The 519833-nt window shown below is 42.6% G+C and overlaps 3 protein-coding genes and 1 long non-coding RNA gene across 19 annotated transcripts; 2 read left to right on the top strand and 2 right to left on the bottom strand.

The window, feature by feature from the left end:
- The first annotated feature begins 15606 nt into the window (after positions 1-15606).
- LOC106979745 (Golgi phosphoprotein 3-like) lies at positions 15607-24611 on the top strand. Its single transcript, XM_015077679.3, has 2 exons — positions 15607-15690; positions 24215-24611. The coding sequence occupies exons 1-2, from the start codon at positions 15607-15609 to the stop codon at positions 24530-24532; spliced, it is 402 nt and encodes a 133-aa protein (XP_014933165.1). The 3' UTR covers positions 24533-24611.
- Positions 24612-61054: 36443 nt separating this feature from the next.
- Positions 61055-425904, top strand: PDZD2 (PDZ domain containing 2). Of its 12 annotated transcripts, none has more exons than XM_027074927.2 (26): positions 61055-61402; positions 148405-148545; positions 194002-194838; positions 325635-326136; positions 335714-335856; positions 338738-338870; positions 344138-344293; positions 375515-375626; positions 381825-381970; positions 385012-385131; positions 386170-386284; positions 388794-388867; positions 389039-389264; positions 390172-390289; positions 391913-392045; positions 396572-396653; positions 398191-398225; positions 399179-399335; positions 401055-401851; positions 405442-405577; positions 408232-412288; positions 413512-413629; positions 417925-418026; positions 418837-419098; positions 421592-421726; positions 422954-425904. In XM_027074927.2, the coding sequence occupies exons 3-26, from the start codon at positions 194363-194365 to the stop codon at positions 423118-423120; spliced, it is 8502 nt and encodes a 2833-aa protein (XP_026930728.1). In that variant the 5' UTR covers positions 61055-61402; positions 148405-148545; positions 194002-194362; the 3' UTR covers positions 423121-425904. The 12 variants fall into 12 exon arrangements, with proteins under 12 accessions (XP_026930728.1, XP_026930733.1, XP_053057729.1 ...); XM_053201742.1 differs by lacking the exon at positions 61055-61402 and adding an exon at positions 116215-118569; XM_053201746.1 differs by lacking the exon at positions 61055-61402 and adding an exon at positions 135152-135640.
- On the bottom strand, positions 120309-135369 carry LOC113603927 (uncharacterized). 4 transcript variants are annotated; one of them, XR_008289885.1, is made up of 4 exons: positions 135047-135367; positions 127599-127690; positions 125233-125322; positions 120309-124806 (listed from the first exon to the last, which is right to left on the bottom strand). It is a non-coding gene; the product is annotated as an uncharacterized LOC113603927 (long non-coding RNA). The 4 variants fall into 4 exon arrangements; XR_008289886.1 differs by having other exon boundaries at positions 132466-135119; XR_008289895.1 differs by lacking the exon at positions 125233-125322 and having other exon boundaries at positions 127474-127690; positions 135047-135363.
- Positions 425905-435760: 9856 nt separating the features above from the next.
- LOC106979746 (Golgi phosphoprotein 3) lies at positions 435761-484262 on the bottom strand. Of its 2 annotated transcripts, XM_027074986.2 has the most exons (4): positions 483761-484259; positions 451976-452107; positions 445926-446040; positions 435761-437674 (listed from the first exon to the last, which is right to left on the bottom strand). In XM_027074986.2, exons 1-4 carry the CDS (start codon positions 483983-483985, stop codon positions 437250-437252), a joined length of 897 nt encoding a protein of 298 aa, XP_026930787.1. In that variant the 5' UTR covers positions 483986-484259; the 3' UTR covers positions 435761-437249. The 2 variants fall into 2 exon arrangements, with proteins under 2 accessions (XP_026930787.1, XP_026930788.1); XM_027074987.2 differs by lacking the exon at positions 451976-452107 and having other exon boundaries at positions 483761-484262.
- Positions 484263-519833: the final 35571 nt, after the last annotated feature.

Here is a 519833-nt window from a genome sequence, read left to right as displayed (position 1 = left end):
CAGCTGCTCTGGAAAACAGTGTGGAGGTTCCTTAAAAAATTAAAAACAGATCTACCCTATGACCCAGAAATAGCACTACTAGGAATTTACCCAAGGGATACAGGAGTGCTGATACATAGGGGCAGTTGTACCCCAATGTTTATAGCAACACTTTCAACAACAGCCAAACTATGGAAAGAGCCTAAATGTCCATCAACTGATGATAAAGAAATTGTGGTTTATATACACAATGGAATACTATTTGGTAATGAGAAAGAATGAAATATGGCCTTCTGTAACAACGTGGATGGAACTAGAGCGTGTTCTGCTAAGTGAAATAAGTCATAGAAAGACAGATACCATATGTTTTCACTCATGTGGATCCTGAGAAACTTAACAGAAGACCATGGGGGAGGGGAAGGAGAAAAAAAAAATTTAGGGAGAGAGCCAAACCATAAGAGACTCTTAAAAACTGAGAACAAACTGAAGGCTAATGGGGGGTGGGAGGGAGGGGAGGATGGGTGATGGGTATTGAGGAGGGCACCTTTTGGGATGAGCACTGGGTGTTGGATGGAAACCAATTTGACAATAAATTTCATAAATATATATATATATATATTTTTTTTTTTTTTCCTGTAGGCCTCTCTTTGTTCTATGTCCTCAAGGAGCTCTTAGTCAAAGTTCTTCACCTTTATATGATACTCTATCCAAATCTTTATTTTGTTTCAGCAGTAGTGGCCCTGGATTGCTGGCAATGTGTGCATCATACTGCTAATGGTTTACAGTCAGTGGTGTGTTTCTTACTACAAGATTATCTCATTCACCAGACAGCTTAGGAGAAAGTACTTGCATGAAACTAAAGGAGTTTTTGTTGGACATCTTTTAGAAATGCCCGAGATACATGAGGATCAGCTGTGTAAATACTCATTATTAGGCTGTACTTGGTTATTCTGAGTCACAGCGCTCTCTTGTGCTTGTTTCTAAACTAACTGGTCCTGCACTGCCTCTGTGGTTTTGTAGTTCTAGCTGCACTTCTGGGATCCCAAACATCAGTGCCATCCTGTCCCTTTATTCTCATTTGAGTTCAACAAATGAAGTTATGGCGACAAGGTTTCTGTGAACCTGGATTCTTAGGAGGGAGTTCTCTGCACAGTAAATATTCGTCACTGGAAGGGTATGTCTCACCACTGCAAATTAGTAAGTTGACATTCTATACATTAGTATCTTGTGAGTTTGGTTCCTGTGATTCAGAAGCAGGGGCTCATTGCAGAGGCTGAAGCAAGGCTGAGGCTGCACAATTTCACGTTCTCTGAAGACCTTGTTGAATAGCCATCCTCCAGCTACAGCATCCCTAGCACGTCTGTAACGTCAAAATGTTCATCAACAGCAGACAGATCACTGAAGCCCGTCCGTGGGCCACCAGCACTGTTTAGGAGCCTTCGCACCCTAGTTGATGTGAATCATGCCAAGACTGAGACAAGAAAGAAGTGTTATGACTGAAATATAGTAGAGCATAGTGGTAAAACTGTGAGCTTCAAAGAGCTACTGCCTGGCTCCAGTGTCCCCTTCTCCATGTTCCTGCTGCGTGACCTAAGTCTCAGCTTCCCTTTTACAGTAAGAGAACTTAACTCATTGGGATATTGTGAGGAATAACACACACAAAAACCCTTAACACAAGAACCATTCAGTAAACATTGTTATTTCCAAACTCAGCCCTACTTAGTGTCACCTGTGATGGCTATTCCACGTCTCAACTGATCTTCTTATGCCTTTCCTAAACACTGATTTTTTAAAACCCTACATTAGCTTCCACTGTATTTCTGTGAATAATGGATTTTCAAATTTTTTTAGTCAAAGAAAGCTGGTCCTTGCCCATAAGAAAAGAAGTAATAGCTTTTTATTTATTTATTTATTTTGAATGAGAGAGAATGCAAGAGAGGGAGAGGGAGACAGAGAATCCCAAGCAGTCTCCATTCTCACATTCTCAGCACAGAGCCTGACCCAGGGCTTGATCTCACAACCCTGGGATCACAACCTGAGCTGAAACTGAGTCAGACACTCAACCAGCTGAGCCACCCAGGTACCCCAAGAAGTAACAGCTTTAAGCAGAGTTACTCATAGTGTAAAAGTGTTGTCTTGAAATTGGTGCAAGCATCTATTTATTCGTAATTGTAAAACGTGTATTCATGCAATTGGGGGCAGGGGTAGGGGCGATGCATGTCAGAGAAGTCAAAGCCTGCCCCAGCTTTTGTTCCTCTTCACACTTTCCCTCCTGCCTGCTTGTAGATAAAGCTAGAATTTGTGATGCTAAACCCCTGATGTAGACATTGTTTGGAAGTTGCTACCTGCCCCTAATTTAAAATTACCTTCATAGAATCTAAAATTACCTTCATAGAATCTAGAATTTTCATCATTTTTTTTAATCTTTATTTTTGAGAGAGAGAGAGAGAGACAGAGTGAGAGCAGGGGAGGGGCAGGGAGAGAGGGAGACGCAGAATCCGAAGCAGGCTCCAGGCTCCAAGCTGTCAGCACAGAGCCTGATGCAGAGCTCGAACTCATGAACCGTGAGATCATGACCTGAGCCAAAGTCGGACGCTTAACCCACTGAGCCACCCAGCTGCCCCAAGAATTGTCATCATTTTTGATGTTGCTGATGTGTAGGTGACCTGGTACCAAAAAAAGTCCCTCATGTATCCGCTGGAGCATGACAGGGAGGTGGGGGTGGAGTGAGTACCTCCAACTAATTCACTATTATTTCTAGACCCCTCACACGCGTCCCTCCTCTGGGTCTCAGCCTTACCACAGAGCTGCCTCTGCCTGGCGAGTGTTAAGGAAAGTGGGCTCCTCAGAGGAAGAGGGAATGCCTCTGTCTGCTTGGCCTCATAAGGTTATGTAGCAGCCCATCAGACGTGACCCTGACGGCTCAAGGAGTGACATACCTCATTGCCTCCCTTGAGGCAGAGTTGGAGCTAGACTGGAAAGTCAGCTGTTTCAACAGAAATTGCCCTGAGAATGGCGTGGCAGCACCATCCACCTTCTGCAGCATTGCCACATCTGGAGCAGCACAGGCACTGAATGGCACCATCATCACAAAGTGACCCTGAGGTATTGGTGGCTTTAAAATCAGTCCAAGTTCAAATACTACCTCTGCCTGCTACTAGTTATATGAGCTTGGCAATCTAATCTTGTGTTAGTCATGAATCCCTGTGTTCCTAAGGGACTCTGTACTGGGCTCCAGGATTGCACATTAGTTAGCTGTTTACATCTGCCCTCCCCAGTGTACTGTGAGCTCCTTGAGGTCATATCATACATCTTTGTAGTCCCAGGCCTTGCCATAGTCTCGGTCATCATAAGGCCTCAAAAATGTTTAATGAGGGGCAGCTGGGTGGCTTAGTTGGTTAAGTCTTGATTTTGGCTCATGATCTCGAGGTTCATGAGATCAAGCCCCACGATGGGCTCTGTGCTGTGCAGAGCCTACTTGGGATTCTCTCCCTCTCTCTGCCCCTCCTCCCCTGCTCATTCTCTTGCTCTCTCAAAATAAATAAACTTTAGGGGTGCCTGAATGGCTCAGTCAGTTAAATGTCCCACTTCGGCTCAGGTCATGATCTAGGGGCTCATAGGTTTGAGTCTGCCCCCCTTCCATCAGGCTCTGTGCTGCCAGCTCAGAGCTTGGAGCCTGCTTCGGATTCTGTGTCTCCTCTCTGTCTCTCCCCCACTTGCGCTCAGTCTCTCTCAAAATAATAAATAGACATTAAAAGAAATTTTTTTAATGTCTAATGAATTAATGAGTACAGAAAATATCAGTGGTCATTGGAAGGTTGGCAGTGATAAACATTGTGTGCCCTATGTTGTACATCCTCTTCTGAGCATGCTATTTTTGACAGCAAATTGGACAAATGCAGGCATTACTAATACAAGAACATTTACCAAGGATTAGGTATGTCAAAAACATGAGTCCAAAAGAACTAAAAGATAATACCTGTAATCTAGTGATCATATCCATAGAATAACTGTGTTATAAATGAGAGAAAGGCAATCGTGTCAGTTTTCCAGCTCTTCTGCACTCTGTTCTCTTAGAGATAAAACCTGATTAGAAGTAGGGGCGCCAGGTTGGCTCAGTCGGTTAAGCGACTGACTTTGGCTCAGGTCATCATCTCACAATTTGTGAGTTCAAGCCCCGTGTCTGGCTCTGTGCTGACAGCTTGGAGCCTGGAGCCTGCTTCGGCTTCTGTGTCTCCCTCTCCTCCTCATGCTCTGTCTCTCAAAAATAAGTAAACGTTAAAAAAAATTTTAAAAACAAAACAAAACACCTGATTAGAAGCATGTTCCACAGTGCTCATGTTAATGTAATGTGAAAATACATGTAGTTTGGGGCTCCTGGGTGGCTCGGTCTGTTAAGCATCCAACTCTTTATTTTTTTTCTAAAGCAACAATTTATTTTAAATTTATAGGTTCTTTGGTTTTCATAGAAAAATGAACACATCACTCAGAGTGTAAGATGCCAATAAACAAATCTCAAAACATGATTAAGAACTAGAATGATCCGTTTTCTATACAAAATTTTGGCATGCTTGGAAACTTGTTTCATTCCCTAGCAACTAACTATCCTAGTGGAGTCCAAGGTTGTCTGAGATTAGATCAGCAGCTCGCCAAGAGAATGTGGGCCACAATCTTGCAGTTCTGCTGACTCTCAACTAAATAGTTTTTAAATTAGCACAATATTTCATGGGTTCATTATATTCCTTAAATTAGAAGTATGGCAGCCTTGGGGCACCTGGGTGACTCAGTTGGTTAAGTGACTGACTCCTGATTTCAGCTCAGGCCATGATCTTGTGGTTCACGGGATCGAGCCCCACATGGGACTCTGTTGACAGCCCAGAGCCTGCTTGGGATTCTTTCCTTTTCTCTCTGCCCCTCTCCCTGCACACACTCTCTCTTTCTCACAAAATAAATAAATAAACATTTAAAAAAAGAAGAAGTATGGCAGGCTCTTTTGTTATGGGTCTTAAAAGTTCTTCTTTCTTTTTTTTTTTTTTTTCCGGTTTAAATCACCGTAACTATTTGCTACCTATCATGTTCTCCACCTTCTCTATGCCTCTATGTTGATTCACTTTTTCCACTGACTATTGCACATCCTTGAGTATTTTTCTGACAGTCTATGAGTTTATAGTATACCTTGAGTTAAGCGTCCAACTCTTGATTTTGGCTCAGGTCATGATCTCACGGTTCATGGGTTTGAGCCCCACATCAGGCTCCCTGCTGTCAGCGTAGAGCCTGCTTCAGATCCTCTTTGCCATTCTCTCCCTGCCCCTCCCTGCTCACGTGCAAGAGCACGCGTGCATGCTCTCTCTCTCTCTCTTTCTCAAAAATAAATTAAAACAAAATTTTTTAATACATATAGTTTGAATTTGGCCTAAAATTAAAATCCTATATTGGACAGTACCATCAAAAACTGTGGATATGAACTTTGGGTCCCTAAAAAGATTATAGCTTTGCTGAGTGTTGGTGGAGAAACACTTTTCCTCACTTCTGATTTTCCTTCTATAGGAGGCACCTTCCATTAGAGTCCTGACCTTGCTGTGCCCTTTTACTCATTCCTCCCCAGGGAAGGAAGAGTGAAAGAAGGGAATTCTCGAATGCCTTCTATTGGAAGTCTGTATATGTTCTGCTTTGTCCTTCATTCCATAGTTTGTAAGAACAGGCCCTGGGAGAGAGCTTACATTGTGCAGTCGTGCCCGTGGGCGGCAAAATTCGTCTGGGGTGCTATCCAGTTGTTGCCCCAGACTTAAGCCATGTTCTCTAATATCAGTTTTACTAGTAATGATGACATTTTGTCTCCATCTGCCTGAATGCCTATGCATATTTCTAAGTTGTTTAGAAACTTATTGGAGAACAGTTATGTCTAGTGGGCCTCCTCAAACTGCAACATGACAATGCGTGTCTGTTGAAGAGTATGGAAAGTTTATAAATGCAGTAGCTCTTTGGAACTTCAGTCAAAAAGGAGGACATTCTATGACCATTCTGAATCAACCCACGACCACATACCTTCTGTTTATACAGTCTGTTTTTCTGCTGTGCAGTAGAGACATCTACAAAAAATTTTTAAGATTTATTTTGCTTTTAAGTGCTTTTCTTGGCTGTCAGGCTGGTGTTTGATTTTTATTTGACATCACGCTAAGATGGGCAACACAGCCTCCAGTAGGCTTCCTATATAAGCAACAACAATTATAAAATATAATAGAAGAAAAGATCTTACTTATAATAGCATCACTTCACTCAAAAAAAAAAAAAACCCTATGAATAAACTAAATGAAAAATCACCACCTATACAAAAAAAAGCTTTATGAAGTTATGGAAGAATATAAATGAAGGTGTAAATATCTATGGAAAGATATGTGTTTGTAGAGGAATATTCAATGTTATAAAGATGTCAATGTTTTATCAATGTATATATCAAGCTACATATAATGCAGTTTCAATAAGCATATGAAGGAGATCTTGTTTTAAGTAGTGAGGCTAATTCTTTTTTAAAATTTTTTTTTTAACGTTTATTTATTTTTTGAGACAGAGAGAGACAGAGCATGAACGGGGGAGGGTCAGAGAGAGAGAGAGGGAGACACAGAATCTGAAACGGGCTCCAGGCTCTGAGCTGTCAGCACAGGGCCCGACGCGGGGCTCGAACTCATGGACCGTGAGATCATGACCTGAGCCGAAGTCGGAGGCTTAACCGACTGAGCCACCCAGGCGCCCCAGTAGTGAGGCTAATTCTAAAGTTCATACGGAAAAACGATCATGCAGGGGAAACCAAAACTGTAAAATAAAAGTTAATGAAGGGATTAGCCCTATTATGTACCAAAATACATTATAAAATTATATTAATTAAAACTGTAATACCAGCATATGGGTAGTCAGACAATGGAACGGAACAGAATAGATCTATGTTAGTTAAAGAAAGGATCTAACAGAAATAGATCTATGTTAGTTAAAGTAAGGATATCTAGTTTAAGGGAAAAAGAAAAAGCAAATGGCTCATAAAAAATGAAAGTTATTCCTCATTTTCATAAAGTCCAAAACCAGTGTTTCTGCTTTGCAGGCTCTCATGCAAACGAGGCGTCTGGGACTCCTGCCCCTTGTATCTGTAACTCTGCCATTGTGAACACGTGGCTTCCTGAGTTTTCCTGGAGGATAGCTCCATTCCACCTACCAGAAGGCAAGGAGGTTAGAAGGTCACATGCTGAAGGCTTTTAGGTATCAGGCCCATCATTTCCTAACTGCACTGGAAGCTGAGAGACCACCCTGTTGTGTCCCCAGAAAGAGGAGGGAAAAGGTTTGGTGAATACTTAGCATTCTCTCCCACAAGACCCAAGTACATACTGGAATGTAATATACAGTCAGGGTGCATTTTATATCAGTGGGGATAGATGAAATATTCAATAAATGGTGCTGAAAAACTGGATAGCTAGTTCAAAAAGAAAAGGTAGGATTCCCAATTCACTCCTTACAACAAAATAGATTACAATTGGATCAAGTTTGAGAAGAAGGAAGGGAGCAAGGGAAGGAAAGTATTAGACAACACAGGAGAGAAAGGCGGCCTCTTTACCAAGAAGCATGCCTGTCTGGAAGATTCAGAGAAATATTGGGTTTGGACTGTGTAGTGCATTCACCTAAATAAAACCATCCAGATTTCACAATCCTATTTCTTCCCTTCCAGGGCTCTGAATTTAAGATGGGACACCTGCTCGGGCTGTGCATTAGATATCCATTAGAGCTCTGACATTTTTATGATTGTATTCTGAGGCTAATATTCAGCATAATCTGCCCTCCTGCTGCAAGAGATGAGGGTCGGATTAATTAAAGTTGGCCATGAGAGCCTTCTAGCATGCCCTGAGTTGACAGCTGGCCAACCTAGTGTGCCATTCTCCGAGGCTTCTAGGAAAGTTAACGAAAAGTCAGCCTCCTCCACAGTCCTTAATAATTACCATTGCCCCATGTCTTTCAAGAGCAGTTAACTATTCCCTAGCCCAGACCCTCTACCTGTACCTCATCCTAAACAATCAGACATGAGAGTCTTAGTAAACCCAGCATGCCATGGATTACCACAACCCCCACTTAAACCAGCAATGAGATTCTCGATGCTCCTTGACCAGGGAGTGAACAAATTCTGTAGTCCGATTCTTGAGGGTCAACTTTCTAGGACCAAACCTGGTCATCTATTTTAGTTTAAGTCCTCCTCAAAGCAGGTATTGAAGGGATTTGAGTGCATGTGGTTTATCTTGGAGGTGAAATCAGGATGTGAAGAAGTAGTGAAAGTAAGGTAGGAAGGTGGAAAAGTTAACAACAGATCAATGAGATTACTGCTATAGTCAACAGGCGCTCAGTTCCCCTCAGGAATCAGTAAGAACATGGCTTAGAATTGCCTGCTGAGGGAAGAGGAAGCTTGCACATTTATCCACTGGTTCCCATTCCTCATATGTTGAAGGTTGCCTCTGAGAGCCTGATATGCTATTACTTACCAGCCACCCTGGAAAGCCTACCCTTGCTTGAACTAAGCAAATTCCTATGGCACCTAAAAGCGATTCAGGAAGAGAAGCAGAGAGATCCAGACACAAGTTGGGTGCTGTCGGAATGTTTAGGAACTATCCTCTACAGCTGCAGGTAAAGTTGGTGGGACGTCAGCAGCATCTTCTACAAAAAGAATAAAGATACTAATTCTCTATATTTCTTTCAGACTATTGTAAACAGCGTATGTTGTGTTGCTAAAGGTGTGAGAAAACAGCATGCTGATATGCTGTTGTTGAGAATGTGTATTGGTACAGCTTTCATGAAGGCAGTTTGATAGTAGTTATCAGTATTGAAGATGAATATACTCTTTGATCCAGGTTTTAGGATTTTCACTTCTAGGAATTTTTGATCCTGCAGATATTTGTGCAAAGACTTTCATACAAGGATTTTCACTGTAAAAGTAAAAGATGGGGGAAAGTTTTCCTCAGCACGACATAGTAAGTTATTGTACACCCTTACACCATCACCCTTAAATAGGAAGAGGTCCTCTCTGTGTACTGATATTGAACACTAGTAGGAGGGAGCAGAAAATATAAAATGACTAACAGTGCATATAGTATACTCTTATATTGTGCACATGAAAAAAGAGAAAGTGTGGGTATTTCTTCATGCTATGGATTTTATTCTTTATATGACTTTTCTGTCATTCCTAGGGATTTGAGGCTCCGGGGTAGTATTAGTCTACCAAATGATAGACTGTGAAAACGAATATGATGAAAACTGGCAAATAATAACAGAGTTCAACAAAGGGACTGGATAGCAACTAGACATTCACAAATTGGTAGTTTTCCAGTTCACCAGCAGCAGACAGAAAATGCAACAGAAAGAAATTCACAACAGAAATCTAAGTATAAAATACCTGAGAATAAACATTCAAACATACATTCAACATTGTATAGTAAATATAAAAGATCTTTACAAGATAAAAGGTAAACATTATAGGCCATAGAAGAAAACCTCAGTAAATGGAGAATATTATTATTCATAGGTAGGAGGTCTCAATATGATGCCAAATCTCTTCAAATTTATCCCTAAAGACTTTGTATTGTACTTTATCAAAATTAAAAACTCTACTGCATCAAAGAACATTATCAAGGGAGTGAAAAAGACCTCCCAATGAATACAAGAAAATATTTGTGAATCATATATCTGATAAAGGATTAATATCTAGAATATATAAAGAATTCTTTAAAGAAGATATACAACTAGTCAATAAAAGAAGCCAACACATGAAAAGATGCTCAACATCATGAGTCATTAGGGAAATGCCAATCAAAACCACAAGGAGAGAGCACTTCATACCCCTTTGGATGGCTACTTTTTTTTTTTTTTTTTTTAAGGAAAATAAGTGTTGGCAAGGCTTTGGAGAAATTGGAACCTTCATATACTGTTGGTGGGGATGTAAAACTGGTGCAACCACCATGGAAAAGAGTTTGACAGTTCCTCAAAAAGTTAAACATGGAATTATATAGTCCAGCAATTCCATTCCTATATATATACCCAAAAGAACTGAAAGCAGTGATTCAGATACTTGTACACCAATATTCATTGGAGCATATTCATAGCAGCCAAAAGATGGAAACAACCCAAATGTCCATCAACAGATGAATGGATAAACAGAATGTAGTATATACATATAATAGAATATTATTTGATCATGAAAGAGAATGAGACCTTGATACATACTACAACATGGATGAACCTTGAAAATATTATGCTAAGTAAAATAATCCAGGGGCACCTGGGTGGCTCAGTAGGTTAAGCATCTGACTTCAGCTCAGGTCATGATCTCACGGTTCATGAGTTCAAACTCCGCATCGGGCTCCACGCTGACAGTGTGAAGCTGCTTGGGATTCTCTTTCCCACTTTCTCTGCCCCTCCCCCACTTGCATTTTCTTGCTCTCTCAAAATAAATAAACTTAAAAAAAACACAACTTACAAAATGATACAAAAAGAAATCGAAATCTGAATAACTCTATTTTTAAAGTTGAAATGCTAATCAAAAGCCTTCCTACAAAGAAAACTGCAAGTCCAGATGGTTTCTCTTGGGAATTCTATCAAACATTTAAGAAAGAAATAATACTAATCTTACACATTTTTAGAAAACGGAAACTATTTCCAACTCACGTTATGAAGCCAGTATAACCCTGTCAAAACCTTGACAAAGACTACATGAAAATTTGTGACCAACATCTCTCACGATACAACAATCTTTCACAAAATATTAGCTACTTGAAAGCAGCAACACTAACTACATCATGGTTAAGTGGGTTTATTCCAGGAGTACAAGGTCACCTTAATCTTTGAAAATTGAGGTTATTTGTCACATTAACAGAACAAAGGAGAAAAACTATATGATCATACCAATAAATGTGAAAAAAGTGCCTCTGATAAAATCCAATAGCCATCATAATTTTAAAACTAAAGGCTCTGGGGGCACCTGGGTGGCTCAGTGGTTGAGCATCTGACTTCGGCTCAGGTCACGATCTCTGGTTTGTGAGTTTGAGCCCCGCATTGGGCTCTGTGCTGACAGCTCAGAGCCTGGAGCCTATTTCAGATTCTGTGTCTCCCTCTCTCTCTGCCCCTCCCCTACTTGCACTCTGTCTGTCTCTCTCTCAAAACTAAGTAAACATTAAAAAAATTTTTTTTTTAATAAAATGAAAATAAAAATGATTAAAAAAAAAAAAAGCTCTGGGGAGCCTGGGTGGCTCAGTTAAGTGTCTGACTTCAGGTCATGATCTCACAGTTTGTGGGTTTGAGCCCTACATTGGGCTCTCTGCTGTCAGCACAGAGTCTGCTTCAGATCCTTGGTCTTCCTCTCTGTCTGCCTCTCTCCCTCCCCACCCCCCCAAAATAAATAAACATTAATAACAACCTAATAAATAAATAAAATAAAATAAACATTAAAAAAAAAAAGCATCTAGAAAGGACCTGATGCTAATACCATACTGCCCGTGAGATATTAAATACTTTCCCCTCAAGACAGTGAACAAGGACAAGATGTTCACTTGGACCACTTCCATTCAACACTATCCTGGAAGTCCCACCTATGGTGAAAAGGTAAGGAAAAGATACAAAAGTCATATATATCACAAACGAAGAAATAAAACCATTATTATGTTTTTTAAATCATTACTATTTTTAAAGAAGCATTTTACTTCACAAAATACTTAAGAGGAAATTTAACAAAAGATACATAAAACCTCTACAATGGAAACTATAACAGGTTATCGCCGAGACTTACACAGCAGTTTAATGACTGCTAATTTACTGAAATGCTTTGTAAGGAAATTCTGTTGGAGATGCTTTAATGTTTTCATGAAGCTTTCCTCAAGCTGGGCAGAAGCCTTACATGGGCCCTGGAGAGATGTGCAGGTCAGTCCTGCTAATAGCTGGTAACAATTTTACAACAGAAAAAGAAGTCTGCAATTATTATATTCTTCCTCATCCTACCTGCATAATATTGATGTACCCTTCCCATAGTACACTATATGTGACATTCCAGAAAAGGCTGGGGAAGCACTATTGAAAACCCATGCATTTAAAAATCAGCAACAGGGGCGCCTGGGTGGCTCAGTTGGTTAAGTGTCCGACTTCGGCTCAGGTCATGATCTCATGGTTCATGAGTTCGAGCCCCGTGTCGGGCTCTGTGCTGACAGCTCAGAGCCTGGAGCCTGCTTCAGATCTGTGTCTCCCTCTCTCTCTGCCCCTCCCCTACTCACACTCTGTCTCTCAAAAATGAATAAATGTTAAAAAAAATTAAAAAATAAATTAAAAATAAATAAATAAAAATCAGCAACACAAGCAACAACACGGATTGGCGAGGATGTGGAGAAAGGACAACCCTCCTGCACTGTTGGTGGGAATGAAAACTGGTGCAGCCACTCTGGAAAACAGTATAGAGATTCCTCAAAAAGTTGAAAATAGAATCACCCTAGGATCCAGCAATTGCACTGTGAGAAATAAGCCCACTGCCCCAATCAAAGGAAGGACGTGGGGACTCCAAGCACAGTAGAGCAAGGCTTTAACCAACAGTGTTGCAAAAGCAGGTGTCTGGTGGACAGGCACACTTGGGGCAGTTACAGCAGGCAATTTATCTCCTAGCATGCAAGTCCCTCCCCTGGTTCCTCATTGGCTGAGCACTACAGAGGTTACAGCCTTACCCCATGTTGCCTATGCCCATGCAAGGCAAGGAGTAGTCTGATTGGAACAAATGTACATTCCTTGAGGTGATACAGAGACTTCAGTTCTTTGGCACATGCTCACTGCAAAGCCTGTGAAAATAAGCCCAAAAACGGAGAGGGGAAGAACCAGGAAGTGAAGTGTCTAAGGGTTTGAGACTCCATTGTGGTGGGGGGGGGGGGGGGGATCATACATATTCCCATAGGTTGTAAACCTATTGTTAACTAGACAGCACAGCTTTGATTTGGTATTTCTGAAAATGAATCATCTTCCTTACATCTCACAGCACTACTATGTATTTACCCAAAGAATACAAAACACTAATTCAAAGCACCCTGATGCTTATAGCACCACTATCTACAATAGACAAATTATGGAAACAGCCCAAGTGTCCATCAACTGATGAATGGACAAAGGTGTGGCCATAAAAAAGAATGAAATCTTGCCATCTGCAATGGCATGAATGGAGATAGAGAGTATTATGCTAAGTGAAATAAATCAGTCAGAGAAAGACAAATACCATGATTTCACTCACAAGTGGAATTTAAGAAACAATAAATGAGGAAAGGGACAGAAAAAGAGAGGTAAACCAAGAAACAGACTCTTAACTATAGAGAACGAACTGATGGTTCGAACGAACCAGTTCGAACGAACTGAGGTGGGGGTGGGAGGGGAGGGGATGGGTTAAAAAGGTGATGAGGATTAAGGAATGCATTTGTGATGAGCACCGTGTGATGTATGGAAGTGTTGAATCAGTATTTTGTATACCCAAAACGAATATTACACTGTTAAATAACTGTAATTTAAATAAAAACTAAGAATAATAATAATGAAAAGAAAACTTAAGTGATGTGGGAAACAAAGGCAGAAAGAAGTGTAGATAAAATTAAATTTCCTTATAACCCGCAGCCCATTGACAAACACTTAAGATAGGCAGAGTATGGCATTCTTCCAGGAACTCCTGACAATCTTAAAAGTTAATGCTTTGCTAGAGGGAAAAACAACTTTAGCTTGACAATAGCTACGCCTTCAGGATTCTGCGTCTTCTTTAGCATATGAAAGTCCTTTTGGAAACTTGCCCTTATCTCTACTTCCCCCAGCTCCTGGATAATCAGTCACTCATAATCCTAGTGCCGCTCTTTCTGCCCACCTGCCCTGTCCCTGTGCTTTAATAAAACCACGTTGTTTGCACCAAAGACATCTCAAGAGTTCTTTCTTACCTGTCAGCTCCAAACCCCAACACTTCAAACCACATCACAAGTATTTTATCTTGTTGATTTTCCTGTGAGGCTTGATTAGCATACCCTGCCTTACCTCATCTCTACTCAGAAAGCAGCCCATTAAATCCTGGTGGGTGCAGAATAGTCTCTCTTCCCCTGGCTGGAAAATGACCAGTACAAAAGTGGGGTGCTCATCTGCTACAGTAACGGAGGTAGATACATGTAAAGAAACAAAATCCACCGGTTCCCTTCTTCTCCTCTTTTAATCCCTTCAAAACTTTCCAATTATGAGTTTTTGTGAACTTAATTCTGACTGGTTTGTGAACAAAGCCATTTGCCCTGTAAACAAACAAAAAAGACCCTCTACTTGTATATTTTGTATATGACCAAGCAGTATTTGGGCTTACACCTGCCTTTGCCAAGTCAAAATAATTTTATTATTTTTTTAAGTTTATTTATTTATTTTGAGAGAGAGAGAAAGAGAACAGGGGAGGGAGGGGCAGAGAGAGAGGGAGACAGTGGATCCCAAGCAGGCTCCATGCACTGTCAGCACAGAGCCTGACGCAGGGCATGAACCCACAAACCCTGAGATCAAGACCTCAGCTGAAATCAAGAGTCAGACACTCAACCAACTGAGCCACCCAGGCTCCCCAAGTCAAAATAATTTTAAGATGAATTTAACAATATTTTAATGTTTAGTTTGGGTTTTTCTAGCTAAGATTAGTAAAGCATAAGTAAAAATTCACTGGAAGGATTTCTAAGTGCATGGCTGTGAGAAGTAAGCCCACTGCCCCAATCAAAGGAGGCACGTGGGGACTCCGAGCACAGTAGAGCAAGGCTTTAATCAACAGTGTTGCAAAAGCAGGTGTCTGGTGGACAGGCACACTTGGGGCAGTTACAGCAGACAATTTATCTCCTAGCAGGCAAGTCTCTCCCCTGGTTCCTCATTGGCTGAGCACTACAGAGGTTACAGCCTTACCCGACGTTGCCTATGCCCATGCAAGGCAAGGAGTAGTCTGATTGGAACAAATGTACATTCCTTGAGGTGATACAGAGACTTCAGTTCTTTGGCACATGCTCACTGCAAAGCCTGTGAAAATAAGCCCAAAAACGGAGAGGGGAAGAACCAGGAAGTGAAGTGTCTAAGGGTTTGGGAATCCATTTGGGGGGTGGGTGTGGGGGGAGAGGGGCTCATACAAATTCCCAATAGGTTGTAAACCTATTGTTAACTAGACAGCACAGCTTTGATTTGGTATTTCTGAAAATGAATCATTTCACTTCTCACAGTGGCTAATTTTACAGACATTGGCAAAAGATATGTTTTTCCTGTTTATCAATTCCAAGTTTCAAATAAGGACAGAGAAACAGTTTAATGTCTTTATCATTTGAAACATAAAAAGTAGCATATCCCCCCCAAATAAAACCTAATCGATTCTGTGGTATACAGAACAATGCCCCCCTCCCAAAGATATTTTCATCCTAATCCCCAAAACCTGTGAATATGTTATGTTCCATGGGGGGGAGAAGTAAAATTGCAGATAGAAGTTTCCTAATCAACTGATTTTGAGATGGTGAGATTATCCTGGATTATCCAGGTGGGCCCTATGTAATTACAAGGGTCCTTAAAAGTGAAAGAGGAGAGGCAGTGTCAGAGAGATTTACCATGAGAAGACTCAACTGGCCATTGTTGGTTCTGGAATGGAGCCACCAGCGAGGGAATCCAGGCAGCCTCCAGAATGTGGAAAAGGTAAAACAGAGACTTCTGTAGGGCTTTGAAGGCACACAGCCCGGCTGACACCTTGGTTTTAGCCCACTGAGATACATTACAAATTTATGACAAATTTGTGGTAATTTGTTGTTTTTCACAAATGTGTGGTGATTTGTTACAGCTGCAATAGGAAAAGAATACAGAATCTTGACTGTTAAATCATGTAATTGAGTAATTGGGACACACGGTGGCACTAGATCACCACATAAGTGCTTTCAGTTTCATAATTCTGTATTACTAGGGGCAATGCTAAATTTTCTTGTAATAAATTTAAACATTTTTTTAAGTTTATTTATTTATTTTGACAGAGAGAGGAGGCAGGCAGAGAGAGAATCCCAAGCAGGGTTTGCACTGTCAGCACAGAGCCTGACTCGGGGCTCAAACTCACAAACTGTGAGATCATGACCTGCTCTGAAACCAAGAGTTGGGCACTTAACCAACTGAGCCACCCAGGCACCCCTCTTGTAATAATTTTTTAAAAATCTTGTAAAAATTTTTAAAAATTTTTAAAAAAAATAATAATAATTTTTTGAAAAAACTCACATTTGCATCTAAGTATCTGCAATATTCTTGGTAAATCCCTTAAATTGGCCTTGATGAATTTTTTTTTAAAGTTTACTTATTTATTTTGAGAGAGAGAGCATGCACATGAGCCGGAGAAGGGCAAAAGGAGGGAGAGAGAGAATCCCAAGCTGGCCATGCACTGTCAATGCAGAGCCCCATGCAGGGTTTGATCTCACAAACCATTAGATCATGACCTTAGATGAAATCGAGAGCTGGATGCTTAACCAACTGAGCCACCCAGATGCCCCGATCTTGATGAATTTTTAAGTTGATTTCTGGCAATTATTATTTTTTTTTAATCTAGAAAGATGAACTATAAATATAAAGAAGCCCCTGAATATGTGTCACAAATGTTAAGACCTTTTTTTCCCCAGTGTCTTGAACACTGACAGCAGCCACAGCAGGCACCCAGTAAATAATTGTTAAATGAAAGAACATCTCATGTCCAATTTCCAAATATAAATTGTCAAGTCATTTCTCACCTGAACCTGAATAACCTGGAACTTGAAGAAAATCCTTTTGTTCAAGAATTTCAAATTTAGTACTATTCATAGAGCACTCCTTTATTCAAATGTGCTTACAATGCATTCTCCTTCGTGCCAGGAATGAAACAGCCATTCCCAGTTCTATAGAGCCCTCCCTGCCCTCCACCCTGGCGTGTCCAGTTCTAACTCAACAGCCTCGGGCTTCTTATTCTCTTCCCAGTGTGTGCAGGTGACTTTGAGGGAATGAGTGTTCAGGGCAAAAATGGACCAGAAGTTAATCACCTTGGGAGGCAGAGATACTGGGTACTCTGTACCTTTCACTGTTTCCTTCTGTGCCCTTGGATGCTTTATGCCTGCTGCGCCCTCTGCAGAGGGCATCACCTCTCTCCCTTAGCTTGTCTGACTCTCCAAGTCAAAGCAAGAAAGTATCCTCTTTGGAGAGTTTTTCCCTTTACATTCTGTCCCCAGACACCCTGCAAATTCTGATTCCTCTCTGTTCTCATAATACTTTGTTCTTTCCCTTACACCTTGCTTTATGGCTAGTTGTGGAAAGTGGCACCAGATTGTAATTTCCCTGTAGAAAAGAGTTTATTTTACTATTTTTTTGTGTTCTCAACATTCAGCTAGTACTGGGAACAAAGTAAATGCTTCTAGAAAGAGGAAAGAAGGAAAAGAGGGAAATAGGGAGGGAGGGTAGAAGGGAGAAAGGCTGTTCCATCATTGGGCTCAGACTACAGATGGGTAAAATAACTGTTGTCAATTTCTTAATGTTTAAATATGGGTGTGTACACATATGTTTAACCCAGAAGAAAAAGTAATCAGGATTACATTCATGATTTGGGTATAATTCCCATTTGCAAACTCTTCCTGGGGTAGTAAATATCATGAGGCCTAAAAATCAGTGCTGTCTTTACTCTTTTTAAAAGATAAGGAAGGAATTTGAATGCAAATTATGATGTTTTTCTTCAAAGGGGAATGATTTACTACTCTTTAATTTGACAAAGTTCTTTATGCTTAAGATACAGACTTTTAAATATTAATAAACCTCAGAAAGTAGGAATCAAATCCTCAACCCTTCATGAATTAATTATCACAATTTTAAAACTCCAATTCTACAAAGCAAATCATAAAGTGCAAAATGGCTTTTCCAAATCAAATCTTCTTTTTGGTATTAATTCATATGATTAAATACAATTTTATGCATATTAAATTGAGTATTGATACTACAATTTGAAGTTTTCTATTTTTGATATTGATTAATTTCAAATATACATTTTTTGCTTTTTTTTAATGTTTATTTATTTTTGAGAGACAGAGGAGAGAGAGACAGAGCACAAGTGGGGGAGGGGCAGAGAGAGGGAGACACAGAATCCAAAGCAGGCTCCAGGCTCTGAGCTGTCAGCACAGAGCCCGATGCGGGGCTCGAACTCACGGACCGCGAGATCATGACCTGAGCCGAAGTCGGACGCTTAACCGACTGAGCCACCCAGGTGCCCCTACATTTTTTGCATTTAATAAAATGACTATAATTATAATTAAATCCACTTATTTTTATCAGCATGCTACATTTGAATAGTATAAAACATCAATTATTACTAAAAGTGATTTTTATAAAAGAGCAGTCCCTTCTCTTCAACCCTCCTACCCCATCATCCACCAAGCTAACAGTTCCAATTTTTTAGCTATTTTCTCTGATTTTGCTTCTTTATTTTTTTTAATTTTTTAAAAATTTATTTATTTTGAGAGAGAGAGCATGAGCACGGGAGGGGCAGAGAGAAGGAGAGAGAGAGAATCCTAAGCAGGCCCTGAACTATTGGCATAGAGCCAAATGTGCAGCTCGAGCTCAGTGACTGTGAGATCATGACCTGAACCAAAACCAAGAGTCAGATGCTTAACTGAGTTACCCAGGCTCCCCAATAACTGCCTCATTTTAAAATATTTTGTGGGTCACCTGGTGGCTCAGTCGGTTGGGCGTCCGACTTTAGCTCAGGTCATGATCTCATGGTCTGTGAGTTCAAGCCCTACGTCAGGCTCTGTGCTGACAGCTTGGAGCCTGGAGCCTGCTTCAGATTCTGTGTCTCTCTCTCTCTGCCCCTCCCCTGCTCATGCTCTGCCTCTCTCAATCTCAAAAATGAATAAATGTTAAAAAAATTTTTTTTTAATATTTTCTTCATTTTCTTTGAACAACTGACTAAATATTCCCACATCCTCAACAGCTCTATAAAATAGCTGTAAATTGCACTTTATACAAATCATGTTCAGTGATTGAAGAATTATATCCTGGCCCTCATGCCTCCCGCATCCCCTGGCTCCTGTCCCAGAGAATCCTCCCAGTGCCTCCCTCCCCCTGCTTTCCAGTCTGCAAGGTTTCACTGCGGGTGCTTCACTCCTGTTTTGTTGGGACTCCATTTGCTGTCACTCTGGGAATTCTCTTTGTCTCCGTTGGATCTTCTGTCTCCTCAATCCCATGTATCTCAATATCCCAATATCTTTTTTCTAAATTGAGCCCTTTTTGGGCTCAATTTAGTGTGTGCGTGTGTGTGTGTGTGTGTGTGTGTGTGTACGTGCAAGCATTCATCCACACTCAAGCACATCCTCAAATAGCTTCCTAGGAAAGATGTCTGGAAAGTACATTTTTTTGAGCCTCTCCATGTCTAAATTGTCTCTTTTTGGAGCACCTGGGTGGCTCAGTCAGGTAAGTGGCCAACTTTGGCTCAGGTCATGATCTCAGTGCCTGAATTCGAGCCCCGCATCAGGCTCTGTGCTGACAGCTCAGAGCCTGGAGCCTGCTTCGGATTCTGTGTCTCCCTCTCTCTGCACCTCCCCTGCTCACACTGTCCCCTTCTCTCTTTCTTTCAAAAAATAAATAAATATTTTAAAAATTTTTTTGAAGGTTGTCTCTTTTCTACTCTTTCACTTGATGGAGAGTTTGACTAAATATGGAACACTTGGCTAAAAAATAACTTAAAAATAAATTTGAAGGTCTAGCTCCATTATTTTCCACCTCCCGTTTCAGATGTTTGATGCCGTTCTGATTCATAATCTTCTATTCATTATCTGTCTCACCATTATCTGCACCCCCCCATGTCCTCCTCCCCTTCCGGAAGCTTTTACTATCCTCTGTTTATCTCCAGTGTTTGAAACTTCACAATAATGAGTCTTTTGTTGTTTTTTAAAATTGTTTGTTGAGGTTTTTGTTTGCTTTTGTTTTTTGTCTTTTATTCATTGGGCTGGATACCCAAAGGGCCTTTCTGAGAAGAAGCTCATGTTCTTGAGCTCTGGAAAATTTGTTTATGTTATTTTACCAATACTTTCCCCCACCATTCTTGTTAGCCCTCTCTTTCTGGAGCTCCTATCATTCAGCTGTTAGTCCTCCTGAATCAACCATCTAATTTCTTATGTTTTCTTTCTTATTGTCCAGTTATTCACCATTTTGCTCTACACTTTGGATTCCTTATATCCTCCACTTTTCTCAGTTTTTCATTTCTGCCATCCAATTTTTTATTTTTCTAGTTTTTTTTTGTTGTTGTTGTTATCCTCTGAATGTCCTTTTTAAAACTATCATCTTGTATATGGATACATATCATCTCTTATTTCTCTGGGGATAGCCATGACATTTTTCATTTTTCTTCTCCCTCCATAGTTTGTTTCTCTGAGTTTCTTTTTTTAAACAAGTTTATTCAGGTATAATTCTTTTTTTTTTTTAAGTTTATTTATTTTTGAGAGAAAGAGCTGGAGAGGAGCAGAGAGAGAGAGGGAGAGAGAATCCTAAGCAGACTCCACACTGTCAACACAGAGCCTGACATGGGACTTGAACTCATGAACTGTGAGATCATGACCTGAACCAAAATCAAGAGTCTGATGCTTAACCAACTGTGCCACCCAGGATATAATTCCTATGTCATTAAATTCACTCATTTTTAGTGTCTAATTCACTGATGTTTGGAGTATTCGTTGAATCATTCAACCATCACTAAATCCAGTTTTATTATTTTTTCTTTTTTTTAATGCTTATTTATTTTTGACAGAGAGAGAGAGAGAGAGACAGAGCATGAATGGGGGAGGGGCAGAGAGAGGGAGACACAGAATCTGAAGCAGGCTCCAGTCTCTGAGCTGTTAGCACAGAGCCCGATGTGGGGCTCGAACTCACGGACGACGAGATCACTACCTGAGCCGAAGTCGGAGGCTTAACTGACTGAGCCACCCAGGCGCCCCATACAATCCAGTTGTAGAACATTTCTACACCCCAAAAAAATCTCATGCTCCCATTTGCAATTCATCTCCATTCCCATCTCGTCCCAATCAGCCAATAATCTGCTGTCTCTACACATTTACTTTTTCTAGATGCTTCATACAAATAGAATAGTACAATAAATGTTCTTCTGTGTCTGCTTTCTTTCACCTCACATGCTGTGTGTGAACACCGTTCTCACTGCAGCAGGCATCAGCAGGTCGTTCCTTTTTCTGTCACTGAAGAGTATTCCATTTTAGGGCAATTATAAACATCTTTTTGTTATTTTCATATTTTATGTTGAGCTCTGTGTTTCACATTAGAGGGGTTTTACCAAATGAATGCACTCCCTGGCAGTCTGTTCATATTTAGAAAGAGAGGCCCAGAAAGTTATTTGGAAACTATGTGTGTTCATGATGGGAGGTGGTGCAGTGGGGGCTTCATTATACTTCTTTGAGGAAATTCTCTTGTCAGTGTTTTTCATTCTTTTCTGTTGGGCTGGTAGAATTTTCCAGAGAAGACTCTCCTAATGTCTTGGCTGGAAGGTATAATCCTAGCTTCCAGAGTTCCAGGAATTGAGAGGAAGGAGAAGGCTAAGATGTCACAAATTTTAGGACATAAACTTCTCTTTGATCCCCCTGTTTTCAGTAAGAGATCCCTGCCTCCTTCGACTGTGTCTGTGTGCCTGAGTCCAGAGACCCTGTGTTTTGTTCTCTTCTACTAGGCTGGCTGCACAGAATAGATGAGAGGATCTGGAGGTACTTTCTAAAAAGACTTTCAAACAATCTCTCTATTTTTAGCCCTACCATTATCTGCTCCTCCACCCATGTTTCCACAGCTGTCTGGTGCCAGTTTCTGAGCCTTGGGGATCTGCAGTGTAATGTGGGTTACCTCTCTGCTTTACCCACTGCCAGTTTAGGATTCGTTTTCTTGGATCGCTAATCCATCTACCACTTTTCCACTTACTTTGCAGTGTCTAAAATTTTACTGCTATTGTTTTCTTTACTAGTCTCATAGGTTTGTGCCTCCATAAAATTCCCTCTGCTCTCATTTTCATGGCATTTTTGTCAGGAATAGGGTACTTATTCAACCAGCCATCTTTAATGTGAATCTCAATTAATTCTTTTTTTAATGCGTATTTATTTATTGTGAGAGAAAGAGAGAGCTTGTAAGAGGGGAGAGGCAGAGAGAGGGAGAGAGAGAATCCCAAGCAGGCTCTGCACTGTTAGCACAGAGCCAGACGCGGGACCTGAACCCACAAACCACGAGACCATGACCTGAGCCAAAGTCAGATGCTTAACCACCCAACTGACTGAGCTACCAAGGCACCCCTAAATTCAATTCTTTAATGAAAAGTAAAACTTTCAATTTCAAATAATTTATGTAAAAACCTTATCCTCAAAGAAGTGCAGCATAGCTCACCACTCCTTTTATTTTTTTTTAATGTTTATTTATTTTTGAGAGAGAAGGAGACAGAGCACAAGCAGGAGAGGGGCAGAGAGTAAGGGAGACCCAGAATCTGAAGCAGGCTCCAGGCTCTGAGCTGTCAGCACAGAGACTGACATGGGGCTCGAACTCACGCACTGAGATCATGACCAGAGCTGAAGTCGGACACTTAACCAACTGAGCCAGCCAGGCACCTCTAGATCACTACTCCTTAAATGTGTGCTGCACAGAGTGTCTTCCTTTCAAGAGTCCAGAATGAAAAGGGGCAGGGGCTTTGGCTTTATGATGGAGAAAACTGACAGATATCTCAGCCAAGGGACCAAAGTCAACACTAACAGTGTTAAGTCATGTTCATAGTGTCCATCCTTGATATTATAAGAAGAGGATGGTACTTAACTTTTGTGGTACCCCTTCCAAAAACCTTTAATTGCAGTCTAATCAAGGGGAAAACATCAGACAAATCCCAATTGAGGAACAATCTACAAAGTACCTAAGTAGTACTTCCCAAAACTGTCCAAGTCCTCAAAACAAGGAGGAACTGTCAAAGCCAGGAGGAGCCTAAGCAAACATAATAAATAAATGGAATGTGGTAACTTGGACAGGATCCAGAAACAGAAAAAGAGTATTAGGCAAAAACTTAAGGAAATCTGAATACTGTATGAACTTTAGTTAAGAGGAATGTACCAATACTAGGTCGTTAATTATGATAAATGTACCACACTAATGGGAAAACCAGTGAGGTGTGGGACAAACTGGGTGTGCAGCATATGGCAATGCTCTACTATCTTCATAACTTCTCTGTAAATCAAAAATTATTCTTTTAAAAAGTTTATTTAAAAAATTAAACCTCTCTCATTTATCCTTTGGCTATTTAATTGATACCTTCATGCCAACTGAAATGTGCCAGAATTTGGCTCATTTCTACCTCATACTAAAACTATTAGGCATCTATTCTGTGTGTTGGAATAGTTTATTCGTTCTCTTTTACAGATACTTACTGAGCAAGTACTAAGTTTCAGGAAATATACCTGGTGCTTGGGGCTACAGAGATCAATAAAATATGATTCCTGTCCCATAAGAAGTTCAGATTCGAGGAAAACAGACTAACATAAAATACTTTCTGTATTCTACTTCTCTAGAAACACACCAGCTACCATGAACACATTTTGCTATTCATATTAAGAGTGGGAAAAAATAAGGCTGAAATTCTCTAATTTTCAAAAACTTTTGTTTAGGTGAGATGTGGATCTCTTAGAATTGTATCACCAGTTAAGCAATATGCAAGAATGATTAAATACCTGGTGTAAAAGGGCATATTGAAAACAGAGAAACAGAGAAACAAGTAGAAACTTTCTGCCTTTTTTTTTTTTGAGAGAGAGAGATACTGAGTGAGTCGGGGAGGGGTAGAGAAAGAGGATCCCAAACAGGCTCCACACTGTCAGCACAGAGCCTGTTGCGGGGCTTGAACTCACAAACCAGAGATCATGACCTGAGCCGAATTCAAGAGTTGGACACTTAACTAACTGGGCCACCCAGATGCCCCCAAAACTTCCTACATTTTTTAAACTTTATTTATTTTGAGAGAGACAAAGAGAGCGTGTGCAGGGGGAAAGAGGGGTGCAGAGAGAGAGAGAGAGAGAGAGAGAGAGAGAGGATCTCAAGCAGATTCCAGAGCAGTCAGCTCAGAGCCCATCGTGGGGCTTGTACCCACGAAACCATGAGATCATGACCTGAGTCAAAATTAAGTGTTAGACACTCAACCAACTGAGCCACCCAGGAGCCCCAGAACTTTCTACTTTTTGACGTGATGACCAACCACAATATCAAGCAGTGCCTCATCAAGAAGGTACAGGAAGCTGTTCTTGACAAATGGGTGAATTACCCTCACTGCATGGACAAACGCTTGCTGGCCCTTATTTACCTAGCCCAAGCCTCCAACGTCCTGGAGAATGCTTTCGCCCCCCTTCTGGACGAGCAGTATGATTTAGCCACCAAGAGAGTACGGCAGCTCCTCGACTTAGATCTGAAAGTGGAGTGTCTGAAGGCCAACACCAACGAGGTCCTGTGGGCGGTGGTGGCAGTGTTCACCAAGTAACTGCTCAGAATGAGGTGTTCTTCTTTCAGGTAAGCCAGTTGCTTCAATTCTATTGACTTCTGATTTTTTATAGTTTGTACTTTCCTACACTATAATTGGCTTTTGTTTTATATAATAGGTAGCTTTTCTGTGTGTGGGGGGGGGGTGGTGAATGCAAGAAACTGCTGGTATGAGGGACCTTTCTGTTTAAGTTTAGAGAAAAGTCTTACTGTCATTGGCATTTTGTTCTTTCTTGAGTTTCAGAGAGTTGCCCTTCTCAACAGTCACAGGTTTGGGTTTCTGTTATGTTTATTTCAAACTACCTCCAGGTCCACATGCACTTCATTAGCATCTCGTCAGTTGCAAACTCTCCACAAGTACAAATTCTTCTGTACTTCTCGAACCCTGAGGGAGAAACCACACACACACAAAGTCAGACGCTTAACCGACTGAGCCACCCACATGCCCCATGGGAAGAGGGGGTTTTTATGCCAAGTCTCAAAAATGATGTTACCAGACTCCGGTATGTGGGGGAAATAGATGTTGGTCAAAAAGTACAAACTTACAGTCATAAGATGAATGAGTTCTGGTGATCTAATGTACAGCATGGTGTTGCAAAATGACCAGCACACTAAGTCTAGTTAACATCAACCTCATCTATTTTCACTATTAAATCATAAAGGTGAATTGCTCCATTAAGCCATTTGGGATGTGATACATCCCACGTATGCTGCATGTAGTGTGGGCTTCACATGAATTGCTCTTTGCTCTGCACACCATTTAGGAGGTAGGGAAGTGCTGGGGGGGTTAAATGAATAGCTCAAAGACATCCAGAGTCCTATGTCTTTTTTCCTCATTTTCTCTCTGTAATTCTCAGGATATTGCCCTTTGATTCAGATACTCTCTCATGTTGCAAAAAGGACAGTAGCTCCAAGGATCCAACTCTTGCACAACAATTTCCAAAGATGGGAAGAAGTGAAGAGGCTCATGTCTTTTCCTCATGTGCCTTTTAAAGAGTTATAAAACCTTATTCAGAACCCCCAGCAGGTGCACTCTCATGTCTCATTGGCTGGATTTATATCACATGCTCACTTCTAAACCAATCATGTATTAATCAAGATTCACACCTTGTGGCTCTTCAGAAGGACTCTGTCTCTTCTGGAGTACATGGTTATTGGATGTGGGAGAGGAGGGACAGGATAGTCTGTGAGCAAGAAAGAAGGAAAATTTGTGAGCAATCAGTATCTGTCTTCCATAGTCGCTGACAATGAACATCTTTTCACGTAGTTATTAGCTATTTCCACTGGTCAATTTTTGTATTGCTATACCAATACCCTGCTGTTCAAATAGCTTTATAATAAGTCTTGATATCTGTGAAGACCAGTCCTTCCTCAAAATTGTGTTGGTGATGCTGAGCCCTTTGCTCTTCTATATGATTTATTTTTATTTTTATTTAATTTATTTTTTAAATTTACATGCAAGTTAGTTAGGATATAGTGCAACAATGATTTCAGGAGTAGATTCCTTAGTACCCCTTACCCATTTAGCCCATCCCCCCTCCCACAACCCCTCCAGTAACCTTCCATTTGTTCTCCATATTTAAGAGTCTCTTACATTTTGTCCCCCTCCCTGTTTTTATATTATTTTTCCTTCCCTTCCGTTATGTTCATCTGTTTTGTATCTTAAAGTCCTCATATGAGGGAAGTCATATGATATTTGTCTTTCTCTGACTAATTTTACTTAGCATAATACCCTCCAGTTCCAACCATGTAGCTGCAAATGGCAAGATTTCATTCTTTTTGATTGCTGAGTAATACTCCATTGTGTGTGTGTGTGTGTGTGTATATATATATATATATATATATATATATATATATATATATCACATCTTCTTTATCCATTCATCCATTGATGGACATTTGGGCTCTTTCCATACTTTGGATCTTGTTGATAGTGCTGCTATAAACATGGGGGTGCCTGTGCCCCTTCAAAACAACATTACCTGTATCCCTTGGAGAAATACCTAGTGGTGCAATTGCTGGGTCGTAGGGTAGTTCTATTTTTAATTTTTCGAGGAAACTCCAGACTTTTTTCCAGAGTGGCTGAACCAGTTTCCATTCCCACTAGTAGTGCAAAAGAGATCCTCTTTCTCCACATCCTCTCCAATATGTGTTGTTGCCTGAGTTGTTAATGCTAGGCATTCTGACAGATGTGAGGTGGTATCTCATTGTGGTTTTGATTTGTATTTCTCTGATGCTGAGTGATGTGGAGCATTTTCTCATGTGTCTGTTGGCCATCTGGATGTCTTCTTTGGAGACGTGTCTATTCATGTCTTTTGCCCATTTCTTTGCTGGATTATTTGTTTTTTAGGTGTTCAGTTTGATAAGTGCTTTATAGATTTTGGATACTAACCCTTTATCTGATACGTTGTTTGCAAATATCTTCTCCCATTCTATCAGTTGCCTTTTAGTTTTGCTGATTGTTTCCTTTGCTGTGCAGAAGCTTTTTATTTTGATGAGGTCCCAATAATTCATTTTTGCTTTTGTTTCCCTTGTCTCTGGAGATGTGTTGAGTAAGAAGTTGCTGTGGCCACGGTCAGAGAGGTTTTTGCCTGCTTTCTCCTGGAGGACTTTGATGGCTTCCTGTCTTACACTGAGGTATTTCATCCATTTTGAGTTTATTTTTGTGTATGGTGTAAGAAAGTGGTTCAGGTTCATTGTTCTGCATATCGCTGTCCAGTTTTCCTAGCACCACTTGCTGAAGAGACTGTCTTTGTTCCGTTGGATGTTCTTTCCTGCTTTGTCAAAGATTAATTGGCCATACAGTTGTGGGTCCATTTCTGTGTTCTCTATTCTGTTCCATTGATCTGAGTGTCTGTTCTTGTGCCAGTACCATACTGTCTTGATGATGACAGCTTTGTAATACAGCTCAAAGTCCATCTTCCATATGAATCTTAGGAACAACTTCCCAAGTTTCCTGAAATACTCTTTTGGGATTTCGGTTGGTATGACATCATGCAGATTTATTTGAAGGAACTGACATCGTTAGGACACTGAGTCTTTCCATCTAGGAACATGGCATAACTTTCCGTGGTAAATATGGCTACAGATTCTTTGCACCTCCTATTAAATGGTGGAGCCTATTTCCCCACCTCTTATATCTGGGCTGGCTTTGCTCTTTGCTTTATCCGCTAGAATGTGGCGGAAGTGGCATTTTGCAAGCTCCAGAGCTGGGGGTACATGAAGTGATATGGTTTCTGCGTTCACTCTCTTGGAATGCTGCCTTGAGACCACCATACCATAATGAAGCCCAGGATAAAAGAGCATATGGAAAGAGAAAGCTGAGCAGCTGTCTCAGCTAAGTTCAGTACCCAGCCAGCTGACCTGCCAGTTGACTGCAGCTGTGTGAATGAGCCTGCGTGAAAGCAGTGGAGAACTGCTTAGCCAACCCATAGAATTACAAGAAATGATGAATTGTTATTGATTTAAGCCATTGAGTTTTGGGGTATTTTACTCCACAACAAAGACTAGCTGAAAGAGAAATTGGTACCCAAAAGTGGGGTACAGCTATAATAACGACTTAACATATGTGGCATGGCCTTGGGACTGGGCAGTGGATAGAGACTGCTGGGGGAGCAAGGAGACTATTAGTGGAAGCTTGAAAAAACAGTGGGGAAACTACTATTAAAGTCCAGAAGGATAGTAAGCGATGTTTTGTGCTAGTGAAAAAATTGGCAAAACTGTTATCAACACCACATGAAGCAAAGGAACTACCTGGTTAACCCATAGAATCTTGAGAAATACTGAATTATTTTTATTATTATTGCATTGAGACAATAAAACAGTAAGTTTTGGGATGGTTTTATATAATATATAATTGAAATACTAATGAACTGGTGAGTCTGATTGTTATGGGCTGAATTTTCCTCAAAAAATGCATATGTTGAGGGGCGCCAGGGTGGCTCAGTAGGTTAAGCATCCAACTTCAGGTCAGGTCATGATCTCGTGGTCCATGAGTTTGAGCCCCACGTCAGGCTCTGTGCTGACAGCCCAGAGCCTGGAGCCTACTTCAGATTCTGTGTCTCCCTCTCTCTCTGCCCCTCTTCCACTTGCTCTCTCTCTCTCTCTCTCAAAAATAAATAAACATTAAAAAAAAATTAATGCATATGTTGAAGCCCTAACCCCCAATATAACTGTTTTTGGAGACAAGGCCTTTAGGAAGGTAATTAAGGTTAAATGAAGTCATAGGAATGAGGCCCTAATCCAATGAAACTGGTTTCCTTATAAGGGGAAGAGACACCAGAAATCTAGTAACCCGTCTATAGATGTTCTTGGATTTTTTTAAAAAAAATTAAGTTTGTTTATTTTGAGAGAGAGAGAGAGAGTGCACACGCGTGCATGATTTGGGGCAGGGCGGAGAGAAGGAGAGACAGAATCCCAAGCAGGCTTCACACCATCAGCACAGAGCCCGGTGCAATGCAGAGATCGAACCCACACAGTGAGATGGTGTCCTGCACCAAGATCAAGAGTCGGATGCTTAACCGACTACGCCACCCAGATGCCCCTTCTTGGATTTTTTTATACAGATAATAATATTATCAGGAAATGATGGTATTCATTTCAAATTATTATAGTTCGTTTATTTTTTTCTAATCTAAGTCAGCAACACTTATTTTTGATATTGTTTTCATTTAATTTTGTAATACGTATTATATTCACATGCTTTAAGAAACATGAAAAGGTGGGGTGCCTGGGTGGCTCAGTCAGTTGAGCATCCAACTCTTGATATCAGCTCAGGTCATGATCTCCAGGGACATGGGATTCTCTCTCTCTCTTTCTCTGCCCCTTGCCTGCTCGACCTTTCCCTCTCTCTCTCTCAAATTAAAAAAAAAAAAGAAAAGAAATGTTAAAAGGTGTGTAGTAAAAAGTTGTGCTATATTTGTCATTCTTTTGTCTTATTACAATGGCAAGTACAGTATTGACCAATTTGGCTATCAGCAGATGTCTCTGCCTTTGATAAAAATGTTTCTAAATTTCACTGTATTTTGATGTTTTCAAGAAGCCTTTTTTCAATAGGTTTTTGAAAGAAATAATTCATAATGCTAAAGAAGTTATTTTCCATCTTTATAGCTTTATACGCTTATATATCATGATTAAGAATTGAATTTTATATAATTTTTTGCCTTTTAATTTTGAGGTATAACTTATATACAGTGAAATTCACAGATCATAAATGTATATTTTAATGAGTTTTGATACACATGTGTCCATGTAACCCACACCCCTCTCAAGACAGAACATTTTCATCACCCTAGAAAATTCCCTTGTGCCCTTTCTTGGTCAATCCCACCACTCCACTCTCCTGGGACAACCAAATTTCTGATTTTTCACATTATATTAACTATGTCAGTTCTAGAACATGATATAAATTGAATCATTCAGTACGTACTCTTTTGTTTTATCAGTAGTTTGTTTCTTTTCTCCTCCATTTTTATTCTTTTTTTAAAATATTTATTTTGAGAGAGAGAGAGTGCGAGCATGAGTGGGAAAGGGGCAAAGAGAGAGGGAGACACAGAATCCAAAGCAGGCTCCAGGCCCTGAGCTGTCAGCACAGAGCCCAATGTAGGGCTTGAACTTATGAACCATGAGATCCTGATCTGACCCGAAGTCAGGTGCTTAACTGACTGAGCCACCCAGGCACTCCTCTCCTTTTTTATTCTGAGTAGTATTCAATTATATGAACATACTGCAATTTACCCATTTTCTTGTTTTAAATGGTTATGTATGTATGTATGTATTTTAATTTTTTAATGTTTATTTATTTTTGAGAGAGAGACAAAGCATGAACAGGGGAGGGGCAGAGAGAGAGGGAGACACAGAGTCTGAAGTAGGCTCCAGGCTCTGAGCTGTCAGCACAGATCCCAACACGGGGCTTGAACCCATGAGCCATGAGATCATGACCTGAGCTGAAGTCGGATGCTCAACTGACTGAGCCACCCAGGCACCCTGTCTATTTATTTATTTTAAGAGAGAAAGAGAGGGCATGGGGGAGGGGCAGAGTGAGAGGGAGAGAGAGAATCCCTAGCAGGCTCCATGCTGCCAGCCCAGAGCCCAATACAGGGCTTGATCCCACTAACTATGAGAACTTGACCTGAGATGAAGTCAAGAGTTGGATACTTACCACTTGAGCCACCCAGGTACTCCTACCCATTTTCTCTTTGTGGGAGTCTTTGGGTTGTTTCCAGTTTTGAGTTACACGAATCAAGTTGCTATGAACATATTAGAAGTCTCGTAGAGGACTTAGGTTAAAAATATAAAGATTGGGGAAAAAAACATATCTGCACTTTTATTGTTTTTTTTAAAATTTTTTAATGTTTATTTATTTTTGAAAGAGAGAGAGAGTGCACGAGTTGGGTAGCGAGAGAGAGAGAGGGAGACACAGAATCCATAGCAGGCTCTAGGCTCTGAGCTGTCAGCACAGAGCCCAGTGCAGGACTCAAACTCATGAGCTGTGAGATCATGACCACAGCTGACATTGGACCCTTAACCAACTGAACCACCTGGGTGCTCCAGCACTTTTATTGTTAAAGTATATTCTCTGTAGACAGAATATATCAGGTCTTGTTTTTTAATCCATTTTAGCAATCTCTCTTTTCTTTAATGTTTATTTATTTATTTTGAGAGAGAGAGAGAGAGAGAGAGAGAGAGAGAGAGAGAGAGAATTCCAAGCAGGCTCCATGCCCAGCATGGAGCCCCATGCAGGGCTTGATCTCATGACTATGAGATGGTGACCTGAGCTGAAATCAAGAGTCTGACACTTAACTGACTGAGCCACCCAGGCACCCCAGCAATCTCTCTTAATTGATCTATATAGTACATTTATATTTAATTTAATTATTAATATGTTTGGCTTTAAGAAAATATTTCTTGTATTTATTTCCCTTTTTCCCCTATGTCTTTGTATCTTTTGTCCTTTTTCTCGCCTCCTTTAGGATTCACTGAATACTTTTTAGTAATCCATTTCATTTTCTATCGCTAATTAGCTAGACCTTTTTGTTTTCTTGCTTTCAGTCGTTGCTCTAGGGTTTACAACATATATCTCTAACTTACCACATTCTATCCTCAAATAGTATTGTATTACTCCACATAAAATAAGTGCAAATACACTTTAATTTCCTCTCATTTGTTCTTCATACTATTGTTGTCATATTTTTACTCCTACATGCATTATAAACCCCACAAAGTATTATTATTTTTGCTTTCAACAGTCAAAAATCCCTGAAGGAAATTTAAAAAACACACACAAGAGAAAAATTCATTTCTATTTGCCCACAATTTTTTTTTTACCATTACTGCCACTCTTTGTTCCTTTGTGTAGATCTGAGTTTCTACATAATATTGTTTTCTTTCAGCCTAAGAACACTTTTCTTTAACCTTTCTTGTCATTTGGAAATGCTGATAATGAATTTGCTCAACTTTCATTTAACAAAAAGATGTCTTTAGTTTGCATTCGTTTTTGAAGAATTGTTTTCTGAATATAGAATTTCAAGATTACAGGCATTTGTGTGTGTGTGTGTGTGTGTCTGTGTGTGTTTTAGCACTTAACAGATGTTGATCCTCTCTATTACAGCTTTCAGCATTTCTTTTTTTTTTTTAATTTTTTTTCTTAATGTTTTTTTTTATTTATTTTTGAGACAGAGAGAGACAGAGCATGAGCAGGGAAGGGGCAGAGAGAGAGGGAGACACAGAATCGGAAGCAGGCTCCAGGCTCTGAGCCATCAGCACAGAGCTCGATATGGGGCTCGAACTCACAGACTGTGAGATCATGACCTGAGCCGAAGTCGGACGCTCAACTGACTGAGCCACCCAGGCGCCCCAGCATTTCTTTTTTTTTAATTTTTAATGTTTATTTATTTGTGTGTGAGAGAGAGAGACAGACAGACAGAGTGTGAGTGGGGGAGGGGCAGAGACAGAGGGAGACACAGAATCTGAAGCAGGCTCCAGGCTCTGAGCTGTCAGGACAGAGCCCAACACGGAGCTTGAACTCACGAACCGTGAGATCATGACCTGAGCCAAAGTCAGACGCTTAACTGACTGTGCCACCCAGGCGCCCCACAGCTTTCATCATTTCTGACTGAGAATTCAAGGCCAACTCATCACTGTGCCCCTCTGTGTAATGTATCTTTTTTCTCTGGCTGCTTTTAAAATGTTCTTTTTATCTGTAATTTTTTAGTCATTTGACTAATTTGACAATAATATGCCTAGTATGGGTTTCTTTGTGCTTATTCTGCTCAAAATTCTTGGATTTTTAAGCTGATATATTTCATCAAATTTTATCTTCAAATATTTCTTTCTGTACCATTTTCTTTCTTCCCCTTCTAGGTTTCCAGTTGTTACACAAGACTCTGAGACTACTCATTTTTTACATACTACTGGTTTTCTCTGTTTTTCTAGTATGGATAGTTCCTGTTTTCTTCTCTTTTAATTTACTGTTCTTCTCTTTTATAGTATCCAACTGATTGCAATCTCATCCAGTGAATTTTTTATCTCAGAAATTTTCTTGCATGTTTAAGGAGCTCAAATGCCTGGTGATCCCTATCTATTCATTTAGATTTAAGAATGGGACACAGAAAAGCTGGACTGGGAATTCTGTGTTTATAAGCAAGTTTTTCAGTTTTGCTGAAGAGTGATCATGTGGAAGCAATAGGCTTATCTCAGAGAACCCAGAGAGTCAAAAAAAAAAAAAAAAAATGCAGGTCTTTTCTTTAGGACCATTCAATTTCTCCAGGGAGAAACTTCTAATTGTTTGCCTACATGGTACATCCTCTGCTGTGGGCATTCTCCAGGAGAGACAGTGACAGAGACAGAGACTTAGGCTAGGGTAGAAAGAATAATAGTCATCTTCTATTTTTTTTTTCACCAGCTGAGGGCTATTCTATCTTTTATTTCACCAGTTGGTCTTACATTTTTCATTTGTTAACTATAATTAAAGAAGAATCTCAAGAAAGACAAAAAATAGCAAGTGTGATCAACTGTTTTAATAAAAAAATTAAGCAAAATAAGATTGTTTTGCAGAGCATCAAAAGCATCTGAAGATTGTGGCCAAAACAAATAAAAATACTTCGCAATAATACAAAAAAGCAATATTCTATATGAAATCATACTTGCTAAGTTATTAATTCTGGCTTTAACCCCTGCTTGCTATCTGATTCTGGGAAAATTATTTGCTACCTCAGAGCCTCAGTTCCCTCTTCTCTAAAATGAGATTAATAATGCCTTAAGTAGGGGTTCCTGGGTGACTCAGTCAGTTAAGAGTCTGACTCTTGATCTGCTTAGGTCATGATTTCACGCTTCATGGGTTAGAGCCCTGCGTTGGGCTCCGCATTGATAACGTGGAGCCTGCTTTAAATTCTCTCTCTCTCTCCCTCTCTCCCTGACCCACCTCTGCTCATTCTCTCTCTGCCTCAAAATAAATAAATAAATTTTAAAAAATAAGAAGAATGATATCTTAAAGTATTATCAAGAGTTATAAGCACACTGTATGTACTCAATAAATAGACGTTTCATTTTCGCTTTGAGATGAATAAACAAAAGATGGAAATTAGTGAAATGTTTATCAAGACTGGCTTTTGTTAAAGGCAAAGTTGAAGAGTAGGTTGGTGACCATTTTACTGAGTGACCTCTTACTAGGGCATCCATTGCAAAGAAAAGAGCATTTTCTTTTTGATGAGTTTCAGTTTTGCTGTTACCTGGTTAACTCTTATCTTTAAAACCATATTGTTTCTTTCTCTTCCTCAAGCATTTTTCTTCTCTTCTTTCTGATTCACCTCTTTGAAAAGAAGATGGACTGGGTGCCTAGGTGCCTCAGGTGGTTAATCATCTGACTTTGGCTCAGGTCATGATCTCATGGTTGGTGGGTTGGAGCCCTCCTTGGAGCCCTCTGCTGTCAGTGCATAGCCCATTTTGGATTCTCACACTCTTTCTCAAATATAAATAAGCATTTAAAAAAAGAAAAAATAGAAGATGATGAAGTGGGTCCACGATGGTCCTAGCAGAAAGAGGATTTTATCTTGACCTTACCTCAACTAGTTCCAAAGAAGGGACTTCAATAAGGAAACTCCTTCAGAGATATAGATAAGGGAACAAACAAGGGATATTGAGGCACCCAGAGGCTAGCAATGGCCACCAGCCATTACCACAAGGGCAAGAGGGACATGGAGGAGGAATAGAAGGGAGAGCAGTGAGAACTAAGATATGGAGGAGGGGCCACCCAGCAGAATCTCTAGCTTTGGAGGGATGCAGCCTATGGGGGGAAATCAAGATGTGTGAACGGTGTAAACATTCTCAAGTGGCTGAAACAAAACTACAGGCCATCCTGCAGGAAAAAAAAAGAAAAACTTCTTTACTATACTTCTGGTGCCTGTCAGACGTGGAATTCAAATTAGTAAATAAGATTGTTTCATGTTGCATGTTTATGCCTTAAGGTGACTCCTAGTTTATCACTTCAGTGGTGGAACCAACTGCTACCCAGGGGGAAAGAAAAGGAGCAAAATAGTCCACTTTGAGTTAGTGGAACTGACCAGGCTAAGGCATCAAGCGACTCTCTCCAATGTGTGCAATTTTAGGAAATGTCTCCATTCTTGTCATGGATGTCTCTAAGGATTTGTTTAAAAATTCAAATGTCACATATTTATTGTATACCGAGAAAGCCACTGTGCATTTAGCTATACGTTCTAGATGATGGTTTTACATGATCCTGGGATGGAGACTATTTATTCCTTGCATTTTACTTAAAGCCTAATGGTATTCCTTTTTGTTAATAATAAAGCCTAATCATAGTATTTGATTCAAAATGATGGCAGAGCTATGGCTGACATTTTGGTGCTTTGTATCCAGTATAAGTATTTATCAAGTAGTGTGTCTTATTTCAGGTGGATAGCTTTTTCTACTAGGAATCAGTGGATGGGATTCAGGGACCTGTGAAACCCCCAAAATTGATTGCAAAATGTTTGACATGCATGTAGTTTTTGCAGAAAAGATCTACTGTTTCCACAAATACTCCAAAGCTAAGCCTCCTCTGCTCTTCTAAATTAATTAACACTCCTCTATCTAGTTTTCCTCAACTAATGGCCCTTTTACCTTGTATCTCATTGTTTGGGCTTATGTATTTTCATTTATTAGCTATTATTATAGGGGATTCTTAAGAAAGAGAAAGACAAACAAGTGTGATTGGCTGTTTTTTTAATGCTGAGAAACCATGGCTGAACACAAACATATTGAAAAGGAAACTGGATGAAGGATGGGAGAGCCATAAAAAAATTTTTTTTTATATATAGAGATAGGAATTTATAACAAAGATGTCTTGGCTCACCTTAGGGAGCTCTAGGTGAGAGTATTCAGGGTATAAAAAATAAAAAGTAAGACCATTTTTTCCTTCAATTTAATGATTTGTCTCTGAACAGTATTACTCTCATGGTCCTGGGTTGGGGGGGGGCATTCTCTTTTGAGAATTCTATCATACTTACTTGGGGTTTTACAAGATGGTGGGATAATATTCTTGAGCCTGCCAGGATGATTATAGGCAGCCCCATGGATAAAATAGTTGGTACTTCCTCCTAGGAATGGTGCATTGATATAAAGGAATTTCTGCCTGTTTTGGCAAGTATTACTTAGATTATGGAATGAGAAAGGGGTCTCAAACCAAATGTCTGCTGGGAGCTGGGCCAGTACAAGATGGAAGTAGTATTGAACCAAAGTTATGCTCTATATCCAAAGGGGGCAGCCTTTACTCAACTCCACTTTTTTTTTTTTTGATAAAAAAATACAATTTGTAGAAGTTGGCAACTAATTCAAAACATTTTAAAACACTGTGTGGGATGAACATATGTTTTGAGGGTGTATTTGGCCCCAGGGCTGCTGGTTTGGGATCTCTGGTGTAAAGGAGTCGTTCCCAAGCCTGGCTGCAGATCAGAATCATCTGTGGAGCTTAAAAAACACAGATGCCCAGTCCCCTTCCCAGACTTGCTGAATCGCATCTCTGGGGGTGATGCTGATGCACAGCCAAGTTTAAGAACCACAGAGCAAAGAATTGGTTGATGGAACAGCATTAACCATCCTTAAAACTACAAAATTAAAAAATGATCACAGTAATGGAAGTTCAGATAAATGAATAAACCGTCCCCCCAGTGGGAGAGTAAAAATGGTGAAGACTTATAGGAATGCCTTTAAATGTGTTCTCCTATGTTTCAAATTTTGTTTTTCTGATCTTTTTACAGGGTCGTGGCCACGTGGCTACTTACATTCTAATTACAATTAGATAAAATTTAAAATTCAATTTTTTAGTTGCACTGGCCACATTTCTTTTCTTTTTTAAGTTTATTTATTTTGAGAGAGAGAGAGAGAGCAAGTGGGAGAGGGGCAGAGAAAGAGCGAGAGAGAGAATCCCAAGCAGGCTCAGCTCATGTGGGGCTCAGGACCTCACAGGGGCTTGGTTTCATGACTGCAAGATCATGACCTGAGCCAAAGTCAGAAGTTGGATGCTTAACTGACTGAGCCACCTAGGCATTCCAACCAGCCACATTTCAAGTGCTAAGGAGCCACATGTGGCTTGTGGCTTCTGTAGTGGACAATGCAGATATATTCCATTTCATTGCAGAAACTTTTATTGATCAGCCTAGGTATGGAGATTACACAAGGAAATTAAGAGAACTTTGTAGGCCTTTTAAGCCATTCATGTGGGATTCTGCTTTTTCAAGGAAGTGGTAGTTATTAGTACTGAAGAAAACATTTCTGAACTGGCCACATGGGTCTATGCCCTTAAAATGTGTGATACTTACCCTAATCCAAATTAATTGGTAAATATGGAGATTTTTTTTTAATGCAGAAGTATTCATGCAATCATTGGATAAATATTTATCCAGTGCCTTTTATGTGTCAAGCACTCTGCTCTTTGTGTTTTTAAATTATTCATGGAATTGAGTAAGGTTAAAAATTGTTTCAGGCAGCTTCCGAGAGTTATACTCCCAGGTATACATATTACCCTTAGTTTTAAATCTACTTTTCCCCTTTTAATTCTATGGAATTCCCTTTAATGCAACAGCTATCATTAGGTTGAAACATGTTACTTGGAATATGCAATGGAATTTTATGGTTAAAAGGAAGAACAGAAAGGCAGCAATAGCTAATAGCAGAGAAGTATTCTCTTTGCCGAAAAGTATAGCTGCCTGGTGATGGGTTTTGATCTGACCATGACTAGGTGAAGATGTGACACTCTACCCAACAGTGTGACACATCTAACCAGAGAAGCATTCTACACAGCCATTCAACCCCAGTCAAGGCATGCTTCTTACTTCTACTCAGATGACATTCAGTGGGGTAAAAATCCAGAGAGACAGAGAAGACAGAAAGAATCTTAAAGTTAAAGGCTTTAGGCCTTGGGGTTAAGTGCAAACTTTTAACTTTTTACAAAAATCTGAACTCTCAGGAATCATCATAAATAAAAAAGCAGACGTTGGGTACAAAAGTCATAAAATAATTTAGGAGAAAGCATTGTTGGATAATGTCAAGAATTGTTTAATCCAGCTTTATGGAGATGCTGATTAAGATAAGACTAAGCTGAGTGACTAATTGTCATCGGACACAAGATGGGAGTAAAGGTGACCCCATAGAAGATGGAATGGCTTGGTGCCTAGAAGCTTCTTCTTTAATCATGAACAGTTAGTGAATTCGTCAGGGACATGTGGATTGGATTTTAAAATGGTCCAACAAGTTAACTTATATTTTGTCTGTAGTATAAATCTGGGTATTTTATAGTCTCCATGTGGCTCTTAGAATAATAAAGGCTGGGGCTTCTTCTGGAATGCAGTAAATACTTGAGTCCTTATCTTTATAGTGGTTACATGCCCCTGATAGTGTTAAGGAGTCATTACTGAGGGACTTGATTCTGGGAGTTTTGCTGTTAGTCTCCTTGTAGGATTAGAAACTCTGGGTACCTAATCTTATCTCATAGCATGAACTACCTCCTTTATGAAAATATCAGCCAGGCCACTTGGTTCACCATCAATGAATGACTTGGTACAAGTCAAAGTACTTACAAAATAAGTACCAAAGTGACCTGAGTTTCTCTCTTCCATACACATACATATACACCCCATGTTTATAATTCATATGACATGCCAGGCCCTGTGTTAGGTGGTAGGGGGCAAAAGATCAATAAGGCACATTCCCTACCCTTGAGGAACCCGTATTCTGGAAGATGAACAAATAACTACAATCTGATGTAATAAATGCTGTTAAATAACAGAGATACAAAATTAAGAGTGACATGAGTACATACAAAAGAGATTGTCTAAGGATTGTGGATAAAACTTCTTTTATTTAATGTTGACATTACAACAAAGAAAGAGCAATAAGGGTAAAGAGCATTTTGATATGTTGTTAGATCCAAGGCTATAATATTATTGTTTTAATTTTGGTCATCATCCTGTGTTGAAATAGTCCCTAAACTTCTTACTTCCAATAAACCAGCTGAAGGATGAACTTGAAATGAGGTCAAGTACTAGATGGGAAATAGATTCCTAAAACCTAGAAATGTCTGAGATATGAAACACCAGCAGGTGAGTCTATTATTTGGGCCGAGCAAAAGAGGGTGAAAGATATGGCAAAGGAGAGCCTTGGCTCAATGTCAGGAATAGTTTGATAGACTTGTCTTTCAAAATAGCATGTGTGGAGCTGACTGGTTAATTGTGAGGAATGGTGATTCAGAACAGCACAAAATGCAGCTAGATTGACTAAATGAAGCTTATACCAGTGTAATTACCTAGAGAAATAGAAGAGAACTCCTGGGTTTGGGGTAAATTGCTTAGTGACTACATATGTTAGGTTGACCTAGCCATGAGAGAGCAGTCATCTTTGCATCAACGTTATGAAAAGCAGAGCCATCAGCTATAATAGCAAAATATCATTATGAGTGGGGTAATAAGCTTAAATAAATCTTTAATATCTGAAAAGATCCTAAGCCCTTGGACTGCTTTTTCACTAGATAGAAAGCAAGAACTCTCACTGGGAACAATTTGTTCCTTGAGTGGTCTTGTTCCTGCCCCAGTTCATCTGAGTTTACCATATATTCTAAGATCAAGAGCTCTCGAAGATAGAATCTGTCCTCCATCCGTAGTACTGGGGTTTAAATATCCCAGACTACTCAAGGCATGTGAATCATTCTATCTATTTTACTGCCCGATAGTCAGCTGGCATGTCCTGGCACTGCATTCAGGCTGGGTCTGTTCCAATTGGTGGGTGCACTAACTGTACCAGTTGTTAAATATTTTGAATATTAACAAAAGATACAGATGTACATAATGTTGACAAATAAAATAAGGTGACTGATTTTAGTAGACACTCTCAAATTAGTACTTTCAAACTGACAAACTTAAAAATAGTCTTCTTGGATAAGTCCTCTTCAGAACATTTTTAAAACAACACTAAACTTTTTCCCTTCAGATATTTCTGGAAGGAAAACATTCATTTGGATGTGTAAAATAACTCATTTATGGTATCTAAAGTTATACATGTGTGTGAGACCGCATATTAGACCACCATTGTCAGATCGGGTTATTCAACAATGCAAATACTTTTCTTTTGAGCTGTGCTCACCACCACCAGCCCCCACTAAAGGTGGGAAACAGATCACACAATGTGACAGTCTTAAGTTGTACCTAAATACAAGCAGCAAAACAGAACAAAACACCAGAAGATCTGAAAGCATGTAATTTTATGTCTTTGTGCCGCCTGGGCAGGGGGTAATGGTGATATTTGTAACTGATGAAAAAAAAATCTAAGAAGCTGCACTAACTCACTCTGTAAGGTCAAATCTCTGCTATGTCAGGCGAAAATGTACTGTGAGTATCTGTACTCACATTGCTATCTGAGGAAGCAAACATGGGCCCCATTTAGATTAAGAGAGGGGCAAGAAGGATATTCAAAACCCTTGTAATGGGGCTCCCTAACCTGTCTGCCCTTGGTATTTATCTGTGTGGAAAATGTTATGAAAAGTGCTTGTCCAGGGACCAGACATGTATTAAATGACAGGATCTATTCAAGTGATGAATCTATATCTGTGTAAAACTATAGCTATACAGTGCTTTACAGTTGTAAATACTGTTTCCCATACTCTTTCCTAGTATGGGGCCCAAGATATTTTTCACCCTCTGTTTATAGATGAAGAACCTCTGACTGAGGGAGTGTAAGGGGTTTTGCTCATGACCACACATTCAGTGAGGAGTTGAGGACACACCCAGGTTCCTCATCTCTCAGTCGTTCTACAGTGTCCTCCAGCAGTTAGCAAAGACTCTGTGGATGGAGAAGTCACCCTCAGGGCCCATCAGGTAGCATGGCCACTTCTATACTTGGTCTGTGGCTACCCTGGCAACCAACTGGGCCACCCTTTGGCATGAAGAGTCCCATTTGTCCAGATTGAGCTACTACCTACCTTGTTGCATAATCAGGACTTAGGGCCTTCCTGTTTATGCACCCTCATTCCTAGTTCAGTGCCTGGCATATACAAAGCACCTTGCAGATGAGCAAGGTTATGCTGATGTGCAGATTGAAGACCCTGAAATGTTGCCAGGGCATAGAAGAGCTGACCTAGCTACTTGGCTCACCCACTGGTATGGACAAAAATCACGATCTTTGGCTGTTAACACTCTATTGGGAGACCTACTTTTTGCCAACCCAAGAGGTCTCATTCCTGGCACACAGGGGCAGGAAAGAGAACTGTCCTATTTAACTGAATGAGAGTGTTTATGACTTGTCTAATCACTGCCCAAGTACTGCCAGTCACGTGGAAAATGAAGGACATTCATTAAGATTTCACTCATTCAGAAATCTGGCTTTGTTTAGGAAGTCCCAAGGGTCCTATTGCAAATATGAGATGAGAAAGCGAGGCCTCTCCAGGAAGTCACTTGACCTACAGTTGGCTGGCTGTGTGTGTTTGTGACAGAGCCTGTGACTTAGACCCTACCCTCTGTCTTATGGGACAACCTGTCCTGGGTGCCCACATGCGTCTACTTCTGCTCACCTAGCTCAGCGAAGAATGTCAAATTCAGGAAAGGAGCTCCAAACAATGGGGAGAATTAATTCCTTTCCTCACATAAGACTTCTCTCTCTTTTTAAAGTTTATTTATTTATTTTGAGAGTGTGTGTGTGTGTGTGTGTGTGTGTGAGGTTGGGGAGGAGTGGGGAAGGGCAGAGAAAGAGGGAGAGAGAATCCCAAGCAGGCTCCGCTTGTCAGCACAGAGCCAGATATGGAGCTTGATCTCACAAATTGTGAGATCATGACCTGAGCCAAAATCAAGGGTTGATACTTAACCGATGAGCCACCCAAGCACCCCAAGGCTTCTCCGCATGGCTACCCAGTCCTAGACCACTAACTGCCAAGCCAACCTGATAGAATATGCCTGTGTCATCAAGCCGGCCTCGCTCTGTGTAAGTAGGAAATTAGCTGGATGAGAAGCTGAAACACAGGCCACGTTCCAAGTTACAGAGTGCTTTGACAACATTTCTCCTGCTTCAAGAGGGTTCTCCCTCCACACCCTCATAGAGCATGGAAAACTCCTTTAAGACATCATTCTAGTTATTGAGGCATTACCACTTGTATCTTCAGACTGCAACAATTCTTAGCAATTACTACCGGGATACAATTATTGATTTGAGCATTTCCACATAGATTACTCATTTCCTCCTTTTTTGTGTGTGTTTTTAATCCCCAACAGGGCTCTCATGTGGAAACAATGGGCACAGAAAGCACTTTGAAGGACAGTTACAGGAAATGGACAGGCGGAGGAAGAAATTGTGCATTTTTTTTTTAATTTCCCACTGTGCTTGTCTTAATTTCTGGGTCAGCAGTTTTCCTTTAGGGAGCCTTAATTTTTAATTAGTAGAAAAGCGTAAGCCTCAGCCAAGGCCTTTAGTGCATACATGATCCACTGTGGGAATATCTCATGAAAATCAGTGTCAGTGAATGTTGTAAAGCACGTAGCCACACAAACAAACCACACACTGAGGGCTTCATGAAAGCCTTCTGGCGTGGGCAGAGCGAGACGTGGCCTCAGCGCAGGCCTGGGTCACTGGCCCTCCCCTCCGCGACTCCCGCTCCAGCTGGAGTTCTTTGCACATCTATAATTGCACTGGGGGCTGTTAGCCCTGGCGACCTCCAACATTTCTCTTTCTCTAGACGCTCTTTCAAAGCTCAGGAGCAAGGAAATCCCAAGGTTATTTTTTGAGAGAACCAAGAGCAAATTGCGACTGAGTGGTGCTATACACCCTGGTCTTGGTGGGAGTCGTTGTGGGCAAGATTCCTGTGGCATGGTCTTCTGTGCTCTTTGTGGACATGGCACGGCCAGAGCTGCTGGGCTTAGCTTTGTGCATCTCCCAGGAAAAATACACAGGGCCTTCCAATCCCCATGAGGAGTGTAAGATGTCTCTTCATTTCCAGCAGTGAGAACTTGTGTCAGGGCTCAGCACTTTGTGATCGAGACTACTGATACCCTGACAACTGGGTGCCATGAGAAGGTGGCATCTTGGCTGAGGCTGTCAATAATGAGCACCTTGTTTTGGGTTTGGAAGATCTGTGGAGTTCTTTGTATTTAGAGTACCTCAGAGGAGTTGCCCACACCTAGCAGAATTCATCAGAGGATCTGGAAGAAAGAAAGAAAGAAAGAAGAAAGAAAGAAAGAAAGAAAGAAAGAAAGAAAGAAAGAAAGAAAGAAAGAAAGAAAGAAAGAAAGAAAGAAACTCTGTTTTGTGGCTTTGGTTACCAAACCACCTGACCTAGCCCCTGTCTTGTCTTACTCTGACCTTCTAGCCCCTGACCTACAGTGCTCTCTTCCCTACCTCCCCCACCTCGCTGCTCAGAGCCTGTCCTCACCTCCCCTCTCTCTCAGAGGCTGCCCTCACCTCCTCTCTGCTCAGTGGCAATCTAGACTCTCTTGCCTTTGAGCTCTGTTCTCCTCCTGTCCATACTGTCATTCTGACTCCCAGAGTTTACACACCCTAAGAAGACTCTAAATGCATAACTTTCTCTGGGCCTGTTTGCTCTCTTCTCTTCGCATTAGAACTGATCCTCACAGGGACACCTGGGTGGTTCAGTTGGTTAAGCATCCGACTTCAGCTCAGGTCATGGTCTCGTGGTTCATGAGTTGGAGCCCTGCATCGGGTTCTGCACTGACAGCTTGGAGCCTGGAACCTGCTTCAGATTCTGTGTCTTCCTTTCTCTCTGCCCCTTCCCCTGCTTGTGCTCTCTCTCTTTTTCTCTCAAAAATAAACATTAAAAAAAATTCTTGAAAAAAAAACTGATCCTCATGAATGCAATGCAGCTGCCCCTCAATTCTATTCTGGTGCATCTCCAGGTACTAGCAACTGCTACATTCAGGCAAGAACAGAGGACCCACGGCTCTGGCTTGCTGTGCTCACCTGACACTGTTGCCCAGTTGGGTAGTAAAGCATCTTGGCCATATATATACAATAGAAGATGCCTAAGAACTTGTGAACCTTTGGCCCAGGGATGACTAAAGTCAGGATATCCCACCTTCCAGTAAGTTGAGAGCTCTGGGATGGGTTGAGCCACTAGAAAAACGAAGCTTGCATTGGCATTAACCTCCCCAGCCTCCACCCAATTCTGACTGATCCCTGGGAAGCTGTAGGTGAAGGGGGATGGATATGCATGGTGACAACAGGCCAGGTCTTTCTTCCTTTTGGCAGAATGAAGTGGCTAATCATGCACAGAGGGATGGGGGACTTTTCTCTGGTAACTAGAGACCACAGTGACCAAGTCCCCAGAATCAGTGAGACTGGGAAGTCAATGTAGAGAAGAAATGTCAAGAGAGCCATTGATAAGGGGATTGTAGCAAGCAGTGCGTGGAGGTATCCACACTGTGCAGTTCAAGGGATCACAGGCAGGATGCCCAGAAAAAGGGAATCTCCAGAAGGTCTGTGAAGAATTAACAAAACTACAAGTATCATGTGACCGAGACCAAGAAGGGGTTTGTCATCACCCTTACCGCCACTCCCTCTCCACCCATCCCTTTTCTACCTTGGTAATTGGGCAGGAGCACTGTGGTTGGGATGAGAGAGGCCCTACAGGGATCTTAGTCCACCTAGCACCAACAGGAAGTAACCAGCTCTTTTTGCAACTTTCAGGAAAAAGAAGATCGGTCCACAAAGCTTTTGCCTTTGCAATATCCTGATCAGGAAGTTGCTCCCTACTGCCCAGGTTTCTGACGTTGGCTTGGCCCCAGTATGAAATCTCTTCAACTGTTAGCACAATAGGTTACTAAAAGACTAGCCAATTTTCAATTGTTTTGAGGATCATTTCGAGATAAAGATGAATCTGAATGAACCCATGTGGCAGCTTGTATGCCTAGAGAAAACAGTCATTCCCAAAGACTGAGAGCTTTTCTCTAAAACAACCTTCTCTCCCAACCTCAGGTGTGATCAGGGCCAGAGACAAACTGATAACTTACAATATTGTATTTTAATGATGACCTCACTGTTATCATCTAAGTTTCAGTCATGTGGGAGTGTTTGTGTGAGTGTGAATGTGTGTACGTGTGCACTTCCCTCTAAAGCAATGCTTGCTCCAGATATTTGGGACCCATTGGAGAATGTTTTCTCACCTGGCTTCTCCAAGTTTCTTCCACCTATTCTGTACTTGCATCCTCTTACCCTTCACTGTAATTTATTAGTCTTCTGTCCAAATCATTTGCTACTGGTAGTTTCAAATTAAGGAAGCTCCTTTCTGATGATGTATATCTCCTTTCTTCAATCTTTCAAACCTTTTCCAATCTCACTTAAAAATATCATGGCTCATCATTTTGAACACTGCAGGCACTGTGAACGATTTCACTGGCTAAAGATTTAGTTTCTGCGCTAAGATTCAGTGGTTTTATTTAAAAATAGATGTCATCTTCAACAGGTTTGATGGGTGTTGGAGATAAAATGTGGATATTTCATAGATGCCACACAGACATAGCTGATGAAGTTCATGAGATCGTTCATATCCACTCTCTTCTTTGTCTTCCATTGATGTATGGAAGTTGCCCATTCTCAGTAAGTTCCTAAAGTGATAGAGAAGAAAACGTTCCAGGGTGCCTTGCACTCACAAAGGGCATGAAACTGTTGGATGACTCAGAGGAAGTTTTATCAAGTAATGGAAACAAAGAGAGTGTGTATGCTCACTGCATGAGACTCCAGCATGGACTGGAGGGGCAGATTACTTGGGTTTGAGTCCTGGATCTCATATTAAATGATAAGAAGTGAACATAATCCAAGAATAACTGAAGCTGGAATAGATCAAAGTCAAGACATTTAAGATGAATTAAAAATTTTAAGTGAGGCTTTTTAAATATAAAAAAATGGAACTACAAATTATGAAAATAAAATTTTATATTATTCAACAGAACATAGATTGTAATTGCAATTGTAATTTACATTTTCATTTCATTCTAAGCATGAACACAGATACATTTCTTATAGCTAACTTGGCATAATTTTTAAACTAAAATGATATATGGCATGATACAACAGCATTTATTTATTTATTTATTTATTTATTTATGAGAGAGAGGGAGAGAATGAGCAGGGGAGGGGCAGAGAGGGGAAGAAAGAGAATCTGAAGCAGGCACCACACTGTCAGCACAGAACCCAATGCAGGGCTTGAACTCATGAACTGTAAGATCATGACTTGAGCCAGTCAGACCCTTAACCAACTGAACTACCCAGGTGCCCTGAATGGCTTTCATTTAGTGTATAATTTTACAGCAGGTAGTTTTTGGCAAACATATTAGAAAGCTCCATTCACTTTTCCAAGGATCTTTCATAATTCCTTGACATTTAAGTCATTGTTTTTTGAAACCCACATCCTGTGACCATCCTTGTTGATTTTTCTTCTACAAATGTTAACTGCTTTACCTTGTTTGTCAATGTTTTTTCATGCATTTTTAAGCATTATTTCAACACATATCAGCTTCACAGACTCTTGAATCTTTTTATTTTTTTAATTTTTTAATTTAAATTTTAGTTAACCGAATCTTGAATCTTTTGAAATAATTGCAAAGGTATTTGTAATCAATTTGCATTTTCATTTGCAATGCACTGTGTTCTCTTATTTTTTATTTTGAAATAGTTTCAGACTTACAGAAAAATTACAGAAAGAGTAGAGTTACTCTATATTCTTTACCCAGATTCCCCCAAAAGTTAACAACTTACATAACTAGGGTAAATCATCAAAACCAGGGCATGAACATTGGCATATGATTTTTAACTAACGTATAGACCTTAATTCAATTCAAACTGCAACAGTTTTTCCATTGATGCACCAGTTTTTCTATTTCAGGATCCTGTCCAGGACCCCCCATTGCATTTAGTTATTTTATCTCCCTAGTGCCCCTAATCAAGTCCCCCTAACCAAGGATTCCTTGGTCTTTCCTTATCTTTTATTCCCTTGACATTTTGGAAAAGTACTGACCGGTTAGTTTATATACTGTTTTTCAATTCGGGATGCTTCTGATGCTTTCTCACAATTAGGTTGAGGTTATAGATTTTTGGTGAAATCTCAGAAGTGTGTATCCTCTGTGCATCCTATCTGGGGGTACATAATGCTAATATGTCCTATTAGTGATGATGTTAATTCTGCTCACTTTGTTGAGATGATGCTTGCAGGGTTTCTCCACTATAAAGTTACTGTTTCTCTCTTTGAAAGTAATAAATCTTGAGGGATATGAGTGTACAAATATCCTATTTTTCCTCAAATTGTCATTCTTTAATTACAGCATTCATAGATCTTGCATACAACAATTATTACTGGGGAGTTTGACACATGATGAGTTTTTATTCCCCTAATTCCTTCTACATTTATTAACTGGAATTTGGATTTTGAAGACTGAATACAAAAAAAAATGTCAAATATTTCCTTAATAACTTTTATATGGATTACATGTTGAAATTCCAATTTTAAAATACATTGGGTTATATATGGATTACATGTTGAAAAGCTGATTAAAAAATACATTGGGTTGAACAAAACATATTTTTAAAATTAGCTTCCTTTGGGGCATCTGGGTGGCTCAGTTGGTTAAGCGTCTGCCTCTTGATTTTGGCTCAGATCATGATCCTCATGGTCATGGATCTGCGATGGGTTTGGAGGCTGCTTGAGATTCTCTCTCTCTCTTCTCCCTCTTCCCCTCTCCCCTGCTCGCACTCTCTCTGTTTTTCTCTCTCTCAAAAAAAACTAGCTTCCCTTGTTTCTTTTTTACTTTTTATAACGTGTCTATTAGAAAACTCAAAATGACATATGTGGCCACATTCATGGCTCAGATTACATTTCTTTTTTTTTTAATGTTTATTTATTGTTGAGAGACAGAGAGAGGCAGAGTATGAACGTGGGAGGGGAAGGGAGAGGGGGAGACACAGAATCCAAAGCAGGCTCCAGGCTCTGAGCTGTCAGCACAGAACCCGACATGGGGCTCAAACTCACGAACCAAGCCGAAGTCGGATGCTCAACGGACTGAGCCACCCAGGCGCCCCTCAGATTACATTTCTATAGGCCATTGCTGCTCTAGGGACTCAGATAACAAACTTTTGTGCTATCTTATAGGATGATTGTGAGAATAAATGAGAATGTTATATAAAGTGTTTGGCATAGTGCCCAGCATACAGTAAGTACTTAATAAAAATTGTCCACTATTAGTGAGTTATGAAAGGACAGTCACTTTTATGAACTCTTGACTTCTCAGGGGAACTGAAATGTTTTCATTAAACACATCAGTCAATAAGGACTTCCGTAAGAGGAGGAGATCCTGCTGTAGAGAGCCTCTGCTGAGCTCCTCCTCAGACCTGGAGGACTTGTGCTTTAATCGAGAGCCAGTAGAGAAAACCAGAGCTTACTTATGGAAAACTGGCTTGGTCACTGATTTCCAATAGGAACTCTATGAAGACAGGAGAGGGAAGAGCACACACTAATTCAGCCACTAAGAAGCACAAAAATGTGTTGCCTTGTGAGACAGAGGCCCAAATGAAAAGACTTTTGTGAATGATGGATAGAGACTCATACCAGCTCTTCAGTTATCAGTGATGGATGGCCTGCTTAAAAGGCATTTCATCACTCTGGCTCAGTCCTGCAGGTAAGGCCACCTGGTGCTCCCCTTTATTCTTGGGGCATAACTGATGAGCTTGCCAGGCTGAGTCACATAGCAGAACGTGCTTTTCCAATTATTAGCATCCCGGGTATATTCTCTTCCTGATGACAGTTAAGACACAAGCCAAATTCCTTTGATCTAATGATTGGCAGTGCTTAACAAAGCTTCTTTAGAATTTGTTATTTCATCCTAGAAGTTATTTGGGCCACAAGCAAAAAAAAAAAAAAAGATAAAAAATCATGGACTGGTCAGTACTCCAGATGTGTCTATCTAGAGATGTATGGATAATTACTGAAACAACTTTATTCAACTACCTTGTATAGATAGTCTTACCAGGCTATGTTCAAAGTGCTTTCCTTATAATCACTCATTTAATCTTCATGTCAACACTATGAAGTAGATACTGTCATTATTCCTACTTCACAGGTAAAGAAACAGAAGCACAGAGAGGTTAGGTTAAATTACTTTCCCAAGATCACATCACTAGTTAGTGGCAGAATTGAGATTCAAACCCAGGTAGTCTGGCTCCAGAGTATATACTTTTAACTATGACTCATACTGTCTCTCTATGGGACCTGCCTCTTCTCCCCCAAAAGAGAAAAATCAGTAATAGTTTTGTATTTGAGGTTTTAAAATGAAAGCCCATGGAGATTTTTGCTCACCTTAATGGGTAATTGCTCCCCTTTTAAACAATTTTCCAGAGAAGGAACATCCATATTCCAGAGGAGGAAATTGAGAGGATGGAATGAAGGGTTATCTGTGATGTGCTCAAAGACTTGGGCACTGGCTTTCATGAAGAAGATAGAGAATCTTCTAAACTGGCTGTCCCTTAGCTCTAAAGAGCAAATTAGTTTAGCCTGGTAGATATGTCTCTCTTTAGTCCTTTGGCTTTCTGTGTTTGTGTGCTATCATTTGCTAAAGATATGACAGTGTGCTCTTTGCTTGGGTTTGCAGCTAGGAGACCTATGTGTGTTTCCCCACCTCCCCCAGGAATGCAGCCAGAAAAAGTAATGGCATCCAAGAGCCATCTGGGAATGCTTCCCAGACCTGCTCCAAATTGGGGCACAGAGCCAACTGCACACCCACCAGCTTCAGAGTTCACCTGGATTAGACTCACTGCAGAGAGGTTTGTCACTAAGAGTGATTTATCTGGGATCCTAGCTGTACAGATCCTGGCAGGTGGTCCTCTGGGAGGGAAGTAGCCAAGATACAGCTCTGAATTTGATGTGTAAGGTTCAGAGTTGATGTGTAGCTTTGACTCTGCCACCACCAAGCTCTGGAATTGTAGATCTATCTCTTACTTTGATTGCTTCCAGACTCCTGTTATCTACCTGAGAAATGAGGATAATGGCACCTAAGCTCATATCAGCCAAGTGTGCAGACTGTCTGAGAGGTAGCTGAGAGATCCAGAAAAGCACATGAAAATGTCTTGATGTGATTTCATTATATTTATTTAGGCAATGGAGTTGTGTGAGTCAGGGTCCTATCAGAAAACAGACAGCGCACTCACACAGGAATAATTGGGGAGATTTTAATTGACAAAGGTGTGGACAAGTTACGGAAAACAAAAAAAGGATAATGAAGCATGCCAAGGCTAGCAACTGCAGTGAGCTGTAATTACTGTAGGCCAGAATAAGCGAGAGGAAGGAGTTCCTATAGAGAGAGGGCCTGGTAAGAGTGATGGATTAGAGCAGTCCCCTGATAGGAGCTAGGAAGTTAGGTAGAGAAGCAGAGTGACTGTCACCCACAGCCCAAATGAGGAGCCAGAGAAATCAATGCCTTCTTGCTATCCTGCCTCCAATGTCCTATTGGTGGTGCCCTAACCAGGAGGCAAGAAACTGGGAGGAGCACAACAAGAGGTCAGGTTCCAAGGCACAGAGCAGAATGAATGGTGGAAAGTGGATCTGGAGGGCAAGCAGGGGCTATCTAGCCTAGGAAACACAAGTTAGTGTGACTTTTGGCTTCCAGGATTGGATACATTGGTGTTTTGTTTTGTTTTGTTTTGTTTGTTTTGGTTTTAGAGTTTATTTATTTAATTTGAGAGAAGAGAGTATGCGAGCAGGGGAGGAGCACAGAGAAAAGGAGAGAGAATCCCAAGCAGACTCTGCACTGTCAGCTCAGAGCCTGACATGGGGCTCAATCTCACAACTGTGCTGGATTATGACTTGAGTCAGATGCTTAACTGACTGAGCCTCCCAGGCACCCCAGATACATTGGTTTTTAGAAGTCTCACACTTATGAAAAATCAAATATGCTTGTGATAGCCAGCCAGATAGAAGAAATCAATTGAAAAACAATTCATGCTGCATGTTACAAGAATAAAATGCTTTTTAGGTACTTCTTTTTGTTAAATAAAGAAGTCCAGAAGCAATTCAAAGTGAGAGCATAATAATACAATTTTGCCAGTATGAGGCAATTAACTACATGGTATGTGTATATTACTTCTCAGTATCATGAGCACTGTATTATGTGTTTGCTATTCATCCATTTATTCAACAAATATTTTCTGAGTACTTATCTTGTGCCAGGCACTATGTCAAGAACTAAATATTACATTTCTGAACCAGACATACAAAGATTTTCTATCATAATACCTGCAGTCTGTATAAAAAAGCAAACATTAAAAAAATAATCTCACAAAGAATGAAGAGCAATTGAGACAAATGTTTTAAAAGAAAAGTACATAGTGCCATGAAACAGGGCACCTGACCTGGGAGAAAGAGAAGACTTCCTAGAGGAAGTGAGGTCTAAGCAGAGTCCTGAAGAATAAATAAGAATGGGATGAGGGGCAAATTGAGGAAGGAAAAGAGCCTCTAAGGCAGAGGAGACAAAATTTTCCAGGTTCTGTGGAATGAAAGAGCTTGATACATGGATCTGAAAGGCAGATAGCACTGCTGGGTTTGGCAAGCAAGAGGCAGAGTAGTACAAGGTGCAAATGACAGGTAGAGAGGGGTCAATCACATGGGGCCAAGCAAGCTAGGCTAGGGACACTGCATTTCATCCCAAGCATGATGCTCATGCAGTGAAGAATTCCAAGCATGGTGATATGAGGTTTTTAAAAGATGACCAACTGTAGTATGGGTCATGAGCCTGAAAACAGAATACGAGGCCTGATGCAAAGTGCATTTTTAGGAAGTTCCTGCAATAGTGTAGATCAAGGGTTGGATTGGCAAACTTTCTCTATAAAGGACAAGAAAGTAAATATTTTCTGCTTTGTGGGCCATATGGTTTCTGTGGCAACGACTCAGCTCACCCTTGTAGTGCAAGCAGCCATAGACAATCCATAAATGAATGATCACGGCTGTGTCCCAATAAAACTCCATTGCCAGCCCCTGGTGTAGACAAAAGATAAAGGTAGCTTGGGTCAGAGTGATAGAGCCTACAGATACTTGAGAAAGAATTGATAGGATGTACCTTTTGGAGGTGAAGAGTGAGGGACACTGAGCCTTTTGATTTGGACAGTAGGAGTATTAGAGCTCTGTTTACTGGGGTGGTCAACAATAGAATAGAATTTTGGGGGGAAAGAACATTAAGTTCAGTTCATACTTACAATAGTTTGAGGCATCTACAGGATATCCAAGTGGAGAGATGCTCCTTGAAAGAAGGAAGAGGAAGGTGGGTGTTGATTTGAGAAAGATCTATCAATCATGAGGTAGAGTGTTAAAGGAGTCCTTATGTCATAACTTTTACTTTATCTGAGAATTAGAAAGCAAGGCCATCTTCAGTTAAAAAGAGGGTAAGACAAGGATAAGACAGGAGGAGTCAGGAATTTGAACATGGTGAGGAAGGTTTGAAATACTTACTGTATCAATGGGAGAGTGGGTTGACTAGAGAAACAGTAGCTGGACACTGTGTAGAGCCAGTTGTGATAGGCATCCAGAAGTTCACCATCTACCCAGGTCTGGTTTTTTTCTCCATCAGTTCTTCAACTGCCAGGTATTGGTGCAGGGAAGGGCCAGTTTCATCCTGGATTGGACTTTTCCAGGTAGGTGCAACCAAGGCACAAGACACTTTAGATAAGAGAGTGATGGAAATGATAGACCATAGACCAAAGGCACGGGGGTCCTTGCACCGTCCCTGGCCTTGGGTCACGAGGTAATGTTTGTGGTACCCAAACAAACAGACTCCACTGGAAAGAGCTGCAGGGGAAGCTGTGTCTTCCTTGGAGGGTGAGAGTCTGGAGGAAAGAGTGTTTAGAGAAGAGGGTGAGGAAATGGAGAGATTTGATGGTGGAGTTCCAGTTGGCGGTATAGGGGAGGAAATTGTGTTGGAGCGGAAACAGAATATCGTGGATCTGAGAGCGTGGCGAGTGGCAGATCACCAAAAAAGCCTCATGGTAGGGATGGACTAATGCAAAAGTGAAGAAGGCACACTTACATCTCCAATGTGTCTTGGAAGCTTCTGAGCATTCAAGCTTACCATAATTCAGTTGAGATGTAGAAAATAGAAAGTGGATGTGGTAGTGCCAGGCCTGCCTCTGCGGATGGTCTGTGAAGTGTTGGCGGTCGTGCTTGGCATCAGGTGTGCGGTCGGTCACCTACGAGGCGGGAGGCAGGGCGGCGAGTGTAGCATTGCATCATGGGGCTGCTATCTGGCCCCAGCTGGCCCCAGGTCACCCCTGCGGGATGTTGGCAAAACCGAAACCGCTCCTCAACGGTTGTTCTATTAATCACCATTGCTGCACTTCTCCCTGCCGAGTCAGCATCCAAACCTCTCAGGAGTCCTCTGCATTCTGTGCGTCCTGTCAGAGAACCAGGGCCAGGGCTGCAGCGAGGCAAGAGATGTGCCGAGGGCACTGTCAGGATTAGGCACGCCCCAGAGAGTGAGAGCCCAACCCTAAGAGCGAGTGCTTCTCTATATTTTGTATCCTAGGCTCCTCTCGTACCTCACCCTGGTGCTGGCCCAGCAGAAGACTCTAATGTGAAATGGTATCATCTATGGGACCATTCACTTTAATTTTATTTAAAAAATTTTTTTCAATGTTTATTTTTGACAGAGAGAGAGACAGAGCAGGGGAAAGGCAGAGAGAAGGAGGGAGACACAGAATCTGAAGCAGGCTCCAGGCTCCGAGCTGTCAGCACAGAGCCCGACACGGGGCTCAAACTGACAAACTGTGACATCATGACCTGAGCCAAAGTTGGACACCTAACCAACTGAGCCACCCAGGTGCCCCCACTTTAATTTTATTTTTTATTAAAAAAATTTTTTTTAATGTTATTTATTTGTGTGAGAGACACAGAGTGTGAGTGAGGCAGGGGCAGAGAGAGAGGGAGACACAGAATCCGAAGCAGGCTCCAGGCTCCGAGCTGTCAGCACAGAGCCCGACGCGGGGCTCGAATTCACAGACCGCAAAATCATGACCTGAGCCGAAGTTGGACGCTTACCGACTGAGCCACCCAGGCGCCCCAAATTTTAGAAAAAAAGATTTGCAATTAATTCCAGAAAAAAAAGTTCAGTTTTGTAGTAGATCGTGAGGCCTGATTAGAAAAATATATGCATGCAAAGAAGCAAACTTGGGGGAAATTCAGCTACATAGATGCTCTCTATTACTATATTTTCTGTGAACTTTTTTGATCTCTAAAAGCACTTTCTTGCAAATTCATGCTGGAGATACAATATTGATAAGCCCTATGACATTCTGACTGATGGTACATGTCTCAAAAGACTTTAATAAGAAAAACATCATTCTTTAAGGAGCATTTCGAATTTATCATAAGGAATTAATTTATAGGTCTGCTGCCTTCTTTGGAGAATATTTCCTCTACTCTGGCACGACACAGAGATATGTGTGCACCCTTCGATGACCAGGGACTATGGCTGTCCCCAGTCTTTGAAGTCAGTCTCTCTATCCTCAGAGCCCATAGTCCTGAGATACATCCTCTTGATTGTGAAAAACAGGCATTAAATAGGCAGAATTAGCATTTGCAAAATGATGGGCAGATTTCCAAAGCAGGGCAAGTTGATTCCTAAGGAGTCTCCTTTGGGCTCTCAAATTCTGAGATCTTGTCGTCTTGTGTTGGCTTTCATTCTCTTGTTTCTATTTCTAGGTGGTCTGATTGTCTAAGTTACAAAAACAAATTATTTAAAAGCAATTTAGGTTATTTTCTTTGTTGTAAGTACATAGTAAAGCAGAAAAGATGATTCATTGCTCCCTGGATTCATGGGAAAACTTCACAAATAGAGAAAATGAGCATTTAAATATTTTTTTAATGGTGTCCTATTAAACAGAAATGAGAAGGACCCCGTGACGTAAATAAAGGCCAACCAAGAGCATGATCCCCGGGGCTCTTTTAAGGAGCAGACTTAGACGAACCCACTCAGATGGGCAATTAGAAAGAAGGAGGTCACTGGGTGGCTCAGTCAGTAAAGTGCCTGACTTTGGCTCAGGTCATGATCTCAAGGCTTGTGAAGTGGAGTCACAGGCTCTCTACTGTCAGCACAGAGTCTGCTTTGTGGATCCTCTGTCCCCGTCTCTCTCAGCCTCTTTCTCTCTCTCTCTCTCTCCCTCTCTGCCCCTCATGGGATTCTCTCTTTCCCTCTCTCTCTGCCCCTCCCCGCCAAATAAATAAACATTAAAACAAAGAAAGAAGGAGGTCACTATTAGCATTTGCTAAAACAAACAAAAATGAACTGTTCTTATATATTTTCCAACAGACAATGACTGGTTTTTGAAGTCCATTGTATCATTTCTTCAAGGTTCTACTTTCTGTGGGCTTCATTGACCAGTGCATCTTGAACACAGCAGAGATACAAAATTCATTTCTTATGTCTGGCCCACTAGTTCATATATCATGCAAATAAGCCGTTAATGATGATTTATCGACTGCCTTATCTACTGCCCTTCGTGATTCTTGCTGGACACTGAGATGAAATGTAAATCATCTTAGTCATGTATTTTCTGTGACAAACTGAAATTGTCATTCAAAGAGCTATTGCTCTCACCTTCTCTCACATGAAGAGACCTTTAAATTTTTTCAAAGTAGTTTTGCATCTATGATTTCACTGGGGACTCAAGACCCGAATGAGATCTTTTTTTTTTTTAATTTTTTTTTTAACATTTATTTTTGAGACAGAGAGAGACAGAGCATGAATGGGGGAGGGTCAGAGAGAGGGAGACACAGAATCTGAAACAGGCTCCAAGCTCTGAGCTGTCAGCACACAGCCCGACGCGGGGCTTGAACTCACAAACCACGAGATCATGACCTGAGCTGAAGTTGGCCGCTTAACCGACTGAGCCACCCAAGCGTCCCCCCCCCCCGCCCCCCGAATGACATCTTTAAAGGCAGGTCTTATTGTCCCCATCTGAAAGAAGCTTGCCTGAGGTAACCCCGCACTGGGCTGTGTTACTGTGATTGGCCACAGAACACAGCACTGGTCTGTTGCTTTTGTAGGCTGGGTATCATTACGGGACTTTTATTTCCGTGTCCATTTTAGCTGTTCCAGTAAAGACAGGTGCTGAGATTGGCAAAAGAGACAATAAGGAGTGAACATAAAATTAGAAAAAAGAAAACAACAACTACATAACAGAAGAGAGACTAGTAATATGTTTATTTTTATAATTGCTCTTTTTTGGAGATTATTAAATGAAGATATCTGGAAGTCAAAGTATCTGATGAAGGAGCAAAAATAGCATATGATTGACTTAGAATGATGCCTTTTCATAAGTAAGTAGAGCAGAACAGAACAAGGAGAATAATCAGCAGGGGAGATAGGAGTTAGGAATGAGAATGTGTTGTGCACAAAAGGAGGAGTTAGGAAATACCTTACGTAAATAGTCTACCAATTTAGAAGCCGGGTGATCTGATTGAATTGGAACAGCCAATGGGGAGGACACAAGCTTCCCAACTTCTGGAAGGAAAATATCTTTTACAACTATACCAGTATGATAGACCCAAGAAAAGCCCCATGTCTTAGCTCTTGTGCAAATTCAAAATAAAGACACCGGCCAACTAGAAAACAAAACCGATGTGTATGTGGAACTAAAATAGCTTCTCTTTAGATATGCTGATTGCACAGTACTGGTTATGTTAATTAAAGCTGAACCCCTCTCTCTCTCTCTCTCTCTCTCTCTGTTTCTTTAGTAGCCTGGTTTTACAGGTGCCCTGAGCATATAGGGTAATTCACCACTGGACAGAATTATTGAATCATCTATATAAATTGTGAAAATAATAAGCAATATCTGGTCTGTACTTGCTAGTGTATAATTCATTTTTTCCTGCCAAAAATTTTATTAAAAAAAAATTACCCTGGCAACCATGCTTACATAGTATAAATGGAAGGCTGAGTCAAAGATAAAATAATGGATGATTTAGCTGCCTAAATAAATAGAAGGAGAGATAGTATATTCTGCATGGGGGAGCCCCCTAGGAGAAAAATCATAAATTCTGCATTTGCCATAATATTGTACAAAACTGAAAATAACAAAACACATTTGCATAAGTTCCAATGTCATGCTTGTGGACACAGTGAAACTCATCGCTTTCAATATACACAGGATGAAAATTACTTAAACCTTTCCCCTAAACAAGTATTTTAAAACAGGATGCATCAAATGGAGGACCATTTTGTGTACTAGCTAATAAAAGATGTGGTCTGAGACAGAATAAATACAAAATTTTCATCAAGGTTTAAAATAAAATCTATCAACACTATACCAAATACTAGAGTGTGATCTAACTCAGCCTCCCTCCCATTTTTTTTAAAGTTTATTTATATTTATTTTGAGGAGGGGAGTGTCAGGGAGAGAGAGGGAAAGAGAGAGAAGAGCAAGCAGCCTCCATGCTGTCAGTGCAGAGTCTGATGTAGGGCTTGATCTTACCAACTGAACCGTGACATCGTGACCTGAGCCATAGTCAGACACTTTAACCCACTGAGACACCCAGGTGCCGCCGGCTGCCTCCCATTTTTCGAGTCACTCTATCTCAGTATTTTTACAAATATGTTCTGTGGGCCACCCACATCACAACCACAGGGTGCTGGTTAAAAATACAATATCCAAAGCTGCCCTAGGACTCAGCATACGATGATCTCAGGGGCTGAGGCCAGGGTATCTGAATTTTCAAATCTCCTGGTAATCTTTAAACACATTCTGAATTAGAAGCCAATGAATTGAAGTTTTAGTGTCATTGTTCCTTATTTGTTCTTCTTAAACCCTGCCTTGGCCAGGGGATGGCTCATTCCAATGAGAGTTCCTGAATGGAAGAAGTAGTGGCCAGGAATTTCCAGGGGAAGAAAAGGAGGGTAATTAGGTGGGTAAACCGGAAGCTGGAATCTGTTTTGGAGATAAAATGAACCCACAGCGGCTGGGAGGAGAAAGGGAACTGATCCAGTTGTTGACTAAGGCTCCTTCTCCTCCCAACACACTTGGACAAGCAGCTGAAAAGAAAAGATGGAAGCAGTCTTCAAGATTTCATTTGACTTGATGATGAAAAGTTCCAATTCAGTTACAGCTGCCTGGTGGGGTAGATTCTTCTTCACAGAGGGGGAAAGCTCAGAGGTAAACCAAATGCCTCTGCAGCCCATGTGAATCTCCTTGGACTCACCTAAAGTACGCTGTATTCTTTTACCTCTCATTGACAGATAATGTCCCATTGTTTTCTTGGTTCATTATTTTAATCTTCTCTTGCCCTTAACTAAGCCTTAGATTTTCTAAGTCCAACCACCTCCTCCAAATCATGTACATTCTGACAATAAATTAAAATGGCAACTTGGACAGAAGTACTAATCTGTGACTAAATATTTAACAAGGGGGCAGGAAAAATTTACATTTTGATCTTCAAACACTGGAAAATAAATGCCCTCAGTTGTGAGCTTTCCAAATTGGCAAGACTGCAAGGGCAAAAGAAAATTTCCATGCATTTGATTGACCCCTTGAGAGGTGAGCTATTATTAGCAGCAGGAACTTGCCCAAAACTCTCTGGAAAATATTGGATGAAAAGTGATTGAAACTAGAAGTATTTTAAGCTGGTCAGCAGAGCCATGTCTGAAGGAGACAGATGATAAAATATTACACATGCATAAATAATATTTATATGTATAATATTTACGCCTGCATATAACACGTATAACATGTCATATATATCTATATATTTAATAATTTATTTCAATCTAGCAAATATTTATTGAGCGGCTATTGGGGGTTGCACACTATCCCACGCTGGATTGGAAGCACACAAATAACAAGATCTAGGTTCTCCTTCCTCCAGGAACTCACAAACTGGAAATGTGTGAGGGAACACTACAATTCCTCCCACTTAATACAACCTGACAAGGGTTATACTAGCAACTTGAAGGAAGTGCTACTGTTGCAATAATTAATAGAGGAGTAGTAGAAAACTGATGGTGGTGCCAGCGATCAGAGAAGCCTTCCCAGAAGAGGTGACACAACTCTTTGGGATTTCAGCAGACACAGGAATGTGAGAACCTCCTGCCGGCAGAGGAAACCACGTGCAGGTTAGGAGTACATGGCCAGGGGGACGCCTGGGTGGCTCAGTCGGCTTAGCGTCTTCATCTCTGCTCAGGTCACAAGGTCATGGTTCCTGAGTTCAAGCTCTGCGTGAGGCTCTGCGCTGACATTGCGGAGGCTGCTTTGAATTCTCTCTCCCTCTTTCTCTGCCCCAACCCCACTCCTGCGTGCACGCTCTCTCTCTCTCTCTCAAAATAAATAAACTTAAAAAAAAAAAAGCATTTTAAGAAAGGAGTACATGGCTGGAATGAAGGAGTTGGGGATGGGTTGGGTAAGGAATAGCAGTGCTTATGGTTTGAGTGATAAATTCATTTACATATTCATTTATTCAGCAAACTTTCAATGGGTGTCGAAGGAGGTAGGTGCTGGGTACAGATGCTGAGGAGACAGGCTTTGTCTTTTCATGGCTCATGTGATTGGAAGACAGTGGTAGAATATGGCACTGGGACTGTGAAACAAACAGAAACCACCAGTCCTCTTTGATTCTAGAAGGACTTGCTGTGGTGTCCCAATGATACCTTTCTGGGTAATAGTTGCCACTTCCTTGAGCACCTCCTAAGAGCTATGCTGAGTAGTTGTGTTACTGCCAATGTTTATGATCCCGAGTGGTAGGTATTTTCTCTACTTACAGACAGGAAGAGAGGACCTCTGGGTACTTCAGATTGCACAGCTTATATTATAGGAAGCTTGGATTTATGCAGACTTTCATCTCAGTGGCCTAGTAATGATAAAAGCTGACAAACAGCTGAATTCAAGTTCTTCCCCACCCAACCCCTGCCGAAAATCCCATCTCAAGATGCCTTGGGACTACCCTGGCCTCTGAGGCACAGTCAGTCTGTGCAGGTGCTTTATGTCTGTCTGCTTTTCCAAAAGACCACTGCTTGTTGCCTTGCTGGGCAAAGCTGCCGAAGATCGCTGCCCCACCCCATCCCCATCCCCCCAAAGCAAAGATTTCCAATTACTGCTCTGCAGAAAATGTCAAAAGCATTATTCAACTATTCATTATCCCAGGTTTTGTAATTTTTCATATGTTTTTAACTCTTATCTGCTAGCACTTGAAAAAGACCAGCTTTTTCCTCTTAAGAGAGCTTAATTTGCAGAGCTGTGCAGTCTCCCTATTATGTTCTTATCATCCTCTCCCTGTGGTAGGCAGAATGACAAGGATGACAAAAAAAGAACCAAAAATATTTGAAGGCCTTCCTGAAAATCCACGGGAATGAAGGATCCAAACAGCCGGAGGCTTCTGTCCCTTGACTGACCTGGAATAAGGCCAAGGGCGATTGGCATTGGCTCTCACCGTCCCCTCAAACAGGGGCTCTTGGCTAGTTCTCCCAGGGACCAAACCCTCCACTCCAGGGCCATAGGACTTTGTCTCTGAGGATTTCTCTCAGGAGCTTAACTAGGGGATTTAGCAGCTCTGAGGTGCCAAAAGTTCCCCCCGAAATTCTCGAAATTCCCATACGGGTGTTAAATCAACTTTGCTATCAGAAGAGCCAGAGGCCAAAGGTTTCTTGGTGCGGGTGGTTAGTCCTTTCCCCATCTCCTTTGGCCTCCCCACCCCATTCTTGTATAAGGCAATTGACATTTTTCTTGATGCTATGCAAAGGCGACTTCAAGTCCCCGAGCTCTTTTTCCACCTAGATGGCGCCCCAAGCCCCGCCATCTGGAGATTCTGAGCTGCCATCTCCCCGGATCCTCTCCTTCCAGGAACCCCGGGTTTCTGAAGGCAGCGCACCCGGACTCGGGTTCACCGGGAGAGACACGGCACGCGGTGTGCCTGGCTCTGGGGGGGAAATCCCCGCCCACCCTGTCATTCCTGCAGGGGAATCCCCGCCCCCCGTCCCTGTCACTCCAGGAAGGGAGTTCCCGCCCCTCGAATCTACCAGAGGGAGGGAATCCCCGCCCATCCTGGAGGCTCCGTGAATCCCCAGCGCCGCGCAGCTGGGAGAGCTGGGCGAGGAGCGGGTTCCCAGCGCCGGTGCCTGCCGGCCCCGGGCAGAGGGACGCGGTGGGGCGGCGGCTGCGGGGACCCGGCGAGCCGCGGGCTCCCGGGGTTGAGCCTCCCGCGGCTGAGGGCGGACCGCGGCGCTGCGGCTCCGGGCAGGCGCGGCGGCGACGGCACCGGCAGCGGCGGCGGCGGCGGCGGCGGCGGCGGCGGCAGCAGCAGCGCGGGGACCCGCCGGGCGGCGCCCGGGTCCGGACGCGGGAGCAGCGGGAGGCTCGGCGGAGCCGCGCGCAGGTGAAGCGATGTTCCGGCTGCGGCCGGGACGCGGGGCTTCGGACGCGCGGGGGAGGGGCGGTTCGGCACCCCGGAGACCCAGCGAGCCCGGGAAAGTTTAGTGACAAATCCCGGTGCGGGGACCCCAAGCCGGGCGAGGCGGTGAGGAGGGCTCCGAAGCCGGGTCGGGCGGCTCAAACTCCCCTCGTATCCGGCCGGGGGCGGGGAGGACGCGGCCGCGGCGGGAAGAGGGCCCGCGACCGCGGGACAACCCGAGCCGCGCCGCTGGGCACACTCAGGACGGGGCCAGGAGCCCCCGCGGGAGCCCGCTCCCGGGGTCTCCGTACCTGGGCCGTCGCCTGGTCCTCTCCTCCAGGGGCGGAGAGGACTCAGGCGCTCCGGCCTCAGGTGCTGCCTTGGGGTCGGTGCTCCCGCGCTCCCTCATCTCTTGCGTGGTCCCTGCCCGGGGAAGAGACGCGCGGGTGGAGGGAATGGAGGGGGCGCGCAAAAAGCAAGGACATCTTTGGGGCAGTATTGGCATCTCCCAGGGAGATGGGGAACGTACACATGGGGAAATCCTGCTTTCCCTGTGAAGTCGAGTTCCTCCTGAAATCTGGCCTTGTTCCTTTCCCTCCATCTCTCTCTCTCTCTCTTTACCCGTCTCTCCCTCTCAGGTTTGCGTTGACGTTTTAGGTCTTTGGGTTGCTTGTCTTCCTGCAACGCTAAATTGAGTAGGGGGAGGGTCCAGGGTCCCCGGCTGGAGTTTGCCAGAAGCCGGTCCTCAGAGGCCTGATCAATGCAGAGACCTTGATAAGAGACACTGGAGTGTGAAGAGCACACGGTCTGGCACGGGCTGGTCTCAGAGACTGGAATGGCAGGCACGAGGGCATTCCATAGCCGAGGCCCTGCCGCCCTGCAGGAGGACTGGAGGTGCAGGACTGTTGGGGGAAGGGGCTGCACCCTGTCTCCTGCAGCCGGCCTGGCGTCCGCCTCCCACAGAGGTAGGGTGCTTTGGGTGCATGTGTTTCCCTTGACAAAGCATGATGCAGCTGCTGGAGGTGGTCCCCGAGTAGCTACAGAAAGTGATACTGTGGACCTGCTTTTACAGACCCCCAACACCCACCTTCAGTGCTGCTAGTCCTTCCTCAGTGGGGTCTTTCACATTCAGCCTGCTCTGGACTTGGGCTCCAGGGGTCTGCTGTTTCTACAGGGCCAGCTTTTCTGGTCTGTGGTGTGTGGGTGGGGGTCAAATAGGTACAGGTTGGCAGGTGTGGTGTGGGAGGGTTGCTTGCTGGGACAGAATAGAATGTCTCAGAACACACCCCTTCATGTAGGTGGTTGCTCTAGCTTCATCAATTCCTTCTTGCATTAGAATGGGCTTAGAACTGCTGCTTCACTAATAACCACATAGTGGTGTGAGTGTGTATGGGGGCGGGGGTAGACAGGGAAATGTGGGGGGGGGGGGTGCTGGCAGAGGAAGAATCCAAACCATGTAAAGTCTATAAATGTACCTCCCTTGACATAGTTAATATGGTCTTGGAAAAATATTGAATTATACTGTAAATCTCTGTCATTAAAATTGATTTTGCATGCACTTAAGGCAGTTTACTATTTAAGGAAACTTATGATAATTTCTCTATTCATTTCAACCATTTTATTTTTGGAGTACCTGTGGTTTGCTGTGCATAGGCCCTCAGACGTTCCTGGGGATGCGCGGAGGCTCCCTCCTTGCTGTCAGAGTTTCAGTCTGTCGGGAGAAGTGACAGGAAGTATACTGACAGCTTGGATCCAAATCAGTGCGCTGTGTGGTATGTGACAGGCTCCCTGTATTTACTGCATGAAGAGATGATCTGATGAATAAAGTACCTGAAGAGTGGTCCAAAGAAAACAGTTCAGGAGTCCAGAGGAGAAAGGAGTCACTTTAGACCCAAGATACCCGAAAGGCTCTGTGGAGAACAGGAGAACAGAGGTAGAGAAGTGGTGGGCTGAGAAGTTGATCCTGAGGGCAGATGTGGCCCGAGGGGGATGGTGGAAGAAGAGGCTGGGCTGAGGTTTGGAGGAGCTTTGTTCTGCTGCTGATAGGGAAATATTTGGGATTTTTGAGTAAGGGATTGTCACTCTGTGCAGTAGGGAGATTGATCTCTGGCAGAAAGAAGACTGAGAGCTGGGGGGGTGAATTGCCCAGTGAGAAGGTTATTGTAATGAGATGGGCGCAGGGGGTAATGGGGGTCTGGCAGCAGCTTGTGGGAAGAAAGGAAACGTTAGTCAGATGTGGCCTTGAAGTATGGGCTTGCTTGCATTTAGAGTGAAGAAGAAGCAAAGATCACCTGCAGGTTCAGAGTGTGAATACACAGGTGACTGAAATGGGGAGCTTAGAGTTTTAACATTCAGCTAACTGGAAATCTGGAGAAATCCTTCCAGAATTCACCTGTCCTCTTCCCACTTCTAATCAGTCTCCGAGGTCTATTGATCACCTCTTCTTGTAAAACCTATCAGTGGCTCCCAGGACCATGGAATAAATTCCAAATTCTATGTGCCTCCTTAGACTTCTTTCCTGCTATGTCTCCCCCCCACCAAACACGAGCTATAGACCCTCCTGACCTGTCTTACTCTCTGCCTCTACAATGCTGATTTTCTGGGGGTGGCAGTGGAAGGAATGGGGTCCTGGAATATCCTTTCTTCCCTGGTCTTCCTGATGAACCACTTCTTGCTCGTCAAGATACAGCTCAGGGGCCTCCTCCTCTGTGATTCTCTGTTTCTCCCTCCCAAGTTGAGCAGTCCTACCTTTGTACCTCACCCTACAGAGCCTGTTGGCACACTGCCCTGGGCCTGTTCCTGTAGGACCTTATCTTATCCATGTCCCGATAAGACCTCCACCAGCCACCCACCAGCTTCCTCCGGGAGAGAGACAGAGGCAACACCCATGACCTTCCCTGCCACCCCTCCCCACCACCAGCTGTATTCGGTGTTGTCCCAATCCTGACTTGGAATCTCCAGGCCTGGTAGGCTGGACAAGACAATATACAGAGCTGCAGATCCTCCCTTGGCCTAGATCATGTGGGCCTCAGTAACTTAGACTATGGTGTGTATGTGTGTGTGGTGGGGTGGGGGTGGGGGTGTCCCTGTTGGAACATGGCCTCGGGTCCCTCTTCCTGCACCAACCACAAGGGGAGGCATTTCAGGGAAGACGAACCCACAAAAGGTCAGGCAGGACCAAATTCAAAGACAGGCTGAATCTCTGAACAGGACAGACAGACTTGTTGACTGGACAGTTTTTAACCTCTTTCTTCTGCCCTCAAGAGTATCTCCATAGTGTCATGTAGGATGTGACAGGCAAGCCCCTGAGGGAGGTGGGGAGACAGGTAGAGGCAGGAATGTCTGAGAAGGGCCAGCATCCCAGGGGATGGTAAGAAAAGGCCATTGACAAAGACTGAGAACAGTGTCTGTAAAGGATGGTCATGGGAGCCAGGTTCAAGGGACGAAGCAGAGAGGGATTGCCAAGATGTTTGAAGTTGGGGGTATGGACACTGGATCCAGAAGTGTGCCAGGTAAAAATAATCTGGAGAGTATTTTGAGGAGGTGGTAGTGTTGTGGGAAGGTTTATTCAGGAGTGTCCCCCAAATCCCCCTCCCAGTCGTGTTTAACAAAGCAGTAGGAGACAAGGAAGACAAGAGAAGAGATGTTGGGGAGGGAAGAAGCCAGAGATGAACAGGAGCAGGTGCAGGGGAAGGAGAAAGCTGGCCTCTGTCTTCCTGGGAAGGTAGGAGGGAAGCAGAGGTTGGGTGATGGACGCACTGGAGAGGGAGCCTGCAGTGCACCCAGGGAAGTGTGGTCTTGGTAAAACAGGAGAGGTGCCAGCTGCTGGGGCTCGGGCAAGCGGAAGTGCTGCGGATGGCCGGCAGGTGAACCTGGTGCTCAGGCACCAGCCGAGGCAGCCAAGAGGGAAAGGAGGATTTCTGGAATTGGAGTCAGAGACTGTGGCTGGAATCCTAACAGTGCAGAAAGCTTCTCACTGACCAGGTCTTTCGAAACACTGGAGCCCCCATCTCCTCATGTGCAACACTGGTGCAATAGCTACTTCGCAGGGTTGTTCTCAGGAAGAATTAGATGCTGAGGTATGTATGCACACCCCTCAGTGACAGTGTCTGCTACCAAGTAGGTCCTTCTGATAGTGTGCTGAGAAATCAATAAGCCTCTTGTCAAAGTCAGTGACAGCGCAGTGAGTGTACAAGGTGGGACTCTTTAGTGGACCCCGCCGAAGCTTGCTTTCAGCTTTGGATGAAAAGCTCTGGACTGCTGGGAGCAACCTCACCTCCCTGTCTCCTCTTTAAGGAATCTTTCAGGGTGTCTGCCTTTTTATCTGTTGACTTGTTCAGTGGATAGATCTGTTATTTCCCAACCCTCTCCTTTGCAAAGGTCAGGTTGCCAGGGCTCAAAGCAGAGAGATCCTACGGAGTTTCCTGTCCTCTGTGCTTTGGAAGGGGGATGCATTCAGACTTGCTAATTTCTGCATTGGAGGGAGGGACTTGAGGCCCTGAATGAGCACTTGCCTCATTCGAGTACAACTGGAGCTAGAATCACATCTCTGGTTGCTAGATCTGCGAAACTGTTATCTTCCGTGGCAATAGTGCAAGATGCAGAGTAAAGAGGAATTGAAAGTCTGTGTACCCCCTTGGTTTTATTAATGAATCCGTGATTATGCTTAGATTCAATAAATATTCTCCTCTATTAGTGAAAAGCAGAGGAAAAGGAGCATTTAATTTGATTTACTAAACCCTCAGTAGGTGTGTGAAAAATTAAATGATATTGGGGGAAATGTGTACAATGTTTTTTAAAGGAGATCAAAGCATAAGAATATTTTCTCAAATTATTCTTGGTTGATTTTTGTTGTTTGTTTTTTTTAATGTCGATGGTCCATATATAGATTGTGGTGTTCTTGGGACCTAAGCATAGGTTGCATATACAATAACAGATCCTTTAGAGCACGTGGGTGGCTCAGTTGGTTAAGCTTCTGACTTAGTCTCAGGTCATAATCTCATGGTTCGTGAGTTCGAGCCCCACATCGGGCTCTGTGCTGACAGCTCAGACCCTGGAGCCTGCTTCAGATTCTGTGTCTCCCCTTCTCTCTGCCATCCCACCCCTGCTTGTGCTTTCTCTATCTCTTTCTCAAAAATAAACATTAAAAAATTAAAAAAACAACAACAGATCCTTTTATAATATCCATATGCTAAAAATGGAAAAAAGATGGAATTGGGAAAGAATTAATTTCCCGTGGGTTCTGCAGTTCTGGGCAGAGGCAGGAATGGAAGCCAGGTAGGTCATCGGACTCAGGCTTGAATTGCCTGTGACCTAAAGAGCTCTGCATTCAGTTTATAAATGTGTTCAAGAAAACACTGGGAGCATTTACGGTTTGAAAACTCAATCGTTGAAGAGGCCCTTTGTGGTCTGATAAGGAGGCTGAGCCTGGAGATGGCTTGTTAAGGCACTAAGTGTGCGGAGAAGACACATTTGTCTTTCAAGTCCCTCCAGCTCCGGGAAGAGGCCTGCCCCGGCTTTGGCCTCTCTCTGATGCCAATAGAGCGTCCTTGCCACCCCATATTCTCAATGGGGCCAGGAAACAACCCCTGTTCTCAGAGCGCCTGGCTCTTTCATGCATGCATTACCTGTGTGAATACATTGAATGAAGGGTGACTAGGCTATTTAACTTGCAGAAATCAGAAACTTAAGAATTAACTCTTTATGAAGTAATCCAGTGAAAGCAGATAGCATTGAATATCTGGCCAATTAAGTTATGCTTGGATTATTTGTTTTAAGGTTTTAAAGTGTTTCTGTGGCTTGTAAAAACACTCTAGGATATATGAAAAGGTTTTGGAGAAGCAGGGTTTGGGGAACTGATTTTACAGCAAAGAGGACTAGTTTTGCACATACTTGTCACAAGCTTCTGATGAAGTGATAGCAAGGAAATAGGGGAAGCAGCCTGAAATGCCTCGCTGTCCACATATTAGGATCAAAAATCACAAGCTCCTATGGATTTGGAACTTCTTGAAAGACCGCGATCCAATCCTTTGCTTTCAGGTTGAAGTAAATTTAACTCATTTCAGGTAAGATCTGTGGGGTTTTAACAGCCTCCTGAGAAGGGGCTTCCACAGTGTATGTGGCCCTTAATAGAATGATTCCCAGACTGTGTCTTTTGAAGTTTTTAGCAAGAGTGGAATTGGGTTTCAGCTGAGCCACTCATGGTGTCCTTTGTATCAACATCTGAACAGTTCTAGTACTTGGCTTTGCATGCGCTAGACTTTAATTCTGGTATTGCCACCAAATCGTCCATACACACTCTGTTGTTCTGGCCTCTGAAGAGTGATCATCTGCTTTGCTAAAAATAAAGACATACTGATACAATCCAGAATAGGACTCCTACCATGGACAGGGGTCCTATGTAGTGCTGTGAAAATCCATAGTCAACCCCCTGACTGAAACCTGCTTGCTGAGGAAGTAGAGGTTGTGCTGGGCAGAGTGGGAGAGGGGGTAAGTTCGGATCATGGTGTAGTCAGTAGAGGGTGGAGGGACTGGGCTGCCTCATGGAGAGTCCCCTGGGCATCCAGCAGAAGCAGGTGGGAAGGGAGCAGGTGGCTGGGAGCTTTGCTTTCTGGGGCCCTGTCTGACTACAGTCCTCCTAACAAGATCTTGAGATACCTAAGGGGAAGACAGAATAAACACTGGCTTTTTTGTCCCTTTCACCAAAAGCCAGCACTTTGCAGATGCCTATCTAACATGAACCTGCTTGTCCTGTGTACGTGTCCTGGGATGGTACTATAATTCCGATATTCCCCAAGACTGTTTCTGGAGCAGAGAGAGGCCAGTGTGTTTCAGGTTAGTCATAGTATCTTGGGTTGCTGCCTACAAGTTTGAATACCCAGTAATGCTCCTCACTCCTGATGCTTATATTTGTGTGCAGGTGATCAAATATAATCACTAACTCTTTTCAAGGGTTTGAATGTGTTTTTCTCCACCCATGAGGATGAGAATAGAGCAAAATTTAATAAAGCAAGATGTCAATAAACTCTTTACATTTCTGTGTGTTGGCCAGTGGACACTTATAAAATGTCTGATTTCAGCTGTGTTTCGGTTGAATTCTCCATCACCCGCCTTTTGGCACAGTGTATTTTATAGAGATTTGGGTAAAACTAGATTGTGCTATATGGGTCTCTTGGTGAAGAAAATTAACTTCCCAAGCTAAAGCAGCCATGCAAATATTATTACAGAATCACTCAGCATACAAAATCAGCATCGTTTTCCTCCACGGTTTTCCAACTGCCCACTCTCTGCCCTGGTCACCCTTATTCCCAATATCATTAGGCTAAAGGAAGAGACAGCTGTCCCCAGAAAATGTGCTCCAAGTGTCCTCATCAGCATGGATTCTCATGAGAGAGCAGGCAATGAGATGCTGTGAGCAGAGAAAGATACGGTAAAAGATTGCATTAACCCCTCTCTGAACCTACTACTCATCTTCAAAAACCTGAGCAGATGTAAGACTTATTTATTTCTTAATTGGGGAATTCTGGGAGGCAGTGTTCAACAATTTATGGCATCCGACTACCCTTACCCCTTCTGGTCCCTCACCTGCTCAGCTTCTGGGTATCATCTTTATTTTCAGGGTTTCTCAACATGATCTGTCTTTTCTTCCCATACTCTTCAGGATCCTGCACAATGTCCAGTACATGGATAAAAATTAAAATTGTTTGGCTGTTCCCTATTTGGCAGGTACTGTTCTAGATGCTTTACACATGTTAACTCACTTAATTCTCCTCATGAGTCCGTGAGGCACACACTATTATTACTCCCCTATTCATTTCCTAGGGCTACTATAACAAATTATCACAAGCTCAGTGGCTCAAAACAATAGAAATATATTCTCTCATAGTTCTGGAGGCCAGAAGTCTGAAATTAAAGCATTGTCAGGGCCATGCTCCCTCTGGATGCCCTGAGGGAGAATCCTTCCTTGTCTCTTCCGGCTTTGGGTAGCTGTTGACATTCCTCCTAGCTGTATCATTCCGATCTGTGTCTCCATCTTCACATTGTCTTCTCTGTGTGTCCATGTCTTCTCTTACGTCTGCATGTCTCTATTTTGTGTGTCTCTAATAAGGACACTTGCCACTTTGGGCCACCCAGATAATCTAGGATGATCTCATCTTGAGATCCTCAGTTTAATTACATCTGCAGAAGACTCTTTTGCCAAAGAAGGTCACATTCACAACTTCTAGGACATGGACATATCTTTTTAGGGGACATGATTCAACACACTACATTCCCTTTTGCAGATGGAGAAATGGCGTTGCATGTGGTTAAGCAAATTCTCCAAGGTTACAGGTAGAGCTGGGATTTAAATACAGCAATCTGGCTCCAGAGCTTACATTCTTGACCTACCATTACATTCTTTTCTCTACTTCCTCTCATTAATGTGCTCAGTGATTGTTTATGGTATGAATGAATGGTGCGATACATGAGTAGATGGATGGAGAAAATGGTATATATAACAATAATTGGCCAACATTCTCCTTCCTAGTGTACTGAAAATAATAACAACTATATTCATTGTTTTATGATGTTGCCCGAGGACTTGACTTTGGGTCTTCTTCTCTAGCTATTCTCCCTCCTAGGGAGATCTTATCTATCTCAAGGCTTTACCTACCACCTATGTGCTGTTGCCTTCCAAATTTATGTCTCTAGCCTTGACCTCTTCACCGAGTTCCAGACTCATGCACCCCACTGCCAGCTTGACATCTCCACATCTGTGTGTAACAGGCATCTCAGACCTAGCTTGATCAAAATAGGATCCTTGATATTTTTTTCAGCTAGTTCTCTCCTCCTCCTCCTATCTCAGTAAATAGCACCACCATCCACCTAAGGACTCATTCCAGAAACCTCAAGACCTTCATTCTTCTTTCCTCACACCAGCAACTAAACCTGTAAGTCCTGTTGGCCCTCCCTCCACCTGCACCGCAGCTGTCCTGGTTGAAGCTGCTGCCACAGTAGTCTTCCACTGGGCCTCCTGAGAGTACTCTCGACTCCTAGTCCTCCTCAGACAAGCTAGAGGGGTCTTTTATTCATTCATTCATTTATATTAAATTTTTTTTTAACATTTATGTATTTCTGGGGGCGGGGGGCAGAAAGAGAGAGAGAGAGAGAGAGAGAGAGAGAGAGAGAGAGAGAGAGGATCCGAAGCATGCTCTGCACTGTGAGCATAGAGCCCTATGTGGGGCTCGAACCCACCAACCCTGAGATCATGACCTAAGCCAAAATCATGAGTTAGTCGCTTATAACTGACTGAGCCACCCACGTGCCCCCAGATTTTAAAAACACAAACCAAGTCCTGTCACTTCACAGCTTACAGCAGGGGATTTCTCATCGCCATTTTATACAACCAAGCCCATTGCCCCAACCTGCCTCTTAGATGACCATCTCTGCTACAATTCATTACCCTTTTTCTCTGTGTACAGACATGCCATCCTTTCCATTCTGGAACATGCAAAGCCATATCCCTACTCTGGTAAGACCCCAGAGAAGGGTCTTACTTCTACCTGGAAGCTGCTGACCCCAGACCTTCATAGGCTTTCTCCTCCCTAACCATATAATCTAAAATGCACACCCCACCCCCACAGGCACTCTATCACATTACTCCTATTCTGTTTGAAATAGAGTTTTGATTTGTCTTTTTATTGGTTGTCTCACGTGTTAGAATGCAAGCGCCATCAAAGCAGGGACCTTGTCTCATTTACTGTATCTTTAGTGCCAACAACAGTGCCTAGTATACAGTAGGTGCTCAATAAACAGCTGTTGAACAGATTTAGCACTGTTCCCAGTTATCCTTATTTTACAGATGATGAAAAGTAGGCTCAAAAAGTTTAAATTATTTGCCCGAGGTAGCACATGTATTAAAAGACTTCGAGCAAGAATTTGAATCCAGATCTCTCTGCCCATGCTCTTAACCATTACTCTATGTAGAACCTTGGAGAAACAAGAACTTCCCAGGATCCCTAAAGTCCCTACAGAGCTCTGAGTTTTCTGATTCATTTTTCTGCTCATAAACTCGGGACACAGATTGGTAAAGCACAGGGAAGAAATATTACTTACTTAGATTCCAAATGTGCTATATCTCTGAAAAGTTAGCCCTGGAGCTTAAACTTGAGAAGCTAAGAAGTTATTTATTTTTTCTCCATTTGGGCATTTAGGCTCAGACTTTTTCTGATCTATCTGGAGACTTAATGGTTTAAACCCTCTTCCTTGAACCCTTACACGAAGGGCAGAGATGACCATGTCCTTTATGCGTCCTTTATGCAAGGGTGGAATTTGCATTCATAAGAAGCCCTGCGATATTTGTCCTCCTGGTTTTCCTTACACACCAACATTCCCCTAGTTTGGTATTTTCTGCCTCCACATCTCTTCCTAGTTGATAGAACGCTAGGGTGAGAACATAGGTTCCATATTTAGATTGGCTGGAAGCAAGACCCTCTCTATTGGGTCTCGCCAAGAGACTGATTCATTTCTCTGGGCCAGCCATGGCAGAGGCCAAAGGACAGGGTCTTGCCGGATATGGGGCTCAAAGGAACTTCTTCCAATGTTGCAGAGTGGGGAGAGTGAGAAGGTGGCTATTTGTTTCCCTCCCTGGAGTTTGACCTCCTTTTAAAAATAAGTTCCATCTTGAGAATTACATCAGCATCCCAATAAGTAAACATCAGACAGAAGCTACTATTTCAGGCAAATAGTAATTGTGAGAATAGCCAAGACCCACAAATGTAGGTTGGGCTTTTATTTGTAGAAAGGGCTATGGTGGCTGATTAGTGTATCTGGCAAATATAACTGCTGTCCTGCAGGAAGGCAGAACTCTGGCTATTTGATATGTCATGAACTTTGTCTCTGCTGTCTGTCATGAGTGGAGTTTGCTGTGGTAACCAGAGCTTTGCCTGGAGGGTTGTGTGTGTAAAATGTCACTCATTGGCAGTCTCCTTTATTTTTATCATAAACCAAAGAGAGACTGCTCACAGTGCTTGCTAATAGGTAGGTGGGTAGTCATTGTGAAGTCCAGGTTGAATGCTGTGTGCTATTCTGATGTGGGATATCACCACCTACCACTGTTCTCATTTGCTGGATCAAGAAGCACTTCTGTATTTCCTTTGGTAAAATCCATGCTAGAACCTGCATGCTAGGAGAGTTGGATTTAGTTACTTTTTTTTGTTTGTTTATTTGAAAACCTTTTTAAAGTTCATTTATTTGTTTATTCTTAAGTAATTCCTACTGTGGGGCTCAGACTCAGGACCCCAAGATCAAGAGTTGTAGGCTCTTCCAACTGAACCAGCCAGGTGCCCCACACTTACTTATTTTTTGTAAATCTCTTTCAACTACTGTTCCCCATCTGCATCTTGACATAGCATATAAACTTTGCTAACGATGGTGGTCCTGCAGATAGGAGGTAGGTAGTTGCCCATAAAATCACTGACAAACATGAGTGCTCAAACATTTGTAGGAGGTCATATTACTGGTTATGCTCAGTTCTCTCCTAGAGCTTAACTTTGTCCTCACTGCTGCAAACTTTTTTTTTCCTTTTTCCATTCAACTAATATTTACTTATCATGTGCCACATAGAAAAGATATATACATTTCATATTCAATGCGTGGGGAATAAAAGTAAATAAAATTCAGATTGCCTTGCATTACCAATCCTGTCAAATTATTTAACTGTCTTTTGGGACAAGGGGGAAACTATGGAGAAAGCATTGCTTTAAGAACATGGTGAGATTCATTAACCCCACTTCTGTTGGAGACTTGGAACTGGCTTGCAAGGCTATCAGGGTCGCTAATGAGGTCCACATTGCTAACTCCAAAGACCAATGCCCAACCTTTTCCTTGCTCCTTCAAAACATTTGATGCACACAGTTAATCCCTTCTTGAAATGCCTACTTGCCTTGACTCTCTGGACGCCATAGTCTATAGGCATTCCTCCTTGCTCACCAGTTTGCATTCCTTCCCAGTTTTCTTGGCTGCCTGTCTTCTCCTTCTTCTTTTAATGCGGGAGGTTCCCAGGACTCATTACTTGCACATCTTATCTTTTCTTTCTGTGATTGTTATCTGATGTCAGTCATTCTCCTGGCTTTAAATGCCATCTATAAGCCAAGAATTTGCACCAATATATCTTCATCTTGTACTGCTTGCGTATATAATTATCTACCTGAATCTCCATTGTCTAATGGTCATCTCGAACATTAACATCTTTTTTTTTTTTTTTGAGCAGCAGGCAAAAGTTTATTAGAGTATAAGATCAGAAAGTAAGAATAGTAGGAAAGCTCTCTTTACAGAGAGGGGGCATTTGAAAGTGAATGCCTGCGACTCCAGGCAAGGGTCCTTGTTTTATAAGGTTCTGGTCACCTCCCCCGGTGGTCTATGGCCTCGAATATTATCATCTTTTTACATTTACTTGTTTTTGAGAGAGAGAGAGAGCAGGGGAGGGGCAGAGAGAAGGGGGAATAGAAGATCCGAAGCAGGCACCATGTTGACTGCAGAGAGCCCGATGTGGGGCTCAAACCTAGGAAATGTGAGATCATGACCTGAGCTGAAGTCAGCTGTTTAACCAACTGAGCCACCCAGGCACCCCTCAAACATTAACATCTAAAATCAAATTCCAGATTCCCACCCCTGCCCCTTCCAGATACTTTGTTTCTGGCTGGTTTTGCAAAATAAGCCCAGAATCTGACCATCGCACACTGCCTCTCCCCTCATCCAAATTGTCCTCATATCTCTGTTGGACTATTTTGAGAATTGGTCAATTGCTATCTCTCCCCTTTTCCCCATAGTCAGTTCTCAACAGAGCAGTCGGAATGAGTATTGTAAACCTAAATCAGATCATGTCACTTCTCTGTTCAGACCTTCCCACTAGCTTCTCGTCACACTCAGTGTAAAAGCTAAACTCATTATATACCCTTCCCTTTTTGACTTAATCTCTATTACTTTCCCTCTCAGCTCCAGCCACACAGGCATGCTTCCGCCTCAGGGCCGTTGCACCCGCTGTTTCCTCTGCCTAGTGTGTTCCTCTTTCTTGTAGCCCACTGACTTGCTCCCTCACTTCTGTCAAGTCTTGATTTAAATGTCACCTTCCGTGGTGCCACCCTACTCCAGCCTGAGACTTCATATTCCCCTTCTCAGCTTTATTTTCTCTTTAGCACGTTGTCAGTTTTTTAACATATCATATATTTTACTGACTTAATTTGCTTTTCTGCCTGCTCTACTTCATTATAATGTAAAATCTATGAGGGTAGTTTTTTGGAAGGGGGGGTCTATTTGATTCATGCTTGCATCCTTAACACTTAGAGCAATGCTGGCATACGGTAGGCACTCAGAGAATAATTTGTTGAGAGAATGAAGTAGAATCACTGGTATTTTTAATTTAAAGGCTGATACCCCAGGGATTGTGATGTAATGGGTAGTAGGTACAGCATAAACATTGGTGTTTTCTGACCCGCACCTCCACCGCCCCCCCCCCCCCCCACCAGGTGGTTCTCATGTGGAGCCAGGTTGCAAACCACTCCTTGTTTTTCTCCTTCTTGGGATTTTACCTCTGTGGTGTATGTTTTGTGTTCTTAGAAAATCCATTAGCCTCAAAACTGAAATTGCAGTGGGTGATTTTAGTGAAATTTGTGCTGTGTATAATAGTTTATTAAGTTTTCATAGGAGCATCTTATTAGAGTTAATGTAGTGGACATTGATCCCTGCATGACCTGAGCTGAGCTCTGATGGAAGGCACAGACCCCATATGCAGAGTCAAGTGTTTGTTAATTTCCCAGCTGAGCATCAGGCTTTTCTCTTTATATTTGAGAAGTGAGAGGGATTTGGATCCGACTTAACTTCTTTCGTCTGCGTTAACTATACACGTTTATTCCACACCTCCTACCCAGAAGCCCACCTACCCATTGCTTAAATTCTGCTCACTCCCTAAGACCCAAGTGAAGTCTCATTCCCTTTAAAAAGTGTCTCCCCCGCCCCCTGGCTGGCAGCCTCTTCCAGAAGGTCTGGCACACCTATTGCCTGGCACTTCATTTGGCATCCATTACATGCTGTTTTGATTGGTGAACCTTTTGGTGAAAGTGTTTTTTTTGTTTTTGTTTTTGTTTTTCTTACTCCCTTAGAAACTAGACTGCAAATTCTGTGAGGTCATTTGGCCATACGTTTCACCTCTTTTTGTCCCCAGCAGCAGGCGGTAAACAGATGTTGACGGATTTGCTAAACTATTCCTGTTTAATGTATTGGCAGCTTCTAAGAAGTGTTGCCTAGGGAAAGAGGTGTCACTCTTGGTGTAATTAGGGATTATACCCTTTATAAACACCATGGCATTTTCCACTCTGAGTTATTGTTCATCTCTGAGCTCAGTGTTTCTCATCATATGGTTTTCTCTTAAGTGACTAAATACTTAGTTTGTGAGATTTAAAATCCCAAGATTTCAGTACCCTCTTTGAAAATGATGTATTCAAGAAAGCTCAGAAACAACCATATTTGGCTTTATTTTCAAAATGAGATTCAAGGAAATAAATTTAGACTGCCTTGTAAGGTTGCTGGGAGGAAGCTCCAAGATAGAGCAAAGGGGGGCCCCATATAGGGCCCCCTCTCTCATTTGGAGTAGTTACTTTTCTATTATAGTCTCATTATTAAGCTAACATTCTTCATTTCAACCGCCTGGGAGATCAGGTAACCTGATATACTGGAGTAGGAGGAAGGTTTAGAAACTGAGTTCTTAACACCTTTGTGGCCTTTTGAAGCTCTAGGCTTGGGGAAAAGTGATGTCATGGTGAGACAGGAAATGTTATAAAGTCGTAAAATGTCATAAACCAATTTCCATCTGGTCGTAGGTGTATAAGACATGGTAAAGAAAAGCACATTGTGTTTTTATCCAGTGGGGGTAAGGTTACTACACCAGTACATCATGGGAAAGCTGTTGACATAGCGTATCTGGACTTTTCAGCAAGGTGTTTGGGTGATCCCTTGTGAGATCTTTGTAGGCAAGATGGAGAAATGTGGACTGCACAGTAGCAGATTTGGTGATGTGTAGCTGACTGGCTAAATGCTGTGCAAAGGGGTTGAAGGATTGGTGTCCATTTAGAGACAGAATTCTAGTAATGAGAGTCAGACACAGTTCTGCCATTGGATTTATCCTTCTCCTGTTCAACATTTTTCTTGCCAACTTGAATAAAGATATGGATGACATGTTTATCCCATTTGCTTATGACCCAGATCTGGAAAGCACTGTGACCTCATTTCACACCAGTATCAGAATCTAGACTTATAGGATAGGCCAAGTCTTGCAAGAGTCAGCCAAGGGGCTCAAGTGAAGGTCCTGTACTTATGCCTGAAAAAACCAACTGCATTTATTATAGGATGGACCTGCTTTAACAGAGCTCTCTGTGTAAATGATTTAGGCAGTTCATTTGACTCTACCATCAGTTTGCATCAGCACTGGGGTGCGACTGTTAAATAGACCCAGAAACAGAGTGTTGACCCTCTCTACTAGGCCCACACATCCGGATTATTGTGTGCTGTTCCGGGCAACACATGGTACCAAGCAACATATCCCAAAGCAAGGGCCCAAAATGGGGGAGTTAGTAGGAGAAATTTGCAGGAAAGGCAAATTTCCTTCTTCCCCTGTGGACCACAGCTTTATCCACTCCTTTGCCAATACCCTAAACTTCCTTATCTCCTTTCCTTTTGCTCTCCCCACCCTTCAAAATACCTACTCCAAGTAAGTTCAGCCACCTCCATTTTCTGCCCTGTCTCCAGGCTGCCAAGCATTTATATGAATGAAAAAACCTACCCATCTATTGAGTTGGGGCACCTGCAGAATAATGGTCTCTAAAAAGTCATCAGCCTGTCTGCCTGGTAGTCTCTTTAGAGGATCCCACTCACCTTCCCCATCATTCCCTCACCAATGTCTAACTCCTCCCTGCTCCCTCCAACTCCTACCTCGGGATTTGCTCCCTCCAAGCTAAGGAGCTTAATGTTTTCTTCACAGAGCCAATCACTAGCAGCTCCCTCAGTTCTGCTCCCTCACAAACCACCTACTTCCACATCTAGTCTGTGTTGTTTCTTCACTTCCTGCCTCTGAGAGAACTCCCCCCACCTCCCCCATCCCCAGGGCTCAGGAGACTGTTTATTCTTGTGTCCTTAATGATCAGTTTATTCTTCTGTCCTCAATGATTCTTGATCAGTATCCCCATTCCCCTCTGTTTTAAACCTCTCCTGTCCGTAAGTGTTTTCCCTCCACCATGTGCATACCTCACCCCTTTTTAATTAAGACCCCTGCACCCTCATGTCCTTAAAAACCAAATTACCTGAAAACTTGGTCTGTATCGGCTATTTTCACTTCTTTAATCTCTCATTAATTCCTCAATGGACTGTGCAGTCTGATTTCCATTCCCAGCGCTCCACTGAAATTCCCTTGCCATGATCACCAATGGGCCTCTGCATCTGTATCCAATGGAAACTCTTCAGTACTTAATTCAGCTGACACTCTGACCAGTTCCTCCTTTATGATACACTGTCTCCAGCTCCTCTGACACTACTTGTCTCCTGGTTTTCTTCCTGCTTCTTTAACAAACACTTAGTTTTAATCTCTCTGAGCTTCCTCTCTATAGAGCCCTTTAATATACATTTGCTACCACTTTTATCCCCCTTTACTTTTTTCATTAGATTTTATACTTTGCCTCTTAAACCTTGATGTTCTCATTCGCCGCCACCCTTCCCCCCCCCCCCCCACTGGACAGTGTCAGCCACATTTTCAACTTCGACCACCACCTATGTTCTGATCACTCCAAAATCTGTACCTTTAGCCTCAATGCCCCTCCTGAGCTTTGGACTCACACGTCCACTGTCAACCTACCATCTCCATCTGGGCGACCCATAGCCACTCCAAAGCAATACATTCCAAACTGAACTCGTCACCTTCCTTCCCCATACAGACCTGCTCTTCCTCTTCTGTTCCCTATCTTGGCCAATGGCACCCCCCTCAGCCAGCCTCCCAAACAAGAAGTCTGGACCCATGCCTCATTTCTCTGTGCTTCTGTTACTTGTACACAGGAGGTTTGCGACTACAATCCATTGGATGGCCAAATAAAGTATTTCGATGGCTTTCTTATGCAGGACTGCTAAGACTTATCATCATTTTTGGTGCAGAAGCCAAAACAAGGACCAAAGCACTGAAATTAAGGGAAAGATATTCAGCTTCATGCTAGGAATGTTTTTGTAACCATTGTAGTCTCAGCGTGGCAAGGACTGCCTTGAGAGGTAGTAAGTTTCCCTTCACTGTGAACATCAAGCACAGGCTGGAGAGCTGATGTTGCAAAATTTGGCTGGGTGAATTCTAATGCCTTTACCAACTAATAAGCCCCTCCTATATATTTTGTCCACATCATCTCATTTATGCTTCCTAATAGATTATTAGCCCCATGTTATGGATGAGAAGCCAGGAGATTGGAGGGTCAAGTAATTTTCCTGAAGTAAAACAATCAGTATTAGGGCCAGGCCTCCAAAGCAGACCTGGTGTCCCTAAGTCTCGCTGTTTTTGTTAAACCACTGCCTTCTATTCAGCATTGGAAACAGACTTCAATTCGATAGAGAATAGTATAGTCAGCTGTATACCTTCACTGGTATAGGTAGACCTTTGAGGATAAGAGAAAGGAGCAATTCTTGGAATCAGACTTTAAATAAATACATTTGGAGCTTAAGTTCTTCTTAAACATGTCCCCATATTTGCTGGTATATTACCCTTCCTCTCCATTTCTATGGATAGTTTATTATTATTATAATAAGCAATTCTAATAAAATGTAATTTTTTTCATGGGGCACTACTTCCATTTGCCACAGGCTTGGAAGGGAACAAGAAAGGGTTAAGTCTCCCATTTACTTAAAATAGCCATTCTAAGTAATTAATGAAATGCAGGTCCCAGCATCAAAGGTGATGGATGCTAATGGGTGAAATCTTGGGTTTTCTTTTACAAACTTGAAGGAAAAGGAGATACCCTCTGTTGCAGAGATGGGGTGGGGCAGGGTAGGATTGGCTTCAAGTATAGAGAGAATATATAAGCCAATTACCTACCTCATTTTCATTGTTGCCTCTAATACATGGTGCTGGAAGGAACCAGAGGTCTGATTAAAATAGCAGATAAACATCAAAATGGGAGGCAGTCAGTCTAAGGTAGCACTTGGGTGGGAGGAAGGAGTTTGAGGGGGTAACTGAGTCAAGGATCTGAAGTCCAAGCTGTAGAGACTGTACTTGCAGATAAACTGTGATGGTTATTTATCGTCCTGGATAGTGGCCATTCCCAGAACCCTGAGTTATCCTCTTACATGCTTGAAGGTATGTGATTACTTCTCCATCTTTCACCTGATCCATCTTTTCACCGTATTCAAACAATGAGTATTCATTGTTTGAATACTCAGACGGCATTCTTAGTCTGCGGGCTTGAGGGTTAGGTAAGTCTCAAGGAGTTAAAAGCCAACAATAATTCCCCATCCTTAGGACAGATAGAATACCCTTTTTTCCAAGAGGCAAAAATGTAAACGCTGTCAGTACGGCAGGTGCAGAGCAGGATTGGGAAGGAGTGTGGCAGCAGCGAAGAGTGACAGGTCAGCAGCCGACACTCGGTTCTGGTCTAGATACTGCCACCATCTAGCCGTGGTAGCTAGCATCTTTAGGTCCCGCTTTCTCCACACGTAGAGCGAAGCAATTGTGTTTAATGATTCTTAAAGTCTCTTTTATCTCTAAGAGGAAAATGTCCTGATACACAGTCATAGCTCAGTAATGCACACATTGCTGATTACTTGAGAACGGATCATACCGTTCCTGCCTCTCACTACCGGAGACCAACTCACGTCTGCTGTGCCTTGGACCTCACGTTCTGTCCTAAGCGAATAAATTCCTCTAAATTAAGCTACCCATAAAAAAATACCCTGTTTCTGTTAGGAGTAAGTTCCATGAATATGAAAAAGACTTGCAAGACATGAAAAATTCAGTTTTACTTCCACTGACAGTTACTTCTTCTGTGGACTGTTAGAGATCATCTATTTTAATCTCATGTTTTATAAATGAACAAATCTAGGCCCAGAGAGGTGGGGCAGCTTTCTTTCTTCTTTCTTCTTTTTTTTTGTAATGGTGTATTTTTAAAAATAGTGTTTATGTATTTATTTTGAGAGGGAGAGAGGGAGAGAGAGTAAGCAGGGGAGGGGGAGAGAGAGGGAGACAGAGGATCCCAAGCAGACTCCACACTGTCAGCACAGAACCCGATGTGGGGCTTGAACTCACAAACCATGATATCATGACCTGAACTGAAATCAAGATTCAGATGCTTAACCTACTGAGCCACCCAGGTGCCCTGAGGTGGGGCAGCTTTCTAAGTCCACATAGCAAAGACTCTTCTGTAGGACTTTTCCCCCACTGCCCAAAATGTCAAGATGCAGGTACTTGGCAATCAGTGTTTAAAAGCAAACTATAGTTTCATGTCCAAGAGAGTTATTTTTAAACAGGAGGCTATTTCACCTAGAAAATTTTTTAAGGGAAAAAAATAATAAACAAGTGCACTAGATTTGTCCTTTTAAGCCAATTTAAGAAGTGTGCCTTCTCTGTGCTGTTGAAATTGGCAATCCGACATCTTGCAGACAGACTGTTCTGGTCTACTTGGTTCGTTGTTATCCCAAATGCAAATCTGACTCACGGGTGAGATCATGAGAAATCTGGACTATTTTTCTTGATGACTTTTTCTTTCCTAGTCCAATTTTCTTTTGCGGTATTTGGCCCTGTATGTTACCCATGCTGGGGAACAGAATCTTGAAAGGGTTGTTCCTAGGATAGTCTCTGCTGTCATATGAATCTCCAAACAGCCAGGCAGGTTTTGGCCATGAACTGTATGTGGCTTTGGTGTGGAAACTCGGGTTGCGTGTGTGCAGGTGTGTGTGTGTGTGTGTGTGTGCGTGTGCTGGCTTTATGGCAAAACAGGAAGATTTTTGTTTACTGGGATTTGAGGGATTCTGGGAAGGCCCTCCTTCTAATCAAATGGATTATTTTCATTCAACAGTTGTCTATTTAATATCCACCTTTTGCTATGTGCTGGCGATATTATGGGAACTCCTACCATCTAGAGAAGGTAACCTATAATTAAATAAGTAAACATTACCTAGTCTGTGTATTAGGGTAATGTTAGCTGCTGTGACAATTAAGCCCCCGAGTTGTAGTGGCTTCACATAACACAAAATTATTTCTCCCTCACATAACAGCCAAGTGCAATAATAGTTCATGGTCAGCAGGTAGTTCTCCATGGGGTGACTTAGGGCTGCATTCTCTTTCCATGTTGTGTCCCCACAGTTTTCTAGGGCTGCAGTGTATTCTGCCTCCAAGGGGTAGAAGGGAGAAGGCATGTTTAGTTCTGAAATGCCTTGGTTTGAAAGTGGCATGTATCTCTTAGCACATTTCTTTGGTGAGCACTAACCACGGAGCCAGGCAGAAGGGACTGGGAGTGTAGTCCATGGTGAGCGTACACTTTGGAAGGGAGCATATGGGATTCTGGTGTTTGGCTGGCTGTCCCTGCTACTGTCTGGTAAGCAGTTTACGGGGGCAGGGCACTGAGGAGGCACAGAGGGAGGCACCTGACCAGATGGGGTGCGGGAGTCATCACTGGGCTGGCTTCCTTTCCCTCCCAAGCTTGATTTCAGGTCTCCATTGTTTCATTCTGTGTCTCTCACAAAAGCTCTTTCCTCTCTCTAGAACTTTCCTCTCCCCTCACCTTGCCCTTGCCCTGGCTAACTCACTATTCCATCAGGTACAGACTTGCAGTGCCTTTCTCCAGGAAGCCTTTCCTGGACCCACAGGCCGTGTGGCTGTGTGTGTTCTGGCCTTATATGAAGACAGAGCAAGAAGATTATTATTTATTGGAATTTGATTGCCCACAGGAATGCACTCCTGCTAATCAAATGGGAGTTTTACAGGGTATAAATTTCAGGGGGTCAAGGAGCATTTAGGGAAAAACAGGGAGGGGTAAGAAAGGCATAAGATGATGAGGGAGTGAGGAAGGGACCTTTACAACCTCCCAAGAGCTTGGAGATGAGAGCAGGAACCCTTTGGAGGTGGAGAGAGCACCGGGCACCCAGGCCACTTTAGCTTTAGAACCTACACTTCTAATAATAGTGATTTTCAGGAGTTCTCAAGAGTACTTTTCTAGAGAATACATGAGAAAATTTTGCAAATGCTTGTGGATAAGGAGTGGGACACCCAGCCTGGGCAGAGGCTCTCCCTGGGGAAGCATCCCCTGTGACCAGGAGGAAGAGATGGTTATCCAACCGGCCTCAGTCTCCAGGTGGAAGCCAGAGGGTGTGCTGAACCTCCCAGGGTTGGAGCCATCGTGGAACGTATCTTCCTGTTCCAACAGGCCCAGGACCTTCTAAAGGAACATAGGGTTTTAATTTTTTGGATATAAGAAATGAGCATGTTTCTCCTGCAGCTGAACTTATCTCCTTATTCAAAAAAATATTTTCTTACTAATTGTTTTTAATGATCTCAAGGAAAAGTGCCTTTTGTGATTATCTTGACAAGTTCATACATGCAAGAGGCCTGCTGATCCTGCATTTATGAGGTGATGGCTGCTTTTACTGTTTAGGTTACCATTAGACTGACCTAAAAATAGACCGGTGAGCTGGGTGCTCAGAAAAAAAGTTGGCAGGATGGTTTAGGAGGGATTAACCCCACTGGCTCTCCACAGAGTGTTCTCCATTTGTCTCTTCTTCCCCACTGTAGCTCAAAGTCTTGGTTTTGGGAAGCCTGGGAGACTATACTATGGGAGAATAGTCATAGATGCAGAAACTGAAGGCAAAGAATGCAAGGGATGGGGCAGAAGTTTAAGGTGGAGCAGTACTGGAAGAGCAGCCTTTCAGGAGCCTGCAGACTCAGCCTCCCAGGCGGGGCACTGTGTTTCGTGTGACCTCTCAGCCCGAGAGCAGACGATCAGCCGATCAGCCAGCCGATCAGCCAGCCGATCAGCCGATCAGCACAAATTCAGGGAGCGGCCGTATGCACTCTTCTGGCAGTAGAGAGGTAGCAGTGAGCAAGGCCTTTGAAACCTCAGACCCACGTAGCGCTTACATTTTAGGAGAGGCAAGGACAGACAGGAAACAAGGGAACTAACGAGGATGCAGTATAACTTCAGGAACCTAATGCTTCTCGTAGAAAAACAGCGCAGGTACAGGGGCTGCAGAGTCATGGAGGGGCCTGGTTAGAGAGTATGGCCAGGGAAGGCTGCTCTGGGAGAGTGACCGTTGAGCAGAGGCCTGGAACACGAGCCAGCCAGGCGCCGATGTGAGGGAGGAAGGAGGAAGTATAAGGCCCTCAGGGAGGAAGAGGGGCAGGGGCAGGGGGGCCCAGAGTGTGGCATGTGCGCAGCAGGCCTGCCGCGGTCCCGCCTGTCGGTTTGCCAGTCGCTGCCGGCTCGCCGGGAAGGGTCGTCTGGACCACCAGACGGCAGGAGGCAGTGCGGGTGATGATACTTGAGAAAAGTTGGACCACTGCTCGAGGAAGGTGAGGGAGGTGTGCAGAGAGGAAGTTCTCTAACCAACTGACTTCATCGTCACCGCACTCTAGTCTCTAGTACATGCAGACATGTAGGTCTGGTTTCCAATCTGTACAGGAGTTTGCTTTTTGGTAAAAAGGAAGGAGTTCATGAATAAATACAAACCACCTTGTTGTGCCCCCTTTGGAGAAAGCCATCCTTGTCCCTCAAAACCCTGGTGCGTTCCCGCCTGCCCTGTGAGAAGGTTCTGACGTGGAGCAGAGAACTTTGGGTCTAATTGTCCATTGTAAAGCAACTTTGACCATTGCCTGGAAAACTCCTCAGATACAACCAGCGAACAGCAGCTCTGTTGCCACTAAATTCTTTGAAATCTTCTGCTGTTGTTGGGTTTTTATGACACATTTGCATGTCAAGATCATTTGGGTTTTGGAGTTTAGGTCTCCTGCTGTTCCTGATGTCATAAACGGATGGTAATAACCGGGAGGGGATTACATTCTGGGGCTGCAAGTAGATGAGCTTTAAAAAACATCAATCTTATTTGCAGGCAAATATAGCTAATGATAGGCTGGAGAAAAAATATTTCAAAATCTGCAATGAATGCTTGGTGATCTTCAGAGGGCCTGCTTTTTAATGAAGTGTAGTAGAGAATGAAGGATAAGGGGAAAAAGGTAGAAATAGCATCTCAGGGGTTTCTTGGGAATTTGTGTGGGGGGGTTGTTTTTTATTTTTTTAAATGTTCACTTATTTTGAGACGGGGGAGGAAGGAAGAGGGGGGAGAGAGAGAGAGAGACTGAGAGACTGAGACCCAAGCAGGCTCCAACTATCAGCCCTGACACGGGGCTGGGTATCATAAACCATGAGATCATGACCTGAGCTGAAGTCGAGTCGGATGCTTAACCAACTGAGCCACCCAAGGGCCCCTTGTTTTGTTTTTTAAATAAAAATAAAACCAGCCTAACCAAGACAAGGGAGCAGTGTTGGAACCCCCCGGCCTTGGGAGCCTGGGGCTGAGCAGCACTCTGCCCACCTCGTGCTCCCTGTTCTGTTCTGACCTCCAGGTGTGGAGTGGCTCCTGCCACCCTTTCCTGGAGTCATTTCATCTTCAGGTGAAGGCCTGGAAGAGGCCTTAAAAATAATCTGTTACTAATCGAGGGGTGCCTGGCTGGCCCCATTGGGGGAAGATGTGATTCTTGACCTCAGGGTTGTGAGTTCAAGTCCCACATTGGGTGTAGAGGTTACATACATACATACATCATACATAAATCTTAGAAAGGAAGGAAGGAAGGAAGGAAGGAAGGAAGGAAGGAAGGAAGGAAGAAAGAAAGAAGAAAGAAGGGAGAGAGAGGGAGAGAGAGGGAGAGAAGGAAGGAAGGAAGGAAGGAAGGAAGGAAGGAAGGAAGGAAGGAAGGAAGGAAGAATGAATAATACTAATCCAAGTTTTACAAGTAGGGCCCACAAAACATCAGACAGGTTGACTTTCCCGAGTTCACACAGCTTCTGAGTAACAGAGGTAGGATTAAAGAACAGTAAAAATTATTAGGAGTTTTTTTATTTTTTATTTTTTATTATTTAAGCAGGCTCCATGCCCCGCATAGAGCCCAATGCAAAACCTAATGTGGCCTTAAACTCATGACCCTGAGGTGACTTGAAGACTTGAACTGAGATCAAGAGTTGGACCCCTAATGGACAGACCTACCCAGGAGCCCCAGGAGTTTTTGCAGGCTTTTTACATGTTCCTTTTGGATAATCATTTCATTCATTCATGGAGTAACTGATTGTTGAGTGTCTATTATGTACTAGTCACTCGTCATCTGAACAAACATAAGCACAGCCTTAAACAGGCAATACAATAGTAATGGTAACGATAATGATGTTGAGGCTGTTTATTGAGGGTTTATGCTTGGCCAGGACTATACTAAATCCTTTAATAAATCCTTTATCTTATTAAATCCTCCCCACAACCCGGCAAACAGGTACTATTATTATTCCCCTTTGACAGGTGACCAAACTGAGGCTCAGGACACTTAGCAGCTATCCAGGCTAGGAATTTAGGCCTCATTCTACCGGACCTTAGAGCTGGAACACCTACCCACTGAGCTCTCCTCTTTTTCTACATGAGGATGAGATTCTATTGTGTTGTTGTTGTTGAACTTATTTTGAGAGAGAGAACACGCATGCACACATGCATGAGTGGAGGAGGGGCAGAGCGCAAGGGATAGAGAGAATCCCAAGCAGGCTCCATGCTGTCAGTACAGAGCCTGACACTGGATTCGATCCCACAAACCGTGAGATTGGGACCTGAGCCAAGATCAAGAGTTGGACATTTAACCAACTGAGCCACCCAGGTGCCCTGAGATTTGATTGTTACTGTAGTTAGGTGACTGTTGCTTTAGAGTTGTGATCAAAACTCGAGGAGAGGAAATGTAGATACATTCTTCTGGATTATGTATTACCCAGGCCATCAAGTAGGTTTTTTGGTAATTTTTATTTGCTGTTGTTTTTCAATTTTCAAGCATGAAAAGACTTTTATTTAATTTCCGTAAATATTTATATTTGTAAGCATTTACTGTGCTAGGGAGGTGACTAAATACTGGGGATTCAGCAGTGAGCAAGATGTTTGTCTTATTTGGGATTCCCTAACAGCAGACTCTGAGGCAAGGATTTGGGTGCAGAAATGGTGGTGAGGAATGGGGAGGTGAGAGAGGAAGGGAGAAAAGTTGATCAAGAGTGTGCCAGTGAGGCTACTGGAATGACAACGGCAATGACAGCTCAGGTCCTCTGTGGATCTCTACGAGACTGTACAGATCACACCTCAGAATTGTCCCACAAGGCAATAAATAACGAGGGTTATTTATCCATCAACTCCCACTCTTATTCCTTCACTGGACATGGGTTGCTTCTGGGGGAGTAAACTCCTTGGCACTTCCCTCAGGCAGAGAGTCAGAACACTAGAGCAGGTTTGAGAACTACGTAGGTGATCTCCAGAAGGGTGGGCCAGCGTCTGTGTCCCCAACCTTTGCTACAATACAATTCCTGTCCTCAAGGAACTCACCCTGCTATAGGCAGGAGAATTAGCAGAATTCTCAGTGTAGGAAGACAATGAAAGGATGAGGACAATGAATGGAGAATAGCAAAAAAGAGGTGATGACTCCATCAGAGGAGATCAGGGAAGGCTTTCCAGAGGAAGTGCATTGAAGGTCTGAAAACATACTAAATATAATTCCCTATCACTAACAACCTCCTTGCTTTCATCGCTAGGATGTCACATGGTGCAGTAACACCATTTTGAATGTTGTCTGGCCTTTGTTGTCTGATAGCTCTGAATTCTCCTTTTCCTGTACGCCCGTCATGCCAGGATACTCTTGAGGTCAGCGTTAGGACCATGAGCCTGGCACACTGCTCATAGCAATGACCAAAACCTCTAAGCCATTGTCTCTCAGTCGTGTAGCAAAGAGACTGGTGCCAGCCCCATCACCTCCACAGCCACCAGAGCTGGCCCTTCCTCAAATCCTGGCTGCAGTTGTTACTGGTGGGAATCCTGGACAAGTGGAGAACCTGGCTGAGCCCACCGTTTCTGACTGTTGTCCTGAGGGTAGGGACCCATGGCCCATGCTAATATTTCTCAGTGCAAAATTTGAGAAGCAAAAAGCATGCATGCAGTTTCAGGAAGAGCTTGTTAAAATACAGATTCCTGGGCTCCACCTGGAATGTCATAGGTTCTGATGCCATAGGTGGGGATCAGGTCAGAGATTTTGCACTTAGTGGTCTCCTCCTCTGCTGCTGCCACTGGTCTGCGGTCCACACTTGGAGTAGCAGGGATCTAGGTCCTCTCGTCCAACTCTCTCCTGATTTTCATCCCGATCAGGGTTTCTCAGTGTCAAAACTGTTGACATTTAGAGCCAGGTAATTCTTTAAGTGGGAGGTGCCTTGTGACTTATAAAATGTCTAGCAGCATCCCTGGCCTCTACCCACTAGATGCCAGTAGTGCCTCCCAGTAGTGACAACCAAAAATGTCTTCGAACATTGCCAGATGACCTGGTGGGAGGCAAAAATACCCTAGTTTGAGAACCACTGACCTAGATATTCTAGAACACTGCTTCTCAGACTTTAATGTACAAACGATTTTGCTAAAATGCAGATTCTAATTCAGTAGGTCTGGGGAGGAGCCCGAGAGTCTGTTTCTGTTGGGCTCCAGGGTAATGCTGCTACTGTGGGCTGGGGTACCACCTGTGGAGCAGCAGCGGTCCACAGCAGCAGTTGGGACCCAGAGACTCAAAGGTGTCCCTGCAGTTGCTGGGTTATGTCCCAGCAAGTTTGGTCTGCCCCTCTTATTATTCCCTCTGGTTCCATCTTATTCCCTCAGGTTGATTAAAGGGGTGGCTGTTGCGTCCCCTCCCTCCTCAATCCTTCCTCTGGCCCAGGGGCCTCCTGTCCTGCTTGTCCAGGAAGAGTTAGCCTTCCTCTGTCAGTGACAGCGGATCTGAGTTTGCTTTTGATATGTACTAGGATCTCACTAGGGCCCTCTCAGTACCCAGAGAGCCCACTTTGCACTTTAGAGTCTTTGTTTTTTTAAATAGGAGTTTAAAAGGGGTGGGAGCGTGTAGAAGGAATGAAGCCCAGGTGTGCCAACCTGAAATTCTAGGAGGTTCAAAGAAGATAGTCTCTGGGGTTAAGGTTTAGGGGATGGTTCTTTTTTTTTTTTTTAATGTTTATTTATTTCTGAGACAGAGAGAGACAGAGCATGAATGAGGGAGGGGCAGAGAGAGAGGGAGACACAGAATCAGAAGCAGGCTTCAGGCTCTGAGCTGTCAGCACAGAGCCCGACGTGGGGCTCGAACTCACAAACCATGAGATCATGACCTGAGCTGAAGTCAGTCTCTCAACCAACTGAGCCACCCAGGCGCCCCTAGGGGATGGTTCTTGGAGCCAAAGAAGCTTCTGCAGTTATGGAGTAGAGAAGGGCTAAGGTGGATGGGGTTGGGCAGTGGGAGGATTCGTTTCCTTTATGTACCACTGAACTTAGTTATTATTCTGCTGATGAACTCTTTGTAGACTTCTAGAAGGGCTATCACCTTGCCTATTGTGATTTTTAGCCATTGTCTGTTTCCTATTGCTGGTAACAGTAAACAATCTTAGGAGTCCTTTTCTGTGTGTTTTAGTAAGAAGGGTTGAGATGGTGTGGGGGGCGGGAGGGGAAAATGGCTGCTGCACCAGGAAAGTCACCCAAAGCAGGTGTCCCCATGTGGGGAAAGGAGAAGAGTGGCAGGAAACTGCCAACCTGGTCTTTCAATTGGTGTCACAGGGTTCCCCACTGGAGCATCTCAGGTGGGAAATCTGGCTCTCTCCCCAGAGTAGCTCTCTTACCTGTGGCTGCTGGTTCTGTAGAGCTGTGAGGACAGGGCTGTGCTCCCTTTAGTACAGACTGTTGGGGCACAGGGGTCTCCCCACTGCACATTTCCATGTTTCTATAGGACAGTCCCTTCCGGGTCTAAAATGCAAACTGTTGCACTGGGGACATGCCCTGGGATGTTATGTTAGATGAGCCCTACCCAGAAAGACAGGGTATGACCCTTGGATTTCCAGCAAGAAGGTCATGTGTATAGGGTGTGTTGTAGGAGGATTCGTGTGGGATAGAGAGGAGAGAGATCAGTCAGAGCCCTGGACTGAATGTGTGTCATCCCTACCACAAAGTCATCCCTGTTGTGATGGTATCTGAGATGAGGGTTTGGTGCAGTAATTAGGTCATGAAGGTGGAGCCCTCAGGATGGGATTAGTGCCCTTAAAAGAAGAACGCTTGCTAACTCTCTCTGTCTGCCATGTGAGGACAGAACAAGGAAGAGAACCGAATCAGCAGGCACCTTGATCTTGGAGTCCCCAGCCTCCAGAACTGTGAAAAATAACTGCTGTATAAGCCACCCAGTCTATGGCAGTTTGTTACAGCAGCCTGAGCTAAGACAGTCAAGAAGATGACTTAGACCAACAAGCTTCCAAACTCTGTCTGAAACGGCAGCTGCTGGTTGGTGCCGTCTCTATCGGTCTGGGGTAGCTGAGGAGAATGAGGTCCGTGCAGTGAGTTTTTCTTAAAGCTAAACATATTCATTTTAAAAATAGCTTGATGCTGCACTTGTGGACTTCCTACTTTGGAAGAGGTTAACCTGTCTTGTCATTAATTCAATTATGGTGTTTCTCAATGATATTTATTTAGCCTCTTTATCGGCAAAAGGAAAGTAAGAAATGCTGTAGTTCCAAAAATAATTTGTAAACTTTTTATTGGCCTGTGAAATCCAGATGTCTAGAAAGCACTGAACTGGGCAATTATAAAAGGGAAGGTAAGAGATGATAGCAGTCTGGACGAGGGTGGTGGTCAGAGGACGGGGGGGGAGGGAAGAAGGAGGACAAGACAGAACTTTGTGGCCGACTGAAATGCCTCCAGACTGGGAGAGTCAGTGATAATGGGAGCCTGTAGAGGAATGTGGGAGTTGGAGAGGGAAGGAGTCTGAGCCAGATGAAACATTTGGGATTCATAATCATAAAACATTAATGGCTGCAGTTTGTTGAGAGCACAGCACTGTGAGCTTGATTTCCATTATTTCATTTAATCAATGCAACAGCCCTTTGAGGTTGGTGCTATTGTTGCCTCAACGTGACAAATGAAGGCAGAGAGAGGTCAAGTAATGTGTTTTCTGCTAGAAGCTGAAAGGTGTGGAGAATGCAAATGTGGGACTTGGGGAGGCTAAGCCCAAGAGAGCACCAGATTACGGTCTGTGTTGCACCAGCATCTATGTGAGACCCACCATCTAGGTGAGAATCCTTTTAATTGCGATGTGGTTTCATGGGTATATACATATGTTAAACATAATCAACTTGTATGCGTTAAATATGTACAGTTTATTGTATGTCAGTTATACCTCAGTAAAGCTCCTTATACAAACCCAAGCAGATAGGAAAGGTGGTCAACAGGCATTCCCCTAGGGCCCGTGTGTGTTGCAGGTTGGGTTTCCTTGGAAGCCGACTCTGAGTGGTAATACCACCGGGAAGCTTCTGGGGCATGTCTTGTGATCAGATGCAGTGGGGGAAGGGTGGGACATGGAACTGGGCCAGGGGAGAAGCTGGGATGCAGTGTGGTCTCAGCCAAGGACTCAGGCACCCCCCAGGAGCTCTAGACTAATACCAATAGGGGAGCCAAGCCTTTGTGCCTCACATTGGAAGCAGCTGCTGAGGGCAATTCATCTAGAGAGTGGGCAGCTAAGAGCTGTGTGCTGGGGGCACTTCTGCAACTGGGGCCTTTAGTCCTGCATCACAGTGCCCCCCCCCCCCCCCCCATAGTCTGGGCATTTTAAACCATGTTCCTTATTTTTGCTTTCAAGCTATGTCATAGGGAGAATTAGTTAGGGTCCTTCGTCATTAAGGAACTCCTTCTCCTCCTTCCCCTCCTCCTCCCCTTCCTCCTCTTCCTCCAGCTCCTCCTTCTTTCTAGATTCATGGTGATGTCCTATACCCTGTTTGAGGGGAAGAGAGGTGGGCAAGATGGTGGTCTCTGGTTATAAGCCATCCTCCATTGAACAAACCAAGAAGAAGGGCCATCTTGTCTGGTGTGGGAGACATGCTTATCAGAGCATTATCTGCCTATTAAAACGACTTTACAGGTGCTTCTTCTTTTCTTTGCACTTGACTGAAAGATCCATGCTGGATTGGCACAGATTCCAAGTTTTTGTGTGGAAATCAAAATATTTTTTCACTTTCACAAAGCAGCTTATGCTTAAAGACATTTCCAGGAGCTTATGCTTTCAAAAGTTTTCCTCTTAAAAACTGAGGATTTTAAAGAGTGGGTTAAAGCAGCTGCTTGCCTTTCATCTTGAGAAATGTTGTCTCTGAGAAGGACACTGAAATTCATCATAGCTCTTTTGTGGAGTGTTTGTGACCTGATAAGATACTTGTCATTGTATTGTGTTGTACTAAATTGTGTTTTTTGTAACAGACTCTTAAGCAATGCTTACGCTGTGCCAGGCATTGTTTCCATGCTTTATAAATACTAGCTCATTTAATTTACTCTGTAGCATCCCAAGGAAATAATACTTTTTTACAGATGAGGAAACAGAGGTATTTCTGACCTCTCACCAATGGGCTGAAAATTTGGAAAGTTGTGTACTTGTGTCTACTTATCCATTTTTAATTTACTTCCTTTCAGGAATGAATTTTAGATTTTTGAAGGTTCCTTTTTTTATTAAGTTGCTTAGATTCTGTAGTACTGAGACTGTACCAGCCAAGGACTATTAAACTCACCTGTCAGGGCTCTGTGGAATGCCTAAACTTATATAAAAATACAGAGTCTGTATGTAGAATTTTATCAAATCCTCAAATACCATTAACCCCCAAATATTCAGCTCCAAAGATTTTAAATGCATCTAACACAGTATCTTGGTAAGATATCAAATACGGAATTATTATATGTTTATGTTATATTTTGTACTCAGGAAATGATTCACAAGGCTTGCCAAGTCTCCATTCATTCATTTATTCCTTCCTTCATTCTTTCATTCATTCACAATTAGGGTATGTGTCATGGAAAAGCTGAATGGAGAGTGAGCTTGGAGAGGAAAAGTCCCTGCACTGGCCGCCTGTCACCAGAGTTTACCCAGATCCTAGGAGACAAGTATGATAGTGACTCCAGCTTCTCTTCACAGCAAGGGCTCTTGTCGGAGGGAACTAGTAGTGCAAATATTAGGAATCTCCAAAACTTTGCTTGCAGACCGTGCAACAGAAAGCCTTTCACCCACCCATCTAATCAGAGAGGAAATCAGAATAGTGCTGGGTACAAATAAAATCTCTGAGGCAACTGCTAATGGGAGGTACAGTAGGCTGGCTATGGATTCAGCCTCCTGAGGATTGGGAGGAACTTTGCCCTTTGAAAACCTATTTTAAAAAATATTCCTCATTTCATGACAGCCTTAGGAAGATAAGTCTTCCTGTGCTGCCTGGAATCGACCTGCGTGTTGCTCCCATTTCTGGGGCCAGACTCTTGGTGGTGAACACACACAGGCGGCCAAGAGCAAGCCTGTTTGGCTCTGCAGCCCGGGCCTGCCAGGCTTCTCGTCTGGACATGTGAGCTTAATTACTCTGCTGCTCTCTGGAAATGCTGCTGGCTTGTCCTTGAAATCCCTGACCAGGCGCCAGGTCCTGCTGGGTTTGTAAATACCTCCTGTCGTGGGTGCAGGGAGCCTGTGCCCAGTCTGGCAACTTGTCTCCTAACTGTAGAGACTGGTCTAGCTTGTGCTTCTATAGCTGGTCTTGGCTTCTCAGACAGTAGTCGATGTCCATTTGGGAGATTGGCCAACTCTGAACTTCTTCCCGGGATTGCCCCAGCCTTCTTGCCCTCAAGGTCAACACCTGCAAAATAATTACCACCATATATGTGAATGTTTTTGCTTTTTCCATGAATGGAGACCTTTGCCAGATTATCACTAAATGGTTCTGAACATGGAGTCACAACTTGGGTGGAAAATTACTTGTTTCCTTCCTTTAATATGTGATAAACATTAAAGGTTTAAGACTGTTGGCTTATTGGTACTTATAATGTGTTTATTTTTAATGAACTTTCTATTCTGTAGTAATTTTAGACAAATAGAAAAATTGCCAAGATAGTAAGAATTCCTGCTTACCCTTCACTCCTGTTCCCCCTTTTGTTAACATTTTACATAACCACGGTACATTTGCCGGAACTGAGAAACCAACATGGCACATTTCTATTAACTAAACTCCACACTTTATTCAAATTCAGTAATGTCCTTTATCTGTTCCAGGATCTGATCCAGGATTCCACAGTGCATTTAGTAGCATCTCTGTTTAATGTCAGAGTATCTTAACTCAAGGCATTAAAAAAGCAAGACAGTGAATTGCACTGACTGGGTTCTCTTATAGGAGTGCATTTTCCTCTCTAATGACAACTAAAACTTGACTGTCGTCTGTCCTCTTGGGTTAGGAACAGCAGATGGTGTCGACTTATTTGATATCACAGATCACATAGATTTTCTGCAGGATTTCTTGTCCAGTTTGGGTTTGAATCCAGGGACTTCTATTTATTGGTTTTATGGCCTCAAGAAACTAAAATGCCCTGAGGTTCGTGTTCCTCATATAATATATATGCAAAATGTATGTATAACCTATAATGTATATATAATAATATATGTGTAAAATACATGTGTGTATGTATCTATCTGCCTATCAACACTTGCCTCTCCTACCATATTGGATCATAAAATGCTATGTGGAAACTATAAAACCTTTTCAAGAGTTAATCCTTACAATAAAAAGTTTACCTTAAAAGTGTTTGATTAGGGGTATCTTGGCTGGTTCAGGCGGTAGAGCATGTGACTCTTGATCGCAGGGTCATGAGTTCAAGTCTCACATTGGGCATAGAACTTACTTAAAAAAATTGCTTGCGGGTGCCTGGATGGCTCCGTTGGTTAAGCATCCAACTCCTGATTTTGGCTCAGGTCATGATGTCACGGTTTGTGGGGTTGAGCTCTGCATCAGACTCCAAGTGACAGTGCAGAGCCTGCCTCAGATTCTGTCTCCCTCTCTCTTGGCCCCTGCCCCGTTCTCTCAATAAACTTAAAAAAAAAGTGTTTGATTAGACATTGTTTTAAGATATTTACAAGCTGATTTTAGCAACTATTTGAATCAAAGGGTATATATTTTCTTCGGTTCTCCTTTCCTAATGATTTTGACTTCATTAAATCTTGAATTCTTGTTTTCCTGTCATGGGACTGTGTGGATAAGCTTAAGTTAATCAGTGTTTGGCCAGCCCTCTCTTCCTAGAAGCCTGGCCTAAGGCTCTGTTGTTCTCAGGGCGTGTCATGCTTTTGGTGAATATGGAAACTCCACTTAAAAATCCCCACTCCCCTGAGCCACAGTTTCTCCCAAGAAGGAAGTAGTAACTTGAAAGAAACAGTGCTGGAGAGGTGCTTACTCCTACTAAATATATTGTAGTGGCATAGTTTAGATTCCTTTCCCAGGGGCAGAAAATACAGAGTATAGGACCAAAAGAGGGGTATAATTTTTTTTGGAACACCATATTCTTTCTTCTCCCTGAGACCCATGGAGATAATTATACGATTGGAAAATTAGACCCAAGAGGGGAGTTTAAAGGAGCTGGGACTGGCTAAACCAGAGGAGGTGAGGGTGAGGGTAGATTTGTGGGCCTGAAGCAGCTGTTCTGCATTTCCGGTAGGAGGGGAGTGTAGGGAAGGAGCTGCTGTCTTTGCCAGAGAGGTGTAGGTTAGACTCGGCCATGAAGGGGTCAGCATTCGAGTGGGATGCTCTGATGTCTGTGGTCACTTTTGAGTATCCAAGGCCAATGCTATGAAGTTTATTTCTGCCAAGGCACTATGTCCACAGTCAGGGCGGACTGCCCCCTGAGCGGTCTTGGTGCCTTAGTGATAGCTTTGGGTTTCCTGCAGCCCGGATTGCCATAAAAGTGCTTAATTGGAAGAGGTGGAATTGTACACTTTTGCTTCCTGTTAAAAACAAGGCTTTATTACAACAAATAAGCCTAGCACTAACTGATTCTATTAACTTTGCATTTAAATAAGGTATATAATTTTAAAGGTTAAAGCAATGTAAAATTTAGGGCTAATTGGGTACCTTCCTTCCTCATTTAAAATTCTTAATAACCATTTAATTAAATTCTGGGTTTTTTTTCTTCTCCAGGGTTAAATACAACTAGTGCATTCTCAGTGTTTAGGCTGTGTGTGTGTGTGTGTGTGTGTGTGTGTGTGTGTGTGTGTGTGACATACGCGCATGCGTGCACATGTACATGGTTCAGACATTTTGGGATTTCAGCTAAGACACAAAGGTCCTGCAGGTGAATTTCACACAGGCCAAGACACTCCATTTCTACCACAAGCTGCCTTATTCCTTTGCATCATCAGCTCCTGCCTTTCCCCAGCTTCCCATACACAAGTTGCTGTAGAAAAACCCCTCCTGCTCTTCTGCAAGCTGCAAGAATCCTGTGCTACTCTCCTGCTCTCCCAGTCAGATGGGAATTGTTCATCTTTCTCCAGACCTGACCAGTGCTCTGACTTTATCTCTTTGAGGTGATCTCCTGCATGACCCCTGCCATCTGGTGTTTGTGAGCAATTTGCATCGACCCTTAAGTTTTGCTCATTAAACACCCTGTTTGGCAGCTTTGTAGGCCCCCTGCAACTTTTACAGCTTGGCTTTGGGGACAGGCTGCTTCCAGCAGAGCCTGGAGGTACAAAATCTCAGATCAGAACGCTAAAAAAAATAATAACAATAAAACAAAAAAAGAATTGGAAAAGAAGGTCGTAAGTTTTTAATGGAGATTTAAAGTGATTTGTCTACAATCTTAGAAAGTGGGATGGTCCCATATCCCACTCTTCGACTTCTTTTTTCTAATAACATTGCTAGGTTGTTTTTAAAAAATACACCCAGAAGTATAAAGAAAAATAAAAAGTGACTGATAATTTTACTGTTTGGATAATCCTTTTTGGTGTTTTTTTTTTTTTTGATAGAAAATACATGCTCACAAAATTCAAACAGTGCAGGATGATAAAAAATGAAACTGAAGGCCTTTGTACGTAAACATACATGTATTTTACACAGAAGGATGATGAAACACAAGAGGTTCTGTACTTTGCTGTTGTTCATTGAATGTGTCTTAGAGATAGTTCGACATCAGCACATAATGTCTCCCTTCCCCTTTTGTCTCATCTACAAAGCAGTCCATTGTGTGGGCATATGATCATTTATTTAGCTTGTCCTCTGCTGAGACACATGGCTTGTTCCTAATTTTTATACTATAGTGGGTCTGCAATGGCCATTTTTGTACATACAATTTCTTCCATGTATATCTGTGAGATAAATTAATACAGATAGTAAGGTTACTGGAACAAAGTAAACCTGCATTTTAAATTTGATAAACAATGCCGTATTATTCCTAAGAAAGATTGCACACATTTACACTCCCAGCAGGAGTGTAGGAGGGCCATTTTTTATGTACACTCACCAATTTTAAACAAATTTTTGACCAATTTGGAAATTATTTTGCTCTGAGCCTGAATTTGGAATTCAGTTGAGCTTTTTTTTAATCCCCAAATGCAAAAAATTGGTTGTCCCAGCACCGGTTACCAAACACTACACTATTTTCCCCCTAGATCTGAAATGCTACCCTTATGGCATCTTTCTGCTGGTGACACTCAAATATACATTTCCAAGATTGAGCTCTATCGTCCTGTAGCAGCCGCCTGCCTACTGCCAACTCTCCTTGGATGTCTGATAGGCATCGCAAATGATAGATACGATAACAGGAATAGAGTCCTTGATTTGCTCCTGCTCAGTCTCTTTTTCTCAGTTAATGGCACCATCATCTACCCAGTGACTCAGATCAAGACACCAGGCATAATCCTTAACTCGTTTCTTTTTCTCCTCCTTCACTTCTAACCCCTCAGCAAATTGGCACTAGGTCAAAATTGTATCCCAAGTCAGACCACTTGTTACTATTTCCACCACTTCTAGCTAGTTTACGCCAACATGACTTCTTGGGTAGACCATTGCTAGGAGAATCTGAAAATTGCATCTCCTTTCTTGTCTTTATGGAGTCCTCTCTCGACATAGTAGCCAGAGTGATTTTTAAAAAAATGCTCATCAGATCATATTTGCAGACTAAAACCCTCTACTGGCTTTCTATCTCAATTAGACTAAAATCCAGATTCCTCACCAGCCCCTGCAAGGTTTATATACTCTGGCCCCTGCTTATCTTCCTGGCCTCCTATCATCCACAGTCTTTTTTCTCTTGAAGGCATGAACTTAATTTCAACAAAGAGTTCAGAGTTTTTGCTTTTGCTTTCCTTTTTGCCTGAAATGGGCTTCTCTTAGACCATCTTTGTCCTGACTAATTTCTTAGGTCTCAACTCAGATGTCACCCTCCTCACTCTTTTTATCTCACTGTCTTGATTTCTTTGCAGCATTTATCACCATGTGAATTCTCTTGTTTGCTTACTTAAAGTTTAGAATTTTTGTCTGTTCTTTTGGGTGCCAATTACTCAAGCATCTCGAGTAGTGCTTGGCACATAGTAGGCACCTGTGCCTGTTTCTGGAATTTTATTTTGCACCATTTCCCCATTTGTTCTCTATCACTTAATTAATTAATTGCTTTAATTAAGTTTTAGTGCTTATTAGACCAGGCTTTCTCTGCCCTAAACCTCACTCCCTACTCTTGTAATTTTCCTTGCTATTATATGTTCATTTTTCCAGAGGAACTTTCTAAAATACTCCTTGTTGGTATTTTAATTAAGCTCACATTGAATTTACAGTAAGTTTGGAGGGAAAAATTTTGAGCCTTTTTATTTAAAAGCACACTAGGTTTTTCTCTTAACTTAGAAATTTCTTGGGGCACCTGGGTGGCTCAGTTGGTTAAGTGTCTGACTCTTGATTTTGGCTCAGGTCATGATCTCATGGTTTGTGAGTTTGAGCCCCACGTCCCAGCTGTCAGCACAGAGCCTGCTTGGGATTTTCTCTCTCCCTCTCTCTCTCTCTCTCTCTGCTGTTCCCTGTGTGCGTTCTCTCTCTGTCTCTCTCTCAAAATATATAAATAAACATTAAAAAAAAAGAACTAAAAATTTCTTCCAGTCCCTCAATAGATTTTTAAAAAACTTCTTAGTATGCAGAATTTAGAGTATACACAAAAGTAGTAAGAACAGTAAAATGAGCCTTCCTGTACCCATTAAACAGCCTCTACTACTCTCAACCCATGACCACAGTTGCCTATCCACAACCAGCCCCCTCCCCATGTTATTTTCAAACAAATCCCTGACATCATTATTCCATCTGTAAGTGTTTCAATATGTACTTCTAAAAGATGAAGACTATTTATTTATTTTATAACTCCTATATATTTTTTTAATGTTATTTTTGAGAGAGAGACAGAGCACAAGTGGGGGAGGGGCAGAGAGAGAGGGAGACATAAAATCCGAAGCAGGCTCCAGGCTCTGAGCTGTCAGCACAGAGCCTGATGCGGAGTTCGAATTCACGAGCTGTGAGATCATGACCTGAGCCAAAGCTGAACGCTTAACTGGCTGAGCCACCAGGTGCCCCAAGACTCTTTTTTTGTTTAAAAAGCTATAATGCCACCATTATGCAAAAAAAAACTCATAATGTTTCTTTATTATTAGTTTTCTTTTTTTTTTCAACGTTTATTTATTTTTGGGACAGAGAGAGACAGAGCATGAACGGGGAAGGGGCAGAGAGAGAGGGAGACACAGAATCGGAAACAGGCTCCAGGCTCCGAGCCATCAGCCCAGAGCCCGACGCGGGGCTCGAACTCACGGACCGCGAGATCGTGACCTGGCTGAAGTCGGACGCTTAACCGACTGCGCCACCCAGGCACCCCATCTTTATTATTAGTTTTAAAGTTACTTTCTAATAGGTTAGGCATATTTCCTATAGTGATACATATTTCTTATTGAATATCAATGTATCAAAGTTTTAAAAATATTTTTTAGTTTCTATTGAAAGTAGATACAGACAGTCCCCAAATTGTGATGGTTGGATTTATGATTTTTCAACTTCATGATGGTGCGAAAGCAACACATATTCAGTAGGAACTGTACTTCAAATTTTGGATTTTGCTCTTTTCCCAGGCTAGCAATACCCGGTATGATCCTCTCTCGTGATGCTGGGCAGTGTGGCGGCCACAGCACCCAGCCAGCCACGCCGTCACAAGGGTAAAAAACCCATGCACTTATACCACCGGTCTGTCCCCATATATCCCTACTATTTTTCCCTCTCAGTACAGCATTCAATAAATCACATGAGATAGTCAACACTATTAGAAAGTAGGCTTTGTGTTAGATGATTTGGCCCAAGTGGAGGCTAATGGAAATGTTCTGAGCTCATCTTGGGTAGGCTAAGCTAAACTATGGGTTATGTAGGTTAGGTGTATTAAATGCATTTTTGACTTAACGATATTTTCAACTTACAATGGGTTTATTGGGATGTAACTCCATTGCAAGTTGGGGAAGATTTGTGTTGGTTTCTGTTGTATTTTTCAAACTTACTTTTACATGTATTAAAACTAATAATTTTCCTACATTAATTTTGTGATCTGCCACCTTATTGAATTATCTTATTTCTAGACTCTCCTTGTCTTCTCATGCCTGCCATTGTAGGGTTCTGGAATCAGTGATCTTTGTACACTCAGGATCTTCGTACACCTGACATACGCAGGGTTGTGGAGTTGGTACAGTGAGGCTGACCCCAAATGGGTGATTAGCTCCCAGAGGGAATTTAATTCATTTGGGGATTCATTTGAGACATAAAAATTGACAAAACTGTAAACTCACAAATGCACAAGAAGTTCATCAGCAGGTCCAAACTAAGTCACCGAGCTTCAAGAAAGGTGTCTGAGGACAGGAGAGCTCACAGCAAGATCAGGTTCATCAGTAGAGGCTTCCAGTAGGCGTGGATCAAGTCTGGCAGAGAAACACAGGAGCACGTTAAATCTCAGAACTGCGTGTTCTCAATTCCTTATTGGAATCCTCAGGGCCAGATGTGTTTCAGAACTCAGCTCTTTTTTTGGATCTTTAGAAAGGTCACTCCATGCATAGGATGTGTTATATGCCACTTCCAGTGGGCTCATAATCAGATGAACTGATATTTAGGCAGCAAAATATAGGCATGTTACCAAAGTAAGGTGAAGAAAGACTCTAAATGGCCCCAAGACAGTGCAGATCAGGCAGTTTTGCTGCCAAATGCCTTACAAAGCAAACTCAGTTGTCAAAGCTCTTTGGATTTAGGAGTTGCACATAGGAACTGTGGACCCTTGTAAGCAAAGACCCTGGTGAGACTAAACAAGTCCCCTGGGGAGGCAATAAAGAGATGAGCAAGGCTGGCCCCTTTCTCATTGGGTTGGCTGCCATTGACCACTAGTTGACCTCCTAGGTCCCATGCTCTGAGAGTCTCCAGTTACACACAGAACATGCCAAAACCTTGGGTTTGCTAACAATCCATGCTTCTCATTGCCTCTTACTCTCTATACTCCCCCTCCAACCACCACTTTGTGGTAAAACCCAAGGGGTTGGATGCTGAGCCTCTGGCCCACTTTTCCCTACCAGGTGCCCAGGGTGGGTGCCGGATGGACAAAGCAAGCAGCACGCACTGAGTGCTGGGACGTGGGGGGATGGACTAGCAGGCTGTCTTCTCACTCCTGGAAGCTGAAGAGAACCACTCTGTGGTGGCGATTACCTCCCAGGGTCCCCTCCCTTTCTATTCTCCTCAATGAAGACTGAATGAATATACTGCTGCAAAGCTGACTTAATACCTGCTCTACTTGAGGGAATGAGGTTTCCTCTGTGCAGAGCAGGGGTAGTTAGGTCACAGCAAGGCACTCTACTCTTTCAGCAGTTTCTGTCGGGTTTATGGGCCTCCCTGGGGTAATTACCATTTCTGGTTACCCTGGTAGCAGTGCTGAAAGCATCAGGGCACTGCTCTATATCTGGGGACTGGGATGGGGATGGCCGGGGCCTGGGCTGAATGGCACAGCGTCTGTGAGATTCAGGGTGGTCTTATCCAGACCCATTTCCGCACAGAACCACATCAAGCCATAGGGTATGTTGCATACAAGGGAAACCGTGGGTCAGGCCATCCACCTCTCCCCGTATATATGGTGTGTCTAATAAAACAAGTTAAAGATATTGTGAGATTTAGTCCTTGCGCCCCCACCCCTTCTGACTGGATTCTGCTGAGCCCTGTCAACGTTGGTTGTATCCTTAAATTCCTGAGTGGAGCTAACTGTGACCTCTGAGATTCTCCTCTCTGTTCCTAGAGAAGGTTCAGGAATCTTTTCTGGTGCTCAGTAGTCTGGGCCAGAGAGACTTCTAGAAGGTTATGATGTACTTCTTGTGTGTTCAGTTTCCCTTAATCTCTGTCCCAAAAGAGGGCAAAAGTACTGTGCTGTTTTTCTGCTCCAGTAGTCAGTGCTGAGGTGTCTATTGGTGGGATCTTGGCTTCAAAGTGCTTCCTTAGGAAGGGGAACAAGAAATTCCCACGGGCCCATCTGAACTATTTAGATGCTGGCAAACTCATCAGAATGCCACTCGGGTCATTTGGAACGTTGTCTCCTGGACCCACAGTTAGTCATCCCCTGACTTTTGGGAAGAGCCAAGCCTCAGTGATAACTCTGGTAAAAATATCATTTGGGATAAAAATGAGTTCATCTCCTATGTGTAAATTCCTGCGGTGGTTGCAAGGAGGACACTGTCAAAGCACTTAACGGTCTTCGGGCTGGGAAGAGCAGCTGGACGGGGCTGGGTTTCAGCTGGTCCCAAACAACGCTGGCAAGTTCCTTAATATCATGAGGCTTCCGTTTGCTCATCTGTTAACTGGAAGTAACAGAGTTGTTGGCAACCTCGCAAAGCGCCTAACACTGCCTGGGGCCTGGAATGTGCCAGTGGACGCTCAGGATGTGCTTGGTAAAGGCTGCCTGTGGTGATGGTGGTGTGGAGCCCAGTGTCCTCGGTTCCTGGGGCTGCCCGAACAAATGACCATAAACTGAGTGACTTAAAACAACAGACCTTTATTTTTCTCCCCGTTCTGGGTGTCAGATGTCCAAAGGCAACGTGTTGGTGGGGCTGTGCGGCCTCAGAAGGCCCAGGGGGAGAATTTTCCTTTGCTTCTTGCAGCTCTTCTTATGCGTGTTCCCAGGCTGTGGCCACATCCCTTGAGCCCCTGCCTGCACAGTCACATTGCCTCCTCCTGCTCTCTGTGTCTTCTCTTCTGTGTGTCTCTGACTTTCCTCTTTTGTAGGGGTGTGTGTGGTTGCATTTTAGAGCCTACTGGATAATCCAGACTAAGCGCCTTCTCTCAAGATCCTTAATCACATCTGCAAAAACCCTGGTTTTTTTCCAAATAAGGTAATGTTCCCAGGTTTCCGAGACTACGTTGTGAACATATTTTCTTGGGGGGGGGGGGGCCTGTGCAGCCTGCTATGCTTAGTAAATGCTTCCTATGGTGGTGGTGACGCCAGTGACAATGTCAGTGATGATACAAAGCACTAAAGAAGTACAGGCAAGTATAGGGGCTTTTGGGGGCAGGCATGGGTGGCACAAAAGAGGGGACGTGGCTCTGGCCTGACTCGGTTTCCTACCTTTTACTGCATTCCGGGCAGTCCTCTGTGTCCCCCTCATGGCCTTCTACCCCAGGTGTGTTAGGCTCCTGGGCCAGCTCAGGTCAGCCAGGATGGGCTGCTCTTCTGGCTGGTTGCCGGCCTCCCTCGTGAGGGATGCAGAGTGAGGGATGTGGACTTCTGTGAGGGCTCAGTGTGGCGATGTGCCCTCAGGCCTGGTCTGCCCCGTTGTCTGCTGCAGAGAGGAGCCACAGTCCTGTGTGAGATCTGATGACAGGGTCCAAGCGGCCACTGGCCACTGCCTGGGCCCAGAGAAGGATGAGCCGCCAAGTGGGACGGCCCTCCTTCCAGCTAGGCATGCTGCTGTCCTCAGGGCCCTACTTGGCTTGGGTTTGGCGGCTTGTTTGTTTTAAATTTCGGGATGGGAAGAGGCAGCTTTGGATCTGGCAGGGACCTTGGCGTGAAGTGAAATCCTAGGTTGAGGGGATGCGCTTGACAGGGCCCGCGGTGCGGTTAATGGTTGGACCGGAGGTTTCCTCCAGGCCCTCTGGCTGCCCCGCTGGGGGACAGAATCTGTAGGTCAGGCGGCAGGAGGGGGCAAAGTGTTTTGTCTTGTTCTGTCTTACCCGGATGAAGCTCTGGGGCTGCTCATTCTCTTGCCACCCATGGCAAGGACCGAAGTGGCCTGTGAGCATTCAGGTTTGCCTCGATTCGCTTGAAGCCTGGAGCTGCCTTCTCAGCGAAATTTATATGGAACTGGAGAGAAACTGCTCTCCGCTCTGCTGGCATGTCCCCCTGTGCAACTCAGTGAAGGGACAGGAGTTAGGAGACCTGGATTCTAGTCCCACTTCTGCCCTTATGGTCACACGGCTGAGGAAGTCACTTAAATGCTACAAGATTCAGGCCCCTCGTGGGAGGCGAGGGAGCTAACTCCAGCCTGATGCAAGGGTAGCGAGAGGAGCAGACAGCATGTCACCTGTGAAAGCCCGTTTCAAAATGTGTCATCCCTGCACGACTGCATCGGATTGAATATTGTTTTTAAAGAAAATGATATCATGTGGGCAACTCCTAAATAATGCTTTTGTAATGATGGTAGCATCAAAAATGTCAAAGACAAAAACAATGCTTCTAGAATGTGAAGGGCCAGAAATGACATGGGGCGTCTTGGCTTGACATGAGCTCTTAGAGGGCAGAGGCAGTCTCTGCTGTCTTTTCTGGTAGTTTTGAATCTGCACTACCCAGCATGAAGGAGTTGCTCCCTAAATGCTGAATGACTCAGTGGTACCCAGTTCAACCTGCTCTTTTGTTTTACCTGAGAGGAAGGAGACCACGGAGGTGAAATGAGGCTGGGCACTTCATTTAAATGCTGCTAGTGTTCCATCCCACAGACACACTGGGTCCTTGCCCCCTGCTGCCAAGCTGTGCCCTGGGGCTAGATTGCCTTTATTTTACTATTTCATTTCATTTCATTTCATTTCATTTCATTTCATTTCATTTCATTTCATTTCATTTCATTTCATTTCATTTTTTGCGTACGTTAGATTCCATTTATTCTTCAGAGTCCACCTTGAGTGCTGAATCCTCAGGGAAGAATTTCCTGGGCTGTCAGGCTGAGCTGGTCCCTCCTTGGGGACCTGGTGCTCCCTCAGCCCTCTGGCTAGGGCAAGGGGAGTGAGGCCCTTATCTTGGGCATAAAATGTAAAAGCACCAAAAATGCAGTAATCAAGATCAATGAGATTTTAGTGCACTATTTAAAAAAATTAAACTTAATGCAAAAATATGTATGTCTACCTTGAATGAAATACCAATATTGGGAAATAAAGACAGAATCTGACCCTGTCTTACAGGATCCCAGCCTTGTCTGTGGATCTTGTCTTTATTCATAATTTTGACATTTTGTTCTTCATGCATTTTTGCATTCATTTTTAAAAAACATTTAAGTGTTTTTATTTATTTTTGACAGAGAGAGAGAGAGAGAGAGCACGAGTGGGGAGGGGTAGAGAGAGAGGGAGACACAGAATCTGAAGCAGGCTCCAGGCTCTGAGCTGTCAGCACAGAGCCCGACGTGGGGTTTGAACTCACAAACCACGAGATCCTGACCTGAGCCGAAGTCTGACGCTTTACCAGCTGAGCCACCCAGGTGCCCCTGCATTCATTTTGATTCTGTGAAATACTACATCAGTTTTATTATTCTTGATTGCTGAGTTTTTTTTGAAGTCCCCTAAATGTTGTGCTTGAGGCCCTGGCAACAGCCTTCTTAGCATATGTCACCTGGGGTGCTCTTGTCTTTGTAGTGTCTGTCCCATAGGACCATGAGCTCTTTGAGGGCAGGGACAGCATCTCTTTATTTGGGCCCATCTGAGTCTCCTCAATCAGCCTTGGCTTTCACCTGACATCCTTGCCCAGTCCAACTTCAAAAGCATTTGGTGAAGGGTACAAATTTTACTGAAGATTTCATGGGGAAGAGAGAGGGGCCTGATGTCTCCAAAGTCCTTCAAAAGACATCTTTTGATTCTCTTCTCCAGAATTCTTCTCTTCCATCACCTGTCTTAACTCTACGCTTCTTTTCATTTCCATGTTCCTGTGTCCCCCTCCGTTTGTACACTCACTGAACAAAACAAACACCCAACCACTGTTATTCTTTAAGATTCCCTCTTGAGTGTTGGTGGTAATGGGAATAATAGGCAGATGGGCTTAGTTAATCATACTGCCCCACAGACAGGATGCCTGGTACCCACAGGGGCTCAGTGAGTGACAGATGAATGAGTCAATGAACAAACAAATGGATGAACAAAGCCTGGACTAACAGGAATTCTTCCATACTACTACTACTTCCTCTCCTTCTTCTCCTCCTCCTCCTCCTCCTCCTCTTCTTCCTCCTCCTCCGTCGTCGTCATCGTCGTCGTCGTCGTTGTCTTCTTCTTCTTCTTCTTCTTCTTCTTCTTCTTTCTTCTCTCTTCTCCTTCTTCTCCTTCTCCTCCTCCTCCTCCTTCTTCTTTTTAATTGAAGTCTAGTTGACACACAATGTTATATTAATTTCAGATGTACAACGTAGTGAATGCACAATTCTATACATTATGCAATGCTCACCACAAGTGTGGTCACCATCTATCACTATACAACCTTAGTACAATTGTATTGACTATATTTCCTATGGTGTACTTTTCATCTCCGTGACTTGCTTATTTTATAACTGGAAATTTGTATCTCTTAGTCCCTTTCACCTATTTTGCCCACCTCCCCACCCCCTTACTCTCTGGCTATCACCAGTTTATTCTCTATATTGAAGAGTCTGCTTATTTGTTGTTTGTTTGCCCATATCTTTTCCTAACTAAGCCAGAAAGACCCTTTACAAGGAACTTGAGCAGCTTTGGCAAGTTCCAATGGTTCTCTCATTTTTTTCTTTCAAAAAGGGGTAAATTTCCCCAGAAACCTATCCTATGAAGTGTCTTAGCCTCCACCACTCTTTCCCCCAGCTCTGGGTTTCTCTTACCCATGAGCACTGACCATAGAGACAACTGTGGGCATCCTGAATAAGCCTGCATCTTATGTTGGGGGAGGTCATCAGCTCACCTCTTAAAGGCCGTAGTGATTCTGCTTGATAGTCAGAAGGTTCCAGGATCATCAAGGCATCCTTGGACCCCAGGCCACAGAGTTCTGAACCTCCTCTGTCAGAGATTCCAGAACAAAACTGAATGTTACTTGATTGTGCTTATAGGGGCACAACCAGCCTGGTGAGCGCAGGAACACTGGTCCTTTACTAAGGATAACACCGTCATTGTAAATATTTTCAGACAATAGAAGCAATTTACTATAGAGTGTATAGAGAATAAAAAGAAGATTAAGAATACTGAAAAAAAAAAAAAAAAACAACACACCTAGAATCTTGTCCCAGAGATGACCACTGTTAACATTTCCTCGTGTTCTCTTTCAGACTTGTTTCTCTTTGTAGAAAATGATTTTGGAAGTAGAGAAGATGGGGAACAGCCCACTGTCTGTTCCATTTCCTGATCTAGTCCTCTAGCACTGAACGTGTGTGGCAGGAGGAGGGAGACGTTGGCATGAAGCCCCTGCAAGCTGCCTCTCGGGTGTGGGGAGTCCTGAGATTTCTGTTGTTATGAGTTAAGGAGTTCAAAGACCTTTGAACCCAGCTGCGGTGCTTGGGTCATAGCTAATTCCTCCAGGTTTATAGTCTAGGAAGCAAATCTTTGCCTCCCTGCCTATTTCTTTAGATCGAGTCTCACCAGCAGGAGCTGCCTGTGTGTGTTGGGAAGACAGATTTTATTAGGCTCTGACTCTGCTTTGGTGACATTGATAGGAAGGAGGCTGGGTAGGACCAACTCTAAATGCCTGCCAAGTACTAACAGTTTTACATGCATAATTTCATTTACTCCTCATAATAACGCGGTGATGTGGGTTATTACGATCCCTGTATGATGAAGTAGGAACGCAACACTCAGGAGGTTAAGCAGGTGGCCCAAGGCCACACTGTGACCACGTGCAGAGACAGATGGCAGTCCTGGGTCATCTCCTCCAAAGCTCAAGCTGCTTGCTTTCCCATTCTTCCTTCTCACTGTGGTTTGTGCCAGGGCTGGGATGGTAAGAGGGGGATTTATCTTTTCTTGGAGTATTTTCTGTTTTCTCAGTGGAGAAGATCTGACTCCTGAATGTCAACCCACTTTGGGCATTGGTTATTGTGTTATATGGATGAGGCTGTTGGTTTTCATTTATTCATTCAATGGCTATTGTAAATGCCTAGTGTGCTCCAAGCGCCGCGCTGCCATTAGATACGGGAAGTAAACTAATATGAAGTCCCTGCTTTCAGTGGGTTTAAATTCTGGTAGGGAAGAAAGACAAGGGAATATCCTGTACCTTTCAAGGTGGTAGGAGCAATGGTAGAGAGGGCTGGGGTAGGACAGAGAAGCATCTAAATCCATAGTCATCTTAAGAAGGTGGGAGTGGTGGCTAGGGATGCCTTTCCAGAGGAAGCTATTTTTGAGCTGAATTTTAAAGGCATTGAGGTGTGAAAGAGCATGAAGTGTCCAGGAAGCTACACGTGGTTCATGAGGGTGCAGAGCGAGGGGTGAAGGATATCATCTGGAGGGCTCAGAAATTCCAGATTAGAAAGCAGGGCGGATGATGCACTAACTATTCTGAGTGTAATCTCCCCATATTGGGCATTTATGGAAAGGTTTCGAGGATCAGCTCCATGCTTTAGAAAGACCACACTCTGGCTTCTGAGTGGAGTCTGGTTGGAGGGGTACAAACTGGAGACAAGGGTCTGTTGCAGCAGGAAGTTATTTGGCCCAGATGACAGCAGGCAGGGGTAGTGGATTGGGTTGGGGAGGACAAGGTGTGAAAAAGACTGGGAGAAAGACTCCCCACAGGGAGGTGATAAGTGAGGTCCAGGGCAAGAAGGAGAGGGGAAAACAAAGATAAGGCCTAATTTCAGACTTGGGCCAGTGTGGATGGTGAGGCTTTCAGGAGACAGGAGGGAACAGCAATAGATCGGGGGCCAACTTTGGAAAAGAAAGGGCTGGTAGACACTCAGAGGAGATTGAGCTTGAGATGCCCATGAGTTAAACAGATGGTTTCCAGTGGTCGGAAATGAAGGATTTGAGGACCATACTTTGATTCCCCCTCTTCTGTTCCTTTCCTACATTCCTGCTCTTTTTTACCCCCACCCCAAGCCCCAACCCCTGCTGTCAGTCTTTTTATTTAGGTTGTGCCTACCTCACCCCTCCATGCACTTTATCTAAGCCAGGGTGCTGCATTCCGTGTAAGGCCCTGATAATATCCCCAACATCCCTGAGAAAGGGAGTTTTATATTCTTCCCACTTTATAGAGAGGAAACTGAGACCCCCCCCCCCCCAATTTTCAAGCTGTGATATATTAGTCTCCCAGAGAGGGAAGGGTGAAGCCATTTGTCTTGCCAAGGGGGGAGAAGGGAAAGAAGAGGGCACATGAGCAAGGTGACCAACTCATCCTATTTTGCTGGGACTGTCCTACATCCCAACACTGAAGGTCCCAGGAAACCTTTTAGAGCTGGATAGGCCAAGAGGGTTGGTCACCTTCAGTTCGATGGGGAAGAGGACAGGAATCTTCCTGCAGTGTTAGGAGCTAGGCATGCTCCCATCTCCCGGGGTGGGGGGGGGTTGCGGGGGTGGGGGGGCCACAAGGCTGCAGTTGTACAGAACCAGTAACTAGTGCACAGTAGATCCCCTGTAAATATTTGTCCAGCGACCAAAGCCTGAGTTATATATAGAAAAGGGGTAGAGTGAGGATAAATGTTTTTTCTTGACCAATTAAACAGCAGACCCCTAGTATATACACAGGTGTCTTTCCGCTCACAATCCCTTCTGAAGCATCCAAGATGAAAGCTTCCTTCCTATTTTATTTAGAAAAACCAATACCTGTTCTAATCTCCCTGAAGCCCTAACTCTGTGAGGACCACCAGTGCCTGAGGCAGCTTTGATGTCATACATTTGCATCTGGGAACATAACTCTGGTCCTCTCTCACATTTGGAAACCATGGGGATAATGAGCAGATGTTTTTCTAATAATGAGAAGATGTGCAGGCGCTGACACACGAGAATAGTTTCCAGTCCGTAAGTTAATTAGCAAGCTGGGGAGCCCAGATAAATAAAGCTTTCTGTTGCCTTTCCTGGAGTCTAAAATATCTGATCTGGAGGTTCCCTCCCATCTATCCCCTCTGCCCCAAGCATCAGGATTTGAGGGGAAGCATTTAAATGCTTGGTAATTTGTGTATATGGAACTGGCTTCGAAGCAGCCATATGGCTAGTGTTCTACAGAAACTCCAGCTCACAGACATACAGTCAATTCTCAATTATTTGCTGGCTGAGTATCTGTCTCTCCTCACCCAACTTTGGCTTACCTGTTCTTCACATTGACTTTCTCATGAGCATTATTGAAGCATTACCGTGGGTAGAGGGGGAGAGGAATTACAGAGTAGGGCATGCCATGCCCTCTGTTAGTGACCTTTTTTGTCTCGTATTAATCATCAAGCAATCCCATGAAGGAGGCATCCTGTTACCCCTGTTGTACCAAAGTCTTAGCCAGGTTAAGCTACCATAGCTGTTGAGTGGGGAAGTGGATTTAAAGCCTTTTGTCTAATGGCAGAGCCCAAATTCTTTAGCAGTGAATGTCCCCTTAGAGTTTAGCAAATGCAAATCTTCCCTATTTGAATGATGTCTTAGTCGGCTCAGGCTGCCATAGCAAAATACCAGAGACTGGGAGGCTTACACAACATTTTTCTCTTACAGTTCTGGATGCTGGAAAGTCTAAGATCAGATACCGGCAGATTCAGTGTCTGGAAAGGGGTCTCTTCCTAGTTTGCAGATGGCTGGCTTCTCCTTATGTCCTCACGTGTTGCATGAGGGGAAGAAGAGAGAGACCCGAGTCTCTTCCTCTTTTTATAAGGGCGTTAATTACATCATGAGGCCTTACCTCTGGTGACTTCATCTAACCATAATTACCTCTCAAAGGCCCTGCCTGCAAATGCCATCACACTGGGGGTTAGGGCTTCAACATATGAATTTTGAGGGGACACAAACTTCTAGTCCATGCAGCGTCTAAGCAAAACCCTTACTTGAATAGGGACTTCTCATTGGCACGTGTTGGCTGATGATAGAGACATAAGGACTGACAACCTCCCAACTCTCGGATTCCACATTGCCCACTCTGTAGTTCATTAATTAGTCTTCTCTTTTCTCCCCATTGCCCATTTTTTAAAATTCTGCCCCACTGATCTTCTGTCTTTGAGAAGTGGTAAAAATGGGACAGTTATTGTTTTCAGGCTTTTCAAAAGTCAGAGAGAAGGCCCAAGAGATTATCTCAAAATTTATTCCAGCCAGAAGATCCTATGTTTCTTTGTAAAAATATAATACTCAGAATTTGAGACTTGGAGTTCAATGAGTGTATTCTGCGGGTTGATGGCATGTTTACTGAATATCAGTGGCTGTTGCTAACCATGCTTTGAAACAAGAGACATGTGTTTTTAATAGAATTGCAAGTTTTATGCCTTGTTAAAAATACCAGCAGAGATATTGGCTGGAGGAATGAGCACTAGCTATGAATTCTCTTCTCCGTCTGCTAGGGCAGGGGGGAGGGACTGAGGGAGAATGGCCTATGCCCTCACATTGGATTTATTTCAGATGAGTGGCCCTCCCTGTTCTCTTTTGGAAATGACCATTGGCCACCAGCTGGTCTTCTCAGCTCCACTCTCCCCACCAACCCAATACATGGGATAGCAAAGGGCTTCATTCTTTCTGAATGAAGGGCAAAGTACTCATGTTTATTTCTAGAGAAGCTTTTGTCTTATTTGTGAAAAGCATCCATTGGATTTCATGGAAAGCCTTAATGACATGGTATTTTAAAAGAAATGCAACCTTATTACTTAAAGCTATACTTTCTGAATGCTAGGACCAGGGGCTAAGTCCTGACCCCATGCACAGGACAACTGGCAATCCTCACATTCCCCAATGCAACACCCGCCCCTGAAGGGATGCCTTGAAATCCTTCTTTAACTTTAGATTTCAATACCATGTGTGTTCTTTTTAACAATTGTAAAAGTAATAGCTGTATGGAAATGAAGTAAATTTTCATTAATAATTTCGCCACCCACACATACCTTTCATTTCTTTCTATTTTTTTTTTTTTTCTGAGGGAGAGAGAGAAGGAGCAAGTGAACTAGAACAGTGAGAGAGAGAGAGAGAAGTGCGGCTCACAGGGGGCTCGTGTTTTCCCTGAATCGGGGCTCGTGCTTACCCGGAGTGGGGCTTGAGCTCACCTGATGTGGGGCTCGAACTCACGAATTGTGAGATCATGACCTGAGCTGAAGTTGGATACTTAACAACTGAGCCACCCAGGCACCCGATACTTTCCATTTCTAAGATATCGCTGGTCCATCCTTTTTTCTGTGTTTGTGGATATTGTAAATGAAGTACTTACAAAATTGAGCTCATATTCTGCAGTTTTGAATGCTATTCCACCTCACTTAATAGCACATTGTATACTTCTTCCCATTTCATTAAAGCGCCTTCAAATGTTTTTTAATGAATGCATAATACTCCATCCAATGGATGCACCACAATTGATTTAACCAGTGCTCTTTTTCTCAATATTTTGACTGCAGATTTTTCCTATTATAGAAAACACTGTAATATTCTTGGTCTTTACTCTTAATTATATGAAACGTTTCTTTTGTTTGAGGTGTCTTTGTTTTTCCCCCATGTTAAAGATGGATGTGTTCTAGCTACACAAATCAAATTATCTTTTAAATGCAGACGAAGGGCCTTCACCCTAATTAAGTAGCCATGTATTGTTTTGTAAAGAAGGCCAGATTTAAAAAATAAAATAAAGAGTGAGGATGGGAATGAGAATGTTCACACACTACTTCATCTTTCTCTCTTTCTTCTAAGTTTATTTATTTTGAGAGAGAGAGAGTGCACACACATGCACGCTCACACACACACACACACACACACACACACACACAAGTGGCGGGGGGTGGGGGGTGGGGCGGGAGGGTTAGAGAAGGGAGAGAGAGAGAACCCCAAGCAAGCTCTGTGCCAACTCGGGACTAAAACCCACAAACCGTGAGATCATGACCTGAGCAGAAATCAAGAATTGGACGCTTAACTGACTGAGCCAACCAGGCATCTCACTACTTCACCTCTTATGTAAACTTAGATTGTGTTGTGTGGGTTGAGAATATACATTAAAGAATATACAATCTATTCCAAGGGAAGCCTGGTTTATACACATGAAAGAATTAGGGACTATAACAATGGGTCAAACTACACAATGGGTGACTATGTACTAAAGAAAGACAGTAAAAGAGGAGAAAATCCTTGCATTTTCTGGAGAGAGGGGATTTTAAGAGAATATCTGGGATTTTAAAAGATAGAAAGGTGCCTTGAATTGAACCTCACAATTGTGCTTACAATGTGCTTGGGATGTTGTATATATCATCTAATTTATTCCTTACAATGGCCCTACTTATTTATTGTTAAAAGCCATTGGACCCTTGGGAAAAAATGCTACCATATAATAAGGTTATAGATTTATACAATATAATAAGATCGGAGATATTGGCAGATACAATATGATTGAAATAGACAGGATAATAAATATTTCAAAAACAAATGAAATCAGGGTAAAAGGAAAATATGGACAGGAAGAATGTAAGCTCTATGAAGGAAGGATTCTTTGCCTGTTTTGTTCACACCTGGATTAGTGACTGCATGTAGTAGTGTTCAATAAATATTTGTTGAATGAATGAATGAATGAAAGCGTTGACCAAGATGTTTGCTCTATGGTCCTGTATGTATTACTCACTTGTCAGATGCAGTTTGACTCTGAGGTTTTTGTAGACGAAGCACATAGGGTAACATCTTCAGAAATAACCTCAATTTATAAATAAGTAACAGGTTTTGGAGGCAGTGGGGACAGGATTTGACAAGATTATGTCTGAGAAAAGTGGGGGATCTATTTCAAGGAGGAGGACTGCCATGGGCGGCAGTTCGAAGGACTGGCGAGTGAGAGCAGCAGAGAAGCATGTTGTCAGGGAGACATGGGGTGCGTGAAGAGGAGCCTCCTAACTCGGGCAAAGGGCATAGTAGGAAGCTGTAAGAGAGAACCTGGGCAGAAGGCAGATTTATTTAAGAGCAAAATAATCTCGGGGTGCGTGGCTGGCTCAGTCAGTGGAGCATGTAGCTCTGGGTCTCAGGGTTGTGACTTCAAGCCCGATGTTGGGTGTAGAGATTACTTAAAAATATTATAAATAAATAAATAAATAAATAAATAAATAAATGCAAAATAATCCCATCATTTCCTTCTAGTCAGAAACCCTCTGTTATGAACTGAATTGTGTACCCCCACACCCCAAATTCATATGTTGAAGCCCTCATCCCCTAGTGTGACTGCATTTGGAAATAGGGTCTTTGAGGAGGTAATCAAGATTAAATGAGGTAATATGGGTTGAACCTTAATCTGATAAGGACTAGTGTCCTTAAAAAAGAGAAGAGACACCAGGGAGCTCTCTCTTCCCCCTGATAGTACACAGAGGAAGAGCCATGTGAGCTTATGGTTGAGAAGGCAGGTGTATACAAGCCAGGTGTCTTCTTTGATCGTGGACTTCCATCTTCCAGAACTGTAAGAAAACAAATTTCTGTTGTTCAAGCCACCCAGTCTGATATTCTGTTATGGCAGCCCCAGCAGACTGACATACCCTCTGTAGAAAGATAGAGTCCCACCAATCTGGAAAAGGTGAACACTGCGAAAGTTCACGTTAGGTCCCAGAAGCCTACAACATCACCAAGTTTTTCATTTTTAGAAGAGAACTGAAGCATCATCAATCTGTTCCCAAATATCTGAGAGCTGTCTCACCCCCATCATGGTGGTAACAGTAGCTCTCAGCAGCCCTCATTCTCAGAAGGATGAAATGATACCGGGCTGCGGGTGGCGGGAAGGGCATGTTCAGTTTGAACTGGCCGAATTCAGTCTCTTCAATTTTGGTCTGGCGTTTTTCACTACATCTTTTGCAACCTATTTATCTAAGTCCCTTGGCCCCCATAGCCCCTCCCTGCCCCTCTCCGAGCACAGATATAACTCATCCACAATTATAAATGAAAATTGCACATCATGGGTAGCCGGTAGGGGGACAACACCAGTCACTGCATACCCCTTACTTACAGCATTTGGTCCCGACCATAAATGACCCATGGGAAACTGGGAAGGGGCCACGTGGCAGGAGCCTGGACAAGTGTTTTTCTTTGGCTGTTCTGGGCTTGGATTGTGTTTATTCTTTCTCAACTAACTTCTGTAGCCCCTAAATCTATTTTTAAGGCAAAAGTGGTGCTTCTGTTTTGTCACAGGAGGAAATGCTGTCTCTGAAAACCATTATCTGTAAAGTAGGGCTGCCATGGACAGGGTGTGCACTGGTCAACTCAGAGAAGCAAAAATCAAACCTCTAGAATGGTGCAACATGGTGGGCCTGAGTCTGGGCTTTCACCCTGGCATCAGATCAAGGTCATTTGGGGTTACCTACAGCTCAGGCCTAACCTCATGCTTTGATAAGATATTACAAGAAGCACTCAGCTTGAATCTTCTCCTTCCAACCTTCATTTTTTAAATGTGGGCCTGATGGCCTTGTTAATTTTCACCAATTATTTTTATATATGACTATGATAATAAAATAATAGGGATTTCATGATGTTTTCCAAGAAGCCATAGGAATAACTGTACTCATTCAATTCTGTCTTCTAAAATCCTGGGCTTTCAGGCAGTCATAGGACTTAGAGAAAATTTTCATTAACTCTTTTGCTTTTTTCTCCCTTTTTTTCTTTTTGTAATTTAAGGTATGATTGATGTACAGCCCTGTGTAAGTTTAAGATGTGTGGCATAATGATTTGATTTACATATATTGTGAAATGATTACTCCAGTAAAGTTTAGTTTACATCCCTCATTTCATGTAGATTAAAAAAAAAAGAAACAAATTTTTTTCTCATAATGAAAACTCTTAGGATTTACTCTCTTCACAACTTTCACGTACTGTACCAACTCTTTTGCTTCTAAAGAAAGCATTCAATGATTTTAAAGAAAGTATTTAGCTAGTAGAGAGGTGTCTTTCAATGGAAAACCACTTCTTAGCTTGTGCTGCTATTAAATGTATGGCCGTTCTCCCCCCACCCCCACCCCCACCCCCACCCCAAGATGTTTTTGTTGTTCCTCTTGAGGAAGCCAGTGTACAAATATACTCCAGAGCTTTTTCCAGGATTCTTACTATAGAGTCTGTATTTGGAAAATCTATCACTCAATCAATAAAATACACAAGCCCGGGGCACCTGGGTGGCTCAGTCGGTTAAGCGTCTGACTTCAACTCAGGTCACCTTCTCACGGTCCATGGGTTCGAGCCCCACATCGGGCTCTGGGCTGATGGCTCAGAGCCTGGAGCCTGCTTCCGATTCTGTGTCTCCCTCTCTCTCTGCCCCTCCCCCATTTATGCTCTGTCTCTCTCTGTCTCAAAGATAAATAAACGTTAATAAAATAAAATAAAATAAAATAAAATAAAATAAAATAAAATAAAATAAAATAAAATAAACTACACAAGCCCAGAATGTAAGTATGACAGAACAGAAATTATTAGTGGAGTATGTCCCCAACCTTTCTCCCATTTGTCCTCTCTGCCCAGGAGAGTTTCAGCCCAGGGGATTACTACCCCCGGCCCACCCTCAGAGGAGGGCCCTACTTTAACTAAATAGTTCTTTTAGGTCATTGTAAGAGTTAAGGCCAGACTAGTTAGTCATCAACAGGTTTTTCCTTTCAGGTGATGCAAGCCTGGGTCAGGGAAGCATACCTTGCATGAGTGGGAAACATGTTTAGAAAAAGCACCCCCCTTCATGCCTCTGTGACCTCGCTTTCCACCCAGCTGCTCCTATATCTTTTCCAAAGCCATAAAGTCACATCAAAACATTTTCTTAAAAACTGGCTGAAAATGAATCGCTTTGGGAGAGGGTAGTGTACACAAGGAAATAGCTGTCCTTGAGTTTGGTTTCTATCTGGGGAAGGAGACTTGAGGCAGATCTTAAAGAGAGAAGTGCAGTAGGTTTGGTTTGTGAAAGAAATGGTTTAAAGATAAGAGGAAGATTTGGGGAAACATATGTATGATCTACGAAATTCCTCCATGATGTTTAAAAAATGCATGTAAAGAGCATGAACAATATTTCTATATATATACACAAATATAAGTCATTATGTTAAAATTAATATAATGTTATGTATCAATGAAATCTCAATTTAAAAAAAGAACATAAACCATTTGAACTTCCCTTTGTTTGCTGGACTGTATTTCTATGATCTCTGTATCATTCTGATTGTTATATAGGTTATGGTTTTATGTGTTTGACATGAATTACACTAATGAACTATGTGGAGGTAATTTTCTAGAAAGCAATGCAGTATGGTGGCTCAGGACATGGATTTGGATTTGGCTGGACTTCTGTCCAAATTACAGTCCTGCTTACTTTCTGGTCACCTTGAGCTTGTTTCTAAACTTCTTTGAGCCCCAGCCTCCTCATCTATAAAGAATAGAGATAGTAGAGCCTACCTCTATCCTACCTCATCAGATGTGGGGATTAAGAGAGATGTTGTGGGGATTAAGAGAGATAACCCATTTGCAAACCACCTAGAAGAGTGGCACATAGGGCATTATTGTTGGTAATCGAAAGTGCATGTTGCAACAATTTCCAACAATGCCTTGTGAAAATAAGTATCGTTAGAGGAGCTCTTCTGCCTTACTGAATCGCTGTGGGATGCCACCAAGCCTGAGTATTCAAGCTAGGGTTAGAGCAGCAAAGGGCATCTGCAGGCACCAGGGTCCATGCAGAATGTTCATTGGTAGATGGATATGGGTACATGGATATCAACAGAGGGATCTGGATTTGCCTTTTTTGTTCAGACAGGAATCATCTAAAAACAAACAAACAAAACAAAACAAAACGAAAAAACAGGAACCATCCAGGTTTAACCCTCGTGGCTTTGCACCAAAATATATAATCCAACGTAAAGGGCTGAGGATGCACATGCACAATATTAAACCAGAAAATGCCCTATAGCCAGAGGTACTATATACGTGTGTTAGGGGACGGGAAGAGAGTTAAAAATAGAGGGTCTTTTTGCTCTTGCCTATGGTGCAGTTTTCCTTGGGTTTTTGGAGAGAGACCCAAAGTGGGAGCAAGCCTGTACTTGGCTTGTATGTGTGCCTTAAGCCAAGAATGGTTCAAAGAATGGTGCAGAGGCCACACACAAACCAGAGGGTGTGCAGGGGAAGTGTTTCCCTGGGGGTTTTGGCCTCTTCCCCAGTGCCATCAGTACAGGGAGACAGTCAGTACTGGACTCCTAGACTGTGACTCAGGGGACTGGTGTCTGGCTGCTGGCTGTGCTAACTTCATCTATGACCCTGAACACACCATACCTCATCTACAAGTCTCCGTGTTCTTATCTGTCAAATGGGCTGGCCAGACCCTGTGAGCTTTTGGGCTACATTGAGCTTCAGGAGTCCTGGATCTGTTCAGTAAACTGATTCGTGATTACCCTGTGACTGGAGCAGGTGAGGATTATCAACACGCCAACTCTCAGACTTTCTTTGGAGTTTCTGAACCAACATGCTGTCCAGTCCTAAGCCAAGCACTGGCTGCAACTCTCAAAGGCACTAGCCTCAGAAGGAAGAGAAGTTTGCCCTTTGTATCCTTTAAAAACAGAATAATGATTAGACAACACTTTGGACCTTTGAGTCTTGAAGTCAGTGATTAACTTGGGTTCTCCAGAAATTATATATAGTAACTTAAAGGAGAAAAGTGAGCTGAGGCCAAGGCTGTGGGTGATCAGAAATGTGGCATCTTGATCCAGAATGCAAGTCCCTGACTCTGCCTTGGACACGGTAAGACCCAGGGGACTTGCAGGGATTAGTTCAGAACCCAGAGCCCTGAGAAGTACTTACAGTTGCCTGTGGAGTGGGGCTCATGCACAGATAATCCTGGATATCTATTGATGCAGTACAATCCACTCCTCATTTAGCTGCTTAAGAGAATAATCACTTTATTGTTTATGATTCTTGGGCCAGGAATGTGGGCAGAATTTGGGCAATTTTCTGCTCCATGTGGCATTGACATGGATCTCTCAGTGGGATTCAGTTCATGGCTGGGCTGGTCAAGAGAGTCCAGGAAATCTTTATCCTCTTGTCAGAGACCTTGGCAGTGAAGAGCTGCATGGCTGGGTTCAGTTGGGGGACTGGGATGGCTGGACCTCTCTCTCTCTCTCTCTCTCTCCCTCTCTCTCTCTCTGTCTTATAGTCCCAGAGCTGCTCCCTCTCTGTCTGTTCTCTATGTGGTCTCTTTAGCAGGGTCACCAGATTTCCTACATGATGGCTAGAGGCTCCCAAGAGAGAGGAAGTAGAAACTGCTAATCTTCTTAAAGTCTGGGATCCGAACTGGCACTGTGTCATTTCTGCCATATTCCATCGACTGAGCAGTCACGAAGCAAGTTAGGTTCAAAGGGATTGGGGATTAAACTTTACTTCTCAATGGGGAAGTGGAATGTGTGCACAGGAAAAGAAGGAATTAAAGGTGGCCATCTTTAGGGATAAGCTACTATAAGGCCCCTTTGTAAGAATTTGGAAGGATTTGGAGCCTGGGGTCACATCAGAGTTGATGATGCCCAGATGGTTCCAAGAGTGTCAGCCTAACTGGCCATCAAGACCAAAACTCCTTCTGGCTCTGGGAGTGAGATGTAACCAACATAAACCCTCTTTGCTTCTAATATCCAGGAAACCATCTTGACTCAGTGATCTGGACATGTCCAACCCCAGAATTCCTTGCTTGGACCAAGTTTACCCCATTCTGTCTCAGGGAGAACAAAATGATTTTTTATCATGAGTGCTAACTCTGTCAGTTGGTGGCTAACTGGAGCATGGTGTTGAGAAGGATTCTGAGACCACAGCAAGGCTGTAATACTGGGATGTATTGGTCATGTCTGTTTTGGGTACAGAATGGAGTGACATCACTTGTGCTCTTTAGATTTATTATTCTCTACCTGGGTCTGACCGTGTCATGCTTTTACCAGAGGTATATTGATTAGTCTCTAAACTTGCCATGTGCTTTCCCACTTGCCCCTGTTTGTTGAGCACTTTTCCTTCTCAGTGGTTGTCTGCAACTCTCCTGGCCTTCAAGGTCTGCCTCCTCTTCCAGCCTTTGCTAGACCACCCTAGTTTCTGGAGTTCTATAAAATCAGGCTCAGTGAATTTCTACCATTAGATACTGCTGTGCATTGTCAATTATATTTTCTTTTTTTTTTTAATGTTCATTTATTTATTTGAAGGTGGGGGAGGGGCTTAACTGACTGAGCCACCCAGGCGCCTCAAGGGGAGGGACAAAGAGAGAGGGAGAGAGAGAATCCCAAGCAGGCTCCGTGCTGCCAGTGCAGAGCCTGACGTGGGGCTTGAACTCACAAACCATGAGATCGTGACCTGAGCTGAAATCAAGAGTCGGACACTTAACTGACTGAGCCACCCAGGTACCCCTGTCCATTATCTTTTCATCTGCATATTAATTATTCCTAATTAGGCTATTAGATAATTAGGTTCTTATATGCCTTGGTATCCTTTCTTCCATTTTCTAAGTTGATGTTTCTCCTGAAGGTAGTGACTTAAAGGTGAGCATCAGAAGAGGATTTGAAGATATTGACTCTATATTTCCCTGCAAATAGGCATTGAAGGTAGAAATGGGTTAATACCCATAGGCTCAGCTTAGTGGGTTTTGCCAAGAGAGTTTGCCTGGATTGGAAACGAGGATGGGCAGGCAGGGCAGAAGCACAGCTGTTGGTCAGGTAGCCCCGGTGCTCACTCTGGCTAAGATTGCTGGGTGCCTATGCTGCTGCACGAGTCGTGATGACAGTCCTGGGTTCCATGTGTGTCTAGGCTCTTGTGATCCTTGTTGTTGCCTGCTGTTTGAATTATCAGTCTGAAAATGTTTAACTCAATATTCTGGAAGGTGAATTGGGGATGTTTAAAGACTCCAGAGAGGGAAACAGTGGGAAGAAGGAGGCAAAAGAAGCTTCTGGAGGTCTTGTGGGGATGGGGACAGTGATTAAGCATCCCTGATTTTCACAAGCCAAGAAGGGCTTGTCCGTTTTTGCCTCTACAGGGTTAGTGTTTATTTGGTGTTTATGCTATCTGGAGCTGAAAGCAGAGAAAGTGGAATCAGCAGAATTCCTTTGTGTATTGCTGTGTCTGTTTGGGCATATAAAACTTATAGAGGAAAAGGTAAAGAAACAGAGATCATAATTTATGTTACTTTATATGTACCAAATAAAATAGCTATGTCTATAGTTCCTGGGTTGATCCAGGGTGAGTGGGATAAAGGTAAAGATGTGTAATTTGGAGCTAAGCTCTTAGATGCTTGTTTCTTGTCTGTTCCTTTTAGGTTTCTAGTAGAGAGAACTTTAGAGCATTTTTTCAAGATTAGATTGGTTCCTCCTAGAGATAAACACACACACACACACACACACACACGTGCGCACACACACACAGCTCCCTACCTGGGAAGGGTCATAGCTCTGCAGATACCTACAGTTAAGTCATGCTTCTTTCTAGTCCAGTGATGTGGTTTCCCAGCATCCCTACTGAGTCACTTTGTGTGTATCCAGGAACCAAATATAATCAGGATATTTTTTATGATCATTAAAATACAGAGGCAATTAATGTTATTCATAATATATCAGAAACAGGGTGAGATCTTAAAGTGTATTCAGAATCATGACATCAAAGACATCAATCAAAGACATCAAAGGAAGATGAAATTATGTGCAGCCCAGCCATATGGTTGAATGAACTTTATTTTATTGTCTTTTTGATAATTGGTCATCTAAATGTCATTTACTAGGAAAGTCATGTAAAGAATCCATTTTGCCCATCTCTAAGAACAACAGCAATAACAACTATAATTTTGAGTGCTCGCTTGATACCAGATGTTGTGCTAAATGCTTTACCTACCCATGATCTCATGTCATCTTTCATGATTAATGGGAGCTTCTGATGCCACCATTAAGAAATAAACCTCCTGGGGCTCCTGGGTGGCTCAGTCAGTTAAGTGTCCAACTTCGGCTCAGGTCATGATCTCATGGCTTGTGAGTTTGAGCCCCACGTCAAGTTCTGTGCTGACAGCTCAGAGCCTGGAGCCTGCTTTGGATTCTGTGTCTCCATCTCTCTCTCTGCCTCTCCCCTGATCTCTCTCTCAAAAATAATTGCTTCCTTCATCTCCTTGTGTTGTTGGTTTCCGTGACTTTAATAAAATCATTCCTGGGGTGCCTGGGTGACTCACTCCGTTAAGCGTCCAACTCTTGATTTCGGCTCAGGTCATGATCTTACGGTTCGTGAGTTCAAGCCCCACATCAGGCTCTGTGCTGGCAGCGTAGAGCCTGCTTGGATTGCCTCTCTTTCTCCCTTTCTTGGCCTCCCCCCCCCCCCATTCATACTGTCTCTCTGAAAATAAATAAATAAACTTAAAAAAATTAAAATAATTTCTGAAAAGAAGATTCTTTGCTTCGATGCAGCAGGTGTTAACTGGATCATTCTGTGTTTTTCCAGCCTGTGCAAGGCTCTGCAGGGTGTATGGTGAGGGCCATTCTTCTGCTTTTTCCTTGCTCTTTATTTTACCCCAAACCCATGAAGTCACATTAGGGGCAACAGGGGACTGCCTGTTGATGGATGTGTCCCATGTTCTCCCCAAACTAGTTTCTTCCGTCACTTCCATTCCATTTCAACGTAATGATAGAACTGACACCTCTTTTCTCCCCTTTGAAGAGGATGTACTTTCCACTGCTTGGAAGAAACCAGTTGTTAACTTACAGTCACTGGAAGAAACCAGTTGTTAACTTACAGTTAAACTTTTAACCATCTGTTTTAAAACATACCCAGGATTTGTTTTAATCACATGTGGTTAGACACACAGACACAGAATGACTGTCATGATGGAAGTGTATATGCACAGATCCCTAGAAACAGAAGGCATGCCATGCCATGCCCCATGGGGCTACATGGGGAAGCACCAGGGTCGGTCAGGAGGCAGAAGGAGAGTGAAGGGGAAGTGCAGGTAAAAGTCTTTATTGTGGTTTCACCAGGAAGGAGTGGATGAGGTGGGGTGAGTAGGCTTAGGATTGACTACTTTGAATCATTTCAGTGGGCTCCAAGGTGTGGGGACTGCACAACTGGAATGATTAGGCTCTGGGTTGATTTAGGGCAGCAGTCAACATGTGAGAGCTTGATAAAGGAGGTAGTCGGGAGTATGGGTTCTGGACTGGTTGGTTTGCATAGGAAGGGTGTATTCTCAGGCAAGTAGTTTGCTGTGTCTAAGAATTCACTAGCCCTGAGAGTCATCAAGGACCCAGATGTCAGAAAATCAAGAATATAGAAAAAAAGAAAATATAATCACCATTCTTTAAAATATTTACCCAAGAGGGGCGCCCGGGTGACTCGGTTGGTTGGGCATCAGACTTCGGCTCAGGTCATGATCTCGAGGTTCATGAGTTCTGTGCTGATAGCTCAGAGCCTGGAGCCTGCTTCGGATTCTGTGTCTCCCTTTCTCTCTGCCCCTCCCCTGCTCGCGTTCTAGCTCTTAAAAATAAATAAACATTAAAAAAATTATTTTCAATAAAAAATCAAGTAAAATATTTATCCAAGAGATAATAAACTTGTGTGTCTGGCCCCCGCACTTCTAGAGCTGGTGCAGTACTTGAGCCACTGCTGTGCACACAGTGGGCCCTCAATTAGTGTTTGTTCGGTAAGTGCTGAATGAATGCTCCAACCTGGTGCCTGCAATATACAGAAGTGCCTACAGAGTTTCTCTGCCCTCAAGGAGTATACAGTCTAGTTGGAGGAAGAAACACATAAATGCATATATTATAACATAATTGCCATAAGGAAATCTGTAATTATCTTCAAAACTACTCCTCCTAGAGTCGCTGTGGCTAGAGAATGACCTCTTGGTCTATCCAGCCATTTAAGCCAGAACATGAATGATCCTAGCTCCTCTCACGTCTCCACCCCACTCCCAACAGTGCCCCCAGCCATCAAGTTTTGCTCATTCTCCCTTCTAAATCTACCACCAGGTTTGTCCCTGCTTCTCCATCTTACTGACTGTGAGAGAGACGCCACGTGGCCGCGCTGAGGGAAAACCACTGCCGTCCAGCTTTCTTACACACCCTCCTAGAGCCTCCCAGAGTCAGAGTGGGTGGGACGCCCCCATCCCGGCTGTGCTCTGTTCCGCAGCAGGGCCCCAGCACTAATTCGGAGCAGCTGCGCCCCCGTGGCTGCTGGGCATCTGGGAGGGGAACAGCATGGGAGGGGCGCCTGGTGGGGGTGAGGCGGGAGCCCTCCACCCACGGGGGCTTAACCACCACCCAGAGAGTCTCTTTCAAAATGTTCTCATCCCTAGAAACCGCTGTCTCTGGCAGGGGCCCAGAGCCAGCACAAGGCCAGAGACAATTTTGAGGTCCCCCAGTCCTCCCACCTCCTCTTGGTGTGTCCCCTTCCAGAGGGGCCTGGTGCCCGCTGACTGTGCTCGCAGCCCCTCTGTGTCACTCGGTCACGTGGGTGGAAGGTAAAGGTGGCTCCCCCTGTTGGTATTTGTGCCGGAAAAGAGCATGGGGAGGAGCACAAGGCGTAGCATAAAGTGATGACTTTCTACAAGAGTCGGGAACCTGTTGGTTCATGGAGGACATCCGTGTGTGCCCCAGAGCACAGTTACAATTTGTTCCTCCACTTTTCCAGCCGGGGCTAGGAGAACATGCCCGGGGGAAGAAGGTTGGTGGCCAGAGGCTGCAGTCCAGCTTCCACTGTCTGGGTGTGCAAACTCTGACTGAGGTTCAGAGGCCTAAAAGGAAGGTGTATGTGTTTTGGGGGGCTGTTACAACAAGACATCAGACTGAGAGGCCTAAACAACACATATTTATTCTCTCACGGTTCTGGAGGCTCGTAGTTCAAGATCAGGATGTCAGCAGGTTCGGTTTCTCCTGAGGCCTCTCTCCTTGGTTTGCAGATGGCTGCCTCCTTATGTGTCCTCTCATTGCCTTTTCCCTGTGCGTGCATGTCCCAGTGTCTCTCTGTGTGTCTAAATTGCCTCTTCTGAGGATGACAGGCATATTGTAATCCATTAGGGCTCACCCTAACGACCTCATTTTAGCTAAATCATCTCATTAAAGGCCCTACTTCCACATACACTCACGTTCTGAGTTATTAGAAGTTAGGGCTTCCACATGTGAATTTGGGGAGGACACAATTCAGCCCGTAGCAGAAGGCTAGCACGGTGGCAGAAGCTTAGAACTGCAGTTCTCAAAAACGTTCAGGTAGCCAAGAATGGCGTTCGTTCCGAACAATGTTGAACCAGTGGATTCCATTATATGAACTAAGAACAACTTCACTGACAGAAAATAGCATGTTGTGTTAAGAGTGCAATCTAAACTCCCAGTGAACAAAATGAGCGTGGGGAAGGGACAAATTGTTAACTAAGCAGACTAGCAGTTTTGAGTTTTTGCTGCAATAGTTGCTTACTTGCTCAATTACTGTTTCATCCACTGTACTTGCTGACAAAACAGGAGTAGGTGCCAGAGTTTTGTGAACTTTCTGAGTGAAAACCTGAAACTGACAAAATTCCATGTACTGAATACATTTTCTGTATGTTTTTGGAAAAACGCTCTGTTGTTCAGTTTTAGCAATGGAAACATCATCAATATTCCAGAGGCACATATTTTGGGAAGCCCCATTCTTATGTGTCTTCTGTAGTTAGTCAGAAGACTTATGGGACAAATAACACTTTTTAGTGATCACTGAAAGGGGATTTAAGAGGCTAATTATTTGCAGTCTGGCTTCTCCATCGATCTTTTCATTTATTCAACATAATTGATTAAGCACCTTCAGTAACGTTTAAATCAGGGGCACCTGGGTGGCTCAGTCGGTTAAGTGTCCGACTTCAGCTCAGGTCACCATCTCATTGTTCATGAGTTTGAGCCCCACATCTGGCTGTCTGCTGTCAGTACAGAGCCCACTTCAGATCCTCTGTCCCTCTCTCTCTCTGCCCCTTCCCTGCTGGTTCTTTCTCTCTCTCTCAAAATAAATAAACTTAAAAAAATAATGTTTAAGTTAATATTCTGATAGGTGAAAAGGGATGTGCATAACACTGTGTAGACAATAGTGATAGGGAAGTGATGAGAAGCCACCCTTGCCTTGAGGACCTCATGCTATCCCTTAAGAATTTTGGCTGTAAACACCACAATGCATTCTGGCTGGTTTAAAGCAGGGAAGCAATTTGTTAAAGAAGTTATAGCAGAGAAAGAACCAGCTTGGAAGCAAAGTAGCCAGTCTGGGCAATGCACTGCTCCAGTGGCAACCCTTTTGCCCCTATTGGTGCCTGGGCACCAATGCTTGACATTGAGCACAAGACACTCCTGGAAGATTCCCTGCTGCTGCTGTCTCTGAGAATTGGATGTCTGCAGCTGCCTGTGCCCGAATGACTTCCATGAGGCAACCACTGCTTCATGCTTCTTACATCTGATTGGCAAGAGAAGCTTAGAAAGCAGGTTTCTGCCTTCCACCCTAAAGATGTGTGGAATCAAGAGATGGGAAATTCTGCAAACACAGGAAAGGTGTCAAAAAGCATTGGGAAGACAAAAAAGCGTGGCAGATGTCTACTCTAAGCTTCTAGTCTAATGGAGGAAACAGATGTATATTCAAAAATTAGTGGGAATAGTGTTACAATTAAGATGGCAATGATGGAGATGGCAATGATGGAGACCAGAAAAGGAGTTGTTAACAGCCTGGAATGGTCAGGGAAGGCTTCCTGGAGGAGGTGAACTCATCTTGATGGATGAAGCAAAAGGGGGGCAAGCTTGGGGCTAAATTAAAAACAAGGACCCTTGCTGTCTTACTTTAAACGTGCCTCCACAGTAAGTGTGCCAGACTTAATAAATGGAAACTGATGAAACAAAAAGAAAAGGCAGATTGGAATCAGAATGCATTAGTGGAGGACTCATGTGAGAGCTGGCTGGGAAATGCTCAGGGCATCCCGTGTGGGGCTGCCTGCATAATCGACTTGGCTCGTGTCCTTTTCCCTCCCAGCTCCACTCCCTTCAGACGTCCTAATAGGTTATGGCTTCCAGGAGGAAACATGCTGTGCATTTTCAGAAGGGTTTTGGAAATACAAAGCCTGACTCTTTTTTCTTTCTTAAAAAATAATGTTATTGTAAAAGTAATAAGAAAAGTGTAGAGTGGAAAGTGCAAGTTCTTTCAATAACTACCATTTATGTATTTATATAGTATCTTTTTTAAAATCTCAAATGCGGGGCGCCTGGGTGGCTCAGTCGGTTAAGCGTCCGACTTCAGCTCAGGTCATGATCTTGCGGTCCATGAGTTCGAGCCCCACGTCGTGCTCTGTGCTGACAGCTCAGAGCCTGGAGCCTGTTTCAGATTCTGTGTCTCCCTCTCTCTCTGACCCTCCCCCGTTCATGCTCTGTCTCTCCCTGTCTCAAAAATAAATAAACATTAAAAAAAAATAAAAAATAAAATAAAATCTCAAATGCAATCAACTTACATTACACCTGCTTTACAATACTTCCCTCCCCATTTTCCGTATCTTAGATTTCTTAAAAAGTGAGTCTTACATGTATTTGGTTGATAAATATTTCTTAATCACGAGGAGGTGAAGAGTAAGTCTGTTTTTAAGGCTGACGTTAGTTTTGAGAGTTGAAATACGGGGCCCTGCTCCTCCCCAAATCTGTTTCTCCTGCATTTTCCCACCTGGGTAAATGGTATCACGCAGTGATTGCCGCTGTGCAGGAACTTTGCCACCAGCCTTCATTCCTCCCTCTACCACCCCACAACTTTCCATCAGCAAGTACTGCTGTCTCTTCCTCCACATTCACCTTCGCCCTGCCGCCGTCCCCACACAAGGCATCTTCGTCTCCTGCCTGGACTAAGGTTTCCTGAGCAGGTTTTCTCCAGTCCATTCTTCTCACTGTAGCCAAATGATATTTCAGAACAGAAGTGTCTGTTATATAAAACTTTCCAGAGCTGGCTCCCTGTTGCTCTCGGATAAAATTCAATGTCTTACAAGTTATGGCTACTGACCACGCTGCACCCCATTCTCCTCCCTCCCGCCATCAGCCAGAACCGTGGTCATTACGCCAGCATGCCCTTAGGTTGGGTTTCCAACACAGGACCCATACCCCCAACCGCGCCCCCCCCCCCCCCCCCAATCCTCTCCACTCTAGGGAGCTGGTTTCTTATCTTTTAGGTCTCGGCTTACATGGCACTTCCTCCAAGTGCATTCCCCTGATTTTTTGTCTAAATAATGCTCCTTCCAACCTGGTATTTTCTTATTGCGGTTTCCTGTTTATTTCTCTTCTGGCACTTAACACAGTCATCTATATTTTTCTGGTTTACTTATCATCTATCACTCCCCCTAAAATCTGAGTTCTGAGGAGGTGGGATCTTATCTGCCTTGTTGGCACTGTATCCACAGCCTCTGGCCCAGAGTGTTCAATACATGTTTCATGAGGGAATGAAGCAGTCTAGGACCTTCCAGCCCTCTGCCAGACCTCTTCCAACTCTGCCTTTGAGGCACGCTCTCTCCATTCCTGGGAGGTTACCATCAGCCTCAAATTTATACCAGGCTGCCCCCAACACACACACACCTGCCGCAGACACTGGGGAATTCTCAGGCTTTGTGCTTCTCTTATCCCGTGCTTGGTGATGGCGGCCAAACACGGATGACCCACATTTCATCCTCCCACGTCTTAGTGAGGCTAGCCCATCCCCCAGGTCTTTGCTGCCTGCTGTGTGAGTAGTAGATGATAAAACAGGCTCCCGTGGGCCTCCCCTGCAGGTGTGTGAGAGACTGGAAAGCACTCTGAATTTGGAGGCAGCTCAGCTTTGGAGACCTACCCCTCCCCTCTCTATGTAACTGGGAAACTCACTGTATCCTGAGCTTCCCTTTCCTCATGTATAGAATATGAGCAGAGGTCCTTGTTCTAGGCTTCTTACAGGGCCAATTTGTGCATGTCTGTTGCCAGTTGTAAGTGTGTTATAGTAGGACTTTGTCCAGCACGAGTAGGCTGTCATTGAGAATGAGGAGCGTAGACTTGGAGAAGAGAAAGCCAGATCAAACCAGTTGACTGGACAAAGTTCCCGTCCCCTTCAGTGGATTGAGAGTACCTCTTAAAATCACGTTGTGCAGGCAAAGCAGGGACCTGGTCCTGTACACTCACCTATGGTCCAAAGCACTGGTTCGGCCAACAAAAATATTCACCATTCTAATAGTAAAGAACCAAATGAGAGCTTCCTAGCAAACAATAGACAATGAGTCAAGAGTCAATAAACTTGGGCTGTATTTCTTCACTTTGGTGAGATGTCATTTGGGCCTTTCTGAGAGGAAGGTTAGTTGAAATTCTTCCTTCCAATACTGTCTCTCACAGTGAATACGCAAGCCTGCACTCAATGAAGCCAGGCTCTTGCTATAAGATCAACCAAGAAATGGTCTCTGACCACCTATGGGCATCTGCTACAGTCACAAGGAAATCTGGGATTCTCTCTCTGCCCCTTTAAGGCAAAGTTTCTCAACCACAGCACTACTGACATTTTGGGTGGGATAATTCTTTGTGTTTCTAGAAGGGGTCTGTCCTGGTGTTGAAGGATGCTTAGCAGCCTCCTCTGGCCTCCATCTACTAGATGCCAGGAGCACGACAACACTCTGTGCCACACGTACTTATGACAGCCAAATATGTCTCCAGACATTGCCAAATGTCCCTTGGGGGCAACATCCCTCTTCAGAACCACTACCATAAGGGAAAGAATTGTCCAGTAAATGGGATGGACATAAAGAATTCTAAAGGTGAGTATACTTTAAGCTAAATATGAAACATGAATGTATTTATGCAAGTTACCTGACTGTCTGGGTGTTGAAGGGCACTTGATTTTCAACATGGTAAGTCTTAATAGTGGTGGGACAAAGAAGGTACTTGGCCCCACCTGATATGATGCTTCTTTATAGCTCTTATCTAGCCTAGGAATATTCAGGGATTTACATGCTGCTTGATTGCAGAGATTAGTTTGTCTTAATAAAGTCAATGTCTGTGACATCGAACTTCATTTATAAAATGACTAATAACCAGTTTGTTGGGAGGATTGAGCTAGTTCATGTGGCATACTCAGTCTCCAATTTATAGGTATCTTTTTGAATTATTATTCAGTAATTTCTCTGTCCTATGGTATTTATATTATAGCTGTTTTGCAATGCACATCTTCCATGCTCTGTTAATTCAATCTGCATCCCATTTGATGCTCACAGTGCACCATCGGTGACATGATGCATGATGCCCATTTTACAGATGGAAGAAGTGAGGCTTGGAAAGGTTTAGCATCTTGTCAGGGTCCCACAGCCTGTAGAGGGTGGGGAAAGTATTTGGGCTCTCATTGCTCCACTTTCAAGGACTGCATGTCTACTACACTGGAAGGAATGAGAGCTTGGGAGTTCAAGGTCTATCCCCAACCTTTTTCTTCCATCTGTCAACTTAAGAGCAACCTTAAGGTTGTTTTCAATATACTTGGCTTCTCCACCCAAAGGGATTACACCTTCCAAGATGACAAAGAGTGTATCTTGTAACTCTTTGTATCTTAAGGGTCATACACAGAGTGGATGCTTAATATATATTTGCTGTTTTATTTTTCTTAACTCCTGTGTACTTTTAGCAAGACTTAATTGAGGAGGAGTAAAAATTCTTCATGTCTCCTAAGGAATGGAAATTTGTCTTACAAGTTAGCTCCAGGGATAAATTATTTCTTCTTTACCCTCTAATTTTGGATACCACGAGGAGTAGCTGTTTTGACAAGAGGAATTGAATAGCGTTGCTACATTTCACCTACATCAGTTGCTCTTTCTGCAGAACCTGATGGTATTACCTGTGAGGGATGGATGCATGTGATTCTGACTTCAAGTTCATCTCTGGTTAGCTGGGGCACAGGAGAGGGTCAGCCCTCTTTTCTGTTGTAAGGAGGACAATTCAGCCAAGGAAGAGAGAACTACTCCAGAGAGCCAAGCCACCAATAGGGGTGTGTGTTTCTCTGTCACTGTGTGCCTGTGCACGTGTGTGTGTGTGTGTGTGTGTGTGTGTGTGTCTGTGTGTCTGTGTGTCTGTGTGTCTGTGTCTATGTCTGTGTGTTTGTGTGAGAAAGGAAGTTTGGGTTGGAGTGGGGGAGAAATCTCTACCTGGTGAATGGCTGAGGGGTCCTCCCACTCAACAGACCTCAGGGATTAGTGATAGTGGTGTTGACATGTTATAATATTTTAAAACCCAAGAATGTCTTGGTTATCTGGGTTACATTGTTTTTGCTCTCAAATGAAAAAGGAGCTTTTGGGGGTGGATATTTGTTGATGAGTCTCATGGCCAAGCTAACTGCTGGATCTGTCTAAATGAAATCAGTGATTTCAAGGCGTTCAAACACTGTTGTGTCTTCTGGAGGTTGTGTATATCCTAATAAATTTAGAGTGAGTTCCTTGCTTTATTTCCAGGTTAGGGGAAAACACTACTCCAGCCTTGGTTTGGCCTCTCAGAGTGTTTTCAAGCTTAAAATTCTTGGCCTTTTGACTTGCAAGTGGTTGATTTACATCCTAAGAGCCTTTTCAGTGTGGCTAGTCTTTTTGTTGATTTTGTTCTGGTTGTTTTATTTTAAATTTCCAAATCCAGGAAATTACTATGGGTTGGGCATGCCTAGTTAAGAGGCCCGGAGCGAAGGGGCCCCCATATTTACCTGGCAAGTTTTCCATTCATCTGTTGATGGATACTTGGGTTGTTTCTACCTTTTGGCTCTTGTGAATAGTGCTGTGAACACTCATGTGTAAGTATTTGTTTGAATTCCTGTTTTCAGTCCTTTGGAGTATACACTTATGAGTCAAATTACTCAATCATATGATAATTCTGCATTTAACATTGTGAGGGCTCAGCATTGGTTTTGATGATTTAGCTCCTGATTTACTGTTGGGACCATTAGAGGGGCTTTGCTAGATTCGTGGAATCTGATTGTTCAAAAGAGCCTTAAAGATCATTTAATATAGCTTCTCACCCATCTCAAGAAGTCTGACTACAGGGAATATCATTGAAGCCCCTCTGCCCCCTCCATGCATAATTCTAGAGCAGAGTGGTACCTACCTCCCAAGAATGGCCAGTTTTGGCCAGTGTCATCTATTGGCTTGCCCTAGTTCTACACTATAAAGAAGTTTTGTTTGTTTGCTGGTTTTTTAACCTGCAATCCATGTACTCCTGGGATTTATCCACAGATGAACTTTGGTGTGGAGAAATGGGAGAAAAGTTTATAACTACCATTGCTCTTTAAAGGATTCCTGGGGGCACCTGGGTGGCTCAGTCAATTAAGCATCTGACTTTGGCTCAGGTCAAGACTCTCCATTCCCAAGATCAAGCCCCCCATCAGGCTCTGTGCTGACAGCTCAGAGCCTGGAGCCTGCTTCTGATTCTGTGTCTCCTTCTCCCTTTCTCTTCCCCTCCTCCATTCGTGCTTCTCTTTCTCTCAAAAATAAATAAACATTAAAAAAAAGAAAAAAAGGAGGATTCCTGAACCACTGTTCTGGAGTGACCCAATAATGCCATCTCTTTCTTCTACCCACGATCCTTCAAAAGTTTGCTGGCTGACCGTTGCTTGATTGACAGCTGCCCTCTACTCACCTCTGCTCTCTAGATGCAAAGATCAGCAAAGGATGATGTTTTCCCAAACACCCACCTATAAGAGGACAGAGCCCAGGGTGGAAGGCTGTGCAGAAGGAGCTGAGAGGCTGAAGAGCATGCCAGGTCCCTGGTGTGGGCCCCACTGCCTGTGACCTTGGTCACCTGTGGTTTACTGCAGATGCATAAAGAATTTGCTTTCTAAGAGATTGTTTTGCTTGGAGAGAAAGCCATTTCTGAAAAGGCTGTGAAAGTCCTTGAAAGTTACACAGTTTATAATGTTGGTAGGGTGCAGAAAATATCATGATTAGCTCTTTTTAAAAATAAACTTGTTATTGAAATATAATGTACATAAAGAATGTGTACAATTGTAAGAGTACATTCTATGTGATGCCGTTCATATAAGGTATAAAAACAGAATTTATCTATGGTATTAAAAGTCAGGGTATTGGTTACCTTCTGGTGAGTTGTACCTAGAAAAGAACACAAGGGGTGCCCCTGAGGCTGATTATGTCCCAATTTTTGATGGGAACAACTCCTTGTGATTTAACAGAATCCTAAATAGTGTTTAGTATGCACCAAACTGAGAATAGAAAAATCCTGGGGTTAATGTGGTTCAGACAGCTAAGCCTGCCATTTGGGGATACCCATACTCTTGGTTTCTGTCTTCCTGGCATCCTTTCCCCTCTCTTGCTTTGGAGCATGCCCTTTCTCATTCTCAATCCACATGTCTCATGTGGTCTGTTACCCGATGGCTCTAGGAGCTGGGACATAACTCAGAGGCTGGTAAATGGTAATAGGTGCATGATCCAAGTCAGACCATGAGACTCCATCCTGGGACTTCTGCTAGAGCCACTGGAAAGAGACACATGCCCTCAGCTGAGGTTTCTAAGCCTGTAGAACATAAACTTGGACTGCTGGTGTCCATCTTTGCTACCATGCACAGAATGCCAACTGGAAATGATGCCAGCATGGAAGACAGAGAAATCAAGATTCCTGGTGACAGGCATTTATGGATCCAGCCATATTGACAGCTATCTCCATTCCCCATGGACTTTTCATTTATATGAGTCAATAAATTCCCCTTGCTGCTTCTGTTCTTCAGATTCAATTTCTATCCTTTGCCTCCATTGGTTCTACTGTTGAAACAGATTTGCGTCTCCAGTGATCAAAACCATTAGATCTATCTGTCCAAATTTGACTTCTGCCACTGTGGCACACAGTCTCTCTGTGAGCCCCTGTGAGTGCAGTGACAGCTCCAGATTGTGAGGGTTGGGGGTGGAGAGATTGGGGGAACTTTAGGAATAGTTGTTGGAGTGGAGGGATGGGCTGAAGGGGACTTGTTCTGAAGTTGTTTGCTCACGCAGCATTTTTGTCTAGTGTGCTTATTTGGGATGGCTAGGGGGGTGCTTATTGCTGTTACTGGGTGCCTGCTTCTTTCCATCCTCCTGGTACTTGGCTAATGATGCCCTTTTCTGTCTATAAGACAGAAGTACAAGAGATGAAATCACATAGCTTGGTGGAGTTTATCAACCTGCTGGAGATAAACAAGAATGGCCCAACAATGACCTTCTATTACCCATTTTATACAAACTCTGTATTTTAAAATATTCCAACCTATAAAGTGCAGAAGGGAATGCTAAGATGGCAGTTTTTGGAATAAAGTTGTTAAGGTGGTCCTATCTGGGGGGTCAGAGAAAGGCACTAAATTAGAACCATCTAAATCAGAGGCATACCTAATCGTACTTTGTGTTTTGCCACATAGATTTTCATCTATTTGCTGGTTGGAAAGTATTCTTCAATAAAACATTTAATGATTAATGATAACTTTATAAGTAAACGAAAGAATATCATAAAATAATAAGTTTATTTGTTTTTGGCTTATTTTCCTATCACTGCTTATGTTCTTTTTTAAAAAAATTTTTTTAATGTTCATTTTTGAGAGAGACAGAATGCAAGTGGGGGAGGGGCAGAGAGAGAGGGAGACCCACAATCTGAAGCAGGCTCCAGGCTCTGTGCTGACAGCTCGATATGGGGCTCGAACTCATGAACCATGAGACCATGACGTGAGCCGAAGTCGGACGCTTCACTGACTGAGCCAACCAGGCGCCCCTCACTGCTTATGTTCTGTCTGAAAGTCCATGCAGGGCTAGTGGGCAACCTCAGTGTGTCAGGGAGTCTGTTTCAGTTCATGGCTGTGAGTAGCCCTTTGGTAAATATATTGATTTGACCTAATTTGATGCTAGTTCTTTGCACTGAATCCTACATGTCTAACAGTAGCCATATAGCCTTGTCTCAACTTGACATTCAACCCTTTGACTCCTTTTCTCACCCGGAGGCAAACAACTACAATATAAGGGACTTTTACAAGGTCCGTAGGAAAAAATATTTTAGAACTCAAAATTACGTACGAAGATAGAACCATATACTCTCTTATCACTGAGAAGACGTTTATAGAGATGACCCCTGGTTCAGTCACCACATTTTTATCAGAGAGCAAAAATGTCTTGCTTAGTCAGTGGCAGCATAAGGCTAGACTCCAGGTCTCTGGTGCTGCCTAACCCACAGGTGTGCCCACTTACACCTTGGGACTGAGAGAGACTTGGCCACGTCCTAGAACTTCGAGACAACCTACTTACTGTTAGAAGAGGGGAGACGGAGTCAGAAGAAGGTCCTGGTGTTGTGCAGAGTTCACGCAAATGTACGTCCTTTGTATGTCTCTTCAGTTTCTAATAGATGCATAATGGAGACAGGAATAGCCACTGGTCACTTGACAGTTTCATTTTTAGAAGTTGTTACAAATTCCTCTTCCCATTATGTGGCTTACAGGGGTGGCTGAGATAATGCAAATGTGACTTTTAGGTTTCATTTCTTTTCTCTCCCTTCCTCTGGTGGAAAGGCTAGAGCGCAGTGGTTTCCAGAAGTAAAATGTGCCAGGAATTTATAGCTGGATAAATCTGCTTTTGAACCGTACCATGACCACCGGCATTAAAATTAGCACTTCCTGAGGGCCTTTTACAGGCCAAGGGTTCTGAATTTTCACAAGACCCTTATGAGGCAGACATTACTATTTGGCCCTACTTTTCTGATGAGGAAACTGAGGTTCAGAGAGGTTAATTGATCAGCCCTGTTCTGCCTGACTGTACGCACAAGCCTCGTTCACTGTGGAAGACCATAGGCCTAGAGAACAGCAATGAAAATGGACATTTTTGGAACGTTAGACAGATTGCAAGGTATGACATCTATGATTTAGATCATGGGATTTTCCCCCAGATCATTGCGTTTCAGAGATCTGATGCTAATTTCCACATGTCTGCGCATTCTGATAACAGAAGCTCCCTGCAGTAAGTGAATATTGTGAGGCTCCTCAGACAGATTTTGGGGGCAGACGTGTGTCCTTGCTCAGGGGCACCTTTAATGCTGTCTGGGGTGTGTTGTGTGTGCTGGGCTTGTCAGCGTGGGGAGTGCAGCTGATAGCGGGCAGCTTCTGGAGGCTTCGGCGATGGATCCCGGGGAGAGGGCACAGGGCAGCACAGTTCTCCTCCCAGTCTTGTTCTGCGCTTTCTAAAAATACTCCTGACAAACAGCTAATGGGCATTTTGGCCACACGGCTCTGAGCTGCCGCTGCCATTTGGAATGGGGCGTTTCTCTTTCAGACCTGCTCATCCTGATGTGTATATGATTGGGATAGACCCAGCTGTGTCGTGTCCTGGAATTTCACCATGGCCAGCTCACAGGGGCCTTTAAAAAACAATAAAGACCCTTCTTCCCTCTTTTAGCAAGTGTTGTGTGTTCGTTTAACGAAGTGAAATGAGATGAAAGCTTCTTTGGGAAAAACCCAGCTGTAGCCATTGACCAAGTATTGTTTAGTTATACACAAGGCCAGGGGGCCCCATCTCTCTAGAAGAGACCTGGTTTCTGAAATTGAGGAAGACTAAGGGGGCAGAGGTTTTTCAAACTTATATAATTGCGACGTAAATTGCCACAACCTTTTTGGAAAGCATGTTGACAATATGTAGATAGAGCCTCAAAGTGGGCCCCTGTCACCCTGTAATTTCTATAGATACCTTTTGAAGAACTAAATGGAAATAGGGTCAATTTTGTATTCATCAGAGCATCATTTAGGGTAGTAAAAAAAAAAAAAAAAAAAAAAAAAAAGGCCATAGCCTAAATTCCCGACAATAGAATTAGTAAAATAAATTATGGTGATCCATTTTCACAGGATTGCACAGTTATTTAAATGTCAGTCTTTGAAGGATTGTAATGATATGGTAAAATGTTTAAGATAAAGCAAGTGAAAATCCAAGCTTAAAAACTGCATATGGAGTGTGACCTCAATCAAGTACAAAATACTACAGGTATATGTGTGTGTGCACACACACACTTTGGGAAAGACTGAAGAAAGTGTCCAAAATTGTGGCTGTCTCTGATTGGTGAGATTGTGGGTGACTTTATTCTCTTTGTGTATTTCTCTATTTTGTCCATTTTTGGACAATGAAATGGATTTGGTTAAGAGTCATGATTTTTTTTTTTTTTTTTTTTTTTTTTTTTAAAGAAAGTTTCTTCCTGAAGGTTTTCTTACAGGTCTTGTACATAGGCGTCCATTGCTTCATAGTGAATTGGAACTGGGGCCTGCCTGTCAGGACAGTGCTGAGTTTTAGTCTGTGGAGGTAAACAAGAGGCTGGACGTAAGTGAAATCAAAGAGAAAACTGAACTTGCAATCAGAATAGTCAAGTTCTCACCCTGACTTTTTTCTCTTATGAGCTGAGAGCCCTGGGGGAACCATTAAGGATTCCCAAGTCCTCTCCTCATCAGGGTCTCTTCAGAAGGGGTGGATCTGCCCGTGCCAGTTCTAGGCAAGGCTTTGAACCACTCCCATGCTTGTGTGGATGTTTCCATGGTGTTTGTTCTTCTTTGCAGTGTTTCGTTCTCATTCTTGTGCTGTCTCCAATGCTCCCCCCAAGGATAACTGCTCTGTGGAAAGGATCTAGTTCATTCTTTCAAACCTGTATTTATTAAATGCAAGGAGCATTGACTGGTAAATACTTAACCCATGGCCCTGCCTATGGATGGTTACATTTTCATGAGGAAGGGGAACACCTGTAAATCAAAGGATGGCTGTCTCTCCAGCAAACTGTGGAGTGGGGCTCTCTGACCCGTGTGGTAGAGCTCAAGGGAGGTCGGCTTTGTTCCATGTTGAGTCTTGGCCCTCTGCCTGTGAACAGGTATGTTTGTGGGGAGGACATGCATCCTCTCTAGGCCTTCATGGATTCTTCATGCATGCATCAGAAATAATAATACTTCCTTTAAGGAATATTGTGAAAAGTAAAACCACACAAGTGAAATGGGCAAAGTGCAAGGCAGAAGTTGCCCACTAGAAGGGCATGGGCTAAAACTCATTGCAGATGGTTTTGTTGGGTTTGCTGAGTGGTTAGTTTTTATTTTTTAAAGATTGAACTTATCTGTACTTAAAGAGATTTTATGGGACTCCTGGGTGGCTCAGTTGGTTAAGCATCAGACTCTTGATCTTGGCTCAGGTCATGGTCTCACAGTTCATGAGTTTGAGTCCCATGTTGGGACAGTGTGGAGCCTGCTTGGTATTCTCTCTCCCCCTCTCTATATGCCCCTCCCCCACTCATGCTCGCTCACTCTCTCTCTCTTATTCAATAAATAAACTTTACCAAAAAAAATCAAGAGATTTCACATTTTGGAGTGTGGATTTTTTTTTTTTTTTTTTTTTTTTGGCTGTACCCTGGAAGTCTGGCACCAGTCTGCTGGAGCTCAGTGGTAGCTGTTCACTGTCACAGGAGCCCATGCCTCAGCAGCCACCATATCCCAGCCATACTTCCATCCCTCCATAGCAGGAGGGGGAGCAATGTTGCAGGACTGGGGGCTTTGAAGGCAGAATGTCCTACCCTGAGTCTCTGCTCTACCATTTGCTGGTTATGTGTCTTTGGCCAACCTGGTAAACTTGCACAGCCTCAACTTTCTGGGGCCTCTCTTTCTTCATCTAAGTGGGATAATATTTGTATCTTCTTAGAGGATTGTGGCAAGGACTAAGTGAAAAAATGCATGTGAAACACTTAGAACAATGCATGGTGCACAGAGATGCTTGATGAGGTTTACCTGCTTGGTCTCTGAAGGCATTTGACTTACCAACTTCTGCTGGAAGATGTGAATCAAATAATATTGTGTCTATTACTTATCTACCTATCTATCCATCCTGTAATTTCTGTGCTATATTTTATTTTGTAGTTCTGCATGAAAAAGTAGGATTCTAAATAAATTTAAAACCTCTTCTAAATATTCTTTTAGGTTACCTAGTCTATCCTTCCTTTTGGAGGATGTTATCTGCTCTCTTTTCATGTTGGTGAGTTTTGCCATGCTATCCATTGATCTTGACCTCCTGTGAGTCTACATAACATGCTTTCATGCTTGATTTTATTCTATTGCTAGTTGTTGCCTGTCTTTTATCTTTAACCAGAGTATGAATTCTGTCATATTTTTCTGTTCCTGTATCCTGCATAATACCTAGCATAATAAATTGCTCAAGGAATGCATGGCTGAAGTTATTGCTAGGAAAAGGTGAATAGCTCTTCTGAAGGCAGGCCTGGTGGCATCCAGGTTCTTACAGGACAAATTTTTCATTGTAACAACATTACCTGTCCCTTCATTCTTCTGTCTGTCTATCCTCAGCAAGCACTTATAGAGTGCCCACTCTGTCAGATTCTCAGCTGGGAGATTGATGCCTCAGATACTGAGGAAATGAAGGAAACATGCCTCATGGAAGAACATAAAAGACCAGGCATCCATGATGTGAAGTTTGCTAACCCAGACAATGACTTCTCATTCTGAGACTCTAGTGGGTAAGAGAATATCATCAATATTTCCAGGCTCAAGTGACATCAAATGTGTAGTTTTTCTGTCCTAGTCTTTTTTTCCCCTTGATTGTGCCTATTTTGTAACCACAGGCGCAAGCAACTTCTTACGTCTGTTGTAACAGCATTCATTATACACAGCTGACCTCCAAAGTCCATGAAACTGGGTTTGTCTGGAACTTTCTAAGGTAGTTACTTTCTTTTCTTTTTTTCCTTTCCTTTTTTCTTTCTTTCTTTCTTTCTTTCTTTCTTTCTTTCTTTCTTTCTTTCTTTCTTTCTCCTGTCTTTATTAATTTCTTCTTTTCTTTCTTTCTTTCTTGGTAGTTACTTTCTAAAGAATTTATAGGTGGAATTTTTTTTTCTTCCCACAATTGAACCACAAAGCATGGACCTTTTGAGGGCTATGACTTGGTTGTTGGCTTCACCTTGCTCTAAAGTGGTTTCCATTTCTAAGTCACACTCATGTACTGAAAATTATATCAGTTCCTTGAGATTTGGACAGAATTGTTAGTTTGGGTCTTTTAAAATCAGGGTGGGACATGCCTCACCCATGTTTACTGGCCATTAACAGGAGGGTCAAGAGTGGGTCTGCCACATCCTCATTAGCCAAAAAGTCCTTTCTGTCACAGTTGGTGTCCAAGAGAGGGTCTTAATTCACTTTAAAAATAAGAAGGAAAGAAAATTACTTGCTTAAAGAGCACCTTTTGATATTCTTATCATTTGAATGAGTCATATCTTTTTTCTTTTGACATTTATTCTCTTTGGTATTATCATGATGCTAATTCTAAAAAAGGAGAGAGATATTTTCCCTTTATAGTTTGAACAGGAAAGAATCATATTGTAAAAAATACTGTATTCTCTTTTTCCTTTCTTTGTGTGTATAATTATTGAGGCTAAGGATATATTCAAATTATTTCAGAGGGTTTTAGTGAACTTACTAAAAGTTTAATGTGCTAAAAAATTCTATTCTTGGTAGGCTAAGAAGCTCTGTGTTAGTGTGGGTCACTTCTTTCTTTCTTTTTTTTTTTTAAAGTTTATTTACTTTTGAGAGAGAGAGAGAGAGGGAGAGAATCTGAAGCAGAGAATCTGAAGCAGGCTCCAGACTCTGAGTTGTCAGCTCAGAGCCTGACATGGGGCTCAAAACCACTAACTATGAGATCACGACCTGAGCCCAAGTAGGATGCTTAACCGACTGAGCCACCCAGGCACCCCTCCTGTGGGTCACTTCTGTCCTTCGCCCCCTCTGTGCCTGGGGTACTCCCAGGTCTGCCTGTCAGGCTTTACAAGGTCACTGGAGAGAGGGGAAGGAGCACTCTGGGTAAGTTCATTGATTTCCCTTGTCCCCACCTTCATAATTCAAATGAACAAACAGATATTAGTGTCCCATGGATGCCCATTGCCTTTCGTCTCTCTAGTACTTGTGCTCAGTATCATTTTTAATGTTTTGTTTTAAAGTAAAATTTTCATATTAACAAAGCAATTTGTGTTATTTTAGAAAAATCAGAACATATGAATAGACCAAAAGGGGAATAAAGGACAGTAATCTCACTTGCAAATAAAATCTGTGTGTGTATGCATGCATGCATGCATGTGTGTGTGGCAAGAGAGAGATAAAGATGGAGATAGAGATAGAAACAGAGAGAACAAGACTTTAATCTCTGCCTGTTCGGTTCACTGTTATCCTTCCAGCATCTAGAATAATGCTTGATACACAGTAGGTGCTCAATAAATATTTGCAGAAGGAAAATAAATGGATTCAGTGGACCTTCAAAGTCTCCCTCCTCTAGGAAGTTCTCACACACCACCTGGAGAGACCTCCTTTTTCAGGTCTCACTAAACATACAGTCAAAACCACTTTCAATCACTTTTTCACTGTGCTTACCTATCTCTTACCTCTACACACTGCCACGCTCATTGGAGTCTTGTCCATTCCTGGAGAAGTGTGCCATTAGCCTTTTAGTGTTTGTGTTTTAGTACCTTTACTCTCTTTGGAGAAAATGAGTTCTTTGTAATGTCAATTTTTTTTCTGTTTCAAGTTAGACTTTTGTTCCCATGTCCTACCTTAGTGAAAATTTTCATTTTTTGGTGTAATGTTCATTGTGTACTTTTGTAGGAAGGTGTTCCCTAACCCATGTAAATGATTTTTTTTTTTTTTTTTTTTTTACTATCAAGAACTAGACAGTCTGTTCTAGGAAACTGCATGTTAAATTTCAGCAGAATTTGTCTGAATTGTGCCTTTTACCATTGCCAAAATCTGGGAGGGAAAAAAAAATAAAACAAAAACTAGTGAAATTTGATCCATAAAGCCAAGTAGAGGGCCTAGCATTATAGCAAGCCACTGCATAGATTGTCCCTTAGAGCAACATAAAGTGACCAAATATGGGCTCAAAATAGAACTATGGGGCTCTAGCTGGTTTGGACTGCTTGGAAGTCAGGGACCTTTGGTTACATTCTGGGCATCCTGGGTAGGAGTCATTGCCAATCCTCAAAGAAATAAGAGAGTAGTATTGGCTTTGGCTAAGACAAATGCCTAGGTGCAGCTGGGACAAGGCCCTATGGCTTTGTATTCATGGCCTCAGGAAGCTGAAGCTCTTATATGAGTGGCTTCCTAAACAGATGAGATATTGACCAACAAAGACAAGTCAGCATCAACTTATCAGTCAACTCATTTTCTTGGCTGTCTAGAAGGTTGTCTTAAGAAGATTTTATGGCTTTCTCTCGGATCAGTGGGAAAGAGAGCTCTTTGTGGTCCATTAACAATGTCTGTCAAGGGGATGGTAATAGGAATGGGACAGGTGGGCTGGCTGTTTGCCATCCTTGGCAGAGAAAGTAATTGTGCTCAAAAATGGTATTTTAAATTATCACCCTTGGAGAAATAAGTTATAAAGGGCCCTGTGACAGGATGACCATATGTTTGTTTGGTTTTGTTTTGTTTATCAAATTAGGATACTTTTGAGAGCGAAAGGGAGTGCTATTACCCTAGGAGTAAACTAGGACCTATGACACTTTGTTCATTGCAGATAACCCTCAAATGGAAAGATATTCCCTCCTGTATGTACTCACCCTGAATTTCAGGGGCTACTTGAGCAAGATCTCCCTTTCTACTGTGCTCTGTGCTATTTCCAGGGAGCCCTTAGATTAGGGTGTGTTTGTCTGAACTCTCCAACCTGACAAAGAGTCCTACCTCAACACACTTGGTGTGCAGAGGGGCTCACAGTGAGAGCTCCACAGCTTGGTGACTTTTCTGGTGATGCTGGCAGACTTCTAGGGCATGTTCAATGCTGGCTTCTGCTCCCCCTGATGGCAGAACCACCAAATCCATCTCCCAGGGTTGCCTTCCCACTCCCTGTGGTGTGAATAGCAATGCAGCCCCAGAAGCCTGCGCCAAAGACATGCTGGCCGTCATTCTGTACCCCAGAGCTGAGTGTTCACACCACAGCCTGCATGCCATGAATGAATGATGGTAGAAGTCTGTTTACTGAGCATGAGAGAGTTGGGATTCCTTAGGTATGTTACTTTTTTTCTTTATCAACAGTCTAGATCTTTTATTCCCAAGAAGCCCTCCCCTTCCTTAAGATTCCCATGAATAAATTTAGGTGGTGGGGGTCTGAATTTCAAATGATGCAGTGGGTGGCTGATTCTTGACTGCAGAGATTCCTTCTGGAAATGGCTGGTCAGCTCTATTCGTGGTAAGCTGGTTGACTTTGCTCAGACAAGCCACCTGGGAGAGCTAGCCCCATTTCCCAGAGTGAGAATCAAGCTTTTGATCAGACAAGTAAGGTCCTTGTCCTGCCACAACATCTTCATTTTTTTGCTTTGTTGCTGTTGTTTAGTTGCCAATATGACCTGAGTCAGAAGACTGGGATTTTAAACCTGACTTTGTCACAAATGATCTGTGTGACTGTGGACACATCACTTCCCCTCCCCCACCCCTTTCTTCCTCTGTGAAATGGACGGTGGACCAGATCAATGGCCATCAAACTGTTGTAGACATGGTTCCCTGTTTTCAAAACATAACATATATTCCTAACATACAGAACCAAAACTGCTCTGCTTGAAGCCAAAATAAGGCCCAGAGTGCACAGGGCTTATGGCTCTTCTCCTTACTCCTGGCCTTGACCCTGGGGATGCTCTTCACAGGGGGCTGTGGGTCTTTCTGACTCCTCCTGGCAGGAGAATCTGTGATGTTTCTCTCCTGTTGCCCGCCTTCTGGCCATCTTTCTGGGTATGCTGTTCCCTGCTTGTAGGCATCCCTGGCAGGGGGTGGGTGGGGAAATTAAAAGGAGATGAAATTTAAATCTCTCCACTTTGCTGCTCGTCAGCAGTTCTGATGACACGCTTGGTTAGGGTGGAGGTTGAAACCATAGACTTAAAGGTTTTAGGTTATCTGTGCATTGCAATTCTAGGTTTTACGTTATCTGTGCATGTAATTCCAGCGCCGCTGGGCTCTCTGTTCCAGGAATGTCTGCTGTGGGTTGCCTGTCCTATTCTGTGTCTCTCTCCAGCACTGCCTCTAAGACAGTGGTGCTCAGGCCTGGAATAGCATTTAGAATAACCCTGATCTTGGGAGGCACCAGCCCCTCAGCACTTAATGCAGTCCTAAGCAAGCAAGGTAGAAGTGACTTTGTTGACTCTGTTGTATACAGGGCCCTTCATTTATATTCTCTCTCTCTTTTTTAAGTTTGTTTATTTATTTTGAGAGGGACAGAGAGAAAGGGTGAGAGAGAATCACACACAGACTCTGTGCTGCCAGCATAGAGCCTGACGCAGGGCTCAAACCCATGAACTGTGAGATCGTGACCTGAACCTAAACCAAGAGTCGGATGCTTAACTGACCGAGCTACCCAGGCACCTCAGTTTATTTTCTCTTTTTAACTCCTCCCACAACTCTGTGAGGTGAGGTTTACTGTTTTTAGCTGTTCAGCTTTTCAGCTTTTCTGGCTCCTGGTGGAAATGAATACACCTTGAGTAGCAGGAGTGATGTTTTCTCCCTTGGCTTAGATCAGTGACACCTAGTAGGTCCACTTATGTTTGTTTCTTTTCCATGAGTAGAATAGGTGAGTGGATGAGAAAACGAAGCTCAGAGGGGTTTATCTCTGAGCTCTATCTCAATCACATCTGGCTGATTCAAGAATGAAGAAGGCGACAGTGTGATTCCAACGTCATCATCTTGCTGCTCCCTGCATTCCCTTGAGTGTCCCTGGATTGCCCCGCGGGCTTTCTCCACCCTCAGGATTCCCCAGACTTAGCTCCCGGGTTCCCCTTCTGGCAGAGGTTCTCAGCTGCATAAGAGTATAAGACTTACTTAGAAAATTGGCATCCTGCTCTGATGTCGTTTATCTTTAGGATTACAGGATTCTCAGCAGAGTGGTTCCCAAACCTGTTAGAGATACAGGACCTGGATCAGGATTTCTGGAGATGGAGTGCTGTCCAGCAGGTGATTTTTAAAGCGACCGGCTCTTGGAAACCATGGCAGCTCTTCCTGCTCTTCCTTTGCAGCTTCATCTTCGGCTGAAAGCTGCCTCCCTCCCCCACCCTACCCTGGAACTGACCATTAGGCTCACCTGGGCCAGTTTGCCCTCTCCAGCCCCTGTTACCCCAGATCCCACTTCTATACTCCAGCCCCTGCTACCCTAGATCCCACCTCTATACTTTGGGTCATGGCTTTTCTCCCACCTGAAAAAGCCTTTGCTCCTGTCTGCCTTTATCTCTATTGCAGGTGGGCAGGTGGCTCTTGGAGCCCAGCTCAAACTCGCTTTGCCTCCCTCGGTTCAACCATTTCCTCCTTTTCTGAACTCTGCTGGCTCATGTGGGCAGGGCCCAACAGATTCGCCCCTAATTCTGTCATTCAGCAAATAGTGAGCAGTTGTGATGTGCCAAACACTTGTCCAGATGCAGGGGACACTACAGTGGACAAAGTAGACAAAGACCCTATCCCCATGGTCACTGGTCCTGGTGTGTTGCTAGCCCTAGTGGTTGCTGGGCACTTGGGAGGCACTTGATAAATATCTGAATGACCATGGCTGGAGTGAAGAGAGAGAGTAGGGTGGCAGATGAGGGGAAGAGGTGGTCAGGGGTAAGGTTATGCAGCCCTTGGAAAGCTCTGTGATGACTTCAGATTCTATTCCAAGTATAATGGGATGCTATTTGGTGCTCTGAGTAGAAGAGTGGAATGATAAACCTGACCTTCCCTCCCGTGTGGGGAATCAACTCTAGGGGATTAGGGCAGAAGCAAGGAGACCAGTGGGGAGGCTCTCACAGCAGTCCAGACCTCGGGTACTTGGGCTGAGATGATGACATTGGTGCTGAGAATGAGAAGAGTTTAGACTCAGGATGCATTCTGAGGGCAGAGACTGTGGGTTTTGAGGATGGATGCGATGGGAAATCAAATCTGAATTCCAAGGCTTTTTACTTAAGCAACTGGCTAGACAGATGATGCTAAACCCACATGGCTACTAATTTTCTGCTTGTCAGTTTCCTTTTGATGAAGGCAGGGACCCTGCCACATACAGGGGCATCCCCGAGCAGGGGCCTGGGTCCCAGTTGGTGCTGTGCTAAATAACAGCCTCCACCAGCAGCTAGGACTGCCAATTGGTAATATAGAGCCTGAACCCCATTCTGTGGCATCAGCATCTGTGGGGGTGGTTTGGGTGTTCCTGTTGCAAAAGACTGTGAGGGTGGCCCCTCTGCATCATTCATTTGTCATCGGGGAGTTAAGATCCCACCTCTGTCTCTGCAGAAGTTGGGCTAAGGGAGGAGGTGGGAACAGAACCCAGAAGTTGAACAACCCAACTCCTCTCTTTCCAAGTTTATACACATTTGGGGGAGGGTTACTCCTTGTTCCCTACACACTCCTGGTGCCTGGAGCCTTTGCAAATGCTCACCTTGTGCTTGCTGATCTCTCTTGCTTTCCTTCTTCACTTTTCAAAATACCACCCTTCCTGGAAGCCCATTCCAAATGCTGTTTCTTCCATGTAGCTCTTCCTGAAGTCCCAGCCAAATGTGGTTTCTGCCTCTTCTGAACCCCATAGTGGTTTATGCCTTTCTCATGACATCATATTCTCCAGGGTTTTGCCCAGTCTTTTGAGCTGGAATGCCCACAGTGAAGTGATGGGCCTTAATTATCTTTGAGTCCCTCCCCCAAGGCCCAGTGCGGTCTCTTGAACCCAGTAGACACTTGATAAATATCATTCAAATTGAAACTGACTTTCTTTATGACCGATAGTTTCAGCAGCTGCAGAATACTTGTCTCCTGAAGGAGATTTGGGATAGGAATCAATCAAATATCTAAGATATGTCAGATGGAGAACACAAATAAATGAAGTGGGACAAGTGGAAGAAAATTTTTGATAGAGATGCCATTGTGAGGATGATTCCACTCTTTTGTAACCCTTTATGAGATGATAGGATGCACAGGTTCTGTGTCAGAAGGCAGTGGATGGTTCTAGATAGTCATTGCCACAGCGTTCCTGGATAGTCTGATTTGTCAAGAGAAGCTGCAAGTCCAGGCTTTTTACATGGAGAATCCTAATTTCTAGATGTTAGCCAGTGATTCCTGCCACCACCACCCGCCCCCCCCTCCAGCCAGCACTGTAGGGAGAGCCTGGCTGCTAGCTCAGGACCTCTGATTTACATGTCAGGCTTTCCCCCTCTGAGTGAAGTAAGTAAATTTATTTTGAAATCTCCAGGAAATCTAGCTGCTGTTTGGTAAAAGGAGGATGTTTGCATTTTGTTTTTATTCTCTAGCATTTGCTTTCCATTGTTCTGCTTCTCTCTGAGTGGGAACCCCAGGGTTATGATTATTAATTTGTGCTTGAATCCCAGCTTCATGTGGCATAAGCGCTTCTGTAGCTTGCCTTGAACTCTGTGTAACGGGCTTTTTATTTTCCTCCAGGAGTGGTTTAAATGGAGGCTGCAGTCTTCTGCAAAGCATAATTGGTTTTAAATTGTAGGTTTAATAATAATGATGCTGGGCTTAATGCAGTACCTTTCAGCCTGTGCTGGCTGCCCTTGGCAACCAGTCACTCATCGACCTGCATGCTGTCCTCAGGAGGGGACAGCTGTTAGGGACTTGAGCCCCCCACCCCCACCCCGCTCTGCCCCATCCTGATATGGACCACAGGGATGAGGTGCTCCAATGTCCCCTGAAGCCATGGGCCACTGGAGGAAAAGGGGGCCTAGGGACATCCCTTTGTGCCAAGCCTGGGGGCTCCGAGGCTGGACTTTCAAGGCTCCAGGATGTCTTTTTTTTTTTTTTTTTTTGCTTTTTCTTCACCTTTGGGTTGCCCAGAAGGTTATTAGTAATTCTATTGGAAGAAGAGCAGAGGAACTCAAATTCCACAATTCGGCTTCTGTATGGATGGTTTAATTGGGAGGCTGTGTTAACTTAATTGGTTATCATCAGGCTTCTGCCTTCTTTCTGTATTTTAAGTAACTCATTCTCATTTTCTCTTACCATGGCCAATAGCGCGTGCCTTTAAAAAATTAAATCTTGTACTTTGGTCTCTCCAAGTGAAAAGAGCTCTGGTTCAGCAGTCAGAGAGCCTGGATTCTGATTATGACTCTTTCTGGAATGATCTGAAGAGACTTAAACGGGATACTTACCTCTCCTGGCCTCATTTCCTCATTGGATAGATGAGTAGGTTAAATTACAAAATCGCTAGTCCCTTCCAGTGTTTGCAGTGGATGACTTAAGTGTTTCTGTGAAATGACACCAAACTCCTCCTTGAACAACATTTGGAGTGTTTCAAAAGTCAATAAAAATACCAATCTACATATGTTATACAACAGACTAACTGAGGCTTGGACAAGTGAGGGCTTGTTCAGCAAAAACTCAGCATTATGTTATAAAAAGCTCAGAGAAGGATGTTGGTGTTGTGTGATGTGGGGCATCCTGCTTGAAAATTACAGGCAGTGCAGTCAATGACAGGGTAGTGGCATCCACAGCCGCCCTTTGGAGGTTTCCCAGGCTCCACCCTCTGGACAAACCACAGACGTTCAGAACCTGTGGTCTAGTTCATCATCCATGACAAGCAACAACTCCTTATTTGTGTTGGGTTATGAACTGCCTCGTTTCGACTACCGTTTCTGGATGTTTTTGTTTTTGTTTTCATTGTAGATGGGAGCAAATTATGACATGAGAAGAATGAGTTGGGGTAGAAACAGAAATATTAAGCCTGAAGAAGTTTCTTTGGACTGGAAGTCTACAATGGCCATTTGACCAGCATTTTGGAGGAAGTGGTGCTCGCAGAGTTTGAAGGTAGCAAACATAGGATACCCTGTTTTGTGCAAATGCCGCCTACAATGAAGCTGATCAGACAGCTGCATTCTGTTTCCCTCTTTCCTCTTATGAGCACTCTTGGCTCCCGAAGGCGCCAAGTGCATGCATCACTAGACTTTAGATGTTTATCTCTCTCTCTCTCTCTCTCTCTTGTTAACCTCTAGGCGATGTGTATTTTGCAGGGGAAAATGGACAACGGAAGTTAACAGATTTTATTCCTTCAGTGTAAACCTTCTTAAAAAGGACTGAACCTAATGTGAATGATAGCTTCTTTGGGGAAGGGAAGCTGTGCCCCTCCCCCCCCTTTTCAGAAACAATTTGCCAATCTCTCTGTGAAATGAAGTAGCAGCTTGTGAGTGGCAGATATTAGCAGTGGATAAGATAGCCTGAGCGGTCTGTGCAGTGAGGGAGAAGAGGGGGAAGACGGGCAGAACAGGCGGGAATACCCACTGCTCTTAAGAATTCAAAGTGGCAGGGCACTTGGGAGGCTCAGTCACTTCAGTGTCTGACTCTTGGTTTTGGCTCTGGTCATGATTTCATGGTTTGTGGGTTCAAGCCCTGCATAGGCCTCGACACTGACACCCTGGAGCCTGCTTGGGATTCTCTCTGCCTCTCTCTCACTGACCCTCCTCAGCTCTCTCTCTCTCTTTCTCACTCAAAATAAATAATAAGTAAACTTAAAAAAAAATAATTTGAAGTGGCCATATACAACTGCCCATTTGGACTCCTTTTCTGAAAATTAGAGCCAAAATCTGGGGGCCTATGTATTAGCTATAGAAGACTGTTGTCTCCATGCTTCTTAAAAAGATTACTTAAAAAGGCTTTAGGGGTGCCTGGGTGGCTCAGTTGGTTAAGCATCCAACTTGGCTCAGGTCATGATCTCATGGTTGGTGGATTCGAGCCCCACGTCAGGCTCTGGCTGACAACTCAGAACCTGGAACCTGCTTTCGATTCTGTGTCTCCCTCTCTCTTTGCCCCTCCCCCACTTGCACACCCGCACGCACTGTCTCTCAAAAATAAACAAACATTAAAAATAAATAAATAAAGCCTTGAGTATCAAAATTCTGGCCTCTCATGTGTTAATGACTATAATTTAGACCTCATAGGAATGGGACAGAGAAGAGTTCTGATGGGGAAAGACAAGGCCAGCAATAAAAGGAGATACGTGCAGGTCAAGCACTCTGGGGATAGGCGGCCGGGTGTTTTCGGGACCTGGTGTGCATCTGCATGTGTCTGTGCAGAGCTCGAGGTCACGTGCTTTCTACCATTGACATAAGACATCTTTGAGAATGAGAACATTTCAGAATTTTTCTAAAGACCGGTTGTGCACACTGAGAAAGGCTGTCAGCTCTCTGAGAGTAAGGACTGTTCCAGCTCGTTCATCACCACATCCCCAGCAACTACCCACCAATTTTATTATTTGTTACTATTTGGTGGATAATTAAGTAAAATGAAGAGAGAGAGGGGAGCCTGGGAAGACCTCACACTGGTGCTGACCAGCCATTCCCTCAGGGCCCACACGGGGTCCTGTGGCTGCTGCATGGCTTGTGGGGACACCTAGTGCTTGGTGGAGTAACATCTTTGGATGCTTAAAGCCTAAAAATAGTGAAGCATAAAAATAGTTTATTGGATAGGGGCACCTGCGTGACTCAGTCGGTTGAGCATTTGACTCTTGATTTCAGCTCAGGTCATGATCCCAGGGTTATGGAACTGAGCCCCACGTTGGGCTCTGCACTGAGTGTGGAGCCTAATTGGGATTCTCTCTTGCACTCTCTTTCTCTCTCTGCCCCTCTTTCTCGCTCATGCTCACTCGCTCTCTCTCAAAAATAATAAAATAAGGGTGCCTGGGTGGCTCAATCAGTTGAAGATTTGACTCTTGATTTTGGCTCAGGTCATGATCTCAAGCCCTGTTGCGGGATTCATCCTGCTTGGGATTTTCTCTCTGCCCCTCCCCTGCTTGTGTGTGCCCTCTCTCTTGCTCTCAAATAAAGTTTACACTAAAAAAATAATAAAATAAAAAAATTTAAAAGCAATAATAATAATTTATTGGATAAAAGAATTTAAGTATATCAGGCACCCCAAGGAGTCAATGGGAGATCAAGACAAGAGAAGAGGAGTCTGGGTGGACTGTGGGATGACAGCCAGGGTCTTTCACAGGGATGATCTAGGGGACACCAGTCTGGCCTAGCACCCATGGCCCTGCCACACACCCCTGGATGTCCTCTTGCTGCTTCTGGCCTCTCAGTGCTGCCCACCTGCTGAGAGCTAGCTAAACTACTCATCTGTGCATCCTTCCTGAAGATCCACAGCCCAAGGTGAGAACACCCATGCCTCTGCTGGCTTGTGACCTTGGTCCTGGCTGTCCTCACTATAGGCTGGTGGGAGGTGGGGCACTGCTTTCCACGTGGGGGGAGTCACTCCTTCCGAGTCAGTGGAGCACGGCCGCCAGGCTGGGTGCGGAGGAAAAGACACAGCGTCCCCCGGGAGCAAGAGTTAGAAGGACCCTCAATTCAATGAGTAATCCAGTTAGTTAAGCAAATATAAAGAAAGGGGGGAAAAGCACCACCGAGTATGTACATCTTAGAATTTTATTTCATATCAAGTCAGCGTCATCAAGAGCCAACACGTTGCAATGTATTAAGAATATGTTAATGGTGGTTCCCAGAGGCTAACAGCTTATTGGCTGATGGGACACTCAGCACACACTTGAGGACAAGTCTCAAAGGGGAAGAGAATGGTCAAGGTGGTTTTGCTATCAGTTGAATCCAACTGGAACATCAGAGCCAGTGTGTGTAGGCTGTGATTCACCGCCTAGGAGGTCAGCTCTGACTCGGCTCCTCCCCTTCCCATGCAGCTACCAGCTGCACTGGGCTGTTGTCCTGTGGGCCCCACATCAGAAGGAGTCAGCTGGGCCCTGTCAGCCCAACCTCATGCCTATAAAGTGCTCCAGCTCCTGAGGTGAATTCACTCTTGTTTTTATTACTCTGTTAATTCCAGCTCCTGTCTGTCCGTCTAACTCATTCCACGTGTCTGGTCCCTTCTGCCCACAGCAGTTACTGTGCAGACCAGGGGCTCGTCAGTTTTGTGAGTCTTTTTTCTTTCTTCATTTTTTCTTTTTAACATTTATTTATTTTTGAGAGACAGAGAGAGACAGAGCATAAGCAGGGGAGGGGCAGAGAGAGGGGGAGACACAGAATCCGAAGCAGGCTCCAGGCTCTGAGCTGTCAGCACAGAGCCCAACGCAGGGCTTGCACTTGGGAACCACGAGATCATGACCTCATGACCTGAGCCGGAGTCGGTGGCTTAACAGACTGAGCCATCCAGGCATCCCAGTTTTGTGAGTCTTGTCCGTCATTCTGCTGTTAGCTCTGTCCAGGAGCCCTTTGAGTTCTCAGGTGCCTTTCAAGAGGTGCCTCTTCCTGCTCCTGACCACACTGGATTCTAAACTTTTTGAGGACCTAGACCTTGACCCGTTTGTATTTTTTTTAAATTTTTTTCTTTAACATTTATTTATTATTGAGAGACAGAGAGACACAGAGCATGAGCAGGGGAGGGACAGAAAGAGAGGGAGACACAGAATCTGAAGTAGACTCCAGGCTCTGAGCTGTCAGCACAGAGCCCGACGTGGGGCTTGAACTCACAAACTGTGAGATCACGACCTGAGCTGAAGTCGGTTGCTTAACCAGCTGAGCCACCCAGGTGTTCCCACCTGTTTGTATTTTTTAAAATTTATTTTTATTGAAGTATAAGTGACATACAATATATATATTAATTTCAGGTGTACAGCATAGTGATTTAGTATTTGAACATATTGTGAAAGGGTCACCACAATGAGACTAGTTAGCATCCCTCACCAGATACAGTTACAAATTTTTTTCTTGTGATTTTTTGTTGTTGTTCAAAAAGGTGATTTTATTAAAGCGTGGAAACAGGACCCATGGGCAGGAAGATCTGCCCCAGGACCTTGAGGAGAGACTGATTATATCCTCAGGAGTTGGAGAACTTTTTAAGATTTACTCTTAGCTTTCAAATATGCAATAGAGTGTTATTAACTAGAGTCACTGTGCTGTACATTATGTCCCCATGACTTACTTATTTAATAACTGGAAGTTTGTACCTTTTGACTCCTTTCACCTACCCCCAAATCCCCTACTTCTGGCAACCACCAGTCTGTTCTATGTATGTATGCATTTTTTTTTCATTTGTTTGTTCTTAGATTCCACATATAAGAGTGATCATATGGAATTTCTCTTTCTCTGTCTGACTTATTTCATTTCATTTAGCATAATGCCCTCAGGGTCCATCTGTGTTCTTGCAAATGGCAGAATTTCGTTCCTTTTTTTTTTTTTCACGTTTATTTATTTTGAGAAAGAGTGTGTGCACGTGAGCAGGGAAGGGGCAGAGAGAAGGAGAGAAAGAATCCTAAGCAGGCTCTGCTCTGTCAGTGCAGGACCCAATGCAGGGCTCAGGTTCTGAAAGGGCTGAGTACTATTTCGTTGTATATACACACCACATTTACTTTACCCATTCATCCACTGATGGACATTTAGATTGTTTCCATATCATGGCTATTGTAAATAATGCTGCAGTGAAGATGCAGGTGTTATGTATCTTTTCAGTTACTGTTTTTATTTTCTTTGGATGAATATCCAGAATTGGAATTGTTGGATCTTATGATATTTCTATTTTAAATTTTTTGAGAAACTTTTATACTGTTTTTTAGAGTGGGTGCACCGACTTACATTTCTACCGACAGTGCACAAGGATTCTCTTTTCTTCACACCCTCTCTAATACTTGTTATTTCTTGTCTTTTTGGAAAAAGCCATTCTGACAGGTGTGAGATGTTATCTCATTGTGGCTTTGCATTGTATGTCTCTGAGGGGGGTGCCTGGCTGGCTCACTCAGTAGAGCATGCTACTTTAATCTCAGGGTCATGAGTTCAAGTGCCACGTTGGGTATGGAGCCTACCTTAAAAAATATATATATATCTTAGATATAGATATAGATATAGATCTATATATATATATATCTGGTGACTAGTGATGTTGAGCATCTTTTAATGTATCTGTGTCTTCTTTGGAAAAATGTCTTTTTAGATTTGCCCATTTCTTAATTGGATTTTTAAAAATAGCTTTAAAAATTTTTATTTTTTTAGTATTAAGTTCTATGAGTTCTTTATATATTTTTGATATTAACTCCTTATCAGATGTATGATTTGCAGATATTTTCTCTCATCCAATAAGTTGTCTTTTCATTTTGTTGCTGGTTTCCTTCGATGTGCAGAATCTTTTTAGCTTGATGTAGTCCTACTTGTTTGTCTTTGCTTTTGGTGTCAAATCCAAAAAATCATTACTAATACCAAGGTCAAGTTGCTTACTGCTTATATTTCCTTCTTGGATGGTTTCAGGTCTTATATTCAGGTCTTTAATCTATTTTGAATTAATTTTTGTGTGTGGTATGAGATAGTAGCCCAGTTTCAATCTTTTCAGTGTTGCTGTCCATTTTCTCAACAGCATTCATTGAAGAGACTGTCTTTTCCCCGTTGTATATTCTTGGCTCCTTTGTCCTGAATTAATTGACCATATATGTGTGGGTTTATTTCTGGGTTCTCTGTTCTGTTCCACTGATCTATTTGTCTGTTCTTATGCCAGTACCACACTGTTTTGATTGTTATACGTTTGTAATATAGTTTGAAATCAGGGAGTGTGATTCCTCCAGCTTTGTTCTCCTTTCTCAAGATTGCTTTGGCTACTCAGACTAGCCAAAGTACTTAGAGTACTTAGTACTTAGAGTTGTTTGTTCTGTGTCTGTGAAAAATACCATTGGAATTTTTTTAAGTTTATTTATTTATTTTGAGAGAAAGCATGAATGGGGAGGAGCAGAGAGAGAGGGAGAGAGAGAGATTCCCAACCATGCTCCATGCTCATTGTGGATACTGATGCAGGGCTCTGTCTCACTACCAAGAGATCATGACCTGAGCCAAAATCAAGAGTCAGATGCTTAATCACCTGAGCCACTTAGGTGCCCTGCCATTGGAATTTTGATAGAGATTTATTGAATTTGTAGATTGCTTGGGTAGTATGGACATCTTATCAATATTGATTCTTCCAATCCATGAGCACAGAACATCTTTTCTTTTTTTTTATGTATTTTATTTTTCTTATTTTAGAGAGAGCACACAAGTCAGAAAGAGGGGCAGAGGGAGGGAGGGAGGGAAGGAGAGAGAGAGAGAGAGAGAGAGAGAGAGAGAGAGAGAGAGAGAGAATCCCAAGCAGACTCTACACTCAGTGCAGAGCCCAACGTGGGGCTTGATCCCATGACCCTGGGAACATGACCTGAGCCAAAATCAAGAGTCGGATGCTCAACCGACTGAGCCACCCAGGCACCCACAGCTTTTCCTTTATTTGTGTTTTCTTCAGTTTATTTCATCAATGTCAAATACTTTTCAGTGTGCAAGTCTTTCACCTCCTTGATTAAATATATTCCTTGATATTTTATTCTTTTGATGCAATTATAAATGGGATTATTTTTCAAATTTCTTTTTCTGATAGTTTGTTACTAGTAGATAGAAATACAACAGATTTCTGCATATTGATTTTGTATCCTGCAGCTTTACTCAATTCATTTACTAATTCTGACAGTCTTTATTTAGGGCTTTCTATGTATAGTATCTTGTCATCTGCAAATAGTTGACAGTTTTACTTTTTTTTTTTTTTTATTTAGCCAATTTGGATACCTTTTATTTCTTTTTCTTGCCTGATTGCTATGGCTAGGGACTCTAATACTGTGTTTAATAAAAGTGGTATCAGAGAGCATCCTTGTCTTGTTTCTGATCTAAGAGGAAACACTTATAGATTTCACCATTAAAACACTGATGTTAGCTGCAGGCTTGCTATTTATGGCTTTTATTATGTTGAGGCACATTCCCTCTATATACACTTTGTTGAGAGTTTTTATCATAAATGGTTGTTAAATTCTGTCAAATGTTTTTTTCTGCATCTATTGAGATGATCATATGTGATTTTTACCCTTTATTTTGTTAATGTAGTGTATCACCTTGATTGATTTGTGGATGTAGAATCACCCTTGCATTCCTGGAATAAATCCCACTTAATCCCACTTGATGATTCTTTTAATGTATTGTTGAATTTGGTCTGCTAATATTTTGGTGAGGATTTTTGCATCTATGTTCACCAAGGATTGGCCTATAATTTTCTTCTCTTGTAGTGTCTGTCTGGTTTTAGTATTAGGATAATGCTTGCCTGGTAAAATAAGTTTGGAAGTGTTCCCTCCTCTTCTGTTTTTTAGAAGAATTCAAGAAGGATTGGTATTAATTCTTCTTTGAATGTTTGATAGAATTCACCAGTGAAGCTATTTCGTCATGGACTTACGTCTATGGGGAGTTTTAAAATTAGTGATTCAATCACCTTACTAATAATTGGTCTGTTTAGATTTTCTATTTCATCATGATTCAGTCTCAAAAGATTGCATGTTTCTAGGAATTTATGTTTCTTCTAGGTTGTCCAATTTGTTGCATATCATTTTTCCTAGTGATCTCTTATCTATTTCTCTGGTATCAGTGGTAATGCCTCCTTTCTGTTTTGCTTATCCTTTCAAAGAACCAGCTGTTGATTTCCTTAATCCTTTGTATTGTTTGTTTAGTCTCTATTTCATTAATTTCTGCTCATTATCTGTTTTATTTTCTTCCCTCTACTACTTTGGGCTTCATTTGTTCTTCTATTTCTAGTTCCTTGAGGTGAAAAGTTAGGTTATTTGAGATTTTTCTTGTTTTTTGAGGTAGGCATTTATTGCTATGAACTTCCCTCTTAAAAGTCCTTTACCTGCATCCCATAAGTTTTGGTATGTTGCATTTCCATTTCCATTAGTCTTGAGGGTTTTTTTCTTTTTTTAAATTTTGCTTTTGATTTCTTATTGACCCATTGGTTGTTTAGTGACATTGGTTGTTTAGTGACCCATTGGTTGTTTAGTCTCCCCTTATTTTCCAGTGAATTTTCAATTTTATTTTTGTAATTGATTTCTAGTTTCATACCATTTGGTCAGAAAAGATGCTTGCTATGATTTCAGTCTTAAAATTTTTTAAGGCTGTTTTCTGGCCTATGTGTTATCTCTACTGGAGAATGTTCCACTTGCACTTGAGAAGAATGTGTTTGTGTTATTTTTGGTGGAATGTTATGTGTATATCTGTTAAGTCATCTGATATAATGTGTTATTTAAAACTGATGTTTTCTTACTGATTTTCTATCTGGATAATTTATCCATTGATGTAAATGAGGTGTTAAAGTCCCCTACTATTATTGTATTATTGTCTATTTCTCCCATTAGGTCTATTAATATTTGCTTTATATAGTTAGGTGCCTCTATGTTGTGTGCATAAATATTACTAATGTTGTATCTCTTGTTTGACCTCTGTATCAATATATAATTCCCTTGTTTGTCTCTTATTTCAGTTGTTTTAAAGTCTATTTTGTCTGATATGAATATAGTTACCCCAGCTTTCTTTTGGTTTCCATTTGCATGGAATATCTTTTTCCATCCTTTGCTATTAGACTGTATATATCCTTATATCTGAAGTAAATTTCCTATAGGCAACATATCATGGGTCTTATTTTTTTATTCACTCAGACAGTCTGTATCTTTTGGAGAATTTAGTACATTTAAATTTAAGGCAGTTATTGATAGGTATGTACTAATTACCATTTTGTTCATTGTTTTTGGCCATTTTGTAGCTGCTGTGTTTCTTCTTTTCTTACTCTCTTCCTTTGAGGTTTGATGACTTTTCTTAGTGATATGTTTAGATTCTTTTCTCATTATTTTTTGTTTATCTACTATAGGGTTTTGCTTGTTGGTTACCATAAAGCTTACATATAGTCTATTTTAAGTTGGTAGCAACTTAAGTTTGAATACATTCTTTTTTTTTTTTTAATGTTTATTTATTTTGAGAGAGAGAGGCAGAGAGGGAGGGAGGGAGGGAAGGAGAGAGAGAGAGAGAGAGAGAGAGAGAGAGAATCCCAAGCAGGCTTCATGCTGTCAGCACAGAGTCTGATGTGGATCTTAATCTCATGAACCATGAGATCATGACCTTAGCCAAAATCAAGAGTCAGATGCTTAACCAGCTGAGCCACCCAGGCACCCCTTAAGTTTGAATACATTCTAAAGCTCTGTGTCTTTACTCTCCCCCTCACATGTTTTATGTTTTTGATATTACATTTTTCATATTTTTATAATCATTGTAGTTACAGCTATTTTTACTACTTTTGTCTTTTAACCTTCATACCAGCTTTATGAGTGATTAACCCACTACCTTTATTATATATTTACCTTTATCAGTGAGATTTACACTTTCATATGTGTTTTTGTTACTAATTGGCACCTTTTCTTTTCAGCTTAAAGAAATCCCTTTAGGGGCACATGGGTGGCTCAGTTGGTTAAGGGTCCGACTTTAGCTCAGGTCATGATCTCGTGATTCATGGGTCTGAATCCTGCGTCAGGCTCTGTGCTGACAGCTCAGAGCCTGGAGCCTGCTTCAGATTCTGTGTCTCCCTCTCTCTCTGCCCCTCCCCTGCTCACACTCTGTCTCTTTCTCTCAGTAAGTGAATAAACATTAAAAAATAAATCAGGAAAAAAAAATCCCTTTAGCATTTCTTATAAGGCTGGTTTAGTGACGATGAACTCCTGTAGCTTTTGTTTGTCTGGAAGACTATCTCTTTGTCAGATAGAGTATTATTGGTTGGATTTTTTTTTTTTTTTATTCCAGCACTTTGAATATATCATGCCCCTCCCTTCTGGCCTGCAGAGTTTCTGCTGAAAACCCTGTTGTCTTATCTGGTTCGCATATATGTAACAAATTGTTTTTCTCTTGCTGCTTTTAAGAATCTCTCCTTGTCTTGGGATGCCTGGTGGCTCAGTCAGTTAAGCATCTGACTTCAGCTCAGGTCATGATATCATGGTCTGTGGATTTGAGCCCTGCATTAGGCTCTGTGCTGACAGCGTAGAGCCTGTTTGGGATTCTCTCACTCTCCCCCTCTCTCTGTCCCTCCCTGACTCATGCTTTCTCTCTCTCAAAAATAAATAACAAACCTAAAAAAAAAAGAATCTCTCCTTGTCTTTAACTTTTGACATTTTAACTATAATGTGTATTGAGTCTCTTTGGGTTCATCTTATTTGAAACTCTCTGGATCTGTTTATCTGTTTTTTTCCAAGGTTAGGGAAGTTTTCAGCCATTATTTCTTCAAATAAGTTTTCTGCCCCTTTCTCTGTCTTTTCATTTTCTGGGACTTCTATAATGTGAATGTCAGTTCACTTGATATTGTCCAATAAGTCCCTTAAGGTATCTTCATGTTTCATTACCTTTTTTTTTTTTCTGCTCTGATCGTGTGAGTTCTTCTGCCCTGTCTTCAAGTTTACTGATATTTTCCTCTGCTTCATCTAGTCTATCAAACCCCTGTAGTGTATTTTTTAGTTTAGTTGTTGTATCCTTCAGTTCTATGACTTCTTTTTCAAATTTTTAAATATTTTCTTTGTTGAAGTTCTCACTGTATTCATTCATTCTTCTGAGTTTGTGAACACCTTTGTGACCATTATTTTGAACTCTTTATCAGGTAAGTTATTTATCTCTGTTTCATTAAGGGTTTTTGTTTTGTTTTGTTTTAGCAGCAGGCAAAAGTTTATTAGAATATAAGATTAGAAAAGAAGAATAGTAGGAAAGCTCTCTTTACAGAGAGGGTATATTAAAAAATGAATGCCCCCCATTAAGGTTTTTTCTCTGAGGTTTTATCTTGTTCTTTCATTTGTAACATATTCCTCTTCTTCATTTTGCTTGACTCTTTGTGTTGGTTTCCATGCATGAGATGAAACAACTACTTCTCTGAGTCTTAAAAGGTTGGCTTTGTGTAAGAAATGAACCTTATTATTCAACCCTGCCCTAACTCTTGGTTGTCTATCAAACCTTTGTGAGCATCCAGGTAGCCTATTTTGATTTTCATACTTCCCAATATTTGAGATTGTGCCAAGACCAGTCAGTGTCCCAAAGTGGATTTCAGTCAGCACCTAAATTCAGGCTGATTAGAAGCCAGACCATCAGACAATAACTTTTAAAAAATGCAAATATATATGGTCCCATAAGACTGCAAGTGTAAGTCCCAGAGCAGGTGACCTGAAGGTACCTCTGTGCAGCAGTCACAAAACTGTGGCTCTAGGTGAGTGTACAGGTGTTTTGTTTTGTTTTTTGTGAAATGCTGGGGAGCTACAGCGATTCAGAGGGAGAGCACATAGATGGTGGACAGTCCCTGAGAATACCTCTGTCATCTCTAATGTGTGTGAAACCTGAAGCCTGTCCTTAAGACCAAAACTCCAGGACTAGCAAGTAGACCTCTTTCACAGAAAGGCTGGGAGTGTATTTCAGTCTGCTGTCTGTGCAGTGCTCTGGAGTGGTTGGCCGCCCAGAGTGGTCTCACCAATTGTCAGTTCCCTGGGTCCCAGGAACACAAGCCCCTCTGGCTGCAAAAGTCAGGCAATCAGGGAGCCCCTGGGTGGCAGCCACAAAAACTGGACCCCCAGATGTAAAACTTGGGTCATCAGACATAGGTAGAACCTCCTCTCTGGGAGATACTGGTGCTCTGAAGTACAGCAGAAGACCAGTGCATAGATAGCACTTGCCAAAAAAAGGGAAAAGAAGAAAAGGAGAAAAAGAGAAGAAAAAGGAAAAAGGGTGGGGAAGAGGTGTGTGTGGACAAGATGGCACCTGCTGGCTTTGGCAAGACAGGGAGAGTGTGGAGGATGGTGTCCACCAGCCTCTGTTCCTAGAGAGGATCCCAGCAAGCTCCCTGCCCCTCAGACCAACACTTTACAATTATGAAATGAGTTCTTTCACACAAAGTCCAGGAGCTTTTCAAAGGGCTTCTTTTACACAGAACCCTGGGATGGGTGAGTCTGTGCACTAGCTTGTACGGAGCCATGCCTCAGATCACCACAGCCCTATGGGTCTTGTAAACATGAGCCCCATTGGACTTAAAAGCTAGATGTTTGGTGGGCTTCTCTCTCAGGTGCTGGTCTTAAAAGTTTGGGTGACTAATGTGGGTCACAAACCCTTTCCTCCCCAGCTCTTTTGAGTTCACTCCCACTGGGGGTGGGGTTTACGGCAAGATCATGTTTCATCCTTTCCTACCTGTTTTTTTGTGACTTGCCTGATGTGAAGGAGTTGTCACTCTGCTAGCTTTTAGGGTCCCCCTCCCCCCCCGCCAGGAAATTGTTCCATATATAGCCATAGATTTGGTGCGTCCATGGGAAGAGATGAGTTCAGGATCTTCTGTCACTATCTCAAACCAGAACCTGCAACTTGTTCATATTTTATACCTTCTCTGAGCCTGACACTTAGCAAGAGCTCAACAAATTTTGTTCAATGAACAGTTCAAAGCACTTGGAAGACTACCTGCCTTAAGCCATGCTCAGCCACCCCAGGAAGAGCAGCACCTGAAAGTCTTCCCAGGAGAGATGGAGTTGGAGTCAGACAACCCTTTCAGCCCAGGGAGGTGCTACGTGAAGGGAAGCCCCAGAGCTTAGCAGATGTGTGGAGCCAGGAAACTGACTGTGGAGGAGAGGGCCCGGGCTCTGGCCTGGGAGTGCCGCTTCAGGGGGGCCATTGGGGTTAGCTTCAGTGTGCTTGCATAGCTCCTGGGCTGGAGAAGTCTAAAAGGGGAGGAGGAACATGATGGCAGGGTGATGGGCAGTGGAGGATTTACTTTTCTCACACGTGGACCCTGGAATGGTCTCCTGATACAATCCCGTGATCAATTGTCATCTTGAAGTAGGAGGGGACCTTAGGGACCTTAAATCCTCTAATTATGAGTTTTCCAAAATGTGTGACTTGGATAAATCGTCCTCTCTCCCTCCTTCCCTCTTTTCCCTTCTTTCTTCCACCTACTTTCCTTTCTTCCTCCCTCCCTCTTTCCATTCCCCCACTCCCTTCCTCTCTTCTCTTAACATACCCCCCATCTTCTTACCCCAGGTGGGTAAAGGTGTCCATTTTAGAATCTACCCATCTCCTCCTGAAGTATGGAAAGCATATGGCATCTGCCTTAAAAGAAAAATGGTAGAGTAATAAAATGTCAGAGAAAGAATTCTGCTCTTCCCAATAGCCTCCCACCTCTCCCGCCCTGTGTGTTCCCTTGTTACAGTATGTTCCTGGTCTTGCTTGACTGTGTTCCCCATTCCTTCCTCCTCCTCCTCCTCCTCCTCCTCCTTCACAAGCTCTCTCCCTCTCTGAGCCATTAGCTTTGCTCCAACTCTAATTCTAAACGTATTAGCAAGACTCTTTCAACCCACGAGCACTGAGCCCCCATACCAGCACTTCTAATCATCAGCCCCCACCTCTCTTTGTCTGTGCCCACCCACTCCCCTACCTTCCTACTCTATCATTTCCATCATTATTCTGTTGTTATTTCTAGGTGCCTGGGAGGGAACAGTGTAAGCTAACTGCTTTAAAATCAGTGTGTATTGAGACCACCCTACTCATAACCACAGTGTTTTTTAAAAGGATGCATTTGAACAGCTGTTACTGCATGCACATCAGGCTCTTTCAGGAGGCTTCAGGGTGAACCAAGCTTCCTACTATGAAATAAAAAGATCAGTTCTTTATCCTTCACCCAAAACTTTTAGTTTAGCCTGATTGGCTGGCCTTCTTGTCGAAGTCAAACATGTGGTCCATGGAATGTTGTTGAGAACATCTTTAAAAAGTTGGGGGGTGGGGTTGGTGGGGAATGAGTATGGTTTTGGGAAAACATAGTTAAACAAACCTAAAGTCTCTGTACTAGGGACTTCTCAGAAGTATTAATGGGTTAAGTTTGATGAAGACAGGGACTGTGTCTTTATTGTTCATTCCAATACCTAAAAATAAAAGATGATTAACAAAAGAATAAATGCATTATAAATTTCCAAGAAAGGATATGGTTTATGGTGTTTTTTAATCTTGGGATTCTACATTTGCAGAACTCCCAGAAGAGGCTTGAGGGCATCCTGCTTTAGGGGAGGCAGGCAAGAGGAATGGGGGGAGAGTGGGTTTTGGCATCTCCTTTAAGAAGCCAACCAAGAGTGGAGGAGGATTGCCCTTAATGGATAAGGTAGCCATTGGGTTGGTGGCCTTTGTGTTGAACTCAGGTACAAATGCATTAAAACATACTTACTGAGGGGCGCCTGGGTGGCTCAGTTGGTTAAGTGTCGAACTTTGGCCTGGTCATGATCTAGCTGTTCCCAGGTTCTAGAACCGTGTCGCACTCTGTGCTGACAGCTCAGAGCCTGGAGCCTGTTTCAGTATCTGTATCTCCTTCTCTTTCTCTGCCCCTCCCCCACTCATGCTCTGTCTGTCTCTCTCTCAAAAATAAATACACATTAAAAAAATGTTTTGAAAATTAAAAAAAAAAACTTATTTACTGAGCATTTGGAATGTACTCAGCATGATTCTTAGGAAGTGTGCGGGCAACATGCTAGGTGCTTGAACAGTAAACCAAACTCGGTTCCTGGCGTGAAGCAACTTCAGGAGCTTCCTTGAAACAAGCCTAGAGGAATAATCAAAGAATAGTACAAGACAGTATATAATTGTGAGGTCAGAAGTACAATGCCAATAGTAAATGCTATGAACAGTTTAAAAAGTGGGAAAATGGACATACCTGGGGTTATCATGAAGACATTTGGGAGAAAGTGGGAGTAGAGATGGATGTCAAGGAATGGGATGGGTATGGATTATAGAAAAAAAAGAATAGAAACATCCCAAGGGATCCCATGGGATCTTTGTTTTGTACACTCATGTATCTACTCCACTGGTAGGGCAAGCAATAGTGGAGAGGGGGGATATGGTAGGGTGCTGCTGTTTAGGAGCCATAGGGTGGTAAGGTGGGACCAACTTAAAGAGAGTCCTGAATACCAGGATGGAAAATTGAAATGTGATATAGGTTCTTAATTTAGGGAGATAAGATGGGGTAGCAACCACAAGGAAAGGCAATCAAAATGGAAAAATGACAGTAGCAGCAGTGTTTTAGTCTAGGATATGAGCTTGGCAACTACCTACCAGATTAGGGAAGAGAAAGAAAAAAAAAATATCTAAGAGATGATCCAAAGCAAAGAATAAAGTTTGGGAGATAAAGTAGAAGAAAGTAAAGACATCACCAAGAATTTGAATAATTAGGAAAATGTTGGTATCCTTGGAGAAAAGGAGGAGGCGTTTCTAAAATTTCAGATTTTGGTATAGTCTTAGACATGTTAGGTTGGAAGATATGGCAGAGCACCCCACTAGAGATGTCATAAAAATAGTTGGAAATATTATTTTGAAATTTGCATTAGAAGTCGCAGTGAGGAAAACAAGAGAGCTAAGGGCTCAAGACTGCTCCTCCTGCATTTCCTCACCTGATCACCACGTAGGGACAGTTTGTTGCACGGGAGGGATGCTGGAGTCCACAGCTCTGAGAAGGCTAGAGGGCTAAGTTTGTGGACAAGTTGGAATTTATAATGGATAGTTGATGCAGACATTAAAGAATCAGGGGTAAAAGCCAAAGAGACCTTATAGCAACTTTCTGAATCAGAGTCTCTGGGAGTTTGGATATCTAGATTAAAAACAGGCATCTGATGGGATTCTATGTACACAATGCCTTGAAGACCTTTCTTTTTGCTGACCAAATCTCATGCCAGTTAAATATTATAAGAAAAAATTCTACTTAAATATTAACAGTCCACTAGTTTATGCATACTGGCTTAATATGCAGTTTCTTACTTTCCAGAGGTGGTTGAAATTAGTTAACTCATTCAAAATTTTTAATGGCACCAACAGATAACTGAGAAGTTCTGAGCAGTTATGTTGAGACATCGTGGCTAATTAATATTCAGACAGAGCTTCCAGAAAGCTGTCGTGCAATTTGATTGTTTTTAACTTTCAAAGTCATGAGCAGAATTATAAAATAGACTGTATATATATTTTAAAGACCAGATTGCTTCAGCAGCAGTAATGTTAGGCTGAAGTGATGACCGATGACCACATTCTCTGGTTGTACATTGGGATGAGACATGGGTGGAAAACCCTAATGGGAGTGTACTGAGGCCAGGGCCAGACTGGGAACCTAACATTTGGAAATCACTGGCACCACATCCAGACTAGATCGAGCACAGGCCACACGCAAAAGTCACAAGTGAACAGCAGCAGACACAAAGACAAAGGCAGGGTGCAGGCGGTAGGGCAGGCATATAACTGACCAAGACTAATTCTTTGGTGTGTGCATGTGGTAAAATACATGAAGCATAAAATTACCATTTGAATCATTGTAAAGTGTACAATTCGGCAGCATTAAGTACACTCACAATGTTGTGCAACTGTTACCACGATCTAATTCCAGGGTTTTTTCATCATCCCCAAAAGAAACTCCATACCCATTGAGCAGTCCTTCCCTGTTTTCCCTCCTTCTAACTCTTGGCAACCACTAATTTCCTCTCTGTCTCTATGGATTTGCCTGTTCTGGATATTTCATATCAGTGGAATCACAATATACGTGTGGCTTTTTGTAACTGACTTCTTTTCACTTTGCATTATGGTTTTGGAATTCATACGCGTTGTAGTAGGTATCGGTAGTACGTCATTCCTTTTTATGGTTGGGTAATATTCCACTGTATGGATATACTGATTTTGTTTATTCATTCATTAGTTGGTAGACATTCAGATTGTTTCCACCTGTTGGGTATTGTGAACAGTGCTGCTGTGAACGTTTGTGTGCAAGTTCTGTTTACACACGTTTTCATTTCTTTGGAGTTATATACCTAGGATGGGAATTACTGAATCATATGTTAATTCTGTGTATAACTTCTTGAGGAATTGCCAAACTTTTCCACAGCAGCTGTACCATTTTACATACCCCGCCCCCCCCCCCACCAGCAAAGTGCACATGAGTCTGTGTCTCTACATCCTCACCAACATTTGTTTGACCATGACTCTTTCTTGTTGTAAGAGTTTCACAGCCACGTGCTTCTTCGAGGGCCAGGGGCTGACCCCGGTGCGCCGACCTCCAGTCGTTTTCAAGACCCAGCTCTCTGTGGTGGCAGTCTGAAACAACCACCATGGTGATGGATGGAGAGAATGTGCCTCAGCCAGACGCTTCCTGTTCGGTGTCCCCAGCTCAGCTCACTACCTCAGCACTTACACAGTATCTGCCTTCCTGCTCAGTCATCCCGCCTGATGCCAGAATAGGCCTTTCCCTCCCTTTAGTGGGACTATTCAACACTTGAACCAGTTCACAGTTGTGCTTCAACTTCGATGGAAGCCATGTGTCCTGGTGATTGTTGAGTACAGCTGCCTGAGTGCAATCACTGGCCACAAATCAAAGCTCGTTAGATGGATGCAGTAAATCATATAAGGACTAGGGATGGAGGAGATTTTAAATGGAGTGCTGAAGTCAAGAGATAATCCAGCCTTCTATCTCTAGTGTCTTTCCCACTTGGAGTGTTCCTTTCAGCTGTTTAAACTTGACCTGACATTTATAGGCATTTTCCAGCCACCTCTCCTGCCCCCTCCTCCCCCCACCCCCACACTTCCCCTCAGCAATGAGCAAACTTGGAATAATTTTACTTGAAATCAAGGTGGACCTCAGTAAAGCGGGTAATTATGAATGTGATTTTATAGGGAGTTATGAGAAATCAGAAATGTCTCTTTCGTTTGAATAAGAGTTATTGGTTTGGGAGGGCAGTGACTGAGACATCATCATCTGTGTTCTTGGAAGCTGAGGGGCTCTGAGAATAGCCCTCAGTCACTCTTAGTCTGAGGGTGAAACTTGCCAGTGTCAGCATGACCCCGACTCTTGCCGGCAGGGCACCTCCGTGCCAGGGGCTGCAGCCCCAGGCGGCCCACTGCCATCGGGCTGTCAGGCTCTTCCTAAGGAAAGCTTTCCCCAGTCTTTCTGGCTAGTCCCCGGTGTGCCACATGCTGTCTGCTTCAGCCACAGAGCTCTTCCCTGACCAGCTGTGCAGTTTCTTTTTATTTTTTAAAGGTTATTTGTTTTGAGGGGCACCTGGGTGGCTCAGTTGGTTAAGCTTCTGACTCTTGGTTTCAGCTCAGGTCACGATCTCAGAGTTTTGTGAGTTCCAGCCCCGTGTTAGGCTCTGCACTGGCAGCGAGGAGCCTACTTGGGATCCTCTCTCTCCCTCTCTCTCTGCACCTCCCCCACTCACACTGTCTCTCTCAAAATAAATAAACTTAAAAAAAAAAGAGAGATTGTTTTGAGAGGGAAAGAGAGTGCTAGTTTGCACGAGGGGGTGGGGGTAGGGAGGGGCAGAGAGAGGGGGGGAGGGAGAATCCCAAGCGGGCTCCATGCTGTTAGCACAGGGCCTGATGTGGGGCTCTATCTCACAAACTGTGCGATCGTGACCTCAGCTGAAATCAAGACGCTCAACTGACTGAACCGCCCAGGTGCCCCCAGCTGTGCAGTTTCTCACATGGAGCAGACCGAAAAGAAAGAAATTCAACAACCTGAACAACAACCGCCACCTACGACAAAGAATGAGTGATGTTCACAGGCCCGAGAGAAGGAACCACTTTGGCAGGTTTTCATTTGCCGGTTGATGACATGTATTCCTAAATGTAATTTGACAGGAGGAACGTGGAAACTTTGAGGAGACTGGGTGGGAGTGACAGCAACAAGATAGAGGAACAGGACGTCCTAGACCCTCCTGTCCCCCACAGAGGCATCAACTCGACAAGTGTGTGTGGACCAAGTCCCTTTGTGAGAAGTCCAGAAACCAGTTACCCAGGCGAGCGTGAAACCAGCCACATTGAAGCCAGCCGTCTAAGTCACAAGTGGGTAACTGCATGCAGTCAGTCTTCAAGGACTTTGAAAATAAACGAGTCAGCCCTCTGATGATAAAATAAAAGATCAGTGAGTGGTGGGCTCCAGCAGAGACCTCACGTGGAAGAAGGGGTACGAAAGAGAGAAGTGTTAGGGAGGGAGCTACAGGATTCCAGGGCAAGGCACCTCACCTGTCCGTCCGTGGCCTCAACACTCCTGCTCATGGTGGCCGGAGCAGCGGCGTCCTTGGAGGGAAGAACCCCCCGCCCTGCTCCTCGACAGAAGATATTCTTCCCTCTCCCGAAACAGCAGCAGCTGCACTTTCCTCTGGTTTGGAGCTTCAACCTTCAACCTTACTTATGCCTAAGAGCTAAAATTGGGAAGGACTATTTATTGCTTTAAGTGAAAGATTTCGAAGGCGGTAATTTAAGTTAATAATAAAGATAAAAAACAGTTTCCTGCCCACCACTGCTCTCTCTTTGTCCTCTTCCTCCTTGCCCTATTCTCTGAAAAATGCAGTTGGAGAAAATATGACCCTGGGGAACAGTGGATGTGAGAAGGCTGTGTAGCCGGGCTGAAAAGCAATTAGCTGTCCCTGAGCAGTCTTCGAGCAAGCAGAGGCGTGTCCCTGAGGCAGGAAGACATCATCATGATTTAGTTCTGTGTTGCTTGGTTTGCTGATAGTGTGCTGTGTGTACTGAGGCCCCATAAGAAATGGCTGGCAGAAACTGAGGCCACCACTTTACCCAGCTGGACTGTATCTTTGTAGTGACCCAAGGGTCAGTGAGTACTAAAGAGAAGGCCCGGGCAAGCTGTAGCTCTGAATACATATTCAGCCATGAGCTGTTGCTCAGGTTTCAAAACGGCAAATTAAGATTGGGCATTCCTTGGGGCACCTGGGTGACTCAGTCGGTTAAGCACCTGGCTTTGGCTGAGGTCATGATCTTGCAGTTCTTGAGTTCGAGCCCCGCATCGGGTTCTGTGCTGACAGCCTACTTAGGATTCTATGTCTCCTTCTCTCTGTGTCCCTCCCCTGCTTGTTCTCTCTCTCTCTCTCTCTCTCTCTCAAACATAAATAAACATTAAAAAAATTTTTTTTAAAGATTGGGCACTTCTTTATGTTAAAAAAAACAAAACAAAACCAAAGTTCCTTTCTAGTACTGTCACCCATGATACGGAACTCAGATGTCCACATCGGAAAAGTGCTAATAAGTAAATATAAAAATGAGTTTGATGGTCAAATAAGTTTTAAAAGTGCCTGGGTGGCTCAGTTGGTTAAGAATCCAACTTTGGCTCAGGTCATGATGTCACAGTTTGTGGGTTTGAGCCCCGTGTGGGGCTCTGTGCTGACAGCTCAGAGTTAATTTATTTACTTAATTTAACTTAAATTACCGCCTTTGAAATCTTTCACTTAAAGCGATAAATAGTCCTTCCCAATTTTAGCTCTTAGGCATAAGTAAGGTTGAAGGTAGAAGTTCCAAACCAGAGGAAAGTGCGGCTGCTGCTGTTTCGGGAGAGGGAAGAATATCTTCTGTCGAGGAGCAGTGCTGACAGCTGCTTTGGATTCTGTGTCTCCCTCTCTCTGCCCCTCCCCTGCTCATGCTCTCTCTCTCTCTCTCTGTCTCTCTCACTCTCTCTCTGTCTCAAAAATAAATAAACATTAAAAAAAAGAAATTTATTTTAAAAAGTGCTGTTTTAAGCCTTAAACAGGTTTTGACAGAACAGGGCTTCTCAGAGACTTCAATAAGAATGATGAGTTTGAGAGGAGTTTGTAATAGACAGCCATTCTCACATGTGTCTGATAATGGAAACTCTTTCCAAGGGTGGCTCTTGGCCATGTTATTTGGTGGAACGCCAGCTGCTCCTATACCTGTCCCTTAGTTCAAAGGTGTCCACTGTCTCTGGCGGTCTTCCATGCTAGATGATTCAATACCCTGCATTCATTCCTCTTTCACTTGATGGTGTTTCTAAGAAACTGACCCATTTTGACCATGTTTCATGTAAGACCTATCTGTCAACTTGAAGTAAGAGGACTATTTAAAGGTCTCAGACCTCACTGCAATTTTGATGATGGGGAAAGGGAGGCCCACGGATGGCGAAGCTGTGAATGGCAGCACCACCGGCCAGTCGGTGTAGCCATGCAGTGAGGCAGTGTCTGATGGCCAGCTCAGTGTCCCCAGCCCTTTACTTTTCTATACACAACCTCATTTGAGCCCAAGGACGTGGTTCCTGGCTTGTTCTCTGGCTTGTTCTTTTTTAATGTTTATTTATTTTTGAGAGAGAGACAGAGCGTGAACAGGGGAGGGGCAGAGAGAGAGGGAGACACAGAATCCAAAGCAGTCTCCAGACTCCGAGCTGTCAACACAGAGCCTGACACGGGGCTTGAACTCATGAACTGAGAGATCATGACCTGAGCCTAAGTCAGACGTTTAACCGACCGAGCCTCCCAGCCTCCCTCCTGCTTCTGGCTTATTCTTAATCCGTACTTCTTGGGAGCATTTATCCAGATCCTTTATGCCAACTATTGTTTAGCCATTTCCACTTTATCCAATTTTGAATAGAGAGATTCCTTGCCAAATATTTTTGATAACATATTTGAAGACAAAATAATAAATTGGAACAGCTTCATTCCTACAAGCCTACCTTTCCACCTGTGGGATCAGTGCTTCCTTCCAGAGTTGTCACCACATCTAGAGGCTTGGCCCAGCCAATGGCAAGAGGGTAGGTAGAACCAACTGCATGAACCCAGGACCTGAAGTTTGGTGTTGGTCCACCGGGTGAGGTGGGCAGGGTTTCATATCAAAGGCGTTCGGCAACAGCCTGCCTTGGTTCAGGCAAACAGTTGGCACCAGAGTCCCCAAAGCTGGTAGAACTCAACCAAGGGTAGGCTGGTGGGCCGCTTGCAATGTGCAGCCACCAATGTGAGAGACGAGGTGGTACTCCAGATTCTAAGGTGGGAACTAACGAGAGAGGTGAGGCTTTGGTGGTTAGAGCTGAGGGCACGATCGGGACTGAAGCAGGGATGAGGACTGACGCTGGGTCTAAGGGTATGCTGTTGGGGTGCCTGGGTGGCTCAGTCGGTTAAGCGTCCGACTTCGGCTCAGGTCATGATCTCATGGCTCGTGAGTTAGAGCCCTGCGTCGGGCTCTGTGCTGACAGCTCAGAGCCTGGAGCCTATTTCAGATTCTGTGTCTCCCTCTCTCTCTCTGACCCTCCCCTGTTCATGCTCTGTCTCTCTCTGTCTCAAAAGTAAATAAACGTTAAAAAAAAAATTAAGGATATGCTGCTGAGCAGCCCTCCAGGTGGCTCCTGCTGAAGGGAACAACCGCACTGAAGGTTGTTGGTGGCGCTGAATGGAGACAAGGTGTGGGGGGAGGGGGGTGCTGCTGCAGGGAATCACGTGAGCTGGCATGGAGAGAGAGAGGAGAAGCAGAGGCTGCGAACCAGTAGCGTTCTCTGCTTTCCGTGTCCTAACACCTGTAATCCTGAGCCTGGTCTTCAGTCTCAGGAAATCTCTAAAGGTGGGGACAGTGCCTGTTTTGTCTGCCTTTGTATTTCCTGGACACAGTGCTACCCCAGAGGTGCACAGTAGCTACTTTGAATGAATGAATGAATGAATGAATGAATTGGAACTCTTGAACAGTAGTGGGGATGGAATGAAGTCTGCACCGGAGCTGATTGATGCTCAGGATGCTGAGGGCTTATGCAGCTGGTGGGGGCCCCTCTCACACAATGATTTTCTAGACTCCTCTGGCTGCTGCAGCTGGTGTTTGAGTCAGTGCTGACCACACAGCTTGGATGTGGCATGAAGCTGAACTAACCTGGATAGAAGCAAACACAGTTGGACCCTAGGGCTGCAGGTCTGTTTCTATTTTGAACAATTTATTCAGTAAACGTTTAGCGGGCTCTGTTTCACAGAGGATAAAAGAGAAGCTTTGGATCAGAATCCCAGGGCTAGAGTTTGGGCCAGCAATGATATTTCTAAAGTCACCAAGCAAATGTCTCCAACTACCAATTGTAATTTGGAGTTTCGATGTCAAAAAAAGACAGTGGGTCAAACATCAAAAAGTGCACGGCCTCCAAGGTAATAATAGCAGGGGAAAATCAATATCAACTTAATTTTGAGTAATAGACCTAAGTTTTGACCCAAGCTGGGTGCTTGGGTTTTATTTTTATATTTTATTTATTTATTTTTTTTAATTTTTTTTTAACATTTATTTATTTTTGAGACAGAGAGAGAGAGAGAGAGAGAGAGCATGAAGAGCCCGACGCGGGGCTCAAACCCACGGACCGTGAGATCATGACCTGAGCGAAGTAGGACGCTTAACCGACTGAGCCACCCAGGCGCCCCTATTTTTATATTTTAAAACCCTGTTGGATTCCAATTCACAGAAGTCAGTTAATTTTTATTTTATTTATTTATTTTTTTAATGTTTACGTATTTATTTTCAGAGAGACAAAGAGAGTGCAAGCAGGGGGAGGGGCAGAGAGAGAGGGAGAGACGGAGAATCCCAAGCAGGCTCATGTGAGGTCAGTGTGCAGAGCCTGACACAGGGCTGGAACCCACAGAACCATGAGATCATGACTTGAGCTGAAATCAAGAATCAGGTGCCCCAAAGTCAATTAATTTTTAATGCAAAATGCAGAGTTCGAATGTGCCCGAGTGGGTTTTGGAGTGTGGCAGTGTTCCAGGCCACAGCCAGAGTCCACGGTCTCAGGACAAGGGTGATGAGGAACTTTGTAATCACTTAGCTCATCAATAACATCTTGATTTTTGTTGATGAAAAATTTCAGACTAAGTGCTAATGACTTTCAAGGGGCCAGATCTGGATTTTGTTGTGTGGTTTTGTGTGTGTGTGTGTGTGTGTGTGTGTGTGTGTGTGTGTGTGCTCAGTGAGTCTCTTATGAGCCCCCACGCCCCCATGAAATCTTTGTAATTCATCCGTCTTCGTTGGCCATTTCACCAAGACTTATGTGTTCTGGCAGGCTGATGTGGACTCTTCTTTTCCAAAAGATGAAAAGCATGTCACTGAAAATATTAGTCAGGCTCAAGGAAAAGCTTTGTGAGTTCTGCATAATCACAAAGAGAAAGTAGGTCACATTTGGAGCCTGTTGTGTTTGTGGAAGAAAAAGAAAAGAGATTGAAGAAGAAAGTGTCAGATAATTTAATTTTATCACAGCTTCTTAAGCTGAACTGACTGTGTCAGAGGCTCCGGGTCGGACACTGTCCCTGCACGCTTGGGTCTCCCACAGGTTTGCAGAACCCCCCCACCCCGGCTCAGTGAGCCACGGGGCCAGCGGGGAGCCGATGCGGCCAATGGCTGGAGGAATCCCTTGTGTGTGCCTCAGAGGGTTTCATCTGCAACTGCACCGCGGGCATTTGGATTGGAAGAGAGTATTTTGGGGGGTTCTCTGGGGTGGGGGAATTCACCCTGAGTGGCTGCAGTCTCCAGTGACCCTAGGGCATTCCCACTTCCCAGTTCACTGGCTGCTGTTGGCTGTCAGGGGGGCTTAGGAATTGTAAACAGGACTAGAACAGTGCACAGGCCCAGAGGGGACACCAGCTTCTTTGGTCTTTAGGCCTGTGGGATTTTTTTGGACCAGGTCAGATTCCTTGAAAGAGGTGCTAATAGCGGTGGTCACCCCAGAACAGCCCAATATAAACTGAGCCCAGTGGCTTGGAGAGCTCTACACACTTGCAATCAGAGGGATGCTCTATGTGCTAAGTACTCAAACAGGGTGGTTTCTGTGCTGCAGCTCCAGTGTCCATAGATTCTCAATGTTAGAAAAAGAAGTCAGGTATGCTGTGGATGGTCTCAGCATCCGTTGTCTTTGTCTTCTGTTTTTTCAGTTGTTTTAAAATTTTTTTTAAGTTTATTTATTTATTTTGAGAGAGGGAGAGGGAGGGGCAGACACATACACACACACACACACAGAGAGAGAGAGAGAGAGAGAGAGAGGAAGAATGAATCCCAAGCAGGATCCACACTGACAGTGCAGAGCCTGATGCGGGGCTCGAACCCAGAAACAGCAAGATCATGACCTGAGCCGAAATCAAGAGTCGGACGCTTAACCGATTGAGCCACCCAGGTGCTCCTATGGTTTCCATTTTTTAAGTGCACTTCATATTTTGCAGGAGTTGCAGTCTTGAAAATTTGCATGGGTTTTGTTTTTTGTTCAGTAAAGAAGAGTGTAGGGTCGAATCATTAGAAAAACTTGCTGTTAAAGGAAGCACCACAGTGATGCAGTTTGTAAAGGGAAGGATTCTTTAGCTGTGCAAATAATGGAACTGCTTGGGGGTAAGCTTTGAAGCTAATATGTTTGCTGTTCATAAATTGGGAAAGTCTGGGACAATAGATGGAGCTCTGCCACCCCGTGTTTGACAAAAGAGGAAATAGAGAGTGATAGAGAGATGTCTGTGACTAGTTTGATATTCATGTGACTATCTGGAACTCTTGGGGGGATCTCAGTCTATGTGTGGATGCCACAATGCATTTCGGTGTTTATCTTGTGTGTTAGCTGTCTTGTCATCGGCATCTTTAGTAACATTGAGTCAGAGAAGACTTTACGTGGGGCACTGAGTTCATTATAGTCCGTTACATCCCAGGTTGACGGGGATGTTCTGGCAGTTCCTAGGACCACCAAAGTTGATGTAGATTTGTGTCGTATGGAGAGGCAGAGGATACAGAGGTAAGACAGGGTCTGGCAGGTCTGCTGTTGGATTGGCCAGTGTCCATGGACAGGAAATCCAAGTCAACAAGAAGGCAAGGGCAGGCAGGGAATCCAGGTTCAAAATTGAAAACTATTAGATCATTTCCTCACTGGCAAGAGTAGGGCTATGGTAGACCATAAAGACAGGAGTGTGTCCTGAGGCCAAGGTCAACTGTCTGCCAAGTCAAAGGACAGTTGAAGCAAGAGCAGATGAGTAGAATAGAAAGTCCTGGCTCCTCTGGTCACTTCTGCCTCCCTGAGCCTCAGTTTCAACCTCTTAACATGGTTCAGTTAGGTGAGTAATTTTCCAAACTTACTTTTTAAGCACTGGAACCCTTTCTTGAAACAAGATTTTGGTAAGAAAGCCCAATGTGTAAATCAAATAAAGGTGGGTCTGCTCCAGGTGCCACTGAGGGAATGAGCAGGATTGGGCACCAGAGCCCGATCTACTCAGCTCCTGTCTTGTGTATCAAGGTGGTTCCTGGACCTGCCTGAAATAGCATTAAAAGATACTGGATTGGATAAGATTTTAAAATCCCTTGTGGCTCAGAAAGTTGGTCAACAGAACTTTGGAATCAGTGCTGCCTTTTTGCTAAAGCTGCTCATGGTTTTCTGGGCACTATTGCCTGGAGGGCCGTCCCTCCTGTTTTCAGAAGGGTCCCATCTGCACAGGGTCAGGCCTCTGTGTCACTGGCCAACCAGAAGTTTCTGCAGGCCAGCTGAGTAACCAGAGCCAAGAGGCTCTGTGTAGACCAGAGCCAGACTGTGGTATGGACATACTTTGTCCACTGCCTGCTTGAGGAGATCCCATGGAGTGTGACACAACCCTTCCTATCCCAGCCGTTTTCTTCCTGTGAGGCAGAGGAATTTGGAGGCAATAGGTGGGTCCCACAGTCTGTGGGATTAGGAGGTGAAACAGGTCAAAAAGTGATACCAGCAATAAAGCCATCATTCAGCTCACACTCAACATCTCTCGTACAGGGAGTGTATGGGAAGTAGGAAAGAACACGGTGGAATCTTACCTTCCTGCAGAGACCATAAACTGGTTTTGAAAACAAGTCCAACTGGGGTTAGTATCCCCTTTTCCATTGACAAGGTTGTCTTGGACTTCTTTAATTGTGAGAAAGTGAGAGCTCATTTCATTCAAACTATATGGTCCAAAACTTAGGGTCTTGTGAAGTATTCAGTACAGTTGAGAGATAAAACCTTAGGTCAATATCAATACCTGCATTGTTGTCCCAGCTCTGCCCTTGGCTCTGTGACTTTGGGTAAATGACATGGGCTTTCTGTGCCTGCGTTTATATGTGCTAAATTGGGAAAACACCCGACTATGACAAGGATACAATGAGGTACTAGATGTGAAAGTGTTGAATAGTCACCCTGCTCTACAAATAATAGGAGTGGTCAGTATGTAGGTGGGGAAAGCCGACATGAATACCTGAAGAAATGGTGTTGTCCTATCCACAGAGCCTGGGGTCACCTGGGCTGAGATTCCTGCTATCCCCATCTGGCCATTGCTCCTTTGTTAACTTACCAACAACAGCTTTGTGCCCAGGGCAAGGGTCCAGAGACCAGTTCACCCCTGCAGGTGAGCCTGGTGTAGGCTGAGTTTGGGTTTTGTCCACCTGGAGCCTGGAGTGAGCTCACCTGTTCTCATTACCTAGCGCTCTGCCTGCCTCGGGTGGGTGAATAGTTTGGGATTTCAGCAGCACCCTAGGAAGAGAATAAAAACCTGGGAGGCCAGGACAGGAGGAGATCAAAGAAGAGGACAGAGAGGAGAAGGATGAGTCAGAGGGTTCAGAAGGAAAAGGAATTGCTCTCTTTTCCAGAATGTTGGTTACTGTACAAAGAATACGTGTTCTCTGTAGAAAAAATATATAAAGTAAAAGAAGATATAAAAAGCTATTCGTTTCACTGGCTAGAATTAAAGCAGTTAATGTTTTAGCTACTTTATGTCTTGATTTACACACACACACACACACACACACACACCAATGTGTATATAAGTAGGCCTTTAAATGAAAAAAAAATCACACTCAGTGGTGTGCTGGTAAATGTTTAACAAATGGCTAGGGAAGAGGCTGACCTGATTTGTAACATTTGCCAATTTCCATGGTATAAATGATCCCACCATGGCTGATTTCAAATTACCAACCTGTCAGCCAGCTTGTGAGATTCCAGAAAACCTCAGTCATTTTTTGGGAACCAGCAAGAGCCAACTCCGCACATCACTGACCAAGTTTTGTTTTCTAATGAGCCTTTCTTCATCACAATATAGTGCAAAAGTCTTTATGCCTAAGCTCTGGAAAGTTGTCTTTATCAAATTACTTTTTGAATCAAAATTGTTTTCCTTTTGAAATGTGGAGCTGGATCATGGCCTAATCTGCTGATTTTAAGTGTTGCCTTCTCCTTGGATTTTGCCTGTTCCTCGTGTTCCATGGATCCTTATGTAGTGGCGAGTAGACCCACACTCTGTTAGGTGGCAGGAATAGAAGTGTAGTTGGGAAAAAGTGACAGATTAATGGGATCAAGCAGAAGAGTGTGGCGGCCTGGAATGGATTCCACAGTCCATTATCCGCAGACAGGTTTGACTTCATAGAGGCAATTTTCTCCTTTGCAGCTCCTAGTCCTTGGTCCAGCTCTGTAGTTGTCACTCATTTCCCCCGGCTTTTCTGATGGCAATTGCCCTCCCCCCCTCCGGTCTGTCAAAGGAGAATAAGGCTGCAACTGTTTGGCTCCTAATCGGATCCATATTTTCCCGGTTGAATGGGAGCTTTGGGGAATTACAAGGGGAAGAGGGAGCAGAGGGCGGCACTCACAAAACAGTAGTGTGTGTGTGTGTGTGTGTGTGTGTGTGTGTGTGTGTGTGTGTGGCTCCTGTGTAACACTTTGGCTTTCCTAAGCTGGTGGACTATCACATCTGTGGCGAGAGTCGCTAGGTGGAAAAAGTAGTTGTTGCCAAAGATCTCCCACACTGGAGTTTTAATTACCTTAAAAGAAGGCTGGCCTTTGTGAACTTCTGATAACAAACCTGGTTCTCTCTGGCCCAGGAAGTTTAGACAGGGAGTTTCTGAGTAAGACTTCACAGGTGTGGAAAGCAGGGTGTTGGAGGTGGATGCGGGGGAAGGGCAATCCATTGTCACAGTAAGAAGGAAGGACTTGGCCTTCCCTCTGCTCCTGTAGCCAGTGTGACCAGAGGAAGGCAAGAAGTCTCGTTTGGGTCTCTGACAAGAAGGCCAAATTCAGATGCCTGGAGTATGAGGCAAAGGACAGGGCCAACATGAATGAGGGGCCTCTCTGTTGGGTAAGCTGCCCGCTCTCGCCAATCCCCTGGGTCACCTTTGACTTTTCCTCCTCTCCATCCCCTTCCCTACCAATCTACTTGCTCGAGGTCTGGACTAGTCAACTCAGCCTCTGAAATAGCTTAAGAAGCTTCCCTGTTCCCACTGCTCTGGTCCAGGCAGTCAGGAGATCACACCTGAGCTATGAGGACAGTCTCCCAATGGGTATCCTTGCTGCCCAGACTCACTCAATCTGTAGAAATCCCATCTGTATCCTTACACACACACACACACACACACACACACACGCACACACACACACACTTGTGTTTTTAGTTTATTTTGAGAGAGAGAGAGAGGGAGGGAGGGGCAAAGAGAAAGGGAGACAGAGAATCCCAAGCAGGCTCTGTACCATCAGCACAGAGCCTGATGCAGGTCTTGACCCACAAACTGTGAGATCATGACCTGAGTGGAAACCAAGAGTCAGACACTTAACCTACTGAGCCACCCGGGTGCCCCCGACACACAGAATTTTTTCAGTCAGCAAAAGTACGTTCATAAGGATTTAGAAGTCCAGAAATTTCAAGATGAAAGACCACTCATAGATTTGATTCCCTGAGATGAAAACAATCATTTTAATGAAAATCTTTCAAAGATATTGTTTTCAATCTTAAACACAATTGACATGCAATCAAAACTACTTTGTAGGGGTGCCTGGGTGACTCAGTTCATTGAGTGTCTGACTTAATGGTTTAAGTCATGATCTCACGGGTTCGTGAGTTGGAGCCCACATCCAACTCGCTGCTGTTGGCACAGAGCCCACTTCGGATCCTCTGTCCTCCTCTCTCTCTGCCCCTTCCCTGCTTTCACTCTTTCACTCAAAAATAAATACAACATTAAAAAACAAACTCCCGGGGTGCCTGGGTGGCTCAGTCGGTTAAGCGCCCGACTTCAGCTCAGGTCATGATCTCGCGGTCCGTGAGTTCGAGCCCCGCGTCAGGCTCTGGGCTGATGGCTCAGAGCCTGGAGCCTGCTTCCCATTCTGTGTCTCCCTCTCTCTCTCTGCCCCTCCCCCGTTCATGCTCTGTCTCTCTCTGTCTCAAAAATAAATAAACGTTAAAAAAAATTAAAAAAAAATTAAAAAAATAAATAAATAAAAATAAAAAACAAACTGCCTTGTAACCTACTTCCTCACCTGTGATGGTAAACATTTTCCCATATTGATATTTTTCTAAAATGAAATCACATATCTGGTTATAATATTCCCTTGCTTAAATGATTAAATAAATAAAACCACCACCAGCCAAAACCCATTGCTGACATGAGGAAAGTCCCTGGATTGGGAAGCATGGGATCAGGAGGGAAGGCCAAACATAATCTGCCCCAACCTTCATGTTAATCTCCCACCCCCATTCACCACCCAGTACATGGGCACAGCCTGTACATCACCCCTTTTGCCTGTTGCATGAGTACACTACCTACATGTTTGCTCTGAGAATTTCGTATGAATCGGCTTGTATGAATGACTCCCACTTTATGCAAGTCCCACTTTGTGCATTCTTTCATTCCTTAAGATTTATCTTATTTAAACATCTGGCCCTAGGAAAGTTGAGACTCTCTTGAGGGCAAAAACAGAACTTACTCAATTTGTATTTTCAGCAGCTTTTGGTAATGCCTGGCACAGGGTGGTAGACACTCAGTAAATATTTATGGAGTGGACTGGCCTTGATTCGGGATGTCTGTTTTCATCCTCTTGCCAGTTTTGTATGTTTGTTTTTATTAGTGTCCATGATTAATCCAGATTACATTTTCTTTTCATCCTTCACTATGTTTCAGTCTTGCTGTACTGAAATAAGAGCCCCTGGCTTAGAGCCATCCACTACTTTACTTATGTCTTTGTAGGTAGATTAAAGATGTTGTTCGTTTCTAGTGGCTCTACTGTACCATTGAGAATCCCTAAGAAGCAAGCTCACTTTTTTAGTCAACAGCCCAGAGTCAAGCCTCCAACCCTCTTCTGAAAAGTTGATTTATAGGTTTATGGAAATGTTTGAAACAGGAGAAGTCACCATGGGTAGAAAGTTTCCAGAGTGGGAGCTCCACCCTCAAAGCCAGGGGGTTAGCTCAACACTCACTGGAGGGGAAGGTAGCAATCGCATGAAGGTAGGGAGTGGTATAGTTGATCCAGACTCTTCCCATGGGCTGTGGGATTCTGTACCTTAAAGGTGCTGGAGGGACCCTCACTTCTGCCTCTGCCTGTGCTCCGAAGAAAAATGCATAATGCCGTTCAAACACCATGTGCTGCCTCTTGGGGTTCTGAGGATGCTTAAATATGGAGGTTTTGTCAGAGGGAGGAATAAACTTATTTTCAACACTTCATCAACAAACATTATACTAGACTATTTGTATTCAAATTATAGAAAAGGGAAAGCTAGTTCAATTCTTCTCCTACTATGAGAAAGAAGAATGACCAAATTTCTGCCCTCTGGGATAGAAACAGAGGCAGGTAGATCCACATTTCCTGCTGCGAATCTCAGAAGTTCAAATTTGCATGTCTGTCTTTGACTTTCCCTTTAAAAGGAAGCCCCAAGCATAGAACCATATCTATAGCAGGTTGTTTTCTGGATGCAGGAAATAGAAATCCAACCCCAACAGTCATCCACAGAAAGGATATTTGGTGGTTCTACAAGGTTCACAATGTCATCATGGTCTCAACTTCATTTTCCTTCTCAATGTACCATCCTCAACATTAAGCTTCATCTTAGGCTGGTATCAAGATGGCAGCAGAAATTGTGGACATTCGACTGAGCCCTGATGACATCTAGAGGAAGAAGAAGGACTATTGCTTCTTGGCACTTACTCTTAAGGTTTTCCAGAAGGCCCCTTTCAAGGCTTTACCTCCTCACTCATTGACCAATGTTGGGTCACCTCTCCATTCTTTTTTTTTTTTAGATTTTTTTTTAATGTTTATTTATTTCTGAGACAGAGAGAGACAGAGCATGAGTGGGGGAGGGGCAGAGAGAGAGGGAGACACAGAATCAGAAGCAGGCTCCATGCTCTGAGCTGTCAGCACAGAGCCTGATGCAGGGCTCAAACTCACAGATCACGAGATCATGACCTGAGCCAAAGTCGGACACTCAACCGACTGAGTCACCCAGGCGCCCCATCACCTGTCCATTCTTCAAACTGCTGCTGGCAAGAGGAAGGATGTTACCATCGATCAGCCCATTTTTAGAGCTGAGATACCTACTGCTCAGAAAAGGATGGATGAATCTCTGAACAGAAGTCAGAATTCTGTTAGGGGGTAAAAAAGAGGGAACAGGTGTTGTGTAGACAGTCAGCTGTCTCCTCTACAACTCAAAATAAGTCATAGAGTTCGTTGTATATTCTAGTGATTTTCAAACAGTTTTTAGCTACTTTGTTCAAATAAAGTTTTACCCAGGAAAATAAATACAACTGATAAAACCAGAGCAGCTGTGACTGTAAACCCCAGGAGGTTATGGTTCCTGGATGATACTTTGACAATCGCCGGGAGGGTACTTCTAGTGTTCACATCAAACAGTTTTTTATTCCTTGTCTCCTTTCATCCTTGTGACATAGTTGTACTGTGTGGAACTAGAGGTCAGCTGGCAAGAGAGGACCAGCAAGCAGGGGCATTCAAGAAAAGGAACTGGGCTGGGTGTAGCAGATTTGGGCACATGAGACCCAAGGCTGAGATATGATCCCAGGGCTAACTCGTTCACTCTCTGCCTGCATGGTGTGAGGGTCCCTGGCCCACGGGTGATATTTGCATCCAGGGGGAAGTGAAAGGCTTATTGACACAAGGACACAGGTGCCAGGTAGGATTACTTCACAAAGGGCAGACAAGACATGCAGGTCAAAGGCTCTAAGAGCTTCATTTTGAGATGGGGTCAATGTAGGGCTGCCACCTAAAATATATGACACTTAGTTAAATTTGAATATCAGGTAAACAATAAAATTTCAGAATAATATGTCCCAAATATTGCATGGCACATATACTAAAACATTCTACAATATTTGAGATATACTAAAACATTACTCGTTGTTTATCTGTAACTCATATTTAACTGGACACTATATATTCTTATTTGCTAAATCGAATACCCCTACATGGGTAGGAAATGAGGTGTCTCCTGAAACATTAGGATGTTAGAGCTGACTTTGTTCCCATGGTCTCCATTCTGAGTCATGGAGTAGCCAACACCTCTCATTCAACCCAACCAACAGTTTCATCAGAAAAGCTCTGTTAGGTCAGAGTTACTTGAAACACTTGTTATAAATGTAGATATCTGAATGCCACAATGGCTTCCAGGGATTCTGAGGCTCATCCCAGCTTGGGAAGACTGCTTCAGCTTTTCAGTTCTTGAGGGTGAGGATGTCACTTTATTTATTGCATTCAATAAATATTTGTTGAATGAAGGAGGGAGTGAATGAATGATTCCTGCCCGAGGAATCCAGTGTCTATCTTGTAGAACCCAGGAACCCCAGAAGCACAGGCATCTTCCTTTCCATTTCTTTTCTGGTCATGAGACTCGTGGGAAAGGCTTGGGTGGAAGGTGGAATGGAGAGTCTTGGAGCACAGTGGGAAAAGAAGGTAATGACAAGACAAGGCAGGAGAGAGCAGAGCTACAACGGGGCCCCACCAGGCAGGGGGCAAGAGTACCTCCTGGAGAGGTAGGCCAAGTTTATAATCACTTCCTCAGGCAAAGGGACTTGCGATTTCATGTTGAGAACAGGTCTTCAGTTATTTTTACAGAATTCCTTTAGAGTTGGCCTGGCACATGCTCAGCTTCACAGGGAGAATGATCCTGAACCTGGAGTCATCTGACCAGGGTGCTTAAAGCCTGTTGGAAATGCTTCAGCAGAACTTGGTGGGTGGCAGGTAATGGCCATTTTGCTAATCTTGGTAATTTCCCAGGTCAACAGGGTGCCTGGGAGCATCTATTGTCCACCGTGCCTACTCTGGAGGCCTAGCTGTGTAAAGACTAGATTCTTGTCCTAAAACTTTAAATCCATAATGGACCCAACTATCTACTTTCCCCCCCATTTAGACACACCCTGGTGCCTCCATTTTCTCTAATACAGAGAATTATAAAAGTGTTTTTTAAAAAATTCCAATTTCCTATTTTCCTGGCAAGCAGCTTTGCCTTAATGGACGAGAACCTGCTTCCAAGCTGAAATGAGTGTTTGCCGAGCGACGTCATGGATGCCTAGTGCTCTGCCTCTCAACTGAATCGCAGGTCCCCTCTCAATCTGTTCCCCCATCTGTGTAGCCAGGATGCTGCCACAGGGCCATGGGGCTCTGGGAAATGGTAGAGCTCTCTGGAATTTCAGCAGCATAAGGCTACTCAGCAAGGCTCCAGGTCAAGAGTGGTAAGGAGAACATCGACTCCCCTGGCTTTTCCTTTGTGACTTTAGTCCTGGCCCTCCTGTCCTCACTTCCTGTCCTCACCTCTTGTCCTCACCTCCTGCAAGCTCACACACACCATTCCGAGCAGATCAGAGCCATGCTGCAGGGTGGCCGCTTCGTGACCACTCTTTGGTCTCCTATAGTTTTGTTAAATGTCAGGTGTCATAGGTACTCGGGGGGCAGTAGCGAGACCCCTTCCCCACAACTCTGAACTTAGAAACCAGACAGATTTCTATGTGGAGCACGAAACCAGTACATAGATCATACACAGTTGAATAGCCAGCCTCCGGAACACCCAAGTGAAGAAATTTTCTGTAAAAACATAGAATTCAAACCTTGAATCATAGTGATCTTGGAGAAGATGGGCCCAAATGTGATTATGACCATAATTCAGAGAACAGAAATCAACACTACTGATGTTATGGTATGCAGTTTGAAGAAAGGGGTGTGAATAGAGGGGGTAGTGAATGTAGAGAACAGAAAAGAAAGCCTCCAGGAGCTAGATGTTAGGAATACCTTTTCAAATGTTGTCTAGTGTTAGGGAGTCTTAGCTAAGTGAACAGTTCCTTTGCAGAGCCCAGGTTAGAGTGGGAGGGTGAGTGGAGAGGGCTTCAGCTAGGGGAGCCTCCTGTGTTCACCTGGTTCTCCTTGTTCTGAAGCTTGGATTCCTCTGCATCCTGTCTGTAGGGAAAGCCGGCAGTGAGCGGGTCGATGCCAACATCCTGCTCACTTAATAATTGTATTTCCAATTGAAAATTAATGAATGAGCTTTCTTGCTGGTAACTGTATATTTACACTTGACAGGCAGATACTCTGTCAATGTGCAGACGGAAGTCAGGTTTCTGAGCCTGGGAGCCTGAAGACATGAGTGAGGGAATTTGACCAAGATCGGGGTCACCTTGTCGCATCTCCCTGGCCTACGAGTGGCCTTCCCCAGCCACATCTTTTGCCTGTGTGCATGTTCCTGCACATTAACACAGACACAGCGACAGCAGGATCTTAAGAGACAACGCGTCCAACCTCCTCATTTCTCCTGATCTCTCCATTGGAATGAAACCTCTACTGGATGATTTTCAAGCTAGTTCCTCTAAGTTTCTGCCATCTCTTCTCTTCTTCTCACTCTACTTCGTTTCTCTCTCACCCCTTTTAACAGCCAAGATGGCACATGGGGTCCATAGAGAATATTGGGCACTGGTATGTCACAGGGCTTCAGTCTTTCCTTCTTAATTCTGATCTCCTGCCTGGAAGAGGGCAAATGAGGATTCTTCTTTCTCTCACTCCCATGACTTTGACTTGCTTCTCATCACCATTGTCCTGAGTTTTTTCCCTCAGCGAAGCCTGGGAAAAGGGGATGCTCAGAGATGCAAACGGCTGAACCTCTGTGCTCCATGATCTTTGGGCTTCCTCTGAGGATACTCTCTCTGCACCAGGCACTCCAGCCCTGATTCCAGCATGCAGTCTGGGAGGGAGGGAGCAGAGGCTGGTCTCTACACAGTTAAGGCCCTTGCCAAATTGGATAGTCTGTGGTGCCTCACTGGAAACACCGGATTTCCTATTGTACCCCACCCCTGAGGCAAGTTGCTTCCCCCTTTTTGAAACCTTGTTTTTTTTCCTGCTGTTCCAAAGAGCTTTTATTCAGTAGGATATATTTCTTCTTGTCTTCTGGAAGAGCTGAACTGTGGTTATAAGCCACGAATGTAAAACCACCCAAGGGCCCCCCTTCCTCCCTTTGTCTTGGCAGATATTCAAAATCTGATAAAGCAATTTGGCCCATCTCTTGTGCAGTTTAAAACTTCCATGTGTTGTGTATATGCTTCTAAATGAAGCTAGTGACTCCCTCTTTGGCTTGCTAACTCAGCTCCAAAGTCTAGGAAAATGCTAGAACCAGAAAGAAACTTAGTAGAACCATCTCATTTGGCAAATAAGGAAACTGAGGCTCAAAGATGCTAAATGACTTGCCTGGGGACCTAGAGCTATACCTATGGCAGAGTATATTATTGGCTATTAAAAATATTCAATGATGAAGTCAGATCCTGTACAGTTACATGCTAAGAATTTAAATATATATAGTAAGTAGATTATTTACCCAAAAGTCTAAACACTAGATGCAGCTAAACAGTGCAATTGTTCTGAAAGAAACAACTATAAAGTCTCCACTAAAAAAATAATAACTCAAGTGGGGCAAAATGGGAGTGAGAGATACAGGCTTCCAGTTATGGGATGAATAAGTGACAGGAGTACATACATAGGGAAAATACAGCATAGGGAAAATAGTAATATTGTAATGGGGTTGGGTGACAGATGGTGTCACATTTGCAGTGAGCACAGCGTAATGTATAGAGATGCTGAATCACTGTGTTGTACACCTGAAATGAATGTAACATCATGTGTCAACTATACTAAAAAAATTTTTTTGGATCTTCAGTAAAATTGAAGAAGAACTTATAATGCATGCTCTATGTTGATGGCGTGGTCTGTAGGATTATGGAGGACAGATTGGTGGCATCATGGGTACCCGGTCCATACAAAGTGGACACAATGATCACATTAAAATGGACAACCACAGTGACTCATGATTATCTTGCTGCTAATATAAAAGTTGTTTCTGTCTCAGTCTATTATCCACTTGTTAGATAGCATCTATTTCAAAACATTGAATTGCCATTTCACAGATACGTATGTAACCTCAGAAATAGCCTCTTTTCCCAACCATCATGGTCTTTTAGAATCGAGATACCTAAACTCAGGAAATATTAATCCAGAACTGGCCAAATTTTGACGTTCTGAGTAAACAGTCATAAACTTCAGATGTACAAACTTGTTTCAGTCTTTGAAGCCACAGCAAATATATTTTAGAAATAACAGAAATAATTTATAGTATTCATTTTGTTTTTCTAGTCCCCAAATGTTTTCTTGCACTTATCATGATGGAAAACATGCATGATATTTTGTGAATTTCTTCAATTTCTAATCATTCCTGTCTTTTGTTATTTGGGCAAATAGTCCATGTTTCAGGACATGCAATATCTTTAAGTATTAGCTTCTCAGAATAGCTGTCGGGTCATTCTTTTTCCTTTCATTTATTTTTCCTTTTTTTCCTACTCTTCAAGAGTTAAGAGACCCAGAAGCCAAAGGATCTTCATCTTGTCTTTATGTCTGTTTCTGTCATCTTTCAAACTGAAGATTGGATGTGGAAATCCCTGAGGTCCCCTCTAAGTCCTCATCTTCTATAATTTATATGGGAACACCTCTCTCATCCCCTAAGGCCCCAGCATAGACCTTTAAAGCCTCACTTTCCAGAATCCATCATGTGCCCACAAATGTACCACTTCATGGCCCTTCACATACTTTATTCAGTGATCTCTTTGTCCAGTGGACCACAGCCTCCACAGGGCTGTTCATCATTTCTTCCCTAGGCTAGCTTAGTGCCTGGCACAATTAATTCTTATTGCATGAAATAAACGCTGGACCAAATTCTTCTGTCTCATATGCACAGCCACTCAGCTCGTCTAGAGGTGGCCATGTAGTTAAAAATTAGCCAGTACCTTGTTCTTACAAAATATAAGCCATCCTAAAGGAATAACAAGGATTTGTATTTGCAATGTTTCTCAATCAGTTGTGGGTTTGTCTGCAACACCTGGGGCTGCACAATGGTACTAGTAAATGATGGGATGAATTCATGTATGCTTTTAGCTCTTTAAGGGCAAAATATGCCCTGTTGCTGCTGCTGCTGTTGCTGCTGCTGCTGCTGCTGCTGCTGCTGCTGCTGCTGCTGTTCTTGTTGTTGTTGTTTTGGTGACCCAAATAAAGGTGGAAACTTAATAATAGCTGCTAATTGACAAAATAGCAGGGCTAAAGTTGAAACACTAAGGGTTATATTCTCAATCTTGAATCTGAGGGTAAAGAGTGAATTAAAGCAATATATTCATTAGGGGATTTTGTTCACCTATAACAGATTTTCTAATTAACGAGGCTTAAACAAGGTAGGGGCCTGTTTTTCTCTCATGTAATAAGAAGTCTGGAGGTAGAATGTCTACGGTTGGTACAGATGCTCATAGATGTCAGGCCTTTGCCTTATGGTTGGTCACAAGATGGCTGCTAAAGCTCCAGCCATCACATATGCATTTTCAGCAAGAAAAAAGACAAAAAGTGCCCATGGGGGGGGGGGGGAAACCCTTTCTGGGGGTGCCTGGCTGATTTAGTCAGAAGAGGATGCAACTCTGGATCTTGGGGTAATAGTTTGAGCCCTACATTGGGTATAGAGATTACATAAATGAACAAACAAACAAACTTAAAAAAAAAAAAAAAACCTTTCTGGTAACCCCACCAAACTATTTCATAGGCCAGGACTGTATGTTATGGCCACCTCTCTCTGAAGGGGCACTAAGAAACAGGTTTTTTGATTGGGTACTTGCCCCCCCAAACACAGATGGATTTTTGTAAGAAAGAGGAGAGAATGAATATTATGTAAGCAACAAGCCAGTTTCTTTTGGTTACTCAGACATAATCTTCTTTCCATGCATGGTTTCCCCATTCCCAGTGGAGGTGTCACCTAAGCCTGATCCAGTTAGTCTATCAAGATTAGAGCCCTGGGGGCGCCTGGGTGGCTTGGTTGGTTAAGCGTCCGACTTCGGCTCAGGTCATGATCTCACGGTCCGTGAGTTCGAGCCCCGCGTCAGGCTCTGTGCTGACAGCTCAGAGCCTGGAGCCTGTTTCAGATTCTGTGTCTCCTTCTCTCTCTGCCCCTCCCCTGTTCATGCTCTGTCTCTCTCTGTCTCAAAAATAAATAAACGTTAAAAAAAAAAATTAAAAAAAAAAAGATTAGAGCCCTGGATCTCTGGGTGATGTGTGGTCCCTCCCATCACTTCTGGATATAATTCCTTGTGACCAAGCCCTGATACAACTCACATGCAATGCTGGAAAAGGTATAGAATAACTACAATAAAAATTTCCATTTATGAGAGGAGACATGGAAAACACAGCAGTCACTGTCCATATGACCTAATCCTCATGAGCAAAACTAGCAAGGGTATAAACCCTCCCTCTTGTGACAGGAACTCCTGTTCATTGCCTCCATGGCCCTGGCCTCTCTTTGGAAGGTTATTCCTCATTCGTTGTCTTCCGTGGCCACTTCTGTGGTGGGTTTGGAAGGACACCCTTTCTGGGGGCTGTACACATCGCCTACTTCTTGTAGATGTGAGTTGCCCAGGGAAGGGAGAGCAAGAGTTATGAGATTGCTGTGGGGATTGAGCCATCCCAGGCTGTTACAAACCAGGGTTGGGGTTTTGGAGTTATGAAATTGCTGTGGGGATTGAGCCATCCCAGCCAAACCAGGGCTGGGGTTTTGGCAGTATGATTCCCCCACAACTTAGTAGGCTCTTGGTCAATTCCTGATGATTTGTTTTCTTTCATTTCTAGCATATGAGTTCTGTCCATCGCCCTAAATTTTAACTTAACATATACTACTTAATGTGTACTGCTGGAACAGTTGAAACAGTGGCTTCCAGTGAGTAATCACACCTTTCTCAAGACTTACAACCTCTGTCTGGTAGGGTACCACCCACCCCCTTCTGATCAAGCAGGTTTTCTCAGCACTACAAGGGTCCAGCATCTGAGCCTCTCTGGCAATGTAGAGTACGGGCTCAATGTCAAGAGTATGTTCCTTGACAAGGTGACATTTCCTCCCATCTCACTTGCTGGCTGAGTTGAGGAGCTCTAGACTTTGCTGAGAGTGTCAAATCATCTACCCATATTCTAAAAGTTTCCTACCATATTTAACACCATAACCTCAGTGAACACATCAGTGACTTTCCAAGGTACAGCAGGTGGCACTTTAACCAAATGTTTTACATTAAATGGCTAGGGTCACTTTTCCAGTCTGTAAATATCTGGGTCCTTGGCATCTGCCCCCCTCCCTCCCTTTGTCATCCAATTCTATGTTTTAGATTCTATTACTTCTGGTTCCTACACTTCTGGGTATCACAGTGTGTTATTTTGGGGGTGAGTTAATTCAGCTCATTAGTTGGATTTTGAAAAATCCAAATAACGATGATTAAATAACATGGGGATTTATTTTTTTCATTTCTGTTCTTCTCTTAAAGAATACTTAAAGAATCTCTTAAAGAAACACCATGTAACAATTTCTCCATACCTCCAAGAGAAGCTGGGATTTAGTTGAATATATCAGGCCCACAAAGAAAAGGGCGAGAGAATGGATATTAGGTAGAAAGTCACCCGCTTCTGACACAAGGTACCTATTTATGTGTTATATGAGGCCCATTGGCGGCAGGGATTACAGGGCAGAGTGCTAGCCTACATGACAAAATCCAGTGTATCTGGTTTCTAGTCCTGATTAGCCTCTCTGGTCCTTAATTAGCCTCTCTGATTTTGCCATGTATCTGAGTCTCTAAAAAGGAGATACTAACAATATATCCCTACAGTATTGTTTTCCAAATAAGTAAGGTAATCCATGGAAAGTGCTCATTTAGAAGAATGTCTGAGTGTGGTTATGCTCAGAAAACATTAGCCATTAGCCAGTGTGGGTAAAATGGTGTCACCACCCTTGTTTTACAGAGAATGAGACAATGGGGAAGCCTCCAGCCCACTGGGGCCAATTCCCCCTCACTCCCTCTTTTGGAGCCACATCTACCCCCACGCCTATCCCCAGGGAGCCCAGCAGGCTCTCACATTAGGGTCTTTGCACTTGCTGTCTCCTTAGCAGAGAACAGCCCTTGGCGGGTGATATTCTCCCACTCAATCCCTCACTTTATTTGGGTCTCTTCTCAGAGGGCCTTTCTTAATCTGCTCATACGTCCATCACTCAGTAAGCTCTGATTCTCTTCATAATGTCAATCCCCATCTGACATTATAGTATTTTATGTTTACTAATGTGCCACCATCACAATACAGGCTTCATGAGTCTTTGTAGGAATGTTGTCTGTTTTGTTTAGGGCCCTGCATGGCATAGGCACTCAATGAACATCTGTTGAATGAACAGTAAATATTTAATCAACATTGGTTCACTTTTAAAATGTGAGCTTTTCCCAAAAGTAAAAAGAGGAATCCAGTCCAGAAGAAAAGAAGACTAAGGAACTTGGAACTTAGCAGATTCCAGAATAGGAAGACATCAAGAATTCAGGACAATTGCAAGAGGGAGTGAGTAAAGACAGCCCAGTATGAATCTTTGAAGCAAGGTCTAGATAAAACTGAGGACCCTTTTCTGCATCCTGCCAGTTTCAGGATTTAGCTTATGGATTTCAGGTGACTCTGGGCTGAGACTTTAGGCGGATGATTGGTTTATATAGTTTGGTGTTGACCCATCTTTTTCATTATCGTCTCCCTCTCCCCATCCTAGAGAAAAAAAATTATAACTCAAAATATTAAACACTAAGGAGTAAATTCTGCCAGATAGCTTTGAGCTTTGCAGGCAGGTACTAACCATTATAATATCTAAGATTTGTTGGCCCCCTCAACCCGACACTACTTTTCACCCCCTTGTGGGGGCAGTTATTGCCCTGCTGTGCATGCATGATGTCGCTGAAAGAGGATCTTAGAAAGTTGGTAGATTCTAGAATTTTTTTAAAGCGTTTGTTTATTTTTGAGAGAGACAGAGACAGAGTGTGGGGGTGGGGAGGGCAGAGAGAAAGGGAGACAGAATCTAAAGCAGGTTCCAGCTGTCAGCACAGAGCCTGATGCGAGGCTTGAACTCACAAACTGTGAGATCATGACCTGAGCCAAAGTTGGACGCTTAACCAACTGAGCCACCCAGGCGCCCCAAAGTTGGTAGATTCTAAACACAGTATCAAAATCTGTTAAGAAGCATTCATTTTGAATTTTGAATGCTAAGGCTGTCAGCTTCAGGCTAGTCAAAATTAATTTAAATTATCATGGCTGTTTACTTTGAGATGGACTCTAATTAGAGAATTATATATGATAGAAAAAAAGTGAACTGGAACATGCAGTGGGCCTTCATGTCCACAGATTCTGCTCGCTGCTGAAATTGATCTTCGAGATGAGAAGCATTAAGACCTCTAGACAGATCCACCTCTGAGGGAGGTTGGTATTTGTAACTATTTGCAGGTTTCTGTTGTTCTGTATCTTCTCTGGGTCAATGTTTTGTTCCCCGGAATGTTTCATTGGATGTTGTGAAAGAACTACTCATTTCATGTATTGCAAATTTGTGTATCTTTCCTTATGCCCTGAGTCAATCTCAAATCATTGTAGTAGATTGGAATGCTCCTATTCCCCTTATTTATAGAAGATCCCATGAAAAGGAATTGATAGAATAGGGGGCTAGAAGGATTACTGGGAAATTCCCAATTATAGGTATGGAGTCAAAAACTTGTTCATATCCCATGAACACCAAAATAAGACTAAATATCCCCAAATAATTTTTCCTTTTATGAAAGCTCCTTCCCTGCCCCCACAACATTGACAGTCAGAGGGTGGGCTCCCAGCAGCCAGGATGATATCTCTTGACCCTAACCCCTTGCCCTTCACTGATAGACTACAGAGGGACACCTGCTCCATGTTGAACCAATCAGCTTTGCTCACCTCCAATATATCAACAACTTTTGAGTTGCCAAGTGCAGGAAACAACTCAAGGTAAAGTTTATTTTCATTTAAAGGGGTTTGTTTAGTTTAGTTTTGCCTGACCTTTTTTTTTTTTTAAGTAGTTAAATTGTAAAATGTAATTTATTGTAAGGATTGATATAGTCATTTGGATTGAAGAGGAAGGTAGCAGTGCAGCTGTGTCCAGTGTGTCTGAAACTAAGACCAGGAGTGCTGTGGGGAAACCAGAGTATTCTCTCGCTGGTCTTACACCTCTGCCTTCTCCTGATCCATTTTATTTTATTTCTTGGTAGGATGGCTTTCTTTGCTCCTTTGCTACTTTGTTCACAGCAGGTAGAACATTGTCATCCAGGGCCCCTAGTTCAAAAGTTACAGTTACCTTCACATACTTAAGACTGGACTTTCTCTCTCTCTCTCTCTCTCTCTCTCTCTCTGTCTCTCTATCTCTATCTCTATCTCTACCTCTATCTCTCTCTCTATCTCTCTCAGTCCCAGTGCTCAGTTCTCAGGGGAAAACACTGGTCCAGCTTGCATGAGATCCCCAGCTCTGGACCCATCACCAGGGGCTGGGAGCTCATATTACATGAACATGGCTACCAGGATTGTACCTTTGCCATTCTGTTACGAGGCTTGTCCTAGACTTATTACACGCTGATCTCCACGTATTTAGGCATCTCTCCTCTGGACTATGAATTCCTTCATGGCAAAGAATTTGCCTTATTGATGGTATATATTCCTGGTGCCAAGTTCAAGGCCTGATTCTTACTGAATGAATACAAGTTGACAGCAGGAAAAAAAAAGGTCCTCTAGGCTTTTCTTCAATCAGACTTATTTAAAGAGCATCTTGCCCAAGATATTTACTCTGTTTTCATATGTATGGGACCACTTGAACTGTGACTGAGTCCCTGAATCATTGACCATTAAAACTGTAATTTAAAAGATATTTTTAAAATTGTTCTAAATGATTGAGAGTCTACACGGTAACAGGCACTGTGCTGGGGGCGGGAGGACACTGATGAATGAGACACTGTCACTGTGTTTAAGGACCTCTCTGTTGAGTTTGACAGACCTTGGAGATCACTTAGCTTAACTTTCTCATTTTACAGATGAGGAAATGGAGACTCATAACGATTGCTAGGCCTGATGGAAAATGTTTTGATTTATTCATAAGATTTTAATATGTGTGGAGTCACTTTGCAGTGAGAGGTGTTACTTATTTTGGCCAAAGGGAACATTCCATTTTTGTACATTTATGGATTATCTTTTCTTTGATCTTGTGTTTCTTTTTTAATAGGCATGTGATTATGTAGATGATATTTGCTAAGCTTTTGATTTATTTGGAACCAATTAATAGCTGGCACTCAAGTTCTTTGGAAGCTCAAACCTTGCTATATTGGAAATTTCTTTATGGTTACTGAGTAATAAGGTCATGTATTATTGACATGGCTTCTGACACGTCTCCCATTTATTATTATTCCTTGTTAAATCACTTCCTGAGAAGGCTAGAAAATGTTTTCCATCTTAGATGGCATAGTTTATATTGACTTTCTCTGGATGAAAGTGAAATTCAGAGAAGAGAGTGAAAAGGATCATTTTTCTGCATTTACAAAGGATGGAGGTGAAAGTTTTCTTTGGGGGAGAAGGAGAATTGGCAGTGGACTTCAATTAGCTTTTCGTTGTGGGAACATATCGTGTGCCAGGCCCTGTGCAGAATTTGGTGGGGGCAGGATAGCTGCCAGCTCTCGCAGGGGAGACGTGCCTACTGCCGCTGGCCATGCGGGCGTTGGGGGAAGATGCATCATTGCTCTAAGCTGTGTGTTCAAGGGCAAGCCGAGGAGAGGCCAAGTGTCCTCACTCAGAAGCATGGAGAAATATTTCTCTGTAGGAGATAGCTTTGGGTTTGGCTTAAGAGTAGGTCAGTTCCAACAGTTTACCAAAGGAAGGGGAGCAGCTAAGAGCTGTAGGATGATTAGGGACATGGATCCCTGTGAGGCTACATGAGGAAGATGGAATGAGGCCCAGGCTTAGGAAGGGCATTGTCCTAAGACCAAGCCTGAATCTCTCTGTGCTGTTGATTGGCCCTTTCTCTTCTTGGCATCATTGTTAGTCCTGGAATGGAGAGCCTTCCTGGATATGCAGCTGGGCTGATCAAGGCAAATGGACATAGACTTTAACGTCCTAAGAATGTAAGCTTTTAAATATGTCCAGAACCCCTCCAACAGCCTTCCAGAGAATCTTGTCACATAGCCTCCTTGTTGGATATGAGTTTGATGGGGGCTATACTGGAAAAAGTAATCTTATTTCCCTGATGATCAGGAAAACTTCCTGGAGAAGGTCAGTGTTCCAGAGGTTTCTGTCTGGGGGAAGGGTGTGTGAGTGTGTGTGTGTGTGTGTGTGTGTGTGTGTGTGTGTGTGTGTATCTGTGTGTCTGTCTCTCTGTCAGTCTGTCTGTATATATATACATGGTGGAAGGATCTTAGCTGGGGAATGAGGAGAGGATTAGGTTCCTGCCTGAAAAAGCAAACATGGTTCTTTCGTAATACAGGAGGCCATGTGTTCTGTCTCAGAGGGCTCATTGTTGTGACTGAAATTTTTTGTTTTTTCCTCTTCCAGGCATAAATGAGTCCAGGTGAGGTCATGCTGTGTCTGCTGGAAGAATACCCCATTTCCACGTTATCTGCATGGGCTCTGCTGTGAAAGGAACCAAACAAGAACTTGTTAGACGCTTCCTTCTCTCGGTGAGCACTCCAGGCACAGCAATTGTTCCACTGTTATTCTAATTGTGTCCTGTCCTCCTCTTGCCAAAGCCAACAGCCCAGTCTCAAGTAAGCATCCTTTAGGCTCATCTGCCACCTTGAACATGAACACAGGGCAAGCTGATGACAGCCAGGGTTCCCAAGGGACATGGGGCCCTGCCCGGTCCAGCCCCCAGAAGCAGGTCTTCTCATGATGTTGGTGTCTGGGAGTGAGCACCATGCCCATCACCCAGGACAATGCCATGCTGCACCTGCCCCTCCTCTACCAGTGGCTGCAGAACAGCGTGAGGGAGGGCGGGGATGGCCCAGAGCAGCGGCTCTGCCAGGCAGCCATCCAGAAGCTGCAGGAGTACATCCAGCTGAACTTTACTGTGGATGAGAGTGTGGTCCCACCTGACCACAGCCCCCCAGGGATGGAGATCTGTACTGTGTACCTCACCAAGGAGCTGGGGGACACAGAGACTGTGGGCCTCAGTTTTGGGAACATCCCTGTTTTCGGGGACTATGGAGAAAAGCGCAGAGGGGGCAAGAAGAGGAAAACCCACCAGGGCCCTGTACTGGACGTTGGCTGCATCTGGGTGACAGAGCTGAGGAAGAACAGCCCGGCAGGGAAGAGTGGGAAGGTCCGACTGCGGGATGAGATCCTCTCCCTGAATGGGCAGCTGATGGTCGGAGTTGATGTCAGTGGGGCCAGGTGAGTGGGGGAGTGCTGGTTGGCACCGGGGCTGGACGGGGGACCACTGTGGCTCATGTATGTCTGCTGCTCCAACCTGCACTGCAACGGGTTGAGTCCTACTCTGGTAAGCCAATGGCATTTATCTTATAGAGGGAAAATACTAAATTGAAGTACTGTGGTATTTGTATGTTTCTTTTATGCTTCATTCTCTCTTAGAGGACTTCGACTCAGAGTATTTCCTTTTTTCCTGAAACCTAGGAATACTACATGACACAAGAGTATAAGAAATGTCACATTGAGTTAGATCTTCTCCTCCACTCAACCAACATCTCCCCTCCAGTTGGAGCATTAAAGGTTGGGTCCTGGATGTATTTCCATCTGCCTGTCTCATATCACCTTAGTCACAGACAAACAGTCCAGAATCCCCTTGAGATGCTTAGAAGTATCTTTGGACAACCAGCCACCCCTGCCCTCAGTCCCAGTTTCCCCATCCTGAAAGATCCATTTGGATCTCATCTGAATGAGCATATTTCCATTTTTCACCTGTGTGGCCACCCATCATCTCAGTAAGTTATGACCGGACTGTTGTTTCCCAGATGAATCAGAGTCCAAGACCACCCTCAACCTCAGTGATTTACTAGAAGGACTCAAAGGACTCATAAAAACTCAGGGTTACAGTTTATTATAGTGAAAGGATACAGATTAAAACCAGTAACCGTAAAAGGTACACAGCGTGGGATCCAGGAGAGGGAACAGGTGCAAACTCTGTTGTTACTCCCAGTAGAGTTGTACAGGTGGGCTCAGTTCTTCAGGCAATGGTGTGTGACAACATCTATGGAGTATTGTCAACCAGGGCAGCTCATGGGAGCCTTGGTATCAGGGTTTTTTGGGGGGTCAGCTGGCATGAAGTGCCTGTGTAGCTGACCTTAGTTACTCAGTGTCCAGTCCTTCCAGAGTTCAAACTAATGCCACATGGCCCAATGCCCGTGCCATAGATTACATTATTAGTATGGCCCAAGACCCAAGGTATACAAAGACACTCTCATCAAGCAGAATATTCCAAGGTCTTAGAAATTACCTCCCAGGGGTTAGTCAAGAACCAATCTTTTCCTTGGAATATACAGAGGTTGAATACACCAAACTTGCTGTGTTAACCCTTTACTGCACACCAAGGTTTTAGTAATGACTAAATATGGAAGAGAAAAGAAGAGAAGTTTGAAGATATTCTGAGATGCATAACTTTTGTGGAGCCTTCAGAGGCTCCTGTGAGGAAAGCTCCTATGTCCCAAGAGAAGAGAATCATGGAGAGAGGGTCACTTTGAGAATCATGGTGACCTTTCACTGAGGGAGATCTGTAACCAAAGGAGACCCTGAAGGGAAGAAGCCAGAGCAGAAGTACCTTAAGTTTAATTTTCTCCTTCCTTTCAGTCTCCTACCAGAGCTTTCCATTGGCAGAAACCAGGCAGAAGCCAGTGGCAAGGGACCCATTGAGAGGGTCCATATGTGTCAACCTGAGGCAGAAGCCAGGGTAGAGAATGGTGGAGAGTGGACATGGAGGGGCAACGAGAAGTCATTGGTCACATATATATAGTGTGGCCCAAGTTTAAAATGATCCAGTGCATGGAAAGAACATAGCACAGGCCTGGCTGGCATGTATGAGTACTTACTCAGTAGACTCTCACCAGTATTTTCTTTGGGTTGCCTATCTGACTGAAGAGATGTTCTTGGCTAATGGCTGGGTCCTCAACTAGCAATTACTTTCACTTTCAAGGAGGAATGTTGAAGAGAAATGATTCTATTTAAAGTTCGAAATTGTTCTTAGAAAAGAAAAAGGACTGACCACCATGGTATTCTTTGGTGTTGAGAATATGACTCCAGTCCCTGGTGGCTGGGTCCTTGAGGTTAGAAGTAGGGATCAGTGGAGCTTGATGGCAGCCCTCCCAGAGCTGTCCCTGAGAGCCCCCACCATTTACAACTATCTTCTGTGAGGGGAGCTGATTTGGATGCAGAGGCAGAAGGAAGAGCAGGAAGGGGACATCCAGTGGGAGAGCATAATGGTCAACAGCTCCAGCTCCCAACTAGTGCTGCCTCCTCAGGCTCCCACACTTAACAAACTGATTGACCTTGAAAAATCATCCCTCTTAGTCTTGGATTCCCAGTGACATGGAAATGATAACACTATTGATCGTTGATCCAATGACTAAATGATGCAATAATGCATATAGAGGGCTTAGTACTATGTCTAATCCATAGTGCTCAGTAAAATATTAACATCATAATGACTGTTCTACATGGAGCATGTTTAGAAAGACTGGGAATTTATTATCTAAGAGGTTGCTGGAGTCTTTAGGATTTGGAGAAGTTTATTCCATATGGGATAAATTTTCTCATGTATGTTCAGGAAGCTCTTCCCATTGCCTGCTTAAGGTTGTAGACTTTTTAAGAGGCCAGGTTTACTGTCCCAGGCTCTGAAAGTATATCTAACCCTGAAATGAAAATGCTTTCCAGCTACCAAAGGAGGATTCTTTGGTGATTTTAATTTATTCCTTGAGTCATAGGATGATGCCCATTTTTTTTTTCAAAGAAAGAAGATACAGAAGAATAGAAAGGTGATGGGACCAGGGTCATGACAGAAAGTGGGACACGAAACTAGACTCCTTAATGGAGGTTTCAAGGAGGGGCAAGTATGGTATGATGGAGGAGGCAGTGAACTGAGTCTGGGATTCTGGATTTTCTCCATAGGTCTTCTAGCAACTAGCTTTGAGACCTTGGGTAAGTGTGTAGGGATGGTGGGGGTGGTGGTGGTGGGGAGGTTAGCCAAAGCGGCCTATGCTAACATATTAGGAGTGAATCTCTGAAACATTTCATTTGATCCACCTGAGCTAGTTTTATCATTTTAGAAGCTTACAGAGGTGAAGCAGTGTTCCCATGATGTCATGGTGATAATTGGCACAGCTGAGACTCAGTCTCTCCCTTCTGACTCCCGTTTGGGAGTGGTACCTGTTCCAGGGCACCATTCCACTTCTGTGTGCTCAGGAAGAGATTATTTGGATGGATGTGGTCGCTTGGCATCTGGACTGAAATAGCTAAGGCTGAGGAGCTTGGAGGATGGAAAAAGGAGAACATGTTGAGGAACAGGTCTCTGGGATTGCTAATTGTTATGTTTGGGTGTTCTCAAATGTACCTGGGATTTGTTCTAATCAAGTATGATAAGACATGCAGACAGGGAAATTACTGTCATAAAGGAAGACGTTGGCACTCCCAGATCTCTAGAAACGGGGGATCAACACACCATGCAGGGCTACATAGAGAAACACCAGTGTTATTCAGGAGGCAGAGGGAGAAGAGGGAAGAATATGGCCTGAAACTTTATTGGGATTTTCAAGGGAGGTTTGGGTGAGGCATGGCAGCTACTCTGAGCAATCTTAGGATTTGGTAGCTTGAATAACTGCAGCAGGCTCTGAGATATAGGATGGTCTCTAGTTGTCCAGTACGTGGCTTGGGGTGACTTATGGGCAATACTGTCTTGATGTATGAAAGTTTAACAAAGGAGATTGTTGGGGTGTGAACTCTGGATTGGTTGATTTGTATATCAAAGGCACACTCTCAGGGGAGTTTGCTATTTCTAGGAATTGGCTAACCTTGGAAGGGTCAGTCTCTCTGGGATCAAGGCCCGAAATGCCAGAGCATCAAGAATACAGAAAATAAGGAAACAATAGTCAACGCACTGGGCTTCTGGAAATTTTCCACAGCTGAGGAAGTAAATCTCCCAAACATAACTTTTTCAATAGTGCACAGTCATGACCCTGAAATTCCTTTCTCTGATGACACAGTCATGTGTATATGCTGGACAATGAAGGGCCAGGAGAGGGAAGACCTACCCAGAGGCCACTGAGATGTAGAGGTGATAGAAGGAAAAGGCCAGGATCCACTGATGGGTCTTCAAGAGAAGTGTGAAAGTGAATCAAGTAATGAAGGAGGACTCCTAGAGTCCTGGGCTCCCAGTGCTCATAACAACCAAGAAGTTAACAAGACAAGAGGAGACTAGCTTGATTTTCTAAGGCTCACTCCCTAGTTCTCTGGCGTAATTATCAGAAGTGTTGTTGAGTGAGCAGTTGCTACCATAGTGGACATTCTCCCATCTTATTTAATCTAAAGCTGTGATGAGAAACCTTGATGGCAGAGGCCACGTAACTTGCCCAAGGTCACCTAAATAAGAGGCAGAACGAGATTTGGACTTGGGTCTATCTTCCACCACAGTCTGTGCTCCTAAGTCCTGTGCTATACTACTTCACATCTGCCCCAGAGTTATATGTTGGTTTTTGCCATGTGGTCTGGTAATTTCATGGATGGTTTTCAGCTTCACAGAATACCTCCTCAGTGTAATGGTAGACACCAGGGAAGAAAATGACTAGAACACCATAAGGCTTCCACTTACCCAAACTGATAAGGAAAACAGAAGCCCCCCCCCCCCACTCCATCTTAAAAAAGGAAACCCAATTTTAATGTAGAATCCTTTTGCCACACTTATATCTAGCTAGAACTTCAGGACTAGAAGCACTTTGAGATTAAGTATCAAGGAACTTAAAGTGTTTTGAATGTTCTTGAGATGCTCCTTCACTCTGTAACTGGCTAACAGCTTCCTTCAACACTAAATTTTTCCACATACCTATATAGGTTTTGTCCTAAAAAGTGGTGAATACAAATTAGGGTTTTGTTGAGACCCCAGTGTAACTCTGCAAACAGCTCCCTCAACTGTATACCCCTCTTATTCATAAGCATAAGATTTCAGGTGTCCCCATATGAACATCACACTCACCCCGCCAAGATGATACATTGGTTGTCCATACTCTTGCTTGGAATTTTCGTATGAGGCACTCTTTTGGGCAATCCATTCTTCTTCTCTTGAGTTTGGTTTCGAATTCAACACTACCTTAGATGATGTTATGGTTTGAACTGTGTCTTCTAGCCACCGCCTCCTTCTACCACCTGCCACTACCAAATTCATATTTTGAAGCCTTAAACCCCCAATACCTCAGAATGTGGCCTAATTTGGAAATAGTACCATTGCAGATGTAACTAGTTAAGATGAAGTCATGCTGCAGTAGAGTGGGCCCCTAATCCAAAAGGACCAGTGTCCTACAGCAAATTTGGACACAGACATGCACACAGAGAGAACACTAAGTAAAGATTGTAGTTATGCTGCCACAAACCAAGGAACTATCAGAAGCCAGGAGAGAAAGGTCTGGAACAGATCCTGCCTTAGTACCTCAGAGGGAGCCCGGCTCTGCCAGCACTTGATCTCAAACTTTTAGACTTCAGAACTATAAGACTGTTGCTTAAACCATTTGGGTTGTGGTTCTTTATTATGGCAACCCTAGCAAATGAATACGTTTGCTATTTTGACCCTGTCACACCTCTGGCTAGGCAATTATTCAAGTGATTTCCTCCCTGACAAGACTTACTGGGGAAACTACAGAGCATGGTGGATGTGTTTGGAAGAAGACACTCTGAAAATTGTGGGTGTGTTAAGTGTGGGAGGAGCAGGTGCAAAATGTGGAAGATGAGGTCATGGTTTACTTATTTAAAAAATTAGCTTAGGGTCAGTCTGTAAACCTCATCCCTAAGGAAAGAGCAAAGAATTCATAGCTGTGGGTTTGATACCCTTCTGCACCCCAGAACTAGTTCCAAAGGTAAACCTGTGACTGGCCCAAAATTACAGAACCAATTCTACTTTCTCACTGGATGATATTCCTCAGGTCTGCACTTTGCTTCTAGCACCCCCACCCCCACCCCTAAGTCCCCTTTCCCATAGCTCTGGGAGCCCCTTACTCTTTTGTGTGGTAACAGCCCCCTCTTGCAGGCATAATTGGTAACACACAAAGGAAAGTTTTTGTAAGCTCTATCATACCTACTCTAGGGAAGATGGGATTTTCTGGAATGTTCTATTTACTTTTGTTTTGTGGAGGGAGAAATGAGAAGGTTTTTTAAATTATTTCCTACAAGGAGTACTTTGTAACCCCAGTCCCTCCCTCCCTCAGCTAGCTTTCTATAAGTAAACCAGATCTGTTCCCTGGGGACAGATTGTTCCAAATTGGTAACAAAATATGGAACTAATTAAAACATAACCCACACAACAAAACAAGTAGCCTTTTCTGAAAAGTAAAAGGGCCCATTTTTCACTTAAAATGTATTTTTCAGGATGTGAACCATGACTGGACTCTTTTGTACGTTGAGAAACACGAGAGGAGCATAGTGTAAGGAACATGGGCCTCAGAGAGATGAGTCTAGCTTCCAGGCCTACTTATTGGCTATGTGACTTTGGGCGAGTTACCTCAGCCACAGGAGGTTGATGCTATTTCCCCAGTAGGGTCATTTAGTGGATTAGATAAAATGATTTAGTTAATATACTAAATAGGCATTTGACACATGGCAGGTGTTCAATCAAAGCTGACTTTTAACACCTGTTCTGGTCATCCTCAGGTGATCTGAACGCAGAGCACAGCACACAACCAAGAAAAAGCCTTTGAGTTGGAGGTACAGAGGAGAGCCTCAAACTGTGGCAGTGCACTTAGCAAGATACAGAATAATCTTCAGCCCAGAAACCAGGGTGATATCAAATACTGAGCACCCAGTATGGCCTGGGTACCAGCCCATTGGAAAGGATGCTGGTGCATTCAAGAACAGGGTCCTGGAGCCTATACAAGCAGACTGCACCTTGGAGTCTGCACCTTCTCACGCTGGCATGTGAGAAGCCTGTGTGATCCGAGGAGACAGGCCAGGGTACTGAGCTGGCAGGAGGGCCCAAGGGGCTCAGGGCAGTTGGCCAACTAGTATATAGGAACATTACCTTACATACTGGGTGGACTAGCTGAATATCAGCCCTGACCATAAGTAACCTTCAGTACAGTACCCATTGCCTTTAAATTGTGTGTAAAATTAAATTTAGGGTTGTTACAAGCTCAGACTCTGGTTACCCATAGCAACCTTGAGTTCTCTCTAGGTTATAGCAGATTTTAAACAGAGTGTCAAATGCTGCTAGAAGGTGTAACTTGGAGAAATGACTGTAGGTAGTGGTGTAGGAGATACAGGAAGGAAGAATTGCCAATTATACCTTTATAATATAGTCTCTGGGGCCATTTAGCATGAGCGTCCTGCCTACCTGAATATGCCCAAAGGCATCGGTGCTCTATTCAGGACTGTATATATAGTAAGAGGTGGCATCATGATAACCTAGAGACATTCAGGCAAGGTTAAATTGTATTCAGCTTGCTGTTTAAGAAGGCTGAGAAGCGTGTAATACACTTTAGAGAGATTTCCATTACAGAAGGTTAAAAGGAAAACAAGTTTCAGCATTTAGAATTCAATTATCTAGAAAACTTGTCATGTAGAACAGCCCATTCCCCAAGGATGCCATGGAAATGAAGCATTGCAGAACCTCAGGTTTGTGCCCACTTCATTCTCAGCCTACTATCCCCACATGCTATTTCATTCCATGACTAGTTTCTGGAAGGAATCCCAGAGTTCATCCATGCCCAACCAAGGAGGAAACTGAGGCTGTGGCTCATGGTTTCCTGGAGTCAAGGACCTTCTTAAGAGCAAGGACTAGAATTCAGCACCTGTGACTCAATTCTAGAACTTTTCTTCAAGACCACAAACAGTAACTAATGAAACTAGATTTTTTTTTTATAGTTTACTGTTGACAGTAAAAACAAATTGAAAATTCTATATATTTCCATACCCATTCTTTAAATGGATGGTAATTACATCTAGAACCTTCCTTCTCAACAAGAGTTTAATTCATAGCAGCTTCACAAATGTGTTGATGGCCAGCCATTGGACTGGACAATGGGACCTTGGTTTCCCTCAGGTCTTCAGAGTGCTTTCTGGGCAAGGCTGTGGAGAATGTCCGCTGTTGCCTGCCATCTTGTGGCTAAAGTTGAGCACGATGCTGGGAGTTTTAGTCAAATTCATTCATCTATGTTGTCAGGATGGTGTTTTCAGCCTCCAGAGCTCTTTCTAGCATGGCAGCATCTAAGCCATCGCTGAGCAGCGAGTGACACAGGTACCATCTCCCTCCACTCGGTGCCTGGTGTCCTCATGCTGTCCCCAGAAGGTGCCCATCTCGGTTCCCCCCATGGCGTCCCCTCCTAACACTCCCAGCCCTAGTCCTCAGGTCACCACCCACAGGCAGGTGAGTCATGATCTGACTAGTAACCCACTGTGCTAGGCTCTTCCTGATGGATGGCAGAGGAAGTTGGCCTTCCCCAGTCTAACTCAATGTCCTGAAATCAGAAAACCTCGAGGAAAGTGATTAGCAGGGCCATGTCAAACACTACACTGGCCAATGGGGTGGCTTTTTTTTTTTTTTTTTAAGAAAACTGGCAACTTTGACACATCTCAATCACCGCTCACAGGTAATGTCCAGAGCCACCTAAAGAACAGCTTTTCAGAGTCTACTTGTCCTTATGACAGAAGAGATTACACAAAAGGAGGCATTTACCATGATTTAAAGGGGTTCAGATTGCAGAGAACCATCCAGAGATGCTCTTTCATTTCATCCCAGGGCCCTGTTTCTCCTCTGGTACCCCCATCAGAGGCACCACTGGGTGACTGACTTCAGCCATGGGAGATGGAAAACCCAAATCTCCCACTTAAGACACTGGCTTTGAAACTTCTAGCAACACTTTTGGGAATTGTTGTAATTGTAAACCATAAAGAAAAAAAAGACAAAAGCATCTTAGTGTGATTATAGTGTTACTGGCCTGACTTCATGCCCTTCTCCTCTCCATGGGCACTCCCCAGCCATTTTCAGCCATTTCTTGACTTCTACTCATTTTTTATGTCCAGGTATTAAATAGGTAATAAACATTTTTATTCTCTCATTCTGAGCACTAGATGCCCTTAAATGACTGTTGAGTCTTTCTTTCCCAAAAGGTCGTTGAATTCCAAGCTTTGGCACCTGTTTTGGCCCTGGTCCCTCTCAGTCTTGTGACACAGATGCAGGTAACCTCATGTCCTGGCTCAGCTGTTCATAATCAACCTGTTGGCCAAGCACAGAGGTTAAAAGGCTTGAATTCCTGTCTTTTGGTGTTCACCTATGCATTGCTGCCTCCTCCTGGAAGGGAATCAAATCTGATATTTTCAGGACCCAAGTATATATATCTATATATGTATCTCTCTGGTACAATTTATAATAGACATGGGTTTTAACAGTTATATAGATTTCTTCATGGGATTCTTCTTTGAAATCTGACCTTCTTCCAAAGATTCTGAGGGGTGAGTTTGTTATACTGTATTTAAAATGGTTGTGGAGATGTGACTACTAGTGGCTTTTGGGACGACTAGGCTTATCTGTTGAAATTTTACAAAGCAACATGTAAAGATGTGAGTATCCCAAGTTCTTTGCATCGTGGAGCCACGGAAACCTGTATGCAGGGACATCAGCAATGATCTAATAGCTGACTCACCCCACATTTACCTCGTTCAGAACTCGTTCTTCACCAGAGAAAGAATGATTCTATCATTTATAATGTATCCCTGACTTAAATTTAGCCCATTTCCTTTTGGGGAGGGGAAGGGAGACAGAGGGCCCGGCTGTTTCCATAGCTGAAGTGCGTGAGTGTTTGTTCAGCCTTAGGCTGGACTTGAAGGTTAGTCTGTTTACACTGGGCTGGGATTTACTAAGAAACTTTTGATTTTTGTGATCACAGATATATTTTCACAAATGTCCCTGAGGGAGACCGATCTGTTATGGGGAGAAGAAGGAGTGGGCGTCCTTCTTAAAAATTCAGCCTCTGTTAAGTACAGGTCTCTGTCAAATTGCATGGCAAGTCTTGAGGTTTTTTTCTGACTCAAGGGCTTTATTGAGTCCAGATGTCCATTCCTCTGAAGTCCTTGTCTGACCCAGCAGAATAAGCAGAGGACTTAAATGGCAGTCTCTAGAAATGGTTCATGCTTTAGATATCCATTGTCCAGTGGGATGCCCAGGAAGATCCATGAAATAAGTGAAAAAATTATTAGCATCCTAAGATATACTTTTTAACTTAAAAAAATAAGAAACTGAGCTTAACTAATATTTTAGTATGGTTGACACTGGCATCCTCACTCAATTTGTATATCAGAAGGTCCTGTGTCCTGTGTGGTAGGTATGTGATTTGTCCTGAGGGAAGAAAGGATGATTCACAAAGACAGCCCCCCCACCTCACTGATTAATTCACTTTTGACTTATTTCAAGGAACTGAAGTTTATGTAAGCTCACTCAGTGAAATAGGTTTATGGATTAAATTATTTCATTTTAATTAAATTAAACTTTACCAAATGGCAGATAAACTAAAATCCTCCAGGGGGAAAAAAAGAGTATTAAAAATAATATAATTAATGTAAGTATAAGCCAACCAGAAGAAAATGGCTGGGTTGGCCCTTCTCTTACTACTGGTGTATGCTCAGGTATATTTTCAGGACCCAAGTATATATATGTATCTCTCTGGTACAATTTATAATAAGACCACCATTTGTGGTCAAACCATGACAATCTATTCAGATTGACAAAAGGTCAGACAAAAAAATAATATTTGAAGCTACAAGAGACTACATGAACTACAAATTTCTAGTCCCTATCATTAAAGAGAATCCTCACCGTAAGCATAGATTGTGCCTTCAGATAATACTTAATGATGGTATGCAGCCATCACAATTAGGAAGATATTTAAAAACTAAAGATCCCCAGCATGAATAAAAATAGTTTTAAATGTTTTAACAATATTTAAAATGATGCAATACTAAATCTTATCCGGAATTTTACTAAACTGAATATTTAAAAACCTATTTGGAATTTTTTCTTAACTTAATTGCTTAAGGCAAAAAGTCATAACATTAGGAAAACGCTCATTCTTCCTCATTTGGTAACAATAGCTAAAATAACCCATGGAAAACAATATAGCTACAATGCAAAATGCCTGGTTTTGTCAGCAAATTCTGTTGGAAGATGCACAGAAACATTGCTAAAATTTTAAAGAAACGGTGTGCAGCGTGGGGGATTTGCTCAGTTGGAGGAAAGTACTGCTGTTTCTCACATGTTCCAAATAAGGGTATTTGCTCGATTCTGTTTCAGTAATGAAATGGAACACCTACTTATTTGTGAGTCACTCAAGGAAAGAGGTACCAAAAAAGATATATTTTCAAAAGTCAATGACTTTGTTAGTTAAAATAATGCTTTATGGGAAAATTATGTAAGGTAACAGCTGCTTTGACTAGAATAAAAAAGAATTCAGAGTAAGGTTACAAAACAGGCCAGAACATGAAACTGATTCAGTTATTGGTCCTGAGAGAGTTAATGCAGCAAAGAAGTTAGGAGGGAAGACCAAAGACAGATGTGCCAGAAATGCCAGGGAATAGCATCAGTATGATTAATTTTATAAAAATAAGACCTTTCAAATCAGTTGAATTTGTACTCTTCTCTGTAATAAGATGGGGAATAATCATGAAAACGTTTGCAAAGAGAGGTCTGAATGTTTATCTTGAGGCACAGCATTTGGAGTAATCGCACTTAAAGATGACTGTGTGTTTTCTACAAAAAAGACAAGTGTTTGAAATTGGTCCACCTTATCTATGAAAACAAGTGGTTTTCAGTGACCTGCTTTCTGGAGGCTATTTTTGCAAACCAAACACTCATAACCCGTTTCTCCAATGTAAAGATGATATTGCAACAGTAAGAGAGTAACTGCTATTTGAAAGAAACTCATGTTTCGGAAAGAGCATTTTCAAAATGGACTTTCAGAAATATTTCCATATGTATAAGACTTTTTTTTTTTACAAAAAATTCTGTTTGTCAACAAAATATTTCATATGCATCTTTGAACTCTTGAGCAAATTTTCTATTTTTTAAATCTATCTAGTTTTAGAGAACTTAGGTGTTTAAAACTATTTTAAAATGACTTTGCAAGAAAGTTCAACCAAGTTGAAAATTAACACAAAGTTTCTACCAAAACTGAATACAAGTGGTGGATGAGGTTGGAAAATGGATGTTATAATTGATTAGATGCTGTGCACTTCACCATTGGGATCTCCCCATCCTTGTGCGATATCTCCAGCTATGGCATCCCTTAAAACCAACATCCATTCATTCTGAACTTCAACGACCACATCCCAGAGCGTCAAGTCAAGTGTTCAAAAACCTTGAAGTATATTTAACTATATGGCTTTTCCTAAAAATAATATTCACATTTCTTTTACTAAAGGTGAAAAAAAAATTTAGTACTTCACATTAAATGTAGCTCTTAAAATACTTTTTAATATATGTCTTTACAATGGATATAATGTACTGGTACAATAGTACATGTGTGCATTAAATAAATAAACACATCTCTTGGGGGTGCATGCTCATTTTTTTTTTTTTTTTTTTTTTTTTTACTGAAAGGTGTGAGAGGTCAACATTTCTAGAGCAGTCATCTTACAGATAGAGAATTTATCCCTGTCCTGCTAAGGAAATGTCTCCCTGGAGATTTGTCGGCTCTGGATGTTTTTCATCAGCCCCATGTCCACTGTTCCCCCTCACTTGGCTCTCCAGACTGCTGGTATCCCCAGGCTCTGTAGGCTGGATCCCTTTCCTAAGCTCTCCTAGTTCCTCTTCACTGGCTTCCCAGGTCTGAACCCGGAGTCATGCCAGGGTGTGTCCTGACCAGCCACCTCACTGAGCACAGACACCCTAGCTCCTCTCCCCTGGTTCCTTCTGCTCTCACTGCCTGCACCTCCCTGGACCATTTGGTGAGCTCTCTTCGGCCCATTCCTCCTCTGTTTATTCATTTCAGAGCAACATATTTATAAGGCTATTACTTAATTCCTCAGGCGCCCAGTCCCTCTCCCATACTAATCTTTATGTATTTCGGTGGCAACATTAAAACATTGAAATAGCATTTTGAAAGAATGACTTGCAATCCTACCACGTTAATTCTCAGTTAATTTGATTTTTCTGTTAACATCTAATCTGTGACCATGCAGATATAGTGCCACCAGACTAACTCAACAGATTTGTCTGTTTGCATCTCACCCGTGTTTGTCTGCAGTATACTTTTTTAGACCACCTTTCTTAACAATTATTTCCATTTTAGAGGAATGTGTGCACATGGGGAGGCATCCAAATAGAACATAAAGATAGTGGGTGATAAGGGTTCCCAGTTCAGACCCCATTCTCCAGTTAATACCACCAGTTAGTTGCACCCCAGGGCCTCAGTCTGTTATCAGCTTGGGGGTATCTTTCTAAGAATTCTGTAAGCACATGTAAGTTATCCATTTCACTTTTTTTTTGAAGTTTATTTATTTATTTTGAGAGAGAGAGAGAGTGAGAGAGAATCCCAGGCAGGCTCCACACTGTCTGCGCAGAGCTCGACATGGGGCTCGAACTCACAAACTGCAAGATCATGATCTAAGCAAAATCAAGAGTCAGACACTCAACCAACTGACCACTCAGGAGCCCCTGGGTGCCTTAATTAAGGCACTTAATTATGTTTAATTAATAGAAATATGTCTCACTTTTATGGTGTTAATTTCCATTTATTTGATCAGGAAGTTTAACCATTTTCCCCTAGTTTTGTTTGTTTGTTTCTATTTTATTTTTACCTGCTGGCTAAATCCTCTATTCATGTCTTTGGTCCACTACCTGTTGGGTCCTAATCCTCAGCACTGGAGTAAGTATTTAGATATTATACATCTTAATCCTTTCCCCTATATGGTTAAAATTTCTCTGAGTCTTTGGGTGCCTGAGTGGCTCAGTCAGTTAAGCATCCAACTGTTGGTTTCTGTTCGGGTCACGATCTCACGGTTCTTCACGAATACGAGCCCCACGTCGGGCTTTGTACTGATGGTGTGGAGCTTGCTTGGGATTCTCTCTCTTTCTGTGTCTCTTCCCCTTTTCCCCTCGCTTCCACCCCCACTCATGCTTTCTCTCTCTCAAAAATAAAATTTTTTTTTAAATTCCCCTGAGTCTTGTAGTAGATTATTTGTGACTATGTAGAAGTTCAGCTGTTTCTGTGGATGAGTCTCAGTTTTTCTCTTTTCACATCTTTTCACATCTTGGGCCATTGCTGTTTTCCCAAAGGCCAGAAGCTTTCTTTTACAAAGCTTCATGATCATATTCCAAATTTATCTTTATGATTTAAATTTTAATTTAGGTGGCATTTATTTTGCTGGATAGTAAAACTTTTAATCTAATCTTTTCTAAATTGTGTAATGATCCAAACATTTGGTTTTTTTTAAGTTTGTTTATTTTTGAGAGAAAGGGAGGGGCAAAGAGAGAGGGAGAGAGAGAGAATCCAAAGCAACTGCACCACAGCACAGAGCCTGACACGGGCCTCAAACTCACAAACTGTAAGGTCATGACCTGAGCCAAAACCAAGAGTCAGTTGCTCAACCAACTGAGCCACCCAAGTGCCCCCAAGCACCATTTATTAATAATTTTGCTCAGTTAATTTGTGAAGCTTGATTTATTGGGATATACACATACACATACCCACATACACACATATGTATACACACATCTCTATTTCAGGGTGTTCTGTTTTTGGCTCTGATCTACATGTCTATTTTTATGCTAATGACACAGTATTTTGATCATGTTATAACATCTAATAGTGCTAGCCACCTCCTCCATCTCGGTGCTAAAATTTCTTCTGATGTTTGAAATTCTTACCCATTAATTTTCCCAAATTATCTTGAGTCATGGTGCTGAGTTTCTAAGGGGAAACGCTATCTTTTCCAGTGTGGTCCATCTGTCCTTCAGTGCTCACTGCACATTCCCCTCCATGAAATCTTTCCCTCTCCACGCTTCTGGGAATAGCTCTGACCTACACACACACACACACACACACACACACACACACACAATCCACTTTTTTGTTGTTGTTGTTAAAGAGACAGAGACAGCATGAGCAGGGGAGGGGCAGAGAAAGAGGGAGACGCAGAATCCAAAGCAAGTTCCAGGCTCTGAGCTGTCAGCACAGAGCCTGACGTGGGGCTCGAACTCGTGAACCGCGAGATCATGACCTGAGCCGAAGTTGGACACTCAACCGACTAAGCCACCTAGGCGCCCCTCACGGAATCCACTCGCATGGGTGCAGTAGGCAGGATTCTAAGATGGCGCTCAGGGTTCCACACACTCCTACCTTGTACACAACCTCATAACCCCCAGGACTGTGAGTTTGATGACTTTTACTTTCCATGATCATGTTATGTCATAAGACACAATTGACTTTAAGAAAGGGAGATTATCCAGGTAAACCTGACCTAATCACACGAGCCCTTTAAAAAGTAGAAAGTTTTCTCTGGATGATGGCAGAAAGGACAGTCAGGGAGACATGTTCCAGCTGACCTGGAGAAAAGCAAATACCCATGTTGTGAACAGACAGCAGAAAGGTGCAACTTCTACAGACCTGAAACCAGTCTCTGGTGGACATTAGCAGGACAGTAGACCTCAGTCCTGCAACTGCAACAAACTGAACTCTGGCAACAGCCAGTGAGCTTGCCTGGAAGAGGTCCCCGAGCCTCGGATGAGCTTGTTGTCAGCCCAGCCAATGCTTGATGTCAGTCTCGTGAAACACTGAGCAGAGAGCCCCTCCGCGCTCTGCTGTCCATCTGCACTGCAGAACTGGAAACCAACAAATGGGTGTTGCTCCAAGGCCTCTACATTTGTGGTAATTTGTTACACAGCAAGAGAAAACTAATACAGTGGCAACACACATTTAGTACTTAATCACTTTCCTGTCATTTACTAATCACATGTAAATCTCATCTACCCCGGTCAGATTATAAACTCCCTAAGACTGAGACCAACTCTGGTGCTTCTTCTGCATCAGCTGTGTTACCTACCTTGCCTCCCCCATTCCCCCAACCCCACCCCCGGGCTGCCCTGGGAGGCGGGGTGTGGTTGGTTCATGCCCGGCTTTAGGATCACATTGCCTTGGCTTCCATTTTGGTGCAACTTCTCCAAGCCTCAGTTCCCTCATCTTTCAAATAGGAATAAAATGCCTGGGACAAATTACTGGGCAACACACAACCACTGTAATCAGCAGCTACTTTTGAAGGTGGGGGATGAGAACGGGACCAAATTGTATAGGAAGGTTGTGAGGATTAAATGAGATGGTGCTTATAAAGTTCTTAGTGGCGGCTGCGGTGCATGGCAAACTCTATAAAAAAGTTCACTGCTATTAGAAAAACCGACTCTTTGAAGTGTTTTCCACAGTTCCGTATGTTCTGGATGTGCTAGATTTGTTTGGATATGTTCTGGATGTGCTAGACCATGTTACTCTAGCCCTACTTCCCTCCCCCTACATACACACACACACACACAGCCCTACCTCCACCCACTGGCTATCCAGCAGGGATGGACAAACTGAGTCCAGCCACTAAACTTGACTGGGAATCAGTTTTGTCTCCTGGGAATTTGGAATCAAGCCAGTGAGAGACCAAGCTGCTCAGCTGTTTGAGATGAGCTGAAAGGCCAAGCAGAGTCAGGTCAGGAATCATGTCCTGAGAGAGCCCAAGCCACATGCCTGAAGGAAGGAGGAAGCTGTCCCTTTAGAGGAACACAGAGTGGACATACATAAAGGGACAGGGCTGAGAGATAATGTCCCCAGAGAGAGAGGAATGGACAGGAGTTTCCAGGAGCTTGGGGGCTCGCAGTTCCCAGCACCCGTTCCCACGGTGCCTCACTGGACTTGTTTCCAGATTTCTGTGTCCTTGTTTGTATCCCTTGCAAGCAAATATTCCCTGGCCAAAAGGCTGAGGTGGGCGACAGATCAGTCAGGTTCTAATAAGTCTTAAGAAACCATGCTTGAGTGCTGACTCTGTAAATTAAAAGAAAATTAAATTGTGTTTCTCTTTGGTCTTTTTCCAGACTTTCAATCGTCTGTGCAGTTGAATTCCCAGTGGCCTCTGGAGGGCACTATTCAATTAAGTTTATTCCATTGTAGTGCATCCTGTGCAGAGCCAGCAGTTAAGAAAATGGTGTTTCAAATAATAGTTGCCATTTACCTAGTACCTACAACTTGCTAGCCACTGTGCTGGTTGCTTTATATATATTGTATCTTAAACAGTCACAATTCTTTCTTGCAATTGTAGATTATCCTCTAGCATTGTAACTTGTTTCTGCAGGTATGTTATTAACAGGTGTCAAGCACAATGAAAGCACCTCTTTCTTTTAATGAAGTTCCAGCTTCTGATGGGAACCAGTTCAGGTTCAGTCAGCCCTTCTCTATGTACTTGGACGTAGTTTGCATTTTTATGGGCAGGTACTCCTTTTTAATTAGAAAAAGGAAGAATTAACCATGGCAGCATTATAAAACAGGGGGGAAATATTTGGTTGACATGGGTATAAATTACCTGTGCCCGGGGATAGATATGTCTTGTCTCTTACCTTTTAACACCATACCCCCAAGATAATTATGTTGGTTTTCAGCCAAGCTGATGGCTGGTAGCAAGTGGGAGCTGTGGAAGGGGAAGGGCTATTGCATTGTTCTACCTTGCTCAACGCTGCCATGTTGGGAAGGTAGGAGTGAGGTTCCAGACCTTTCCAGAGCCTCCTGAGAGGTGTGAAAACAGCTATTGGCCCATCTCCATTTCTTTTCTTTCTCTCTTGCCTTTTTTTTTTTACAACATACTTGAAAAACATATTTGTTCATTAGATGTTATCAATGTCAATAAAAATATTTATCAAATATTATCCATATGAGCCATATGCATACACTCCTCTCATTTAATTCTTACAACTCTGTGAGGCAAGAGGTAAGTATTATTATCTCATTTATAGATGAGGAAATTTAGGCTGAGAAAGATTGGGTAAACACACCTGCTAAGGAACAGAGCCTGGAATCGAGCCAGGGTTTCCCTGCCTGAGTTCTTTCTGCTACGGTGCTCCTTCAGTTACTACTCATCCCCCAAATAGCTGTCTCTTCCAAGAGAGAGGAGCTCCATCCCCAACAGACCACATATCCACTCCCCCATGAAGAGTATATAGTAACAATTATATAAGCAGCATTCTGACCAGGACACCTCAAGATCCTTGTTCATCACTACATCCCACCTCTCTCTACTGTAGATGAAAAGAATCAGAAATCAGGAAATCTGGTACTTTAAAAATTTTTTTAAATGTTTGTTTGTTTTTGAGGGAGAAAAACAGAGAGTGAATGGGGGGAGGGTAGAGAGAGAGAATCCAAAGCAGGCTCCAGGCTCCAAGCTGTCAGTACAAAGCCCGACGCAGGGCTCGAACTCACAAACCACGAGATCATAATCTGAGCTGAAGTTGGACGCTTAACTGACTAAGCCACCCAGATGCCCCAGGAAATCTGGTTCTACACAGTTTCTTAATCTCTCTACTTTTTTATTCATATAAAGCTATCTGTCGGCCATATACTATGTATTAGCCCTGGTTCTACCTACTAGGGAAATACTGATGTACAAGACCTACAGTGTCCCTGATTATATGGGGCGTGCATCCATGCTTTGAAAAACTGCCTTACCCTTTGGGTAGGGTAATATGATTAATAATAATATGAAGGAATTTTTAAAGTAAACCTTATTGTTTTTGAACAGCTTTATTGAGATATAATTCATATACTATAAAATTCACCCTTTTGAAGTGTACAAGTAAGTGGTTTTATATATTCACAGGGTATCATCAATATCTACTTTTAGAACATTTCATTTCAAAAGAGTCCCATTTCCATTATCAGTCAGTCACTCTCTATTTCCCCCCATCTCCTAGCATCTGGCCATCACTAATCTACTCTCTAACTCTGTAGATTTGCCCATGCTGGGTGTTTTGGTATGTGGTCTTTTGTGACTGGCTTCTTTCACTTAACATAATGCTTTCAGTGTTCTTCTATGTTGTAGCATGTTTTAGAACTTCACTCCTTTATATTGCCAGATAGTATTCCATAGTATGGCTGCGGCACGTTTGTTTATGCAGAAGTTGATGGGCATTTGGATCACTTCCACTTTTTCACTGTTGCAAATAATGCTGCTGCAAACATTGGTGTAAAAGTTTTGTGTGGACATATATTTTCAGTTCTCTTGGATGTATGCTTAAGAATAGAATTGATGGTCACATGGAAACTCTATGTGTAACTTTTTCAGGAACTGCCAAATTTTCCAAAAGGACCGTATCGTTTTACTTTCCCACCGGTGGTCAGTGAAGGTTCTCATTTCTCTACATTCTCACCAACACTTGTTATTATCTGTCTATTACAGCCATCCTAGTGGGTGTCAAGTGGCCTTTCATTGTGGTTTCGATTTGCATTTCCTGGTGACCAATGATGTTGAGCACCTTTCTGTGTGCTTTTGGCCACTGTATTTTTGGGAAAATGTCTCTTTAAATCCTTTGTCCATTTAAAAATTGTTGTCCATTTAAAAATCAGTTGGCTTTAGGGGCGCCTGGGTGGCTCAGTTGGTTGAGCGTCTGACTTCAGCTCAGGTCACGGTCTCACGATTCGTGAGTTCGAATCTGTGCTGACAGATTCACATCGGGCTCTGTGCTGACAGCTCAGGGGCTGGAACCTGCTTCAGATTCTGTGTCTTGCTCTCTCTCTGCCCCTCCCCCCTTCGTGCTCTGCCTCTCTCTGTCTCAAAAATAAATAACACATTAAAAGAAAATTAAAAAAATCAGTTGGCTTTATTTGTTGTTATTGAGTGGTTAGAAGTGTTCTTTATATATTCTCAACACAAGCATATGACTTGCAAATATTTTCTCAGGCAGCTACAGATGTTAGACAATTGCCACTGATTTTCAACAAATGACCTAGGAATAAGGCTGTTCTGAAAAATGGTGATTTTCATAGAGTCATCAGATCAAATACTGACAGTCCTCTGGGGATAGGGCTTTTACAGGCCTTGAAACTTTTCCTAACCCTGTTCAGCTAAACTGCTTGTTTCCACAGCTACCGCAGTTGGGGTAAGCTCTTGATTGTCAAGGCTGTGTGGAGCTGGGAAGAAAGGGATGGTGATAGTGTTAAGTTAAAATAGACAAAGCTCACTGTGCTTACTGAGATTCACTCACTTTTCTTGAGTAAGTGCTTCTTAGGCTCCTTCAGGTTAATATCCAGAGTTCTGAAAAAGTTGCTTTTGATCATTTTTTTCCCAGTGTTCTTGTTGCTTTTATGGAGTACATTTTTGGATGTTTTGTTCTATCATTCCAGAAGTATTTCCTCCAATAAACTTTTTTTTCCCAAGTATAACATACATAAAGAAAAAGGCACAAGTCGTTCAGCTAGTGAGGTTTTATATTAACCATCACCTAAATGAAGCAAAAGCACTTTACTAGCACCTCAGAGCCCTCCCTCATACCCCTTGCCAGTTATTAACCACCTCCTGCTTAACCAAAGTAAAATGGTATTAATCATCACAAGATAACTTACCTGTCTGATACCATCATGGTTTTTTCCCACAATCTGATTTACTCTACTTGTTCAAATTTCTCCCCAAACCACCTCCTTAATACATTTAACCTAGTGGCATCTTTCTTTATTTTACTTGTTAAATTTACCTTCTAAATTTTTCAACTTTTTATTTTTTGTAATCGTTAGCCTACTTGGGGCACCTGCTTATCTGTCAAATCCCTCCTGCCTTCCAAAATTCTTCGGTCATGACACCAATTCTCCCATCACCAAACAGGTCCTGGAGTGCTGGCTGTAATTCTTCTCTATCCTTTTTTCCAAGACTCGCAGATGCACTTAATCACCCACATAAACGAAGAAGCTAGAATCTCTTTAGGGTAAAGCTAGGTGGGTTTACAGGGGACATTTGCACAGTGTCCAAATGTTCTGATTTGTACAGATAGAGGGGCAGTTTCTCAGAGGCTTTTGGGAGAAGTTTTATCCTTCCATACAGATTTCTTTGCTTTTTCTGACCAAGGCTTCTCCAGCTGTTGTGGCACAGTGCAGACTCAGTGTTTGTAGTCTGAAGTTACTCCTCTTGAGAAATTCCCTTAGTGGGAAAGCAAGGGGGATGAAGGCCTTCTTGGGGCAATTTCTGGGGTGTCGGTACCCAGTCCATTTCATTGGTTTTCATTATCATGGATCATTACCCAGTAGAAAAGGAGATGTACTGATGGAGACTGAAACAAGATGTTGTCTGTCACAGTGATATGGACACTTAAGAGTAATTGCTTGGGATGTGAAAAGGGGTCAAAGTAGTTGAACTTAATGGTATAAGGAGTAACCAAAGTTGGGAAAACCTGTAAATTAAATGAAAATGTTGGGCAAAAATAAAGGACTTGAAATAACTAGTAAAAATTATTAAAAACCAAATTTTCATCTTAGTAAAAGACAAGAGTGCTTTGAAAGAGAATGGAGGTCAAGGTTTATAGAATCCAAACTAATATATATATACATATTTTATATATACTATATATATCTATATATATCTACCTATATATAGATAAAATTTTATATTTCTTGTTTTTTATTTCCTCTACAACCTTTCACCATGAGCAATGAGTAAAATATAAAAAAAAAAAAAACTACAGTGCTTCCTCAAAAAAGTTAAACTAAATAAATTTAATTTTAAAATTAGAATTACCATATGACCCAGAAATTTTACTTTTAAGATACCTACCCAAAAGAATTGAAAGCAAGGATTTGTACACCAATGTTTATAGCAGCATTATTTACAATAGCCAGAAAGTAGAAACAACCCAGATGTCCACTGATGAATGAATGGATAAATATATGGTATACACATGCGATAGAATATTCTTTGGCTTTAAAAAGTGTATTTATTTGCTAGGACTTCCAAGTACCACAGACTGGATGGCTTAAAAAAGGGAAATTAATTTTCTCATAATTCTGGAGGCAGGAAGCCCCAGAAATTAAGCCTTTTTTTTTTTTTTTTTTTTTTTTTTGCCAAGAGGAGAAGACACGTAGAAAAGTCTCCCTCTACCCATTTTCTCTTTCTCTAAGGGTCCTGAGGTCTGGAGAGGAATGTGCCCAGTTAGAGCAGCTGCCCCCCACCCCCAATTGCTAGCTAACCACTTATTGCCAGGTTTGAAGATATAGAATAGGATATACTTATTTGTAACTAATATACCTTTTTAGTCAAGACAATAATGAAGAGCTTCTGCTTAAAAAGTGTTCCTGGAATTTAACAGAGTTGCTTTCATGACAAGACCTCAGCTTCAAGACAAAGTGGCAAAGTTTCTTGAATGTGTAGACGCCCTCCAAAAATGTTTTTGGACTACACAACAGGAATAGAAGGTAGAGAAATGATTCTGATCTGTGACTTAATAGTGACATCTTCATGTACATCTTTCTGCTCCCCAGAATATTTTGTAGTACTCATGCCTAGTGATTTTTTTCATTTTGGTATTTCAAACCTAAAAGGTAGTGGGTGACCTCAGATTCTAGGGAAAAAAAAAGGTCTGTGACTGGGAAGTATATCTTTCAGAGGTTTCATTTCATTTCATTTCATTTCATTTCATTTCACTTCATTTCATTTCATTTCATTTCACTTCATTTCATTTCATTTCATTCTGTTATTAGTTGTCCTAAGTAAGGAGTCATCAAAAAGGAAAAAAAAAGGAAAACAAACAAACAAACCTGAAGTCTTCAGGAATATTTGCTTTTCAGAAATGTCTGATGGTATTTCATATATTTTATAGCCCAGTCAGGCAGACTCAATGCTCAGTTGCTTTTGAGACAAAGAATTAGAATACTCGGTGTGATGATTTATGGCAAGCCAATTCATGTCATTTTTATGCTTGCCTTCTTCCAGTGTACACGATCCTGAGATAATACAGCAGAACGGTGGTCATTGATGTGTGTCATTGATCCAATTGTTACAAGAAGAGACCACTGCAAGTTATTATCCTTCAAATATCTTCTATCCCTTTCTTCTCTGTGCTGCTCTATTTAATCTTTAAAAAAATTATTATTTTTCTAATGTTTATTTATTAGAGAGAGAGAGACAGAGTGAGAGTGGGGGAGGACACAGAGAGGGAGACACAGACTCTGAAACAGGCTCTAGGCTCTGAGCTGTCAGCAAAGAGCCTGATGCAGGGCTCAAACTCCTGAACCAGGAGATCATGACCTGAGTCAAAGTCAGATGCTTAACCGACTGAGCCACCCAGGCGCCCCCATGCTCTATTTAATCTTGTTTAAAGTTTATCTTTTAGCCCCAGGACCCTGCCTCACTGACCAAGTGGTAAAAGTTCATCTGGGGACAGTTACAGAAACTAGCTCATCTCCTTCACTGATTTTTAAAGCTGATGTTCAACGCTTCACCAATTGCATTGCAAAAACCAGAGCTTTGAGGTCTTGGGTTGAGTGGGCATCTCCAACAGCATAGCATCTAACACGTCATGAAAACTCAGTAAATGGGGGCTCCTGGGTGGCTCAGTCAGTTAAGTGTCTGACTTCGGCTCAGGTCATGATTTCTCAGTCTGTGAGTTCAAGCCCCGCATCGGGCTCTGTGCTGACAGCTCAGAGCCTGGAGCCTGTTTCGAATTCTGTGTCTCCCTCTCTCTCTGTCCCTCCCCAGCTTGTGCTCTCTCTCTCTCTGTTTCTCAAAAATAAATAAATGTTAAAAAAAATTTTTTTTAAAGAAGAAAGCTCAGTAAATGTTGGTTGAATAAAATAAATATTCCTTCTTAAAATGGAAGTCTTGGGTTTGTGCATCTTCTGTCGCTAGTCCTGAGTCAGTCCCATTATTTATGGCAGAAGTATCAGTCATTGAGAATGTAGTCTTAAACCCCGGTGGATCCAGATTTGCAATTTCCGTAATTGTCCACCTAAAAATAAATGGAAGCATTATATGTTGTGCGCTTTTTAATTTGCTGTGTTTGCAAAAGGCGTTCTCTATCAGTGTTCCCAATTTACCAGTCTGACTTCTATGTTTTGAAATAGATTGAAATGTATCCTCACAAAAAATAGTGTGCTGATGGCATTCGTGTAAGCCTATTTCAGTCTTTTCTCCATAAACAAGTGGTAATTTTATTATTTTTGCAAAAACAAATAAACATGATTTTTGCACATTTCCACAATTCAATCTAAATCTCCTTTCTCATAAAACATCTCCTACCAAGATGATGCTCTAATGACAAAAGTGGAAGAGTAGGCCAAGGCCTTTATGATCACCTCTCAAAATTCCATTAAGAAAAAGGTACCTAGTCTACCCAGGATTATTAAAATCATATATATTAATTCAGATTTGAAAGAAGAAATGCATACTTGAGTTAATTCCCAATAAGAACTATATTTAATAATAATAATAATCTATGTTACAATACTAATCTACATTGAACTTTTAAACAATTCACTCCCCTCAAAATTCGGACTCATGACGTCTTTAGTGTGCATTCCTAATGCCCATCTAGCCCACAACACTCATTTTGCAAATGAGCGTCCAAGCCCCTCAGGTGAAATGACTCGCTCTAGGTTCCAGGGGATTCATGGTGGAGCCAAGAGAAGCAGCCTGGCCTCCAGACTCTCAGGCTGTGTGGCCCTCTTCCCAGGGAATAGCAAACTCGCGCCTGCCAGCTACGGATGGATTTTACATTTTTAAAAGATCATAAAGAGAATGAGACAGAGACCATATGTGCCCACAAAGCCTAAAATACTTACTCTCTGGCCCTTTCCACAAAAGGTTTGCCAATCCCTACTCTATACCATTTTGGAGATGAAATGTTCACAGCCTCACTCTGGGGCTGATGCCCAGAGAGCCTGAGTTTGAAGTGGAGGCTGTGGGGGATTTGTTTTGTGTTGACTTAGCTAAGCTAGTGCAGTGTTTCCCAGAAGTCTTCCTTGCACTGTTCAGGGTTAGTGTGGGCCATGGGAGGCCCTGGGCATGAGATGTGGAATGTGTGTGTGTGTGTGCGTGTGTGTGTGCGTGTGTGTGTGTGTGCGTGTGTGTGCGCTCAGAAGGTTGGTATGAGGCACTGGGCACCATCGTCTGATAGTTCACCTTTTTGGAGTGGTGCAGCAGCCGAACTCCTGCACCCCCGCTCCTCTGGGTTCCTCCCTCAGTTCCCTGACCCCCAGGCCAGGGCAGGTCATGTGGCTCCTCCAGCCCCTGGTTTCCTCCTCCAGCTCCCCTGATGCCTGGTCTGGAAGCATGTTCAGCTTTAATGTAGATCATGGAGGGTGAGCTGGGGAGATGGGTCTCTCTCCCTTTTCTTGGGTTCCAGCTCTTCCTTACACATTTCTGGGGGCCCTCGCTCTTCCCCACTTTACTTGAGTATTTTCTTCTGGGTCACTTGCCCTGCTGACTTTCAGGCCCCGCCCCAGACAGAGAGGCAACAGCCTTGTATACATGTATGTAGACTGTTGAACTGGTCCCTATCACAATTGTATGAGGTCAAATTCCCTATCACAAATCCGCTGTTACATGTTGGTCCTGGTGGTTCTGCTTCTCTGATCAAACCCTGACTGATACAGTAGCTCAAAATAAAATGAGTCATGAGTCAAGACTAAAGAAGATGGAAAGAAAAGCTTAAAAAAAAAAAAAAACAGAGGGTGAGGGAGAATATATATGCATATGGTGTCTGTTAATTCTGGAACCATAGATAAAATATACAAAATTCTGTCAAGGACATCTTCAATTGGTAAAAAATAAAATACTAAAAATAATATTTTGTATTTCCAGACTTTATGGACTGTGGGTATATTTTAGACTCTGGAAACCTGTGGAGCAGGAAATGCTATCCAAAAAGATTTGCATAATAAGCATGTGACCCCAACAGCACAGTCTCAGGTGTCTGAAATCTGAGTCTAGAAGACTTTGATCATTAATCCCACTTTTCTACTTTGAAAGTCACCATAATTTGAACGGTTAAACAAAACAGTCATGCAAATGTACAGGTGAGTTTTCTAAAGCTTACGTGGAGACGTTGCTCTGTGAAATTAAACAGAAGAAAGGCTAGGCAGACAAATTGTCTCCATTTTCTTCATAGGTCCATGGTTTTTAGTGGTGGTTTTTCAATGATTTAATAATCTGGTGTCAGTGTAAATTTGGCTATACTGCCTCCCTGCCACCTTCATACATTGAGCCCAACCACTGTAATTCCAGATAATTCCAAGTCTGGACATTACCAGGAAGTCAGGTCTGTGACTGTTTGGACACCTTGCTTAGTTGAACTCCAAACCATTTGCTCCCATGAGAGCCTTTTAGCCTTGTCCTATAAGCAAGCTCTAATGGGATGGAGGGGAGGGCAAAGCTTCTGCCCCCCTCAGCCTTCCTCTTGGCTTCTCAGCACACCTCCCTTTCATCCTTCCAGATCATATGGTGTGAGGGACCCCAGCAGCTCTCACCAGGAAGAAACTGGGGCCCTGGCTCTAGAGGACAGGTGGCTCTCTCATGCCCATCACACACTATTGTTAACAGCAGAAAAACAGGAGAAAGTCATCCTTTTCGAGCTCCTTCGATTTACTTTGAATTCCTTACTCTCCCACTGAGGCCATCTTTGAAGACTAGCTGTGTTTACAGAGGGTAATAAATCTTAATTTATCATCACAGTTCTCCTTAAGGAAGACTTCAGAGTTCAGCGCAAATAGTAAGATGAATGTTAGCTTTGGTGATCTGTCATCTTTGTATCCCTTAGTAATAAGCAGAGAAGAAAAAGGGCTTTGCTCATAAGTTATAAGTTGCGGTGCAAACGGAAAATGTAGTGAAACAAGAGATTTTAAGAACTCATTGGTAAAAAAAAGAAAAAAAGAAAAAAAAAGAACTCATTGGTGGTGTTACGAGTAATTGGAAAATCTTTGATTTAATGTTGATGCTCAAACCATGAGCAGATTTAAGATTTAGAACTCAGATGTTCTTGAAAGATAGGGCCAATGGAACCTGAGCTTTCAGGTGTCAGGGAGGAATATAATTTTTATTTTTAAGAAGTTCATTTTATTCTGTAAAGGTTTCTTTGGTTGAAAGAAAAAACTGAAAGTTAAATTATAATGGTCCTTGAAAATGTCATGCCTTTTTATATCATTCCTTCCCCCACGTGTCCTCATTTTGTTTTACTTTTTAAAATTTTGTTTGTTATCAAAATGAAAAACATTTCATATCAAAATGCAAAGCAGCACATAGTCAATTTAATAAGGCAGAAAGAAGAAAGTGAACGTTACCTTTAATTCGACCACCCAGAGGTAACCACTGCGAATACTTGGTATATTTCCTTATGAACTTGCATGCAAGCGTGTGCACGCGCGCACACACACACACACACAAGAATGGTTTGGTTGGACTACACATGTCTGCATAAGAGCATTAATTTAATGAGTCATGATCCTATCACTTATAAAACATATAACATCAGGCAGTTTCTTAACCCCACTAGGTAGGGGTTTCCCTAACTGTAAATTGGAGTCCAGAAGAACAATACCTAACCCATAAGGTGATGGGAGATAAAATGAGGATATACATGTAAAGGTTTATCACGGTATCTGACACACAGCCAGCGCTCAACAAATGTGAGCCATTATTAATTTTCATCTTTCTCTTGTCACTTCAAAAAAAAAACATATAACTCGACAAGTCTTTTGGTAGCTTTGAGAAACTACCAATTTCCATCCATTCCTTCCCTATCTTGGTGGGGATTGACATATATTTGAATTCCTCCATGCAAGTTAGAATCCTGAACCTACAATTAGAGTCACTGTTAATAATGATGTTTATGCATATTGCAGTTATATGCCGGGACTCTACACCTGTCAGCTCATTTTATAGCTCACTGCACCTCTGAGAGGCAAACGCCATTATCCCCAGCTATAGATGAGAGAATCCATGCTGGCAAAAAAGAGCCAAGATCCAAACCCAGGCCTTCCTCTTCCCACTGGGTTGCTCACCCTGACACAGCCCAGTCTCAAATGCTAGCACATTCTGGAAGTGCTGAGGTACTGGGATGAGTCTGAAAGTGGCTTTCTGACCAATGTCCAGCTGGTACCTAATAGAGCAAAAACTATCTGTTAGGCAAGGAAGGCATCCTGGACTGGAAGTCAGGAGACCTGGGTCACTAGAAGTTCCATTTTTCTCAAGGAATTTTGTTTTTGTGTAGAGTATGTGTGTTAATTATCGGTCTTATCTTACTCTTGGGGAATGAAGTATAGATGAAAGTGATGATAATACTAATAATATAATGGAAGTTTTAAAAAGCAATGACTTGCTTCTCAACTACCATGGCTATTTTTAATTTGTGACCATGGTCATTCAGAGTAGGTTTTCCCCCCTTGATACACTAGCAACTCCTTCTGGATCTCAATAATATCTTTCCTTCCTTCCTAACCAGCCCACCCAGAGAGCATCCAAATTTACAAGATCTTGCCAGCTACCTGGTTCTCTCTCTGAGTCTTACTTATAATCTCTTACTTGCAATCTCAGTTACTCTCTGAAAACTGGAAAGTAATAGCAGGGTTAGTTCCCCTTCATAACCTTTTCCTCCACACATGCATTTATAAACTCTCCTCTCCTGGGGGTTATGTTAGACCCTTTATATGGCACTATTTGTAAATAGTGTGGCTTTTGTAAACAACATGGTTAAGGTGGACCTGGGACCTGGAGAGGAATCCAGTCTTTCCTTTGTGAGAAAATTGTTCAGAGCTTTATCTGGTCCTTTGCTTTTCCCAACTATGACTTTCTCCAGCTGATGGGAAGCAATGATAGACCAGAACAGAATCAGACCAGGATTGGGGTTCTGTAGTTGCTTTTCTGGAAGGATTTCTCAGAGCTGGAGAACATAGGGCAATCAGGAAGAGGAATCTGATCCTTGAAGTCAATTTGGAAGAATTGATTGGGGAACTACTTACTGGCTATTCAGTGTTTCCTTAATGTGGTTCACTGACTTGTAAAGAGGAGATGTTTTAATATATCATCATAAGACCAAGCAAGTCAAGGTGAAGTACTCAATTGAATGGTAATTGCTTGGGAAGGAAAGAAGGGTCAAAGTGGTTGAACTTAATGATGCAAAGAGTAATCATGGGAAGAGAATTATAAACCAAGTGAGAAAGGTAGGGCAGAGAGGTGAGGGACTCCAAGTGAGCCATAAAGATGATTAAAAACCTACCCTTGTAAGAAGACATCCATCAGAGTGAGAAACAGCACAAAGAATATTTTCAAGGCCCCCAAATTTTAAAAATGTGTATATGTTTTGCTTTCTGGATTTTTACCTATTAATGAGTATAGATGTGATTTTTTAAAAACTGAGTAACAAGTACAAAATAGGACAGTCAGATTTAGCAAATAAAAAATCCCATGCAATATTTGAGACATAAAAAGTATTCACATTTCACCTAAAATTCTAATTTAACTGGGTCTCTTATATTTTATTTGATAACATTGGTGCAAACCTGTTTGAAGGGAAGGGCACCAGCCCCTGGTAGGTGACGCCCTCTGGAGAAAAGAAGAGTCCCTGGGATGCTATGCAATTTTAATTCTCTTTAAAAGTCTATGAAGGCCCTTCTGGGTGACTTAGTGCTCACTATTTTAAAGCCAGCTGATAGGTCTGAGGTGTGGACCAGGCCTAGAGGTTGATTGGATTAAGTGCTTCTAAATCCATCCTTGCCAAGTCCCCATTCTCAGGGGTAGGTCAAAGTGAAGACCTCTGTGAGCTGGAAGAAGTTTCTTTCTTTCATCCAGGGACCAGGGCAAGGGGAGGATGGAGAAGGAGTTTGAATACATTGTATAAGCAAGGGAGTAGGGACAAGGAGGTGAATGTGCAATACTCTGGTATTATGTCCTTGAAGAGAAAACATGGAAACCATCAAATCATATGCAGTTGACAGGAACATATATGAATGGGATTACATTTAGTTAGGATTCTGTGCCAGGTTAACTGGAGTTCATGGATGCTTCTTGCAGATGGTAAGACTTTTATATCTTCACCTAAATAGTGAGATGGATTTAGGATATCAGATGAGAGTAGCTGCTCCACATAGGTGAGGTCACCCCTGGGAAACTTTCAAGATGGTGGGGGAGGGACCTGTGTAAAGTCTTGCCTACATGGAGGGGTGGGATGAGCTGGGCCACAGTGAGAGAAAAGAGCAGCGCAAAATGTTCAGTGGGCTTATGAAGACTAGAATCAAAATCGGTGCTTGATGAAGGGAAGCTGAGTCTGCTTATCCCTTAGGGCAACCAAATGTGAAAGGGAAGAGTAGTTGCTAAAGAGGCTTTTTGCAGGCAGCAATGGCAGAGAAGACGTGGAAGGGATGTAGGGGTGGGGTGGGGTTCTGGTGATGAGAAATTCAGCAAAAGGAAATCATTTTTGTACATGACGACCAACCAACATGTACCAACTAATCCTTTACTGAGGGCTTTATCACCCTTCTCTCTGAATAAGGGTGAAGGTGCTGAATAAGGTATTGAAGCTCCAGAGGTAAGTAAATTTTGATTTCTACCCTCAAGGGTTTCATAGTCTGGCAGAAGGAGCGAGCCTGCAAACTGAGCATTGCCTAAGTTTTATCCCAGATACAGGGGAAGTATAGGTCCACAGAGACTCCCCCAGGATAGGCGCCATCTTGTCTTTGCTAGACTCGCGTGACAGCTTCCTCACCCCTCTCTCTGCCTCTACTCTCCTAATCTTCTTAGATATTCTCTTCCCTGGAACCAGCACGATCATTCAAACATGGAAATCTGTTCAGAGCACTTCTGCTAAAACCCTATCATGAATGAAGCCCAAACTTCTCACAAAGCCATACTTCTAGCCATTGTCCAGTTTGCTGTTCTCCTCACACTGGCTCCAAGCTGACCAAACTTGCCGCCAGGCTGAACCTTTGTAGACCTCAGAACATGGCATCTCTGTTTCATCTCTGGACCTTTGCACTTGGCATTTTCACTTCCTGGAATCTTTCCTTCACCTTGCTAATACCTACTTATCCTCAGGGCTCAGCTTATAGTCACTTCTGGAAGCTTTCCCTGGTCTCTGGTGGGTTTCTGACAACTGCCTGGACTTAGCAGTTATCCCACACTGCACTGTAACTGCCTGATGCCTTCCTTGTCTCCCTGTGGTCTCCAATCTCATTGGGCCCATCGTCAGTGCTGCTTATCAGTGTTTCCTCAGTACCTAATATGACTCCTGACTCAATAAATCATATTCTAAAATAAACCCATTTGCTAAATTGGGCTTTTTCAGGATGTAGAAAGAGACCTGCCCAGGTTATCTTAAGCAACTGGGGTTTATCAGAAGGATCTCAGCCACATGCTGGCGGCCATTTCAACAACTAGATGATTCCTCGGAGCTCCTGAGGGGAGATGACTCATCAAGTAAGCCTTCTTCGCAGCAGGGAGGATTTTTGAGCTTGTACTGAAAGACAAACAGTGTTTGCCTAGAGACCAAGGTAGGGAAGAGGGTGTTGTAGCCTCACCTGAGCTGACTGGCTGCCCACAACTGTCAGGCTCTTTTGTTAAATATCAGTAGCAATCAGGAAAGGTTGAGAACCGTATACCTCCTGTCTGACAACTTCACTGCCAGGTAGTAGGTTACTGTGAAAACAAGTCTTTGACCCCTGCCATACTTAGAGCAGGCATCAGCAAGCACACACAGAAGTAGTCCCACAACCTGCCTTTATATTTGGTTACATCTCCATCGTTTGTTCTGGTGGGTGCTCCAATGAGCCCTTTCCCAGCAGATTCTCTCTGAAGTCCATGCGACCACTCCGTGGGAAGAATCATCTGACTTTATTGTCAGATGACAAAATCCTCCATTAACTGGGGGTCCCCTGACTGATGGAGTTGCACAGCTGACGCACCGCTCAGAGGCGTCCGGGAGCTGGCTCCCCCAGATCCTTACAGCTCAGCAGGGAAAGACAGAAGTGGCTACACAACCCTTTCTAGCCAATTTATCTTAAAAATCCCTCATTCCACAGATAAAAAAAATATCTTTAACCTCCATTTTGATAACTACAAAACTTTCTGCTGCAGATTTGGATAGTGATATTTCAAGCGTGGACTCTGAGACGTGTCCTTCAAACATTAGCTCATGGTGTCTAAAATGTAGATTATGGGGGTCATCACACGATAGTCTATATCAAAATAATATAAATTTCAGACAGTATGAAGAGTGGATGGGCAAGGGGACAGACATCAGCAAAGGGCATGGGTGAATTCACAGATAACCCTCTCTTAGTTGATGTGAGTTAAGCCCATGTAAATATAGCTTGAGGAACTTAAATGTCAGAAATTCTTTCACATGGAGTCTGTGTGGTTAAGATCCATGGGAGTGACTTGGCACCTTTCTTCATCTGTTCAATGAGAATGATAATGTGTCTGTCACATGGGTTTTGGATGGGATGATTTATTTTATTTTATTTTTTTCAACGTTTATTTATTTTTGGGACAGAGAGAGACAGAGCATGAATGGGGGAGGGGCAGAGAGAGAGGGAGACACAGAATCAGAAACAGGCTCCAGGCTCCGAGCCATCAGCCCAGAGCCCGATGCGGGGCTCGAACTCACGGACCTCGAGATCGTGACCTGGCTGAAGTCGGACGTTTAACCGACTGCGCCACCCAGGCGCCCCTTGGATGGGATGATTTAAAGAGAATACATGGAAGAGCTTGGCGTGATGCCTTGTACGTAGTAAGTGTCCAGTAAACATTAGCTGTAATTGCTTTTACTGTTATTGTTATTAATATTAAGGTAATAATTGTTGTTTGCCCATTGTCTAGCCCTATACGTGGTTCATAGTAGGCACTCAATAAGTAATTGCAGGGATGAATGCATTTGGAAGTCTCCTGATTCATATTGACTCATTTAACAAATATTCGTATGTGCCAGGCTCAGTGCTAGGCCCTGGAAATAAAATAGTAAACACGTCCACACAACCTTACCTTAGAAGATTTTATAGTCTAGAAGGGTAAGTAGGCAAGTGAATGGGCAGTAGGGATGCTTCTACCTAAGCTTCGAAGGGCCCATATATATTCTAGGGGAGGGTCAGGAGGGAATCCCTGGGGAAGGTTATGTCTAAACTGAATCCAGAAAGGTGAGTAGGGATTAGCCAGGTGAAGGTGATTAGAGCAGGAAGACAATCCCAGTTTAAATGTGTTCAGGAGCCTGAGGCAAGAAAACACCTATCTTTTTCTCACAGTTCTAGGCAGGTAATTTATTTCAGCATCCCAGAGATGCTTAGACTAACGTTATAACTTTTCTCATATACAACTACACGAAAATCATTTATATGTTCTGACTGCAAAAGATGGAATACAAGCAAATGTTGCCACCAAGTCTGGAGAATGGAACACGGAAGGAATTATTTCCTCTCTCTTCCATTCCTTTCCTTTCCCTTCCCTTCATTCCTCTTCTACTCCCTCTCCCTCTGTCTCATTTCTGGTTTTTGTTAATATGATTTATGCTCTATCCAGGAATAAAGGCTTTTATTCTTGGATTTCTACTTCTTGGAACTGATCTTACTGAGCCTGTTTATTGAAGGCTTCATGACTTAAAATAATGACTTCAAGTAAAGCATGTTCTTTTTGCTTCCACCATGTTTTTCAATCCACAGTCTTTTTTTTTTTTTAATGTTTATTAATTTTTGAGAGAAAGACAAACAGAGTGTGAGCGGGAGAAGGGCAGAGAGACAGGGAGACACAGAATCTGAAATAAGCTCCAGGCCCCAAACTGTCAGCACAGAGCCCCAAGTGGGGCTCAAACACACCAACCAGGACATCATGACTTGAGCTGAAGTGGAGGCTTAACCGACTGAGCCACCCAGGTGCCCTTCAATCCACGGTCTGGATGAGAGTTCATTTGATCGGGCTCCAGGTTGTGTGTGGTTGTTGCAGAGGAGGGTGGTGGACGAGGGACGAGAGATTGAACAAATATTCCCATAGTCTTCTGGCTCTTTTGCTATATTATCCTTTGGAGTAGGGATTAGAAAAGATGAAGGGGCATTTGCAGGGTGATAGCAAGTCACTTGGGAAGCACCAATAACGGGGAGCTAGCCTTGGGGCGTTTGGGTGGCTCCGTTGGTTAAGCGTCCAACTTCGGCTCAGGTCACGATCTCACAGTTTGTGGGTTCAAGCCCCGCATTGGGCTCCATGCTGACAGCTCAGAGCCTGGAGCCTGCTTCAGATTCTGTGGCTCCCTCTCCCTCGGTCCCTCCCCCACTCATACTCTGTCTCTCTCTCTCTCTCTCTCAAACATAAATAAACATTTAAAAACATTAGAAAACAAAAGCGGGGGGGGGGGGGGCTGGCCTTTGTCTAAGTTCTTCAGCTCTCCTGGGACCAACTTTGACACCACTTTCATTGGGCACAGTGCCCTGGTATTAAATTGGATTTACTTCAGAATTCCTTTCATTGTGCTTGGATATTGGAAAGTTCTGTTCTAGGTTAATTAACTCCCACCCAACCCCTGCCATGGCTAGATCACACCCTCAGGTCAAGTGTTTACTAGTAAAATATCTTAGGATTCATACATTCACTTACCCGTTTATAAATAGGTTTACTCAACAAAGATTTACTGAATACCTACCATAAGCAGAGTACTATAAAAAATAAGGAAAGGGAGGAAAATGGAAACTTATATTTTTAATAAAAATCTAAATTTATTAATAGCAGGTTTCTCAACCTCAGCACTACTACTACTGACGTTTTTGACTGGATAGTCCTTTGTTGTAGGGGCCTGTCCTATACTTTGTAGAATGTTTAGCAGCATCAGTGGCCTCTACCCATTAGATGCCAGTAGCACCCCTCCCCAGTTATGACTATCAAAAATATTCTCAGACATTGCCCTTGGGGGGCAAAGTAGCCAGTGGTTGAGAATCATCCTAGACACTTCACATACATTTTTTCATTTAATCTTTCCTCCCCAATAAGCCCTTGAGGAATATGGTTTGAATATGAGAGTAAGAAAAGCTAAATGATTTACTCAGGGTCCCATGGGTAATAATTATGGGATTTGGGCTTTAAATCTAGACCTTTCTACAGACTATCTCCAGACTTCCATACAACACACTGTCCTACCCCAAAAGGAACTTAAGATCTAGTTGGAGAGATGTGATACGAACCAGATAAGTTATATGTTTGCAGTTATTGGAGAATAAGTGATGTGAACACTCAGAAGAGAGAGGTAACAGTAGGCTAGGGAGGTCAGGGAACACATCCTGCAGAGATTAGAATGTTCTTTGAATATCTGTGGATCAACACTTTGACTGATAGTGATTTTGTGTGGAGGAGTGGCAGGAGGTAGGACTTGACAGGTATCGTTGGGGAGCAGTTAAGAACATAGCAGTGGGTCCAGATGGAATTGGTTTGAGTCCGGGCTCCTCTGCATATTAGTTGTGTGACCATGAGATAATGAGGTAATCTTTTAGCCCAGTTTCACTGCCTATAGGATGAGTTGATAATGATAGTACATATTCTTAAGTTGTAAGAAGGATTTAATGAGTCGATATGTAAGGGGCTTAGAACAAAACCCAGCCTCCAGTAAGTGCTCAGTAGGTGCTGGCCACCTAGTGCTTGATTCTGTTGGACTTCAAATAGTTCAGAATCCACATCGTAAATAACAGGAGTTTTTGAATCAGGATCCACAGGTATTGCCATTCCCCTTCCTGTGTTTATGGCAAAATCACAAATTGGTATCTTTGAGTTAGAAACCATCTCTGGTTCCATCAACTGTTCCCAGAGTACCAGTGTCAAATGGTTCTACACCTCTGTAGGGACTTTGGGCTTGAAGCTTCAGAGACATCTTCCCAACAGAGATTTAAAGGGGGAAAGAGTTAGGGGTGCCTGGGTGGCTCGGTAGGTTAAGTGTCCGACTGTTTAGGCTTGGGTCGTGATCTCACAGTTTGTGAGATCGAGCCCTGTGTCAGGTCAGGGCTGACATTGCAGAGCCTTCTTGGGATTCTCTCTCTCCCTCTCTCTCTCTGCCCCTGCTCTGTTCGCGTGCTCTTTCTCTCTCAAAATAAATAAATAAGCTTAAAAAAATAATAAAAAATAAAGGGGGAAAGAGGAAGCCTGGGCATCTGTTCAGACAGTCATTCACTCTTTACATTCAGTCAACATTTACTGAACCTGGGCATTATGTTTCCATTAACTACATCTGGAACACCAGGAAGTCACCACTCTGCCCATGTGTCAGCTGTAAGTTTATTGGATAGAATTGTCATTGTTTAGTTTTAAGACAATTCAAAGTTATTTCTGTGGTTTGTGCTAAAATCTTGAGGTTTCTTCTCATGCTTCAGTTGGTGCCACTGCTGGGCCTTGTATTTATGGAGATCTGACGGCCCTGGATGTGGTTGGGGATCTTCTCCTGGGAATTTCCTCTCTCTTCCTCTCTCCAGCTTTTTATAGCTACATAAGGTTTAGATCTCTTAGCAAACACATGGATAATTATGCCCCTCTCTGTTTATAGACTCAGGATAAATTGTCCTAATGGGAAAATATCTGTCTTTTGTAGTAATTTGGATCAAGGCTATTAATATTTTATATGTGTGTGGTTCGTTTTGCCTTTCTGAAAATCATTTTGATGTTTGTTTCACTCACAAATCATCTATTGTTGATATACAACAGCACTCAATAAACCCCATTAAAAATCTTTTCTCAATCTAAAAGTAGTTTACATTGGAAAAGTACGTGACCCATCCATATGCTTTCTCACAGATGTTGAATTAAAGGAAACAGTTGTAATTTTTTTAAGTTTATTTATTTTGAGACAGAGCAAGCTGGGGAGGGGCAGAGAGAGAGAATCCCAAGCATGCCCGGCATTGTCAGCATGGAGCCTGATGTGGGGCTCAAACCCACAAACCATGAGATCATGACCTGAGCTGAAACCAAGAGTCTGATGCTTAACTGACTGAGCCAGTGAGTTGCATTTTAAGACTCTTAGGGGGCCTCTGATAAGAAGCTCATACAAATGACCCACCAGAGTCTGATCACCAGCGTGTTGGAAAAACTCAATTCAGCTCAGCACCCTGTCATAATGCATTTATATTCATTCATTCAACAGTCACAGAAGACTTACTATATGGAAGGTTAGGTTATAGATGAATAGCTTATAGTTTCTAAATAATAAAACAGAGGTAAACCTTGATTGGATTCTTCAGCTTGTGACAGACAGAAAGATATGCTTCTGATCAGAAGGCAAAACCAGTTCTTTCCTCTGCTAACCTGGGAAAAAATTGCATTCCTTAGGTGTTATAAACCTATAGAAGTCTTGTTTTTTCATCAGTTTGGGCCAACAAGCATAAATGCTCCTCTTTGCAATGTTTCCTCCCTCCCAAGAGCTAAAAATACTTAATGATCGAAAGCAGTGGTTAATGGGTAAGCACACCCTTTTGAGTCAAACTAAATGAGTTTGAATTGGGAACTCCAACATTTACTAGCTTTGCTACTTAACCCCATTGTCACTCAGTTTCCTTGTGTTAGAATAAGCCTAATAATTATTCCCACTTCACAGGGCTCCTGCAAACAAAAAAAAAAAGAGAGAGAGAGAAAAGAGAGATAATCTACATAAAGTTGCTAGCACGGTGCCAACATAATTATAGTAAGAGCTTAATAATGCATAGCTATTATTATCTTTAACATCACCATCAACTAATATTTGTGTGCCCACTAACCAAAAAGCAATGTTGCCTATACAGAGAAACACTATAGGGTAGCAAGTCTATAAAATATACTTATCATCTATTCAGTGTTTGGAGTTGGACATATTCTTTTTTTCTTAAGTTTATTTATTTTGAGAGGGAGAGAGAGAGCGTACAAGCAGGGGAGAGGCAGGGAGAGAGGGAGAGAGGGAGAATCCCAAGCAAGCTTTGCACTGTCAGCGAGAAGCCTGATGTGGGGCTCGGACTCATGAACTGCGAGATCATGACTTAAGCTGAAACCAAGAGTTGGATGCTTAATCCACCGAGTCACCCAGGTGCCCCTGGAGTTGGACAGATTCTTAGACATACCCATTCCAATAAACAAGGATCCAATGAGATGTGAGCATATGTTTGCAGGGAGCCTTATATTTTTGTGGGCCTTGTAGAGCATGGACACTCAGGACCTTTGCTCCCACATTCCATGAGTCAAGAGGACCACTTTAGCCCTAGAAGGGAATGAAAGGAGTTCTCTAGACTGGCTCCTGCCTAAACAGACTAAGACTATCACTTAAGATGGAGTTTGATAGGTAAAGACTGCACAGTGATGTCAGTGTCATGTCAGTTACCATTAGCGTCAAGCAAGCCTCCTTCATGTCTGACCCAAATTTTAATGTTGAATTTGTGCCTCTTACCTCTTCTGTCTCCTGTGGAGATGAAGAACAGCTGGTCGGTATCCTCTTTATAATAACCCTTCAAATGGGTGATGACTGTTAAGTTTGCCTTTAGGCACTTTTTTACTCTAGACTAAACAATTGCAAATCCTTTAACCTTCCCTCAAAGGTTCTATTTTCTGTCTCTTTAATCATTTTGGTTCTCCTTTGGAACCTTTCCAGTGTCTCCCCATCTCCCTTAAAATGAGGGGCCTCACACTGGACATATCACCCTAATAAGAGTCTATCAGCTGCCAAATTCTTCATTATGGGGGAGGAAGGAATGAGGAGAGGCATTTCTCTTTCACGTCAACCTCCCGCCAGTGTGAACTTGCCCCAGTACTGTGTTGCCTATTTCTTATCAGTACAATACGCAGAATTCATATTAAATGCATGGTCTGCTGTGATCCTCGCGTCTTTGTTTTTCTCAAATCTAGATATTAACTCCCATTTGTGCCTGTCATTTTGATCATCACCCCTCAGGACACTACTTTGTAATCAGCCATCCTGCTGAACTCTAAACTCTTTTTAATGAACCATTAGCTTTATGTGCTGAAGACGCTTTGGATTCTCTTAACATATCAGCAGTTTCTGCTCAAATTAATATTACTTGTAGACTCTGGTGTACACATAGCAATCGTAAGTATTATTTAAACCAGACCCAGGGTAAAATTGGAGGCCACTTTTAAAGCACCCCTTTGTTTACTGAACCATTGATCTCTTTTCCAGTCTGCAGTGAAACCGGTGAGGGAAAAGACTGAGCACATCATATCTTTCTGGCATGCTGATGAGAATGTCATATGCATTCCAAAGCTTTCCTGAAATTAAGTTATTAAACAGATGTCAAATTTTAATTCCTGGCATATACACACCCTAAACTGAGTTTAGACAACAAAGTTTGTGGGGGAAGGGAGAATATTTATTTGTACTAAACTTAAAATCCTGGATTTAGTTTAAACAGCATTGATTTGCACATCATAAATTATATACCAGATTGAATGAAGGAGCAGAGAAAGTTAGAAGTAAAGCACTAAGAAACTGTCAGTGGAGGGGCCCCTGGGTGGCTCAGTGGGTTCCAATTTCAATTCAGGTCACGATCTCATGGTTCATGGGTTCGAGCCCTGCACCAGGCTGTGTGCTGACAGCTCAGACCCTGGAGCCTGCTTCAGATTCTGTGTCTCTCTCGCTGTCTGCCCCCGCCCTGCTCACACTTTGTCTCTTTCTCTCTCTCTCTCTCTCTAAAAAATGAATAAACATTAAAATTTTTGTTAATTTAATAAAAAAATTAAAAAAAAGAAACTGTCAGTGGAGAAAGCAATCTGAAAGGAAGAAAGGATCACTTCTGAAATTGTTAGAAAATCATGCAATTTGAACCTAATTCCCATAAAACTTACCAGATACTGACTGAGATGTATGCTAATGAATCTACTAAGACTACCACCGCTAAGCAGAAGAGAGGGAAATGGGAGGGGGGTGAGGAGCCAACATTCACCGAGACCTTATAATATTTGTAAGCCAGACACTGGAAGAGTTCTTAGCTTTTCCTAAAATCACAAGCCTCATTTGCTTTGACCCAGGAACTGTGGGATCTTGAGGCATGCAAAGCTTGTTCTCACTGGACACCTATAGTGTTCTCCTAAACTCCACACATGGTTGTCAGTTGCGATACCCACACCTCCTGGAGACGCACTTTATCCTGGGATTCTGTTTCCTTGTAGTACTTTCACAGGAACGCCAGCTGCTGGCAGTCCTGCCTTCTCGAGGTTTGCTGTTGTGCCAACCTGAATGAAGCAACTGGGGGTAATTCCAGGACTAGTGATTACGGTGATTAGTTACCAGTGTTCTCTGTGGGCTGCTTCAGAGAGAAGGCAGATTACCAGCCTGGCCTTGACATGGCTTGGCCCCTCTAGGGCTCTAATTACCCATTCCAGTAACAGTAATAGTATTGGGAACAGGACCCTTCTTTTGCCTCTTCCTTTACAATTAATTGCTTCGAATTCCACCAGATCTATACCTCACAAAGCTAATTTATTTTAAGGGGCTGCTGGATACCCAGGAAGAGAACCATAGCTGAGAGACCTAAGTTTGGGGCAAGATTCTGGTATGAACCCCAGGGAGGGGATGGGCGTTCTCAAGTCCCAGGGGGCGCAGGTCTTCCGTTTGTGCCTAGATGGGTGCCATTCAACCACAGGTGGTCGCCATACCTCTCGCCCCCTCTGGGAGCTTCAATCGGATCCCTTTCTGAAGCCAGGTGAAAATGTGCTGTGAGCAGAAGTTCCTTCATGGTTTGAGGTTTGGCACAGCGATGCTTTTACTTTTCAACAAGTGTTAAAGGTGGGAAAATGGAATAAAATACAATTGAAGTCTTTTAAGACTCTTTATGCAATGAAATGTGGGGTGACTCCCCCTCTCTCAGAGACACCCCCACCCCACCCCCCACCCCCGCTTTAAGAAAAGCAAACAGTCTTTTCCTGTCTTATTTGTATTCCCATTAATTAGAGACAGGAAGCCCTCGGTGGGTGTGATGTAAACAATTCAGCCTCGTGGGTCGGGCTTCCTCATCAGTTTGCAGCTGGAGATGGCTGAGCCGCCCAAGCCCATCCTTGCCTCTCCGGGGAATGACTTGTTGACTGAACCCCGCAGACGACGGGAGGGGCGCGGGAGCGGGAGAAGGTATAAAGGAAATGCTTAAGTTGTGCAGTCACCGGTGATTGTAATTCAGCGGTGGTAAATTGGGTTCCTGCGGCAGCAAGGCTCTGACTGGAGGTTTCTGAAAAGTTTCTTGACACGCTGCCCGGTGCGATGGTTGCGATTCTGGTTTGGGGCTCCCCCACCCACCCCCTGTAAGAACCCACGCTGCTGCTGGTTATGAAACGGAGCGGTTATGAAATGAACTGGTGTCGGGGAGGTGGAGCTTCTCGGAGAGAGGGAGAACTTTTGACCGGGCGAGGGTGTCTGAGAAGGGCGTTTGCTGCTCCGAACCTGCTCCCGGGGACGGCGGGAAGCCCCCCTCCCCCACCCGGCACTTGATGTAAACAAAGGTGTCTGCGCGAGCAACCGCAAAGTCCGGGAAACCCTCCCGCGGGCGGCTTCCTCTTCCCCGCGAGGGAGTGAGCGGGGAAGGGGTTCTGGAATGCTGTGGAGTTTTGACAAGTGAGCAGGGGAGTGACGGGCCGAGCCGGGATCCCATTACAGTCTTTTCATAACCTCCCAGCCGGGGCTGCGGGCGGGAGGAGGGGTCCCCCCACGGACATGGAGCGGACCGAGAGGCACCAGCTCCAGAAGGAAGGCGCGGAGGCGCGCAGGGGGGCGGCGTCCCGGGCGGGGAGCCCGCGCTGAGCGCCCCCCTCCGGCGCGCAGCGGGCGGCGGCAGGTGATTAAGCTGCGGCTCGCGGGCGGGCGAGCGGGGCCCCGGCGCGCGGGATTAGCGCGGCCAGCTGCTCGCGACGCGCACGCCGGCGGCGGGAGACGAGACCCCCGAGGTGACTGCGGAACTGGAGGTAGGAATATGCTTAGCAAACAGAAAGCTCGGGCTCCCCCTCCCCATCGGGTTGGGGGTGCGGATCCAGGCTGAATCCACAAATGTAGAAATTTAGCTCCAGCCTCGGAGAAACGCCGCAGCCAACTAACTCATCTCGCAGATCACTTGGGCGTCTTGTTTTTGACCTGGGGGATTGGCGTGTTTAGAGATGGTTTGTGTTCCTTGGGAGGAGAAACCGACTTGGAGCTGGTTTGTCAATTACTCGACGGAAGGAGGCGCCCGGAGTGTGTGTGTGATAGGCGGAGGGGAGGGGGCCGGGAAGGCACCAGGGACAAGGCTGGAGGGGCTCCAGAGCCACGGTTCTGTCAGACACCTCGGATAAGAGGTGCTGTTGAAGCCCATGAAGCGTGTTTGTGTGTTTGCGGCGTGTTCCAGCAACCTGGGCATCTGTGACATTGCCCTTATCCCAAGCTCCTCGCTTTGGCCAGTCCGGGAGGGAATCGGAGGCAGAGAAAAGATGCGTCTTGTCTTCCACCAGTGGGAACTTTTTTTTTTTTTTTTTTTGAGCCTTCAGGGAGCCATGACATCCTTTGGGGACAGATCTTTGCCCCAAACTGCTAAACAGCCTGCTTGGACAACTCCCCCACCATTGATTCACAGAATATTTTGATTTAGTGTCCACAAACACTTTAAGATTTTAAAGATGAAAGATGTTTGGAAAGAGAATGACCTTTTCTATCATGTTGTTATTCCCTAATAGATAGTTTATAAATACTAGGGGTGAAATTAAGTCAGTCTTGTCTGTGAAAGGGGGGTAAGAAGGAGATAACTACAGCTGTCATCCTGGGAACCATTTCTGGGAGAAAAGCTTCTGTGAAGGTAAACAATAAACACTTTTCATATAAATAGGTCAGGCTGAGTTTGATATCATAAGAGGCATGACATAAACTCTGTAAATACTATCATAAAAGGCATGACCTAAACATCTTCAAATACACATGAAATAAATAGTATTTTCAAACTTTACATGCCTAGACTGTTTTGCCCTTGCAGATGAAGTGAAAAATGAGGTACAAGGGGGATCTTTCTACCTCCAATGTTAATCTGGCCATGTAACACTCACTAACCTATACCTTTTCTTTAGCTGAAATATTAACAAAGTTAACAGGACTTACCCCAATTGTTTTCAGGATCTCTAGTCAAATGCTTTGTCTTTAGGGTGCAGCCACAGGACCCACTGGTGTAGGGCGGACCTTGGGAAAGGACAGCTTTGTCCGGTTCTACAAGAAAAGGGTTCTCAGAGTGGGCTACACACAAAACTGGAAATCAGATGTACCAGGCAAAGTGGGGAAACCCATGTGGACTCGGGATTTCATGCTTGCTCATGCTCTTTCACCCTTAGGGTCTGTGAGCCTGCATGACTGGGTAGAATTGTCTGAGGACATACCCTAATCCAGTGGGAAAGGAAGACTTCATAAAGAGCTGCAGAGCTTCCAGAAACCCTCTTTCTGCTTGCCTTCTTGCTGCCACAAATTGCCTGACACTGTGCTTAGCATGTACAGTCCCCTTTAATCCTCCGTTCCTGCTAATCTCCTCTGTAGATCCAGGCAGGTCACACTTAGGGATTGTTTCCTTGAAGGGAAATAGTGACCCCATTCTGGCCTCTTTCCTGGGACATTAAGTTCTCTTCTCATCTGCTCTGCCAAGAGCTCAGCCCTGCCTCCTTCGTCATCTCTTCTGTTTCCCAAAGGTTTCACCAAGTACCTTTGCTGCCTTCTGGAAGTGGGTTCTCCTGGGTGGGGAACCTTTCCTGATCTGTGTTTGGGTTCTCATTCTGGAATCTGATTCCAAGTTTCCCTTTTTTCCTGAATCAAAACTATACATACATATAATTTTCTAAGTCCGATATTTCTAGAAGCAGCAGTCACTTGCCCCACCCTTCACCAATCTCAACTCATGTGCCCCCCAAACAACCACTTTCGACTCTTTGTATGTATTTTCAAACACTGCAGGTACCCACGGCTCAACCTGGTACTCTCCCTCACCGGCCCTCGGGCCTCCTTCCCCACTGTGGATTTGCTGCTCTTGAGGCCTGCTCTACACCCATCATCCTGGAAATCTTTCTTCATTCTACCGGGGACTCATACTGCCTCTTTCCCATGTGGCATCCCCTGGGTTCTAGATCCACATCTTCCTCTTTCTTTGTTTCTGTTCTCTTTCTGGTAAGACACATCTTCCAGAAGTTCCTAAAAAAGAGTACATGGGAAATCAGTTTTTTAAGATCTTCCAAGTTTGACTGCATGTGTGATGAGGTATGAACTCTCTAGGTTGGAAATCCTTTTCCCTCAGAATTCAGAAAACATTGCTTTTCCAGGTTCAGGATTGGCATTGAGATGTCTGTCATCCTAATTCCTGATGCTTTGAATGTAATTATTTCCCTCTCAAAGTTTTTAGGGTTTTCTCCTTGTTCTTTATAATGTCCTCTGTCTGTAATGAAATTTCTTTATAACATATCTTGCTGTGAGTTTTTTTTTTTTTCCCATCCATTTTACTTGGCTTTCAAGACACCTCAGTCTGGAAACTCATGTCCCTCGGTTCTGAACAGTTTTCTGGAATTAAAAAAAAAAAAATCATTTCTCTCCTCTTGGAACATCTATTAAGTTGGAAGGGGATCCTCATGGATTGAATTTCTAATTATCTTACTTTTTCCTCTTATATTGTCTCTCTCTTAAAAAAAATTCTACTTCCTGGGAAATTTCCTCCTTTTATCTTCCAACCCGTATACTGAATTTTTATGTATGCCATCAAATTTCTAATTTCCAAGAGCTCTTTAAAAAATCTCTGAAATATTCTTTTTATAACCTCCTGTTCTCATTTCACAGATGAAAAGCTTTCCAACTCTCTGCAGATCTCAATGACAGCTTCTTTGAAGCGTTCCTCTATTCCCTGCACATTTTCCCCCCTCAGATTTCCTCCTAGTTTTTGTTTTGTTTTTGTTTTTAAATTTCATGCATGTTAAAAACTTTCCTCTAATGTCTGGTCCTGAACTGATCACTTAAAAGCTAACTGGAAAGTCTGCATGTGTGGATGGGGCTTACACCCAGGAATGAATAGTTCCTTCTTACAAAGAAAGACACCTAGAACAGTGTTCTGGAATCTGTAACAAAGCCTGGCACATGGTAAACTTTCCATTCCTATTTGCCAAATGACTGAATGACATAGGATCTTGCCTGGGGCCCAGATAGTAGTGATTATTAGAAGCTCCCCAGGTGATCCGAATGTGCATCTGGCCCTGAGCACCTCTGCTGGAGGATTATCTTGCTAAACAGTTTCATTGGAGGACTCCCTCCGGTGGAAGGTCTGGAAGGTCGTTCCTCTCAGAGGAAACTAATCAGGTGAAAAGAAATTAGGTGGAAGGAATCAGGTGAGGGGAATAGGTTGGTGACGGCATTCAGTGAGCCAGATTTGGGAGGGAGACCAGGAGTCCAATATTTGGTACGGAGACTTTGTCTTGTTCCCCGGTTTTTAAAGCGGCACCCCTTCCATTAGCTACCTGTTGTGTCTCTGAGTCCAGAGTTGCTCGGATTTAGCAGAGCAAACATGACACAGAATGTAGGCAGTCACAAGGGAGCTAGGGCTAAGGAGATTACAGGGGTCTGACCGCTTCAGGCACAGACTCTTAGCAAGCTTTCCTACCTTTGGGACCCTTGTCTGGTGACCCCAATTCCAGAGACTCTCTGCAGCTCTGTAGCATGAATCCCTGCCTGCTTCTGTGCTTCCTGCCCTGCTCTGCTGGGTTTCAGCTTTCTTTCATCTGTGAAGTCAGTTACCACTGGATGGGCCACTTCCCAGCTTCCAAAATTTGTTGCAACCATTGCTGCTTCAGTTCTCTTGAAGAGTTTAGCGAATCCCTCCCCCCATGCTTAAAAAAAGTCACTTTACTCTCATTTCAATCCATCATGTTTACTGGGGAGTGCGTCTCTTTGCCTCATGCCCCAACTTTGTCTTGGAAACCTCCCTGCAGTTCTTTCTGTATTTATCCCCCTCTACTGAAGGTGATACATTATACTAGATACATTAGCATCTTCTCCCTCGTGCTATTAACCATGCTTCTTTGTATGTGTGGAGTATCCAACAGAAGGCATTTTTGAACATGTTTGATGTGATGGCTTACCACAGTTCTATCTGTGGGAATAACTGTACAGCATGTTAACTTTTTTTGAAGTATATTCATGTTCCTTTCCTTCTTTGGTCCTCACCAGAAGCCCACTGAGTGGCTTAGTGGTCATGTGGATTTGGAAGCATCCATTTTCTGAGATGATTAGCACATTCTGGTTGTGGTACCTCCATTCCACATTCAGAGACAAGTGGAGGAAAGAGTCTGTGATTCAAATCTGGGTGATGGGGTGTGAGGGAATGTCCCTTGTGGTGCTTCTAGGGAAGGTTTGCTCATTACTGAGAAAAGGCCACAAACAAATGACCCCTTTGCTTCCTGGGTACGTTGCTCTATTCTTAGGCATCTTGTCTCCATTCTTAGGAGGAAGCCAACACACAGGAGACAGCAGATCCCAGAGTGTCCTCAAGAAGCACGAGGCTCTCTCTTGCAGGTCCCATCCTGTGAGAATGATTAATTTCCTCTTTCTTCAAGCCACTTTGAATCAGGGTTTGGTATCGTTTGCTGCCAGACTTTGATACAGGCAGACATTTTTTTATGTGTGGTCTCATTCCTAAGAGTGTTAAGGCAGACGGTGGGCTTACCTTACTGAAGTTCTAAGCTGATTCCTCATTCTGGCTCCAAATAGGATTCCTCTCTATTCTATTTTCTGGGCAGATGAAATTAATTTTATTCTCTCTTCAAGCTTCAAAAGAAGAAATAACTGGGGAGACATTTGGTGGGGAAAAGAGGATTCCTTGCTTTGGAGATTGTTAGCTGATCCCAGCGAGAGAACATTCTGGGGCTGTCACAGAAGGGCAGACTGTTCTTAAAATGACAAAGCAATGAGGAGACCTCATACACTGCAGCCCATGAGAAGCCAAACACTAGTTTTCATTCACTGTTGTGGTTGTGGAGGCTGGCCAAGTCTTGCCTGCACACTTGGTGTTGTTTCCTCTGTCTTCCATCCTTTGTCTTTTGGGGAATCCCAGACTTTGGGAAGCTTTGGAGAAGAAATAAATTCTGAAAGTGCTCAGTGTTGTCAGGAAGACTGAATGCAAGAGAAGGTAGACAGTACTTGTTTTCCCCAATCTGACTCAAGTGGCAATGGCACACTGTCTCTATTTTAAGAGTAGGAAGCCCTCCTAATGTCTTCCATTCCCAGTGTGATGTTAGCCTAAAGAGAAGCCCCTGATTGGACTTAGCATTATACCGTCATTGTCCTGTTTGTATCTTTTACTAAACGAAGACTGTAAGGATGAACTTCATATTGTAATACAGATAAGATTCATTGAACACTTACTACTTGCCTGGCACTATAATAAACTTTATATGTATGCGGTAACCTAATCCTCAAAAATGATCTTATGAAGAAGATGCCATTATTATCTTGTTTACAACAGAGATCACTTGAGGCACCCCTTAGTTAGGGAGATTGTTCAAGGTTGTCCAGCTTTTCGGTGCTGAAGCAGAGAGATTCAAATGTTGGCAGTCTGGTACTGGAGTCCATTCTGTGCTATATAACGTGTATGCTTTGTGCAATGTATAATTCATCATTATAGCCTGAACACCCTTTCACCATCTGTAGTGTGCAGTAGGGATTCAGACATTACCATGAATGAATAAACACCAGGATTTTTCGTGTCATTACAGACTCATTAATTTTAATGGCAATGTATTTGCCCATCGAGTCAAAGGACCATACTTTGTATAACTATTTCCCCAGGGTTAGACATAGTAGTAACGTGGGCTAGAATATCTGAGACTGGGACTGTCCTGAGAAATCCCAGGTATGTGGTCACTATTTGGGAGATGACCAGGAGACATTTTTTTTTTTAACTCTCCTCCCTCTCTCACACATTACTTTTCCCATCTTCTGCCACCCTTAGGAACGATCCTAATCCTCATCTTGTTCCAGATTCCCATTGCCATCAATAGAACTGCGCATAATAGTAAATGGTGTTATAGAGGCTTTCATACTTCTGGAACCTTTTCTGAAGGTCCCTGTTAGAAGTTAAACGTTAGTTGGCAGGGAATTGCTGTAAGAAATGCGGATCCCTGAAATGTCGCCTGCCAAGTGCTGTTTTCCGGGTGGTTTCTCATAACATGTCATTTTGCACTTTTGAGTCCTGAGATAGTATATCTGACTCCTTCATTTGTTATTTAAGACTTTTGGCTGACCTCTGGGATTCTTGTTTTAATTGCCAACTGATAGAAAACATAAATGGAAAAATGTGTGTGCAAACTTTGGAGTTTGTTTTTTTATCTTTGAAAATTGGGCTGGTAGGGATAGAAAATTAAGGAAAACTTATGAGACAGTTTTGTCTGGTTAATGGGCTATCTTCTTAACAGTTTCACTTGTTAGGCCCTATGTAAGCAAATACACCGTGTGTCAAACAATATGAGCATTATGTACAAGCTATTTGCAGTTGAAGAAGTTTGTTTATATAAATTATATCTGAGGTACACCTCAGATGACCTTGATGTTTAAATTTAGATTAATCTTATGGTGAAACCTTTTTGTACAAGTCATTTTTTTGAAACGTCAAAGATACACTTGTTCCAAATATATTTCAAATGTATATACATGTGTGTGTAATTTAGAAGTGTGTGCACACACATGTTGTGCACCCCTTACCTCCAATTCGTCATCTGCCTTCCTGTGCACCAAGAGGTTTAGTGCTATAAACGACAACATCTGGACTCCCTTGTCTTGTGTCTGGTTGGCTTCAGCCAATGGGAGGCACGGGCAGGGGATCAGAAGGCCGGAGGAGACAGTGTTGGGGTATTTATCCCCCTTGTCACAGAGCCCTCAGCCTTGCAAAGGTTCTGATGATGGCTAATTTGTTCCAGCTCTTGATGGGCAGCTCACTTTCAAGGCTCCAGTTTGCACTGCTTCCTCCCATTTGCCCTTCAGACCTAAAGGTGATAACGGTTTTCCAGCTTGTTCATTGCTGGCCCCCGGGTGCTTCATCCTGCCCACATCTCTCTAAATAGTCCCTACATAAAATCCTCTCTTGTTCAACCCTTTTGAGTGTGCTTTCTCATTCCTGCTGGGTGACCTCATGATATGTATGGTCCTCTGTTTCCCCTACACAATCTTGTCCTCTCAGGCTCTAAAATGCCAGTTACATTTACATGAGTGTGTCTGAATTTGAATTGTCCTGTCCGAGAGTTGCCCTTTCACCCTTGTGTCTGTTTTGTCTTTTCTGTTTGATTACTAGTCCTGGGGAGTGAGGCAGGGGCGTGAATCATTCCTCTTTCTTCCTGCAACGCCTAGTACGCTTTTTACATACAGAGGTCACAAACAATTGGCAACTCGAAATAGTAGGTACACATAGGAGTACGTGTACATATGTGGTATGTATGTGAGTGTATCTGTGGCCATTGATTGTTTTAACCTTTGTTTGTATCCTTACCAGCTTTGGTTCATTCGTTTTATGCAGTAAACAAAAATGCCACGTGCCGGTTTATAGGCAACACATTATACTAGGCATGCCTTCTTATGGTCTCCTCAGAGTTCATGAAGAGTCATAAAGGGGTTTCATTAGGAACTGAAATAGGATTTCCAAGCTAGAAGGAATCAGAGCTTTCCTAACCTGGATTTATCATTCTAAGGTGCAGCTCAGGCTGAGTGGGTCTGTGCCTTGTTCCGGAGCACAGATAGTAAGTCGTATGGATGACTGGAACTTGGTGCCCCACCTCCCAGCGTCCGCTCCCTTCCCCACCTCCCTCCTGTCACACTGCCTGCTCATCTCCTGGGTGCTTTCTGGTGAAACAAACCTCTACAAGGTGTCCTTTAGAAGGCCTCTCTGCTGCCCCTTATTGCTTCCCTCTGTATGAAAAATGCAAACCAGATAGTCGTGCTCTGGGCTTCATAAAAAGGCCCTAATAGGATGCAGACAGAGGATTCTAACCCAGGCTCCAACATCAGCCCCACGTGTAGACAGCTGGGGGAATATTTGGACCAACCCATCACCACTCTTGGATATCTCCCTTCACCAACTGTAAACTCTGGAGCAACGTTTTATGTGAGTGTATGAGGTGTTGGGATTGGGTTGGGAGTGAGTTATGTGCTCGGCAGCTCCCAGAGCCAGAGTCGCAGGCCTCATCTGTAGAAGATGCGATCTGTAAGGCCCCGGCTGCTCACAGAACCATTCTGTGGTTTGCTATTTGGCTCTGTTCCTGTGATGATGGCCCTTTATGAGTCCACTTAACACAAGGACCAGAGTACAGGTATTCCTACAAAATCAAAAACTTTGGCTCTGTTATACTCACCTTAAAGCTGGTTTAAGATGGACAAGAAAAAGCCTTAACAGAAACAAAGCAGATTGGCCAAGATTGGCATCACCCGTGTGTGATAAGATGAATGTAATTAATGACCCGTCCTCCCTACCTTACCTTCTTTCACATATGCAGGTCAGCGGGGAGGTGGGGAAGATGGGTGTGTGAAGCTGATAAGTTGTTTGCCTTCACCTGTAAGCCTTGGTTCAAGATTAAGGGAGGAAAAGGCAGAACAGTGTCTTTACTGACTCCTGCTATTAGCCGGGCTTTAACTAAAGAATCTCACGCCCAGATAAGTGTTAAGTCCATTTTGCAGATTTGGAAACTAAGGCTCAGTAGGGCTGTGACCTACTCAGAATTATGTAGCTAGTATAAAGTGATCTATCACATTTTTAACTCTGTCTCCCCAAATAAACCTTGTCAGTGACATAGTGACGTTCCAAACCCAGCTGGCCCACTTTTGCGCTGAATGACACTGGGGAGAGTTAACTAGCTTCTCTGTGTTGGTTTTCTCAACTGCAAAGTGGGAATAAGGTGTGCCACTCCCTCTAGTTGTGACAGCTGAGGTATTGCACGTAGGGTGTTCATCACTGTGTCGGGCACATAACCCTTTAATGAAATTGAGCTCCTGGGCCCCTGGAGCTGGGTTTTGCGGCTCCTGTTTTCTGGGCATGCTTTGTTGTCTGTCAGCTGTTAACTTCCCTGAGCCGTTTCCTTAGTCCTCAAATGAGGCCTAGGTGAAAGGTCCATTTTCTTAATGGAGAAAATCCCAAGGAGAACAAGACAAATCCCCCATCTCTCGTGTTATAACTGTCAAGCTTCCAAAAGTGTGCGGTCTGTGTGTTACTTGAGGATATAACCCACTCAAGTCTACGGCCAGGATGTAGACTTGGTCAGCTGCCCTGGAGGTAGCTTTCTGAATCCAGCCAAATTCCAGCAACACTTCCTCAGTTTCTACCGCTCAGGTTTTCCTCTCTTTCATGACTCACTGTCCCTGTTGTAAAGAAAAACTCTATTTATTGTTTTCATTGATGTTACACACAATACTCTGAATACTACTTCACTTCTGGTCACCAAATGTGTGTGTGTATGTGTGTGTGTGTATAAAGGTTTCCTCAAACCAAACAATTCTGGGACCCTAGCTGGGTGTCCTCCAATTCAACTGAGTTCAGACACTGTCTACCTGGAGAGAGTGTCAGACTCCACATTTTAAGGGCTCAGTCCCACGAGATCGTACCCTTCCCCTCCCCACAATAGTCCAGATGCCAACTGAGGGTCCAAAGTCTGACCAGCTGGCTATAAATAGGTTCCCATGACCCCTCCCGTTAGTCATTAGTGTTAATTAATTGGGTTTGATGAATTTGCTAGAGCAGCTCACAAAACTCAGGGAAACAGTTTACGATTAGATTACTGGCTTATTACAAAAGGATAAAACCCAGGAGCAGTCAGATGGAAGATACATGGGGGAAGGGGCTCAGAAGCTCTCTGAACCCCATCCTCTTGTTTTTTTGTGGAGGCTTTGTTACATAGACATGCTTGATTAAATCGTTGGTGGTTGAAAATCTCCAGCCCCTCTCCCCTCCCTGGAGGAGAGGTGGGGTTGAAGGTCCCTACCCTCTAAACTGAGTCTGGGTCCCCTGGCAACCAGCCCCCCCCCCCCCCCCATCCTTAAGGACTTTCCAGAAGTCACCACATTATCCTAAACTCAGATGTGATTGAAAGGGGCTTGTTAATGAATAACAAAAGACACCTAGTTCACCTTTATTGCTCTGGAGCTATTTCAGGAACTAAATACTCTGAGGAAAAATGCCTCTGGGGCTCTTATATAAGGAATTACAAGGGTTTTAGAAGCTCTGTGCCAGGAACAGGGAACAAAGACTGAATATTATTTCTTATACTCACAATAATCACACTGTTGTGTATATTTGTCATCATTATCCTCTTTTCTCCTCCTCCCATCCCTCCAACTGAAATTTAAGGGCCGCAGTTAGCATCTTTACAGCTTGGAATGTTGTCCATTGTTCTTTTCCGCTTTGGTCACTGAAATAGGTCCTAGGCAGGGGCTCAGTGAAGCTCTCGAGGTATTCAGGCTCCTCTCTAGAATGGTCCAGAAAGTTCTCCCCTTTGCTTACATATAGCCATCTCTGGCTTTCTTTGCCTTTGGTAAGGCCCTTTAGCAGTGCTAGAACTGAGCTCAGAGTCTTGCTGCTGGAGCATCTGAGGACAGAGAGAGGGTGGGTCTCACCCCCTTTGGAGGGCAGTGATGGGATCTGGGGGGGACTCAGGACCACACAGCTGCCCAGGAGTCTCCCCATTGTAGCTAGTCTCCTGTCACCCTGAAAATTATCACGTCACAACTGCATAAACCATTTTTAAAAGAAGAAAGAAAAGACAGAAAGCATAGCCCTCCCAGGCTTGCTTGTGTGTCAGCACCCATCTGCCTGTGGGAGAGGCACCTGATTCTGGATCCTCTAGACCTAGCATTTTGGATTACCCTGGAATCCCCCAGTTCTGCCCTGAGAAAGTCCACTTAGGATTCTGTACTGTGTTGCCGTGGCTGGCTGCTGAGGAGCAAAGGCAGATGTGAGGAAATACGGAAAATGAAGTTACACGATTTGCCTCGTATGCCCAAATGGAAGACATGGTTCCTTTGCCCCTCAAAGAGTTATGATCAGAAATGAGGGAGCTGCCTTAAATTTAAGCCCACAAACTGTCTCATGCTATGGGAAGATCTCACAGTTATTATATTTTGAACATCAAAATATTGTTGAGGGAACACACAGCCTGAAATGACCTTTGTCAGTGCTGGTTTTAGATGCTTATACAGGTCAACAGAGGAAGTCATATTAAAAAAAAAAAAAGTTTAAAAAATCTAGTAATATTTTTGGGCATCTGACCTCACAATAACAAGTGTTGGATTTCTTTGTAAACAAGACTTTTAAAGATCATTTAAAAATGGAACAAGTTAAGAACCTTCTCCAGATCACATCACACGAAGGGGATAGTGGAAGAGACTCAAAATGTAGCCATGCTCATAGGAAGGTGTAAAAGTGCCAGTGCCACTGAAGACTTTGGATAAATGTTTTTCTAAAGTGTAAGGAAACCAGAAATATTTCTAAATTAGCACTGACTTGTATGATTATGTAATATTTACATATATATTTATGCATATACAATTATATGCATTACACATCATTAAATAGCTTAAGGTAAATATTTTAAATGTTACATTTTTAATATCTTGGAATGTTTACATCTAATGATAGAGATTTTTTTCATTTACGTCACTTACATTTATCTAACAAATCCCCCCCCCCCTTTTTTTAAACTGTCTTCTGATTGGGACAGTAGGGGATCACTTATGTTTGAGTCACCTTATTTAGCTGAGATGTCTTGCTCACCTGTAACTCTATAGGAAATGCTAACTGATGTCAAGAAGTATATTTGTAATATATTGTTTTGTCCTCTTGAATCATTGTTTCAATAACTTGATTTTTTTTAAGTTCATTTATTTTGAGAGAGACAGAACATGAGCAGGGGAGGGGCAGAGATAAGGGGGGGAGAGAGAATCCCAAGCAGACTCCAAGCTGTCAACAGAGAGCCCGACGTAGGGCTCGAACTCACCGTGAGATCGTGACCTGAGCCCACATCAGGAGCCAGTCACTTAACTGACTGTGCCACCCAGACGCCCCTCAATAACTTTATTCTTGTTTTTACTTGAACTCTCTTGGTTTGCAAATGCCAAACCAACATAAAATAAAGTGAACAGAAATGCAAAATATTAAAATGGCTCAAATTTTAGTATCTTCTTTAAAATCAGTAAGGGATCTAAACTGGGAAAGGGGTATAACTTCTACTTAAGGGTCCTTCTGTCTAGACATGTGGCATTTGGAGGTGCATTGAGCAGATGAAGAGGAGTGTGGACTTTTGTAGAAAGCTAGAGCACTTAACACTATAGATGACCATGTGAGCAGAGCTGAGAGCCCGTCCGTGGAGAAGTAGTCTATAGAGCAGTCAGTCTTGGGCAGCCTGTCAACTTGTGGTTTTGGTGAAACAAACAAGGAAAGTTCCCCTCAGGAAAAATCACAGGCACAGGAAGAACAGACCTCACTCCTCTGGCCCTTTTTCATCCACCACATGAGAGTATGGATGTGGGTCCTCCCCACAGAGCCTCAGGCCAACAAGCAATCACAGGCCAATAGGGAAATTTCCACTCAGAAAAAACATTTCCAACAAGAAGCCACCTTACAAAGAACTTTGTCTTCTCTTGAGATACATTTTCCTAGAAAGTAAACACAAGATGTATTTAATTTCAATATGTTGCTGTTAACTGGTGTTATCATAGTTCCATCCCTCCCCCAAAGCATGCTTTTCTCCCCTTTAAAAAATGTTACAGAAATTGGGGACCATTTCAGTTGCTGAAAAAGCAAGGTTGCCCCCAAACTTGCAATGTTGGGTATTAGTCAAGGTTCTCCAGAGAAACAGAATGGGAAGGAGAGATATATGTGTATGGGGGGGGGGGGGTGTTATTTTAAGAAATTGGCTCATGAGATTGTAGGGGCTGGCAAGTTTGAAATCTGTAGGGCAAGCCAGCATGCTGGAAATTCAGGCAGGGTTTCTATGTTGCAATCTTGAGAATAATCCTTTCTCCTTTGGGAAACCTCAATTGGATGAGGCCCACCCTCCTTATGGAGAGTAATCTGTTTCATGAAAAAAGTTTACTGATTGAAATGTTGATCACATATAAAAAATACCTTCACAGCATCATCTTAGACTGGTGTTTGACCAAACATCTGGGTACCATAGTTTAGCCAAGTTGACACACAAATTAATCATCACAGTTGGGATCGATAATTGCATTTATGTCTCCCCTATTTATGTACTGTATTTTGAAGTTAAGAATAAGATTATAGATAATCAAAAAAATACTCTGTGGGTTGATAGGGAAGTTTATGAAGAAAATCTAAATTTAACATTTGAGTTTTGAGAATCCTTTCTTAAAAAAACGTAAAAGATATAGAACATGCAAAAAATAATCTAGCAAACATCCATCCATATTCCTGCCACTCAGATTTAACAGCTATTAGTATTTTTCCATATTTGCTTTAAGGGCTTTGTTTAAACAAAGCCAAAAGTCATAAGTAAAGTTCCTGTAGCCTTTCCCCATATTTTCTTCCAATTTAATACATATCCTTCGAGCCTAAGTTTTAGATATTCAAGTGCTCTGATTTACACATATGCATCTTAATGTGTGTGGTTAAAAAAAAAAAAAAATTCATTTATTTTGAGAGAGAAAAGGAGAGAGAGAGAATCCCGAGCAGGCTTCCCGCTGTCAGCACCAAGCCTGGCACAGCTCAGTCCAGTCTCACGGATGGTCAGATCATGACCTGAGCCAAAATCAACAATTGGACACTCAACCGAGTAAGCCCCTATGTGCCCCTTAACGTGTATTTTTTTAATTTATTTTTTTTATTAAAAAAAAATTTTTTTTTCAACGTTTATTTATTTTTGGGACAGAGAGAGACAGAGCATGAACGGGGGAGGGGCAGAGAGAGGGAGACACAGAATCGGAAACAGGCTCCAGGCTCTGAGCCATCAGCCCAGAGCCTGATGCGGGGCTCGAACTCACAGACCGCGAGATCGTGACCTGGCTGAAGTCAGACGCTTAACCGACTGCGCCACCCAGGCGCCCCTTAATTTTTTTTTTAACACTTATTCATTTTTGAAAGGCAGAGAGAAACAGAGCATGAACGGGGGAGGGTCAGAGAGAGAGGGAGACACAGAAGCAGGCTCCAGGCTCTGAGCTGTCAGCACAGAGCCCGATGCGGGGCTTGAACTCACGGACCATGAGATCATGATCTGAGCTGAAGTCGGCCACTTAACCGAGTGAGCCACTCAGAGCCCCAACGTGTATTTTAATTGACATAAATGGCATCCTGTTACATCTTGCTTTTTCTACTTTTTATATTTTTTTGAGATCTGGCCACGGTAATAGAACCATTCATTTTAACCGCCTTTTCTGTTTTAAGAACATACTCTACCTCTCCTATGTTTTTCATTCAGTAATTTTTCATATTTAGGTGGGTGTTTTTACATTTTCATGTGGAAAATGTACAGTTCGATCTTCACCTCAGTCTAAGGAGAAAGACAGATTTAAGATGGGTTAAAAATAAATTTCAAATGGATTGCAAATCTAGCAGTGATTAGTGCTCTCACCCCACATATATAGTCCCTAAAAATAACTATAGGTAGGTCAGTGTCAGCCTCTGTCTTCTGTTCTGATACTTTGTCTATTCCTACCTAAGTCGATATACATTGTTTTAATTACATTGTTTTAATTTCTAATGTGTTTTCGGGTAATCCACCCTCTTTGTACTTTTTCAGAATTGTCATAGTTATTCTCAGTTCTGTACTCTCCCATATAAATGATAAAATATTTTTCAAGTTTCCTAAAAATTCTTGTTGACATCTTTCGCTGAAATTATTAATTGGGAAACACATCTTTAAAATGTTGTCTTTCTCTGTAGACAAGGTTTATCCATTAATCCAAATCATCTTTTATATCCTTCAATAAAGTTTTATAATTCCTTACAAAGCAACATTAGTTGCTTTCAGATTTATATTTCTTTCTAGTTTGTATTAGTATGGAAGCTGATTTTTTTTCTTCCTATATTCTCGATACTGCTGGTATAAAGGAATGCTATGGATCTTTGAATTTGGATTTTTGTTACCAATGTTGCAGCATTTCCTATTCTAACTGTTTGGAGATTGGCCTTGATAATTAAAGATAAAAAACTGATTACAGGTCTTCACTACCATTCTGAATAATAAATTTCATAATTACATTGTCCACCCCTGAGCATAGTGAATACAAAGGACCTTGACTCTGAATTCGGGATGTATGTCAAGGGACATAAAGGTGAAAACATAGAGTGGGCCACCAGTTTCGAGTGGTGACCAGCTATGGCCTCAAATTCAATTCTTACAACATTTTAATGTAAATGCAGCTTTTCAGACTGTTGAGTTCTCATGCCAGACTGCCCAGTTTCTTGCATTATCACATCCAAATGATGTTGGAAGCTGTGCCTCAGATTTCTTTAAATTGGAGGTAACAGTATTATCTATTCGTGGTGGATCGTGAGGCACTAATGAGTTATTGCAAGCACCTGGCCTAGTTGAAGTTTTTAATAAACGTTAACTATTATTATGAGATATCCTTACTGAATTTTTTATCTTCAGGTATTTCGAAATCTTTCAGATGTGTAGCATATGATTAGTGTTAGTTTAGACTTAGTAGTGCTTTATCAGAATGTTGACCTTTTCTCCTTTGTAACTTGCTTTAAAACACTTTGCTGTGTTTACTGTAATCCCATCACTTCTGGTAAGACCGTGCTAGTATCATAATGCAGGTCTCTGGGCCCCTTCTCTATTCACTGGAAGTGCTATCTGGCCCAGGCCTCCCACACTGGCCTTTTTTCTTGTTCCCACATGAATAGCTCCTTTCCTTCTCAGTGTCCCCATCACCCATCTTGACTTCTTAGAATTTTGGTCTAAAGCACTGTTCTCTTTATCTGACCCTCAGAAGAACACAGACAGTCTGGAAACCCTGAATGGCATTGCTTGCTGTAAGGTTTCTGGGCCCCTAGTGATTGAAGGGCCTCCGCTTATTTTGAAATTTGATGGAAAATAGCTAACCCAGTGTCTTAAATATCTGCTGTTGTATACCCTGCTGTCGCTGCCTGCGCACCGTAGAAACGTGGCCCTGTGCGGTGATGAAGGTGGACACTTCATCACAGTACTGAAGGTACTACTTGGACTATGACATTGACATGATTACTCCGCTGGGGGTGGCCAGCCATTTTTTTATATTCGAAGTCCTGTTGGTGCTGGAGTGCTCAGATAGGTATTAAGAATTGACATTTCTCCTCAAGTATGACCAGCAAGTTGTCATGCGCTCTGTTTTAGAGCGCAAAGGCTGGAGTTGAGAGCATCTGTAGTCATTCTGAGAGCTTTCTTCTAGGTCTCTTCTTAGCGGGGGATAGAAGAGTACGCAGCGTGAGGAATCACCAGATCAATTTTAGCAAGAGGCAAACCTGGTTGCTCTTTCATGCTTGCATTTTATTTGTTGGCTCCTTCTCTTCCAGCCTCTCCAACATTCAGAGCTTCAGAGATCTGCGAGGATCGGGGATTTTCTTTCTTCTCAAAGCAGATTTTGAATGTTTTTCTGCATAGCACTTCTCTTTATCTTCAGCATCTTTGTTAAATACAGTAAATCTTGATTCTTCTCTGAGATGAAAAGAAGGGTGCTTTCAGTGACCAAGCTGATCTGGGTGTGATTCAATCCCTGGATCTGACGTTGACTCCACCAAAGGTGGGCTTCTGAGATGACTCACGCTTTCTCTAGCAACACCTGACTTTGAAAGACCAGAGTAATGTGGGCATTTTTATTTATGATTTGTACTAAAGTCCATGGAGGTTAGTCCTGCTTTGGCCAATTTGATGACACAGATTGTTCTATTATTATTTACATCTTTTAGGATGCATCCAAATTTTGCAACACACAAATTGCCTGTGTCCAACATTCCCCTATACAGTGCATTTCATCCTGTGTTAGTTACCATGCTTATGAATGCGTAGGAAGCAAACATGTTTGAAATTCTATGAACAGAATGTTTTTTCTTTTTTGCTTTTCCACAGCGGCTTTAGCCAGTATTCTCATTGGCAGAGATCAGAACTTGATCTGCAGAAACCCTATTTTGATTGGCTATAGGGCTTTCGTAACCCTGTAGCTAAATACCAATGTATGAAATGGTTATTGTTCCCTGGAGTGGTGGGCCTGGGCCAGAACACATTCTTTGTGATTGCCTGGGGGATGGATGTAAGTGTCCCCACAGCCAAGTCAAGTAAATAGGCGCTCCTATAACCTCAGACACAGAGATAGAAAGGTAGCCCTCTGGCTATCGTTTTTTGTTTTTTGTTTCGTTTTGTTTTGTTTTCTTCTGTTTTGGTTTTATTCCTTCTGGCTATGGTTTGGGACTGGGATTTCTAATCAGCCAGTTGACATTTAACTGAAGGTTGTCCATCACTCTGCCCCTGTGTGGTCAAAGAGTTTTAAGACCCACATCTAATATTTGCCATTACAATTGGATTTGACTTGCTCTGTAAATTAGGGTTATTCTCTCAGGAGTGTATTTTTAATAATTATGAGCTGGCTTATCTCGTCCCATTTCCTCATATTCGAGAGTGTTTAGTCTACTCTCTCCCCTCATTCTGGACGTGCAAAAACCCATCCTACAAGTTGATGGCTTTGCAGACCTGATACGTGGTGAAAACAAAGTCCATTGATTCCATGTGTGTGGCATTGCTAAGCAACATACATTCATCAACACTAAACCTGGAAACCTAAGAGGTGCAGGCCCTATTCCTGTGTCCACTTTATAGAAGAGGAACCTGAGACTTGGGTCCTATAATTGCTTAACCTCCTCAAGGTTATTATCTCAAGTCAGTAATTAGGACAGCAGATGAGAGAAAGACCCCACACTAGAATGGCTGACTCCATCTCCACGAGGTTTTTGAAAGGGGCCTTGAAGCTCTAGATGTCCTTAAAAACAGGCATAACAACCAGAAGCCTAAATAAAGCATTCCATAAATAGGGAGGAGGAGGAGAGTGGTCGTAGGTTCTCAGCAGTATTGCTTTCAATTATTCCATTTGGATTTTCATGACCCTGGTAGTCCTTCTTACATCTCACTTTTTAGGCCACCTGCTAATGGGTGGCTGTCCTAGCAGAGGTTACATTGAGAAGTGCAGTTGAAATTTCTTACAAGAGCAGATTGGATCATTCTTTGCTTGTTTTTAGCTATAGTGAATGGTTTTGGAGGTGAGCATTTTTTTGAGACCTGTAATTTGACAGGCCTAGTTCTGGGTTTTAGAGATCCAGAAGAGAAGGACAGATAGGATTCCTTGCTCTCATTTCGCTTATGTTCTAGTAGGGAGAAACAGGAAGTTGACACAGTAGTATACAACTGGAAAGCAATGATAAGTGTCTTTTTAAGTTGAGTTTTTGAGTGAAATTTTATTTCACTGTTTATTTTATTAGCATGTTACTTTCTTTGATGGGAGAAAAGTACACGAATCAAATGCCGAATAGCTGTGTTTTGTTGTCATATCAAATTGGAATGAAACTAGACTCTATACTTTAAAGACTGTACTGGGTTCCTAGAACCAGAGTAGAGCTTAGTTCTGGTCTTACTTCTGTTAGGAGACCTTGAACTCCTCCCTCCAGCAGCCTTATCCTGCATTTCGTCATTTGTTACATGAGGGAATTGGACTGAATCTGTGATTTCAACCTCTGCTCTTGGAAGCTCTGAGGAGTCCCTCAAAATGAGAGTTTGGAGTTGGGGGGGGGGGTTGGTAGGACCTTCAGAGGCTGGTTTATCCTCAACCAGAGAAGTTTGGCTGTTGTCTGTCTGTTACTGGGGGTTCCCCTGGATGGGAGAAAGGAATTTATCACTGAAAAGAACAATTTGGACATCGCTGTGTTGTGCATAGGAAACCACCCTGTTTGTGGGAAAATTCCAGGAGCAAAACTTTAAAAAGACTGAGAGAAATGTGTAAAACATCTATAACAGACAGATTGTCAGAATATGTAAAAACCTGTAAGTTACGAGGGGAAAGTAAATGACCCAAAAGAAAAATGGGCAGAGGAATGGCAAATCACAGAAGAGAAAATGCAAATGGCCAATAAACATGAGACAAAATGCTTAATCTCTCCAATGGAAAGCAGTGGGATTTCTTTGTTTCTAATACTGTCCACCATCCATTCTGGATCGTGTCCCGTTTAAGGTGAGGCTTAGGCAAAAATGAAGAGAATGATGGAATCAGGTGTGGGAAGGTTAGGGAAAGGAGTGCTGACATACTGTGAGGGGGGGTGAGCCGCAGCTGTTCTGTCACATTACACATAAGCTGTGACCCATCGCTTTCACCTCTAGAATTGTATTCTAGCAAAATACTTGTGTCTGAATGTCTAGTCACTCCAGAACTGTTTGAAATGGGGGGAAATGCAAATTAAACATCCATACAAGAGTGACTAAATAAAACACAGTCCACATCGTGCAAAACTATGTGGCAGTTTCAGAGAAGGAAGTGGGTCTCTTTGTGTAGATAGAATGAACTCTAAAACATATCATTAAATTGAGAGAAAACACAGTGTAGAGTGGTAGGTACAATATGTAGCCAATTAAGTAAAGCAATATATATTTTTTGCCCTATATGAATATAACAGTATGTAAATGCTGCATCCAGAAGGTCTAGATGAAAAACAGAAAACAGTGGTTATTTGGGGGAAGGAGAGTGGAATTAAAGAGGAAATTAAGGCTTATCTATATAATTTGGGTAAAATGCAGAAAGAATGTATCCATACAGACCTTAAGCAATTAACACATTTGTTGAAAGCCTGTCACTGTACAAGACGACCTCTGAGACGGGTAGCGGCTCAGAAGTTTGGTTTCGTTTGCCCTGCCATTGCCAAGTTGTTGCTGTGCCTCCCGTGGGCCTCTTCCTTCCCTGCCCCTCCTTCTTCCTCCCAGCTTGCTGAGCCTGTTGCCCCCACTCCCTTCCTCCCTCCTCCCTCGTTGAGGATTTGCCAGCTGAAGAAATTCCTCCCTTTGCCCTTTCACCCTTCTGAGAACTGTGGGCTGGCAGAGGACCAGCAAACTCCCTGCAGGAAACTGCTTCTGTGAAGGATGTTGTAGATGGAGCGTGGGCCCTCTGCCATGTCTTGGGTCCTTTGCCACGTCCCTGGTCCTCGTGCCCAGGGTGGAATTCAGTTCTTGCATTAGGACCAATTGACTCCACACACCAGGCCCAGAAGGACTAATGCTTCAAGTAGATTCTGTCAATGTCGTTGAATGTCTACTGGGTGCGAGACTTTGTGCCAGGCTGTAGGCTTATGAGTTCTTGGATGAGTATAGCCTCTCTCTGCCTAGTTCCTAAAGTTTTGATAGGAGCTGGACTCATTGTTTCTTTTGGTTTCTGTATATTGACCACTCTGATATGTTCTAGAAATCCTACAAGCCTGTTGCAGAGTGCATGCTAAATAGTCCAAAACACAGATACAGATTCTTAGAGTAAGAATTGTATTAGGAAAACGACTCTTGCCTCGGAAATGCTTGGAGTGAATTTGGTGCCCTGGAGATTCTCAGAGGAGGGACTTCAGGTGTTAGTGGAGGGGATCACATTATGAGTTTGCGAGTTTTCACTCATCCACACACTGTATTCTGTTTCATTATGCTTTTTGAGGTTTAGAGGCCAACCTGAGGATCGAGGATGCTATCGAGATGGCAGCTCTTCCGATAGGAACTGTTTTAACAGCAGAAAAGTACCACGCCTGAGATCCGGGAGTCTGCTTGCCTTATCTTGCTCTGCTTATCACCAGTTGCCTGTTGTTCTTGTGGAACAATGGGACTAATTTTCCATAGGAATCTTTGAAAATTGAGCATAGCTACCCAGAGAACTGTCAATTAGGAAGACAAAGTTGAGATCACCACCAGCACAAATGCAGAGGGTTGCATGTGCACACACTCTTATTTCAGAACTTTCTCTTCTCTTTGGTTTCAACCATCAGTTTTCTTAGTTTTGTTTTTTTTTTTTTTTAAAGCTTTTTCTAAAGGAAAAATAAAATAGATTGGCCTACTGGGGGCCACACAGAGCTCTGAAAGGCTGCTTAGCTAAGGGCAGTGAAAGTGGGGTTAACCTCAAACACAGACTGCTGTTTGGGGCCACATCAGAGGGAAACAGCTCTATTTTCCAAGCCTGGGTTCCAGGGGTGCCGCCGTTTCGGTCCATTTAGAGTACTGGGATTTCGAAGGAGCAGCTGATGCCCATGGACCGTTTCCTAAACAAGAAAATAGGGTTGGGTTGCTCAAGACCAAATATTAGGTTTTTTGAGGTAGTGGTCTTCTGTTAACTGCTAACTTGCTGGTTTATACTCTCCAAGGCATGTTAAATTATTTTAGGGGTTGGGGGTATTTCTCCAAGCATTTCTATAATAATTGGCACTCAGTGTAGTAACAACCAACTGTTGATTATATAGATTTTCTTAACACTAAATCATTCACTGAGAGAAGTCAATAGCTTAACTGATTTTAATTGACTGCTATTTGGAAATCTTTATGGTAAATACTCTGAAGGATAGGAAGATGAACAGAGATACCATCAGTCTGGGATCACACACACACACACACACACACACACATACACACACACTCACACACACAAGGCCTAGGACCCCACCATTTGGGAGAGCAGTCCCATTGGATGATGGGTAAACAAATGTTGGGCAGAACAGAGGTGTCCAGCATCAAGATACCCCAATGCATGGAACCAGGAAAATCTCTAGACCAACCTCTCTCTGCTTCTCAGTTTCTCCTTCCTCTGTTTGCTTGCTTCTCCTCCCCATTTCCCCCAATCACATACATTTCGTGAATTGTTCTATTGTTTTTCTTTGGAAAGATTTATACATTTGTACAGAAAATCCCAGAGCCTTTTCCTCTTAATGCTATAAAGTTGCCTTTAATGAGGCATTTGGAAGGCCACCCAGCCACTTGAAATCTGAAGTGTCACACTGAAGGATTGTTACCAACAAGTATTTACATTGGAGCCATGGTATTACTTTCCCTTGGCAATTGATTAATTTACTGCAAGAGCCAATAAATCCTTGGCCAGTGAAAAACAGATCGGAGGGGAGGAGCTTCTGTTTCAGGCCATTTTCTTTAGGAATGCTTTTAACACTTAGCCCTGGGGAGGTTTGTGTCCATTGGTGTTGTTAAATAGCTGGAGTTGGCCATTTGAGGGCGCTGTAAGGACAGTCCTGTCAGGTGGGAAGCAGTGAAAGTGACTGGGTCTCCCTGGTCCCTGGATTTGCACAAACCTAACACTTCTATTGAGAGAATGTTTGAAAATGCACTTTCTTGAAAGTAGGACTGTGTAAATAATTGATTAGGTCTGAAGGAGCGATCTGAGTATAACAGGCAGGGGAGCTGTGGGACAACTGTCCCCTATTGGCCTGTGCCTGTTTTATGTGTTGGGAACAAAAACTCTGCTGCTTTCTTTGGGAGAGAGCCTAGTTGTGGCCCTACTGTGTCAACACAAAGGGCTTCTCTCTTTGTAGGCGTTAAAATACATGTGGACCATTGCCTTCCTGAATATTTGACAGGGCTGGGATGTTCTTTTCTGTTTTTTGTTTTGTTTTGTTTTTGTGTTTTATTGTTGTTTTGGTTTTTTGGGTTTTTTGTTTTTTTGAGAAATCCAAAAGAGGCTATAGAGCAGTGGTGTCCAACAGAATTTTCTCGATGATGGCAGTGTTCTCTATCTTTGGCGGCCAGTATGATAGCCAGTAGCCACGTGTGGCTATTGAACCCTTGGAATGTGTGACTGAAGAATTGAATTTTTAATTTTAACTAACGTAAGTTTAAATAGCCACATGTGATGAGGGGGTATCGTTGGGTAGTGCAGTTCCAGGGGGCTTTTATGCTTTTTCTGTAAGAACTCCTGAGTTAATCCCCTTTGACATTCATAGGCTGCTTGAGAGGGGTGGAGGTTTTTGGTAGGTAGCCTATTCCCAATAGGGAAAATGAAGAAACCAGGACCCAGAGAAGCCAAAGGATGGGTTCGTTGACCAGTAAAACAGCAGAGCTGGGACTAGGGCCAGGGCCCCTCTGCCTTGACTCCCATCTCTAACAGCCCCTCAGAGCCCAGATGTTAATTAGAAGTATGACTTAGCAGGGGACCCTAACCACAAAAGGAAGGCTTGCTGAACATCTGGAATCTTGGCTGTGGACTGTGTATTTAATCTTCTCCTTTAAAATCAAACAGGCGTAATAAGCAGCGGGATTTGAGGAAGCCCTCTGGGCCCTTAAATCCAAGGAGGAGTTTCTCTGGAACCAGAGGAAATGGGCCAGACAGGTGAAGTCCTCCCCTCCCCTCTGGCCCCCTTTATGTGGCTCTGTCTGTGACAATTACAAGTGGGAAAGGACCCGAGGAGACTTGTGGTTCTAGTTTCCTATCCTTAATGTGCTGTAAAAAGGCCAGACCCCAAGACAAATGGCATACACTTGGATAATCCTGATTTTATCAGTGTTTCTGGCAACCGTATTAACACGCCCCTTGCTGCTGCATAAACCAGAACCTTAAACACCAAGTCTGTTAATTGGTGCCAGCACCATCCTCACCTTCTCTGGTTCCTACCACTCTTCCATCCTTGAGGACTATAAGAAAAGCTGGGGGATTTTCCATTTCTTACGGGCAGCTTAGAGAGAGAGTGGTTTCATGGGCAGAATTCTGAGCCACGGAGCAGTGACATCTGGGTTGGAACGGCGAATGCTTGCCAACATCATTGGTTTTCAGTAGTCCTGGTGTGGATTTAATATCAGTGTGGCTTTCTCCACTGCCCCCGACACTTCTAGCCATTACTGGCCTCATCCAGCATCTACATCGTGCCAGGGTGTTCAGAGAAAGCAAAGTCCCTTTACTGTCATCAAAGGATTGACTAGATAATTAGAAGGGAAATCTGCTGTAACAAATCAAAGTTACCCAGCATGCTTTCTAATTCTTAACACACTAATTTCTGGATTACCTGCTTCTCAGTCAGTCTATTTATCTACCCAACCACCAACCTACCTGCCTATCTACCTACAGTAACTGCAGCAGATAATGGGGAAATGACTTAAAAAATGAACAAACTAACTCCATAAAAACCAACAGCCGGGGTGGTTTTTATGAGTGGCTCAGTTGGTTTAGTGACCAGCTCTTGATTTCAGCTCAGGTCATGATCTCACAGTTCGTGAGTTCAGGCCCCACGTTGGGCTCCTTGCTGACAGCATGGAGCCTGCTTGGGATTCTCTCTCTGCCTCTCTCTCTCTGCCCCTACCCTGCTCATGCTCACTCACTCGCTCTCTCTCTCTCAAAATAAATAAGCTTAAAAAAAAAAAACCAACATCCAACATTCATCTACTCTCTCTTAACAGGGTGGTTGTAGGATTTGTCAGACATGCAAGTACACTTCTGTGAGCGAAAGGCGGCATTCATAATGATGCCGGGATAACCAGTTTGAACCAACATGCCCCAAGGAAAACAGCAGATGGAGCATCTGCTCTGTGCCGGGCACTGTGCTTGAGTTGGGGTGCACACTGGTAATGAAGATCTGGTTTCTTCTCACAAGGAGCTCACAGTCTGGCAAGGAGACAGGGACATAAACAAATGTAATACTGTGGCACTGAGTTGAATTGAAATGGTATGGAAACAGGGGTGTAAACAAGGTGCCGGGGTGGGAGGTGGCAGTGGAGAGGGTTTTTCAGAAGGAAGCAAAGACAAATGAACTTGAATTTATATGCTTTGACCAGGAGGGACCTTGAGACTTGCCCCTGTGGGCATCTGTGGGGTTATTTGTGTAGGCCTTGGTTGAGTCACGTACTGATGAAGGTTGTATATTCCAAGAGTCATTCTTGAGATCATCCTATACCCAAATTACTGTCTAGTCCAGTATTGACTGCAGTTTGTATAAAACTGAAGTATGTGGTTAATGAATTCTAATGGGTGTAGGTGACCTTCCAGTGGAGTAGATCAGATATGTCTGAAGTCTGTTTTAAGGTTTAAGTTGGGTTGGGGCGGGTGGTGCAGTCAGTTAAGCATCCAACTCTTGATTATGGCTCAGGTCGTGATCTCACTGTTTGTGAGATGGAGCCCCACAATGGGTTTCACACTGGCAGTGCGGAGCCTGCTTGGGATACTCTCTCCCCCTCTCTCTGCCCCTCCCATGCGCACGAAAGCACACACTCTTTCTCTCTCAAAATAAATAAACTTTTTTAAAAAAATGTAGCCTTCACCCTTTCAATCTGCTAAACTCTGGACTTGGTGGGCTGCGGCTTCCTGTTATACTGCTGAGTGGGTCAGAAGTTGGCGTGATGTGTATGATGTCAATAGTGGTCTCAGTTCACATTCTTCTGCTGTGGTATGGACAACATTGGGCTGCTCCTGACTTGATCTTGTTTCCCTTCCCAGCTTTTGCATATTGTGTTAATAAAATAACAATTAAAAAATAATCTTTCAAAGGGAAAATTCTACCATCCAATACATATCAACTATATTTTGCTTTTCCAGACTCCTATCTGCATGGAGACTTATAATAATCTGGCTATTGTTGTAGTGTATCCAGATTTTATTTTATTCTGGTTCTTGTTTTACCATATCCTGAAATGAAGTTTGGAAAGAACTGGTCTTGCCTACAAGATTGGAAGGTGGTGGATGTGCTGAGAATGGCCCTGTCCCCACTTCAATGAATCTTTAATGATGGATGAAGGAAGTGTCTCTGAAGGCAAACCGAAGGTTCTCTCAGATGCTGGAGTCTCTCAGCTTACCACCTCCTCGCCTCACTGTTGGGCCACTTTACTGGGGGCACAAATGCTTTGTAGCTACCATTTCTCTCTTTTCTTTTGCCAAGTCACTTTCAGCTCATTGACATGCCTTCTGTTGGGGCTTTTGGATTTGTCAAAAGAGGATCTTCTCATTGGTCTGAGCCAATGGAATGACTTTTTAAGTTCTACCTGGCACCTGACACAAACATGTGGTAAATCTGCCTCCTCTTTGTTTTCACTCAGCCACAGAGTAAACATACCTTCCTGGAGAAGGAGCTCTCCTTCTTCCTTTCCTCACCTCCATTCTGTTCCCAGCCCTGCCCAAAGACTGCAGTGTTTATGCCTGGCCTTAGGCATTCACATACTGAATTTTTCCTTTCTTCATGACCCTGGATAACAGGCTCTGTCCTCCTGTCACTGTTAGGTTACTAGCTTTACTATTAACCACCAAGGATGTTTTGGGGGCTTTTACATACATTCTTAGGTTTACACCTTCCAACATCCTGTGACACAGCTGTTAGTTCCATTTTATTAATGAGGAAACTCTTAAGTTGGAATTTAAGAAACGTGGGGCACCTGGGTGGCTCAGTTGATTAAGTGTCCAACTTAAGCTCAGGTCATGATCTTACAGTTCATGGGTTTGAGTCCCGCATTGGGCTCTGTGCTGACAGCTCAGAGCCTGGAGCCTGCTTCAGATTCTGTGTCTCCCTCTCTCCCTGCCCCTCCCCACTCATGCTCGCTCTCTCTCTAAAATAAATAAACATTAAAAAAAATTTTTTTTTTAATTTTTTTTTTCAACGTTTATTTATTTTTGGGACAGAGAGAGACAGAGCATGAACGGGGGAGGGGCAGAGAGAGAGGGAGACACAGAATTGGAAACAGGCTCCAGGCTCTGAGCCATCAGCCCAGAGCCTGACGCGGGGCTCGAACTCACGGACCGCAAGATCGTGACCTGGCTGAAGTCGGACGCTTAACCGACTGCGCCACCCAGGCGCCCCAAAAAAAATTTTTTAAGAAAAAAAGGAAAAAGGAACATGCCCAAGGACACTGACCCAGTAAATGGTAAGATCCAGAATTGGGTGACTAAAACCTGCCCCTTTTCCATGGGACCAGGCTTGCCTCTGACCCTCTCTTGACACCTCCCAGGTACTGTGACAGAAAAGTAAAAAAAAAGAAAAACAAAAAACTATACTACACTAAGTGTATGTGTGCACAGAGTGGCATCTGTGGGGCAAGTAAGGTCTGTGAGTCCTCATCAGCTAGTTTCCTGGTGGTACACATGGACAGTGTTAGCCCATGGGTAAGTCCTAGGTGACTTCATTGCTCACCAGACTCCTATTTGATGGTCTCTGGTGATTCTTTCTTAAATCCCAAGCCCAGCAGCACAGTTGGGTGCTGGCCTGGACTTGTCCGCCCCAGTAGTGTTTGATGCTGTGAACTTGACCTAGCCTCTGCCTCTAATCATTATAGAATGCATTCACTCTAAACAAATTTATTGAACACCTGCTATGAGCCAAGCCGTGTGCTAGGAGCTAGGCATTAATTTAATACAAGTCATTAAATAGGTTAAACAAGGGTTTCTAAATTTTTAGATGCATAAAATATTTTAAACTTTTCATTACAATAATCTTTTTAAAAGTATTTTGCAGGTTCCTGAGAACAAAGTCCTCTTTTTTCAGCAATAATTTCTAACTGAAAGATATAGCAATAAAATCAGATTTTATACTCTTAAGTTAATATTACTCAAAATGAGGTCCATGGATATATGGTAGGGGTCTGATAAGATTTTATTTTCTTTAAAATTGCTCTATACATTACCCCCTGTGTGAAAAATGCAAGGTTAAAATATTTTTCCTCCTGCAGAAACATACTTCTATTTTAGAAGACTTTCTGAAATAATACCTAAACCAATGGATTAATTTACACCGTAGCGTTTAGGGCCCCGGGACTATGTCAGGCTGATGCAGGAGATATTTCTGGGAAAGGAAGCTTCGGTAACCCTTAGCACAACATGAACACTGTGTTCTTGCCTTTGGAGAATCTGGGCCGTTTGGGCTTTTCTTTATCTTCTCTGCAATAATACTCCCCCAGCCACTCACCGCCCCCTTGGACCATTGAGTGCCGCACGCATCTCTGTTGTTGGTCCTCTGTGTTGCCTGATGTTCAGGTCTAAGTCAGGAGTAGCATACGTTCAGAAGAAACATTGGCTGAAGTTGCACTTGAGATCCCAATTATGACTGACCTCAAGACTCCTTACCTTCCCCCAGCATTATCGAGTGCTTTCTACTGGTATGAAGATGTTTTCTTTCTCTGGGATTAGGGCAGATAAAGAAGCAGCATGAGTAAAGTCCCCAACTACCAATAAATCACAATCTTGTTAAGTACAGAAGAGACACGTCACAAACACTCACATGATACTAGGGATCATTTTGAGTGATTGTTGTTGTGTGTACCTTTCGTCTTTGCCCTTAAAGGGTGATGACTCTTAGTCTTTTGTTTCCTCCCTGGAGTGAACTGTATTATAGGCATTTTACTTAACAAAGAACTAAAGTCACACCCCCAAAAGTGTAGAGTACACTAGGACTCGGAGCTGGCTAACTTCAAAGCCCGTTGGTTTTCCGTTAGACCAGGCTCGCCTTTATAGACTTGGCTGCTTCTATCATTTATCAGGTAATTGCACATAATGGCTGACATAAAAGTGTGGACATACAGGTGTAAAGTGTAAAGGACAGTGAGCCCTGTGCAGGGAAGCTCTAGGAGAGAGCAGCGACAAAAATGCCTCCTCTAGCCAGGTGCCAGGGATGAAGGACAGCTGACGGAGTGGATACAACATGGACACTCCAGGTTGCTCCTGTCAGAGCTGCAAGTGCAGGCAGGGGATTCACTGCTTTGACACAGAAGGCCTTTCCCGGAGCTACTCTTGCCCCGTTTCCTTCCTAGCTGGGTGTCCGTTTTCCATCCCGCGTATCTATAAGCTCTGGGCTCGACAGCCCTCAGGGATTTGTTCTGCTGGGGTGTGTTGCTCACTTTGAACTGTGCTGCTCTCTTACCTGCGGATGTACATCAGCACACGCAGTGTGGCAGGGCAGCTCCAGCTGATCTAGTCAGTACAGGAGAGAGGAGATACACATCCTGACACTGGATGGTCAGCAGGAAGCTGCTCAACCAGGAAAATGTGAGAAGTCTGCTGCCTTTCTACTAAAAGAGAGACTCTGTCTCTCCCTAGGACTGCCCCCAAAAGCCATCCTCGGTGAGCTGGTTAGCGATTCACTTGGAGCCAGGGAGGGAGCTGGCTCAGCAAGACTCAGTGTCTACACACTATGTGTGGTGACATCCTTCCCCAGGTAAGAGGGGAGCACAGTTCAAAGCGAGCAGCATACACCAGCGGGATAATAACGATGCTTCCCACTCAGATTGGTCGCTGGGCTTCCATGATAAGAATGCACATAAAGCCGATGACATGACACGCAGACTGCAGCAAATAATGTAGGTAAATGAGGGTGGCCAGGAGTTGGAGAACAGCGGAGTGTGAGTGAATGGGATGGGTGGTTGTGGGTCCTCATCTTTGCTTCCTCTGGAGATTCCTCTCCACTCTGATTTCGGGGAGGCACGGATAGCACCAGAGTACCCCCCCCCCCCCCCCGCCCCGCTCCATGGTTCTGGGACTGCTTGAGACAGGAAATACTTACGAACACATGTGGTCCTTTACTGAACTGGTTTATGGATTTGCTGACTGTTACTCTTCCCATAGAGAAAGCTGTCTACACATAGACAGAATTGTAAAGGGCTCACCTGTTACTACTGATGGAAGTCAGGCTTCCTCCCTCACCTGAAGGTGATAGGCAGAAGGGCCTAGAAGGGAGGTCAGCTCCAGGCTGCCCAACGGGGGGTCTGCTTTTTTGAGAAAGACAGGCAGGATAGAGGGGATGGACGTAGGCTCCCACAGGGTCTGGCGTGCCTTTATCACTCTCCGTTTGTTCCTGCTGTTGAGCGTCTGTCTGCCTTGGCCTGAGGAAGCAAGGCCCTGCCAAAACAAAATGAAACTGGAGACCGTAATTAGGTGATTCCATGTGTAAAATGCTATTTATTTCTTGAGAGACAGAAAGTGGAAGACTAGCTCAGCTTCTAGAAGCTCTCTCTCTCTCTTAATTAGGATCTTGAGGAACAGCTAGTTTTGTTTCCCTGAATTTGTGTTTCTTTATCTGTATAAAGCCTTACTAGTGTCGACCCTTAACTTCTTAGAAGAAGGCAACTAAATGTTCCCATTTATTTTTTATTTTTTTCTGGGCCCCAAGGTTTATGTGGAATGCAGGGTGAGGGGAAGGGAAAACCAGCAAGAATGCTTAGATTATTTTACTTCTTAATTTTCTATGAAAAACTGTCTTCATGAATCTTCTTGGACAGATGCTTACTATCCGTATTAAAAAATAGTTGGATAATTTTTCTTGTTTTGCCCAAGCACTGATACGTTGCCAGTTCAGAAAAGGGGATGGGGAGTTAGAGGCTAGAGCTTATCTTCCTAAGAACTTTGTACTTGCCAAGCATTTAAAATATGCATTTGGGTTAACTATTGTAAGAATAAGTGACTTTAAGTAACCTAGATAGCTTTAGTTCCCCTTGATTTTGCCCGTTTAAAATTTGAGTAGTACTTCCCCTCAGTCAATTTTCAGTGCCTTCGTTGAGGGGCAGATAGTGTTAGGGAATCCACATGCCCTCATCTGTCCTCCTAGGAGGTGGGTTTTTTTGTTTTTTGTTTTTTCCTTAAACGTACATACAATTCACCTATTTAAAATGTACGATTAAATGGTTTTTAGTATATTCAGAGTTGTGTAAATGTTATCGCTATCTAATTTTAGAACATTCTTTTTAACCCAAAAAGAAACCCTGGATTAATTAGCAGTCACTCCTCATTTCCCCCCAATCTCCTTGCTCCTGGCAACCGCGTATCTAGTTTCTGTCTCTATAAATTTCTTATTCTGGACGTTTCACGTAAACGGAATCAAACAATACGTGGTCTTTTGTGACTGGCTCCTTTTACTTAGTATAATGTTTTCAAGATTCATCCATGTTGTAGGTATGTCAGTACTTCATTTCTTTTTATCACCAAATAAGAGTCCAGTGTATCAACTGATGGATGTTTGGGTTGTTTCCACCTTTGCCCAAAGTGAATAATGGTGCTATGAACATTCCTCAGCAAGTTTATGTGTGGACATATGTTTTCTCTGGGGTATATACTTCAGAATAGAATTGCTGGGTCATATAATCCTATTTTTAATATTTTTTAATAACTGCTAAACTTTTCCAAAGTGGCTTTACTATTTTACATTCCCACCAGCAATGCACGATGGCTCCAGTTTCTCCACATCCTCGCCAACACTTGTTATTATCTGCCTTTTTGAATATAGCCATTGTAGTGGGTGTGAAGTTATGCTTTGAATGATTCACAGTGTGAACATGGTGGTTTTTATTTGCACTTCCCTGATGACTAATGATGTGGAGCATCTTTTTGTGTGCCTGTTGTCTCTTTGTGGATCGCTAAGGGGATGTCTATTGAAATCTTAAGCCAATTTTTCAGTTGGGTTGCCTGCTTATTATTGAGTTGTTAGATTTGTTTTTAATATATAGTTTTAGCTCTTATATTTAGGTCTGTGATCCACTTTGTGTTAATTTATGTGGTGTGAGGAGGGGGGGGTCTGGGTTCTTTCCTTTTTCATGTGAATTTCCAGTTGTTCCGGCCCCATTTGCTGAAAAGGATGGGAGAAAATATTTACAAATTAACCGAGAAGGGGACTGTATTCAGAAAATACAGACAAACTCTTACCACTCATAAGTCAAAATCAGAAAGTGTTAGGTAAGTTAAGGATGAAAAGAAGATAATTGGGAGAGGTAATGTCATTCTAATTAGTGAAAAATATACATTTTAAAATATTTTGTTATTTTTTAAAAGTAGGCTCCACACTCAATGTGAGGCTTGAACTCTCAATCCTGAGATATCAAGAGTAGTGTGCTCTACCAGCTGAGCCAGAAAGGTGTCCCCAGTTTTGAATATTTTATTTTTTAAAGTTTATTTTGAGAACGAGGAAGTGCATGCACACAAGCTGGAGAGGGGCGGAAAAAGAGCGAGAGGATCCCAAACAGGCTGCATGTTGTCAGCGCAAAGCCGGACATGGGGCTCAGTCCCACAAACCATGAGATCATGACCTAAACCAAAAGAATCAAATGCTTAACCTACTGAGCCACCCAGGTGCCCCTTGAATATTTTAAAGCAGTGTTTAAGTGTGTCTGTTTTAGTGAGGCAAAATACAAATAAAACAAATCAGCAAAATAATAACCAACAAATCTTCATCATGCGATATTTATTCAGCATTGAGTTATGCCATTTCTTATAAGCTTAATTATTTAAAAAAAATTTTTTTTTAACGTTTATTTATTTTTGAGACACAGCATGAACAGGGGAGGGGCAGAGAGAGGGGGAGACACAGAATCGGAAGCAGGCTCCAGGCTCTGAGCCATCAGCCCAGAGCCCGACGTGGGGTTCTAACTCACGGACCGCGAGATCGTGACCTGAGCCGAAGTCGGACACCCAACCCACTGAGCCACCCAGGCGCCCCTAAGCTTAATTGTTAATAGGACCATGCTACATCTTTCTACAAATTACAGACTGGTCAGGGTTAACGTAATGAAAACAGCCACAACTGTTAAAAATCCAGGAAAAGTTTATTTAGTTTCCAGTCCTTCATTTAAACATTTATTGAGTGGTTACTATGGGCAAGGCTGGTCATGGCTGACGTCAGAAAATGTAATAGATTTTTTCTTCCCAGGGCCTTTTAACTGAACCAGTGTTTGTAAACATGCCAGTATATTTCCTGGAGAAAACAATGAATGCTGCTGTTAGCGTCACCTATGAGCTAAGATGCAGGAATTTGAGCCTAGAGGGTATAACTCAAGCTGTAGGTGATGAATGTTATTAGAAAGTACAGATAAAGAATTCTGGGCACAATTACACTGAATAAAGCTGAGGTGAGAAAAGAAGCAGCACATGCTAAATGTTGCTCCTTGTCTTTTAAATTAGCCTATAAAATTATACTAGTGAGTCTGCCTTTACCAAAGGGAGTAGGTCCAATGAGTGCTCCTGCCCCTCCCTTTTTTTTTTTTTTTTTACTTTAGAGAAAGACACAGAGAGAGAATTAGCAGGGGGAGGGGCAGAGAGAGGGGGACAGAGGATCTGAAGCGGGCTCTGCATTGACAGCAGAGACCCCAACACAGGGCTCAAACTCACAAAACTCACAAGCCATGAGATCATGACCTGAGCCGAAGTTGGATGCCTAACCAACTGAACCACCCAGGCACCCCTCCCCTTTTTTTTACTAATGGATGAAGGAATGCAGAGCAAACCTTCCTTCTACCTTGCAGGTGTTCTGCACCCAAACCCCAAGGATGCTGGGGCTGCTTTTCTTCCTCTCCTAACCAAGGTGGGTAGTGGAATCTTCATCTGTGTTTTGGCCTGTCTTTTCCTCCTTTTGGGTTGAGTTGAGTCTCACTGAAAGATGTTTGCATTTTCCAACCCAGCAGATGCCTAAACATCATTAAATATTACCCCATTCTGGTTTTCTGCATATTCTTCTTGGTCAGAAATGTGTCGTCTTTTTGTTTGTTTGTTTGAGAGAGAGAGAGAGAGAGTGCGTGGGCAGAGAGAGAAGGAGACACAGAATCTGAAGCAGGCTCCAGGCTCTGAGTTGTAAGCGCAGAACTGTATGCGGAGCTCAGACTCACGAACAGTGAGATCATGGCCTGAGCCGAAGTTGGACAGTTAACCGACTGAACCACCCAGGCGCCCCAGAAATGTGTCGTCTTGAGAGGGAGTTCACCTCCCTGCTGAGAGCTTCCCAGAGTAACAGCAGCGTTATTCAAATATTGTGTGCCTTCTGATGATGCTGAATTTGGCAGCATCAGTTCTCAACATTTTAGATGACTTGAAAGGCTTGGAACTCCCCAGTCAGGGCCTGGAGGAGATGGCCCACCTGCTAGAAGTAAACCTTTGTTGTTGGGGGCCTGGGTGTCTCAGTCAGTTGATCCACTTGATCCGCTTCCGCTTGGGTCATGATCTCATGGGTAGTGGGTTTGAGCCCCACATCGAACTTGCTAATGTCAGAGTGGAGCCTGCTTCGGATCCTCTGTCCCTAACTCTCTCTGCTCCTCCCCAACTGGCACACTCTGTCTCAAAAATAAATGAACATTAAAAAAAAAAAAAAGGAGAAGAAGTAACCTTTGTTACCGGGTTTTGGAAATGTAGGAAAGGTTTGACTATTGTTACCAAATATCTTTCCTCAGTACAGTTATACATCACTCCATTCTTTTATGTCCATCTTTTTTTTTCTTTCTTTCCAATTATTGGACTAACTTTAATGATTCTTCCTGGTTCTTGAGAGAGAGAGAGAGAGAGAGAGAGAGAGAGAGTGTGTGTGTGTGTGTGTGTGTTGCTAAGTAGGAAATCGAGATAATTTTAACTGAGATTCCACACAAGTGAAATGTGCCTCATCTTACTGATGTCTTAATTAGTTTGGTTTTAGCAATGATTTGGGAAATCTATTAAGAGGCTGTTTACAATGTCTTGAACAGAAGGTTTGGATTTATTTTTCCACATTTGGATAGTCTGATACCCAATAAGAACTGTATTTAATTCTGTCTAAATTTTTGAGAACTGTAGAAACCAATTCTGGGTAGAATGCTTGGTTAGCAAGAGTTTGTAATCACATGCAAACAGAACTGAGGACAAACAAGGTCAACATAAAGGGGCTATTTTGTGAGAATAGATAGTTGTCTTTGTTGGCGGTTGAGTTATGATCCCCTCTTAGCACTTTAAGTGGCCTCATTTGTAACCCTTTGGATTCTCCTTCATACGTCATAAACATCATAAATGTTTGACAAGCCTTTCAAGGTTATTGTGTATCTCCTTCAAAAGAACCACTAAAACTACATGCTATGGAGTATCTGGCTACATTCATCTCTCCATTTCCAGTGAAGCAAAGATAAGACCCCGTGAAATATAATCTTTTCTGTGTATCATGTTCCACGCCTTATGAATGCAGAAAATCTTATTATGTTCATTGGATTTTTTTATCCCCACCCCCAAGAAAATGAAGGCATAATGAAGGCATCTGATAAATACAGTGGGGGAACATCTTTATCCATTTTGGATGTTATGTATATTTAAGACACATGAAGATATTTTACATTTCCCTCCATTTTATTTTATTTTGCTTTGATGCTGCTTGTTTTTGTTTGAAATCTAAAAAAAAACAGGAATGGGGTCATAAGAGCACTAATTTAAGAGAGCAGGGACATATGGTTTAAGATGTTTCTCGATATCAGTTTGAATTTTCTATGCTGGTGAAGGAGTAAGAACATTTTCTTTTACCATATATCATGGAATATAAGCCCCACACATAAGAAGATCTACAAAAAGGTTTTTGGCCAACATAAATATACATGAAATAGTATGTTTAGTACACTAATCGTATGATATTCAGCATCCCAATTATGTGTCACTGTACCTGAAGTAGTCGTGTCTGTACTATCTGTTTTATCAATTTGGTTCACACATATTTAAAATCCCACTTAAAATGTAAATGACATATTAATTTCAAATATTCTTTCTCACACTCATATACTTTATGAAGCAAATTTGTTCAGACTCAGAGCCCCATTGTAAGTCCAATAGGTCCATTTTTCAGAGTGTATCAGCCACCGTCATTTCCACCTTTACTATTTAAGAGACAGCAATTTTTATGTCCACATACAGTGCTGTCACTGGACCTTTTTTCCAAGACTGCAAGAGTCCATTCCTGTCACTGTGGCACAGTTCTCCTGCCCCTTCATCCTATAACTGAGAACGCCTTGTATTTACGTGCACTTACTGTGTGCCAAAAACACTGTCATAGGTGTTTACGTGTATTATGCCCACTTACTCCTCAAAGCAACCTATGAGAAAGATACCTTCATTATCTCATATTACTGTGGGAGTCAAGGTCTAGAGAAGTCAAGAAACTTGCTCAGAGTCACATAGCTCGTGAAAGGCAGAGCCAGGATTCAAACCCAGCCATGGCGCCCACAGTTCATGCTTTTAACCACCATGCTACTCGGCTACAAAGAAATCCAGCACCTAAGTTGTGAGGTCATTTCCCCCCAGAATAATTGTTAAATTCATTGTTGAATTTATTCTCCCCCTTTATTTTAAACCAGTTGTTACCTCTCTAAACATCTAAAATGTTATCAGCTGACCTGAGACCATTGTGTCTTCTCCAAATATAATTTGCCACCCAAATTAATTGAAAGGGAGATTCACAATATAACTGTTATAGACTTGGGGCGCCTGGGTGGCGCAGTCGGTTAAGCGTCCGACTTCAGCCAGGTCACGATCTCGCGGTCCGTGAGTTCGAGCCCCGCATCGGGCTCTGGGCTGATGGCTCAGAGCCTGGAGCCTGTTTCCGATTCTGTGTCTCCCTCTCTCTCTGCCCCTCCCCCGTTCATGCTCTGTCTCTCTCTGTCCCAAAAATAAATAAACGTTGAAAAAAAAAATAAAAAAAAATAACTGTTATAGACTCAAATATAAGACCTCTTTGTCTTTTTTGAGGATAATTTTAGGGAAAAATATAATCTTAGATTTTGACACAATAGATGTATTTCTCTATATTAACACGTAAGCCAAATCAGTTAGTGAAGGCTGGCGGCGGGTGGGGGTGGGGGGGCGGTGGGCAGCGGGTAGCTGTATTATTTCTGGTATAACTCCTGGTCCCTAGACCCTATATATTGGGCTGTTTACATACATTACCTAGTTTTACTCTCCCCACAACCCTATTAAGTAAATAGCATTGTTCCCATTTTGTAGATGAGTGAACTCAGGCTCCGAGAATATGAGAAACTTGCCCAGCAAATACAGAGATTAGGCAGTCATGTTGAGACTGTAGCTCGCGTCCAGCCAGCACTGAAGCCTGTGCTCTGCGGATGATGCCGTGTGGCCTCACTGGGCACACGGCACTGGATGGAAAAGCCCTGACTTAGCGCATGTGGCACTGCCCTGCTCCCGCCAGCTGGCTTCCGCTGCCCTCCCTGCTCCCTGTCATCCCTCTGCTTTCTGCCTTGCTGAGCCCAGCAGGGCTTTTGGCTGCAAACAACAGAAATTCCTGTCGCTAGTTTAAGCAGAAAGGGATGCAGTAAAGGATGTTAGTTAGCAGGTGGCTCGTAGAACTTCCGGGAGGGACCAGCATCAGGCTCGGATGTTGCAGAGCCAGGACAAGAGCCAAACCGCACGGCGGGACTGTTCCAGCAGGAAAAGCCACAGCGCCCCGGCCCAGGATGTTAGGGAGAGGGCGCCAGAATCGTGCGCCTCTGCAGGAGCGCTTAACCTCCACGAGGCTGCGGTCTCGGTGGGGGAACGCCGCCCACTTGTGCATCCAGGTCTGCTTGGCAGAAAGTAGCTTCCTGGGCCTGCACTCAGGCTGCAAGGGAATAGGGGAAATGAGGGCGATCTGATTTTCCACTAAATGGGGGTTGACGAGCCAAGATACATCTGTGACACGTCACCCTGGTCCCAGCCCCAGCCTGGGCCGCAGCACGCCAAGATCAGATGAGTAGTGCTCGTCCTCAGTTCCTGGTGCCTCGTGGATCCAGAGGGACACTCGCATGCTCCTCTGAGTGCCGGGCCCCGTCTGCCCTGCTCTGCTGCTCTGGCTCGAGGTGGTACAGCCGAGCGTTGGGCTAACCTGAGGGTCCCTCCAGCGTGATGGTATTTTCCCAAGTTACATTTTGATAGCAGAAGCCTTTCCTCTAGACTCCAGCATACTGGTTGAAGCCCACACAGCGGGGTGCATGGAGCAGAACCTTTCATTCCCACAAAGTGCCTCTCTTAAATCAGGGCTTTCATCAGCTGGGTCCCACGTGCTGAGCACAAAGATGACAAAAGTAACAAGTGATGAAAGGGTTAGCATCTTTCTTCTTTATAAGAAATACACTGTATATACCTTTTCAGTCTTCAGGTTTCCAATTGCTTTTGAAAAAAGTACCGAGTGGAGGCCCAAGGTCTGAAAATAATAGACTTGAGAGTAATATGTTGATTGGAAGAATAGTGTATAGAAGTGAAAGGAACACAAAACCCAAGAATTAGCTGATGGCCCTCTTATCAGTGGGGCTACGTCAGGCAAACATAATTGGTATTTCTGACTGGTGGTCTGTAAAACTGGAAAAGATAACAAACATTAAGACTCTTAAGAGTCATTTTTAAAAAGGGGCAGGAGGGGGGAAGGCTCCTGGGTGGCTTGGTCGGTTGAGCCACCAACTTCAGCTCAGGTCATGATCTCTTGGTCTGTGAGTTCGAGCCCCTCCTCCGGCTCTGCGCTGACAGCTTGGAGCCTGTTTCGTATTTTGTGTCCCCCACCCCCCCACATCTCTCTCTCTCTCTCTCTCTCTCTCTCTCTCTCTGTCTCTCTGCATCTCTCTCTCTCTCCCTCCCTCCCTCAAAAATAAAATTAAACATTAAAAAAAAGGTTCTAAAAGTTATTACAAGAATTACATGCTCAAACTCTGGACACAGTGGCACACAGTTTTGTTAACCGTCTTGTCCTTTAAAGAAACCACAGTCACACTGTGTGAGGCCATCCTCCCCACTCTGTGCTGTCAGCGTGGGTTTTGTCTTTCTTTGCTGGAAATTACATGGGTAGTTTCCATTATCAAATGAGTACACAGGTTGAAGTTGAAGGAACTCAAGGTGACTGGGGAAAACAAACCAAACCTTGCTTCAGCACCTGATTCACCGTGACTAGGGTTTAGAGCTTACACATCAGAGATAAAGTCATCAGGAAGGGTCTTAGGTTAGTTTGCATTTTTCTGGTCATCTTGAAATCTTGATGTGGCCAGGGGCTCGTGGTCTATGTATTAATTTTCCTTCAGAGTTCATTTAGCAGCAACAGGCAGAGGAATCATTTGCATTTTAATTGGGTCGTTGTCCTTCCCCCCACCTCCCCCCCTCCACCGTCCCCACCCCCAGCATTCTCTCTACTGCTGAGAGCTGGAGCCAGATGTCACTCATACTCCCTGCCTCTCAGTGACACAAATGTCAGTATCTCTAACTTTTTAGCGGCACCAACGCAACCACAGAGGGCCTCAATGATTTCTCCAAGGCCACGTGATCCCAGAATTGAACAGCTAGGAAAATTCTCAGTTCAAGTGGCACATGCAGTTTCCAAAACATTAAAAATTTGGGAGTTTTGTAAATTGAAGTCACGGATGGCAAAAATCTCCACCATCCTTCCCAGTGATTCGTACTAAAGATTTTAGGAATAAAACACAAGGATCTCATTTTGAAAAGGCACATTTTGTAAGTGAGTGGTGCATATCTCAGGGCACAACTGGGAAAATTTTTTGGAGGACAGATGTAAATATGAGAGTAACCCAAGGAAATCTGGCGCCATTTCTAATTTTGTGCTCTTAGGTGAAGAAACTGAAGCAATGATTGCGGGACAAAGGTGGTTTGATTCCAGCTGGAAAGCTCAGTTCAAATCGAGGCCACCTTGTGTAGGTACCACTCCTGGTGCAGAGCTGACATGGAAAGCTGGTGATGAAGCAAACCTGAACCCAGCCTCGCAGCCTCAGTAATTCTGACATGTGCTTGTAAGGGAGGTGGGGACAGCATAAAATATTTAGAGCAAGGCTGGCGGGGATTAGCATATACAGAGGTTGAGTTGAGCAAAATGTAGGACGCGGAGGAAGCCTTAAATGGTGCAAACGTGCCCAGTTGTCACGGGGAGAGATGCAAAGTTTGAGACACGAATTCCTGTTTGTTTTGAAAGCTCTACGGCGGCTTCACCAGACACCTTTACTTTCTCAGAACAGTTGTGTTAGATGTTTCCAGAACTGTGCAGTGATGCAAGGGAACATTGGGAAGAGATGTCCCCTACTCTCCCATTGCCTGTGCTCTAGTGAGGAAAATTAGCATTTATTTGTAACATTCAGATTTTCTTAGATCATCACTCTCAAGCCCTGGCAAAGGAATTGATGAGCCTGTGCCCACAACAGTTGATCCTCTCTAGGGGCCCTGTGGCCTCCTCCAGATTTCGTTCAGACTACCCAGTTAACCAGCCACAGACCTTCTGTGCCGGGTGGTGGTCCCTCAGAGGCAGCACGCCTCCTAGATGCATTGCTACTCATCCTCTGGGCACTTAGAGGACCATCCTTATCAGAGCCTTGTATCTGGATGTTTCTACCAAGAGGTGGGTGAACTCTCCAAACCAGCCCTGCTCTCTCCGAAGAGAAGGTTATTTCTGGGTTTGCCTGCAAACATTCTGAAGACTCGTGAGCATGCCTTTTGATGTGTGTACAGGGCAGAGAGTTTCAAAGACCAAAGGCTGAAGGATGTGTAAGAGAAAGGGAGCTCTGATCTGCGTGTGAGAGTGTGTGTCTACTCTCTTGTCAGTGTGCTCTTGCATAAGTATATGTTAATGGGTTAAAAAAATGTTTTTTGTTTCAACATTTAGCCTGCTTAGAAACAAATATTAGTCTCAGACAGGTTTTGGAAAAAAAGAGCAAAGGACCAGGAGTAGGCAGACAGGTTAATGAGCTCTTGGCCCCTCTCTGAGCACAGTCCTGTTTTCACTCTGTCAGTGGGGAAAATTTCCTTTTTACAGGAAAACTTCAGACCAGTGCTTTGTTCAAAAACCCTTTATTGAGAGCCTCTTGCTTCTAAGAAGAATTTATTGGATGCTGATCTGGCAAGGGCTGTAGTCATCTCAACATCCATGTGTGGGGGCTGCTGTTGGGGGGGGTGGTGGGGCTCATATTTCTCCTGTTGTTTGCAAATGCTCATAAAATCTGAAGGCTGAATCCTTGGTAGGCAAACAACAGTTGAGGGGGGTTATGCTGGAATTTTTTCATTTTTTTTCCCCTGGACGTTTTCTAGATGCAGTACACGGTGTTTACAAAAAGCCTTCCTCCATGGTTCATTCTAGAACAGGGCGTTGGTGTCCATGTTGGCAGCCGTGTGTGCCCTTCTTGGACACATCTTCCTGCTGTCATTCAGAGACTATTGGCATGTCTGAGTATTGGCTTCTCCACTCCAAGTGCGGTTGAATTGAATGGGAGAGTACCTTTGTGTGCCCTCAGCCAGCTTTGAGCCTGATTTCTCCTCCCACTGGGTCCCTGATTGCCTTGGAGCAAGAGGTGAATGAGTACACCTGTGCCATTTTTGTGTCGCTACAAACCCAGGGCACTGGCTGTCCCAGCCCAGCAAACAAACCCTGTGAGGTAGGTGTGGTGGCATTCCTGTGCTTTCTGATACTTTCTGACAGCTTCCTCCTTCAGGTGCACCTATTTTTAGACTGGGCTTGCCCCGATCTGAGTGTTAACTTTTGCAAAGCTGTGGCCTCCTGTATGTGTTCAGTGGTTTTTCTCAAGGACCCCTGGGTGTTCATTGCTTCCAACTCTTTGAAGGCCTTGTAATCTGCGAGGTGTTGCAAGTGCTGAAGCAAGTTTCCTGGCTGTCCCTGGGCAAGAGCATTTTGTTTGGCCAGAGATAAAACGTAGTGTCCAGATGCCGAAGGAAGGGAGGGAGCTCCAGGATTGATGGGGCAGTTTCCTTGAGGGTGAAATGGGATAGAGCTGTGAGCCTCCTATCAAAATCTGTCAGTATTTACTGAACGTCCTGGTGCTAATTGTCACCATGATAGGGACAGCTCGTGTGTAACTGTTTATAAACGTAGTAGCAGTATTTGCAGACTTGGGAAGCATGTGGCTGGGAGCAAAGGTTGATGAAGACCGTCTTTACCACTTGAGGGAGGGTGGGGACACAGCAGCCTGTTGTGAAGGAACACACAGGAACCTCACCTGGTGAGGAAACCAGGTGGAGCTGGCAAGGAAGGCGGGGTCAGCCAGTTGAACAGTTTGGTGGCCACAGTCAGATGAGTTTGCGTTCGATCCAGGATTGGGATGCTTATGGCATTTAACACCTGGCATGTGGAGAATTTTGTAAACCTATAGCCAAGGAGGGCTAGAAAGGAAATAAGAAATACGGTCCCCCTCCACGTGAGGATGTACGGAAAGAACAGAGAAATTCTGACCCGGTTTCCCAAGAGCTCAGAGTGGAGGTGCCCATGAGGCTGAAGGGAGTGCCTTGGGGAAAGGAGAGGTGACAAGCTGGGTAAAAGGTTATTGGCACATTCAGTTGCAAATGTCAACCCCCTACAGGTAACAGGGAGCCAGCTACAGTGGGCACACAGAGTTCCTGGGATTGAGAAGTTAAGTCAGGGAAAGAACAATCTGGAAATCATTTGTGGACATCATTCTGGGTACTTCAGAGTTCTCCCTCGAGACATATTATAGAGTCTATGGAAAGGACAAGGAAAGACAGCCGTGGCTCTCCTGGGAGTTCCAGGGGCTCTCAGGTAACCTTTCTTTTCAAGTAGCATAGCTAATCTAGTTCAGGCTTCTCCTTTAATTTTTAAAGTAGCCTTAATCATTACACTTCTTTTCTCTTCCATTTTTTCATCAAGTAAAAAAAAAAAAAAAAAAAAAAAGAAAGGGACCTGACTCACGCCTATCCTGACAGGAAGTAATCTGGAAAAAAAAGATAGATGAAGCTCTCGCTCCTGAGAAGCAAAGTGCCACGCCCTTCCAAGTGGAAGCCTGGATCTTTTTGACAGAGCTCCCCGCATGGGCGTTTTGTGTGGCTTTTCAGGGAAAACCCTGGGCAGCATGTGGTTCCCTCTTCGCTCCTCTTGTCAAGTAAGCAGTGGCTTGATTGGAGCTGGCAGCCCCTTTGGAGGAACACTCAGCACTGACTCCTGGATCTTTTCACACTGCCCTTCACCGAGCCCTCTGCTTTCCCTTCCCAGTTTCCCCTTTGTCACTTTCAGTTAAGCCAGGAACGTTTGGAAGCAGGACAAGCCGTGTGTAATTCGGTTAGCAGAACAGCTAAGAGAGGAGACTGAAATGCCAAGGACTAGGTGTAGAATGAGCGGGTCTCATACAGTGGTCACTGTAACCATAGTTCATTGAATGCCTGCTATGTGGTCGGCGCTGAGATGATCCCAGATACCACCATCTCCCTATTTTAGCAACGACCCTGAAAATGCATTGTACTTTTCAGACGTGGAAGGCAAGGTGTTGAGGTCTGTTATTCTTCACGGAGCGAGTAAGCAGAGAAGGTTCTTAACCCGCCGTGGTCCAACCGAAGCTCACTCTTTGCACAAAATGTGCTGTCCCTCCTAAGAGACTCTCTGTGACAAACGGGACATGTTAAGAAAACGGTGCCAGAGAGGAGAGAACAGAGGATTTAGGAAGAAAAGGAACAGGCAGACCTGGTTTGGTTGGCAACTTGGGGAAGTTCCTTAAACCGTGAGACGTAGTCTGTGCTCTCAGCCTGCAGTGTTCTGTGAAGCGTCCAGCCCCATTTCGGCGCTCTGAAATCTGAGGTGTATGTCATGAAAAGTTGCAGCTAAAGTAATTTCTGAAGTTCTTGAGCCCAGTTTATTTTCTTTGGGAGTGTGATAGTTTACTTATTAGAATGTGAAGACCTTTTGTGAACTTTTTTTCCCCGAGTCTTAAAAATTACGCTTTCATTGGTCAGTGCTGGGAGGACCACACTATTCTTGGTTGAGTACAAGCCAAAGCATCGCCCTCCTGTGAGGTATTTGCAGTTTTGTGCTTTGGCTGCTGTTCTTACTGCCAGAGTTTTCATTGTTACGAAGTTAGTCAGGCACATTCTTGGGGCTTTTGTTTTTAAACTGTTTTAGATAACGTTTAAGACCTGGAAGTCACCATTGCCTGATTCCCATGGGAAGTCTCCAATTATTTAGAGAAATTCTTCTTGTGGGAAAAAAAGGGGGGACGGGAAACAAATAACTAATTGTTTGGAGGCTCATAGAAAGAAATTTCCATGTATGACCCAGCTTCCTCACCGTTGCTTCTGAAAACTGTGGTTTTGTAAGTCAAGTTCCTACCCCCACAGAACCATGCATGATTCCAAGAGTAGATTCTTCCTGGTAAAGATGAGAAATACCTTAATGTACATTTGAGTGCAAACATGTCATTGAGTCTAATGTGGCTTTTGATGGGTTTCCTCCTCCAAGGGCCTCACCCACCCTTTCCTACTTGAATAAGAAAGACTCTAATAATATTTTTAATGTTTATTTCTTTTTGAGAGAGAGAGAGAAAGCATGATTGAGCAGGGGAGGGGCAGAGAGAGAGGGAGACACAGAATCTGAAACGGGCTCTGGGCTTTGAGCTGTCAGCACAGAGGCCAACATAGGGCTCAAACCCACGAACCGCGAGATCATGACCTGAGCCAAAGTTGGATGCTTAACCGACTGAGCCACCCAGGTGCCCTAAAACTCTAATAATTTTTAATCATAATGTAGACTTGGTAAGCTTAGGGGACTGTGTTTTTTTAACAGGAATTATTTTGAGATCTGAAAATTACAGACTGGGTGCAATAAACCTTTAAAACCCAAAGCACCACAGGGAACTCCGTTGCCACTATTAAGCTTACAGAAGAGCCCAAGAAGACAGGGCAGGGGGCGGGGGAGGAGTTGACTAGTTATAGAAACTGCTTTAAAAAAAAAAAAATGTCCAGTTCCAACACATTTCACCAGACCTTCTGAGGTGCACCTGCAGCCTGATCACATGATCACACGGTGTGGAGTGTTCTTGGAGTGTGCACTCTGATCCGGTGACCCAAGTGATGTAGCATCAGTGGCTTCCCTTGACCACTCAGCACCTCGGCAGGAGTCAAAATTAAGCTTAGTCTCTTGCTGCAGGAGAACACTACCCAGAACCCTGCTCTCTGCCCTGAGTCTTCTGTGTAACTCTACAGTCTATGTGTGTTTGGGGCGCACCTGCCTCAGTGGGATTGTTAGGGAGTAACGAATCATCCGCGTCACCTTAAGTTTCCGAAAGCCAAGCGGATGGCAACACCTTCACTCTTGGACGATATCAGTGCAGTGAAAATAAAATACAGAAGGCTGGAGATTCCAAACCCTGCCCGCTGTTTTTATTTCCCCTGTGTGGCATTCTAGTGGACTTGTGACTGTGGCCTCTGTCATGCTTATCTGGTTCATACACACCTAGTGGCATGGGCAGCAATTTGATCCCAAACCTGGCTGGCAGCGGTCCTTTCCAGAATGCCTGTTTAACAAGCCTGCCATTTGACGTGTTCTGCTCACCATGCCAGTGTGTCAGGTCGGGTGGGTCTGGCTGGAATGCAGTTGTCTCCAGAAGCCGCATCTATGAGACGTAGCCCACTCTCTATTTATCTGGGAGAAGTGTGGAGCTGTGGGAAAAGGCAAGACCAAGAAGCTGACTTTAAGACTTTCTGTAGGACCCACTTCCTGTGGAAGTCACTCTTGATTACCCCGCCCATCATGACACCTCCCTGTGGGAATCCTGGAGCCCTGACTGCCTGTATCTGTCACTTCTCGTTCAGCACGTGCTGCATGGCAAGTGGTGGGAATCTTTTCGAATGAACAGGGTCTTGCCTGCCCAGCAAATTCACGTTGCACAGGTGCTTACAGGAGACCTTTATTAATTACTTGTCTGATTCTGGTCTTGAGGGGTAGCTAATCTTGTGGAAATCTTTGGGGAAATGTCTGCAGAGATGCTCACAGAAATTGATGTCTTAGAGAGCCCAAGGCCATGAGAGGCATTACAGAGAGGTGTCGAGCTGAAGGTGGCTGGTGACATTGGCTAAGGAAACTGCTTTTTCCCTGTGCTCAGCTGAGTGTGAGTTATCAACACTCATGGCTTGGTCCATGGGGGTCCTCAGGTCTGGGGCAGGTTTCCCAGGAGTGAGTTCAAGTTATGATGGGGGTGGATTTAGCTTGCAAAAGCAAAAACGTCTCCATTTCTATGAAAGAAACTGCCTCAATTCAAAGGATTGATTGGACTGACAAGCCAGGATAGAAAGTGGGGACCAATCACCACTCTTGTGGCTAAGACCAGTGGCTGGTTGGTCTAAGCAGTTTGTCCTTGGCTAGGGTCTGAGGAGGTACAAATGCCTTGAAGTCAGGGCATGGGCTGGTCCACCTGTCTGTGGAGGAGTATGGCAAACGTGTCTCTGGTGGTGTGTGTCATAAAGACTTTCTACTCCTCTGACGTTAGACTTTCCTTGTCCAAAATGATTGGTCCTTTCCTCCATCTGGGTGCAGAAGAGACACACTTTTCTTTTTGAATGGACTGATATAATCCTCATCAATGGGCCTTGATTCTGTAAGGCTGGGCCTAAGAATCACGTGTCATTGTCCAAGATCCCAAGTCCTTGGGGTATGCCAGTGGGTACCTCCTATTCGATTGCAACCACTGACCATAGCATAGCTCTCATTTCCTCCCTCCATCTTTTCCTAAGACAGCTCCTTCCCGAAGAAAGCTGGGAAGTTTCAATGTGCCCACATTCCTGTAGATGTGGAGGCAAGTTATGAAGATGGGAAAAGTGGGGAGAAGACCCATCCTGGCCTCAGAGATGGGGACGGAGTTAGGGGCAGCTGGAACTTTCCTGCACCCATGTGCAAGTTTAAACCAAAGAGTGCCCCATCTGGATGGAAGGGCAAATCAGATGGCCAAGGAGAATGCTGGAGAGTGTTTGAAAAGTCCTCAACACACTTGTTTGCTATTAATCAGCTATATTATAGAAAGGGGTGGGAGCTGTTTGATAAAGTAAGATCTGGATGCACTAGTTAAAGGGAGAGCTAGTCTGCAACACTTCTCAAACGTATTGGACCATGGAGCCCTTCTTCCACAGGGCATCTTCTCAAACTGGCACTTTGTTGAATGTATTTGTGGGAAAACTGGAGTAGGGTAATGAGGAATTGTACAAAGAACCCTTGAGAAAAAAACATTCAAAAGGACAGTGAAACTGTTTTAAGGATCTGACATGAAGAGAGCTTTGTCCTGTTTTCCCATTTATTCGCTAGAACTTAGGGGAAGGTAGCACTCTGAAGGAAATACAAAAGGGAACTTTCCAGTAAATGTTGATCCAGCACTTTCAATGGAGCAAGTGCCAGAGAAGTGAGCAGTCCTCACCTCTGCTCACGAGCCTCGTAGAAGCTGCAGTGGTTCAGCTCAGGGTTTTTGGAATGTTGACTCTGAGTTCTTAAGGACAGAGATGGCTGCTCCAGTTTTCACCACCCCTGTTGCTCTTGCCTAACCTGCTTGTCTCATTCATGTAACTTTCTGCACCTGACAACATGCATGCTTGCAGCCCCAGAGTGGGAAGCCATTGTGGTAATAAATACAGTGTAATCCAACGCCGTAAGAACCCATATCCTCTGTTGTTTGTTGCAGAGGGCTGTCTTGCGTATTGTCGGATGTTTAGCACTACCTCTACCCTTTAGATGTCAGTAGCAAGCCCTCCTCCTTCCCACAGGGCGTAAAATCTTGCCCTGTTGAAAAGCACTGGTATATGTGAGAAGCATAAACAGATGAAAAAGAGCAGTAGCCAGTGTGTTTCACGATGCAGGCAATGGGGCTAGATCAAGAGTAAAGATATTTAGGCTTCATCCTTCGGGCGATGAGAAATTATTAGAGCAGTGAGAAATTATCAAGCAGATCTTACATACTTGCCAGCGGATGTCTCTGTGTGCAGGATAGATTGGAGGGGTAGACAACTGAGGAACAGAGAAGAGTTTGGAATTAAGACCCTAAACATGACAAAATACAGGGGAGGGGACAACGAAAGACGTACAAAGTGGAGCAGACAGGACCCAACCAACCACCAAGTGCGAAGGAAAGAGGGCGGTGGGTGGGGACTCGAATGCTGGGTGACCAGGGGTGGGCATTAATTAAAAGAGGGAATATAGGAGGATGGGCTGGTTTGAGGGAGAGCATGATGGTTTTTATTTCAGGGCACGCTGAGTGTGAGATGCTACCTGCCATGCAGGTGGAACAGAGCAGGAGGCAGGCAGAGGTCTGGGTCTGAAGCTCTGGAAGAAGATGGAGATTGAGGAGCAAGAGGCTCTCACTTGGTTGTAGTTGCTTGGCAGTGGGGGTGTGACCCAGGGAGGCGGGGGGAGAGACACTCATGCCCATTCTGGTCTCACCTGGTTGCCGGCAGGGAGGAGGCAAGTTGAGCATGGAGACTGAGAAGGGCTGATCAGAGAGCTGAAAGCCGCTCCATCCACCAGACTTTTGGTCTCAGATTCAATTGCAAAAACAAACAAAAACCAGTTCTGTATACAAGTAAGGACCAAAAAAACATGATGGTATCAGTAGGTGCTGCTGGAGTTGAGGGAGGTGAGAGGGGTGTGTGAACTCCACGAGAGCTGCCTTGGTGGCCAGGTTGGAAGGGAGCCATTTGTTCACGTTTCCAGGCCAGGGCTCTCCGTGCTTGAACAAGTCTGAGGGTGTTGCCCATCAGTACTGACATTATCCTCTCCCATCACAGAATATAGAAACAAACTGAGCACATGGGTGGAGTTCACAACATTCTGGGGGATGGGGAAAAGAAAGAGGCAATTTTAGTGCTTCCTGTTGTTGTCAAGTCATTTATGAATTGGCAAGGGGTAGTCTTTTCACTTTGTGGCTTTAATAATATGAAGCATGATAGTCATAAGACTGGCCAAGGGGCAATTGCAGAGAAGATGCAGGTTCCATTAGCTTTATAAAAGTGTATGTAACATAGAATTTACCATGTTAGCTATTTTTTTTCCTTTTTTTTTTTTAAATGTTTATTTTTGAGAGAGAGAGAGACCGTGCAGGGGAGGGGCAGAGAGAGGGGGGAACAGAGGATCCAAAGCGGGCTCTGAGCTGTCAGCACAGAGCCTGATGCAGGGCTTGAACTCATGAACCACGAGATCATGACCTGAGCCAAAGTTGGATGCTCAAGTGACTGAGCCACCTAGTTGCCCGCCATTTTAGCTATTTTTAAGTATGCAGTTCTATGGCATTAGATGTGACCACATTGTTGTCTGACCACCACCACCATCTGTCTCCAGAACATCCTCTCTTGCAAAACTGAAACTCTGTACCCATTAAACAATAACTCTGTATTCTCCCCTCTCTCCAGCCCTTGGCATTCACCATTTTACTTTCTGTCCCTGTGAATCTGGTTACCCTTAGGTACCTGACATAAGAGGAATCAGGGGACATTTATCTTTTTGTGCCCGTGTTCTTCACTTAGCATAATGTCTTCGAGGTTCATCCCTGTCGTAGCATGCCTCAGAATCTCCTCTTTAGGGCTAAGTAATATTCCATTTTATGTATATACCACATTTTTTTAATCCCTTAATTAGTCAATGGGCACTTGGGTTGCCTCGACCTTTTGGGAATTGCTGCTGTAAATGTGGTTGTGCGTATAGTCATTTGTGTCCCTGCTTTCAATTCTGTGGGGTATGTATCCAGAGTGTCCTTTGGCTTGTTGATTTCTTTCTCTGTTAGGGATTTCTGGAACATTCTCTAGCTCCCTGTCCTTCTGATGCTGCCTTTGTTTGTTACCCTTCTGCTTTTGCTCATGGGAGAGCCTTAGGTGTAAAAGTGAGAGAAGAAAGCAGAGCTCCAATTCTACCGTGGGAGGTTTGACCCAAATCTCCTCTTCCCCAGAACCTTGGATGGTTAGATGCCTCTAATGGCTTGTGTATTTGTCTAGTACAGGCTGCATGGCTACTTCTATGAGTAAATGTAACAGCAATTCCCCTTAAAGCAAAATTATATAATATATATTATCCACCCTTGGTTGAGAGAACAGGAGGCGGGCAGAATAACTGGTTTCACCATCGATTTTTGGCCATCTCACAAACTAACACTGCAGCGAATATAGGCAAACTTTACCTCTAAGACTAGTTGGTTATGGATCAAGAAAATTTTAACCTCCTTTTTTTCCCCTCCTTAAATTTTTTTTTAAAGAACAGAAACCCTCCTTTTAGCTTAAACTCAGAGCAAGTCCACTGTCCTGGAACTAGGGAGGTGAATCCCAGAAGGGCACCCATGTAATCAACCTTCAGGCTCCTGGTTGGCATGGGAAAACTGGAACCGGTCCGGGGTTCCCTTTTCGGGCTTAGAGACTAGGAACTGATCTTCCCGTCAGTTCTTTTTGCCCTGCCAGTGACACATCATGTATTTACCAGTGACTTTGTGTCTTGCTTCTCTGGGTCTGCTCTGTAAAAAGCAGATCACCTACTTTTTTTCAAGGATGTGGTCTTAGACTAGACTAGATGACTAGAACCCACTTGAAACATATGAAGATGTATAGCATTTTTTTCTTAGGGGACATTGTAACCATGTAATTAAAGAAAGAAGCAGACTTCAAGTCTGGATCCTAAGTCATCAGCTTTTCAATATAGGGAAATTAAAAAGCAATTTTTTAAACTTAAGAACTTCCCTTGGTGATTGGGACTAGCTTTAGACAACACGAGGAAACATAGGAGGAAATCCATATTGGATAAAACTCTAAAATAAATGATGAGAGTGAAAACAGACCAACATTAACTCTAAAGCCTGACCCGAGCATGCCTGCCAATGAGCAGAGGAATTGCTCCTTTCTTCGTTCCTGACAAGAACAGCTACTAAAAGACTGTCAGTATTTTCATAATAACACATTCCCATTTTAATGGCTTTGTGCAAATTTTCATATCTACTCCGAAGGCCATAGGGTTTTCAGGACCTGGTTGGTGGTACATGAACGACCCCTTTTGCTCCAGCTGCAGATAAGGTGAATTTTGTACATAGTGGAAGTCATGATACATGTGTATTGGTTTGGGGGAGCCTATTTGTAAAAATTCTATTTCCTGATAAAATCTTATCATCTTTGTAGCTGCTGACATTCTGGCTGGGTAAGTGTTCTCAGGAGCTGGTTCATAATCTCTATTTTTGCAAGTAGTGGTCCAGAATGGAAGATGCAAGTGTTGTTGGAGTAGGAAACTTATAGATTAGGGATCATCATGGCAAAGGGCTCCTTTTTTTTCTTTTTTTACAAATGGTCTCTTACTGGGACACCTGGGTGGCTCAGTCAGTTAAGCGGGTTAAGCATCTGACTCTTGATTTTGGTTCAGGTCATGATCTCGTGGTTCATGAGATCAAGCCCCACGTCGGACTCCGTGTTCTTGGCATGCAGCCTGCTTGGGATTCTCTTCTCCCTTTCTCTCTCTCTCTGCCCCTCCCGTTTCTCTCTCTCTCTCAAAATAAATAAACATAAAAAAAAAACACACACACACACACAAATGGTCTTTTACTTACCAGTGGGCTTCTTTATAATATTATTTAAAGTCTCAGTTTTTATTCCCATTTAAATGAAGTAAGAAACCTGGCCTTTTAATAAGTGCAAAGTAAAATAGGTCACTGGGTGCTGTTTCTTCACTGATCATCCTGGCTTCACATTTTTAGTGTATTTTTGTTGTCTCGTGCCTGAAATCTTCAAGGTATTTCAGGTTGTGGCATCTGTGTACTGATGCTCTTACAACTCCATCACCAAGGTGTGGGTCCTTTGTGGATGGAAGTCTGGTCTGCAGATACCTGCAGGAGGAAACCCCAGATGACTTCTGCCACAAGCTAATGCTCCCCCATACTCCTGGAAAATTAAAGCCGCCTTTAGCAGCGTGGTTCCAGGACACTGGCAGGGCAGGGGTTGGCTCATTCTCTTACACACAGTTTCGCTGGATGCACTCATAAATGAAAAATGATCTGAGTGCTGTGGGTGGGGCCCTCGAGCGCAGGAGGTGAAGCTGGAGGAGGAGAGAGAAAATCTGCTCCTAAGCTCAGTAGAGCATGGGGAGCAGGCAGGAAGTCAGAGCACGCCCTGGCATGGCTCACATTTTTGTTGATAGCTAATAACCCGGGACTTTAAAGGACTGAATGGAGAAGGGAAATGAAGCACGACAAACTCTGGAGCCTGTTCTGTTCAAGTGGGTGTGAAGCACAGTAGAGAAGGCTCACCTGATCAGCTCAGAAGCAGGTAGGAGGGGACCCGAGCTGGGGAGAGAACCCTGTCTTCTCTCCGAACACAACTTATATGTTTGCATTTTTTTTTAAGCATATAAGAAACGAGTAGATAATACTGACATCAGAAACAGACCTAGCATGAATTGTGCTGATAGCTGCCCAAGCAAGAGTTTTTTCTCAGTGACTACTTTGATGACCAAATGACTTATATTCTGGAGGTTGCTTTGAAAACAATCCTACCAAACCATGCAGCATTGAATTAAAACTGATTTTAAACTTGGCAGATGATAAATGAACTTCAGGCACTGTTTTAGAACAAATAGTTTGAAGATAGCCAACCAGAAACTGATTTTCAGGCTTGACCATTGTTGTATTTTTATATTTCAGTGCCAACAAGGTGCTTGCTAATTTTTGCTGGCTTTTGCAAGAAAGGAAGTAGATGTACAACAGCTGTGAAATATCTCGAAATTGACGGGGATCCAGAGTGAAGCCTGAATGCACTAATGTTTTCTCCATTAAGGCAGGCTTGCTTTGCTCAGCTTCTAAGTCAGGGAATTGGAAAGTAAAGTGTGGATCTAAATATTTGTCATGGTGGGGGCAGGGGGGAGATGAGGGTCAGAGGATTGGAAACTGTCACAGTAATGTCTTCATGCTCAGAAGTAGAAAATAAACGTGGAGGGCCATGGGTTGCGGCCACACGCAAGGATAATTTAAAGACAGATCTGTGGTTCCCGTGGTTACAGCTAAGTCTCAGAGCATCCTTTCCATTGTTGGGGCTTGTGAGATGAGAAGAGGAACAGAATAAAGAGCAGCTCAAGCCTGGGTTTTGGAGCCATTGCCAGGCCTTGCTTCTGATAGGTGCCGGATAATTGGACATGCATTTCCCCCCAGCGAAGTGGTCAGAGTAGTGGAATTGAGCTGACTTGGGGGCAATCAGAAATGGTGTGGGTGGTCAGAGTGACAGAAGCATCAGAATTAGATAGAGATCTTAAGATTTCAGTGGAATAGTCCTGCCTGAGTACTGGCACCTTTGGAGTGGAGCTTTGGAGAATGCCATATTAGCCACAGGGGTGTGTCTGAGGAGGTTGATGTGAGAGCTGCTTCGCTTACTGGCTGGCTGAGTCCATCTGTGGGGCTGGGGAAGCCAAATCTTCTGGCTTTGCATTTTAGGCCTGGAGGGCTGTGCTTAGCCAAGGCAAGCCCATACCTTATCGCTGCTCTCTTGTTCTCTCTGACTTCTCTGCCTTCCAAAGTGACAGCCAGTGTGTAGAGGGGAGGGGGGACAGTCTCTCCTGTTCCCACTGCCCCCAAGTCTCCTTTCTGGCTGACTCTCCATCAGTTGGGTGGGGCGCCTTTGTCTCCCATCCTTTACGTGCCTGTTCCAGGTGCTTTTGCTGTGATTTAGGCTGAACTGGGGGACAGACTCCTTTTTCGGATCCATTCTGGAAGCAGTCAGAGGTCAGCCCACTGTGGCCTGTGCACCAAACCCAGCCTGTCTCAGCCTGTATTCAGAGGGCTTGGGAGCTAGATGTGTATTGTACATTTTAAAGGGCTGAAGAAACAAGAATACAGGACAGAGACAGATAAGGTCTGCAAAGCCTAAGATAGTTTCTCTATGACGCTTTAGAGAAAATAGTTGCTGACCTCTGATTTTTAATATCACTCGTGACCAGAATGCTCAGTGGGTTGTTGACACAGCTCAAGTTCTCGACAGTTTGAATGAGCTGTTGTTTTGGAAACTGATTTTAGTTTCTCAGTCTGTTAAAAGGCATTATTGCCTCCAGAAGGGTGGATTCAGGAGCAGGAAAATTGGAAGATTTTCTTCAGGGTCCAATCAATGGGAAAGAAACATCAGATGAACTGTGCATTGTGGTTGGATTTTCCTCCTTTCCCCTTGTTGGTGAACCTTCTGGTGAAGGCATCTGGGAGACCCACCACATGGTGACGGTGCCCCCTGCTGAAAGAGTCTGATGGGGAACAAAACTCCGCTTACACAAAAATGATTCACTTCCTTGTTTCTCTTTTGTGGACTGAATGCTGGCCAGAATTCTACAATCTGTGTTGTTTGCTATCAGACTTGGGAAAAAAAGATGTTTTCTGTAATAAAAAAGAGAGTGAAATGAATATCATGTTTTCTCATATCCAGAACAGTGTTCCTTTATTGCTATCCAAGAAAGCTTACTATAGGTCCACCGGCCTTTCCCTGAACATGGAGTTCTCCTCAACCCAGCACAGTATTTCATTGTTAATGTCCTTTCTAATAAGGGAAGAGGAAAATCTGGTGACCTTGCTCATGTTTAACTTGTATCAAAACTGCAGGCCTGGATATGGAGCAATAAGTAAGTAAGTAGCTTACTGTCTACTGCAGAAACACAGAAGAGTTTCTTACAAGAAGATTGTAGTTTAAGAAGAAAAATAAAATGGCCAGTATTAATTTTTTTCTCTCCAAGACATTTCACTGTCTAGTGTCCTGTATTTGGAAATTGGATGCTGTCAGTGGAGAAGAATGGGGGTGGGGCCCAGTTTGACAGATGGAAACAAGTGAGGAAGTATGAAAATATGTATAGTATGGTGTCCCATGGGAGTTCGGGGCTGGAAAACAAGATGGCGGCAATGTACTTGACAAGTCGGCCTGTCAGAACTGGCAAGGGTGGGTCCTTTAATCTACCATGTGATCCAGGCAGCACCTTTGTCTGTATTTAGAAAAGAGTTTGGCTCTGAATTTAGAGATTAAGCAACCTGCTATTCCTGTATGCACTGGAATTTCAGACATAGTCAGAAACCTGATTTGCGTAAGTGCTGAAACTCAACCAGAAGCAGAGCACGCTGAGGCCTGGACTCCCCAAGCAAGGAGCAGTTAGGAATCACAGCACGTGAGGCGATTTATGAAGCTTGCCCAAGAGGGTGTGGTGCTCGGTGGCCAGATTTAATGGGGCACAGGCTCTGGGGTGAAGGGTCAGCTTTGGGTTGCCAGAAGGCCATGGTTAGAGGGTGAGTAACCTCTTCCTCTGCATGGGTTGGCCGTGTGTATCTAAGAGCTCTCGAACTACCTGGTGTCTCAAAGTAGCATGAGGGACCTTTTCAGTTCTGAGCCACGCGACCAAGTTGGCTCATAAAGAGACAGAGGCAGCCAACCAGTCAAAATATGATCATGAGCTAAACTGGAGGATAAGCCACAAGCAGCCCTTCATCAGCCAACTCATTTATAGACTATTGGGAGGGCAAGTGTGTCAGCTCATAGCTGGAGTATCTGTCCCCCTCCCTTTGGCTATCTGAACAGGACTCGAATCTGACTTCTGTTCATCAACTTTTCCCTGATGGTGAATGGGATAAATGACCAACCTAAATGTTTGCCTATGTGTACAAAAGTACATAAAATCTAGAAGAGAGAAATGGCCAAGCAAATAGAAGTTATGATTCTGAGTTAGCAAGGGAAGCTTGTGATCATGTCCATGAAAGGGAATTAATAATTTCACCTCTCAGTGGCTGGCAGGGGTTCCTTTTGTATAGCTTTGTGTCCCTCTTAACTTCAGGAGGCAGTGTACTCTCTCAACGTCAAACATTGCCTGCCGTGGGAGTCAGGGGGTATAGCACAACATCCCTGTCACCTTGGATGTCCTGACTGGAGCTCTGCTGTTTCCTCAGTGGCCAGGGAAGAAGGTGGTAGCATCCTTCTTCACTCACATGATACCTGCTCTGCTTAGCAAAGGAGGGGGCAGAGTATGCCCTACGAAGACATCTTCTGATGTCCTATTCTGCTGATTGGCCCTTTGCGTTATGTGACCGTGGTTTGTTAAATCTAGGTGTGCGTGGGCATGCACCCACACATGCAGTGTACTGCATTCCACAGATGGCTTCAGTCGGGCACAGGGTGAGCTCACACAGTCTCGCCTTAGATACAAGGTCCCTGGGCAGTAAGTAGGTCAAGACAGCAATTGACCTGGGACTCTAGATCTGCCTGCCTTTTTATGGTCTCTTCCTGAAGAAGCAATATAACTATATTTTACATACACCAGAGAAACTTGGCACTTAGGAGGACCGAGAGTGATGCCTTTGGTAAAAGAGAAGCATTACTTTGTATTTTTGGTAACTTTGAGGTCTGGAGGCTATCAGGTGTCTTAAAGCAAGACACTTGGGACTGTCTTCTTTGCCTTTCTAATTTCCACTCTAGTTTTCTTCCCAAATTAAAAGATGGAAACCAAGTTGGAAATTGGCAGAGTAGGGTGAGTCTGAGGATCAACCAGAGTGGTCCCTGAGAATCAGTTCAGTTCAAAAGCCTCTATTTCAGTGTGACAACTCAGACTGTGGGGGCAAAAAAACATTTGCACATTTCTTCCTTGAAGAGTAGATAGCTTTCTATTTCTACATTATATCTTCCCAAGCCTTGCCCTTTCAACAAAAGCTTGAACATTCTTACAGTCTCTCCTCCCTCCCCCTCCAGAAAAAAAGGGGGGGGGCGGCAGTGATCAATTTCACTTCCTACCCAAATAAGAACACACTTGGAAGTGCCCACGCCAGGGAGAAGTGGGAGGGAATTCAAAGGCACCATAGGTGACCTTCATTTTGAATGGCATGACTCTCTGGATTCATCATGGTACTCTTGATGGATAACAACCCTATCCTCATACCTCTTGCTCTTGTTTCTGCCTCTTTAACAAAAGTGTTCTTTTCTCCTGCAGGCTGGTTCCATCAGCCAGAGGAGGGTCTGCCCTCCAAGGAACCATGCCTTGGCCTTAGCCAAATTCCACCTTAGCCTTCACCTTGCAACACTTTGACTAAAGTTCCCAGACCACTGCCTGTGGGGTAGAGGGTTGAACGTTGGCAGTAAGCTGCTGGCTTTAGAAAACATCGCAGGTATTTTATTGTAGCAGATGCAAGACAGTTTTGGCAGGAGAGCAGTAAAGACCCAGAGGGGGAAAACAGAAAATCGCCTCTAATCACTGCAGGGGAGAAGGTGGCAGAAATGAAGGCTGCAGTTTGGGTTTGGGAAGCTAAGTCCTTTGCACAGTCCTTTTGACAGGCTAGAACTTGCCTGACTTCAGTTTCTCCCTCAAGTCAGTCAAAGAATGTTGAAGGAGAACCGAATGCTGCAGCTGAGAAGGTACCTAGGGGCATCTTGGTGGGTGAGGATTTTATGGAGGTCTCAGTGGCCCCATGAAACTTTGTGTGGTGGAAATTCTGCTGTTGGCATAATGCTGAGGCATTAGACATTCTTATGTCTATAACTAATTAGACATTCTTAATGCGTTTCTTATGGTAACAAAAATTCAACACTTCATCTTTAAGTGAGTAGAGTCAGTTATTTGAAACTTTCACTAGGAGAAGCATGAGTCATCTCTACAGTGTTCTGGTGGCTTAATTAATTACATTTGTTGCCGTTGGGATTTCAGGGTGGGGAGAGAATCTGCCGTCAGCTTTAGTCTTTTTACTGTGGGTTCTTTATGCACTCCAGCAGCAACCTCTGGGTTACTCTAAAACCAAAGCAGTCTCAAAGCTAAGATCTCAAACCTTGCAAAGAATCACCTTTCTAGGCTCGATGACAGTGAATAATACGATGCTAAATTTTAAAAACATTTTTTCTCTGATACAATTTACTGTGATAGACTCTTATCCACAGATTGACCCTCAAATCTGTGAGGTTTCTTCTGCTCCTAGCCTATTTTCTTTCTTATAACCATCTCCTACATTACCTGCCCCTGAACCAGGATAGGTGGAGAACTAGATAAAGGTAATTGCAGGGTGTTTGAAATGTAAGGTTTAGCACTCTTTTCCAGATGAGCACACCTAGGTAAAGAAAAGCTAAGTGTGAGTGACTAGTGTGTGTGCATGTGTCCAGGAGAAGGGCTGCAAATGGAAACTAATTCATGGCGTTTCCGTGCACCTGGAGACATGGCTATTTTTGAGCAGAAATCTTTATGTAAGACTGGGTCTCAAGTTTGTAGGTCTTTCTTCCTTTTGTAAACATGTGGCTCGAACATGCTCACATGATTTGTGTTTGTTAGAGAAATGCTTCATTGTGTAGTAGCGACTTTTCTGTGAGAGTTCAAACCAAGTGTCAGATGAATTCCCCCAAGGCTGATGTGTTCAGTTCCATTTTGCTTTCATGGCACTTCAGTTAGTATGAGGGGGAAATGGCCTGCAGAGCGGTGTAGACGCCTTGGATGTACAGTTTTGAAATTCAGAGACAAATCGATTTTGGCTTTTTCTGAAAATGGATCTTATTTTGAGAACCACGGTTGACATGGCTGTGGGAAGTGTTGCTTATTCTTGGCAAGAAAAGTACCCTGAAAAGGTGCTTATGATCCAAGAGAGAGAGAGCCTGCCCCAGGCTCTCTGGCAGAGCAGGGAGAATGTTTCAGAACTCAGTGTCAGTAATTTATATTAAATCCACATTTGTAGGGAAGTACCTATGCAGATGGAGACAGCAGCTTCCTACAAAATGGGATTGTTTTAGTTATGCTGTGCAATGGTATTCAGAATGTAGCCTGGCATGTCTGTTTCAGAAATATTTGGGACCCCAACCTAAAGGATTTGATCAGACGTACTTCTTAAACATCTAAGTGCTCATCTCTGGTAGGAACTTGCATCAAAGCCAGTGGACAGAAGCCAAAAAGGCAAATGCAGTCTCTATTGGAGAAGGAAGTGATTTGGCCATCTTTGCTCAAACTAAGATCAGACAGTCAGATATGGGGCACAACTTTTACCTTGTTTTGCGTAAGATCCCTAAGAATCTCTTATTCTTAACCTCGATTCTATTAATAAAGGGGGACTATGAACCTGGCAGGGAGGAAAATAAAATGTTTGTTGTCACTAAACTGTAGTTGAATTTAGTGTTTCCTTCAATAATTGATTTAGGGTCAAAGTACTATAGTATTAGCAGTCCCCATGCCTGGCACCAGTAAAAATGGTGCATGTTATTTGTAGTAGATACCTTCCAATATTATGCACATTACAACTTTGAAAATATACCAGTTAATAAACTTGTTGCCAGATATTCTTATTTAATGTGTTAATAAAATGTGTTATGGTATACATTTAAAAACATTTAGGGTATTCTGTTTCACATAATTGGTTTTCTTTGTAATCCTAGATATTTTATGCATTTAAAAATAGTGAGATTTTACCTGACAGCCAGAGAGGTCCATGGTATAAAAAAGAAAAAAAAGAGAAAAGAAAAAGAATGCCTATCTTAAAGACTACCATTTCATTTTTTTTTCAAATTTTTATTTAATTTCTAGTTAACATATAGTGTAATATTGTTTTCAGAATTAGAATTTAGTAATTCATCACTTACATATAACACCCAGTGCTCAACACAAGCGCCCTCCTTAATGCTCATCACCCATTTACCCATCCCCCACCCACCTCCCTCCACCAACCCTCTCTTCTCTATCGTCAAGAGTCTCATAGTCTGTTTCCCTCTCTCCTTTTTCCTCCCTTCCCATATGTTCATCTGTTTTGTTTCTTAAATTCCATATATGAGTGAAATCATATGGTATTTGTCTTTCTCTGATTGACTTATTTTGCTGAGTATAATACACTGTAGCTCCATCCATGTCATTGCAAATGGCAAGATTTCATTCCTTTCGATGGCTGAATAATACTCCAGTGTCTGTGTATCAGTATACACCTTTTTTATCCATTCATGAGTTGATGGACATTCGGCTTTGGGCTGTTTCCATAGTTTGGCTATTGTTGATAATGCTGCTATAAACATTGGGGTACATGTACCCCTTCAAAGCTGTCTTTTTGTATCCTTTGGATAAATACCTAGTCATACAATTGCTAGATCTTGGGTAGTTCTATTTTTAACTTTTTGAGGGACCTCCATACTGTTTTCCAGAGTGGCTGCACCAGTTTGCAATCCCACCAGCAGTGCAAAAGAGATCCTCTTTCTCTGCATCCTCGCCAGCATCTGTTGTTGCCTGAGTTGTTAATGTTAGCCATTCTGACAAGTGTGAGGTGGTATCTTATCGTGGTTTTGATTTGTATTTCCCTGATGATGAGTGATGTTGAGCATCCTTTCATGTGTCTGTTAACCGTCTGGATATGTTTTTTGAAAAAATGTCTACTCACACCATTTAATATTTAGATCTTTATTTACCAGGAGAAAAATACTAACTCAGGACAGTAGGGTGTGTTCCAACCTGTGAGTCACCTGGGGATAAAATGCAGATTCTTGTGCAGTGAGTCCAGGTGGAGCCTGATGTTTCTGCGTTTCTAACAAATTCACAGTAGCCAGGCTCTAGCCCACAGCAATTCACATAAAGGCCTGTGTTTTCCAAACTCACTTCTAATAATTTTAATCAATCTCCATTATAGATAATAGTTTAATTATTGTAATACTTGGTTGTGGGAAGAGATGCCCCAGGACAGGGAAGGTGGGAGAATCTCAAAAGAAGACTTCACCTGCTTCCAAGGGTCCTGTGTTTGGTCTTCTGGAGCCTCAGAGTAGTTGCCAGGCTGGCGAGTGAATGCGGTGGAGGCTCAGGCCTGGGAGAGGCCATCAAGATAAAGGGCTCAGTAGCAGATGGGTGTCCCCCAATGGCTCTTTCGTGGGAATGCCTTGTCTGGGAAGCTGCTGCAGCTGCTGCTCCGTGAGGGGTCACTTCCTGAGCTCTGGGGCTGGTGTGTGCCAGGCGAGCTGGGAAGAACACTGCCGCTGCCTGGGGAGGGCAGGGCGACCATCCGATCCCCATGTGTGCGTGGTGACCTTATGCTCTGCCCTGAGAGGCTCTGTGTCCTCTTTCCCCGAGGGTGATTTATTACATGTGTAATTAAATGATGCAAGTGGTATGTCTTTGTAAGATTTTCAGGGATGTTTACGAATTAGGGAAAGGTACTTTGGCAGAGTATAGTGGGGGGAAAAAGTCACTGCGCCTCCACAGCCCAAGCAAGTTTCTTTAATAATCTCAGATACCCCAGTCCTGACCTGCTACCTCCTAAAGGTGCTACAGACCTTGGCCCAAACCACTTATGTCATGTGGCCTGCTGGTGGCCTCATAGAGTGGCCACAGAGACTGGGAATCCAATTTTGTCCATCTACCAGAGGTTATCAACTGCCTGGAGACTGACTTATGCTAATCAAACTCCCAGGAGATTGGCATCCCAAACCCAGTCTATTAACTCCTAGTGAAGAAAGGATCCTTCCGGTCACCAGTTATTGCCATCTTCTTTGTCATCTGTTTCTGCCATTTTAGCCCTATCTTCCCAGGAAAGAGGTAATTGAACCGAGGATGTAATATGGAATAAGTCTTAAGGAATATTCCACGGACCTACATTCCGTGTTCTCTCTCATGTCTAAGGCTGAATAATCACAAGATAGTCTCTCAGTCTTTGGGCTTGCCTTGACTAGATTCCCTTATGTCCCCTTCTCCCTGACCTGGTCCCCTGCAGTGACCCACCTCAGCTTCCATACTTCCAGGCCCTGCCTACCTGAGACCACCTCTGCTCCCCTGGGATAGGGGTCATCTCTGAGGAAGGATGTGTGTGTGGTTGTGGCAGGTGGGATGGCACAGTGCAAGGCCATTACAAGGTGACTCTTACTATCTCTACTCTCTGTTTTTCTTTTAATTCTTTCTTACTGTTTCTACTTCTGGGGCCAATTCCCTGTACCCTCAAGAGTGGCAATCCCAGCCTTGAGGAGACACAGATGACACCTCATGACCAGGAGACTGCTCCATGAAAAACGTGTTGCTTTATTACCCATCTATGGAAGAAGACCCCCTATTTACCATCAGTGCCCTCGTTCCTAAAAGCCAGCCGTTGACTCTGGCTGTGTCACAAGAGGCATTTGGTAAGATACAGATTGCCATGCCCCAATCTCCGTTCTCAGTGAGGGTCTAGAGTTGTACTTGTAAAAGGAGTAAAGGAATTCCTCACACATTGGTCACCTGTTTCAGAATGTTTTTGCATCACTGCTGTCCTGTCACCAGTGGGTAATGGGGATTGGGGATCTCTTTTATTTCTTCTTTATGCTGCTTGTCTTTGCTTAAATCTTGTATGTGATGAACATGTGTCATCTTACAAAGCTGTCTCTTTTTTTCTTCTTCGGATAAAAGTCTCCCCAGATTATTCTTCTGATCAGCTGTGTTTGAAACCACTGCAGTAGACCTGTTGTCCCAGACCCAGAGCCCTCACTTTATGGATGAGAACATGGAGGCTTTGTGCATAAACTGGCTGACTAATATGGGGGGAGGGGTACCATGAAGGTTAAGTATGTAGACCACGCCCAATGCAGACTCCGTGCTCCTTGACCAGAGCCACTTATTTTAAGTCTCAGGGGCCTTAGTTCTGGGGTGTCTTCATAGAGCAACAAAAATCTAATGCCCACATGTGTGAAGTGCAGACCGCATTTCACCCAAATAATAGTGCCGAAGCTCTGGCACGAAAATGTCCGTGACGTCAGCCATCCTGCTGCTTCCACAGCTGACAGATTGAGGCCCCCAGAATGCCCAGGGGGCCCCACCTCTTCACTAGATCACTTCAACCTCCAATGCCTCAACTTCTCCATCTGTAAGATGAGCATAATTCTGTTTGCACTTTCTCCTATACAAACTTATTGGGCAAACTTATTGGTCTCTTCATCACCAATATTATTGTATTACCCTCAAAGACTTTACCTTTCTGCTGAGTGGCTCCAAATAGAATCACCATGGGTAGAAGAAATACTTTATTCTATCATAACACAACGAAAGGCTTACTTTGGGCAGCAGGGGTAGGGTAGAGATGGGGGGAGTTGGGATTCCCATAGAAATATATCACTTCTAAATTTCCTGACTAAAGTAGCTCTAATGGCCCATTAGAAAATCATTTCACACCCTCTGCCCTTCAGTGGCCACTTTTCAGTGCCAGGAATTGTTTGGGTGAACAAGTTGGTACATGTAAGTCACAGGATGTTTTTCTGTCTGCTCAAAGGCAGGGATTGTCTTTCCTGCCTCTCCTGCTGCTCTGGGTAGTGAAAATGCTTCAGGATTTGTCATTTTGAGAATGGCAGGGTTTTTGACCTTGTGTTCCAGACTAGATTAAGAACCAGACAGATTTTAGTATCTGTAAAAATGTCTGCAATGGTTCCAACAGAGAGAGATCTCTAGAATGGATTAAGCTTTACTTTTCTTCCCAAGAAATAACACTGCTTGAGAATGAGGGAACTCAGTGTGTGGTAAGTTAACGTTAGTGATACTAAGCACCAACTATGTCTCTCTAGAGTTGCTGAAGGGAAACTTATGGACTTGGAGAGATAAAGTATAAAGACAATGAAAATTGAAATAAAATTATTTGAAAGAAATTAATTCTAATGAAAGGAGTATGTGAACTAATGACATGACATGGATGGCATGTGCTTACTAGAGGATGCTTCCAGCTCTGAAATTTAACTTTATGAAAAATCCTAGGTTGGAATGCAAAGGAAAGAGTTCGTGAAAGAAGGTATTCTCTTTCTCTCTTTTTTTTTTTTAAGTTTATTTATTTTGACAGAGAGGGAGAGAGAGAGAAAATGGGGGAGGGGTAGACACAGAGGGAGGGAGCGAGGGAGAGAGAGAGAGAGAGAGAGAGAGAGAGAGAGAGAGAGAGAGAGAATGAATGAGAATGAGAATCCCAGGCAGGCTCTGCACGGGCAGCACAGAGCCCCATGCAGGGCTCAAACCCACGAACCATGACCTGAGCCGAAATCAAGAGTCAGATGCTCAACCAACTGAGCCACCCAGGTGCCCTGAGAGAAGCCATTCTTAAATTGACCTTGATGCATAAGTAGGATCTGTACAGGCAGAGAGAATGGAAGTGCCTTCCCAGGAGTGAAAGAGTAAAGTTTGGCGGAGGGGGGGCACAGGGTTTTATGGGTTTGGGGAGAAGTTATGTGCTAATAAGAAGACTGGGAGGTGAGATTCACCCCGTAGACACTTGTAGGTTGATCAGATTTGGCCTGAGACAGAGGAGATTGAAAATACTTTAGACAACCAGACAAATTATTTAATGGTTCATATCACTCTCATTTGCTTAGAAACCCAAATGCCAGACTTCCGAGAATCTGCATTCGAATTACCTACAAAACTTTAGGCGGGGGGGGGGAATGTGATGGCTTCTGCTCTACCACCCCCCAGCCCTGATTTAGTATTTCAGAACCTTGGAAATAATTAGGGGTAGTGGTAAAGGTAGAGATCCTAATTATTTTTAAGTTCTCCAGTGCAACCAATATTAGGGGCCATGTAGCTTTTAAAGAATTTCATCCTCATATATAAGGATAATGTAAAATACCTCTTAAGTACCCCCTTCCCCAATTTATGTGATCCTATCAGAGTTTTGAAGTTACAAGTAATAGAAACCAATTCTGGCTCATTTAGGTAGAAAAGAAATTTAGTGACAGAATGTTGGGTAGCTTACAGAAGCCAACAGAAGTGTTGAGGTCTGGGCTCAAGAGAATGGGCAAGAACCAAGTGGCCAAGAACACACCCAAGGTCATGGCACAGGAACAGTCTGCTTAGGACACCACTACTGCCACTACCATGGTTACTGGACTCCCGTGACTAGCCTTTATCTGTCCCTGTGTCCTATCACGTCCTTATGATCCAGAGTGCCAAGCAAGAGCCTCCTGGGGGCCAAATGTAAGTCATGTGCCTGTGGACTGGTTCCTGGGTATGGGGACAGATAATTAATGTCCCGTCCCCGCCACACCTCATGTAATGGAAGCGTCTCCAAATCCAAAAGCTGATCAAATGTCAGGCAGATAGCTCCCTGACCAATGCAGGAAAAACGAACTAGAGAGTTTGTCTCCTCCTTCATCATCTTTCCATGTGTCCACATTCTTTCCTTTCCTTTTCTTTCCTCTCCTCCTTCACTGCCTTTCCCAGATGCCCCATTTTTTCTTGGGCGTGGCATACCTGGTAAACCACCAAGCTCAGTGTGATTGGCTTACTGCTGGTCCTCTCTCTTTATGGAAGTCCTCCCACCCAGCCCACCACCAAATCCAAAACCCTGCCTGCAGCTTCCCTGCCTCTGAAGGCAGCCACTCCATCATGGGATTATAAAGCCAAATATCTTTCATCCTTTATCTTTTTCTTATGGGTCCTAATCCTATAACCCGTGTCACCTTGAAGTGGTTTATCCCTTTTTTCATATAGCCATTCAGATATTTGTATATAAAACCATTCTATCCCTCATACACCCCCTCCCCCGCGTTATCCTCTGCAGGATAAGTATCCTTAGTCCCTTCAGCTGCTCATCATAAGGCAGGATTGTCATTTTTAAATGTTAATGCCTAAACTGAATCAAACTCTCTATGTGCAGTCTTATCTAGAAAAGGATTATCACCTTTTGATGCAGACAGTATACTTCTCTTAATGCCAATATTGAAAATGCAAATATTGAAATGCCTTTAGTTGGTCTGTTATAAGACTAAGTTGACTGTCGATGAAAACCCATAGATTTGGATTGAAGCTATGTGGTACTCATTTAAAGTATCCCGTGGGATCAGATTCTAACCCAGGAGCCTGAGACCACCATCCTGGCACCAGCATTTAATACAGTCAACCTGATTCACTTGAGAGAACTTCCACATTGCTCTGTGGAAGGACTGAGAAGGTGAGTTTCAGATGCTGCAAACGAAGAGCACAAATCAGCAAGACCCAGTATCTTACATCGTCCATTAGGTGGATCCTTCCCCTACAGAAGTAAATAAGTTGCTAATAGCTATTGATGGACGGAAGATGGTATCAGAAGACAGTTTGGCTTGCAAGAGTATTCTTCTTTATTAAGTTTATTGAGATAGAATTTGCTTACACTCTTTAGCATGATGAATTTTACCCAATTCCTAAAGGATTAGATGGAATGTACTTAAAGTACAAAATTGAGACATTATGCTAAAACATAAGAAAGAAACTGGAGGAAGACCTTTCCAGTTGTACCATTCTATAAATTATGACCAACATGAGTCATGTAAATTACCACCTCAGTCAAGAGGAGAACCATTCCATCACCCTGAAAAGTGTCCCCCTGTGGTCAAACCCTCCCCTCCCCCCATAGCTTCTGGCAACCGCTGATATGTTCGCTGTCCCTGTTGTTTTGCCTTTTCCAGGATGTTATATAAATGGAATCCTACATTAAGTCTTAATTAAGCTACTTAAGTAGCCATTTAAGTCTTTCACTTAGGATAATAATGCATTTGAAGTTCATCCATGCTGTTAAATGTATCAATAGCTCTTCCTTTTCATTGCTGAGTAGCATTCCCTTGTACAGATGTGTCAATCTATGATGCATCTATTCACTCCTTGAATGTGTTAAGTCAGAACAAGATCTGTGTAACATCTCATGAAAGAGAGGTTTTGTGCCCCTTCTCTCTAAGTCAAATGCAGCCTATCGGACAGAGAAATCGTTGCTCTTGCATGTGATCTCTGCCCTTCAGTCATGCTGGATTGTTATCTTTATAATATCTCCTGAAGCATAGAAAAAAAATATGAAAAGTAGGCTAGACACAGTATGTTTTCTTTTTCTTTGCCCGCAAGCATCAGCACAAGATTTTTGTCTATTTTAAATACAGATCTTATTTCTAGCTCTTATTACTCTTTGAAACAAGTTTAAACCCTTCTTATTTTGTTTTTGTTTGTTTGTTTTTCTTTTTAAGGAAAAATATGCTCCACCTTCTCTAAAGGAAATCCATCAGTGTTTTAATGTTACGACTTCTTAATTGAATTTTAATTATTATATAAATAGGGATGCCAGAATTAAAATATATCTTTTAAAGTAGTGTTTTTAGTTTAAAATTGGACTTGTTCCACTAAATGTCTATGGTAATAATTTTGAGATATCTCTGCCAGGAGATATAGTATATTATAAAAACTGCACTCTAAAATTCAGGTTAGAATGGAGAAGGGAGAGGGTGATTTGAAATAATTATGTGATGGGAACGTCTGAATTTGTAACCTCTATATACCTTTGATTTATAATTTGGTAAAAATAACTTTTAAAGAAAACCTTCTTGGATTTCATAACCTCAGTTGAAAACTTGTGGGATGCTGATTACAGCATGGAGATTTATTCTAAAGATTCTAAGCTAAGGCTGGGTATGGTGAATTTGTTTGCTTTTTAATGCGGGCAATCTTAACTTTTTGCATCCTTAACTAAACAATTGTTCACATTATGTATCTATAATCACAGTTCTTGTACCTACAGCTCTACAGACAGTCCTTTAAGGATACTAGATCCTGCTGTCTTCCTTTCCTATCTGTAACTAAATGCAATTTCCATCAAAATTTGAAAAGAATTATTTTGGAACTTGAACAGATGAACTGGAACTCATCTGGAAGAGGGAAAAGTGAGTGATAGCTAAGAAATTTTTGGAAAAATAAGAACAATGAGGAAGGATGTGGGCTGCCTCACCAGAAAGCAAACTATACTTTAAAACTATAGTAATTCAAATAGTGTGGCACAGGAATTACCAAACAGACCAGGTGAACAAAGGAAGGAATCCCAAATAGGCCCATAAATATCAGGAAATTTGGTGTATGAAAAGGAGAGACTTTAAAAATGGAAGAAAAATTATGGTCTGCCTAGCGAATTTTATTGCAATAATTAGCTAAAACTTTTTATGGGAGACTGTGAGGTTAAGTCCTGCCTTAAAATAGATGACTAAATTCCAGATGGGATAAAAAGCTAAACATAAAAATGAAATCTGTGAAGGTATTAGAAGAAAAATAGAATATTATCTAGGGTGGGGAAGCCTCTTAAGACCATAAATGCAGGAAGTTACAAAGAAGAAGATACAGGAAACTTATGGATGAGATAAAAGTCAAAGGTTATAGGAATGGTTTTGAGGATGATATGAAGGAGTGACTTTCACATCTCACTAACATCCCCACCATATGAGTTTTTGCAAGAATATATTCACAAATCACAGAAGTTTCTCAATGTGCTTACTACAGTGTGTAGACCATGGCACATGCATATAAATTATAGAGCTATTACTATTTCTAAACCCCTTTCCTCACTTACAGTGATTCATGTTTCAAAAATGTGGCTCCATGTTTAAATACATTTTTGTAAAATTCTCATATGTTTTGAAAATCATTGCCTTGTTGTTGATACTCTGAATGCTGTTTTCTACCACTCTCATTACTTCTCAGTGCTGAGGATAAAGGATTCAGTTCTATTATTATATGCCTGACTGTTGGCTTGCAGTATGCTTGGGAATACACTACATTCTAGGGGAGGACATGGGAGAGACAGGGACAAGCGGATGTAAAAGAGGGACGCCTGAGTGTCTCAGTCAGTTAAGCATCTGACTGTTGATTTCAACTCAGGTCCTGATCTCACAGGTTGGGGGATCAAGTTCCACATTGGGTTCTGCGCTGACAGCATGGAGTCTGCTTAGGATTCTCTCCTTCCCTCTCTCTCTGCCCCTCCCCTGCTCATGCTCTCGAAATAAATTAATAAACTTACAAAATAATTAAGAAAAAAAAAAGGTTGCAAAAGAGCCATGAACCTGCTATAGGTTGCACACGGTCTTGTTGATCAACGTGACAAGCACATAAAAACAACCAAGGAGCAATTTGAGGAAGTTTCATCATCAAATGCCAAGTTGAATGTAATCAGCCCAAGGCTGGGCACTGGAGGTGTCTAAGTGTTCAGTGGAACTTCCAAAGGGGACCACCTCTTGAGGAGTTGGGAAGAGATGAATCGAGGAGCCCAACAGTGGTAGATAGACATTTCTGAAAATTTTCCTTGTCCTCTTGCTTTTTTGAAACAGGCATTTTTCTAGCTGAGCCTATACTCTGAGTTTGGGGTGGTTCAATGTGACACTCTAGAATGCTAGGTTAGGAAGTTGAGTTGCTTGCGGGGGCTGCAGTAGAATCAACTTTCTCTGAGCATGTGGGACTGGTATCCACTTCCCCAGCATTTTCAGCTTCGTCACGTGGGTTCTGATTCTTCCCCTTCTCCAATGGCGATTTTTATATGTGGTTAGTTGACTTGTCTCCATATGTAGCCCGGTGGGCTTGGATGTAGTCATTGTGAACATTTTTCAGGTATTGCTAAATATCATTTAATTCTCTTAGCAATCCATTTCAGATGAGGAAACTGAGGAAAAAATCAATCAATCAATCAATCAATCACTTTAAAGTCCTACAACTGGCAAGTGACAAAGTCTGGATTCAAACCTAGGACTGCCAGGCTCCAAAACCTGCATTCTATCCAATGGGCTGCTAGGTCTAACTCAGCCCGTGCCCCAGTGAGCATCACATCCTCCCCGTGGCACAGGGAGAATTCTGGAAGATCTTCCCGGCTAGAGTCCAGCCAGTTCCAAACACAGCAGCTTTACCATCTCTTTCCCTCTGTACAGAAGGAGGAAGGTGCTCCGGACCAGGAGTCCAGATGGGCTCTGTGAAGCTCCATCGTCATTATTCCTAAATTTTAGCACTTATAGACTGGTGACAGCCACATATTCCTTACCCACCTCACAAGTTTGTAGTGGTCGGATAGTGATGATGATAGTACTACTACTGACTTTCATAAGATATAGAGTTACACCAAAGTAAGGCAGTAGTGATAATAGTGTGGAATGTGTAACCCCAGGGGCTCTGATTAGTCTTTTATCCCTCCACTGATACACTTTGCCTGACACTATTCTCTTGACCTTTCCTCCCACTCTCTCCTACATGAAGGCTGTGAGTAGCAAATCCAAACTTTACTGTATAAGGAATGGAAAACAGACCTGTTAGATGAAGGCATCCATTAGAAATGCGGGCCTGTCTTAAAGAAGCTATGGCTGGGGACTCCTCCCTTCGCAAGAACTTCTAGGTGAGGTCTGAGCAATGCAAATGACTGAAGTCTTTAATTCTGTTATGTAACATGTGCTGTCCATGCTTGGCTGACAAGATGGCAGCCCGTTGCTACTGCTACAGGAAAAGGAAGGAACAACTGCTGGGTTAAAACACGTGTTCTGATGACCTGTCAGATGGCGGAGGGGAAAGGACAAAGAGGAAACCGAGCCTCTCCCAAAAAGTTTAGGGCCCTTTAGAAACCTGTGTGAAACATGAATAGTACACATTGACATCTTTATTGGGTTTGTTTGCTTTTTAAATACCCTCTGACGCATGTTTAGTGAGGAGAGAAGCTGATAGGACATATAATGCCTGTTGGCCCTGAGCCAGGGGGAAATCACCACTCAGTGGTTTGAGCTCTCTGAAACTCACCGTACCACAAGACCCCACCCTCGGGCAGGAGGTCACACATTACAAACCTGTGACAGGGAAGTTACTAAGAATTGGCAAAGGTGTTCCGGAGGTCCTGTTGTTAAAGGTGATCATAGAGTCAACTTCAGTTGTCTTGCTAAAAATCAAAAAATAAAATAATTGCTTAAACATTTTCCCCTCTGAAATTATTTAAGAATCTCAGAGCAGATACTGAATGGGAAAATAGTTGGTGTTTCTGTGACTCAGTTACCCACATGACTTCATCTCGTGGATGATCAGCTCTCGGCACCCTAGTGGTTTTGTCCGTTGTATAGTCCTAAATCATTTCCCTTGCTTGGCAATATCTTTGTTGCTATGCCTTTAAAAAGTCGTGAAAGACAGGGCACCTGGATGGTTCAGTCAGTTGAGGACCCAACTTCGGCTCAGGTCACGATCTCGTGGTTTCTGAGTTCGAGCCCCACATTGGGCTCCATCGCTGGCACCTTGGAGCCTGCAGCCTGCTTCTGATTCTGTGTCTCCCTCACTCTTTGCCCCTCCCCCACTCACACTCTGTCTCTCTCTCAAAAATAAACATGAAAAAATTAAAAAAAAAAAACAAATTAATGAGGAACATACAGTGATGGTTCTCCTAAAGATGATCTTCACCAGATCTTAGGTGCCATTAATCTGATCAAAATGTATACATAACATCTGTCTCTTGTTCTAGTCAATGTTGCTGCTGTTTATTGGAGTAAAGACTATTTACCCCGCAATGTATTGTGTGAGAAGAAATGATTATAAGTTGCAGCTGGAAATCTCTGTCATTCCTTTTCATCTAAATATGAAACATAATGATTTTTAAAATAAACCAGGACATTTTATACAATCCAAATGCAAAAATTCTAAAGATTCAAGAATTAAAACAGCAGGGTAATGTTTTTCCTGTTATTGATGCCATAAGTATCACATAGGTAATTTTTCCCTGTATTTTTAAAACACATATTTTAAATATTTTTCAGTGATATATAGTATTTAAATTTGAGTCAATAGATCATCTTTGTTCTTACGGATTAATCTGAAGTAAATGAAACAGCATGCATTACTTGGGAAACAGGGAAATACATCTTGATATTTTGAAAGATTTGTACTAAAAGGGGCTTTAAGTCACTTCAATAGCATATCTAATATATGTATTTAAAATCTTGTGGTTATATAACCATGAAAAACATGATGAAGTTATCTTAAGCAGGTCTTAGAGGCTTTACAAGATTGCATCTTACTGTGAAAGAAGTTCAAGAGTCAAAGTCATGGAAAAGCTGAAAGGGGTGGGGCGAGGCTGTATTCATTTTCTCTGAGTGATGTAAGAAAGTACCACAAACGCAATGGCTTCCAGCAGCAGAAACGTCTTTTCTCATGGTTCTGGAGGTTAGCAGTCCAAAATCAAGTTGTCAACAGAGATGGTTCCTCCCAGAGACTCTGAGGAAAGAAGTGTCTCGGTCTGTCAGCCTTCATCTCTGTAGGAAATCCCGGGCATTTCTTGGCCTATAGATGTATCACACCAATCTCCACCTTCAGCTACATACCACCACCTTCTCTGGGTCTCTGTGTGTTCTTTTCTGTCTCTTATAAGGACACTTTCTTTGGATTCATAGTCCACCCCGATACAGTGTAATCCTTAAGTAATTACATGTGCAATGCAGAGGCCCTCTTTCCGTGTAACATCACATTCTGAGGCTCTAGGTAGGCGTGTATGGGGGAGGAGGGGTGCAGGGGGAGCCATTCAACCCAGAAGCTTTCCACTATGACATCTCCAGTGTGAGCGGAATTAGAATCCACGGTCAAATTCCAACCCAGAGCCTTGAACGTGATCTTAATTTCTGCCTGGACCTTCTCTCCTCATTCCAGACCCCATGCTTCAGCCTCCTCTCAGCCTAGCTGACTTCTGCTGGACCTCAGACCCCTGGTTCTTCCTGAAGGAAACCTTTCATGTTCACATCCATCCCCAAAGCAGGCCAGGCCCTCTTTTAGAAGTTTCTGAAGTAACCTGTGCTTCTGTTGGAACATTCTTCATATAATTAATATCATTTTAAAATTTATAGAATATAAATTCATATTATATGTTTTTATTTTACATATCAATATTTTTAAATATTTACCTAGTAGCTAATAAATTTTATTAAGATCTATTAATTTTTATCTTGCTGTTTTGTTATATAAAATTTTATTTCTGTGATAATATATAATTTATAATATAAATGTTATGTTAAAAATATAACCTGTTACATTATGTCGATTATGTCAATGATATATAATGTCAATATAACAACATATATTAATATATAACAATGATATATAATGTCAATATAACATCAACAATAATATGTTATATTATTGACATAATATAATTCATAATGTACTATAATAATTATAGAGTTAATTATAAAATTGACACATTAATTTGTAACATTAATTATAGGTTCACTGTGAAATCTATGAGGGCAGAAGTCAACTACCTTATTCTATTCTTTGTCAGCACTGAGCCAGCATGCCTGCTCTGCATATTTTGAGCCTTATTCTCTGCATATCATCTCCTTAATTTTCAGAGAAAATCTTTTCCTTGGCACGACTGAGTCTCTTGTGTCTGCTACTGAATGCCTCATGGGAAGCCCCCTTTTGGGGGCTGGGGGAGTAGTTGTGTGTTTTTTTATCTTCACCTCTACGTTCATTCATGGAAGCTGGGGAGTGATTTATGGTTGGATTCGGTGTTATCAGAGAGGTGTCTTTGTGTTGTCTTGAAATCCAAGGCAGGGCATTTTAAATACAACTTCATTAATTGGCCCTGTTAAGATTTAAGAAAAGAATGAAATCTGAAAACCCACTTTTCTTACTTGTTCTTCCTCTAAGTTGCTTTTTGTCTTGTTTTCCTTCTATTCCTCACCTCTGCCCTAGAGAGAGAGAATTGGGACATCTAAACTTTAAAAACCAGACTTTTTAAAAAATGTTTATATTTATTTTGGGAGAGAGTGCATGTACACGGTGGGGGTGGGGAAGCAGGGCAGGAAGGGCAGAGAGAAAGGGAGAGAGAGAGAATCCCAAGCAGCCTCCGTGCTGACGGGCTCCATCCCACAACCACAAGATCAGGACCTGAGCCAATACCAAGAGTCAGACACTTCACCCACTGAGCCCCCAGGAGCTCCCGGACATTTTCCTTAGACCGGAACTGTAGACTCTGATGTGGAACTTAAGCCACTTGAAAGAGTCTGTGAGAGGCCCCTTTGGACTTTGCCTCATATTTACATTTATGTCTTGAAGATATTTCTAGTGAAATTGGGCCTTATAAGCTTTGTGCCTGATAATGTAAAGATTTCTCCTTTTCAGTTCTTGAAGAAACAGCAGTATTGAAATTTGCCACCCATCTGCTTTGTCCAAGAAAGCTTTTCACTCTCGTAAGTCATCTAAGAGATCATGTCCTTTTGCCCAAAGCCAAAGTACCAGGAAGGGCCCTTCTGAGAACAGGTGATGCCGACATGTCCATCCTTTGAGAAGTTGAACAGGGAAAGTAAACACCTCTCATCTTGATGTTCTCAGTACACCATAAAAGCAAATTTTAAAAGACTGCAGTTAAGTCTTTTTAGAAGGAAATCTCTGAAGAGAACTCAGGATGCAAGGTGTTAACAGCAAAAAAAAAACCCCTCCTAATTATTGAGAGTTGCTGTATTTTCTGAAATACGGTGTCCTGGGTCTTTCCCAGAGCCCACGTGGAGCATATGGGTGCCCTGACCCCTGATCACTGCTGTCCTCATAAAGCTCCAATCTCTGTGAAAAGTGGGTGTGGTTTGGTCCCCAGTTTGGGAAACCAGAACAAGCTAAGATACCCCTTTATCTGTGAGAAATACTTGAGTCTAAATGGAACAGTGCCACAATGGAAAACTCTCATATTTTCTTCCCCCAGAGATTCAAGAAGGTCCTCTGGTCAATGCTTTTGTTTCCCTCACTTCCAGACTCTTCCAGATCACACTTCCTGGTGTGCAATTCAAGAAATAACTTTTTGGGGTATTTGTTTTTCCAGGCGGCCCATGGCTCTGATTTTGTTTTTGGATGTTTTCTGTTTGCTCGAGGTTGGAGGGTTCCAAGTTTAGCATGTGCTGTCTGCCAGCTATTTCCTGTTGAGAACACTTGGTAACAAAGTGAGCTGCTAATATTTTAAAACATGCTTGTGACTCAAATACCCACACCTGTGTGCACCTCTCACAAAAGTAGAGATGCTGGCTGTTCATGCTGGGAGTGTTTTCCCCTAGAGTTGAAATCATGTATCTACAGAGACCCTCTCTAGACATTTAAAAAATATCATAATGTTTGACTGTCTAATGGCATTGTAATATGTTGAAACGTTTAATATTAAAACAACTGGGCTTTTGAAATCCCTGCCTCAGAAAAGTAAAAGATGCCCTTTTAAAGGAGGCAACAGAACCAAAAGGGAGAGTTGTTGTCCAGTTATCTGTGACAAACGGCAGAAAGGTAGGTCAGAGAGAGAGGATGCTGAGAGAGGGGCAGCGTTTCTGCTCGTGCACACATGCATCTGATTTAATCGTGGCAGTTGCCCGTGTCAGCAGCCCACATATTTTGCAGAGTTTCAGGGGTCAGCCCATCTCACAGCGTGGTTGGTTGGGATAAGCAACCTCCCAGGCTCCACCCTGAGTCCTGGGTCAGTTCCAGGACCTCTGGGACCATCCTCGGGGTTCAGGTCAGGCCAGAGAGCTTGCAATTTCTCCGGGAGTTGGAGGCTGACCCCAGCCAGATGGACATGGAAGCAAAACAAGAGGCCACCCTTGGTCTGTGTTTTGAAAGACATGTGCCTTTCTCTCTCTGGCAGAGAATATGGCCTGCAATTGGCCACAGTCCATGCTGATTGCCTATATGAGCCTGATCCCCCGCAGCACACACACACCCCTTCTTCTCCATGGAACCACATAGTCCATGAGACCCCCAGAACGCCTGTCTGTGAGGGGCACCTGGGTGGCTCAGTTGGTTAAGTGTCTGACTCTTGATTTTGGTTCATGTCATGATCTCACGGTTCGTGAGATAGAGCCCCAAGGCAGGCTCTGCGCTGACAGCACGGAGCCTGCATGGGATTCTCGCTTTCCTTTTTTCTCTGCCCCTCCCCTCTTTGTGTGCTCTCTCTCTCTCTCTCTCTCTCTCTCTCAAATACACTTTAAAAACAATGCCTGTCTGTGAGGGCTCTGTGTCTAACACATGTTTGCTCTGCCTTTTCAGATCTTTGGTTTTAGAATAATTTCTGACTCTGCCTATCCTTGTGAATTTGGTTTCTCCAGAACCCATTCCCCTTGCCCCCACCTGGACTTGACTGTGGTTCTCTCTGCTTCATTCAGACCACAGAATCTGACCACTCCCTTCTGTGAGTTTGCTTTTCATCTAGGACAATGTCAGCAGACCAGTCTAACAGGCTGACCTACGATCACCTAGCAAATTTCTGAAAGGGAAAGGGGCTAGCACTGGTATTTATTATGTACCACATGGGAAACCAGCCCACGTAGTCCATTATTCTATTCAATCCTCCCAATGACCATAGGTCTACAAGACTCAGGGGTCAGTCTCTGAGGTTTAATGTCCTGCCCAAGGGCCCAAAGTGGCAGTGCTGACACCTGAACCAAGCATAATCTTGCTCCAAATACTTGATACTGAGATGAAGTTTGGTGAAGTTGTTTAGGTATTGAGTGAAGAGAGTCTAATCCAAAGGAGCACCTTTGCAAAAGGAGCCTCTTGCCCTTTGGTTTTTTCCTGCCATCAGCAAACAGGTTTAAATGCCGATCATCCAACTTGACTTCTCAAGAATGCCCTGCTGGCTGCTTCTGTACCCAGATTAGCTGAGTCCTACGCATCCCTCACAACCTTTTTTGGCTACTGTTATTTCCTATCACCTCCTTTTTGGGACATACTTTGTTATTTTCTTTATATTGCCCTCACTCACGTTCTCCAGGAAGCAGATGCTGAGTTAGAGCTAAGAGTGCAAAATGTCCTGGGAAAGAAAACGGGAGGAAGCGGTGCTGGGCAGGGGAGCCACACACCGTGCTGCCCACCTGACAAAGTCGGTCAGCCCAACAGGGGGCTCTGAGAACAAGTGTGCCTGGGGGATCTCTGCACTGGGTAGCAATGGCCAGGCCCCATCTCCCAGTTGTCAGGAAGCAAGAAGATCCTGTCTCCTCAAGGTCCTTCTAGCCAGACTAAGCATCATATTGACATGAGGCAGATTAACAGGAGAAAATCAAATTTAATAGCATACATACAAGGAATCCACACAGACATAGAAATATCAAAGACAGGCAAAAAGAGGTCTATGTGTCATTGTGAACTAAGAGGAAGGAGATAGGGGTCTTGGACTTCAAAAAGAGGGAATGCAATTCACAGGAAGATGAAAAAGAATGAATGTTTGGTAAACAGATGTTTGCTGGGCCACTCAAACAATGAGTTTGAACAAACTGGCCTTGCTAGGTTCCTCCCTGACCATCATATCTAGTTCACAATACAATGCAGTTATCTATGCTGATAGCTGTCTTCCTGGAGCAGTTCCTCTATCTAAATTCTTTTCAGGCCTTTGTAAAACATTGGAGTTGCCAAAACTGCTGAGTTTGATTGTTTTTTAACTCAAAATAATCTTCACACCAAAGTGGCCCATTTGGGACAACCTGCCCTTGGCCCCTATACCATCTTGCTTGCCATTGGCCAGAAATTGCCCCAGGAGAGCATGACCTTGACTTGAAAGCTGAGGGGGACCCTGATGAAGCTCACAGCCGGAGGTCCTGACCTAACTAACACTCCTCACCATCTGGACAGCAAGTGCTTACTTGAGGGGACATCTGAGTGGTACTTCAGCCCAGAGATTTACCTGCCTCATGCCCATTCTGACCCATGTGGGCCCATCACCACTTGACAGCACGTTATCTTGGACAAGAATGCACAGGAACAATGAATATGGTATTAAGGTGCCTCTTACGGCCAGAAAGTGTACACAGACTACCTGCAGTCAGAAGGGGCAGTTCATCGTAGAAGGAGAGGTGTGCAGTGCGTAATACTGGTCTGGGGTGGGGGCACTGTGGGGAGGGAGGGGGTGACTGAGCTCCAGAGTGTGCCTGAGGGAGAGGCCATCGCCGGAGGGCATATCTTGTGTTGGCCGTCTTGTGTGGCCTTGGCTGGGTTGGGGGCCAGGTTGGTTCCTTAATCCTCTGATACTGGCTAATCTGAGCAAGTATTGCATCTGCTTTTCCGGGATTCCCGGGGACTGTCTCAGCTCATACCTGAGAGATGGAATGAGAGCTGGCCACTTCCACCCACACCCCAAGAAACCACCTCACCCCTCCCAAATACTAACCTGCCTTCTGGACCTGCCTAAAAGTACCTCTTGTTTTCCCTAGGGCCCTTTTCTTATGGTTGTGGGACATATTCTGGGTTGTTAACATATCACTAAAATGGAATCCCTTGTGATATTAAAGTGGGGAGAGGTTTCTTTTGGCTATTGGAAGTTGTAGGCCTTCTCCTTCATCCAAACTTATCATAATGACCACCAGTAGGATGGGGCTTGGCTACAGTGAATCCCAAGGTCCCTGGCTGGGTTTGTTTGTGATCAGGTGGGAATTTGAATCCCAGCTCCACCCTTGCTGGCTCTGAGACCTGGAGCCAGTTATTCTCCAGTTTTCCCCTCTCTGAAACCTGACCCGTAACATCAACCTTAGGGTTGCTTTAGGCTGACATGAGGCAGAGTGCATGTGCAGTTAACTCTGTACACAGCATGGAGTTACAGCATAATATGGGTATTCGCGCCCCCCTGTCTATTATAACTCCAGTGCGCTTTTGGAGCTTCTCTTATCAACACACTATTAAAAGTAAGTTTTACAGTTTCGAATCAGCATTGATGCTTGTGCATCCGATAATTTCAGCTTTCTTTAACACTTGCAGTTTTGTTTAAAATCTCAGTAGACAATTGCAAACATACAAATGCCTCTGTATGTTCCTTGTCTGAACATAACTAAGAACCAGGGGTCACGAAGATACTCAACGATGCCACAGTTCCAGTTGGTCAATATGAAGAGTGCGCTGATGAGAAGCCAAGATTTTTCAGTGTTCTGTTAACATCTGTAAGGACTTGGCTGATGTGTTTCTCTAGGCCAGAGTTCTGTCTTGCTTGTGACTGAGGTTCTCCAAACCAAGAAGGGTTCTAGAGGATCATGCAGATGGATGAACAAGAGGGAAAACAGCCACCAAATCCAACTTCTTAGAAGCACTCTTTGCTAGAGAAGGTTGCCAAACTTAGAAAGCCAGTTTACAGGAACCTTTGTAGATGAGGAGCTCTGTCCAGCCCAGCTCTGCCAGCCACAGAACCTTGGAAAAGAAAGAAAAAGAAGAAAAGAAAATCATACTTAAAAAAAATTTCTCAATACGCTGTATAGAAGAGATTCAAGAGAAGAACAGTGTGTGACATTAGTGGAACACACTGATAGAAGTACTCATTTTGCAATTTCTTAAGTATCTTTTCTGTGCTGACTTCAAAACAGTGAAAGAAATTCAGAAAAGAAGCCCACTATCTTGATGGAAGCTGTTTTGACATAAGTGAAACCAGGCTTGGAGTGAGGTGGGGGCAGACTCTGGCCAAGCCAATGGAACAGACCCTGGAAGGATTGAGGCAAGCTGGGGAAATTGTTTCAAGATGCAGCTGGAGCCACTTGAAAGGGGAGAGAACTGGAGGGTACAGACATTGCATCAGTGTTTGCATTAGTGTGTGAGTAGCTTGATGTGCGTTCTGAGAGGCCTAGGCCTACAGAAGCCTCCCTTCTCTTAGCATCACCTCTGGGGAGGGGGAGGAGGGTGACTGTCTTTTGAATAGTGCAGTGTGAGAGTTTGAGGATTACTAGCTGGTGGTGAACTCTCAGATTTGGTTGGCTTTAGGGAAGAGGGAGAGAGAGGGAGAATGTGTGTTGCTAATTCTCATAGCTTCCAGTGGCTTTCACCACAGGGAACATGGAAGCTGTGGCAGGGGCAATATGGAACTCAGTCTCTGTGTCATCTTTAACACATTTCTCAGCACTTGGTAACCCCGAGGCTGGAAAACAGATTGAGCATAATCTCTGGGACATGGTTTGGCTTCAGTAAGCCTTGAGCACCACTGATCTTGCCCTCTTTCAAGGAAAGTCCAAGGGCAGTACCACATGTAGGGAAGCATAGGAATTGCCATAGGAAATGCACCTGGCAAGGCTAGAAAGTTGGATCTCAGGCAAGACTCAAGACAGGCAGAGGGCTTTCCTGAATTTCATGTGTCTTACACTGGGCCCATCTTCAGCTCTAGGGACACATCCTAGCAAAGACCTCTGGTGATATGAAGCATCATCTTTTGCTGGCCAAGGAACAAGGCATAGGGGAGATATGGAAGGGTCATTAGCACCAATCGAGGCAAAAGAAGTACAGAGAAGACTCTGAGTCTCATAATAATCTGTTGCTGGTAATTTGTCCTGGACAAAAATAGCATGGAGAAAATTAAAAACGAAATGCTGTTGATGTGAATGCATAGTAACATGAATATGTTAGTATATAAATTATATACTACGACATTAGCATAGTATTTGGATCATTTGCCTAGTCAATGTTAATGAGGAAAGATTTCCTTTTGCAGCAGAATTGGTTTATGATAATAGTGGGACAGTAGGAAAAAATCTAGGAGACCAAATGGGAAGGACTGCATAGTCCACCTAAGTGCAGTCATGTGAGAATTTTTAAATGTGGGAAACCTACCAGGGGTTTCCATAGCCCAAACTGGAAGGACTGGTGGGTATGACAGGAGGACATGTGAGACCAATAGGTGAGGTGCTAGCAAGTCTGTCTGAGGGCTGTCTCCTCAGGATAATTGGGTATGATCTGAAGGAAAGTGAAAAAGACATCAAAAGAGCACGTTTGCACAAATCAAGACTTTATAAGAGGTAAATGGCAGAATCCAGAAGGAGGTAGAGTTGGGTGACTAAGAACCTACTAAGAAGGAGTTGTTTTTAAGATGCAGGACTTAAGAGACTACGTATTAGATGATTCCATTTACATGAAATGGTTGGAAGAGGCAGCCCTGTAGAAACAAAGTGGCGGCTGGGATGGGGAACGGGCATTAACTGTAACGGCATGAGGGGTCTTAATGGGGTGATGAAAATGTTCTAAAACGGATTTATGGTGTTTGCACAACTTGATAAATTTCCTTAAAATACTTAATTGTACATTTGAAACAGATAAATTATATGCTGTGCAAAGTATATCTCAATAAAGTCATTTTTTAATGATTTTTTTTTAAATAGAAGGGATCTTCTCATTGACCCTTCATTTTCATTATGGTGCTTTTTATGTGACAGCCACCATGCTAATGTAGGAGGGTATAAAGATGAAGATCTTCACAAACAGAAGGCATAAATAAGCAGTTTTCAAAGAAGGCAAATGATTCATAAGAATTTTGACCTCACTAGTCATCACTGGTTTGCAAATTATGACATGAGGTAGCTTTTGACTATCAGACTGACAAAAATTAAAAAGTGACAATATTCAGAAACAAACAGTTCTCTAAGACACTACAGCTGGGATTCTAAATTGTTACCCCCTTTCGAGAGGAAAGATTAGAATTACATATGAAACCCTTGAATATGCTCTTGATGAGCAAGAACTTTGGACCCAGAAAATCAACCCAAAGGAATTTATCTTTAGGGGTCTTAAAATGCCATGAATATTCTTGCACCTCCCAAGTTTCTGTCTCCAGACTAGTCCTCTGCTCCAAAATCCAGACTTAGAGAGCTAGCTGCCCACATGATCATATCAAGCTCAATGAGTCCAGAACTGAACTCCAGAATAGATGTATGCATTCAGAGTAGGTCAGAGAGCCCCAAACCCAAAGGCTGCTTGTTCTACCAGCTCAGGTGATGACAACTCCACCTTTCTAGTTGTGAAAGCCAAACACTTCATCTCTCACTTCTCTCATACCCTATATCACATCCAAAAGCACAGGCTATTGACTCTTCCTTCAGAATTCATCATGATTCTGGCCATTTCTTACCATCTCCGTGGCTACTCTCTGCTGAGCCAGCTTATCTTTTGCTGGAATTTCTGAAGATGATCTTCCATCTGGTCTTCGTCCTTCTACCGTTGCCCCCACCACAGTCCATTCTCAACACAGAAACAAAGGGGATCATTTTAAAACATAGTACATATCACATTACTCCTCTGCTCAAAACTAAAGAGCCCCCCCATTTTGCATAGAAGTCTTTACAACTGCTTATACAGCCCTCCATAAACCAGTCTCTGTTACCTCATCTCCTATTATTCTCCTCTCTTGCCCCTTTTCTCAAGCCTATTCCTCAGACACACCAGGAACGCTTCCAATTCATCACTCTTGCACTGGCTCTTCCCTCTGTCTGGAACACTTTGCTCCCAGGCAGGAGCATGGCCAACCCTTTCATCTTCTTCAAGTCTTTGCTCAGTGTGTTCTTCCCAGTGGGGCCACCTCAGGCACAGCATTTAAATTTTCAACCTGGCTCTTCCAACTCCTGGCATGCTTGATCCTCTGTATCCTGTTCAGTGTTTTCTGTTTTCCATAGCACATCTCACCTTCTAACATATGATATAGTTGGATGCTTATTTTAACAGGTCCATTGTTTGTTGCCTATCTCTCCCTCCTAGATAGTAAGCTCCACAAAGACAGGAATCATTTTGTTCACTGCGTACCCCCAAATGCCTAACAGTGCTTGGCATATAACTATTTGTTGAATGAATGAATGGATGAATGAATGAATTTGTAATGAGCAAGTAGTCATTTTATAAACAAAAAACAAGCATTATGTCATAAGGAAAAAAAGTGATATGAGTTCCCATGTATATTGTCTGAGCTCATCACTCCATTCATGAGGCGTGATTGACTCATTCATGTACAGCAAAGTCTGACTCTCCCAGCATTCTTTCTGGCCCCATGGAGAACGTGACCAACATCATCAGGATGACCTAGCAAAGCAATGTGGCTGGAGTTTTGATTTGATTCTGTATAGGTTGCAGGTTGATCTCATAAAGTTATAAGAAACCTGATTCACTCACAGTAATTTAATGAAGAAATGCAATCAGTTGCAAATAGAAGCCTGGAAGTTCTCTTTTAAGGGCCAGTATCTCTGTAGTATGTTTTATTAGGTCAGTTCTCACCATTGATCAGGCATCTCCTACTTAATTTAGCTTCTGAGTTTCTCTTTTCGAAAGGTATATGGTGGCTTAAAAAAAAACACTTTTATTGATTTAGGCAGAAATGAGGTGCATGAAAACCTTTGAGAAAAACTGGAACTTCATGTCAACCTGCTGCTATATGTTAGAAAGGACCACAACTCTGCTTCCTTTCTATTAAGCTGTACTGCAGTTGAAAATGCGTAGTGCATCCTAACATAGAGGCTACATAAATCATTTTTGTTAGTTTGAGATGTGAGTTTTTAAGATAAATATGAAAATCAATGATTTCTTGTTACGGGGAAGTCAAAACAATTTTTCCATTAATCATATGATTTAGCTGCTTTTTATCCAGTGTTTTTCTGCAGTGTCTCTCCTACCCCCACCCCTTTGCATCCAGAAGCTATCTTGGCAGGAAACAGAAAAAGAATCAGCTGTGCTTCTGTACAGAAATGGATATTGCAGCCAATGGTTGCAGGAAATGGAATTCAAGTAGGGACAGGGCAGAAGTGAGTACACTTAACACGGATGAACACAAATGTAGCTTCTGCCTTTGAGGCTGACACACTGAATTCAATCAGTGTTTATAGAATCAGACAGTAGAACACCCACCTTCTTTCTTACACCCCTTAGTATAGTTTCTCCTCTGTTTGATATGCCTTAAAAGATTCAGTATTGGTTTGTATAAGATGCATGTTTATTTTTATTTCTTAGTCGCTGGTATTAAGAGAAATATATTATTAAGCTCCTTTTCTAAGTTCAATGCTGGGGAGCAGAACCAATTATAAACTGAGTTACTCTGTATATTATCCTGCTGTATGCCAAGAACTACAATTTTACTCTACTAGTAAGCTAATCAATTTGGCCTGCCTGGTTTCATGAATGCCGGTGGAAAGCATGAGACACTTGGATCAAAGATGGAAGACAGTTTATTATTCATAGAAATAGCAGTCGCTAGAGTATCAGCCTATTTGCCCCAATTCCCCTGAGGGCAATATGGATCTCTGTCCTGCTGTATAGATGGATATGACTGAAATTTTGCTGCTAAGCTGTGTGGTGGTAGCAAGTTTTGGTAGCTGATAATTTGAATTGGATTTGAATGGTAATATTATATTCTAGGTCAGAAAAAATTCTTAAATAAATATTTAACCTGATTTTGCAATATCAACTTGTTTGCCAATCCAAGTTGTATGATAAAAAATAATACAGATTTTATAATAAGAGAACATATTCATGTATTCATATTCTCTATTCTTGACTCCACATGAAGGAGAAGAGGAAAGAGTGGCCGACCCCCAGCTGTTGATGCTGGATGAGGACGAGAGATTCAGCTAAGCTGGACTTTTATCAGTCACCTCTCTCACCCAGCGGTTGGAATATGGTGCTCTATTCATTTATACTCTAAGCCTAGACTCTGGTCTATTTTCAAAGTCTTATTGGTGCCTGAGCCCCATCTTTCTCCATCTAATCAGGGCTAACTTTCTCTCTCACGGTCCCAGCAAAGAAGTAGATGGATTTATTTTCAGAAATGGCCATATGAGCACACAAGGATATCAGGCACTCTTTTCAGCACAAAATTCACCCCCAAATTCTATTTTACAGAGTCCCCAGAGAAAGTCTGGCTCATTCTAGGAAGGGTTGTAGAATCTGTGAGGAGTAAGCCCAACATTCAAGGTAGCTGGGAGGCAACAGCTGAGAGAGACTGCCCGTGGGGAATCTTGTTACTAAGTGACTCCTGGAGATGTTTGTCATCTTCCCACCCCCTCTCATGGAGCTGTTTGAACTTGCCTCCCTCTGTTTCCCAGCCGAGATTTCGCTGGGAAATTAATCTGTATATATTTAACACTTCCTCTCAACCCGTTCTTCTCTGGGAACCTACAGATTTACAACCTCAGACAGCCCTCTGGATTAATTAGGCTTAGCAGGTTTTCAAAGGACCACAAACAGCTTCTTAACCTCCCATTACTTCTTAGGCAAGAGGCAATCATGAGCAAGAACAGTCGATCTCCATTCATCTTGTGTGTTACACAGGGCGGCTATTAGCAGTTAGTCCCATTGTGTAAAACTCCTGCCTGGACGTAGGAACTCCTCTATAAACATCTTGCTCCTCTACTGTCTATCCTGGGGGCCTGACTCACTCAGATGAAGTGAGAATGTCTGCTTTGCCAAAAAGTCTGAGTTCTGGAATTCCTTTATGTTGTCTGAGTTATACAGTGTTTTCAAGGCATTGGGGTGCAGGCCACCCAGGGGTGGTGAGCCAACTGACTCTGAATCACACATATGTATACACCAATGGATCTGCCTGGCAGCTCCCTTCTGTGGGTTCACACTATGTACCAGGCATCGGTAACTGATGGCCAAATGCCCAAGATGATTTTCAAAGGCACCTGGAGATACTGCTCCTTCTGAGGACTTTGGCAGAACAGTCTAGAATATCAGAATTGCATAGCTGCCTCATGCCTTCTTTTGATAGAATTAGGGCATGGATAAATAATGTGTGTCCTTGGCCTTCCAACACCTACTGTCTCTGCCCCTCTCATCTCCTGCCTCCCTGTCCTTGTTCTTTAAACTCCAGGCAGCTTTATCCCTCTAGCTTTTCCTAGCACCCAACCTTACCTGCCAGTCCTTCCTGGGCCTCCCACCCCTGGAGAACCCAGACGCCAGAATTATGATAGAGCATCAAGAAACACAGGAGGTACTCAAAGCTATTTTATTTTATTTTTATTTTATTTTATTTTATTTATTATAAAGCACTTTTTGAGAGGAAAGGGAGGTAGAAGGGATTAAGTTACAAAAGGTGTTTGCAAAGGCCAAGTGAGGTGAGGAACCTCAATACATTCCACAGGGCGGATTCTAGGCTAGAATTTAGAACTTCATTTCTGGATATGCTTGTCTTTCCTCATTTATCTTAAGGCCATCCTGGGATGGTCAAAATCAAATTAATCAATAATTTTATATGTCAGAGGACAGTTTCAAATTTGGGGAAGAAACCAAAAAATTACTGAAGAGGAGACCTATTTTTCTGGACCAGGATTATATTCCATTTCTTCTTTCTCAAAGACTAACTTTGAAGTTTAAAGATTCTCATGGTGGGTAGGAATCCTTTTGAACTGAAAAGGGATTTGGACATATGAATTAGCTAGAAAGGCACTGGAAAAGTTTGGTGAGTCATTTCAGAACAGATGGATAGGGAATATGGAGGCATTACATATAAGGTGGATGGAAGAACTCTAAGAAAACTACCCCCAGCCTAACAGTCTTTCTCACCAACTTGCTGTAGCGTCCGTAGTTGATTCATTACACTTTGTCTTCGGGATGACCTTAGAAGATTCAGTGTCCAGGAAGGAATAAAATAACCTGTCATACAGTTCCTTGAAAGTGTCAGAGCCTTATTTATTATTAGGAAGTCAGGAGGGGATGAGGACATGGTGCCAAACTAAAGATAAACTCTTGCTTTGTAATTTTGTTGAGTATGGACCCTGCAGAAGGAATAAACCTCCCAAGATTCTTGGAGCTTCTGTGAGAGTAGAGATTTCCAAGATCCTATACTCTGACTCAGTGAGCCAGCCTTTTTGGTACTGAAAAGAAGGTTTCTGCACAGAACCCATCAAATTGTCCAGAGCTTAATACAAAAGATAGAATCCCAAAAGGAATTACCTCTCCAGGTGATATCTTTTTCAGGTTGATAGTTAATGTCCAGGAGACCTAGGACACCTTGGACATAAAAGGAATGTTTGTTTTTCCAGGGTTCTGTTTTGTCTTTGGCACTGGATCAATACTTTGGGGATGGCCTGCACCTTTGATCTCTAGAAGCCTTCCCAAGAAACTAGCATTCACAGTTCTGAACATGCGAAAGCAACTTGGAGATGACCTATTTTAACACCCTTGTGTTACAGACAAGGACACTAGAGTAATTGAGACAGCACAGCAGCACAGTGGACATAGCATGGGTTTGAGAAGAAGGAGGGCCTCAGTCCAGCACTTGACATTTAGGTGAACTGGGGCATATTAATATTTCTAAGCCTCAGTTTCTTCTCTTGCAAAGGGTGTTCTTAAGGAGCACATACTCTAAGAAGTAACTCTGGGGCACCTTGGTGGCTCAGTTGGTTAAGTGTCCAACTTTCAATCTCAGCTCAGGTCTTGATCTCAGGGTTGTGGGTTCAAGCCCTGCATTGGGCTCCACACTAGGCATGGAACCTGCTTTAAAAAAAAAAAAAAGCAATTCAAAACTTGGCCAGAATTATTATATTTGCTGTTATTTTTTTAAGTTGAGACCTAATTCATATAACAGAAAATTCACTATTTTAAAGTATACAATTCAGTGAGTATATTCACTGTGTTGTGCAACCATCACCAGTACTAATTTGAGAACATTTCCATCGTCCCCAAAAGCTCTGCAAGCAGTCCCAATTCTCCCTTCTCCCTAGTCCTGGCGACCACTTATACTCTTCCTGTCTCTATGGACTTGCCCATTCTGGACATGTCCTATAAATGGAATGACATGGCCTTTTGTGGTCTGGCATCTTTTACCTAGCGTAATGTTTTCAAGCTTAAGTTATGACATATACTTCATTCCTGTTATTGCCAAATAATATTCCATTATAGGGATATACTACATTTTGTCTATCCATTCATACATAGGTTGATGGAAATTTGGTATCATTACCATTGTTTTTACATGGTTGGGCCAAAGCCAGAATGAAGACTTGAGTGTCTGACTTTCCCCGTGGTCCTGTTTTTACTACCTTACGCTGTTTTTCATAACATCTGACATATGTCTTGCATTAATAGTAGTGATTTGCTCAAAGAAACCCTTACAGTCTGGCTAATAACTACTCTGAAGATCTTATATCTTTACAAAAATCTTTCCAGTGTGAAAAAGATACACAATTCAAAGAATGAAATCTAAACATTATAGAGAAATTATACTGAGAACCAAGTTTAATTTTCATTTTCCAGACTCTAGTGGACCGCTCTTTACACCTCTTCATCTCATTGTATTTCACAGAACAACCTGAGGTCTATATGGTACCTTTTATCTACCTGGTTTTTATGTGTAAGTTCATTACCATGTTTTGTAGCCCAGGATCAAAGAAAGTTTTTATTAGCTTTGGTGGTTGTTTAAGGACCCATCTCTCTTGTTCACTCTACTCCATGGCAAAAATTCAGAATTATTCTGCTCTTCATGGAGACTGGCATTGTCACTGCATTAACCTGACCATTAGGTATGGGTAATATATGTCTTTGTCCCAGAATTTAGTACATTTCAAACGCAACTGGTTACCTCTCGTTATGGACGCGACCCCTTCCGGTAAACTGACTATCCCAGCTCTCAAGTCTGAGCTTCAAGTCTGGAGGAGGAGCAGCTTGGTATACTTGAATATGTTCTGTTTTTCATTTATTGAGGATGTGGGCAATCCTTTGTAGGCACATGAAGGCCAGAAGCAGTCCAACACATTAAGGATTTGGTGGTTGACATTCTTTGCTTGTGATCAGGTGTTGTGTAGAATGTGGCAACATTCCAGTGGTGAAGGCGTTTCCCTGGATCCATCTGGGGTTTGTGCTTCCTTATCTTGGGTGGCATAAGTAGAGGGTCCAGCCCAGCCTAGTTTCCTGACTTTAAGCAAGTGTGTTTTCTTTGCTAAAGCTTTCATGGTCCTGAATACCACTAATTACTTATCTTGTTTGATGTTCTATTTATTGTTATTCCTTAAGATCTGGAGTAGTTATTGTGTGTCAGGCTTCACATGCATTATCTCACTTATATTATTTCCTGCTTCTAAGTGTTTGGCACCCCTCAAGTACATGAAACGCAACTGAGCCCGGCCTCTGCCCTCTCAAGCCAAGCATCCCTGGAGAGGACATCCCTGCCCTTTCACTTTTCCTGGTTGACACAGTTTCCAATAGCCTTCTGTATCCTAGTCACCCCATGTCTGCATGGTTTTCATTGGGGGTCCTCTCAAAGCGACACCCAGACTGAAAATGACACTCCTTGTTTGCCAGGAACAACCCAAACTAGAACCATTATCAAGAAGTGGACTTGATGCTCATTTAATGCAGCACACACTTGTCAGCGCTTATTACCAGTTGTGTCTTAATTCCAGCCAACACCTCTCCACCCCCAGCTCAGTATCTGTTTTCACTGGAATGCTGTGAGGCAGTGATTCTTGTTGTTGTGCAGTTGATATTTTGATCCTAAGAGCAGAACTTTACATGTCTCTCAGTTTATCTATTCTTTACCTTGGGAACTTGCAGAGTAATGACATCAAAACTATATGAATGGTGGGGCGTCTGGCTGGCTCAATCAGTAGAGCATGCCACTCTTGATACCTGGGTTGTGAGTTCAAGCCCCACATTGGATGTAGAGTTTACTTAAAAAAATTTAAGTTTGCGGGGCGCGTGGGTGGCTCGGTCGGTTAAGTGTCCAACTTTGGCTTAGGTCATGATCTCGCGGTTAATGAGTGCAAGCCCCGCACTCAGAGCCTGGATCCTGCTTCAGATTCTGTGTCCCCTCTCTCTCTGCCCTTACCCTGCTAGTGTTCTGTCTCTGTCTCTCAAAAATGAATAAAAATGTTAAAAAAATTTTTTTAATTTAAATTTGTTTTTTTAACTAGATGAATGGGAGGCTAGCATAATTCTGATGTAAGAAATTGTTGAGGGAATGGAGAATTATTGTTTTTGTAATCATATGTAAGGATTGGCTCTGTGAATAGAAAACTCCATTTCTAATTACCTACTCTAGGGTTTTTTTCATTAGTAATTTCTAGCTCGTGGGGATTTTGGTTTGGGGGTTATTTTTAGCATCAAAAATTATGTAGATTAAAAGAATGAACTGAGCATTGAGCCTCTTTGGGAAGCTTAGTACCTCCGTTGCTTCACCAGGTTGTTAATCACACGGGTTCCGCGGGTGCTGCTGAATGCGTCTGCCCGATGCGCTGGTCGAGATGGATGGTGTGAGGGTTTCACCCGGCATTTCTGTGTGTGTTGCAGTTACCTGGCTGAGCAGTGCTGGAATGGCGGCTTTATCTACCTGATCATGCTGCGCCGCTTCAAGCACAAAGTTCACTCTCCGTATAATGGCAACGGTAGCAACAGCTCTGAACCAGGAGAGACGCCAACCTTGGAGCTGGGTGACCAAACTGTGAAAAAGGGAAAAAGAGCAAGAAAGTTTGGGGTCATTTCCAGGCCTTCTACCCACAAAGCCACTGAAGAACCCAAGAGCAGTACTGGCTGTGAGTTGGACAATGACCCCATCTCTGAGCCGGACAACGGCCCAGACCCCAAACTTGGCAATGGCCATGCTTTTGAGCTAGAAAATGGCCCGGAATCTCTCAAGGAGCTGGCTGGATCCCATCTAGACAAGTCAGAAGCAGACAGAGGGACAGAGCATAGAATTCCAAAGACAGATGCTGCTCTACCTACAAGCAATGACAAACGTCGCTTCTCAAAATCTGGGAAGACAGACTTCCAATCAAGTGACTGCCTGGCACGGGTAAGCTTTTGTTTGCTTATCGAACCTGAATTTCAAACAAAGTACTGTTGAAATAGCTTTTCAGGCTCAGAAAATCTATCTAAGATGGCCTTGTATTTAGAAGCCAACACATTTAGTAAGATAAATGATCAGAGGACATAACAATAACAACAACAAAAAATCCAAATCATTTCATCCACTTAAATAAAGAGCTAGTTGAGTGATCCTAAGTGGAAAATTCAAGCCCTTCTGTGGTATAATTTGAGTCATCTGAGGCCCAGATAAAGTACTCGAACTGCATCATTATTTATCACTACTGTCACCAGTGGAATTGCCACTGGTGAGGCCAAGAATTCCTGGTGGCAGTTGATAGCAAAAACATTCAAACATTCAGTCCTCAGTATTACACAGGAAGGATGTTCAACACTTAGGGAAACATCTGCTTTTATTTTTAACACTTCAAAACCAGTGATATTTTTATGGGTTCGTGTTATTACGTTGCTGAATTCCAGTGAAGTTGGGAAATTTCACAGAAATCTCTGATACTATGATATCCAGCTGTGATGGTCAGGGTTGGTCTTACCTAAAGGCAAAGCAGATGTGGTATACTCTGAGTGGTAACAGGTCCACTTCTAGCTTCAAATTTTCTCCTCCATTGTAGCCAACATTCTCTCATGAAATTATATTTCTTTAGGGTAAGCACGTTCCTTCCAAGAATCTTCTTGGCAGATATGCCTGTGGGTTCCCAAAGAAGCAGTAACTTGCTATGTTGTTTCTGATTGGTTTCCTCTCTGAGTCCCTGTAGGAGACACCCCTTAAGGATGAAAGAGAAAGTTGGGAAGATAAGAAGCATCAAGTTCAGCTTTGCATACTGCTGAAATGGTACCCTGGGAATGAGTCTAATTTCTAGAAAGGCTATTTCATGCATATTTCTCCAATCATAGCCAATCTGTATAATGGGATTAGAGGAATCAAAATAATCCCTCTCTCAAGGAACCATGTTCCTTCATTTGAGTATCTGGGTGGTCTTCATAAAGCCTTACCCAAAGGAGGCATGATTTGTAGATAGAATTGTAAATAAAGGAGAAGAAAAAAGTAATGTCTCTATCAATGATTTTCTACCAACTTTATGGTTCTCCTCAAAAAAGAATTAAGGTGAATAAAAAGATTATAATGTGGACCCCCCAAATTAAGGACAATAAAAAGATTATAATTTGTTTCTTTCTGATGAGTACTATATTTGGATATGACTTTTTCTCCTAATGATTAGATTATGAATACACAGAAAGCTGAGGATGAGTAAGTTAGGGAGTGTTGGTTAGCTTAATCATTTTGAAGGTTTAAGTTAGCAAAAGAGACTAAATCTCACATATATTCCAAAGAAGAGGCTTTCATTTGGCCTAGGACACAGTAGAAATAATTTGGAAATGACTTTAAAAGAAAAAAACAAACAAACAAACTTTTAAGAGGCTACTCATTCTCTGCTAACCTTTTTTTTTTAATGTTTGTTTGTTTATGACAGAGACAGAAACAGAGCAAGAGTGGGGAGGTGGTGTGCAAAGAGAGAGGAAGATATAGAATCTGAAGCAGGCTCCAAGTTCTAAGCTGTCAGCACAGAGCCTGACGCGGGGCTCAAACCCACGAACCGCAAGATCTTGACCTGAGCCCAAGTCGGACACTTAACCAACTTGAGCCACCCAGGTGCCCCTCTCTGCTAAACTTAACTAAAAGCAGTAACATAAAAGTGAATTTCTGGATTAGACTATTTGAAGACTACACATATCAGACTTCCTTTGCCTGGTTTTTGCACTCAAGATCAAATGTCAAAGAAGATATAAATGAAATGGTGATTTAAAAAAAAAACAAAAACAAAATCTATTGCCTTTGGGACATTTGTTTTAAAGCCACATGCCTATAGAAAGGAGAGATCTGCCATCTGGACTTTGCATTCTTTACAACTGCCCATAATCTATAGATTGAATGTTGACCCTGGGTTATACTTTACATCTTAGAAAGTTGGAATGGGCCATACACCCTTTTAGGCATGAATATCTTTTAGGACCCTTTTCAAACCAAGAAACGTCATCATTCAATGCATTTACCCAGGATTGATAGAGTTGGCAAGAAGTAGATCTTCACTGCTTCCCCAACGTCCAGATTGGAACCAGTAGACCATCACAGAAGGTGGTGTAGGTTCTTGGGCTGAGTGGATTTTTATTTTTACTCCAGGATGAGCCTGGAGGAGCCTCATCCTCCAGGATGAGGATGCTAAAATGGAATTTCCAGAAAAAACAAAAATTAGGCATTTACCTCTTAAACCCTTGGGGCAAAAAATTCTATTCCATTTGAATAATGGGAGATTAAACATGTCAGCATTGTTCTGTTTCTGCTTTATTAATGATTTAATATAAATCTACAAAGAATAAATTACAGACTAGGTTTATAATCATTCAGGCCATTTTTATTTGTGAGATGCTTCTTTTCACAGACTGTTATTTGTTACATGAAAATAAATCTTCTGTCTTTATCTTTATACCCTCTTTTCCTTTAACAGAGCTGTAGGAAACATTTTCTCTAGTAAATATCTTCTTTTAAAAAAACATGTTTCTATAAAATATTAACACATAATAAGACATATGCAACCAGATTAATTTTTTAAATTATAAAAGTTGGGCCCATTGTTTAAAACGTTAGAATCTCCTAGGACATAGATAAGCAGTTTTAGAAATGAGTTCAGAGTTCCTTACTCCCTGTCTAGTGAAGGTCATTATTCATCCAAGGGAACAGTTCTTGCAAGCCTGTTTACTACAAATGTGTATTTTTGTAATGCAGCATGGTAAAAATAAGTACAACTTAGTCACATAATAGGGAGAAAAAGAACCCTACCATTTGCCAGTCAGGCAAGTTTCTTCATAGTTGGCATGTGTGTCTGTGGGTCCATTTGTGGTCTCACCCTAACACTTGTAATTCACCCTATAGAGTATCCGAACTCTTCCCTAGACCTTCAGGAAGGCTGAGTGGTTCAGTGCAAGTGGTCTGCAGAGACCTCAGGAAGGCTGCCCCAGGTCTGAATCTGCAGGAAAAGGTAACTGAGGAGAATCACATCCAGGACATCTCCTGGGTAGTTTTATGTTTGCATCAAGCAGAGACAGCATGAGGATGATCCTATTCTAGTAAGCAATGGGTGAACGTCTATCCTTCTATGTGGTAATGTCTCCTAAGTCCGTGTCTGCTCCTTTACCTCTCTCCTGAGCGCCCCCGCCCCAAGCTTTCTACCACCTACCTGCAGTAGGTCTCCCATCTTAGATATTTCACATCGATGCATCATTTTCCCACCCAGCTGGCTCCAATGTTCCAGGTCCCATCACTCTCAAAGTCGCCCAAGCCAGAAACCTGAGTTTCAGCTAGCAATTACCTGGTTTGTCTATAACTTTCCGTGGTTTTGTACTGACAGTCCTATGCCAGGAAATTGGGACAGTTGGCATCCTGGAGTCAACTGAAATACTGGCCTCTTTCTTCCCCATGTCCAGTCGAACACCAAATCCTATCAACTCTGGCTCCCTGTAGGGTCTCCCTCCTCACCCCACTTCTCTCTCCCACTCCCACTTCTATGGCTATAGGTCTGGACCAAGCTGCTTTCATTTCCCATGTGGGTGGTCATAGTAGTCTGCTACCCATCCATGTCCAGTGTCATCCTGTCATCTGCTGTCCCCACAGCAGCCAGAGGGACCTTTCTAAAGAGACTCCATCAGTCATGCATGTACCTGCTCACACACACTGCAGCTTAAGCCCTTTGGATGGGTCCACTTTACCCTCAGGGTAATATCTGAACACCTTAGCTTAACAAAGCACACGAGGCCTTTCACTGTCTGATCCCTGCTTAACTTTTTGCCTTCATCTCTCACTGCTTTCTTCCTCCTCAGTTTAGACTGAATTAGCCACATTTTTTCCCAAAAGGCTACCCTATCTCCTGTGAGCCTTTGCAGCTGCTGCTCTCACCATTCTGTTTCTTCTCCCCTCCCCCATGTAGCTTAGCTTCTTCCATTTCTGGGGGACACACTCCTCTAGGAGGCTTCTGGGGACCCCCCCCCCCAACCTGTACCATCTTTAAGCATCTCCTCTTTGGGCTTCTGCATGATCCCCTCCTTATCTTGATCAATGCATGAATCCCACATATTCCAGTTGCCATAGGGCTTGTTGTGTCCCCAGTAGACTTTAAGGGCAAGGACCTTATTTGTCTTTGTGTTCTGGCTCAGTGCCTTGCACCAGCAGGTGTTCTGTGCCCATTTATTAATGAAAGCACCCAAGAGCTCCAGGCCTAAGGGGTACCTGGGTGGCTCAGTCGGGTAAGTGTCCGACTTCAGCTCAGGTCATGATCTTGTGGTTCATGAGTTCAAGCCCAGCATCAGACTCTCTGTTGTCAGTGCAGAGCTTCCTTCAGATCCCCTGTCCCCTTCTCTCTGCCCCTCCCCAAATCACATGCACACACTCTCTCTCTCTCAAAAATGAATAAATATTTTTTAAAAAAAGAGCTCCAGGCCTGAGAGATGGGATACTATGTTCCAGCCCTAGTTCTTCCTTCCCCAACTCTGTGGACTTCAAGCTGCCATGTTCTTTCTCTGAGCTTCTGTTTTCTCACCTATAAACTGAGCATTTTGGTCTGCTACCTCAGGAACTTCAACTCTGACATATCACACCTCATTTCTTACTGATCATTCTAAATAAGAAGGGATAAGCAAACAGTCTCAGAATCTAAGTTTGCAACTAGAGCCAGACCACTTACTGCAGTAAAATTCTAGTTGGATGATGTTTCTTCTCACATTTGGGGAAAAGATGCTATTGTGAAATATTATTTTTGGTTCCAACAGAAGATGAGGTCATTTAAATGCTGCCGAGACAGCTCCTTTTAATGTACCACCTCTGTTTTGTAAATAAATCCCCCCCCCCTTTTTTTTTGGCCTCTGTGAGGAGATGCATGTATGAGCTCACACAATCTAATTGGCGTTTTTATAGGAAAGGGTAGCACTTCAACAACATTAATATAAATGTCCATAGCGTCCAGTTTTGCGTGGTTTGGCTTTTTCTCAACAGGCTGCCAATCTCGTTGCCCTTTAAGCCAATGCAAAAGAAGCAAAGGCTTGAGCCATCTGTCTAGACAGGATCTGTTTCAGAACTCAATCATCTCTACAACTGGATCGGGTGTTCACACGCTAAACATTGGCAAGTGTGCAGGTATCCCGTCTGGGTGAGCCTCTTAACATCAGTCTCAATAACTTCTGAAAAACTGTAGGATGAGTGTATAAACATCCCACATTTATTAATTCTATGGCATTTATACGGTATTGTTATGTGCTAGACACCATTCTAGTTGCTGGAGAACCCACTGATAAATGAGAGACAAGGTTCCTGTGCCATGGCACTTAACACAAATAAGGGGCCACAGGGAATAAATAAGCAAATAGATGAATCAGAATGTTAGATGGTGACAACAAGTACTATAAATGAAATCGGTGAAGTGAAAGATGACTGGGCAGTGTCCTGGTGGGGTTAACTGAAATTGGTATCACTGAAGGCCTAATTAAACAGGCAATGTTTGAGCCGAAGCCTGAATGTCAGGAAAGGACAGCCATGCAACATCTAGAAGCAGAATATTTCCAGCGAGGAGGCAGCACATGTGGCTGCCCTAGGCAGGAGTGATTGGGTCTTCCAGGTATAGAGAGACAGTAAGTGCTGGGGAGAACACAGAGGTGGGGGAGGGGATATGATTTGGGATTGCAGGCAAGGCTGGAGATGGAGGTTTGTGTTCGCCATCTCAAAGATTTGGACTTCAGTCTGCGTCTACTAGGGAGCTGTTGGAAGGTTTAAGCTGAGTGCATCATGATGTATGTTGTATAATGGAGAATAGGGTATTGTAGGAGATGAGGAAAAAAAACGAGACCATACTGGAAACTACTGTGATAATCCATATTAGAGATCCTGGTGGTCTTGACCAGAGTGGTGGCAGGAAGGAGCAGGAGTAGATAGACATGGATGTGTTTTACAAGTAGAGCCTACAGATCTTCCTCATGGTTTGGGTATAGGAAATAGAAGGAGGAATCAAAGCTATGGAGCTTTTAGTTTGCATATCCTCTTTAGCTGGCATAAATGATGGTGCTTTTCCCATGGAGGTGGGAAAGCCAGGAGGGAGAGGGAGGCAGAGTCCTGTTTTGACCATACTGAAGTGCGTATTACGTACCCATGCAGAATTCTAAGGAGGCAGTTGGAAATCTACTTAATATTCTATTTAAGTTGGCCTGTTGATTTTTGGCGAGTGCCAGCTTTAGCCTCATAAACTTCAGACACTAATTTTATTTGTAACTGAACACTGCTCTCAGCTGTAGGCAACTAGATTTAATACTGACAGTTGTACAGTTGAGACTGATAACATCTGGCACTTCCTGTTTGTGTCTTCCTTTGTGTATCTTTGAACTCCTCATTAGATGATCAAGAAAACTTGCACTAATTTCTTTGAATCCCCCCCCGTCCCCCCCTGCCCCCCTTATAGTTCTTACTTTCAGGTATGGAGAGAAAACTCATAGTACTAGATAAAAGTGGAAAAGAAGAAGATCTGTTTCTTGACTGTATCGTTGGGGGCTGTATTACAGATTGATCATTCCTACTTTCTGAAGCCATTTTTATTAATATTTGCTTTATTTTGCTTTTAACTATTTGTGTGTATATTGGGCAGGGGAATGGAGTGGGCCTGTGAGTGCTCTTACTGAAAATTGTCTTTAGCTCTTTTGTCAAGAGTATATGTTAGGTCATTATTCTTTCTCCACGATCATAGGTTTGCATGTTTCTTGTCACAAGTCCTACTTCTTTTTTTTTTTTAATTTTGTAATGTTTATTTATTTGTGAGAGGTGTGGGGAGGCAGAGAGAGAAGGAGACACAGAATCACAAGTAGGCTCCAGGCTCTTAGCTGTCAGCAGTACAGAGCTGATGTGGGACTCAAACTCACGAACCATGAGATCATGAGCTGAGCCGAAGTCAGATGCTTAACTGACTGAGCTGCCCAGGTACCCCTCAAGTCCTATTTCTAAAGGCATTTAAAAATTAGAAAGGACTATGTATCTAGTATTGTCATACCATCTGTGAACCATACTTAACATGTTCTGTTTAACAAAAGGATGGTAGGACAGATGTAACTGGTAATGGGATGGATAGGTTTTTATTAATTTGGGCTAAAGCCAAATGGGTTTGCTTATTTCTGGACTCTCATAATAGTCCCTGTTGCTTTTGGGAAGGGATTTCACAGCTTTTCTGGACTGGGAGAGGGAAGAGCACTGTCCCATATCTTCAAGACCCTAGTAGCCATAGCATATCTTCCATGGAAAAAACAAGTCAAGCCACCATTCCACTCTAGTTTCTCAGCTACTTTGTTAGGCCCAGGGAGTCAGCTCTGGGGCTGACCCATGTGCTAGTTTGGGATGCCCAGCAAGCTGGGACAATAGCTAATCAGCACGTCTCTGAATTTGTTCCTTTTGGGGCTATGCACTAGGCCACAGCCTCATGTACTCGAAGTGTCAAAAACTGCCATCTCATAAGTAGCACTGATTCTCAAGGATGGCATCTTGGACATAGTGGAGACTTGGAAGGCCAAGGAGGCTGTTTCTGAATGGAGAAGAGAGAAAGGTGTTCCAGAGGTCAGAGGCAACACACCAAAAACCATGAAGTCCAAAGTGAAATGATTGGATGATATAGGGATTGTTGACAAGTTCATGAACTACTGTGGTAAGCCAGTGACTTCTGAAGTTACATTTGGCCAGACAGGCCTCGTTTGTCTGTGGTCAGCAGATGAAGGAGACCGTTGGCAAACACTGCATGTTGCTGAGCAGTGGAGCCCCGCTGAGTAGTGCTATAGTAGAAAAAGTATAAGATCCAACAGGTCTGTCTCTGTCTGTTAATAATTTCCCCAGACGTTCCTTTTGCTGCACATCAGTGACCATTTAACATCTGGTTTTTTTACTACTGCATAAAGTTTCATTTTAGTTTCTGACTGTGTATTTCAGATTTTCTGAATGCTTTGCATTCTTTCTCTTTTGCAAGCAGCTTAAATGGGAAGGTTGCCTATTTCTAGGGGGAGGATGGGTTTGTTCATATTGGACTGTAATGGTTCCATTGGACCTTCATGATGAATGAGGAAAGGACATGGCGCTTTTTTTTAATATGTTGAGGAATACATTGTGACCCATACCCACATACCTAGAGATAAGAGGAACTTATAGGAGTGAGCATAAAGTAAGACCCTCCCGAAGGAAATCACTTTGGAAGGTTTTTCTTTCATTTCTTTCATTTCTTTCATTTCTCTGAACAACCAAGTATCTGAGGTAACTCAAACATTTTGTATTGGGTATATGTTTGCATCCTTGGAATAAAATAGGGAGTCAAGAAGAGAATTAACCAAAGTAGAAAAGCTACCAGTAATCCAGAGGACTTACAGACATGATTAGCTTTTTAAAAGGATAGATTTTTATTAGGGTGTTTTAATGTATTTAAAAAGTGTACAGACCCATGTCTAGAGAAGCCAATAATAAATTCATCAATTAATTTCCTGTTTTGGTTTCTCTTGCCAAAGATCTCATTTATATGTTCTAAGGAAGTTTGAGATTCAATTCAACATGATGTATTTTTTTTAACTGAAGTGTAGTGGACACACATGTTACATTAGTTTCAGACGTACAACATAGTGATTGGCCAACTCCGCCATGCTGTGCCCACCACAAGTGTAGCTACCATCTGTCACTATGCAACACTAATGCAGTACCATTGGGCATATTATGGTATGATGGTTTTAACACATATGTGTGCGTACATAAGTAATATATGGTTAGCAGTCAGCATTTATTATGTCTCTACTAGGTGTCGGAAGCACTGCTCCTTCCATAAATATCTCACGTAATCCTAATGACAAACTTGGAAGTATTCATAATTATCCCCACTTTAGAGGCAAGGAAACAGAAGGTTTTAGGCATAGGTGGCTTTCATAATTACTAAGTGGCAGAGCTGGGCTCAAATGAGTTGAAGTCTCCAAGACCTATCCTTGTCTTCCTTTCATCTTCCTTTATTTATTAGTAGCTGTGTGTAAATAAATGGAACCCAGACACAGCCAGTGTTTACACACACACAGTGGTATCTGGGTTTCAGGCAGAAGAAGCTTTACTTAACATAACCTTGATCAGGAAATTCGATAGTCACTCTTATTGTCCAATATTATAGCCACTAGCCACAGGTAACTATGTAATTTAATGTAAACTAAATGAAATGAAAAATGTAACATCCCAGTTGCCACTAGTCAAGCCCTTGATGGCCACCTGTGGCTAGTGGCTCCATGTTGGATCGTACAAATATAGAACATTTCCATCATCATAGAATGTTCTCTTGGGCAGGACTGGCAGCTAGAGACTATGATTTAGCACATGGAACTTTTCCTTCTGTGGTCATCTTCAGTACCTGTTGACAATTGAAGAATATTTGGCCTGACCTAACAGCTCCACTCTCCTGTGTCAATGCCACGTGCCTGTCCGTATACTTCACAGTATGCTCACTTTTTCTTCCAAGGAGGAAGTTGGCCGGATATGGAAGATGGAGCTGCTTAAGGAATCGGATGGGCTGGGAATTCAGGTTAGTGGAGGCCGAGGATCAAAGCGCTCACCTCACGCTATCGTTGTCACTCAAGTGAAGGAAGGAGGTGCCGCTCACAGGTGACTAGATAACTCTGCCCCTTTCTCTGACTCCTCATCCTCTCCCTTCCCTTCCTCTGGGGGCTAGGACTCTTCTATTTGGCCAAAGCCCTGGTAATTACAGTTTATCCTGCGGGAGCATGGAAGAAAATCAGGCAGGAGCAGTTCCAATTAAACACACCCCTGGGCACAGGAAGTGGCTAATTGCTGGAGATACTGTAGGCTCCTCCAAATCATAGAGAGATTGCATTTCTTTCCAGTCTGTTTTGAGTTTCAAGTGATTGTTACTTACACTAACTTTTGGGATACTGGTAATATGTGGTTACCTATTGAGGCTATGCCATGCAACAGAAAACCACTTTCCTGAATCTTAACCCCTATAAGATGGTGGCTAATGACTTGGGAAAGTCATTGATTTTAAATGTGACCACAGTTCATGTGATCTGTCAGGGCTCTCAGGATTCTATACACACATGGATAGGTGTGTCATGCAGATGTGGAGTGGTAAACAGTAAATGTGAATTTTTCTCCTTGTGACCTTGAATAATTCATACTTCAAACCTTCTTTTTAAGTCTGAACTGTTGTTTTAAGTAGGAAGAAGGACAGTGATTAGGCAGAGCATGCACAAAGAAGTCCGTTTGGAGTTACAAGGATGTAGCTATCCCAAAATATAAAGCATGCTTTTGCCTTGCTAGCTGATTGCTTCCACATACACAGGGTGTCTACTACTTGCAAGGCACATTGGGGTGTGAACACGCGTTGCATGCCCACATGTATACAGCAGATGTGTAGAGGTAGAGTTTCACTGATGAGGGAGGTAAATCTAGTTGAGAATTTGGTGTTCCATTCAGGTACCCTGGTTATAAAGGGGATAGGACAAATCAGAGTAGTGTTGGCCTGCCCCAGACCAAGAGAGGACTGAAAAATTTATCTCATGAAGTGGCGTTGAAGGTAGCTGGAGGTAAAAAATGGAAAACTGAGGAGAGGACCAGGGTATAAATTAGCAAAGTGTGTCATGTCCCTGTTCTAGTCTTGTAACTAGAGATTAAGTTGCCAATAACTAGAGATAAGGTTAACTGCACTGGTCAGTTGTCTGGGCAGCAGTCATTAGGGAAGGAGTAAGACTCTAGTTTTTATCCAGAAGAGCATCACTAAATTTCCCAAATGAGGTATATACCTTGAGGAATTCCCATCAGAGAGCCATTTTCCCATTAATGCTACTAGGCCTTGGATTCTAGCATGTCTTTGGAAGGTTGGCAGTTAGAAAATTCCTGTGCCCAGAGATAAACTTAAGAAGAGCTGTTCTTGTCTGTTTTCTATGTGAGCTGTTTTTAGTAGGTGTCACCATTAGACACCCATTTTCTTTTCACCCTGAACCCTGAGTTTTATGTGTTTTATGTGTGTCTTTCTCTCTCTCTGTTTCTGGAGTATATAATTCACATGTGTGGCATTCTAGGTAATAACAGGAGATGAGGGAGATGGAATTGAAGAGGGAAATAAGAAAAGGGATGTGGGTAGGAATGGTCTTGCATAAATTCAAGGATAGTGGTCAGAACTTTGTGTTCATTTTTACTCTTGATCCCTGTTCACCTGGGCCCACACACCTCCTTGAGCTTCCAGTTTGTTCTCTGTGGGTTTCCTATTCCCCTTCTCTTTCCATTCCAAGCAGCTAGAAGGGTTCTTAGCATTTCTCTGCTTTAGGGATTTTTGAAGGACAGAAAGCAGAGGCTGTCAGAAGTCTCAGGTGCCTCCTATGTTCTGTTAAAGGCTAAATTCATAGAAAAGACTATGATGCACGCCCTAGAGGATTAAGAGAAAGAAACTGGTGAGGGAGAGTAGGATGAGAGAAGCTGGTTTATTCACTGAAGGAGAGTGGAAATGTTGGAGAGAAAGTTGGTGAATCTGGGAATATGGGGGGCATGCACATGTCCAACAGCAGCACCCTGGGCATTGATGTAAAGCCTTCAGAAGGGATGGTGGGGTCCTAGGCTTACAGTCCATCTGCATCACCAGATTTCCTATCCCATATTTAGCAATGGAGATGAAAAACCTCCTTTGGGATCATGGGAGGCCAGACCATTGGAGGTTCAAGTGGAACCCACAAGACTGCCGACCCACGGTGACTGAAAGGGCCTGTGCAATGCTCTGACACAGGGTGCCATGGCAGACCCTTGACCCACCCTTGAGCCTCTTGCCAGCCCAATGGGAAGGAAGCTGTTAGTTAGCTATAATTTACTTTAGAGGGAATAAAGAAACATTTGTAGACCAGGTCTGATAGCTGCAATAGCAGTTAATTGGTCATTCTGTTTGTTTGCTTTTGTATTCATCCTTCTGCTGGTGAAGCTTGGCTGTAGGATGGAAAGAAACCTCATCCTCAAGGTCCTATAACTGTGTGTTTTGGGGACGAGGGCATGTCACCTGGAAAGAGAGAGGGCAGCAGTTTAGACAAGGCTTTTGGTCATGCTTAAGATACCTTTGTTTGGGGGTGCTTAGCTCAGTGACTCAGCTGAGAACTCAGTTGTGAGGGCAGGATGGCAGATAGGATTGAGATAAGAATGACTTAACTGTCCAAAAACCATGGGGTCTCCGTTCCTCTATCATTGTCTCCCCCTGGATGGGAGGCATTTCATTAAAGTTGATGCAAGATATGGTAGTGACTTAAGAACTTGCCTACTACCAGGTGACCACTTGAAATCATGGAGCTTCCCTAAGTGGGCATCAGGGGACCCAGCCAGACCAAAGGATAAATCCCATCCCAAACTATTGCTGGCCATCTCTCCTTTATCCTCAGCCTGATTTTAACTGTGCCCTCTCACGACCCTCCCCAGCTCCAGGAAAATGTCCCTTCTCAAGCCCAGAATATCTTCACAAGGGATTTTTTTCCCATCTCCATTTCCTCAGGGATGGCAGACTGTCCTTAGGAGACGAGCTGCTGGTAATCAATGGTCACTTATTGGTGGGTCTCTCCCATGAGGAAGCGGTGGCCATTCTTCGCTCAGCCACTGGAATGGTTCAGCTGGTGGTAGCCAGCAAGGTAGGTAGTTTGGTTATTTTTTATATCTATTTTTAATGATGGTGGTGAATTCAGATTTGAGCCCTCCCCATCCCGCACACAAACACTGACACACATGCTTGCACTTGGGCCATTTAAACAGCTGTGATTCTATAGTGTAAGCCCATGAGGACGGCCTTTAGCTGAAATAGTAGATGGAAGAGCAGTGCTCAGACTAAGGAAAAGGGAAGGATGGTAGGGTGGACAGAAATTCAAGGTGGAGAGAGTAACCTCTCTCCCAAGGAGACACTGAAGAAGAGACATGGAAGCCCGCCGGATGGCAGGGATGCCAGGGGCATGGAGCTGTGCATTTTCCAGGTCCCGAAGGAAGAAAGGTTTAGGGCTAGTCACAGGCAGGCCACAGGCCCTGGTTCTGACTCATGGCCTCATGGAGTGTTGGTGCTGCAGGAAGCCCTGTGAATCCTGTTTGTCTGGTCACCATCCTCCGCTCCATCCTCAGTTTCCCCAAGGAGCCAGTGAGGACTAACTCCCATGGCTGGTTCCCATCTCACAGAGGCCTGGATGCTATCTGCTATCTTCTTGATGCACAGCCAGTGTCTGTCCCCTTCCTCTGACTGCCACCTCCTTTTCATAAGGGGCTCAGGCTGGTGTTTCTTGTATCCCCATCCCCAGAGTGTGTTAAAATAGCACTGAGGTCCTGGGCCCCAGCATCTGCTTGTCCCCTGGTGTCTTAGCGCCCTGGATGAAGGCTGCAGGCCTCCATAGCTGTGTGACCAAAAGGAGGAGGACCTGAACCCTCTTGCTTCTGCCCCGTGGTCCTGTCTGCTGTTGATAAGACAGGAAAGTGTCCACAGGACTCAGGAGCTAGTACAGTGGAACCTGGGCTTCATTCTAGTTCCTGTAAGCAGTGGTGGGAAACCACCCCAGTGCTTCACCCTTCGCAGCAATACGCTCTTGCCAGCGTGGCTCACTCTTTCCTCGTTATCCCTGCTATTTTTTTGAACCTCGCATCCACAGGCTCTTCTGTATTTTTCTCTCTTAGATTACAAGCTCTAGTGCCTATTTTTGGAGTATTTAATAATTAGAATATTTTAAACTATCTGAAAAATCTGTTTTCCTCTTTTCACACCTTTCACCCCAATCCCTTAACCCAGATTCTCAGGCTTCCAACGAGAACACAGAGCCTTGACACAGACTTGGGAGGAAGGGTTGGCTTTGAGGCCCCGGAGGCAGGAGTTGAGACAGCCTCCATTCACAGGTGCTCTCCTCCCCTCCCAGAGATACCGCCGGGAGCCCTGCTGTCTCCTCACAGTCTATGGCTCAAGAACACAGGGGCTCCGGCACATGCATTATACCACGGCCACCAAACCTTTACTTCTACGCTGACTTCTTTCTCCTGCTAGTTCAGAAAATGGAGAAGGGGGAATCTCTTCTATGTCAAGCTATTATCCACAAACACACAGAGCAAAGAAAACATAAAATAAAAACGAAAAAGGTCCACTTGTGGATAAGCATAATTAAGGAGAGTACAGGAGGGTGTTGAAGGCTGGTCTCCTGGATGATGCCTGATCTGTGGTCATGTTCACCGACTCAAAGAAAGGGCACTAATGTGTATCAGGGACACACTGGATGCTAGGTGCTTTTTACCTATGATCTCATTTAATTCTTGAAATCCCATGAGAGAGCTATTCGTTCTTTTTTTCCAAAAGATGAAGTCAAAATCTGAGGGGTTAATTAATTGACCCAGAGGTCACACAAGCAATGGGTGGCAATAGCATGTTCCATTGCAGGTCCATAAGACTTCAACGTTAACTTCTTTCCATATACCAAGCTGTCTGTTAGTAAAATAAGATAGAAAGGACACAGAGCCAGTGGTATTAGAGAGAGGTAATGTGTTCCTGCTAGAGGCTTTGACTTTTTTTTTTAAGTTTATTTGTTTATTTTGAGAGAGAGAGAGAGAGACAGCAGGGAAGGAGCAGAGAGAGGGTGTCAGCACAGAGCCTGATGCAGGGGTTGAACTCACCAGCCATGAGATCATGACCCTAGCCGAAACCAAGAGTCTGATGCCTAACCAGCTGAGCCACCCAGGCACCCCAAGGCTTTGACTTTGAAGGACACTCACTGGGTCTTTGTAAGGCTGAGCAGCAGTCTGGAGCCAGGAATGGGTGTTCCCATTGTCAATCTATTGCTGTTGGCCATCTGTACTGAATAATGGGCCTAAAAATGACCCAGACCACAGAGGAGTGACACCTTTCACCTCTTCCCATTGACTCTGTTTCCATCCAGGCAATACGTTGCCATAGCAGCTGCCCGTTCTTTGTTCCTGAACTTAATCGGCTCCATCCCAGATGCTCAAAAGTCTGCCTTTCCACACCTCCTGGCATCCATTCCTCGTCTTTATCCAACAAGAGCGAGTAATCCAGTCTTTATTTTTTCTTTATGTTTGAAGAGAGGGAGGGGAAAAAAAGAGATTTTTATTTGCTGAATAGAAAGAATAGTAAGAATATAAATTATTATTGTAGAACACAGTCCCTTTGTCCCCAAACTTTAGGGTGTTGTTTTGAAGATATAACAGTTACTTTCTTCGGGACAGGATGTCTTGTGTTTCCCCACAAATATGTTGTTTGCTTATACATGGGAGCTTAGAAAGTTTTTGTTGAACGAATGAAATCAGAATATCCAAGTTTGCTTTCATATTCCTGGAAGTACATGCGTAGCAATATTTCTCTCTTTTTATCACTTTGTTTTTATTAACAAGTAATACGCATTTATTATATCTAATGTAGAAAACCTAGAAGAAAAGGAAGATAAAATTTTCATAATGCCACCAGTAATTCTTTCCATTAACTTATTTGTCTGTCCTTCCAGACGTGTTTTTTTAATCGAGTCAAACACAAGGAGATGGAGTGCCCCTGGAGGCAGACCTGCATAGACTTCAGAGGCACAGCCTTTAAAAAAGCTGTACATTTTGGGGCGCCTGGGTGGTTCAGTCAGTTGAGCGTTGAACTCTTGATTTCGGCTCGGGTCATGATTGGATCGAGGCTCACATCAGGCTCCATGTTGAGCATGGTGCCTGCTTAAGATTCTGTCTCCCTCTCTCTTTCTCCCTCTGTCCCTCTCCCCAACTCGCATTCTCTCTCTCTCTCTCTCTCAAATAAAAACATAAAATAAAATTTAAAAATAAAAATAAATAAAAACTGTATATCTTGAGCACATTACTACATTTTTTTTAACCTTGGGGTTCTCACCTGGATAATAAGAATCCATAACTGCTTCGTGGAATATCAGGAAGATTGAATGAAATATAAAGAGCCCAAACAATGCAGCTGGTTGCAACAAGCATGTGGAGAAAGGTTTGCCTTTATGGTTATCACGTGTTAACACATCCAGCTTATTGTTACATCCATTATTAATATGGCAATATTGCTTTTCCATCTGCCTTTTTCACTAAGTAGCATACCGTAAGAATCTTTCCACCTCACAATGTACGTTGCTGTAGCACCATTTTTAATGACCATGGAGTATTCTGTCCTGTTGTGCAACTTACTCACCAGTTGGGACCTTCATCTTTTTTTAAAAACTCTTTTCTGTTAATGGTCTAGCAGAGTTGACATCACAGAAGAGAGCTGAACTCACTTTTTGCTTCATAGCTTTTGCTCCTTCCCTCAGATAAGGTCTAACTGTGTAGTATTCACAATTACTGACCTGACAGGAATGAACTTCAGGTACCTCCAAAGTTGGACCTGCATCAAACTAGTAACAAGTGTCACTGTCACCAGTATACCTACTCACTAATAGTCTGTAACACCTGTTGTTTAAGATGGGCGTCTTGTGTTACTGTTCTCTTTTCTGTCAAGCCCCGAGGAATATGATGATCAAAACTTTCTACATGCTTCCTTCCTGTAGAAACAGCTGTGGAGAAGGAGGGGAGGATGCATTTCTCTCTTTTATGGCCTCAGATCAGCCACCCCTACTCCCTGGCCTCCTATGCTGTGGTGTTTCCCCGAGAGTCCTCGGTGGCTGTGTGCACCTCACTTGCATGTGAGATTGTCAAGTGGCCTCTGTGACCTTGCCTGCATCCCACTCACCCCTGTGGCCTAGTCTGTGTGTAGGAAGGAAGGGCTATGATGAAGCCTTCTTTATACTCTAATCTAAATGGAGTCTGGGGGCGCCTGGGTGGCTCAGTCGGTCAAGCGGCCGACTTCGGCTCAGGTCATGATCTCACGGTCCGTGAGTTCGAGCCCCGCGTCGGGCTCTGTGCTGACAGCTCAGGACCTGGAGTCTGTTTCAGATTTTGTGTCTCCCTCTCTCTGACCCTCCCCCGTTCATGCTCTGTCTCTCTCTGTCTCAAAAATAAAGAAACGTTAAAAAAAATAAAATAAATGGAGTCTGATTCCATGTATTTTTGTTGACCTCTAAAAAGTGTTCAAGGGCTTCTTTCTTTGAAGAGACGTTATCAGTCTCCACTTTGGGGTTATGATTCAATCAACAGTCTGATCTCTTTTCAGTGAATGAAATCTCATATGCTAGTGAGATGAGCAGTGAGGGGGAGGAGCACATGGATATTAGAGCTGTGTGCTGGGCCTGGGGACACAGCAAAGAGTAGAAATGGCATTCAGTTTGGGGAACGCTCCGATGAGCAGGAGAGATAGGCATACTTAGACATACATGCGGGGCGATGAAAGAAACAGTAAAGGACATTTGGGAAGAAGGGAAAGACATGCAGAATGGCTCCTGAGCTCATCCAGGAAGGCTTGCAGGGGAGGGTGCTAAAGCTGATCTGCAAAACTGAGCTCCCTGGGCAGAGGGAGCTGCTGGTGGAAAAGGGTGTAGAGCAGGAGAGAGCCTGGCATGTCAGAAGGTCAGTACGGCTGGCACGGAAGGTATGGATTGGAGGGGACAATGGAGGGAGGTGTGTTTGGAATGCTGGGCAGAAGCGACTGCTCTAAGATCCTGACCTGCCAGTGAGGGGGCTTAAAGTGTAAAGTAAGGCAGGGTATCAAAGAATCTAAAGGACAGAGAATTTGGATTGCCTGTAGAAACATCTGTCTATGAAACAGGTTTTTCAGGGAAAAAAAAAAAAATTGGTTGGGATTTAAATTGGGTCTGCACCCCTGACGTGTGGTAACCCTGCCAACCTGAAGTGTGGGACATACATTCCATACGGTCTTTGGGTTCAGAGCTCCTGGCCACGCTCACAGCTGCCTCTTCTAGGTTTTCCTTGACCTTGATCCAGAACTGCTTGGTGCCATGGGGTAATTCATAGCCCTTTAATTATGTCCCCCTAGGAAAGCTCCACAGAGGACCTCCTGAGGTTGACATCTAAGAGTTTGCCTGATCTGACCAGTTCAGTAGAGGACGTGTCCTCTTGGACTGACAACGAGGACCAGGAGCCAGACGGGGAAGAGGACGAAGGACCTGGCTCGTCTTCCGCCCAGGGAGCAGTAAGTGTGCCTTTGGTTTCCCCAGCTGCTGTGCTGGAAAATGATGTGTCCCTGAAGATGTTGAAGGCAGGATCAAAGATAATAGCTTAAGATAGTAGGGTAGAGACCCGGATGGGAGAGGACCACAGGGTGTTCTTTTTATTTTTTTGTCACGGTCTTTGAGACAAATCCATGAGAGTAATGATTTTCATTTAAGAAAAAACATGGAGGGGTGCGTGGGTGACTCGGTTGGTTGGATGTCTGACTCTTGACCAGCTTGGGTAATGATCTCATGGTTGTGAAATTGAGCCTGTGTCAGGCTCTGTGCTCAGCACAGAGCCTGCTTTGGATTCTCTCTCGTGTGCGTTCTCTCTGTTCCTCCCTCGCCCACGCACACACACATATGCTCTGTCTCAAAATAAATATTAATAAAAAAGAGAAAACATTGAAACTGGAAATGGGATGAGAGAGCAACTGTGTATTAAGTTCAGTGTGTATATCAATTTCTAGCATGCTTACTAATTCATATATATGAGAATTTTATTGCTACTTCTTGGTGTAGGTTTGAAAAGTAATGTTTGTGAATTTAAGCCACCCAGGAGAGGGGCTCCTGGGTGGCTCAGTCAGTTAAGCGTCCCACTCTTGGTTTCAACTCTAGTCATGATCTCACAGTTTGTGAGTTTGAGCCCCACATTAGGCTCCACAATGACAGCACAGGGCCTTCTTGGGATTCTCTCTCTCTCTCTCTCTCTCTCTCTCTCTCTCTCTCCTCTCTCTCCCCTCTCTCTCTCTGCCCCTCCCCCACTTGCATGCACTCTCTCAAACTAAATAAACCAAATAAATAAACAAACAAGCAAACAAACAGGCTTAGATGGAGAGATTCTGGTTGAGAAGTGGAATGTTACAATAACACAAAACCCATTCGGGCAAAGTTGTGCAGATATGTCTTAGAATTTTGGGGCACCTGGGTGGCTCAGTCGGTTAAATGTCCGACTTTGGCTCAGGTCATGATCTCACAGTTCGTGAGTTCAAGCCCCGCGTCGGGCTCTGTGCTGACAGCTCAGAGCCTGGAGCCCGTTTCGGATACTGTGTCTCCCTCTCTCTCTGCCCACCCCCCACTCATGCTTGCTCGCTCTCTCACTCTCTCTCTCTCTCAAAAAATAAACTTTAAAAAAATGTTAGCACCCCTTAAAAAAAAAGATATGTTTTACAATTTTAATGAAACTGGGACTCTTGCATGGCTCGGAGCTCTTACATGGCCTGTGATGTTTCACACCCTCGTGGTCTGCTGGCACACAGAGTCAGGAGGGCTTTTGGTTAACTGTGGTTGCAGTGTGGCCCCATGGTTTCCTCTTTGGACCCCAGATCTGATAGATGTGTCATTTTCAGTGTAAACTCTTGTTAGCTCTTGTTCCCCATCCAACCAGCCATGGAGAGGGGGCCCTCCTTCTGCCATTTGAAGACCCTTACTCTGTCCCACCAGCACTAAACCTAGGCAGCATGGGTAAGCATTAGAAAATTAGTTTTGGTTAAATTAGGCCTCAGAAGACCAAAAAAATTGCATTTTTATTACATTTACACAGTATGCTATTTTATTTTAAGGAAGAAAAAGTTGCTCTTCTCCTTTCTCTTTGATTACTAGACATCTAGGGTCACTGAGGATGGTTGTGCGAGTGTGGACTGCACAAAAGTGCTACATCTAAGGAAGCACATTCACGTCATAAAAATCGGGGGCTTTTACATTTATTATGGCAGTTTTCTGGAAGATAGCAATAAAGAGTTTTGCTCTAACAAAATCAATAATCAAGACAATTTGCCAATAAAAGAAGGAAAGCATCTTAAAGAAGAGATGCCTTTTTGTAATTTGCCCAGAGGCATTGTATAAGCCCAGTGTTGATTTAAAACCAACTGCGATTATTCCCATTTCTTTGGATTATGACACCACTCAGTGGCTTCCCTTACTTTTACTTTTAGTTAGGGTAGAGACCAAACTAATTTCCATGGTTTACACTGCCTCCTTGGCTCTTGCCTACTTCTTGAACCTTACTTCTTTCTCACAGAGCTCATCACTCCTAAGCAACCACTACACTGCCTTCCTGTAGTCCCTCATGATAGCTACATGTTTTTCTGCCACAGGACCTTTGCAAATGCTCTTCTGTCTCTCTGGAATCCTCTGCCTGAATAAGATGACTCTATCCATCTTTGGGATCCCATAGTGTTACTGCGTCAGAGAAGCTATACCCACGTATATTAAATCTGTTAGCTCTCTGGGGCATCTGAGTGGCTCAGTCAGATATCGGCTCAGGTCATGAGCTCACGGTTCATGAGTTTGAGCCCTGTATCAGGCTCTCTGCTGTCAGCATAAGCCCGTTTCCAGTCCTCTCTCCTCCTTGCTCTCTGCCCCTTCCCTGCTCACACTTTTTCTTTCTCTCAAAAATAAACTTAAAAAAAAAAAAAGCTTAAACTAGCTTTAAAACAAAAATCTCTTAGCTCTCCTAGCATGATTATGTGGCTCTCCTGTGAACTGCTTATCACGTTTGGATTTGTGATTATGTGATTAAGATCTGCTTCTCCCGTCCAACTCTAAAACTCCATGAGGTAAGGGAATGTGATGACTGGATTGGGTTCCCAGTGAATCCCTAGAATTTAGCCAGTACATCTGGTGCTGAGTTATAAATAACTAAATGAATTCAAAATCAAACAGCAGAGTAAGCATTCATTGAATGCTACTGAAAATGACACCAAAATTGAACTGGATTTATCCACCATGAAAATTATGGTAACTCCAAGGCCCACAGCTGACCACAGTGTGGCAGCCTCAAAGGGTCTTTGGGCTAATATCGACGTTCCGGCCTCCTGAGCCTTCAGGGATGGTCTTTGAAAATGCCTGGAACAGGCTTCAACGTCAGATGTCTCCTCCCCGCTGCCTCTCACTACTGCCTACCCATCTTCCTCCCCGTGACCTCCCAGCCCTAGGAGCCCTGCGTTCTCTGTGTTGACACAGCAGTTACCCTCTGCTCCTTCTCATCCCTGGCACAAGAAGTACGTGGCAGCCCCACCAGAGACTTCTCAATTCCAGCACCACTCCCATATTTCCACCCGACTAACCAGGCTTCCTTCCCTGGCGTCTCTGCAGCCTGGCCCCCTCCCACGGGGACCTCCCCTCATGGGACCCCACTGGGGACGCTGCCCTGGGTTGGCTTGGCCGCTTCTCAACAGAATGCTGAGCAAGCTCAGGATCTTTTTTTTTTTTTTTTTTAATGTTTATTTATTTTTGAGACAGACAGAGCATGAATGGGGGAGGGTCAGAGAGAGGGAGACACAGAATCTGAAACAGGCTCCAGGCTCTGAGCTGTCAGCACAGCGCCCGACGCGGGCCTTGAACTCAAGGACCGCGAGATCGTGACCTGAGCTGAAGTCGGCCGCTTAACTGACTGAGCCACCCAGGGGCCCCATCAAGCTCAGGATCTTAAAGAGAGGAAGAGGCTCTATAGCTCTGTGCCTCCTCTGATAAAGCCCAGGGCCATTTGTGTGGCACAGCAGTCTTTGTGGAGAGGTTACAGTCACGTTCGTTTTTAAAAATTCATCACTCGTACTCTCACAAAAAACACCAAGGAATTCTTTAATTGCAAATTTTTTACACTAAATACTGCTGTAGTAAATGGGCCTTTCTCTATATTAAATACATCATGTTACATATTTTTAAATTATACTTATTTGCATAAATTTATAATTAATTTATTATAATTTATTACATATAATTTAAATGAATTTTTCTGATTATAATACTATTTTCACTATATAAGTGATTTTTGATCAGAAAAACGCCACACACACAAAAAAGAAAAATCCCACAAGACCGTATAAATCACCCATGATCCTACTCAAAGATAGCCATATTTAACATTTTTAATGCCGTTCTGTTTGATATTTTTCCTTATGCACATACGTATTTTTTAAATTCTAGTACAGTTAACATACAGTGTTACCTTAGTTTCAGATGTACAATATACTGACTCAACAATTCTATACATTCCTAGGTGCTCATCATGATAAGTGTACTTTTTATTATCCCTTCACCCATTTCTCCCATCCCCCACCCTCTTCCCCTCTGGTAACCATCATTTCTCTATGGTTAAGAGTTTGGTTTTCAGTTTGTCTCTTTTTTTCCTTTGTTCATTTGTTTTGTTTCTTAAATTCCACATATGAGTGAAATCATATGGTATTTGTCTTTCTCTGATTTATTTCACTTAGCATAGTACTGTCTAGATCCATCCATGTTGTTGCAAATGGTAAGATTTCATCCTTTTATGGCTGAATAATATTCCCTGTGTGTGTGTGTGTGTGTGTGTGTATCACATCTTTATCCATTCATCTATCAATGAACATTTGGGCTGCTTCCATAATTGAACTATTGTAAATAATGCCACTTAAACATAAGACTGCACATATCTTTCTGAATTCATATTTTTGTATTCTTTGGGTAAACACCCAGTAGTGGAATTACTGGATTATATGGTAGCTCTGTTTTTAATTTCTTAAGGAAGCTCCACACTATTTTTCACAATGGCTGCACCAGTCTGCATTCCCAACAGTACATGACAGTTCTTTTTTCTCTACGTCCTCACCAACACTTATTGTTTCCTGTGTTTTTTATTTTAGCCATTCTGGCAGGCATGAGGTGATACCTCATTGTGGTTTTGATTTGCATTTCTCTGATGATAGGTGATGTTGAGCATCTTTTCACGTGTATGTTAGCTATCTGTATGTCATCTTTGGAAGAGAGACAGTAATTTCTCTACCATAGTAACATTTTTCTAGATATTTTTCCTAAGGCAAGGGAAACAAAGCAAACATAAACTGTTGGGACTACATCAAAATAAAACGCTTCTGCACAGCAAAGGAACAACAACAAAACTAAAAGGCAAGCTACTGAATGGGAGAAGATATTTGCAAATGGCATATCCGATACAGGATTAGTGTTCACAATATATAATGAACTTAAATAACTCAACACCAAACCCACAAATAATCTAATTAAAAAATGGGCTTTCTCCAGAGAGATTATTTATACTAATTTAGACATCTAGCAGTGGCCAGTTCCCATCATCACCAATAACATTTTAAAAAATAACATCTTTTTAAAAAGTTTACCAATTCATCATATATTATTTTATATGTTTATTGTATTTTTGCCAAAGGAATTGCAATGCATTCTATTATAACATAGTTTATTTGGGAAACTCAGCACTAATTTTCCATAAGCACATGTTTCAATGCAGTATGTTAGGGGTCTCTGTCCTGTCAGCCCAGGCTTTCGTAGATAATCCCAAACCCAGTATCCACGCAAAACCCAAAGTCATCCTGCTTTCACAGTTCTCCCTTCTCTGAGCTTCTCTGCCTTCCTCACAAAGCACTCGTAGAGGAGGGGACACCTGGGTTTCTCCCTGGCTCACCACTGATGCCTCAACACCAATCATTTGTCACCATCCTCTTGAGCTCTGGTCTTAACCAGGAGAACCAAGCCTGAGATAGAGCCCTGCAGGATCAGAAATTGGTCAGCTGGCATGAAGTATCTTCTGGATTTGACAGTGTGCCCGAGGTCTCCCCTGCTCTGCCTTATAAAAGTACTGAACTACAGGGAAAAAAGCTTCATTTTTTCAGTTCTATGTTTGCAGTCTAAGACTCTCTGTTTTATCACTTTTAAACACTAATGAACCATTTAAATGAAAGAAACCTGGTACTGTTTAATCAAGTTACAAAGCCTTTTATTTCACAGATGATAATGATTAAACCTGCTGCCAGGCTCCACTCAGACCTTGACTATTTTTGCACCTGTAAAGTCACCATGTGCTCGAAGCCTTAGTTGAGTGAATGTAATATGAAAGCTGAGGATCTGTGATGAGTACCCCTGTGATTTATTTTGCATGGCTACAGTAGACAGCAATGAGATTTTCCTTCCAAAAAGATGGAACCATGCTTAGAATAAAGTCATACGGTGAATATCAAATTGGAGGAGTAGAGGCAGGAAAAAAAAGAGAATGCATTGAGCTGGGACAGTGAAATTCCATGGTCATTTGAATAATTTTCATCCATCTCAGAGGGGTCTGGCTTCAGTGATAGGGCTCTGTCTCCACCATCCACCACTCACCCCCTACATCCAATACAGAAGATTGCCAGTTCAGCCTCCAAGATACCTAAATCTGGCCCTCTCCCCCATATCAGCTGCAGTCCTGGTCCATAGGATTGGCCATTCTTTCCCAAGTCTTGCTTCTCCACTTTGACTTCTGTTCTCCAATGACAGTTTTTCAATGAGAATCTGGCCATGTCACCTAACGGTTTGAAATCATTCAGTGACTCGGGGCACCTGGGTGGCTCAGTCGGTTAAGCATCTGACTTTGGCTCAGGTCATATCTCACAGTTCGTGAGTTCAGGCCCCGTGTTGGGCTCTGTGCTGACAGCTCAGAGCCTGGAGCCTGCTTCAGATCCTGTGTCTCCCTCTCTCTCTGCTCCTCCCCAACTCACACTCTGTCTGTCTCTCTCTCTCTCAAAAAAAGAAAAAAACATTTTAAAAAATCATTCGGTGACTCTCAGTCTCACTGAGGTTAAAATCCCAACTCCTTAACATGGGAATGCCATTATCGCCCAGCAGCCCTACACACACACACACACACACACACACACACACACACACACACACACACACACACACTCCCTCCCTCTCTCCCTCCCTCCTAGCTCTGCAAGCCCCACATTCCGCAGGTGCTCTAGAGCTCTCCACTACTTTATGCCTTACACCTGTTCTTTTTACTTGGAAGATACTTGTAAACCCAGCCCAAATGTCACCTCTCCCCATAAGTAAACCTTTCCTGACCTCCCAGAGTTACTTGGTCTGTGCTTTGCACTTGCACGGCACTATGAATGGGTTTCTGTCATAGTGCTATGACGTATAAGCCCGTCTTGTTTTCATAATTTATCTTTCTATTCTTCTGTCTTCCTCATTAGACAGGACCATTTCAAGGGCAAAGACCGTGGTGCTGTAAGCATCTCTGTTCCCCTGGGACAGTAGCATGCCTGAGATCTTTGAGGGGGTTGAAAAGGATTCTCCTGTGATCTCTTGTCATTCCTTGACCACTTCTGATCTGCCCCTCAGTGCTCACCTCGTCCTCTTATATCCTGGGTCCACAAGCTTCTGACTCTTGTGCTTCATTCCTCTCGCCCCCAACACATGCCCTGCCTGGGTCCTTCTCCATCTACTCTTCAGAGGAATCGGCCCCTGTCTCTTCCACCATTGAGGACGTCGCCCTGTGGGGCATCACAGTGCTGCCAGATCTGGCCTTGCTGCTGATAGAATCAGGAAAAGTAATTCTCTTCTGGTCTTTGTGGCCAGTTGGAGGAGGCTCTACTCATTGCAGGTTTTGCACACTTGGAACCCTCATGGCATAGTGCAGCTGAGTGCGGAGGCCTGTGGAGGACATGAGCCACAATTCCTGTTCTGCATGGTGACCTTCCCATAGCAAGGAGAGTCGGTGTTGATAGGAATTGAGATGTTTTGCTTTGAGGCATTACACGTGTGCCTTCATCTCTGCTTATCTAGGCACTAGCCTTCCTCTCAAGGACCTCTCAAGTCAGAGAGTTATCTCCAAGGCCGCCCTTGGCTTGCAGCATCTAACATCATTGCTCTCTCTCCCAAACGTGCTGATCACTGCTCCCTGGGCATTTAGCATCTGCTGTTCTCTTATTTATTTATTTATTTATTTATTTATTTATTTATATGAAATTTATTGTCAAATTGGTTTCCATACAACACCCAGTGCTCATCCCAACAGGTGCCGTCCTCAACACCCCTCACCCACCCTCCCCTCCCGCTGTTCTCTATTTACTTGCTGCTTATCTCTTTGGGCTCCCAGTACCCATTGGAGTACCTTGTATTCAGTACTTACTCAGTACACACTTCTTGATCATAAAGCTGTCTCTAGAGCAGTGGCTCTCAGAGTGTGGTCCCTGGACCAGCAGCAACAGCATCACCTGGAAACTTGTTAGAACCACAGATCCTCAGGGCCCACCCTCCACCTGCTGAATCAGAAACTCTGAGGGTGGTATCCAGCAGTGTTTTTTAACAAGCTTTCTAGGTAATTTGGACACAGGCTAACGTGTAAGACCTTTAGAGCCTTCCAATAAAATGACTGTTTTATTGTTGGCTATTCCAGAAAGCTTGTGTCCTTTCTCAAGTGTAAATAATTACAGTCCATCTTTTTAAAAATGAGATTTTTTTCAGGAAAAATAAATCTAGGCTTTGGAGAGAGTGGCTCCTCTCTCTCTCTCTCTCTCTCTCTCTCTCTCTCTCTCTCCCTCTTTTTAGTTTTATTTTAGAGAGAGCACGAGTTAGGAAGAGGGGCAGAGGGAAAGAGACAGAATCCTAAGCAGGCTCCACGCCTCAGCATGGAGCCCGATGCAGGGCTCAATCCCACAACCCTGGGATCATGACCTGAGCCGAAATCAAGATTCAGATGCTCCACTGACTGAGCCACCCAAACACCCCATGAGTGGCTCATCTTTTTTAAAATGAAGACAGGAAGGAGAGTTTTAATACAAGAGGGCGTGGACTGGGTGATCCCTCTTAAATGACGGGGAATCTGTCTCTCCCTTTTTATATTTTAACAAAAACAAAACTGGAAGTAATGATTGTCTTGCCAAACCTGCAATTGTCAAGGCTCAGCTAGGAAGAGTTTGTTTAGCACATCAATCAGCAGGCCTGTATCCGGCTTCCTTTGACATCAAGGGAATCAGTTCTAACATTTTTGGAATCACCAGTTCGGGAAAATCTTGCAGAACTTTTGGGTGATTAGGGTTTAAGAAGGAATAAAAGACCTCATCTTTCAAAAGGAAAGAAGTGCCAAGCTGGCTCTTACGATTCTGTAAGTCTGATATTGGTGTTTGATTCTTTATTGGAATAGTCATGAGGTGTGAGAGCCTGAGTTAGAAGAGTTAGCATCTTGGGGGTAGATATTAATCTGTGTATGAAAAGAAAGGACAAGAGCTCTTGTATTTTGTTTGGATTGAATAACTGATAAACTGTCAGCCCTTAAATGTTTCCAAGAGTGTCTGGGCATTGAGGACTTGTATTGAAGTATCTGGAAGTTTCTGGGTGAGTCAAGCTATCCTAGACGGGAAATTGTGTCTTGTTTGGTGCCTAGGCTAGATTGTTTTTCTGTGAATCGAACTTAGAGCCTAATGCAAAGAACAGTGAGCACCAAGTATATAAACTTGCAGTTAGTACTAACACAGAAAGATCTCATTTAGGACTGAAAATCAGATCCTCACAAAGTAAAACTGTTCATGCAGAGACACTGACACAAGGCACCCTGTGCTTTTTGCAAGGGGAGTGAATGTTCTTTCCCTCAAGGCTGGCGGGAAGGGTGTTAAGACAGATTGCTCCTCTGGGCTCAGTAGGCTGTGCTACTAACCTCAGGATGCCTCTGAGTACATGGTGATGGCAGCAGCTGCTTAGAGATGTACTCACTTCGCTGGGTCAGGAATGGCCTTCCCTTCTTTCTGGGCTTCCTCTTTTTATTCTCTCACTTTGGGACTTGCTTCTTCCAGGAAGTCTTCCCAGATACACATATCCTTTATTTCTGGGCCCCTAGCAGGTTATATGCCCTGTATTTTCCTTCATGGTCCTTAACACAATTCATAGTGACGCATATATTCATATGACAACTTGCTTAACATCATCCTCCCCCATTACCAGAGGACCCCTGTAGTCAGGGACCATGTCGGGTTTGCTCCCTCATGTATCCCAAGTGTTCACTGCTGACTCTCAGTATGTATGTATGTGTGTATGGAATGGAAGGATGTTTGGACAGTGGGACAGCTGATGACGCCCCCTTGTCATGTTTGGTCATCTTCCACTGACTTGCCTGCCTTCCCCAACACTCCATGAATTTAAAATGGGCACAGCACATAGTAGGCGCTTATTGTTTGTGTCTGCAAACTAGAAAGTCTATCTGTCTCTCCCTTCTGGAGTTTCCACCTGGCATAGGAATACTGATGATAGAGAAATCATTTTTCTAAGTATAGCGTGGAGAAAACACAGCATTACCTTCCCTTAAAATAGGATATCCATGGTAGCTCCTCACTAACAAATGAGTAGATTTCTTTTTGTTGTTGTTGTTGTTATGTGAAGGTTTGAAAACTACAGGCTAGAAATGGAGTTTAGGACTTGATTTTTTAACAAATCAACAGCAACGACAAAAGATTAAACACCCCAAGGGAGTTGGTGAACTAGTACATGGAATGTAAGTGAAGAAACAAGTCAAAAAGGCACGAGGGAAAAAAGCACGGAACTAGGAGTCTCGAAGATACGGAGTTCCGATAAATAAAACTGTAAAGTGTCAGAGCTACAGGGAACTTTGGGGATTAGCTAGTCCAAAGCTTGTATTTTTTTAAAGCTAGAAATGTGTGATGGGAGAGAAGCCTACTGAGCTCTGCTTGTCCTCCGGACAAGTCATGTTTATGACTCAAGGCAGCTACGAGGGAAAAGAAAAAGCCAGGAAAGAAACGGGGAATGTGCTCAGAAAGGTGTTCACAGCCCTTCTCAGTTATGCAAGGGGAGCGACTGTGTGCTGCAGCACACACGTGTGTACATGTAGCTCTACACTCTTCCATGGGTCTAAAATGCACAGGGAGGGTGTGGTTTCGGCTGGTCATCAGATCGTCGGGGTCCATGCTGGAGAGTCCCATTTGCCTGGTCTGAGTGGGGTGGGGCCCAGGAGTTTATTTTCAGAAGCTTCCCAGGTGATTCTGATGCTCACCCAGATTTTGAAAACAAATTTTAGAGAAAAGGTGACTGCCCTAGGAAGCAGCAGTTTCGAATGCACCCTTTGTTGGCTATGTGGCAGTTTCTAGGACCTGAGACAAAGTGGCAGGGCTCCTGAGTCTCCTTGCTAGGGGCTGGATGAGGGCCCAAGACCTCTTTGTGCACAGCTTTGAGATAAGGGGAGGTTTAGGCCCCCAACCACCTCCCTCCTTCCCATAGCTTGAGATGAGGGAGTGAGGCCATGTGTTTGAGGTGCTTGTGGCAAACTTGGAAACATAGATTCCCCCAGCCTCCTCTGGATCCTCCGTGAGCATAGACTTGCGTGTACCTCGTGGTTCTTGTTGCCTTCGCAGACACCAGTTCCCGGTGGTGCGATGGTCGTGGGGTGCAAAAGCTCTCTTATTCCCTGCACCAACTCAAAGCAGGCAGCGACGCATACTGGTAGCAATTCCCCGACTTGCACATTTTCCATTCCACTGTCCCAGACTGTGAACTACTTTCTCTTTCCCCTCAGTGTCCTAGACTTTCTGAAGCAGGGCCCCGTTCACTTAGGTGCTCCTGAAGCCATGCTCCAGCCGGCTAAGCAGTATGTATGAGGCTGTGCGGGCTTAGCACAGTGTGTAGAATTGCCAGAACAAGATAATACAAGGCTGCAATTACTGCCGGTCTAGGAAAATAAGATTTAAAGTTGGGGGTGGTTTTTGTTTGGTTTGGTTTCATACTTAAGGAGATGAAGTGATTATTTAAATGGGTGGGGGGGAAATAAGATAAGAATAATTATTTGGCCTGGATAAATTGCCCAGAAAACTGCTGGAGTTTGCATTAGGTTTATTCCCGTGGCACATTTTCTGGGGCCTGTTCCAACTCGTTACCTGGCTCTCTGCTGCACTTTTAAATGAGCAGTTTGCATTTCTCAAGGAAGTAAACAACTCGAGTGATTTGCATAAAAAAGGCAGATACTGTGTTCTCCAGTCTCAGCACAGTGGTCTCCAAAGTGGGGTGAACATACCCAGTCGGGGGATGCCAGACAGTCCCTTGGCATGTGCGAGGGAAGTATTAGAACCTGTATAGATTTTATTTCATTTTAGATTCTTTTGTCTTTCACAGTGTATACATACGTTAGTACAGTAGCATGGGGTTATAACTTGTGAATCTATGTTAGGAGGGCCTGGTGGTTACACCATCTACAAAGGTTGACATGACAGCATGGAACACGGTGAAATCAGCCAAAGAAATCCCCATAGTGTGCAGTCAACCCTATTTTCTTTTTTTTTTTTTAATTTTTTTTTTCAATATATGAAATTTATTGTCAAAATGGTTTCCATACAACACCCAGTGCTCATCCCAAAAGGTGCCCTCCTCAATACCCATCACCCACCCTCCCCTCCCTCCCACCCCCCATCAACCCTCAGTTTGGTCTCAGTTTTTAAGAGTCTCTTATGCTTTGGCTCTCTCCCACTCTAACCTCTTTTTTTTTTTTTTTTTTCCTTCCCCTCCCCCATGGGTTTCTGTTAAGTTTCTCAGGATCCACATAAGAGTGAAAACATATGGTATCTGTCTTTCTCTGTATGGCTTATTTCACTTAGCATCACACTCTCCAGTTCCATCCACGTTGCTACAAAGGGCCATATTTCATTCTTTCTCATTGCCACGTAGTATTCCATTGTGTATATAAACCACAATTTCTTTATCCATTCATCAGTTGATGGACATTTATGCTCTTTCCACGATTTGGCTATTGTTGAGAGTGCTGCTATAAACATTGGGGTACAAGTGCCCCTATGCATCAGTACTCCCGTATCCCTTGGGTAAATTCCTAGCAGTGCTATTGCTGGGTCATAGGGTAGGTCTATTTTTAATTTTCTGAGGAACCTCCACACTGTTTTCCAGAGTGGCTGCACCAATTTGCATTCCCACCAACAGTGCAAGAGCAGTCAACCCTATTTTCATATTTTGGATTTGAAAAGTTCCTTCAAATTTCAGTGAAAATAAAATATGGACCACCAGAACATGTAATAATATTTCTTTGCCCTCAAATTAATTTCTTTTATGAAAATAACACCATAGAAGTCATGAAGCAACTTTATGACTTCAGGTAGGTTGGTTGCTGTCTTTATGTACTCCATTATCGTATTCCAATATGCCTTTCAGCCCTGACCCCTGTTATGAATTTACCTTTTATAAAGATCACCCCCACCAATCTAGTTCTATCTGTCCTTTGGGAGATTAAATCTGTGATCCTCACATTGAAATGTAAAGTAGAATATATTAAGACTTGAGGACAGTGGCAGTTCAGAAATGAAACTGAAATAAAACTTTTTCTGCCCTAGACAATATGATGGCAATTGCACAGGAGGCAGAAGGGGATAATGTGACTCGTGTGTGCACCATGTATCTTCGGAAATCTATCTTATTTGTTTATGAGCTTCACTAAGCCTTTAAGGTAACAGAAATCCTTGAGATGGATGTGTCTTTTGAGACTGTAAATGGAGATAGTGCTGATACAGTCAGATTCTTACTCTCTTAAGAGAAACAGGATATCCCCCACTTAGTTTCAATTCCAGTTATTGTGTTGGTTTTTTTAGGAAAATGACAAAACCACTTTGACAGTGCATAGATGAGTGAGACAAATAGGCAGTGTGTGCTGGGAAAAAACACCTCGCCTGATGACTCCATGAGCAGTGGAAGATTTCGAGGGTTTTGGGTGTTTTTTTCTCTTTTTCACCACATCTTATGCAAAACAGTAGTCCAGAGCTTGGAAATAAAAACAGAGCAAAATATAAGAGGTCAGAAATTCCCCTGTGGAAACCAGGGCAGACATTTCTCAAAGAAATGGGGTTGTTTAAAATTAATAGCGTTCTCCCCACCCCTATTGTTAATGTTGTTTGCTTGTTTTTGCTTGGTAAGCTTTTTACGTAGGACTGAGGGATCTCAGTAAATGACATTTGCAGAAAAAGAAAACCAAGCCTCTCCCTTCTGTTCTTGCTTTTATTCCTTCACTTGAAATATCCTTCCTTCTACCTCTGACTGTGAAGATTCTGAGCCCCTTGGGGCGCCTGGGTGTCTCAGTCATTTGAACAATCAACTTCGGCACAGGTCATGATCTCACAGTTTGTGGGTTCAAGCCCCACATCAGGCTCTATGCTGACAGCTCAGAGCCTGCAGCCTGCTTTGGATTCTGTGTCTCCCTCTCTCTCTGTCCCTTCCCTGTTCTCTCTCTCTCTCTCTCTCTCAAAAATGAATAGACATTAAAAAAAAAAAAAAAGATTCTGAAGCCCCTTATCTTTCAAAGAGACTTTTTAAGTAGGACCAGCCTCTGTTATGTCTGTTTTCTCTGATTGCCAGTTTCATTTTTCTGTTTCTCACATCGTAGTACTTAATCAGAAAGACCCCTCCTGATTTAAAATGGGTTAGGGGTCCCTGGGTGGCTCAGTGAGTTAAGCATCCAACTTCAGCTCAGGTCATGATCTCATGATTTGTGGGCTTGAGCCCCACATCAGGCTCTGTGCTGACAGTTCAGAGGCTGCTTGGGATTTTCTCTCTCTCTCTCTCTCTGCCTCTCCCTGACTTGTACTTTCTGTCTCTCTCTAAAAATAAGTAAATAAACTTAATAAAAAATAAAACTGGGATGGATTTTTTTCAAAAATTTTTTGGTTAAGCTGTTGTTTCGATATTCAAATTTATTTCCTCTAGCAGCAGACATATTTACTTAATAGCTATTTGTGGAATTATCTTTTGAGCTAGTAGAGACAGACAGGTAGCCTGCATGTCATACACACACACCTTCTCCTCAGTATCAAAGCTGTAATTCTTCCTGACCTTCTTCCCACTGAGACCAATACAACCTCAGAGGTTGGTAATGTGGCCCTGCCGAATGCCCACAACCAGGCCCTGGTAGGAGCCCATGCTCGACTATAGCCAGCCTGATGCTGCCATCCATATGCTGAGGGCTGTGCTGGGCACTCTGGGAGATACAAAGGGATAACAGACACAGTCTTCCTCTCTTAACAGGACTTCTTATATTCTGTAATGAATTACGGTTATTTCTATACTTTTCATATTCCCCTCTTCCACATAATATATTCCTAGGAACCATATCCCATATTGACCCGTTCCTTCCAGGAATCTGGGAGGGCTCAATGGATGGGGTGGTGTTTGACTAATCCATGGATTTTCCATAGGAACACCCGCAGAAGTAGGTAACCTTTTAGGACAGAAAAGCAACATGCACAGTGGTCCTCAAATAGGAAATTTTACAGCCTATTCAAGGATCAACAAATTAAAAAAAAAAAAAAAAGCACAGATGTTCAGCCTGTGCTTTTAGCTCCAGACTAAGGAATTTGACTTATCTTAACAACTACTCTACTCAATGATGGTTTTCAAGTTGAATGAGTCAGAGTATTTGTTCTTTTTTAAAAAATTCATTTATTTATTTTAGTTTACATCCAAGTTAGTTAGCATATAGTACAATAATATTTCAAGAGTAGAATCCAGTGATTCATCCCCTATGTATAATACCCAGTGCTCATCCCAGCAGGTGTCTTCCTTTAATGCCCCTCGCCCACTTAGCCCATCCCCCTGCCCACAACCCCTCCAGCAACCTATAGTTTGTTCTCTATATTTAAGAGTCTCTTATGTTTTGTTCCCCTCCCTGTTTTTATATTATTTTTGCTTCTCTTCTCCTATGTTCATTTGTTTTGTATCTTAAATTCCGCATATGAGTGAGGTCATATATTTGTCTTTCTCTGACTAATTTCGCTTAGCACAATACCCTCTGATTCCATCCATGTAGTTGCAAATGGCAAGATTTCATCCTTTTTGATTGCTGAGTAATACTCCATTGTGTGTATGTGTGTGTGTATACCACTTCTTCTTTATCCATTCATCTGTTGATGGACATTTAGGCTCTTTCCATACTTTGGCCATTGTTGATAGTGATGCTATAAACATTGGGGTGCATGTGCCCCTTTGAAACAGCATACCTGTATCCCTTGGATAAATACCTCGTAGTGCTGTTGCTGGGTCGTAGGGTAGTTCTATTTTTAATTTTCTGAGGAACCTCCATACTGATTTCCAGAGTGGCTGCACCAGTTTGCATTCCCACCAGTGGTGCAAAAGAGTTCCCCTTTCTCCGCATCCTCGCCCACATCTGTTGTTGCCTGAGTTGTTAATTTTAGCCATTCTGACTGGTGTGAACTGGTATCTCATTGTGGTTTTAATTTGTATTTCCCTGATGATGAGTCATGTTGAGCTTTTTTTCATGTTAACCATCTGGATGTCTTCTTCAGAAAAGTGTCTATTCATGCCTTTTGTCCATTTCTTCGCTGGATTATTTGTTTTTTGGGTGTTGAGTTTGATAAGTTCTTTATAGATTTTGGATACCAACCCTTTATGGGATGTCATTTGCAAATATCTTCTCCCATCCCATCAGTTGCCTTTAGTTTTGCAAATTGTTTCCTTCGCTTATTATCTTGATGAGATCCCAGTAGTTCATTTTTGCTTTTGTTTCCCTTGCCTCCAGAGATGTGTTAAGTAAGAAGTTGCTGTGGCTGAGGTCAAAGAGGTTTTTGCCTGCTTTCTCCTCTAGGAGTTTGATGGCTTCCTGTCTCACATTTAGGTCTTTCATCCATTTTGAGTTTATATTTGTGTATTGTGTAAGAAAGTGGTCCATGTTCATTCTTCTGCATGTCGCTGTCCAGTTTTCCCAGCACCATTTGCTGAAAAGAGTGTCTTTATTCCATTGGATATTTGTTCCTGCTTTGTCAAAGATTAGTTGGCCATCCATTTGTGGGTCCATTTCTGGGTTCTCTATTCTGTTCCATTGATCTAAGTGTCTGTTTTTGTGCTAGTACCATGCTGTCTTGATGATTACAGCTTTGTAATACATCCTGAAGTTCGGGATTGTGATGCCTCCAGCTTTGGTTTTCTTTTTCAGGATTGCTTTGGCTATTCAGGGTCTTTTGTGGCTCCATACAAATTTTAGGATTGTTTATTCTAGCTCTGTGAAGAATGCTGGTGATATTTTGATAGGGATTGCATTAAATATGCAGATTGCTTCGGGTAGTATTGACATTTTAACAATATTCTTCCAATCCATGAGCATGGAATATTTTTCCATTTTTTGTGTGTGTCTTCTTCGATTTCTTTCATAAGCTTTCTGTGGTTTTCAGTATATAGCTTTTCACCTCTTTGGTTAGGTTTATTCTTAGGTATTTTATGGGTTTTGGTGCAATTGTAAATGGGATCGATTCCTTGATTTCTCTTTCTGTTGCTTCATTATTGGTGTATAGAAATGCAACCGATTTCTGTGCATTGATTTTATATCTTATGACTTTGCCGAATTCATGGATCAATTCTAGCAGTTTTTTGGTGGAATCTTTTGGGTTTTCCGTATAGAGTATCTGTCATCTGCAAAGAGTGAAAGTTTGACTTCCTCCTTGCTGATTTGGATGCCTTTTATTCCTTTGAGTTGTCTGATGGCTGAGGCTAGGACTTCTAATACTGTGTTGAATAACAGTGGTGAAAGTGGACATCCTTGTCATGTTCCTGACTTTAGGGGGAAATACAATCCTCAAGGGGAAAAACTGAGAACTTTCCTCCCAGAGTATGTGTTCTAAGGTTACTTTAGTGGTGAGATAGAGAAACAGCTGGACTGAATAAAAGCAGGGCAGGGGCAGTGGAGTGCAGAGACAGGAATGGAGGCCTTTGCTATAGTCCCACTGGGAAGTGACCAGAGCCTGTGTGGCAGGAAAGGTGGCCATAAAGATGGGAAGGCAGGAAGCAGTGTGACTGACTGGTCAGGGGAGGAGAGGAGCAGGCCCAGCCCACCAAACAGAGTGCTGGGTTCTGCAGGCAGGGCCTTCTTGGTGGTAGAAAAGAAGGATGAAAAGGATTTCCTCCCCACTCTGTGTGTGTGTGTGTGTGTGTGTGAAGGCAGGGCCAATCCTAAGCAATAGTTTCAATAGGATTTAGTTGACCTTTGAAACCTCCGACTTGATGTCATCTGTTCCTCCTTACTTGCTAGTTCCTCTCTTCACAGGTTTCCTGAAGCCCAGTGTCCTCATACTGCTCTAGACTCCCCTCCTGAGGGTCCCCACAGTCACCCCCCATTCCTGCGAGATTCCAGGCTCCTAAGAAGTCCTTCCTTCCTTCTTCTCCAAGTCATTTCCCCCCTTTCACTACTAACATCGATAACAAAATAGACCACCCAACAAACAAAATCTTTTCCATTTCTTCCAAGCAGTATGTTTGTGAATAAAGCAATCTAATTAAACCAGTCTAAATGGTGGCCAGTAATTCTAGGTCACTGAGCAAACAGTGTGCATTTTAAAAAGAGAATCCTTGTTACTTCATATGAGTTTCTTACCAGTGTCATTTTAAAATGAAATTTAGGGGCGCCTGGGTGGCGCAGTCGGTTAAGCGTCCGACTTCAGCCAGGTCACGATCTCGCGGTCCGTGAGTTCGAGCCCCGCGTCAGGCTCTGGGCTGATGGCTCGGAGCCTGGAGCCTGTTTCTGATTCTGTGTCTCCCTCTCTCTCTGCCCCTCCCCCGTTCATGCTCTGTCTCTCTCTGTCCCAAAAATAAATAAAAAACGTTGAAAAAAAATTTTTTTAATAAAAAAAATAAATAAAAATAAAATGAAATTTAAAGGTAAAATCATAAAGTGTGGATGCTAAAGATATTTTTAGAGGAAATACCATGGTAGACCAGTAAGCCTTGTCTCCAGTAGCAGCTTTCTTAAGAGGTCTCTACTTGTCTGTACCTTTGCTTCAACTTACTAAGTTATGCTTCCTAAAACTTCTCAAGTTTGTTCACAGTGACTTTGGATAGGGGTAGAGGTGGGGAGGTAGGAGGTTCATAGGGTCTGAACTATTCCTACAGTTGAGAGGTCAGCAGTTACAAAGGCCAGATCATAAACATTTGAGGCTTTGCTGGCCAAACAGTCTCTGTTACACTGGTTCATCTCTGCCTTAGTAGTGCAGAAGTGGTCATAGGGAATAAGTGAACTAATGGGCATGACTGTGTTCCAATAAAACTTTACGAAAATAGGTGTTGAGCCAGATTTGGCCCCCTGGCAGCAGTTTGCCAACCCATCTATAGATGATCATGTGGGATCCCGGGACAGCCTCTCTTACTATTGCTTCCCACGTGGGCTCCCATGAGCATACCCCAGCTTTCTATTCAGATTCTTCAAGAAGTACATGCCCTTAGAAATATATACCAGCAAATAAGCATGAAGTTAGTACCATTCCTGGAAAATAAAGAGTTGAGGGTGCAACTCATGCTTATCTGGAAAAGGCAGCAGAAGGCCTTAGGGTGCCCCCTGGAACTTACCAGCACACCAAAATGTACTGTCTTCAGCATGACCAGTTACTCTTCATCTAAAACCTGCCTCAATGGTATGTTCAGGTTTTTAAAAATATTTATTTATTTTTGAGAGAGAGAAAGACAGAGTGCGAGCAAGGGAGGGGCACAGAGAGAGAGGGAGACACAGAATCTGAAGCAGGCTCCAGACTCTGAACTCTCTGCACAGAGCCCGACGCAGAACTCGAACTCACAAGCCGTGAGATCATGACGTGAGTCGAAGTCGGACACTTAACTGACTGAGCCACCCAAGCTCCCCTAAAATGATCTTTTACTATTTTTCTAAGCCAGATAATCATGTAAAACTTTTTCTAAAACATTTGTATAGAGAAAAGGCCCTGGAAGAATCTTAATTCAGCCTTATTTTCTTTCTCCAATCCTCCTTCTTGCTTCTTGGGTCTCTTTTAACATGTCTTTTTTGATAGCTCACCCACCTCTACTTTTTGTTTGTTTTGAGATTTTCCTACACACAACATGATTTTATCATTCTGGAGTTTAGGGTAAAGAATATCATAGTCCTGCTCCCAGAAATATGTCCATGGCAGGCAGGCAGCCAGCTCCTGCTGAGAAATGACCCAAGGATCTGTCTTTAGTAGCCAGCCCACAGGCCAAAGAAGAGCTCCAAACTGCACATTTTTCTCACCCACGAGGTTATGGAACATGGCGAGAGTGAGAGATTCCTACTTTGCAGAGAATGTCTGCACTCGCCTTGCCTCAATTTGAAATCAATACCAAGGAGGGACATGTGCCAATTCTCCTTCTTGTGATCCACATCTCCTATTATTTTTGAAGAACTGAGTCACTTGAGGACATTGTCCTCTCCTTGGGAGGGTGACCCATACAGACCCACCACAGGGGAAGCAAACTTGGGCCAACAGCTGATTACATTCCTACGTCCTTAGAGGTGATTTCTTTGCCTCAGCTTTCTAAGGGACTAAGAAATCTAATTTGTATGCATAAAAATCATCCAAATAATCAACATAATATGTCGAGCCCATTCACATTGTTTGGGGATGATCAATGGGATGAACCCAGAATGGGCTCAGAACAAGGACAGTATTCCTTCATTTTCAGAGCGCCAGTCTGAGCGCCTGGGTCCACGTCAGCTGCTGCTTTTCCCCCAGCTGCATCTGATGCTCTGCACACACGTTCTACGTGTACCAGAGCGTTCTGGGATCTGGCAAGTTTTGCTTTTAGGTTTTCCTGTTTTCCTCTTCAGTCCTGAGTCGTCTTTGTTAGGAAGCAATGAATCTAGTGTAGCAGTAGATTTGTGTTTTAATTTCTGAAGTCGACTCACAGCCTTCTTGCTACCTCGGGCTGATTTATTGTTGTTCTGATTCCCTTTTTCTGAATGGCTATTCATTCCCAGCCCTGGCCTCTTTGATGGCCATCTGGTTCTCCTTCGGTCACTCAAACATCTGCCCCAGAGATTTGGAAAATGAGCTTCCTTTGGCAGCCTAAAAATAATCTTAGTGTGACTGAAGCATGAAAGGGAAATCACCACGCTCCACAGTCCGGTAGATACTGACCAGGGGAATGAGCCAGCACAGCTTCCTAGGGATTTGGAGCTTGGAGGTCTTCTGTCACATCTGCAGATTATTTTTTTTTCAAGTGCTGGGAACTGTAAAAACATGGCATGAACTGGGTGCAACCCATCCTCCTGCAGTTTTCCTTGGGATCAGATTTGCTTGCACAATGGAAGTGGTTGGAGATAAAAGCCACACGTTGCATGGTTTGTTTGTAAGGCTTCAAGGGTTTGCTGAGGAAGACACATGATGCTCAGGGTCCAACACTCTTTTAGTCACAGTGTGTTTAAGGAGATCTCATAAATGTTTTGGACAGCAGTTACAGAACATTTCTAAACACTAGGCTTTTAACTGGGACCCAGGGAGCCTGTCTCTAAGGCAGTAATGGTTTGCTCCTCACCTCCAGAAGAATGAAATTTGCCAGAAGCTAAAAATCAATCCCTAGGCTGTTTCTCATACACAATTATTTCTAGCCTCGTTGTCCAGTGCAGCTTTTCAGAGGTGCTACAAAGAGATACAATGTCAACATAATCATGATAAACAAGTAAAATGCCAACAAATTCAAATCCCCTTGCAAGTCATAACCCAAAGGTATTAAAATCTAAAGTAACTAACATCCAAACTTAAGTTTCCTTCACTTTTTGAGTTAAAAACCAAAGCACTTAATGGCCTTCTTAGACCTCTCCTATTCCTTATTTTGCTCCATCTTCACAAATGAGATTTTTTTTTTTTTTTGTAAATGAGATTCTTGATGCTAGGGAGAGGTTGTGTGCTCTTCAGCATCTGCAGCCTGGGCGATTTCTCACTGGAACAAATGTGGCTCTTCCAGCTCCAAGAAAGCTGAATTTGTTGGACAGCAAGTCTCTTGTGTGCTTTCCTTTTTAATGAAATGTAAATGAACAAAGAGAAAATGGACCTATTACCCTTGACATTTAGAAAAATGAGCCAATCCCTTGCTTCTAGACAGTTGTCCCAGGCAAAATTTTGTTCCCAGGACCTTATTTAATTTTGCCAAAGACCACATCAAGAACTTTTAAAAGTTTGAGTTTTTACACTACAGTTTCATGGATGCTGGCACAAGACAGGAGATTCCTGGGTCAGAGACAAACGACTTTATTACTCATGGCACAGCAATTACCTTTTGACTTTCTCCAATCCCAGTTTAGGATTCAATCCCAGTTTAGAGAGTCATGTTTGCATAATTTCCTCCTGTACCTCTATGTCCTATGGGAATGATACAGAGGGACTTGAGTAGATGCTCATACAGTGGATTTATATCATGGCTAAGGAACCCTGATTGTTGGCAACCTGTGAATCTTTTATGACAGGCTCGGAGCAAATCTGACTACCCTTTGCTCCAGAGAGAGATGTTATCTTTATTATACTGAACAATGAACAAACCTGCTTTTTCTTTCAGAGACACTGTCTCTGACTTTCAAGGCTGTTTACTCTACAAACATCCTTGAAAAGATAGATAATCTAGAGTAAAAACAGCCTATGTCTCTTTTCATAAGCCACATAGGAATGGGAGAGACCCATGGAGAACCCTGCAGCCCATAGCAGAGACCCAATCATATCAAGTAAAGGACAGCTGATGAAAATATTCTTGGCTTCTCTAAATACAACTCAGTGTGTGGCAGTTATTTGGAGTCCATGACCGTGAATTTAAATTCAACTGGCAGAAGTCTTCCTCCCAGTCTGGATGGGGGAAATCAACCGGGTCCTACTTATAGTACTTTTCATTTATATTCAGGATTTTCTTGATTTGCATTTGCACTTTGAGATGAAAGTGGAAGGCTCCCTGTGCACTGCATTTCGTGTGGATCGTGCATCTGACAGATCCTCTGTGATCTCGGGTGCAGGCATTTCCAGTCCTGGGCCACGTTCTCCATTTCCACCACCTCTTAGAAGTGCTTAGACTAGAGAAAGCCGTGTCTTCCCTCCCCCATTTACTCAGCTGGAAAAACACCTTCTGTAGATTCATGAACCAGACGTGCTGTTGATGATTCTGAAGCTTATGCCCCTAATGAGCTAGTAAGGGCTAATACTTCTGCCACCTGCTCCTTGAGATTTGTCTTTCCTCAGGTTTTGAATGTTCTAAGGGTTGAGTAACATTGCTTCCTGCTACATATTTTGGGGTAGTAATTGGATATGCCTCTAGTGTTTTGTGTCCATCTCCTTTGGGGAAGACTCAGTTTTGTTTAACCTGCTGTTTAAACGGACTCCTTTCTTCTTTCATAGCCCTGCTTGTTGAGTCTATGTACTTTTTATACTTCTTCTGTCCCTTTGCTTTCTGACCTAGATTTTTTTTTTTCTCTAAAATACTGTTCTAGATTCCGTCATGTGGGGATCATCATTGGGAAAGACATGGAATCAATGAGTCCTCTGTTTACTAAAGTATCCATTGTTCAAATGCATCTTCACCACCACCACCTCTGAGTTGGCTAATTCCACACAGGAAATATTCTCCCATCTGACCAGCATCCAGTTCTGTCCTATTATCATCCTGCCTGGCTCCCCTTGCTATGTCTCATGTTTGCTTCCTTTACAATGTAATTTCATACATTTCTTAGGCCACTTCCATCAGGCCAACAAAAATAACCTAGTCCCTTTAAAATTTCCCCAGAAATATTTTTAAATCTCTTCCTGGGCTTCTTCACCCTTCACCTTTAAATCTGTCCAAACTTTCTGATCCCTCTTTGGTATAGCTGTCCCAAATCCTCTTACTCAAGCCCTGCAGTTTTGAAATCACCTCTCATTGTTCTCTGGGCCTGAGATCTCCATAGAAGTATTGTTGCATTCTGTTCCCTGTGATTTTGCCTCTTCTTCTCAGATGGATTTCTTGAGGCCCCGTCAAGCCCTCCCTTCTAGTAAAAACTAAAGTGGTTCCCCACTTTTATGACATCTACTTTAATTGTGGTTAGGAACTGGCCTCCTGGACTTCACAGTCTCCTCTCCCCTTCATATCTGCACAGCCTGTTGTCTAAGATCTCCATTTTTCCTTTAAGGAAACCTCTTTCTTCCTCTAAGAAATCTTCACATATTCCTTTATTTTCTCTCTTCCACTGATTCTGCTTTGATTGTAAGTCCACTGCATGTTCTCAAATCCTCCTTGGTGTCTTGTGCAAACCTGATTTCTAAAAACATGCATTTCCAGGTACATGCATTTGAAACTGTCTTCTTAGAAGTTTGCAGTAATTTTATGGTGCTTTGTTCTCATCTTGAACTCAGCAAGATGGCAGGCATATTCTTGTGGCGTCCCCATTCATTTTGCTTTGTTCATTCATTAAATCTGCCACCCTTGTGTAGGTATGAAGTTGAAATGTTTATCTCTGCAGTCTAGAGCTATAATCAGAGTCTATGTAGTCATCAGATCAAGAGGCACCATGAGACTTGGTGGGGAGAAAGCTTGAGGTGTTTTGTTTGAGCTGAACCCTCACTATAATTTCATGATACACATTAGGTACTCTGTTAGTACTCTCAAGTGCATTTTTATTTAATCCTCATAATAACCCTTATAAGATCATTATAAGGCAAATTTAGCCCTTTAAAAATAAATACTTTGGGGGCATCTAGGTGGTTCAGTCGGTTGAGCATCCGACTTCAGCTCAGGTCATGATCTCACAGTTCGCGCGTTCAATCCCTGCATTGGGCTCTGCACACTGACAGTGTGGAGCCTGCTTGGGATTTTTTTCTCTCTCCCTCTCCCTGCCCATCGCCCGCTCATTCTCTCGCTCGCACTCTCTCTCTCTCTCTCTCTCTCAAATAAATTAACCCTTAATAAAATAAACAAAACTCTAAAAAAATAAAAATAAACACTGTTGGGGCACCCGGCTGGCTCAGTCAGTAGAGCATGCGACTCTTGATCTCAGGGTCATGAGTTCAAGCCCCCCATTCAGCATGGAGCCTACTTAAAAATAAATAAATAAACAATCCTAAAATTTGTATGGAACCATAGAAGATCCCGAATAACCAAAGTAATGTTGAAAAAGAAAACCAAAGCTGGAGGCATCATAATCCCAGACTTTAACCTATATTACAAAGCTGTCATCATCAAGACAGTATGGTATTAGCACAAAAACAGACACATAGATCAGTGGAATAGAACAGAGAACCCAGAAATGGACCCACAATATATGACCAACTAATCTTCAACAAAGCAGGAAAGACTATCCAATGGGAAAAAAAAAAAACAGACCTTATAGCAAATGATGCTAAGAACTGGACAGCAACATGAAGAAGAATGAAACTGGACTGCTTTCTTACACCATACACAAAAATAAACTCAAAATGGATAAAAGATCTAAATGTGAGATAGGAAACCACCAAAATCCTACAGAAGAAAACAGGCAGCAACCTCTTTGATCTCAGCCACAGCAACTTCTTACTTGACTTATCTCCAGAGGTAAGGGAAATAAAAACAAAAATGAAGTTTTGGGACCTCATCAAGATAATTCTGCACAGCAAAGGAAACAGTCAACAAAACTAAAAGCAACTGATGGAATGGGAGATATTTACAAATGACATATCAGATAAAAGGTTAGTACCCAAAATCTATAAAGAACTTACCAACCTCAACACCCAAATAACAAATAATCCAGTGAAGAAATGGGCAGAAGATATGAATAGACACTTTTCCAAAGAAGACATCCAGATGGCCAACAGACACATTAAAAGATGCTCAACATCACTCATCATCAGGGAAATACAAATCAAAACCATAATGAGATATCACCTCACACTTGTCAGAATGGCTAAAATTAACAACTCAGGAAACAACAGATGTTGGCAAGGATGTGGAGAAAGGAGACTCTATTGCACTGCTGGTGGGAATGCAACCTGGTGCAGCCACTTGGGGAAATGGTGTGGAGATTCCTCAAAAAATTAAAAATAGAACTACCCTACAAGTCAGCAATTGCATTGCTAGGTATTTTTCCAAAGGATTTAAAAATGCTGATTTGGGGGCGCCTGGGTGGCTCAGTCGGTTAAGTGTCTGACTTTGGCTCAGGTCATGATCTTGTGGTTCACAAGTTCGAGCCCCGCGTCGGGCTCTGTGCTGACAGCTTGGAGCCTGGAGCCTGCTTCCGATTCTGTGTCTCTCTCTGACCCTTCCCCCATTCATGCTCTGTCTCTCTCTGTCTCAAAAAATAAATAAACGTTAAAAAATTTTTTTTAAAATGCTGATTTGGAAGGGCATATGCATCCCAATTTTATAGCAGCACTATCAGTAATAGCTAAATTTGGAAAGAAGCCAAATGTCCATCAACTGATGAATGGCTTAAGAAGATATGGTATATAAGGGCACCTGAGTGGTTCAGTTGGTTAAGCAGCCGACTTCGGCCCAGGTCATGATCTTACGGTTTGTGAGCTCGAGCCCTGCACTGAGCTCTGTGCTGACAGCTCAGAGCCTGGAGCCTGCTTCAGATTCTGTGTCTCCCTCTCTCTCTGTCCCTCCCTTGCTTACAGTGTCTTCTCTTTCTCTCTCTCAAAAATAAATAAACATAAAAAAAAGATGTGGTACACACACACACACACACACACACACACACACTGGAATATTACTCAGAGATGAAAAAGAATGAAATCTTGCCATTTGCAACAACATAGATGGAACTGGAAGGTATTATGCTAAGCAAAATAAGTCAGAGAAAGATATGATTTCAGTCATGTGGAATCTGAGAAACTTAACAGATGAACATAGGGGAAGGAAGGAAAAATACAAACAGGGAGGCAAACCATAAGAGACTGTTAAATACGAAGAACAGACTGATGGTCGATGAGGGCGTGGGGGTGGGTTAAATGGGTGACGGGCATTAAGGAGGGCACTTTTCAGGATGAGCACTGGGTGTCATATGTAAGAGATCGCTGGGTTCTACTGAAGCCAAGACTATGCTGCATGTTAACTAACCTGAGAATTAAAAGAAAAAAAAGAGTCAACTGTCTAAAATATATACATACATACACACACACATACATACATATGTACATACTGTTGTTTCTATTTGCATCATGAAAAACCGCCTCTGATGCCCATGATCTATTGATATATTCTGGGCACAACCCACGTCACGACCTCTAGTAACGCAAGTTGCATTAACTTGGCATGCGGTGCAGGTGCTTCTCGTTCATACAGAGAGTGAGGCAGGTTTCCGCCATTGCTGGTTAACATGCCAATGTGCCCAACAGAGAGCGGCGTGATCACCACCCTCCCTCATCCTTTGGCTGACAGCTTATTGTGGTGCAGCTGGAGCCTCCATCCTTCCCTCTAGAGTAAGCTTGGTAATTGCAGCTCGGCTCTGTCTGGACCAGGGCAGTGATGAACTGTGGGGCCTGCCCCACTTCCACCGGCCTGGGCATTCTTTCTTCGCTCTCCAGGGGATTCTCTTACACACCAAAGTTTGTCCAGGTCAGTGCTGAGACCTGGGAGTCTCCTCACAATCAGATCCGTTCTAAGTACCTGTGTCAGGCACTTTCCACTCTCCCCGCTGCCTCAGCCTCACAACGACATCCCCACACCTCCAGAGACCCTTTATTGGCAACTCCTGAGCCTCCGGGGGACCTCTTGTTCAAACTGGGTCGCTTTGTAGCTTTCTCCAATCCCAGCTTTAGGATTCCGTTTTCTCAAGTTGGATCTGTTAGCACATAGTCGTGCTTACTGCTTTCCAGAGTCTTGTTGCTATTGTCTTTTGTTCTCTTTGAACCCTTGTGGGATGATGTCTGTCATTTTAAAATCTCTTCTCTGTCATTTGAGTGTGGCTTCCCATCAGGGGGAGAAAAGGAAGGAAATCTGCTATCTTTAATCAGAAAAGTATTTAATTCTTTTTTAAAAAAATTTTCTTTTACATTTATTTTTGAGAGACAGAGTGAGACAAAGCACAAGGTGGGAGGGGCAGAGAGAGAAGGAGACAGAATGTCAAGCAGGCTCCAAGCAAGTGTTCAACACAGAGCCCGACGCGGGGCTCGAACCCACGAACCATGAGATCATGACCTGAGCCGAAGTCAGTCACTTAACCAACTGAGCCACCCAGGCGCCCCAGAAAATTATCATTTAATTCTTAAAGCCCATTTTAGAGATGAGGTTGCTGAAACTCAAGGAGGTTGGCTCATGCACCTACACTGGTAGTAAATGGTGCAACCAGATCTGTACCCAGGCAGCTGCTCTTAACCGCTCTGCTCTGCCACTTGTCTGTAAAGCCAGAAGCTAAAGATTCTGCTTCAGTGCGAATCTCATAGGCTACAAGTGTAGAAAACTGTCCAAACGGAAAGGCTCTAACTTGGAAATTGGCAAATTACGTTGGATTCCATTAATATAATGGCATTGTTGTATAACACATGAATTAGAAATTGCTGATGAATAATAGATTATACCAGCTGAACCAAAGGCCTTCCAGGAGCACTTTTTGCACATTTCATTTTAAAACAACTAAAATGACATCATTCCTAGAACAGCTTGATTTGTTCCGTGCATCTAAAATAATAAAAATACAACAAAGGGACTCTTTAGAGTGGGGACATTTTCAGACAATAGTCACGAGACTGAAGAGAGGCCCATTGTGATCAAAATTGCGCTTTGCATATTGTTACTTCCTGTTCGTTGACTTACATACCACCTAAAATCATGACAGCTTTCTGTTGTGAGAGGGAAAGGTTCTGTTTAAATTCAGAACCCAATGCTAACACTTTGAGGGGGTTCTGAAATAAGATTGCACGGCTGCCTGAGCTCAACAGTGTGCCATTTGCAACTCTCTGAGACGTCTCGAGGTCCATTCTTGTTGGGTTTAGTCACAGGCTTTCAGTAGTAACGTTAACACACCCACCATCTTTAACAAGATTTCTTTGGTATAAGAAATGATATTGGTATTTTATAGATCATAGAAACCAAATGTCATTTCTTTCTTTGGTGCATTTCAGATTAAAAAAAAAAAAAGTTATTCCTTAAGGCTGTGATTCTCTTACTTCGAAACCGCCTCTCTCAGATTCTGAAAATAAAGCAGAATTGGCAGCCGTGGGGCTCACATCACAAGAACACAGATTTGACACCGCATGTGTGTGCTCTTGTGAAACTACACCCCTCAGCTTGTGCTCTCGTTTGCTGTACACATGATCTAGCCTAGATCCGGGATATATGTTATAAACAAAAGGGTGTTACTGAAGGGTCTCCATTTTTTTCCTCATCTGTCAGTGGAGAGAATATTTTTCTTTTACCTTGGGACACATGTTTGCTGTGAACATTAAGTGGGAAAAATTTAAGGTGTACGAACTATATAATACGATACAGTATCGATCATCCAAAGTATTAACTTAATTAAAAAGTATCTAGGGGCGCCTGGGTGACTAAACGTCCAACTCTTGATTTCAGCTCAGGTCATGATCTCACGGTTTAGTGACTTTGAGCCCCACGTCAGGCTCTGAGCTGACGGCACAGAGCCTGCTTGGGATTCTCTCTCTCCCTTTCTCTCTCTCTCTCTGCCCCTTCCCTACTCATGCTCTCTCTCTCTCTCAAAATAAATAAACATCAAAACAAAACAAAAAAACACAGTAAAAAAAAATCCTCTAAGGAGGGAGGGAGGGAAAATCCTAGTAATGCATGAAACTGGAAATTAGGAGACTAAGAAGTCTCAGCCTTACCTGTAATGAGTTGAGAAGGCTCGGGCAGGTCACTTGCCTTTCTGTTACTCATATGAGGGCTTATGTCGTCTCCAAAATTTCTCTGATTGAATGCACACCTAGGGCAGCGCTGGAAAAACAGAGGGGAAAATGGAAGAAGGAAGCTTCATGAGTCCAGAAACATTTGGCTAGAATTGTTTTCCTCCCTTGACATGAGATCCTCAACCATGCTTTCTGATGCTTTGGGCCGTGGCCTCTATGTAATAAGCCACCCACTGAATGAGCACAGAGGAAGTAATGACTTACAAGCTGAGGAATCCTTTCTGTGTAGGCTGATAGCCCGGGTCAGGTGGTATAAGAGAAAGAACCGGGAACTTAACTCCATCTCCAGTAACTGCTGTTTACGGTCTGGAGACAGGTTCTTTCCATAAAGCTTTTAAATTAAGCAAAGGAGAGGCCCCAAGGCTTCTTTCTAGATTATTCCTGTTTGCATGTCTCCTCCTGTGCCCCAGATCTCTGGCATATCTCCAAGAGTCTTCTTTTGCACTGGGTGTGAATTAAATGTTGCAGTTTGGGGTTGGGAAAGACATCCCTCTTGAGAATCTCTAAAATCATCCTCAGGATTCCAGTCTTGCCTTTACTTAATAATTTAAACCTGGAGACCTGCCAATCCCTGACATTATAATAGGGATTCACCAAATTTATCTTTGTTTTTATATATCAGGATGAATTTGTTTTCCCAGTGCCACTTCCTCAACTTACCTACATCTCCTCATTTCTCAGACCTTTTCTCCTCCCCTCTTTCTCATCCAAAAAGATAGGTGAATTGGAGGAGGGAGGGGAACTTGAGAAAGAGGTGGGGTTTACCTCAGAGATTACTCTTACTGCTTACTCTATACATTATCATATACTGAATTTGATACACAATGTATAATTTTTATTATCTGTTAACACTCAGGGTTTGGGTTGTTTGTTTGTTTTTACATCATAACTATATGACTTTCAATGACCATGAAGTATTAAAGGATATCTTCTATGTCTTTTTAAAGTTCATATGTTTCTTCATGTGAATCCTACCTATTTTAACTAACATGACTTTTTCCCTTCAAAACCTCAAAGGAAAATAAAATTTCAAATGGGAAAGCTTCATTGTTTGATCTATCTCATAAGTTATGTACATATAAATTTACCTCCCCAATTTTTTATATGGGCTCTCAAGCACATGAGTCTCCTTTTCCTCTCTAATAAATGTAATTGGTTATTGTTAGCTTGTTTGGCTTTTCTCAGATAGAGGACCTTACAGACCTTGGGACCTTTCTTTCTGTACTGTCCCTTAGGGTCTGAGAGCATAGGTGCACACTGTGCAGACGTGTGGGCTGACTGTATGTGGCTGCCTGCACGTCGCCTGGGCAGTGCTGAACCCGTACGTGGGAGTATAGCACACAGACAGTGTGGTTGGCCCAAGAGGTGTACTTACTTGGCTCCACAAAGTTGACATGTTACTGTGTTTTAGAATCTAATTTAAATTTCTGGTTTAATATTTCTTGCAACTTGCACTGTAGGGACAAGCACTCACCCACAAGTCAAGAAACCTAGGCTGTAGTTAGCTGTGTCTTCATGACCACCTGGGTGACCTTGACCAACAAGTTTTCTCCAGAAATAAAATGGCCTCTGGGGCTGTTTCCACTTCGAAACCTCCTGTTTCTCTGCTGTGCAGCCGAGGTAGCATGCTGAGGAGGAACTTGCCGGCAGAAGGCTCTGTGGTTCCAGGTCATCTGAGGGCTTGTGCTTTGATCCCGGGAACCTTTTTGCCCACGTGATACCTGTATTGCTGCACTTGAAGCCTGGAGATAAATCCTGGGAGAGGGACCTCATCAATGATTGCAGGCTGGCCTCTCCCATCAGCTCTGTGCTGTCTGATTTCAGATGCCTGGGACAGATGAGCCCCAAGATTCATGTGGCCCCGAGGAACCCAAGGGAAACCTGGAAAGTCCCAAGCAGGGCAGCAGTAAGATGAAACTCAAGAGTCGCCTTTCAGGTAAGCAGAACTCTGCCTGGTATGGCCTGTCAGCTTCCAGCCTCAGGAGTGGGAAGATCAAGTCATTAACAGAATGAGCTCTTTTTGTCCCCTTATACCCTCAAAATTGTTTTTCCTTTAGGTAGTACATACCCCAAGCATAAAACCGCATTCAGCCCAGCTGCCCACGTGAATATTTTTATTTGAGTCGTAATGAAGTGACTGTCAAGTTTGTGAATCTCTGTTTGTCTCTGCTTAAACTTGATCATCTACTTCCACAGGACTTCAGGTGACCCATTCGCCATGGCGTATTCCTACTGGCCTATCTTCTGGGCACATGTCCCTCTCCCCAAGCCTTTGGTCCACCAGAACAAGGGGCAGTGAGCTATTTACTATGAAATCTACATCTCAACTACGCAGGTGGAAAAATGGGATAGGAGTTGAAGCTTTTGGGAACAAGTAGATTTCCCGTTTCCTGGGTATAGCCTCATAGTAGCTGGCCTAGGCCTTGAGAGAAAAAGTCAGTGTCGAAAGCAGAGGTCATGTGCAGAGACCTGTTATGATCCGTGTGTCCTAGGCACTATCTCCTTGATGGGCTCTTTTTCCTATTAAAAAAAAACTAAAGGGGCTCCAGCGTGGCTCAGTCGGTTAAGCGCCCAGCTCTTGATTTCAGTTCAGGTCATGATCTTGTGGTTTGTGAGTTCCAGCCCTATATCGGGCTCTGCACCAACAGTGCAGAGGCTGCTTGGGATTCTGTCTCTCTCCGTCTCTGCCCCTCACCCGCTCTCACACATGTCCTTCCTCTCTCCCTCTCTCCCTCCCTCCCTCCCTCTCTCTCTCTCTCTCTCTTAAAATAAATAAATAAAATTTTAAAAAATTATTAAAAACACTAAAAATTATGTTTTATGGCTGCGAAGATTCAAGCTGGATTCATTATTCTCTCTCCATTACTATTCTTATAATTAAAGCTTTTTTGTGGGCCCTCAGCACTGTTTCTGCTGGCCTGTTGGAGAAGCCAGTCCTGGCTGCCCACCTGTGAAAGACATCTCATATGACCTTGGGCTGGTTATCTAAAGCCCCTGAACCTCCACTCCCTCACCTGAAAAAAAGGAGATAATCTGACTTTGAAAGGTTGAGCACATTAGGAAACAAACAAAACACATCAAAGTAGCCAGCCAAGAAATGTCAGTCCCTTCCTGCCACACAGATCAGTGGCGAGGGGTGGTGTCTGTGCCTGACAGCCAGGAGCACCGCCCCCAACACTGCCTGGCCCTCTGCTGAGTTATTCTCAGGTAAAGCCACCAGTATAGGGCCACAAAATACATCCGTTTATCTTTAAAAACCCGAGTAACAAAGTGAATTAGTTTGTATTTGTAACTCATAATCATTAGGCAGTATACACCTGAACAGGGGGTTGTGACAAAACAATGTACTCTGGCCAGAGGCTGGTAAGTCGTAGGACAGATGTGGTGCCCAAGGTCCCCGTGTGGAGAGGACAACCAAGCCCCCCTGCAGCCCCCGAGGGACGACTAAGAGAAATACGTTTACCTTCTGTGTGCTGGGCTCCTGGGAGTCACGGGGGCATAGCAGACAGAGATCTTTAGGGCAGCTGTCATAGCAGAGTTAATCAACACCTTATTAACAGTTCTCAGGGGGGCCACAGAGCTCTGGAGAAAAGTCAGCGACCTTTGAAACCCGTACAGTCACATTCCCCGCTTTATGGATGAGACCGGAGAAGCTAAGGGAATCCCAAAGGTCACCCGGTGCCAGCAAAAAGATCTGCCTCCCAGACAGTTCTCCTTTCCACCCCTTGGCTTCCTGAGACTCTTGAAGAGAATCCTCCTCCCCAGTCTGGGGCTTTCTAGATACAGATGTGGGGAGGGTGATGTAGCTGGGGACCTTTCAAATCATAAATCTCTAACACTGTTTATACTATTAATTTAGAACAAGCAGTACATTCAGCTGAGTAGTAAATCCAGGGCTGGCTACTGTTTGCCACAAATGGATGTCACCCTCCCTTCCTTTCCTTCCCAGACATCTGCGGCCATAATAAGGAACTATGTATAACGTGCACGAAGTCAGGGAGAAGTCAGTGTTCAGTTCCCAGCCCTGCCTCAGTTCCTCAGTTCCTAAGGCTATGTGGCCTGAGACCGATGACTTGACTTCTCTGAGTCTCTCTTTCTTCATGAAAGAGAGAATCCTCATGTGTAAAATGAGGATTCTAAATTACTTTTATTCTAGGAATCAGTGTACCGTCTCAGTTGAAAGATGGAGAGAATGAATGTGGCATGGCCACTCCCGAATATGGTAGCAATAGCTCACGTGATAGCTGCCACTGTTGTCACGTTGCCGTCATTAACATCAATTCATCATCCTTGTCTCCTCTTTCCCTCTCAACAGGGGAAGATGGTTGAGGAGGGTCAGACAAGAATATTCTCGAGAACTTGAAGGCCATGACAAGGCTTGAACGAGAGTGTTTCTGGGTTGTGGCACTTAGGGGAGGCATCCAGAGGACACAAGATAAAGGAGGGCCAGTACCTTGGCAAGATTTGACAGAACCAAAGAGGAAGAAAACAGTGGTGTAGACTAGGGAGAAAATGCATGAGAAATGTTTAAGGGCAATGGGGGAAAATTGGTTAGAGAAGTTTTTGGCAACTGTTTTTCCTCCTCAGCCATCTGAAAGATCCAGTAACTCAACAGGAACAATGATTGAAACCAGCAGAACTTGTCAGAGAGATTAGGGGTAAGGAGCCCCTCAGGGTGGGAGCCGATGGCAGCAAAGTGAGGTAAAATGTCAAGCGATATTTATAGGCTCCCCGGTTTTGGAAAGGATGCGGGAGGAGGACAAATCTGCTCCTTTGAGAATCAGCAGGCTGAAGCAAAGAATTCATGTAGCAGGGTAGTGGGAGATAAGGCTGGAAAAGCAATTTGAGATCTATGAAAGAGGCTTATGAGTCTTCATCCAGTGCTGTGAAATATGGTTCAGTCTAAAGACATTTGAATACAGGAGATTTTAATGCGATCAACTGCTAATTTGTCCTGTAAACTTGGATATTTGCTTCGTATTTTCTAACAGTGAGTCACTCTGGTATTCACGTATCAGTGTGTTATCTACAGACACTACCGTATGTGGTTTCTCTTCTGTTGAGGCAAGTGCCTCCCTGTTGACTCAGAAGGCACTTTCTTCTAATAAATCTTTTTCAGATGAGTAAGCTTGCCAAGATGGATTAATCTGGCCATGAATTAGTAAGTCATGAATTATTAAGGAGATTCTATAAAGAAGTTCCAGCCATTTTCACTAAGATTTTTGCCTAGCTTGGCTCCAAAATGACTAAAGCCATTTTATGGAACATTTTTCCTGATATTCTAACCTGAATTTTCCTTACTTCATACTTCCTTTTTTGCCAGCAGTGTTCCCTTTTCATTTTGGTATTTTTGATTTATCCACATTAATGCCTTAGGTTTGTGATCTTTTTAAATGGAAATTTCTCTTTGATTGCAAAGGAGTTTCAGGTGTTTGAAAATCTGTATCACAAAGTTAATATGTAGCTTTTGAAAAACCAAGCTTTTAGTGATGTTCCTGTTAATATAACTGTATCCTCACTCTTCCAACTTTTCATCACTATTAAAAACTCAATATATTATTTTTAAAAGGCTACAGAATCATCTTTTTTATTCCATGAAAAACTTTCTGAGAAATGTTTAGGTAAATTGAATTTTAGGTCATCAAATGAAACATTACATAGTCTAGGAAAACTTAATATTACAAAGAATCTGTATGTGTATATAGCTATACACACACATATGTATATATACATATATAATGTATAATATAGACACTGTAATATGATTATAGCCATATTCAATGTAATTAAGCCATCATTTAAGATTAAAGTCCCTTAAATTATCTTATTTTTAAAAAGCATATAATATAAACTAGGTATTGATAAAGGTTTCTTTAAAAATTACTGTAAAAATTTCTTGGGGCCCCCGGGTGCCTCAGTCTCAGTTAAGCTTCGGACTCTTGGTTTGGGCTCAGGTCATGATCTCACAGTTTGTGGGTTCAAGCCCCGCATTGGGCTCTGTGCTGGTGCATGGAGCCTGCTTTGGATTTTCTCTCTCCCTCTCTCTCTGTCCCTCCCCTACCTGTGTTCACTTGCTCCCTCTCAAAATAAATAAACATTAAAAATTTTTTTTTCTTAAGACACAAAAGCTCTAAGCATATGGGGAAAAATTGATATTCAATATTAAAATTATGAACTTTTGCATCATAAAATACCATTAAGAGTCAAAAGGCAAGGAAGTCACAAAGATGGAAAAAGATTTACAGAACATAGATCCCATGAAGGACTCATATTCAAAATATGTTAACAATAAAAAAATAAAAACTTCTATACATCAACAACAAAAAGACAGAAACCCGATAAATAAACAAAAGACTTGAACAGGCACTTTGCAACTTAATAAAAATAAAAAAACAGCCACTCTGCAAATTTACAAAAGTAAAACAGCCAATAAATATTTGAAAGAAGCTCAATCTCATTGGTCATCAGTGAAATGTAAATTAAAAACCACAATGAGGGGTGCCTGGGTGGCTCAGTCGGTTGAGCATCCAACTTCAGCTCAGGTCATGATCTCGCAGCTCGTGAGTTTGAGCCCCGTGTCGGGCTCTGTGCTGACAGCTCAGAGCCTGGAGCCTGTTTCAGATTCTGTGTCTCCCTCTCTCTCTGTCCCAACCCACTCGCATTCTGTCTCTGTCTCTCTCAAAAATAAATAAACATTAAAAATAAAAAAATTTAAAAAAAAACCACAGTGAGGAGCACCTGCCTGGCTCAGTTGCTGGAATGTGTGACTTTTGACTCTTGACCTCAGGGTTGTGGGTTCAAGCCCCACATCAGGTGTGGCGATTACTTGAAAATAAAATGTTAAATAAAAAAAAAAAAAACAAGCTCGAAATGGCATTACAATATCCACCACAGTGGCTAAAATTAAACTGGCACTACCAAGTGTGACAAGGACGTGGGGAAACTTGGACTCACACACATGAATGTTACAACATTGGTAAAGGTGAATGTGTACCAGTAGCTCAGCAACTCCGCTCCTAGGTCTGCACCCCACAGATAGGACTTTTATAAGAATGTTTCGTAATAGTATATTCTAAATCTTGGGTCAGCAAACCACCATCCACAGCTACATGTGTATGGACCACAAGCTAGAAATGCTTTCTGCATCTTCAGTGGGTTGTGTTAAAAAAAAAAAAAATGTTTAAAGATTATGCAGCAGAGGCCACCCATGGCCCATAGAGCCTAAAACATGTGCTATCTGGCCTTTACAAAAGAAAAACAAAAAAAAAATGTTGACCCTTGTTCTAGATCTAAAACTGGAAATAAACCAAATGTTTATCAACAACAGAATGCATAGCCAAATTGTGGCATGTTTATACAATGAAATAGTATGCAGAAATGGGATGAACAAACTATTAGCAACAGCCCATGTTTCACAAACAGATGCTAAGAGTAAGGAGCCAGATATAAAAAAGTATTTATCATTTGTGTTCATTTATATAAAGTTTGAAAGGGCAAAAGTAATCTATGATATTAGAAGTCATGATAATGGTTACCCTGGGTGAAGGGTGGTTAGTGGTGCAAAAATGGCTTTTGGGTTCTGATCGTATTCTATTCCTTGGTCTGGGTGTTGGTTTTTAGAACATTTACTTTGTGAAATTTCTTGGAACCATACGCTTATATGATTTGTGCATATTTCTGTAAATTGTTACTCTTTAATAAAAAGGTTATTTAAAAAGTCATTAAGTGAAAAAAACCACCTGCCGCAAGAATGGAACTATGCCAACCACAGAATAATGTTCCTCCATCACTAGAAAACCACCTATACTGATGGCATTTTCACTATCATTTATTGCCATATCAACCCTGGCTACATCTCACTTGGATGAAACATACATTTTCCCATATCCCGTCTGGTCCCTTCAAAAACTGGCACATTCTTCACAATATGGCATTAATGGCCTCAACATACACTCAGCTTAGGCAGAGCTTATTGGTAGAAAGCAATGAGCTCAGTGCTTTAAAAGTATGAGACACCAGGCCTTATGAAAACCATGAAGTGTGGACGTAAATGCAACAAGTTTATGCATATGATGCTCTGATAAGATTCTTTAAATCTCATATCAAACCAAGTTTTCCCCCCTGTTTTTTCAAGGGGGTGTACACCGTCTAGAGTCTGTTGAAGAATATAACGAATTGATGGTACGAAATGGGGACCTGCGGGCCAGAATGTTGGAGGTCTCCCGAGATGGCAGAAAGCACTCTCTTCCCCAGCTGCTGGACTCTACTGGAACATCACAGGTAGGACAATACCATAGAACCTTTTGTTTTCTCATACAAAGTTGCCCAGTTAAGGATGTAAGAGCATGTTTCCACCCCTGGGTCTCTAGGCTTTCAAATATTTACTCTTTCAGAGACCAACAGGAATAGCCGTGTTATGAAGAACTTCCCATCTGTGTGGGCAGGGGTATTTGGGACTAAAGATGTAGCACGGAGAGTGAGGTCTATCCATGGAGGTTAGAAGGAAGTCAGCCTAATATTCGGAACCGTAAAGAAAAATAATCCCTTGTTGGATCTCGACATCTTGCTCCCCTTCCTACTGTGTGTTTTGGAACTGAGAGCTGCTTTCAACTGCCAGGAGACAGTGGCGCCTCACGGTCTGTGGTCAACCACCATCGCTTGTTTAGTGGGCGCGTCAGGTATCAGCATAACCACCGGCTGGGTAGGTGGGTGGGTGTTGGGTCGTATGAGAGAGAGAGGGAGTGCATGTACGTGCCTATACTGTGTCTGGGATTTTACCTGTTACACAGTAATGACTCAAACAGGCAAGGTCAGTGGGGCTGCAGATGGGGGTGAAGTAGGTGGTGATGTTAATATTCCAGGGCCTGCCTCATAAGAGTTCAGAACTCCATAATTCTTCACAGAGGCTCTTCCTCAATTACATCATCCTCAACACAGTCAAAAGGGGAGACAGCTCCTAACCAAGTTGAAGGCAGGCTCAGTCTCTGGGAAACTTGTGGAGTGTTCTTTGAGTCCTGGCATCATCAGCCAGAGAGCTCAAGAGAAGCCATTGGCATCTTGCCTACAACAAAGCAGAGATGGAAGTGGAGGGTAGCAGCAATGACATCCATAAGCTCATGTAGACTCACAGATGGTAGAGTCGTAAAGGACGTGTAACTGGTCATCTGGGTTGGGTCATTACTTTTGGTGTATCATCACCATTTTATTGACAGGCCAATGAATCTCAAAGAGATTGAATATTTTGCTCAAAGTGATATGCCAGAATCACTATAAAGAAAGTTTTACCTATCCAGTAAAATAGTAAGTGCCCACGTTCCATAGGCAATTGCTGATCAGGTTATTTTGTGTGGAATCTACCCAAAGACAACTTGAGTTGGGACATGGAGAAAAAGCAGAGCAAAAAACTTGCATGGGTCCTGGTTAAAACTCCTCCAAACCCTTGACTAGAGACGAGCCTATGGCCTGCTCAGAATGATCCAACTGGGCCGGCAGAGTCAGGGGGTGGATCAGAAAGTTGTAGGAGAGCCACATTGTGGGCTATTTTAGTTTAGTGTGGAAAGTGAGAGAGGGTTTCCTGCCATCAAAGCCAAGGATGTCTAGCATTGAGGTGGTGATTTCTTAACGGACCTGCTGAGAAACCTGACCATATTTATTATTTAAAGCCCAGAAATACTTATTTGTAACCAGGCTTCCAGAAAGCACAGGCTAGTGAAGATTTTAAAGGAAAGACTTTTTCCCTTTTTCAAACTGTCCTTTTTCTTGTCTTCTTTTCTGCCCTTTTCTTTTTCTCCCAGGATTCACCCTTCTTTTCCCTGTTCTCTCTCCCTCCCCTACAAAGCATTGTCTAGAGTAGAGCTACTCAATACAGCTTCCTGCAGTGATAGAAGTGTTTTATGTCTCTACTATCCACTGTGGGAGCCACATGTGTCTACGGAGCACATGAAAAGTAACAAGTGACACTAAGGCGTCTATTTTTTATTTTAATCTCCATTTAAATATAGACCGTGACAGGTGACTTAGTGGCTGCCATATTGGACAGCAGAGGTCTAAAAAATGCAATGGGACCCCTGAAACACATCAGGAGAGCAATGAAGCACGCAGACCTCTGGTTCCCATGGGCTCCCAGAAGGGGGATGGAAGGAGGTGCTGCTGGAGATTGGTGGTGAGAGAGTATTCCCTTCTAAGTCCACACATGAACCTCCATATTTGAGGGTTGAAAACCCATAGGCTATGTCTGCCTATCTCCATGATGGTTTCAGTAAAAGGGTAGTAACCTTGCCAAGCCAACATTTTTTAAATGAATCAGAGTCTGGGAAGCCAACATAGCTGGCAGATATTTTGTAAAACTGCAAAAATATAATTGTTCTAAGCTGCCAGGAATACAAAAATATCATTAGCAGACATCTCATTTCTACCTTTGAATGTAGAATATACTAATTAAGGATAGCAACTATTTTCTGATGTCTCTTTTCTCATATTAAGCACAAAGTGATTTTTTTTTCCTTTTTTGCTTATGCTGGAATATCTGTCTCATTTAAGAAATTTATTCTAAGAAGAATAGCAAGGAGCTAAATTGTAGAAGATTTTAGCCCTACATTTTCTTTATCTCTCGTTCATGTTATAAATAGCGTACCTTGCTTCCACACACGAACATGTGGGTGATGGACAGGAGAGGGATTGAGATTCAAGGTCTTGCGTGCCATAAAGCGGAAGGTGTGGCTTCTGGGAAAGAATTTTATTTTCCAAACATGAGGGATTAGAACTGAAGCTGCTGCATTTCTCACCAGGGTGTTTTGTACAGAATAATAGTTGTCGGGGTTTACGGTTTGGGTGTTATAAGAAACAAGGGCTTGCTAAGTTTTTGGTTGAGTGAAGTAAGCTTAAAATGGCAAGATACTTTCTAACCATGATTGTGAACTTGGCATGGGGGTAAGGGATGGCTTCCTTGGAGAACCCGGCCACAGGATGGCCCTCCTACATCCCTGAGGCCTTTTGGCTTCTGGTTCCTCACTCCATTCCAGAAAGCAAGAAGAGTCGGATCTGTGGGATACAGTCAAAGAGCAGCACTGAGTGCCAGCAGCCACCATGCAGCTCTTCATGTGCAGTGGAAGGCATGGCAACCTACTGCAGCCAGGGCTGTTTCTCCAGTGTTGTTGATAATAAACTTCCTTTAAGCTGCTGGACCAGAGATGGAGCAGGGAGAAATGTCTGTGTCACCCGAAAGACAACTGAGGTTTTCAACACCTGAATATATTTTTATGCCAGAGGCCACAGGAGGATAAATGAGACTGTCCCTGACCTTGCCATGTGCTGACTTTTAGGAATACCAGATTGTAAAGAAGTCCACCCGCTCCCTAAGCACCACTCAGGTGGAATCTCCTTGGAGACTCATTCGGCCATCAGTCATCTCCATCATTGGCCTATACAAAGAAAAAGGCAAGGTGAGCTCCCTTCTGCACAGTTTTGTCCTCCAAGTGAATGTTAGTATATATTTCTTTTTTTTTTTTTAACGTTTGTTTATTTTGAGAGAGAGAGAAAGAGAGTTTGTGTGCAAGGGAGGGGCAGAGAGAGAGAATTCCAGGCAGGCTCCATGCTGTCAGCACAGAGCCCCCCAACACAGAGCTCAATTTCACGAACTGTGAGATCATGACCTGAGGCAAAATCAAGAGTCGGACATTTAACCGACTGAGCCACCCAGTCGCCCCTGTTAGCGTGTATTTCTTAAATAGTGAATTTTGTTGTTGTTTTTACATGAAATAAAAATTAAAAGGTATAAAGAGGAATAGATTAAGTGGCCTTTATGTAGATTTGAGGGGATTCCTTTGCTCCTTTCCTGTGGGATTTGAGATGATCATGCCCTTTTGTCCTTATGACTTAGGGAGTCACCGGCACCTGAGAGCTAGGGTATGGTTGAGGGTGGAGTGAATGTTCCAACATTTACTACTATTGAAAGAAAGGCCACCCCTGTAGCTTCAGGGGGCATATTCCTACTTACCCTTTTGAATGAATTTCATAGCATTGCCATTATCATAAAGATAATAATACAAATACCTTGATATTATACAAATATCAAAACATCCATCTTGATACAACATGGAAGTACTGAAACAAAAGAATAAAATAAGTATGGCCCCTAAATTGTGTGAAATGACTCTCCTGAGCTATTAATCAATCCATGTGAAATTGCCATTTTTGGAGATCAAAGATTGTCAAATACTGGCAATTTCATGTTTCGGTGTAAAACTTTCTCCCTTTAACATAATGCAAGCCTAGTGCACTGCAAATAGATCTGAGGAAGGAAATAGAGAAAGGAACACAAATTAATAGCTGGTTATCTTAACTCTGAGCCTAGTTGGGAAGGAGACTTCAGTTAAATACTACAATGGGAAAATGCCCTCAGTGAAATACTGAGACAAAAACAGATGCCCTCAGTCAAATACTGCAATGACAACCTGGACCCCCTTCTGCTTGGGGTGTAGGGCCTTGGCTTTAGCATTGCTGGAGGTCGAGACTGCATTCGAGGACAGATGGGGATTTTTGTCAAGACTATTTTCCCAAATGGATCGGCTGCAGAGGATGGAAGACTTAAAGAAGGTAGGAGAAAGCCTCTCCGTGGTTCTCAGTGGTGGTGAGTTCTGATTCCATCAGAATCTGCCTCCTTGCAAGATGTGAAGCCAGTGGCACAGCAGCCAAAGCCATGGGCTTGGGGGTCGAGAGGACATGAGCTGAATCCAACATTTACTGCATCATGGCCTTGGACAATTGATGTAACCTGAGCTTCACTTGTCTCAGTTTGTAAACTTGGAATATTAATACCGATCTTAAAGAGTTGTTGTGAAGATTAAATGAGATGATATGCAGAACATGACGATATTTTTATTTGGTCTTTAAGTGTCTATCTTGTCCCCTTGAATCTTGATCATATTCCTTGCCTTGAAAATTCCTGAGAGCTTGCAGGCCATTCTTGCCTCAGGGCTGGAGTACATGCACATCTTTTATATTCTCCATGCTACCTGACATTGTGCCATGCATAAACATGCTAGCTAGAGTGCTTTTCTTTCTCCCAACTATTGACATGTGAATGATATATAACACTGTGTAAGTTTAAGGTGTACAACATGATGATTTGATGTACATATATATTGGAAAATTATTAACACACTGAGTTAGCTAACACCCTCATCATGCCACTGAATGACCGTGGTGGTGGGGGGGTGAGGACATTGAAGACTTACCCTCTTAGAAATTTTCAACTGAACAGCACAGTATTGCTAACTATAGTCACCGTGCTGTGTGATAGATCCCCAGAACCTATTCATGACTCCTGATTTTTCTTCCTCCCTTATTAGCACACTTCCTTCGTGAAATGATGAAATGACACTATTTGTAGTTACCTTTAAAAATGCTATGACTGGTCGGTTCAGTTGACCCAAATTATAGATACTATTCTGTTCTGCCAGCTTATTTTTTTTAACTGGTAAGAGTCCATTGGAGTCTCCTTTTTCAAGCAGAGCTACCCTAGGAGCCTGTATGCTAATGATAAGACGTGACCAGGCTTATTTTGATGGCGGAATATTTATTTCTCTTTTTTAGAGGAATGATTAACTCCCAGGTGGTATTTGTGTCTAGTTTCAGAACAATGTAAAATTCTAACAGGGTGTTTTTTATAATGGATGTGCCATATGTTCTTTTGATTGAAATTCATCCTGCAGTACTGGTAGAATGGAGACAAATGGAGGAAAAATCAATAGTTAGTAAAGGTTAATAGCACTTGATTCTCCTAAATACTGTTTTTTCATATGTGTTCATTTACAATAAAGGTAAGTCATTGGAATGGATTTTCAATGTGTTGAATGATCTTTTAAAAATCTTGTATAAAGATTTTTAAGAGCATGAGCAATCATTTTAATGATCGTATCCTTTTCCCATATGGAAGCAAACCAAGAACCTTACCTAGTTAGGTGGTTATTTTTAAACAGATTATTTCACTTATTTTACAACTTCTGTAACTGCATTAAAGAAAAGCACATAACAAGTGCATGGAGGTACTGCCACCTTTTCAACCTCATCTACAGGATTCCTTTAATGGAAGGCACAGTGTGCCCCTGGGATTAGCTGCCCAGGAGAGGTTCTGCTGCTGTTGCTCTTTGTTACAGGTAAAGGGAGGCCTTCGTTTGTCCTGCACCGCTGTGTGAAGTTCATCTGTTCTTCTCTCAGTGGCCCCTTCGTAGTGTTTTTGATGAACTGTTATTCCAAAAAAACAGACCATGTTACGAGAGTATAAACCAAAACAAACTGAGAAGTCAACTGGATGTCCAATTTCTCTTATAGTCCCAGCAGACACTATCAACAGCTGGAAAAATGACCTGACCATACGTCCTTGGGGTTGAAGATGAGTCCAGGATAGTTTGAGAGACAGAGAGAGAGAGAGAGGGAGAGAGAGAGAGAATGAGAATGAATGAGAGAACAATTTGGCATTAGCCCACAATAATCTCTCTTAGTCTTAATGACTGAGAACCTGGAACAGCATCAGTAAGACCAGGCATCTAGACTATTTCTGGAGGGAGGACTGCCATTTTTAGATAATATCTCAGAAGTTTTTTGTCTCTGTTATTAAAACCATTTTCCACACACCATGATGATTCTGCAGGCTTGAAAACCTTGTCTTTCTGCAAATACAGAAGTGTCTTTCTCACATGTTATATATATGTTCATGCTATATTGCCAGTAGGTTTAGGTTTTTTAAACAAACACTATGAGGAAAGGCTTGGAACTCATTATTGCATTTTGATCTCTAAACTTCGGACACCTGTTATCGAACTTGGCAATGGCTAAAGAATTAGAACTTAATGCTTCCCCTGGTTGTTTTTCATTAAAGATGGAGATACAGAATTACTGCAAAAGAATATGTATTGTTATTAATTGTCCCATTTTTTGAAATTCCTGAGAGCTATGCTAATGAAAGTAGGCTGGAACAATAGAAGTCCTTTTATAGAATTGTAAATCAGGTACCATATGGTATCCTCTTCTAGTACTGACCATGCAGTTAGATTCTAGTACATCAAAGTTTGATGTTAATGTAATTCTCCTATTTTGGCACTAGGGGATGAAATCCTAGATGTAAATGGGATACCAATAAAGGGCTTGACGTTCCAAGAAGCCATCCATACCTTTAAGGTAACCACATTCTTATTTATCTCTTTCATCTTCTTGATTTCTCTTCACTTATTTCCTTCTGGTTTGGGTTCTTTTTTTTTTTTCTTTCTTTTCTTTTTTTTTTCATCCGTTAATCTAGGAGTAGTCTGAATGTTTTAGCATTTAGAATGTTTTACTCTCTTGTTTTCTCAGCAAATCCGGAGTGGATTATTCGTCTTAACAGTACGCACAAAGTTACTGAGCCCAAGCCTCACACCCTGCTCCACACCCACACACATGAGCAGATCCAGCTCCCCCAACTTCAACACCAGTGGGGGCAGCTCAGCAGCAGGCTCCGACGAAGGCGGTTCTTCATCCCTGGGTCGGAAGGCCCCCGGGCCCAAGGACAGAATTGTCATGGAAGTCACACTCAACAAAGGTGATACCAGCTACTCCCCACTTCCTTACATTCTCTCACATAATAATTTGTCATCTGTTCCTAGGTTTCGTTTTTTTAATTTTTTCTAGGAACTGTTCCTTTGGAACAGTTCACTGCCAACAACGTATGGTATTCTGTAAATGGACAGTGGGATCACACGTAGAGATTTTAGTCATTTTGCTAAAGTGAAAAAGAGTTACCAGTAGTACAAAGTCTTTTAAGCTCTCCCCAGATGAATCACTGTGTGTCAGAAACTCATGTTTAAAAAAAAAACCAAAAAAAAAAAAAAAATCACTGACTGACTTAATTCTAGGGCTAATAAAAAATTTTGAAGAACAAAAGATTATAGTTGAGAATACAGCTAATAACTATAAGTTGTGGGTCTTCACCAGATCTTACAGCCTTTCATCTGTTTCCTTTTCCTCTACACCTACTACAGAAATATGAGCAATGAAGTAACCAAGAGATTAGTTGCTAAAAAAGATAAGTGAAAGAAATGTATCTAGAATAAAAAATATTGGGACGTCTGGGTGGCTCAGTTGGAGGATCATGGGACTCTTGATCTCAGGGTTGTAAGTTCGAGCCCCATGTTGGGTGTAGAGATTACTTAAAAAATAAAATCTTAAAAAAATATATTACTTTGACTCTGCCTGTTTCCAAAAACAGAATTGAGGAGCTTCTTTAGACTAAGCAGAGAGCAGACAGCTGAATTATTCAGTCCATAGTTAGCCCCTGGTTCTGCCGTGGACTCATTTCATTTACAGAGTATGATAATGTTAACAGCAAAAAGCAGGATTTACATTCTCAGTCTGGTCAAAAATAAATGATTGCTGGTCTGAATATACAGTGATGTAGCTTCATATCACTTATACTTTTTTTTAACTTTGTTTTCTTTGATGCCTCTCAGAGCCCAGAGTTGGATTAGGTATTGGTGCCTGCTGCCTGGCTCTAGAAAACAGCCCTCCAGGTATCTACATTCACAGCCTTGCCCCAGGATCAGTGGCCAAGATGGAGAGCAATCTGAGGTTTGTTGTAAACCTGATAATATAGGCTTCTGGGATGTTCGTGAATTTAGGAATGAATATACGTGTAAGATATCTGCCCTATTACATTCTTTTGTGAGATTCTAAACTTTTGTATTATTTGCAGTGATAGTATAGCCAAGATTATAATTAATTTCCAAAGATGAAAAGCTAATGTAGCAGTAGAGAACTATAGATCTTGGCTTCCCTATTTTGATCTGTTTGGACGCAGAAGCTCAGTTTCAGAAACTTGACAAAATACAACTCTACATAGATACCTATGATCATCTAAATATTTTCTTTCACTTTTATATTCATTTATGTAAAATTCATAGGTGATGCCAGGAACTGCTCATAACAGTTCAGAATCACTGGATACAAAAGAGTCCGAAATCATGCCCTTAAACTGGAGGCCTCTTTTATTAATTAAGTATAATCTCTTGACCTTTCCTGTTGTTTCATTCCTTTCTGAGTGATGTTGTCTAGATGCTTATTGTCTGAAATCACCACATGTCTGATTTCTCAGTCCAGCTAGTTGAGTTGTAGCATGGACATTCTGTTATACAAGAGATGTCTAGGTGTTCTATTATATAGTAACTGCAGTGGATCTGTGCCCACCCAAACGCCACAAGAATATACACGTAGTGCACAAAGCACTCTGTGTAAACAGTATCACTTTTCCCCCCTATAAGCTTCTAAGTCCTTGAGCAGTTGAGGAATTGTCAAAATGACATGCCTTGAGGTTGCCATTTTGGGGCCCTGTTAATAGATTATGTTATGTTTTTAGTTAATCATCAGAGTGAATTTTCATACAAAAAAAATTTAGCAAATCATCCAAAGTACATTAAAGAAAATATACTTTTAGAACCCAAGGAAAAAAAATCCTTTAATGACATCCCAAGATGATGTTTCTTTCTTGAATGGTTCCATATGTCTGGAGCCTGCCAAATGAACATTCTTCAAACACCATATAAAGAGTCTTTTGTTCTCTCCTACTGAGTTCTCTGCCTATAATTTCAAGTCAAAATGGGCATCTTGTCCCCAATTTCTCATTTGTTCAAATTTAAAACGTTTTTACAAATTCTTGGGTAACCTTTGAGCTTCAAGATATTTCCCCCTCAAATTACATTACAATAATCATTTCAAGATGGTAGGGAAAAAAAGAAAATGGTGGTGGTCAAGGAGCTATCTTGTGATGATCAAAAGGTAGACAGACCTGAGTTCAACAGTGTGTGACATCAAGGTGGCCTCTCTAAAGTCTGTGGCCTTGTCTAAACAATAGGAATAATAATACCTGTTCAAAGGATTGTTATGGAAATTGCTTTGTATAGTGCCTGGTTTACACTCTGTGCTCAAGAAATGGTAACCCTTGTTATTGTCTTATTATCAATTTTATTTAACTTTACTACTGAAAATGCAGCTGGATACACATAAGGACTTTGCTGATTTAATATCTAATGTGTTTATATGAATGTGTTGCTTTTTCACACATATGCAAAGATGAAAAGATGTCATTTGCTTCTTTAAAGTATTCAGAAAAGATTTCATATTATAAACCTCTCCCAGAGGGAAATCTTGTAAAACTTAACTGTTACCACAGCGTGTTGGTTATGTTGTCCTCCCTAGCCGTGGAGATCAAATCCTGGAAGTGAACTCAGTCAATGTCCGCCATGCTGCTTTAAGCAAAGTCCATACCATCCTGAGCAAATGCCCCCCAGGACCTGTTCGACTTGTCATTGGCCGGCACCCTAATCCAAAGGTGAAGTACTTCTTATTGTTCTAAATATGAGAAGATGGCTTGGTTATTTGTCCTGTAGCAGTGATGACACATATTCCTATGATGACGCACACTCTGGTAAGACAGTTCACCCAGCCGGGCTTGGGAATCAGCCTGTGGTCACACAGTGGCCAAGTAACTGATACACATGGGAACAAATCATTGATGTGGACTTCTTCATCTTCACACTCTTAGAAATTTCATTAGAAAATTTTGACAGTGTTATTGGTGAATATAAAATATGGTAGGAAGATAAGAGTGCTGGGTTCTGAGTAACTTCCAGCTGTTTGTTTGATCTCTAGTGAGATACTTAACCTTTTTGGGTTTCTGCATCAAGAAAATGTGAGAGCATTGGATTAAATGATCTGTCCAGGCCATCCTTGACCTGAGGAGAATACTTCTGTCATTAAGGCTTAAGAGTCCACTAATATTTTTTCTGCATTGATATCACATTGTTGAATTTGCAGATAATCAGAGCCCCTGTATCGTGGGCCTTTGTGTTATTTGGTTGTATCTCTTTTATACTTGAGCAGTTGCTTTTAATTTTTTTAGGTTAACAGGAGCACACCTCAGCAATTTCAACTCTACTGGCTTTGAGCACCGTTTTTTGTTGTTTCAAGTACTTGATGTAAAAATCCTTTTAAATTAACTTGTCTATAATATCAGATTATATTTTACAAAATTCAGCCTTTCCTTTTCAGTAACTCAAAATGCTCCATAAGAACATTAGCTCTTTTTGGGGGCATCTGGGTGGCTCAGTCGGTTAAGCATCTGACTTTGGCTCAGGTCATGATCTCACAGTTCATGGGTTCGAGCCCTGTGTCAGGCTGCTTTGGATTCTGTTTCTCCTGTTCTATGCCCCTCCCCCTCTCTCACTCTGTCTCTCTCTCTCTCAAAAATCAATACACATTAAAAAAAGAATATTAGTTCTTTTTGTGCCTATCATATGACCACCTCCTCTGTATCATTTGTACTATTATTTGATTATATCCTAAATGGTCCCAGACTGCTATGCTTGATGGACTTGTATGCCATCTTGAGAGTAAGACGTGTGTGTGGAGAACTTTGGGTCATCCCATTTCTGAGATTTCTTTAGTGTATTAATTTTATAGCATCATTTTTAGTGTTTTCAGTGGTGTGTTTTTGTTATACTGGTTCTCCATAGTGCTTGGACAAGGATTGCCATTAGACTGATTCAAAGTCAACTCCACTACTTTTTTTTCCCCAGATTGTGTTCTCCTGTCTATATATGTCTTAAATAAAAACTTCTTGAATAAATATCATTAAAATAAAATCAAGTCCTGCTTCTACCATTTTCCATTTTTTCCTTCTTGTCACTTCCTGTTTTTCTCCTTTACGTTTTATAGTCCTGACATTTTCCCTTGTAATCTGTTCTCCTCTGTCTCTCTGCTGTCCCCATGGCTCTCTTTGGGTCATTTTTTTTTTTAAGTTTATTTATTTATTTTGAGAGAGAGAGTGTGCAAGCAGGGGAGGGACAGATTGCTGTCAGCAAGGAGCCTGATTCAGGGCTTGATCCCAACAACCACAAGATCATGACCTGAGCTGAAATCAAGAGGCAGACACTTAACCAACTGAGCCATCCAGGCACCCCATGTCATTTTTAACACCACTTTGCCTCAAACTCACAGCTAGAGTGGTCTTGACTCCTTCCTCTAGGGTCCTCTCTGGGATTCCATCACCTGCTTCCCACTTAGGAAGCAGTCCAATAAGCTAGAGCTGACCTCGCACATCCCTCAGCAACATTATAAAAAATTAAGTTCTCAGTGGTTTCCAGGCATTCGTTTCAAGGCATGTCTGACTTCAAAATCCATTCCAAAATAGCACAGGTCACGATTTGTTGGGAGGTCTGCTTCGTCTCAGCCCAAAAGCATCTACCTAATTTGCCAGTACAATCAAACATCAGAATGGCATTTAAGCACAAAGCATAATAATTCTGATGGACTGGTGCTCTGCGATCCTGTTGAATACAGGTTGATTCATGTTTCTGGCCACAGCAAATGGTCATCATGATGGTGTGGGAGATACATCCAGCAAAACCAGATTTCAGTATTTGTTTTACTAGATTTCACATTTCTTCCTAGGTAAACATGGTGTTCTTAATTGTAACATCATACTATATTTTTCTTTTGGTCAAGATTCCATTTTATGTTTAATGTATTTTTATACCGCTCACCCCAGCATCTCATGCCAGTAGTACATTTTGATACTGAATGTATGTACTTCCTTAGTTTTCATGTTGTTCCAATAGAAATACCACAAGGATTTTCTTTTCTTCTGTTTCTCATAATGACTGGCGCAGTGACTGCCCAACTGGGATATTCAAACCCTCCAGGTCTAGACAAGCTAAGATTTGGACTTACTCAGGTCACAGCTTCTAGCTTATGTTAAGTAGAAGAAAGTCATAGAGGTCCATTTTTAACTGGTCCTGGGGCTCTCAGCATGACTAGAATTATCCAGGAAATCTTTCACTTGTTTCAAAACCTGACCATTTTTCTCCCACTCAGAAAAATAGTTGCAAATATTGAAAGTCTAATGTCAATTAGAAAATGGCAACCTTGCAATTCTTGCAAATTGGCAAGAAAAATTTGCAACCACCATATAAGCTTATATTTTCCCTGACTCATTTATACAAAATTACTTTTGCTTTATGAAGTATATGTTTGTGTTTTAGTGTGTATGCTTTGTGCATGTATATATATATATTTTTTTATTTCCTGTGAAGGTTGCTAGAAAGTATTACATAAAAGCCATGATGTGATTATGATGTATCTGTTAGATTAAAACATAATGCTGAATCTTGCATAACTTTATTTACTTATTAAGAAAAATTGCTATGCTTATCCAAAAATTACTTATGCTAAATGTTATTTTAGTACATAAAATTACCATTCTAAGTTTACAGTATTCTTACCGTTAAAAAAGAAACTCTATGCAAGTTATGTAATTGTCTTTTAAAATACCTCATAGTTCAGCATATATCAGGCTTTAAACTTTTTTTCCATATTGAATAATGACAGTTAGGGATAACAACTAATGGGGGAAAAATGCATGAATCTACCATGATCCCAATAAATATAGAGAGAAAAGAAGAGTTATAAAATGACTATTTTGAAAACTTCATCATAAAAATTGATTCAAATAAGAATAATCAATGATGCTAAAACCATTGAGTAAAAATATACTGGGGAGCAGGATATTGATGTTGTCTGAAGCTGTTTCCTCCCAGATTACTCATTGATGACCAAAAAAAAAAAAAAAAAATCTAATAAAGAAATGTGGTGAAGTCCATCCTAATCAAGTGGTCAAAGTTACCATCAGTCATGAAACATGAAATGCTGACCCTGAGTGCCTCTCTGATGCACTGAAAAGGAAACAGTTGTAGTTTTTCCGCCAAAAAAAAAAAAAAAATACATGATCTAAATCTCAGCATGAAAAAACTATTAGATCCTAATTGAGGGTTTGATTGGCCTAGGTTTCTTCCAGAATATCAGTATTGTGACAGACAAAAGCTCAGTAGTGTTTTGGATTAAAGGAGTCTAAAAAAGACTTGACCCTAAATTGAAATCTGGATTGCCAAAAATGAAATCTCTATAAAGCATTACTATGCGAAGGAGTTAGTTGGTGACAATCCGCTAAAGATCCACAACAAGATAAGGAGCTTGCACCAGAATGCAAATCAGTTACATCACTAGGGCCACCACTCAGTTCAGTGGATATTTTTCCCCCAGGAAGACACTGTTGGGAAAGAAGCTGAGTGTTGATAAGCATTCTAGAGGAAAATCCTATCTCCTCACAAGCTGGCATCAAACTTCCTGTGAACTACTTCTGTCTACTGACACATTTTGAGTAGCATTTCTGAAGGACGGTGTTAGTACAGTTGGCTGAATTGGAATATAAAATGTGCATTAGACAGTCATTTGTGTCAATGTTAAATTTCCTAGAATTGACAATAGTACTGGGGTTGTTAAAGAGAATGTTCTTGTTTTTAGGAGGTTTGTAACTAACCTCTTAATGTCTGCAACTGTCTCCCAAATTAAAATGTTAAATGGTGTGTGTATCTGTATAAAGAAAGAGCATGAGTGTAAATGTGGGAGAATGTTTTAAAAAACAACAATGAAGAATTTACTACTCTTGTGTTACTTTTACAAGTTTTATGTAGGTTTGAAATTGTTTGAGTAAAATCTAGGAAAAAAGAATTAGAAGTGAGTGTTCTAGAGAGAGGCAGGTATCAGCCATGTAGCACCTGAAAGCTTTAATGAATTTGAAAACCAGCTGAGGGTCTGATTTTGAATACATTGTTTGAAGCAATATGTTAACCTGGCAATATTTCTTATATGCCCTGAGCTATTGCTTCAGAGGATGGTCATAATCTTTGGTCCTGTGGTTTTCCTCTTTATTTGCACTCAGCCTCTGACTCTGGTCCTAGCTACTTTTTGGGGGGGAAAATAAATAAAACCAGCTAATTTGTGCTTTCTGCTGAAAACCAGGTTTCCGAGCAGGAAATGGATGCAGTGATAGCACGCAGCACTTATCAGGAGAGCAAAGAGGCCAATTCCTCTCCTGGCTTAGGTACTGTATTTGCACATTTTCATTCAACACTCAGAAGAGTCTCTCAATTAACCTTCCCCATGGGACACTCCCCAATGCAATGTTATTGGTTGGATTCTTTGTAATTACCAGGTTTGGCAGAAGTAGTTGTCCAAGAGATTCTGTGCTTTTTCTTAGCGTCTACTTTTGATTTCTGCAGTTATTTAATGTGCTTTATTAAAGTTCTAATTATGCCTGCTTCTTGTACTACAAGATCATTTGCAAAAATGAGTTAGCGGCATTTCGTGTGTTTTATGTACAATTCATATGAAATGTTTTAGGTAAAAATGAAGTAATCCCAAAATATCAGTTGTTTGATAGATGCAGAGTGGTCTCCATTCCAAAACCTGGGGTTTCTTTACATGAATTAAAAATTTCCACAAAGTACGGCAGCTCTATTTCAATAATAAGTCGGTATTTTTTAAGTTTCAACTTAAGGGTAATAGAGGCTCCCAAAATCATGATTTTCCACTTCTTTAAGTGGGAAACTTAAGGCAGAGAAGGACTGAAATAGTAAGAATTTCATATGAATTTTAAATGTGAAACATTCCATCAAGTTTTGAAAGTAATGTTTCCGGTAGAATAGAAATCCAAAGGGACTGCAAACATGTCTCAACTCAAGATATTACTGATGTTAAGATTGATGTCAGGAGAAAAAAGAACTGAGACATGAGTTACTGGTTGTCAGAGGAAAAGGAAGACTTAAGATTTTTTGGCAGCCATGTAATACCCTGATTATTTCCATCCATAATTAATATATTTAAAGTGGGCACAACCATAATGGGCTCTTTATTTGGCCAGCTCCTTCTCCTGACCTGCCTGCAAGCTGTCCTCTCCTAAGCCTGGCATACCCATTCGATCATTTATTTTGAAAGATTTTAATTAAGCTATGGACCTCATGCCCAAGATCTTTTTGCTCATGGCATAGAATTTAAAGTTTCAATGCCGAATCTTCACATCCTTCTACTAAAAACCAAAATAGGTTATTCAGCCCTCTCCCCAGTTTCTTCATGGGTTTCTTGAGTGGGACTTCTTTGTTCGTTGATCCTTCGATCCGTTCAGCAGATATCACTGAATACTTCCTAGACCCAGGTGCAATGCTGAGCATTGTGGAGTCAGATCACTGAAGATCTCAGCCCTGTAGATGAATAGCTGAGGAGGGAATATGAGAGGCATCCACTTATAATTAAATTATACTGTGTGTATGGAAATTGGTTTATGGGTAATATAAAATACTCTCGAGATTCAGAAGAAGTTACTTCCAACTGGGTGATCCCATGGAGGTGGTAGCATCCAAGTTAGGGCTTGAAGCATGAGCAGAGCCTTGGGAGGTGGGGTGGGGTGGGGATCGGGTCAAGTGCATGCATGTCTACCACCTATGCACACAGCCCATCAGTGTCAGTCAAGCAGAGAAGAGTTAATATGTTTGGCTCCTTCTTTTCTAGTTGAGAATGAGAGCCTAGTTGTAAGAATTCGAGCTGCGCTCTTTTAACTTTATGGTGAATTTTCCCTCCAACAGGTACCCCCTTGAAGAGTCCCTCTCTTGCAAAAAAGGTGAGTCAAGGCACACTGCTGCCTCGCTCAGATGGCCCACGAACCGATTCCTGGAGCCCAGAAGCCAAACCTGAGGGCCCAGCTCATATTTCTGTCCATGAGTCATTTGGGCCACTCTACACAGACAACTGCAACAATGCTAATTTGAGAACAAATATAAAAATGTGTGTTTCTTTCATTAACTATTCATCTAGGAAAAGAATAGAGCAACAAAATAAAAGAAGTGAGCTGCAGTTTTTCTTTTTAATTTTTTTTAATGTTTATTTTTGAAAGAGAGAGAGAGCACGCGTATGTGTTGGGGAGGGGCAGAAAGAGTGAAGGAGACACAAAATCTGAAGCAGACTCCAGGCTCCTAGCTGTCAGCAGAGAGCCTGATGCGGGGCTCAAACTCACAAACCGTGAGATCATGACCTGAGCCCCGTGAGCTGCAGTTTGAAGGATAGTTTACAACCTGCTCCACAGTAAAGGGTCCCAGTTGGTTTGGGGGGAGCCTGTGACTTTAAGGAGACTGGAATCTTTCTCAGCTGGCGGCCCCTCAATCCCAGTGGATCAGAGCCCAGGATTCAAACTCCCCTCTTCCTTGTTCCATCACTAGGTTGAACCAGCGGCTGGGAATTTATTTCTATTTTCCTCTCTCTCTCCCCCAGTGTTTTTCCTGGGGTGGTTGATACAGTGCTGCTGTGGCTTTTCTGGTCATTGCTAAGCATTTGGCAAAAAAAAAAAAAAAAAAAAGATCTTTTAAAAACATGGTCTGGCAGCAACTGTTGGCTTTTTCCTTAATTGTTTAAGTTAGCCATCCTGAAGTAAATGGAACTGGGTGTTTATTGTCACCACTGTTTCACAGGACCATGGATTCAAACAAAGTGTTCTTGGAAAGACAGGAAGTAATTACTATTTCAGCTGATCAGCTTCTGGTGTGCTTGCTCATCATCCACCACTGTCTTCTCCAACAGGACCCCCTGATTTCTGACCCCGAACCCGCCCAGTACTTTGCCCCCGGTGTCCCAGGCCCCCTGTCAGACTTCATGGTGGCCGGCTCTGAGGACGAGGATCACCCAGGAAGTGGCTGCAGCATCTCTGAAGACGGTGGCCTGCCACCCAGCACCTCCAGTAAACAATGACTGTTTTCTGACTCGGGCCACATGGGTTTACGTATTATGATGCTTTAATGTGAACGGAGAACTGGAACCCAAGCCTCTGGTTGAGTAGAAGCCGTCTTTGTTCCCTGACTAAATTCAGAGTTTATTCTTAGAAAATGCAGCCCACCATTTAATGACGGGCCCCTCAGGTCTGCGGTAAAGGATCTGGACACCCGTTCTGCACCCAGGGTGTTGGAGGTGGCTAAACCAGCATTTAGATGCTATTTACATAACTTAGTCTTGAAATTTATGGCATGAAATCAGGTTAGCAACCTGATGGCTTTATGTTTTAGGGGAACCCTAGCCAAGATCCAGGTCCCTTCCCTCACTGGGCCCTAACTTCATTCTTTTTAGAAGGCAGCGAGTGAAAGATTCTGAACCCGTAAGAGAGATGTTATCAAACAGGTGTTTTTAAATCTCATTGATTACGCTCTCACTACAATATGAGGTAATCCCATGTGAACCATACTGATTTCTCAGGCTTCTGCTGGTGTGGTTTCCTTTTTTTTTTTTAATTTTTTTTTTAATGTTTATTTATTTTTGAGACAAAGAGAGAGCATGAATGGGGGAGGGCCAGAGAGAGGGAGACACAGAATCTGAAGCAGGCTCCAGGCTCTGAGCTGTCAGCACAGAGCCCAAAGTGGGGCTCGAACTCATGGACCGCGAGTTTCACAGGACAAATAAACACTAAAAAAATTACCAAAAAATATATATTTTTTTAATGTTTATTCATTTTTGAGAGAGAGTGAGAGTGAGCATGAGTGGGGGAGGGGCAGAGAGAGAGGGAGACACAGAATCTGAAGTAGGCTCCAGGCTCTGAGCTGTTCACACAGAGCCCGACATGGGGTTCAACTCACAAACCGCGAGATTATGACCTTAGCCAAAGTCAGACGCTCAACCAACTGAGCCACCCAAGCACCCCTGCACTTTTTTTTTTTAATTTCTAATGTCTGAACAAGAACATCTCTGTCTTAGGACAGGCAGACTTGACCACTCTGGCTTTCATTTGAAGCAGCTGATGCACTTACTCTAGTCTCTGATGGAAACATTTCAAGGTGGAAGCACGTGTAATTTTTCTTTCATTTAGCAAGATGCAAAGAGTTTGCTGAGCAAACAAGTTTTCCCCTATCCCTGGTTGGTTACAGAGAATATAATATCAGTCTCCCTGTACCATGTTCTAGGAGCTTATGTGCCCCCCGTACCCAGCCCCCACTCCTTGCCCCTGAGGAAGGGCCTCCTGTGATGAAGGGGGGGCCTCACGGGATAAGGTCCTGGAGTGCAGGGCTTGCTGGTCTCTGGGCGTCCTCCCAAAAAGGAGCTCCCAGCAGCAGCATCTAGTGCGAACCCCAGCCATGTATCTGGCATCATGGGTGTTGATGAATTAAACATTTCTGTCTCTAGGCAGCATACATGTGCAAACCAAATCCAGAGATTGAAGTAAAAAAAAGAAAAAAAAATTTAAACAAGTAAAGAGGCCAGTGGGAAAAGGAGAGAGGGACTCTGGCTGTCCACTCTGTGCAAATCCCAAGAAGCCCTGTCGTCTAAGCCTGGTCTTCAGTGGCCAGAGGACGAATAGGTGGCAGTTGTGAATGGGGGGGTGCTCACGTATAATGAGGGGGGTTGAGTTGTAAAACCAGGCCAGATGGGAAACCCTGTCTCATTTGATGATTTCTTTCCCCCTCCCCACCAGCTCACAAGGAACCAGGAAAAGCCAGGGCCAACAGCCTCGTGTCTCTAGGAAGCCAGCGGGCCTCGGGGCTCTTCCACAAGCAGGTGACGGTTGCCAGACAAGCCAGTCTCCCTGGGAGCCCGCAGGTGCTCCGAAACCCTCTCGTCCGCCAGAGGAGGGTTGGCTGCTATGACACAGACGATGCCAGTGACGAAGAAGAGTTTGATGGCGAAGGGGATTGTGTTTCCCTCCCAGGGACCCTCTCTGGTCCCAGCAGGTCTCTGCCAGAGGACGACTGTAGGCAGGTCTTGATGACCTCTTCCAAGGTCATGAGTATCAACAACCAGGAGGAACATCCCCAGAAAACACTGGTCAGTAAGGCCTCCTCAGTGCCTCTCCTGGGCAGCTCACTGGACTTAGAGGAGAGTGTCCCAGAGGGCACGGGGGACACTCCTTCCCATTCAGCCAACCTGCTGGCCTCGGTAGCGGCCCCCAAGGGTGGCCCTGGCCGCTCAGGAAAGAAGGAACTATCAGGATCTAAGAGTTCCCCCAAATTGGAATACAAAGCCGATACAGGCCCCCAGAATCTGATGCGCACAGATGTCTCCAGGTCCCCCCAGCAGAAGAATGACAACCTGGGGTCCAGGCACAAACCAGTGGCCAGGGTCAGCCCACACCACAAGAGGCCCGAGGCTGACACCAGGCCCAGCAACTCCGAGACTGAAAACCTAGCTGATGGAGCTGATGACCCATGTATCCAGGCCACTTCTGGCAGAGAGACCGGGACTGATTTTCATCCCGATGGAACCGTGGAGAAGGTAACTGGTTTCCTTTCAGTTGCTTGGGATCTCAGTGACTTTTGTGTGAGTGAATACGGAGTGTGTTAGGAAGCAGAGGATATCCTGCCTGGAAGAGAGGGAATGGTTGGAGAAACAGACTGTAGCAGCTGGTGGGGGGAACATGCCCAGGTATTGAGTCATAGATCATTCTGCCAAAAGATGAAATCCCTCTCTTAGCTGTACACGGGACCTGTACACATGGTTGATGAGGGAAGGGCGGCACTAGGCTGGTGAAGAAGAACGCTGGGTCTGGTCCCCTGGCTAGTTGGGTGACCATTGAGGCAAGTTGTTGAATCTTTGTGAGGCACAGTTGTCTGGACCACTGAGGAGAGATCGTGCCCTGATTCTGAGGAGAGATTCTGCCCTGATTATCTCTCAGAGCCAGAGGGACCGTCACACAGGCTAACAGTGATTCTCTCCAGCTGGTGAGGTTCTGCGTGATCCTTATTTTTTCAGACTTTTTACAGCAACTGTGTAATAATCAAAACTATTCATACCCTTATTGTGAGAATCACGTGAAAAATTGGGCAGGCATTCACTTAGAAACTTAACATGCACCTGGGCGCCTGGCAGGCTCAGTCTGACTCTCCATCTTGGGGTTGTGAGTTCCAGCCCCATGTTGACGGTAAAGAAGACTGAAAAAGAAAATCTTAAAAAAAAAAAAAAGAAAACTTATAATGCACCACTTTAAATGCAAGTCAATATTATTTACGTTACAACTTGGTTACACATATGTTAGAATGGTCCAGATTGTCAAATTGCTTGATTTTCAAAAAAATTTTTTTAATGTTTGTTTATTTTTGAGAGACAGAGACACAGAGTGCAGGCAGGGGAGGGCGGAGAGAGAGGGAGACACAGAATCTGAAGCAGGTTCCAGGCTCCGAGTGTCAGAGCCCAAGGCAGGGCTCAAACCCACATACCGTAAGATCATGACCTGAGCCACAGTCAGATGCTCAAACAACTGAGCCACCCAGGCACCTCTCACATGGCTTGATTTTAGTCAGTATACCTCCACGTAAGCAAGGAGGAGTAAGAGAAACAAATGTTTGCGACCTCAACATAAATAGTTTCTCTCTGAGCTGATTGTAAGGCCGCATCTATAAAGATACATGTTCAAGTGGTTTATACAAACATATGTGTAAACAGACCCAGAAAATATGAAGTCATAAAAACTATATTAGGCAGAAGGGATTTTTGTTAACCATATAGAAAAAGTAGAAACACATCTTTTTTCATCCTCCTAAAATATGTTACTACTTCCAACTAGCATATGTGTTTTAAAATGCAATGTTCGGCTGATGGGTTAACCCCTTCTTTTAAAAAGTATCAGCCAGTTTTGGATAACTATATATATCAGGGGTTTTGTTCATACTTGTTTATAAAATAAGAGCTTTTGTCATTGTGAATGAGTATTCCCAATAAGAATTTTGAGAGGCATTTAAAACTTTTGCACAAAAGTTTAACTCTTCTCTTAAAAAAATTTATTTCAAAAATATGATTTCATCTATACATCAGAAAGAAAATAGAATGCATTGCCATTTATGGGGCACCTGGGTGGCTCAGTCAGTTAAGCACCCAAGTCTTGATTTCAGCTCAGGTCTTGATCTCGTGGTTCATGGGATCGAGTCCCACCTCAGGCTGTGCACTTACAGCACGGAGCCTGCTTGGGAGTCTCTCTCCCTTTCTGTCTGCCCCTTGCCTGCTTGGTCACATGAACACTCTCTCTCTCTCTCTCTCTCTCTCTCTCTCAAATAAACAAAATTTACACTCGATCTTAGCCAAAAGGCCAAGAAGCAATAAATAAATAAACTTTTAAAAAAATGCATTGTCATTAAGTATTTACCCTCAAATATTGGAAGCTTAAAAAGAAAAAAACCTTCGGTAAGTGAGTTGTCTTCTGCTGTTTTTACTTAATACTTTTCAAGATGAGACGAATGTCACATAACATAAAATGAAACACTGTAGAATACAGTTCAGTGGCATTTGGTGCATTCACAGTGCTGTTCAGTCACACCTCTAATGCCAAACCTCTTTCATTGTTTTGTATTACATTTATGCCTTACTAATTCCAAACCTCTTTTGCTGTTTTCTATTACGTTTATGCCTTACTGCTAAAGGGAAATAGCTGACTCAAACCCTGTGCAGATTTCCCTCAGCAGATACTAAAAGATTTTTATACAAGAGCCGCTGAAAGACGCTGTATCCATTTCACCTCTCTCCTCTGCTGCCACCTTTGGGCCACTTTGTGAAGACTCCTTAACTCTGAGAGTGAATTTCAAATCTGATTTAACTTCCTGGCGGGTTGGTTTTGCAATTTTTTTCTTTTTTTTTTTTTTTTACAGTAGGTTTTAGATAGAAGAAAGGAAGATGAAGTAATTGACACTTGGCTAAAGTGAAATTTTGAAAGATTAAATGTCCGTTTCATTTGTCCAGATGAGTCCTGGCCCTAAGTACCAAACTGAGATGCTGACCTTACAGTCGTGGATATTACCATACTGTACACAGACAATAATACCTACGTCTGTATAGCCTTTTGTGGGCTGTATGTTTTTTTTTTTTTTTTTACTCATTTACTCATCTTTTATTTAAATCTCTGTGAGTTAGACAGGGCAAGTCTTATCCCCAATTTTTTCCCCATTTTTTTCTCCTGTGGTAAAATCCACCTTATGTGAAAATGTACAGTTCTAATTTGTTAATAACGTTGTGCATTCATCACCACCACCTCCTGAACTCTTTTCATCTTGTGAAACAGAAACTCTGTACCTGTTATATAATAACTCTCCCACCAGCCCCCAGAAACCACCACTCTGTCTTCTGTCTCTCTGATTTCTACTCCTCTCAATACCTTATAAAAGTGGAATCATACACTTTTGTCTTTTTGTGACTGGCTTATTTCACTTCACATAATGTCCTCAAGGTTCATCCCTGTTGTAGCCTGGATCAGAATCTCCTTTTTAAGACTGAGTAATATCCCATTTTCGGTATATCCCCCATTTTGATTATCCAGTGATCTATCAACGGACACTTGAACTGCTTTCACATTTTAGCTATTGTGAATAGTGCTGCTATAAACATGGCAATACACATACCTCTTAGAGACCCTGCTTTCAGTTCTTCTGGGTGTATACCCAGAAGTCGGATATGTGGATCGTATGGTATTTCTGTGTTTATTTTTTTGAGAAACCTCCGTAGCCTTTTCCATAGCGGCTCAACCATTTCACATTCCCGCCAACAGTGCACAAGGTTCCGGTTTCTCCACATCCTCGCCAATACCTGTTATTTCTGCTTTTGATTATAGCCACCCTCATGGGTGTGGGGTGACATCTCAGTGTGATTCTGATCTGCAATTCCCTGATCACCCACATTCCAAAGTTAGGAAAACTGAGGCTTAGGAAGAATGACAAGTCCATATAATTTCTAGTGGATCTGACACCCAGAATCTGGATCTCATGGCTCCTCATCCGGGGTTCTCTGAAATTCCCCAAACCAGCTCTTCTCTGTGTGTGAGGTCTTAGGGTGCAGAAAACCTGAAAACTGACAATAGTGACTTGTGGTTGTCATTGTGCCAGGAATCTCTGGGGAAGCTAACCATCGAGGATGGACGTGTCCCTTCCAACTGGGGGCCAGCCAGTGCCCCATGTCACCCAGATGCTGGCCACCGCACAGAGAACCTGCCGGAATCTGCACCAGAGCAACCAAGGACAGGTAAGGTTATTTTGGTGCTGGTTAAGCTTCAAGATGGGAAGGCAGAAGTTACCCTTATACAAATGTTACACGTGGAGAATTTGGGGAAGCGGGGCGGGCGGGGGGGGGGGGGGGGCAGCTTGGGGGGGGGGGGCTTTTACACAGGTGAATGATATTTAAAAGCTCCTGCATTTAACAACTTTACTAAATCATTGTGCCTAAACTCCTAGTTTTAGTTCCACATCAAGTGCATCCATTTTCAGTCAGTTGACACTCTTTACCTATTTTGTGATGTGAACCTTAGTGAATAAGTCATGAGATGACACAGAGGGGTTCCTGCCCTTCAGAATCTCAGCACTCTGCTTACATGAGATCAGATGCACCGAGAACTATCTTTTCCCTCACACATCCACAGAATGTAATATTTGAGCCGTGTGCTGAGGTCACAAGACACTCCTGGCCTGCACGGCTGACGCTGGCCCTGGTGGGCCGTCCTAAACACACCTGTGGCCCCGCTCTAGCTCGGACACTGCACCGATGTCTTCCGCGTCCTCCTGTGCCTGCAACATCGTTTGTAAGGCTGCTGGGCCTCCCTCCCCATTTTGTGCCATAACTGAGGCAACATTCTGCCCATTATTGGACATTTGGGGAGGTTTACAAGTGAAGGATTACTTTGAAACGTGACATCAAGGACTGCCTCTACGTCATTTAATCTCCCCCAAAACACTTTTAAGTTACACGCTTTGCAATAAAGTCAAATTGCTAACAAAAACTTAAGGTTTGTTCAGCAAATGCATCTGAAACTGAAGAACGACTGTTAAATCCCTTCCTTTTGTCTCATTGTGACTTTTCCCCGAGTTGGTACCAGCAGAAGCAGGAAAGTCATTCTGAAGGGAGTTCAAAAAGGCAGAGCAGAGAAGGACATGAGCCCGTGGATTCGAATCTTGGCACATCCCTCCCCTTCCACGGGGTCTGGGGAGGTTGTGTATGCTCTCCACGCATGTCTTGATAGGCCGACCTTGCTGTTGCCAAGTGCTGTCTACACAGAGGCCATGCAGTTGGGGTTTATAGATAACAGGGTGGGGTGTGGAGCCACCTTCCCGGGTGACCCTGGCTATAAACTCTGGCCCTGGATCCATTGCTTAACCGCTCTGTGCCTCAGTTCCCTCCTGTTCCCAAGTAGATGGTGACAGGACCTACCTCACAGTCTTGGGAGGAAAATTAAGTGCATGAAAAACTCTTAGCACAGTACTAAGTCCTAATAACTAGTTCTTAATTGTTGACATAGGAACTTCAGGAGGGAAAAGGAATATGCAATTAAGATGATTTGTGTGGAAGGGGCGCCTGCGTGGCTCAGTCAATTAACTGCCCAACTTTGGCTCAGGTCATAATCTCCCGGTTCGTGGGTTCGAGTCCCACACTGGGCTCTGTGCTGACAGCTCAGAGCCTGGAGCCTGCTTCAGATTCTGTGTCTCCCTCTCTCTCTGCCCCTCCCCTGTTCACACTCTGTCTCTCTCCTCTCTCTCTCAAAAGTATTTAAATTTTTTTTAATTTTTAAGTAAAAAATTAAAACATTAATTAAAAAATTAAAAAAATGATTTGTATGGGAGATGTGGAGTGAATATAACGTTTGGGGAGACCATCTTCTCAAAGCAGGTGCTTTGATTGTGACTGTTTCCCAGCAACCCATAGTTCCCAAGAAAATAGCAAATCTAATGTTCTTATTATGTCCTTTCTCCCGATTATAAGATGCCATGTGCCAGAGGTGAACAGATTAGCCCGAGTGTGTGGGGGCCTCATGAGGAGGCCCCTCCAGAGCCCGTCTCATGAAAGGACTTCATTTCCCACTGTCGCCGGCACGCATTGCCTTTCCCTGCACCTCTGAGGTTTCATGCACTCTCTTCTCTGCTTTCATTCCATTTTCTTCTTCGCCTTCCTCCCGATCACTGTGTGGCCCGACTCTCCCCGCAGAACTCCCACCCCGCCCCCCCCCCACCCCCTACCCCTTCTGTCAGAGCTTCCCAGATTATGTGGCCTTCCAGCTCTCCCAATCCTCTCAACGCGGTCAAGACACAACCAAGGTACAGTGCGGACTTGCCTCCTTCTGTGGTGTCCTGTGTTTCTTCCCAAATTAGCCTCCTCCCTCCTGTCCTGCGCTGAGCAGTAAGTCCCCAGAGGTCGTCACTTGACTGTTTTAGACTCTACAGCACACTACTCCCACCATAAGGCCAAACCCATGACCTAGAGCTAAACCAGAGACCCGAAGCCTCTGCAGATGAACACAAAGCCAAGGGATCCAACAGAACAGCCTGACCCCTGAGGCCATTGCCATCAGAGCAGACGGTGTAAAGAAACCCAGGGGAAGGGCTTCTGGGGTCCCCATCCTTAAAAATAACCAAAAAGAGAGAAAAGGCAGAAACAAAGGGTTATTCTGCCAGCCAGTCTGAGTTATTTCGGAACGTCTAGAGCAGAGTGGTATTTGTTAGATGTGAGCGCTCTGTAATTTCAGAGGCAAAAACAGAACGACAAGTAGGCCTACATTTAGGCTGTGGGATGTCTTTCTGAAAAAAGACCAAAAATTTGAGAGTGTTTCATTTTCCTTTTTTTTTTCAATTGAGAGTTTTTCTCACATTTTCCCCTCTCTCTCCCTGCTTCCCCCCCTTATCTCCACACAGGACTGGATAGCCCCCCAGACCTCATCCCTACCCCAGAGCAGAAGGGGGCAGCTCACCCTGAGCCCAGCAAGACCTCCATGGACACGGGGCCAGCAAGGCGGCCTGAGGACCGTGGAGAGCCAGTGTCACCCGGGGTGCCTGAGTCTGAGGACAGATGTCATGTGAGTCTCGCCCAGAAGAGCAGCGCCTCCCCAGAGAAGATGGCAGCGGCTCCTCGTGACTTCGGCAACCTTCCGGCAGCCCCAGAAGCCAACTTGCCCAGGAAGGCAGCTGCCCACAGGGGCGCGGGACCTGAGGCAGAGGCAGCGTCTGCAGCTAGTGGCGTCCTGTCCCCAGACCTCGTGTCCCAGGAGGAGAGACAGAGAAGTCCCGGTCACCACGGCAAGGCTCTTCAAGCAACAGGCGTCCTCGTGCCTGCAAACTCCCCAGGCTCTTCCCTGCCCAAGGGAACAGATTCTGTGTCTGAGAGGGCCCCGCAGGCCAGCCCCTCCCTGCCGTCACCCGCTGACCGGGCTGCAGGGGCGTGTGGGGGTGTCTCCGGGCATTGCTGCCCCAGGGAAAGCGGGGGCAGTCCTGTGACTGACATCGACACACTCATCAAGGAGCTGGATGCTTCTGAACCAAGACTTCAGTCTCCTCAGAAAGGGGACCGGTTGAGTCAAGTGGGACGTTCTCAGGGTCAACCTCCAGCAGGCACTGGAAGTGGAAGTTCCCACCATGCTGAGCCAGTCGTGGGGAACCAGACCCCCACCCTAAGGAGGGCCTGGGCTGCTGGCCAGCCCCCTCTCCCACAGTGGGCCTCCCAGCCTTCAGTTTTGGATTCCATTAATCCTGACAAACATTTTACTGTGAACAAAAACTTTTTGAGCAACTACTCTAGAAATTTTAGCAGTTTTCACGAAGACAGCATGTCCCTGTCGGGCCTGGGTGACAGCACAGAGCCATCTCTCTCATCCATGTATGGTGATGCCGAGGACTCATCTTCTGACCCTGAATCGCTCGCCGAAGCCCCACGAGCTTCCACCAGGAACAACTGGTCACCCCCTCATTCCCGCAGATCTTCTCACAGGGAAGACACTACAGAGTCTGAGGAGGAGCAAATTGAAATTTGTTCTACAAATGGTTCCCCCAATCCACCTTCAACTACTGCTCACGCACCTGCCCAGGCCGCACCCTGCCCTGTGTTGGCCAAAGTTCTGCCCTTAAAGCACAGTGCTCTGAGTCAAGTGGTGGGAAATCCACGTGAGAGAGCATCCTTTGTGCCAGGAAACTCATGCCCTTCAATTCCAAACTCTTCCCAGCCATTTCCTCTCTCGGATATAAGCTCTCAGGAGCATGAACTTCATGCAGATGTAAGGATTTTACAGAACCCCAGACCCTCGTGTGAAGAAGAAACCATGGAGGCCACCAGTACTAGCTCATCTGTGGGGAACAGGCAGCCTCCTGAAGCCGCCACGCATTTCCACAACCCTCCGGTCGCTCTCGGCAGTCTGAACACGGTAGATGGTTTAGAACATGACTTGCTGGGTGTCGAGACCCCAAATAAAAAACAAGAGACAAATGTCAATGCAACTGAAAATCAGTCCCCCTGTAGCGTGCATGTCCCTAAGAATGGAGAGTCTGTTTTGACAAATCTACATATCTCCGAAAGTCACGAGCTGGATGAGTTGCTACAGAAACCAAAAATGGTTTCCAGGAGGCCCATCATGGCCTGGTTTAAAGAAATAAATAAAAATAACCAAGGGACACATTCACAGGGCAAAACTGAAAAGGAGCAACCCATGGCGCCCAGCAGAAGCCCTGACTCCAAAAGTCAGGTGTTGAGTTCCAGCCAGAATTCCAGAAAGGGGATTGCTGTGCCTAATAGCTCCCCCCAGCTGAAAGTGAATCTGGAAAATAAAGACTCACCTAAAAAAAGTTCAGTGGAAACACTCTTAAGTAACTGTCAGAAACCCAAATCTGGTCCTAAGCTGAAGAGACTCAGCATCAAAAGCAAAAGCAAAGCCAGTTCCGAGGCCCCTGCAGCTCACGTTGCCAAGGCTGGTGGGACAGACCCCAGGAAACCCCTCATTTCACCCCAGACCTCCCACAAAATGCTTTTGAAGGGAGCATCTAACCAGTTCCACATAGACCACGAGGAGCTTGACAAAAATGCCACGGCCGCCCCCAGGTCCCCCCAGTGCGCACTGGAGAGCAGGCCACCTGCTGCCCCGGGGTCACTGAAGCCATCAGTTTCGGAAACGGGCATCACAGCGTTCATTTCGCCCCACGCCTCCCCCAGGACTCTCCCTGAGCAGGGTGCATGCGGTAGATCCTACGTGGCTTTCCACTCAGAACCCAACAGAGGCTGCCCAGTGGCCCCCAGATCTCCTAAGTGTGGGCCAGAGACCAGGGCTCCCCCTGTGGCCTCAGGGAACAGCGCATCCACAGCCACAAACGGACAGGAGGCCCCACCTCCTGGGCAGAGGGAGCGGCGCACGGCCAGCAGAATGGATTCGGCACCAGAAGTAGCCCAATCGGGGGTGACTGATGACAAAGGAGGCAGAATAATTACTGGTGATCCCCTAGAAAGAACAAACCAGCTGAAAATAGTTGAAATTTCTTCTGAAAGAACGCCCAAGAATGCATGTGGTGACAAGCTAGCTGAAAGTGACAGATTAAGAGGGTTCTTGGCCCAGAGCAACTGTCAGGAGAAGAGTGAGATCGGGTTCTGTCACCAGTCAGAGGAGACGTCCTCAAGTCATCCGCCGTCACTCACATCTCGTGCGTCCCAGGTAGAGCAGGAAACCCAGCGATCTTTCAGTGTGGCAAAACTGGCTTCCTCCTCCTCCTCCCCACAACTGCCTACTAGAAAGGTGGATTCCTCGCAGGGGAAGTCAAGTCAGGTGTCAGGCTCCCTCGGGATGACCAAGAACGGCACGTCAGCGGGCCCAGTGCCAGATGACCATCCATGTTTCACACCAAGGCCAGCGACCAGGACCTACTCCATGCCGGCCCAGTTTTCAAGCCATTTTGGACGGGAAGGGCATGCTCTACACAGCCCAAGTCGCTCTCACCGGGACAGCCAGATCCCTGCAACAAGTGGGGGGCTCCTCGAGGCCAAGGCAGCCAGAGGTGGTGGTCTTGGCCTGGCTAACGGACAGGGCGTGTACAGCGTCAGGCCCCTCCTGGAGACATCGAGGAACCTTCCAACAACAGACGAAGGGGATGTTCTTTCAGTGCGAGAGACGAGCTGCCTAGTCATGGACAAAATCAAAGTCACTAGAAGACATTACTACTCTGAGCAGAACTACGAATCTACCTCATTTTTCTCTGTGAAGCAGAGGATCAAGTCTTTTGAGAACCTAGCCCATTCTGACCGGCTGGTGGCCAGGTCTGGGGTGTCTCCTTTTTTGTCAGCGAGCTCCAAGCCTCCCATTGGGAGACGGTCATCTGGCAGCATTGCTTCCGGGAGCCTCAGCCACCCCAGTGACCCAGCAGCAAGGTCACTGAGACGCAGCCTGAGTTCCTGCAGCGAAAGCCAAAGTGAAGCCAGCACCCTGATCCCCCAGATGACCAAGTCCCCCTCCAGCACAGCATTGACAGTCTCCCAGCAGAATCCAGCGGAGGCCAGTAACAAGGGCCCTGACTCAGACCCAAAGAAATCACTTAGTCCTTCTGGAATTCCCACCCCAACCATGACCCCAGCCTCTCCCGTCAAAAGGAACAAGTCCTCGGTGCGCCACACCCAGCCCTCTCCCTTATCCCGCTCTAAGCTCCAGGAACTGAGGGCCTTGAGCATGCCTGACCTTGACAAGCTCTGCAGTGAGGACTTCTCAGTGGGACCGACAGCCGTACTCTTCAAAACCGAGCTGGAAATCACCCCCAGGAGGTCGCTTGGCTCTCCCGCGGGAGGCCTCAATGGGTCCACTGCCCTTTCATGCCCCATGAAGCGGGGGGACAGAGCCTGTCCAGGAGGAAGCAGCCCTAAAGCCAGTGAGCCTGGGGCACCCAGTTCAGCCCATCATGTGGGTGAAACCACCTGGGATCTGCCTTCTGGAAAAGGCTGGTCAGTTAAGTAAGTATCTGCCTCTCTCCTTTTATTCAAATAAACTGTATAAAAACTTTTTTTAATGTTTACTATTTATTTTTGAAAGAGAGAGAGAGACAGAGTACAGGAAGGGGAAGGTTAGAGAGAGGAAGACAAAGAATTCAAAGCAGACTCCAGGCTCCAGGCTCTGAGCTATCAGCACAGAGCCTGATGCAGGGCTTGAACCCACGAGCTGTGAGATCCTGACCTGAGCCGAAGTTGGATGCTTAACTGATTGAGCCACCCAGGCGCCCCTCAAATAAACTTTTTTAAAAATTATGAACTAGTTTTCAATTTTTGGAAAAGGTGCAAAGACTGGCACCCAAGCTCCCCACCCAGCTCTTCCTAATGGGAACATCTTCTGCAATCCTGGTCCAGTTGTCAAAAGTCAGAAATTTAACACTAGAAGAACACAGTTAACCACAGACTTAATTCACATTTCACGGAACACATTTCACTAACGTCGTTTTTCTCTGTCAGGATACCACATTGCATTTAGCCCCCTTTGCTTTTTAATATCACTACTGGAAAAAGACCATGCCTGCAGAGAAAGGGTTTCCAGAATGTCGCTCTGCAGGGCAGTCTTGATGGGACATGGCACTTTTGGCAAGAGCGCCATCAGAGAGATGAGAGTGGACAGGGAGGGCTGCACCTCAGGGGACAACAGTCTGGGCCTTCAAAGCTGACCCGAGTTAAGCAGAAAATTCCTAACATTTTAAAGAATATATTTCAAACTGTCAGAAATGTTCTGCGGAGCTCCAGCACTGGTTCCCTAACATCCTGAGGTGATGGATCCCAGAAGCCACAGTAATTCCTGTGAATGACATTCCTGCCCAGCACTCAGGATTCTTCAAGCAGTTTGTATTGAGAGTTCTTATGACCAAAAGGGGCACCTGGGTGGCTCGGTCAGTTGAGCGTCTCCGACTTCGGCTCAGGTCATGATCTCACAGTTCATGAGTTCGACCCCCACATCGGGTTCTGTGCTGACAGCTCAGAGCCTGGAGCCTGCTTCAGAGTCTGTGACTCCTTGCTCTCTCTGTCCATCCTTCACAGTGCGCTCTCGAGAAAAAAACAGACATTAAAAAAATTATTTTTAAAAACAAAAGAGAGCATGAAAATCAGAAAACACCTGCAACTTGGTAGAAAGAGCATTGTAAATACAACCTTATGAAAGGAGAAAATTGCCTTTTTCTTTCATATTTTTATATTAGTTTGGATCAACTTCTAGTCTCAGCAGGAGACCAGCAAAGATTACAGTCTGTTTTATCATCAGTGGGGTCAAGATCGACGGTCCCGGCTCTCATTCAGGAAGCGAAAGCACAATCAGAGGTGAGTGGAACCCGACCACACAGGGAGACGAGGCTGGGGCAGGGCCGGGGTGGGGTCGTGCCCAGGTTCGGGGCAGGAGCTCTGGGAGCCAGGAAGAGCTCTGCTCTGAGCCCGAGCACAGAGCTGCCCAGCTGGGTCTGACCTCTCGCAGTTGCAGCTTGCAGCTGGCTTCACAAGCTAGACCTTGACTTGAATTTCAGGTGCCAGATTGGCGCAGCCGCTGTGTTAATTCCCCAGTAGTGACTAGTTACCATCCTCCTCACCCCCCCACACTTGGAGTCTGTCAACAGAGGGTCCTCAAAACTGAACTAGGCATGTTGGAAACATGAGGGAATGGCCACAGCACATCTCTGCACCTAGGTGGACGTTAACTACTTGTCAAGGGAGCCACCTGCTGGGGAAATGAGTTAGCGTGTGTGTGTAGCCCTACCCTGGCCCCCAACATGAGAGCTTCTGAAGCCTGGGATTCAAGACAAGGTGGCTAACCGGTCATTAGAAATGCAGTCTTTTGGGGCACCTGGGTGGCTCAGTCAGTCGAGTGTCTAACTTCAGCTCAAGTCATGCTCTCACAGTTCATGAGTTTGAGCCCCGCATCTGGCTCTGTGCTGACAGTGGGCTCTGTGCTGACAGCTCGGATCCTGGAGATGCTTCAGATTCTGTGTCTCCCTCTCTCTCTGCCCCTCCCCCACTTGCACTCTGTCTGTCTCTGTCAAAAATAAACATTAAAAAAAAAAAAGTCAGTCTTTTGGGGCGCCCGGGTGGCTCAGTCAGTTAAGCATTCAGCTTCGGCTCAGGTCATGATCTTCTCAGTCCATGAGTTCAAGTCCCGCATCAGGCTATGTGCTGATAGCTCAGAGCCTGGAGCCTGCTTCAGATTCTGTGTCTCCCTCTCTCTCTGTGCCCCTCCCCTGCTCGTGCTCTGTCTCTCTCTCGCTCAAAAAAAAATAAACATTTAAAAAATTTAAAAAAAAAATGCAGTCTTTCAATAAATTGGATGTGATGATAATAGAAGAAGCCATGGGTTCATATCTAGAATACTTCTCTGAAGAACAACGTTAATTTCTCAGAACTGCCCTTAGAGATTTGAACCCTAATAAGTGAATATTTGTTTTGAGAAAACAAATATGAACAATTTTTTCTTGACTGGTAATGTACCTGGGCCACTCATAGGTCTGAGAACACTGTGCCAGAAATTTCTAGCATTACCCAGAAGGGCTGTGATGTTGGCATCCCCTGAGCAAGGAACCAGGTTGGAGAGGAGACCAGCTCCCCTTAGTTTACACACTCCCTCTGGTCCTCAGCCTGCTGGTTTGGGTCTGTGCAGTTAACAAACACATTGAGACATCCAGCATTTTTCACTTTCAGTGAAAGGGACCGTTCTGTCCTCTCCCTTCTTTCTTCGACTTGTGACAATAAGTGTTTCATGCATGCAAGTCTCATTCTGGCATTTCCAATCAACATGGCATGGTGGGATCACACTTTGCCGGGTCCCTTGTCCTCAGACATTCTACAGTGTTAGATAAAATGTAGAAGGAGGGGCACCTAGGTGGCTCAGTTCGTTAAGCCGTCCGACTCTTGATTTCGGCTCAGGTCATGATCTCACGGTTCATGGGATCAAGCCTTGCGTTAGGCTCTGCACTGTCAGTGCTTGGGACTCTCTCTCCCTTTCTCTCTGCCTCTCCCTCTCAAATAAACTTAAGAAGAAGAAAAGAAAGTAGAAGCAGAAAACCAAAAAGTCTCAACCTACCTCACAAATGAGATGCACGTTTTCAGGGACCACAGACACAATGGGAGACTTTTTGTGCGGGCAGGACGCGGAGTGCCAGCTGGGAGGGTCTCCCACCCCGTCCCTCTGGTTCCACATTCACCCCCAGACAAGTACGGTGGCTTGGTGTGGAACAGCATTCCTACTTGCATCAGAATGCAGCTGTTCACCCTCATTTCCCTGCAGTCTTCACTTGCTTTCACAGAGTGGCCGTGGTCGGCTTCTAGTGCACTTGTATCCTCAGACACAATTCGAAAAAACATTTTTTGAGCAAATTAAAATTTGGGTGTACCAGACCACATGCCCCATTTTCATCAAGAACGCCTAGTTTTCATTCTTCTCTCTGAACGTGTCTGAGCCTGTAAATGGTTGGACTTCCCAACAAAGTCAAAATCCCCCAGCAGGTCTGTGGAACATTCTAGTGTCAGCAAATGGAGATTTGGTTTGAATGAACTTCTTTGGGGAGACATAAAATGCTTGGGATCACTCTTTAGGACGTATTAATAGGACTAAACTCTTTTTCTTTTAATGTTTTATTTTGAGAGAGCGAGCGAGCGAGCCTGCATGTGAGTGGGGAATGGGCAGGGAGAGAGAAAATCCCAAGCAGGTTCCGCCTTGTCAGTGCAGAGCCTGATTCAGGGCTCAAATTCACCAACCATGACATTATGACCTGAGCTGAAATCAAGAGTCAGACGCTTAACCGACTGAGCCACCCAGGCACTCCTACTAAACTCTTTTTTTTTTTTTAATTATGGGTTCCTTCCCCAGCACAATACAGAGGTGGTTCTCTCTTTCAGTGTTTTCACCTTCTCTCATCAAAACAACACTTCAGTTTTATTTTTAGATTCTTTTTCTGTTGCTGGGTTGAGAACACCTTGAATTGATGGATTATAAATCACTTCATGGGGAACCTAGCAATGCAGATCTTGAAAAATGTTGCGGAATCATTTTTACCATGTGCGGTGAAGGAAGTCAAAATTCAGAATAATTATAATAATAACTGAATAACTCAGTTATTTTAAAATATTTTAAGGTATCTTTTGTTGGATGCTTGAAACACAGGACAGTCTTTTGTTACGTAAGCTTAGACACTACTAGGAATGTTCTAGTCTCAAATACAAGTTGGCAGTTAGTTTTAGGGTACTTTATATATATATTTTTAATTTTTTTTCTTAATGTTTATTTTTGAGACAGAGACAGAGCCGACTGAGCCACCCAGGCGCCCCTACTTTATATTTTTTTAACATACTTTGTATTTTAGGAATACCCATTCATTAATTACACCTCAAATCCAACGAACTGAATGTGGCGGGAAGGGGTCATAAAACAGTTGGCCTCAGTGTGTTCTCATCCTGCCTCTTGGCACTTCTTCTCTGCTGTTGTTGACCCTGGCCTGACTAAATTATAGACTTAAACAGTTATAGAATGAAGAATTCCCTTCGCGAGGCACCTGGGTGGCACAGTCTAAGGCTAAGCATCTGACTTTGGCTCAGGTCATGATTTCACGGTTCAAGAGTTCAAGCCCCGCATTGGGCTCTGCATGCTCAGCACAGAGCCTGCTTCAGATCCTCTGTCTCCCTCTCTCTCTGCCCCTCCCTCACTCACTCTCTCTCTCTCTCTCTCTCTCTCTCAAAAATAAACATTTAAAAAAACAAAAAGAATTCCCTTCATGACCAAATTACGTGCTGTCTTCAGATTTGGGAAGACACAATCTGGTGCCTAGAATAGCTTCTATATTGTCCCGTCCCTGCCCCTTTCTGTCCACCATCCCCGTGGTTCTGTAGGTACAGGATGGACCCCCAAACTCCAAGTAAGCACTGCCCAGGATGGGTAGAGGACAGTTGAGTTCAGGAAAGGTGGGAAAGCTCCTGAATAGCCACTGGGGCTCGTGCTGACAAGCTGTGCAGCACAGCGGGAGGGCTGACCACAGAACTTACTAACTCCCAGCACAAGAAACAGATACGTGACCTTGAACAACATGGGTTTGAACTGCACAGGTCCACTTACACGTGAGTTTTTTATAGCACTCTAAATGCAAATTAAATTAAAATTAAATTTTGTTAGGACTCTCTTTGTTAGGACTTTCTTAATTATGTTTTTTCCCTTCTAGCTTTTTTTTTTTTTTTTTTTTGAGAGTGAGCGAACAGGAGTAGGACAGAGAGAGGGAGACCAAGAATCCTAAGCAGGCTCCATATTGCCAACGCAAGGCCCAGTGCAGGGCTCAAACTCACAAACCATGAGACCGTGATCTGAGCTGAAATCAAGAGTCAGACGCTTAACTGACTGAGCCACCAGGCACCCCTCTCTAGCTTTACTGTAAGAATACAGTATATAATACATATAACAGAAACTATGTGTTAACCAACTGTTTATGTTATTAGTGAGGCTTCCATCAAGGGCAGGCTATTAGCGGTTAAGTGTGAGGGGCAGTCAAAATTTATAGGCAGATTTTCCACAGTGTGGGGGTGGGTGCCCCAAACCCCATGTTGTTCAAGGATCAACTGTACTTTTTTCTGTTTCTTTTCACTAGAATAAAGAAGATGTTTGCTTCATCGTCTTGAATAAAAAAGAAGGCTCAGGTCTGGGATTCACTGTGGCAGGAGGAACAGATGTGGAGCCAAAATCAGTTGTGGTAAGTGACAGTGTCCAGGTGCTCGCAGGAAAGTCACTCCCGAAGCAGCCTCACATTTGATCAGAACAAAATTCACATCTGTGAGTTCAAAGAATGCTGGTGTTTGTTCCCTCCTAACAAAACAAAAATGGAAAAGTGGGGAAAGTAGGATATGATATATTCATTAGCAAAGATACACATTCTTACCACAGAGCTGACTGATGTATACAGACGGAGTGATTAGATGCAAATACACATCAGTTTTCTGTACCCTCCTATTCACCTAACATTTTATTCTAGCACTAGGAAAACACTAGAATTAACTGACCAAACCCGCATTTGCTTTTGAAATCACTTCCTTCTCAAGAACAACCTAAAATTTTGTATCACTCAAAGGACTTTGAGATCATTGGAGAGGCCACCTTCATTAGGCAAGACCAGGTCCTGTTCATTTTTGTGTTCTTCTTGCCCCCATGGAGTGCCAGGCATATATTAGACACGAGCAAGAAGTTGAGTAAAAATATATTCCAGGGGCGTCTGGGTGGCTCCATTGGTTGAGCGTGCAATTTCAGCTCAGGTCATGATCTCACGGTTCATGAGTTTGAGCCTCATATCGGGCTTTGTGCTAACAGCTCAGAGCCTGGAGCCTGCTTCCAATTCTGTGTCTCCCTCTCTCTGCCCCTCCCCCGCTCATGCTCTGTCTCTTTCTCAGAACTAAATAAACATTAAACATTTTAAATATATATATGTATTCCATCCCTCACACTGAATAGGTTTTTGGTAAACCACGTTTGTATGATGACTTTGGCTTTTGACTTCTCCTTGCCGCAGGTGCACAGGGTGTTTTCTCAGGGGGCTGCTTCTCAGGAAGGGACTGTGAACCGAGGGGATTTCCTTCTATCAGTCAATGGCACCTCACTGGCTGGCTTAGCCCATGGGGATGTCCTGAAGGTTCTGCACCAAGCACAGCTGCACAAAGATGTCCTTATAGTCATCAAGAAAGGGAATGACCAGCCCAGATCCTCCACCAGACAGGAAGCCAATGGGAAGGGCTTGCTATCCAGAAAGACCAGCCTCCTGGAGCCTGGAGTAGGTAAGACACCAGTTCAACAACCAGCAGGGTGGGTGTAGCTGGCAGATTGGTTCCTGGTGAGCACGAAGGAACATAACTACTATCATCTGGGTCAGAAAAATCAAATGTAGTCAAGTCTTATGTCGGCGGATGGTTCTTGCAAAAGCAGTGTTACAAGGAAGTTATAAACCACTGCCCCCAGTAGTTGAAGTCATACTATTGAAGATTTTTAACGACCGCTTGACTGCTTCTCTAAATGTGCTAAGAAGGAAGCCCTTTCACATTTATATCTTCTTCTTAGGACTTAAGTGGCCGGTAAGTAAAGCAAGAAACTCTTGTGACAGGGGAGGGGAATCATGTTGAGACTGTAGAAAGAGAAATTCCAGTACTGAGATTTGTCCTCGGAAAATATCAAGGTTTGTATTCTTTCCTGTTTTAGAAGAATGTAAGGAAATGAGGGGGTACAGATGTTTAAAGACAGAGACTGTAGCCTTAATCAACCAAGAAGAACTTATAAAAAGAGGTTCAGAAGTAAGATTTTCTGTATGCCCTCCACACTGTCACACCAAGGCTCATGAGCAAGGCGTACGAAGTACTTACTCAGGAGGAACTAAGTGCCACTTGTGTTTCTGAAGCACAGGCTGATTACGGCCTTCAGATAACTACATCAGACTTCAGTGGTGTCCCCTACCTTGGAGTTCAGGAGTGATGTCTTTAGTCCAGGTGGCATAGGGGAGCCAACGAAGCCCGGGTCAGGGCATTGCCTTCTGGGGAGGTTTTTTTTCCACTCAACATCTCTCCCTAATGAAGTTAAGGGTAGCTGAATTCCTCCCTGTTCACCTTGGCTTCATGGCAGCCTGGGCTCTCTGTGATTGCTTTGCTGGAAAGGGCACTGATGTCCACTGAACAAACGGAACTCTTCTTGTCCAGATGCCTCCGCAGGCTGGGGGCATTCTCAGCCTTCTCTGTTCCCTTGCTTTTGCTCTTCTAGAAAACTGAAGCCCTTCCCAGTATTGGGAAACACCTTAAGTCATCAGACCTTGTCATGCTCACCTTTGCCTCCGCATAGTCTCAATTGCTTGTACTTTCAGTGGGATCCGGGCAACTTGTCAAAGGAAACCACTTGACATTTAATCCCAGTAGCTTCCAGAGTTCTTAAGACTCATGAACTCGGGATATGGAAGGCTAATCCTGTCATTTATAATCATTAAGTATTCCTGTGGCACCTTCAGAACATCTGGCCTTGAACCAGAGTCTACAGAGTTACCAACTTGTAAACACTTTCAGGGCCTAACCTTTAGTTTTTGTCTTCCTCTTCCTTAAAATGCCCGTGCCCAGGGCTCTACCTGAACCTGTACAGTTCTCCCTAACACAGAGAGCATCCCACTTGAGGGCTGATGCGGTAGGCTGCACGTTCAAGACACGTAGGAAGCTTTTTAAAATCCTCCTGCTCAGTGAATTCCCCAGCTTATTTCAATCATGAAACCTCAGGGATGGGGGTGAAGGTAAGGGCCAGGGCCCAGCATCACAATCTTTTTAAGGTTCCTGGGTGATTCCAGTAGAGTCTGGCCAGAGCGGAGAGCCTGTAATGGGCCTGTTTTCCTGTTTAACAGCAAGTGAAATCACCTACGGAAAAATCAGGCTGCTCCCATTAGCACATTTCCTTCAGACCACATGGGACGTGGAGTCGCCTTCGTGAAACCACACTAATGGACTGACCTTTATGTGCAGGAGCAGTGATGCTGGCTAGCTCGGCCTCAACCTGAAGGGGGCAGTTTAATCTGTGGTCCTTCCCCCGCCTCCCAGAGAGCTCGGTGCGCCTTTCCATTCCCCTCAACGTCCTTCAATGAGAACGTGTGTAAATAAGAGAAATAAAAGGCAAGCTTACAATCTCTATGCAGATCTCCAAGGCGGATTTCAGCCAGGCCTCTCCACACTTAGCACACAGAGCAGGCACGAGTGTTGCCGTGGAAACGTCCCCCACCCCCCAGTGGAGAGAGGAGACGGCAGTGAAGGCAGCTGGCGTGTGATGAAAACACACAACAGGAGCATGTGTGGCAGGAGGAGGAAGGAAAGGAGCTCTGGGCGTCCCTGGGAGCTTTGGAATCCACGGTCACGGTCTCACATGGGGTCTGGCGTTTGGGTGTTGCAGGATTTCAGGGTCAGACTGTGACACACTGCTGCCATCGGCAGTCAGGGTCAGCAGGAAATCGAATTTGACTCCTCAAGTGTGACTTCACTGAGACCCACAGCAACAGCGTGTGGGGCTTGCCAAGAGCAGTTCGGAGTCTGGGGGTTTCTGCTTGGGCACAACAGGAAGTGCTTAGGAGAGCACATGGTGCAGGTACGGCAGGAACTTAGCCACGAGGCCAGCTCCAAATTTGGGAGATCAACTCTAACACTGGTTTCGAAGGTAGATGGGACTCCAGGGTGCGGGGGGAATACATTTAGGGGACAGGACAGGAGGTGATGAGTGTCCCTGTCTCTTCATCCTTCCGAACATCGTTGCTACAGGTAGAAATGTAGCTTCCCACGATGCTCTGTGTGTTGAAGTGCTGAAGACCTCTGCTGGGCTGGGATTGAGTCTGGATGGAGGAAAATCATCGATGGCTGGAGATGGGCCCCTGGTCATTAAAAGAGTGTACAAAGGTAATGCCCCAAAAAACCCAGTTAGCAGTCTGTTTTCTTTCCATTTGGAAAATGTTCTTATTCTCTGTGACATACAGGGTGTGCTGTGTGTCCGCCCTGTTGTGTTCTACACATGTGAACACATGTCGCCCCCATGACAGTCCTATCAGGTACTGTTATCCCTGTTTCACCAGAGGAGAGACTGTGCCACAGGGGGCCATACAAGCCCCGAAGGTCACAGGTGCAAATGGCAGAATAAGGCTTGACCCCAGGCAGTCTGGCCCCAGGGTCTGTGTCCAACTCCATGTTCTTAACTAGTATTAGCTGTAGCTGATGTAAACATACATGTAAGTAAGGCCATTAGGGTTGCCAGTCAGGGGTAGTTAACATGGACCAAGATCCCATTCATTTAAAATTGCAATACTGGGATGGGAGTAGAGATCATTGAAACATGTGGTAGATCTGAGGTCTCTTTATGACCCTGCATCGTCATTTAATCTTAGACAGTTCTCAAAGATCTCTTCAGGTTCCTGAGCTAAACAATTATATTACAAATTTTAAATCTAATTATAGAGGAGCCTGGGCGGTTCAGTCAGTTAAGCATCCGACTCGATCTGGGCTCTGGCCGCGATGTCGTGATTCTTGGCATCGAGCTCCATGGTGGGCCGCGTGCTGACAGCACGGAGCCTGCCTGGGATCATCTCTCTTCCTCTAACATTTTTTTAAAGTGTAATTATACTAACAATATCAGTATATATAAAAATATACTAATGTATATCCTATTTTATGTAATATGCTATCACAATAGTGAATACTAACAGTATCAGTAACATACACCCATATACCCCTAAGCTTGTTATATAGAAAGCTGCGGTGTAGAAATACATCAGGTTTTGTGTGTAAGTAATCTCCACAGTCCCTGATTAGCCGTCATGGTATATTAGATCAAAGTGGAGCCTGTTTTCCTCCGCTTACTGGCCATTTGGATTTTAGTTACTGATTTGTAGTTCTTTATCTAGTCTGCGTATTCCCTCTGTTGACTAAATACATTGAAAATGATTTTCTCCTAGTCCACTGCTTATGCATCTTAGGAGAGGAGAGGGTTACAGATTTGAATATTTAATGGATGTATGCCCTGCGCGTCTTAAGAATATAGGCACTGGGTACCACTTAAGTTTTTCGTTTCCTTGGAATTTATTTTGAATACCACAAAGGTGCCAAGCCCTTGTTCTGCATTTATTCTCACAGGGGGTGCAGCTGAACAAGCGGGAACAATAGAAGCTGGAGATGAAATTCTCGCCATTAATGGAAAACCCCTGGTTGGGCTCATGCACTTTGACGCCTGGAATATTATGAAGTCTGTCCCGGAGGGACCTGTGCAGTTAGTAATTAGGAAGCATAGAAATTCGTCCTGAAACCATCACCAGTGGTGATGCTCACTGGTCATGCTGGTTACATTTTTGAACAAGCATCTCCTTTTCTCAGTTCCCTTACTTGAGCAAATCAGAGTAACTTCTTCAAACGCTGGGTTCCTGAAACAACACAGGAACACTGATACAGGCAAGGACTATAGAAATCTCCAGGTTTTGACATCTACGTGAAGCTGACCTCTTGTGCGTGCAGCAGCGGTGGAGCGGACCCCTGGAAGCCTTTGACCTGGACCACCTCGGCTGGGAGGGATCCTTTTGTTCCAGTGCCTGTCCCCTCCTTTTCACATCTACTGATGGGGATATGAGACATGGCGTGCCCTTCATTCGAACCATTTACCTAGACCTTCGCATCCTTCTTGCCTCCTTTCACACTGTACCCAGTCCTGGCAGTGAGGGAGGTAACCAGGTCTGAGGGGGCAACACAAATGTCACAACTAAAAGGACTACAGTTTTATATAATTTTGTAAGTAAATAACAGTGCTTTTAGGCACATTCAGTGGAAGGAGCTGTGGGTCTGTATTATTACCGTGAAAAGAAATGAGACTTAAAGAAAGAAAGAAAAAAGATAAGTTATGACCTAACAGTTAAGCTGAGCTCAGGAATTATCCAAAAATGAAAAAGCAAAATACAGAAAGTGATATTTTTTAGAGAGTGTCATGTGCAATGTACGGATGCAGAGTTCAACTCCGTGGATTGTCGATCATCATGAAGTGCTGATCGTGATCTAAAAGTGTAAGTCGTAAGGCTATGCTACAAAAATGCCGTTCTGATAAACCACATTAAATAGCCATGAACTTTGCTGCTTTGAGTGAGCAGAAAGTTCCAGCTCTGAAAGCACCTTGCATCTGGTTTGCAACTTGTCTTGAGTAAGTGCTTCAATTCAAGACCAGTCAACCCAAGAGTGGGCAGAAATATCATAGTCACTGAGTTTCCATTTCTATATTTTATGCACTCCAACCACTAATTTAAGCCAGATTTTTAGAAATCTTTTTAGTACCCTTGGATTTATAAACGTAGGCATTACATTTGCAATCCAAATGGAGGAACTTAAAAATAATCCTTCTAGGGGACTTTTTTTTGGTTGGCTGGTTGTGTTCCCCTTTCCCAACAAGCTTAAGAAATAGAACCTTTCTAAAGCACTGGACCTCTTTTCCTGACCTGGGTGTGATGTCGGCTCTGCAGTGACTAAAGCGTTTGCTGGTTTTGTTTTCCTGTTTTGCAAATTCTTCCTTTTGCAAAACCGTTTCCCTGCAAAAGACTGTTGTGACTCATACTGCCTGTGAAAACCCATCCCGGCTGCTCTCCTTTCAAAGCATGACTTGTTCGTAGTGGCTGTTCCCATTCAATGTGCTGTTCCCTGTCACAAAACTGGCTTTTCTCCTCCTACTGCACCTTCTTTTCTTAAATTCTAAACCTTCACCAGCTACATTTACCAAGATGTAAAAAGAAGAAAATGGAGAACAAGGGTGAGTCACTCTTTCAAGGTAAAGCAGCAGAACTATGTAGTTACGAGCCAGATCCAAGGGTGATGCAGGCCAGCAGATCGAGTCCTGGGAGTACAGGTGAGAATCATAACCTGCCTGTGGGAGGACGCCGAGGTATTATGTCGGAGACTTCTTCCAATAACCTGCAGCTTGGGTCTATGGCTTAGAGAAAAGAATGGAGGTCACCGTACCCCTCCCCTGATCATAGAGGTGCTTACTCACCTTTGTACATTGCTTTTCCAAGTGACTAATCCCAGTAAACCTCTGTAAAGTTGGCCCAGAGGGGTCTCTCAGATGGGACTGAAGTATCTGGCTGGTGAGCCCAGATTTCTCATTTTTTTTTTTTTTTCCGTAGGTTATATACAAAAGAGAATGTTGCACAAGAGTTAGCTAGAAAGACCTGATTAATTTAGCTTCTACTATTCACTACAGTTCCAGGTAGGATACTATAGGCAGTCAGTGCAAGGTGCATGCTAGATTGTTTTTAAGTCTCTGGGGTCAGTTTTGTGGTTTCTGCTTTCTTGCCTGAATGGTAAGAGAATATTTGCCTCCGCCCTTCCAGCTGTGCCTACCAGTAAGAAATTCACATTCCTACGCAAACAGGAACATCTACAGAATGGGGAGCAGTGGAACAGTCTCCTTCCAAGAGTCCCTGATCATCGTATCTGAAGAGTGCAAAGGGTAGACCTTTGGCTCACTAAATTGTGTTAAAGTCATCAGCCATTTCTAGTAGATCTTGCGAGAAGGGTTTCCCTGGTCACCAGTTGGAATTGAAGGGAGAAAGCAAAAGGCTAAACTATCTCTGACCCTTAGAAGGCTACTTACTTGTCTTCAGTGTTCAAGGCATGACTAGTATTTCTAATTAGTCTAATTCCCACACTTCCTGAAGTGAGCACTAATGGTATTCTATTATCCTACTAAAATTTTCATTGTTTGGGGTTTTTATTGAACTCGTCAGTCACCCACAATAAGTTATGAGGGTAAATATGTGTTACAACAAGTAAATTGTAGTTGCAAGGATATTCTGTGAAGGTTGAAGTCGGGTTTCATTTCTGTCCTTCCATACATATCTAATTTTATGGTTGACTTAATTGGCACCACACCTGTTGTATAATATACATCCTTTATTTATGTAAAATAAAATGCCTTATATATTGAAGAGTAAGTGCAATAATATGAAATAGCCTGTACATTTTTAAAATGTTGTCGCCAAGTTATGTAAATCCACATCTCTGTAAACAACCTTTTTTAAGTAATTTTAAAAAAATAAACACTCTACTTACTACTTGGTTCTTTCCTTGTTGTTTTAGTTCTGCAATCCATAAAGTAACCTTTTAAAATATAAGGGGCGCCTAGGTAGCTCAGTTGATCAAGCCCCACTTAGGGCTCCATGCTGAGCATGGATTCTCTCTCTCCCCACTGCTTACACGCTCTCTAAAATAAAAATATAAAAAATATCAAGACATGTTTATTATTACTTAAATTATTACATAAATGAGAGGTCCAAAGGCAACAGAACTAAAATCAACAACTCTTGGGGCACCTGGGTAGCTCAGTTGGTTAAGCGTCCGACTTCGGCTCAGGTCATGATCTCGTGGCTCTTGAGTTCGAGCCCCACGTCAGGGATCTGTGCTGACAGCTCAGAGCCTGGAGCCTGCTTTGGATCCTGTCTCTCCCTCTCTCTCTGCTCCTTCCCAACTCGTGCTCTCAAAAATAAGTAAACATTTAAAAAAAAATTTTTTTTAAATCAACTCTTACATGGCCACACTGAGGATCTAACACAATCTAAATCTCCAAGACCTTCAATATCCCATGCCTTTGCAAAGCCCTGACCATCTAGATTTTACTCCCCTCTTCCCGCTACTAAAGTCTTCAATTTCCGCAAGCCTAATCCCAACACTGTTGATGTTCTCCCCATCAGAAGCCCCACCTTTCATTTCTTCTCTGTTAGACTAGACACCACGGTAGAGCACAGCAGCCCCCATCCATCCCAGAGACTCGGCACCCTTGTCCCAGCTAATCCTGGATCCTTCCTTCCACTAGCCAGCTTGTTGGTTCCTACATTCCTCTTCCTAGAGGAAATCCCACAACCATGTAGAATAATGCTGCTATAAATCCATGATTTCCAGCGATACCTGGAGACTCCCCAGCTACTCAGCCATTGTTTCCTTGTCGGTTTTTCTCTTTATAATGACTACTATTCCTCATTTTTCTCAAAACTGCTACTTACTCACCTCCCGCTACCACCCCACCCACCCCCGTGGCCCCATGCTTGGATGACCTGGGATCCTGCTTCACAGAGTAAAATAAAAAGCATCAGTTTACTTAGTCTCTTTTGATTTTAAGATGCAGACACCAACCTAGAGTAGCACAAGAAAGATGATGGCATGTCACAGAAATGTAAAAATGGGACTTGGCATATGACCGGGCCTCTGAGACTGAACGATGGGGTTCATGGGTGTTCACTCAGTGCCCTCCACTAGTAAGACTCCCCTGTTATTTGGGGCACCTGGGTGGCTCAGTCAGTTGAGCATCAGACTCTTGGTTTCAGCTTAGGTCATGATCTCACAGTTTGTGGGATCAAGCCCCACGTTGGGCTCTGGGGTGACAGCACTGAGCCTGCTTGGGATTCTGTCTCCACCCCCCCCCCCCCCACCCTTCCCCTGCTCGTGTGCTCTCTCAAAAATAAACATATTACATAACCATCCTGCTATGTGTGGGTCTGTTTCTACAAATCCACTTCTCCCTCTACCAGTCAGTGGCCTTATCACCAACTCTTCATACCTTTTCTTTATTAGAAACCTTATAGATGCTATTTTCTCATAACTTCGGCCTCTTATCACAGAATTTCTCTGGACATACCAGCTGCTGCCTGCCTGAATTTTTCCATATACACCCCAAAAGTCAGGTGCTGACTGGCTCACTCCTACTCAGGTAAAACTTCTGACAGAGAGTGTGCTTATTTGTTCATGTAACTTTTTTGTCTAAAGCCCAAACAAAAACACAAAGAGGGATGAATTTTAATACAGAAATAGCCCATTCTAGGAGTGCTGGAGAATGCATACCAGGTACAATACAATCTTAGGACCAAACTGAAGAGCAATGAAATGGGATACAATTCTCTTTAGCAAAAGAAGTATGAAATGAGAGTCCTGAAGAAGACCACCTAAAGTCTTACCCTGGAGAAAGGGGGTTGCAGGACAAAGTGGGCCCCAGAAAAAGCAGGAAGCACCCGGAATTGGAACCATTTACACTCCTCAGAATGGTAAGGAGGGTGAGGTTGAAGAGGGGGGATTGTTTTGATTTTTCCAGATACCTGGGTCAGCCTAGATAGGGCCAAGGAACAACACACAAGGAATGGTCTGATCTGAAGGGAGCCCCCGCCAGATAGGACCCTACCACAAAAAGGCTGAGCTAATTCAGTAAGGGTTTAGCTGCCACAGCTCACCCACCCCAGAAAGGCTCCAGCAGCAAGTGCCACTCCACATACCCCCTTCCCAATCCCCCCAAAGCAGCTATCTGAATGAAACAAGACTAAGATCGGCCACTACCCAGCTTTCTTCTCTCATCCTAAAGGATGAACCGAACACACTTAAACACAGAGACCTACCGACCAACCCTGAGCAAACAGCAAGCTCGGACAGGACCCCCACTAAAAACAATTTGGTTCAGCAAAGGTCTTCCTCATGAAGACAGAACTGGGAAAGGTGGAGGGAGGACACTGAAACACAACATGCAAAAGGCAGATAAATATAATGGGAGGACCACCTTGGGTATCAGAAGATGATAAATTCAAACGGATTTGTATTCTCAATGTACTTAAAGAGAGTGTAACTTCTAAGAAACAAGATCAAAAAAGAAAGAAAATCAAGTGAGATTAATATGGATCTGGTGTAACCAAGAACAGAAACTAAGAGACCACTTTACCAAACTAAAAGACCTAGCAGATGCATCAAGTCAAATCAAACTGCAGAAACCTAAGTCAGTGACATTGAAGATGAACTTGAAAAATGCCTAAAATACAATGGAAATGCACAAAGCCTATCCATAAATAAAATAAAAATCCTGATGAAATGTTAGGTAGTAGAATCCAGTAATGCATTAAGGAAAATACTAAGCCTAAGTGATGATAACTCCAAACATGACTGGTATGAATTTAAGAAATCTTTAAATGTAGTTCATTTTATTAGGACTAAAAATATATGTATAAAAATTATAAAAGACATCAATAAATATTTTTTAAAGTTTGCATCATACTGTATTTTTTTTATCATAAAGTGAATAGGAGGCTAAATTCAGAAACTATAAAACAAGAGACTCATAACTTAACCAGACTATATCCAAACTAAAAACAACTGGGGACTGTCCCAGCAGATGTAGGCAAGATGTCAGAACAGTGACATAGTGTTTTAATCTCCTTACCTCCCACCCATTCTCTGCTCCCTGCAGCTACCACCACACACACACGCACACGCACACCTAGTATAGATAAACAATGTACTACAACAAAACTAGGTTTGAAAGTACCCCCACAAATCCCAGAATATACAAATAGGGACAAACTACTAACAACAGCAAGATGAGTGCAAACAAGGCAGAGGAAGCACCAAGACATCTGACAGCCCTTGAAAACCCCACCGTCCCCACCATAATCAACGTAATCAATAGGGGAGCAGAACCAGATCTCAGAAAGTAATCTGCCGTAGCTCTTTCCACTACACCCAAACAGAAGAGGCAGGTGTAGAGAATAAATACAGTTAGGAAAGCTACCCTGACCCACATCCCTTGTAAAACAGCAACAAAAGTAATTTCATGTAAAAACAGGCAACAGAAGATAATCTAAGTAAAATCCCATACAACATTATTATAAGAACAAAGAGCCTGAGGCGCAAATACAATCAATCCCTATAGACAACAACAAAGCACACCAGAAAGACATGCTCAGGAAACCAGTGAAAACTGTAACCGAATGCCTCAAAAAAAATACATCAAGAAAACGGTATAAAATATAAGATAAACTGAAATTAGAAAAAAAATTCAGAAATTGGTTATTATAATAAACCCAGTAAAAACAATTTCAGAAAAGACGAAACTAGAATACGTAACATCTTAAGATAAAAAGGGTGAGAGGCTTAAAGATCAACGGTAATGAGAAAAAAGAGCCCAAGCAGAGCAGACAAATATAAGGAGCTGTAATAACAGTCCCCAAAGAAGAAAACCTAAACCAAGGGACAGAACAAACACTGAAAACTTTACTTTTCCTGAAACTTAGAATAAAAAAGATTTGACACTACACATTGAAGGAACGTACCGTGCACTTGGAAATACTGATCCAGGGGCACCTGGGTGGCTCAGTCGGTTGAGCGTCCAGCAGATCTCACTCCTTATGGGTTTGAGCCCTGGCTCAGGCTCTGTGCTGACCACTCAGAGCCTGGAGCCTGTTTTGGATTCCGTATCTCCCTGTCTCTCTGCCCCTCCCTGGCTCGTGCTCTGTCTCTCTCTCCCTCTCAAAAATAATAAGCATTAAAAAATGTTTTTAAAAGGTAATACTAATCCAGAACAACCAACACCCAAACACAGTATGGTAACATTATTGGGGGGAAAAAATCCTGTGGGCTCCAGGCAAAAAGAACAAGGCATTCATGAGGGAAAGAAAATCATATTACAATCAGACTTTGACAGTAATGCTTTATGCCAAAAAGAACACACTTAACACACTGAAAAAAAAAAAAAATCAAAATATGATCTAGAATGTTATCCAGACAAACTGACCTTCAAATAAAAAGGCTGCAGATAACCTGTCACCAGAATACCAACACTCAGGGACTATTATTCTCACAGGCCTTTCTGAAGAATCTAACAAATGAGCAAGACAACCAAAATGATAGGACAATGACATAAGGAATGGTAGTGAGCACTAAACATGTATTTACCTGAAGAGTTAAGACCAAAGAGTTAAAAGGGAGACTGTACTATGTATAACGACGATGTTCTTACAATGCAGATACAGCTCAAAGTGGAGCACTGACTTGTACACTCAAAAATGGTTAAAATGGTAAATTTTACGTTACCACAATAAAAAAGGAAAAAAAGTAAGTACGTCATAAGTTTACAGTGATACTTCTCATTTAAATGTAGAACTACAAAGGTTTTGACTACCTTCTGTCTTAAAGCTATACTTTTAAGTTTTCCATATCAAGAATCCTGGTTCTCATCAAGGAAATTAATTATGATAAAAGAATGTTTATTTCTGTAAGTCCATAATACTTAACGAATCAGTCACCTTTAGAGAATGTTAGAGAACCAACTCTATTTTGAAACTCGGTAAACAAAAGGTAGAATTTAGGGGGCACATGGATGGCTCAGTTGGTTGAGTGTCCAACTCCTGATTTCACCTCATGTCATTATCTCATAGTCATGAGATCAAACCCTGCACTGGGCTCAGTGCTGACAGTGTGAAGCCTGGTTGGAATTCTCTCCCTCTCTCTGCCTCCTTCCCACACACGCACTCTTTCTTCTCTCACAATAATAAACATTTGTTAAGAAGGTAGAATTGGGACGCCTGGGTGGTGGCTCAGTCGGTCAAGCGTCCAACTTCAGCTCAGTTCGTGATCTCACAGCTCATTGAGTTCAAGCCCCACATCGGGCTCTCTGCTATCAGCACAGAGCCCGCTTCAGATCCTCTGTCCCGTTCTCTCTGCCCCTCTCCAGTTTGTTCTCTCTCAAAATAAACACACACACACACACAAAAAATAAAGACTTTACCCTACTTTTCCTCTATAAATACTAATAATAGCAATGATACAGGTGAAGTCTTTTATAGATATTCTCTAGCTAATAAGCAAAGAAATGTAAGAATTAAAGTATCACCTCTCTGCAATCCCAATAAATCACTGATGTAATAAGAAATGACCAGTAAGGTTACCAACGTCACAAAAGAAAAGAGATTAAGAGCTCCCTGATGGAAGAACAAACCACCACCTATGAAACAGTGTTGCCCAAAGAAACCTGAATCTGACAGCCTCTAGATCCAATTACCAATACCTGGCAAGTACAAAAGTCAGAAAAACACATTAAACTACACCATGTGGAAACAACCAACAAAATCCAAACTTTGGAAAACTCTACAGGACAAGTGATCCAATTTCATCAGCAAATATCTTGCAAGGGAAAAAACAAGAGATAGATGTCAGGGGGAGACCTACATTTTAAGAGAAACCTGGGGTGGCTCAGTTGGTTGAGCATCCAACTTCAGCTCAGACCATGATTTCGCGGTTTGTTGAGTTTGAGCCCCCACTTCGGGCTCTGCTGCAGTCAGCCTGTCAGCACAAAGCCTGATTCAGATCCTCTGTCCTCCTTTCTCGGCCTCTCCCCCTCTTGTACTCTCTCAAAAATAAACATTTAAAAAAAAAAACACTTAAAAAAGGCCATCAAATGAAAGATGAAAGGGGCACCTGGGTGGCTCAGTTGGGTAATAAGCATCTGACTTTTGGTGTCCACTCAGGTCACCTCAAGGTTCATGGGTTCGAGCCCTGCATCAGGCACACTGTCAGCATGGGGCCTGCTTGGGATTCTACCTCTCTGCCCCTCCCCCACTAGCACTCTCTCTCAGAATAAATAAGCTTAAAAAAAAAAAAAAAAGGAAAAGGAAACCAAACAGAACAAAAGTATTAGAGATGCAATACTGGGTCAGAACAGTATTCTCAGGGATTAGGGAGACTCTAACTGGGAGGAAGCCTTGAACAGATTCTGGATAGCTGGCAACATTCTGTCTCCTGACCTGGGTGATGGCTGCAAGCATATTTGCCTTAAAATAATTTATTAGCCTATACATTTGCTTATGTGATTTTCCATGTGTATTTTAATCAATACATGTGATTTTTAGATGTTATATTTAACTGCACCCCCAAATTCATATGATATATGCATATCCCAAATCTGAATACCAGGCAGATCTCTTTAATAGGACAATTAAGGTCTGCACAGATTCCATGCTTGAGCACTGCACCATATACTTTTCCAAAGATTAAAAAAGAAAAACAAAAAGCCTCACCATATACCAACTCCAAAGACTGGGAAAACGAACTGCATCACAGACACAGGGTTAATACACATAATATATGGAAAGTCCTGATGAAGCAATACAAAAAAAAGATCAATGCCCCTTAAAAAAAATGAAAACATGAACAAATAACTCACTGGGGGGGGGGGGGGAATACAAATTACCAATAAAGATAGTAAATGATAACCCCTGAATAAAATAATTTGATCGTTCTCCTCTATTAAGCTCGGTAAAGACCAGAATTGATGATACCCTCTACAGTACTGGCTAAGGTCTAAAGAAACCACCATTTACATTATTGGTGGAAATTAACATGAATCTTAGAAGTCAAACTGACTTTATCTTTACATTTTCAAGACCTACTGTTTGAGTAAATTCATTTCTATTATTCCTCCTACAGAAATCAACTATAAAGACATGGGGTGGCTCAGCTGGTTGAGCGTGCAACTCTTGATTTCTGCTTAGGTCATGATCCCAGGGTCATGAGACTGAGCCCCACGTCAGGCTCCATATGCAATGTAGAGCCTGCTTGAGACTCTCTCTCTTTCCCTCTCCCTCACCCACACTCTCTTTTTCTAAAATTAAATTTAAAAAGACTTGAAATAAATATAAAAACAGGAGAATAATCCAAATATTCATTAGTGGCAAAGTTATACAATGAAGCCAAAAATGCTTAAAAAGAATGTGTGCTTTTTCTGAAAGCTCTCCACAACATAAATGGAAGAAGAATATTGCATATTCCCATTATGATGCTAGTGGAGATCACAGTACAGCACTGGTCTACCAAGAGTAAATTCTAACATTCAACTGAGAAAGTATGTGTATCACTTTAACTATGTTACCATCCGTACCCCTCTGACAGTAGCCCACAAGGTTATGTACATTAACACTGCTGCCTTGCCAGTGCTATTAAAGAATACAGAAAATTTATGCAAAATTTATGAGAGCCAGTGATATCGTCCTGGGACTCAATGGGCTTCAATGAATAGGAAATTACTCAGGTTGTCAGTCATATTGATCTGGATGAAAGTAAAATGGAGCAACATTATCTGTAAATATATATAATGAGGAAATACAAGATGGAGAAACCACAGAGCTGGAATTAAACTTCATAAATACCTCACACAGACTTGTGACTACTATTTCCATGTTCTTGGGGCAAGAGTGGCCACGACTCGCAGTCCTGGACCCTTGTCATCATCAGGCTGAATGTCATTATTTACTGGTCCTGTATTGTCACTGAACCAAACACCAGCCCCTTTACTTTCCTTTGGGTGATGACCAAACTCAGACATTATATTTAAAAAGAGTATTGTATTCATCTGTTCAGAAACGATAGGAAGAACTGAATGATGGAATGTGTCTGAGACCACTGGGTAATCCTGTTTCCGCAGATCAGCAGCTTTCTTGGCCACCTGACATCTGACAGTGTCTTTTTCCTCTAAGAACATAGAGAACTGGCCAACTTTTTCATCCACAAAAGACAATTTATGTTAAATTATACCAAGATATTAGAAGCAAGCAGGAATATCCTTCTATCACTGAATTCTGTACCACCATGAGAATTTTTGCATGCCTGCTCTTCTGCTTCTGTTAGAGAAAATCCATCCCCTCCTAGTGCCAAAATAAGAAAGGAAAAATTGTAGTTGAATGCCACGACTATTAATCGCTCGGGATTAAAAGTTCCAACACTTACCAGGTAACCTGAGACTCAGCAAGGCATCCTCTCCAAGCTTGTCCTTCAATAAATGAAGATAGTAATCGGGGTTTGGGGAGCTCAAAACGAAGTACAGACTACTTTACCAGGCACAGAGTGTGCATTCACCAAGGCTTGTTGCTCCTTTCTGTTGGAGTCTTGTTCTAGATCAGGTTAGAGCACTGTTAAAGATCAGGTTAATTTAAGGAACACTCAACAATTAAACAGTATGTGAAGAGTTCAAGAAGCAGCAGATTCTTTACACAATAGACTTTTATGGAAGTTTTGTTATATTCAAACCCACTGCCTGATTTTTAGATCCAAGCAGCATAAACCCGTGGAAACACCGCTCCTACCACACAGCACAATTATTTCCATGGGCCCTATCATTTCGCCTTTAAAGAGGACTGTACACAGTAGCATTTTATAGGAGAAAAAGTTCTAGATAACATCCCCCCACCTCCAAATTGTACTCCTCTTCCTCGCCTCTGGCTATAAAATATGTACTGCAGTTGGGGCCACAAACAGGTGGCGGTGACTGGACACTCAGCTCTGAAACCACTGACAGAGGTTCGGACAAGGCCCTTTTCCAGCCTTGCTTGAGAATATAGATGCTGGCGATGAGGTGAAGAATACTTTAGAAAAACATCCATGATCTCACTTCTAAAATCTCTGCAAGGAAAAAAACGGTACATTTTCACCTGAAAAGAAATCCCAGGATACAATCAGTTATCGGTTCAGTATCCACTTTATAAGGGAAAAAAAAAATTAACAGTTTCCATACTTATTTACCACCAGTAGTGTCAGTTTTAGAGGTAAAGGAGGTTATTTTAAAGGACAGAAAATCTTTTTCCATGCATTAAAAAAAAACAGAGCCTGGCAAACTACTACCAACGGCCAGCTGCCTGTTTTCGTGAACAGTGTTATTGGTACACAGCCTCATCCACTTATTTGTATTGCCTATAGCAACTTTCATTCAAGAGTTGAGTAGTTGTGACATTACAAATGGCTCACAAAACCTAAATATTTACTATCCAGTCCTACAAGAAAAAGTTTGCCAGCCCCTGCACCAAAATATTACCACACTAGGGGTGCCTGTGTGGCTCAGTCGCTGGAGCGTCAGACTCTTGGTTTTGGCTCAGGTCATGAACTCATGTGGGTTCAAGCCCCACGTCAGGCCCTGCGCAGACAGTGCAGAGCCTGCTTGGGATTCTCTCTCTCTGCCCCTCCCCCACTCATGCTGTCTCTGTCTCTCAAAATAAATAAATAAATAAATAAACTTAAAAGAAAAAAAAAGTATTACCACACTCAACTAAGGCTAAGTAAAAATTAGAAAGAAAACTATGGTAGAATACAAAAATACAAATGACATGCTTGCTCTGATTCAGGCACTTTCAAGATCATAGTTTATTTATTACTTCAGATAAAAAGATAGTATACATATTAGGGAATCCCTTAAAATTCAACTCTACAGTTATACACCATCTAGTACTTTTGCATTGAATGTTAACCAAAAAAATCTCTAAACACCTGAAAGCCCCACTATTAACATGAACTATGGTAATAAAAAATTTGACATTTAATTTGTTCAATATATAGTATTTACATTATGAAACCAATGCTGATACCATAAACAGTGATAAAGAAATAGTAAAAATAAACTTTAAAAAGCAAAGGTTTATATCCTTACAATGTGCTAATTATCATAATTGTATATAAAAATTAAAACATAGCAGAGCTTTCTGTTACAAAATTCTTAATCATCTGAGTTGTAGTCATTACTTGCTAACAATTTACATGCAATATCTGCTAAAACTGACATTTGATTTGTTTTCCCCCAAAAAAGTATGAGTAGATAAATGACATTTAAGAGCAGACATTAATTTACCTGTGGACAGAAAAAGAAAAAACTGTACTCAAGATTAGTACTGGTCACAAGCCTCTTCCATATAGAAACGATAGAAACATTTAAGACCAAAAATAATTCCAAAAGGAGATGCATAGGCAAAAGGTGCCATGAATGGCACAGCTCAGAAAGTCTTGGGACCAATCAGACACATCTTTTCTCTTTCCTTCAATGATGAGAGGTCTATTTTGCCATCAAATAATACGGACTGAAGCAAGTGAGGGGCACCAGGTGTACAACGAATGAAATCTTGCAAAATACTAAGATGGAGGCAGGAGTGGCCAGAAGGGGCAATTTATATAGAATTCAAACTATATACAGCATATGTGGAATGCGGCCCACCCCGATCCGGCTTTGTGAAACAACTGGACCTTTAGGATTTAACAGTTAAAATTACAACAAGTGTAATAATACAATAGATTTACACGGGAAACAAAATCCAAGGGGCATTTTATATTATTTACTGTGTTGTTTCAATTTAAAAATAATTTTGCTAAGTATACATCTCAACTGAGGTCTATGTATAAAATGTCCTAATAGATACAGATATTTACCTTTGGTGAGTTAAAGGCCTTTTTGTGACTTCTGTCTGAATCGTAGGCAGAATGCTAGGTGTACGTGCACACATGGGAAAAACTCAAGTTGAGGTAATCCAAAAGATGTGCGTGTGAGGAGACTGGAGTCACTTTGAAAGTCAAAGTGTGCCAGAATCCCAAAACAGGTTAACAGTGAGGATGGCAACAAGGAATGGATTGCCAATATGGCAGTAAAACTTTTTTTGAAAACAGAAAGAGGAAGGCCTCTCGTACCAGCAGAATCCTGCATACATACAAAAAAGAAAAGCCACCCACCGTTTCATAAAACAAAAGCCAATTACAGTGTGGAAAGTACAAACTGCAGAGAACCAGAAGTCAATAGAAGAAAACCTACTGGTTTACATGAGAGAGAGAACTTCGTTCTGAGCAGCTACTTGGTGAACGCTGCCACCACCGCCCACAGGACCTCGTTGGTGTTGGCCTTCAGACACTCCACTTCCGGATCTAAGTCGAGGAGCTGCCGTACTCTCTTGGTGGCTAAATCATACTGCTCGTCCAGAAGGGGAGCGAAAGCATTCTCCAGGACGTCGGAGGCGTGGGCTAGGTAAATGAGGGCCAGCAAGCGTTTGTCCATACGGTGAGGGTCATTCACCCATTTGTCAAGAACAGCTTCCTGTACCTTCTTGATGAGGCGCTGCTTGATATTGTTGTTGGTGAGGGGATGTGTGGTCATGTCAAAGAGTAGGAAGTTCTGTTTCTCTGTTGTCAATACACCCTTTTCCACCAGGTTTTTAGCTAATCGTTCCCGCACGTTTCTTAACTGATAATGCAATTTTAACGGATTCCATGTCTCACCTAAACAAAAGATTTCAGAAGTTAGAAATGACAGGTATTATACTGCTGACTTTATAAAGTGTACTACTAAAATAAACAATAAAATTTGATTTCCACCCCCTCTAAACAAATAAAAGAAAACTCAACTATTTTTCTTGTCAACTAAACCATGAACCCCTTGAGGGCCAGGCCTTTGGATTCTAAGCACCCGTCACGTTTTCAGGCACAACAGTTCCTCAAAGGACCAAATTGAAAGCAGTCTTCAAACCAGGTACCCTAAGGTGCAAATGAGCTAAATACTAAATACATTCAGCCTCCCTCCAGCTGTTGTCAAAAAGCAACCAGAGCAAAATGTTTCTTTTCTATTTAGAAACACTAATGTGCAATAGACACACAAAAGAAAAAAAGTTTCCTGATTAATATACTATTCCAGAAACTGCTACATAACAGCCTGCAAAGCTAGGAAAGCCTGTTTGGACAAGGCTGTTCTTTGATAACAAAATAATACAAAGCCAATTCTAGAAGGACAAAACATTTTCACCATTTTAATCCGGTCACCTATGCACATTTCCTTTCAAGACAGAAATATTTAAAATAAAACCAAACAATTTTCATGAAGATAATTTTTTTCTCTACAGAAAGACCAGAAGGAAATGTATCAAAATATTAACCTTAGTTTTCTTTGGGATAATGTGTGACAAATTTTCTTTTTTGTACTTTCTATATTTTCTGAATTATCTCTAAGGAACACATAACAATTTTTTTAATTTGAAAAAAATACTACAGCAATTTTCCAAACTGGGACGTGTTAAAGATCAACCACGGGCACTTTTGTTATATGAAAAAGCAGTAAGGTTGAAAAAATTGTTTTAATGTTTATTTATTTAGAGAGACAGAATCCTAAGCAGGCTCCATGCTCAGCGTGGAGCATGACGTGGGGCTCAATCCCACGACCATGCGATCATGACCTGAGCTGAAATCAAGAGCTGGATGCTTGACCAACTGAGCCATCTAGGCTCAAGGAACCCCCAGGGTGAAATTTTATAATACTGAGAAAAAACAAACTGTATTGTCTACTACAGGACCCACTAGCCACGTGGGACTATTAAATTTAAATAAATAAAAAATTCAGTTCCTCAGTTGTACTAACCACGTTTCAAAATGTTCAATAGCCATGTATGGCTAATGTCTACTTACTGGACAGCAAAGAAACAGAACATTTCCATAATCACGGAGAGTTCTAGTGAAGAGTGTGATCTTAAAATATATTACTATTTAGTTGACCATAAGCAAAAGTATTTTATCATATGACTTAACAATAAAAAATATGGGGCTAGGATAGAGTAATCAGGCCTGGACTTCTACAATTAGACCCTTTGGCCTTCCATAAATAGAAACCTGGATAAAATATATGAAACAACTGCTTTCCAACACTAGTCAAAAGGCAGTCCAGAGCTGTGACCCTTGAGAGAAACCTAAGTGAGCCATACTCTTGCCCAAGCTTACTATCCAATAACACGTCCCAGGGAGCAAAGCAGGACAGAAGACCTCAAACAGAGCACAGAAGTTCTAAAACAAGCAGAAAAAAAATTTTAATTGAAAATTTAAATTAAACAAACTAGAAAGACAGAGATCAGAGTTCCAAGAAGGCAAGGCAGCTGAAATACAAAGGCAGAGTACTGGAAAAGAGAGAGCTATGCAGAACAAGAGCTCTAGAAACCTGTACGGTGTTCCTTTGAGTCTGGTTGAAAACAAAGTCACACAAGTTAAGATGAGAACTCTGCAGGGGTAGGCAAAGAAAAATTAACCAAAAGCTGTAAGCTGAACAACTGTAAGTGTTCACATGGAGCTGGGGAAAATTTGCGTGCCAAGTAGCCTGAGTGGAAAGGTCTCACTGAACATCCAAGATATTCAGAAGGGACTCCAGAAGATCACACCTTAGTACTAGGCCTAAACTAGCCTTTGAGAAAAGGCTATTCTAGACCTGGCCCAATAAAGCTTAAAAACAAACTGATCTACAAGTAACTTAATTGCCTATCAAAACAAATTTCAACATTCTTTAAAGAAAACAACAGAATCCGGCATTCAACATAGCATTCACAATGTCCAGCAACCAATAAAAATCACTAGACTTGCAAAAAGCAGGAAAATGTGACCCAAACGGGGGGGGGGCGCGCGTTCAACAGAAACAGTGAACCAAATTAGACATGACCCAGAAATGACAGAGATGATGGGAATTCACAGACAAGGACTTTCAAATGACAATTATAAATTTCTAAATAATTTAAAGGAAAACCTGAATGCAATGAAGAGAAAATAAGAGCTATTTTTTAAATGAATGATCTGGAAGTGACATTCTGAATTTATGATTCACTCTATAAAACTAGGGACTTGAAAAAAACCTGTCAAATAAAGAAGGGCTGGTGCCATGAATTATTAAATTGAAGTCATCTCCTGCATTAAAAATATATATATATTCTTTTCCATAAAAACCCAAGCTTCCAAAAAAAGAAAAACAATCATTGCATTCAATTCCCTTGGTAACTTTGAAAAGGAAAAGAAAAAATATTTGGGGCCCTATTAGATTTTAAAACCTAATAGTATAAGAGAGAAATGTAATTAAATAATAAATTCTACTTATTTCAATTTCTAGTGTTAAAGAAACCCATACCTACATTTAATGTTAAGAAATTATTAAAAGTTACTTGATGAAGCATTACTGCCTAACAGTCGTACCAGGAGAGCTCTGGAGCCAGACTGGTTACATGTGAATTCCAACCTGGTCATTTACTAGCTGTGCAAACCTGGGCAAGGTTTCTTACCTTCTCCATTCCTGTTTCCTCAGCTGTAAAGTCAAGATAACAACTCTACCCACCTCATCAGGTTATTATGAGGATTAAATGAGTTAAAGACATATCCAGTTCTTAGAACAGAGCCTGGTAACAAGGCTAGTTATTATTTATTCATGCACACAATCAACACTCTGAAACAATTTAATGTGTTCATAATGGCCTAAAAAAATATTAGGAACAATACAAATGTAAGTAAGATATTTCCAATTCTGAAAAGTTTTTAAATCAAGTGAAAGAAATAGATTCATAATATAATTAACAAGCCTGGCAAGAATAAGATGCGTAGGACCATAAAAACAATATGAACAAGGAGCCTAGAGGGAGGAAGAAATTATATGGGTTTGATGTAAGGGGCATTTCTAGGGAAGTTTCCAGGGAAAGAACTTTCAGGTTCAATCCTGAAATCCAGCAGGATTCTACATCCCATGAAACAAAGAAGAGCCTGCATTACAGGCAAAAGAAACAACAAAGTGGACAGGCAGTGACTACATGCAGAACATAATGAGCCCTGGAAAGGACGTACACATCTTTCCAAAATGTTACGACTTTCATTTTTTAAATGTTGTACCAACCCACTGTCCTCCCCAACTAATGCCTGCCTGCTGTACCTTTCACCAGACAGATTGGGGTTTGTTTTCTAGTATCATCGGCATGTGGTAGCAGCCTAGGACGCTAAGCTAGAATTGGCTAGGTTGTGTTTTCTGACCGTCAGAAATTTAAATAAACACAAAATAATCAATAGCAAATTTATGTAAAAGCCCATAAAAATTATAGTTCAACTTTAAAAATAACTGTGTTTATAGTAACTGGTCAATTATCAAACAAGCACTTTTCCCTAGCAACTCATTAGTCAAATAGAAAGGTATTTATTCCATGCCCCCAGAGGGTATCTTGGCTATCTAGTTCCAAAAATGGCGGGGGGGGGGGGGGGGGGGGGGGGCGAAATCAAGATTATTGAGAAGCCCATAGTTAAACTTCTCTTTACAGATCTAAAAACGCAAAATCCCTCTAATGCTGCTTTACAATGATTTTTTTCATTCTCATGGGAAATCAATGGGATTAGCAATTTACAACTCTGTGCTGAAGTCATACTGAGGTTTATCCTCACTGTATGCAAAATTAAATCTTATATATTACAACCAATGGAACAAGCAATGCTCACGAAGTTCATGTGAGAAATTTCTCAATTCCAAAATATGCTAACTTACAATTTAGTGTTACTACTAAAAATGAGAAGAGTCTAAACACAGACTTACTTCAGATAAGGCATTCATTCCATTTATGATTGGACCTTCTTCTGGCTATAGTTAGTTTCTGCCTCAGAGAAGTAATAAAAAGGGACTCAGACATCATCTCCCTTTGCAGCAACTTCCTGGGAAGGGCAAATCTCTCATGCTCACTCCAATAAAAAGGTTATTCAGACTACCTCAGATATTTGAAAAACGGAAATCTCATGTGCAGAAGGCTGAAATAGTGCAGGTAATATGCAGATGTTGTTTACTATTTTTTAAACTCCCCAAAAAGGTACAATAAAATAACTGAGTGGTGAAAGTGTCCTGGCATCCTGACATTTCTGAGTGGTGAAAGTGTCCTGGCATCCTGACATTTCTGCCATTTATTTTAAGAAATAATAATAAATTAAGCTAAATCCAAAGAACAAAGTCACCTCTGAGATTAGCATACTTAAGGCACCGGTATAAACTGGGATGGGAGGGTAGCTGGATGAGTGAATACACAATTAAGATTTCTACCTAACTTAAAATGTATAGAATGTATTTGTAGTTCACTTTTTTGTAAAGGAAACTGTGAGAAGTCTATGCAGAGAAGACACGGTTCTTTATGTCCACTGCCCAAAAATTACTTCAGTGAAAATGACACACTGACAGGTACCTTAATAATTTTGCTGCAAAAAACTTCTATATTCCTTGACTTGTGTTACAAAACCAAAAGCAGCTTTGTTCATACATCTGGCAGTCTAGTGACGCCTTGTGATCAAACCGATCAACTACAAGTCTTAAGATTTCACAAAGTCTAAAGCATATTAACAACACTAAGTAGTATTTGCCTCAAACATACGTATATTTGTTAACTTTTAAATTAATGAGATATGTAATTGTTTGAAACAATTGGCAGTTTTAGCATGTATAAATGTACAGTGTAAATAATAATATAACGAACACTTGGGGCCTCCTACCCCGGGGAAGTCAGGCCCTACTGTGCACTTAAGGTCACCAACCACCAGACCAACATGCTCTCTTCTTCACATATAATCTCAACTCCTCTGCACATGTCCCTCAACAATGCAGCACAGTACCTAACTTCTGAAGGCCAAGCAGCAACCCCAGACAGGCCCACCAATCTCACCGCTCCCTCTAACCCCTCTGAACAAGAGCACTTCCTTCCTTCTGTCTCATTCTTACCCTTTAAAGACCTAATCCAAGTTTTGCTTCCTCCTCCAATTACCAAAGATCCCCACAATTTCTCTTCTTTGAGCGACTGTACTTTCAGAGAACCATATTGTTAAACCTTAATCAGTTATCGAATTATTACAAATACGCAAGTGTTTCCCAAATGGATTTTAAGATTCTTCAAGCACTTCCTTGATCACAGCACCTGTCAGTATAGCGATAAAAACTGGTATTTGCCACCACTCATTACCTGGAAGCAACTTAAAATTTTAAGAATTTAAAATTCAACAACTGAACATTTAAAAATGGTCAAAATGGTAAGTGTTATGTTGTGTATGTTTTACCATAATAAAAAATATGCTTTTTAAACAAAATCAGCAAGGTACTAACAGTACCTTCCTGGGGCAGAAACAGATGCTTTCTTCTTTTAAAAGAAATTTTTTTTTCTCCTCTCATTCTGGATTCTCTCCTTTTAAGCTGAAATTACAGGTCATTTCCTAATATGTCCGAAACACATAACTAAGATGCTACAGGTGATATTCTAGCATTTACAGCCACTCTAAACTTCAGAGGCTACTGCTTTTTTTTTAAATTGCCCTAAGTATTAGCCTCACAGTTTATCCAAATTCCTAATTCAAATGGACACTCTGAATTCCCAACCCAAATGGACACTCAGAATCATTTGCTGAGAATGAAGCGGCCTGTGGCTGACTCACAGCATGAGTGAGAAGTCCTAAGGCTTCTGGGGCTTTGGGGTTGCTTGTTTCCAGAGCTTAGCCTAGCCTAGCCTAGCCTACCCAGTACCAGGTAGCATGAGATAATTTTGAAAACTATTTTGTTTCACAAAATCTTAAGTGTATTTAAATACTTCGGAGAAAGTTTTAAAGACTTCTGCCATCTCTTCATTCTCTTCCATCAGGGGAGAACGGTGCAAGAGAACAGCCCAACTTGATTCAATCAGCACTGATATTGAGCAGTGACAAGTTACTTTCATAAAATGTTACGAAAGAGGTAAATTTAAGATGTAGCCACGTTACATGTTGAGATTCACTCTCCCAGCATGCCATACTTGCATTCCCTACTCCTTGCATGCTTACTTGCATGACAGACATGTATATTGTCAAAGGAAATTTAGTTGTGTAAGACAAGTTAGTAAACCAAATGCCGATGTGCCATTAGCACGTATGATATAAGTTTATATGAAGAGACTGTTGGTAATGGAGGGGTCTGAAAACATCTCCATGGTGCTAAGTGGCACCAAAGTGGGTATCAGTAACGTTAAGACAAGACCCAACTACATTCCATTAAAGAACACTCTGACTTATCTGCCAAAAAAAATTAACTTTGAAAAACCCTGTTTTTCGTCAGTGGAGAACTTAACTACAAATTCTAATCTGCGCCACCAGAAGTGGTAATGGGCCAACAACAGCAGCACAACATGAGCATGACACAAAGACTGCTTAGGCCAGTGATCTCCTGAATGATCCATCAAGGTGCAGTTAGAAATTATCAGCACTTCTATTTTTATCTGAAAAAATATTTGCTAATACTGAATATCTAGAGTTAACGTTAATGCCCTCATTGAGTCTCTGTCAATGGCCATCTGTCATCAACAGGCATAAGTGGAAGGCTAACCCAAAGAGGACTGACAACATGCTGGGCAATGTGACATACAGTACAGGTACATGCTAAGCAAGAATCTAGTTTTAATCAAACCCTGATCAAATGGGCAAAGTAATTTTTTTTTCATTTTTTTTAACGTTTATTTATTTTTGAGAGGGAGAAAGAGACAGAGCGTGAGCAGGGGAGGGGCAGACAGAGGAGACACAGAATCCAAAGCAGGCTCCAGGCTCTGAGCTGTCAGCACAGAGCCCGACACGGGGCTCGAACTCACGAACTGTAACATCATGACCTGAGCCAAAGCCGGACGCCTAACCAACTGAGCCGCCCAGGTGCCCCAAATGGGGAAAATTTCTCTTACTCAATGAAGTAGAAACCACCTTGATCAGAAGATCTACAAGAGGATGGCCAAAAGAAAAATGTTCGAAATTAATGAAAACAATCTTATAAGTTTGCTTTCCATCAGTAAGAAGAAAGAATGAACACTGCCCTAAGCATAAAGTACCCACTGTTGTCCTATTAGGTAAGAATGGAGTATGTGTATTCAATTTTTAAATACACACAAATGCAAAACTCAAAATCTTTTACTGAAAGAACACCTCATAATAGAATTATTCTTAGAAACTGTTTTGTAAGTGGGAAAAAGAAATTACTTGTAAGAAAAATGACACAATGTTAATTACCAATCTCACAACATCTAAATGTTTTTAAAAGTTAAAGAGCAGTGGGGCACCTGGGTGGCTCAATCAGTTAAGTGTCCAACTTCGGCTCAGGTCATGATCTCACGGTTCGTGGGTTCAAGCCCACGTTGGGCTCTGTGCTGACAGCTCAGAGCTTGGAGCCGGCTTTGGATTCTGTGTCTCCCACTCTCTCTGCTCCTCCCCCACTCACGCTCTGTCTCTCTCAAAAATAAATAAACATTAAAAAGAAAAACTTAAAGAATGGTGGAAGCTCTAAGGAAGAATATTCTGTTTTACTGAACATGTATCTGCTTGTTAAAGGGAGTGAAACTTCTAAAACTACTATTTTCCCCATTCAGTGACTAATAACTTTTAAGTCTGCCTAAATAATAAGCTTTTGGCTATTTTGTGTAAGTTATTCCCAAAAGGATTTTAAACTTTTGCAAAAATCTTTTTTTTTTTTTTTTTTTTTTTTTTTTTCTTAAGAGGCAGCAGGAACAGGAGAGAAGGGCAGAGGGAGAGGGAAAGACTCTCAAGCAAGCTCCATACTCAGCAAGTAGCTCGGTTGCAGGGCTCAATCTCAAGACTCTGGGATCATGCCCTGAGCTGAAATGAAGAGTCAGATGCTCAACCAACTGACCCACCCAGGTGCCCCTTTTTACAAAAATCTTTTAAACAGAATTCAGCTTTTAGTTTATACACAAAAGCTTACCACTAAGTAATTCAATCCAGTTCTGGACCGTTTCTGGAGGTTGCGTCTCCTTAACATGCTTTAGAGCTTCATCAAGAAGAACATCCCCCGTTGGAGCATCTGACTTACAGATCACCTAAAATGTAAGCAATAGGAATGAAATGATCACGAATTCTTTTTTCTGACTTCATCTCTTTAAATGAAAAACTTAATTATGCAAAAACTTCTTGAAGTTCTTCACACAGTGTGAATGTTCAGATTTCAAATTAATTCTCTATTCAGAAATCCAACATTGAACCTAACCAGATTAGCCACAATCATGAATGAAAATAGTGTGCAAGAATTAGTAAAGACAAATGCTAGAACAGTTGATACTAATTCTTTTCATTGCTAAACCTTAGGCTATTTAATCAAGAAATTCATTTTTTAAACATTTATTAGTTATAGAAATAAACTCAATTATATATAAAAATTCAGTATATGATAAACGTGGCATTTTACAGCAGTGGAGAAATGAATTTTTCAATGTTACTGAAACAAATGTCTAGCCAATTAGGAGTAAAAATTAAGTAAGACTTGGCTCCTCAAGAGCTTATGCCACAATAAAAGATAAAAATTTTAAATATGAAATATAATTTGGCAGGTGAGAAAGTTTTTTTTTCAAAATTGTGACAACTAGGGGCGCCTGGGTGGCTCAGTCGGTTAAGCGTCCGACTTCGGCTCAGGTCATGATCTCACGGTTCGTGAGTTCAAGCCCCGCGTCGGGCTCTGTGCTGACAGCTCAGAGCCTGGAGCCTGTTTCAGATTCTGTGTCTCCCTCTCTCTCTCTCTGACTCTCCCCCATTCATGCTCTGTCTGTCTCAAAAGTAAATAAACGTTAAAAAAAAAAAAAATTAAAAAAAAAATTGTGACAACTAGCAGAACCTTGAATATACCGATAGGTTTGGTAACACAATTGTTACACTACAAAACTTTTTAAAGTTAAGATGGTTATAGACTCACTCCATCTAAAAGTGGAAAAAGACAAGACTGGGGAACAAGAAGAAAATGCTTTGGCCAAGCATTAGATTTCTGTAGCCTTCACGGAGTTCTTGGCTAAGAAACAAATTTCTGGTTGAAATTCTCTATAATCAAATTGTAATCTGCTATATTACTTATGTTACCTTTATTAAAACATTACAAAATCTAACTATTATTTTGTAAATGCAGCACTCTTCCCTTAAACTTATCCTCAACAATTGTCCTTACCTTTCTGTTCGATCTTCTGAAAAGTTAAAAAAAATATATAATGAGATCTGTTTCTGAGACAGCATGACCCAACAGAAATATAATTAGAAATGTAAGCCACAAATTTTTTTAAACTTCTGTAATTATTTTAAAAAAGAAAGACACAGGTGAAATTAATTTTAATGTATTTGCTTTAACCCACCATAGCCAAAATATTGACATGTAACAAATATTTTTAAATTGAGATATTTTACATTCTTTTCCATAGTAAGTCTTCCCAACTCCAGTGTGTTATTTACAACATGCCCCAGATGCACTAGCCACATTTCAAGTGTTTGGTTCACAGATACCAGGTGGCTAGGGGCTACAGTGTTGGCAGATACGGAACATTTTCCATCGTCACAGAAAGTTTCGCTGGACAGTGCTATTCTGGACCATGCTTTTAGTTAAGGGGTCAGAGAGAATAAAAAAAGGAGAACCTTGGGAGAAAAAGTTGTATCTTTATACACTGTAGTCTTGCCACCACTTCTTACTTCCCACTTGCTCCTTAAATCCACTGCAATCACCTCATGCCCACCTTCTGAGATGGGTCTTCTATCAGGTCACAATAACCTGGGTGTAGGTGGGGCTTTTTTCTTATGAAATTCTCTCACGATAGATTACTCTTCTCTATCACCTCTGTAATTATGCTACTCTACTTAATCTAATAATCTTTCACTTGTATTAAGCTTCCTAACTAGCCTCCCCAAACTATTTATAGCCCTTTTCAATCCATTCTCCTGATTTTAATTTTTTTAATTTATTTAAATCCAAGTTATTTTACATATAGTGTAATGATTTTGAGAGTAGTGATTGATCACTTAATTTATCACATATAACACTCAGTGCTGATCCCAACAAGTACCCTCCTTAATGCTCATCACCCATTTAACCCATACCCCCTCAACGACCTTTCTAAAAGGCAAATCTTAGCTCAACGGTTTCTGCCTAAAAGTCTTCAATGTGTAGAGTAAGTTCCAAACCCCTTATCAAATTTCAGCAATGTGTGGACCACTAGTAAATATGCTCTCCCCACACCTTTAATTTCTATTTAGTGTATTTCTCCTTAGAGGAGAGCCTCATTCTTAAATATGAACAGATAACCAAGGATAACAAGATACTAAAATAAAACCTTCAACATGGAAGAGACCAAAAGACAGAAAATAAGAACTTTGAAGAAACAAAAGAAATTTTCAAAACAGCCATAATATCCTTAGAGATTTAAAGGAAGATATTACATCCCTAAAATAAGAAGGTGTGATTAAAAGAGAAAACAAAGCAAAAAACAAAAACAAAACACATGAAAACAAGAAAAGGTCCCTGGAAATCAAAAACATGAGAGCCACAATAAAAAACTCAACAGAGGATTAAAAGGTAAAGGAGCCAAGAGAATGCCAATTATACCTCAATAAAGCTAGGAAATTAAGAAACAGAAAGAAAAAAGACTAGTCAAGAGGTCCACATCAAACTTACAGAGGTCTAGAAAATGGAGCACAGAAGATACAAAAATAGAGGAAAATTTTCTAAAACCAAAACTAAACACTTCTACGACGAAAGAGCCCATGCATAATGATTTTCAATATACGTGCTGTCACAGTGAGCACAGCATAATGAATTTTAAAAGACCCACATCAAGGGACAGCATACAATTTCAGAACACCAGGGAAAAACAAAAGATCTGAAACACTTCCAGACTGGAAAACAAGTATCACACAATGAATGAAAACCAGAAGGGCACCAGACCTTAACAGCAACTGTGCATACCAGAGGACAATGGGGAAATGACTTCAAAATTCTGTGGGAAAGTAACTTAAATGCAACATTCTATTCCCAAACCGTCAAATAAAAATGAGGTAAAGAAATTTTCAGGAATGCACAGTCTCAAAACATTTCCTCCCTCCAGGATAGAAAAACAAAAAATACTAGATCCAGAAAACAGGGGGTTGAAAGCAGTAAAATATGACAGGAAGTTCCAGTAGCACCAAATCATAACCAGTCCAAACCAATGTACTTGAACATTTGAAAATTAATAATGCTAATTTTTTTCCAAGGGAGCATGTGAGAAAAAAGAGATAGCTACATAGAAACAATTATTTTTTAATTTTTTTAACGTTTATTTTTAAGAGAGAGACAGAGAGAAAGAGGGGTAGAGGCAGAGAGAGGGAGACACAGAATCCGAAGGAGGCTCCAGGCTCTGAGCTGGAACTCACGAACCCTAAGATCATGACCTGAGCTAAGTAGGACACTAAACCGACTGAGCCAACCAGAAGCTCCAAAAAGATTTTTTTAAAAGAAAATTATGAAAACTCTTAAGAAAAAAAAAATGAAAGGAGAATATAGGATCTGACATAACTCTGCAGGCAATAGTAACATAATTATAATACTATAAAGTAATTGTTATGGTTTTGCTCAAAATTACAACATAACCCTATTAGGAAAACTGGGGGTAGAGATAAGTAGTATGTGAGAGAGCCAAATATTCACCTTTTCTTTTCTTTTTTCCATCTTTCTTATAGAAAGTAAACAGCATTTCAAAGTGACTAACCAAGAGATGGCAGGGGCCCCTGGCTGGCTCAGGCAGACAGCATGTGACTATTTATTTTGGGGTTGTGAGTTCGAGCCCCATGTTGGGTGTAAAGATTACTTAAAAATAAAATCTTAAAAAAGAGAGAGAGAGAGAGATGGCAGTATAAACTCATTAGAAATATGGAGAAAAATGCCAAAAGAAATAACTAAGAGAACAGCATGTTAAATAGTGGTCTCCAAGAGGTGTTCATGGACTAACCCTTGGAACCCTTTACTTTTCAGCAAAATCCCTGTAGATAAGATTAAGTTAAATTAGATCTGGAGACGGTCTGGATTATCCAGGATTAATTAGATCAGGATTATCTAGGAATGAAAGCATCCTTATAAAAAACACACAATGCAATGAAAGCGTCCTTATAAAAAACACACAAAGGAGAGACACAGAGGAGAAAGGAGTGTAAAGACAGAGCACAGAGATGCAGTCAAAAGTCAAGGAAACCCTGGAGCCAGCAGAAGCCAGAATTAAGACACAGTATCCTTCTTGAAGCCTTCTATGCGAGCATAGCATATGCTGGCCTCCAGAACTGAGAGAATAAGGATCAGTTGTTTTAAGCCATCAAGTTTGTTATAATCCGTTAAGGAGACCCTGCAAAACTAATACAAGGACTAAGAAGGACTGCCTCTCAGGAGCAGGACTAAGGAGTGGGGAAAAGTGAATAGAAGATTGTTATTTTTTGTTGTAACTTTTATAATTTGATTTTATAACTATTAATATGTATTGCTTTAATAAAATCCATCATTATTTTTAGGTCAATAAATTAAATCATATGGCGTATTTTTCCAAAAAACACATCAACCACCTAGTTAAGGTCACACCAACAATGAACTGAAACAGAAAGCCCGTGAGGTAGAGAACATGTGTCTCTTGGCCTCCACTGTACTCCCAGGGTCGAGCAGTGTATGGTAGACTTAAGCACTAACTAAATATTGGACAAATGAATAAACGAACAAAAGAGCAAATAATCTGCTGATAACCAACGCAAAGCTAGCTCTTATTCCCACAAAAAGAACCAGTATCAAATCTTTTCATTTTAGGTCAGGGCTTCATAACATTAATGTCAAATTGTTTATAATTACTATAATCAACAGCAATCTATGTGTATGTTTTATTGATAACTATAATGGCAAATTCTTAAAGTTTTCCTCCATAAATCTACGGTTACACAGTAAAACAGAATAAAATTTATATTCTGCTTTATGATACAGTTCTCTAAAACAGTAATTTTAAAACCAATCTCAGGCCAGCTCATATAACTCTACTTTGCATGACTAAAAGTAGATTTAATTTTAAAATCCGATGCGGAATATGTTCTGCTATACAATGTTTACTTTGCATATAATTTTCAAGAACATATAAATGGCTCTCTTTCCTATAGGATTATGGCATATCAATCAAAAAACATTCAGTTTTGATCTAAAACTATGTAGATTTCTTGAAGATGCTGTATTAAAGAAAAAACAGTTCTGGGCACCTGGCTGGCTCAGTCAGTTATGCATCTGACTTCGGCTCAGGTCATAATCTCGGAGTTCGTGAGTTCAAGCCTGGTGTTAGGCTCTGTGCTACAGCTCAGAGCCTGGAAGCCTGCTTTGGATTCTGTGACTCCCTTTCTCTGCCCCTTCCCCGCTATCTCTCTCCCTCTCTCTCTCTCCCTCATAAATAAGCATTAAAAAGCTAAAAAAAATTTGAAAAGTTTTGAAAACATCATGCCCCCCAAGAAACACAATGACAGACTAGAAGAGAAACAGTTTTGAGTATTTCAGACTGAGGATGGAGTTAAGAATCCTAAAAACTAGCCAAAAATAACGATTTATACAGCCTATCACACTAGAGAAGGCAGAGATCTAAAAAGCACATATTCATATTCTGCTAAAAAGACCAACAGCCCATGGACAGTTAATTTGCAAGATAACACCTTTGAGTTTTAAAACTAAATTATGTCAGGTCTTTCCAAATTATGGCTTTCAGAAGGAAAATGAAGTCTAGAGTCTTTCTGAATATGTGAGATGCAGTGGCCAGTGAGCCTGACAATGAATTACATGAGTCATTACGTACAAAGAACTAAGAAACCAAAAGTACAAAAAAGATATGGAAATACGACTTCCAATAAAGTCTTAACTTTAAAATCAACTTCCTAGTTAATTCTTTAAAGGTATTAGAAATTTTCACTTTTAGTCAGCACAAACTCTTTAACAAGGATGTTATTTAGCACTCCTCTTACCTTTCTTGTTAACAGACTTTTACGTCTCATTCCACAAGCCTCTAGTTGTAACCTTCCTCTCAGTGCTAATTCAATTAACATACAGCCACGTAATCCAGATGATATACAGTCATTCCAAAATGATGTGTAACCCTAGTTTAAAAAAAACAAAAAGAAAAGAAAAGAGCTAATTTATTTTGAATTCAGATTCAAAAACAAATATTTTTAGGCAAAGTTACTTCTGGTACCTTTTACCTTTATCTTTTCATTATTATAATTTTAAATAAAATACTAAAAACTTACAATTGTTATACATTACTAATCTAGAGTTTTCAGGTGTTTATTGTCTTTTCACCACTAACCCTTACATGCAGTTAAACAAATAACTTTGGAAGTCAGAGGTTTAATACTATGTCTCTCATCCTTCATTAAGTGTTTTCTAGGCTCTTTCAGATTACAAGGACCAGAGCTCACTCACGCAGTTAACTCCTGACTGTAGTTTATTATTAGTACATATGGGCAAGTTAAAAAGATCCAGAAAAACAATCTAGCCCAATGTAGCCTCAAAGAATATTGAAACATCATTCATTCTTTTTAGCATAAAAACACAAAGCTAATTTTTTAATGCTTATTTATTTTGAGGGGGGAGGGCCAGAAAGAGAGGGAGAGAGAATCCCAAGCAGACCCCACACTCAGCACACAGAGCCGGACATGGGGCTCAATCTCATGACAGCGTGGAAGGATCACGACCAGAGTAGATATCAAGAGTCAGACGCCTAACCAACTAAGCCACCCAGGCACCCCCACAAGATTAATTTTGAAAAAATATATTAGCAAATTTATGTGCTGGCCCATGCCTAAAGCTCTGAATAACAAACAGTAAGGCAATCAGATGCTCCACCCTCACTCCAACAGAAATTTAAGGGCAACATGCGAGGTGGAAGAACCACCAGACAGAAGGAGACTGACAGACTATCTAGAGATCTGGGATACTCATATCAACCAGACGAAGTCTGGGCACTATTTGAGAGCAAATAATTGGGAGTCCTCCAAAATATGAAGCTATGAACTTTGCCAACTACTAATCTAAAGCCCCCTACTCTGGGGACACCTAGATGGCTCAACAGATTACACATCGACTCTTAGATTTTGGCTCAGGTCCTGATCTCACAGTTCCTGAGACTGAGCCCCACTTAGGGCTCCATACTGTGCGCTAACAGAACACAGCCTGCTTGGGATTCTCTCTTTCCCTATCTCTCTGCCCGCACCCCCCCCCCGCCCCCACTTACTTGCTTGCACGCACACTCTCTCTCAAAAAATAAAATAAACTTAAAAAAATTTTTTTAAAAATGTAAATAATAAAGTGCCTAACTCGGAGGAGAAAGGAGAACTTCTAAATGGTTCTCAGAACCTAGTAACATATAGTCTTGGTAGGAGGGAGAGCAGGCCAATGGATTCTCTGAATAATAGAGGGTCTAGGATTAGGGAGGGACCTAGCCCTTTGATTCTGGCACTTGTTCAAGGTCAGTCTTGGTACCTTGCCAGGTCACAGTGATCAGCCTGTATACAGATGGTGACTTACCATCAAGGTCCATGAGATTCCACTATCAACACAGGGACTTAAATTAGCCTAATAAACTACCACTCCTGAGGGAAAAGGCTTTGGGAAAGTGAGAATTTAGATTAAGAGAGCCACAAAAGAATAAACAAATTAGCAATTTAGAGAGGTCAATTTAAACTCTTTTTTTTTTTTTAAAGTTTATTTAGTGTGTGTGGGGGGGGGGGGGAGAGGGAGGAAGGGAGGGGGAGAGAGGGAGGGAGAGACAGAGGGAAGGAGAGATAGAGGGAAGGAGAGAGGGAGTGAAGGAAGGGGAGAGAGGGAGTGAAGGAGAGAGAGGGAGGGAAGAAAGGAGGGGGGAGGAGGAGGGGAAGCAGAGAGAGGGGGAGGGAAGCAGAGAGAGGGAAGGGAAGGAGAGAGGGAGGGAAGGAGAGAGGGAGGGACAGAGAGAGGGAGAGAGGAGAGGGATGGAGAGGGATGGAGAGGGATGGAGAGGGATGGAGAGGGATGGAGAGGGGGAGAGGGGGAGAGGGGGGAGAAGGGGAAAGGGGGAGGGGGGAGAGAGATGGGGAGAGGGGGGAGGGGGAGAAAGGGAAAGGGGGAGGGGGAAGGATGGGGAGGGATGGAGAGAGAGGGAGAGAGGGGGAGAGGGAGGGAGGGGGGAGAGGGGGAGAGGGGGAATGGGGAGAGGGGGGAGGGATGGAGAGAGGGAGAGAGGGGGGAGAGGGGGGGAGAGGGGGGGAGAGGGGGGGAGAGGGGGGGAGAGGGGGGGAGAGGGGAACGAACCCCAAGCATGACCTGAGCTAAAACCAAGAATTGGATGCTTACCCAACTGAGCCACACAGGTACCTAGGCTAATTTAAATATGAGGCAGGGGAAGCAGAAATTGACTGAATTTGAGAGAATACTTTTAAACTTAATAAACAATAGGGGTCTGATTAAATTAATACTGCCATAGGTTTAGTGAAGTGGCTACTGAGATCAGTTAAGTTACAGAGGTTAGGTAATGCCCACAGCCTATGTACCCATGCCACCTAAAGCCCTGGGAAGCCTGGGAATGGATTCCACATGAAATCAAAGTTACAGATATCTGGCTTCTACTGACCTGGACACGGAGATGGAGCTCCCAGGTAAGCCTCTAGCAACTGCAAACAACAGAGTGCACCTCATGAAGCAGTAACACGCCCTGTCTGTCTACAAGTCCGGAAATTCCAGATGAACTGTACTGAGAAGCTCCCATTTGTTAGCTAAGGATGAAATTACGTCTCAATCTCAACTACTCCCAAGGTAACTGTGTATCCAGACCTTAGCCAACTGGAGTCTTTAACAGCAGACTTTAAAAACTTACATGAAGTGAACGGCTTTTAGGCATCACCAGTAGAAAACATACAATTAAAATCACATGGGAAAGTGGACTAATCAGCACAGACAGTTCTGTAGCAAAACATGATCAGGAATTAACCAAGTTGGGAGAGGGGAGGCAGAGGAGGAGTACTAAAAAATGCAAGATTAAATTTAAATTTTTGAATGGTGGGGCACCTGGGTGGCTCAGTCGGTAAAGTGTCCAACTCTTGGTTTCAGCTCAGCTCACGATCTCACGGTTTCGTGAGTTCAAGCCCTGCGTCAGACTCTGGAGACTGCTTCAGATTCTGTGTCTCCCTCTCTCTCTGCTCCTCCCCCGCCCATACTCTATCTCTCTCTCCAAAAATAAACACTAAAAAAAATTTTTTTAATAAAAAATTAAAAACAGAGTCTCTTTTTGTGACGATGTTAACTAAATCCATTTTGGTAAACATTTCACAATATTTGTAAAACAAACCACCATTCTATGCTCCTTAAACTTACACAACAATGTATGTCAATATTTCTCAGCACTCCTGCGGGGGCAGGGGGGTGGTTAGTATCTCTAAAATTGGGATGCATTTCAAATAAGATGGTATTTTAAAGGAAATGCCACATTACAGTTATTGAGCCTAAACCCATGGAAGAGAGAAGAGACATGTGGCATAGGCCCCACATGTCCACTGCGGTGTAGTGATGTCAGTTACCTGGAGTACTTAAAACTTGGTACAAGACTGGATGACTGAGACCACATCCAGGCATGCCATCAGTCCACCTGACTTCTCAGTGGAAAAGATTTTTTACAAGGGCAGGTCAATAACCACTGCCTGAAAGATTCAGTCCTCAGACAAACCATTACTCCCTGAAACAATTGCAAGAACTGTAGTCTAGGCGGGATGCAAGACATGATGTGTTTGCCCCATAAAAATATACTCTGTTAAGCAGGGCAAGCCAGCCACAATAGAAGTAACAGTTAAAATAGGTGAGGAAGACCCAGCAATACAAAGCAGTTTATGATCTGGCTCAAAAGGCACAACTACCTACATTTGCAGCCACGTTTTAAGAGGGTAAAGAAGTCCCAGTTATGATTATGTACCCAGTGACACCACACAGCTCTTACACTTGTAAGTCAATAATCATTTCAGATCCCTAAATGGGTTTGAGATTCTACCACCAGCAATGGAGTATCTTCACGCCCTCGGTTAGTCCAAGGATAGGTACTCAACATTCAGGGTCACGCTGAGAGAAGACCGCTGGCCAGACAATCAACTTACTGATGAAGCAGCAGCAGCTGCACTAGGAATACCAGTAGCCACAGGACCTTAAGGATGCCCCCCCCCCCCCCCCCCCCCCCCGTTCACTGTAGAAGAAACAACTGGAGGTTAGAAAACCACAGCAAACTACTCTGGGGCCCTACAAGTTATCAGTTCCAATATCCTAAAATACAAGAATGGGAGAGACAGAGATATTCCAAGCAGAGATAGGTCATAAGCTGTTCCCACAAAACCCAGAGAAACATGACTTCATTAGGTTCATGGGTCCAAAATAGGAGGGAACATACCAGAACAGAAAATGTATTAAGACCCTAATATGGTCATATTGATGAACTAAAAAACCAACAACAGGCACATTTGAAGATTATACCATGTGCAGCTCACAAGGCCTCCAACAAAGAACAGAACACAAGAGACAAGAAATCCAAGGGTTCTGGAAACTAATTCAAAGCACCTCTACTTGCCTTTCACCATCTACTTTAGTAACAACAAATAATAACCACATAAGGAGAAACTTTCCCAATGGGGTGCCAGCTAAATTAATTACAGAGTTGTACTTCAATCAATCTTTTGTTATTCAGAGTCCCCAGCATCACAGAGTCACTCAGTCAAATGGCCAAACTTTCAGGCAGATCTCATGAGATGGTTGTGGAACATAAACTGAAATATGAATTACCTTATCATATAGTATGCCATTCAGATGCAAGGCGGTAAGAACAATAAATATGTAATAACAAATGAGGCAGTGATCTCAGGGACATGCTCTACAGACACAATTCCCTTGATGGGCAGTTCCAAGGTCTAAGTTTAGGGGACAGAGTCTACAGAAAGCCCAATGCTGCTACACATCTAAGCAACAACCTCCAACACAGCTTATTCTCAGTGATAATATTTATTTGTATCTCTATTTGCCTGAGTCCGTCAGGTGGCTCAACCTGAGTGGGGGAAAGGGTGTTGTTTTACTGGGTCCCTAAAAATGCAAACACTGAGCTCTCACCATTCAAGGTATAAGCTCCAGAAGTACTTAATGAGAAGCATTTTGCTGTTTAAGAATCAACTCAAGTAAAAGTAGAACTTCCCTATGACCCAGCAATTGCACTACTAGGTATTTATCCAAGGGATACAGGTATGCTATTTCGAAGGGACACATGCACCCCCATGTTTATAGCAGCACTATCAACAATAGCCAAAGTATGGAAATAGCCCAAATGTCCATGGATGGATGAATGGATAAAGAAGATGTGGTATGTATGTATGTATATGTATGTGTGTACACATACACACATACACACACACACACAATCAGCAATCAAAAAGAATGAAATCTTGCCATTTGCAACTACGTGGATGGAACTAGAGGGTATTATGCTAAGCAAAATTAGTCAGAGAAAGACAAATATCATATGACTCCACCCATATGAGGACTTTAAGACACAGAACAGATGAACACAAGGGAAGGGAAGCAAAAATAATACAAAAACAGGGAGGGGGACAAACATAAGAGACTCCTAAATATGGAGAACAGAGGGTTACTGAAGGGGTTGTGGGAGGGGGGGATGGGCTGAATGGGTAAGGGGAATTAAGCAATCTACTACCGAAATCGCTGCTGCACTATATGCTAATTTGGATGTAAATTTAAAAAAATAAAATTGAAATTAAAAAAGAGTCTCTTGTGGTTTGTTTCCCTCTCCTCTTCCCTCACCCCTTCCATATGTTCGTGTTTTATTAAATTCCACAAATGAGTGAAATCATATGGTATTTGTCTTTCTGACTTACTTCGCTTAGCACAATACATTATAGAACCATCCACATCATTGCAAATGGCAAGATGTCATTTTTTCTGATGGCTGAGCATTATTGCATTGTGTATGTATGTGTGTATGTTTGTGTGTGTATGTATGTCTATACACACACACAAACATACACACACAAAATCTTCTTTATCCATTCATCAGTCAATGTGGGCTCTCTCCATAGTTTGGCTCTTATTGATAATGCTGCTATAAATATTGGGGTGCTTGCACCCCTTCAAATCTGTATTTTTGTATCCTTTGGGTAATTACCTAATAATGCAACTGCCAGGTTGTAAGGTAGTTCTATGTTCAGTTTTTTGAGGCACCTCCATACTGTTCTCCAAAGTGGCTGCACCAGTTTGCACAAAGAATAGCATCCTAACGACAGAACCAGTCCTATGTATTGGGCTGTATGCTGAATACCTGTGTCTCCTTATCTTAAGCTACTTTGAAGGGATTTTGTTCAAGTAAGCAAGTAATTTCTAGTAAGGCTAAAAAGAATTTAATAAATTCTGACATGTATCTGACAAAAGTCTCTAAATAAAGCAACTACAACTAAAAGATTTACACAGGCCAATAAATATTATGCATAGCCAAAAAACTCAAATCTGCATACACTTAACATTTAATTGTTATTAGAAACCTACTCTGATTATGACTATAAGGGCAGCTGCATACTAGAAACAAAAGGCAGTCCAATCCACCCACATTATCATTTGTAAGAGAGCAAATTAGGACTTATTAACCAAACAAATGTCACTTACAATTTAACTGCCACATTCCAATTAATCTCATCTAATTAGAAGCAAATTAAATCCAATATCCCCAACCTTACAAAGGTAAAGAAAAAAACAAAACAAAACAAACAAAAAAACACAGACACTAAAAACAAAACCAAAATGGGGTGCCTGGGTGGCTCAGTCGGTTAAGTTTCCAACTCTTGGTTTCAGCTCAGGTCATGACCTCACGGTTTCATGAGTCTGAGCCCCACATCAGGCTCTGCTTGGGATTCTCTCTCTCCCTCTCTCTCTGGCCCTCCCCCACTTGTACTGTCTCTGTCTCTCTCAAAATAAATACATTTTTAAAAAATTAAACAACAACAACACACTAAGATACACATTAAAAAATATTTATATGGGACACCTGGGTGGCTCTGTCAGTTAAGTGTCTGACTCTTCATTTCAACTCAGGTCATGATCTCATGGTTCGTGAGATTGAGCCCCACACATCAGCATGGAGCCTGCTTGTGATTCTCTTGCATCCTCTTGCTCTCTCTGCCCCTCACCTCACTCAAAAAAAAAAAAAAAGTATTTACACAAAACGGGAGTCTAGGTGGCTCAGTCAGTTGAGCATCCAACTCTTCATTTCAGCTCAGGTCATGATCCCAGGGTCACTGGATTGAGCCCCCACGCTATAGATTTTCTCCCCCGCCTTCCCTCTCCCCTGCTCACACTCTCTCCTAAAAAAAAAAAAAAAAAAAAAAAAAAAAAAAAGTAGACAACAGACAAATCCAAATTGAGGGACATTTTACAAAATAACTGGTTAAGAACTAAAGGAAATCAGATTTTAAGAATCATAGGAACAAGGGGCGCCTGGGTGGCTCAGTTGGTTAGGCAGCCAACTTTAGCTCAGGTCATGATCTCGCAGTTCATGGGCTGGAAACCCGCATCAGGCTCTATGCTGACAGCTCAGAGCTGGACCTGCCTCAGGTTCTGTGTCTCCCTCTGTTTCTGTCCCTCCCCTGATGACACTTTGTCTCTCTCTCAAAAATGAAATGTTTAAAAAAAATGTTAAAGAATTAAAGGAATAACATAATGACTAATTAAGAAAGTTGATTCATCAAATACAGAATCTCAAGAGATGAGAATTTGAGTTAAAATTAATGACCTAAATGAAAAGTTCACAAGAAGAGTTCAACAAACTTGAAATGAAAGAAAATCAAGGAACCTGAATTTGAAGAACAGCAAGAGAAAAGAAGAAAATGAGGAATGTCAAATATACTTCAATTAAAAAAAAGAGAGAGAGAGAGAGAAAGAAAATGAGGAAAGCCTCAGAGACTAAGGTCTTTTTTTTTTTAATTTTTTTTTCTTAATGTTTTTATTTATTTTTGAGACAGAGAGAGAGCATGAACAGGGAAGGGGCAGACAGAGAGGGAGACACAGAATCGGAAGCAGGCTCCAGGCTCTGAGCCATCAGCACAGAGCCCGATATGGGGCTCGAACTCACAGACTGTGAGATCATGACCTGAGCCAAAGTCGGACGCTCAACCGACTGAGCCACCCAGGTGCCCCAGAGACTAAGGTCTTTAAGACCTTAGGAGTAAAATAGGAGTAAAAGGAATCTCAAAAAGAGAGAAAGTAGAAAAAATAACAGCTGAAAATTTCCCAAACCAGGTAGAAAATAATTCATCTAAGATCTAGATGCTCAACAAACTCCAAACTGGATAAACACAAAGAGATCACCAAACATAGACATCACGGTCAAACTGTTGAGGAAAAAAAAAGTATCTTGAAGGCAGCAAGAAAAAAACACCTTATCACATATAAGGGAACAATGCAAATTACCAGTTAACTTCTCACTGCAATCACTGAAGACTGGAGACTAGAAGGCACTGAGATTTGAAGTGCCGAAAGAAAAGAAACTACCAACCAAGAATCTATACTGTGAGAGTGAGATGATTCATTTTCAGATATGCCAAATAAAAGCAGTGCTGTCTAGTTAACAATGGGTTAACTTTTAGAAGTATGTATGAACCACTCCCCGCTCCCCAAGCCCTTAGACACTTCACTTCCTGGTTCTTCTTCCCCTCTCCTTTTCACAGGGTTATTTTCGCAGGATTTGCAATAAGCATGCTTCATAGAATAAAGGGAGGAGGGACTGAAAGTCTCTGCATCACCTCAGGGAATGTACATTTGTTCCAATCAGACTACTTTTTGGCCTTACATGGGCATAAGCAACATCCAGGTGAGGCTGTAACCTCTGTAGTACTCAGCCAAAGAGGAACCAGGAGAGGGACTTCATGCTAGGAGATAAATTGCCTGCTGGAACTGCCTGGAGTGTGCCCGTCCATCAGATACCCGCTCTTGGTTGATTAAACCCTTGCTCCACTGTGCTCCGAATCTCCACGTCCCTCCTTTGACTGGGACAGTGGGCTTATTTCTCACACATACTCAGCAAAATTAACCTTCAAAAATGAATTTGAAACAAAGACATTCCTAGATAAAGGAAGAATGAATTTGTTGCTAGCACATCAACCTCATAAGAAATTAACTAAAGGAAGTTCTGCTGCTGAAAGTATCATCAGATGGTATTTCAAATCCACATAAACAAAAGACAGATACAAAGGTACATTTTTAAAACTATTTTCGGGGCACCTGGGTGGCTCAGTCAGTTAGGCATCAGACTCTTGATTTCAGCTCAGGTCATGATCTCAGAATCACGGGATCAAGCCTCATGTCAGACTCCACGTGCTTGGGATTCTTCTTTCCTTCTCTCAAAATAAACAAACGCTTTTTAAAAAAGGATATTTTCTTTTTCCTTTTAAAACCTTATTTAAAAGCAAAGTCTTGCATAAAACTAAGTATAAAACATTGTTGTTGGGGTCATAACAGAAATTTGTAATATTTCTGACAATGCAGAAAAGAAAGGGGAGTAAATAAAGCTATACTGAAGCAAAGCTTCTATATTTTGCTGGAATTAAATAAGTATTAATTTGAAGAATGTGATAAAGATATATATTGTAATTTCTAAAGTAACTATTAAGAAAAAGACTCTAATATAGAAAAGAAAGAAGAAAAAAGGGAGGAAATTTAAATGGTTTAATTATAATTTTCTATTTAACACAAAAGAAGGCAGTACAGCAGGAACAGAGGAACAAAAGGGACATCTGACAGAAAACAAAGAGCATAGTGGCTGGTGTAAATCAAACTCTATCAATAATTATGTAACTGTGAATAGATTAAATACTCCAAAGATAAAAGCTTGCCAAGACTGGATAAAAGACCTAACCATATGCTGCCTACAAAAGACAGTTTAGATTCAAAGACACAAATAGGTTTACAAGAGTGAAAAGAACATGCAAACACTAATCTAAAGAAAACTGGACCAGATATATTAACAAGACAAAGTAGACTTCAGATTAAATAAAGTTAATAGGAATATATAGGGGGCATTTTCATATGATAAAGAAGTATCAGGAAGATAGAACAATTATAAAGTAATACATACATACCTAACAGATGCAAAATACATGATGCAAAAACTGACCAGAAAGGAGAAACAATACAGTAACAGTAGCTGAAGATTACACTGACAATGATGGATAGAACTAGACAAAAAAAACAACGAAGATACAAAACTGAACAGTACTATCAACCAAGCTGATTTAAATGGCATTGAGAAAACTCTCAAACAATAGTTTGAAACAACAGAACTGAAATCATATAAAGTATGTTTTACTCTAAGGGAATTAAATTAGAAATCAACAGAATGAAATCTGGAAAAATCTCTATTTGGAAATTAATCTACGACTTCTAAATAATCCACTGTTCAAAGAAATCACCAAAGAAGTCAGGAAACATTTTGAACTGAATGAAAACAAAAACAAAATATCAAAATCTATGAGATGTAGTGTTTAGAAAGGAGTTTATCTCTGTTAAACATCTATATTGCAAAAGAAGAAAGGTCTCCTACCTTAAGAAACTAGAAAAACCAACTAAATCCAAATCAATCAAAGAAAAGGAAGTAATAAAAATTAGTGCACCAATGAAATGCAAAGGGGCGGGGGGGGGGGGGGGGAAGAATCCATGAAGCCAAAAGTTATTTCTTTAAAAAAAAAAAATTTCAAGGTTAAAACAGGGGCATGGAATAGAGGAATAAAGAGTAAAGAGATATACAAATTACCAAAGTCAAAAAAGTAACGCAGGGACATCACTTCCAATCCTACAGAAATTTAAAGGATTATAAGAAAATACCATAAACAACTTTATGTCAATAAATCAGACAACTCAGACAAAATGTTCAAATTCCTGGAAAAACACAAATTACCAAAACCAACTGAAAAAGAAATAAAACTCAGAATAAACCCCTAACAAGAAACAGAATTAGGTAACAAAAATCTTTACACAAAGAGTGTCATTACGATGTATGAATAATCAGGCTGGACCAGATGCTGAGAAACCTCAATCCAGTCCCAGCCACAGGGAAAACTTTTTACAGGATTTGAAGCAGATCGTTTAATATTCTCTCTGTGCCAACATTTTCTCACCTAACATGAAAAAGACGTCAAGCATTCTACAAGGATGATTCTAACCAATTAAGAATTCCCTAAGGGGGTATGTGACTTAGGGCAAAACCAGATAAGCAATCCTGCTAATTTCCAAAAAAGCATTTCCAAGTCAATCATCAAGGGCATTTTACAAACTCCTTAACAGCATATAAAGAACTGTGTGAAGAATAAAGTTAAACGTATCTCAGGATAGCTAAGCATTTATGATGGGGTACATGAAAACTGGTATTTGGCACTGTTATATGGAGTCTAGATGAGGACAAAACAAATTTCAAGTTTTCATTTGACAAGGTGATCTTCTTAAAAGTCAAACTGGTAAGAAATTTTGGGACTATCTTGGCACACTATTAACAGTTACAGAGGCACAGCCAAGTGTGTACTACATTTAGATTTTAAGAATCCAAATTAGACTCTCAGGATGATAGGTTCTGGAGTACACAGAATCTAAAGATCACCACTGTTTCCTAAAAACCACACATCCCCCAGTACGTTAAGGTAATTAATGAGGCCTACAGAAAGCAGCTTATCATCAAAAAGAATATGGACTAAAAAGCCAAAAAATAAAATAGGTTTCAAAAAAATAAGTCATCCTATCCTTGTACAGAAGCAGAAGCAGCCTCTAGGGCAGCCCCCAATAATCCCTGCCTCCTGGTATTCATGCCCTCATGTAATCCCTCCTTGTGACTGTAGGCTAGACTTGGGGTTTTGCTCCTATCAAGTGTATGGCAAAGATGATGGTGTGTCACTTCAAAGGTTAGTTACAAATACAGTGTGTGCTTCCATCTTGGGCCTCCTCCCTTCCTCTGCCAAATGCCATGTTTCCAGCTGTACTATATAGACACGTCAGGCAAAGAACTGAGGCTCTCAGACTAACAACCTGCAAGAAATAGAATTCTCCTCCAGTTGAACCTTCAGATGAAACTGAAGCTCTCTCCAGCCAACAATTTAACTGCAATCTCATGAAAGACCTTGAGCCAGAGGCACTCAGTTAAGCAATGCCCAGATTCCTGGTCCACAGAAAACTAGGAGATAAAATACATTTGCTACTTTAGGCTGCTAAATTTTTACACAGTACAACTTACGTAGGGGCTGCCTAGCATTGAAGAGACAGGAAAAAAGGAGGTGATGGCCAAAGAGTCTGAGTTTCTCTTGGGGATAACCGAACTGTTCTAAAATTGCTTGTAATGACTGTTGCACAACTCTGAACATACTAAAAACCTTGAATTGTATACTTTAAGTGGGTGAATTGTATGACGTATGAATTCTACCTCTGTAAAGCTGTTACCAAAAAAAACAAACAACAACAACAAAAAAAAACAACTACCACACCTTGTATATGAAATTACTCTTTAAATCTTAAAAGAACTTTTCATTACTTTGGAAGAACTAAGAGTGAAAAAGTTCTTAGCACAAATAAACTGATCAAGACAATGAAGGTGACTTCAGGTAAAGACAGACTTCAAAGATTAGACAAAAATAAGCGAATGAAAACAGAAAAACTGGAAAACTATCTACATTTGCAGGTGATATAACTAGGGACTGAAAAAAAAAAAAGGACACCCAGAAAAAACTGAAGAGTATAAATGGAAAAATTACTATACAATAAGAAAACTTTGAAAAAGTACCAGGACTACAAAATTGACAACCATCAATAACTGCCATATACCAAAAAATAAAAATAAAAAAATAAAATATAAAAAGTTAAGATATAATTGCAAAGACCTCATTTACAATCTTAACCAAAGAAAGAATCTAGGCAAACCTATACAAAGAAAAGTTAAAACTTTCCTGCAAGACTTAAAAACAGACCTGGAAGATGTCTTACATACAAAAACATTATCATGTTATGAGTTCTTCCTAACTTACAAAGGTCCCGATAAAAATAGCAAGTTGTTTTTTCCTGGAGCTACAGAAGTTAAAAACGGAGTTCATAAATACAAAAGAATAACGAAGAAAACTTGGGAGAGGGCAATATGTGAGGAACAGAAATGGAAACTGTCCTACTAGTTACTAAAACAGATTTAAAAGCCTCTAGAAATTAAATGATGTAATACCAATGCATGAACAGGCCAAAAGAATAAAATCCAGAAAAAGACCCAAGAATATACTGAAATCTAATAAATGATAAAACTGTAATCTCAAATTAGTATAAGATGGAAAGATGGGTATTTTAATTAATAATTGGGACAAGTGGATAGCCATTTAGAAAAAGAAATTAGATCCATACTTCATATTATACTTCTAAATAAAGCTCCAAATAGATGGATCAGAGACTGAAATGTAAAATGAAACAATGAAGTACTAGAAAAAAACAGAGGTGAATACCTTCATAACCTGGGAGTGAGGGAAAAAACTTTCCAGCTATTACTCCAATTTAAAAGAAATAAAAGAGACTGATTTTACACCACCCAAGTTTTTCCAAGTCTGCATATGGCAAAAACCATAGACAAAATCAAAAATTTTTTTATTTTCAAAGAAATTCTGTTTTCCCACTCAAGTGTTTTATCCTGAATTCTACCACTGACTCCAGGCTAAGAACCTCCACTCCCTGGGAACTTGGATACCAGCATCAAACCTCAAGAACCTCTGTTAGAACCCAATCTAAGTAGTAAGTTCACATCCAATCCACATCCAATTCTTCCTCAATTTTGTGGGGAATCCAATCCCAAGCCTCCCCTCCTTCATATCAGTCCCCTCCATCTTTATCCTCACCTCTAGCCAGAACAATCATTCACTAAGCACCCACAATATGTCAAGTATTATTCTAAACACTAAACACATAGTAACTCATTTACACCTTACAGTAACCTTCTGAGGTTAAGTATTATTATTATTTCCTATTCAAAAATAGGGAAAACAAGCCCAGAATACACCACTTAGACTACACTCTTGCTAATTTCCTAAATGTGTTTTCTATTTTTCTTCTACTATATTCACCTAGCAAAACTCCAACTCCAGATCAATCCAACTGTCCACTTTCTCCTTTTCTGTGCTTCTGAACTGCTAGTGGGGAAAAAAAATCTTGCAATCTCAGTACAACTTAAACTGTCAATGATACCTGGCAAATCCTGTGTTTCCCTCAAAACTCTTCCCACTCCCTGTAGCAGCTATTTCAAAACTCCATTCTCCTCAAATCTCTGAACTTGGCTCATTTTCAGCAGATGACTTCATAGAAGGAAATGCCATCTGACAGGAATGGCCTCAACTTCTAACAATGAACCAAACCTATAAACTCAAATTCCTCCCTACTCATTCTTTTGTCTGGTAACAGAAAAACTGCCTAAGGCTCACCCTTCTACCAATGCTCTCGCATCTTAAGAAGTACCTTTCCTCACAATTCCCATCCTTCTAAAGCATCTTAAGCCTCTTACATATATACTAGTACTTCCTATTGACATTCAAACATCCTCAAGTTTGCCCATCATGAGAAACAGAGAGAGAGGAACCAGCACTGCCCTATATCCTGCCCACTCACCACGAACTCCTTGAAAGTACAACAGACACTTCAACACTGGTTTGAACTGCTCACGTCCATTGATCCACAGATTTTTTTCAATATGCATAGTACCACAAATGTATTTCCTCTTCCTCAGGATTTTAATAACATTTTCTTTTCTGTAACTTATTTTAAGAATACAGCACAAAATATATATACAAATATGTGCTAACTGGCTTCATGTTATCGGGAAGGCTTCCAATAAACAGTAGTAGGCTACTGGTAGTTAAGTTCTGGGGAAGTCCAAAGCTTCCTTAGCTTTTGTGGTACCCCTAACCCCCACACTGTTCAAGAGTCAACTGTTTGGTCAAAAAATAACTCGCCACCACTTCCTTTTCACTTTCGAACCCATGCAATCTGATACAGTTCTCAACAAGCCTTGCCTTAACTAACTGCCCCACAACCTCTGCCACTGCTGACCTTTGCTCCTCCTCCCCTGGCTTCCATAACACCACTCCGTTACTGAGCAGCTCCTGTTCAGGCTTTTACAGATTACTCTTGTTTCACCTACTCCTGAAGCGTAATACTCCGTGGTCCTGTCTTACTTATACGCTTTTTTTTTTTTCTTAAAGATTTTTTTTTTAGGGGCACTGGGTGGCTCAGTCAGTTAAGCATCCAACTTTGGCTCAGGTCACGATCTCGCAGTTTGTGAGTTCGAGCCCCACATCAGGTTCTGTGCTGACGGCTCAGAGCCTGGAGCCTGCTTTGGATTCTGTGTCTCCCTCTCTCTCTGCCATCCAAGACAGATTTGTTTAATGGGTAATCTAGGTATGCTTCACTTCAGCCCCATGAAAATGAAAGATACAGTAGTCCCCTCACCCCTTACCCACAGTCTGTTACCCATGCTCAATCACCATCCAGAAGTAGATAACCCTTCTGACTTTATTGTCAGAAGGTTAATAGTAGCCTAATGCTACGTACAATTTACCTCACTTCATCTCATCATGTAGGCATATTATCATCTCAAATCATCACAAGAAGAAAGGTGGGTACAGTACAGTAAGATATTTTGAGAAAGAGAAAGACCACATTCACATTACTTTTATTACAGGATATTGTTATAATTGTCCTATCTTGCTATTAGTTGTTAATCTCTTACGGTGCCTAATTTATAAATAAAACTTTATCATAAATATGATGACCAGGAAAAAACATGATATATACAGGGTTCGGTTCTATCTTGGGTTTCAGGCATCCCCTGTGGGTCTTGGAACATTACCCCTGTGGATAAGGGAGCACTACTGTACTCATTTTTCTTTCCACACCTGCCACTGATCACTTCAATACAGAAAGCACAAAACTAAGTGTGAGGAGAAACTGACTTCCTCACAAACAAATAAATCTTTTCAAGGATCCATGGCAAAATGTAGGTTTATTTGATCAATGAAGTTTTAAAGTGTATTTAACAGCATCTTATTAACAAAACCTAACTCTAATCCCAGTCTTAATTCTTCTCTAAAAAGCATGAGGGGTTTACTTAATAAACACAACACAAAAATATTTCAATTTGCAAAGCTCTCTTCACATAATCATCTCATCTCATAATAACCCAGTAAAATACTATCATTCTGCATTTGAAAAATCTGAAGTTTAGAGAAGAAATAAGACTACATTCACACTCCAGAAGCAGCAGTCGTATCTAATGCCACAGTGCTGTGACTGTAAATATAGTGTTTCACCACTACATCACACTATCAGTATTCTGAGGACATTCTGAAAACTACAGATAATAATGAAAGCATGTAAGTTTTCTACCACATCACCATAACATTTATCTATTCGATGCAGGTGTGTGCATGATTTTCTAGCAGAAAATCCCATTTGGGAGGCAGAGACACAAAGCTGCATAAAGTAAAACATAATTTTGTAATTCTTAAAATAAGAAAATATCATTTTAATTCAATAAATAGCTATTGAGTGCCAAGACATTGCTAAGCAGAGATTAAAGATAACCAAGATAGAAGGCACACAATGAAAATAAAATTATAATTCAAATCATAATGCTAATATGAATAAAATGGCAACCATTCATTCCTTCATTCCAAAAACCTGCTGCTATGAACTGAATTGTGTACCCCCAAAATTCAGATTTTGAAGCCCTAACCCCCATGTGAATCTATTGGGAGACGGGGGTCTCTGAGAGATAATTAGGTTTAGATAAAGCTACAAGTGTAGGGCCCTCATCAGAAGGGACACCACACATTTTGCTGTGTTTCTCGGCCCTGTGAGGACACAGAGGAATCTCTCCAGAACCCAACCATGTAGGTACCCTAACTTCAAAATTCCTGCCTCCAGAACTGTGAGAAAACTTCTGTTTAAACCAATTCTTTTGATTATTTTTATTACAACAGCCCCAGCAGGCTAACACATATGCATAAACCCCTAGAACATACTAGACACTGTGGTAGGTGCTAGATACCCAATAAGCAAAAGGGATGTGAGAGCAACTAACACTGCCTAGGGGGCTAGAATAAGATGAAAGAGCCTCAGCTAGGCATCAAAACATGAGTAAGAATTGGCTGCTAGGTGAAGAAAAGGAAGAGCCTGTATGGGAGAACCTGCTAATACAAACATGAAAGCCTAACAAAATAATAATGTGATTTCCAGGCCATTAGAAAAATAAAGGAAGGTCCCTAACATACACACCTATTAATTATGGTACATCAAATAATATGTTCTATCATGCAGTCGCTGAAAATAATGGGACACTGTATTTCTCACTGTGCCACTTGAATTTTTTTTACATGAGTAAATGCATATTTACTAACATGGGAAAGTGGTCACTACATATCATTAAGAGAAAAACGGTTACAAAGCAGTACTGGAAAGAGATCTCATTTTTCTAACTGAAAACTAAACATGTGCAAATTCATTTAAAATAAGACTAGAACAATAATACACGGTGTTACCACCCAATTTTCATCACTTGCCTATTTGTTCAAGCCATTTTCCACCCAGAACTTTTTTGTTGTTGTTAGTGAAGTATATCACTCCCCAAAACCCTTCAATGGTTTCCCAACTGCACTCAGGAGAATATACAAAATCCTTAAACTGCCTTGTAAAGCCCTGTATTGTGTGTTCATCATCTCAGGCCTTTCTCCCCATCACCCCACTCCTGCCTGAACCATTTTTCAGTTCTTTAAGCCAAGCCAAGCTGTCTCACCTCAGGGCCTTGGAGTACACTCAACTAATCTATCTTCACTGTCTGCAGCTCCTACTCATTCCTTGAGTGTCAGCCTAAATATCATTTCCTTGGAAAGTTCTTCCCTTTACCCTCCCCCTATACCCACTCTCTCACAGCATACTCTAATTTTTCTTCATAATATGATCACAATGTGTAATTATACACATATATGCAAATTTATGTTGTTCTGTCTTCCCTAGGATACAGTAGGCACTCCATAAATGTTTTTCAAAGGAATAAAAGCTGAATTGTGGATTTCATTTTCTACATCTTTCTCCACAAGGAGCATAGACTTGTAAAGGAAAATAACTAAGACACTGTTACCACTCTAACAGTTCTTTAAACTCAAACCAACCATGTTCTCTCCTCTAAGCTTTAATGGTAATTAAATCCAATTAATTCTTCTGTAAGAATTATCTTTCTGATCAAGACTGTTCCCTCTGCATCCAAGATGCAGGCACAAAATTTCACAAATTCTAGTAACTTCAATCCTACTACCAACTTTCCTGCCTCCATCCTCTCCATCTACAAATTATTTATTCACTTAAAGGAACCACCTTTCTAAAAATCCAGTTTACAGTATTATTGCTATCTTTAAAACCTCCAACTGCCTCCAATATCATTTCCAACTTATATTTAAAGATCCTAAGGTAGTAATGACTTTTCATTTCCCTGTTCCACACAAACTCCCCGCCCCCCCCATAACTTAGTTCTCATTATATACAACAGATTTTCTTCTTTAGCTATGGTAAAATAATGTCAATCTTAGAAAGAGGACTTCCTCATATAGTTATTTTCACATATACCCTGTCACAATATATCCTGTCTAGAATGTCAGTTTCCTGTCAAGTGACATGCCACATCTCATTCAATATTCTGCTCAAAACTTACCTCCCTAAAGTGTTTCCTGCCCTTTCCAACGTCCTTCTTTGGGCACACTCCTCAACCACACATCTTCTCTGCCTTCCTCACAGCACTCAGCACTCCTACCTGCTCTACCAGTGACGACAGAATCACTTTTCCCTTCCTCACTGAAATCTGGACAACACCCCACAGGAGGAACTCCTCCCTTCAAAGGAATTCTCTAACCAGCTACTAAGATGATAACACATTTTCCCCTATAGGAATAGGAAAAGACTGCCATTGTTCCACACACCAGGCAAGACCATCAGCCAAAATGTGATCTAAGAAATCTGAAGGTGAGAGAAAAATCACTTCACACACCAAGCAATGAAAGAAATCACAAAGAAACACAAACCCTAGACCTTCAATTCAATACCAATTCTACTGAAGATAAATAGTTTCTAATAACCAAGTTTACAATCAGCACACATCTACAAAGGTATGGGGAAAATAAAGCCATGATGACAAAGCTTAAATGGTCATGTGCAGTTACAGAAGAGATGGACAAATGGAGGAGAAGAAGATCTAAGAGCTGAGGGAGCACAAGCATCAAAGAGGCAAAGAGACTATACTGGAGTGGGAGAAGGGGTTAACCTTAAGCAGAAACCCCTTCCCTGTAACAGAAAGGAAGGAGTTTAGATAAAGGCAGATAGAGGAAGACAGGTAAAGGAAGCCTCTATAGACCCAGAGCAAGGAAGAAGTAAAACAAGAAACTTGAAGGGAGTGATGAAGATTTTAAACAGTCACTGAGGAAAACCAATCCAAGAGAGAACAGGTGAGGAGGTGAACTAAGGCAGTGGCCTTAAAAATGGTCAGAAGACAAATTCAAAGAATTCTGAGAATGCAGACTGAGTTCCCTACTGGGCATGCATTGTGAAAGAGAGAAGACTGGGAAGTCTGACCTAAGCAACTGTGTGGCTGCAGGGGAATGGACTCTGACATGGAGTGCAGGAACAATCTTAGGGGAGACATACAACTCCAAATCACCCTTTCCAATCCAGACACCTCTCCTGAACATCAAACCCAAATTTGCAACCTCCTACTGAAGCATTAAGGGATAAATATATAAGGTTAGGTATAAATAACTGGTTACTGGCTCTCCTTCTGAATCTCCTAAACACACTCACAACCTGCAACAAATCAGCAGACAGCTTCAACAAAGACAACGAAGTCAACAGACTTCAGTGTGAGACTTCTGAGCTCTTTTCAAGGGCTCTAACCTTTTAGGCAGATAGGATAGTTTTTACTATCTAATTTCATTTTCAAAAACTTACAGCTTGAACAAAGTTGGAGGATTCACACTTCCCTGATTTCAAAACGTATTACAAAGCTACAGTAATCAAAACAATGTGGTACTGGCATAAAAACATACAGACCAGTGAAACAAAAGCCCAGAAATAAATACTTGCATGTATATGGTCACACGATTTTTGACAAGTGTGCCAAGATCATTCAATGAAGAACAATCTTGACAGCAAAGAGTGCTGACAAAACTGAATATCCATATGCAAAAAGAATGAAGTTGGACCCCTACATTATACCATACATTAAAAACTAACTCAAAACGATCAAAGACCAAAACATAAAAAAACTATAAAACTCATAGGGAAAAAACATAGCAGAAAATCCTAAAAACATTAAATTTTGAAATAACTTCTTGAATATGACACCAAAAGCATAGGCAACAGCAACAAAAAGATAAAGCAGACAATCAAAAGTAAAAACTTTTATGGATCAAAGGACACTGTCAACATAGTAAAAAGGCAACCCACAGGATAGTAGAAAATATGTGCAAATCATAGATTTAATAAGGGATTAATATCCTGAAAATACAGACAACTTCTAACACTCAACAACAAAACCTTATTGGAAAAAAAAAACAGGGCAAGTATTTAAACAGGTATTTCTCCAAAGAAAATACACAAATGTCTAATCAGCACAAAAAAAGATGTTCAACATCACTAATCATTAGAGAAGTGCACATCAAAACCACAATGAGATACCACTAAACACCTGTTACAGTGGCTATCATCCAAACAAACAAACAAACAAACAAGTGTTGGCCAGCACACAGAAACTGCAATCCTTGTGCACTGCTGGGAATGTAAAATGGTCCGGCCACTGTGGAAGACAATATGGTAGCTCCTCCAAACATTTAACATAGAATTACCATGTTTTCTAGCAATTTCATTCCAAGTATGTATCCAAAATAATAAAAGCAGGGACTCAAACAGATATTTGCATAACAATGTTCAAAGCAGACGTATTCACAATGGCTAAAAAGTAGAAACCAAAATGTTCAACAGATGAGTGGATAACAAAACGCAGTATACACATATAACGTAATATTATTCAGCCTTGAAAAGGAATGAAATTTGGGATACATGCTATGACATGAATGAACCTTGAAAATATGCTAAGAAAAACAGACATAACAGGGCAAATGCATGATTCCACTTGTATAAGGTACCGAGGATAGTCAAATTCATAGATATAGAAAGCAGAATATAGATCTTCCTCAACCTACAATGGAGGTACATCCCAATACACCCCACTGTAAATCTGAGAATATAATTTAAGGTGAAAATGCAGTTAATACACCTAATTCGCTGAACATCACAGCTTAGCCCAGCCTACCTTAAACATGCTCAGAACACTTACATTAGCCTATAATTAAGCAAAATCATCTTAACACAAATCCCACTTTATAATAAAGTACTCAGTATCTCATGTAATTTACTGAAAACTGTACTGAAAAACAGAACGGTTGTGGGTTCAGAACAGTTCTGTTATCAGTTGTTCATCCCTGTGATCACATGACAGCTGGCGGCTGCTGCCCCCTTAAGCCCTGCCCGGAGTAAGGGGAGAGTATCTCAGGGCACATTGTTAGCCTAGGAAACAATCCAAAGTCAATTCAAAGTACAGTTTCTACTATCTATATATCCCTTTCACACCACCATAAAATCAAAAAATTGCACGTTAGACCACTGTAAGTTGGAGATCATCTGTAGTGGTTACCAGAGGCTAAGGGAAGGGAGAAAGGAAGAGTTAGTGTTTAATCGGTACGCTTTGTTTGGAATGATGAAAAAGTTCTACAGATGGTTAGTGATGATGGCTACAACATTCACAACAATCTGAATGTCCTTAATGCCACTGATTTGTACACTTTAAAATGGCTGAAATCGTAAATTTTATGTTACGAATATTTTACCACAAGAAAAAAAAATTAAGAATAAAGAACCTACAGTTTTCCTTTTACTCTTTGAGGCCTACCAGTCACAATTAAGACTATGGAGACTATCTTAATGTTTCTAGTCCAGCAGTAGGTGGACTAGAGCCATCTTAATGTTTCTAGTCCAGCAGTCAGGACCCTGCCCAGATCATAAAAGATCCTCAATCATTTGAGAACGGGAGATGATGGATGGGCAGATTACTTTAAGTTCACATTTATAGGCAATAATTTCTAAACACTGCAAATACTTTAAGAAAATTACAACGTATATTAAAACAATTTTCTAACTTAAAATTTTATAGATGCATGGGGTGGGACTGGCTGAGATGCCATCTTAAAAGATTATTTGTGACAATCAAATGAAAGTTAACCCCAAAACCAATTTCCAGTCAGCTTCAACCGACTCTGTGAACAGAATCCCCTGGGAGATTCTGTTATAAGCCCCAGCTCCCCCTCCTCTCCTAGAATGGAATGCCGACTCCTCTGTAAGGAGAATAATGCCCAGCTCAACTCCCCTCTGCTCCTGACCCTCCTGGCCAGCCTCAACCTATTTGCTACTTCCTCTGAATGAAAAATGTATGGTATCCACTATCCAAGTGGCACTTAGGATAGTGCTAATTTACACCGTTATTTGAATTCTCCCACGTCCTGCCTCTCCACCACTAGACTATATAAACTTGTGAAGACTAGGACTTTCCTTGCTACTTTTATTCCTAGGCTCATTTATTTATTTATTTTTAAACGTTTATTTATTTTTGAGACAGAGAGAGACAGAGCATGAACGGGGGAGGGTCAGAGAGAGAGGGAGACACAGAATCTGAAACAGGCTCCGGGCCGTCAGCACAGAGCCCGATGCGGGGCTCAAACTCACGGAACGCGAGATCATAACCCGAGCCGAAGTCGGCTGCTTAACCGACTGAGCCACCCAGGCGCCCCCCTAGGCTCATTTAACAAAAAGACTTGCACAAAGTACAATTTCGTAATTTAGTGCAACTTTGGAAATTGGCGTTCCCACCTTTCCCCACTCTCAAACCCCACAGGGCTCTGGCTTGGCAGCCAAAGAACCTATAGTGAGGAAAAAGCGAACAGTACATTAAGACAGGAAGAAAATAGGAAAAAAATTTTCAATGAAGTAAGATAAAAAAAAGAAAGGATTGTGTGCCAATGCCTTCTCCAGAGGACCTAGCCCTAACACCCTAAGAGAAGATCCTGGCCTTGAACTCAGGTAGAAAGGACCCCCTGCCTCCTAAAGGGGGGAGGGTATCAAAAACAGGGGGTAGGACTATGGAAAGTGGGAAGAAATGGTGACCACCGGGGTTAGAAGAGGAATGTTCTACTAAGCCCAGTAGATAAAGTATAAGAGGGCCAAGAAACAAAAATTGTGAAAATATTAAATACTTATCAGTACCACTATAAACTGTAACTCACTTCTCGAGGCTAGGCCATTACTCATTTGTTCAGCACTTTGCAGTTTTCAAAGACCCTGCATATATGCCAGTTCACTGGAGCCCTACAATCTAGAGATTATGGGACAGCCCACAAATGTAGGCCCATTCTGCCCAGGGAAAAACTGAGGTTCTAAGAATTCAAATCATTTATCCTAGTTTTTCTAACTACTCAAAGGCAAGGCTGGGAGTCTAGAGCATGGCACAGTCTTTCAGCTGCTGATCCAAGGCATCCCCAGTATGTCCATACTACACTTAACATGTACTACCATTGAAGTCTGCAATCTCTTTTTTGAAATCATTTGCACATGTCTTCTACACAGACTGGATGCTTCTTGAGGGTAAGAAATTTTTCTTTGAAACCCAACCACGAAGGAAAGAGATGGACATACAGAACGTGTTCAATAATTGGATTGAACTAAACATATGGACACTAAACCAGATTCCATTTTAGATAATATAGATCCAAAAATTAAATGTGACAAGCTCAATTCAGTGCATGAATTGAAAGTTCAGTTTTTTTTTAAGTTCAATTCTATGTTATTTTGAGCTTATTTTGTTAACATAGCATAAAACTTTAACAGTAGTGTTTAAAAAAACAAAATTGAGGGGCGCCTGGGTGTCTCAGTCGGTTAAGCAGCCGACTTCGGCTCAGGTCATGATCTCGGAGTCCGTGAGTTCGAGCCCCGCGTCAGGCTCTGTGCTGACAGCTCAGAGCCTGGAGCCTGTTTCAGATTCTGTGTCTCCCTCTCTCTGACCCTCCCCCGTTCATGCTCTGTCTCTCTGTCTCAAAAATAAATAAACGTTAAAAAAAACAAAAATTTAAAAAAAAAATTGAAAATAAAACCAGAGTAAAAATAACCATCAGCAATTTATATGCAGTCCTTTAATTTCCAGCCCTTCCCAGACAATACTGGGAGAACACAAAACTTTACCTACACATCATCAACCAACAAGAATAACTTTGATCTTAAAATTTTACTCACAACCTCTGACAGTTTGGTATGTTAAAACTGTTCCTCCCACTACTGAACTAGAAGCCAAAATCTATTACAATAAAAATTCCAGGGGCGCCTGGGTGGCTCAGTCGGTTGGATGCCTGACTTCGGCTCAGGTCATGATCTTGGTAGTTTGCAAGTTCGAGCCCTGCACTGGGCTCTGTGCTGACAGTTTCGAAGCCTGGAGCCTGCTTCGGATTCTGTGTCTCCCTCTCTCTCTCTCTGCCCTCCCCTGCTCACGCTCTGTCTCTCTCTCAAAAATATATAAATGTTAAAAAAAAATTTTTTTTAATTCCAATCAGAGAAAAAGGTTTCTAAACCTCAGTAAAGGGCACAAATTTAGTATTTTCAATATTGACTCATTTCAGTGTTTCTCAACTTTTTTTCATTATTGCTCCCTAAAGAAGCTTTTTCAGGCTTATTTTTCCCTAACTACCCTTGCCCCATTAAATTTAATAAAATGGGGGCGCCTGGGTGGCTCTGTCAGTTAAGCATCTGACTCTCGATTTCAGCTCAGGTCATGATCTCACAGCTCGTGAGATCGAGCCCCAAGTCAGGCTCTGCACTGACAGCAAGGAGCCTGCTTGGGATTTTCGCTCTCTCTCTCTCTCCCCTCCCCCCTCTGCCCCTCTCCTGCTTTTGAGCCTCTCTCTCAAATACTAAAAAAAAAAAAAAAAAAAAAAAATCTAAGATGGATACACCACCTGTTTACAGGACAGATGTACATTTATGCTTATACATAAAAAGAGTAAGGACTTTTCACCACCAACCCCAGAAACAATTTTCACTCCCTTAGAGAGGACATTACCCTCATCAAAAAAACATGATTTATTTAATAAATACTTAAGTGGTAGTATATGCCAGGCAAGATATTCACTATCAAAAAATTCTAGAGGGGAGACTGGGTGGCTCAGCCCATGAAGCATCTGACTCATTATGTCGGCTCAGGTCATGATCTCATGGTAGCTTCACCCAGGTGCCTGAAAACAGACTATTTTCGATATGTTTCCATAATACCTAAAACCTCAATATTTGCTAGACTGCATTATAATACTGTACATGCTGCTGAAACAGGTAGCAATCTTTCAAGATTTGATTAGAGAAACCTAAAGCCACAGATATCAATTTCAAAATGAAACCAGATGGCCCACTTTGGCACTTGTCACTATGCTTATTAAATGGAAGAAACACAGGACAAGCACAATCTTTGTGTTGCTTTAAAAGGAGACTCACATGAAAACAGAATGACCTAAAGAAAGACTACAGCAACTTGGAATGATACCACTTACTCTGATTAACAGCAGAAAAATTATGCTAATAGAAAGTAGGGAAAGTTTGCTTGGACACAGAGGAGTGTTGGGCCAAAAATGTAACATGACATAACAGGAAAAGCATGATTTAGGTTTTTGAGACTTACACATAAGCTGACACTATAACAGTTTACTTCTTTAAATATCAAATGTGTCAAACTTTGATCAAAATGATTTCAAAGTATAATTCTAAAACATAATCTCAAATGATCCACACAGGGACAGTCAGATGGTTAAAATTAAGATATATCAAATTATTAGTATGGCTTGTAATATCAGTGAATATATTGGCCACACTGTGAAAGAACCCCAAAGCACTGAAAATGATTTCAGTATAAACTCTTGTTTAAAAGGTAAAAATGGTTCGATGAACTCCAAAAACTAATTTTTGAGATCCTATGTGTCTTTCACTGTGTACCTACTCTTAAAAACACCTGAAAAAAATAAATGAAGATTCAATCTCTTGAAAATATGAAAAGAATATTATTAGTAAAGGAATCACAAAATTCCAAAGCTCAGAAGCCTTTAGTATACACTAAGTTACTAAAATCTTAGCACATGGCAGCCAAGCCCCCCTTAATAAGGACTTTCATGAAAGGATCTTTAAAATTACAAAATTGAAAGCACCTGGCTGGCTCAATGGGTAGAGCAGGTAACTCTTGATCTTGGGGATGTGAGTTCAAGCCCCACGCTGAGGGTAGAGTTTGCTTTTAAAAACAAACAAACAAACAAACAAAAACAAACAGGGGTGTCTGAGTGGCCCAGTTGGTTAAGTGTCAGACTCCTGATTTCAGCTCAGGTCATGATCTCACAGTTCATGGGATTGAGCCCCATGTTGGGCCCTGTGCTGAGCATGAAGCCTGCTTGCAATTCTCTCTCTCCCTCTCAAAATAAATAAATAAACTTAAAAAAAAAAAAAAATACCACTAGGGGAAAAGTGTCTTAAAAACCAGGAGAGAAAAGACAGTACCAAGGGGTTAGGGAGAAAGAAGCTCAAAGAACCATGTCAGAAAACATTCTGATCCACACGCTGGCACTAACCTTGACAGGTCTCCAAAATACCACAGCCTGTTTCACTCTCAAGATCCAAAGCCCTGGAAGAAAATACCTGACTGGATAAGGCAGTGTGACTGCATTGCAAAAGGGGAGGGTAAATGCTTCAACAGGGCCTCCAGGGGCTACACACAATGGGGGAACCCCAATAAAAGGATGGGGGGGGACAGATAGGATTCAGCATGGTGGAGAGTAAAACAATAAACGTCCAAAACAGCCCAATGGAAGAGAATTATTTCTCTCTCCATTTTAAAGGAGAATTTTGAGGCCCAAGGGCTTAAATAATATATGTAAAACAAAAGATATGTCTCAGAGAAGAACTACAATACCTCTTTCCACTTCTATTCCACAGACACACTCTAAATTACACCTGGCCATTTAAAATAGTTACATCCAACCTCAAAGCACTAAGATCTGCCACAAACAAAAATATTTAAAAGTATCTGACAAGGGGCACCTGGGTGGCTCAGTCAGTTAAGTGTCCGACTTCAGCTCAGGTCATGATCTCATGGTTTGTGAGTTCAAGCCCCACATCAGGCTCTGTGTGGACAGACAACTCAGAGCCTGGAGCAGCTTCAGATTATGTCTCCCTCTCTCTCTGCCCCTCCCCAGTTCACACTCTCTCTCTCAAAAATAAATAAACATTAAAAAAAATTTTTTTTTTTAAAAAGGTATCTGACAATAGAGGTTCCTGGGTGGCTCAGTCAGTTAAGCATCCAACTCTTGATTTTGGCTCAGGTCATGATTTCGTGGTTCCTGGGATCAAGTCCTAAGGGCTCTGTGCCGACAGCATGGAGCCTGCTTGGGATTCTCTCTCCCTCCCTCTGTCGTGCTCTCTCTCCCTCTCTCTCAAAATAAATAAACTTAAAAAAGTATCTGACAACAAATCAAACAACAAAAACACTCATAAACACAGAGAACAAAATGGTGGTTGCCAGGGGGCAGACGATAGAGGGATGGGTGAAATAGGGGGAAGAGACTTAGAATTACAAGCTTCCAGTTATAAAATAAGTCAAGGGAATAGAAAATACAGGATAAGAATTAGTCAAAAATATGGTAATAACTTTGTATGTTAACAGATGGTGACCATACTTACCAAAGTGAGTATTTTGAAATGTTCAGAATTGTCAAATCACTGTTACACCTGAAACTAATACAACTATACTTGAATTAAAATTTTTTAATAAATATAAGTAAATACAATGATGTCCTGAGAGAAGAAATAAAATGCAAAAAAATAAACGATACCAAGTATTTGAGGTAATTGAGACGTTCTGAAAACTGACTCTTGGAGGCATCAGTGGAAAAACCAAATAGTCGGGGAAAGGAAGTATCTGGCTCATTTACTGCCCTTCCCCCTCAAAGGAGAAGATTATAGAAAATCTTGCGAATTTGGAAGCTGAGTTCAAGTTTAAACCTATCTGCCATTCTTACTGCGGTCTCTGAAGATTTATTTCAATAAATAAATCACTGATGCTATGCTCCATCCACACTGAGCACCGCAATCCCCAGAGGGCCCAAGCAGCTTCATGGAAGAGCCACAAAGGAAAATCATTGGTAAAAAGTGTAAAACGCATACCTAAATTTAAAAAAAGGAAAAAAATCCCTCACAATGACTTTAGAGTCACTCCTGATAGGTAAACCAAGGCCAGACCATCTGCTTATTGGCAAGCTGAGCCTTCTGTTCAATAAAGGGAGGACTCCTAGGAGGAACACTAGATACAGGATGTAAGTCAATGTAACTGTTTAAATACTGTAAATTACAAATGTGTTAGAAGTTGAAAATTCAAAGAAAATGAACAAATGACAACCTCACACAATACAGATAAATGTCACAATGCAAAATAAAAGCTGCAAGCGGAAGTACAAAAATGGACAAAATTATTCTATGCTGAATTCCAAAGTCAACCTAGTTGCTACCCTTAAGGACTAAGCAATTACTGGAAAGGCATCAAGTGGGGCTTCTGGAGAGTGGTCATGTTCTGTTTCTTGATCTGGGTGCTGGTTTAACAGCTATGTTCAGTTTGTGAAAATTTACCACACTTCAGCACACTTTCCTGTATACTTCTTATTGAACAAAAATATTTTTAAAAAGCCATAATGTCTGTTTTAAAAGCCTAAGTAAGGCTAATTTCACCATCTTACAATTTCTTCACATTTTTTCTCAGTTATTTGGAATTCAAATACAATAGTTCACACACGTGCATACAGAACGTATCTATCGTTAAGGACCTTAAAATGTAGGTTTTCATATCTCACAAGTACCCAAAGGTAACAAAGATGGATACTAAGCTAAAGCAGTAAATTTATTAAGCTATATATTATGCCTAAAGCTTGAAACTTGTTAATATCAAAATCTAGTATTAACAAGCATAAATGCCTAGGCTCTAGGTAAGAGTAATTCCTGCCCCCACTTTAAAGACTGATACAAGTTGAAGACATGAGGGGAAAATCTCCCAAACTTATGAATGGAGTAGGTGACAGGTCCATTATTAGTATAGAGAAGTTATATAGATTAATCCCTAAAACCTATATCTAAAGCAATGCCAAATCCTAAACCCTAACCTCTACTTCAACTCCCTGGGCTTGCCTGCAAAAGGGGAAAATAAAAAAATTTCTCTAGGTGATTGTTGAAATCAGCAAGAAATGCTCAGAATTAGCTGAGTCTGGACCTTAGCCATGACATGGCAAGGTACAGTGACTCCTGACATAAGCACAACATATGGTTTCAATTACCTGCCACCAAAGAAATTTAAATTGTCTACATTTTTTAAGTACCATTAAGCTTCAACAAATTCTTTAAATTATCTTCATGACAACCAAGCACCAAAAAAAAGCCAATCAATGTGCTTTAGCTTAAACTTTTTTCAGTAACACATACTTTGGGGGGAAAAAGGTACTTTTTCACCATAAGCTCTCACTTGGGAGTGACTCAAATCCAAAAGCTAGTTTTGGTTTTAGTTGGGGTTTTGGTTTTTGGTTTTTTTAAGTTTTAGTTTTATGCACAGGACATAGCCATACAGAAAACTATCACAAACGACATAAACCAGAATGTTCACTCAGGAATATGGAGGACTTGTAAAACGTTACTTTAGTTCTAAAGGAAAAAGACAAAGAAAAATGTTTACTACCAAAATTCTAAATTGTGCAGCCTAAAAAGGCAAGTTGAATACTTTCTAAAATCACATTTCTAGAACACTGTGCATCTACAGACCATCCCCAACTTAACAATTTTTCAACCTTATGACTGCACAAAAATACTTCAAATTTTGATCTTTTCCTGGGCTAACAATATGCATACACATACGATTTGCTAGGCACAGCCACATGACAAGGGTAAACACCTGATGCACTTAAAACCATTGTTTTTCACTCCCAGTACAGCATCCAACAAATTACACGAGATATTCAACACATTATAAAAACGCTTTGTGACAGGTGAGTCTGCTCAACTATAGGCTAACGTAAGTGTCCTGAGCACGATGAAGGTAGGCTAGGCGACGATGTTTGGTAGGTCAGGTGTATTAAATGCATTTTCAATATTCAACTTACAATGAGGTTATCAGAACATAACCCCATCATAAATTGAGGAAGACCTGTAGCTTGTTCTTCCAAAGAACAAAAAAGAATTTCACATCAGTCTGTTTCCATTATAACTCAGTAATTAATAAACATACTGAGTCCCTTTCACACCCAGGGGAACCTTTTTTCAAGTGATCCTTATTAAAACCTAAAAATGGGAAACCAAGATATAGCAAATACTCTAGACATCTCTATAGAAGTAAACTTTAATTCATTAAAAAACTAAATATTAGGAGGCCACAATCCATATAAAACTCTGGTATCCAAAATATAAAATATCTGGTAAGTTTCAGTGAACTAAGACCAAATTGTTTTATAAGGATTTTTTGCCCACCTTTGTGACTAGGGAACACTTTATTAAAAATCAAAACAAAACTTGGATATTTCTGTATCTGACTCTCAAAATGTGCTGTTTGTAGTTTCCACGCTGAGCTCAAACAAGCTTCTGAAACCACCTCACCATACGTGATTTATAGAATATCCATTCATCTGGCTGACCGGCTGGTCTCTAAAAATGGTTTTTTTGTAGATAAATGGATATGTGATGAAGCAAATCTAGGAAAATGTTAATGATAGAACCTAGGAGGGGAGTATACAGGAGGTGAAAATAATCTTTCAAAATCACAACACACAAATATATCCACAGCAACTTTAACCCACCTAAGGCCTTGAATCACAAACCTAACCTTCCAGCACACCACGAAAAAGCCCTTCCTTAAGATAGCAAGACTTTCTTGCAGACTAGTCAACTGATAAAATATAAAAATGATACTAAAAGTAATCTCTTACCCAAAGCAAGGTTACCTAGGAAGTCATTTTCCAGGAGGTGTCATGAGAATTTTGTTGGACTTTTAACTTTATTGGATGTAAAACAACTTTTGCTTCCATTACCATTTCACCGAAATTTTTTCAAAATTCCAAACAGTACACCTTAAGTTTTGTTTTGTTTTTTAATCTCCCAAAAAGCAGATCCGTGGAGCCCTCCCAGGTCCTAAAACCTGCAAAACCCATGAGAATTCGGGGCGCTGGTGGTTCCAGGTGTTTCACTCTAACGTGCAGTCTCCAGGTGGGGCTGTACCCTGGGGTCTACACGGGTTAAAAAGGCGGAAAAAGGGAGGAAGACATACAGACCGCCAAGGAGTCAAAACCAAAGGAGTGACTGTGTAAGGAGGAAGGGAAAATCCAAGCAATCTGTGCGGGGAAGATCTGGAAGCACCGGGCCAGCTGGGCGCTCAGCTCAGGAACTCGGAGGGCAGACGCACGGAGCCGGAGGCCGGGCTCCCCCTGTGCCCGGGCCCCGCGCCGGCCGCCAGCCTCCGGCCGCCCCCGCCCTGCCCGCCGCGCCCGCACCTCTCGGTCCTTGAGGCCCAGCAGGAGCACCTCCTCCATCAGGGTCAGCCGCGTTTCCTTGGAGTCGCCCTTGTCGTCGTCGTCCTGCTCGTCGCGGCGGCTCTGCGCGTCGTCCTCGCCGCTGCCGCCGCCGCCGCCCGCCACCCGCTCCTTGTCGGCGGCGTTGCGGGAGGCCTCCGTGCGCCGCTGCACCAGGCCGGAGCTGCGCTGGGTCAGCGAGGTCATGGCTCCCGCCGAGACGCCGTGCTGGGCCGAGAGGGACGCGGGACCTACCGGGTCTCCCTCCTCCTTCCCCCGCGGCCCCCGACCCGGGCTTCCGTGTTAAATCCCGGCGCTGGGGCGACGTCCGTCGACAGCTGTGCCGGGGGCAGTCATGGGGAGACGGGCCGGGAAGAAACGGGCGGGCCGGGCGTCGGCGGACCTAGAGAGGGGCTCTTCCTTCCGGCGTCCGCAGGCCCCAAGGCAGCCCGAGATCCTAGGTGGAGGCGGAGGCGGAGGTGGTGGCGGCGGCGGCGGCGGCGGCTGCGCCTTCCCAATATGGCGGCGCCGACTGACGTCACCGGAGGATGTGGCACAGCCGGCGCGGGGCGGGCCCGGAGGGCGCCGGAAGCGTCGGGCAGGGACCGGGCGGCGGGGGACGAGGGCGGGGATCCGCCCACGATGACCCCCTGCTGGGTCCTCGGTTCTCCGCTGGCTCTCGCCCTCTGCTAGGCGTCCCTTGGCTGCCGGGCCCGCCATCCCCCTCCTCCGGAGACTCGTGACGTGTTCTCCCTCCGTCCGCCTCCCCCTTCGCCCCTGGGGAAACCGGGCCTGGCGCCAGAGACTGGCGAGGCCCCCGCCACGAAACGGGAGAGTCGTGGCCTAGCGAGGCTGGACCCCGCTCAGCCTCGAGCTGTGCACTTACCACGGCAGACACCGCCATCCTCGGAGTTGGCCTCGGCCGGGGAAAGGGCGGAGGGGGGTCGGGGAAGGGACCCCGCTTGGAATCCGGGGTCCCCAAGAGACACAGGAAGAACTTTGCCCGCTGCTGATAGAGCGAAGAGAGAGCGCGCTCTCTCTGCCCACACTCCCTAACCCTTCCGAAGGAGTAACTGCATTTAAATAGCTTGAAAATGGACTTTTAGTATTTACCGCATGTATTAAAGAGAAGTTAGACCAAACTGAATAGTTTTGTTTGTAGAACTTTTTCCTCGCCTCCTGACTTGTAAAGTGACCAGGGTGCAGTGAGTACTGTTAGTGCTGTACGCGTCAGTGCACTTGACCTTAACGATCCTTTTATAGAGACAATAAACCTGTTGGGTTTCATGCCACGTCCTTGTACAAATTAAATCTCCCAGAATTTAATTACTAGGTGAAATCCTCTTGGCGTTCTTGACAGTTTGTGCAAGTTATGTTATAGCGTAGATGTCAAACCTGAGGGGGAGTTTGGAGGGCCAGAAGGATGGAGCTTACAAATAAAACATCCAGAAATGGCATTGTATGCCATCCAATATTATTTAAAATCAACAGTGGCCACAGGTTATGGCTACAGAATATTCAGATAGGAGAAATATATTGTTGTAACAGGACTTGAGCTGTGATAAATGATAAACGCTCACAGTAAAACTGTCCCGTCGAACGTTTCTGGCTACAGAGTTCTCCCGCCTCTACAAACCCATCATCCAAAACTCCTACTGGCTGCACACCATCATCACCCCAAACCCTAGAAAGTGAGAATGCTAAATGTGGGGTGCGGAGAGAGAAAGGTGAACACAAAGTAGACCCTCCCTTTTTCCTATCTTTCTGGGCAAAGGTCAATTTCACCTCAACCAATTTCTCCACATCCTGTTCAACTATTTTTTTTTTCCTTTTATTTCCGTAGTACTTCTTTCCCAAATAGCTTAAAATGTTTTTTAAAAGAAACGTAATTATTTGTTTAATCAAATACATAGTTGAAGGAGTATAAAAATGAATATAGTGAAAATCTACCTTCAAGCCCTGCCCCTATTCACCTAGTTGTTCCCCCCCTTCTCCTCCCCTAGTGATTTCAAAATACCTCAACAAATTCTCTGGTACTCCTTTCAAAAGATGAAATCTGAGGTGCCTAGGTGGCTCAGTCAGTTAAGCGCCTGACTTCAGCTCGGGTCATGATCTCGCGGTCCATGGGTTTGAGCCCCACGCAGGGCTCTGTGCTGACAGCTCAGAGCCTGGAGCCTGCTTCCAGATTCTGTGTCTTCCTCTCTCTCTGCAACCTCCCCCACTCAGGCTCTGTTTCTATCTCTCAAAAATGAATAAATGTTAAAAAAAAAAAAAAGATAAGCCTAATTCCCCTCCCTTGAGTGTGGACTAGATTCAGTGACTCTATTCAAATGAGTAGAATGTATGCAGGTGTCCACAGCTTCTTCTCTTATGTTCCCTCTCTCCCTGCCTCTATCTCTCAGATCTTTCACCCTGAGGGAGGCCAGCTGCCATATCATGAAGACATTCGAGCAGTTTTGTTTTAAATAGAGACTTTTCATTTCTTTTTCTTATAATGTATGGTGGTTCCAAACTGATTTTTTTTTTTTTAAGTTTATTTTGAGAGAAAGAGGGGAGAGAGAAAGAGAGAGAGAATCCCAAGCAGGCTTCGCACTGTCAGTGCAGAGCCCGATATGGGACTCAAACTCACAAACTGTAAGATCATGACCTGAGCCGAAACCAAGAGTCAGGCGCTTAATGGACTGAGCCATCCAAGCATGCCAACCTTCAAGCAGTTTTATGGAGAGGTCCAATTGGGAAGGAACTTAGACCTCCTGCACAGAGCCACAGGAGAGAGCCATCTGGGAAGCAGATTCCCCAGCTTAGTTCATATCTTGATTGCAATCTCATGAAAGATTTTGAGCCAGTCATTACCACCCAGCTAAGCCATTCCTGAACTTCTAAACTACATCAACTGCAAGATAATAAATATCAGTTGTCTTAAGCTGCTAAATTTGGGTCATCTGTTATGTGGTAATAGGTATTTAAATACTTGGGTGCTTATACAAACAAATAGGTAACAATATTATTTTTATGAAAATCGGGGGCACCTGGTTGGCTCAGTTGGTAGAGCATGAGACATTTTTTTTTGGAGGTGGGGAGGGGCAGAGGGGGAGAGAGATTGAGAGAGAGAGAGAGAGAGAGAGAGAGAGAGAATCTTAAGGAGGCTCCACGCCCAGCACAAAGCCATGAGGTTCCATCTCATGACCATGAGTGAGATCATGACCTGAGCCGAAATCAAGACTCAGATGCTTAACCAACTGAGCCACTCAGGTGCCCTAAACTAGAACACGCAACTCTTAAACTTCGGGTTGGGAGTTCAAGCCCCACCCCGGGTATAGAGATTACTAAAAAATAAATAAATAAACTTTAAAAATAGTATTGTTATGAAAATCAATTCCAGGAAACCTCACTAAAGTAGAGGTCAGGAGGCTAGAAAGGGGAGGCTACAAGGGGGAGCCAGCCCACTCAACCTCTATTACAGGAAGCATTGTCAATTTCAGACCCCTAACAGAAGAATCCTCAACAGGAAAGAATTATCAATTACAGGCCCCAACAGGGAAAGGATGTATATTGCATCTCCTACTAGAAATCAGCTACCCCTGCAATTCAGCCAATAAGAAATCATCACCACCCTGATAATGCTTGCTTTTCTCCAATGGACTTTCACTTAAAACAACCCCTCCCAACTTCCTCCTTCTCGGTCAAATAACGTTTTTCTCTTTTTTTATTGGACTTGCCTGAGGTTTTGCCATAGCTTAACATGTTCTGAATTGCAGTTCTCTTGTGTTCCCAAATAAACCCATTTGCTGGTAAAATAACTAACCCTTTCTTTGATATCCTTCCAGAGAATTTTTTATGCATTGTCAAACAAGTATGAAAATATATTTTCCTTCCTTTCTTATCCAAATAATAGCACATAATATACATTGTTTTGTATCTTGATTTTTTTTCACTTGATGTTGGAAAACATTCTATATCAATACTTAAGAGTTTCTTCATACTTTGTTTCAGCTGCGTCATATTCTATTGTAATAGACTTTTTTAAAGTCAATCCCTTATAGATGGACATTTAGATTGTTTCCCAGTCTTTGCTATTACAAACAATGCTATAATAAATATAATGAATAGCCACATATATTTTGTCCACAAAAATGCATGTTCACGGTCTATTCATGCACATTCTTCAAATTACTGACTTTCCACAGCTTCATTATTTGTTTTTTTCAGTTTTTCTAGCATTTTTCCTTGTTCATTTTCCACAAACTAGACTTCAAAATCACCTTATCTGGAAAGAAAGAAAAGGAAGGAAGGAAGGAAGGAAGGAAGGAAGGAAGGAAGGAAGGAAGGAAGGAAGGAGAGAAAGATATGATATTTTGGGAAACCAAAATATATATTCCAAGTAACAATGACCATTTATTTATTGATAACTGAGAACATGGCAGGCGTGTTCTCCAGGAACTCCGACCCAAATCCCGCAGACTAGGTGTGGGGCTGTTCTGCAAAACTCTAACCTCCTGGTGCAGCAAAACCTGTCCACATACCTCATGCCCATGCAGAAGAACCTGGAAGTGTGCAGAAGTTAGCACTTCAAGCTGGTAGATAAAAGTGTCCCTTTCTCTCTTCAAATGGATCTTTGAGATCCTTTATACAATTTGTCAATGGCACTTAGCTACAGAAAACTCAACAACACACTCTTGACGTGGCTCTCCCCCCTTTACTCCTCCCTCCACCTCTTCCTTACTCCTGTTTTTGGGTGCTACGCTCCCTAACCAAATAGTGACACAAAAGCCTTTATCTCAGACTCTGCTTTCTCAGAAGCCCAGATTAAGACAGAGGCGCTGGCTGGCTCAGTCAGCTGAGGGTCCAACTGGCTCAGGTCATGATCTTGTGGTTCAGAAGGGTTTGGGAGTTTGAGCCCCGCATCTGGCTCACTGCTGTCAGTGCAGAGCCTGCTTTGGATCCTCTGTCCCCCTCTCTCTCTCTCTCTGCCCCTCCCCCACTTGTGCTGTCTCAAAAATAAAGAAAAACATTTTAAAAATTAAAAACAAAAGACACTCATTTTACTGTGAAGAAACTGTAATTCAGAGAAATTAAGTAATCTGTCCAACATAACACATCTGGTAAATTGCAAGCATGCATTAATGAAAAACATATTTTCATTAGAATCCCAGTCCTTAATCCAATAATTACACAAATATTTGCATTTATACATATTTGCTATATGCCAGGCACTGTGCTAAGCAATGAGGATATTATAATAAACCAAAAGAGACACAGTCATAGCTTTCACGAGGCTGTTTAGTGGAGTGCATGGATATTAAGCAAATCATCACACATTAACATACAAATTGAGAAATGCTTTGAACATATTTGAATACAGAAGGAATACAGTATTATGAGAGCATGTATTCTCAAAAATATGAGAAGTTTGTATTTTATCTGGGACTCAAGGAAAGCAACTCTGAGGAAGTAGTAAGCCAAAGAATGAACAGAAATTAACTAAACCAAACCTCTCACTCCTGAGGGGGAAAAAAAAAGCATGGGCAAAGGCCCTGTGGCAAGGAGAGATCATGGGATAATGGAGAAGGAAATAGAAGACCATTTTGGGTAGGCTAAGGGGGAGAGTGTTGTCAACAGCAATAGTGACAGACATGGATCAAATCATGCAGTGCTATAAGACCATTTAAAGATTTTGGTCTTTTTCCAACCAAACACAATGAGAAGCCATCAAAGGTGCTTTTAAATGCCTGCCTTGTGGGGAGAAGGATGGAATGGGTGAGTGTGTAAAATTATCAGATGTGCATTTTGAAAAGCTCCCCCAATACACGAAAGAGATGGTCACATTGGATACAGCAGCCAGTTAGTTCTGTAATAATCCCATAGGACCTGATAGTGACTTAACTATAACTATGGAAGAAGAGACATTACAAAGTGGAAGTTTCCAAAAGATACTTAGGAAGTAAAATTAATAGAACTCAATGGAAGATTGACTATGGAGTGGGTAGGCCACAAGAAAGATAGGTTTTCAAGGATGACTCCCCAGCTCTGGGTTGTGTGAGAGCACACAGGAAAGCCATTCACTGAGATAGGTACCACAGGGCCCTGAACAGGTTTGCATTTGAGTTTATTTCAGTTGAGTTTTTGAGAAGTAAATGAAACCTTCTAGAAGAGATGTTATGTAGGCAGTTGGATGTATAGGTGCTTTCTGTTTTAATCTGATTAAAATTTCAAAACACCTAGAAAATGAAACTATAAAAGCACAGGAAGAAAACTATGAGTGAACTCTTTTATAACCTTGGAGAGGAGGCACATTTCTTATCATGACTCAAAATTTGAGAAAAAATTTTTTTTCTGAAATAATTATATAGATTGACAAGAAGTTGTAAAATTAGTACAGAAAGGACTTGTGTAGTCTTAACCCAGTATTCCCCAATGGTAACATCTTATATTGTCTATAGTACAACACTAAAACCAGGAAAGGAATATTGGTATAATCCACAGACATTATTCAGATTTCATAGGTTTTATATGCACTTATTTGTGTGTGTGTGTGTGTGTGTGTGTGTGTGTGTGTGTTTGGTTCTATGCAATTTTACCACATGTGCAAATTTGTGTGACCACCACCAATCAAGAGATAAAATTGTTCCCTCACCAGGTAGATCCCTCACAAAGACCCTTTATAGTCCCACCCCTTCCTCCACTCCATCTCTAACCCCTGGCAACCAACAATCTGTTCTTCCTATAATTTTATCATTTGAGAATGTTGTGTAAATTGAATCATACACTAGGTAGCCTTTGAGATTGCCCATTGCCACTCAATATAATTCCCTTGAAATCCATCCAGCTTGTATGTATCAATAGTTTGTTCCTTTTTACTACTGAGTCATATTGCACCGTGTGGATATTACACAGTTTGTTTACCCATTCACCCATTAAGAGACTTTGGGTTCTCTCCAAGTTGTATCACAAATAAAGCTGCTATGAACATTTGTGTACATGTTTTGTGTAGACATCGTTTTCATTTCTCTGGGATAAATACCCAGGAGTGCAGTTGGGGTCACATGGTGAGTATGCATTTAGCTTTTTAAGAAACTACCAAAATGTTTTCCAGAATGGCTATTCCATTTTACATTCCTACCCCAGCTATGCCCTGAAGCACAGCAATATTATTGACATAACTAGCAAAACTTTTAGAGGCATTCAACAACATTATTTCTTTTTAAAATATGTGTTACAATGATTGCAAAGATTTATATTCCAGAGATGGCTCTAGGTGCCTTACACGTTAATTTTAGATTAAACTGTATCTATAGGTCACGAGTTTTCACTCCCCTATAGTTCTACATCCACATCCTTGCTACCCATATAGGTATAGCGTGTGGAGTGATCACCCCTTGCCAGTAGGCTTGCCCTAAGTCTCCACCTCCGGGGTGGCCACGTGACTGTCTTTGGCAAATAGGATGTCAGCCGATACGATGCAGACGCAGGAACTAGGCTTCTGCGGTTGTACTTTTCCTTTTGTGCTCCTGGCTGCTGCCATGAGAAGAGCTTCTTTCATGGCCATGAAAACACTTCCTCTGGGTAGTCTGCTGGTCCCAGAGGAATGAGAATGAAGCAGACAAAAGCGAATACACAGCTTGGAGCCAAGCCTAACCAAACCCAGCTGAGATCTGCAGAGCCATTCCGGCCACCCTGCGATTGTTGAAATAAATGCTTACTGTCATATGACACTAAGATTTTGTGTTATGGAACAGCTCACTTAGTTCTCATGACATCCTGATTATGTGCTATAATTAGCGCCATTTTTCATAAAAGGAAATTGAGACTCAAAGAGATTAAATATTTTGCTTAAAGTTCCACAGCCTGATTCCCAAGTCCATGTTCTTAATTAGGATCTCAGAGTGGCTCAATGAATTTAGGGTAAAAACAACTATGCGGAGTGGCCTTTTTTAAAAAAGGCATAAAACTCCAGTGAGACTAATGCAAAGTTTCAAAGATTGAAAAATATTTTTTAGAGGCGCCTTGGCGGCTCAGTCGGTTGAGTCGTGACTTTAGCTCAGGTCACAATCTCGCACTTACTGAGTTCGATCGAGCCCTGCATGGGGCTAGCTGCTGACAGTGCAGAGCCGCTTCAGATCCTCTGTCCCCCTCTTCTCTCTGCCCCTCCCCCGCTCACACTCTCTCAAAAATAAGCATTAAAAAAAAGATTTAAAAATTTGTAATAGGAAAACCAGAATTCAACCTTTTATTTTATTTATTTTGAGAGAGAGAGAATTCCAAGCAGTCTCCATGCTGTCAGTGCAGAGCCCAATGCCGTGAAATCATGACCTGAGCTGAAACTGAGTAGGTCGCTTATCCCACTGAGATATCCGGGTACCCCTCAAAAATACAGCATTTTATTTTGGAATGAGTAATAAATTCACATACTTCAAAAATCAGAATGATAAAAGGCATATACATAGAGAAGTTGCAATTCTACCTATGTCCCCATCTGTCATAGACAAAATTCTAACATGTCCCTTGTGATTCTTGCCACCATGGTATCTACACTGTGGTGTGATCCCCTCTCCTTGAGTGTGGGCAGAAGTTGTGACTTGCTTCTAACTACTAGAATATGGCAAAATGGGGAGAAAAAGTTGCAGATGTAGTTAAGTAATTAATTAATTCACTCTGAGTTAATCGAAAGAGAGATAATCTTGGGTGTGCGTGGCATAATCAGGGGGTCCCTTGAAAGCTGATCCAACCCTTCCCTAATGAGAGAGACCTGAGTCAGCTGAGACCCTTTTTTTTTTTTTTAGATTCTCCATAGGGAGTGACTTCCCTTTCTTCTTTTTTCATTGAAGTATAAATATACAGTGCTATATTAATTTTCAGGTGTACAATATAATGATTCAACATTTCTATACATTTCTCAGTGTTCTTGATGGTTCTCAAGAAGAGCTGCCTTCTTCCTCTTGAAGAAAAAAATAGCTATGTTGTAAAATGCCTATGAAGAAACGTAGCTTCTGAAAGCTGATGGTCTCAGTCTTAGAAACACAGCCACTGAGTTGTGCCAACAACATGAATGAGCTTAGAAGAGGACTCAAACTCCAGAGGAGAATGTAGACCAGCTGATACTTTGATTACAAACTTGTGAGACCCTGAGCAGAGGACCCAGTTAAGCTACGTCAAATTCCAGATCAATGGAAACCGTGAGATTATTAGCATGTGTTGTTTGAAGACACTAAACTAGGAGTAATTTGCCATGCCACAGATGCAAATAGGTTGAAACTAAAGGATAGGGGCTCCTGGCTAGCTCAGTTGGTGGCATGTGCAACTATTGATCCTGGGGTCAATTTATGGCCCCACAGTGGGCATAGAAACTACTTTAAGAAAAAAGATGATAGGGCTCCCTGGGTGGCTCCGTTGATTAAGCCTCCATCCAACCTCAGGTCGTGATCTTGTGGTCCATGAATTAGAGCCCTGTGTCAGCCTCTGTGCTGACAGCTCAGAGCCTGAAGCCTGTTTCAGATTCTGTGTCTCCCTCTCTCTCTGCCCTTCCCCCGCTCATGCTGTGTCTCTCGCTCTCCCTTGAAAAAATAAATAAACATTAAAAAAAAATTTTTTTTAATGAAAACAATGTTACTAGAAATACCCTCTCAGATTTATGCTCAATTGATTTGCAACAAGTGTGCCAAGACAATTCAATGGGGGAAAGAATAAACTTTTCAAGAAATGGTACAAGGACAACTGTGTATTCACGTTAAAAAAAAAAAATGAAGAGGTGCCTGGCTGGCTCAGTTGGTAAAGCATGGGACTCTTGATCTCAGGGTTGTGAGTTCAAGCCCCATGTTGGGTGTAGAGATTACTTAAAGTTAATTTTCTAAAAAAAAAAAAAAAAAAAAAAATTGAAATAAACCCTTACCTTACATCATATACCAAAAATTAACTCAAAATAGATCACAGGTCTAAATGTAAGAGCTAAAAAATATAAAATGTTTAGAAGAAAACAAAGGCATAAATCTTCATGACCTTGGAGCGGGTTTTTTAGATATGACACCAAAAACTCAAGTGACAAAAGAAAAAAGAGATAAATTAAACATTAAAAGAACACCATCTAAGAAAATGTGCTTCAGAGGACACCATCAAGAAAATGAAAAGACATATATAAATCATATATCTACTGAAGGACTTCTATCCAGAATATATAACTAACTCTGACAACTCAATAATGAAAACACAAATAACTCAATTTAAAATTAGGCAAAATATATGAATAGACATTTTTCCAATGAAGATAAAGAAATGGCTAAGAGGCACATGAAAAGATGTTCCACATCTTCAGGAAAAAGCAAGTCAAAACCACAATGAGGTACCATTTCACACCCGCTAGAACAGCTATAATAAAAAAGACAGATATTAACAAGTGTTATTGACAATGTGGAGAAATTAGAGCCCTCACACAGTACGTGTGGGAATGTAAAATAGTGTACCACTTCAGGAAAAAAAGTTTGGCAGTTTCTCATAAGCTTTAAATACAGTGTTATCAAATGACCCAGAAAAATAAAAATATAAGTTTATGCAAATACTTGTATGTGTAAATTCACAGCAGCATTATTCATAATAATGAAAAAGTAGAAACAACTCAAATATCCACCAACTTGTGAATGGGTGAATAAAATGTGGTATATTCATACTATGAAATATTATTAAATAATAAAAAGGATGAACTACTGACACTTGAAGACCCTGAAAACATCATGCTAAGTAGAAGAAGCCAGTCAAAAAAGACCACATATTGCACAATTCTGTTCATAGGAAATGCTCAGAATAAGCAAATGTATAGCAAGAGGAAGTAGATTAGTGATTGCCTAGGACTGGGGAGATTGGGGGTGGGGTGGAGAATGGGGAGTGACTGCTAATGGTTCCAGAGTTTCTTTTTGGGTGTTGAGAACGTTCTAAAATTGGTTGTGGTAGTGGTTGCACAACTGTGAATTCACTAAAAACCATTGCGTTATATATTTTAAAGGGTGAATTGTATGGTATGTAAATTATACTTCAATAAACCTGTTATTAATGAAAATTAGGGATCTTTGAATTAGGTTTGGCTAGGAATATGTCCCAAGATACTTTATTACTAAGAGAAGAAAAAAAAGGTTTGTATTTTTTTAAATATACTTTTTGTAATATGTGCTTTTAACTGTTAGGTTAAAATGGGGTTTTTTTGTTTGTTTGTTTTGTTTTGTTTTTAAGTTTATTTATTTATTTACTTATTTATTTTTTTTGAGAGAGAGGTAGAGAATGAGGGGGAAAGGGGTACAGAGAGAGGGAGGCAGAGAATCGCAAACAGGCTCCGCACTGTCAGCGCAGAGCCCCATGTAGAGCTCAAATTCACAAACTGTGAGATCATGACCTGAGTGAAACCAACAACAAAATTCTACACCTGAAACCAATTTTACCATATATGATAACTAACTAGAATTTAAATAGAAACTTGGGGGGGAAAAGAACTAAAATAAAAATTTTAAAAATAAAGTAAAATCTTTATCCAGAAAAAAAAAAATGAGGAATTGTCATAAAACACAATTTCATGTAAAAAAGAAAAGAAAGGAAACAGTCATTAGCTTTAGCCCATGCTCAAGAGGAGGGGATTACACAAATGCTTGAATACCGGAAGACAGGGATCATTGGGTCTGCCTACCACAGCGGTATTGAATCCTCTCTGCAGGGGATGGAGAGGATGTGAATGAACAAATTAATGAGCAAAACTGAACCTGTCTTCCAATATTCTGTATTATCTCTTTATTCATAACTCCCCAGGAAAACATGTGTATAAATTATTTATTGCTGCGTAACAAACCATAGCCTCAAAATAGAGGCTTAAAACAGCAAGCACTTGCTCGTTTTTCTGTGGTTCGGCTATTTGAACTGGGCTTACCTGGGCTGTTCTGCCAGTGTCCCATGCAGTTACTCACGTGGCCGTAGTAAAACTGCAGCTTGACTTGAACTAGTTAGTTGATTTCACCTGGCCCCACTCACACATGCAAGAATTGGTGCCGACTGTAGGCCAGTCCACACGTCTCCCACAGGCTGGCCCAGTCCTTTTCACATGGTGTCTGAGTTCCAAGAGTAAGAGAAGCTGCAAATCTCCCAAGTTGTATACTATTACTCTGCCACATTTTATTGGCCAGAGTTTCCAAGGCTAGCCAGACGCAGCGGGTAGGGAAGTATACCCCGCCTCTTTTCCAGTCCAGAATTGCACAAAGTTCAAACCCAAGAACCTTTAAGACTTACCTAATAACTGTTCCAAAATATCCATCTTCACATATAAGAGCATTTCTTAACTGGTTCAAGTTTTAATGACATTTAATGTTTATTATTGTTAAAGTAGAGTAGTTAATTGATCTTTGCTTATATACTAGAAGCTATCTTCTCCAGATACCTTCACATGTTAGCCTTAAATGTTGCTATGTTTATTATTTTTATTAATGTTTATGTATTCATTTAGAGAGAGAGAGTACATACGAGTAGGGGGAGGGGAGAGAGGGAGAGAGAGAGAATCCTAAGCAGGCTCCATGCTGTCAGCACGGAGCCCGATGTGGGGCTCTATCTCATGAATCGTGGGATCATGACCTGACCTGAAATCAAGAGTGGGATTCTTGGGACACCTGGGTGGCTCAATTGGTTAAGTCTCCAACTTCGGCTCAGGTCATGATCTCACAGTTTGTGGGTTCAAGCCCCGCGCTGGGCTTTGTGCTGACAGTTCAGAGCCTGGAGCCTGCTTCGGATTCTGTCTCTCTCTGCTCCTCCTCTGTTGGCACTCTGTCTCTCTTTCTCTCTCAGATATAAATAAACATTAAACAAAAAAAAAGGAGAGAGGGACACATAACTGACTGAGCCACCTAGGCACCCCTAGGTTTATTCTTAATAAGTGTTTGTCTTAAATATTGCTAGCTACTTTCCTTTTTCTTTCAACTATTTATTTTGATAAAGATTTCAAAGCACTTAATAAATGAACCGTAAAAGTAGCAGACGACACTATGAATGGATTCTTTTGTGACCTTGGAGAGGAAAAGCCTTTCTTATCATCACCCAGAATACAGAGCCATGAAAGAAAACATCGATAAATTTGATTCTGCAAAAATCAAAAACTTCCATGTGGAAAAAAATACCACAGAGTCAAGACTCATGGCAAATAAGAAAAAAAATGGTCACAGAACATTAACAGACAGTTCACAGAGAAATAAACATAGTTGGCTTTTAAATACGTAAAGAAAGTGCTTGACTTTATTAATAATAAAAGAGAAACATAGTAAAACTATGCTAATAATCCCATTTCACCAACTAGATGGAAAGTTTGGTGACACAGCATGTAGGCAAATGTATGGGGGAAGTGGGGCTATGATACATTGCTGGTGGGAGTACAAAATAGGGTGCAATATGGTGCTATCTATCAAGATTATGAACACATTTACTTTTTGATCTAGCGACCTCACTTCACTTCTCAGATTTGTGTGCTAGTGTATGAAACGACGCATATACGTGGTTGTTCATTGTAACATTGTAGAAGTGAAATATTGGAAATAACCCAAAGGTTCATCAGTGGAAGTCTGGCTAGAGTGCAACATCCATCCGCACAATGCAAGACTGTGTCCTATGAACATGGATGGAGACACTCTGTTTGCTAATATGGAAACAACAATACCCTGCCTTATGTGTAGGAAAGGAAAGAACAAAAGAATATATATTCATATTTGCACATATATGCATTTTTAAATCCCTGGAAAGATACAGAAGAAGCTAAAAAAAAAGGCATTCCATGACCTGGGAGAAAGAGGGTCACAGTGGTGAACATGCAGCTGGTGTATTTGTTTTTTTCAAGTCTACACATACATGTATTTTTATTTATATTCAATTGTGGGCTTACTTACTTCAAAACATAAGTTCTGTTGAAATATAATTCATATACCATAAAGTTCAACCATCATCACAATCAATTCTAGAACACTTTCATCATCCTCTCCCCCCAAAAAAATGCCTTCCCACTAGCAGCCATTCCCCTTTGCTCATCAACCTCACTCCCAGACCTGAGTGACCAGTAATATATTTTTTGTGTCTATAGATTAGTCTATTTGCCTGTCCTGTGGGGGTGGTGATTCTGCTTTTTCCTTCCCCACGCACAAATTTAGTCCACTTGTCCACTGACAGCCTCCCTGCTTACTTTGCCCCAGTGCCAGTCCAAACTTCGTGCTCACCACCTGCCACCATACTTCACTTAGCTTTATTTCTATAGATGTTCTGTGTCAGTCACAAGCGACTTGCTGCCAACTGCCCCTGGCCACTGTCTCTAGCTGACGTGGCATTTCCTACGTGGCCTCCTGCTCTGTCCCCTCCTGAAGTAGGGAGCTCCCTCCCTTTCCTGCTGCTTCGCCTGAGGAAGAGCAGAGGGGCTTTGCTGAGGCACATCCACGTGAGAACAGACTTTACAGTCTTCTCCCAACTCCTACCCATCTTTAAAAGATACAACTGTATTATTTTGCATTTATATATCCCTTTCTAGAAGCTCACAATACTCTTCAGTCCTGGGTGTCAGTTTGTACAATGCCCTCGTAAGGTTTACCCCAACAGTTCTACCATATTTGGTCCTACTCTACTGCCTTCTCACCACCAAAACCCCTTCCCATCAATTCACTAACAAAATTCAGGAAAGGGGCACCTGGGTGGCTCATTCGGTTAAGTGTCCGACTCTTGGTTTCAGTTCAGGTCATGAATTCATGGTTTGTGGGATTGAGCCCTGTGTCCAGATCAGCACTGACAGCACAGAGACTGCTTGGAATTTTCTCTCCCCCTGTCTGTCGCCCTCTCTCTCTACCCGTTTCCCCTGCTCACACGCACACACATGTGTGCATGCTATCTCTCTGTCTCTCTTTCTCTCAAAATAAATAAACATTTTTGAAAATCTTAAACAAAGGAGGATGTAAGAAAGTTAACAGGTGACTTCACAATTTTCATAATAATATTAATAATGACTATATCTACTTTAATTCAAAATCCCAATAAACTTTTACCTTGCACTTAATAAATAAGATAGTGGGATATAATTAAGTCTCTATTTCCTTCTTTATGAACGATAAGTTTACATAAGTCAAAATGTACATAAATAATAACCCTAAATTTGACAATGAAATTGAATTGAATTTTTTTAAGTTTTATTTGTTTAAGTAATCTCTACACCTAACATGGGGCTCAAACTTACCACTCTGAGATCAAGAGTTGCATGCTCTACCAACTGAATCAGCCAGGTGCCCGACGAAGTTGTTTGTTTGGTTTTTTTTTGAAGAGTTGCACAATTGGTTAGGTTTTTAAAATATTTTCATTTTGCACTTGCATTTGAAGTTTAGTGTTTTTGTGGATTTTAGAAAATTCATAATCAACCAAAAAAGCAAGATCTGATTGAGGGAGATCTGGGAAGATCAGTTTCTCAGTCTTCACATTTGCATCACTGCTTTTGTGTTCTACTTCAGATCCAGTAATCAACTCTGTCTGTGCTCTCCCTCAAAACCAAGGTGTGGCCAATAGCTGGCCTACATTCCCCACCCCCCCAATCAAGAGCTAGAGTCTATACCCCCTGCCCTTGAACCTGAGTAGGCCTTGAGATGGCCTCAACCAATAGAGTATGGTAGAATTTACCTTATGTAGCTTCTAAGGGTATGTCATTGAAATATCATGTGTATCTGCTTTGTTGTCTTGGGATAACTGCTCTTGGAATCCAGCTGCCATATTGCGAGGAAACCCAAGCATCCTGTTCAGAGATCCACCTAGAAAAGAACTGAGGCTTGTGGCCCACAACACTGGCTGAGCTCCCTATTAAGTCAGCACCAATGTATCAGCCATGTGAGGGAGACATCTTGAAAGTGAATCCTTCATCATTCTAGTTGAGCTATCCCAGCTGATGACGTGGGGAGCAGAGATGAGCCATCAGTTCATGAGAAATAGATAACTGAAACACAGGTTAAGAAATTTCCTTGGCTCAATCATCTCTAGAGCAGAGTCTAGTAGTATATCTTGAGACTCAAAGGACTTCCCTCTTCTTGAAGTAAAACCATCAAGCCAGCAATCAAGAGAACTGTTAGTTGCTAGTACAACTCTGATCCTTTCATCAGTGAAAACTGTAGGAAAGATCCTACACTCAGTTGGAGAGTGGACAGGCTGGAGACTTTAAGTAGGCTTCACACTCGGTGTGGGGCTTGAACTCACAACCCTGAGACCAAGAGTCACATGCTTTACGGACTGAGCCAGCCAGGCACCCCCAGGCAGGAAACTTTAAATAGGAGGGGTTAAGCCACCAGTGGATACAAGGGCCAAGAGAGCCTGACTAAGAAAAATAATCAGGTTAATGCAGTAGTCAAGAAGGAAAGAAAGTAGATATGCCCTTGAAAGACAGGGAGAGAACCCTCTAATTGTGAGGTTAGGTTAAAAAAAAAAAAGTCAAGCCAGTTGGGGTGCCTGGGTGGCTCAGTCGGTTAAGTGTCAGACCTGTGGCTTCAGTTCAGTTCATGATCTCACAGTTTTGTGGGTTCGATGGGTTTGAGCCCCATGTCAGGCTCTGAGCTGCCAGTGCGAAGTCTCCTTGGGATTCTCTCTCTTCCTCTCTCTCTCTGCCCCTCCCCTGCTGCACTCTCTCTGTCTCTCTCAAAATAAATAAACTTAAAAATTTTTTTTCAAAGACTTTAAAAAAAAAGGCAAGCGAGTTAAGTGATCTGAGCATGAACTTGAGGAATTGTCACAGAAATCATCTCTCTTGGTTTTTAGCTCTTGAGGGGGTTGTGGGACCAGGTCAGATGCCAAAACGTTATGCACACCAGGGGAGCCACATACCATTATGAATTTAATACTTCTTGTTTTCAGGAAAGATTGACTACTTCAAATGACCTTTTGAAAATTCCACAAGTAACATGAACACATTCTTATGATAAAAGATTCAAGCAAGAGGGGCGCCTGGGTGGCTCAGTTGGTTAAGTGTCTGACTCTGGATTTTGACTCAGGTCATGATCTCACAATTCGTGGGGTAGAGTCCCTCATGGGGCTCTGTGCCTACAGTGCAGAGCCTGCTTGAGATTCTCTCTCTCTCTTTCTCTCTGCCCTTCCCCTGCTCTCTCTCTTAAAATAAATAAACTTTAAAAAAAAGATTCAAACAAGAACATTTCTGGAGAGCAAAATATAAAAGTTATCTTTCATCCTCTTCCCCATTTTTACAACTCTCCTCTAAATCAGCCAGGACTGTGGTTTGGTGGCCACCTGTCCTGTCCCCATTCTATGCATTTACATGTAACACATGTACATACATTACATAGATTTTTAATATAAAAGAGTCATGCTATACATGTTGTTTTGCAAGTTGCTTTTAATAATGTCTTGGGGGAGTGCCTGGGTGACTCAGTTGTTTGGGCATCCAACTTTTTATTTCGGCTCAGGTCGTTATCCCAGGGCCATGGGATCAAGCCCCACCTCAGGCTCTGCACTGGGTGTGGAGCCTGCTTGAGATTCTCTCTCTCTCTCTCTCTCTCTCTCTCTCTCTCTCTCTCTCTCTCTCTCTCCCCCCCCCCCGCCCCTCTCCCCTGCTTATGCTTTCTATCTCTAAATAATAATAATAATAATAATATGCCTTGGGAATCTCCCTGTATCAGTGCACTTACCTCCATCTCATGCTTTTTAATGGTTGCAGAGTGGTTCACAGTATGGGCAAACAATTCACTAGATCAGTTCTGTGATGATGGATATTCAACTTATTCCTAAATGTTCACTAGTCCAACAGTGCAATAAACCCCTTTGTACAAACCTCCATGTGCATTTTCTGTAAGATAAAGTCCATGTCTTAAGCCTATGTCCTGATTTCCCCATGACGTCATACTCACATACTCCCTGGTGTCCCTTTTTCCCTGTGCCTTTAAGGACAGTTTCTTTAGTGGGGTGCCTGGGTGGCTCAGGCAGTTAAGTGTCCAATTTCGGCTCAGGTCATGATCTCACAGTTCGTGAGTTCAAGCCCCACATCAGGCTCTGTGCTGACAGCTTGGAGCCTGGATCCTGCTTTGAATTCTGTGTCTCTTTATCTCTCTGCCCTTCTCTCTCTCTCTCTCTCTCTCTCTCTCAAAAATAAATGTTAAAAAAATATAATAAAAAAGAAAAAAAAGAACTGTTTTTTTAATGACTTCTTCCAAGGAACTCTAGAAGGGCTACTCACTGAGGAAACAGAAGACTTCAGTAGCAGGACAACTAAGCTACAGAAGCTGAGGTTAACTAAGACCTAAAATTTAACATGAGTAACTGGAAAGCAGTTTCACTCTTCCCAAGAGTTTAACAAAGATGGCTTTGAAATATGTTTACTTTTCTTGTTACCCCTACTATTTTTAGTTCTTTGGGCAAAATTAATACTTGATTATAAATACATTCTTTTAAAATAAAAGAAAGGAAGCCTTATAACATAAACCTAGGAAGTTTCAACTAAAATTAGCCACCTTCTCCCACTGTAGATGCCCGCCTTGGGGTGAATGACATAAATGCTTTGAAGCATCATGAACTTCTTCATTCCATTACCTCTTCTTGGACAGATACATTTGCCCCATGTACTAACTATACTAACTCGTGCCTCATGACCTTAAAACCTTAGTGTCAGGCTCCTGGGTGGCTCAGCCATTAAGCATCTGACTTGGGCTCAGGTCAGTGAGTTCAAGTCCCACATCGAGTGAACACGAGCCCTGCTTTGGGTGAGTCCCACTTCCCTCTCTCTCTCCCTCACTTACTTGCACCCTCTGGAAATGTCCCTCGCTCACTTGCACCCTCTCTCTCTCTCAAAAACAAAACAAAACAAAACAAAACAAAACAAAACAAAACACCTTAATGTCTTTTCCAAACCTCATTTAGCCATGTCTAAATCACAGTGGTATCCAAACTTGTGGTCTATTCTGCCAGTTTTCCTTTTCCTTTCCTGTCTCAATAAGGGTTGGGGAGTGGAAAGGAAAATGAATACCTTAGGTTTGCCTTTTACAAAGACCAGACCAGGGGGAGACTTAAAATGCAAAGCTAAATATAATAAATTCTTGTTGGATGGGCCTTACATGGTTGAATTATATTCCACTAGTCATTTGAGTAGAGCCATAGCATTTCTTATACCTGTGTCAAAGATTACCCACCAACAGTGTGTGCAGTGGTCCCACGGACCTGTCTCTTGCTTCAACAGCGTTTAGACAAAACAGACCCAGGGATGCCCCTTCTTCCAGCTTCCGACCACCCTCCAACCTCTTTTCCAGTTGCAACCTTCAGAACCATCTTCTTGGCCATCCTCTGCCTTCAGACCAGCCAAGCCTGTATTTTGAGCTTAGCCCCCAATTTCCTGTCATCCATGAGCTTCCAGATTTATCAGAATTATTCCACCAAGGTGTGGTCTGCCATCAACCACCTAGTCAACATGCATCTGGGGGCCTCCTACATTTACCTCTCTTTGGGGTTCTATTTCCACCTCGAGGATGTGGTCACAGAGGGAGCAGGTGACTTCTTACACAAGTTGGCTTAGAAGCATGAAGGCGCTGAGTATGTCTTGAAGATGCAAAACCAGGGCAGCAGCCACGTCCTCTTCAAGGACTTGTAGAAGCTGTCCCAAGATGAGTGGGGTAAAACCCAGGACACCACGGGAGCCACCATGTTCTAGAGAAGAATCCGAAGTGGGTCCTTTTGGATTTGCATGCCCTGGGTTCTGCCGGAGCAGAACCCTGTGACTTCCTGGAGAACCACTTCTCAGATGAGGAAGTGAACTCATCAGGAACATGGTGATAATCTGATTCACTTCTGCAGGCTGGCTGGCCTGCAGGCTGGGCAGGGAGAGTGGACCCTCAAGCACAACTAGGAGCCTCCCGAGCCAGGTGGCTCTTGAGCAGTCCTTCCAGCAACACCCCCGTGGGGCAGCTTCTGCCTGAGCCTCTCTGGAAGCCACAACACCCTGGAGCCCTGTCCTAAGCTGTGGGCCAAATGGAAACAATAAAGTTTTCTGCAGGGAAAACAGAAACAAAAGAAAGATCACCTACCATTCTAAAATGTGTTTCTGTCTGTAACCATAAGTCCCGAGGGCTGTGACAGTCCTATTCCACTTATGCCAGGCAGCTCTGCCTTGTTCCTCACGAGAAAGCTTCCTCCTCAATGGCGGTCTGTTTGCTTGTGTGTTGACGGGCAGCTTTCAAACTGTCCAGCTTCAAAAATATAGGACTTTTGTTAGTTTGTTTGTTCACAACAGAAAAATAAGCCTACACAGGCTATTGAAATCTGAACTAAAATTTGAATTTCCAGACAGGAGTTTGATTTGGAATTAAGATGGAGAAAGAAGGGATTGACGATATCAGTTTGTTGGCTGATGAGATTCAGCAACTGAAACAAAGGAGATGAAGTACCAGTGTGTGGATGGCCTCTGCTCCCGAGTGTTTCATCAGGAGAAAAAGAAATCAGACTAACAAGGTGACGTGCTGTAAACACATAGGTCCGCCATTTTCCATTTTGTTGGGTTTTTGTTGTTTTACAGTGAAGAAGTCTTATTTTTATAAGAGAGTTAAGAAGCCACTAAGATACTTGTAGGTATTATCTTTAGTGATGCTCCTTATCTTTCTTTCAAGTGATATTCAGCCCCTATATTCAGCCCCTACAGCTACTACAAATGCAGCAAATCTCCCATTTAATTCTTTTTTTTTTCACGTCTATTTATTTATTTATTTTGAGAGAGCATGAGCAAGTGAGGGAATGGCAGAGAGAGGGAGAGAGAGAGTCCCAAGCAGGCTCTGTGATGTCAGTGCAGAGCCCATTGTGGGGCTCAATCCCATGAGTTGTGAGATCATGACCTGAAACAAAATCAAGAGTCGGATGCTTCGCCGACTGAGGCACATAGGTGCCCCTACTTCTTTAAATAATGCACCAAAAAAGGAAACATTGTTTGTAAAGCTGCCCATGTCTCTCTAAGCCTCATTGTGGCCCCGTGGATCCCTTAGCCCTCATGCAGCCAGCTTCTCCTGAGCAGGTTCTAATGGTGTCCCTTCTATCTTTTCATCATTTATAATCTAGAAGTTCCATTTTACTATGACCACATTCATGTCCATATCCATGGGCCATGTCTGACATTAAACTGACCTCTCAGGACTCTCAATATCCAGCTCTCTAGCCTGGGTCACCATTTTCCATTTCTGAGACTCATTACCATGGTCTACTCACCTTCCTGTCCTCCATTAAGTCAGAACTGAGAGACATGCCTCTACACTCCAAAATTAGTCCTTTTCTTATTCCCCTCTCCCAGATAAATTGCTTCCACGTATCTCAATATCTCAGTTAAGTGTGTGTGTGTGTGTGTGTGTGTTTGAGATAAAATGATTAAAACCAAGCCCATGACTACGACTATGTGCATTATTAAACTTTTAAGTTTGAACAACTTCAAATGTAAAGAAAAGCTGTCAAAATTACAGAGAACCCCCATACCACCTTTATCCAGAATAATCATTTTGTTTCTACATTTCATCACATTTTCCTTCTCTCCCTCTCTGTACTTATTTATTTTCTCTGAACCATTTGAGGTTATATAGCTCATGCCTTTGTTATGCTCCTAATACTTCTTTGTACAGTTCCTAAGAACAAGTATATTTTCCGACGTAGTCACAAAACAGTTTCAAATCAAGAAGTCTCACCTTGATCTGCACTTTTTTTTTACTCTGCAATCCATATTCTTATTTTGTCAGTCATACCAATAAATTGTTTATAGCATCCCCCCCTTTAGTAGAAGCTTTTACTAAAGATCACACATGCCTCAGGTTGTCATGTTTCTTTAATATTCTTTAATCTGGAATGATTCTTTAGTATTTGTCTTTCATGACATTGATGTATTTAAAGAATATAAGGAATATAAGCCCATTATTTTGTAGAATGCTCTGTAGTCAGACTTGTCTGGTGTTTCCTCATGACTTGATTCAGGTCATGGGTCCCCTGCAAGAATAGCACAAAAGTGATGTTTTGTTTTTCTCTGCGTATCATATCTGGAAGCACACCATGTCAATCTGCCCCCTGTTGGTTAATTTTGATCAATTGATCCAAGTGTTGTCCAGTTTCTCCACTGTATCGTTACTATTTTCCCTTACAATTAACAAGCAATTTATGGAGAGACACTTTAGAATTGAGTAAATATCTTGTCCCTCATCAAGCTTCCCCTCCCCACCCACCCTGTAAATTTAGCGATCAGTGCTATTTCTTGCCCAAACCATTCTTCACTATGATGGTTGGTTAATGGTGACCTTTCAACTCTACCTCCCTCTACACTTTTTTTTTTGTAATGTTTATTTTTGAGAGAGGGAAAGACAGAGTACAAGTGGGGAAGGAGCAGAGAGAGAGGGAGACAGAATCGGAAGCAGGCTCCAGGCTCCTGGCTGTCAGCACAGAGCCCCATGCGGGGCTCAAACTCACAGACCATGAGATTATGACCTGAGCTGAAGTCAAGTCACATGCTTAACTGATTAAACCACTCAGGTGCCCCTCCCTCCACACTTTCAATCTGCATTTCACTGTAAGGAAGAGCCCTCCCTTGCTCAGCCCCATTTATTTAGTTATCTATCATCAGCATGAATTGATGGATTCCTATTTTATTTAATGATTTTATTTAATTTTATTTAATAATCCTTTACTCTCCTGGTTTATCTTTAGCTCAAAAATTTTCCCAGACATGGCCACTGGGCTCTCCTTGAAACCAGCTCCTATGTCCTTTTAACACGTTCCCATCTCTCTTTTGTTTGTTTTTTTTTTTTCATTTCCATATTTTCTGGTACATCAAAATGCTCCTATGTTCCTGGCTCATCTTGTGCTTTCCCTGCCTGAGCCCTGGTCTCAGTCGTTTCTCCAAGGAGCCCTGATTCTTTTTAAAGATGAAATCGGAGGCACCTGACTGGCTCAGTTGATAGAGCATGCAACTCTTGATCTTGGGTTGTGAGTTCAAGCCCCACATTGGGCACAGAGCTTACTTTAAAATACAAAAGATGAATGAGCACTGGGTGTTGTATGGAAACCAATTTGACAATAAAATATATTTAATATAAAAAAATAAAATAAAATAAAAAACAAAAGATGAAATCATATTTAGAAAGATATGGGCACTAGGTATATCTTTTGCATTTTAAATGAAAAACTTGACCGTAAATGACACTGCTCATAATTGAATTGTGGGTATTCTGTTAGGTTATTTGTGATGAGATTTTTTATTTCTATCCATCACAAAATAATATAGAAATAATTTTTGCCATATCTTCCAAAAATAAAAAAAACAGTATATGCTTTCTCTGAAAAATTCAGAAAATGTCCAAAAGTTAAGAACATATTAAAAATCTCCTGTCAGGACACAACTAGAAATGTATTGAAGTGTTGTTTAGAGATTTAAAAAATCACCCGTTACTCTATTACCTAGGATTAACTATCAGAAAGACATTAATGCTAATTGTCACTAGGTAACCATATTTCACAGTATAAATATATCAAACATGTTTCACCAAAATACAATTCTTGGATAATTCCAGTGTGTGTGTGTGTGTGTGTGTGTGTGTGTGTGTTTGCGTGCGCGTGTGCACTCACATGTGTGAGTATTTCTTCAGGATAAAGCCCTAGAAGTAAAATTGCTGGATTAAAAATGTATATGTATTTATAAGCAAAGAAAATGTACCCGACATTTTAGTCATCAGGGAACTGCAAATTAAAACCACAGTGAGATACTTACAACTACTAAAATGTATCAAAAATATTGTAAACTTCCAACGCCAGTTGTCGGCAAGCACATGGGACAATTGGAACTCTACAAACTCCTCACAGAAGTGTAAACTATAATAACCACTTTGGAAAACTAGCAATCTCTACTAAAGACTGTGTGCCTTGGTTAGTGTTTCTCATCCCATGGTTATAAAAAATATTCACCTCCATTTTCTTCTTGCTTTTTGATGGTTTCACTTCTTACATTTAATCCTTAATCTGTATTGACTGTAAGTGTGAGGTAAGAATCTCCATCTTATTTCATTTTCTGCAAATGGTTAGACTTGCTCCAACTGTATTTATCGAACAATCATTTCTTTTATTTTAAGTCTTATTTTATTTATTTTGGGAGAGAGGGAGCAGGGCAGGGGCAGAAAGAGAGAAGGAGAGAGAGAATCCCAAGCAGGCTCCGTGCTGTCAGTGCAGAGCCGATCAAAGCGTTTGAACTCATGAACTGCGAGATCATGACCTGAGCTGAAATCAAGAGTCGGACACTTAACCAACTGAGCCACCCAGGCATGCTGAACAATCGTTTCTAACTGCAAATCAGTTTACTGATTGAAAACAAAGTCATGATATTTTAAATTCTTATATCTACTTGAAACCACTCGTAAACTTTTTTTTTTTTTATTTACCTGCCTCTTCCGTTTTGGTATCTTAACTGTATCACATGCCTTATTGTCTTCAGGGGAAATTGTCATTTTTCTTTCTCCATATTGTTCTTCACGTTTCATATTTTTCTTTTCTAGTAGAACTCTAGCGTCCTTTTTTGGTGGTCAAATGTGGTTTTTGGGATTTAATTTGAGCTTGGGTTAAACTTTGAGATAAACTTGAGGAAAACCAACACCTTTGTAACATTGAGTCTTCCGATTCAGGGCAATGCATGTCTCTCATTGAGTCAAGTCTTCCTTTATGTCTACTGGAATTTCCCTTGAGACTGACTTGACTGTGGATTTCTTGAGGACAGAGCCTATGTTTTTAGTCATTTCAGACCTCCACCAAGGCATAGGACCCAGTCATAGCAGGTGAATTCAGTGTTGGTTAATTGGATGAAGGAAGAGCCTCTCTGAGCTCTCAAATTACCCCCTTTTAAAAATAATCCACATGCTGTCTCTAACAGAGTGCCTCTGCTTTAAGTATTTTCAGATCTTAGGGGATGTGAAGGTGAAGACAAGGATAAAAATTTTCCTTGATTTAAGTATGTAAAATAATGCTGCTACCAGGAGTAAAAATGAAATAACTAGGGTCCTAAGTAAAATTTGAAGAATTAAACTTTTTTTGACAAATTAATTTTTTTAAAGGAAGCTCTACATCCAACATGGGCTTGAACTCACAACCTCAAGATCAAAAATCATATCTCCACTGACTGAGCCAGCCAGGTACCGCAAGAATTGATGTTTATAAGCACTTGAGTCCTTGATTTTGCCCTTCAAGGAGCAGCTACATCTATGGCTAATACTTTTTGTTTTATTCATGAACACAATGCTAGCTCGAGAGAGATTGTTGCAGGAGATGAGATCAGTTATTGGGTGGAAACGTGTGTTTAGAAATGTTGATGATATTTCAGGGAAATCTCCGCTGACCCAGCTTTGAACCAAATCCATGTGTGATGCAAATAGGTGTGGCCTAGTGAAGAGATGCTAATCTGAATTATTTAACCTCTTCTGTAATGAATATTTCATGGAGTAATTTTATGGTTATTTTCAAGCCACATTTCAACTTGTATGACTAAAGACAGCCAGTTTATGATACAGGATACAAACTTAGGTATGTGAAAACATAAACTTCCCTATAATTGGACTTAATTTCTATCTAAAGCCTTCATCCTGCTTTGGTCTGAAAACTTAATCTTAGTTAATTTGGGCTGAACTGTCAATTCTGGATGTTCTCAGCTGATCTGGGCGTTTCCCACTTCTTCCCAGGGTTGTATGCAGGCTCCAGGGGAAGATAATCTTAAAGTATGTCAAGAGGTGGCCATGGGACAGGGGGTGGCTCTATCCTGGACTTCGCAGCTGTGTGCTCTCCTTCTTACTTACAAGACCCCTCAAATCCCTTGACCCTCTTTCTTAGCTCTTCAGATCCTTCTTGATGGTATGTGTCTTAGTCCATTCAGTCTACTGTAACAAACTTATAATCAACAGAAATTCACTTCTCACAGTTCTGGGGGTGGAAAGTTCAAGATTAAGTCACCAGCAGATTTGATGTCAGATGACAGCCTGCTTCCTGGTTCCTGGATTCAGAGAGTCTTCTTGCAGGGTCCTCACACGGTGGGCAGGGCGAGGGATTTCTCCGTGGTGTCTTTTATAAGGGCCCTAATCTCATTCATGAAGGCTCCGCCCTTATGATCCAATCACCTCCCAAAGACACCCACCTCCTCCTACCATCACAGCCGGGGTTAGGAGTTCACATACGAATTTGGACAAACGTTCAGTCCATCGCAGCATGAAAAATATCTTGCTCTTCTTCCCTGCCCCTCTGGGCTACCTCAGGCCTCTCTTCCCACACGGCCCACCCAACTGTCTATTCTATCACCCCTTTGACGGTGCGCGGAGAGGTCTTTGAAATGTGCTCCTTTCCAGAGCTACAAATAGGGGTGAGACACAGGTCCCCTTTACTCTGATTCCCCACATCAATGCCGTGGACTGTGCGGTCCTAACATTCCTCTACACGCATTCACGCGGTGGGGGTAGGGAGCAGGGTGCAACACGCCATTCCTTGCTCTCCAGAGACTCTCTTCCCAACCGAAGGATCTTCAGTCAAGAGAGGCTGGGGAGGAGGGCCTGCAAAAGTGGTAAGAAGAAGCCCCCGGAGCAGCCCAAGGAGCAGAGGCATTCAAACAGAAACAGGGGGCTGAAAATGCGGGAAATCCATTTTCCTAAACATTTAGTGATTTATACTCATAAATATTGTACCTAATTTTCCTGACAAAAAAATCAGAATTTGTAACGCACACTCATTTCCTTAAAAAAGAACCCTGTTTTGGGGTGCCTGGGTGGCTCAGTTGGTTAAGCATCCAACTTCAGCTCAGGTCATGATCTCACGGTCTGTGAGTTCGAGCCCCGCATTGGGTTCTGCTGACAGCTCAGAGCCTGGAGCCTGTTTCGGATTCTGTGCCTCCCTCTCTCTCTGCCCCTCCCCTGCTCATGCTCTGTCTCTCTCTGTCTCAAAAATAAATAAAATAAAAACATTAAAAAAAAAGAACTCTGTTTTCAAAGCATGATGCAAGAATAAAAATACATGACATTTTTTATTAGGAAATCCTTGGTGATCTGCTGATAGGACTATGGAAAAATTCATATCACCAGTTTTATAGTAACAGCTCTATTAAAAAGATGTACCAGTTCTTGCAAGATCTTTCTCCTTTACATTTCTCTTTCAGCTTGTACATCTAGAACTTCTCCAGCTCACTAGTAAGTAGCCTTCATGAGATGTCTGTTGAGTTCTCAACATGAGGTAGCTTCCAGCTCAGTATATCAGCCAACTTTTGCTCTGTAACAAATTATCCCCAAATTTAGTAGCTTAAAACAACAAAAACATGTTTATCATCTCCCAGTTCCTGTAGGCCAGGACTCTGGGCATGGCTTTGCTGGTTTCTCTGGCTCAGGGTCTCTTAGAAGACTGCAGTCAAGGTTTCTGGTGGGACTGTAGTCACTTCAATGTTCAACTCGGGGCAGATGTGTTTCCAAACTCACTCGTGGTTATTGGCTGACCTTAGGTCCTTTTGGCTGTTGGCCAGACACATCAGTTTCTTGCTATGTGGACCTCTCCACTGGACAGCTAACAAAATGGCAGCTTGCTTCCCTCAAACAAAAGGCTCCAAACATGAGAGAGAGAGAGAGAGAGAGAGAGAGAGAGAGAGATGAAAGGTACAGTCTTTTGTAACCTAATCAGCTTTTGCCATACCCTATTTGTTAGAACAGTCACTAGGTCCAGTCCATGCTCAAGGGGAGAAGATTATAGACATGACTACTGGGAGTCATTTTAGCAGCTGACTATCATTCTGGGCCATTTTATTCTTGTTGTCCATTACTGTTCTTACCATCCTGCCCTTTTAAGATGGATTAGGCCATGTGGTATGGCCAGTCATAACCAGACCTGATAGCTCATACTTTAAGCACAGCCTGCATTCTTCCACTAATACAACAATGTGCATAAAAACAAAAAACAAACAAACAAAAAGAATATGTAACAGAGGTGGCGGGGGGGGGGGTGGGGGGGGGTGGGGGGGGGGAGGCCTTTACAGCAATCTTATTGATTGGCTTTGTTCCAGTGTTTAGACTCCCAGATGAACAATCTGTAACATTTAGGAGCACCTGGGTGGCTCAGTCAGTTAAGCATCTGACTTCGACTCAGGCTGTGATCTTGTGGTTTGTGAGTTTGAGTCCGTGTTGGGCTCTGCGCTTACAGCTCAGAGCCTGGAGCCTGCTTCAGATTCTGTCTCCCTCTCTCTCTGCCTCTCCTCTGCTCACATGTGTTTGAGCTCTCTCGCTCTCAAAAACAAATAAACATTTTTTTAGTGCTTATTTATTTTTGAGAGAGAGAGAGACAGTGTGCAAGTGGGGGGAGGGGCAGAGAGAAAAGGAGACACAGAATCCGAAGCAGGCTCCAGGCTCTGAGTTGTCAGCACAGGGCTCGAACTCATGAACTGTGAGATCATGACCTGAGCGAAGTTGAGCCTTAACCGACTGACACACCCAGGCACCGCCAAAACAAATAAACATTAAAAAAAAGTAACAATCTGTAACATTTAGAGGCATGATGCGCCCTTCCCCCAGAATGTGCCTATGTCCTCTCCAATATATCCTTGAAAGGGCTTTGCCCTACCCATGCTCCACTGAATGTCAGGGAGTTAGAGTAATTATGCAGGAAATGACTCCAGGTTTCTAGTCCGCATCAGGGTCTAGGAAATGCAGCTGAATAGAGGGACATTGCCACGGGACTGTCAGGCTTGCTGTACTTTTAGGACTTCGTTCTGAAAAAACATCTGAGCTTAGGGGCACAAGCTCAGATGTGGGGAGGCCTTAGGGAGGATGGGTGATTTGGGCAGAGGAGAAGAAAGGCAATGGACAAGGAAGGTGCCGAAGATGGCAGTCTGCCAACCCCCTGAGGGAGCTTAGCAAGTCCTGCCACCCCTCCGGGCTTGAGTCCATCCTTTCTAGAATGACGGGACTGAAGCAGATAATCTTTACAGTTTATGGGTTAATAAGTAATAGAATTTATGAACTAGCTGGCAAAGAATGAGTTATCTGTTTGAAAGAGAAAGGGATGTCAGTGCTGATTTACTAAGAAGTTACAGAAAATAATTTATGCACTTAAAAATCACATAATTTTTTCTGATCTTAACAAAATTTCATGTTGTGAAGACTATTGTTTTGCAGATACAGAGCTCCTTTCCTTCTAGAAACAAACCCTTGCTTTTCTGTTCTTCAATCCTTATACACACACACACACACACACACACACACACACACACACACACACCATCCACGTAATTACCACGCAAGCCACCATGTAGTGCACCATGATTCTGTCTGTCTGCAGATGACCGGTCCAGGGTGATGTGCTTATCCAAGTGGGGACAATGTCAGTCCTTACCTGGAGATTTACATCTGGAAACAGGTGATGTCCAGCCGTTCTTAAGAATTTCAGGACTGGGGGGTGGGGTGCCTGGGTGGCTCAGTCAGTTGAGCATTCAGCTTTGCCTCAGGTCATGATCTTGAGGTCCGTGGGTTGGAGCCCCACATCAGGCTTTGCGCTGATAGCTCAGAGCCTGGAGCCTACTTCGGATTCTGTGTTTCCTTCTCTCTCTGTTCCTCCCCTGCTCGTGCTCTGTCTCTCTGTGTCTCTCAAAAATGAATAAAGGTTTAGAAAATAAATAAATAAATAGATAAATAAATAAATAAATAAATAAATAAAAGAATTTCAGGACTAGGGCCCCTGGGTGGCTCAGCCAGCTAAGCATCCAACACCTGGTTTCAGCTCAGGTCATGATCTCACAATTCCTGAGTTCGAGCCCCGTGTCACACTCCATGCTGACAGTGAGGAGCCTGCTTGGGATTCTGTCTCCTTTCTCTGCCCCTTCCTCACTCGTACACTCGCACTCTCTCTCTCTCTCAAAATAAGTAAATAAACTTAAAATTTTTTTTTTCAGGACTATAGGGGCACCTAGCTGGCTCAGTCGGTAGAGCAGGCAACTTGTGGTCTTGGGGTCATGAGTTTGATCCCCAACTTGGGTGTAGAGATTACTTTAAAAAATAAAACGTTAATAAAAAGAACTGCAGGACTCTAAACTGTGAAGTCAGGGGCTTTCAGGAAGCACATTTTCTCTCACTTGGGCCAGAGAAAATTGGTCTGGGAGAAGGTGGGGAGAAACAAAGCAGACATACCGAGAAAAGCCAGTGAACTGAAGAACACAGGCAGCATTTGCATTTCTGGTTCCAGTAATTGCTAAGGCCTGGCTCTTTTCTTGTCACCGAGTTTCTGAGATAGAACAGGATCCTCACAATAATTTCCCTATGTTGGTTAAAGCACATGTGATTTTCGTCTCTGCCCCTTGCAACCAAAAGGGGGAAAACACCAACTCACAAGTTTTAGAAACATAGAACCTTATAGAAACAAATGTCAATTTTTTTGATTATAAAGAAAACAAAGAATGACCAATAATTCTACCACTTTGAGATAACTTCTTCTAACATTTTGGAATATTTTTCCTGTCACTTTTCTATGCACTTATTAAAAAAATTTTTTTACCGTTTATTCATTTTTGAGAGAGAGAGAGAGAGAGACAGAGAGAGAAGAGAGAGTGGGGGAGGGGCAGAGAGAGAGGGAGATACAGAATTCGAAACAGGCTCCAGGCTCTGAACTGTCAGCACAGAGCCTGATGTGGAGTTTGAACTCATGAACCATGATATCATGACCTGAGCTGAAGTTGGACACTCAACTAACTGAGCCACCTAGAAGCCCTTCTATGCATTTATTTAAATGAAATTAGAATTTTGACAGGATTTTAAAATTCATGCTTTTTCATTTAATGATCACACTGAGGACAGTCTCTTGTGTCAATATATTCTTCAAAAACATTTTTATGGTTCTAGGATAATTTATGTTTATGATATTTTAATAAATGTATCCTATGAGTGCAAAGAATAATTGGGTTTGATTTGATCCATGAGAACAAGATCCACGATGTAATCAACAGGAAAGAAGAAAGGTGGTTAATATAGAGAGGTGATTTACTGATTTCTGCTAAATAGTAGAAAGAATAAATAGGATAAAAAGAATAAAAAAGAATGAAGTATTTGCATAAAGTCATTTCTTTAGAAAACTGATCATCAGTAAGTGTCATGATTTCTTCCCTCTTCACTATTTACCCAAAAACAAGGAAATAGTTCTAGAAAGAAAAGGAATAGTCAACATTTACTGAGCACTTACAATTTGACAGGCATTATGCTATGCACCTTAAGTGGACTACTGAGTGTGTGTGTGTGTGTGTGTGTGTGTGTGTGTGTGTGTGTTAAAAACACAACAGGAGTTCTACTCTCCTAATACATTTTTGAGTGTACAATTCAGTATTGTAGACTCTAGGTACAACGTTGTATGGCACGTCTCTAGAACTTATTCATCTTATTTAACTGAAACCCCATATCCATTGATTAGTAACACTCCATTTCTCCTTTCCCCCAGCCCCTGACAAACACCATTCCACTCTTTGATTCTATGAATTTGACTATTCTAAGTACATCATATAAGAGGAGTCATGAAGTATTGGTCTTTCTGTGACTGATTTGTTTCACTTAGCATAATGTCCTCAAGGCTCATCCCTGTTGTATATTGCAGAATTGCCTTTTTTATGTCTGCATGGTATTCCGCTGTATGTACATACCACTTTTTTCCCCCACTCATCTGTCAATAGACATTTCGGTTGTTTCCACATCTTAGCCATTAGGAATAATACTGTAATGAACATGGGGATGCTAATATCACCTCAAGATCATGACTTCAATTCTTTTGGATAAATACCCAGAAGTTGGATTGTTGGATCATATAATAGTTCTATTTTCATTTTTTTGAGCCAACGCCATACTATTTTCCATTGTAGCTGTATCAATTTTCATTCCCAACAGTGTGCAAAGATTCCAATTTCACCACATCCTTGCTAACACTCAATGTCTTTTTTTTTTAATAATTAGTATGAGGTATAAGGTGATATCTCTTTGTGATTTTGATTTGCATTTCCTCGATGATTCGTGATGTTAAGCACCTTTTCATATACCTATCGGCCATTTGTGGGTCTTTGGAGAAATGTTCACTCAAATCCTTAGTCCATTTTTTAACTGAGTTATTATTTTTTTGCTATTGAGTTGTCATGAGCTACTTTTTAAAATATTCAAATATGGGGCTCATGGCTGGCTAAGTCAGTAAAATATGTGACTCATGATTTCAGGGTCATGAATTCAAGCCCATGTGAGGTGTAGAGATTACTTAAATAAATAAAAACTAAAAATATAGTCAAATATTTATATGTGACATCTAATTAACAAGAAAATATTTCAAATTCTTCTCTTGATACTAACTGCAAGAGAAAAGGGACATCAGTACAATCTTAGAAGGGTTTCAGAATAAAAGATTTATAATAAAACTGGTATTAAGTTAATATAAAAGTCATAGTGGAAGTCTCAAGGTGAAAGCCTGGGCCTGATTAAATTGCTTACCACGAGACTGAAACTGACTAGGGTCCTTGGGCTCTCCAAGCAATACAGGCCAAATAGAAGTTTCAGGCAAGATTTTTACTTGGGGTTATGCTCAAACACAAGGTAGACAGCACAAAGGAAACAGTCCTTCATGCTGGTTTTTCCAGAAAAGGCCCAGAAAAGTTTTTACAGAGACTGAGGCGGGAAAGGAGTGACATCTGAGCACGTAAGGGCAAGGAGAGATACAGGAAGTTGGAATGCAGGTGCGGTGGACAGAACATGCTTCTTCATGCATTGTGTGTCTCATTAGCATGTTAAATCTCCCCCCACCCCGGGCATGGTTTTTAGTATTATAATGAAGTAAAAAGTCGGTGAAAGGTCAGCACTGGGGTCCACCTTGGCACAGACTAGTTTGGTTTGGTCTTCACCAGTCTTTGGAGTTGAGTCTCTCTTTTGGTGAGCATCCTACTTCCGCATTCCTGTGAGGCGTGCTACTCCAGAGGCATAGGGTTGCAGCTATCAAGGAATGCTGGGTTTCAGGCTAGGGCTGCAGGGACCTGAGTCCAGTCCCTGCTCTGTCTCAAGACCAGCTTTACCTACCTGAAAATTAAGTGCTGAACAGTGTGGTCATAACTTCTGTCCTTGGTTCCTTTCTCAGACTTCTAATCATTGCTTTTATCATGTGGAGGCCGGCATGGCCTGGTCACGGAGGGCCTTGTTCAGGGTTAGGATTTGATTCTTCATCCTAAGGCAATGAGAAAATCTTAGATAATTGTGCGGAAGGAAGTGACCTGATCTGGTTGACATTTTAGAAGGACTCTGACTGCAGAGTTGGGACCAGACTAGGGAGAAACTTGTGGAAAAATGAGATCAGAGACACTGACAGGGGAGTCCAGGGGACTGCCTATGCAGGTTAAGGCCAGGGTGGCAACAGTGAGGGTGGAGAGAAGCAGAAGGACTCAGCAGACATGTAGTAGGTAGACTCAAAAGGCCTTGGGGGTTAATTAGGGTCAGAGAGTAAGGGGGAAGACAAGACATCTAGAACAACTCTCAGATTTCTAGTTTGGACAACTGAGCGAATGGTAGTAATTTTGAAGACAGAATTCTGAAGGAGAAGCAAGTTTGGAGGGAATAAAATAACTTTAATTTTGGACATGTTGAATTTTCAGTACCTTGTAAACATTCCAATCTTGACAAATGGATCAAAGCAGGAGATAAAGATTGGGAGATCTTTAAGGATGCCTGGCTGGCTCAGTTGGTGGCGCATTTGACTCTTGATCTCAGGATTGGAGGCTCAAATCCCTCATTGGGTGTAGAGATTACTTAAAAATAAAATCTTAAAAAAAAAAAAAGATTTGGAGATCTTTGCATCTAGGCAGAAGATAAGGATTTGGGGGTCTCTTGTGTTCGCAAGGTCATTAAATCCACAGAAATCAATATCACCCAGGAAGAGAGTTAAGAGTGAAAAGAGAAACCTAAGGAGGACAGAAGAAAGAATGTCTGTCAAGAAGCCTAAGAAGGAGCAGCCAGAGGGGAAGAAAACTAGGGAAGCATAACATCATGGAGCCCAAGAGAAGAGACTACTTCAAAAAGGAGGGAATGGCCCTTAGCATTGATCACTGAGGGAGTCAATAAGGTCATTGACAGTCGCCTTCCCCATGTCCATTCTTTCCTTATTCTTGGCTTGGCATGCTCAGTCCTGACAGACAAGATGAGAAATGAAAAGTGTTTGGTGGCATGGAGCTCACTGGGGCCCTGGGATAAGGGACTCAGAAGTTCTGGAGTGGATTAGGAGTGAGTGTAAGGTGGGACAAGGAAGACCTAAATGAAGATGCTAGTGTCAAGAAGTCTGGCTGGCTGGTGGAGGGCAGGGCATGGAGGTAGGGAACACAGATTGAGGGAAAAAATCAGATCAAGGCATGGTTTTGTTTTGAGATAAGCGAGAACATTAAATTACAGGGCAGGGCCAGTAGAGACTGAAGGACCAGGGAGACAGAAGCCAATAGAAAGCAAAGGTTCCTGAGCAGATAACAGGTGATGGCAGCCAGGGCACAGGTGTAGGGACTCCATACAAATGGAAGAAGGCCATATCTTCCACTGTAATAGGAGGGACAGAGAAGGGAAATAGTGGGATAAAGGCAATGGGAAGCCAAGGGTGACAAGGAGTATGAACCAGGAGCCATAGGCTCCCTGAACAATGTTGAATAAGACCCACAGAGCTACGAAGAATTTTCTTTCCTATCTTATCTATTAATAAAACTGCCCATTTAACCTCCAGTGATGGCTTTGTTCACAAATATCAAAGACAATCCTTTATAATAATATAAAAAATCTGAGGCTAAATAATCTAAACATATCGCCTCCTGAATTAGCTTTAAAAAAATTTTTTTAATGTTTTTATTTATTTTTGAGACAGAGAGAGGCACAGCATGAGCAGGGGAGGGGCAGAGAGAGAGGGAGACACAGAATCCAAAGCAGGCTCCAGGATCTGAGCTGTCAGCACAGAGCCTGATGCAGGGCTCGAACTCACAGACCGTGAGACCATGACCTGAGCAGAAGTCGGATGCTTAACCAACTGAGCCACCCAGGCGCCCCCTGAATTAGCTTTTTAAACATGATTTACTGAGTCAAAACTAAATAGTAGGGTTAAAAATGCCTAGGCACATCATTTCAGTATCCTATAGAACGCCTCTAGTTAAAATAGTCCCAACCACCCCATCCAGAATGAAAAGAGAAGCTTCAGAAAGAAACTGGACATGGATATCCACTTGGAATAGAATGAAGTTGGACCTTTACCTCACACCATATATAAAAATTAACTCAAAAGGATGAAAAGTCTAAATTATAAGAACTAAAACAGTAAACTCTTATAAGAAAACATAGGGGTAAATCTTTGTGACCTTGGATTTGGCAATGGAACTTGTAACTAGGATATATAAAGAACTCTTACTCAAAAAGACCATACAATTAAAAAATGAACAAAGGATCTAAATAGACATTTCTCCAGCTACAAGGAAGACAGACGAATAACCGACAAGCCCATGAAAAGATGTTCAACACCATCAGTCAATCATCAGGAAGATGCAAATGAAAAAGAAAATGAATACCATCTCATACCCACTGGGATGGCTAGAGTCAAAAGTCAGATAATAATCAGTGCTGGCGAGATGTGGAGAAATTGGAGCCCTCATACATCGCTGCTGGGAATATAAAATGGTGCGGCCACTTTGGAAAAGTCTGGCAGTTCCTGAAGATGCTAAACAAAGAGTTCCTATTTGACCCAGACATTCCACTCCTAGATTCATACCCAAGAGCAAGGAGAACACACATGCACACAAAAACTTGCACACAAATGTTGGCAATAGCATTATTCGTGATAACTAAAAGGCAGAAATAACCCAATTGTCTAGACTGATAAATGGATAAGCCAAATGTGGTATATCCATGTAAGAGGTTATTAGGCCATACAAAGGAATGAAGTCTTGATACAAGCTACCATGTGAATAAATCTTGAAAACACTATGCTAAGTGGAAGAAGTTGATCACAGCAGACCATTTATGTGATTCCATTTATATGAAATGTCCAGATTAAACAA

This window comes from Acinonyx jubatus, chromosome A1 (genome assembly GCF_027475565.1).
Source record: "Acinonyx jubatus isolate Ajub_Pintada_27869175 chromosome A1, VMU_Ajub_asm_v1.0, whole genome shotgun sequence".
Taxonomy (NCBI): Eukaryota; Metazoa; Chordata; class Mammalia; order Carnivora; family Felidae; genus Acinonyx; species Acinonyx jubatus.
Note: the sequence above shows the minus strand (reverse complement) of the source record. Positions and strands in the feature narration are given on the sequence as shown.

Coding starts and splice junctions, on each gene's coding strand:
- LOC106979745 (XM_015077679.3), top strand. CDS start 15,607: ATGAGAAGACTCAACTGGCCATTGTTGGTTCTGGAATGGAGCCACCAG. Junction 15,691..24,214: donor GCCTCCAGAATGTGGAAAAG/GTAAAACAGAGA, acceptor TGAGCCACCCAG/GAGCCCCAGAACTTTCTACT.
- PDZD2 (XM_027074932.2), top strand. CDS start 194,363: ATGCCCATCACCCAGGACAATGCCATGCTGCACCTGCCCCTCCTCTAC. Junction 399,336..401,054: donor CCTGCCACCCAGCACCTCCA/GTAAACAATGAC, acceptor CCTCCCCACCAG/CTCACAAGGAACCAGGAAAA. Junction 421,727..422,953: donor CATTAAAAGAGTGTACAAAG/GTAATGCCCCAA, acceptor TTATTCTCACAG/GGGGTGCAGCTGAACAAGCG.
- LOC106979746 (XM_027074986.2), bottom strand. CDS start 483,985: ATGACCTCGCTGACCCAGCGCAGCTCCGGCCTGGTGCAGCGGCGCACG. Junction 452,108..483,760: donor TGGGCCTCAAGGACCGAGAG/GTGCGGGCGCGG, acceptor TTTTTAAACTAG/GGTTACACATCATTTTGGAA. Junction 446,041..451,975: donor AAAGTCTGTTAACAAGAAAG/GTAAGAGGAGTG, acceptor CTTACATTTTAG/GTGATCTGTAAGTCAGATGC.